The sequence below is a fragment of the Pelodiscus sinensis genome, chromosome 24 (genome assembly GCF_052426305.1).
Source record: "Pelodiscus sinensis isolate ZL-2025 chromosome 24, ASM5242630v1, whole genome shotgun sequence".
NCBI lineage: Eukaryota > Metazoa > Chordata > Testudines > Trionychidae > Pelodiscus > Pelodiscus sinensis.
In genome coordinates, this window is record NC_143075.1 from 2,418,705 (window position 1) to 2,987,291 (window position 568,587).

The 568,587-nt window shown below is 51.7% G+C and overlaps 6 protein-coding genes across 28 annotated transcripts; 4 read left to right on the forward strand and 2 right to left on the reverse strand.

Moving 5' to 3' along the window:
• The first annotated feature begins 310 nt into the window (after positions 1-310).
• ICMT (isoprenylcysteine carboxyl methyltransferase) lies at positions 311-12,823 on the forward strand. Of its 4 annotated transcripts, XR_012897340.2 has the most exons (7): positions 311-531; positions 1,929-2,017; positions 3,133-3,302; positions 4,529-4,746; positions 5,899-6,580; positions 9,152-9,264; positions 12,564-12,823. XR_012897340.2 is itself a non-coding variant. In XM_075906589.2 (5 exons), exons 1-5 carry the CDS (start codon positions 349-351, stop codon positions 6,079-6,081), a joined length of 843 nt encoding a protein of 280 aa, XP_075762704.1. In that variant the 5' UTR covers positions 311-348; the 3' UTR covers positions 6,082-12,173. The 4 variants fall into 4 exon arrangements, 1 of the variants encoding a protein (XP_075762704.1); XR_012897339.2 differs by having other exon boundaries at positions 5,899-9,264; XR_016347812.1 differs by lacking the exons at positions 9,152-9,264; positions 12,564-12,823 and adding an exon at positions 4,887-5,121 and having other exon boundaries at positions 5,899-6,039.
• Positions 12,824-13,593: 770 nt separating this feature from the next.
• On the reverse strand, positions 13,594-60,810 carry RNF207 (ring finger protein 207). 2 transcript variants are annotated; one of them, XM_075906587.2, is made up of 19 exons: positions 60,632-60,810; positions 60,187-60,285; positions 56,887-57,077; positions 40,651-40,783; positions 34,140-34,284; positions 33,403-33,484; positions 32,489-32,564; positions 32,143-32,268; positions 31,691-31,737; positions 29,353-29,425; positions 28,466-28,534; positions 27,634-27,702; positions 27,004-27,125; positions 21,698-21,890; positions 19,725-19,910; positions 18,699-18,750; positions 17,236-17,353; positions 16,838-16,930; positions 13,594-13,732 (listed from the first exon to the last, which is right to left on the reverse strand). In XM_075906587.2, exons 3-19 carry the CDS (start codon positions 57,075-57,077, stop codon positions 13,648-13,650), a joined length of 1,860 nt encoding a protein of 619 aa, XP_075762702.2. In that variant the 5' UTR covers positions 60,187-60,285; positions 60,632-60,810; the 3' UTR covers positions 13,594-13,647. The 2 variants fall into 2 exon arrangements, with proteins under 2 accessions (XP_075762702.2, XP_075762703.2); XM_075906588.2 differs by having other exon boundaries at positions 13,616-13,755.
• A 6,522-nt stretch (positions 60,811-67,332) lies between these two features.
• RPL22 (ribosomal protein L22) lies at positions 67,333-85,975 on the forward strand. Its single transcript, XM_075906102.2, has 4 exons — positions 67,333-67,481; positions 68,123-68,227; positions 75,475-75,599; positions 85,762-85,975. The coding sequence occupies exons 1-4, from the start codon at positions 67,422-67,424 to the stop codon at positions 85,904-85,906; spliced, it is 435 nt and encodes a 144-aa protein (XP_075762217.1). The 5' UTR covers positions 67,333-67,421; the 3' UTR covers positions 85,907-85,975.
• A 17,772-nt stretch (positions 85,976-103,747) lies between these two features.
• On the forward strand, positions 103,748-198,140 carry CHD5 (chromodomain helicase DNA binding protein 5). Of its 4 annotated transcripts, none has more exons than XM_075906312.2 (42): positions 103,748-103,944; positions 115,487-115,617; positions 137,602-137,763; positions 139,096-139,214; positions 141,092-141,330; positions 143,069-143,193; positions 147,247-147,370; positions 150,677-150,843; positions 152,001-152,219; positions 153,606-153,812; positions 153,934-154,145; positions 156,222-156,383; positions 157,280-157,388; positions 158,190-158,381; positions 158,472-158,672; positions 159,894-160,031; positions 161,064-161,185; positions 161,608-161,781; positions 162,693-162,834; positions 163,280-163,411; positions 164,705-164,822; positions 166,623-166,747; positions 167,445-167,676; positions 167,803-167,928; positions 168,218-168,390; positions 169,370-169,544; positions 170,376-170,468; positions 172,925-173,013; positions 173,209-173,342; positions 174,207-174,351; positions 176,140-176,290; positions 177,728-177,807; positions 179,514-179,646; positions 182,614-182,703; positions 184,121-184,258; positions 185,349-185,457; positions 185,703-185,835; positions 186,701-186,896; positions 189,562-189,725; positions 190,074-190,188; positions 190,303-190,352; positions 195,353-198,140. In XM_075906312.2, the coding sequence occupies exons 1-41, from the start codon at positions 103,887-103,889 to the stop codon at positions 190,308-190,310; spliced, it is 5,862 nt and encodes a 1,953-aa protein (XP_075762427.2). In that variant the 5' UTR covers positions 103,748-103,886; the 3' UTR covers positions 190,311-190,352; positions 195,353-198,140. The 4 variants fall into 4 exon arrangements, with proteins under 4 accessions (XP_075762427.2, XP_075762428.2, XP_075762429.2 ...); XM_075906313.2 differs by having other exon boundaries at positions 170,376-170,462; XM_075906314.2 differs by having other exon boundaries at positions 156,252-156,383.
• Positions 198,141-203,894: 5,754 nt separating this feature from the next.
• KCNAB2 (potassium voltage-gated channel subfamily A regulatory beta subunit 2) lies at positions 203,895-318,983 on the reverse strand. 12 transcript variants are annotated; one of them, XM_075906453.2, is made up of 18 exons: positions 317,872-317,942; positions 292,216-292,292; positions 287,469-287,590; positions 268,376-268,508; positions 253,424-253,662; positions 227,420-227,463; positions 225,047-225,084; positions 223,509-223,588; positions 220,610-220,654; positions 216,958-217,002; positions 216,829-216,872; positions 215,682-215,768; positions 210,127-210,212; positions 208,949-209,069; positions 207,431-207,525; positions 206,283-206,403; positions 205,829-205,917; positions 203,895-204,542 (listed from the first exon to the last, which is right to left on the reverse strand). In XM_075906453.2, the coding sequence occupies exons 5-18, from the start codon at positions 253,639-253,641 to the stop codon at positions 204,453-204,455; spliced, it is 1,203 nt and encodes a 400-aa protein (XP_075762568.1). In that variant the 5' UTR covers positions 253,642-253,662; positions 268,376-268,508; positions 287,469-287,590; positions 292,216-292,292; positions 317,872-317,942; the 3' UTR covers positions 203,895-204,452. The 12 variants fall into 12 exon arrangements, with proteins under 12 accessions (XP_075762568.1, XP_075762569.1, XP_075762567.1 ...); XM_075906454.2 differs by lacking the exons at positions 292,216-292,292; positions 317,872-317,942 and adding an exon at positions 318,905-318,983; XM_075906452.2 differs by lacking the exon at positions 292,216-292,292 and having other exon boundaries at positions 317,872-317,990.
• Positions 318,984-319,093: 110 nt separating this feature from the next.
• On the forward strand, positions 319,094-447,765 carry NPHP4 (nephrocystin 4). 5 transcript variants are annotated; one of them, XM_075906446.2, is made up of 31 exons: positions 319,094-319,222; positions 322,249-322,309; positions 324,604-324,794; positions 330,007-330,159; positions 345,537-345,709; positions 346,679-346,743; positions 350,132-350,287; positions 363,181-363,317; positions 368,000-368,181; positions 369,491-369,617; positions 382,196-382,378; positions 385,029-385,167; positions 405,074-405,132; positions 408,609-408,737; positions 409,957-410,117; positions 411,110-411,301; positions 412,899-413,086; positions 414,538-414,698; positions 419,461-419,641; positions 424,290-424,418; positions 430,009-430,220; positions 430,404-430,630; positions 431,564-431,753; positions 433,544-433,630; positions 434,777-434,933; positions 435,115-435,200; positions 436,384-436,469; positions 438,060-438,231; positions 441,618-441,797; positions 445,920-446,063; positions 447,109-447,765. In XM_075906446.2, the coding sequence occupies exons 3-31, from the start codon at positions 324,624-324,626 to the stop codon at positions 447,247-447,249; spliced, it is 4,368 nt and encodes a 1,455-aa protein (XP_075762561.2). In that variant the 5' UTR covers positions 319,094-319,222; positions 322,249-322,309; positions 324,604-324,623; the 3' UTR covers positions 447,250-447,765. The 5 variants fall into 5 exon arrangements, with proteins under 5 accessions (XP_075762561.2, XP_075762563.2, XP_075762564.2 ...); XM_075906448.2 differs by having other exon boundaries at positions 409,960-410,117; XM_075906449.2 differs by lacking the exon at positions 433,544-433,630.
• Positions 447,766-568,587: the final 120,822 nt, after the last annotated feature.

The window sequence follows — 568,587 nt, forward strand, 5'->3', positions numbered from 1 at the left end:
CTGAGCCCGGGCCGTGAGCCACCGGACAGGCCAGGAAGGAAAATATGCGAACGGGGCCACGGAGTTGCCAATTCTCCCGGCCGGGCGCCTTTGCTGCCGCCGTGTCCGGTCGGGAGAGTTGGCAACCCGCGGACGCTACGCGAGCATGGGAAGAACGGCGGGGGGCAACGGCCCTCGCTCTGCGCATGCCCCGGGAGTGCGCTGCGCGCGCCTCGACCCTTCCCAGCATGCCCGGGGCGGGGACTCGCAAGGGCGGCGGGCCGGGCCTCTCGCGAGATTGGAGCGCGCGCGGCTCTCGCGAGAGGTGCGTGGGGACGCTCGCGCGCGGCGGGGTGGCGGGCCGCCGTCATGGCCGCCGCGGGAGGGAGGCTGCCGCCCGAGGGCCGGGCCAGCCTGGCCGCCTTCCTGCTCGGCGCCTCGGTGGTGGCGCTGCCGGCCGGGCCCGGGCTCCAGGGGCGGGCGGCGCTGGCGCTGCACGGGGCGGGGGTCAACGCGCTGCTGCTGCTGCTCTACCGGCCGCCGCTCTACCAGGTGCGGGCGGGGCCCGGCGCCCCCCCCCCCCCCGCGGCCGCTCAGCCGGCGCTTGGCGAGGGCGGGGCGGGCCCGGCTGTGGAGCCGGGGGGGGAAAGCTGGGCCCGGGCGGGGGAGGAAACGGGGGAGGGGGAAAGCTGGGCCCGGGCGGGGGGGGGGGGAGGAAACGGGGGGGGGGAAAGCTGGGCCCGGGCGGGGGGGGGGAGGGGGGGGGAAAGCTGGGCACGGGGGGGGGGGAAAGCTGGGCCCGGGCGGGGGGGGGGAGGAAACGGGGGGGAAAGCTGGGCCCGGGCGGGGGGGGGGGAGGGGGGGGGGGAAAGCTGGGCCCGGGCGGGGGGGGGGGAGGAAACGGGGGGGGGGGGAAAGCTGGGCACGGGGGGAAAGCTGGGCCCGGGCGGGGGGGGGGGGAGGAAACGGGGGGGGGGGAAAGCTGGGCACGGGGGGGGGAAAGCTGGGCGGGGGGGGGAGGAAACGGGGGGGGGGGGAAAGCTGGGCCCGGGCGGGGGAAAGCTGGGCCCGGGCGGGGAGGAAACGGGGGGGGGGGGGGAAAGCTGGGCCCGGGCGGGGGGGGGGGAAACTGGGGGGGGGGGGAAAGCTGGGCCCGGGCGGGGGGGGGAGGAAACGGGGGGGGGGGGGAAAGCTGGGCCCGGGCGGGGGGGGGAGGAAACGGGGGGGGGGGGAAGCTGGGCCCGGGCGGGGGGGAGGAAACGGGGGGGGGGGAAAGCTGGGCCCGGGCGGGGGGGAGGAAACGGGGGGGGGGAAAGCTGGGCCCGGGCGGGGGGGGGAGGAAACGGGGGGGAAAGCTGGGCCCGGGCGGGGGGGGAGGGAGGAAACGGGGGGGGGGAAGCTGGGCCCGGGCGGGGGGGGGAGGGAGGGGGGGGGGGGAAGCTGGGCCCGGGGGGGGGGGGAGGGAGGAAACGGGGGGGGGAAGCTGGGCCCGGGCGGGGGGGGGAGGGAGGAAACGGGGGGGGAAAAGCTGGGCCCGGGCGGGGGGGGGAGGGAGGAAACGGGGGGGAAAGCTGGGCCCGGGCGGGGGGGGGAGGAAACGGGGGGGGGGAAGCTGGGCCCGGGGGGGGGGAAACGGGGGGGGGGGGGGAAGCTGGGCCCGGGCGGGGGGGAAACGGGGGGGGGGAAGCTGGGCCCGGGCGGGGGGGGGGGGGGGGAAGCTGGGCCCGGGCGGGGGGGGGAGGGAGGAAACGGGGGGGGGGGGAAGCTGGGCCCGGGCGGGGGGGGAGGGAGGAAACGGGGGGGGGGGGAAAGCTGGGCCCGGGCGGGGGGGGGGAGGAAACGGGGGGGGGGGGGGGGGGGGGAAAGCTGGGCCCGGGCCGGGGGGGGGGGGAAGCTGGGCCTGTGGGGCGGGAGCTGCATCTCCGTTGATTGCTCGTTGTTGTGTGCAGATCGCCATCCGAGCCTGCTTCTTGGGCTTTGCCTGCGGCTGCGGCTTACTGCTGAGTTTCGCACAGTCCTCGTGGCAGCACTTCGGCTGGTAAGGAAAGGGTTTGGGTGAGTGGGGCCCAGGGCGGCTGGTGTGTCCCAACACGGTGACTGTGGTGCGGGAGACCTGGGCCTGCCTGGCTCTGGTCCTGTTGCTCATGCTGCATCAGCAAACCTGCATCATTGTCACTGAGGAGAAAGCCAAAGATTGAACAGGTCTGATTCCCTCCTGGCCTTTGTCGCAGAGTGCTGCCCACTGGCAGTTGAGAGATTTCACATGCAGGGTGCTTACATGTCCTCACATCAGTGGCGGAGAGGTGACAGATTGGATAGTCTATTCTAGAAATCCTAGATTGAGGGAAATGTACCATTTGGTTATTTGTTCAATACTCCTGCTTTTGCAGGATGTGTGCGCCATTGTGGTATTATTACTTACAGCAGTGGTGAGCAAACTGGCCCGCATGCAGCTTATCAAGCTTCTGTGTGTAGCCCACAAGACATTTTGTTTACTGTGGTCCACACGCAAGGGTGTCAGAATGTGTTGGTTTCTGTCCAAGTAGTGTTTTTCCTCCCCATTGGTATTACTAAAGTAACATGCATGTTAAGTGAGGTGCATGCTGATTGCACACAACATTGACTGAGAGATGCATGCCCCTTCTGCATCCAATTAAAGCACTGCTATGGTTCTGTCTGCACACCCTGCAAATTTTAGGTATGCAAGTGCAGTTAACAAAACTAGCTAATTCTGGGAGGCATTCTGATTACTGCAAGCTTGCGGCCCACTGAGATGAACGAGGCCCACTTACTAGCCTACATTGCCCATCGTTTCCTTACAGTCTCTACCTGCTGCTGTGGTCTGCTTTATACGCATTAGGTAAAACTTTATTACTAATGCGTGAAGCATCCAGTTCTTCCTAAATGAAAGTCTTGACAGTTTTGTTTTTATTATACATGTATATGTAACCTTATATAAATGATATGTTTGTTCGTAACATTTGTATAGATAGTGGAGAATAAGAGTTGCAGAATTCTAGTTATGCTGCTGAGCGGTCAACAGAGTACCCTGGATTTCAAAACAGGATTCCAGAAAAAAACACAGCAAAATGTAACTGGAGTTTTTCAATAAATTAAGTTCAGCTTAAATTTGGGTGGTTTCTTCTTTTCTAGGTATATGTGTTCCTTGTCACTGTTCCATTATTCTGAGTATTTGGTGACAGCGATCAATAATCCCAGAAGTTTGTCCTTGGACTCTTTCCTCCTAAACCACAGTTTTGAGTATAATCTAGCTGCTCTCTCTTCTTGGATAGAGTTCACAGTTGAAAAAATCATTTATCCAGGTCAGTAGCTTTATTTGAGGTTTCTGGGTAAGTTTTTTAAAAAGAATAGTAATTGCCCCAGGGTGAATATAGGCTGTATGTCACAGGAGGGCATATGCAGCATATTTTAAGCAATTCATAAAGGAGATGCATTCCTAGGATTAAATTATTTTGATGTGTTTGGTGAAATCCTGGCCCTGCTGAAGTCAATAGGTGTTTTGCCACCGATTTAAACAGCACCAGGATTTCACACCTTGTGTATGGGTATGGCTCAGCATGTTGGTGTTTAAATACATTTTATGTGGGATTCTAACAAAGCATGGTAAAGGATGAAACCTGGGAGTTGTACAGCTAGGCTTGATAGTCACATCTAGTAATTCTGTCTTGGGTTGTCTAAAGAAGAAGAGATTTTTGAGTAAACTGACAATTGTTACAAACACTAAGCCTGCTGTATTGACTCTTGAAAGTGAGTATAGTTTTTAGGCAATCTTGAGTACCAGTGAATGATTAGCATTCTGTTTATATAAAAAAAAAAAAACTTGGAAGTGGAGATCTTCCTGACTGGATTTTTGTCAGTGCTCAAGCAAGATTCATGTTACCAATAAATAACAATTATTTTGTGATTCTTCATCTTTTTAGACACTTTTTTAAACTAGTTTTCTGGAATGGGAGACGTACTTATGGCTTCTCCATTTCAAACCCCCTAGGTTAGACCAGAGGGGGGTTGTTTTGGCTTCCTCGGTGCTGCTCTTGAATTGGTGGGGAGAGTCTTAGTGCATACTTTTTCCTCTGAGGACTAAGCATATTAACTGCAACCAGTTTGTAAAATAACAAGACAGTGTTCAGTTCTAGGGTTAGATTCTCTTTTAGCCGTGTATTCTAGCCACTCTTCCTTTGCATTTGGATTTATCAGGAATAGTTAAGAGACACTGCCGCCTTGTCAGTATAGGTGAAGAGTAAGTAGTGCATCAGACTGCTGTTCAAATGCTTTGTTTAGTTTTTATAGACTAAAATTTTAAAACACATGCTGCATTTATGTTATTCATTGTCTTAAAACAACAAGAGCATGCCTGTCAGTCTCTTGGGGATAGTATATAATAACTTTGGGGCTTTGATGCATCAAGTTAGGTTAATTAATTTCGAGGGTACACTCACTCTGCTCTAGACCTCTAACCCTAAATTTCCTTTTTTACCTGCAATAAGAGAACTTTTAAAACCTGTTGTGACCAGTACTTATTCACTTGCAGAAATGAAGCAGATCACCTGGCTCAGTGCAGTAGGGTTATTGATGGTGATCTTTGGGGAATGTCTGAGGAAAGCTGCCATGCTCACAGCTGGCTCCAACTTCAACCATATTGTTCAGAATGAGAAATCGGATACTCATACTTTGGTGACAAGTGGGGTGTATGGGTGGTTCCGGCACCCATCTTACGTGGGATGGTTTTACTGGAGTATTGGAACACAGGTATTGTATAAAATACACTTAGCTATCTTGATCTTCTAGTTTTTCTTAATGCTACCCAGAGTCTGTACCTAATCTGTATAGCAAAAGATCAACTTATAGGAGTCCTGGAATGGATTTTGACACATTCTGTCTTCCACCAGCACACTTTTAGCTGTCAGTCATGAAACTGCTGGCCTCTGAACTCTCCATCTTGTGAGTTGGGAAGACCCTATATCCTTAATTTTCTGTATGAAATAAGCAGAGGCAATGGAGCATGGGTTTGAACTGGAACACTTTCAGAGGTTCAAGGTGTGATCTGCTGCTAGCCATGGGACCTTAAAGCTTCCAGGGTGTTTCCAGACCTCCCTTTCATCTTTACTTCCAAAGTGTCTTCCAGTAAGCCATCAGACTTGCTTTATTCTTTTTAAATATTAGTATTGTACAGGACTGACAAGTAAACTAACCCATTTAGTGTGTATAAAATCTAGGTCCAATACTTGAAACCAACTATAGTACTCTTGTAACTTAAAATGTCAGTGCATTAGATATTGTAATTACGTTAGTTGAGAACAAATATAGAGCATCAAATATATAAAACTTAGTCGTGTGTTGCTTGTCTTTTTTTTTTTTTTTTTTTTTGAGACATTCTAAATATGCAAACCATGTATGCATTAGTCAAACACTAGAATAAATTGCCAAGGGAGGTCATGGAATCTCCCCCGTGGAGATATTTAAGAGTAGGTTAGACAAATGTCTGTCAGGGATGGTCTAGACAGTATTTGGTCCTGCCATGAGGGCAGGGGACTGGACTCGACCTCTTGGTCCCTTCCAGTCCTAGTATTCTATGATTCTATAAGCTCTACAACCTGAATTCTCTTAGAAGCAGCACACTCTTTGGGTTTGGTATTACAGTAGAAAGAAACAGCAGTGCTCTTCATCAGAACTCATTTATAGATGGACTTGGAATGCAGAGATTATTCTTATCAATAACAATTCTAAATATTTGTGTTTGGAGAACAGGGACAACTTAAGTCTTTCTGCAAATATGTACTTGTGGACAACTAATGAAACTTCACTTGTGTTTTTCAAACAACTAACCAAAATCCTTTCCCAGGGTGAACAGTTTTGCTAGCAAGGCTGAATTGGACTTTAATAGTTTGTGTCCTCTTGCAGGTCTTACTCTGTAATCCCATCTGTGTTGTTGGCTACACTTTAGCTTCCTGGAGATTCTTCAAAGAGCGAATAGAAGAGGAGGAGATGACGTTAATTCATTTTTTTGGAGAGGAATACCTGAAGTATAAAAAGAGAGTGCCATCAGGTCTGCCTTTTATCAAGGGAATCAAAGTGGAACTGTAACGTGAAAAATCAGACTAAGCTCCAGGCATCATATGGAAAGGAACTATGCATAGCACTATATTGTGACACACTCTAATAGTTGCCCGTGTCCATTTACTGGTCATCTGCTGGAGAATTGTTAGAGGCTAGGCAACTGGAATGCCTTCCAAATAAACAAGAAGCTCAGTCAAGATAGGTGTTCTTAGATGTATAGGGGCGTTTTTGGGATTATTTAATCTATAATGATCCTAAAATGTCATGTAATGCTGGCGAGAAGATGACTCACTCTGCCTACAACAGCTGAGTTGTACTGAATATGTTGACAGATTCTGTTGAAGAATGAGCTTTGCACTTCCTAATAACTACCATTGCACTTGAAGGGTGCTGGTTCATATTTCCATGGTGAAACTTTAAAAGTCAAGCTTTTTGACAATAAAAACACTCCACAGCACAGCTTTAACCTCTCTGGACCTGACTTTACAAACCTGCAGTGTGTGGAATTCCCACTGAAGTCAATGTGGTAATGTCCTGCTTGGAGGGCTTTCAGAACTTGGCCTTTTATGTCTGTCTTTTAAATGCATGAATTTGCATACTGTTTGGGAGATATGCTTTCCTGAAAGATTGGCAGTGTGGCACAAAGCACTGTCTTCTGATACAATGTTAATAGGGGGCTTTCAATATGCAAGCTCTCTTAAATCACAAATCTTTAAACACCACAAAAGCATAGGCTAGATACTTTCTAGGTTACATAACTCAGTTGTTTCCATCAGTTTAGTGCCATGAATTTACGTTTCATTATTGCTTTCTCATTTTTTCCATAGTACCCTTGGCAAATCATAAACTTGCTTCTGTAAAGCACACTCTTCAAATTCATGAAAATCGTGCTGCATTCAATCCTATTCAAATAAACTGTTAGCTCTTTCTCCACTCAAACTTATTTTCTTGAGTGAATTATAATTCAAAGAAATTACAGCTTCCTGGTTTTTGTGACACGCAGGAAAAGAACAATATATGTCAGACTTGTAAAAGGCTGTAGGTGGTAAGAGTCTTGCCAGGTTTTAGAATACATCTTGGGTGTTTCATCTGTACAGGAAATGCTTCCAGAAAATACACTAATGTAAGAAGGTATTTTTTGGAGTAACTGTGGTGATAGTCTAAATATTCTGGAAATGATTTATATTCAGATTTTGTGGTATAATTTATTTTCTGTTACTATATACCAAAGATGGTCAGTTTCCTTGATTCTAGATAGACTTCCTTGTAGGAATGAGAATTGCATATTGACAAGTAACAGCTTGGCTTGAAGTATTCCCTTAATTAGAGCACTGGTAGAAGCTTCTGTTGGATTGTAATTCAGTAGAGTGTTTTGTTTTGTTTTCATGGTGCTATTGACTATCTGGGTTATTTAGAATGCTTAAGTTTAGGACTGAAATACCACTGGGAACACACTAGTATTAAAATGAGGTATGTACCAAACAAATCCCTGTAGACCTGAATAGCAAGAGGTATAGGGACAAATTGTTAATCTCTTTCCCTAAAGTGTACCATATTTTCTGGCGTATAAGACGACTTTTTATACTAAAAAACATCCCCCAAAAATCGGGGGTCGTCTTATACGCTGGGTATAAACATACTGTAGCTTCGGCTACATACAGAACGTCCCTGTGCTGATACTGTATGTACCACGCTGAGCCAATCACGGCAAGCGGTGTCATCTATTAATGCATACAAAACCTGCTCGGATTGGCTGAGTCAGAGAGGCGGGCTATTACAACCTTTGCCAATCCGAGCAGGCTTTGTATGCATTAATAGAATACACAGGATGAACATGATGAGGATTTTGAAGGATTTTAAGTACCCGTAAGTCAAAACCATTTTAATTAAAATTATTTAAATCAAATCTGATGTTATTAAATGGTGTTGCCTCGGAAGGGGGGGGTAGTCTTATACGGCGAGTATAGGCCAAAACCTATGTTTTAACTGGAAAATTGGGGGGTCGTCTTATACGCCCAGTTGCCTTATACGCCGGAAAATACGGTAATTCTTTTCCTAGTCAAGTTAAGTTTTCAAATTTCATGGCACTTGCTCAATTGAATTCTAGTTAAAATATCCACTGAGATTCAGTATGAGATTTAATGTATTGGCTTTTTTGCTCGAAGAAGGGGTATAAAACTTCAGCAGGGCTGTATTTGACTAATGTTGTCTTTCCTCTGCATAATTATATGTAAGGATTTGATTCCTGTACAGATTGTTTTTCCTTTGCAGTAGAAGTGCCTGAAATGTACTTCTGAAAGTTATAAAAGTTGCTATGTGGCTGTAGCCTTGAGGGCGGGGGGCTGGACTCGATGACCTCTCGAGGTCCCTTCCAGTCCTATTATTCTATGATACCTCAGAAGAAATCTCAAACCAGTTAAAAATCTTAATACAAATGGGTTTTTTTGCTGAGATGAGTTTTCCATTGTATAAATATTTCATAACTACAACTACTATTGATAATATTTACCTTCTTTGTAAAGCACTTTGAGACAAAGTTGAAAAGCATCGTACTATGAGCCAGTGGGTCATTTCGGGTGATTGTGTACACATACTAGCGATAGCTCCATGAGAGGTAATGCAGGGATAAATAGCCTTGTAACCATGATAGCATGGGTAATGGCAGTGGAGGTTCAGGTGAGCCATGCAGAATACAAACCTGCCAAAAACTGATCTGTATGCGTTCCACATGGCTCGACCAGGCTTCCACTGCAATTGGGCTGTTGTGGCCGCATGGCTCATACTTGCTGCTGCAAATGTGTACATGAGCAGGGGAATCAGGCTCCTAGCTCATAGTATAGCCCTGGAAATAACGAGGTATACTCAAAATGACCCAGCAGAGTAAACTTAAATGTGCTCTGGACTTTATTTTGCCAGGTAATGGAGAAAATGCATTAGGGACATGGTTTTACATAAATAATTAGTTAGGTCAAACTGGTGGAGTGACACAGTGAGAAATGCCTTGTTTAATCATGTGCTGTGTATCACTCACTTCTGTGGGTCAAATATCTCTAACCCTAAACATTTTATGCTGCATTACTCCTTGTCTCATTGTTAGACTCGAGCTCACATCTTTCTCACATGGCTGTTTGAGGTCTAATTTGGAACAAATCCCCTGTTCACCACATGAGCCTGCATACGTCTACAACTACTGGACAGCTGTTTCGGCAAGTAAGTTAGCTAGATTTCATGGGTCTTTCCTCTTAGTTGAAAAATCATCGTTCAGTGAGACTTCTCATTCTTTTGTTAGTTTTTGTGCTTGATTTTGTTCTGGCCAGAAAGCAAACAGTCCAGTAATTGCTTCAATGTAAAACCGAGAGGCTGGGCTCTGAATGTCTGGATTTGAAATAGGCTCTTAGCTGCTAAAATTTACTGCTTTAAACTATTTAGCTAACTTAGTGGGATGGAGTATGTAAAGAAACACATTTTGTCGTCTTTTATTAGCACTTCTTTGGGGGAGTTATTGTCTTTTGACTTTCCATAAATGGCTTGCTTTCCATCACTTAAACAGGCCTGTCACTGATCTCAAATATGGTGTCATTACAATAATTGCTCATTTAACACATGCCCACTTAACACGTTTTCGCAATAGCACGACTTTTTTAGGGAACATTTTTCGAATAACACGACCGTCCCCAAAATAACACGAAAATAATCAAGTGGTGGACTGCTTCGTGTGGCAGTATAAATTGGTGAAAACAGTGGTAATACGCATGAGCAGATGAATTCACATGGTCACAGTAGTCCTCCACTCACTCACGTGTTTTATCTTTGTGTTTTAACAAACCGTGGTGACTTGTGTTAGATATCTAATGTTGATGTTGATGACCCAGCACCAACAAAAAATTGACTTTGCCACCACTACCTGAAACCAACCCCCATCTTTTCCGCTATTTTTAATGGGGAAAATTGACCCCGCATAGCACGTTTTCGCTTAGTACGAACACTTTCAGAAATGCATCTGTAGTGTTAAATGAGGAATTACTGTACTACAGTTATCCTTTAGTTTTGGGCTTTATCTACATGTTACATTTGGGTGTTGACTCAGAACATTTGTAGCTGTTGCAAGACATCAGCCACTTTTTTTTTTTTCTGTGTAGCTGAAGATTTTGCCTAGCATGTACCAAATCTCAGGTTCTCTTAAATAAGATCTCTGTTAGGATGCATGTTCACGGTGAGAATGCAATTTTTTTAAGATTGTGTCTTTGAATGAAAGAGCTTTGCATAGCACAAACATATATAATCAGAATATGAATGGGCCCAACAAATGATTTACTTGGTTGACACAGTGGTCAGTGAGAGCCCTTTTTTCTCCAGTGGCCTTGCTGATATTTATTTTAGTATTATGACAGTGCCCCAAAGTTCCTGTTAATTGTAAATTTCAGGCTAGAATTTGCACAAAAATCAGATAGGATCCCGTGTAGGATCATTCCCTGGGTGTGGTTGGTTAGAAGAATGATCTTTACACGTCTCGATTATGACACATCTTTCAAACACCTAAATCACTTTTGAAAATGAGGTGCAGAGTGTTTTTTTAATAATGTCCCAAGTCAATTTGAATTGCACTAATGTTCTACTTCTGGAGATGGCATAGGAGTATGGATCTTAGTACTTCATCTTGTGGTATAAATATCTGGAATGATTGCTGCAGCCCTCCTTCCTGAAGGAAAGGGGAGTCAGCATTTACAAGGAAAGGTCTCCCTTTGTTCACATTTATTTATTAATCAATAAATTGTCAATGTATTTATTAATAAAAATAGATCCTGTGGCACATGCTTCAGCACTGAGGCTATTTAAAAAAAAAAATATCAAGACAGGTAATCAATGAACAACTTCTAGTTCTGTACCCAGTGAATAAGAGCTTGATTCTGGTCAGTGGTAGCCAAAGTCTCGTGTTAGCAGTTATGAAGTCCTGTGGGAAAGGACTATTTATGCAGTCTGGGGAAACCTCTTAACCACTAATAAAGGGTAGCATAAAATTCTGTGCATTTTGAAGCAGTTTACCAAATTAAGTTTGTCAGATGTTTGAATTGCTGGCTCTCTGCCCCTTTCTTACTAACAGATATAAAGGGCACTGTCACGAGGTACAAGTCCTACATTTTTGGCTGAATGTGTTCAATAGATTTCAAATGTCTTCCATAGGATGTTTTTCATGTCACCTTAGTTTGTATCCCCTGCGGTGTTTGCAATTTTAAGCCAGTGCGGGGAAAATTGGAAAGTGAAACATCTGTCCATTTTTATTGTTCATAGGCTTGTGAAAGAGTGATTAGCATAAGCTACACACTGGAAAGTCGACTATTAATGGATGTTGGGAGTGAGGAGCAATGTTCCTAACTCTAAATGTTACGTGCACCAAGGAGCTTGTGCATGTGCACTACGAGTAGAAACACATTCTCCTGGCTGTGGGTGCTCTTTTGATCAGTTGTACAGCATTTGAATCTCTCCTTGGTGGTTCACCTTACAGGGAACACTGAAGGGATTAGTAAGAACACAGAGTACTTATTTATCCTAATGTCCAACAGAAAATAACATAGTCCCCCCTCAAATTCCTAAAATATAACATGTTTACAAAAAGCCACAGTTTTAGGAATTTAACTTTGCCTTGGTTCCTTGACTTACTCTGTGCTATAAGCAGAAGATGCAAGTGTTGGCTGACACTGTTGGTCAGAATACAGCTTTCAGATAATGGCACCGAGTAAGTGTTCCTCTATTGCACTTTCTTACAGTCTGGAGTAGTTTCTGATCTCACTTTTTAGTTATTCGGGAGTTTGTCGTTGGTTTGGAATATGATGAAGTTGTGTCTTGCCTTGAAAACACCTTAACGTTCCTGGTGCAATAGGAGACTGTTACCTTGTTATAGCATCATATGTTTGAAGTCTGTGCTGAAACCGTTTACTAGAATCACTCCACAATCTATTTGAGCTTGCTAAAACTAACCCCATTAAACTAATGGAGTAGTTCTACACTTTTTCTTAAATATCTGTAATGGACATTTCTTTATTTAAAAGTTCCTTTTGCAGAAGTTGAAAATTCTTTCCATTTATTAAATAAAACTATACTTGATTGAAATAACCCAAAAAGGTGTGGTGATTGTATGGGGAAACAAATTCTCTCTGAAATGTATCAAAAGGAAATTTATCTTATCTTTTGAGAAGTCTGCTAGTGCGAGGAGTGTTGTCCAGTATGCCCTTTAATTTTTCCTATGCATGTGTGGAATACATTTTGTGCCTAAAGCATGTGCAGATGTGCACCACCAGTAGAAACATGCTGCTGGCTGTGGTCAGTGTGCCAATCAGTGGCGTGGCATTTGGATCTCTCCTGCGTGGCCAGCCAAGCACTCACTTAGAAGGAACATTGGCATATGAGTCAGTAACAATCTGGCCATCCCAGAATTCCCTGGTGGTGTAGTCATACAGTATTAACAACTTGCACTAAGTATCAAGAACTGACATTTTATTTTATTTTTTCAGACTTGTAATATACACAGCTGTGTACATCTTGTATGGAAAACAAGACTTCTGAACCATCTACAGCATAAAAACTTAAAGGAAATATTGTTGTCCTACAGGTCTCATTACACGACAGTGCAGAAGTGCTAAAAAACAACTCTCCAACATAACACTACATCATCACCCCAAACCCCCCACAAACCTCCCCAAAACCCAGCCTCAAGGCTATGCAAGGTGACTCTCTTTGAGGAAATAAAGAATTACATTCCACTTTGTAAAAAGGATACATTACTTACTAAGCTACACTTTGAAATAAGCTGTATTCATCAGGGTGGGGAGAAGGTAGCGGGAATAAAACTTACATAGAGCTGGCAGTTTCCATGCATTTAAAATAAACGATACAGTGCCATAATGTCAAAATTAAGCTTATTAATACTCTGCTTTCAGCAGCTGAAATAAAGAATTACTGATATTTCACACCTAGATCTTTTCAAAGTTTCTATATGAAGGAGAAGGGAGACCAATTCCAATGGGGGCCTACCAAAGAGTTACTGAACTTCTCTGCTGCACAAGAGATTTTTTTGTTTTCTGATACACTGTATTTTTCTGTAACATTGTTGAAAATACAGACGGCCCCCAACATGCAACGCGATTGCTTCCTGGGGAAGTGTCGCAAGTCAGGAGCGTCGTAACTTGAACCCTCATTTACTTCTCAGGAGGTCGTGTGTCGGGGGTTTCTTGTATACAAATAGCCAAAGAGATTGGCCTGGGAAATCCGACCCTAACTAATTTAAAAACCATCTGGTAATATAATGAGAACAGTATTTAGATTCACTGAGTTGATGAAGCCTCAAAACTCAATTTCATCAAAGTAAGATTGGAAATGCTGGTTCTCCCCATCTTGTCAAGTCTTTATTTCAATGGATAGATCTTAACCATAAATGTACTTGAGAAACTCCTACGTAGTCTTTTGCTTGCATATATGAAATGCAAAGTGGTGCAATTTCTTGATACTCTGCTTGTCTAAGTTGCAAAATCTTTCTGGCTGGGACTCTGTCCCACTTTTCTGTTTGGTTCTGTAAGTGTCTTTGCCACCGAGGATCCCCTACTGAATGTTCAGCGTTCGGCTGTCCACTTTGGGATCCAGCGCTTTCTCCCTGTTGTCTTCCAAGCTTCTTGTCAAGTCGTTCCTAGAGCAGAAAAGGCACCTTGGCTAAATCACAAAAAGATCGAATTGTCAGCTGGCTCAAATATTTTAACACTCTTATTTAGAAGAGAGATTCTAGGCAGTCTGCTGCTGGCTTGGGCAAACTTGCTATGCAAGTTTTATTCTTACACTTTCCATGTTTCATAGAACACTAGAACTGGAAGGGACCCCGAGAGGTCGTCAGATCCAGTCCCCTGCCCTCATGGAAGACCAAGCATCATCTAGATAATCCATAGTAGATGTTTATCTAAACTGCTTTTAAATATCTCCAGTGATGGTGATTCCACAACCTCCCTAGGCAGGAAGTTTTTCCTAATGTCCAACCTAAGCCTTCTTTCCTGCAGTTTAAGCCCATTGCTCCTTGTCTTATCCCCAGAGGTTAAGAATAATAATTTTTCTCCCTCTTCCTTGTAACACCCTTTTAGGAACTTGAAGGCTGCTGTCATGTCCCCTCTCAGTCTTCTCTTTTCCAGGCTTAAACCAACCTAATTCTTTCAGTCTTCCTTCAGGTCATGTTTTCCAGACTTTTAATCATTTTGTATGCTCTTCTCTGGACCTTCTCCAATTTCTCCACATCTTTCTTGAAATATGGCACTCAGAACTGGACACACTACTCTAGTTGTGGCCTAATTTAGCACAGAATAAAGGGGAAGAATGATTCCTGTGTCTTACAACATTCCTGTTCATGCATCCCAGAATCAGGTTTTCTTTTTTTGCAACAATGTCACTGATTCATATTTAGCTTGTGATCCACTATGACCCCTAGATCCCTTCTGCAGTACTCTTGCCTGGACAGTCACTTCCCAGTATGTATGGGTGAAACTGTTCCTCCCTAAGTGGAGTACTTTGCATTTGTCCTTATTAAACGTTATCTGATTTACCTCTTGACTATTTCTCCAGTTTGTCCAGATCATTTTGAATGATTACCCTGTTTTCCAAAGCACTTGCAACCCCTCCCAGCTTAGTATCATCTGCGAACTTTGCAAGCATGCTCTCTATGCCATTATCTAAATCTGTGGTGTCCAACACACTAGCCACATGTGACTATTCGCTATAGCAGTAGCCATTATAGTGGCAGCTGCTTCAGAACTGGTTGGACACCCCGGATCTAAATTACTGATGAAGATCATGAACAGAACCGATCCCAAAACTGATCCCTGCGGAACACCTCTTGTTACGCTCTCCCAGCATGACCATGAACCACAGGTAACTATGCTCTGGGAATGGTTATCCTCCCAGGTATGCACTCACCTTATACTAGCTCCATCTACATTGTTTATTCATAATGTCATGTGAGACCCTATCAAATGCTCTAGGTACACCACATCCACCGCCTCCCCCTTAGCCACAAGGCTTGTTAGCTTTCTTTGATAGGCTAACAAGCCTTGTGGCTATCAGCTTGGTTTGCCATGATTTGTTCTTGACAAATCCATGCGGGCTGTTACTTACCATATTTGCTTTCTTGAGTCTGGGTAGCAAAATTTCAACAGCACATGCCACGTGGTTGTTTTTAAATAACATTTCTAAGTTCCAGCCATTCGAGTATGTAAAATGCTGGAAATCTGCATGGGATGACTAATCCTTAACTGGGTCACGTCAGATTAAACCAGGCTCCAGTTACAGTAGTTCTCTGGCAATGGACCCCAGCCATTAACACTTGGCACCTGTAGGGAATGCCCCAAACAATGCTGCTTGCTCCTCTGAGGTACATTAAAGATACTCCATGCAATCGCTGCTGGCATGTAAGGGTACCACTGCAAGGTGCTTTTAGTGGCTTGCTCCATCTCCCCATATTTTCTTTCAGTTGCGGCAATGCAGTAGTGGATGGCAGGATACTTGGCTATGCTACTTTCCTCATTCATGAAGGGCAACCCCCTTCCTCTTTTTCTCCTGCCTTCCTTGTTCTCTCCACCAAGTACTTTGAACAATTAGGTGGTGCATTTACACACTAGTTTCTCAGGGTTATATAACTCAGGATTTTCTTTAGCATCTATTGCTGCAGCTGCAGCTTCTCAAGGAAGTCTATACGGTTTGAGAAACAAACTCATGGTTTAAATATTACTGTAGATGAGTTCATTCTTTTTAGTTACTGTCTTGTGTTTCTGTAACTTTGACATTTAGGCCAGGTCGACACTAGACCTGGAAGTTGGCTTAAGGTATGTAACTCCAGCTACATAGAATACGGTTGCTGGAGTTGGCTTATTCTAAGCCAAGCTTGGTGGTGTCCCCACAGCGGGAGGCCAATGGGCACACATGCTCCCGTCGACTTCCCTTACTCCTTGCATCTGTGAGGAGTACAGGCGCCGGCCAGCCCTGCCCTCAGTGTTAAATTTATGGATCTGTATTAGACCTGCTCAATTGAACACCAGAAGGTTGTTCTCTGGCGTTGAGTGAAGACGCGGTCATGGTAGAAAAACAAATGTAAGGAATGTGGTGAAGAACTGTTTTTGCAGCTGGAACTCGGAGGTGGAATCGGTATGTAAATTGCTTAAGCTGGAATTGAGCCAGGACAGTCTGGTGAAAAAACCAAAACCACCACCTTTTCCTACCCTAACGCAAAATGCATGGCGATTGCTAATAACCGCATCTGTTCTGTGTGCGCCTTTTGGCAGCACCTAAGCATAAGTCTATATTTGGACTTGATTTTAACAAAATTTTTGTTAATAGTCTCTAAGGTGCCACAGGACTTGACTTAAAAATCCATGGAATCATGAGCTTTTGTAGGTAAAACCCACTTAAAACACCACCCCCCAAATAAAGTTTTGCCTCTGCAAGTGAAATCCCACCATAGAGAGTGGAAATGTGGTGCCAACACACCAAACAGCATTCGCACATGCTGACTTTTAGCCACAAGGCTGTGTCGACGCAGCCTTGTTGTTGACAGCTGCACAGTGTCGACATACCCTGCTGCTACAACCGGCAGCACTTAGTTCTCTGGAAGTCTCCCGTTTGTATTTCCTAACTTCAGTCATTTAGTTGACAGTTTTATGTGGACGCTGATGACTAATCTGTCAGTGGATGGACTCATTCTGGTGTCAAGTATTCAGAGAAGCCGTCAGCATTTCAATCGTTCCGCCTGTCCCGCTACCTGTGCGTTGTGTCGCTGGTCGCTGTGCTGTCATCGTACATTTTGAGCAGATTCTCTGGCTGGTCATCCTTCAGTTCCTTGGGATCTTGTAGTCTGAAGTGAAATGAAAAGGCGAGTGAGCTTGGGGGTTCCCTGGGACCCGCAGCAGCACAAGAACGACAAATTTTCTGTCCACAGAAGCTGTGAGGCGTCAGCAGGGCAGTACAAGGTTCCCTGTGCTTCCCTGCCACTGTGGCTCATCTCCGAAGAATGGGATGACACATCTGACAGCTTGCTCTCCGTGGGGTCCCTGCTGAGGGCTAAGTCGACTGGGCACTGGCCTGAGACAGACATCCACTTTAAAGCCCACCGCCCCCCCAGGCCTCTCCTCTTGGGGAAACAGCTCTGTGCTGTCCTACCTGGGCTCCAGCCGTTCCTTCACCTTAGCGATGGAGCGGACGTAGGGGGCAATCTGTTTGGTGATGGTGGTCAGGTAGCTGTTCTCCTGTTTCAGCTGCAACAGGTCATGTAACTGCGCTGCATGGGAAGGGAACACAGCGTAACGAGATCCAGCCACTCCAGAAACTGGAGCGTCCCTCCTGACTCTAGCTGTCTGAGCGGGTGGTGTTACAACGTGCAAGGAGTTTCTGTGACGTCAACCAGTGTGTTCTCTGACCTTGTAGGTCTCCGAGGGGCTCGTTCTGTGCTTCTACGCTTTCTGCAAAGCCTGGATGTGGTACACCCCAACCAACCGACACTCCAGAAGCTCCCATCTCTTCGGGCTGCAGTTAAGCAGCCATCTAGGGGAGAGAGCTGCAAAGCTATCGTGCTGCTTAGATACTCTCGTCTTTGAATACCCCAGCTTCCCTCCAGACTCTGCTTTTGGAACTGTGGGGTTTTCTGGCTTTTGCTCATCTCGCTGCTTTCTGGGCTCTGGCCATAGTGTGGTTGGAAACTGTGTTATCACCTCTCTGCAATACAGGGGAGTTGGGGGGGATTTGCCTGACAGTCACCCATCCTGATTTATCTTCTCTAAGGGTCTGTCTAAACTACATGGCTCTGTCGATGGAGCCATGTAGATTAGGCTGATCGGCAAAGGGAAATGAAGCCGCGATTTAAATAATCGCGGCTTCATTTAAATTTAAATAGCTGCTGCGCTGAGCCGACAAACAGCTGATCAGCTGTTTGTTGTCTCAGCGCACTAGTCTGGGCGCTCCCACACCAACCTGAAAGCCCTTTATCGACCTCCCCGTTATGCCTCGTAGGATGAGGTTTACCAGGGAGGTCGATAAAGGGCTTTCAAGTCGACAGGGGAGTGTCCAGACTGCCCCAATCTGCTGACAAACAGCTGATCGGCAGAGCGGGGCAGCCATTTAAATTTAAATGAAGCTGCGATTATTTAAATCGCGGCTTCATTTCCCTTTGCCGAACAAACAAATCTACATGGGTCCGTCGACGTAGTCTAGACGTACCCTGACAGAATATGCTCTGAATGGGTAGGGGCGGGTCTTAGTGGGGTGGACCCTTCTTGCCTCGCTCCTCAGCGTGGCAGGAGTGAGAGGGGTAATAAGTGGGTGGAGGGATTGGCGTGAGCGGGAAATGAGGCTGATCCCTCTTGCCCCCTCCCCCCCATGTGGGGAAAGACCTTGCTGTGCTTAGGGTGGCATTCCGGTGCTGGAAGCCCCTGGAGCCCAGTGTGGAGCAGCAGAGGAGCAATGGAGCAGCGTTCCCCGTTTGAAATGTCCCCTTTAAGCCAGTACGTGTGCCAGCCCACGTGCTCCATGAGCCCTCCCGCTGCTCCGCAAGCGTGTGTCAGTGAGCGGGGGAAGGGCGTGGCAGCACGCGCACTCAGCGGGTTAGTGGGCAGAGCGCTCACAAATACCTTCATAGATTTCCTGCTCATTGGCCACCCTCTGACAGGTTTCCTCCCAAATCTGAAACACAAAGTGTGAGCTGGGCAGCGCGTTGCTAGAGGGCTGGAGTGCCTGCTCTGAGGGACATTGGCCGAGCCTGTTCCTCTCCCCGCCCAGGCTGGGAGAGCTACGTGCTCAGCCGCGCCCCACGCACAAATCTCACCGCAGCAGCAGCCCCGTTCGCAACACTCGAGAGTCTGGCCCTTTTAATTGTCCTAGCAGCTCAGGCTGTGGCCACGACGGCACAAACCTACCTGTACCGCTGCAAACTCTCTCACACAGCTGTTCTCCGCCAAAGGGAGAGAGCTCGCCCATCACGTAGTCATGCCAGCCCCCATGAGTGGCGGGAGAAGCTCTTCAGCAACCTAGCTCTGTCTTCAGCGTAAGTTATGTCCCTCGGGGGTGGCTAATTGGCACCCACTGAGTGACAGAACGTGTCAGCTTAAGCTGCAGCCTAGCCCTAGCCTGTGTGGAGCTGTTGCAACACAAGAGTAGGGCTGGTGTCTTTCTGGCAAATCCTTCATAGGACGGTGATAGAGATGCAGCCGTGTTGGTCTGGTCTTGCGGAAACAAAAGACAGGACGATGCAGCACTTTAAAGACTAACAAGATGGTTTATGAGGTGATGAGCTTTTGTGGGCCAGACCCACAACTCACCTGAGGAAGTGGGTCTGGCCCACGAAAGCTCATCACCTCATAAACTATCTTGTTAGTCTTTAAAGTGCTGCATCGTCCTGTCTTTTGTTCCTTCGTAGGACTGGCTCTGCCACTCGTTTGCCCCAGACCCCACCCTTCCTCAGGATCCAGCCTTTCCTCTGGGTAAATGGGGATGAGGCTGGTGCTCCCTGATGCCCTTCCTGCTCAGAGATGCCCCTTGTTCTCTCCCGGGGTTTGGCACCATCACGAGTCCACCACGAGCGCCGCTCTGCGTTGCGCTAGGGAAGCTGCTCTGCTGGCAGAGGGGCTAGCGTGCCCGCCCCGCCGCAGGACACCTACCTCCTCAAACATGCTCCGCATCATTTCCACCGACGAGTACTGCGAGGCAATCTGCACATCCATCTGCAGGGATTTCTGCAGGATCTCGCTCATGATCTCGGTCTTGATGAGGGAGTGATGCTTGGTCAGGTCACGGTGCAGCTCCTGTACCTGGTCCTTCAGGTTCTGGATCTCCGTTTGCAGGGTCTGCATTGGGAAAGGGAAAGGGGTGAGCTCCTGCGGCATTTCCCTTCCATCCCGCACAGGCAGCCGGTTTGGTTACAGAAGGGGAAGGAATGTGGCTTGTCCAGCCTCTCTCGATTTTCGCGCTAATGCTATTTTCTCCTGTGGAAGCACCATCTTACCATCAACACGTAGGAGAGTCTTTGGGACGAGGTCACCGCTGACGGGACACAGGGCCTGGCAGTTACATACGGTACAGAAGAGCTCTTCTAAGCCAATGGACTTTGCAGGTGCCAAGGGCAGAAGTGAGCACGGTAAAACTCCTTTCTGACCTCCTGCACGGGTCCTAGACCTTCCCCAAATCACTCCTAGAGCAGCTCTCTTTCTGCTAAAGCATCCAGGCTCGATTTAGAAAGATCAGTGATGGAGAATCTGCCACAACCCTTGGTAAACTCTTCTAATGGCTAATTACTCTGTTTAAAGAACAGTACATTCAGACTGGAAATAAGGCATCAGGTGCTTACAGACTGTAATCAAATTGCCCCTTAACTTTCTCTCTGTTAAGCTAAATAGGTTGAGCTCCTTAAGTCTTCTAGGAAGAGAAACAGAACCAACTCACCTGATTTTCCCGTGTAAGTTCCCATGGCTGGTAGGGATGTAGACAAGTAATCGAGTATACGATTAACCGATAAGCCTATGTTTATCTGCAGGAGAGGCAGCATGGGGGGTGGGAAGCAGGAGCCAGAGCTGGGGGAGCTGGCTCCACAGTCCCACCTACCTCTCCCCCCCGCTGTTGTCTCTGAGAGGCAGCAGCACAAGGGAGGGCAGGGGAGTCGGCCGTGAAGCAGCCTTTGCCCACAGCAGGCCACACTTGCCACAGACAGAGGCTGCTTTATGGCAGCATGACAGCAGCCTCTGTCCGCGGGGGGTCTGGGCTTCCCACAGGTCAGCAGCGAATCTGGGCCCGCTGCAGACAGAGGCTGGTCCCCGGCAGCAGCCCCGTCCAGGGGGGCCAGTTCCCAGCTCTCTGTGGACAGAGACTAGAGCAGCCTCTGTTCGTGGGGAGCTCGGACTCCTGCAGACGGGCTGCTGCCACCCCATGCTGCTGCCGCTGTATCAGAGGCAGCAACACAGGGCGACGGGCAGGAGCCGGTCTGCCTGGTGAGCTGGCTTTTAAATCGACTTCCCTCGTGGACCGGCTCCCGCCTGCCACCCTACACTGCTGCCTGTGATAGAGGCAGCAGCGCGGGGATGGCTGGGGGCTCTCTGGGAGTGAGGCCAGAGTGCACTGGCTGCCAGCCCCACCCCAGGGACCATCGAAGAGTGGAGTAACCGATAAGAATTCATGTGGTTACTTGACTATTCTGTTACCCACCAGCTAACGTTCCTGATGGCTGGCCTGGTGGCACTTTGTCCCCATTCCACTGGCGCCAGCCAACGGCCATGTGAGTCCTAAGCACGGTGACAATGACCCGACCCAAAGTGTCCAAGGTGACTGCATCTTCACAGCAAGGGGGGATTTGGCCCAAGGGTTCTAACCTTTTCCACGTGACCAAGATGGGAGGGATCAGGCCCAGACGGAGGAGCTAGAAGAGTTAATTGGAGAACTGTTCAGCATCTCTCTCTGCTTCCCCAGCTCTCTTGGCTGCCCCTCCCTGGGTCAGGCCTGCCCTGCAGCATGCCAGGAGCCGTCCCACACTCTTCTTCCACCTATGGGCACTGATCCCGTGAGGCGGGGCAGACCCTCGAGCAGGGCCAGCAGTCCCACGGCCAGTGGTGAAGTGGGTCTCTGCCCTCCCCTGCACACTTACCCGATACATGTTCTCGTAGTTGCGGCAGTGCTCCGTGAAAGGCGTCTCCCCCCCTTCCGCCAGCAGGACCTTGGTGCTGATGTAACGGTGCATGGTGGGCTTCCGAACGATGGAGCCCGTGATGGGCATCTTATCGCAGGCAGGGGAGCAGCTTGACACGATCAGAGTCTTGGAGCACTGGCCACCTGAGAGCCTTAAGCAGAGAGGTGGGAAAGCAGAGATGAGCCGCTGGCCCTGACAATACTATTTAGCAGAAGCAAACTAGCAAGTGCCTCCATCGGCCTCAGTTGCACAGGGTGTGGAACAAGCATCCTCTGGCCGGCCGGCCGGCCTGCCTTTGTGTCCGGCCTGTCATGCTAGCTAGGCAGCCGCCCCTTGTGCGTTTGAGTCGGTCTGCCAAAGGGAATCCAGCTCCTCCTTGAGAGAGCCCTCTAGCGCAGGACAAGGCGGGCAGGTCGTCATCCTACGGGACCGGCTCCTTCCTTCCAGCGGGCCGGGAGCCTTCTAAGACCACAGCTGCCCTGTGCCGGGAGATACAACGGCACTGACAGGAGAGGCCAAAGGTGGACGAGTTCCTGCCCGCCCTTTCGTTCCAGAGCTACCTGTACTTCTAAAGGCAGATGTCACGTTTCATTTCTGACCGTCTCCCCAGGGAGGTTCCCTGCCCATAGTTACTGCCTCTTTCGGGGGAGGGAGGACATCGCATTCGGTGCCAACCGTTATGACCAGAAAGCAACAAAATCACCAACTCTAATGAGGTGACCGCGTCGGTGCCATTCCTGATACAAGGTGTTTTAGTTAAGCCCCCGGCTCAGACCCTGGGCCTACCGTGCGGTTACAGGGTGGGCATGCCACCTGGCTAACCCATCACCAAGCTCCTCCTAATCCCTGTTAATCTGATTGAGAGTTTGTACCGTGTAACGATGGTTCCTACAAGGGAACCCCATTATGGTAGGATGAGCACGATACCGTAGCGTTCGGAGTTCCTGTTCTCATGCTGTTAAGTTGTTCTGCCTGATCGCTTCTGAATCAGTCATAAAGCCAGTGACTGAAGAATAGGGAAGGTGTCAGTGAGGCTGTGCACTGCTAACACAATGTGACAAATACCCAGTAAGAACCAACCTCCACTCAGAAGGACAATCGGAAGCACCTCATTCGATGTGGATTCTCTTGTGCTGTATCAAGTGCCACCTCTGTCAGGTCGGATGAGACAGACACTACTGACAAGAACGTCCCGAGTCTCAAAATCCTGATGTTTGCCCCCCAGGAGAGTCTTGGGACTGGATCCCTACACTGATGACACCAACAATGTCTTGCTTCATGCACACACTGCGTTTATTGGCCTCTCTTGATGGCCAAAAGAAACAGTTCTTCTAGGGAGCTGCAGCTCGGCTCCGACAGCCCAGTCCAAAGAGACAGGAATGCAAGTTTCAGCAAAATATCCCGGGGAGCAGGTGAGTTCACTGAGCTGTGAAGTGACTGGAAGCTGCAAATTGCCAACAAGGATAGTAAAGCAGCAATATTTGGACAAGCACATAGAACATACTCACAGCATGATTTAGCATTTCATCCGTTGTTTAATAACAGTCAAGCTCTTCAGTGGAAGCACTTCGAAGAAAGCAAGTGACTGCTGCTCGCTGCATTCAGACGCTGCCTGCACAGGCTGCTACCACCTTTCCAGGCGTGATGCGATGAATCAAGGCTCATGCTAGAGCCAGTGCTCACTGATCAGAGGAGGCAGCCGGACACCCTCTCTGCAGTGCCTGCTGGATTCATATCGTCCAGCTCCCCGTGTCCCATCAGAATCCCAGTCTCGTGAAAGGCAGCCCGTTAAATGCAGCTGAACGGCTCCCTTGACAAGGAACGGGGGCGCTCACTTCCCCCGCACGATGATTAGTTTCCCTGAATTGTAAAATCCACTTGGAGCCCAGGCATGATCCCCATTCACAGCAAGAAACTTGATGTCCTTTCGCAGGGCGAGCAGCTGGAGCAGAGTGGAGGGGCCTAGGCTGTCTGTGACATCAATTGGCCTAAATATATCCAGTGCAAGGAAACTGTGTCCTGGAGAGTTCTTTGAAATTCTGATAAAAATAGTGGCAGACCGACAGGCTGCTCGGGGGCCTCGGCTGGAGCCAGGCACTCAGGTGCGCTGGGCGAAAAGGCAGGCGCTCCTTTGGAGTGCTGCGGGGGTTGGCGTCGGCACGGAGCAGAGAGCGGGGAGAGGACTCCGGGACAGCCCTGAGCAGCTCCTCAACCAGGGAGCGAGCGAGTCACTGTCAGCATCATGGAGAATAGCTCGGGGCTCTTCATCCCGCAGTGCAGTGCAGCACCCGTCCCACCACCCGGGAGCTGGCTTGGTCGGATCCTTTCAAGGGGGCGAGGGGCGCGTATGCAGGAGGGCTGGAGGCCGACTAGCAGACTGTTTGCATCACACTGACGAAGTGGGTCTTCGCCCACGAAAGCTCATGCTCCAATAAATCTGTTGGTCTGTAAGGTGTCACAGGACTCCGTGTTGTTCACCACACTGCGTTCCATGCCTGAGGCAGAGAAGGGAGTTGATTGTGCTCCAGCTAACTCCAGGTGGAGGGAGCCCAAAGATCCTCCAGAGGCCGGTGCGATGAGGAGTGACTCCCGGTGGAAGATTCATGGCACTTGGTCAGTAGCTGCAGGGCATTGGCAGCGACCAAGAGCCAAACCAGGATCGTTGTCGCTGGAGTCTCAAGACGTGGCTCTGGATTTGTGTGGGTGGCTCTTTGCCAGAGCCCAAAGGGCCTCCCATAGGCATATCCGTGGGGAGACGTGACCTCCAGGTGGGCAGGGTTCTTCTGTAGCTACGAGGCAGAGCGTAGCAATGGAGCCAGGAGGCCTGGCCCCTCACGCTGTCTTGGCACCATGCTCCACGTGGCCTTTGGGTCACTTTCCCGCCATGTGTTTCAGTTCTGCAGCTGTGACATGGGCCTGGTGGGGCTCTGAGAAGTGGCCAAGGAACAGGGAGAGCTCTGGCTCAGAGGGGATAGATACTGTCATGGGTGATCACGATGCGCGTCAGCCTCCGTTATCTTGTCCTCCAACAGTCACTAGTTACAGCGAAGGTCTCGTCAGATATTCCAGAGGACTTGCTGCAATCTACGACTTGGGCCCTGCTGCTGTGTGGTCAGTAGTTCCGGGCTCACGGTTTGTATGGATTAGTACAGGGAAGATTCCCACTTCGCCAGTGATTGTGATAAGGGCGGGAATTCTTGGGAACGCTTACTGCTTTCCTCCTGACTTCGGCAATTCCAGTGTCCTGTGATTTACCTGTCCGCCAAGGAAGGCATTGGTCATGGACAGACAAACGCTCTGTCCTCTGACACTTGCCGCTCTTTGCAAGGAAAAGGTGGGGTGTGGGTGGAGGAGTTTCTGGCAGATTTTCCTTAAAGCTGCTGTTAAACTAACCACTTCTCTCCTGATCTGCACCAGCCCGCACCCCTGCTGTGCTGTAAGGAGGATCCCACCTTTCAGGGTCCATCACGTTTCATCAGACTGTCTCCGGCAGAACAGACGCGCAGCTCCCCTTGTGCACCAAACCCTGGTTTCCAGGAATTGCCAATTCACCTCCCTGTGCCTATTCCTGACACTAATCAGCACAGCTGTTACGCACTGTCCCTGGGGCACTGCTCATCCTGACAAAGTCAAGGGCAGCTCGTTGGAAAGGCGGAGCGGCAAGAGAGCATCGGAGCATTTCATACCAATGCACAGGGCAGGGATAAAATTAAAATAAACAGCCGCCTGTGGCAGGAATAGCAAGGGGTGCTGCAGGTCAGGAGGGAGGTATCCTGGCCAAGCCAGCCTCCTCCTGCTTCTACCTCATGCTGTCAGGCTCTTCCTTTCAGGAGCACTAGCCTCTGCGTCCTGCTGGTCACCTTAATGTAGGACTAAAGCTGAACGGCAGTCCAGCTGTCACGAGTCTTCCGTGTGCTTGGCAGGCTGCCCCCCTCGGCGCTGTGCGTGAGATGCAGTGATGGTGTTTGAGTGGCACTTCCAGCATTGCGTGTGGATTAGCCAATAATTCTGTGTTTGTGTTTTGTGTTTATAAAATGTAACAAACCAAATATTCCAAACCAAGCCACAAAGGCTCCGTGGAGGAGGCTGCTCCCTTTAGCCTGATCCGCGAGTTCTCTCTGAATGCTGGAAGGATCGGTGGCTTAGTGGGGGAGACTCCATGTGCAACTACATCCCACTCTGCCCTTTTCCACAGGCGGCTGTTGCAAGGCACCGTCCCCCCCACGCTCCCAGAGAGTCGCGGTCGCTGTGGAAGAGCTGCACCAGATGGCACCACTAGCCGTGCTATCTGCTGGAGCAGCTGTGAAGGTGACTCGTTCCGGGAGCACCCTGACGTACTCTCCATGTGGCACAGCAGGGTCTGTGTTTCTGCTCATCCTACCCTCATCCTGAAATCAAGAAGGCAGCTGGAAGAATGACCCAAGATGTCCGAGGGTTTCAAAGTCTACCCCAGATGGACCTGCCCTTCTGTTTTCTTCTACCGACTGTGTGTAGAACAGATTCTGCCTCTAAGGAGATGCTCAGATTTGTACAGGACTGCTCGGTTCTTTGAAAATCCAACTTTACATCATTGTTTCTCAGGCAAATTGCCAAGGGAGAGTCCTGGGGGAAGGTGGATTTTCTTCAGCGTGTAGAAGCAGCAACTTCAAAGTAGGTTTACTAGGGGGCTGCATCCTCTGCTCGCTACACTCACCTACCCCCCCTGCTTTCTTCTCTGAGAGCCTGCTGATGCTGATGCTGATGATGTGATGACGTCCGTCTGTTGCCCGGCAGGAACATTCTATCGTCCGTCGGGAAAAACTTTTTATATAGAGAGAGATTGGAAAGAAACCTCCCTGAAAGGTCTTCTGGCAGCCTACTTTCTGACCTGCTCCTGTGAGACTTCTGGCCCCAGCGTACCAGTGCTTTGCCCAATACGGAGAAAGTGGGGCTGGATTCTGCTGGCCTGGTTTTGATAACATGCCCAGAGACCAGGGTGATGGGCATAGGTGACCTCAGATATGACAGAGCAGAAGCCAACTGCAGCATCCTATGGCAATTGCTCATGATCTCCTGGCCCGGATTCATCTCCAGTACCGAGCTACCCGGCCACCTGGGCACCTTTTGGCTTGTGTGCATCTTGCGGAGCCACCGGTGAGAACTGCCACTTGCTTTCTGCAGGCCAGTCCTGTGTTAGTATTTACCCCCCAAATCTCACTGTGCACGTGGAGACTGTGGCTCCCCTCTCCCTCCCCGGGCATGCAGCTGAGAACTGGGCCTCTTACATGTTTCCATTGCTGATCCCAGGTCCGATGCCCCCTCCACTCCCCACCACAGACCGGCGCGGATTCAGCAGCAACAGCGGCTCCAAGCAAAGGGCAAACTCAGCCCGGAACTCGGTGTTTATCTGCACAGGGCCAAAGAGACAGATGAGGACATCTGGGAGGCAGGGTGACCTCTGCTCCTTCCGTGACTATTCCCTTGCTTAGGTACCCTAAAATGCACTGGGCTTCAAGACCGAGCAGCCCCAAACTAGCTGCATAGGGCACCGTGCTCTGTCTGCGACCCGGCCCAGTCTAGTCTGGCCTGGGCGTTTCCTCCAGGCAAGGAGGGATGAAACACGCTTGAGGAACAGGAAATAACCACCCAGGCTAACGTGCTGCCAGCTCTCCTGGCTTATCTCGTGGGCAGCCGTGGTGCTGCCGGGCTGTTGGGGTGCGTGCTGAAAGCGCAGTGGGCTTGGGGCCGTGGGGAGCTGGGGACGTAACAGCAGCAATGACTCCGGTGACTTGGCTATTTGGAGGCAGGCGCGGGAGAGGTCAGTGCCCCTGACCCGACCTGACAAGTGTACAGCACGTTCCAGAGTGTGGCGCTCCGGCGACAGCGGGGCCCGTGGCCTGGGAGGGGGGGCTCACCTTGCTGGTCTGCGTGGGTCGCAAGCGATGCGGGAGCTTGACTATTTTCTGGAGCCTCTCCATCAGTTGCTGAAAGCGAGCGGGACATTGTGTGAGAGCGTTCCACTGCGGGCCCTGCTCCCCCTCCCTGCCCCCCTCCTTCCTGCTGCACGCCCTGCTGCCCCCCTCCCTCCCACTACTGCCCCCTCCCTCCCGCTACTGCCCCCCTCCTTCCTGCTGCACGCCCTGCTGCCCCCCTTCCTCCCAGCCCCCTCCCTCCCGCCCCCCCCTGCTGCCCCCTCCTTCCCGCTGCGGGCCCTGCGCCCCCTCCTTCCCGCTGCTGTTCCCCCTCCTTCCCGCTGCGGGCCCTGCGCCCCCTCCTTCCTGCTGCAGGCCTGGCTGTCGGACATGCCGGGAGCCGCCCTCTCGCCGTGGGCTGCCCTGCACACTAGTGACGTGACCAGGCCGACGGCGAAGAGCTTTCTGCTCAGCTCTGCGGAAGGTCTTAGGAAATGTTCCAGGGCCCTGGGGCAGTGCCGGTGCCTGCGTCTGTGCTGCTGGGGGACTCTGCCCCGGAGGCCTGGCACAGACGGGCTGGCTCCTGATATTTTGCTGGGTTTCCGCTCCCTGGCGCAGCTGACACCCAAGGGCAGGGAGTGAGACGACCAGCCCCAAAGTGCGAGCCCATGAGCCAAGCGTCTTCCCACCTCTGGGGTCCGGGCGCGTTTGGGGGAATCCTTTTCTCCGCTCCCCTCTCCCCGGGGCTCCGGGGAGGCACACGGCTCCGCCCCCCCCCCCCCCCCCCGGTGCTTGTGGAAGGCAGCCAGCGCTCCAGGCTCAGAATGTTACTTACGTAGCCCAGATCCAGGAATTCGGCCTTGTTGGCAGAGCTCAGAAAGGCCGAGCAGGTGACCAGATGGACCTGGACAGAATGACAAAGCAGGGCCATTACTCACATCCGCTGCACAACCCCAGGGCTGGGCACCTGGCGGGGGAGGGGTTCCCGCCCCGGGGGAATTCCCAGCCCAGGTATATGCAGTAAGTGCTCAGTCGGCGGATGTCACCGCGGCAGAGACCAGGAAGAGCCTGGCAGGGCCCTGGCAGATGGAAAACGCCCGCGGCCTGCGGACCCGACCAAAGCCCCGTGTGCCACGGAGCCACCCCTCCTCTGGGAACGATGCCGTGCACAATCCCCCACTCGGTGGACCAGCTTCTGCCACTCGTGGGCACGACGGGTCTGACCCTTCTCTCTGAACTCACAGGCGTGGAACGGGCCCCGGGGGAGCTACAGCAGCGCAGCACTGCTCGGGTTGTGGCTCAGTTTCCCCGCTGCAGCGTGGCTGCTGGGTTCATGGGAAAACCGCTCCAGGAGCGAAGTGTGAACACCCGGCTGGCCTTGGCAAACACCCCAGCCTGGAGGGACACGAAGGTTTCTAGCAGCTCTGGTTCAGCCTGGCTGCAGAGCGGCAGGCAAGCGTGGCGGCCGCTCCATGGCCACGCGACCAACCCTGCGCTTAGTTGGCTGTTTTCTTTTCCTGGGAAATATCCTGGAGCTGCTGGTCACTGAGGTGCTGCACTGAGGCCCGAGAGCCCCGTGTATTGACTGACTCCTATGTAAACAAGCAACCAGCCAGGAGCCTAGAGATCGCGGGATCACTGAGCATCTGCTGGGCTCCCCGGAGAGCGTGCGCCTTGCAGGAGCAGCGTAGCCCGGCGGGGCTGGGACTGGCCTGGGCTTACCTGCAGGGTGGGCAGCAGGGATGCCAGGTGAGACAGTTGCTCCTTAAACGCCTTTTCCTTCTCTTCATACTGACTGGACATTACAGGAGAAAACCAACATTTTACTTCACTGTCGAGACCAGACTGAGCGGGAAGGACCTGAGTAATTCGTACATATTATTACTGCAAAACCCAGTTTTCTGGTCCAGCTCACGCCTCGCCTACTGGCTGTGGAGGAAGGGAACTGAATAGTGTTTTACCAAGAAATATACTGGACCTGTCCGGGGCCCTGGCAAGTCACCAGGGGCATGTCTACACAGCAGGGCTAACCTCGAAAGAAGCTATGTAACCTGAGCTACACTAATTGCGAGCTTTTGATGCTGTCGACACAGCAGTTGTCGAAATTGAGCACTCTTCCCCTGGCTTCCCTTATTCATGAATGAGGTTGACAGAAGTCGGAGTAAGAAGCCCATAACTTCGAATTATTTTGAAATAACGGGCTTGCTGTGTAGACGCGCATGGTGTTATGTGAGAATAACTGCCGTTAGTCCGAAATAACACGGCCGTGTAGACACAGCCTAGGTAACGTCACTAGACCAGCTCAGGGTCACTATTGTATAACCTGGGCTGTGGATTAGACGACTGGAAAAACCCAGGAGTGAGAGGGTGCTGGCTAGAACACAGCGCTCGCCATGTTGTTTAATGGTCTGGGTGCTGACTAAGTACCTGAAACGTCGTGTGACTCATTTGTATTAACAGTAAAATATTTCACAAGGCATGAGGATGTTTGTATTGTTGGAAAATCCTTTTTTAAAATTCAAACTGGGATGCAAGTTCTTGCAGCTGGAGGCAAGAGCAACAATCCAGATCAACTCGTGTGCCCCAGCTCGCTGGTTTGTTGCTGTCCCCTCTGCTGGGCGAGCTGCCTGCGCTGAGGCTCAGCCTGCAAAACAACCGCTGAAATGTTTGCAACTTTGTAAAAACGTTGACTGAAAAGAATAAAACCTGGAACTGTCCATTGCCGAACTAGCCCCTTCATCGCGTCTTATGGAGCTGACACCAATTGGCACCCTACTTGCAGGGCTGCTAATGTCCAAAATGCAGACAGGACAGCTGGCCTAGAGGAAGGGGCAGGACTGCAGGTGGGAAGAGGGACTTCTCGGTAATATTAGCTGCACCAACTTTTCTGTTTATCAGTTACAAAAATGTTGACACTAATGGGTGGCTTGCTCGGTCAGCTATAGGTTGAACCTCTCTAGCCCGGCAGCTTCTGGTCCAGCAACCTCCATGGTCTGGCATGATGTTAGCCAGTGTCCACTTAGCGGGGGTGTGGCCATGATTCCCGCGGTCCCATAAAGTTTGTTTACATCCACCAGTCCTGGCTCTCTGTGTTCTGTGCTATCTAGCTCTAATTTACCCCAGTGTCTTCTGAGAGCCCAGCAAGCCGTGGAAGTGCTGGTGATGCTGCTAGACAATATTGACCTCCTGTGGTCCAGCAAATTCTCTGGTTTGGCACCAGTCAGGTCCCGAAGGTGCCGGACTAGACAGAGGTTCAACCTGTACCAGTGAAATGGGGTGTGTGAATGAGAGAGAGAGAGCAAGCGATCAGTAATGCAGCCACAAATGCTGACAGCTGGTTCTAGGCCAGGTTTATACTACGGGAGAAAGTCGACCTAAGATACACAGCTCCAGCTATGAGAATGGAGTTCCTGGAATTGAGGTACCTTAGGTTGAATTTCCGAAGCATCCCCACTGGGGGAGGTCGACATGAGGAACTCTTCAAGTCGACTTCCCTGACTCCTCGTGACCCGGTGGCATACGTGGGTCAACCGGGGGTGTGTGTGTGCGCATCATGAGTGGTCGATTGATCTCCCAGGGTTTGATTTAGCGGGTCTAAATCTCCAGAGCATCGATCTCGGGGCAAGTGAAGACAAGCCCAATGTCCGGGAGAACAAAATCACCCTCAACAACTTATTGGAGTTTATCACACGGTCCTTGATCTTGTTGCAATAGAAGTTCTTGCCTCTGAATGGAAAGGGGCAGGGGCAGCCGGGGACTTTACTGCAAACGCCTCCGCTCTTCTTCCTCTTTTTCTGAAAGCAGAGCAGCAACACAGAGGAATCCTCCGCTCTGCTCTAGCTGCCGTTAACCGTGGCAGGCGTGTGAAGGAGGAGTTGCCTCTCTCGCTTTCTCTTACCTGTTAACGTATCTCTTGCTCTTCCCTCTGCATGCGGATTCTGTGACCCAGGTGAGAGATTGGGATTTTTGCAGAAGCTTACTAAAGCTCCCCATTAAAACGTGGCTCCGCTATGCATCCCATCCCAGCGGTAGTCCCTGTGACGGTGCCGGCTGGCCTTACCTCTGAACAGCTTTCAGAAGCATCTTTTTCCTTTCTGCTAGTTTCTCCTGCGGCGGGAGAAAGACAATGATCAGAGCGTCCCTAGCGAGCTGCTGCCATTCACCAGGCCCAGGCTGAGCGCAAACAGTCTCCCTGCTCTCGAGTCCACTGCTGAGCTCTCACCCCTCTCCGCCCCGTGGGGAATGAGGTGCCGAGATGCCCCTCTGCCTGGGAGAACAGATGGGAGAAGCTGATTCTCTGACTTCTCCCTGCCAGGCGGGGGAGCGCCCCTGCCGCCAGTGGGGGTGAGAGGCGAAGGGGGCCCGAGGTGGATAATTCCCGCACTCTGAGAGCATCTGCTGGCTGTTGATCCCCCTCATGTGGGTGCAGTGTCCGGGCAGTGCCGCTTGGAAGCCTGTTCTCTGGGCAGCCCACCAAAGGGCCAGCCGTGGCCGCGGCCAGCTGCTCCATACCTGCATGCTACTGAAGAGCGAGTTGATGGAGGTCTTCTCTTCGTCCGCGCTGTTGCGCACCTCCTCGATCATGGCTTTGAGCAGGACGATGGCCTCTCGCGTGGACGTCTGCAGCTCTTTCACGGCCTAGGGAGCACGAGACAGTGGGGGAGTCGGGGGCAAGCAGTGACTGAGCCAGGACACGTGGCCCGGGCCTGGGCGCTGTCCACCCCCCGCAGCCATGAAGCAGCGTTCACTCCCGTACAGCGGACGGAGCCATCCCAGAGCCATTCCCGCACCCCCGCAATTCCGGTGATAAACCAGCCCCAGACTGACCCGCAGAAGGCAGCTCCCAAACGCTACCCACCACGACAGCCTGGTCGAGCTTCTCGCAGCCTTGCATGTAGGCCGTCTCGATGTCAATGCAGTGGGCTCGGCTTTCTCTGGAAGAGGCAGAGACCTGGGCATGAGGAGCAGCCAGAAGCCTGCAAAAGCTGCTCGTCGCTCTTCCTCCTCTCCTCTAGTCCGGCCAGGCTAGAGCTGCCCAGCCACTAACGAGAGTCCCCTGCAGACTGGAGCAGCAAGGTGCTTGAACCGGGGCCTCTTGCGGCAGCAGGGGAACAACGACCGGGTCTTCCCCCTGCCCATCTGTCAGCTGCCTGGGAGACAGACACACAGTCCCGGGCTCACAGTCGTGTGCCGATTGTCTGCCCCCCAAAGCAGAATCTCTCTGCTCGCACTCTCCCATCTCCTGCTACTCTGCCTGGGTCCCCTGCCTGTGGCTTTCTTAGCCTGGGGGGGGCTGTGGGTTTCAGCCTGCTAATGTAAATGCTCCTGCTGCTGCTTCCTGACCTCTGCCCACGTGTCTCCCTCCTTTCCCTTTAGAAAAAGCTCCCCCAGGTCCAGCAAACGCTGCTGTTCTGGAACAGCTCCAGTGCCGGGTGAGCGGGGCGCGGCTCCAGCTGAGAAGTGCTGCTGCTTTCTGGATCTGTTTCCATTCGCGCTGTCCCTTCCCTGGGCCGCTCCAGCGCCCAGGGGCCCTATCCGCTCTGTGCCTGGCACCAGGATGGCAGCTGCTGCCGGGCCCGACGGTCACCTCTGCAAACGACAGCCCAGGCCTGTTTCTCAGGCTTAGCGACCATGCCCTCCCTGCAGCCCCCCCCCCTCCCGCACTCCGTCTCCCCCCAGCCTCCGGGGAGCTGAGGAAGGAATTTGAAAAGGGGGTGCAGGCTACGGCTGCTCTAAGGTGAGGGGCCGGGAGCCAGCCACTCTGCTACTTACACCTGCATGTCCCGGAAACAGTTAATGCAGAGCATGGATTTTTTCTCGGTTGAAAACATGATGTAAGGTTCCTCATGAAGAGCTGGGAACAAACAAATTCAGCCCAGAGTAAAACAAGCGCCCGGAAGAGAGAACCGCAGAATCTAGGCAGGTGAATCTAGGGGCGTCTCTGTCCTCAGCGGAGCGGCAGGGGCTGTCCACCCCGCTGAGGCTGGAGATGCCCCTCCTCCCGTGTTTGAGAGGTGCCCCATCTCTGACAGCATAGCCACCGGCCCCGGTCTGTTGTCGCTGCCCCTCTGTTCAGACGGCACCGCTTGGACCTGCAGGCTCTCTGGCTGAGCATCCCATGAGGCCAACTGGAGGAGGCTGCAGGCAGGTTGCTGCCCAAGGCATAGCCCTTTTAATCAATGCTTTCCTCACCTGCGCACCTTGCAGGGAGCCTTCTGTGCTTACCCCGGAGTCCTTTGCACGGAGGCGCAGCGCATGCTGCCTGTTAGCCAGGTGCAGCCTTGCTTCCTGTAGAAGCTGGGGGGTGGCTGCCTCCGTTTGCCAGCTGCATGGTCCCCATGCAGCTTCCTGGCCTGGCACCCCACCTGGGACAGCAATGCAGGGTCCAGCTCCTGGCCGGTGCCTGCTACTCCAAGAGGAGAGATACTGGATCCCGCTGGGCCAGAGGTGCCAACAGGCCCTGCTCCCTGTGGCGCTGCCCGGGGGCGAGGGCGGGGGGAGGTACTCACAGCATTTCTTGTGGATGTCCTTGGTGCGCTTCGTCAAGGAGACGATCTCGTGACGAGAGAACATCTTGGCTTTGTGGGTCTCTTCGCGGCACTTGCTGCAGAGCGGCTGGTTGCAGGTGTTGCAGAAATACATGGTGTCCATCTCCTGGGGGCAAATGGGGAACAAGCCGCGAAGGGGGTTGAACTCTGAGCTCTCGGGGGGGCGTTTCTCAGCTGAGAGGGTGTCGGTCTGTCTCTGGGCGGAAACGGCCCTGGCCAAGAGTAGGGACCAGGACGAGCCGGGCAGGCATCAGCATTGTGGCTAACGGCATCGGGGAGCGTCACAGCCCCGGTCGAGCGCCTCCTGCTGGACCCTCCCCGGCATCTCCCCGTACTGGACGCCTGCTGCACCTCCCTTGAGCTGTGTCAGGCCCAGGGTGTGGCCTCAGACCTGTTCATCTACCCTTTGCAAAACTTCGTGGGCAGGGACGCGTGTCTGAGAAGCGCATAGCATAGGGGCTTTGCGAAGGGTTGTGACGCCGTGACACGCTGCCTTCCACAGCCCACAGCAGACTCGCAATGGAAGCTCTGTCTCTGCCTCCGCTGCCTTCCCATGCCTGAGCACCTTTGGGGGTCAGCCGGAGGCCTTTCGGAACTCCGCCCCCGGTACACGGCGTCTGAGTCACCGAGTCTCTCCTCTCCTGCAGCCAGCTTTGTCCGGCTGCCCCCCAGGGCGTGAGCGCCCCTGCCTGTTACAGCTTCTAGTCCTTTTGGTCACGTGCCCCCATCAGGCGATTTAAGTGCCCCCAAGTGAGCCCGTGGCTTAGTTACCAGCTCGCCTGGGCAGACAGGGTCTCCTGAGGGGGAGCCAACTCGCTGTCCTACGACGCTCCTGCCTCCTCACCTGCTGGGTCGCTTCCCTGCTGTCGCACGTCCCTGCGCTGGGAGAAGAGCGGAACCTCCCGCAGGTGACCGGCCTGCTGGCAGGGCCTGCAGCAGCATCTGAGACTGCAGCCCACGCCCAGGGAAGAAAACCAGGCAGCCCAAATCCAGCCTGAGACGACAGTGCAGCGGGGGAAGGGAAGGCTTTGAGCATGTGGGTAGCTGCAGGAATGCTGGGAGAGAGGCAGTGGTAGGTCTGCCCTGCCTTTTCCCTACCAGCACCCAAGGGGGTAGCTGATGGCACCATCTTCGGAAGCAGGAGTCTCCGTGAAGCTCTAAATCAGCCGCACGTTCCGCGCTTGGTCTCTCCGGGAGGGTAGCGATGACACAGCCACCCCGGGTAGAGAAATGCGTTTCCATACATTCCAGAAGGGTGACGCTCGCAGGTGCCTGTGAGTGCTGGTGCCATGTATCCCATGCTAGACCATCAGAACGGCCAGAGTGGGTCAGACCAATGGTCCATCTGCCCAGTGTCCTGTCAGCCAGCAGTGGCCAGTGCCAGGTGCCCCAGAAGGAGGCAACACAACAGCTAATTGTCACGGGATCCCTCCCCTGTCACTCACCTCCAGACAAACAGAGGCCAGGGCCACCATTCCTACCCAGCCTGGCTAATAGCCATTGATGGACCTAACCTCCAGGCATGTATCTAGCTCTTTTTTGCACTCTATTAAAGTCCTAGTCTTCACTACATCCTCTGGCAAGGAGTTCCACAGGGTGCACAGGTGTTTGAAATGCCTGTGGCTGCAGTACCTACATGTGCCTCCTGTAGCTTAACTTATATGCAGGAACGGTTCCCAAGGCGAGGGAGCAAATGCCACCTGACATGCTGGCCGCAGCCCTACTTGGAAGGCCCTCAACACAGGAAGCCTCCTGTTGGGGCGCTGAAGCTGGGAGTGAATCCAAACGCAGGGCTCCCTCCGAGTGGCACAGCTGTGCAGCTGCCTAACAAGCCCCGTGCAGGGGTTCGGGGCTGCTGCACGTGGTGCTGCTGTGGCCCGGGGAAAGCCACACTGCTCCGGCCTCAGCAGCAGGGCGGGGTCCAGAAAGGGTCGTAGGGGCTGCAGCCCAGTGCTTCAAACTGGGGGGACCTGGGCTGTAACCCACAAAGCCCGTGTTCTGGGCGAGCCCTTCCCGGCGGGCAGAGGGAGGTGGCTCCATGGGCTGACATTCCTGCCCCTTCATCCCCACGCTGCTCTCAGCTGGAGGGCAGCTCCTGTGGCCACGAATCGTGGCAGGCGAGTGCGGGCTGCATGGAACCCCCTTACCCCCCACCACACCAAATGGGAGCTGCCCCTGGTAAGTGCCCTGCATGCAGCCTGAGCCCCTTCCTAAGTCCCTAACTTCCACCCAGATCTCGCACCCCAGTCCAGAGCCGCCGCCCTACGCCCACGCCTCCAGCTTCGCTCCCTCCCAGACCCCACACCAATGTTCCCGCTAATCTTTCCCAGGTGTGGATTTTTCCATCCATGTGTGGAATACATTTTATGTGCAGCCAGGCATGTGCCAATGTGCACTAGCAGGAGACACACAAGCCTAGCTGTGAGTGCTCTGCTGATCAGCTGGGTGGCACTGGAATCTCCCCTGAGTGCAAGCCCACAGCATACAGGGACCACTGCCCAAACATGGGTGTTTTCTGAGTGCAGCCATGTTTCTCTGAGCTGGTGAAACATGCTGCCCAGCTCTCCTTTGGCTCGTGCCGTTTGGCTCCGTGCAGACACAGCAGCAAGGGAAGGATGGGGGGGATGGGACAGAGACTCTCTGTGGCTTTAGTCCTTCAGCCTAACTGAGCATGTGCTTAGACAGGTCACCCCACGGGCAGCTCTGGCTTGCGAGCAATGGCAGGACGGGCAGGTGTGTGGTTTCTCCCTGCCTAATCCTTGGGCATGGGGTTCCGCCTGGCTAGTGCAGGGGACTGGGGAGAGGAGGGAAGCCTCGTTTCCAGCTCCCTGCTGTGATCGTCCAGGCCAGGAATGCCAGCAGCTGGGGCTGAGAGCAGGCGCTACAGTTCTGAGCAGGCAGGAAGCCATATCCCATAACCCCCCACTGCCACGATGGGCGCTAAGTGGCTCCCTTGTGGACCGTTTCAGCAGAGAGGCCGAGGACTGGCTGACTGGAACCAAACAGTCCTCTTGTCCCCCTCGGGGCTCGGGAGGTTGGCAGGCTGGTCCAGAACCCTGCCCATAAGAGCTGCCAGGCTGGGTCAGACCAAGGCTCTGTCAGTGCCAGGTGCCCCAGAGGGGCTGTCACATTACTGAATTGGAGGGAAGCAGCCAGATCGCTGCTGCACCCCTAGGTGGGGGTGTTGGCCCCAGAAATTGGTATAAAAGGGAGCCATGTGGGGTATTGAATAGAAGTTTATTATCTGATAATCCTATATACGCTGTTCATGTGTTTGTATAATGTCTGTGTGTGCAATTATTAGCATGTACTTGTATGGACACTGAAGATTTCCCTGCATGTGGTTAAGCATTGGGCAGGGCCGAGCCTGTGGAGCCTGTGGACATGCTAATTACCTGTGGAACAATGGTTCTCAATGGGCCAAAGACACACCCAAAGAATGGGGGCTGTCCTGAGAGCAGCCAGCAGGGAACACAGAGAGGCTGAGGACCAGGTGACCGGCTGAGACCAGAAGAGGCCAGGAAGGAGTATAAAGAGGCCATGTGGTCGATGTCATTTTGTTCTCAGCTCAGCACTTCATCCCAGAGGCAGCACTGCAGGGATTGAAGCGCCCGGAAGACCTGTGAACCCATCCTGATCGTAGGATGTGCAATAAGGACTTTTAAACCAGCAGCTGCAACATCTCTGCTAGAGCCTGCATCGAGAACTGGGAGATTCGGTGCATGTAACGTACTGTACTTTAATAACCTTACTCTCAGGCTTTTCTTTCTTGTAATAATAAACCTTTAGATATAGATTCTAAAGGATTGGCCCAGCGTGATTTGTAGGTAAGGTCCAGAGGGTAAATTGACCAGGGATCTGTGGCTGGTTTCTTGGAACCGGACAGAACTTGTTCGGGGTAGGTGGGATTGGGTGCTAGGACCCCCCACCTGTATATGAGGCCCGGGGCCATCTGGGGCACAGATATTGCTGGGGTGTCGGAGGGGTTTTGCTCAGGAGGCTTCAGGCGGGTTGCTGAAGCGCTCTGTGGGACTGGTTTGTGGCCTGTGTGGAGAGGTCACCAGTCGGGGGCTGTAAGGAGCCCCGGATTCAAGCAATTCACCCTGAGCGGACGCCCTCAGCTGTGCCCAGACACGGCCCGGTCTGTCACAGGGGCATGGAGAAATGATCACATGGTAATACCTGTTGTCTGGTCCTGGCTTCTGGCCATTAAAGGACACTCAAAGCACAGGCTTGCTGTCCTGACACCCTGGCTAATTGCCATTGAAGGACCTGTCTTCCGCGAACTCAGCGGTGTAAGTCACTTGCCGTGTCTGCCAGATGCTTTCCTATCGCAACCTGGGTCCCTGCTGGCTCTGTCACTAGTCCCCGGATGGCTTTTGCCTCAGCTCGGCCAGCTCTTGCCGAAGCTGCACACCTGGGTGTCCCCACTTCTGTCACCTCTGCATGAACGTATCTAGTGCGGGGTGCGGGGGTTGAGCCAGTGGTAGTTTTGGCCTTTACAACATCCTCAGGCAGAAAGTTCCACAAGTTGACGGGGCCCGGTGTGAGGGACTTCTTAGCATTTGTGTTAATCCCACTGCCTCTTACTTGAATCTGGGGATCCCTGGTTCTTGTGTTGTGAAAGGGCAACACCAGTCATTATTTTATAGCTCTTTGTCATAGCCACCGTCATTTTTCTTCCATGCTGAAACGTCCCAGTCTTATTCCTCTCTCCTCGTATGGAAGCTGTTCACACCCCAAATCATTTTTGTTGCCCTTCTCAGGAGTGTTTCCAATTCTAAAACAGATGGAGCCTCTCTAATCCGGCACTCGCTGGTCCAGCAACACCGTGGTCCGGCATGAGTTTAGTTCGCCAGACGTCCACTTATCATGGGTGTGGCCAACCGCAGTCCCAGAAAGTTTGTTTGCAGCCCCCAGCCCTGGCTCGCAGTGTTCTGTGCTGCTGTTTAGCTCTAATTTACCCTGAAATGTCTTCTAAGAGCCCAGTGAGCAGTGGAGGTGATGGCGATGCTGCTAGACAATATTGACCTCCCATGGGCCAGCAAATTCTCTAGTTTAGCAACGATCAGGTCCTGAGGGTGCCAGACTAGAGAGATTCAATCCGTATTCAATGTTCTGAGATGGGACAGCCAGCCCAGCACTGCACATAGTATTCAAGATGTGGACTTACCATGGATTTATACAGCTGCATTACGATATTGTCTGTCTTATGTCTCCCTTCCCTAACAGTTCCTAACATTGCTAGCTTTTTGGACCGCCGCTTTACAGGAAGCAGATGTTGTCAGAGAACAATGCACAATGACTCCAAGATTTTTGAGTGGTAACAGCTAATTCAGATCCATCCTTTTTATAGAGAGTTGGGATTATGTTTTCTGATGTGCATTACTTTTGTATTTATCAGCTTGGAAGTTCATTTTCCATTTATATGTCCAGTCACCCTGTTCTGTGGGATCCCTTTGTAACATTTCACAGGTAGCTTTGGCCTTAGCCGTTTTGAGTCATTTTGTATCATTTGCAAATTTCCCCACTTCACTATTTACCCCTTTTTCTGGATAATTTATGAGTATGTTGAACAGCACTAGTCCCAGGACAAATCCTTGAGGGGCACCACTATTTACCCCTATCCGCTCTCAAAACTGACCATTTATGCCTGCCTTTTTGTTTCCTGTCTTTTAACCAATTCCTGATCCATACACCCTGTTGTGCTTCTCCCAGTTTGGCTTGGCTTTAGGACGTGATGCTGACACTGTTCAGGAGCCAAACACAGTCTGTTTGGGGAGATCATAAAAAAGACCCTCTAAGCAACAAGAACGTGGCAGGAAAAAAACTCAGCTCGTCTGAAAACCAGGCCACTCACATAGGTGCCTAAGTGGGACTTGCGTTTGGAATTATTGGCTGTAGTCTGGAAGCCTTTTGGACCAGTGTGACGTAGTGTGGGTACCTTGCTGTTTGCTATGCTGGGGCTGTGGGTGACCCCCAGTGGCTGCTATCTGTACCACGGCCCAGCAGGGCAGGGGATGAGTCATTATGCAAAGAGGGTCTCTCAACCTGTCTGACCAGCTACCCCCCAGGGAGAGAAACAAAGGAAAGGTGGAATGCTGCCCCTGGCTGGGGGGCAGGGCTGGAAGAGAGTTAGTTAGTTTCTGTCTGGGAAGCAGGGGAGAAGGAGCTAGGGAGGGGGCTGGGATTGTAGGGCCCAGCCACCCCCCATCTCAAGGGGCGGGGGCACTGAGGCCTCCTAGCCCCAGTTCCTGTAACCAGATGACATCTGTGCTGTGCTGTATCCTGGAGAAGCAATAAACTCCCTCTATTCTACTGGCTGGTGGAGTCTGTTCGTGCCACTACGGGGGTGCAGGAGACGGGAAAACCCCAACGCGCCGTCACAACCAGGGCTGTGGACTCCTTTGCCTTCTGCAACGGGTGAGGCACAGCTGTGAAGCTGGAGACATAACACAGGACTCTCTCTTACCTGTTTCTTGCACTCCTGGTCGCAGTTTGCACACTGAACATCCTCCTCGCACTCTGCAGAGCTGTCCACCAGGAACTTCAGGAGCCGGTCCACAGGCGGCAGCCCGTTGTTTCCTTTCACTATGGACTGGTGGCTGAGGGGACAGAACAGACAGGGCAGGCAAGTATCGCTCTGCATTCCAACCAGCAAATGTTAACGGGAAACCACCCTCTGGGGCTGGCGTGACAAGCTACCGCCCGACTCTTCCTGGCCTCTGCTATAAGGCAAAGTGCAATGCAGCCACCCAGGCTCAGAGCTGTGCTTTCTTGTTGTGCACCTGGCATTCCTGGCCAGGAATGCCCCATTCTTGGAAGCAGACTTTGGTTCATAACTTTGTGTTTTCATCAGCGCTGCATTCTGTCTTGCTGCATGTTCCCATTTGCTGCAAGCATTCTCGTTAAGCTGCAGCATTGAACCATCTTAATGCAATGCCCTGCCTGCAGCCCAGGCTGGTCCCCCAAAGAGCATGCTGAACTCTCTGAAGGTTCGTCAGCATGTCTGCGTGCTAGTGGGTGGGATCCCGCACACGGTGGTTCGGCTCCTAGGAGGTTACTGCGTGGGGTGCACAGAGAAAGGCCATTTAAATATCTCATTTGCAAATAAACAGCCTGAGCTCCAGGGACTTTCTCATCAAAACTTTGCGTGATTTGTTCCACAGGCTCCTGCCAGAGTAATTCCAGTCTCGGGAGAGCCGTGCTTGATGAATTTCAGGGGTGTAAAATCCTCGCCTGTTCCCCCCTTGCAGCGTAAACAGGAAAGTACTAATCTTTAAATCCAATTTGCCCATCTGCATGTGGCTCTGCCCACGGGCGGTGTGCAGTGTGCAGTGTGCACACATGGCGAGGGGCTGGCTGCTCGTGTCGGAAATGCTCCGACTTGCCTTTAACTTCCACAAGTCTTGTGGCACGTGCTTAGCGCTGGACATTGCTGCCCAGATTCCCTTCACCACAGAGAGCCTCTAATTGCAGAGATGAAGGAGCAGGCCATACAGTCCCACAGAGCATAGCCCAGAAGGGAAATATTAGTAACATCAAAATAAGCCAAGAGGGGACTTCTTCAGGAAGGAGCTTTAACCAACGGGCAGCAGGTGACCACGGAAGCCCCTCCCCTAACAACCCTCCAAACAGCTTCCCAAAATAGCAGTAAACAGAATTCCGAGAGGACGGAAATTGCCCAAAGCCCTGCATTAAAGCCCTCGGACAGTGCCGAAGTCCCGGCACCCAGACATACGGACGCTTTGTTGGAGCCCTAAAAAGCAAGAGTGCAACATTCAAAGTTAGTGAAATCCTTCCAGGGTGGGTGACTGCAGGATCAGGTCAGAGAAGCTGTTTTAAGAATCCAGGCGCCTTCTCGCAGCTCACCTGGCCCTGACCACACTGGCTTGCTTTAGCAACACCGCTAAAAAACCAGAGGCTCGTTGATTAAGATCCTAGCAGTGCTGCCCCTGAGAAACGTCACTCACAGTTGAGCTCAGACTGCAGCTCCCCGTCAGTGCTAGAGAAAGGAGTCACGCCCTTACTTATGTTCCTCCGTTTCCTTTAAGAGCATCGTGGAAATCGTTACTGCCGCCACTGTGACGCTTCCCATCAAACCCAGAACGCAAACAGTATGACACCAGCGCAACCGGACACCGCACTGCGGCCACACCAGCCCTTGCGGGAGAGTGTGCCTCCACGTGCAGGTTCTCAGAGATGGCAGGAACTTCGACGTCTCCTCCCCTGGACAATGAGCACGTTGAGTTGGATTGAAATGATGATTCACCCACCAGTCACCTGGGAGAGATTGGGTTTCATAGCGCCAGTCTGCATCTCCCTGTGCTGTGGCCCTGCCAGCAAACTAATCATGGAGCTAGAGGCCTGGGTGCAGCTGGCTGGGCTTCATAAAACATGGCCACTTGCTGACCAAGGGGTGCAGTGCGTACGCCGAGAATCAAAGGAGCTAGAGCTGGGGAAGACTTGTTAGCCTGGGAGTGTTTTGCACTGCGCCAGGCTGGTCTCTCTTAAGATTCTGGCATGGCAAGGTGGTATGTTATGGGGAGAGATGTGCTGGACCAATACCAGCTGGATAATTCATCTCCCTGGCACTTGGTTTGTTTTCCTTGCTGCAGGGCGGAACTGGATACGGGGGCATCTTGCACAGCCTGCTGGGCTCTGCAGCCCTCGGTGTGCTGGGCACCCCAGATGCCGGTTTAAAATGAAATGCACCCAAGCAGGCAGCCCGGAAAACAAAGGCAGCAAATGGTTGGTCTGGGTCAGAGCCACAGATACGCTGCTTCTCTGAGCAGCTGCATCGGATTCTTGGGGGGACCCAACCACCGTTCCAGAGCTGTCCGGGGGTACCTCCCAAGTGACTCTCCCAGCAGCTAGGGGCCACAGTGAGGAGGACATTGTGGACGATGAGCAGGCAAGCGGAGGATCCGATCTCACTGACAGCCAGGACCTTTGTCTAACTTTGGAGCCAGTTGCCTCCCTGGGCTTATTGCTGCTGAATCCTGCGGGTGGGGAGGGCACTTCTGGTGAGTTCCCATTGGCAGTCCAGGGAGGGTGGGTAACTGTAATTGGGTTTGATCCCAGTTGCTCTACCCTGAGGGGTGGCGGCCACTCTGCCTGCACTGTGAGATGCACCGAGGAGGAGAGGGGAGCATGCAGGGAACACGTGTGTAAGGAGCAGGATGACATGCTGAGGCTCGAGGGGGAGGGGCAAACAGAGCTGATGAGGCGCCTGGTAGAGGTGCAGGAAAAGCATCTGGAGCACAGAGTCCCACCACCTGCCCTCCTCACCCATTTCCATGGCCTCCTCTCCCCGGCACCCTCGATTGCACGGGGGACGGGGGGAATCATGGGTAGCTGCTCACTCAGCTCCCAGGGATGCCTCCTGGAGCAGAAGGCTGCTACTCCATCTGCTTTGACTGCTACACTGGGGGTCTGTAATAAGCCGCTTGCCCTTCCCCCCTTCCCCCTGCCCCATCGGAGCTCGTGCCCTGAACGCCTTTTCTGCGTCCATTCCCTGAGTTTCCCAAATAAAAATGCACCATTTCAGAACAACACGATCTTCATGGTTTGCGTCAGCTGTGCGCGAGGTGGGGGGGGGGGGGGCACTTCATTGTCACATCGCTGCCTGGTCATCCATGAAACTGGTTTTCAGAGCCTCTCTGATTCACATTGCCCCTCAAGATGCTCTTTTTGCTGATCTGATGTCTGGCAGCTCATAATTAGCCACTAGGCAATCTACCTCAACACCCCCACCCCCCACTTGCACAGATATTATAGAGCACACAGCAGGCAGCAACAACATTGGGCATGTTGCCTTGCTGAAGTCTAACTGTGACGACGCGTTGGGGTTCCCCCGCCTCCTGCACCCCCGTAGCGGCACGAACAGACTCCACCAGCCAGTAGAACAGAGGGAGTTTATTCCTTCTCCAGGATACAGCACAGATGTGATCTGGTTCCAGGACAGGCCTAGGATGCCTCAGCCCCCCCTTGATATGGGGGGGGGTCTGGGCTTCTAAACCCCCAGCCTGTTGCTTAGGCTGCTTCCTCCATGCTCCCAGACAGAAACTAACTAACTCTCCTCCAGCCCTGCCCCCCAGCCAGGGCAGCATCCACCTCCCTTTGTTTCTCTCCCTGGGGGGTAGCTGGTCAGACAAGTTGAGAGACCCTCTTTGCATAATGACTCATCCCTTGTTTTGCTGGGCCGTGGTACCACAGAGCCAGCATAGAAAGCAGCCAGGTACCCCCACTACGTCACAGTTCTCCCCCCTCCGAGAGCGAACTGAGCAGGGTCACTCCGCTCGTGACCTAGGGAAGTTCGGGTCCTCTGCGTGGGAACCCACCCTGGGGCCATGGGTGCTCCCCTTGACTCGGGCCGGCCGTGGCGAGGCCCCACATGAGCTGGCTTCCCTCTGTCCACTCGCCGCCCCGCTCCAGGGCGACTGGCACAGGCCTGTCCTCGGGAGTCACACCCACCCTTCCGCTGGCCTTGATCTCTGGCCAGGGTCTCTCGGGCCGGGGCCATGAGCCCAGTGAGCCTTCTCTGGACAGCCAGGGCAGCTTCCACCCCCGATGCTCCATCCAGGGAGGACTTCCCCTCCCATAACTCTCTCAGCGAGCCCAGAGGCTCCTCTATACGGGGTAGGGGCCCCCAAGCCACTTTCCTCCTGTCTTGGGCCTTCCCGCCCCTCTGGCAGGAGTCGCAGGACCGGCAGTACCGCTGCACGGCTGTAAATATCCCGGGCCAATAGAAGTGCTGGAGCAGCCTCAGCCGGGTGCTCCGGATCCCCCGGTGGCCCCCAACGGGGACGTCGTGGGCCAAATACAGCAGCTTGAGGCGATACTTTTGGGGGACGACCAGCTGCCGCTGGACCCCCCGTGCTCTCACCTTCCTGGGGGGAAGCCATTCCCTGAACAGGAATCCCTGCTCCCACAGGAATCTCTCCTGGCCACCTCCCCCCAGGGGCTGAGCTGCACGGAGGCCAGCCTGGTCCCTCAGCCTCTGCAAGGAGGGGTCTGCCTGCACCTCAGCCTGGAATTCAGCTGCTGAGGCAGGGATCGGGACCTGTTCCCCACCTTTACCTAAGTCCGGAGTCCCAGCCTGGCTGGACCCCGTGTCCACTGTGATGGGATCCTGAGGACTCTGCCGGGAGTCCTTCCCTGGACCCAGGTTGCCAGCCCCCCGCTGGCTCTGGCTCTGGGCAGTGACTAGAGCCCGCTGGGATTCATGGGGCCACTCCTCTAGGTCATTCCCCATCAGCACCTCGGTGGGCAAGTGCGGGTGCACCCCCACTTCCTTGAGACCTTCCTTGGCCCCCCATTTCAGATGCACCCTGGCTACAGGCACCTTAAATGGGGACCCGTCTATGCCCTTCAGGGTCAGCTGCGCGTGGGGTAGTATCCGCTCTGGGGCCACTATGTCGGATCGGGCCAGAGTCACCTCCGCCCCCGTGTCCCAGAAGCCCGTCACCTTCCTACCATCCACCTCCAGGGGTATGAGGCACTCGCTCCGCAGGGGCTGTCCTGCCCCCACCCGGTACACGGAGAAATCCGCCTCCTGAGAATCAGACCTCCCAGGGGAGGTGCACTGAGCATCCTCCCCCCCCCCCACTCTGAGCTGAGGTTTGCCTGCCAGCCCCTACCTCTGGGGCAGCCTGCCCTTCCTCCCGCCCCAGCCAGTTAACCCTGGAAAGTCCCCGGTCCTGGGACCTGGTGCACTGAGCCCTCTTGTGGCCTTTTTGCCCACAGCGATGGCAAGTTAGTCCCTGCGGGCCCCTTTGGGCTGTCTCTGTCCTGGCCCTGGCTGGTTCTCTGGGGCGCAGACAACTTGTCTCTTGGGCTCACCTCATAGTTGACTCCCTCCGTCGCTCAGCCGAGATCCGGTCTCTGCGTGATTCCCTCTCTCTCCGGGACTCCCGTTCACACCCGGACCGGCTCTCTGTGAACTCATCTGCCAGCCTCCCGGCCTCCTGGGGGTTCTCTGGTCTCCAGTCCTTGAGCCACAGCCTCAGTTTGGGTGGGCACGCTTCATAGAACTGCTCCATCAGGACCAGCTTGAGCAGCTTCTCTGCAGTCTGGGCTCCGACTCCAGACACTCACTTGCGGCAGTATTGCGCCAGGCGGGAGGCCAGATCCACATAGGTCTTCCGTGGCCCTTTCTGTACCCCCCGGAACTTCTTCCTGTACATCTCGGGGGTCAGCCCGAACTTGTGCAGCAGGGCCTCCTTGACTCGGTTGTAATCCCCTGGCTGTAGGTCCTCCAGCTGACTGAGCACTCCGGTCGCCTCCTGGTTCAGTGCGGGGATGAGCTCCTGCAGCCAGTCAGCTGGGGGGACCCGTTGCAGTCCACAGGCCCTCTCAAAGGAGCTGAGGAACCCGTCTATGTTGCCCACGTCCTTCAGTTGGGCCACCACGAGCCTCTCCAAGCGTCTGGCAGTCCCGGGACCCTGGGGCCCATCCACTCTTGGTGCAGCTGGGGCCCCTCCGGTTCTCCGCTCTGCCATGGCCAACTCATGCTGTCTCTGCCTCTCTCAATCCTCTACTTCCAATTCCTTGACCTGCAGCTGGATCTCCAGCCGCCACAGCTCCGCTGGGCTGGCCCCTGCCCTATATGGGCCACATCTTGCAGGCCTCCTGGGGGAAGCTGTCTCATCTCTCCAGTGGGTTCCAGCGCTCCTCCCCCTCTCTGAGCCTGACACACTCTCAGGAGGGGTCTGGTTGCTCCCCCTGGGGACAGGATCCTGGCCCTGTGGCTGGTCATTCTCTTCCAGCTGGGCAATCAGCTGGGCCTTGGTTGCTTTCTGCACAGGCAAGCCCCTCTCTCTGCACAGCCCCACCAGCTCTGCCTTCAAGAGTCGGGCGTAGGCCATCTGCCCACTGGTCCCCTCGATGCAGACTCACCAGTCTAGTGCTGCAGCGCCCCACGATTCCCAGGAACTGCTTCGCTCTGTCTCCAGCACGCCTGGCTCCAGGGCTCTTGCTTCTACGGCGCCTTGTCGCTCGCCTATGACGGGATCCTGACTGGTTTGGCCAAGAGGCTCTCGAGCCCAACACTTCAGCTCCCCCCCCCCCACTGCTGCACATCTCCTGCCCTTTGCCTTGGAGCTGCCCCCCTGGGAGTCTCCTGCTTGCGGTACAGGAGGGGGCGCTGATGTCAGGGTGCCCCTTCTCCCACCTACCCTGTATTCTATCTCCACAGAATGGGGGGGGGGCACAGAAAAGGGCTTGGGATGGAGGGAGTTTGCTGGCTGCTTTCGGGAGTGGTGCAGGGCCAGAGCAGGGGGGAGCCTGCCTTAGCCCCACGGCACCCCCACCCAGGAGCCACTTGAGGTAAATATTGCCCTGCTGGAGCCAGCTCTGAACCCCCCCCCCCCCACCCAAACCCTGCCCTAACCCTGAGCCCCCTGGACCCAAACTCCCTTACAGAGCCTGCACCCTGAACCCCCTCCTGCACCCCAACTCCTGCCCCAGGCTCAGCTCAGAGCCCCTCTCGCACTCCAGATCCCTTAGCCCAAGGCCAGAGCCTGCACCCACCTCTGCCCCTGCCTGGTGAAAGGGAGGCAAGATGGGGAAGGGGGGACGGGAGGACGGAGTGAGCAGGGGCAGGGCCTTGGAGAAGGGGCACGAAGGATACCTCAGTATTTGGGCTGAGGGAGGTCGTACGTTGCACTTACATTCAAAAAGCGAACCGGGGGTTGAAACGGTCGCAGCCCCCTGCTCTAGTGAGAGAAACGTGTTAAACCAGAACAGACGATGGCCACCAGAACAGACCATGGGCACCTTAGAAATGACCATCCTGCCGATGGAAGAGTCCAGGCTGGCAGCCCCGTTGCCCAAGGGCCTCTCTGTATCCCCGGCACAGCACGGGCAGTGGGGCAGGCCTAGCTCCCTTACTGCAGAGCCTCGCCGCTCGCACGCCAGGACCAGCTCCGGACGAGGCTCTGCCACCCACTCCCTCCTGAGCCTGCAAACACAGGGCCACCCCTGCCTGTTGAAAGAGCTGGTGCTACGCTGTGGCTCCCACCCTGTTGTTTGCTCCATGCTGGCCCGTGTCTCATGCCTGCGTGCTCTTGGCATCCACACATCCCCTCCCAAGACAACTGACTTTCCCTAAGCTAACGGTTCATATTGAGCCACTACCAGGGGGTGTTTGCACGGCATGCGGGAGAGTGCGGTTTGTCTGCAGAAAATGTCTACGCCAGCTGATTTATTTTAATTACATTATTTTAAAATATGCAATTCTTTTTTCAGATAACCTTGGGCTTCATTCTAATGCTATCTGAACAGCCCCTGGAATGCACTCGACATACAAAAGCCAGAGATGAATACCTAAAAATAACATTTGTCCGGTCTCGCCTGGCTCTGGGCAACACTTTCCTTGGCGTGCTTAAAGTAGCAGCGTATATATGAGAGATTCCAAAAATATGTCCACACAGTGGCTGGTACTTGGATATTTTTCTTTACTGCTTATGCTTTTGTTGTTGGTTTTGAGGGTGGGGGGGCGGAAGGGGACGCGGCGGAGGGCTGAGGTTTTTGATGTTAAATTGTGGCTAATTTGCCAGTTCCAAGTTAAACGAGGTCTGAAGCAACCTCGGCCCGCCAGCTGCACCATCTCAAACAGCACGAGCAGCTTTTAAGAATTGACACTGGAGGAGACGGAGTCTGTCTCCCTGCACGTATTCGTCTTTAGGAGTTAGAGTGGGGAAGAGAGAGAGCAAAATTCTAGGTCATGGAGGCAGAAGAGCCTCTAAGTAGGGATGTGCACGGGTAACCGGTTACCCAGTAAGCAGCACCCTTAACAGACGATGTTTACTGGATAACGGGTAACCGGCACCCAGGAGCAGCTTTGTCCATGTGGGCTGGGAGCTGGCAGCCTCACCCTTGGAGGGGGGCTGGCGCAGCCAGGCTGTGGCAGGCGGGGGGGTGGGGGAGGAGGGACGCTCCAACCCTGCCCTGTTTAGTCACTTGACTGGTTAACTTAACGTTTAACCGGTTAACTAATGAAATGGATTTTATGTCCCTGTCCTTAACCAGAACTTCTGAATCACTGGGACCCATCCCTACACCGTTCCCTGTAGGTATTTTCTATTTTTAAATTTAACTAGGGGCTTCGTCTACATTGCGGGTTTTTTGCAGAAGAGGAAATGCAAATGGAGTGCTCATTTGCATATCTCAGGCTCTTATTTGCATATCTTCCAATCCTTTTTGTGGAAGAGGTTTTTGCGATAAAGAGCCCTGTGTCCACGGGGCCATTTGTCAGAACAAAACCCTTTTGTGCAAGAGCCTGAAAACCTCATTTTTTGAGGAATAAGGGCTCTTGTGCAAAAGGGGTTTTTTCCCAACAAATGTACCGATCTACACAGGGCTCTAGCACAAAAACCTCTTCTGCAAAAAGGATCGGAAGAAGATATGCAAATAAGAGCATGAGGTATGCAAATGAGCACTCCGTTTGCATTTCCTCTTCTGCAAAAAGCCTGCAGTATAGATGTAGCCTGGCGATAGGCAGCCCCAGCTCTCCTGACCCCGGCCGCCAGAGAGGCCAAGCTGAGGTGTGGCAGCCCTGGCCTGCTCTGGCTCTCCCCCCCCAGCTGCTGGCCCCCCAGGGCCAGGCTCTCCCCTCCATGCCCAGAGGGTCCAAAGCCGCCCCAGCCCCAGCTCTTCCCTCTACGCCTGACAGGGTTGCCAGGTGTCCGGGATTGCACCGGGCAGTCCGGTATTTGCGGGCTCTGTCCGGTAAAAAAAATCAGAAAATACTGGACGTGCGATGTGCAACATCCGGCATTTTCTGATTGTTCCGGCTGCGCACCGGACGGAAGCCTGGCGGGGGCGGGGGAGCGGCTGGGAGTCCCAGCTGGGAGCGGGGCCGCGATTGCTGCTGGGAGCCCTCAGTCGGTTGAGTGTGAGGAGGAGGGGAAGCCCCGGCCAGCTCTGCTTCCTGCTTCCCCTTCCTCCCGGCCAGCACCGCTGCCCTCCCTCCCGCCCCCCAACCCCCCGCCAGCTCTGCTTCCCGCTTCCCCTTCCTCCCAGCCAGCACCGCTGCCCTCCCTCCCGCCCCCCAACCCCCCGCCAGCTCTGCTTCCCGCTTCCCCTTCCTCCCAGCCAGCACCGCTGCCCTCCCTCCCGCCCCCCAACCCCCCGCCAGCTCTGCTTCCCGCATCCCCTTCCTCCCAGCCAGCACCGCTGCCCTCCCTCCCGCCCCCCGCCAGCCCCCCGCCCCCTTCCTCCCAGCCAGCACCGCTGCCCTCCCTCCCGCCCCCCAACCCCCCGCCAGCTCTGCTTCCTGCTTCCCCTTCCTCCCAGCCAGCACCGCTGCCCTCCCTCCCGCCCCCCCCCCCGCCAGCTCTGCTTCCTGCTTCCCCTTCCTCCCAGCCAGCACCGCTGCCCTCCCTCCCGCCCCCCAACCCCCCGCCAGCTCTGCTTCCTGCTTCCCCTTCCTCCCAGCCAGCACCGCTGCCCTCCCTCCCGCCCCCCCAACCCCCTGCCAGCTCTGCTTCCTGCTTCCCCTTCCTCCCGGCTAGCGCCGCTGCCCTCCCTCCCGCCCCCCCGCCCCCCCGCCAGCTCTGCTTCCCGCTTCCCCTTCCTCCCAGCCAGCACCGCTGCCCTCCCTCCCGCCCCCCAACCCCCTGCCAGCTCTGCTTCCCGCTTCCCCTTCCTCCCAGCCAGCACCACTGCCCTCCCTCCCGCCCCCCAACCCCCCGCCAGCTCTGCTTCCCGCATCCCCTTCCTCCCAGCCAGCACCGCTGCCCTCCCTCCCGCCCCCCCGCCCCCCGCCAGCTCTGCTTCCCGCTTCCCCTTCCTCCCAGCCAGCGCCGCTGCCCTCCCTCCCGCCCCCCAACCCCCCGCCAGCTCTGCTTCCTGCTTCCCTTTCCTCCCAGCCAGCGCCGCTGCCCTCCCTCCCGCCCCCCAACCCCCCGCCAGCTCTGCTTCCTGCTTCCCTTTCCTCCCAGCCAGCACCGCTGCCCTCCTTCCCGCCCCCCAACCCCCCGCCAGCTCTGCTTCCTGCTTCCCTTTCCTCCCAGCCAGCGCCGCTGCCCTCCCTCCCGCCCCCCAACCCCCCGCCAGCTCTGCTTCCTGCTTCCCTTTCCTCCCAGCCAGCGCCGCTGCCCTCCCTCCCGCCCCCCGCCCCCCTGCCAGCTCTGCTTCCTGCTTCCCTTTCCTCCCAGCCAGCGCCGCTGCCCTCCCTCCCGCCCCCCAACCCCCCGCCAGCTCTGCTTCCTGCTTCCCTTTCCTCCCAGCCAGCGCCGCTGCCCTCCCTCCCGCCCCCCCAACCCCCCGGCCAGCTCTGCTTCCTGCTTCCCTTTCCTCCCAGCCAGCGCCGCTGCCCTCCCTCCCGCCCCCCAACCCCCCGCCAGCTCTGCTTCCTGCTTCCCTTTCCTCCCAGCCAGCACCGCTGCCCTCCCTCCCGCCCCCCCAACCCCCCCCAGCTCTGCTTCCCGCTTCCCCTTCCTCCCAGCCAGCACCGCTGCCCTCCCTCCCGCCCCCCCAACCCCCCCAGCTCTGCTTCCTGCTTCCCCTTCCTCCCAGCCAGCACCGCTGCCCTCCCTCCCTCCCGCCCCCCAACCCCCCGCCAGCTCTGCTTCCCGCTTCCCCTTCCTCCCAGCCAGCACCGCTGCCCTCCCTCCCTCCCGCCCCCCAACCCCCTGCCAGCTCTGCTTCCTGCTTCCCCTTCCTCCCAGCCAGCACCGCTGCCCTCCCTCCCGCCCCCCAACCCCCTGCCAGCTCTGCTTCCCGCTTCCCCTTCCTCCCAGCCAGCACCGCTGCCCTCCCTCCCGCCCCCCAACCCCCCGCCAGCTCTGCTTCCTGCTTCCCCTTCCTCCCAGCCAGCACCGCTGCCCTCCCTCCCGCCCCCCCGCCCCCCGCCAGCTCTGCTTCCTGCTTCCCCTTCCTCCCGGCCAGCACCGCTGCCCTCCCTCCCGCCCCCCGCCCCCCTGCCAGCTCTGCTTCCTGCTTCCCCTTCCTCCCGGCCAGCACCGCTGCCCTCCCTCCCGCCCCCCAACCCCCCGCCAGCTCTGCTTCCCGCTTCCCCTTCCTCCCAGCCAGCACCGCTGCCCTCCCTCCCGCCCCCCAACCCCCTGCCAGCTCTGCTTCCCGCTTCCCCTTCCTCCCAGCCAGCACCGCTGCCCTCCCTCCCGCCCCCCGCCCCCCTGCCAGCTCTGCTTCCTGCTTCCCCTTCCTCCCGGCCAGCACCGCTGCCCTCCCTCCCGCCCCCCAACCCCCCCCCCAGCTCTGCTTCCCGCTTCCCCTTCCTCCCAGCCAGCACCGCTGCCCTCCCTCCCGCCCCCCAACCCCCTGCCAGCTCTGCTTCCCGCTTCCCCTTCCTCCCAGCCAGCACCGCTGCCCTCCCTCCCGCCCCCCGCCCCCCTGCCAGCTCTGCTTCCTGCTTCCCCTTCCTCCCGGCCAGCACCGCTGCCCTCCCTCCCGCCCCCCAACCCCCCGCCAGCTCTGCTTCCCGCTTCCCCTTCCTCCCAGCCAGCACCGCTGCCCTCCCTCCCGCCCTGCCCTCCCCCGCCCCCTTCCTCCCAGCCAGCCCCCGCCCCCCGCCCCCCCGCCAGCTCTGCTTCCCGCTTCCCCTTCCTCCCAGCCAGCACCGCTGCCCTCCCTCCCGCCCCCCAACCCCCCGCCAGCTCTGCTTCCTGCTTCCCCTTCCTCCCAGCCAGCGCCGCTGCCCTCCCTCCCGCCCCCCAACCCCCCGCCAGCTCTGCTTCCTGCTTCCCCTTCCTCCCAGCCAGCACCGCTGCCCTCCCTCCCGCCCCCCGCCCCCCTGCCAGCTCTGCTTCCTGCTTCCCCTTCCTCCCAGCCAGCACCGCCCCCCCCCCGCCGCCAGCTCTGCTTCCTGCTTCCCCTTCCTCCCAGCCAGCACCGCTGCCCTCCCTCCCGCCCCCCAACCCTCTGCCCCCCCTGCTTCCCCTTCCTCCCAGCCAGCACCGCTGCCCTCCCTCCCGCCCCCCAACCCTCTGCCAGCTCTGCTTCCCGCATCCCCTTCCTCCCAGCCAGCTCTGCTTCCTGCTTCCCCTTCCTCGCGGCCCCCGATCCCCCCCAGCTGTGCTTCCCATCCCCCCTTACTCCTGGCCAGCCCTGCCCCCTTCCAGCTGGTCCCCCCTCCCCCGATATTCTGCAGCCAGCCCCGTTCCACACCCCCCCCCCCACAACCAGCCCTGCTTCCTGTTGGCCCCCCCATCTCTCCCAGCCAGCCCCGTTGCCGCTCCCCCCCCCCCCCCGTTAGCTGCTTCCAACCTCCCCCCCCTGGTCTTCCTGGCCAGCAGGGCTCCCTTCCTGGCTGGCCCCTCCCCCCAAAGAAGCGTGTTCGGTTTTTGGTTTTAAATGATTACCTCGTAACCGCTAGCAGTGCTCCAGGTTCTCGGAGGGGTTTTTTTTTGCTCAACAACTTTGGTGCGCCCCCCCCCTTTTTTTTCCCCTTCAACAAAATTTTTTCCCGGTGGGTTTTAATGGGGGGGGAGAGCGAGAGGAGGGTGTTGGTCTTTCAGCCATCTGGCAACCCTAACCCCTGACCCCAAGTCCCCCCCCTCCTCCCCGCCGCACCAGCCCTTCCCCCTCACCCATCGGCTCTGGCTCTTTCCTGCTCCTGGCTGCCAGGGAGGGGGCCAGGGCAAGGCTGGCCCAGCTCTCCTCCAGACCTAGGGGGTGTGTGAGGGTGCAGGGAGGGGTCTTGGCTCCTGCCCCCCCCCCCGGAGCACCAGAGAGGGAGAGACCTTGGAAAGGGGGAGGTTGCGCAGCTCCCCCCACCCCAAGCATGGGAGGCGGGGAGGGGGGAGGCCATGTGGCTCCTGGCTTCAGCCACCCTCCCGGAGCACAGGGGGGGGGGCTGCTCCGGGAGGGAGGGTTGAGGCAGGCGGGATGCAGGGTGACGTGATGGCGTCGCTCGGTCGTCCCGCAGGAGAAGTTTTGTTTAGTACAGAGAGAGAAAGCAAACCCCTGAGTGACACCGCCCGGGCAGGTGTCCCCCGGCCCTTCCCCCACCGCTCGGGCGCCAGTGCCAGGGTCACTTTCTGGTCAGGAGACTGCCCCACCCAGGGGCTCAGGCCTGCTCGGTGCGGAGCATGGACGCCAGGGAGGCTGTTCCAAAGCATGTGGGTGCTTTGCTGGCTGGAGGCCAGAGAGCTCAGCATCTTGCAAGATCAGGCCTCGGGGCTGCAGTGATTCCTCGGGGTGATGGCTTGTGGGGCCGCGTGTGGGAAGTGCCCCGGTGCCTCCCCTGCCCTGGCCGGCGTGCGGAGGGGAGGGAGCTCTCCTGAATTCTTGTGGCGCTATAAGTAGCACTCGTGTGCGAGGCAGCTGTTCCCCTGTGAGCCCATTGTGATTAGACCCTCGGATTCCAGAGGCACAAAGGCAGCACGATGCCACGGCCCTCCAATGCGGTGAGACAGGCCCTGTGCTAGGGCAGCTAGGCACAGCTTCCCCGGGGCTTTCCCACTAAGCAGCCTGACCCGCCCTGGGCACACGTCTGAGAGCCGGGGGAAACAATTCAAAAGTTCTTACGTGACTTGAAGCCTAAATCTCGGTGGAAGTCAGTGGTGCTCCGGCTTCTAAGTAAATAAGGCACATGGGACAATTGGACAGGAAGACTGGCCCAGGACTTGGAACTCAGGAGAGCTGGGAGCAGTTCCCTTCTCTGCCACAGACAGCCTGTGTGACCCTGGACAAGTCACTTAGTTTTTCTGTGCCTCAGGTCTCATTCTTACAAGGGGGAGGGGGTGAAAGCCCTGCCCTGCCTCCCACAGCAGCTGCCAGGACAATGGTGCTGCCTGCAAGATGCCCAGACAGGTTGGTGACGGGATGCTCCTTAGTACCGTGAGCTTTATTTTAATGAGTGTCCCAGAACGGTGATGGTTTTTTAACTGCTTAAAGACAAGAGCTGTGGCTAGAGAAGAGTGTGTGCTAGGCTGTGGACTAGCTGTGCAAACTTGTAGGCATTGCTTGGCGTCTTTCCCACGCGGCTTTATCAAAACCGTGGGGGGGTGGGGGTATTTTCATCTTTGTAATTTGTGTTCAGCTAAAAAGAAGAGTCATAACTGTAAAGCTCACTGGATGTCCATCAGATCTCTATTTCCCTTCTGGAAAACCTGTCCCGAGAGATCTGTCTACATCAGAGGGGAAATCCAGCATGGGACAACGCTAACCTCTTCCACTGCTTTGTGGACAGCTCTAAAGACACATTTCAGAGCCGCTAGGCTTCCGCCTTTGCCAGCCCTCCAGTAAAACTCCGTGGCACCTATAATTGGCCTGATACAGAGCACCCTACTCATGAGAATAAATGACAATCAGCTGCCCCGCTAGTCTCATTCCTTTTTTGGAACACAGCGCCCTGCGTGCTGTTGTCGGTTCCTGCCTGCGCAGCGAAAGCAGACTCCCTGCTCAGAAAGCAGAGGGGCATGGGAGCAGTCCGAGTCCAAAGGTAGATTTCCCACCGTTCTGCTATCGGAAGCGTACTCGTGAGAACGTGAGGCACTGAAGTTCCATGTAGATCGGGGGTTTTCAGACTCTGGGACCCGACTTGTAAGGGCAAGCCACCAGCTGGCTGCGAGGCGCTTTGTCTGCCTGTCTGTCTACAGGCGATGCAGCTGTAGCGCATTCACAGTGTATTCCCCCGTAAACCGTGATTCCCCCTCTCCACCTACCAGACATTTTGGTTGAGGGCAGGATTTGGTTACCCCCTCTAACCGCCTGAGTGGGTGGGGCTGGACGGAGTGAGTGAGAGCTGACTGGCCATTCAGCAGCACACTAGCTCTTCTCATTCCGGGCAGTGTGGCCAGAACCCAGTGCTTGCTTCCCAGCGGGGGTGCTGAGTTTCCTGCAACTTACAGCGAAGCCTGAAGAACTACAAGGGGCTAGTGCCAAACCCAAAGACTGCAAGTGCTGAGCAAGTCTCCCTCAGAGAGCCAGGCAAGGAGGCGATACCCTGGGCTCCTGCTTGCACCGCGGTAGCAAGGGAATACTCAGCGTCTGAGGACACTCAACGGGCCCGGAGCAGGCTAGGAGCCAGCCGAGGCACAAGGGAGCACCAAAGGAAGTTTTAATTCACACTTTTGTTATATCCCTGCAAGCCAGTGCCCGGCCACTCCTCTTGTGCAGCAGGAGAGCCGCTGTTCTGTGGGAGGCCTCAGTTTAAATGACACCCAGACAAGACACGTTCATTCCGCCCTCAGCGTCTCCAGATCAGAAGAGGTGTGCGTGGAAACCAGCTAAGCTGATTCAATGCTGGTCCACATGTAGCCCCACCCCCACCCTTACCCAGGCTCTCATAACAGGCATCCGCTGGGGGGCTGGTCCCGCTCTCAGCGAAATGAATGGGATGACCCCCACTCACCCATGGAGCGGCCGCACTGCAGCAGCCATCTTCCTGTCAGAGGTGTTCCCGGCTCCTGTGCCAGGCTTGGAGTGCATCACCCAGGTACATGAGCCAATGTCAGTAACCTTGCCCAGCAGGGCACCCCGCAGGCATTCGGCCTGAGAGCAGGAGGGAAGTGCCCCTCTTTCTCTTTGGGCCTAGCTTTCAGAGGTGGGTGTCTGTTCTGCATTTGGCTAGCTACACTCAGGGGTCCTCTTCCTCTGACAGGTGTGAAATGTATTCATGTCGGCACGCTCTGCCCGTGTTCCTGCACAGCCTGGGCACTGGTCAGGCCGGGGAGAGCTTTTACGGGCGAGTCACCGACTTTCTGTGCTGTGGGCAGCGCGGCTTGGACGTTCTTACCCGCAGAGAGGGCAGGTGAGGCGGCTGTCGATAGCCCGGCCGCGCAGGCAGCTGGCACAGAAGTTGTGGTAACAGTCGAGGAGGCAGGGGTGCTCGTACTGCTCGTGGCAGAGGAAGCACACCAGTGGGTGGCAGTGGGCATTATCCAGGTCGTAGAGGTTTTCCAAAGGAGAGAAAATCCCACCGGACATCTGGAGGGAACCGAAACAGAACGATGTTACAGAAATGCAGGGTAGGCAGAGCCATTCCAAATCTAATTCAGGGTACAGTGCGTGTGGCACAATTCAAAATATAGCTCTTCTGGCGCGTCACACTGCAGGAGCCTCCACCTCAGAGGGGGCTGGGTGCTAGACACATCGGCTGGCCATTGATAGCTGCCACGGACAGGGCAGTTGACAAATAACTAAGGAATCCCTCTGCAAACATCTGCAAGATAATAAGGTGATAGGTAATAGCCAGCATGGATTTGTCAAGAACAAACCATGTCAAGCCAATCTGATAGCTTCCTTTGCTAAGATAACAAGCCCTGTGTTAGAAAGTATGGCTACGTCTACACTGGCATGATTTTCCGGAAATGCTTTTAACGGAAACGTTTTCCATTAAAAGCATTTTCGGAAAAGCGCGTCTAGATTGGCAGGACACTTTTCCGGAAAAGCACTTTTTGCGGAAAAGCGTCCGTGGCCAATCTAGACGCGCTTTTCCGCAAAAAAGCCCCGATCGCCATTTTCGCGATTGGGGCTTTTTTGCGGAAAACAAATCTCTGCTGTCTACACTGGCCCTTTTGCGCAAAAGTTTTTCGGAAAAAGACTTTTGCCCGAATGGGAGCAGCATAGTATTTCCGCAAAAGCACTGACGATCTTACATGAGATTGTTGGGGTCACTGGGCATGATCCTAGGTAACTCGGGGGAATGGAAGATCACAAGGATCGATGAAGCGTCCCCGCTCTAGGCCCAAGCACCCTAAAAGCCCCTTCCCTCCCCGACATAACTTTTCTCTTGCTCGCTAACAGCTGGGAACAGCAAGACCTTGAAGTTGCCTAGTTACTATCGGGGTATAGAAGAAGAATTCAGATGTGTTTCTGTGGAAGGGAGGAGGAGGGGGCTGGCAGCATGTCCCAGCGTGGGAAACTTGCTACAGTTCACTATATTCCTGCAAGTAAACAACTTGGGTATATAAGGAGGGAAAACTGCTTCCGTTGGGGTGCTTGATCTGAGGTCTAGTCTCCTATTTGAGCATTCAAATAAACTTTTTTTTGCTTCTCCACACTGGTGTGTTTATTGGAGCGGGCACACCGGGCAACAAACCCATCTGTTGCCCCCCCCTCGGGCACTGTGTGCCAGCAACAAGATGGTCAGTGCTTTTGCAGAAATTCAAGCGGCCAGTGTAGACAGCTGGCAAGTTTTTCCACAAAAGCAGATGATTTTGCAGAAAATCTTGCCAGTCTAGACACAGCCTATGTGTATAAAGTCTGCAGATGATCCCAAGCTGGGAGGGGTTGCAACTGCTTTGGAGGAGAGGGTCATAATTCAAAATGATCTCAGCAAACTGGAGAAATGGTCTGAGGTAAACAGGATGAAGTTTAAAGACAAATGCAAAGTGCTCCACTTAGGGAGGAACAATCCGTTTCACACAAACAGAATGGGAAGTGACTGTCTAGGAAGGAGAACGGCAGAAAGGGATCTAGGGTCGTAATGGACCACAAGCTAAATATGAAACCACAGTGTCACTGTTGCAAAAAAAGCCAACATCATCCTGGGAAGCATGAACAAGAGTGTTGTGAGCAAGACATGAGAAGTCATTCTTCCGCTCTGCTCTGCGCTGATTACGCCTCAGTTAGAGTACTGTGTCCAGTGTCACATTTCCGGAAAGATGTGGAGAAATTGGACAAGGACCAGAGAAGAGCAACACAAATAATTAAAGGTCTGGAATCATAGAATCATAGGACTGGAAGGGACCTCGAGAGGTCATCGAGTCCAGCCCCCCGCCCTCAAGGCAGGACCAAGCTCCGTCTACACCATCCCTGACAGATGTCTATCTAACCTGTTCTTAAATATCTCCAGAGAGGGAGATTCCACCACCTCCCTTGGCAATTTATTCCAATATTTGACCATGAGCAAGAGCCAATACAGAGCAGTAACAAGTAAACTAACATTGGCTGTGTCTACATGGGCGCGATTTTGTGCCAAAGCGGCCGCTTTTGCTCAAAAACATGCTGCCTGTCTACACTGGCGGGTAGTTCTTGCGCAAGAACACTGACGTTCTAATGTATGAAATCAGGGCTTCTTGCGCAAGAACGATGATGCGCCCGCTCAGGAAGAAGCCCTTTTGCACAACTGTTCTTGCGCAAGAGGCCAGTGTAGACAGGCAACATGAATTTCTTGCGCAAGAAAGCCCTATGGTTAAAATGGCCATCAGAGCTTTCTTGCGCAAGAGAGCGTCTACACTGGCACGGATGCTTTTGCGCAAAAGCACATGTCAGTGTATACGCTCTCTTGCGCAAATACTTTAACGCAAAAACTCTTGCGTTAAAAGTATTTGCACAAAATCTTGCCAATGTAGACATAGCCCATTCTGTCTAGTCTTTGCATGCCAAAAGACAAACAGCCAGAGCGTAAAAATGACACCATCCTATGTTGTTTGGTGCTGACAAAACAAATTATTTATAAAGTGAAGGTGGATGGAAGGTTTCTAAACATGCCCATTTTCTTATACTATTTTAATCTGAATATTTTATTCCAAAACCATTGTACCAGCTACAAAGGAGCAACGTTGTACGGTTGGAAGAGGAAAAATGCAACTTCTCAAACAGAAAAGGTATAGTTAAAATTCTTTACTTCCTACAGTGTGTGACCACATTTAAGAAGAGAAATGTTTATGGCTATTCCATTATGCCAGTGAAAACACTTTGGTAAAAATGAGAGGCAAGAAGGCATTTCCTTTAACCTATTGAGCAAATCTAGCTATTTTCAATTTGTCAATTTAACGGTGATGCCATTTATATAAGTTATTTTGAAACAGATCAGCAAATTACCTGTTAAGTCCTTATACTCATACTAGCAAGCCATAGAGAGCAAAGCTGCAAGTTCTGAAATTTATTACAGAGCTCAGAATTTAAAACAGAGTTTCAGATACGGACACATGTATGGACACAAGGTGGGCTGTGTCTATGGTCTGCCAGAACCTCTTTAGTGAACTTTGTAAGCAATTGCTACCTTTGCATTGTAAGCAAATGCCAACAGTATATCCTTTATGGTCCCTTTATTGTAGTTAGACACAGCAGTAGTATCAAAGATTCTTACCTTTTTTTCCAAGGTTACCAACGTTGCCTCCACTTCGTCCTGTTAGAAGGTAAAATTTCAGTCCCCTTGCTCTGGCTCCTGCTTTTCTTGCATTTGAAGCTAGAATGACAGACATGCCGAGGCTTTCAGCACAGCCAGAATATTACGAGTGACGTGAACGCAATAGCCGGGGCAACATTGCCAAAAAGGAAGAGCTGCCTGGTTCAAAGTAAGTTGTTTCTGCAGGCATAACTGAGCGAACTTTTTTTTAAACCCCAACAGCTGACATGTCTTACTCAGCCCTGGTGGGAAGGGGACTGTTTGATATTTTCATGTTCCCCTTCAGTGGCTAAGAAGTATTAGCAAAGGGGTTGTTAGGATTTGCTAAGGCTAAGTAAAAGGGAGGAAACTCAGTGCATTTAATTCAGTCTCAGCTCTTCCAGGGAGGAAAGGAGGAACCTCTTACCACAGGTCGGCAGTTTTCTCCAGACTGAGTTATCTCTGCGTTGAGTGCAATTCCCAGGAAAAGGCACCTCTAAAAGTAGCCCAGGGTGTAAACTGAAGCCAGCACAACAGACATGGGAATGCATGATTCATGTTTCCTTTGTACTCCAGTCCTGTCCATCTCGCTGCTTTCATCGCATCAACAAGCATCAAGGTTCACCCAAGGTCAAATCAAGTGGATGATCCATGTGACGGAAAAAGATCAGTCTCCCTCCCCATTGTTCTCAGTCTGTTGGGATTATGAAGCCCAATGGTATATTTAAAGAGACAGAGAAGCAGGTCGCTTTATGGTCGCACATAGAAACACACTTCATGCTGGCAGGTTTCGTCCATACTCTGTCCCAGCGAGGCCAGGTCAGGGTCACCTTCACATATCCATGCTTTGCAGATGGATTAGTTTGATCCACAGTCCATTAGTTTGATCTGCCTGTAGGCTCCCTGAGGGTATGTCTACACTACAACGTTAATTCGAACTAACTTAGTTCGAATTAGTTAATTCGAACTAAGCTAATTTGAACTAACGGATCCAGACTAAAAAACTAGTTCAAATTAGCGTTTTGCTAATTCGAACTTGCATGTCCACATTAAGTGGACCCTGAACCGGGCTTAAGGATGGCCGGAAGCAGTGCCGGCAGGGCATCAGAGAAGAACTTAGAGCGTGGAGATGCTTTCTCAGGCTAGCCGAGGGCTGTGCTTAAAGGGTCCCGACCCCCACCCCGGACAGACAGTTCTCAGGGGTGCCCCGCTTGCAAAGCAGTCCTGGCTTGGATTGCCCGGAGTGCCCACACTGGGCACATCACACCACTCGGCCATCAGCCCGGCTGCACTTGCCGCAGGCTGCCATCTGGGGAGAGGGGGCAATTGAGGGGCTGCAGGAGAGCTTCCACCCCCAGAAGCCCGCAGAGCCAGCCCAGTCCTCCCCATCGGGGGCTCGTGCCCCATTCCTCCCTCACCTCCTTCCACTTACCCTTCCCTAGGCCCTCTTCTTGATGTACAAAATAAAGATAACGTGTCTTCCAAAATAGAATCTGTCTTTATTGAACAAAACTGGGGGAGACTTGGAAAAGGAGGTGGGAGAGGGGAAGAGAGAGGGTGGGAGAGGGGAGGGCAACTAAAATGATCAGGGGTTGGGAACAGGTCCCATATGAAGAGAGGCTAAAGAGACTGGGACTTTTCAGCTTAGAAAAGAGGAGACGGAGGGGGGACAGGATAGAGGTCTCTAAAAGCAGGAGTTGGGTGGAGAAGGTGCATACAGAAAAGTTCTTCATTAGTTTCCATAAAGAAGGACTAGAGGACACCAAAGGAAAGGAATGGGTAGCAGGCTTCAAACTAGTAACAGAAAGTTGTTCTTCACAAAGCAAAGAGTTAACCTGTGGAACTCCTTGCTGCAGGAGGCTGTGAAGGCTACAACTAGAACAGAGTTTAAAGGGAAGTGAGATCAAGTGATGGAGGCTGGGTCCATGGAGTGGTATTAGCCAGGGGGTAGGAGTGGTGTCCCTGCCCAAGGTTTGTGGAAGGCTGGAGAGGGATGGCACGAGACAAATGGCTTGGTCACTGTCTTCGGTCCATCCCCTCCAGGGTCCGTAGGGTTGGCCGCTGTCGGCAGACAGGCTACTGGGCTAGATGGACCTTTGGTCTGACCCAGGATGGCCATTGTAAGCTCAGGGCTCAGGGTCGGGGGTCTCAGTGGACCCCCTTGATTCTCTTGCACACCTGCTCCTGGGTGGCCAGGCTGGCAGCTCTCCTGCCCTAGACGGCCACTTTCCTGTGCCTAGTGCGGAGATCGTGGACAAGGTCCACGATGTCCGCACTAGCCCAGGCGGGTGCCCGCCTCTTGCGGTCCTGGGCAAGCTCCCGGGAGCCGCCAGCCTGGTCCCGGGAAGAGGGGGAGGGCTGGGGGGCATCGGGTGGCTGGCTCGAGCCGTGCCAGGTGGAGGGTCTGCTGGCTGGGTGCTGGCAGGCTTGCACCTGGCACGGGCACCGTATCCAGCCCGTGCCCCTTTAAGGGGTCCGGGGCCGGGAGGAGGGCAGAAGAGTTTCCCTGGTGTTGGCCAGAGTGGCCACCAGGGAAACCTGGGGAGGGCTAGCCTCCCACTAGTTCGAATTAAGGGGCTACACACCCCTTAATTCGAACTAGCTAGTTCGAACTAGGCTTAATCCTCATAAAATGAGGTTTTCCTAGTTCGAACTATGCGCTCCGTTAGTTCGAATTAAATTCGAACTAGTGGAGCGCTAGCGTAGCGCCTATGAGAGTTAGTTCGAACTAACATCTGTTAGTTCGAACTAACTTTGTAGTGTAGACATACCCGGAGCTATTGTGTGCTCAACAGGCTTTCAGAGGCAGCGTAAAACTTAGGCCCCTAACTCCTCTGGTGTTGTAGTGAATTACAGCAGATTTCCTCGGAAGCAACTATGTTCCCATCCAAAAGACAAACCTTAAACACAGGTGCAACCTCTGAGCTGCCTGTTCCCCGCGTTTACTCAGTGGATCTCAAATGTCTTTACAAATATTCAGTTAAATTAGTTTTCCTTCACTTTCTCTCATGAGACCTGTCTGGTTACTGGCACACAATAGCGATGAGGATTCAACCCCAAAGGCAACCACATGCCAGGGATGAGGGACCTCTCCTTATTCATACACCACCTCGGCAGAGTGTGGACCGATGCTTGTGACCTCTGGTGCTATAGAGATGTCAGGAGTCCTTGCTGCCATTAGTGAGAACAGTAACAAATAAGCAATGCTCGTTTGGAAGTGGAGAAGAGTGTGCTAATGAAAAACGTGGTCACCGTTAGCCAGTGGAGAATGGCGGGTTCTGGTCTTTAGAAATGGAAGCTTGATCATCCAAGTGATCAGTTCATATCCCGTCCAAGCTGGTAATGACCAAAGAGCCGATAGCCCGTTGGTAACTTGTGTAAAATGGGCTGGCGAGTTTGTCTCCTGGGGAAATTGTCCATGTCACCTACTGCACTGTAATTGCCTCGTCAGGAGTGATCGGAGGCCCAGGGTCTCCTTGGCTACGTCTAGACTGGCATGATTTTCCGCAAATGCTTTTAACGGAAAAGGTTTTCATTAAAAGCATTTGTGGAAAAGAGCGTCTAGATTGGCACGGACGCTTTTCCGCAAAAAAGCCCCGATCGTGAAAATGGCCATTGGGGCTTTTTTGCGCAAAACAAATCTGAGCTGTCTACACTGGCCCTTTTGCGCAAAAGGACTTTTGCCCGAACGGGAGCAGCATAGTATTTCCGCAAGAAGCACTGATTTCGGACAGTAGGAAGTCAGTGTGTTCTTGCAGAAATTCATGGGGCCAGTGTAGACAGCTGGCAAGTTTTTCCACAAAAACAGCTGCTTTTGCGGAAAAACTTGCCAGTCTAGACACAGCCCCTGTGCCCCTCCAACTCAGGACTGGGGAGTAAGCTGTGTTGGCGAGAGGCAGCTTGAAGGAAGCTTGCACCCCTGCTGTCTGTGCTCTTTAGCTAGCTTGCAACTTCAGTCTCCCGAGCTGTCAGTTTCTGCTTGGTGAGTTTAAAACTGGGCCAGCGTGAAGGGAATTTGTGCCCCTTGAAGCATGTGTGCCTCTTTCACCTGCCAACTAGTGCCTCCTATTGTGGAATACTTGTTGCCGGCAATGCTGGCTTTCATAACGGCTTGCTCTCTCCTTCTGCAGGCCACTGCGGGAGCAGCACCACCTCGTGGCCTTTGTAAAATGATGCACGGCATCATCTACGACCATGCTTTCGTCAAGTATGCTGAATGCCAGGCTGTTCACTACCTCAGTCCATGCTCCCTCCCTCCTTTTAAAGACCACCCCTTTAGACTAGGGATTGCCTGAGGGCAGAATCTGAGCAGTGGAGGTAAAACTGAAGTCCTGACTAATGCAGAGTTTTTCTTCAGTGTTGCTACATATTGTGTATTGTGGCAGTGCTGAGTGCACCCAGCAAAGGATCAGGACCTTGTTGAGCTACGTACTCCATACACCATGAATTGGAGTAGAGTTTTGGCTCCAGTGCCCAGGCTAAATTCCTGTCTTAGTGCACTGTTTCTGTGAGGTGTTCATAGCTGCTATGTACTACTCCAGAACAGGATGCATTTCAGCACAGGAAGAGGTGATTTGTATGTGTGTACTAGGACGTGATCTGAGATCACTGGGAAGAAAAGTGGCTTTTTATTAATTTATCAGTTATTATTGTTGCTTAAAAAAGCCGTTGTGACGTGAGTCCCACAGAAGAGTCTCCCTTGGGGCTACTGTGCTGAGGGGACAGAAACCTGCATGTGCCCCTACTTCTCTGGGGCGATTTCCTGCTCTACCATGTGCTCTTTACTACTGCCTGGGACCTCCCTTCCCCACACAAACCCTGCCTTCTCCCCCACTGCTGCCTCTTCCCCATGGTACAGACCCCACCCAGACACCTCTGCCCAGCCAGGCCCCTGCTCTTTGCCCAGAGACCCCCCTGCCAGGTAGGGATGTTAAATTTAGATTAATTAACTAACCAAATAGTCAATGGGATTTCCATTGACTATTCAATTAGTCGATAAGGGCGACCCGCCTTTGAACTGCACCAGGAGCCCTGCTGGACTCTTGCTACAGTTCAAAAGCGGAAGCCCCGCAGGGAGTATGGGGTCGGCGGGGGACTGGCCCCACACTCCCTGTGGTGCCTCAGCCTTTGAAACGTACAAGAGCCCCGGCCGGAGCACTGTGGGCGGGGGGAAGCGAATAGTCACATCACTTGTGCTTACGGGACATTCGACTAGTCACTTACATCCCTACGCCAGGGCCTGGACCGCTCCCGCCATGGCCCTGGGACCAGACCCCCCCCCCCAGCCATGGCCCTGGGACCAGACCCCCCCCCCCCAGCCATTGCTGTGGGACCAGAACCCCCCCCCCCCAGCCATGGCCCTGGGACCAGACCCCTCCCCCCCAGCCATGGCCCTGGGACCAGACCCCCCCCCCCAGCCATGGCCCTGGGACCAGACCCCCCCCCCCAGCCATCCCCCCCCCCCCCCCCCAGCCATGGCCCTGGGACCAGACCCCCCCCCCCCGCCATGGCCCTGGGACCAGACCCCTCCCCCCCCCCCCCAGCCCCCCCCCCCAGCCATGGCCCTGGGACCAGACCCCTCCCCCCCAGCCATGGCCCTGGGATCAGACCCCTCCCCCCCAGCCATGGCCCTGGGATCAGACCCCTCCCCCCGCCATGGCCCTGGGACCAGACCCCTCCCCCCCAGCCATGGCCCTGGGACCAGACCTCCCCCTCCCCCCGCCATGGCCCTGGGATCAGACCCCTCCCCCCGCCATGGCCCTGGGACCAGACCCCCCCCCCCCCCAGCCATGGCCCTGGGACCAGACCCCTCCCCCCCAGCCATGGCCCTGGGATCAGACCCCTCCCCCCGCCATGGCCCTGGGACCAGACCCCTCCCCCCCAGCCATGGCCCTGGGACCAGACCTCCCCCTCCCCCCGCCATGGCCCTGGGATCAGACCCCTCCCCCCGCCATGGCCCTGGGACCAGACCCCCCCCCCCAGCCATGGCCCTGGGACCAGACCCCCCCCCCCAGCCATGGCCCTGGGACCAGACCCCCCCCCCCCCAGCCATGGCCCTGGGACCAGACCCCCCCCCCCCCCAGCCATGGCCCTGGGACCAGACCCCTCCCCCCCAGCCATGGCCCTGGGACCAGACCCCCCCCCCCCCGCCATGGCCCTGGGACCAGACCCCTCCCCCCGCCATGGCCCTGGGACCAGACCCCCCCCCTCCCCGCCATGGCCCTGGGATCAGACCCCCCCCCGCCATGGCCCTGGGACCAGACCCCCCCCCCCCAGCCATGGCCCTGGGACCAGACCCCTCCCCCCCAGCCATGGCCCTGGGATCAGACCCCTCCCCCCGCCATGGCCCTGGGACCAGACCCCTCCCCCCCAGCCATGGCCCTGGGACCAGACCTCCCCCTCCCCCCGCCATGGCCCCAGACCCCTCCCCCCGCCATGGCCCTGGGACCAGACCCCCCCCCCCCCAGCCATGGCCCTGGGACCAGACCCCTCCCCCCCAGCCATGGCCCTGGGATCAGACCCCTCCCCCCGCCATGGCCCTGGGACCAGACCCCCCCCCCCCCAGCCATGGCCCTGGGACCAGACCCCCCCCCCGCCATGGCCCTGGGACCAGACCCCTCCCCCCGCCATGGCCCTGGGACCAGACCCCCCCCCCCCAGCCATGGCCCTGGGACCAGACCCCTCCCCCCCAGCCATGGCCCTGGGACCAGACCCCCCCCCCCCCCCGCCATGGCCCTGGGACCAGACCCCTCCCCCCCAGCCCCCCCAGCCCCTCCCCCCGCCATGGCCCTGGGACCAGACCCCTCCCCCCCCCAGCCATGGCCCTGGGACCAGACCCCCCCCAGCCATGGCCCCCCCCCCCCCCCAGCCATGGCCCTGGGACCAGACCCCCCCCCCCCCCCCCCCATTGCTCTGGGACCCCCCCCCCCGCCCCCGCCATGGCCCCCCCCCCCCATTGCTCTGGGACCCCCCAGCCAGGCAGGGGACAGCGCCCAGCCCCGCTCCCTGCACACAGGCAGCGCTAATCGACCCCAGAGCTGCGGCTGGCTGAGGTAAGCGGGTGTCGCGCGCACGCCAACGGCAATCTGTTGGCTCAGGGCTCGGCTAGCCTGTCCTGCGCCCGGCGTGCCTCCGCATGGAGGCGGCGGGCGCCTGCGCGCCAGCCACGCGGGGGCGCGGGGGGCGCCTGCGCACAAGGCCCACGGGCGATTTGGCGCATGCGCGGCGGGCCGCCCTCCCTTTCTGCTCCTCTCGTTGCAGCCGCCATGGCGCCTGTGGTGAGTGTCCAGCCACGCCGGGCCCGCGCCGCGCCCCCCGCCCCCCGCCGCCCCGCTCGGTGGGGGGCCCGGCAGGGCGCGCGCGCTGCGGGGCGGGGCCCGGGCAGGCCGCAGCCCCCCCGCTTCCTGAGCGCCCGGGCGCCCCCTCGGGCCTGGGGCCCCGTTTCCTGCCCCCCCCCGAACCTGCCCAGGCGCCGGCCGGGGATTGGTCAGTGCGGCCGGGAGCCCCCCTCGCCCCCCGCCCAGGCCGCCTGAGGCGCCGCCGGGGACCGGCCTTTCCCCCCCGGCCGCCCCCCCATCGCCATCCCAGCCCCCCCCCATCATCCCCTGCCCCCCATCGCCTCGCGCCCCGGGCCCCCCACCATCCCCTGCCCCCCCCGGCCCCCCCATCGCCTCGCGCCCCGGGCCCCCCCCACCATCCCCTCCCCGCCCCCCATCGCCTCGCGTCCCTCGGCCCCGCCCCCCCCCACCATCCCCTGCCCCCCACCGTCCCCGGCCCCCCCATCGCCTCGCGCTCCCGCCTCCCCTCACCATCCCAGCCCCCCCCCCATCATCCCCTGCCCCCCATCGTCTCGCACGCTCGGCCCCCCTGCCCACCTTCGCCCGGCTCACCGGCGCGCTTCTCCTTTCTAACTCGGCAGAAGAAGCCTGCGACGAAAGGCGGCAAAAAAAAGAAGCAGGTCCTCAAGTTCACTCTGGACTGCACCCACCCCGTGGAAGATGGCATCATGGATGCAGCCAACTTCGTAAGTGTTAAATGCGTCAGCCCCGCGGTGTCCAGCCACTAGCCACATGCGGCTGTTCAGCTGGTTGAGCGTGGCTAGTTGGCTAAAGCTTCAGAACTGCTTGGACACCGTGGTGCTAGTCCCCAAGTGTTTCTTCTGTAATGGAGTTTTCCAGTAGGAGCTCCAGCGCAAGAATCATTTGGCAGCGATATGAAATGACTATGAAAACTTATTTAGTATAGTAAAATCTACTAACTTCTTCCCTTCTGAGCTGTCACTCTCTTGGGTTCTCTTAGGGATGTTAGAGTTTAACCAATTAACCAAGAAGCTGATGCTCCTTGTTTAATGATATCAGTTAAACTTCGAGTTGCATTATATGGTATTCAAAGGCAGGTGACAGTCACATATCTCTACTTACCTACTGTGGTTACTCACAGCGGAGAAGCAGTGTTGGGATTTGTTCATCTAAAAATCTCTCTGCAGATGAGATCTTAAAAGGGTGTGCACTGGTTAGTGGTTGGCATTGAGAATGGGTAAATTTGAATTCATTCACATTGGGCTGGCAGTTGAGTGGAACTCTGCAAAACTAGTGCATGAATATTATGGAAGGAACAATATTTGCTTCTAACACCTTCACTATCCCAGAACAAAAGCCAGTATCTGAAAGTAAACCCTTTCTGTGCTGGATTTAAATTACATTAATTGTGTGTTCCCTGGGTAGCATAATCCAAGCTTGTATATATGACAAAACCTTTTGTTAGACTAGTGTTTTATGGCAATACTTTGAGAAGTTCCATAGGCACTTAGATTCCTAAACTTGATTGACTTTCAATGGTATTAGGCTCCCAAGCATCTAAGTCATATAGATGTTTCTGAAAATTTTACTGATAAATCTCCTAGGATTTGTCTTGACTGTAAAAAAAAAAAAAAAAAAAAAAAAAAAATGTCAAGTGTTTGCTTAGGGTAGAACAAGGCCAGCTAAACAAGACTTCAAGATGTAACCCTACATATGTGTTGGGGGGGGGGGACATTGAGCTTAATTTGCGCTCAGCTAATACATGCTGTCGTAAATAATGTAAATTTGACCATTTTATCTGGTCAAGATGAAGTCTAATACCGCGTCTATATTAGCAACGTACATTAGCCATATAGACACATTTTGTTCAACCTTGACTGAAGGTAAACTACTCCTATTGATTAGAGCAGCAGTTCCCAACCTTTTCCAGATGGGGACCCATTTTGACAATTCAGGAAGATTTGGTGGCCCAGGGCAATTCAAAAAATGTGTGAATGACTCCTTAAGAACCACCTGGGGAGATACATTTCAAAAGGGTCACCAGGTAATGGTGACCCATATTTGGGTCCCGACCCATAGGTTGGGAAACCTTGGATTAGATGGTCATGATCAAACAACAACTGAAGCATGAAGTGTGAAACTGCAGTTAAATATGGCAGGATCTTTTGTGGTTCTACATGCACGGTCCATATTTATTCCAGTTTGCGCCTGCTGTAATGCCATAAGTCAAAAAACCAAACAGAATGTTAGGAATAATTAAAAAAGGGATAGAGAAGGGATAGAGACTAAGACAGAGAATATCTTATTGCCTCTATATAAAACCATGGTACACCCACATCTTGAATACTGCTTACAGTATGTGATTGCCTCATCTGAAAAAAGATATATTGGCATTGGAGAAAGTTCAGAAAAGGGCAACAAAAATGATGAGGGATTTGGAACAGATCCAATATGAAGAGAGATTAAAAAGACTTGGTTTTTTCATTTTAGAAAAGAGTAGACTAAGGGGGGGATATGATAGAGGACTTTAAAGTCATGACTGGTGTGGAACAAGTAAATAAGGAAAAGTTATTTACTTGTTCATACAATGCAAGAACTAGGGGTCACTGAATAAAATTAATAGGCAGCAGGTTTAAAACAAAAGGAAGTTTTTCTTCGCGCCACATGCAGTCAATATGTGGTACTCCTTGCCAGAGGATGTGAAGATGAGGACTTTAACAGGGTTCAAAAAAGAGCTAGATTGATTCATGGAGGTTAGGTCTGTCAATGGCTATTAGCCAGGATGGGTAGGAATAGTGTCCCTGGCCTCTGTTTGTCTGGAAATGGGTGACAGGAGAGGGATCATGTGAGGATTATCTGTTTTATTCCCTCCCTTTGGGGCATCTGGTATTGGCCACTGTCTGCTGAGTACTGGGCTAGATGGATCTTTGGTCTGACCTGGTATGGCCATTCTTTTGTTCTTATGTTGATAGATGGAGAAATGAATGGTGTGAAGTCATTTCAGAATTTGACCCTAAGTGAGAGGACTTTTGTGGTGACATTAATTGCATAAATTTTCTGGTTCTTTTGGTTTACTGTCTCCACACAACAGGAAAGTCTGTGTAAAGCACAATGTACATGTTTGATTGTATCAGTGTTTTATGGGACATGCCACTCACTTATCCTATAATGCTGGGAACAAGGGCTTTCGGGTTGCTTCCAGATGTGAAGCAAAAATTGTGTAATTAAATTAGGACAACTGAACCTTTGTGCAGTTAAGGAGTGGCCATTTGGCTAATTGATACAAATTGTATTGACTACACAATTAGTTGATGATGAGGCGCTCTGCAGAGCTGCAGCAGGAGTAGCTCCTGGAGCCAGTGCGAGCTGGGACTGAGTAGTCATGGCTTGTACTGGCTCCAGGACTGCTGCGGCTCTGCCTTTTAAATGTAGTAAGAACTGGGTGGAGCCGCAGCGGGATTAGGTCCAGGACCTGGCGTAATCCGGGATTGAGCAGTTCCCTGACTGCTGTGCCTCTGCCTCTCCCACCCTCCCTCTTCCCTGCAGAAATGGTTTTGGGGGGGAACTGGCTTTAAGCCGGATATCCCAGCACTGGCTCCTGCTCTTCCCTCCCTGCTTCCCACTGCCTCTGATATAGAGACAGCAGGGGGGGAGGGAATGTGAGTAGTCGACTCGACTACACTTTTACATCCGTTGCTGGGAGGAGTATGCTTTGGAGGCTTCACCTGATCACTGCACCTGGTCAGGACTAAGATCGTCTCCAAGGTATTACTAAAAAACAACAAATAGTCTTTAAGGTGCTACTAGACTAACAAAACATGTAGGTGGTATCATAAGTATTATAACTAGTCCTTGCAACCTTCTGTAAAAAGCATAGCTTGTTTATGAAATCAAGGCTCTGTGCAAAGTTGCAAGTTTGGGCTTTTAGTTGCAAAGGATTTGCCTAATGCAAGTTTGTACAATATTGGGAAAGCATATTCATCCACTGCTAACAAGTATCCTTTTGGGATCTGAAAAAGTTTTCAAGTGAATATACGTAACATACATTCTCTGCTTTGTTGATCAGGTTCTCTCGGATAGCTCTTCTGCACTTCAGAAATTTAGACAACCTAAGGCTGTGTCCATGGTAGAGCTTACGTTGGCAGGACTTGTATTGCTCAGGAGCAGTGTTCCCTGTAAGCTGGGTGTTTGTGAAGCTTCTCAGGAAAAATTCAAATGCCATCCAGCTGATTAGTAGAGCGCTCACAGCTAGATTTTGTGTTTCTGTTGGTGGTGCACATTCACACATGGCTGGAAAAAATCTGCACGTGTTTGGAAAAGATGAGTGAGAACATTGTGCAGGAGTGTAAATAAACCACCCCTCAAGCAGCATAAATTACCCACTGTCCTTGTTACGAAGGCTTCTCCGATTGACACAGCTTCTGCTGCTAATTGAGATGGTTTTATTATGGCAGCATGGAGCTCTCATCTGCACACAATGTGCTCACCCGCCATGCTCTCATGGCACTGCAGTGCTATAGGTGATATATAGCACTGCAGTAATTGAATTGGTTTTACATGTTCATACTATGCTCCTTATATTAGATGTGCACATTTTCACCATGAGCACTTTCACAAATTTAACTGCCAGCATGGGGCATTGTGGGACAATTTCTGAATAGCAGCAATAGTTGATGTAAGCAACCTAGTATCTACACCAGTGTGAGGAACGTTTTTGGGTCGGGGGCTGCTGACCCACAGAAAAATCAGTTGGGGGCCGTACACAAGTGAGAACCCTCCCCACAAACATTCACTGATGTGGCCCCTGATTGAGAAAGAAAAAGAGACTCCCCATATTCCCCTTGCACACCAGAGCCTAGTGAGGCCCAGACTAGTAGGTGTTGTATCCTCCAGCCATGGTGGAGTGGCAGGAGTGCTGAAGCGTCAGCGTAGGCTCTCCACTGCTGGGGAAGGGGGGCTCTGAGCCTTGGAGGCCATGTGCGCTGGGGGCCGGATGTGACCCCAGGCCTGAGGTTCCTCACCCCGGTCTAACCGACACTATGCTGACTAGGGATGTATGCAACTAGTTGACTATCCAAGAAGCAAAAGCTTATTGGATAGTCGACTAGTCCCTCGACTAGTTGCTCCCCCCCTCCCCTGCCTCTATCAGAGGCAGCAAGGGGTACTAGTTGATTAAACTAAATTTAACATCTCTAATGTTGACCTAACAACATCAACTTAAGCACGACATCGTGGCTCTCAAACTCAGTTTACCTTAGTGCTAGTCCTTAAATCCTCCTAGTGGGCCAGTGGACACCCTTCTCTGGAAAAGCTATGGGGCAGGGCAAGGTCTCCCTGGATTCCCTGCCCCATTCATCTCCTAGCCCTCCCTAATCCCACCCGCTGCCCCTGGGCACTTTATCACTCCCTCCCTCCCCAGGCACCACTGGTAATACAGAGGGGCTAGAGCAGTTTCTGGCTGCTAGCTCTGCATCTCTGTGGCCTTGGGGGGAGGGGGTGCAGAGCCATCCCATCCATAGTACTGTTTGGTGCAGCTTTGTAGGCCCCTGCTGCAGCTGCCCCAAACATTCTATGGATGGGATGTTCCCCCATACTCTGTCTGGGGGAGGCACTGGGTGCAATGCAGGAGAGAGGGCAGAGTAGGGACAAGAAGAGGTGAGGACAGAGTAGGGACTGGGCTTGGGCGTAGGGTACAGACACCACCTCCCCTCCACCAGCGCTACCGAGATTCATGTGCCAGCAGCTGTGTGCAGTAGGGATGTCATAGTGTAGTGATTAACCGATAAGCAAAAGCTTATAGGTTAATGCTATAGACTACATGCATTTCCCTCCATTTCCAGTACATTTTTTAGCAGGTTGGCCAGCAGCCCAGCTCAATCCTGGCTTGCGACAGGTCTGGGACCTCCCTTTGCTGCGGCTCTGTGTTTAAAGTGTATTAAGAGCCGGGCAGACAGGCAGCTCGGCTCAGTTCTGGGAGCTCAGATCCCCCACCCTGTGTTACTGCCTCTTTCAGAGGTAGCAGCACTGAGCAACAGGCAACCGGTCCGCGAGGGGAACAGGTTTTTAAATTGGCTCCCCTCACGGACCAGCTCCCGCCTGGCACCCCACACTGCTTCATCTGATACAGACGCAGCAGTACAGAGTGGCAGGGGGTTCTTCAGGAGTGGGGCAGGAGCACACTGGCTGATATCCCCCCCCCCCCCCCCCCCCGGAACTATAGAATAGGCTACAAGAATTCACGCGGTTACTCAACTATTCAGTTTAACATCCCTAGTGTACAGGCTGGATTATGGAATTGCTCGGGCCATGAGTTTGAGACCCCTTGTGGAGGTACAGAAGTTGAATTATTATGTTGTGGCTTTTCAGCTGTGTGAAGGGCGTTTTCAAATGTTGTGTTGAAATATTCTTGAACTGAATGGTCTACTTGCCTTTGAATTACAGGTTGAACCCCTCTAGTCCGTCATGATTTTAGTTAGCCCGATGTCCACTTATCATAGGTGTGGCCTAGTTTCCCCACGCTTAGCCACCAGTCCTGGCTGTCCGTGTTCTGTGCTGTTATCTAGCCCTGTTAGCAGTGGAAGTGTTGGTAATACTAATGGACAATATTGACCTCCCGTGGTCCAGCAAATTCTCTGATTCAGCAGCAGTCAGGTCCTGAGTGTGCAGGACTAGAGATTCTATACCTTCGTGTAGAGAATTTTTAAAAGCCCTGTGTTCTGAGGGCTTGCTACAAATGCAGTCATTAGTCTTAAGCCAAGTAGGCCATATAATTCTGACTTTGATCAACTATATTTTCTGTTGGTTTCTAATTTAATGCCTGCTGATTGGGATCATCATGGAAAAATACTAGAATTGTTTGTAACCCTGAAATTCTGTAGAAATATTGGGGAGTTTTTTCAACAGCCCTGCTGAATGTCTAGATACTTTTTATTCATGGTATATCTTCCAGTGATTTTCCTGTAAGTTTATTTAAGCCTTCCAGTTTAAGCACACTATTTTTATACTACACGCGTTTTGTAGATCAAAAATAAAATATGAGGTGGTGGAGATGATTGGATAGAGCAGTGTATTTTGATTGCTACTCAGTGCCTATGTAATTTAAGTGCTTTATCAGAAATGTAGATGAATGTTGATCAGATCAACTAGCTGAATCATCACATTAGGATTATGAATGAATACTGAAGGCAATAACATTGACATCATAGTAAAATATTAGAATTTCAAATAATAACTCAGACACCACTTAGATCCTTCCTGATTACTATTTTTGCTTTTGGTTGCGGAGCCTCCAACTGGGTACACTTTGCAGAGAAAGTGGTCACACTGCTATATTTGCTTTGATGCACACATAGTGGCATATGGGATTTCAAAGGCAAAAGGGAGTGGGCTAGCTGAAATGTGTGGGACACTTAAGTATGATTCTTATATAACTACAGCCTCTTAGAAGCCTTTTTATAAGCTCATTATCACTAAATGTGAGGTTAGGAAAGTAAGTTTTATGAAGGGGGCTATTAAATCTCCTCTTTCTCATGGCAGGTTCTTGAATCCTTAAAACCTTATTTTTTCCAGAGTCGCCAGTCTTGGCCTTTCTGAATATGTTGAGGCATCAAAGGCCTGATGGATGTTGCTTGCTATACCGGTCATTCTGCAATGATTTGTGGATGTTCTTAACGTTAGGTACCTGAATAGTCCTGTGTAAGTCAGTAGGACTAATATGTTTTGTATGATCAGGGCCTATGTCTTGGGGAGGAATACAGCAACTATTTGCTTTCAATGTTTGATGTGTGAGGAAGATACTTTAAAATGTGTCTGGCTTTTGGCTACAGTGAACTGGGGGCAGAGAGGAATGCTCTTCATTCTAATATATTACGTTTTGAATGCTAGGAAGTGAGTGGGGACATTTTGCCCTTCGGGGCAAAGAGACTTTAAGGCAATAGGTCTGACCTATTTTTTTTTGTTCTTTGTTTTGCAGGAGCAGTTCTTGCAGGAACGCATCAAAGTGAATGGAAAAGCTGGCAATCTGGGTGGAGGTGTGGTGACCATTGAGAGAAGCAAGAGCAAAATCACTGTAACTTCAGAGGTTCCATTTTCCAAGAGGTAAGAGAGAAGGCAACTATAAACTTAATGGACTAAAATATAAAGAGACTATATAGCTAAGGGGTTAGGTGGGAGTGGGATACAGAGCCTTTTCTCTTTAGGGGGCTAGTTCCAATCTCTGGTAATGACAGCATCAGCGGTGTTTATGATGTCACCGTACAGATTCTGACAACAAATCAGTCACCATTGACAGCATTTGGCCCCCTTTTGGCTGCCTCCACTAAGGGTCTATAGAGTTTGAATTTCTCAGCCTCTAGGTCAGCCTTGAGTTGTGTTAATAAAGAGGTTAATGGAAAGGGGCTCGTCTAGACTATGCCGAAGTTCCGAAAGAGGATATGCAAATTCCCAAGGAACTTTGGGTGGCATAGCCAAAGTGTTTACATGGTAACTATCCATGCCAGGGGTTGGCAACCTTTCCGAAGTGGCATGCCAAAATTTTACCCTGGGCCATGCCACCATCCCAGGAAGAGCTCTGTCCACCGTGCACTGCGCTTGGTCTCCGGTCTTGGGATCAGCTCTGGCTTTTCCTGTGGGGAGAGAAGGGAGCAGTGTCCATGTGCGCTTCCCCAGAAGCAGGATGCAGTGCAGAGCCTCGGGGCTTCCCTCTCCCTGCAGGAAGCTGACACTGGCTCCAATCTTGCGGGGGGCACAATGCTGGATTGCCAAGTGGGCTGGAGTCAGGATGGCTCCAGGTTGAGTGTGGTTTCAGGGAAATTGGCGAGGTGGGTGTGTGACCCTGGGGTGTCCAGACCTGATGGGGGTCCAGTTCATGGTGCCCTTACCTCCCTGTCAGGCACCCAGGGGGCAACATGGCTTTGGGACAAGAGGACCCCCCCCCCCACACATGTTTTCCTTTTGCCTCAGCTGCCCCTGCTGCCACCCAGCCCTGGAGCTGCAGTCCGGGCAGTACTCACCCTCTAGCACAATGGTTCTCAAACTTTCTTAGTCCGTGGACCACCTGGCTCAATGCAAACCTTTCTGTGGACCCCTAGTTGCTAATGGAAACTCTCCATTAATTACATAATTACGCCCAAGCCATTTTGCTAGTGGTGCAGTTAGAGAGAATGGTTTAATTTAAATTATTAAACAGTAAGCATTTTAACTTTCTCGTGTTAGTTTATCAAACTTCATTTTAAATAGAGTAAAATATTCATTTATGTTCAACACAAAAGGTTTCAATGTTTTCTTTATTTATGGCAGGGGTGGTGAGCTGTCAGTTGGGGACCATGCAAGTGAGAAGCAAAAAACTACTCCAAAACCCCCCAACCCTCTGAGCCTGACACCGTCATACCCCAGTCCCCAATTCCCCCATTACCTCCTCACCCCACCCCCGTTTCCCCTGCCCTGGCCCCCACTACCTCACCCTTTCCATGAGAGGGGAGGGATGTCCCAGATTTGTGTGGGGTCCCTGCATTGCCCAGTGGAAGTGGGTGGGGAGCAGGGGCAGCTCTTGTGGGCACTGGGAGCGGACTCCCCCTCCGCATTGCTTTCCTTTTCTCCCAGCCCCTCTCCCCCCACTGCCTCATCACTCCCCAACCCTCGACACCTCAGCTCTCCCCTTCCCATCTTGTGTGGTGGCAGTTGGTTGGAGATGGTCTGGGCCAGGCCCTGGGGGCAGGGCAACCTGTTCCCGCACTCCCCTAACCTGCGGGTTCCCGCATGCCAGCAGGGCTGAGGCAGGTGGAGCAGCCGCAATGTGGGAGTGGAATCTCGTTCCCACGGCTTTGTGTGTGGTCCCTGCACCACCCCCAATGCCCCCAGGGAGCGGGAGGCAGCTCTTGGGGACCCTGGGGGCGGTTCCTCCCTCCCCCACATGCCAGCAGGGCTGGGGTGGGTGGAGCAGCAACTGCATGCATGTGGGGAGGGTGGGGAACTGGGGTGGCTCTCGGACACCGGGTGTGAATGTGAGTCGGGATTTTCTCACACCCTCCTCCCTGCCCCATGCATCCAGAAGCCAGAGCTCGTGCTCCAAACCTTGTGGCTGAGCGAGCTCCGGGGCAGGGAGGGGTTGAGCTGCTGCTGCTGATTCCACATGCCACTGAAAATCGTCTTACTTGCCACTTGCGGCACACATGCCATAGGTTGCTGACCCCTGGTCTATGCTGTACATATTCTGTGGATAAGTGCATAGCTTTCACTCGATTAGAGGATCTACTACTAGCAGGAAATCTCTCCAGTGACTGGTGATAGGACACTTGATGGAGAGGGCTGAGTTGTTACAGAGAATTCTTTCTCAAGTGTCAGGCTGCTGGGTTTTGCCCACATGCTCATGGTCTAACTGAGCAACATATTTGGAGTCAGGAAGGAATTTTCCCTCTATCAGGTTGGCAGAGATCCTGATGGTTTTCGCCGCCTTCTGCAGCAGGTCCTAATTGACTAATTGACAAGCATCACATTCACAACAGTTTTCTTCTTTGTTCATGCTTTCTTTTTTTATGCCCTACTCCAATGGTCTCCGACCTTTTTATGCCCAAGATCACTTTTTAAATCTCAGAACAAGTGAAGATCTACCGCCCCGCCCCTTCCTTGAAGCCCCACCCCTTCCTTGAAGCCCCGCCCTCTCTATTCTCCTCCTGTCCATCACTTGCTATCCCCAGCCCTTACTTACACACTCTGATAAACAGTTTATTTTTAAATTATGCGATATATAAAATTAAAATCATGTGTTTATGGTTATGAAATAAATGGTCTGCATTTTATTCATGCTATTTAAATCTAAAATGAAGCATTTATAATTATACATTTTGTGGGGACAGAGTTCTGCGGCTGGGGGCAGGGGAGAGGGAACAGGGTGCTGGGAGGGCAGAGGATAGGTTTCTGCAGCTGGGGACAGGGTGCCAGTGGGGGCAGAGTTCTGGGAGTGGAGATGGGAATAGGGACAGGGTTCTGTAGCTGGGGACAGGAGAGTGGGGACGGCGTTCTGTAGCTGGGGACGAGGGAGTGGGGACGGGAGTGGGGAGGCATTCTGTAGCTGGGAACAGGAGAGTGGGGACAGAGTTTTGTGGCTGGAGAGTGGGATCTGGGGAGCGGGGTGCCAGTGGAGGCAGCGAGTCCCCTGCATCTGCCTCCTCCCAGGATTTCCCCCCCCCCTCCCCAGAGGGAAACCAGCGCGTGCCTGCTCAGGGGACCGAACCCCCGGCGCAGAGAAGCCCCGCGCGCACCTGCCCCGGGGCCAACCGCCCCCCCCTGCGCGCCGGGAAAACCTGCATGCACCTCCCCCGGGGCTGACTCACCCCTCCTGTGCAGTGCAGGGAGCCAATGCTCCCTCCTGCAGTACACCCGGCAGAGCAGCTAGTGCACTTCCGTAATCGCTGGAAGTGGCGTTAAGCTGTGGGACTTCTGTCCATCCCCGGAAGCCGAGACTACCTCCATTTTCACTTGAGGTAGGTAGTGGGGCTTCTCGGGGGGTGGGAGGGAAATGGGGGTGAGGCGGACAGGACGCCTCGCGATCGACTGGTTGAGGCCTCGCAATCAACCAGTCGGTGACCACAGCCCTACTCTGACACTCTGGGTCCTCAGAATCCTCCGCCATTAAATACTAACACATTAGATCTTAGTCTCATTGCTACAAGATGAAAACGAGTCAAGGCAGGTCCATCTTGGAGAGGATTTGGCAAATAGCTTTCAGTTGTACTAGTGAACTGCACGCATGGCATTTTGACTTCATTTCTGCTCGTAAACAAAAAGCTTTATTAGAGTTTTGCTATGGAAGATGTTTCAGTGGAGTCCAGTTGACGCCTAACAAAAAATAGTTTTTTACAACAGTTCTACAGCTTTCTAAAATATCTCAAACATTAAGACTACGTAATGGAAATCATCTAGATTGATTTCCATTACGATACACTCTTCAGTTTCTTAGTTATCCTCCTGGATGTCAGCCTCTCTCCCACTTTTATGCTGTCTCCTAACAATATGTTTAAACAGTAAATAAAGATCAAAATGAGTTACTGGTAGACACAAATTTTAATTTAGGAAGTGTTAACAGGTTTACAGATCTCTGCCATGTGAAATCAGACAGCAATAATAATGACATGCAGCAATACATGCTATAGTTTATTTAACAGGGTGTTACTGATTTACAAAGTGAGCATCATTATGCTACTGACAACATGCTTTCGGTAATTTTTTTACATTGATTGAAATCTCCGATTGCATATATCATAGAGCTGGCAGGTACAAATACACTCATTGGAACGATTTCTAATAGTCTAATATACTCCTCTTCTGTCTCCTTAAATCCTGCATCAGTTACGATCCTTCTAGATGAGGTAGAAGCTTTTACTTTTTTTTCTGCTTTCCTGTTACATTGGAAGTTCAAGTCTTATCAGCCTCGGAAAGCTTTCTAATAACTAGAGAACTAATAAAATATGAATATAACAGAAGTCCAGACAATGAAAGCTGAACAACTGAAGGGAACTGATTTTTAGTTGTTGTTCTAAGTTTCTTTTTAATGCCTGGTTAATGTGAGTGAATAACCATTTTGGTGAAGACAGCTTTGTTCCAGGTTCACCTTATCCTTTCAGTTAGTTGAGTTGGTGCTCATTCTCTACATATTGAGTTGCCTGATAGAGCCTCCAGAACGAACTGGGAAAGACAATTCAGAAACGTGATATTTCTATGACTAAAATAAAAGCAGAAACAAAAACAAGCAAAAAGTGTGCATAGGTCCAATTTAAGTCCTAAAGTTGTTTATTTAGTATTATCTATGTGTAAGTTTTAATTCCCTCTTAAACATGCTTTTCTTAATACTGTCAGCATTGTGTAGATGCTACTACTTGAATTTTCTATGCAGTCGTCTTCAGAAGCTAGTGATAACAGATCACCAATTTATATATAGCATGCTGATATTTAATATTTAGTACTAATAATTAGATGACTCATGTACATTCTGGACTAGAAACTGACACCTGATTTGTTTGGGGCTAGTTATCTAAATAACTGAATAGGCTGTTAAGAGAATTTTTTGAATATTGAAGTGGAAAATAAATGAATTCCTTCCTTTTAAAGAGTGCCTAGTGTAATGATACAATATTTTAACATTCAAAGAAGTCTAGATTATTTAATGAAATACCTTGGGGGGGAGGGGAAGTATAGACTACCAGTAACTCAGAAATACATAAATGTCTTACTTCCTACCTGAAGTCTAGGGGACTGAACTTCATGACCTCTCAAAGTTCCTTCCAGTTCTGAGATTCCATGAGTAGTTTCTGCCTACACCATTGACCTGCCTTTCTTTTTCCTGTTGTTCCCATGCTAACCTTGATATCCTCCTGTTATGTCTTTTGACATCATTTTGCCTTCTTCCAGGCTGTCCCCTTATGCCTGGAACCCCCTTTCATCCTCATAATCCAACCTCTGCCATTGTCTCAACCAAATGTGAAAAGCCTCATGTCTGTAGATCCACTTACAAGATATAAATGTTTCTACTCTTCCAAAATTAGGAAGGACTAGGCTGAGGGAAGCTTGAAGTTTAATGTTAGGGGAGGGATTTATCCTTTCACCCTCTCTAAGTTTTACAAATTTATTTGTGCACCAAATTCAGGGAGCAGTGTGTAGAGGTGTGTGATTTGGTTATGTGTTGGTGTAATTGTGCCCCCGGTAATACGTTAATTCCCAGCAAAACACCCCATACACTATGCCCGTGACACCCAGCTGTTCACCACTTGCTGTAGGGAATTTGGGGATTTGGTGTGCTGTTTTATGACCATTGGGGGAGGGCACATCTGTATGTTTTGTTTGGATAAATAATTATTTAGCTGAATCGAGCAATTTACACCATTTATTCCCCCCCCCCTTTATTTATCTCCCAGTGAGATTTTTCCCTTTTAGATATTTCCATGGGGCTTATGGGGGTCACCCTTAGTTGTTTTGTTGTTTTATTTTAAGGTATTAGATTACCTATATGTGTGCTGGTTCCTTAGTTGAACATTTTGCTTTTTTATAACACTTTCGGGTCTCCCCCTCCCCCCAAGTTAGCCTTTTGAAGTCATTCCCCACCCTTCTCTTGAGGTTTTTTGTTTATTGAAACAACAGTGCTAGCAACAAGAACACAAAACAACAATTTTTGTTGCAATAGTAGATTTATAGTACTCTTAGTTGCTTTTTAGCTGGTGCCAGCTTTCTGACTTTTTTTTAAAGAATTATTTGTTGTCCCTTTTGGGGTTGCAGATTATTGCTTAACATACTTTAAAAAATATTTTTGCTGATTGCAGGCAGAGCGGAGGAATTTCCCCCATAGTTACCTGCGCTTTTGTTTTATAAGCATGCTAGTGAATGATTTTACCATTTATTTGAGGTGCTGTGCCTTGGTTTTCCCTCACAACAGACCACGTGGATCTTTTACTACCCATATACTCTGCCCATCCCCATCCCTTGGGTCCCCTAATGCTGCCTCCATTTCCTTTTTAATCTCATGCAAGGTTTGCCCCCCGCCCCCGTCCTGGCAATACCTAAAATGGGCCCTGATTTTTCCACGTTGCTTTATCCAATAAATCCTTCATCCTGGCTTGCCAGATCCTGTAACTACCATCATGAGTCTGCCATACTAAATCCCTCCAAACAGCTGTGCAGACTATTGGGGAGGGGGACTTACAGGCTGCCACTCACCTGTCTGACATGATGCATCTGAGTCATGGCACCAAGATGCTAGAGGATTTATCCCTTCACTATCCCACTTCCCTGCATCCTCCTGCTTACATGAAGAGAGAACAGCAATACCCAAAGTCCGGAGATACATACAATTTGCTGTTCATTGGATTAGTTTTCATAGACTTATAGAATCATAGCGGTGGAAGAGACCTCAGGAATCATCAAGTCCAGTCCCCTGCCCAAGGCAGGACCAATCCCAACTAAGTCAAGCTGAGACTTAAAAGTCTCTAGGGATGGAGATTCCACCACTTCCCTAGGTAACTACCCTCCTAGTGAAATAGTTTTTCCTGATATCCAACCTAGACCTTTCCCACTGTAACTTGAGACCATTTCTTCTTGTTCTGCCATCCGTCACTACTGTGAACAGCCTTTCTCCATCCTCTTTGGAACCTCCCTTCAGGAAGTTGAAGGCTGCTATTAAATCCCCCCTCACTCTAGTTTTCTGCAGACTAAACAAACCCAAATCCCTCAGTCTCTCCTCGTAGGTCATGTGCTCTAGCCCCCTAATTGTTTTGGTCGCCCTCCGCTGGACCCTCTCCAGTGCGTCCACATCCTTTCTATAGTGGGGGCCCCAGAACTGGACATAGTAGTCCAGATGTGGCCTCACCAAAGCCGAATAAAGGGGAATAATCACTTTTCTGCTGATTATCTGCTGGCAGTGCTCCTCCCAGTGCACCCTAATATGCCTTTATTCCTCTTGGCTACAAGGACACACTGTTGACTCCTATCCAGTTTCTCATCCACTTTAATCCGCAGGTCCTTTTCTGCAGAACTGCTACTTAGCCATTCGGTCCCCAGTCTGTAACAAGTATGCATTCAGTTTCCTTTTCTTTTTACCTTTTTTTCCTCACTCACGTCCTGTTTGTTCCTAATATATCTATTATATATTTTGAAGAGTGAGTTTGTTTATGGTTTTGTTTGTGCAAAATAAAGTCATACTTCGTGATTACCTACAGATACCAAATTTTGCATGAGCAATTGTGCTACTTAAATTAGCTGAATGCACTTACTTTTTACATTGGAATATGCTGGGTGAAAGGTCTAAATATTTTTTTTCATTGGAAAAAAATCATGACCACTATGATTATAGTTCATACAAAATATTTGCTAACAATTTTAAAATCTAAGTCTCCTATTCAACTATCTTTTTAGTTCAAAGAAAATTTTCAGTTACAAATCACAAAATAATTTTAAAAAACAACAGATGGTCTGGTAGCACTTTATAGACTAACAAAACATGTAGATGGTATCATGAGCTTTCGTGGGCACAGCCCACTTCAGATGACTGGAGTTTTTTCATCTGAAGAAGTGGGTTGTGCCCATGAAAGCTCATGATACCATCTACATGTTTTGTTAGTCTATAAAGTGCTACCAGACCATTTGTGGATTTTTAAGTTTATCCTGTACAGACTAACTCGGCTACCCCCTAAAGCAAAATAATTCAAGTTAGCTATGGAAAGAGTAATGGAAGCTTTACAAGTTTCTGATTCAAACATACTATGTATGGTAAATATTCAATAAAATTAACAATGTTTGAAGTTGAAATCCCACCAATTTAAAACTGATCTTTTACAAACACATTAATAAAAAATTTCTAGGACATATATTTACTTTCTTGAACTTTCCTACAAGTGTAATCTACGCAGAATCACTTTGCCCAGTCAACAGTGGATCTCACATACTATTTTAGTAATATTTTCAGGTATACTGTAACCAAACGTTTTACTAAAATTTAACTAACCAATCCTAACATATTGTAACATAATTGTTCAATTGGTTATATTCCATCTTAATTGGTTTACACCTAGCAAAATTATCTATACAGGAAACAAAGAAAGAGCCATACAGATAAACAATAGAGAGATGGGGAGCATAATGACAAAGCAATAAAGAGATGTGGATTTCAGAACCCCAACTGTTGATAAATGAGTCCTTGCCAGACTGAAAGCTGTCCACCGAAGTTTCTAGGCTTTTTCCTTTCTCTGTTCAATATGACTGGTTTGGAACATGTCAGGACTGATTTCCCAGCTTATGGCTGCCCTGGCTGCTTAACCAAAAGCCTTAGCTCAGACAGTTATATACGAATAGGAAGTGATTTTGATTCTTTGTTTTTAGACCCCTGTAAAATACGCCTACATTCTTAAAGTATAGGCCTTAAGAGGGAGGCTTGACTGTCTAGATCCTAACGCTTAGGTCCAGGTTTTTATATATAAACTATACACACAACACATTATTTTGCATGTATGTTACCTACCTTTGTGTGTTGTCCTTCTACGCAGGGAGTGTGTCCTGCATGTCACGCGATTTGACACGTTCTGAGAAGAGCACTTCTGCAATAATAACTAAATAAAGAATTCAAAAATGTCAGTTGGCCCATTTCTCTCTGGGTGATTTTACACCTCTGGGTGGTTAAATTTCTGTGGTATCAAAAAACTTGAATTTTGTATATTTTTTTTTCCCCTTGCTGTTTCTCATCAGTTTGAATTGCTTTAGTTTTGGGAGAGGAAGAGAACTGCTAGCCTTTCTTTATAGGCATACCTCGATTACAGAAGATTTATTCTGTGATTCATAGCAGCGTTGCCTCTGATTTTTTCCATCCATGCGTGGAATAAAGTTTATGTGCACCTGAGGCATGTGCATATGTGCACCACCAGTAGAAACACATGCTGCTGGCTGCAGTCATTCTGCCAATCAGTTGGGTGGAATTTGAATCTTTCCTCGGTGGCCGCCCAGGCACTCGGCTTCCAGGGAACACTGATTCGTAGTATCTCATTTTTAGAATCCTCTGAATTGAATGCACGTTGTTCTGCTGTCTTTACTTTGGTGATTCCAGTGGGAGTTTTTGTTCAAGTAAGGTCTATGAGAAGTTGGCTCATAGTATCTGAGCTTTGATGGAATGGATTGTTAAATGTGCTTTTCTTTTGTGTTTAGAGCGCATTCTTTTGTCTTGCTTTGCTTTCTCAATGCTGTATTGTGAGCAATATAAACTCCAGTCACTTTTGCAGTAATATAATGCTTTTGGCTTGCAGAAAAGTAATTTCTCACAAAAGTGACAATTCTTTTTCTTTTAAGTAAAATTGTTTTTAAAGCTGCTTGTCAAAACATTAATGGAAAAGATAATTTGTCCTTCTAAGGTGAGCTAGTTGGTAGCATCCCACAAGGGAGTGTCTTCAGAAAAGATAATATTAAGTGCTGTTATTAGGCAAATGTTGCAAATTTGAACATGAAAAAAATACTTTCAACCTACACATTTTGTTTGAGAAGTAAAATGGCACGTTACAATCTACATCATTACAGCCAATCATATTGTAATTTTCTTATAAAGCGTGAGAGGAAAATGTTAAGACAAACTGGGTTTTTTTTGTTATCCGAGATGAAAATGAAAGGCATGATTAAATAATGCAAGGTAGGGAAATTCAGTTAAATATCATTCAAGATTTCAAGAGCATGTAATGTAGAATAAGTAATCTTTATACAGTGTCCATTTCAGTGATTGGCTGCCTTCTTTTCACAGATATCTGAAATACCTTACTAAAAAATATCTGAAGAAGAACAACTTGCGTGACTGGCTGCGTGTAGTTGCCAATAGCAAGGAAAGCTATGAATTGCGATACTTCCAGATTAACCAGGATGAAGAGGAAGAGGAAGAGGAGGACTAAGTGCACATGGATCTGGAAATATTTTGTACATTAAATTTCCTTCAATAAAATGTGGGGAAAAAATGTTAACATTTTCTGTGTTTTCCAAACTGTAGACATCGGTAGCTCTTCCAGTTGTTCAGATTACAGTGATCACTCTAAAGCCTACTTCTTCATATCTGTCTACTTCATAGAGAAGGTTTACAGTTTGCATTATAAGGATTATATTTAACTCCCACTATCCCAGCTTTCAGAACTTTACTTTCTCACACTTTTAATTCAGAGAATGTATTCAGAAAACAAGGTTCCTCATAAAGGGGATACAAGTTTTCTCCGTTTGTTGGAGAATTGAGATTTCCTCTTCCTTATAGTGATGCTCCAAGTACAGCAATATTAAATGGTCTCTTTTCAGAGGCTTTATAGCTTGATTAAAGTATTTTACGCTGAAAATTGGTAAGTGGAAAAGATTATCAGTGGAATCAGGATTTCTCCTGTGAAATGACACTTATAAGGTAAGTAAAGCTTAGGCCTAATAGTCTCTGGTATTCACCTATTTCACTGGCCTGGCTTCTTTTTTTAGTAAAGTACTTAGGGTATAATTTTTTTTATCTCTAGGGAGTGAGATTTTTTTCAAAGCTGACAAGTAGATTTTGCCACTAGTCTCTTCATTTGAGCAGAGTTGGATGGCTAAATCCCTAGTTGGGTTTGAAAATTTTAGCCAGGAACTAGCCTTTTTATGCTGTCAGATTTAAAACCAAATTAAATATTGAGATACATGACTTAATTAGGGCTGTCAAGCAATTAAAAAATTAATTGGAATTAATCGCTCTGTTAAACAATAAGAATACATCCCCCTCTTCTCCCCCCCCCCCCGATCCAAATCAGTGCCCTCACCTCTCCCGCAGAGCCAGGTACCCTCAGCCCCCTGCTCTAACCCAGTGCCCTTGCCCTCCCCAGAATCAGCCAGCCCCCCTTCTCTAACCCAATGCACCCATCCCTCCCCCAGAGCCAGGTACTCCCAGGCTGCCTCCTCTAACCCAATGCCTCACCCCTCCCCCTGAACAGGGGACATAACCTAGTGGGGTGGAGGGTAATGCAGCGACTCCGTGGCAGAAGCCAACCCCCCCCATCGGGCCTGCCCTAGGTCTCACTGGAGCCACTGCGGCCATGCGCTTTTCCCTCCAGGCGCTGGGGCGTGTGCAGAGCCACCGTGAACGGTTCGGGTGCGCCGTTCCGAAAGTTCCATTTGACAGGCATGTGCCGCCACCCCCTTCTTGATCCCCTTTGCAGGGCAAAATCCTGGACATTTTTTGCCATTTAAAAAAGCAGTCTGGCTGGAGATTTAATAAGTGAAAATGAGGACATCTCTGGGAAAAACCGGACGTATGGTAACCCTAGATTAACACACGTTAATTTTTTTAATGCTTTAATTCTGCCCTGTGTTAATCGCAGGCATTAATGTGCATTAATTGGCGGCCCTACTTTTAATTATCTATTGACAAAAGAGCAATAAAGACTTTTTTACCCTTCCAAGGCTGTAGTAGTAAAAAAGCAGTGCTAGTGTCACAGTGGGTGATAGAGAAGGTAAATCACACCCTACTTTGTGTGGGTAATGTCCTTCAAGCGGCATACGACATTTTACAATATGCTAAAAACCTAATGTGACTCAGCCTTAAAATTTAAAATTGCCTGAAGTATTCTGCACTCAGCTGGAGTGGGGAATTCTCAGGCTGAGGTCATAGAGGATGAAGGATTGTTGGTACGAATGCAGGGGAGAGGGGTGGGGGTTCTAAAACACTGATAGGAAGCTGTTTTCCAGCTAGTCTTGGCTCAGCTAGAATATTGAAGAGAACCTGTTGCATGTACAGTTACCTCACTTCAGATGGAGACTTGATGCTTGTGGTGTGGCGTGGCTCATCTTCCTTTCTATTGCTGTAATTAAATTTAAACTGTTACCGTGGAGTATGTTGAGAGTTAGTCTTGAAAGCTTTGTGAAGCTGAAGCATTAAAGCATACAAAATGTATTTCTTGTTTTTTCTATTTCCCTTCCTTCTGTCTGGGTTGCCATTCTTATCGGTGGTACAGGGCTGGCCATGTGTCTCTTTGGAGATGGATAGTGTTGCTGGTAGATCAGTGGAAGGGCTGATGTGCAACTTGAGCTCAGCTGACCTAAGTCTGGAACCTGAGTAGGTCACTTTCTACGAGGCCAGCCCTGAGACCGTTCTTCAAGCAGCTGTGACTTAAAAAATGCTTTGAGGGACAGCTCGGGATTATTGTATGAGGTTGTTTTGCTGTGTTATTTCTGGTGCCATGGATATGGCTATATCCATACAACAGCTTTCAAAAATGAAGTAGAGTTGCGGTGGGACTGGTTAAGCTTTCTGGCATTGTTCCTTCAGGTGTGGGTTCCCAATCCACTGCAATACATTTTGCAACCTTGAAATGTCACATGCTCCTTGACAGAAGTAATGGACCTAAATATAGAACCATTATAGTCTGTAGAATATTGGCATGGTGCAATCTAGCCATGGCTGCACTCAGACAAGACTAGCTGATAAGTCGCAGCTAGAAGCAGATGTTGTAGATACCTTTATTGAGTTGGCAAGTCTGAGGATGAACACAGTGGGGTTCGCCATGTGTTTTACGACTGCCCACGAATTTCAGTCATTGCTGAAGGTTGCTAACGAGACTTGTGCTCTCCCATGTCAGCTTTGCTAAAGGTTGTTACGCTTCTGTCATTAGCGCACATGCACTGAGAGTGATCCATGCAAACCCTTGATAGCATCAAGTCAGTTCCATGTAACTATAGATTGATCATCCTGGGTGATTTCCACCAGGGTTGTTTGGAACAATGTATAGGTCATCAGAGTTTATAATGCAAGCTGTTACAGCTTGCTGCTACTCTCCAAATGCACTGAACACAAACTAGTCTTCACTAGTAAATGTTTTAGCAGGTCAACAAATAAGGCCCTTTTCAGAACCCTGGCACATGATTAAATCGTTAGTGTTGTGAAGAGATCTCATGATGTTAAGCTCATTTGCATCATTAGGTACCAACTGCTGGTCAGATCACAAGGTTTTGAGACATCAAATACCTCTTCATATTTATTTTCTTCACTGTGTTGCTTGAAAGCAATATTTTAAGCTTGGAAAGTGATGGTCTGAATTCCAACAGAAGCATTTCCCTTAGCGACAAGACTCGGTGGGTGTTGAGACACCCCAAAAATGTTTTCAGGCTGTCAGAGTGGCTAAAGTTTTTACTTTCCTTAAAGAGCTACCATGAGAATGACCCCAAATTCTTGAACTCACTCCATGTTGCCTATTGAGCCTGCCTACCAAGTAAGGATTTGGCAGCTGAGGGCTGCGTATCATTGAGCAAAACAGATGGTTCAGAACAAACTTTGGCCAGTGAAAATCAAGTGGAGAGAAAAGAATGTGGCAGTGTTACAATTGTCATACCACAAAGACCCATCCTCCCAAGACTTTTTTTGGCTGGTCTGTGTTCTGTGTGTCACCCCTGTATCCACACACAATGGCAATTGACTCATAACTGACAAAAAGAAATACTTGCTTAATGGACAGTATGTTTGCCTCTTAATTGCCCTTCCACCATCTCTAAGGAAGCAATTATTGCTCTTCTACAATCCCAGAAGAGCTTGCACTAGCGCCTACCTTATGAGGCCATATTGCAAGGCATTTTTCAGGGCTCCCCTGTGTTATCCGGGACTGATTGTCATGGGGCTACAGGGATGTCAGTGTTGTTCACCTTCAGGGCTTGACACACCCTGGCAAGAGCCACTCGCCAGCCCCGCACTGCTCACGCGCGAAGCGCCGGTGAATGGGGCGCCCGGAGCGACCGGCCATGGGCGAGTAGATTCAGCAGTTGGTCAAGCCCTGTTCACCTTTATAAACAGGGATGAGATAAACCTTGGTAATTGTGTTTCCCTGCTTTCTGTTGGGGCGGGGTGAAATCCCTGCATGATCCATATTGATTAGATTTAACACTTTTGTGGAAGCTATCCTGGCTTTCTGTTGGGGAAGGGGCACTGTAGATATGACCTATAGAAAACACCAGCATTTTGGGGGGAAAATCCACAAAAAAAACTTGGGGGGGGGGAGGGATCTATCACCTCAGTAATGCCAACTCCTTTAGAATTGAGGCTCTGCTTATCCAGCACCAGCTGAGGTAGAGCAGGCACCGTGTGCACAAGTCTGATATATTTTTACCAATACTCCTGCCTGCCCAAAGCTTTCTCAGCCTTTTTTTATAAGCTTCAGAGGGGTTAGCCGAGTTAGTCTGTAACAGGAAAAACTTAAAAAAACAACAAATAGTCTAGTAGCACTTCAAAGACCAACAGAACATGTAGATGGCTTCATGAGCAGAAGTGGGTTTTGTCCACGAAAGCTCGCGATACCATCTACATGTTCTGCTAGTCTTCAAAGTGCCACTAAATTATTGGTGGTTTAAGTTTTTCCTTTTTTATACAGTACCTTTTTTATAAAAAATTATAAGTACCCCCAATGCGTGCACACTTGAAATACGGGATAAGGGATCTTTCGGAAAAGGCTTTATTTTTCGAAAGATCAGCGTCTAGACTGGTATTTTTCTCCCACAAAGCTCCGTGCCGAAAAAAAGCGGCAGCCACTTTTTATGCTAATGAAGCGCAGGAGATTTAAATCCCCGCTTCATTAGCAATTGCGATATGTCTAATTTACATCCCTTTTCCGAAAAAGGGATGTAAATTAGACATAGCCAAGGGGTATACTTTACAGCAGTGGTCCCCAACACGGTGCCTGAGGGTGCCATGGTGCCCGCCGGGGCATTTGTGTGCGCCTGCCGACAACCTGGGCCGGCCCTGTCCGCGGCGCACAGGAGGCGCCGCCCCAGGTGCGCGACACGCACCGGTGCCGGGTGCGCGGTGCTCGGGCGGCCCCAGCCCCGGGGCACATGCGGGCGCTCGGGTGCGCGGCGTTCAAGCGGCGCCGGTGCCGGCCCCAGGCGCGCGGCTCGGGCGGCAGCGCCAGCCCCGGGCACAAGGCGCTTGGGCGGCCCCAGCCCCGGCCCTAGGGCACATGCTGGCGCTGGGTGCAAAGGCATCCCAGTCCCCTGGCGTGCTCCCAGACGCGCAGCCCTGCCCCCGGGCGCCCGGCACATGAGTGGCCCTGGCCCCGGCCCCGGGCGCCTGGCACATGAGTGGCCCCACCCCCGGGTGCCCGGGAGCCTCTAAAGGTTGGGGACCACTGCTTTACAGAATAAGAGATGGCAGTGGATGTCTGCGACCCACAATCCCTTGGCTAATTGAAAGCCTTAGGAGAGGATCAGCAGGGAGATCCCTCGAAGCGCTGGTCTGTCCTTTGGAACAGATACGCCTCCTGAATCCTCGTTTCCGCCTTGGGGTGGCTCCTCCAGATGAAGCTCCCATAAGCCCTACAGCTTCACGGACCGGTGATGTAGGCAGGGTTTAGTAGATGAGCAATAGAGTCCCAGTCCAATAGGCACCTGCCAGTAATCCGCTGTGTGGGGCGTTCCCACACGCAGAGCTGCCACAGCACCACGAGTTAGGCCTCAAAACCCTAGCCAATCATCCAATGGCATAGGATGGAGCATCACAGGGGAGACAAATGAAGACACGAACCTAACCAGGTTACAGACAGACGAACCTGAATTCCCCTCAGAACCAAACATTTAGGCTACGTCTACACTGGCATGATTTTCCGAAAATGCTTTTAATGGAAAAGTTTTCCGTTAAAAGCATTTTCAGAAAAGCACGTCTAGATTGGCAGGATGCTTTTCCGCAAAAGCGCTTTTTGCGGAAAAGCATCCGTGGCCAATCTAGATGCGGTTTTCCGCAAAAAAGGCCTGATTGCCATTTTTGCGATCGGGGCATTTTTGCGGAAAACAGTACTGTGCTGTCTACACTGGCCTTTTTGCCCAAAAGTCTTTCGGAAAAAAACTTTTGCCCACACGGGAGCAGCATAGTATTTCCGGAAAAGCACTGATAATCTTACATGAGATGGTCAGTGCTCTTCCGGAAATTCAAGCGGCCAGTGTAGACAGCTGGCAAGTTTTTCTGCAAAAGCAGATGATTTTGCGGAAAAACTTGCCAGTCTAGACACAGCCTTAAAAGTTTCTGAGGTGGGAAAACAGGAGTAGCGAGTGGGGTGCAAAATATGGTGTGTGCGCAATGAAAAGGGGGGCTGAGTGCACAGCTCGGATGTGTGCACATCAGAATGGGAAGGAGTGCAGAGAGGTAGGACTGTGTGCACTGGCTAGAGTGCGGGGTGCAAAGCATGTTAGTGTGCACACTCTGTTAGGTTTGGTGGGAAAACCGCTCTGAGGTGAAATGAAATGTAAAATGGAACCTGTCAGACTCCATTTTGAATGTTGGAATCATTATTCCCTTAGCCTAGGCAACTAAGCGGGACTTTATTGTACACCTCACTCATATGTTTTTAAAACTTTATCTTCCTTGCTTTTTGTTCAGCAAAATCTTTCGGTATATTGCCTAACTCTAAGCTCTTCATTACTTCGCATTCAGTTGATATGATTGCCAAACTGTTTAATCGGTCTTCCTGCATTGTTGATCGCAGATATGTTTTAATTAGATTTAGTTTCGAGAAGCTCCTCTCTCCTGAGGCTACAGTTAGTGGAATAGTCAGTAAGATTCAAATTGCTATAAATAAATTTGGGAATGCTGTTGATTGGTTATTAGATGCAAGAAACTGAAGCATTTTTAGGGGGTTTCTACAATCGGATGGAAGAATTGGCTGTAACGCTTCCAGTTCTTCACAAAGCATGTAGCCATTTGTCAACTGATTTTACAGTTGAAACTTGTTCATTTTCCTCCGCTAGTTTCACATCTCTGAATGCGAGTTCCAGATCTGCAGCAGATTTTCGTATGGTGTCCTTGGGAAGATTTATGAATTTGCATAAAAATCCAAATAAACTCACATGCTTTTGTAACTGTTCAAACCTTGGTTCAAGTTACTATAAAGCTTTGTCTAACACTTGATTGAAGCACTGCACTCTGTAGGCTTCTTTTGGATCTGCAGACTCATACTCAAATTGTTTTTTCGTTTGCACAAGCGTTTAGTCTGGAAAACTGGAGTCACATCTAGATCTTTGGCAAGTTCATTGGCACCAATTAACACTTTTTGAAAACCCTTCTCTCTATGGGTATGTCTACACTACAGCGCTAATTCGAACTAACTTAGTTCGAATTAGTTAATTTGAACTAAGCTAATTCGAACTAACGCATCTAGAACTAAAAACTAGTTCGAATTAGCGTTTTGCTAATTCGAACTAGCATGTCCACATTAAGTGGACCCTGAACCGGGGCTAAGGATGGCCGGAAGCAGTGCCGGCAGGGCATCAGATAAGGACTTAGAGCGTGGAGCTGCTGTCTCAGGCTAGCCAAGGACTGTGCTTAAAGGGACCCGACCCCCACCCCGGACAGACAGTCCTCAGGGGTGCCCCGCTTGAAAAACCAGTCCTGGTTTGGAGTGCCCTGAGTGCCCACACTGGGCACATCACACCACTCGGCCATCAGCCCGGCTGCACTTGCCGCAGGCTGCCATCTGGGGAGAGGGGGCAATTGGGGGGCTGCAGGAGAGCTTCCACTCCAGAAGCCCGCAGAGCCAGCCCAGTCCTCCCCATCGGGGGCGCGTACCCCATTCCTCCCTCACCTCCTTCCACTTACCCTTCCCTAGCCCCTCTTCTTGATGTACAAAATAAAGGTAACGTGTCTTCCAAAATGGAATCTGTCTTTATTGAACAAAACTGGGGGAGACTGGGAAAAGGAGGTGGGAGAGGAGAAGAGAGAGGCTGGGAGAGGGGAGGGCAACTAAAATGATCAGGGGTTGGGAACAGGTCCCATATGAAGAGACTGGGACTTCTCAGCTTAGAAAAGAGGAGACGGAGGGGGACAGGATAGAGGTCTCTAAAAGCAGGAGTTGGGTGGAGAGGGTGTGATGGACCGGGCCGTGTCTGGGCACAGCTGAGGGCGTCCGCTCAGGGCGAATTGCTCGAATCCGGGGCTACTTACAGCCCCCGACTGGTGACCTCTCCACACAGGCCACAAACCAGTCCCACAGAGCGCTTCAGCAACCTGCCTGAAGCCCCCTGAGCAAAACCCCTTCGACACCCCAGCAATATCCGTGCCCCAGCTGGCCCCGGGCCTCATACACAGGTGGGGGGTCCTAGCGCCCATTCCCACCTACCCCGAACAAGTTCTGTCCGGTTCCAAGAAACCAGCCACAGATCCCTGGTCAATTTACCCTCTGGACCTTACCCACAAATCACGCTGGGCCAATCCTTTAGAATCTATATCTAAAGGTTTATTATTACAAGAAAGAAAAGCCTGAGAGTAAGGTTATTAAAGTACAGTACGTTACATGCACAGAATCTTCCAGTTCTCGATGCAGGCTCTAGCAGAGATGTTGCAGCTGCTGGTTTAAAAGTTCTTATTGCACATCCTACGATCAGGATGGGTTCACAGGTCTTCCGGGCTCTTCAATCCCTGCAATGCTGCCTCTGGGATGAAGTGCTGAGCTGAGAACAAAATGGCATCGACCACATGGCCTCTTTTATCCCCTTCCTGGCCTCTTCTTGTATGCAGCAAGTCACCTGGTCAGAGGCCAATCTCTATGTTCCCTGCTGGCTGCCCTCAGGTGACAAACCCCATTCTTTGGGTGTGTCCATAGCCTATTGAGAGTCATTGTTCCACAGGGCTTTGCTATTCAGCCTGTCCATAGCCATGCTTAATCACATTCACAGAAATATTCAGCTTCCACACAGATTACAGATTCCTACCTACACACATAGACATTATACACTCACATAAATAGCGTACATAAGATCAACAAACAATAATCTCCCATTCAATATCCCACATGGCTCCCCCCCACACCAATTTCTGGGGCCAACACCCCCACCTAGGGGTGCAGCAGTGATCTGGCTGCTTCCCTCCAATTCAGCAACGTGACAGAGGGTGCATACAGAAAAGTTCTTCATTAGTTCCCATAAAGAAGGACTAGAGGACACCAAAGGAAAGGAATGGGTAGCAGGCTTCAAACTAGTAACAGAAAGTTGTTCTTCACAAAGCAAAGAGTCAACCTGTGGAACTCCTTGCTGCAGGAGGCTGTAAAGGCTACAACTAGAACAGAGTTTAAAGGGAAGTGAGATCAAGTCATGGAGGTTGGGTCCATGGAGTGGTATTAGCCAGGGGGTAGGAGTGGTGTCCCTGCCCAAGGTTTGTGGCAGGCTGGAGAGGGATGGCACGAGACAAATGGCTTTGTCACTGTCTTCGGTCCATCCCCTCCAGGGTCCCTAGGGTTGGCCGCTGTTGGCAGACAGGCTACTGGGCTAGATGAACCTTTGGTCTGACCCAGTACGGCCATTGTAAGCTCAGGGCTCAGGGTCGGGGGTCTCAGTGGACCCCCTTGATTCTCTTGCACACCTGCCCCTGCGTGGCCAGGCTGGCAGCTCTCCTGCCCAAGCCGGCCACTTTCCTGTGCCTAGTGCGGAGATCGTGGACAAGGTCCACAATGTCCGCACTAGCCCAGGCGGGTGCCCGCCTCTTGCGGTCCCGGGCAAGCTCCCGGGAGCTGCCAGCCTGGTCCCGGGAAGAGGGGAAGGGCTGGGGGGCATCGGGTGGGTGGCTCGATCCGTGCCAGGTGGAGGGTCTGCTGGCTGGGTGCTGGCAGGCTTGCACCTGGCACGGGCACCGTAGCCGGCACGGGCACCATAGCCAGCCCGTGCCCCTTTAAGGGGTCCGGGGCCGGGAGGGGGGCATAGAGTTTCCCTGGTGTTGGCCAGAATGGCCACCAGGGAAACCTGGGAAGCCTTAGCCTCCCACTAGTTCGAATTAAGGGTCTACACAGCCCTTAATTCGAACTAGCTAGTTCGAACTAGGCTTAATCCTCGTAAAATGAGGTTTACCTAGTTCGAACTAAGCGCTCCGCTAGTTCGAATTAAATTCGAACTAGTGGAGCGCTAGTGTAGCGCCTATTAAAGTTAGTTCGAACTAACGTCCGTTAGTTCGAACTAACTTTGTAGTGTAGACATACCCTATGTTTTTAACCAGTTACAAAGCTTTTCGAATGAAGAAATTCCTGCAGAAATATCCATTGTAACACTCTGTAGCTCTTTGCTCACAAAATTTATTTGAAAAAGTAAATCATGCCAGAAAACTAGCGAAACCAAAAAGTTATAATCCTTCATTTGAATAGCCAGCGATTCAGCGTCATTTTTTGCTTGATCATCATCAATTGTTTCTGGTACTTCTACGAGTGCATCATAAAACTCCTGTTTGGTACCCCAGAGCTTTGACGCTTTGCATTCTACATTCCGATCGTGTTTTGCAAAGAGGCTTTATAGAAAGGCCTGTAACATGTTTTCTAAAAATAGTCCATCTTTTAGTAGATGCAGAAAAAAGGTGGTAAATACGCTGCAAGGCTCCAAAGAAACTCATCGCATCTAGACATGTTTTGGCCATGTCTCCCAATATGAGATTATAGTTGTGACATGCACAAGGTGTAAAAAAAAGCTCTTGGGTTTGTTTTCAGAAGTCGTGCTTATACACCTGATATGTTTCCCTTTATATTTGCACCGCTGTCATAGCCCTGCCCACGGATATTTGCAATGTCCAGTCCCAGGTCTTTGAGTTCCCTTAAAAGGATATTGTACAAATATTCAACTGTGCTGCTTTCTACTACAATCCCAGAAGAGCTTGCACTAGCGCCTCCCTTATGAGGCCATATTGCAAGGCATTTTTCAGGGTTCTCCTGTGTTATCTGGGACTGATTGTCATGGGGCTACAGAGATGTCAGTGTTGTTCACCTTAAACCTTGATAATAGTGTGTTTCCCTGCTTTCTGTTGGGGGAAGGGAGGAATCCCTGCATGATTCATATTGATTAGCTTTAACACTTGTTTTCTGGAAGCTATCCTGGCTTTCTGTTGTGGGTGGAGCACTGTAGATATGATCTTTGCAGCTCCCCAGCTTCAGGAAAATTGCCAGGAGCAAACCCCACAGCCCTTCACTTGATGGTGGTTTGCCTACTGAAGGCTTTTGATTAGGTAAATTGCAAGGGAGTGGGGGAACCATTTGTGTTTTTCATCTTTGGATGCCCTGCGTAGTTTGTTCAGTCATTTTCCAGGACGGGATGATGGCAAGAGTGCTTGAAAATGGTGAGAGATCAAAACATCTGCTGGTCACTAATGGCAGCAAACAGGGCTTCCCTGCTCTATTACATCCTTTTTTCCAGTTATGATCATGTTCCTAACACTGACTGTATTCATTTAGTTCCAAACCAATGTTGTTTAATCTGTAATGTTTGTGTCCTTGCACAAAAGTGGCAGGTTTTCTTGTTTAAGGAGCTTTTATTTGCTGACTACGCACTGGTTGCTGTCTCTGAGGATGTTCTGTATGTAACTGATCACTTGGCTTGTACAGTTAATTGCTTTGGTTTCACAATTAGCCAAAAAAAAAAAAACCAACAAAATTGAAGTACAACCTGCCCCAGGGGCTGAGCACTCCCAGTTATTGAAATCAGCAATGCTCCTTGCAAGTCCGCGGAGAAGTTTGCTCCCCAGTGCGTGCTCACAGTTAGAGATGACCTGTTCCATAGCCGAGATGTGCTCTGCATTAGGAATGTCCCACTTCCAGTGGAGTGATAGGGAGGAGCATCCAAACCAGCAAGAAGTGAAATGTCTGAACACTTGTGCTAACAGCACTTCTACGTGGTTGTGAGAGGTGGACGACAGATTGGCACCCTATCGGGAAATGTCAGTTCCATATGTGCTGTTTGCAAGGGCGGATGGTGGGACTATGCCTGCTATTGAAATCCTTCATCATTGTCAGCTGTCCAGCATTCAAAGCCTGCTCAGAATAGCTCAGCTGTGTTGGTCTGGCTACCGCCTTAGGACAGACTAGAGACTACCCAAGGCCATGTTTGGTTGTCACTTGAAACAAGGCATCTCATGATCAGTACAAATGGGCTAAAGATACACTGACATCCACGTTGACAGCCTGGCAGGTCAATTTCAGTAATTGGGAAGCCCACAACAGGGTGTCGACAGCTTTGTCATGTAGCCATTAGCCACTTAGAAGCAAGATGCATCAATTCCTGCTGTGAAGAATGAACAAATAAGCAAAGCAGCCAGCAGTGGTCGTGAACAATCGTGAAGTCATGTTCGCAGTCCTTGCATCATCATGATCTCCGTCCCACATCCACCTGCCTTTCCAGTGTTTGAGGAATCCTCAGACGTTGACCTGCCAGGTGTCTCCGTCCACTCTAAATGTTTAACTTACCTTTGGCTATGTCTACACATGCTACATTAATGTGCTGCCAGGGTAGCAGCACTTCAAAGTGGAAGTGTGACCGTGGCACCAGCGCTGGGAGAGAGCTCTCCAAATACTCTGTAAATCACCCAAATGAGAGGTGTAGCTCCCGGCACTGGGAGTCCGTCTACACTAGCACTTTGCAGCTCTATAACGTGCTGCATAGTAAAATGCCAGTGGAGACAAACCCTTAGTCTGCAGCGTGAGTACAAGACAATTTGTAACAGCAGTGAAGATGCAGACTGGTAAAATGGAAGCTACGACCAACAGACGTAAGGTTTTGTGACGTAGTGGGGGTACTTGCTGGGCTGTGGTGACCTCTGCTGTCTGGAGCAAGACCCAGCAGGGAAAACCTTATTATGCAAAGGTGACTCCATACCGGTTGAACCAGCCTACCCCCCATGGGGAGAAACAAAGGGAGGTGGAATGCTGTCCTGGCTGGGGGCAGGGCTTGGAGAAGGGGAGTTAGTTCCTGGCTGGAAAGCAGGGGAGAAGGAACTGGGAGGGGGCTGGGATTCCCCTATCTCAAGGGGGGCACTGAGGCCTCTTAGCCCCAGTTCCTGTAACCAGATTACATCTGTGCTATGCTGTGTCCTGGAGGAGCAATAAACCACCCTCAATTCTACTGGCTGGTGGAGTCTGTTTGTGCCATTTCGAGGTGCAGGAGACGGGGGACCCCCAACGCGCCGTCACACGTTTAGCATACATCTGTCCTGGGATATGAAGCCTATCTAAGGCCTGACTGCTACACTTCAATAAAGGGATCTGATTCCATTTTATTCAGGTGACTGTCTATGATGCAGTCTAGGATCATTTAATAACGAGGCGGGGACTGTATAGCAATAGAAATCGAGTAGCGAAAGGTATGGGATGTGCGGGATGAGTGTTTTCAGGTTTACTGGTCTTGAAGCCTTGAAATAGACAGCACTTGAGTTTCATTCCCACCCAGTGAGTGTGGCAGCAGAACAGCTGTACTTCTGCCAGCAAGCTGTGACCAGCTTCTCTCTGAGTAAAGCAGTTTGGCAGGATCTTGTACTTGGAGTCTGAGACTGTTGAGTTCTTATGTATTTATTCTTCTAGGCGTTAGTTCTTTAAATATATTTCAGATAACGGACAGTGCTGATGCACTGAGAGAACCTTACCCTGTAATTGAACTTTTTCTTTATTATCCAACAGAAAACCTCACTCCTAGAAACAGAATCCTAAGTAAGTTCATTTGAAGCCCAATTACTTGACAGGGAGTGCGTTTTAAAGTGTCGATCCTGTCCATGTGTCATGCTCAGCTTCTGTAGTAACACCTTTGGTTTAAAAAAGTATCATTACAGAACTAATTACCATAAACAAACACTATTTGCATAAGTGTGCTTTAGTCAAGATGGCTTGTAATTAATGGATATTCCTTTCTCTCCGTTTCTCTGGCACACTGAGGCTACATCTATACTGCACTCTTCTTGCGCAAAAGCCTATGCAAATGAAGCACGGATTAGCATAGTGCAGCGCTTCAGTTACATAATTAGGGGCTGTTTTTCCTGAAAAAATGAGGAATGGCTCTTGTGCAAGAGGGGGGTTTTGCGCAAAAAGGAGCCATCTACACAGCTTTTTGCACAAAAGCCGCTTGCGCAAAAATTGCCCCAATTAATTATGCAAATGAAGTGTGGCAATATGCTAATTTATGCCTCATTTGCATAGGCTTTTGCGCAAGAAGAGTGCAGTATAGACGTAGCCTCAGAGAGAAAAATGTGGGGGGTATTTATGGGGCAATGTTATCAACTTCTCACCCGTAAGACATTTGGTATTTGTGTCACATTCAGATGAGTTTTGTTCTTTAGTAGACGCCTGGGAAGACAACTTGAGCTGTCCAGTGTGCAGGGCGGGGACGTAATTGCTAAAACTCTAGAGGTTACATGGCTGCGTGTGCTGCAGGCTCTGCACTATAAAGCTAAGTAAGGACTGCCGGCTCCGCTCCTACGGAGGCTTTGCTGTGGGCTCTGCAGCTGGTGCTTCAGGATAAGGGCCCATGGCCCCTGCTGGCCCCACTCCCAGGGAGCCAGTGTGTAACCTGCAGTGGGGGAGCTTCTGGCCATCCAGAGTAGCCCCTGCCTGCCCTAGGACTCGCAGGGCTGGACACCGGCCCTTTCCCAGGAGCGGGTGGGGAGCTGCTCCAGCCCCTGCCGGTTAACCGCAACGGTTAAGCCTCACCTGTTTAGTTTACGTCCCTAGTGCAGAGTAGGAGCTGGATATGGGACTCTTCAGCTTTATTTCCATCTCTGACCCAGAATGGCTGTGACCTTGGGTAAATCGCTTTGGGTCCGTCTTTACACACTCAACTTCCATTGGTTTAATGAAAACTAGTAAATTACTGAATTTGCCTAAATTGATGTATGCCAGTTGTGCCTTTCCTGTTAGTAGGTGCACACTGGTTTAACTGAATGGATTTAAAAATACTTCATAGTTAAGCTGGTACAAAGCTTGCTTGCCTGGTGGCTGTGTTGTGAAGCTTAATGAATATTTTTGTGAAGCATTTTGAGATCCTTGGAGGAAGAGTAGCACATTCTCCTGTCCCCATCAGGCCCCATTGGGGTGATGGGATTCAATGCTCGGCGTTCTAGCATACACACTGAATTCCACTGAGACCTGCTGGAGTTCATCAGGCTTTTGTTGCAGTCTTTTATCATGGCTTGTTAATTTGGATCTCAGTTTTGAAGTATTTTTCCTTTACAAAACAACGCCTCCCCCTTCAAAAAAGAGGATTTTAACCTTATTTTATGTATTACTAACGAAGAGCCATCTGGTCAGGTTCATGACAAAGTCTTCAGAAACGCACGTTTTGTAATGTGTCCTGAAACTTGCAAACGGTGGCCTTTGTTGGGATGCCAGTGAAGTGTTTCGCAGCTGTGATCGGCCTGCTAGTTTGCCAGGACAATGAAGGTCAGAGATGATCAGCACTGGATCCAGCAGTCCTAATCGTCTTAGGGTTAGGACTTGTCTATAAAGTGGCATGAGCCAAACCAAGTGGATTTTAAATGTATCTCGTTAGACTGGTGCAGCTTTTCTAATGTAGACAAAACCTTTCACTTTTGGGCCTAACACCGTCACCGACAGCCAGGAACGCAATGGGAATGGAGCGCGTGCCGAGAAGCACAGATGCAATGTTTGACCTTCTGCTTTGGAGGGAAATGGCTGAGCTCTGCACCAGCTGCCTCTTCAGTGGCAGCCCATTGCAGTCGCCATCTTGGAAGGTCATGCAGGTGACTCACTATATTCAGTCATGGCGCTTTTAGTGCTCATCCAGGACAACATAGCAAGTCATTTTCATGCCCTGAACATATGGGGCTTGAATAGGGCTAACTGAGGCTTTCTCCCCCATTTGATTTGTCCAGAGCAGTTTCCACATTTTTTCCTGAATTGTTGGTTTTGCTGGAAGCTTGAACTCAGTCAAAATAAATGTAAGAACTTTTTAATGAGTTTGTTGTTAGACTTCCTCTGTGTTGACCGTTAAAAATGGGTCCACTATGCACTAGGGTAGAAGTACATGTGGGGGAAACTTCCTAGCAGGGCTACGGTGATTGGTTTGGTTTAGCATTAGTCTTCCATCTGGGCAGACCTTTTCCTTAGTTCTTTGGTGTGTGTGAAAATGGCCCAGGTTACAGCCAGCCGTATTAGTTGGCAATCTGCAAACTTTGCCCAAATTTGACGGTCAGTTCTGGTCTGCATCATCTCAGCGTCTCTAGTTTTAGGCTTCGCTTGAGCAGCAGTGAAAAGGAGGAGGGAGGCATGTTCTGATTTGTGTGAACAGGGAATCTGGATCCAGGGCTTCTGATAATGCAAAAACTAGTGTCTCTAGCTATACAGGCACCTTCCCTCCTCCGTGATGCTCCGGTGCCAGCAACCAGATGGGTTCTAGAGCTTAAGAGATACGCAGGCACAGACAGCCTAGCCTCAGTCCTTTCGCTGAATAGTAATGCAGAGGGATGCAGGGGCTTGTATTTAGAAACCTGGAGTATTCCCGTGTTCGGGGTTTTTTTAAGCTGTGGCTAATCCTTTCAAAGAAAAGGAAGAATAAAAATATCATGTAAAGGCAGCGATCGGATGTGCCCAGTCTCTTTTAATAAATAGGATGTGGGAGTCATTTCAACAGAATGCTCACTTCTTAACTAGGCTTTTTCAACTTTCTCTTGCTGAATTTGATGCAAAAGTTTGAGTTGCTGTGTCCTTTTCCTGCAAAGCTTTGTGACTTTATTCATTTGAACCAGGAGTAATATGTTATGACACTGAAAAGAAGCTAGGCTGCAGGTCCTACACAGTAACAAAATGTACAATTTGTTTTAAAACAGCCACCACATAGGAACAAAAGATGAGCGCAACAAAAGATGAAGAACAAAAGATGCGCCATATTAAATCATGCTTTTGGCTGGTGGGATGAGGGAGGTCATGCCCCACGGCCAGCAGGTCAGTGGATTAGGACTAGTGTAACCTAAGTGCTTTGAGTGAATTATTCAGAAATGCAGATGTTGTTTATAAAGCTAAGAAATGAGCCAGTGGGCCAATGTCAGAGGCTGGGCTCCGGCTAGGGCTTTCCTGGCTATTGCCTTCAGTTTCCCATGGGGGCTCATGGCTTAAGCACCCCCTGCCCAGCCCTCCAGGATAATATCTTAGGGGTGCTCTGTGAGGTCAGTAGCCAAGCTGTCTCCTTTCCTTTGGGCCTGGTAGGCATGTATGGGTCCACAAGGCAGGGTCTCTGGCCAGGAGGAATCCAGCTGTGGGGGCTTCCCTTCCAGGCTGCGTCCTGATAATGAAAGGGAACAGCACGCAGGCTGCCCTAGGGGATGGAAGGAGCCCCGAAGAGCTTACTGGCTGCTGCTGGTTCTTGGAAGCCAGGAACTCTGCAGGTGCTTAGCTGGGCCCTGTCCCTGACTTTTCCCTGCATCCACCCTGGGCTGCTAGCCAGGTGCTAGGGGAGGCTAAGCATTCAGGATCTGGAGGGTCAGATCTGGCTGGGATGCAGCTGTGTTGCCTGTCCCCTTCCCAGCCAGCCTCGCCCCTGGGCACAGGAGCCCTGCCAGCGGTGCAGTGGCGGGGCGTGATGTCCAGTGTCAGGAGTGTACTGTGCCAGGGGTGTGATGTGGAAACGGGGGATGGGCGTGGGGGGGGGGGGTGCCTCTCGCAGACAAAGCCCTGGATAAGCAGACTACCCCCCCAGCAGGGCCGCTGGGGTCCCCCCAGCTGCAGCCTTGGGTGAGGGTGCTTGCCACGCCTGCCCCCCCCCCCCCGCCCCTGGCGTGCAGCGAGCGCCCAGCCTGCCCCCCGCACCCCGCGAAGGACGGGTGCCCAAACGATGGGATGCGGTTGCCGGGGCAACCAGACTGGACGTCACAATGTGGGCATGTGTAATCCCGGGGAGGGGGGGCTGGGTGCGTGTCTCCCTCCTGCGCGCTGCGGGCTGGCGGGGCCGGCGCGGGGGCGGGGGCGGGAGGAGCGCGGGGGCGGGGGCGGGCAGAGGGAGAGGGAGAGGGAGAGGGAGAGCCCTCCTTAAAAAAAAAAAAAAAAAAAGAAAAAAGGAAAAAAAAAAAAAGACCCGGGGCCGCCGCAGCCATCTTCGCGCGGAGCAGCCTCACCCTGCGCCGCGCAGCCCGCGCCCGGCAGGTGGGAGCCCGCGGGCATGCGGGGGCCGGCGGGGGAGCCGCGGGACGAGACGGAGAACGAGGAGGACATGTCCGGTAGGCGGCGGGCAGGAGGCTGCGGTGATGGGCGCCGCGCGGGCAGGGCCGGGGTGGGGCCGCATCCCGCGGGAGCCCCGGACCGGGGTGGGGATGGGAGGCGGGCGCCGAGCCCCGGGGCGGGGGGCTGCGGGAGTTCGGGGCTGCCGAGGACTCTGCCTTGCCGCGGAGCGCGGGTCCAGGCACCTGCCCCTCTGCCCGGGAGGGACGGAGCCCAGGCGATGTGGCTCCGTGGGCAGCTGCTTTCTGAGGCTCGCCTGCAGGCGGGGGGCTGGGCCGGGGCCCCCCTGATGGGCCCCCCTTGGGAGCATGCAGCGGGGCGGGGAGCCTCCCCCCCAGCGCCCTGCCCCTCTGCCCAGGCAGCCCGGAGCGGGCGAGGGGGGTGCCAAGCGCTAGAGGTGGGTTTTCGGAGGTGCTGATCCCCCTCCCCAGCAACATCACTCTACGGGAGCTGCGGGAGCTCAGCGCCTTTGAAGATCTGTGACTTCTGCTCTGCTCCCCCGCTGCCTAACAGCCCTGCCTGGGGTGAGTAGCCCAAGGCCTAAGGAACTGGCTGAAACCGCCTGGCTGCCTTGGACTGCTCCTTCCTTCCTTCCTCTCTTGGTCCTTTTTCTACTGGAGAGAAACTGACCCCACTTGTTAGAGCTAAGCCAGGTGGTAGCTGGCTACCTACCAGGGATGGGAAGGGCTAACCGGGACCTGAATGGATGATGTGTATTGGTGCTGGTTAACTGGTAACCCTGCCTCCGCTTCATCAGTGAACCAGTTAAAGATTAGGTGGGCCCAACATGTCACCGGTTAACTGATGAACCGGGATGCTACCTCCCTACTTTGTGCCCTGTCCACATGGGGTGTGGCAAGGGGCTGTCTGGCCTGGTTCCTGTTCCGGGCTGACTCCGTTTCTACATCTTCCCTACTGCAGACTTTTTGGCCCCGTTCTTTGACAGGGGTGGTGACTCTGCCTACAGCTCACCGCCCCCGGCTCTCTCTGCCTAGACTCTCTGAATGTTTCTTGGGTGCCTAGTCTAAACTTTTCTTTCTTCCTCTTTTCCTTACATTTGCAGTGACCTGGAAGGGGTTAACGGGCGGTTCTGGTGTCTCCTCTGTCCTCTTTCCCAGCCTTTGTAGGTTTACCTCCCTCATTCTCTCCACTGGTGGTTTATCTGTGATTCTTGTATCACTTTTACCTCCCTTTGTTTTTCTTGAGGTTGGTCTGTATCCTGGGGTCTACAGCTGTGCTGGGGCATTCAGGCCAACAGACTCATTTCAGTTGAGCCCAAACCTGGTTTGTTGAACAGCAGCTGAAAGACTTTTGTTTACCTGGTTTGTTTTTCCTACTTAACCCACTTTACCTGGCTGTGCCTGCCACCTCTGACACCCACCTGCTCTGCTGACAGGCGGGCTGCATATCTTCTGGGTAAAAAGCAGCTGCTGCACTAGCAGGCGTTTCAGGAGCTTGCTAAGACAGAGTCTTTCTTGGGCTGGGCCAGCAAGGTCCAGGGTAGGATTCAGGGGGGCTGGGTAAGATGTCAGGGCTGTCAATGGAACAGAGCTGACACAGCATTTGTCAGGAGGCGAGGGCAGGGAATCGGTTAGCTAAAGGCCTGGCTTACACAGGGAGGCTTATTCATTGTAAGACCGATAGCTGAGCACAGAGAGATGGATTCTGTAGTTGGGACACAGACATAGGAGGAATCTGCCTAGCTCTTGGCTAGACAGAGGGGGGCCAGCAGGGAGCCAGGCCCTCCCAGGTCAGCAGGGTCCAGAATTCCTCTGGGGCTGGGCTAGGGCGAGGGAGCGCCCAAGGCTGGGGCAGGAAGCGAAAGCTCCGCCGGCCCTGGGTTGTGGAGGGAGGGAGAGCCAGCTTCCCGGATGGGACAGTGGGGGGCAGCTCCTCTCGGTGTGGGGTGTGTGCACAGAAAGTACCCCTCTGAAAGTGGCCAGATATGTATTCCTGTACACATGCCTGCTTGGGGCTAATGTCTTCAGTTTAACTCTGCATGAATATGGGCTAACGTGCCTAGAGCAGGGGTGGGAACCTTTTTTGGGTTAGGGGCCCCACAGAGAAATCAGTTGGGGCCACACACGAGTGAGAAGCAAAAAAAAAAAAAAAAAAAAAAAGCAGAAAGACTTTCCCCACATTCCCAACGCACACCAGAGCTGAGGGGGCCCAGGCTGGCAGCTTTGTGTGCTCCAACCCCACAGTGGGGAGACAGAGAGGCTGGAGCGCCAGCGCGGGTTCCCCAATGCTGGGGGAGGAAGCCCTGAGCCTCAGGGGCAAGATCCAGGCAGGTCAGGAGATATGTATGGTCTTCATTGGGAATTCCTTATGTGTGACATCTTCCTGCAGAACTGCACAGAATTACCTTGCTCACTCTGGGTGTGTAGTTCTTGGTTTTTTCAGTGTTGGGGTTTTTAAGGAAAAAGTGTCTACATGTACATGTATTGTAAGTGGCTGATGTATTATGCACCAAAGCTACATCCACAAACTAAAACACTCCTATTGCATCTGTTAACGTAGCCACATTGGCCAAATTCATGCAAGCACAAAATGGCTAAAAATCCACCCAAGCCAGTGGAGTTGTGCTTGTTTATGCCAACAGGGCCAGATTTACCACTCTGCAGGGAATCCTCACCAGGGTCACACAAATCTCACCGTGCTGCCTTCTGCACAAGGGTGGATTCTACCCATGGCGAGCGGGGTCCATGCAGTGCCGCTCGTTTTCTTACATTGCTAAAGTGGACATTCTCCTGAGCGGAAAGCCCGAGCACACCCATTTAACGGCGAGCAATGCTATCGGAGAGAATCGGATTTCCTGGAAAATAGGGGCTGATCATGCTAATTCTGACAGGCCTGATAATCCAGCAATTGCAGCGGGAAGGCAGTAGTCAGGTACCTGGTGCCAGTAACCCAAGGACTGTCATCGCTACAGGACTGAGCTTCCACAAGCCCAGCTCAAATGTGTTTCATTTAAAACATAAGGGCTGGAGGGAAAGACTCATCTGTATGAGGTGTGCTGCTATTCATCTCCAGCCTGTCCTTAGTTCTCCAAAGCACGGAGAATTCTTCATGCCTGGCAGATGGATGCCTCCCCATCAGTGTGAGACCGGTTCTGTTCTTCTTCCATCCTTCCCAGAAATGACTCTGGAGGAGATTATTAAAATCTTCCCAGTTTTGACCCTTTTACTGCACCTGACGGGAGTGCAATCAGGGGGATGATGAGGGCCCGCGCTACAGCTCTGGAAAGAAGGGAGTGTGACCTTGCATGTGCTGGAGAGAGACAGGAGTGTGGTAGAGGAACATCAACTACATAAAACGCCTCGGGTCCAGCTGTTTCCTGTTACCGCTATTAGTGCATCTCAAGTTCACCTGCAGGATCTATTACCACTGCCGCCGCTCTCTGCCTGTCACTGATCATCTCCGCATGCAGAATGACATTTACTGATTGTTCTTTACATGGACGCGTTTCACATTTTGCAAATTAGCCAGTTTCCCATACGCAGATTCCAAAGCGCGCACTTTTGGTGGCGATCGCTCTGCTTTGAAGTTATGGAAAACGCGAAGAGAGAACAAATACAAAGTTCCCAGGAGAGAAAATGCCAAGTTGTTTCTCATTCTGTGAGATACCCACTGCTTTTCAAGCTGGAGAATCACACCTAAATTAATGCTGGTTGAGTTTGTCTTAACTTAACCTCAGTGCTTGCATCTCCCTCAGTCCAGGGCATTTTGTGCCAGCTTAGGGCAGCTGGATTCTAACAGCCGGTTGCCTGGAAGGGGGTGTTCTGGTGAGGTGAGTCGGGCGAGGAGGAGCAGGTCCCGAGGGTAGTTTTTCTTAGGGCCCTCATGGAACGCCTGAGCAGTTTCACGTTTCTGTCCGTTCAGTGAAAACAGCCGTGTGTCTAACTTGTGGAAATTCCTGGCTTCCCATCCATAGATCTCCCAGACCCACAGATTGCAAGGCCAGAAGGGACCACTGTGATCAGTTAGTGTCCCCTCCGGCATAACACGGGCCAGAGAACTTCCCGCGAGAATCCCTTGAGCAGAGCTTGAAAGATCCCATGAAAAATGGCCAGGGATGAAGAATCCCCCTCGACCCTTGGTCAGCTGCTCCCATGGTCAATTACCCTTCCTGTGAAACCCGTGTGGCTTCTTCCCAGCCAGAATTTGTCTCACTTCAGCTGTGGGATCATGTGATTCTTTCCCCCGCTTGTCTGAAGAGCCCATTTTCCAAGAGGTGTTCCCTAGCTAGGCTCCTTCCCAGCCCTCTCTCTGCACCTGCCTGGCTTCTCCCTGCCCAGACCTTTGGCTGGAGCTGCCGTTTCCTGAGAGCTCTGATGCTGCAGCTGCCTGTGACTGGAGCAGATGCCTCTGGACTAAGGAGTGACCCGCTCAACGTTTGATCTTTCCATTCTGGTCAGTTATACCTAGTCCGGCACAGGGGCATCCTCGAGCAGGTGGGAGAACTCACAGGAACGAGGAGGCTGCTCCTGTAATATGAAGATGCCCTGCCCACAAAGGAGGGGCTGGTTTTCGGCAAGAAGCAAGACAAATAAAGGCACGTTTGTCGGGTGAAGTCTCTGCAGGGCGCTTGTGCGGCGGCGCCAGGCACTTGCTGACCTTGCACATGTTTGGGGGCAGATTGTGCGTGAGCAGGGGAGAGACCTGGATGCTGAAATGCCTGAACTCTGGGCTCTGCTCATGCTCCAGGGAGTTTAGAGCCACTGAAGAGCAGGGAGACCGGGCAGGCAGGGGGTTCCCTTTGAACTGCCCCAGCTGCTCTGAGCTTCGTGACTCCAGCGCGAGGGTGGCGGGCCACTGTGCTGAGCGTTAGAACCCCATGCAGCAGCGTGTGACGTGCGCGTTCTCCATGCGCTCAGCAGGGTCCCCGGGGGGCTTGTTTTCCTTCGGGCTGAGTCACCGGGAGCTGCTGGGTGGGTGCCCGGGAGTGTGGAGTGAACGGGTCGACTTTGAACACAAACGTGGTGCACGCTGGTCTCCTTGCTGAGCACAACACGACTCTGTCCACGGGCCTTAGTCTCTGGGTTGGATTCGGTGAAAGTCGCACCCCTCGTTAGCACGGTCACTCTGCTTCTCGTCAGTAGCGCTACCGTCTCTCCAGGCCCGTGAGCCCCGCTGGGCAGCTGGGAGTTAGCACCAATGCCTTCCAAAGCAGCTGGTGGCTCCGGTTCCCATGTGCCTGGAGCAAGAGGGGCAGCTCCCAGGAGAGCCAGGGAAAGGCTCAGTGTTTGCAGATCTCGCAAATCAGGGATTTCTCACCTTCTGGCTTCACAGGCAGCCCATGGTCCTGCTGACAGCCTGTCCAGGCGGCTCAGGTGTGACACAAGGTATCTCTCTGTCTGGCAAAGCCATCGCCCCTGGTGGCATTTGCTGAGCCTCTGCACCGGAGCAAGTGTAACCCACATGCCTCCTGGCGCCACTTGCAGCGAGAGTAATGAGTCTGCTCTACAGCCGTCGCTTGTGGCTTGTGTGGTAGAAGCTCATGCATGAAGCTCTGGAGGTCCCAGGTTTGATTCCGCCTGTTGGCCGTACGCAAGGTCTCCAGAAATGCGAGAGTTGTTCAGCTTTGAGCATATCTCTTGAAGCGGCGCATGGCTGGGTGTGGTCAGTCCTGGGACGGCGGATGGAAAACCAGCTATTGCAGGAAGTGGTGCTGGTGATTCGGTAGCTGGCTTCACTTCCCTCTGAACCAGGGCCCTGGAACACAGGGCTGGGCTGCTAATGGCTGAGGGGAGATGGGAAGCCCCATCGCATCGTATGTCTGCAGAAGGCTGTTAAATGCAGCGGCCTGCCCAGCAAGCGGCGTGGAACGACTGCCGCCCCCTCCCAGCAGTGGATCGCTGCTGGAGAATCAATTCGCCCTGCGGAGCCGCGTATTCTGGACGTGGGGGGAAGGGCTCCTTGCGGGCACAGCCTGCCGAGCATTTGGGGATCCGGCAGAGCGGAGGGGGAGGAGGCAGCATGGGGCCCAGCCTGCTGGACGTGCACTGACGAGCGGGGGCGCCGGGCCTGGATTTGTTCCCCAGCCTGCTCCCTAGGAGCCAACGTGCTGTGTTAAACCCTGGGACAGAGCACAGAGGGCTGTGGGAAAAGCCCAGCCTAGGTTGGGATGCTTCCCGCGGAGCCTCTTGACCCTTCAAAGCGGGGCGCGCCAGTCGTGGGGGCACACGGTCACTGCTCGAATGTAAATCAATCCAGGATTTACCAGGGTTTACCTCAGACCCAAATACCCTTGCCCTGCCCCTTCTCTGGGGCCCCGCCTCCTTTCTCGCCCCTTCCCCGGGGCCCCACCCTGCTCACAGCGATGGTGGGAGGGGTCACCCTGACAGTGTTCCCCTCCTTTACCGCCCCCCCACTGTGTAGCAATCAGGAGGCTTCCAAGGGGCAGCTCCAAGGCAGGGGCAGGAACAGCAAAGCAGCGGGGGGAGGGGGCAGCTGAAGTGCCAGCCCTTATTAGCCTCCCGGCCAGATCAGTCGGTATCCCGGCAGAGGTTCCAGGACTCACTACTTGGTCCCTTGGCACCCTTGGGACCTGGCTGGTCCTGGAGGAGGGATTTTGCTGGACCTGGGGAGCTCATATCTGGCCCCCCTGGTACTAGCTTCCCCCCCTCTCCGGTACTAGTCCTCTGGACTGGCCACCGGCCTCTCGGGCTTTTCCCCCTGCTGCCACTAGCCACGCTGCCCCTGGTTCCTCCACCCCCTTCACTGCTAAACCAGGCAGCCCGGCTGGGTCATGCCCAGCCGCCAGCCCTGCCCTGGGACTCTCTGGTCATGGAACATCTGGGGGCCTTCCGGAGCGTGGCTCTTGCTGCACAAGAGAGTCCCAGTGTACAGAGAAGCAACCTGTTCCGGCTGGTGACCTCTGCCCTGTTCTCCCTTGTGAGGCGCGGGTCCGGGGGGCTGAATCCCACCCCCACACAGAGCCCCTCCCCTGCCTCAGCACACTGTGAACAACCCCAGGCAGTGCCGAACGAGCCTCGTGCACCGGCCGGAGAGGCCACGCGCTCTGAGCTGGTGCTACTCAGCGGTGGTCTGGCCCTGCCCGAGGGAAGGGACGTGGGTTGCTTGCAGCGCCTGGCTGTGGCCATGGTCTGCCACGTTGCCCGGGGCTGGCGCTAAGCCGCTTGCTTTGGCGCAGTCTAAACGGCTGCGTTTGGAAGTGGAACACACAATCTGTCCGGCCTAATGAGCGCGGGGTGTTAGCGCCATGTGGGTTCAGAAAGCCAAGAAGAAAGCAGGAGAGAGCAGCGCAGAGCGGGATCGGGAGGAGATGCGCCCGCTTGACAAAATGCCAAGGCTCATTAGTACGAATGTCAAGTTTGGGAAGATAATGATGACAGGGAAATAAAAGGGTGCGTTGCAATTAGTGCCCAGCCTCTGTGCCGGGCTGGGGCTGGAGCAGATGGATGAAAGCAGCCGCGCCAGCGTGCTCTGGGCTGACGCGTCGCTTGGCTCCGTGCAGCCAGCTCTCTGCCCTTCCAGGAGTCCGGGGGGCTGCCAGGGGTGGGCCGACTCACTGCAGCCCCCGCCGCTGCCCTGTGGGGAGGAGCAACCAGCCTGCAGCAGGGCTACTGGGATGCAGTTTCAACCTACAGCCAGCGGGGGATGGGGAGGAAGGTGCTCAGAAGAGAGACTAGTTTTTACATAAGAACGGCCGGACTGGGTCAGACCCAAGGTCCATCCAGCCCCGTGTCCTGTCTGCCCACAGTGGCCAGCACCAGGTGCCCCAGAGGGGGTGGACCGAAGACAATGATCAAGCAATTTGTCTCCTGCCAGCTCTCTCCAGCCTCTGACAAACAGAGGCCAAGGACACCATTCTATCCCCTGGCTAATAGCCTTTTATGGACCTAACCTCCATGAAATTATCTAGCTTCTCTTTAAACTCTATTATAGTCCCAGCCTTCACAGCCTCCTCTGGCAAGGAGTTCCACAGGTTGACGACACGCTGTGTGAAGAACTTTCTTTTATTAGTTTTAAACCTGCTCCCCATTAATTTCGTTTGGTGTCCTCTAGTTCTTCTATTTAGGGAACTAATAAATAACTTTTCTTTATCGGCCCTCTCCACCCCACTCATGATTTTATACACCTCTATCCTATCCCCCCTCAGTCTCCTCTTTTCTAAACTGAAAAGTCCCAGTCGCTTTAACCTCTCCTCATATGGGACCCGTTCCAAACCCCTAATCATTTTAGTCGCCCTTTTCTGAACACTTTCCAAGGCCAAAATATCTTTTTGAGGTGAGGAGACCACATCTGTACACAGTATTCAAGATGTGGGCGTACCATAGTTTTATACAGGGGCAGGAAGATATTCTGGGTCTTATTTTCTATCCCTTTCTTAATAATTCCTAGCATCCTATTTTTGCGCTTGCATTTATTGACTCCATGTCAACGGGCTCCCTTTCGAAAGGGAAAGGTGAACAACGAAAAGCCTAAATGCTTCCTCCTTACCTCCAAGCCCCAGTCAGCGACGATGGGCAGCGAACTGGGGCACTCAGACCGCCTGCCCTCTCTGTGCTTCGGCGCAGGGGGGCTCCGTGGGCTTCTGCAGAACATGGCCCAGCCCGTCTGTGTGGTAACAGCCATACACAGCTCCCCTGCATCTTCTAACATAACCTAAGAGCGGCCACATGGGGTCGGACCACAGGTCCATCCAGCCCAGTGGTCAGTCTGCCAACAGTGGCCAGCGCCAGGTGACCCAGGAGTGAACAGAACAGGGAATCATCACGTGATCCCTCCTGTCACCCATTCCCAGCCTCTGACAAACAGAGGCTAAGGACACCATTCCTACCAGCCTGGCTAATTGATGGACCTACCCTCCAGGAATCTATCTAGCTCTTTTTTGAACCCTGTTAAAATCCTATCCTTCACCACATCCTCTGGCAAGGAGTTCCACAGGTTGACGGTGCGCTGAGTGAAGAAAAACTTCCTTTTGTTTGTTTTAAACCTGCTGCCTATTCATGTCATTTGGTGACTCCTAGTTCTTATGTTCTGGGAGCCTTTCCAAATGCCAGCCCTGAGCTCCCCTGGGGGAGGAAGTTCCCACGGCCACACGAGGCTGAGGACAAGTGCAGGTCCATGACTTGCCCCAAGCCCATGTAGGGAGCCTGGAGGAGAACCCACAAGTCCCTCTCCCAGCGGTGCTGCGGATGATTCTTCATCCCCTTTCCTCCCCTGCAGCCCCCACCCTGCCTTGCTCTCCTGCCAGTAACGCCTCCGATCCACGAGGCAACAGACCCTTTGGAAGCCAAATCCTGTGTGTTTGGTGGCTGGATCTCCCCCAGCGTGGATCATGGCGCGAGGCCAGCCAGTGCTACGTCGTGTGTAGCCTGTGCCACTTCCTGGATCCCTGCGTAAATCCTGCAAGAACTGTCTTGAGCAGATGCTTCTCTCTAGCCCGAGCTGGCGCCTGCTCTTTGTGCTGCCCCAAGGCAATTCTGGGCTCCCCTTGACCCTCCGTCAATACCGCATCACTGTGCTCCTCTTCCCCGGGAGCCAACAGGGCCTGGCCCTGCCCACTGCCTCCTGCCAACTGCTGGAGCAATCTCGCACGTATCCAACCCCGCTGATGCAAAGGGAGATTAGTGTCGGGACTAGGGACCCCTCTGCCTCTCACGCTGCGCCCACCATCCAAGGAGCCTTCCCGGGTCATGCCCCTCCAGGCCAGCTGTGCGGCAGGTTGGAGACCCGGCTCCAGACGCTGTGGCGGGCTGTCCCGGCTGGCTGTGTCCAAGGGAGAGCTCCTTGCGCCGATGTGGAGAAGAAATAACGGAGACGCCGCTGTTCCTTCGAGGCTTTGCGAGGACAGCCCCAATGCTGACTTACTGGCCAAACCCAGGCGTTGCCCCTCACCTCCCTGGCATTCCTGCCCTTGAGCACGGGGGGGGGGCAGGGTGTGGTGAGAACAAATCCTTTCCTGGGGGGAGGGATTGCTCAGTGGTCTGAGCATTGGCCTGCTCAACCCAGGGGTGTGAGTTCAACCCTCGAGGGGGCCATGTAGGGATCTGGGACAGCTCTGTCTGGGATGGTCCTTGGTCCTACCATGAGGGCAGGGGCCTGGACTTGATGACCTCTCGAGGCCCCTTCCAGCTCTATGAGATAGTATATATCTCCATGTATGACCGTGCGGAGCCATCCACCGGGGGCTCAAGTCCTGCCGGTGCTTCCCAGCAGCATAGAGCTGTCTGCCGGTCCAGGCATGCGCCCACCGGACTGCCCTGGTGGCCAGCGCTAGGTCTGCTCGCACAGCGTTGCAAGACGGGCTCCTTCCTATGTGCTAGAATCCATCTGGCCCTGCCCTGTGACAATGGAAGCCAAGGCATCGGGCACCGCCAGACGCTTGGGACCTGAGACTTGTCCCTGGCTGAGCAACCCCTGGTCAGTGACTGGCCGCAGAGCCCCAGCCCTGCTGTGTCTCCGCTCGGGCATCGCAGCGAAAGCAGATCAGCGTCCTAAGGGCCACGTGCCCTGCGGCAGGGCGGGGGGGGGGCGACTGGGCATGGCCTGCGAGAGTCCAGCTCTGGTCTCCCCAGCTGCACCGCGCCCTGGCAAACCCATTCACCTCAGAACATACAGACGCATTGAAAGTTAGTTCCCTGATTTGGGTTTGCTCTTAACCTGGCCCAGTCAAAACTCCACGGATCCCTGATTTCCAGCTGCCCCCCAGGGCTGCGGGGGAGACTCCCCTGGCTTCCTCTGAAACGGGCGTGGTTCTCTCTGGCAGGCTGACTTCCCAGGCTCAGCTACCGAATCCCCACTGAAATATCAGCATCCAGTGCTGCTGCTGGCCTGCTACCGGCCGTGGCCCCGGCCGGGATCTAGCTCCAAAAGGCCGCTTGGGAGCCAACCAGCAACTTCTTGTCTCCAGCAGTTTGCAGACCCTGGCGAGTAGCTTTTTGCCTCCCTTGTGGTGGTTGGTGCTTACGCCCCATTAGACGGCAGCACGGTCATCCCCAAAGTGTCACGAACTGATCTTGGGGCGGGCGGAGCAGCAGAAGCCAAGTGGCTGCTTTTGTACAAATAGGGACGGTGATACGAAGGGCTGTTGTGATAGGTGCTAATAACCCAGGCGAGCTGCACTGGCGAAGAAGCCTGGGGACCTGTTTTTTACCCCACCCTCCGGTTTGGCGTCTGCAGCGCGTGCCCCTTGCGTTCGCGTGCCAGGGACGTGAGCACGTGGATTGGCAGGGAGACGTACGCAGCTGGGTCCCCGAAGGTGGAGACGAGCGCTGACCCTTTGGGTGATTGAGACTCGTCTTTCGAGGATCTCTGCGAGGCAGCAGCAGTTAGTTAAGTGCTGGCCGGATAGGTAACTCATGCTAGTGTGCCGGGGAGGGGGGGGGGGTGCATTAACAGCTGGGCACGAGTCAGACAATAAGCAGAAACTTGCTGAAGCCCCGTGTCCAGGTAGGGATTTCTGAGGCCGCTGCTCTTCCACATGCCCACACACAACACCGTGCTTTGTGTGTCCAGGAACCTCCCCAGTGGTGTAACGTCCCCCTTTCTCCTCCTTTGTGTTGTCTCCAGACGAGGAGGATGGGGTGCTGGAAGGGCTGGAGGACTTTTATCCGGAGGAGCAGGTGCCTGCGCAGAAGAAAAAGAAACCCAAAAAGCTGAAGGAAAACAAGACGGCTAAAGTCAAGAGGAGGAAGAAAGAGGTAAGGCCCCGTTCTCAAGTGCAGCTGGCAGGCAGTTGCTGCGCGTGGGGTAACGCTGCTGCTCTTCCTCGGGGAGCAGTTGGAGTCTAGGGATAAGAGCTGCGCATGTCACTCAGGGAAACCCGTCTGATGGGCAACGTTTCTCAGATGTGGGAGAGGCCGCAGCAGAGGCTGCAGATTGGGGGTCACTCCCCTAAGTGCCAGGAGAGGCTGAGCGATGCAGAGAACTGGCACGTAGGGCTGGGAGCAAGGAGTCCATGCCTGGGCTCTGACAGCGACTCACTCTGGCCTTAGGCAAGTCACTTGATTTCTCTCTCTCAGCGCCTCCAGTGGTGAAGCGGGAATGGGATGTGCCCGCTTGCGAGAGCCTGTGCCGGTGAGTTCTCTGGTGTTTGGAGCAGGCTGTGAGGCGTGAGGGGTGGGTATTAATGAGGAAGGGGTCCTGAGCGGGTGATGCTCCGAGGCGGGCGTGAAGCAGGCCAGCAGCGGTTGGACTGTCTGGTGCCAGAGCCTCGGGTAGATTAAACCACACGCCCAAGGCTGGGAACTAAGATCACAAACATTCTTCCTCCGCTAGTGCTGCTTGTCTCCCAGTGCGGGATGTAAGGGGCAGCGGTGAGAGGGGGGGCACCTGGTTACAGAATTGCCCCCAGTGCTCCTTGCTGGCCGAGTAGGAATTGGGCCTTGGAGAGGCAGGGAGGCGGACAGGTGGAGTCTGCGAGGCCTTTGCCGAATAGCGCCCCTGCGTGAAGCTGCTGGGTTCCGTGTGTGTCTGGGTTCCCAAACTGTTTAGGAAAGTCAAGACAGAAGCAGACTGTGAGGGACTCCAAGAAGATCTCACCAAACTGAGTGATTGGGCAACAAAATGGCAAATGAAATGTAATGTGGATAAATGTAAAGTAATGCACATCGGGAAAAATAACCCCAACTATACGTACAGTATGATGGGGGCTAATTTGGCTACGACAGATCAGGAGAGAGATCTTGGAGTTATCGTGGACAGTTCTCTGAAAACTTCCCCGCAGTGTGCAGCGGCGGTCAAAAAGGCAAATAGGATGCTAGGAATTATTAGGAAAGGGATAGAAAATAAGACCCAGAATATCTTACTGCCCCTGTATAAAACTATGGTACGCCCACATCTTGAATACTGTGTACAGATGTGGTCTCCTCACCTCAAAAAAGATATTTTGGCCTTGGAAAGTGTTCAGAAAAGGGCAACTAAAATGATTAGGGGTTTGGAACGGGTCCCATATGAAGAGAGGTTAAAGCGACTGGGACTTTTCAGTTTAGAAAAGAGGAGACTGAGGGGGGATATGATAGAGGTCTATAAAATCATGAGTGGTGTGGAGAGGGCGAATAAAGAAAAGTTATTTATCAGTTCCCATAATAGAAGAACTAGAGGACACCAAATGAAATTAATGGGTAGCAGGTTTAAAACTAATAAAAGAAAGTTCTTTTTCACGCAACGTGTAGTCAACCTGTGGAACTCCTTGCCAGAGGAGGCTGTGAAGGCTAGGACTATAATAGAGTTTAAAGAGAAGCTAGATAATTTCATGGAGGTTAGGTCCATAAAAGGCTATTAGCCAGGGGATAAAATGGTGTCCTTGGCCTCTGTTTGTCAGAGGCTGGAGAGGGATGGCAGGAGACAAATCGCTTGATCATTGTCTTCGGTCCACCCTCTCTGGGGCACCTGGCGCTGGCCACTGTCGGTAGACAGGACACTGGGCTAGATGGACCTTTGGTCTGACCCAGTACGGCCGTTCCTATGTTCTGGATGGGACAATTTCCCTGGCCAGCCCGCTGACCCAAGGGAGCACGGGGGGCGCCGAGTTACGCAGGGGAAGTCCAGGCAGACTGAGTTAGGCAAACGGCCCTAAGGAGAGCTGGATCCAAGCAGGCTGGGAGGAAGGGGGCCCTCTCTGTGCGTTCAGTCCCTGGGAAAGGGGCTGGCGCTGGAATGGCACCAAGGTGATCCCTTTCCAAAGGCCAGCTCTGCCCCAGAGCCATTGCTGGGCCTGGAGCCATCGCTGGGCCCCCCTTTCCCTGGAGCGGTTCGCAGTGGGATGAAGGCGGGAGCCGGGGCTTTGCATTTGCAAACCTGCCAGGCCTGGGCCAGCCCCGAGAGGGGGCCCGTGGTGAGCAGGGGGCGTGGTGGGTGCAGGAAGCCGTGTGGTTCCCCAGGCCTGGCGAAGGGCTTCTTTTGCAGGTGGGGAGGGGAGGAGCCAAGGTTGCAAAAAGCTCATTTCCAGCCGCGCTGTGGCTGCGCTCCGTCCTCGGGCCACGGGGCGGCACGACTCCCCGGGGCACGCTGGCCTCTTTCCTCCTCTGGCCATGCCAAGCGGCTGCTCAGCCTGGGCTACGGGGGTACTGGCTGCTTGGTGCTGCTGGGGTGGTGCCGGCCCTGGCAGTGGACCTGGGAGCCTTTGGCCCGAGCTGCCTTCTAGCCTCCCCCAACCCTCAAAGCTCACCGCTTGCTCCTCCGCGTGCTCGTGGAAAGGTCTCCCTCCCCTGCCAGGCCCCAGGGACCTTTGCTGTTCGAAACCCCGAGCCCTGCATTGCGAATTCGAGGGGCAGCGGAGCCACCTGCTCCAATGAGCCGCACCGGGGTGGGGGGTGGGGTTTGTTAATTTCTCATCTGGAAGCTTGTGACGGTGCGTTGGGGGTCCCCCGTCTCCTGCACCCCGAAATGGCACAAACAGACTGCACCAGCCGGTGGAATAGAGGAAGTTTATTGCCTCTCCAGGATACAGCACAGCACAGATGTAATCTGGTCACAGAGCTGGGCTAGGATGCCTCAGGCCCCCTTGAGATGGGGGAGACTGGGCCCCTAAACTCCAGCCCCTTTCCCTAGGCTCTCCTCCATGCTCCCAGCCAGCAACTAACCAACTAACCAACTTCCAGCCCTGCCCCCAGCCAGGGCAGCATCCCCCTTCCTTTGTTCCTCTCCATGGGGGGTGTCTGGCCATACCAGTTGAGAGGTCCCTTTGCATAGTGACTCGTCCTGTTTTGCTGGGTCGTGGTACCCACGGCAGCCAGTGGGTTTACCCCAGAGCCAGCAGCATAGAAACCAGCCAGGTACCCCCACTATGTCACAGCGCTGCCTTTTGCTGCAGAGGCAGGTGCAGTGGGGGAGGGGCCTCGTTTGGGTAGGCGCTGATCGTGGTCGCCAGGAGTTGAGTTTCGCTCGTGTCCTAAAGGCTTTCACTGTGCAGGAGGATTGCGAAGAAGAGAATGGCACAAACAGAGAATACAGAGTGCGGGGAGGCGGGGGGAGAGAGGCTTTTCCCCCCTCTCTGACCGTTGGCAGGAGGGCTACATTTTAAAGCTTCCCTGGCACTTTCGTACCCCGGGTGTCGGGCCAGGATGGCGAATTCTCTCAGCAAAGATGATGCTTTGTTATGTGACTATGATCGAACGAAAGACCAGGCATGAACTCACTGTTCTAAAACTTTCTAGTTCCCGTCCCCAGAGTTCTGAAAATCTGTGCATTCCAACGCGTTTTTTCATGCCGGAAAGATGGGTGATAAATGTTACTGCCAGCCCTTCATCCAGGAGTTGTGTGTGACTCTCCCTTCACTGTCTGAACCCCGAGCCCTGTACCGCATGTCCCTGAGACCGAGCTGGCAAGCAGGAGAGAGCTGTCAGCGTGCACAGGGCGTCTCCTGGCAGCTCGCAGAGAGAGGCATTACAAGGCGGCAGAACCAATAGGAAATGGAGGTTTTGTCAAAGTGGCTTTTTCAATCACGAGTTTGGGCCTGATGGTAGCCAGGTAAAGAATTACAAACAGGGATTTGTCAGACCCCCTGCAGCAGGGGCAGGGCAGTGCACATTGTGTTACAATGTGACGCGTGTGTTATGATAATCTCCTGAGCGGGCTATTAAATCCCTCTTGCCGGGCACAACACACCCACTGCAGGGCAGCACCTCGTTCAGGATGTGTCCCTGGTGGCAGACAGGAAAGCTCCTGGCATGCAGTGTACCAACCCCTGGGTCCGTAGCAACTGCAGCCGCTTGAAACATCTGGCTGCTAATTGTTCTGCAAGCTGGGCAGGGAGGAGAAAACGTTTTGTGCTGTCCCCACCTCTAGCAAAATCTCAGAGCTTCCATTGGCCAATTTCTGGCCAATAGTGGCTGAGAAATTTTGCTGCTGCAGGGGCAGTGAATGAAGCCTCCTCCCTCCCTCCCTGTCTCAGGTTCCTGCAGGGCTGCTGGCTGGGAGCTGCCTAGGTAAGCGCCTCCCAGCCAGAGCCTGCCTCTTGTACCCCAGCCCCTTTGCCCCTCCAACTACCTGCCCCAGGCCACCGCCCAAACCCTCTGTATCCTCTCTCCTCACCTCCCCCAGGTCACATCTCCTTCTCAGACCCTGCACCCCTCTCCCAGGACAGAGCCCTCTCCCACACCCATACCTCTCCTGGACCCTGCACCCAGGTCACAACCCCGTCCTTCACCCAAACTCCCTCTCAGACCCCATGCTCCCGCCTGCACCCCAGTCTTCTGCACCCAACCTCCGCCCCAGACCCCACACCCCCGCCACAGAAGTGTGGCCCTTGACCACTTACCAAAATCTTGGAGTGCCCCCCCCCATTACAAATAATATCCCACCGCGGTTCCAGAGGGACAGTGTCTCTCGGGGGGAGAGAGGGGGAAGGCAAAGTGACGTCCTGGGAATGGAACCTGCATATTGCTGTTGGGAGAAAACAGCCTGGTTCTGAGGGTTCGGTGGCGACAGGCTGTTGAGTGACAGCCGCCCGTTTCCAGCGCAACTCACAGGCGATACTGTTTTTATCGACTACACGGTTAGTTGCTAAGGGCTCCCGCTGCGGCTCTGCAGTTCAAATGTAGTAGGAGCCGGGCGCGGGAAGTCTGACTCCTACAACATTTAAACTACAGAGCTGCAGCAGGGGTGGCTCCCAGACCCTGCATGAGCCAGGACTGAGCAGTCCCGGCTCCTGCCAGGTCCCACCTCTGCCTCCCCCCACACTGTGGAGATAGTACTTTTAAGCCGGCTCCCCCCAGCACAGGATCCTGCTTCCCACCCCTGCTGCCTCTGATACAGAGGCAGCAAGGAGGAGGGGGGAGTGAGTAGTTGAGTAGTGACTCGAGTACCTGATAAGCCCAGGCTTATCGGATAGTCAATTACTAGTTGCTTACATCTCTAGTACAGATATAGTCACCTCAGCTCAAAAAAGATACATTGGCACTGGGAAAGTTTCAGAAAAGGGCAACAAAAATGAGTAGGGATTTGGAACAGGTGCTGTATGAAGCAAGATTAAAAAGGCTGGGACTTTTCAGCTTCGAGAAGAGGAGACTAAGGGGGGGGGATATGACAGAGGTCTATAAAATCATGACCAGTGTGGGGAAAGTTAATAAAGAAGTTATTTACTTGTTCCCATAACATAAGAACTAGAGGTCACCAAATAAAATCAATAGGCAGCAGATTTAAAACAAACACAAGGCAGTATTTCTTCACACCGCACACAGTCAATCTGTGGAACTCCTTGCTAGAGGATGTTGTGAAGGACAGGACTTCATCAGAGTTCACAAAAGAGCTAGATACATGCATGGAGGCTAGGTCCATCAATGGCTATTGGCCAGGATGGGTAGGAATGATGTCCCACCTCTGGGCAGTGGTGCAGCAGGGGGGCTAAAGCAGCTTCTTGCCCCTTCTAGCATTACAGACCATGCTGCCCCCAGCAGCAGGTTCCCAGCCAATGGGAGTGTGGAGCTAGTGCTTGGAGCAGGGGCAGTGTGGGGAGCCCTGTGCGCTATCCCCCCCCACCTAGGAGCCGGGCCTGCTGTCGGCCGCTTCTGGGGTGCAGAGCAGTCTGCAGGGCTGCCTTAGCACCCCCCCCCCACTGCTCCCCTGCAGTAACGAGACCCAGGCCTAGGGTTGCCAGGTGTCCCATATTGAACCGGGCAGCCTGGTATTTGGACCTTCCGTCCAGTAAAAAAAATTCAGAAAATACCGGCCATGTGAAATGTCTGGGATTTTCTGTTTTTCCTGGCTCGGGTGTCTGCCAGAACATGCGTAGCTCGGGGCGGGGGAGGATGGAGGGTCCCGGGCAGACTTAAAAACAGACACCTTAAAAGGGCAATGCCTACTCTGCTCTTAAAAGGGCAAACTGGGGTGGTTTTTGTTTGTTTGTTTGTTTGTTTTTTGCAACAACTTTTCCCCTGGGGTACCGGCACCTTTTTTTTTTAACACTGGTACCGGGAATTAAAGGGACTGCAACTGTTTTGGCCCCCGTCAGTTCCTTTTTTTTTTTTTTTTGCTCAACAGAATTTTTTCCTGGTGTGTTTTTTTTTGGAGTGGGGGGTGTTCAGTATTTTTTGTTAAACCATCTGGCAGCTCTGCCCAGGCCCGACATTCCACCCCAGCGCTGGGTCCTGGCCCGTCGCTTGAAAACCCCTGGCGTACGAGACAAGGCTCAGAGGGAACCCTCGCATCTCACCTCAAGGGACTAGTGTCGTTTTACATAGCGAGCCGTGTGCCAGGCAGCTGTTGCACAGAGGGATGTGGAGCTGCACTCCCCATGGGCCTTGACAGCGTCGTCCGACTCCCCCCCTTCACAGGTTGTCTGTTTTGTGGGTGTCCTGTTAATACATTTGTGTCTATGCCTGTGAGCGTGCTCCCACTGGATAAGTTGTGCTGGAGTTTGCACACGCGCTCATTCGAGATTTGCAACGAGCTATGTTTGGAAGCATTGGGACCCCACTAGGATTTGACTAGCAGGCCAGTTGAGGGCCCCGTCCTGCACTCGGAGTCAGACGGGCAGCACCTCCTGTTCGTACACAACCCTCTGATTGTGTTTGGACTCTGCACTGGGGCAGGTATCTGCTTGTGCTGATCTGACACCAGGATTGGATCCAGGGGAGCAAGTTTTCCGGAGTCTGATGGTGGTGTAGGGAAATGCTTCCTTGCTCATCTCGAACCCGCTGTTCTAATGGCTGGGAAAGGTGCTGGACTGAGTCCACTGAGCCCAGCAAGGAGACGGCTTTCTCCGCTCTGCCACGGAGTGGCCACTTTCCGGGAATTCGTGACTCGTCCGATCGAGGCCTTTCTGCTGAGGTTGGCGACGAGGCGGGGTATTCATACCAAGGGCTGTCACGTTTCTCATGATGTGTTTCCTGCCCAACTGGAGATTGGGTAGGTTTCTGCAACTCATTACCCATAGGGCTCTACCAACTTCATGTCCATGAAAAACGCATCACGGACCATGCAGTGTGCTCTGCCTCTCTGAAATGGTTGTTTTTGGGGGGTGCTTTTACCCTGTTCTATACAGATTGCCCAGAGGAGACCAGCATTTCTCAAACTGGGGTCCCTGACCCAAAAGAAAGTTGCGGGCGGGCTCACAAGGTTGTTTCAGGGAGTGTTACCAGCCTTCCTTCCACTCTGCCTTCAGAGCTGGGCGGCCGGAGAGCAGCGGCTGTTGGCTGGGTGCCCAGATCTGCAGGAAGTATCACAGAATTAAAGGGGGGCAACAGCAGGCCAGGCCATCCTTCCTGCTGAGCTGCTGCTGGCGATGTTGCTGGATTCCTGGCCAGCGGCCTCTGCTCTCCAGCTCCGAAGGCAATGCCGCCACGGGCAGCAGCGCAAAGTAAAGGCCACGGTACCGCAGCCTACCCTAAATTACATTGTGACCCCCTCCCCAGCTCCAGTCTGGGTCCGGACCCAGGGCAGTCACAGCACTGGGACGGTTTCAGATTTAAATAGCTGAAATAATGAATTTCGATTTCGAAAAATCCTGTGACCCTGATAGTGAATAAAATGGGTCCTGAGATTGGTAGGGCCCTGCCCGAAGGCTACGTGGAAGTGCCGTGCGACTGCTCCTGGCCTGAGCTGGATTTGAACCAGGATTTGGATCCAAGGAAAAGGCTCCATGTTGAGGTGATTTTAGTCAGACTTGTGCTTCCTGAGCACCCCATTCGATAGCGGGAGGGTGGGAATGACAAAACCCCAGGTAGGTGGTGGGATCGGCGAGGGAGGGTTCTCTGGGCGGAGGAAACCCGACCAGCCCGTTTGTCCTGGGGACACGTGGCCGTTCCAGGGTGTTTCTTGTTGTCTGATGTGCCGCTGATCTGAAATGCAGATGAGTTCCAAGAAGCGAAGGAAGATTAAACTAGTGAAATACGTGCAGCTGAATGTCAGGGTCCTATTGTAAGGGGAGGGAGACGTATCAAATATTCATGCTGCGTCTAACCAGTCAGCCCCCCTCCTCCCCATTCATTGCCAGACCTACTGTAAATGATGCTGTTTTCTTCCCACCCCACATCTACGAGGAGATTGTCTAGACTAAGTAGCACATTAAAATGCTTTTGCCGGTAACTGGAGCCTAGCAGTCTGCTTATTTAAAGAACCAGGGTTCAGTCCTGCCTTTTATTATCCAGCAGGCTTTGGGTAGAGGTCACAGTCCCGTAAATACGTGTTTTTGGTGGTCCTAGTGCTTTCTTTGCGTTTTATAGACACAGCTTAAAGCCCAGCTCAAGTCATCACCCTATCCCATCTTTCCCCCCGTGAGCAGGGCAGAAACCTTTGTCGTGTAGTTTCCCTGCAAAATAAAATCATCTGCAACATTTCCTCCCAAACTGCTTATTTGATTTGAATAGAGCCCTGCCGGAGATTATGCGGAAGAGGCCCCTGCCATTAACTACGGAGGACTGCATGTGTGAGATCTTGAGGCTAGGTCTACTCTACAGAGCTCTTGCGCAAAAAGTTGTGGAGCGTCCACCCTTCAAATGCGTTTTTGCACAAGTAAAATGAAAGAGCAGAGGGCTTCCCGGTGTCGGCGTTCCTCCTTCAACAAGGAATAACCCCTTTTTGTGAAAGAGCTATTGCATAAAAAGATGTGTGTGGATGGGGAGCGGGGTTTTTTGTGCAAAAAGGGGCAATCGAGAAAAGCACAGGTGCCCTGGTGGCCATTTTGTGCATAGCAATCAGAGTTTCCTTTCGACAGAGCGTCCATGCGGTCTGGACGCGCTCTTGCGCAAAAGCATATCGCGGTTTCGATGCACTTTGGCAGTGTGGACGCACTCTTGCGCTAAAGCATATCGCTGTTTCGATGCACTTTGGCAGTGTGGACGGGCTCTTGCGCTAAAGCATATCGCTGTTTCGATGCACTTTGGCAGTGTGGACGGGCTATTGCGCTAAAGCATATCGCTGTTTCGATGCACTTTGGCAGTGTGGACGCACTCTTGCGCAAAAGCATATCGCTGTTTCGATGCACTTTGGCAGTGTGGACGTGCTCTTGCGCAAAAGCATATCGCGGTTTCGATGCACTTTGGCAGTGTGGACGCGCTCTTGCGCAAAAGCATATCGCGGTTTCGATGCACTTTGGCAGTGTGGACGCACTCTTGCGCTAAAGCATATCGCTGTTTCGATGCACTTTGGCAGTGTGGACGCGCTCTTGCGCTAAAGCATATCGCTGTTTCGATGCACTTTGGCAGTGTGGACGGGCTATTGCGCTAAAGCATATCGCTGTTTCGATGCGCTTTGGCAGTGTGGACGTGCTCTTGCGCAAGAAGTTTTTGCAGACGATCTCTTCCAGAAAAAGCTTCTTGCGCAAGAAGCTGGTAGTGTAGACATAGTCTGAGTGACTGGCTGGTGCCAGAAAGGAAGAGGAAAGAAAGCTTGAGAAATGTCTGTTGCATTCAATTTGTGTTAACTCTGTGTGTGGACAACATGAGTCCGATTGGATTCCGGCTGTCCTGATGCTTGATGGAAAGTCAGTAAAACCGATGGAAATACCAGCATTGACGTCGTGTCCTTGAGTCACATTCCTAATGGGCATCAGAAACACACGTGTGCCAACACATGAGAAGGACGTCTAGAGGGGAACCTTCCCCACGTATCTTTATTGCTCCCTGCTGTGTAAACGTGTGCCTTCCGCTCTCAGGAAAGGAGGCGATTCCTGGTGAGGCTGAATGGGGCGCATACTTCTGCCTTTGGTTGGAGGTTTGAAAATATTGAATCTTAAAGCTTTCATGTAAGGAAAACACAAAACTTTTGTTGGCCCCCATCCCAATTTTCAAGAGGAGCATTGTTACAACGTGTAGCACGCCTCAGTGTGGATCGGCTGCCTCGTGACTCCTTAGCGTGCGCTCACCAGCGATTCTCCATCATGAGCCGAGGGCAGAATTGATGCCGCAAGTCCTGAGATCTATTTACATAAAATAACCAGTCTGCGGTTTGAACCTGAGCACATGCAGATGAAGGTCCTTGTCAGACAGGGAGACAGAGAGGGAGAGAAGGGATTTCAACCTGTACTGCAGCAGTTACTATGGCAACCAATTATTCAGTGCTAAATTATAACTGTTTATAACACTGGGAGAGAGAGCGGCGCAATTTTGGTTTAAAAGCCTGAAAGACCAGAAATCAGTGATGGCTTCTGGGCAGGGCTGCTTCCCTGCCGTTCGAGCGTTTGATCGTGTGCGTGGCAATATGAAGATCCATCTGCCTGCGGCGCTAGGCTGGCCGGGAGCCCCCGTACGAGGAACAGAGCGACGCAGAAGTGGGGACGGCGAGCGGTTGCAGCCGCCTGGCTGGCGCCCTGTTCAGACAGGCCAGGCTTTGCCCTTCACACACAAACGCAGTTACAAAATGGAAATGTGAGCGAGAGCAAAATAACCCCCAGCGGGAAAACCTGTTTGCAGCGGGTGCGCGGGGCTTGTTGGGTCGGACACACCCAGACCCTGTCGCTGGCTAGAAGATTGAAAAGTCTAATAGCAAATTGGTCAAATCGACTTTATTTGCAATCTAGAGTAAGATCTCACGCCAGCAGGGAATTAATTGGAACCTCTGTCTCCAGTTCTCATCTGGCCACCCTTCCTTGTTTCCCTCCACTTTTCACTCGCTGATTTATTTCAAAGCCCAGGTGCCTGCTGCTGTGTCGGCTGAAACATCCTCAGCCGGGTCATGCCCCCAGGACTGGTCCTGCAGCGGCACAGCCCGGAAATTGAGCACATGCTCTCTGTGCGCTGGCCACAAGGGGCTGCATGAACAAACGCCTGTGAGCAGCCTGCAGAGTTTGTTCTAACGGATAATGACTGGGTCTGAGGAGATGAGATGTCTTGGCTTGTCCTACCCCCAAAGGCCTTTCCTTCGAGGCGGGGCGCTCAGCCTCTTTCTTTCCAAGCCTCCCCTCCCCCCGAGCCATACAAATTCCACTGCCCCTGTGGATCACAACAGCTGATTTTCTGCACGCGATAACCAGGACCAGCATTAGTGGGTAGCAAGCAGGGCAGCTGCCTGGCACCCCAGCCACCGGGGCCCTGGGAATCCAACTCGCTCAAGACTCAGCCCTGGGTGGACGGGGCTTCAGTTTTCTGCCCTGGGCACAGAGCGTCTAATGCTGGCCCTGCTTGCACCCCTGACGGAGCCCCGGGCCCCTGGCTCAGAGCCGTGGCTTTACTAGACGAGCTGCGGAGGGACGGGTCTCCTGTGAGTGCCGTGAGCGGAGTCCGGGTTCGGCTGGACAGGAATCTTTTCCTGGCCCGGGCTGGTCTGAACCACCCGAGTGACTCAGAAGCCAGAATTTTCCCACCTGCTGGGGGTCTCAGGCCCCTTCCTAGCAGGCAGGTGGCGATGTGGGGAAAAGCCGTTGCCAGCCCTGCCCTGTCTCCGCTGGGGAGCCATGGAGGGTGGGGCACACTTCTCTGGGGGGCAGGCCAGGCCAGGCTCGAGTGACCGCAGGGCTAGCTGCTGAGGGTGGCTTGTGACCGTCCGCCTGGGCCGGGCTGTGCGGGACACAGCGCAGTGTGTTCTAGGAAGAATCCGCATTGCTAAATGTAATGGTGGGGAACAGCTGCCCCCTGCCCTCCTCCCAGGAGCGGGGGACGGTCCATGGGAGCTCCCCAACAGAACTCCCAGTCCCTGGCGCCCTGGGCCCGGGGTGTTTTAATCCCAGCGCGGTGTGTCTGTTTTCAAACAACCTTCCTGCCAGCAAACCTTAGAGGAAATCCAACCCCTGCCTGTGTCTTCAGATCCTTCCGTCCTTCTGCCCCGCTGGCTGGCTGGCTGGCTCCCTGCAGCTGGTGGTTGCCAATTAATGTGACTGCCCCCCCCCCCCCCAAGCAGTCAGAGCAAATTCCTCTTGTAAGTTCTTGGTAAGGGAGAAACCTGCCACTGCCCTGAGAGCGAGCGCCGAAGGTGACCCCTGGACCTCCAGACCTTTGGCCAGCCAAGGGTCAGCCCACAGCTCTTAGCTCTTTCCGGGGTCTTGTGACGTGGTCAGCTGGCTGCAAGAGCGCATCCTCCAGCCGGGCCCAGCGCCGGGGGCCACCCCTGCCAATCGTCACTCAGTCTTGTGAGGTGTCTCTTCTGCAATTCCCAGTGATCTCTCTTTGCAAGTCAGCCACCTGCTCCAGGGAGGGGCGGGAGGGGGAAGCTGTTCCCCACCGTTACATTTAGCAATGTGGATTCCGCCTACAAAACACTGCGCTGTGTCCCATCCAGCCAGGCCCAGGCTGACGGCACAGTCCTCCTTCCGGGGTATCAAAGTCTCGCCTGCCCAGTTGTCAAGGTGGTGACTCCAGTGTCCTGAGCCACTTCCCCAGGGCTGGTTGGAGATCTCAGGCCCTCCCTCCACACTGGATCCTGCAGCCAGCAGCAAAGATCCTACAGTCAGCAATGAAGATCTGCCCAATCCCCCGTTTTTGCTGTGGCTTCTTCCTGTCCTGCTGTCTCAGACTTTCCTTCCTCCACACTCTGTTCCCTCGAACTTTTTCCATCCATGAGTGGAACACATTTTGTTCTGTGCACCCAGGCATGTACGGATGTGCACCACCAGGAGAAATACAAGCTGCCAGCTGTGGGTGCTCTGCTAATAGGCTGGTGGCATTTGAATCTCTCCTGGGTGGCAACCCATGTGCCCCGCTTACAGGGAACACTGCTCCACAGCTCCTGTGAGCGTGACTCATCCTCCAAGACTAGGATCCCGGGGTGCCTGCTCCCCTTTGGCTACAGGACTTCAGCCGGGCTGCTGTCCTTTCCTCCTTCCCTTCTCTCCCTTTGCTTATTGCTGTTTTCTTTGATATCCCGCCCCTTTCCCATGCCTGCTCTCTTTGGCCTCCTCTTAACACCTCTGAAAGCCGAGCTGTCCCATTTACACACCAGCGCGAGGCAGGTCCTGATGGCTGCATGCAGGTAGAGCTGTCATGGGATTCAGTGAGCGTGCAGGCCAGGCCCATTGACTCCATGAGTGACAGGCTTGCCAGATGCTTCACCAAAAATCCCGAACATGGCAAAAAAGCAAACAACAACAAAAACCTGGGAGACCAAACTTGGTTGAGCAAAAAAAAAAAAAAAAAAAAAAAAGGCACTGTGCCTTTAAGAATCCCCATGGTCTTCCATACACGGCAGGGGAAGATTGTCTCTTCCAGCCAGAGAAATAGAAAATACTGGACATTTTACATGTCTGATATTTTCTATTTTTTTTTTACTGGACAGGGTCCAGAAAAAACAGAGTGTCCGGGCGAAAACCGGACACCTGGCAACCCTAATGACTGAAATGGGATCAGGTGAAGACCCAGACATGTTACCAATGCAGGGCTGTAGAAAACCGCCTTGAACAATGGCTGGAAGGAATTAACGTTTTCTTGCTCCCACCCTGCAGAATTTTGGATCATATACACTGGGAAAGGGCTGGCGAGAAGGCGGGGGGGCAGGGTTCAAGTGCCAAACGTGTTTGGGCAGGGAAATAGAACTGATTTACCACCAGCGGGCCGGGGGTGAGCGAGCATGGCCGTGCGAGGGGTCACGGCAGCAAATAACAGGGAGAAACAGAATCTGTGTTTGAGTATCGAACTCGTGTCCCACGGCTTGAGAGCTTTGGAGCGCCCGACGCAGCCAATAGGAAAGCGCCATTTTATTTATGTGAAGGCATTAAACAAATATGAGACAGAAACGCGCAAATTGCCTTGTTTGGTGTCAGTCAGAGAGATTGCAGAGCGTGGAGCAGCAGGGTCTGTTAGAAAAGCAGTTAGCGCTGTCTGTCTCTGGCGTGGCGTATGTCAGTGGTTAGAGCTGCTGTTTATTTACCACGGCCTTCAGGTTTGCAATGGAGCCTTCGTTGCGACCTAATTCTTTGTCTGTTTCATGCTATCATCCACCAGTCTGGTACTTGGGCGACACCTGCGGTCGCCCCAGGTGGTTGCGAGGAAATCCATAGACACTCATCACAAGCCACGGGCTGAATAAATATCCCTTTCCCTGCCTGGGCCCAAACATCCCCGCTCCCCAAAGGGTGCAGCACTGACCTGCAGGACACACCATTTATGGATACACTGCACAAGCCCAGCTGTTTCCAAAGTGCATGTCACCTGTGTTGTGTTCTTTTCCATTTCATTTCTGGATGCGCTTTTGTTGCTCCTGCAGGAATTCTTGCGCCTCTGTGCAATGCGGAATTTTGCAGAAATTAACATGGTGTGTGCAGAATTGGCTCCCCCCCAAAGGACTGCAGTATTGTTAGCCACCACTAGGGGTCACTGGACTGGGCAGAACCCTGGTGCTGGGGGGGGGGGGGAGAGGAGAGGGAGCTATTGGGTTCCTGGAGGAGAGGATGGTGCACAGGAAACTGCATGCAAGACTGTGCTGGGCCCAGGGGAGTGGAGGGGTATGTGTGTCTGGGGCAGAGGAGCTCTGGGGGAGGGGATATTGGCGGGGGTGGGGAGGAGGGCAGGCGCACTCTCTGGGGGAGGAAAGGTTGTATCTATCTAGCCCCCGTCTAGGCTCTATAGTTTCAACTGGTCCCTGGTTCTGAAGTTAGATTTACCCTCCGGAAAATGTCAGGATCAGCTCTGGAGCCCTTTGTAAACACTCAGTTTTACACTAGCTTAGTCTGCAGAAGAGGAGAGGGAGGGGGGATTTGAGAGCAACCTTCAACTCCCTGAAGGGGGGTTCCAAAGAGGATGGGGAGGCCCGTCTCAGTGGTAGCAGGTGGCAGAACAAGGAGCAACAGTCTCAAGTTGCAGTGGGGGAGGTCTAGGTTGGATATTAGGAAAAACTATTTCCCTGGGAGGGTGGGGAAGCGCTGGGCTGGGTTCCCTAGGGAGGGGGTGGAATCTCCATCCCTAGAGGTGTTTAAGTCCCGGCTTGACCAAGCCCTGGCTGGGTTGATTGAGTTGGGGTTGGTCCTGCCTTGGGCAGGGGCTGGACTCGACTCCTGAGGTCTTTGCCAGCCCTGGGATTCTCTGACTAGCTCTCTGCTAGCCAGCTGGTCTGGAGATGGATGTAAGTGATCAGTTACCTGCCAACACTGTGTGATCATGCAGTTTCCTAGCTGAGTTGCTCTAGTACTCTGGGGAAATTGGCATCCGGTCCTGGGGACTCTACACTTGCTTGCACATGCAGTGCCGCTCCCCTGCCAGCCACGACCGGTTCCATCTTTCCGAGATGTCTGGCCCTGTCTCGTTGCTTGTCGTCATTCCACCAAGCGTCCGGGATCCCTCTTGCGCCAGTATCTTCATGCAACACCAGGCCCTCCAGTTCACCCATCTCAGTATTGACACTTCTAGCATTTGCCCGCAGGCACATTCAAAATGTGTCTGTACTCAGTGCCTCCTTTGAGAGGTAAACAAATGGGGACTCATGTTCATTTGGCGGTTTGTCTTCAGTTCCTACCTCTGTTTCATCAACTTCTGTCCTCTCCGCCCGACTGAGCTATTGAATAAACCCTGCCCTATGGGAAGTGTCTGTCTGACCCCGTGCGCTGCTTCAGATTGTCCACTGCCCCTTAGCCCTGCATTTAAAACATCCTGCTCATGCCTGCAGACTGGTTCCCCTTTGGCTTAGCTAGAGTCCATCCTTCCTGTATAGTCTCCTCTCCCCAGAGCACCCAAGAAACCTAAATCCCTCCTTCCAACCGGGCCGGACTGAGGCATGGGCGAGCCGGACAGCTGCCCAGGGCGCCAACCAATGGGAGGCGCCTGATGGTAGCTGTAAGGGGCACGCAGCGTCCCTTAAAGCTGCCATCTGACGCCGTGCGCCCAGCTCCCGCAGCGCCGGCCCGCCTGCATCCCCGCAGCGCCGGCCCGCCTGCATCCCCGCAGCGCCGGCCCGCCTGCATCCCCGCGGCGCCGGCCCGCCTGCATCCCCGCGGCGCCGGCCGGCATCGCCCTTCCCCCCACGGCCGTGGGGCCCTACACAGCCCGGCGTGCGCGGCACGCCCCGGGCTCTGTGCCAGTGGCCGGAGCCAGGCTGCGCATGCGCCGTGCTCCCTGGAGGTGGGCCCTGGGCTGCACGCCAGCGGCTGTAGCTGGGCTGTGCATGCGCCGTGCACCCCGGGAGCAGGCCTGCGCACCCTAGGGGGGTGGGCCCGCTCCCCATGGGTGGGCCTGCGCCTGCGCCGTGCGCCCGTACCCGGGGTGCCAGAATACCTCGGGCTGGCCCTGCTTCCAACACCGTCATCTCATTCGCACGCGGAGAGCCTGCCGCCCTGCCTGCCTGCCTGGATCCCTGGGGGGAACGGGACGTGTTTCAGAGAGCGCTGTCACAGTGGCTCTGCACTGGAACTTCTTGTCCGGCAGCCTCAAGGTGGCCTCCGGGGACTCCCTGCCACCTTTCCCGGCGCCGCAGGGACCTAGCTGTCCCATGGCCACTGGTGCCTGCCCAGAGCTCATGGAACTCGGTCCAGATGTCCCGAGAGGGCCGCAGCTTTCCCAGACCACAGGCAGTTTGTCCTCCGGTCTCCTGGTCATCTCAGACGTAACTGCTTATTTCTAATAAATGGATCCCCTGCTCCACTCCGTCCCTTCCTGCCAATGGGTTTCTGCTTCTCCGCAGAGGATCCTTAGTGTGAGAGTATCCCACTTCCCTTCGCCTGCCACAAGCCTTTCATCTTCCTCCACAGCCCAGAGCCTGTTGGGCTGGGGCGAGGCCGCTCCACCGAGGTGACCTATGAGCAGAGGCTGAGGGATTTGGGCTTGTTTAGTCTGCAAAGGAGAAGAGTGAGGGGGGATTTGATAGCAGCCTTCAACTCCCTGAAGGGAGGTTCCACAGAGGATGGGGAGGCCCGTGTCAGTGGTAGCAGGTGGCAGAACAAGGAGCAATGGTCTCAAGTTGCGGTGGGGGAGGTCTAGGTTGGAGATTAGGAAAAACTATTTCCCTAGGCGGGTGGGAAGCGCTGGGCTGGGTTCCCTAGGGAGGGGGTGGAATCTCCATCCCTAGAGGTGTTCAAGTCCTGGCTTGACCAAGCCCTGGCTGGGATGATGGAGTTGGGTTGGTCCTGCCTTGGGCAGGGGGCTGGACCCGGTGCCTCCGGAGGTCTCTGCCCGCCCTGGGGTTCCAGGGTTCTATGAACTGTCCTGGACAGTCTGTGGCCTTTAGCTCCTCCAGTCCAGCCCCTCCGGTCTCAAGAGCCCGTGCGCCGTTCCTGAGGGTCACAAGCTGCTTGCATCGAAAGCACGCACACGTCACCCCCATAGGGGCTGTGACCGCACCGTGCAATAAGCCCTACAGCCCCTCGCTGCTACAGGCCGCCTGTCTGCATCATCATACAGCCCGTCTGCCACGCCCCGGGCTAGGGCCTTAACCGCAGCCCTGGCCTTTCCCTGCAAGAATGGAAAACAAAGGTGTTCCTGCTTGTCTCCTACAGTCAGACCCTTCTGTGGCATGGTGGGGGGGGAGCGGGGGCTGTCTACTCTGTGACCCGGGTCCCCCTGCGCTGCGATGGGAGATTCTCACTGACTCTCCCAAATGTGGATTAACCCAGACACCCAGGCTCAGCCTCCCAGGGAGAGACAAAGGGAGGGGGCGGAGACCAGCACCTGGCTGGGGGCAGGGCCTGGGGGGGAGGCAGTTGCCATCAGGGATGCAGGAGGAGAACAGACTAGGGAGGGGGCTAGATTTGGAGGGGCCCAGTCTCCCCCCATCTCAAGGGGGGGGGGTTGAGGCTTCCTAGCCCTGGTTACTGTGACCAGATTCCATCTGTGCTGTGCTGTACCCTGGGGAAGCAATAGACTCCCTCTATTCTACTGGCTGGCGGAGTCTGTTCGTGCCACTGTGGTGGTGCAGAAGTCGAGGAGACCTCAACGTGCCGTCACCGTGGTGCCAGGAGTGGGATGCACTGCACCCCGTGGAGGGAGCTTCCAGGGAATCGTGGGGCGCTGCAGCACTAGACCAGTGAGTCTGCACCGTGGGGACCAGCAGGGAAATGGCCTACGCCCGACTCCTGAAGGCAGACCTTGTGAGGCTGTGCAGAGAGAGGGGCCCGCCTGTGGGAAAAGCGACCAAGGCCCAGCTGATTGCCCGGCTGGAAGAGAATGACCAGTCCAGGGGCCTGGATCCTGTCCCAGTGAGGAGCAGCCAGACCCCCCTCCCCGGGAGTGTATCAGCCTCCCAGAGGGGGCGGAGGACTGGAGCCCGCCAGAGAGACGGGATACCCTCCTAGGGAAGCCCTGCCAGCTGCAGTTTGTCCAGGGCAGGGGCCAGCCCAGCCGATCTCCAGCAGCTGGAGATCCAGCTGTGGATGAAGGAATTAGAAGTACAGGTCGAGAGAAGGAGCGCCAGGACCATAGAGAGGCAGCGACAGCATGAGCTGGCTGTGGCAGAGCGGGGACCCGGCTGCGCTGAGTGGAGAGGGGCCCCAGGGTCCCGGAGCGGCCACACGCGTGGAAAAGCTCGTGGTGGCCCAACTGAAGGACGTGGGCGACATAGACGGGTTCCTCAGCTCCTTTGAGAGGGCCTGTGGACTGCAACGGGTCCCCACAGCTGACTGGCTGCAGGAGCTCATCCCCGCACTGAGCCAGGAGGCGACCGGAGTGCTCAGTCAGCTGGAGGACCTACAGCCAGGCTGGTCCTGATGGAGCAGTTCTATGAAGTGTGCCCACCCAAACTGAGGCTGTGGCTCAAGGACCGGAGACCAGAGAACCCCCAGGAGGCCGGGAGACTGGCGGATGAGTTCACGGAGAGCCGGTCCGGGTGTGAACGGGAGTCCCAGAGAGAAAGGGAATCGCGCAGAGACCGGATCTTGGCTGAACGACGGAAAGAGTCACCTATGGGCGAGCCCAGGAGACAAGGACCAGCCGTCTGTGCCCCAGAGAACCAGCCAGGGCCCGGGCAGAGCCGGCCCAAAAAGGCTCGCAGGTCCTAACTTGCAATCGCTGCGGGCAAAACGGCCACAAGAGGGCTCAGGGCACCAGAACCAGGACAGGAACCAGGACCTGGGATGTTCCAGGGTTAACTGGCTGGGGATGGGGGAAGGGCAGGCCGCCCTAGAGGCAGGGGCCAGCAGGCAAACCCCAGCTCAGAGTGGGGGGAAAGATGCTCAGTGCACCTCCCCTGGGAGGTCCGACCCTCGGGAGGCGGATTTCTCTGTGTACCGGGTGGGGGCAGGGTGGCCCCTGCGGAGCGAGTGCCTCGTGCCCCTGCAGGTGGGTGGCAGGGAGGTGATGGGTTACTGGGACACGGGGGCGGAGGTGACGCTGACCCGGCCTGAGGTAATAGCCCCAGACCACATGGTACCTAACACTCCGCTGACCCTTAGGGGCATAGACAAGACCCCGTTTAAGGTGCCTGTAGCCCGGGTGCATCTGAAATGGGGGGCCAAGAAAGTGGGGGTGCACCAGCACTTGCCCACGGAGGTGCTGATGGGGGGGAGGACCTAGAGGAGTGGCCAGACGGACCCCACAGGGCCCTGGTCACCACCCGTAGCCAGAACCAATGAGGGGCTGGCAACTTTGATCCAGGGAAGGATTCCCTGCAGGGGGCTCAGGGTCCCATCCCAGCAGACACAGGGTCCAGCCAGGCTGGGACTCCGGACCTAGGCAAGGGCGGGGAACAGGGCCCAATCCCCACCCCAGTGGCTGAATTCCAGGCTGTGGTGCAGGCAGACCCCTTCTTGCAGATGCTGAGAGACCGGGCTGGCCTTGGCATGGCTCAGTCCATGTGGGAGGTGCCCAGGAGAAATTCCTGAGGGAGTGGGGATTCCTGTACCGGGAATGGTGTCCCACCGGGAAGGTGGGGATATGGGGGCTCCAGCAGCAGCTGGTGGTTCCCCAAACGTATCACCCCAGGCTGCTGTGTCTGGCCCATGACGTCCCATTTATGGGGCACTGGGGTATCCGGAGCACCCAGCTGAGGCTGCTCCAACACTTCTACTGGCCGGGGATATCTGCGGCCCTGCAGCAGTCCTGCCGGTCCTGCGACTCCTGCCAGAGGGTAGGGAAGGCCCAAGATGGGAGGAAAGCTGCGTTAAGGTCCCTGCCCCATATAGAGGAGCAGCTCTGGAAGGCAGCGATAGAGGTAGTGGGGCCTGTTGGCCAGGCGACCCGGACGGGGAACAACTACATCCTGGTAGCCTTGGATATGGCTACCAACGGCTCCGAGGCCGTAGCTCTGCCCTCTATCAAGGCAGACATGGTGGCAGACGCGCTGCTGGCCATCTTCAGCAGGGTGGGGTTCCCCAAGGAGGTCCTCACAGACCAGGGATCCCACTTCATGTCGGCCCTGCTCTGGTGCTTGTGGGATACGCATGGGGCCTGGCTCACCTGGACCTCAGCGTATGGCGCCCGGTTCAGCGGGCTAGTGAGGAGGTGCCAGGGGACCCTGAAGCAGATGCTGGAGGCCTTTATGCTCCGGCACCCACAGGACTGGGACAAGTACCTGCCCCACCTGCTGCCTGCACCTGGGGAGGCACCCCAAGGGTCTGCCAGGCTCTCCCGAACCGAGCCAGGGTGCAGAGGGGGAAAGGAGCCCCGGGGCTTGCCGAGAGAGTTATGGGAGGGGAAGACCTGCCCGGATGGAGCGTTGGGGGTGAAGACCTCCTGGATTTCCAGGAAAGGCTCGCTGAGCTCATGGCCCTGGCTAGAGAGACCCCGGCCAGAGCTCAAGGGCAGTGGACGGGCTGGTATGGCCACCAAAGACAGGCCCGTGCTGGTCCCCCCGGAGCTGTGCAGCAACCGGACGGGGGAGCTGGCTCCTGCAGGGCATCGCCGCAGCTGGCCCGAGCCAAGGGGAGCGCCAATGTCCCCGCGGTGGATTTCCCGGGAAGGGGACCCAAACATCCCTAGGTCACAGTTCACTCTCGGAGGGGGGACGGCTGTGCCGTAGTGGGGGGCTGTCTGCTCTGTGACCCGGGTCCCCCTGCGCTGGGATGGGAGATTCTCACTGACTCACCCAAACGTGGATTAACCCAGACACCCAGGTGTGACGTAGTGGGGGTACCTGGCTGGTTTCTATGATGCTGGCTCTGGCGTAACCCCCACTGGCTGCCGTGGGTACCACGACCCAGCAAAACAGGATGAGTCACTATGCAAACCAGTAGGGCCAGACACCCCCCATGGAGAGGAACAAAGGAAGGGGGAATGCTGCCCTGGCTGGGGGGCAGGGCTGGAAGAGAGTTAGTTAGTTGCTGTCTGAGAGCATGGAAGAGACAGCCTAGGGAAGGGGCTGGAGTTTAGGGGCCCAGTCTCCCCCCATCTCAAGGGGGCCTGAGGCATCCTAGCCCAGCTCTGTGACCAGATTCCATCTGTGCTGTGCTGTATCCTGGAGAGGCAATAAATAACCTCCATTACACCAGCTGGTGCAGTCTGTTTGTGCCATTTCGGGGTGCAGGAGACGGGGGACCCCAACGCGCCGTCACACCAGGCTCAGCCCCCCAGGGAGAGACAGAGGGAGGAAGGTGGAGACCAGCACCTGGCTGGGGGCAGGGCCTGGGGGGGAGGCAGTTGCGGTCAGGAAGCAGGAGGAGAACAGACTAAGGAGGGGGCTAGATTTGAACGGGCCCGATCTCTCCCCATCTCAAGGGGGGGAGGGTTGAGGCCTCCTAGCCCTTCTCACAGCCCCCAGGTCAGGCGGGGGGGGGGGGGGGGGTTGGCATTGCTTGGTGTCTCCTAGCGCCGTGCTGCCATCCACCTGCCCTGTGGCCGGAGCCTTCGCCAATGTCACGTTCACGAATGGGAATGCTGGAATCTGGAGACCGAGCAGAGTCTGTGCAGCGAAGCTGAGGCTGAGCGCCCCGGCCCTGCCTTCACTCTCCCTTCCTCTTTCAGGGGAGTAATGAGGAGTCTGAAAACGAGAAATCGGAGAGCGAAGGGAGCGACTATTCGCCCGACAAAAAGAAGAGGAAGAAGCTCAGAGGAAAGAAGGAGAAAAAAGCCAAGCAGAAGAAGAAAGAGGAAGAGGAGGAGGATAACGAGGAAGGGGGTTTAAAGGTATCTGATTAGCCTGTCCAGGAAGGACCTTGGGCCCCTGTCACTCTCCCCGTATGCGAGGTGGGCTGGGGCAGCAGAGCTCGTGTGGGAAAAGGCCAAGGGGGCTGTTTTGCACCAGGCCTCTGTCCTGAACTTCCTCAGCGGGGCTTTCAGTTTGGTCTCTGCCCTTCTCCTTACCCGGGTCACTGATCCTGCAGGGAGCGGAGCGCGCTCATGCCCGCCGGCTCACCCTGGGCCTGGCGCTCCGCAGAGCTGTGAGGAGGAGGAGGAATTTCTGTTTACTGAAGGATTTGGGGACTTGGAAATGTGGCTTCGTTCCGCGCTGGAGCAACAACTGACACGTTGGCGTTCTCCAGAGGGCAATTTGGGTTTTTTTTTGTTGGTTTGGGTTGATTGAAACATTTTGTTTCAGTTGTGACTTTTCAAAGTGCTGCATTACGCTGTGTTCCAGTCCCGACGGGGACAACGCGCGCCGGACAGTGGCTTGACAACCCACCCCGGACGTGTCTTGTTCAGACAGTGCGGCAGTGGGCACTCCAATATTGCCAGAACTTCCCCTGTGTTTTCCCAAAACAAAATGCCAGCGAAATGGACCCGATTTTGTGAAGCATTTCGGTGACACGGTGTATCTGCTGGGAAATGATTCCAGCCACGGCTCTTCCGCCAGCTCCAGCCCTCTTGATTATTTTGGCGTTGAGCTGCTCTTTGGAGGTCTGTGTTGCACCCTTGCCAGTAGGGCTGTGAATGGGTAACCAGTTCCCCAGTTCCCCAGGAAGCACCATCCTTCCTGGTCCCGGGAGCAGCGCCATTGACAGTTGTGCTCCACGGATGTATTTGGTTCTGCGACAAAGCAGACCCGCGTCCAAGGAGCCAGAGAGTCGCCGCTTGTGTCAAAACGACCTTTGCTTTCCACAAAATCCGTTTCCACTGGGTTCACCCCTCCCCCCGGGGGTGGAAAAGCAGCAGCCCCCAATGAGTCAGGAGTCGCCTGTGTGGACCGGGGCCTGGGGCTGTCCGTCCCTACTACTAGCCAATGGGTTTTGTTGCACCGTTTACACAGTGTGGTGACACTCCCGCCGTGGAGACGTCCCGGTGTGACGGGGAGAGGCAGGGGAAGCAGCCGGGAAGGGGCCCTGTTGTTTTCCAGCTAGGCAGCGTGTTTGGTCACAGAGCTCTTTGGCCCGCTCTGCCTCTAACCTCTGGAAAGAGATCCCCGGGTTGCTGCCGTCTCGGGAGCAGATGCCGGCGGCGTTGGAGCAGATGTGGCCGTGCACTCCCCATCCCGAGCCCCTCGCTCGTTTGCACTAACGACTCCCCTCTGCAACCCCACAGGAGCCCAAGAGCTCAGCACAGCTGATGGAGGAATGGGGCCTGGATGAAGTGGATTATATTTTCTCCAAAGAAGATTACCACACGCTGACCAATTACAAGGCTTTCAGTCAGTTCCTCAGGTAAGAGGCCGAGAGGGGGAGCGTCGTGCCTGTGGGTGGGGATCCTGGTGGTGCTTTGTATTTGGTTACGCCCAGTGTTCCCCTAATCTGCCCCATTCCCTGGCGGGGCTTTTTCCAGCCACCGAGGCATGTGAGAGCGTGCGCCCCCAGCAGGAACACGCGCCTCTCCGGGGGCGCTCTGCTAACGGGGACGGCGTTTGAGTTTCTCCTGAGCAGCCGCACAAGCCCCCGGCTTCCAGGGAACGCTGGTGGCTGCACGCTGGAGCTGATCAAGCCAGCGCGTTTGAATGCTAGCTCCTCATCCAATGACAGCAGCTGCATCCGCTCTGCTGACGTCCCGGCTGACGACAAAAGCAGCTCGTCAGGGTGTGCGGGAGCTGGGCTGCAGCCTCGGCCGTGACTCCAGATGTATCGCAAGAGGGTTCTGCTTTCGCCTGGGCTCGTTACTGTTTGCTTGGAGGGGGAGGCCAGACGCAGCAGGGAAATGATGCAGTGCCATGCCCGGGTGAGGTCCGGGTAATAGCTAATTCCCCTGGCCTCTTTGCCAGTTTAAGTTTGATGCTCTGCTGCCTCATCTGTGCCTTAGCGCATCACCACTTGTGTCCTTTAGGGCCCCGCTTTCCAGGGGGTTTCGTTACCGGACTGGTTGCAAAGGGCACGAACGTCTTCACCCAACATACATTTGCCCAAGAGCTTTGGGCGGAAATGTATTGTGAAAATGGTGACTTTTTCTTTTTTCCCCCTGGCTGTTCTCTCAGTTGGTTGAAAACCAGTGTGACGGGTTCTCTGGGTGCGAGCACCCCCTCTCAGCCGAGCAGGGGGATTCAGCGGACCCACCGTCAGATTTTAGTCTAGAGTTGTGGGGTCCTATGCCCCTACGGCGGGGTTTATGGGTGCGACCACCCCCTGCTGGGTGAACAGGGGGGTTCAGCGGACCCACCGTCAGGTCTCTGTCAGGGTTACGGGGTCCTGTCCCCTTGGGGATAGCCCCTCTCAGGGGCGGTGTTTACTCGCATGGAGCTCCGGGGCCGGCCGACTCTGGCGTTCACGGGTGTATAATTGAGGGTGAGGTAGCGGAGGGGAAAGGAGGAGGGGGACCCGGGCCGGCCCTCTCCACCGGGTCTCAGCCCGGGGCCCTGAGTGCAGGGTTTAACACTCCCCCTGCATGGCAGATGGGGTTTGATCCCACAACGCTTCTACCCCGGGCTGCGTCCTCTCCTCCTCCCTGGTTGTTGGGCCGGTTGGTAAGACCTGGGGGCTTGCCCTCTAGCAGTCCTCTGCCGGAGGGGTCCAGCCCCCCTGGGGACCGACTGGCCCCTCCCACTTCTCCAGCGCGGGGGACTCGCCGCCCTCTTGGAAGCCGGCTGGTGGCTCCTGCTCCCTGGGCTGCCCCGACGCGTCTCTCCTGGCCGCCTTTCAAGCGGCTCGGGAATGGCCCCGACGTCAGGAGGCCCCGCATCCCCGGCGTGCCTCTGCCCAACGTCATGCCGGGAGCCCTGCCCAGAGGACTTCCCGGGGTCCGCTGGCTGTGTCGGCATGGCTCAGCCCCTCCTCTGCCGCACTCAGCTCTGGCCCCAGTGAGCCGGGTGTTGGGGCCGCCAGGACCCGCTATGGCACTGTCCCACCCCCCCTTGCCTCACCGGGTCCGTCACAACTAGCAACAGGTTTTTTTGGGGAATAAAAAAGTCACGAATATTTGAAATCCCGCCCCCTCTCTTCCCGTGCGAGGGCTGGTTTGATTTGTCAGCGCGATCCGTTGGTGTCAGGCATTGGCCGTTAACGCATGGTATGCTTTTCCCTGCTGCGTGATGAGTTAAAACAGTCGGACAGCAGTGGAGCCCTAGTGAGTAACGGGTGTTTCCTCCTCTGCCCTGTAGGCCACTCATCGCCAAGAAGAATCCCAAAATCCCCATGTCCAAGATGATGACAGTGCTGGGCGCCAAATGGCGGGAATTCAGCGCCAACAACCCGTTCAAGGGCAGTTCGGCTGCTGCAGCAGCGGCTGCAGTGGCGGCAGCTGTGGAAACAGTCACCATCACACCCCAGCTTTCCGTCAGCCCTCAGCCATCTGCGCCGCCCATGACCGTCAGGAAAGCGAAAACGAAGGAGGGCAAAGGTAATGGGACAGGCAGGGATGAATGGATAACCAGACAGCTTGGGTAGAGCATGCAATGATAAATTATGCTGTTACTTGTAATATAGTATTTAGCCACTCAATGTGTCTGTGTGCGACATAGCTAGTTCCAGACAAGGGTGGGGCCTGGTAAGCAAGAGAAACAAAGTTGGAAATTGAGCTGTGGAGAAGTCGGTCTGTCTGCAATTTGTATTTGTTTTCTACAATAAATGCCACAAATGAGCTGTGTTTCCGTATATAACGATGGCTCATGCTAGCAGGACGATGGAAGGTTATTTATCAAGCCAGTTGTATTCTGTTTTAAATTAAGCAGTAATCATACTATTTCTTAATGTGTTACCTGTGTCACGAAGGATCTCAAGGAGCTTTATGAATATTTTTGCGAGTAAAACCTCACAGCCTCCTGGAAAATGGAGTAAATGTACAGGTCAGTGAGGTCAGGACTGAGGGATGTTGGGAGCCTCAAATGGAAGAAACATCTGCTGGGAGAAACTCAGCTGGAACAGCAGGACAGTAGCAGGGTAGAGGGGTTCTGTGCATTCGCTCTGCACCGTTCTGCAGACCAGCTGGTGCGTTCTGTCTGGCCGTACCGGGGTGTTCAAGCACAGGTGAGGTTACAATAGGGAAGATTACAAAAACTGCGTCCAAGGTGTTTGATTTCCCAGCTGCCCGGGGCCTTCCAGGCCCATGCGCGAGCACAGGGCTAACCTTGTTAACGTGCAGCAGCAGCTCCTAGGGAATTAGTCGCATTTTTAGGGAACTGAGTTCACCGCTGTCCCCATTTTCCAGGCCTCCCTCAGCATTTGGCCAGGACTTTCCGAGTCGCTGGAAGGAACGATGGGGAAGGGGGGTGTCTTGCTTTCCGTGAAGTTTCTGTTCCCTTCCAATGATGCAGCCTGATGCCTCGAGAGCATTGATGGGAGCAACCCGCCCCATTTGGCTGATCTTGTGTCTCCTGGGGCACTTCCAGGAAGTTAGTTACTGGCACCTTATCTCTGCAGGTGGGGGCTGCAGTCCCTTTCCTGGCCTCTGGGGGGCAGGCTGCACACTTCCCCCAGTGCAAAGCGGTCACACGGGAACCCTGGGCTTAGCAGTGAAGCGGTTGCTTAGGGCTCTGGCCGCTGAGTCCGCAAGAGGGACCAGCGTGCGGGGAGACGCTCCCTCGGGGAAGGAGCCGTGCTGCGCCCATTGCATTTAGGGCAGGCCAGTGAGAAAGCTGTGTGCGGCCTCGCATTCAGACAGGAAGGAAAGTGGAAACATGCGGCGCCTGGTGCTTTCCCATCACTGACCGTGGGATGTCAGCAGCGGGGAAGGTCCCTTGCGGTGTCCGGCAGGTGCTGCCCTGTTGCAAGACAGGTCCCTGCCGGCTCTTTCACTAGCCCCCAGCCGGCTTGTGCTGCAGCTCAGCCAGCTCTTGCCGGAGCTACGCACGGGGGTGCCCCTGCACCGTCACCTCCGGTCAGCACCAAAGCAGGGGCCTTTGCCCCTTAACCACCGGAGTCACTCTGTTGATGGCTGGCAGTGCAAGGCACGTGTCTGTGTGTGGACGCAGTGCGGGGGCGTGGGAACTGCAGTGTGCTACGCTAGGATGCTAGGCAGGCAGTGCAGGCATGCCGACGGGGAGGGAACAGGCAAATTCTGAGCAGCAGGGCTTGGGGAGAGCATGGAAATGAAGGTTTCTGTCATTCGAACGTTAAGAAAATCTGTTTCCTTTGCTTAGGTCCAGGAGTGCGGAAGAAAATCAAGGGCTCCAAAGACGGGAAGAAAAAAGGGAAGGGGAAAAAGCAGGTGGGGCTGAAATTCCGCTTTGGAGGCATTGCCAGCAAGAGGAAAAAAGGCTCCTCAGTAAGCACGCTCTGTCTCTAGGGGCTGAATGTTGGCGCCGGCGGGCGGGCAGCCCTGGGGATGGGATTCCCGTTGTCCCCTTGATATTTGGGTATTGGCCGGGCAGGCTCCCCCCCTCCCCGCCCCATGTTCCTTGTCCTGCCCGAAGCCCATGCGCGAATTGGAGAAGGGCGTTCGGTTCTCTGGCTTGTTCCCTTGGGCCTCCCGTGGCCCGGAAGGGAGACAACGAGCGGCAGCTGCGCCGAGGGATGTTGGAGGCTGATACTTGTTTGTCAGAGCTGGGCTGTGGCCAGCAAGCCAGCCACTCCGGTGCAGAGAGGCCAGTGCCCAGTCTGCGCAGCCCCGAGGGCTCAAGCGGAATTGACTTGGCGCATTGGCCCCTTGGGAACGCCAGGCTTCCTGGGGGAGCTGGGGAGAAGCTCTCAGCCCCTCTGCACTTGGACCTGGGGGAGGAAATCTTCAAATCTCCTCTGCGCGTCTTTGTTAGAAACCAGGCCTTGCTCGGTGGGCGTCTCCATTGGACGAGACCTGCACTCAGGCGCACGTGCCTGGAGATGGCCTGGTTGGGAACTGCTTCCATTAAATTCCTAGAAGCAGTTGTAACACTTGGCAGTGGAGAGGTCAGGGGTCACATCGTCTCAGATTTTATTTGCAAACCCACGTAGGGCCTGCCCTCCCACGGAGCGTCTGTCGGAGAGAATTACCAAATGGCTTAATGAGCTCACCAGAGCTAGCCCGGGAGTTTTCCCACAGTGTCCGGAGCAGAAGACTATAGAAATAAAATCAGGGCCAAAAACTTGAGCAAAGCTTTTGATATGGCCAGCAAGTTAAGGGAGCATGGGTTGGATAAATGGACTGTAAGGTGGATAGAAAGCTGGCGAGACTGCCGGGCCCAGTGGGTAGTGATCAATGGCTCGATGTCAGGTTGGCGGTCGGTTTCTAGCGGAGTGCCCCAAGGTTCGGTTCTAGGACCGGTTTTGTTCAATATCTTTATTAATGACCTGGATGAGGGGATGGATTGCACCCTCAGCAAGTTTGCGGATGACACTAAGGTGAGGGGAGAGATAGATATGCTTAAGGGCAGGGATAGGGTCCAGAGTAACCTAGACCTATTAGAGAACTGGGCCAAAAGCAATCTAATGTGGTTCAGCAAGACAAGTGTAGAGTCCTGCACTTGGGACAAAAGAATCCCAAGTTTTGTTACAGGCTGGGGACCGACTGGCTAAGTAGCAGTTTGGCAGAAAAGGACCTGGGGTTACAGTGGATGAGAAGCTGGAGATGAATCAGCAGTGTGCACTGGTAGCCAAGAGGGCAAATGGACTATTAGGGTGCATTAGGAGGAGCATTGCCAGCAGATCTAGAGAAGTGATTCTTCCCCTTTATTTGGATCTGGTGAGGCCACATCTTCAGTATTCCATCCAATGCTGGGGCCCCCACTATAGAAAGGATGTGGACGCATTGGAGAGGGTCCAGCGGAGGGCAACGAAAATGATTCAGGGGTTGGAGCACATGACCTATGAGGAGAGGCTGAGGGATTTGGGCTTGTTTAGTCTGCAAGAGAAGAGTGAGGGGGGATTTGAGAGCAGCCTTCAACTTCCTGAAGGGGGTTCCAAAGAGGATGGAGAGAGGCTGTTCTCAGTAGTGACGGGTGGCAGAAGAAGGAGCAATGGTCTCAAGTTGCAGTGGGGGAGGCCTAGGTTGGAGATTAGGACAAACTATTTCCCTAGGAGGGTGGGGAAGCACTGGGCTTGGTTCCCTAGGGAGGGGGTGGAGTCTCCATCCCTGGAGGTTTTGAAGTCCCGGCTTGACAAAGCCCTGGTTGGGCTGATTTAGTTGGGGTTGGTCCTGCTTTGGGCAGGGGGCTGGATTCGATGACTCCTGAGGTCTCTTCCAGCCCTGGGATTCTATGAGTCTATGAAAAACCCTGCAGTGCGACTTGCATGCTGTGCCCTTGGCCGTGTATGAATACCAAATGCACGCAGAGTGTTTTAAAGAATACATCTTGGAGATAACTGTTGAATGAGGACAGGGCTTCCATAGGTCTTTATAATATTGATCAGCATCCCATCAATTCAGCCTTATTGGAATTCAGTAACCCTCTGGATCTCTGGCATATAAAACCAGCAGCTTGTAAATTACTTTTGTGCAGCCCAGATCAAAATGAAAAGTGCAATTTGAACTAGCCTGCTGCTGTGGCTCTCAGTCATAAGCGTGTGATTATGGGGCAGAGTTTTAGAAGTGGACCCTGGATTTCTGCCTTCCCATTTCCAAGTGATGCTAAAAGCTCCGAGCTGCTCCCATGGTTCGTTAAAAGACTAAGGAGTGAGGGTGAGCGTGGCGAGTGTGTGAGTGAGTGTGTGAGGCTATGTCTATACTGAAGGCTTCTTGTGGAAGAAGCTTTCTGGAAGAGATCTTCCGAAAAAACTTCTTCCGAAAGAGAGGGTCTACACAGCAAAAGCGCATCGAAAAAGTGATCTACTCTTTCCACAGATAGCGTCCACACTGAAGGGACACTATCTCGCATGTAAACTGTGATTGCTATGGGCGGAGTGTCCACAAGGGCACCGGGGCTCTTTCGAAAGAAGAGGAAAGAGGAAAAAACTCCCTCTTCCCCGTCGACACACAACTTGTTCCGAAAGAGCTCTTTTGCAAAAAGGCTTCTTCCTCGTAGAAAGAAGCTTACCAATGTTGGAAAACCCCTCTGTTCTTTCAATTTTCTTTCGAAAGAATGCGATTGCAGTGTGGACAAAATTGAAGTTTTTTTTCCAAAAAATGGCCATTTTTCTGAAAAAAAACTCGGTAGTGTAGACATATGAGTGTGTGTGAGTGAGTGTGTGTGTGAGTGTGTGTGTGCAGTGCACACACGTGTGTGCAGATCAAAGCTTTGGGGCGATGGGTTACGGGTCCAGAATGAGGATTTGGACATGTCAATTTCAGGCATGATTGTCGGTGTGAGTTTTAGCTCGTTTACTGTTGGAAAACCCCAGGGAGGTAGCGAGGGGTGAAGTTTGCTGTGCGCATGCCAGGGTTAGGGCAGAGGCCACCTCAGGAACTAGTCCTGGAGCCGGAGAGCAGCCCCCGAGGGAAGGAGAGGACCAGACCAGACCGGGTAGGGCAGGACCGGTGCTCTCGGAGCAGAGGACGTGGTAGCTTTGTCCCCCAGCCCTGCTCCCCTTTTACCGCACACACCTGCCTGGCTAGTGCTTTTCCTGGCAGGGGCTATTCTGGAATTCGGTGCCCTTGCTGTTTCCGAGATGCACCGGTCCTGCTGGTCCTCTGATACGGCAGCCTGTGGAGCTGGTGGCTCTTTCCCTGTCTGGCCCGGGGTTGTGGGCCCTGCACGTCTCCGGCCAGACGACACTAGTCTAGTTGCCTGATGCCGTGCCGCTGGCTCCAGTGAGACTGCTGGCGTTAGGAAGGGGGGCGGGGAGTAGCTCTGGGGGCTGAGGTTGAGATCAGACCATTGGGCCTGCTGGCTTAGTGCCCAGCCCCTGCTCAGGGGACACTGGGCCGTCCCAGAATGGCCATGCCTGGCTAGGTGTGGGTGTGGGACGGTGTCAGACGCAGCCAGGGGAGTGTAGCCTCCGGCTCTCATCAGGTCAGCGGAGGAGTCAGATTGGCACCGGGCTGACGTGGCTTTAAATCTGCACTGGGTGTCTCCCAGTGACTAGGGATCTTGCCCTGCCTGCTGGAAGTGTCGGCGATCCGGCCTGGCAGCCACTCTGCAGAGCTGAAGGGGAGAGAATATTTTCTGCGGACTCCAGATACAATCCGGCCCCGTTTGGCTTGGTTGGGAGTCTGGGAAATGGGGGTAAAACCTCACGTTCCTTTCACACACCCCCATGACTCTGCCCAATGGCACTGGGAGCCAAATATGCCTGCTGTGGCTAGACCAAACAGCAGTGACCCTGCAAGCTTTCCCGCTTGCCCTGGATGGGCCTCAGCCCCGGGGCACTCGCTGGGCGGGCTGGGTTCTCTCCCGCGGCACCCGGGCCTCTGTCACAAGGGGCGAGAAGCGGCTGCGTTGCCTGTCTGGTTTGGTTTCCCTTGCAGAGTGAAGAGGAGGAGCGGGAGGAGTCGGACTTCGACAGCGCCAGCATCAACAGCTCCTCGGTGCGCTCCGAATGCTCGGCGGGCCTGGGGAAGAGAGGGACGCGGCGGAGAAAGAAAAAGAGGAGTAGGCCATTTCTTTGTACTCTGCTCCCGTAGTGTGTGGATTCCCTGCTTTGCCGCGTGCTTGTCTGGGCCCCTGGCAGCACCCCGCATGCGTGTGGGGGTGAGGGCACCTTCCTTCACCCCCAGCGTGAAAGGCCACGGCTGGCTTCTTCCCGCAAGGGGGGTGCGCCGCTCCTGGCTGTTCAGCGCTGCCCCGCACAGCTTGCTTTGGAGCACGAGCCTTGCAGGCCAGCCTGGAATTGTTCCCCTTCCATGGGATGGGCCACTAGGAAACGTAGCCCAACAGTGGCCAGACACATAGGCCGGGGCGGGGGAGCTGACATGGATGTCACAGGGAAGCATGAAGAGAAGAAAGAGTTTAGGGCAGGGGTGGCCAACCAGTTAGGGTATGTCTACACTAGCTCGTTAATTTGAGCTAGGTAGGCAAATCAGGCAACCGCAGTTGCAAATGAAGCCCAGGATTTAAATATCCTGGGCTTTATTTGCATGTTCCTGTCCAAGCGCCATTTTTAAATCCCCCTTATTCCGAACTAGCTGCCTGCAGCTGCACGCAGCAGTTTAAAGTTAATCCGAACTAAATCCTTAGTTCGGATTAACTGTTATACCTCATTGCAGGAGGAGTAATACTTAATCTGAACTAAGGACTTAGTTCGGATTAACTTTAAACTGCCACGTGTAGCCGTGGGCAGTTAGTTTGGACTAAGGGGGATTTAAACATGGCGGCCAGACGGGAACATGCAAATAAAGCCCGGGATATTTAAATCCTGGGCTCCATTTGCAACTCTGGTTGCCTGATTTGCCTACCTAGCTCGAATTAATGAGCTAGTGTAGACATACCCTTAGAGAGTAAGAGCCAAAATAGCTGTGGATAGAGTGCAAAGAGCCACATATTTATTTTTATATATCTATATATCTACCTATATAGATAGAGATAGTACTGTACACAAAATGTAGTGATTAAAAATGGCATTACGGGACGTTTCGGACAAAAACCAATAGAAAAGTCTCTAGTCACTTAAAAAATTCACAGCCAGTCCATAGATCTTCAGAGAACTTGACAAGGAACAAACATCAAATTAAAAAAACCCTTTGAAAATGCAGTAATATTCTCACGCTAAACAGAAGTATCCCCACCAGGTATTTGAAATGTGGCACGACTGCCCTATGATGTCCTGCGAGGTTTTTTAAATTGAACTGAACTGAGAAGTAAATTAGCACAATGTGAAGTGCCTGTTTCCCTCCAGCGTGTTGATCTCTGGAACGGTTTCCTCATTTTTACTTCTGAAGATGATGGCTTTCCTATAGTTCTAAAAATTCAGGTCTGTCCCAGACTGCAAGTACGAGCGGTGCAAAGACAATAAGGGAGAGACTCCGATCTCAGAATAATGGCTTCAGTGTGGCAAACAATAGCCTTTGAATTTTCTTTCAAGAAACACAGTGTAAACCAGGGACACGCTGATTCTTCCCCCCCTGGAATTTAAATATGACGTCTGTGTTGGCTGCCTGGTTCTGCACCCATGAAGACTTTGAGTTTAAGGAGCTTCAGCCTCGCCCTGTTCTAACTGAATGCCCCGCCCCTCCCCCAGAGCCAGGCACTCTGAGCCCCCCCGCTGTAATCCAATGCACCTGCCCCTCCCCCAGAGCCAGCCCCCCCCCAGCTCTCCCCGCTCTAACCCAATGCTCTCCCCCTCCTGCAGAGCCAGGCACCCCTCCCCCCAACCCAATGCCCGAGTCTCGCTGGAGCCGCCACCGCAGCCGCGCGCTTCTCCCTCCAGCCGCTGGGGCGCGTGCGCAGAGCGGCCGTGAGCAGCCCAGGCGCACGGCTCCGAACTAGCAAGAGCGGCAGTGCTTTGAGCAAAGAGCCGCGGGTTGGCCACCCCTGGCTCAGGGGTTTGTGCCTGTGTCCTATGCTGGAATCCTTCGCAAGGCACATGCTTCATTCAGCCTCCTGGCAGTGCTGGGGATCAGCAATGCAGTCGCGCCGCAGGACACAGCGCACCACAGGCTGTGGGATCGGGCAGGTGGATCATCTTGGGGATTCCGTTGGGTTCTTGAGCTGCACTTTCTCTGCTCCACGGCTACTGAGAGGATCCAGAAAGGTCCCTTTGGACTGCCCGGCTGGGGAAGTGTTCTCTTGGCTCTCCACATCTCTCTCCACCTCTGAAGGACTCCGGGACCCAAGTGTACTGCTTGTAAGTCCCAGCCCTGTGGACTTACAGGAACTGTGGCAGCTTCGCTGTGCCCCAGCCGCTGTTTGCTCAGCATGGCCCCCTGCAGCGGTGGCCCCGGCGTGTTCTCAGTCCCTTCCCTTGTAGAAGATCCTCTTCTTCTCCTCTTCCATCCTTGTTCCACACAAGAGAGCTCAGTTCCAGACATTCCAACTAGCCCGTCGCTTCTTAGCTGCGCTCTCAGGTTGCATGTGTGACAAATCACAGGGCAGCGACCGGCGGTGGGGCTGGAAGCTCCTGCTGGGCTAGGAAAAGGGACCGTCTCTCCCCGGCAATGCAGAGTCGGAATTCTCCGGGTTTGACGTCTTAGCCCTGGGAGACTGGCTGTCGGGCTGCGAATCAGCCCCCTGCGCGAAGAGACAGTCTGTGTGGTGTGTGTGTGTGTGTGACTCACGCGGCAGCAGTTCCTGGAGCTCCCGCTGCGCCGGGTGCTGTACGTAGCAAGCGGCGGCCTGGCCCCATGAAGCTCAGCAGACCAGGCTCGCTGTCTGTCCCGAGGAGCAGCTGTGCACGGAGCGCTGCAGTGACTGTTGTTCAGGGAGGCTGTGGCAGGCCTGGGCCGCGAAGCTGGCTCTGCAGAGTGCTAACCATAGATCCGTTCTGCCCTTCGGTCTCCTGGCCGTACCGGGTTGGAGGAGCGCCGGCCTCTGCGTGTCGCGTACCCAGGGAGAGCAGAGTAGTCCCGAGAGGAAGAGGCGCTCTCGGCTGTGGTGTTGTTGCATGGTGCATTTGCAGTTGATGGTGCTGGTATCTGCGGAGGTTTCTCTGACTGGCCTCCCTTGCAACCTCTCCAGGTTCTGGCATTCTCCATTGAGAGCCTGAGGGAACCAAAGGATGAGACAGTGTGGAGAGAAAGAGAGACAGAGGTGAGAGGATGCTGAGTGCAAAGACCCAGCTAAGCTGATGCTGAGGGACAGAGAGGTAGGGGATGGAAGAGATGGGGACTACAGTGGAATGTTCTCTTTGTTTCCTTAAATAGAAGTAACCCTCTTACGAGAGAACGCGTCTCCTTTCCTCCCGGGAAAGCACGTGGCAGCTGCTGCTTCTCTGACTCTCCCGTGTCTCCCGTGTGTTCTTAGTTGACGAAGGGGATGGGTATGAGACCGACCACCAGGATTACTGCGAAGTCTGCCAGCAGGGAGGGGAGATTATTCTGTGTGACACATGCCCCCGCGCCTACCACCTCGTCTGCCTGGACCCCGAGCTGGAGAAAGCCCCGGAGGGCAAGTGGAGCTGCCCGCACTGTGTGAGTAACGGGAGGGCGGTCTGGAGCGCTCATGCGATGAGAGTTGCTGTGCAGGGAGTAGCGCCCAGTGACTGATGGGTCCCGCTCCTCGCCGCAGGTGGAATTATCCAGCTCACAGCGGCACCTACCCGTACGTCTGTAGCCAAACTCAGGCCTTGTCTACACTGGCAGGTTTTGTCACCACAAACTGATTTTTGTTGACAAAACAGGGAGAGCGTTTACACAGCAATGCAGCTTTTGTTGGGAGAAACATCTAGTTTGGGTGACAAAAAACTCCCAGTCCTGCGAGAGACTTTTGGTTTTTCTCTCCCTTTATTGTCGGCAAAGAGCCAGGGTGGACTCTGCTGTTTGTTTTGTCCAGAGAACAGAGGCCAGTATCCCACAATGCCTGCCCTGATGCCGCTGCTCAGTGTTCTGTGATCTCTGCTGCCCTGCAGGCCTGCGCTCCTCCCCTTTCTAAGCCCTGGGAAGTGTCTGACAGCTGAATGAGCTGCTCTGTTTAGAGAACAAACAAAGAGCAAATCATGGGAGTGCTCCTGTTCTGCCTGGCTAGGAACACAGCGGCAGGCAGATTGATGCTGTCGGGGGCGAGAGAGGGTGGGGAGGGCTGGAGAGAGGCTGAGCTGCTTTGACATTCCTCAGCACAGAGAGCTCCCAGAGCTAACCATGGTGCTGCTCCCGGCAGCTGAAAATGCTCGGGGAGAACTTAGAGAGAATCCCAAGAAGTGCAGGGATCAACTCTGCCTTCTCCCCACACTGCCCTGCGGGATGCTCACCCACAATGCTTTGCTCTGTCTGTCGACAGGGGAGCTAGCCACGGGGCTGTGACATGTGGACAATGGGAAGCAGAAAAACTGGTTTGACCGGTTTTCACTTTTGGCGGCTTTTGCATCTCGACAGCGCTTTGGTCGCCAAACTTACCCAGTGTAGACACAGCCTGAGTTGCAGTATTCACAAGAGGGGCAGCTCAGTGGAGCTGAGAGAGAGGCTGGAAAAGGCTTTGACTCCCTGGATGGATCCAAATGCCTGCTGGGCTGCCTCAGCTTCCCTGCCTCCTCCGGCAGCTCTGGCCCCAACAGGAGCTGTGTCCAGGAGCCGAGGGTTGGGAAAGAGCCTGTGTCTGGATGGGCCGCGCTGTGATGGCCCCTCTCCCGCAGGAGAAGGAAGGGATCCAGTGGGAGCCGAAGGAGGAGGAGGAGGAGGACGAGGAGGGAGGCGAAGAGGAGGAGGATGACCACATGGAGTTCTGCCGTGTGTGTAAGGATGGAGGGGAGCTGCTGTGCTGTGACACCTGCCCGTCTTCGTATCACCTGCATTGTCTGAACCCGCCTCTGCCGGAAATCCCAAACGGTGAATGGCTCTGCCCGCGCTGTACAGTGAGTGTTACCAGCCTTCGTCCTCCCGGGCAAGGAGGGGGCCTAGCATGGCCGGCGGGTTTCAGAGCTGGCACTAGTGTCAGGGCTGTCCAGTGCCCGCTCTCATGGGCTCGGCTCCCCCCCTCCGCTGGGCCTGCCACCCCATGCCCTCTCCCCTCCGGCCCTGCCGTTCTGCCCTCCCCTCCAGCTCTGAGGAGTTTCTCACCCCCTCCCCGGCTGTGTCTCCCGGCCCTGGGTGGGTGAGCCATTATGTCCGTGCCCTTTTGTAGATTGGGTCAGGTCCCAATTGATGCATCTCTGGTGCAGAGGAGCCTCCCCGGAGGCAGCCGAGCTGCAGGGCGGGTGGGCGTGATCTGTGGAGGCCATGCCAGCACCGGCGAATTAACTCGGGGCTAGTCAAACGGTTCTTACGGCCTGGCTCATTCCATCCCCAGCTAGGAGCTGTGCAGCATCGCGGCCCCTCAGACAGAGCCCTGCTTCTCTAGAGGGGATGGCTCTGCTGTCGTTCAGGGTGCCGTGGGGGGCACTCTGTCACCCTGCCCCGTGTTCCTTTCAGGATGGTCCAGGCTGAGTCAGAGGTGGCCAGCAAGGCCTGGAACTGGTCTGGCTCTGGCGTTGTTAAAAATGGCACCGTGTGGCATGACCCTGGGTTCCCTGGGGTCTGGGCCCCATTTACTGCCAGGTGCTGCTGCTGTTCTGCCTGCGGATTTCCCATCATGGGAGCAGTTTCCAGTTCTGGTCCAGACTCCAGAGGAGACTGCTCAGGGGTTTAGTGCCTCTCTCTCTGCCTGGACAGCTTACTCCTGGGGATTCTGTGCCACTGCAGAATTTGTGCAGAATTCATGTTCCCCGCGGAAGTCTGTTTTCTCCCACAGAATCTGTGATTTCCACCAAAACGCTCTCCACCCATTTCAGCCCCTGCCCAGCGACGTTTCCCAAATCTCTTTTGCTGTCCGTATTGTGACAGACGTGCTTGCGGACAGGTAACGGGGAACACGTTACCAAATAGTTGAAACTGGCGTCACTGTCGTGAGGTATTTTGATAAACCAACCAACGAACAAAGGAAGCGGCCAAGTTTTGCAGAACTTTAGACTATTGTGCACAGAATCTGGGGGCAATATTCCCTCAGGAGTAACAGCGCCCTCAGGGTTTGGCCTGGGCAGGATCTGTGCTGTGTTCCCCCACTACAGACCTTTGCCCTCCAGCAGACACCATTGCCAGTGCAGGCCCAGTGCTCAGTCCAGGCCAGCTCTGGTGCCCGGTGGATTGGGCCTTCCCTAATGTTTCAGGGCTCTGTGCCAGAGAGAAGTGAGGTGTGGGGCTGACAGGGCCCATTTCACACCAGGCGCGTGTGTGTGTTATTTTTACCCTCTTTTTATTCTCAGTGCCCTCCCTTGAAAGGCAAAGTCCAACGCATCCTGCACTGGGTCTGGAGAGAGCCCCCGGCCCCCTTCCTGTCTATGCTCCCTCCGCCGGAGCTGGGTCTGGCTGTCCCTCCGCCGAAGCCCCTGGAAGGGATTCCGGAGCGTGAGTTCTTTGTGAAGTGGGCAGGACTCTCCTATTGGCACTGCTCCTGGGTGAAGGAGCTGCAGGTGAGATGCAGCGAGGGGGGCTGCATGTGATGGGGCGGGCCGGGCACCTTCCAGCAAGCGTGTGTGAGGGGGGCATTGAAGCCTAACCAGGCCCCTGCCCTGTTGCTCTCTCTGGGCACAGCTGGAGCTCTACCACACCGTGATGTACCGCAACTACCAAAGAAAGAACGACATGGATGAGCCCCCGGCCTTCGACTACGGCTCTGGGGACGAGGAGAGCAAGAGCGAGAAGCGGAAGAACAAAGACCCGCAGTACGCCAAGATGGAGGAGAAGTTCTACCGCTACGGCATCAAACCCGAGTGGATGATGATTCACCGCATCTTGAACCACAGGTGATGGGGGGATGGCTGTACTGAGTCCCACCACTCCCGTAACGTTGGGGGCCTATATTGCCAGTAAGGCATCATGAAGATCCAACAAAAGAAATCCAGGGTGCAAGCTGATGCTGTCATTTTGCCTCCTTTTGCAAATGGAGGTCTAGGGGAGCGGTGTGACGGACCGGGCCGAGTCTGGGCACAGCTGAGGGTGTCCGCTCAGGGTGAATTGCTCAAATCCGGGGCTCCTTACAACCCCCAGACTGGTGACCTCTCCAAACAGGCCACAAACCAGTCCCACAGAGCGCTTCAGCTGCCTGCCTGAAGCCTCACGAGCAAAACCCCTCCGGCATCCCAGCAATATCCGTGCCCCAGACGGCCCCGGGCCTCATACACAGGTGGGGGGTCCTAGCACCCAATCCCACCTACCCCGAACAAGTTCTGTCCGGTTCCAAGAAACCAGCCACAGATCTCTGGCCAATTTACCCTCTGGATCTTACCCACAAATCACGCCGGGCCAATCCTTTAGAATCTATATCTAAAGGTTTATTATTACAATAAAGAAAAGCACGAGAGTAAGGTTGTTAAAGAATATTACGTTACATGCACCGAATCTCCCAGTCCTCGATGCAGGCTCTAGCAGAGATGTTACAGCTGCTGGTTTAAAAGTTCTTGTTGCACATCCTAGCATCAGGATGGGTTCACAGGTCTTCCAGGCTCTTTGATCCCTGCAATGCTGCCTCTGGGATGAAGTGCTGAGCTGAGAACAAAATGGCATCGACCACATGGCCTCTTTATACCTCCTTCCTGGCCTCTTCTTGTATGCAGCAGGTCACCTGGTCAGAGGCCAATCTCTGTGTTTCCTGCTGGCTGCTCTCAGGTGACAGCCCCCATTCTTTGGGTGTGTCCTTGGCCCATCAAGTGCCATTGTCCCACAGTGCCTGGCTAATCAGTTTAAGCCCATTGCTTCTTGTCCTGTCCTCAGAGGCCAAGAAGAACAATTTTTGTCCCTCCTTGTGACACCCTTTTAGACACTTGAAAACCTTTATCTTGTCTCCTCTCAGTCTTCTCTTTTCTAAACTAAACAAGCCCAATTGTTTCAATCTTCCTCCATAGCTCGTGTTCTCTAGACCTCATTGTTCAGGTCATAAGCCAACTTCCAGTTAATGGGTTTTAGGAAAGGACTTTCCTTGGGGACAGACTATTCCACGAGTGCCTGCTAAAGGTGCCTGCAGTTTTCCTTTGAACTGTCCTGCACGGATGGAGCTGGGTCCTGGATAAGCGTCTGCGTTCCTGTACAGAGGCTGAAACACAGGATCCTACCCCGCTCTTTCCGACTTCCACTCTTTTAAGTTGAAAGCCATTGAATGAGTTCTCCTGCTCTTTCACAAGTAGCTGATCTCTGAGCAGCTGTGGCCACACTTTTCACGCTGCACAGCCTTCAGCTCAGAGGTGTTCTATAAATTACTGCCCGGCCCTGACTTACAGGCAGCACAGAGCCCATGAAAGCGCGTGGCTGTTAGCTGCTGTGATTAAGCACACGGCCGATTCATGGGCCATTTCGCCTGAAAGGTTGAGTCCTTCCTGGTGTTATGTTAGCGCGGCAAGGCCGTTCTGATTGGCAGGGGCCAGCGAAGGGCAGCGTGTTCAGTTTCATGAAACCAGGGTCAGAGGAAGCTGTTTGCGTAGAATGGAAACGTGGCTACACAGGTCTAGGGGCTACTCCTGGGAGCATCCCTGAACCCGTTGCCTTGGAAGGGCAGGGCCCCCCCGCTGGGTGTTCAGAGCTGGCTGTTTGGTGGTTTTGTGCATGTGTGTGGGAGATTTATCACACAGACAGCCCATCTCTGGCACTTTCCTCCCCTGGCTCCGTGCGGCTCTCCCGGCCACTAGGTGACAGGAGCTTAGAGCATGTTCTGGCCCCTGTTCGGTTGGGGCAGGCGTCTCCGTTTCAAGGGACTTGAATTCAATTCTTTGGAGACTTCCAGGCCCAGAAGGGGTGTGTGTGGGTGAGCAGAAGTGGAGAGGTTTCCGTGGCTCAGGCGTGGCCATGTGAGGGATGCGCCCGCTCAGTGTTGCGTTCTGTCATTTCAGTGACGTGCTGTTCCACATTATGCCTTCCAGCTTCGATAAAAAGGGAGACGTCCATTACCTGATCAAATGGAAAGATCTGCCCTACGACCAGTGCACTTGGGAGATTGATGACATAGACATCCCGTACTATGAAAACCTGAAACAGGTCTACTGGAACCACAGGTAGGAGCCAGGGAGCCGTGCGCTTTGCAGGCTGCCCAGGCAGCATCGAGACATGCGCCGCTTACAGCTGCGAAAGTGACGAGTGAGTTTTGGGGCCTCAGCTGGTGAGGGAAGCACTGGAGGCACTTTCAGGGGACACATTTGCGCTACCCGGTGATTTGAGAACCTGGCCCTGTTAGTGGCTTGCAAGTGTCTCTAGTGCACGTCTTGGTTTGCAGCCTGCCTGTAGTATCTCGAGTAGCCACCTGGGGTCGCCGTTCATCAGTATCGGGACAGGTTGGACCTCCCTAGTCCAGTCCCCTCCAGACCTGAGTGGTCCCAGAGGAGGGATTTTGCCAGACCCAGGGGAGGTCACTTCTGGCTCCCTGCTCCCCCCCCTTGGCTTCCTGGCTCCCCACACAGCCCAGCTGAGCCCTGCGCCAGCTCCTGCCCCCTCGTCCCCTGCAGCCCAGCTGAGACATATGTTGGGCTCCCTGGCTTTTGCCCCCAGCTCTCTCTAGTTGGTCTGCATGTCGCGCCACCCTCCCCGGATCGTGCTGGGCTCCTGGCCCCCTACTTCCCACACCACTCTGGAACCCTCTGATCCTGGAACATCTCTGCTCCTTCCTTCCGGACCACGGATGTTGTCAGACCAGAGAGTTCTGGTTTAGAGAGGTGCCACCTGGAGCAGTAATGTGACTGACTGCATTTCTAAGGCAATCCATGGTGCTGGACTCTGTCTAGTTTGTAGGAAAAAATAGAGGCTTGTTGTTATTTTGCGTAGGTATTTTGGTGATGCTGCAGGGCTTGTTATAACTGACATCCCTGGGGATCAGGGAGGCCATGAGGGAAATACCCTTCTACCTGTCTAGCTCCCCTTTTCTTATCTGTACCCTGTGTTTGACAATCTCTCCCAGGGAGCTGATGCTGGGGGAAGATCTCCAAGCACCAAAGAGGCTGAACAAGAAAGGGAGAAAACTGAAGGAAGAAAAACTAGAAAAACCTCCAGAAACTCCTATTGTTGATGTAAGTGAGGGGCCTTGGGGGTGCAAAGGCAGCCATGCAGGAGTATGTGAGCCAGCTGAGACTCTCATTGGCCCCCCCATTCTTGCATGAGCTTCTAAGAAATGTTGTATGCATTGAACTTCTCTAATCCGGCACTCTCTGGTCTGGCAACATCCGTGGTCCGGCAGGATGTGAGTTCGCCAGGTGTCCACTTAGCGTGGACGTGGCCAAGTTTCCCGCAGTCCCATAACATTTGTTTACAGCCCCCAGTCCTGGCTCTCAGGGTTCTGTGCTGTTGCTTAGCTCTAGTCTACCCCGAAATGTCCTGTAACAGCCCAGTGAGCAGTGGCAGGGTTGGCAATGTCGCTAGACAATACTGACCTCCCGTGGTCCGGCAGATTCTCTGGTTCGGCAGCGGTCAGGTTCGGAGGGTGCTGGACTAGAGAGGTTCAACCTGTAGTTTGTTTCAGTATTTCAACCCTTGTGCAGCCCGGGTTAATCCCTGGCAAGCCCCCAGCGCTGTGTGACCTGCGCCTCCACAGGTATCGGACGATCACAGCTCTCGTTGGGCACGAATCGCCGTTTGCGGCCAGTGTGAGCGGTCCACGCCGCTGCCCGCTGCTCTCATTGGAAGTGAACGGTGATTCGTGGCCAATGAGAGCTGCAGTTACCTGAATCCTGCAGAGGCGCAGGTAACATGGCGGTGGGGGCCTGCCAGGGACTAGTTGACGCCATTTTATTGCCCACCCCTGCTCTAGAGGGGAGGCAGGCGAGGGGGGAACAGGCTCTGTAGACTCTGCATTCTGCCTCTTTCCCCTGCAGCCCACAGTGAAATTCGACAAGCAGCCGTGGTACATTGATGCCACAGGAGGCACCTTGCACCCCTACCAGCTGGAAGGACTGAACTGGCTGAGGTTTTCCTGGGCCCAGGGAACCGATACTATTCTTGCTGATGAGATGGGCCTCGGGAAGACGGTGCAGACCATTGTGTTCCTGTACTCGCTGTACAAGGAGGTGAGTGGTTGGCACCCACGGAGACGTCCTTAGCATCCCAGGGGAGCCCGAGGAGCGTCGGTCTCACCTGGAATTTTCCATTCTGAGCAGGGCCACTCGAAAGGGCCGTATCTGGTCAGTGCCCCTCTCTCCACCATCATCAACTGGGAGCGAGAATTTGAGATGTGGGCCCCAGACTTCTACGTGGTGACCTACACGGGGGACAAGGAAAGCCGGGCCGTGATCCGAGAAAACGAGTTCTCCTTTGAGGACAATGCCATCCGGAGCGGGAAGAAGGTTTTCCGGATGAGAGTAAGTCCTGATTTGCGTCACCCCGCCCCCACCTGTGACCAGGCAGATTTTATTCCTGGCAAAGGAGGGGGTGAAAGATGAACTGTCATGCTCATTCAGTATGGAGAGAGAGTCACCCTGCTGATCCTGCTAACAAATGGAAAAAGAAACTCTCTCCTAATGACCCTCTCCAGGCATCCTCCCTCTCTCTGGAGCTGTCTAGGGAATTGCAAACCGAGAGCATATTTACTCTGCTTTCTCGGACTTCTCGCACTCGACTGGGCTCCATTATTTCAGCTCTCGCGCTGTCTGCAGGGTGTCCCCGCTATCCATCGCCCAGGATCCATCGGTTCTACGCTCGCGTCATTGACACTTGTAGGAACAGTTGCATTAAAAGTCCTCCCATTCCCCGCTCTTACATTGCCCCCCCCCCCCCCGAAAAGGGCCAATTTGTGCAAACAGAAGACAGCCTGTGGGGAAAAAATTCCCCGCTTGACATCGTTTTGCTAGACGGCCACGGTTTTTGGAACGTATCTTGGACGTCTAGCGGGGACGCCCTGTGCGGCTGGGAGACAGGCTCTTTGTCCCTGGGTGTGTTCCACCCATTAACGTTATCACTGCAGCAGGGCAGTCTGCCGTGGGACTGTGGGGGGAATCGTGTGATGCAGGCCCCTTCCCCGGAGGAATTCTCTCAATTTAGCACTTTCTGGAAGAGAGAGAGAGCGGGAGTTCCTGGGGCCCGTGGACTGGTCTGTGAATCGGAACAGCGGAGAGCAGGATTCAGCGGGGCGGGCGGGAGGGAGGGGAACATTCGTGCACGCGTTGATGTTAGTGTGACTCCAGAGTAACTCTCCCGAGGCCGGTGCAAGCGGGAGCTCAGTCTGACCCAGCGAGGGAAGGGTTCCCAAGAAGCTGAATCCACTGTTCTCCAAAGAGACAAGCTGGCAGTTTAGAAATGCAGCAGACCTACGGCGGGGGCTTTCCACGTTTCCGCCGGAGCCTGCTCTCCTTGGTTTCTGTAGCTCCCCAATTCATCTGCATGCTCGGCTGGCGATAGGTTTTCCGCTGGCTTGATTCATGCCTGGACTGGGCTTGCTGGCATTTTGCGGGACGGTGCAAACGAGCCCACATGTTTATCCACGTGTTGGGATGCGTGTCCTCCACAGAAGCACTGAGGGCCAGTTGCAGCCGTGTCCCCTGGTCTCTTCAGGCTGTGATGGTCTCTCTCTCTATTTCATCTAGAAAGAAGCCCAGATTAAATTCCATGTCCTGCTCACGTCCTATGAGCTGATCACTATTGATCAGGCTGTTCTGGGCTCCATAGAGTGGGCGTGTCTGGTGGTGGATGAAGCTCACAGGCTCAAGAACAACCAGTCCAAAGTAGGTACCATTCATGGGTGGTGGGTCCAGGCCCAGCTAGGGAAGGCAAGCGCCAGCCCCACCCCTTCCACCTGAGACCCCGCCCCAGCCCTCTTGGGCAGCCAGGAAGTGTCGGCAGGTTTTGGAAGGCAATGCCTTCCCTTGCCTCGGTTACCCATCACCCGTTGTGCCGTTCATGGCAGCCGGGAAGAACTGAAGTCAGCAGTTGTGACTGGCATGTTTGGGGCCTGGCTGGGGCCAAGGGGAGCCTTTGGGCTGTCTCTGATGGGAGAGGGGGAGGAAGGGGCCCTTTGCCGGGGGCGGGGGTCTGAGGTTGGGAGCAGAGGAGTCTGTTTGGGGACCGGTGGAAATTCCAAGCGGAGGTAAAAACAAGAAGGGGCTGGCCCTGCAGAATTCACTCCCGCTTGAGCCGTTAACCATCACCAAGAGCCTTGAGGCGACCCCCCCCCAGCCTGTCAGCTCTCCAGCAGGGCTCCCCGGAGAGCGAAATGAGATCCCCCTCTGCTCTCCGTCCGTCCCCCGGGTAAACAAGCCGTGTCCTCCGGGCTCCCCAGCTCTCCTGGCTTGGAAGTGGCCAGCCTGAGGTAAAATGGCGAGAAGCCCCAAGAAGCCGGGGCACATTCAGTTCCAAACCACGTGAGGCTGACTCCAGTCCCGCCGGCAGGGGACTCGTTTCAGCCTGGCCGCCAGCGCCACCTTGAGTAGAGGGGGTTCCCTGGGCTCCCTGCGGAGAGGGGGTTCCCTGGGCTCCCTGCGGAGAGGGGGTTCCCTGGGCTCCCTGCAGAGAGGGGGTTCCCTGGGCTCCCTGCGGAGAGGGGGTTCCCTGGGCTCCCTGCGCAGAGGGGGTTCCCTGGGCTCCCTGCGGAGAGGGGGTTCCCTGGGCTCCCTGCGGAGAGGGGGTTCCCTGGGCTCCCTGCGCAGAGGGGGTTCCCTGGGCTCCCCGGAGTGGCTGGCAGGAGGGAGTGGAGATTAGCAGGACCCAAAGGGCTAAAATGACTCCCCTTCACCCCCTGACTCGACTCCCCGTCCCAGTTCTTTAGGGTGCTGAATAGCTATAAGATTGACTACAAGCTGCTGCTGACGGGAACACCGCTCCAGAACAACCTGGAGGAGCTTTTTCACCTGCTCAATTTCCTCACCCCGGAGAGGTTTAAGTAAGTGGCCCCATTTCCCTTCCTTCGCGGTGCAAGGGTCACAGATAAGCTAGGCAGATGGCCAGACGGCAGGAGGACAGAGCTGCAGCGCTGTGCTGGAATAAGTACCTATACACGGCGTGTCTGTCACAGGGGATCTTGGCTTATTTCCTACACGTCCGTCACGGGACGCGTGGGCGCGAGATTCTTAGACCCAGCCTCTTCCTCCCGAGACGGGGCCTTGGTGGCTTTGGAACGTGGCTGAGGCCGGTGTCCGAGCTGGAGCAGCGAACCCGCTCTCTGCCGTGCGCGCCCTTCTCTGTGGGGCGGGGGCGACTTGCGAACCAGGGCTCTCTGCTTGAAACCCCGAGGGTCCCAATCGCTCAGGTTACGGCTCCCCCATGACCTGCCACCTGCTGCCTCATGATGGGTTAATTTTACAGCAACCTGGAAGGGTTCCTGGAAGAGTTTGCTGACATCTCCAAGGAGGACCAGATCAAAAAACTCCACGACCTCCTGGGTCCCCACATGCTGCGGCGGCTGAAGGCCGACGTGTTCAAGAACATGCCCGCGAAGACGGAGCTGATTGTGCGGGTGGAGCTCAGCCAGATGCAGAAGTAAGTGCCGGTCACGGCGCGGCAGGTGGCTCTTCTGGAAGCTCCAGGGTGCAGCGCCGCTGGTGTCGTTTGTGCTTGGTGCAGCCAGACGGCAGCCTGGGCCCCGGTCCTGGCCAGGGGAGAGGACACCCCACACCCCAAGCTTTCGGCCTTGGTAAGAGGTGGCAGGCCTGGGTTCCTTTGGGCAGGCCAGGGTGGGTCAGGCACCTCTGTCAGGGGGACCTGGTGATTGGAAGCCTGGCTCCATGCGCTGAGCAGGCCTGGCGCCGGGGGCAAACGAGGGAGCTGCAAAGTCGTTAACGTTCTCATGGCCAGTGGGGCCGGGGAGGTATCTGTGTGGAGCAGGCTGAGGGCTGCAGCTCTGTCTTGCTCCAGGGCACCTGCTGCTCTCCCGAGCATGCAGCGTTCCTCTGGGCAAAATGCACCGGCTCTCCTGCGGCATGCCCTACGTCCTGGGGCCAGAGCCTGCTTTCACATACCCAGTGCCGGTGTGGAGTGACCCCTCCGAGTCCAGTGGGAATCTGCCAGGTCAGGCCGCGAGCAGCCTTGCTTGCCTGGGTGGAATCCATCGGTTTTTTGCCGATTGTCCCAGTTTTCCCCACTGGCTTTCTGGAGAAGCAGCAGGGAAAGGAGAATTTCTCTCCCAGGACACACCCACTCCGGGGCACAAGCTCTTTTCACACAGCAGCAGGCTACGTCTTAACACTTCCCCACCCCCCTCGCCACAGGGCTCGCACCGGGGCTGTGTTATCCACGTGAGTAAGTGGCCTCAGTGGGCTCCACAGAGCTGGAGTTGCGTTTTCCAGTGGCTGGGCCAGTCCTTTTCCTAGGGTCACTCCGTCGGAAGGAACGCGACCCCTCAGACCACTCCCCCGGCGGTGGTAACGGCTTTCCCGTCTCTGTCCCCGCAGGAAGTACTACAAGTTCATCTTGACGCGGAATTTCGAAGCCCTGAATTCCAAAGGCGGTGGGAACCAGGTGTCGCTGCTCAATATCATGATGGATCTGAAGAAGTGTTGTAATCACCCGTACCTCTTTCCCGTGGCGGCCGTGGTAAGAGCCAGATCCGCACTGCCAGGCGCACTGCTGAGGGCCCGTGTTTCTGCTCCTTTTCTTTTCAGTCCACGTATTCAAGGATCCTCCAGGTTACTACAGTAACGTAACCTTCAGGGCAGGCAGGTTTTTCTGGCCTGCACAGTGTGAAGTGGGCATCCTCTTTCCGAATTGCCCAGTGATCTTTCTCCATCGTGCTTGTGGATTTCGGTGTGCGTCGGGCTTCCCAGTTTGCAATGCAAGGCCACAGCACGGGGAGCAAGTGGGCAGCCAGCCTGCTCTGTCTCTGACACCCCCCCCCCACCGCCCATGAGGGCTGAATCCTACTCCCACTGAGGCTGGTGGCCGTCTTCCCGTTGACTTCCGCATGGCCAGGCTTTGCCCCTAGAACAGCGACAGTGACGTCGCCTTCCCCCAACCATGCATCCGCTTGCAATGTTCTCAGGAGGCGCCCGTGTTGCCAAATGGATCCTACGACGGGAATTCTTTGGTTAAATCTTCTGGGAAGCTGATGCTGCTGCAGAAGATGCTGAAGAAACTGCGAGATGGGGGTCACAGGGTCCTGATCTTCTCCCAGGTGAGCGAAGAGAATTTCATGTCTCTTGCCTTCAAGACTCAAAGCCCAAAGCCCGGGGAATTCTGAGGGGAAGGACTCTTCTCCAACAGGCCATGTTATTTAAGAAGTGAGCGTTCCGGCTTCACTGCCCTGCAGGGTCATTTTGATCACAAACTCTTATGAGCTGTGTCAACGCTGAAGGCCCAGAATGTTTTCTTCTGTATCTAATTCTGCACCAGGAGTCGGATAATAGAAACACTGTCACCGGCTCTCACGCCGTATCTCACCAGACGGCGGGAGGAGTCCGGGGGCACCTTAAAGCCTGACAGATCTATTGGGGCACAAGCTTTTTGAGAGTAAAGCCTCACTCGTGTTTGAGAAACTGCTCGTGTTCATGGAGTTAACAAGCCAGGATGGAAGTGGCTCATTCACAGCATTTGGCGTGGAGATGTGAATCTCATTTGCAAATTCATCATTACCCACTTAGGACTGACTAAGGATCTCAGCTGCCTAACGCACTACAAGGGCAATTTCCCCTCTCTGGATATTCACATCTTCCCACCAAATGCTGTGAATGAGCCTCTTCCGCCCTGACACAGGCAGCTTCTCCCTGATGTACACCTGCCTCTATCACTCCACGCCCACCCGTCTGGTGAAGTGGGTTCTATCCATAAAAGCTGATGCCCTAATAAACCGGTCAGTCTCTGAGGTGCCCAGGACTCCTCGTGGTTTTTGCAGATACAGACTAACACAGCTACCCGCTCAGACGGGTTGGGTATATTCTCAGCTCTGCTAGTGACCTGGGCTGTGGCCTTTGGCATGTCATTTAATCGTTCTTAGCCTCATTTTACCCCTGTGTAAAATGGAGACGACACTAGCCCTTGTGTCTGGGGATTCTTGAGGGATACTGTGTCAGTGCTGGCAGAGCATGTGAAGAAGTCCTGTCAAAGGGGCAGCTACTCTCACAGTGGCTTGTCTTGAATGTTACTGCTGCCTCTGTTCCGTCGGACCCTGGGGCTAGGATTTGGAATGAGGGGTGGTGACCTTGGAATTACGCACGTAGGCTCAGACCAGACCTCTAAGTCCTGCAAACCGCACCCTCGGCCTTCCAACCACGTACCACGCGAGAAGGTGTGGGGCCCCCTCACTGCCGCCCTCGTGGCCACGAGCTTCCCGGAGGTGACATGTTATTTCCCACGGGCCAAAAGCACTCCTTGGTCCCAGGGAAAATCCCCCCCAAGCGCTGCGTTGATGCAGCCCCAGCCCTGCCCTCCGGGGCCGCGCACAGCTGCTTACGGCGCGTTCTCTCTCTAGATGACGAAAATGCTGGATTTGCTGGAGGATTTCCTGGAGTACGAGGGTTATAAGTACGAGCGGATAGACGGCGGCATCACTGGAGGCCTGCGCCAAGAAGCCATTGACAGGTTTAATGGTACGTAGCAGGAGTATTGTTACGAATACACAAATCAGAGCTTCCCTTCCGGGCATGGTGCAGGAAGCATGGGCCATGAGCAATCTAGGACACTACTTTAATGTCATGGGGCCTAATGATCCTGAGGGTGAGCCACAGGCAAGGATGACTCGAGACATTCCTGCACCCCGGGAAGCGGGTGCGATGCATGCGTGGGTCTGCCCCCCGGGTGCACGGCGCAGGCGTGGCCCTACCCCCCGGTGCGCTGCGCACGTTACAGCTGCAATTGGGCGCGCGGTGCCTGATTGCTGCTCTAAGGGATGCCACGCAGCTGGGCGTGCGGCATCCCTTACAGCTGCCATAAGGCGCCCCCCATAGGTTGGCGCCCCCCATAGGTTGGCGCCCCGGGCAGCTGCCCAGCTAGGCCCCCCCCCCCTTAATCCGGCCCTGGCCAGAGGGTTCTAGTTCTGTATCAGGCACGTGATTGACACTGCGTGAAGTCAGTCTGTGTAACCGCTCCTGTGGTTCCCGTGTATGACGTGCTGCCTGATTAGCTGAGAACAGGTTGAACCTCTCTAGTCCGGCGCCCTCGGGACCTGACCGGTGCCGAACCAGAGAATTTGCCAGATCACTGGAGGTCAGTATTGTCTAGCAGCATCACCAGCACTGCCACGGCTTGCTGGGCTCTGAGAAGGGGTAAATCACAGCACAAAACACCAAGAGCCAGGACTGGGGCTGTAAACAAACTTTACGGGACTGCGGGAAACTTGGCCACACCCATGGTAAGTGGGCATCCAGCTAACAACAATCCTGCCGGACCACGGATGTTGCCGGACCAGAGAGTGCCGGATTAGAGAGGTTCAGCCTGTACTGAGGTCTCATGAACGTGGTGGCCGTGCACGGCGTGTTAAGGAGCCTGCTCTCCCGAGAGTAGTTGGCACCTGCAATCGGCAGTGCTCATAAGGCGAAGAATCTGAATAATCCACAACATGAATCCGTGTGTTTGTTTCCACGACCCTGGCACGACTGTGAGCGCTGCGGGGCCCGCTGCAGCCAGGCCTGTCTGAGAGCGAAGTGGCGTTTCGCTGTTGGGAGTCGCGAGGGTTTGTCCGCGCCGTGAGCGCGTGATTCCCAGCTCGCCTGCGCGCTCTGCACCACACAGCCTGAGAGCTGAGAACGCGGCCGGCGGCTGGGCCAGGCTTTCCAAAAGGGCGGCAGGCGAGCCAGCCAGCAGGCTGCATGCGGCCCAGTGGGTTCAGGGTGCCGGGGGGCGGCGAATCCGACTCCAAGCCCACTAGGCGGGTACGGGGGGGTGCCGGCTGCGCCCCAGTGGGTTTTGCAGGCAAGCCTGTTGCGCCCCTGCCGGGAGGCGTAACATGGGGACGCTTTCAGCACGCCGACTTTTGTTCATGGCGCGTGGGTGCCTCTCAGGGAGCCAGCGCAGGTGCTGCCCAGTCTGCAGGGCCCAAATGCTCTTTGAAATGGCTCCGTGAATGGCCACCCTGCCCCCGGGAGCTGGAGTTCTTCTTTTCCCCAATAACAAATTTCTGCCGACGGGCGCGCTTGTTAACCCATCCCCCTCCTGGGTAGGCACCAAGTTTTCTGCGGGGGGTGCGTGTGGGGTGACCCCTCCCTGCGCTTCGTACCCTGCTAGGTCGATGTGGGCGGCGAGGCCTGGGGGGAAATGGCCTCAGTGAGAAACCCCAGGGCATGTCCGGGGTATTTTTACCCGCCTGCCTTGCCTCCCCACTTCCCTACGTCCTGCATTTCCAACGGACCCCCATCTCACCTCGTGCCACCCTGCGGGTTTGTCTTCCTCAGCGCCCGGGGCCCAGCAGTTTTGTTTCCTTCTCTCCACCCGCGCTGGGGGCCTGGGCATAAACCTGGCGACGGCCGACACCGTCATTATTTACGACTCGGATTGGAATCCCCACAACGACATCCAGGTGTGTTCCCCTGACGCTGTGGCGAGCCCGTGCCAGCCGCCTCCGCCCTGCGCGTTCCCGGTGCGCTTGCTGGCGCCACGTGGCTCTTTCATTAGCTTTGTCCTCTAGCGACCTGCGGGTGCTCTCGGCAAGTGTAGAAAGGGGGGACTCCGCTCGGAAACCCTTCCGCGTTCTGTGTCCTCTCGTATGGCCGTGGCCGCCTTTCCGGTGGCCCGTGGTTTTCAGGAGACAAGGGGCGTTGTTCCGGAGGCTTCTCCCTGCATCGTGCTGCTTATTCCTCCTCCCCCTCCCTGCGGTTGTATCACCTCAGCCGTTCCTGAGAGGGCCTTTGGGTGGGTAACAAGCAAGGGGAGTCAGGGGGACCCCTTAGGCACAAAGCAAGTGCCTATGGTAACCACGGGCACGCCCAGAGAACGCGGCGCAGGTCCCCTTCCCAGGCAAACAGGCGAACGAGCTGTCACCCTTGTTACCCGCCTGCCTTGAACCCCTCCAACGAGACGGGCTCCCCTGTGAGGAGAGGGGAGCAGAGGCAAGAGCCGCGCCTGTTCTCAGCTCCCCACGCCGGCCCCGCCTGTCTCCAGTCCCGCTGTCAGCATGAGCCCTTCCCAGGCCATGGCCGCAGGGCGGGAGGGCCCGGTTGGGGGGGTGGCCCGGGCTTAGTCCTGTCAGTCACTCCCCAGGGCGCTGCTCCCTGCAGGCCTTCAGCAGGGCTCACCGCATCGGCCAGAACAAGAAGGTGATGATCTACCGCTTTGTGACGAGGGCCTCCGTGGAGGAGCGCATCACCCAGGTGGCCAAGCGCAAGATGATGCTGACCCACCTGGTGGTGCGCCCGGGGCTGGGCTCCAAGTCGGGCTCCATGACGAAGCAGGAGCTGGACGACATTCTCAAGTTTGGGACGGAGGAGCTCTTCAAAGACGACGTGGAAGGTGAGGCCGGGAGAGGACACGGGCGGGCAGAGAGAGCCCCGGGCACAGGCCTTTGATGCTTCGCCCGCCTGTCTTGTCTCGCCACGTCCTGGCCAACCCGCGTGCCCGCTGCCCTTTGTGTTTCAGGCATGATGTCGCAGGGCCAGCGGATCGCTCTGCCGGAGCCGGTACCCCCGTTCCCCGAAGCACCATCCTCCAAAGGGGGCGCAGTGACCCCCAACATGAAAAAGAAACACGGCAGCACGCCGCCAGGTACGCGCGAGGCAGGACAGCCACCACCCCTCGGCACTGGCTCTTGGGATTAGGCGGAGAGCTGTGTCGGGGGCAGGAGGGGGTGGAAGGCCCACGAGGGATCAGCACATGTACTGCTCCTTGGCATAGGCTTTTGCAACTGGCTGCTTGGTGGTCGCTCTGCCCCTGTGCCGCTCCTGCGGGCTTCCTGCCCCTCCCGAGCCAGCTGGCAGGGGCGGGGAGCATCGGGGGGGAGCACGCCGTGCCTGGCGCTGACCCATGTGCTCTTGCCTCCCGGGTGGTGCCGCAGGGGACAACAAGGACGTGGAGGACAGCAGCGTGATCCACTACGATGACGCTGCCATCTCCAAGCTGCTGGACCGCAACCAGGACGCCACGGACGACACCGAGCTGCAGAATATGAACGAGTATCTCAGCTCCTTCAAAGTGGCCCAGTATGTTGTGCGAGAAGAGGACGGTGTGGTAATGTGCTTCCTCTCATGGCTTGCCTTTACTTCGGGGGGCTGGCCCCTGCGCGCTCCCCCCACCTCTCTCCGGCCGGTGAATGGGTGGGCAGAAGCCGGGAACCGCCCCTCCGGCCTGTGTGCGTGAAAGTTTCCCAAGACGGGGACTGCGGGGGCAGGGCTGCCTGAGGGCCTCGCTCACGGTTGGCAGGGGCTCTGTGGGACCCCCCGGCTCAAGGGTCCCAGTGTCGCAGAGGAGACCTGTGGCCCTGGCGACTCTACCAGTGAAAACTGGTGTGTCTGGGGGCTGGGCTCAAGAGCTCGGCCTTCCGCGGGGAGGTCAGAGCCCCGGCCAGGGGAATGGGTGTGTCCGAATTCGCCTCCCCTTGCGTTACCGCCCCATCCGGGCAGCTCGACTCCAGAGCACCCGCAGAGAAGGAGGTGCAGGGCTGGGCTAGCCTGGCCTCCCTGGCCCATGCTCACAAGTTCCCATCGTGGGGTAACAGCCCTGCCCTGCCTCCCTGGAGGAGACTCTGCAGTGCACAGTTAGGGGGGCTCTGACAGGGCATCCTCTCCCCATCGCCCTCCTCTCCTGGAGCGAGCCCCGGACCACGGACAGACAAACCCCGGGAGCAGACATGCTGCTGCTAACGTGGCGTCCCACCGAAGTGCGTGTGCCTGGTGGCCGCCGGACTCACTTTCCTGTCTCTCGGGCTCACCCTGGGCAGATTCCCCCTGGGGGTGCTGCAGGGCCTGGAGGAGGTGCTGGGGGGGGGGTACTCGCTGGCTGGAATTAGCACCCGGGATGCCCCAGGGTCGCCGCTTCTGGGTGGGGACGTTGCAGGAGCCGCAAGGGGCCTGTTGGGTGGGGACACAGGCAGGCCTGGGGCTGCACCCCGGCAGGTGACTCCGGAAGGGCCTGGCTGGCTCTCGGGGGGGTGGAGCGGGCTGGGGAGGCTGCTCCCGCCCGCCGCCGTCTCACCCGCCTTTGCTTCCAGGAGGAGGTGGAGCGCGAGATCATCAAGCAGGAGGAGAACGTGGACCCCGACTACTGGGAGAAGCTGCTCAGGCACCATTACGAGCAGCAGCAGGAAGACCTGGCCCGGAACCTCGGCAAAGGGAAGAGGATCCGCAAACAGGTCAATTACAACGACGCCTCCCAGGAGGACCAAGGTACGTGCGGCTGCTGCCCACAGGGCCGCCAGGGCCGGCTGCCTGCTAGCGAGGGGGCGGGCTGCCGGCTCGGCCGGAGCAGGAGGCGCGTGGCCAGGCTTGCGGCGCGCTTGGTGCTCTGCCCTGTTCCGAGATGCTCCCCGGGGGCGGGGCGGGGACGTGGACGGGCAGCATGTGGGTCTGAGTGCTAGCGATGCTGGGCTGGATCTCATGGCGGGAGAGTTGGCGGAGAGCAGCCCTGAGCAGCCCTGGTTTCGGCTAGCCAGAGCAGCCAAGGGGCTGTCCAGGGCTTGGCGGAGAGCAGCCCGAGCAGCCCTGGTTTCGGCAAGCCAGAGCAGCCGAGGGGCTGTCCAGGGCTTGGCGGAGAGCAGCCCGAGCAGCCCTGGTTTCGGCTAGCCAGAGCAGCCGAGGGGCTGTCCAGGTCCGCAGAGGGTGTGACATCGACCGAGGTGTAGCTGTCATCCCGGAGTGAGGGACTCCTGGGGTGGGTAGGATGCCACGCGCCAGGGCCACATGCCATGTGCCGGATGCCACGTGCCCCAAAGGGACCCTGGACATCAGCTGGGAACTGTCAGAGCAGAGCTGGCTCCCAGCTGGTCCCCACCACCCCTCTGTTTGATGGGACAGCTGGTGTAGAGCTGCCTCGGGGTGGGGGGAGGAGAGGAGGACATGCCCCCCCCACCCTCCCACACACACACTGGGGCAGCAGTGGCCCTTCTGCACAGCTCAGGTGGAGAAGGCCTTGGCAGGCCTCTCCAGGGAAAAGCTCTTCCCTGCTCAGAGGCGGGTGGAGAGGCAGGCGGCCACGTTTCCTCTCCCTGTGCCCGGCAGAGTGGCAGGACGAGATGTCCGACAACCAGTCCGAATACTCCATCGGCTCCGAGGACGAAGATGAAGACTTCGAAGAACGGCCTGAAGGTCAGAGTGAGTCCTGGCGTTCGTTACTCTTCCCATCCCGACCAGGACCTCCCTGCGCTGCCCTAACCGCTGCCCGACCCCCAGAGTGACAGACAAAACTGTGTGGGCGGGGGGAGACTGGCTGGTGGGCGGGCTCAGACTTGGGGTGGGGGGTCCCCCTGACGGCTCCCTGCTCTGCTTCCAGCTCTGGTCAGGCTGGTGCCAAGTGAGGACTTTGGGTCTTTCTGAAATGCCTTGAGCACCCCAGCCTGGTCCTTAGCAGCGAGTCTGTCCCAAGAGGCCCTGGTGCCAATTGCTCCTCTTGCCGATGGTCTCAGGGGAGCAGCCGTGGATGCCGGACGTCCCTGGGACGAGAGGCGCAGAGCGGCACGGAGAGGCTCGCAGGAGTTGGTCCTCTCCACTCTCCCTTTGCCACTCTGCTTCCCCCTCCTTCCCACTGCTGGGTCCCGGCAGAATGGTACTGGGTGCTCCCGCCTTGCTCCCCAGCGGGCCACTGCTCCCGCTCTGGGCCCCACGGGGCAGCCTGTTGCCGTAGCGGCTCCAGCCGAAATGGTGGTTCAGGTGGGTCTGCTTTGGAGGTGCCAGGTGGCCTCCCTTCGTGCCTGGCTCATTCCCTCCCACACTGAGGCCTCAGCATCTCGGGTCCCTGCTGGTCCGGTCCGTTCTTGCCCTGGGGTGCGAGGCTCTTTGGGTGGGTCTGCTGCGGAGGACGTGGCCTGTCCACTGGCTGTACCCAGAGAGCTCCCTTTGCTGCATGGCTGGGACACCCCAGCATGCTGAGCCAGCGGGGGCCGGGAACCAGCCCTGTTCTGCAGCTCTGTGACGTTCCCCACGGAGCCTGTTACAAAGGACCTGCGAACCTGTCGTGCCTGGCTCCCCTCGGCGGGTCCTGGCCCGCTGTGGCCACAACAGGTCCCTGGAAGCCAGCCAGCTAACTGCCCGTGCATCTCCCAGCTCCCTGAGCAGGAAGAATGAGGCTGGTTTCTGCCGCACCGCAGCGTGGCGCCCGGAGAGCTGGGCCCTGCGACGCTCCCCGGCTTGGCCTGCATTCCTAGCCCAGCACTGGGGGTCCGGCTCTGGCCAGCGTGGGCTGAGCTTGCTTCTCTCGCATTTTGGAGGCTGCTGTGAGCCACTTTCAGCTTCCAGGCCTCTCCTGCCCCTGGCTGCAACCCACGTGCCACAGCCCTGCGGCTCTCTTTGGGCCCTGCACCTGGGCCACGGGAACTGTCTGTCTCAGCCGGGGGTGACCGGGGGGAGCCCTCAGCCACATCCACATCAGAGCCGTGCAGGGCCTGGTGCCACCCTCCGCTGGTTCTACTCTGCCTGCAGAGCCGGCCTAGGGCCGACACGCCGGTTGTGACCAGTTCGGTCGCTAGGTCCCTCCCTTGGCACTGTCACTTGATGCACTAAAATACCATGGAGCCTGCCCACCTGTTCCCTGGGGTGCCCCTCAACTCCATCCTGCCCAGCCAGGCCCTCGGGCCTCCTCCAGCCGTGAGACAGAGCGAGGGCGACAGCCCGCTGCCGTGTGGTACAGACCCTGAGAGCAGCTCAGCTCTGGGACGCACAGCCCCCGTGGGACCAGAACCCCAGCTAGACCCGTCTCGCCGCAGAATGTTTTATGCAGGCTCAGCCCTTGATGTTCGCCCACTTGCTCAGGGTAAAGAGAGGCACCGACTCCTCCCCCGGTAACAATGATTTACGCTGGGTTTATCATTGGGCGAAGGAGAGTGATTTCTGAAGAATGACAGATAGGATTTAAGGGGTCATAAGAGAGAACAGACAGAACAGGGTAGGTTACTAAGCAGAATAAAACAGAACACACAAGCTCAGATGAATACGCCAAAGACACTGGTTACATGTAGTGGCTCACCCTCAGTTGTTCTGATGAGCTTCTTTCACAGAGGGGAAAGCCTCCAAGCCTGGGCCCAAGACTTTCCCCAGCTCAGTCTTAGATGTTTCCAGCAGTCCTGAGTAGCCAGGGAGAACCGGCGACCTAGATTACTCCACTCCCCCTTACATTGGTTTTGCATAAGGCGGGAATCCTTTGTGTTTAGGATAAACCTTCCCTCTGCCCTTGTGGAAAAAGACAGCATCCAAGATGGATCCCAGCATCAGGGGCCATGGCCACATGTCTTGGAAGGCACCACCAGAGCCCCTCCTTCTAGGCTTCCGGGAAAAATGAGTCTATTCACCGATCATTGTCCTGAGCGCTGGGCTGTTAAGTTCCTTGGGGTTCCGAATGGCCCTCACTTAGCAGGGCTGCATTAATGACACAGGTTTATACTTCCTATTTCTAACTTTGGACACAGGAATGATCCCGCAGACCCGTGAGATCCCAGTGAAGTATTGTGCACACGCCTGTGTCATTTCCTCTTCCTCTGCCTGTTTCTGTGCTGCGCGTGGAAAGCCCCGTCACACCGGGCTCGTGGCCTCTGACAGGGTGTGTCACTTGCCTCTAGGTGGCAGGAGACAGTCGCGGCGGCAGCTGAAGAGCGACCGAGACAAGCCCCTCCCCCCTCTGCTGGCAAGAGTTGGGGGGAACATCGAGGTGAGCTGTGCCCAGCGGGCCGGGGGGGTAGAGTCCCAGCCAGTGCCAGCCATACCCCGGGAGGGCACTTGGCCCGTGTGTTGGACTGACTCAGGTTTCAGCCTCCTTTCCGGTGGGTGCAGACTGGCTCTGCGCTGCGCAGCGGTGCCTGGCCCGCCATGCCGGGGGCGGCGCTGAGGCCCATGTTCTCTGCAGGTGCTGGGCTTCAACGCGCGGCAGCGCAAGGCCTTCCTGAACGCCATCATGCGGTGGGGCATGCCGCCCCAGGACGCCTTCAACTCGCACTGGCTGGTCCGAGACCTCCGCGGGAAAAGCGAGAAGGAGTTCAGGTAACGGCCCGCCGGGCGGGCGCGGCCGGCTCCTGGCTCGGGGCTCCGGTGGGCCGGTGCACTTGCTGGGGCGTGAGACAAGCGAGCACTCCAACACGGATCCCAGCTGCGCTGCAGGTCACGTGCCGGGCCTGGGCTGTGGAGGCTGGAAGTGCCTAGGTCACAGCTTTATAACTGAGCCTCCGGATACCCTCAGGCTGCCCCCGGTGGGCGGGAGACGCCGAGGGGCTCACGCAGGACCTGCTACAGGCAGGTAAAAGCAGCCGTGGGCTCTCGAAAGGAAGAATCGGCTTCCCGAAGGGCTCAGCCCATAGAACTGCAATCCACGGATTTTCCACCGACTAGTCGATTAGCCAGTAAGTGGGGGAGCCACAGCAGGGTTAGCTCTGAGCCCGGGAGCCAGTCCCGCGGCCGGCTCGTAATACATTTAAAAGTGGTTGTAAAGCGCAGTGGGGGGTGGGGACCCAGCCCGAGCCCGGAACCAGCTGTCCCGGCTCACGCAGGGCCCCCCTGTTGGGCTTCTGGCTTTTAAATGTATGAGCTCCTGACAAACTTAAAAGCAGAGGCGCAGCGTCTGGGACCGGGCGCAAGCCGGGGATCAGCTGACTCCTGGCTCGTGCCCAGTCCACACTACCCCACTGCCCCCCCGGCTCCGCACTGAGACGATGCTGGGGGGAACCGGCTTTTAAGCTGCCCCCCCCCCCAGCACCGGCTCCTGCTTCCCCCTTGCAGCCTCTGATAGAGGCAGCAAGGAGAGGGAGGGAGCGACTAGTCGAGGGACTAGTGGGCTAGTCGCTGACATCCCTATCCCTGCCGGCTGCAAGGGCCCCTCCGTCACACGGAGCAATGCCTTTCCCTCCCCAGGGCCTACGTCTCTCTGTTCATGAGACACTTGTGTGAGCCTGGCGCAGACGGTGCCGAAACCTTTGCGGACGGCGTCCCCCGGGAAGGGCTGTCGCGCCAGCACGTCCTGACCCGCATCGGGGTGATGTCACTAGTAAGGAAGAAGGTGGGTGAGTAAAAGTGGAGCCGTGGCGTTTCAGGGGGCTGCGGGGCTCCTGAAAGCCGCTGACTCTGCTGAACGGCTTCTTGCCGCTGCTCCGCGGATTAGGCCTCTCCGGTCCTGGCGGGCATCCTGACACTGGCTCTGAGCCCAGCCCCTCTCGTCGCAGGGACAGTGCAGGCTTTTCCGTTAAAACGTTTCCGTTAAAAGCATTTTCGGAAAAGCGCGTCTAGATTGGCAGGATGCTTTTCCGCAAAAGCACTTTTTGTGCAAAAGCGTCCGTGGCCAATCTAGACGCGCTTTTCCGCAAAAAAGCCCCGATCGCCATTTTCGCCATCGGGGCTTTTTGCGGAAAACAGTACTGTGCTGTCTACACTGGCCCTTTTGCGCTAAAGTCTTTTGGAAAAAAACTTCTGCCCGAACGGGAGCAGCGTAGTATTTCTGCAAGAACACTGACAATCTTACATGAGATGGTCAGTGCGTTTGCGGAAATTCAAGTGGCCAGTGTAGACAGCTGGCAAGTTTTTCCGCAAAAGCAGATGATTTTGCGGAAAAACTTGCCAGTCTAGACAGCCTTATAGAATCCCAGGGCGGGCAGAGACCTCAGGAGGCATCGAGTCCAGCCCCTTCCCAAGGCAGGACCAACCCAACTCAATCAGCCCAGCCAGGGCTTGGTCAAGCCGAGACTTAAACACCCCTAGGGAGGAAGATTCCACCCCTCCCTAGGGAACCCAGCCCAGCGCTTCCCCCCTCCTAGGGAAATAGTTTTCCCTAATATCCAACCTGGACCTCCCCCACTGCGACTTGAGCCCATTGCTCCTCCTGTCCCCACTGAGAACAGCTCCAGTATGTAACTGAAATGAGTCTTTGGAGGTGCCGAGTGACCGAGAACTTTCCACATCCCATGGCTATAAAACCACTGGTCTGGCTTCAGGGAGAGTGGTGATTTTATCTGTACTAATCGCCCCCCCCCCCCCCACGCTGCTTCAGCGACCCCAGGGCAGGGCAGCACGTTCCCAGAGGGCTCAGGCTGAGAATGGAGCTGGGCCTGACCTCGAACGGGGCGAGGGGGAATCCGGTGAACTCAGTACATGGTGTCTGTAGCGACACCTGCTCTCAGCTTGGGGCGTGCGGCCGAGGAAAACCAGCCCCGAGCAGCATGAGGTGCGTGGGAGAGTGGGGGCCGGGGAAGAGGCCTGCAAGGTCAGATGTGTCCGGGAAAAAGGGAAGGGTAAAGCAGGAAGCTTTCAGGTGGGGTCTGGCCCACTCCGGAGCCAGGGCTGCCCAGTAAGATGGATCAGTCTGCGTGTGCACAGGGCGCTGGGGCAGCTGTCTTACCCCGGCCATGGGCGTGGGCTTGTCCTTCGGCATTCGCATGCTCACTCGTTCGCACTGCCACGGCCACACGGGCCAGGAACCAGATACCTTCTCCTTGCAGACATGGCTCCTGCAGAGTAAGTGCAGGGAACGCAGGTGAGAGGCAAAGCCTGCGGGAGGTCGGGGACTTCTCAGATCAGCCCAGCTGCTGCACAGGAAGGCCCCCGTTAGCTCACCGAATAGGGCTGGTGCCTGCCATTCCAGCGCCTCGAATGCAGCAAAACGCAGAATGTCCGCGCTAGTCGGGGCTCTGGACAGGCAGCTCTGCTCAAGTATCTGGCTGCTGGGTGCTAACCGTCCGGGCCCCGCGGTCTGTGTGGCTCTACGGTGCTGGGGGCTCTCCCGTGACTGGCAGCTCTGCTGGCCAGCTGCACGTTACTAACTCCCCACCTGCGTGACTCACGTCTCTGTGCCCAGGTCCAGGAGTTTGAGCACGTCAACGGGAAGTACAGCACCCCTGATCTGATCCCCGAGGGCAAGAAGGCCAGCGAGGTTGTCTCTTCCGACCCCAACACCCCTGTGCCAGCCAGCCCGGCGCATGTGCAAACCGGGCCCGTGCCACAGCCAGGTAAATGTGACCACCGGCGGCTTCCCGGAGAGCCTAATCCAAGCGAAGCGGAAACAGCGTGTCTACAAATATCGCGTTGTCAGGCCTCAGCGTTAGTAACAGAGCAAGCGTTAGGCCAACAACTCTAAAAATGGCTGCACACAAATCCTTGGCTTCTAGGGTTGCCAGATGGTTTCAACAAAAATACCGGACACACTTGACGTGACATCACAATCTACAGTACATCTTACTGAGAAAATAATAGACAGTTCTGTTTTCTCAGTTATTTTTTTCTCAATTTGTTTTCCGAACAGAAAGCTCAAATAGTGAACTGTCCGGTTCAAAACCGAACACCTGGCAACCCTACTTGCTTCCACACTGCTGTCAAGCCCCACAGGCCAGATCTTGGGACTTTGTTCGAAGCCGGCCAGAGTTCCTAACCGTCCGACCCCTCTCAGGCACAATGGGAAGTTAACAGTTAGATGCAAACCTGGCGTAGGCTCGAGAGTAACAGCATCTCTTTCCAAGTCGCCTGTAACCAACAACGTTTGACTTGAAAGCAAGCGTCCCTCTCGTAATCCTGGGAAAGTTTCTATAAAGCAACCAAACTTTCCAACGGTCGGCGTCACCAGCGTAGCAGGCAGGATTCACCGGTGTCCTGACAGGTCCCGTAGGGCTGCGCGTGTGCGCCTCTCTATGCTGTGCTGGCTTGCGCAAATAGCCACCACAGCAGACTCCTCCAGAGCCCCCAAAGACCACAAAATCAGATAAGGGATCAAAGGTTTATTGTTAAATAAAATACAGTAAGAGTTGCCTGTAGACTCCACCCAGCCACTATGCACATGTACCCCTGCAATGGACCGGCTCAGCCGGCGAGATGGGGTGACATGGGAAGCCATCACTGCTCCGAGGCCAGACAAAGACAGCTCTTTGGGGTGCACTTTTATACACAGCTCTCAGGTTACCACCGCCTGTTGCTTAGTTACCACCGCTTACCGCATGCAAGGGGGGTTTAATGACTGTCCATCATGCTGCCAGTGTAGACCCTGTCCGGAACCTGGGTCGGTTTGTTCCTGTTGCCTGTGGGGGGTGCGCTGGTACTGAGATGTCTCCTCAGGAGGGGCTGTGTTCCCACCCCTCTGGAATGTGTTCACGGCTGTGCCTAGTCCTGCGTAGGTCTGAGCGTTTCTGCAATATCAGCCCTGCTCCTGCCAGGCTCCGTGAGCAGGGCCGGCCTCTCGCTCACAGCCTCACTCGGCTTTATATTCGCCAAGTCTTGACCAATGTGCCTAGGCCTCGGGCCGCCCACCCGGCCTGTGCTACCTGGGCTTACGCTTTAGGCCTTCCTCCTACACCAGCGAGACTCAACTTCCACGGGGTTCATCTTACCCGACAGCACCGCGCCAGTGGCCCTGCCGAGGGCCTTTCACACCGTGTGCTTCGTTGTTGCTGTTTCAGACAAAACAGAAACGCCTCTGGTGTTCCAAGAGGAAAAGGAACTAACAGAGCTGAAGCCCAAGAAGCCAGCTGAGAGCCAGGTAGGGGGGCTCCTTTCACCCTCCTTTCCTTGAGAGCCAAAGCCCCGTTAACAGCACATGCAGTGCCCCAGGCTGCACCCAAGTCTGTCTGCTTCACCGGACCCTGTGTGGGCTCCCTGCCCGCCAGCCAAACCCGACTGGGGGTCGGACACAGAGCATTAAGAGAACCCTTCCCTCCCAGCCCAGGTCTGGGCTGCCTCTCCCGAACGGCGGCATATTCTACTGTCTCTGGAACAAGGGGCACTCTGCCAGCATCGCTGCCTTGTGGGCTAGCACCCTCCCCACGAAAGGCTTTCGGCTGCCACCCCTTCCTTGAGCGTGCCAGCAGCGTTCCCACAGCTTGGCCTGCCTGACATGCTGCCCGGGGTGACTTGTAGCACGCCTCTTCCCGCTGCTGGTCCGCATGCTGCCCGGGGTGTCTCGTAGCACGCCACCTCCCGCTGCTGGTCCGTACACTGCTCGGGGTGTCTCATAGCACGCCACCTCCCGCTGCTGGTCCGTACGCTGCTCGGGGTGTCTCGTAGCACGCCACCTCCCGCTGCTGGTCCGCACGCTGCTCGGGGTGTCTCGTAGCACGCCACCTCCCGCTGCTGGTCCGCACGCTGCTCGGGGTGTCTCGTAGCAAGCCACTTCCCGCTGCTGGTCCGTACGCTGCTCGGGGTGTCTCGTAGCACGCCACTTCCCGCTGCTGGTCCGTACGCTGCTCGGGGTGTCTCGTAGCACGCCACTTCCCGCTGCTGGTCCGCACGCTGCTCAGGGTGTCTCGTAGCACGCCACTTCCCGCTGCTGGTCCACACGCTGCTCGGGGTATCTCATAGCACGCCACTTCCCGCTGCTGGTCCGCACGCTGCTCGGGGTATCTCGTAGCACACCACTTCCCACTGCTGGTCCACACGCTGCTCGGGGTGTCTCGTAGCACGCCACTTCCCGCTGCTGGTCCGTACGCTGCTCGGGGTATCTCATAGCACGCCACTTCCCGCTGCTGGTCCGCATGCTGCTCGGGGTGTCTCGTAGCACGCCACTTCCCGCTGCTGGTCCGTACGCTGCTCGGGGTGTCTCATAGCACGCCACTTCCCGCTGCTGGTCCGTACGCTGCTCGGGGTGTCTCGTAGCACGCCACCTCCCGCTGCTGGTCCGTACGCTGCTCGGGGTGTCTCGTAGCACGCCACCTCCCGCTGCTGGTCCGCACGCTGCTCGGGGTATCTCGTAGCACGCCACCTCCCGCTGCTGGTCCGCACGCTGCTCGGGGTGTCTCGTAGCACGCCACTTCCCACTGCTGGTCCGCATGCTGCTCGGGGTATCTCATAGCACGCCACTTCCCACTGCTGGTCCGCACGCTGCTCGGGGTGTCTCGTAGCACGCCACTTCCCACTGCTGGTCCGCATGCTGCTCGGGGTGTCTCGTAGCACGCCACTTCCCACTGCTGGTCCGCATGCTGCTCGGGGTGTCTCGTAGCACGCCACTTCCCGCTGCTGGTCCGTGTTTTGCAAAGGCCGGGACACACTTCTGCCTCCTTAGCTGGTCCCTGCCGCCCCCGCGTGGCATTATCCCCACCCTGTCGTGAGAGACCAAGGGGGGGGGGCGGCGGCTCATTGCTCTGGGGCCGGCTCTACGTCAGCCAGGGTGGACGCCCGGACCGTGCGTCTCTCGCAGTTGCCTGTCCTGTGGCTCGAGGGGCTAATGTGATGTTCCCTCTCAACGTGCAGGGCCCAGCCAGTGCAGAGAAAGCCGAGAGTGACGACGCCCAGGAGAGCCCTGGCAGCGACGAGAAGCCGAGGGAAGAGAAGAGAGAGGAGAGCGAAGAGCCTGAGCCGTCGCCCGAGCAGATGCCGGTGAAAGGTGGGGCAGCCTGAGACTCCGGTGTGACCGCTGCGTGTGCAGCTCAACTGCCCAGTCCCCCACAGTCTGGGACAGCCCCACCCATCCCAACAGCACTTGGGAGACCCTTTGTGTGCAGTGGGGAGGGGAGGGGGACAGTCGCCCCAGAGCCCAGTGATTCGAAAGGGCCCAGGGCTCCTGCTCCTGTGGCAGTGGCCGGAGCCCTGGGCCCCTTAAAGCGCCGCCTGGAGCACTGGATGGCACGCTCCGAGTGGGTCTGAGGGCTGGCTGCCCCAGCCCCGTCCCTTTTGAGTGCGGAGCTGGGCGCATACCACCTTGCCCAGGGGCCCGTGAAGGCTGTTGGCTCCCCTGCCTGTGCGCATTAGATGTGGGCGTCTCATGGTTTGATACAGAGGCAATAAGATATGCTCTGTCTTGCTCTCTATCCCTTGTTTAATGATTCCTACCATTCTCTCGGCTTTTTTGACTGCCACCGACTTAAGGTATTACAGCAGGTGCAAACTGGAATAAATATGGACCCTTCATGTAGAACCACAAAAGATCCTGCCATATTTAACTGGAGTCTCACAGTTCAAGCCTCAGTTGTTGTTTGATCATGACCATCTAATCAATATGGCTGTGTCTACACTGGCATGAATTTCCGGAACTGCTTAAAACGGAATACTATTCTGTTTTCAGTTTTTCCGGAAAAGGAAACATTGGCAGGCTGCTTTTCCGGAAAAGCCCTTTTTCCAGAAAAGCGTCTGTGGCCAATGTAGTAGCACTTTTCCAGAAAAGAGCCCCGATCGCCATTTTCGCGATCGGGGCTTTTTTCCGGAAAAGACTACTAGGCTGTCTACACTGGCCCTTTTCCGGAACAGTGTTCCGGAATAAGGACTTATGCCCGAGCGGGGGCAGAATAGTTTTTCCGGAATAGTGGCTGATTTTGTACAGTAGAGCGTCGTTGCTTTTCCGGAAATTCAAGGGCCAGTGTAGACAGCTCACAGCTTATTCTGGAAAAGCGGCTGATTTTCTGGAATAAGTGGCCCAGTGTAGACACAGCCTATGAGTAGTTTACCTTCAGTCAAGGTTGAACAAAATGTGTCTATATGGCTAATGTACGTTGCTAATATAGACGCGGTATTAGACTTCATCTTGACCAGATAAAATGGTCAAATTTACATTATTTACGACAGCATGTATTAGCTGAGCGCAAATTAAGCTCAATGTTTCCCCCCCAACACATATGTAGGGTTATATCTTGAAGTCTTGTTTAGCTGGCCTTGTTCTACCCTAAGCAAACACTTGACAATTATTTTTACAGTCAAGACAAATCCTAGGAGATTATCAGTAAAATTTTCAGAAACATCTATATGACTTAGATGCTTGGGAGCCTAATACCATTGAAAGTCAATGAAGTTTAGGAATCTCAGTGCCAATGGAGCTTCTCAAAGTATTGCCATAAAACACTAGTCTAACAAAAGGTTTTGTCATATATACAAGCTTGGATTATGTTACCCAGGGAACACACAATTAATGTAATTTAAATCCAGCACAGAAAGGGTTTACTTTCAGACACTGGCTTTTGTTCTGGGATAGTGAAGGTGTTAGAAGCAAATATTGTTCCTTCCATAAGATTCATGCACTAATTCTGCAGAGTTCCACTCAACCGCCAGCTCAACGTGAACGAATTCAAATTTACCAATTCTCAATGCCAACCACTAACCAGTGCACACCCTTTTAAGATCTCATCTGCAGAGAGATTTTTAGATGAACAAATCCCAACACTGCTTCTTCCCAGCAGATAAGTAGAGATATGTGATAGTCACCTACCTTTGAACGCCATACAATGCAACCCTGCTCAAAACAGGTGTGTAATTGTAAAATCACTAGCTGCTGCCTTCACTACAGTTTCCCACCACTATCTAGCATAGGTAAGGCCTTAAAAGCAATGACACCATCGCTACTAACTGCAGAGCTTAATGGGACGGAGATAATTGGAAAGAGACAAAATGGCTGTGTCTAGACTGACAAGTTTTTCCGCAAAATCATGTGATTTTGCAGAAAAACTTGCCAGCTGTCTACACTGGCCGCTTGAATTTCTGGAAAAGCACTGACCATCTCATGTAAGATTGTCAGTGATTTTCTGGAAATACTATGCTGCTCCTGTTTGGGCAAAAGTCTTTTTCCGAAAGACTTTTGCGCAAAAGGGCCAGTGTAGACAGCACAGGACTGTTTTCCACAAAAAAGCCCCGATGGCGAAAATGGCGATCAGGGCTTTTTTGCGGAAAAGCGCGTCTAGATTGGTCACGGACGCTTTTCCGCAAAAAGTGCTTTTGCGGAAAAGCATCCTGCCAATCTAGACGTGCTTTTCCAAAAATGCTTTTAACGGAAAACTTTTCCGTTAAAAGCATTTTCGGAAAATCATGCCAGTGAGGACGTAGCCAGAAAGTTCTCATCAGGATGGGAAACTGGCTCAGGAGGCAGACGTTCATAGTTAACAGTGGCAAAGGCCAATCAGGCCAGTAACACTGACATACACCTTTGGGCCTAAGCGACCGGCTTTTTATCAGACTTGAGGCTTTCTCCATCTCACCCCAGAGACGCCAGGCTTCCTCCTGGCCTCCCGCCAAGCAGGACCGGCACCCGCCAGCCGCGGTGCCCGGGGCGTTAGCAAGAGGGGAAAGGCGAAGCAGGAGTCGCAGCTCTAGGCTAGGAGCTGGAGCTATTCTGAGCCACGGGCGCAGCTGCAAGGGCTGGGAGACGGGGGCTAACGTGGCAGTGGGGCGCTAACGGGGTGGGCTGAAGCTGCGTTATCTGGCAGACAAGTGCCCCGTTGGCCGCGCGTCTGCCAGCTGTAGTGTGCGGGCAAGCAGCTACTTTGCAATTTGAAAGAGGAATGGCAGATCCCTCCGGTGCTCCTGGTGGTCACTGCTAAGCAGCGCTCTGCGCAGGAGCCTCCTGTCACGGCCTCTTTCATTCCCACAGACGAAGCAATTCAAGGAAAGGAAAAGCCCCTGGAAACGCCAGAATTCAAGGCCTTCCAAGGCAAAGGGGAAGACAAAGAATTCAAGCCAGGTACGGTGCCATGTCCTGCGTTGCAACCGACAGGTGATCAAACCGCGGCGTCGCACGTGGTGTGTGCGGGAGGAGCAGGTGTGCGGGTGGGTGTGTCTCTGATGTGCATTTGGCCTAATCGTGCAAAGGGGACTATTGAAGTAGCAACGGCCGTGCTTTCACATGTGCGTGGTGGTGGCGCCGACAGGCTGTGAACTCGCCTATGTAGATCCAGCCCTGTAGGGGGTAGGTTTCATTCGGACGTGCAAGGGCATTCATAGCCGGGTTGGGCCCTGGACACCGCAGCACCGTGTGGGGTGGCAGCGCACCTGGGAGCCGTGTACCCAGTCACTCCCATCTGTGGCTTGGGTTCGGGGCGGAGGCGAGGGCCCAGCTCATGCAGTCTGTGAGCGAGCCGGACCGGCCGCGGGGGGCATTCAGGGGCTGTCTGCGCCAGCGGCTTTCGAGCTTTTTGTCTCATGACCCAGTTGAAGAAAACTGTTGATGCCGCAACCCCACAGAATGTGACCGAGTGCGGGCTCCGGGGTGGGGCTGAGAATGGAGCGTCGGAGTGTAAGGGGGCTCCAGCTTCGGGGGCAGGAGGGGCTTGCCTCGAGCAGGGCCGCAGGGGGCTAAGGCAGCTTCCTGCCTCTCCTGGCCCCGCAGACCATGCTGTGCCCCCAAAGCAGGTTCCCAGCCAGTGGGCGTGTGTGTGGAGCTAGTGCTGGGGTGGGGGCAGTGCGCTGAGCCCTGTGCGCTCACCCCTCCCCATGTAGGATCCGGACCTGCGGCGGCTGCTTCTGGGGCGCAGCGCAGTTTATGGTGCCAGGACAAGCAGGGAGCTGCCTTAGCACCCCCCCGCACTGGTCCCCTGCTCCCCCTGCAGCAACAAGCCCCAGTGCCCAACATCCCCCCCACTCCTTGTCTACACTGCAGTTAGACACCTGTGGCTGGCCCGGGCCGTCTGACGCCGGCTCCCTGGGCTCAGGCGAAGCGGCTCCTTAATTGAGGTGTACGGCTTTTGGGGTCAGGCTGCAACCTGAGCCCTGGGGCCCTCCCAGGCCCAAACATCCACACTGCAAAGAAACGGCCCCTTAGTGCAGCCCAGCCACGAGTGTCTCATTGCAGAGCGGACCCCCGTTAGCGCCCCGCTGCCACGTTAGCCCCCGTCTCAGCCCTTGCAGCTGCGCCCGTGGCTCAGAATAGCTCCAGCTCCTAGCCTAGAGCTGCGACTCTCCTGCTTCGCCTTCCCCCCTCTTGCTAACGCCCCAGGCACCGCGGCTGGCGGGTGCCGGTCGTGCTTGGCGGGAGGCCAGGAGGCAGCCTGGCGTCTGCTGTGTGGGAGCCAGGTTTAGGCGAGGGCTCCTGAGAGTCACAGGGCAAGGCTGAGACACGAGCAGTCGGCGGCGTGCCTGATGTTGCTGTCTCGGGTGCGCAGAGGACGCCAAGGCGGAGGAGAAGGAGCCAGGCGAGACTCAGCAAAACGGTGAAAAGGAGGAAGAGGAGGATGGGAAGAAGGAGGATAAAAACATCAACTTCAGATTCATGTTCAATATCGCGGATGGGGGCTTCACAGGTAACAGGGCTGGGGGCTGGGACAGGATCCCAGTCACTCGTACAGGGTTGGCAAGCAAACGCTGCACAGTCTGACCACAACGGGCAGTCCCAGGGCACCTTACAGACTAACAAAAATACAGAGCGAGGATCATGAGCGTTCGTGGGCAAAGCCACTTCCTCAGGCGAGCTGGAGTGGGACAAACAGGAACCCAGAATTGATGACAAAAAAGACGGGGGAGGATGCCTCCTTCTCGCCATTGCCTGTTTCTAACGCTTAGGATGCGTCTAAGGATGCACAGGACCCACGAGGAGAGGCTGTGGCATTTGGGCTAAATGTTTAGTCTGCAGAGGAGAAGAGTGAGGGGGGATTTGAGAGCAGCCTTCAACTTCCCGCAGGGGGGTTCCAAAGAGGCTGGAGAGAGGCTGTTCACAGTAGTGAGGGAGGGCAGAACGAGGAGCAATGGGCTCAAGTCGCAGTGGGGGAGGTCTAGGTTGGAGATTAGGAAAAACTCTTTCCCTAGGCGGGTGGGAAGCGCTGGGCTGGGTTCCCTAGGGAGGGGGTGGAATCTCCATCCCTAGAGGTGTTTAAGTTTTGGCTTAAAACCCTGGCTGGGCTGATTGAGTCGGGGTCCTGCCTAGAGCAGGGGGCTGGACTCGATGACTCCTGAGGTCTCTTCCCACCATAAAATTCTACGATTCTAACTCCCCATGAGCGGTTGTAATTAAATCTATTGGCTGCCAGCTGCATGTGGGTGCTCAGGACGCTTGTAGCTAGGCCCCAGTAACCCAGCTTTTGGCTGTAGGCGTCCTTCCAGCAGCATGCATTCCCTGGGCCGAGGGTGTCCTTTTGATGAGTGAAGGATAGATCCTTCCTTGCTCGCCAGCCAGAGCGAGGCTGAAAGCCGCTCAGGAGGAGAAGGCGGAAGGTGGGGTGTTTGTGAGACCCGCTGTTGGGCTGGAAGGGGGGAATTCATGTCGGGGCGGGAGGACGTGACGGCCTCCCTGCAATGGGCCAGCGGCCTGGCACAGGTGGCTGCGGGCAGGAGTCCATGCGCGCAGGCGGGCGCGTTGCCATGCGGCCGGCTGACGGGGCCGCGTTGCTTTCTCAGAGTTGCACACGCTGTGGCAGAACGAGGAGCGAGCCGCCGTCTCCTCGGGCAAGATCTACGACATCTGGCACCGGAGGCACGACTACTGGCTGCTGGCGGGGATCGTCACGTATCCTTGAGCGTGGGGCCGGGGAGGCAGTGGTGAGGCCGGGCCGGGGCGCTTAGCGGGAGTGAGATCTTTGACAGCACGTTGCGCTGGAGCAGATTCCCTGGTCGGTCTGACCCAGGCTCCTCCGCTGGCACGTGCTGCCCGGAGGCCTTGTCACCCAGGGCCGCGAAGCGAACACCCAGGGCTTCCCCGTGAGATTGCTGGTGGGACTCTGGCCTTTTCCCTTAACGGCCCGCCCTGCCCAGCCACGGCTACGCCCGCTGGCAGGACATCCAGAACGACCCGCGCTACGTGATCCTCAACGAGCCCTTCAAGTCGGAGATCCACAAGGGGAACTACCTGGAGATGAAGAACAAGTTCCTCGCCCGCCGGTTCAAGGTGAGCCGGGGGGCGGGGGCCCTGCTGGAGCTTGCCCGAGGGCGGGGGTGGGTTCTGGCGCCAGGCCGGGGCGTGGCAGGGAGCCCACGGCACCCACTGCCCAAGGCATGGGCTGCAGGCAGGCGGCGTCCCCACGTGCTGCTTAGCTTGGCCCTCCGCGAGGGGGCAGCCGAGACCGGTGGGAGGGTGATGAGTAGCCTCCTCGGTGTCAGTGGCCCTCGACCCTCTGGGCTTCCTCCTGCGGCCTGCACGCCCTGCCCCCCGCCCCACGTGGCTCTCGCACACCGGGGCACCGCGCTTCCTGCGCCCACCCCTCCTTCCCAGAGCCGGTGTGCCGCCCGCCAGCCGTTCCCAAAGTGCTGGGGCGGGGGTCCGGTGCCCTCGTGCGAGAGTGTGTGGGTGATGGTGGGGGTCGCTCACCATCTCTCTAGCCCCTTGCCTAGGCCATGGGCCTCTGGCCAGGTGTCGGGCCCGTGGCGCGTGTGGGTGAGCATCGGCCCCGGGCCCTCAGGTCTGACCAGGCTCAGCCCAAGGAGCTGCCGTGGCCTGGAGTGAACTTCCCTGGGTAGAGATCAAGTGTCTTGTGGTGCCCCACATCCGAACGGGCTTGCCTGCCAGATCCTGCCCCCCCACTTGCCACGGGCTGGCCCCAGAGGGGCTCCTCCTGCTCCTTCATGGCCTGGCGCCATCACAGTTGCTGGCACTAGCCGCCTCTCCCCCTCAGCCAAACCGCGGCCCCGGACCGCCCCTCCCTTTCCCCCGTGAGAAGCCCAAAGGGGAGGGGAAAGTCCGCCCCCCCTCCTGGGCCCCGGGGCAGTCAGAGGGCTGGCGGGCGGGTGGAAGCCCTGACTCGGCTGTCTCTCAGTTGCTGGAGCAGGCCCTGGTGATCGAGGAGCAGCTGCGAAGGGCTGCGTACCTCAACATGAGCCAGGACCCCAATCACCCGGCCATGGCCCTGAACGCCCGTCTGGCGGAGGTGGAGTGCCTGGCCGAGAGCCACCAGCACCTCTCCAAAGAGTCCCTGGCCGGGAACAAGCCTGCCAACGCCGTCCTGCACAAAGGTACGTCCGCCCGCCTGCTCCCCCCCGGCCTCGCTAGCCGGCCCACGGGCTCTGGGGCCACGGCGGAGCCCCTCTGGCACAAACCCAACTGGGGCTGGCAGGTGCCTGTCTGTGTTCCCCTGGCCTGGGCTGCCCACAGGGTGGGCGCGGAGGGAAATGCGAGTGTGCCGTGGCGTGCCAGAGCCGACCTTGCCCAGGCCAGAGCAGAGATGACATGGAGCCCGGTTTGTCGCGCTCAGCAACGCCCCAGCGAGGGGCCGCTCGCCGGGCGGGGGTGTCCGGGGAGTGCCGACGACCCCGGGGCCCACAAAGCGTGGAGGAGGGAGTGCTTGGCCGGCGCCCACACACGTGTGTTGGGACTGTCGGAGCAGCCCACGGGCCGTTTGGATCTGGGGCCTTGTTCTAGGGCCGACCTGCCCAGCACAGGGGCCGTGAGAGGCTTTTGGCAGTTCCCACCCAGCCAGGGTAGCCTGGAAAGGGCTTTCCACCCGCTCACAAACGCGCAGGAGACAAAATGCCCCAGGCCCGGCTGAGCCACTGTCGGCGCGTGGAGCCAGCCAGGCCGAACTGGTCCAACAATCAGAGGCGGCTCCAGTCGTCCCCTTCCCCCGCAGCCAGTCTTGGGTGTCACACGCCGGCCTGTTCAGGTTTTGGGTGCGAGGCCTGAGCCTCCCGCTGCCCCCGGGAGAGTAGATCCACAGGCGCAGGATGCCAGGGTTGTGGTCTAACAGAGGAGCCAGTGGGGCAACGCCACCAGTCGCATTGGGGGCTGGTGTCTCCCGGGGCACTTCTGGAGGTGTAAGTGTAGCTACCCAATGGCAGCACTGAACCTGGGACCTCCGCAGCTTGGTGCAGGAGCCTCTGTACTTAGCTTGAGCTAGAAGCCAGCTGGCTTTCGGCTAAGGCTGTAGCGAAAACACCTCCTCTCCCGCTGTGCATGGTCTAAGTGCCACTCCATGGGACTGGGAACCCCACCCGATACGGATACACAAGCACCGAAAAGGGTGTTACAAGGAGGAGGGAGAAAAATTGTTCTCCTTGGCCTCTGAGGAGAGGACAAGGAGCAAGGGGCTTAAACTGCAGCCAGGGAGGTTGAGGTTGGACACTAGGGAAAACTTCCCACCTGTCAGGGTGGTGAAACTGGAATAAGTTGCCTGGGGGGGGGGTGGAATCCCCCTCTGTGGAGACAGTGGAGAGCAGGCTGGACAGACGCCCCTCAGGGATGGTCTAGATGGTGCTTGATGCCGTCGCGAGGTCCCTGCCAGTTGTAGCATTCTGTGCTAAGCCTGGCTCTATAGCAACGGCAGAACACTCGGCCAGGCCCCCTGCCCCAAACCCTCCCTGCGTTTCCCTGGCGCCAAGGCCAGGACCTGACCTCCCCAGCACGCCAGACTCTTCTGACCCATGACAGGATGGGGCTGAGGCGTGCAGGCCCCTGGCCCAGGCAGTCCGGGAGAGACGTACAAGCAGGGGATGTTCCCTTCCTGTTCCCAACCAGCCCCCGGGAACGGAACCCCGTCTGCTCCCCATGTCTGGCTCTCCCTGGCCCGGCTCGTGTTCCCTCTGGCTGGGGGGGTTCACCCAGCCCTCGGGGGGGGGCCTTATAACGAGGCCAGTTTACCCAGCCAGTCTGAGCAGGACTTTCACCGTCGGGGGGGGGGGTGAAAGAGCCCAGGGCCTGGTGAGAGCTGCTCAGCCGGTTCACCAGCTGTCAATAGTGCCTGGCTGAACAGGTCCGTTCTGCTGGAGCCGGGGCCACTGGAGTCTGGGGACGGAACAGCTGCCCGGGGGCCAGGCAGGTGCCACGCCGGGCGCCGGGCCAGGCCTGGCTTTGGTGAGCCCAGCCCAGGGCCGTCGCCGGGACCTCCCCTGGGAGCCAGTCAGCACTTGGGGGTGCACGGCTCTGAGCCGTGGCGAGCTCTGTCCTTTGCAAAGACCCAGCAAAGCGACACGTTGCCGAGCCCGGGCCTGCTGGCTGCCCTGTGCCTGGAGGGACTTGCCGGCGGGCCGCTGGCTGGGCAGGTAGCACCGGGAGGGCGCAGCGGGATTCTGGCCCCGCCTTGTGGCATTCCCTGCCTGTCAGCACAGCAGCCTGCCCTCAAGCAGGGGAGCGTGTGTGGAGAGCCGCCCCCCACTGCCCACCACAGCGGTGTCCTGCCCTGTGAAGGGATCTCTGCCCCCGCCGGCGCCTGTGTCCCCTCCCCCATTAGGGGGGTGTCGGGAGAGCAGGGCCCCGGTGCATCGGCGCCTGTGTCCCCTCCCCCACGAGGGGGGTGCGGGAGAGCAGGGCCCCGGTGCATCGGTGCCTGTGTCCCCTCCCCCGCGAGGGGGGTGCGGGAGAGCAGGGCCCCGGTGCATCGGTGCCTGTGTCCCCTCCCCCGCGAGGGGGGTGCGGGAGAGCAGGGCCCCGGTGCATCGGTGCCTGTGTCCCCTCCCCCGCGAGGGGGGTGCGGGAGAGCAGGGTCCCGGTGCATCGGTGCCTGTGTCCCCTCCCCCGCGAGGGGGGTGCGGGAGAGCAGGGCCCCGGTGCATCGGTGCCTGTGTCCCCTCCCCCGCGAGGGGGGTGCGGGAGAGCAGGGCCCCGGTGCATCGGCGCCTGTGTCCCCTCCCCCGCGAGGGGGGTGCGGGAGAGCAGGGTCCCGGTGCATCGGTGCCTGTGTTGCAGTTCTGAACCAGCTGGAGGAGCTGCTGAGCGACATGAAGGCGGACGTGACCCGCTTGCCCTCCATGCTGTCCAGGATTCCTCCGGTGGCCGCTCGCCTGCAGATGTCGGAACGGAGCATCCTGAGCCGCCTCACGAACCGCGGCGGGGACCCCACCGTCCAGCAGGTCAGAGGGGCCCCCAGCAGCGTGGGCAGGCTGGCTGGGGCCAGCGGCGTGGTTCCACGTGGGGCCTGCGTGGAGTGTCCCTTGCAAGGCATCTCCGAGGGCAGTGGGAGTGAACTGGCATTGCTGATGCGTTGACATCTCTTGGCTACGCCTTTCCTGTCCCTACCTGCGGCGGGCCTTGCCCTGCGTTCCCTTGGCAGGCCAGACTGCCCCGGCCCTTCCCCCACGCCAGCACGGGATCAGCACAGCCCTCTCTGGAGACCGGGGGGGTCGGGGAATTGCCCCCGTGACTCCGCTGCACGTCCACAGGGATCTCAGAACAACCCTTGTTTTCTCCTGTTTCTCCAGGGCTCCTTCGGCTCCTCCCAGCTCTACAGCAACAACTTTGGGCCAAACTTCCGAGGCCCCGGACCCGGTGGGATTGTCAACTACAGTCAGATGCCGCTGGGACCTTACGTGACCGGTAGGTTAAGATTCCCAGCAGCCCCTTTCTCTAATGCAGAAATTAAAGGGGCAAATTTCGCAAGCAAAGCCAAGGAGCACTGGGCAAGCAAGCTGTTTTCTCTCTTATCAATAGATATTTAGCCGGTTCCAAGATTTTCCTCTGCAGTTCTTATCCCACCTGAGGTAAGGCCACGCTTCTTACTCTCTGCTCAGCGTACCGCACTGTCCCGTCTCGGGCGCTGCCGCGGGCCGCGGTTACCTGTCAGCAAGCTGCGAGGTGGCGGGAGTGAATCCCCAATGCACCAGGGTGTAGCCTCCTTGCCCCGCTGCCCCTCACCGTGGCCCCTTGTCATGCAGCAGCAGCGCGGGTGGCGTGGGCCATGGCCGCAGTGAAAGCATCCGGCTTGCAGGGGGGCTGGGGATTCCTCCAGGGATCCTGTTCCGAGGGGGATCGTGTTCCGAGAGCCGCTGTATCTGGGGCAGCTGCTTAGGAGATGCTGGAGTGGAAGGGTGGGGCCCCTCTTGGGTTCTGACCAGCCATTCCCCAGCCTGGCACCCACTGATGCCAGCGCGTCGCGGTGCCCCTGCGCCGGGGTCAGCAGGCAGGAGCCGCTCTCTCCACACCCCTCGCAGAGCGGTGCTAGGCTCCCAGGTGAGGAAATGCACTGACGCATTGCATGCCGCTCTGTGTTGGCAGAGCCTGGGGCAAGCACCGCTGTGTGCAGAGGGTGGAAACTCAGACCCACCATTTTGGTTGCTTGGTTGTTGTTCGGGTCTCGTACCCGGGGAAATGTCCTGTTCTTGGCCGCGGCGCCACAGCCTTGCTCGTGATGCTGTCGCGCCTGGCAGCGCACGCCCAGGGTCACGGAGTCACCGACCCCTTTGCGTTGGGAATCCGCATTGTGTTCTCTGCATTGTGTTCTCAGTGCCCACGCGGCTAGTTAGTGTGGGGCCACGCCGCGCCTCTCTCGGCCGGGAGGGGCTCTCAGAGCCCGGGGGGGCCATTCTCCGAGGCATGTGCTGCATGGCCTGCCCAGCACTGTGCCCCGTGGCGCCTGCCCGTGAGCCCGATCCTGGCCTGTGTTCCCAGGTGTCTGCACAAAGCGCCTGCCCGGCACCCTGGGACGTGCCTCCCAGGCCGCTGAGGCTCTTTCAGGGTTGGTAGCTGGCTGTTTCCTCCGAGACCCAGGAAACCGGCTCTGTAAACATCCCGGGGCAGGGAGGGGCCCCCTGGCCACCCGACCAGCCCCCCCCAGCATTTTCCGCTGGAGGAAGTGCCCCCCCCCAATGATTCTGTAAGGTGCCACTGCTTAATAGTGGTGCAGCCGGCAGCTGAGCCCGGCACCTCAGAGCTGCCTGCGGGAAAGTCTTCCTGTCTGGCACCCCTCGCCCGGCCTGTCTGTTGTGTCATCTGCACGGCCTGGGGGCTCGGCCCCCCCGAGAGGCTGGGGTTGGGGTGGGCAGCCTGGCCTGCCATCAGCATGGGAGAGACAGAATCAGTGAGTTGAGGAGCGGAAGGGATCTGGACAGGCCATGGAGCCCAGCCCCCTGCCCTCCCGGCAGGCCCTAGCACCGTCTAGACCCATAGGTGTGTGCAGCACATTTCATTGGGTGTGCACCCAAAGAATTTGTTTAAAATGCACTTTGACCCCCCCATTAGCCACACCCCCCGACCCCTGTTAACCACGCCCCTTGCCCCCATTAGCCACGCCCCTGGAGGTAACCCTCTCCGGGCAAGATGGGCACATGACCAAAAGTAAAAAGTGTCATGTGACCCCTGACCCAAGGACTTTTCCCACCATCCTCCTACCAACAGGGATTAGTTTGGCCCCCCCCCCCCCCCATGCAACTATCCTGCAATTGCATTAATCCCATGTGTGTGACATTAATGCGGGGGTGGAGAGGCTGGGGGGAGTGTTCCCTCTAAGAGTTTCCTCCCATGGGCAGAATGAATTTTGTGTTGTGCACCAGTACTGAGTTCATGGGGCTTGGTTGGGATGTGCCACTGTGGAACCCACGTTATTAATAAATATCTGCCTTTCCCCTCTGCTGCCATGTCTCCTCCCCTTGCTCCAGCAACTCCCCTGGTGCCCACTGCCCCCAACCCCTCACCCTCCTCTGCTGTCCTGACTCCTGCCCTTCTCACTGCCCTCAGCCTTCCTGAGACCTGCGCCCCTCCACCAGCCCTTCTCTGCCCCCTGTGCCCACTCCTCCAGTAGCCCCACTCTGATCATGTGAGCTACCCCTCCTCATCCCCTCTCCTAACACCTCCCTCGCCTCTCTCCTCTGGTGCTGGTCCCTCCCCTGCAGGTATCTCCCCTTCTGCTTCACCCGCAGAATCCCCTGGCACCTGCACCTTCCCTTACTCCTGCACCCTCCTGGTGCCTCCCCCTTCCCTCACTGCCCCTGCCCCCTTTGCCCTTTATTCCCTGATGCCCACCCCCTCACCATCCTCTGCCCCCGTTCCCCTCACACATGACTTGCTCCAACCCCACCTTCCTCATGCCCACCCCTTCTGTCAAGCCTTGTCCCAGCACCTCCCCCTCCAATCCCCAGTGCCCTTCCCCTCTCCTCTTCCAGAATCACCCTGTCCCCCCTCCCACTGACACCTCCCCTCCTGCCCTTCTCCTCATTGTCTCCACTTCCCCCCTAGCATTTGTGTCTCCTCTACCCTGTCCCTTTGGTGCCTTCCCCTTTCTTCCCCCTCTCCCCTCCCCCTCCGTACAAGCGCCTTCCACCCCTTCCCCTTTCTTCCTCCTCCACCCTCTCCCTCCCCTTCCTCTTATTCCCCCCCTTAGCTTCAGCTTCTGCCTTGCAGCTGCAGGGCTGGAGTCAGAGCCAGCCCAAGCTGCAGGGCCGAGGAGAGGCACCCCCGGGGCACCTTGCGGTACTGCAGAGCGGGGCGCTGCGCGGTGCTGCTGGGACAGGCAGGGGCGCCCCAGGGGCACCGCACAGTGCTGTAGGGTGGGGCAGGGACACCCCCAGGGCGCTGTGCGGTGCTGCTGGGCCGGGCGGGGGCACTCCCAGGTGCCTTGGGTGCCGCGCTGGGTGGGGCCCAGGGCGCAAAAATGGCTCGGGCTAGCTGGCCTGAGACATTAGGGTGTGCCTGGGCACACCTGGCACACCCCGTGCGCACGCCTATGGCTAGAGCCGTGATCATCAACCCGTCGATCGCGAGGCCTCGACCAGTCGATCACGAGGCATTTGGGCCCCCCCCAACCCACATTTTCCCCCCACCCCCGAGAAGCCCCACTACCTACCTCTAGTGTAGTGCCGGCTTCCTGCGGGGTGGACGGAAGGCCTCTCTGAAGCCCGCGTCACTTCTGGGGGTTCCGGGTGTGCTGGGGGAGTGGGCGTCGGCCCTGGAGGAGGAGTGCCGCGGCTTGCCTGCGCCGCCGGCACCGGAAGGGTGAGTCCAGTGCAGGGGTTTCCCTGTGCCACGGGAGCAGGGGTCGGCCCCGGGGTTTGGCCACGCTGCGGGAGGGGAGGGGGTTGGCTGGGTCGTGCAGTGGGAGGAGGGTTTGGCCCCCCAGGGCAGGTGCCCGCAGGAGTTGGCTGTGCTGTGGGAGGGGGTTGACCACCCCGCGCCGCACCACGGGAGAGGCGGTTTGGCCCTACCGCGGGGGGGAGGGGCCCGGAGGAGGCATGTGTTGGCTTCCCTCGGGGGGGGGGGGGGAGAATCCTGGGAGGAGGCAGATGCAGGGGACTCGTTGCTGCCACTGGCACCCCACTCCCCTGTCCCCAGCTACAGAACTCTGCCCCCACTGGCACCCTGTCCCCTGCTGTGGCACCCTGTCCTCTGCCCTCCCAGCACCCTGTTCCCTCTCCCCTGCCCCCAGCCACAGAACTCTGTCCCCACAAAATGTATAATTAGAAATGCTTCATTTTAGATTTAAATAGCATGAATAAAACAGACCATTTATTTCATAACCATAAACACCTGATTTTAATTGTATGTATGGCATAATGTAAAAATAAACTGTTTATCAGAGTGTGTAAGTAAGGGCTGGGGATAGCACGTGATGGACAGGAGGAGACTAGAGAGGGCGGGGCTTCAAGGAAGGGGCGGGGCAGTAGATCTTCGCCTGTTCGGAGATTTAAAACGTGATCTTGGGTGTGTAAAGGCTGGAGACCACTGCTCTAGACCGTCCCGACTGGGTCTGTCTGACCTGCTCTTAACAATCTCCAGTCACGGGGCTTCCCAACCCCTGGGCAGTTAGACAAGCTGCCGGCCAGGGCGGTTAAACACTGGCCCAAGCCCCCGACCCTGCCGTGCTGCAGGTTAAGCCTCATGCAGGGAGCAGAGCTGCTCCGGTGATGGAAAGGGCGCTCGGGAGCTGCCGCCTTCCTTCCTGTTAGCACTCGCCTGCCCTGGAGAGCTGCTGTTGGACTAGCCAGCTGCTGCCTGAGACGCCCGCGAGTTCCCCACGTTCCCCTCGGCCCGGCCAGCTGCCTGCCCAGGGCTACTGGCCGCAGGCTTGACAAGCCAGCCTGCTTCAAGCATTGCTGGCTAGGAGCTGGAGCGGGCAGCCAGAGCCGTGGGTACTGGGCCAGTGGCCGCAAGCCCCTTCCTGTGCAAATGTCACCTTGGCCGTGAGTCGAAAAGCACGTGCCGGGTGTGGGGCGTGACCGCGGCTGCATCTAAAGACGCCCTGCCTACCCTGCTTGGCCGCCACCTCGCACTGCGGTGTTTTTTTTTTGAAGCACGGGAGAGTGGGTGGGCAAAGCCCGCCCACTTTCTAAAAGTCCCACCCCCCAGCCTTGTGGGAGGGACGACTGGACCCGTGTCCAATTAATTACTGGGGACAACTAATGACAAACGGGGCAAGGAGTGCGGGCTAAAGGTTCATAACTAGGGAGCCGGATGGGGACACCGAGCAGCGAACCCTGGACAGCGCCCACTGCTCCTCAAAGCTGTCGATGGAGCCAGTGGACGCCGCCCAGAGGAACTCTGCCCGGATTCGTGACACGAGGGAGGAGCGGAAATAGGCCCCCCCCAGTCGCAGAGAACCCCCTCGTCCAGCATCTCACTCCTGGTGTTATAGATGGCGACCTTTGCTAGGCCAGGAGTAGGCTGATGAGGAGGTCTGGCGACTTTGTGGGGCCACGCCCGGGGTAGCAGGCGCGCCTGGGAGGGGCCTGGCGACCGGCTGCCTGTAACATGGTCGCTTTTGTCCTTGCAGCAACACCCAACGGGCCGCCCGCCAGCCACCCTGATAAAAATGTTGCAGAGTCACTGCCCGATGGGGCAGCCTTGGCACGCCAGGGGCAGCGCGGGGACATCATCTGCATTGAAGACTAGCGCTCGGCCCGGGGGGGCTGGGGCCTCGGGGCGCCTCGCTCCCATTGGAAGGGTTCCTCAGAACACACCGCCCCCGGCCCGTTTCAAGAACTTCTCCGGAGGGGCGTTCATTTCCTTGTACATTTTTTTGCACTTTCTTATCGAAGACTTGAAGAGTTCGTCTTGAGCGCGTGGGCTGCCTCGCGAGGGATGCTCTAGTACCAGTATTTGTCTGTTTTTATTGCTGCGTAGCCGAGGGCCAGGGAGAGGGGCTGGCAGCTCTGTCTCTAGTCCAGTTACTGTACCGTGTCAGGAGCCAGGCTCCATTCTTGCCTGGAGCCCCCTCGGGTTGGTCTGTTTCCATGTCCGTTCTGTGTTTGAGCCACTGCATGCACACGCCGAGCCCTGCTGCCAGCTGCCCCCCGCGAGCACCCAGGAGCACGCTGCGGGCTGCCCGGTAGGTCCTTCGCGCCACTGCCCTAGACCTGGGCGCCTGGTGGGCGGGAGGGGCGTTTGCTGAGTGACTGCACAGTTCGGGTCGAGCAAGCAGCGCGGAGTGAGGGCGGGATGCTGGGGGTGGGGGAGAGCTGCAAGGCCGGCGCTGCCCTTCCCGCCATAGACCTCGGGGGCCAGGCGTGGGAACATGCCAGAACAGGCTGCAGGGCGGAGTGGCAGCTGCTTCCCAGGGAGCACGCAGCCTGCGGAGCTGGGTGGGCTCGGAAGCAGGTGACAAGGTCCCTGGTGGGCCCCGTCCTGCCCAAGAACATCCCTCCTGCTCCGGCCTGCACGCTGGGAACACACTGCTGGGGGCTTCCAGGGCCAAAGGGCCGCTTGCCTGGCGCCCTGGCTCCGGGCTAGTGCCCCCAGCAAGGCGGTTAGAGGGCAGCCGCCTTTCACAGCCCGCTCCTGCCGCGAGGGTGACACCGCCCCGCACAGCGCTGGGAGCCCCATGGCCGGGCCAGCGCTGGCGCATCAGCCCGCAGGGACGTGGGGTTTCCCCGCCTGCCGCCAGACAGCAGCTGCGCTCAGACGGGTGAATTCCAGGCTGAGCCTTGGCCTCTGCGCCTGGCCGGCCCGGCACGTCCCGGCACCGAGGAGCAGGGAGGAGCAGGCCTGACCCTGGTTCAAATGCTGAGCCCCCTCCCCCGCCCAGCTCCCTTGCCCTTGAATCCCGACCGCCTGGCGTAGCTCGCTCTGCGCCTGCCGGAGCCCAGGCCCCTGGCTTGGCTGCTCCCGGGCTGCCGACAGCACCCGGAGCTCGCCCAGCCGCACCGCCCTACGCTCAGCCTGGCTGGAGAGCGGGCAGGATGGGAGGGCAGCCGGCCCCCGGGGGGGTGATGGGAAAGCGGCCCAACAGCCTCCCCTGGTGCGCCCATGCCAGAGGCAACGCGTGGGGGGAGGGGTCAGGTGCCCCTAGATTTTAATTGCTGAAGCCAAGTGCCCCCCCTCGCCCCCCAGGGCACAGGCCCCCTTGGTTTCCCGCCAGCGAGGGCCTCTGCGTGCACCACAGGCTGGGACCGGTTACTGGCCCGTGGCGCTGTGAGAGTTGCCCCCCGCTCAGGCCGCCTCCACCAGCGGGGTTGCCGTGGCGCTCAGCACGTGTCGGGCCCCTTTCAGTGCTGGAGCAGTGGCTTCCCCCCTCCGTCCCTCCCCCCAGGCAGGCGGGCTGCCCCACAGCACGGGGTGCTGGCTGCCACCCGGGGACCAACGGCTCGGAGCTCCCCGCCACACGCCCAGGGCCCTGGCGTGGGGCTTCTTCGGGGCAGGCCGGCCGGGGCTGCCGCATGCGTGCCCCGTGGGGCCAGCTGACACTGGAGGTGCTCCAGAGGCAGCTGCCTTGTGATGGGGAACCAGCCGGGCCTTGCCCCCACCCCCGGAAGCAGGCACTGGAGCGTTGCAAGCGCGGCCTGGGGGTGCCACCGTCAGCCTCAGCCTTGCCGGCGGGCCTCTGTCTGGAGCCAAGGCAGCCGCGCCCTGGGCCTGCCTCCTTATTTTGGGGCTGGATTTGCAAGGCGAGCAAAGGCTTTGACTCGGCATGGTGCGGGCGTTCCCAGCGCTGCCCGTGTGCTCTGCCCAGCGTTGTGTGCGTGGCGGTGCCCTGCCGAAGGGCGAGCGTGCCGGTAGCAGTGTTTTGTTTTGGGTACGGTACCTTGAAACTAGGCTGTGTTTGAACCATTTCATCCACCCCCTCCTGGGTCCAGATGGGCTGACACGAGTTGAGTTTACAAAGCCTCCCACTGCTGGGTCTGCTAAACCAGCTAGTTTAATCGCCCCCCCCAGATGCTTTTCCACACGCTTTGCTCTACTACAAGGCAGACTCCGTGCAGTAGCGGAAGAGGGAAAGGCACAGGGCAGGACGAGCGGCCGGCCTGCGGCCAAGCCACTGTGCTGTCGGCCGCAGACGCAATGATGCGACGTTTGAAGCGGTAAAAGCGCCCACGAAGTACAGGCAGAGGCAGTACCGACGCGGGGACTAGCTCGGGGGAAAAGAGAAGCATTAAAAGCGACTTTGCCTTCATGATTCTTGGTTGTTTTGGGATACGAAATGACCCCCTGCTGCCCTTTTGTAGGAGCGTTTGCAGCGCCTGTAGCCAACACCAATCACATTTACTTTGTACTCTGTGTGTATCTGGTTTTGTTTCCTGTGTTTTAATAAACCCTTTAAAAAAAAGGAGTTCACCAAACGGGTTCCCCCGTTCTGTTTGTCCTGGGACCAGGCTGATGCCGCTGGAACAATGCGGCGGGGGGGGGGGGGGGGGCGTAGGCTGCTCGGGGGCGTCTTTAGCCCCCCCAGAGCCTCTGGCAAAGGCGGGAGCAAGCTGGGCACGGCGGGCCTGTGAGCTGAGGTAGGCCTGGCACAAGCCGTTCACCAGAGCAGGGCTGCTGTGCACAGAGCAACCAGAAATCAAAGTGCTCTTCTACCCAGCTGGTCCCCTCCTCACCAGCATGCCCCCCCCCCCCGCCCCCAGGAGGCGGCAAGTGCTCTGGGGCTGGGACCGTGCAGACAGGACCTCGCCTCCCCTGCCCCCCTCTTGCCACAGCATTAGGCCAGGCGGGAGCAGCTGCTGTTCCCTTCCTCCCAGGGCTCAGCCCCAGGGGTCTGGGCACGCACAGCAAGCCGGGGCCCAGCCCGGAGCTGGTGTCTTGCTCCCAGCCCGGCTCGCGAGCGGCTGTAGGGGCACTGGGCAGCGAGTAGGGTGACAGGTGTCCGGTATTGACCCAGATAGGCCGGTATTTTCGCCTCCTGGCCAGAAAATACCCGGCCCCTAAAATGTCTGGGACTTTCTGATTTTTTTTCCCAGCCAGATGGCAAAAATACTGGACACCTGGCAACCCTAGCGCCTGGGCCCAGCCCCTGGCCTCCCCCCCCCCCAGGATGCGACACCCCCAGCCCCCTGCCCCCCTGCTTAGCTTCCCTGTGGAACCAGGTAAGTTCTGGCTTGAAGAACACAAAATAGCCACAGACAAAAAGCCTTTCGCGGGTCTGACTGCTCAGCCGGTCCCCTGCTCCTATCCCTGGCCCGACTCCGGACGCATCTGAAATGGGCCCTGCTGCTTCAATTCTGTTTTATTTTTGTTGCTTAATAAGTCTGAGGCCTTTTTTTCCCTCAACAACTTTGGTCCGTCCCCCCCCCCTTTTTTTTCCCTCAATGGAATTTTTTCCCTGGTGGTTTTTTTGGGTGTGTGGGGGTGTTTGGTTCAACCACCGGGCACCCCAGCTGCGAGGGGGCTGGGAGGGGAGCCAGAGCAGGGCTTTGCAGGAAGCAGCCTTAGAGTGTGTGTGTGTGTGGGGGGGGGCTGCCTCCTTGCCCGCTGGGGCCATCCTGCCCTGCTAGGCCATGCAGCAGAGAGAGCCGGTGGCACCAGCATCACTAGGCCTGCTGGGAGTCCAGGGCAAGCCCAGCACTGCCAGGGCAGGGGAGGCACTGTTAGGACGGTGCAGCCCCTCCGATGGGGATCAGTGCTCCCCGCAGCTCACAGCAGCCAAGGAAACCCGCTGCAGACAGACGAGGCTGGACGTTTATTGTCATTCCATAAATACAGCAGCTGAACATCAGTCCCCACCCCTCCCCGCAGAACACGCGTTCAGCCGGCCTGGCCTGGCTGCGGGGACATGGACTGTGCTTACAAAGCGAGCGCCCGCGCCCCTGCGCACAAAGGCAGCGCTTTAGTGACACCCAAGACAGGACAAGAACGGGCACTGGGCGGGCACAGCACCGCGGGCGGCAGGGTCTGCCCCGGCAAAGGGCAGGGCTCTGCAGGGCGGCACACGCCAGCCCCAACTCACTTTGCACCCGCCCCACCCAAAGAACACGGGAACCCGCGTGCCGCCCGGGGGGGGCCAGGGGCAGCTGTGGGTAAGGCCTTGCCAGTGAGGGGGCCCAGAGGTCTGTGCTGGTGTCTGGCGGGGTCCCCCTCCCGCTTCCATGGGGGTTCGGGCCCTGCAACCGGCCAGGGCAGGGCGTGGGGGCTGCAGGCTGGCTGTGGGGGACACGCGAGGGGCCAGACTAATCACGGACATGGATGGGCAATTGTAGGCCAAGGCCGAGTCACCAACGTCAACGCTCCCTGCCCCTCGCCCTCCCGTGGGGAGCAGGAGCAGCCCCTGGCGCGGTCCTGGGCACTGCGGGCTGGCTCGGGGAGCAGGCTACGGGGGGAGGCATTGCCGTTGGGAGTTATCCGCCCCCCCACAGGATGGGCCCCAAGCAGAGAGGCCTGGCGGAGTGGCCCCAAATCCCACGTTTGCTGTGGTCCCGGCCCAGCGTTCTCCAGTCCCAGGCATGGAGCAGAAAGCCCCCGCGGGGGTGGGGGAGGGTGCAGTCGTCACTCCTGCCAGCCAGAGTCGGTTCCCAAAGCGCACGTGCAAAGCCCCGGCCCAGGCCTCTCGCCCCCTCCTGCAGGACCATGGGGCCGTGCCGGCTGAGCGGAGCCGGGCTGGCACCCCCGGAATACAACAGGCCCACACGCTTGCTCCCAGCTGTGGAGGACTAGCGACCGGGGCATGGGCCGGTCTTTGTGGGGGAGGGGAGAGGGGGTGCAGACTGAACCCCCCACTAGCTCTTGAACCCCTCTGCGCCTGCGGCCCATTAGCTGCTTGCTCCCTGATCCACCGTCCCACGGGGCCTGAAGCGATGGCCTGAGGCTGCGTGAAGAGGAATGAAGCAAACCACAGGCTCACGGGGACAGCTGCTGCATGTCCAGCGGGGCAGCATGGCCGCCTCGCGGAACGGATGCTCAGCCCCGGGGGCTGGAGTCACTGGGCAGCCGGGCCCCAGGCCCAATGGGCGCGTGCAGGGAAGAGCCAGGGGGTAGGAAAAGGCCCTGCTGGGGGTGCGTGTGGTGCAGTTTCTACCGTTACACTGGGGCGACCAGTGACCACTGCCCTAGGCTGCCGGCAGCCTGCATGGCAAGTCGCGCCATGGGGCTGCCCTCGCCCCCGCTGCTCTGGGGCAGGAACTCAAGCGCGCCACCCACGTCAGTGCCTCCGTGCGGGCAAGGCATGGCCGTCGCTCCCCCACCGGGGTGCCCGGTGCCACACTGCTGCAGCACAGGCTGGATGAAGAGCGGCAGGGACTCTACCCCTCAGGGAACGAGCATTCGGTGGCAACAGGCCTCGGGCCTGCCACGGACACAGCGCGCAGAGCAGCATGTGTGAGCGCCCCACAGGAAGCTGGCCCCACAGGGCCGGGGCTGCATGGGGAGGGGGCCTGACGGCAGCAGGCATGTGGGGCGGAGGGTCATTTCTAGTCCCATTTGCAGAGGCCCTGGGGCATGATCGGCAGTGGGGCTTGTCGGGGGATGCTGAGGGAGTGAGCCAAGGCCGGGAACTGAGCTGAGCCCGTCTGAGCCCACGGCCCCCTGTGCAGACAAGCCCTGGGGCTCTGAGCATTTCGGGCTGGTCTTTCCCTCAGGGAGCCGAATGGTGTTGGGAGGCCGCAGCCCTGCCCGGACGCAGAGCAGGCCCTGTCCTTGGCTCGGGCCAGTGACCCTGCTGCGTGAGCGCGGCGCATGCGACCCATCCCCGCCCAAATGCCAACCAGGCATTGGCTGGGCAGTGCCAATTAATTCCAGAAATGCAATTGCATTTGCAGGGCAAGTTCCCTGCTCCCAGCGTGCTGCAGGGGGTGCTCGCTACTTGCACAGCTGCCTCTGGAAAGAGAAGAACCAGAATAGGAGCACGAAGATTTGTCAAACCCAAATAAATGCAGTCAGAGCCCTGGAAACATAATGCCTTCCAGGAAAAATGATTCCCCATCCAACTGCGTTCTCATGGTTCATTAGTATTACTGTCGTCTCAGTTAGCAAAAAACCTACCAAATATGAAATGTCCACCAAGTGCTGGCATAATTCTGCCCCAGTGTTCCCTCTAATATTTTCCATCGCAGGCAGAATAAATTTTGTTAGGCGCACCGAGGCTTGTGCAGATGTGCACTCCAATTAGAAATATGCTGTCGGCTGTGGGTGCTTTGCTAATCCGTGGGGTGACTGCCTAAGCGTGCTGGTTCCAGGGAACATTGCCATCTGGTTAGGGCACAAAACAGACTCCCAGATAAGATACTGTTCGAAGATCCCACGAGCAATCCACTTGTTATTTATGCAATGGGCACAAGAAAAATACCACCAAAATTATAACTAATTAAAGTATCCAGTTCCTGCAGTAATGTAAGAGCCTCAGATCACCTAGGCTGTGTCTAGACTGGCAAGTTTTTTCGCAAAATCAAATGATTTTGCGGAAAAACTTGCCAGCTGTCTACACTGGCCGCTTGAATTTCCGGAAAAGCACTGACGAGCTCATGTAAGATTGTCAGTGCTTTTCCGGAAATACTATGCTGCTCCCGTTCGGGCAAAAATCTTTTTCCGAAGACTTTTGCGCAAAAGGGCCAGTGTAGACAGCACAGTACTGTTTTCCGTAAAAAAGCCCCGATCGCGAAAATGGTGATCGGGGCTTTTTTGCGGAAAAGTGCGTCTGGATTGGTCACGGACGCTTTTCCGCAAAAAGTGCTTTTGCGGAAAAGCATCCTGCCAATCTAGACGCGCTTTTCTGAAAATGCTTTTAACGGAAAACTTTTCCGTTAAAAGCATTTTCGGAAAATCATGCCAGTGTAGACGTTGCCCTAGTGTGACTACAGTATCTGATTTGCAAAAGCATCTAAAAGGGCTCCCTATATCTACCACTGAAATGCAGCCACCTCTGGGGTGGAAAGTGACAGCTGTTAACAGCACCAGCAATGCTATGATTTTGGGACATGAGATGAATACGTATTTGACGACTGTTATATCAAGATGACTCGGTGGTTCCACGACATTGTGTCAATTAGTCTAAATCCCTGAAAAACTCCCCTCTCTTTTACGATGAGCTTAATCTGTAATGGAAACGGGGGCCAGCACTTGTTTCACCGGTAACACCTCTGCATAGCTAGCACAGAGGGAAATACTTGCCAGAGTAGTGACTTTGGTAGATTGCTCTTAGCTGCTCAGATAAGTGAGACCAAGTCCCTACAAAAGCAGCCTGCAAATGGAGGGGAGCGTCGTTACCGTAGGGGGTGGCAGCCCACCCAAACCGGGCACCCGAAACAAGAACGATTATTTTGTAACATACAAAAACTATTTTTTTTGTTTGCAAAGGCAAAAAGATTCTCAGAATGTGTGAGACAACATCTGCGTTACTGCCTGGCCACGGGCCCGGTCATCGCTCAGACACAACCCACGTCCGCCGTCCTCTCGGAACTAGAATTCACTTGCTCGTTATCATCATTTCTTGTGTGCAGCCGGTAACAGCCCCATGACTGTCCTCTGACCACACGTAACTAACCCCCACCTGCCCTCCTCCTTTTACAGCACGGGTGGGCTCGGGGAATGCAAGAGGTTGCTTACGACAGCTCACCGATGCTGGGTGGGCCGGAAATCAAGCATCTAAACTTAACGCTGAATGTTCCCTGGATTCACTGATGGTCTCTGCTCTCTTTCATACAAGCAGCTCAACTCGAAGTGAACACAATGCTCGTACTAAACACTGACCGCTGATCTGGAGCTTAACACGACAGCCTGGAACTGAACGCCTTGCAGAGGAAGAAAGGAAGCCAGCAAGACGCTTGGGTTGGAAGCGCACCCCGGGCTAGCGCTTTTCTCTCTAACAGGCAGAAAGGTCCATGCGCCGTTTCTGCTCCACATCACTAACTGCATCCTACACTCAGTCCACAGCAAAACTCCTGGGAGGCCAACAGGCGCTTGGGTTGGGGACATAGGGGGCTGGCTCTCTCTCTCTCTCTCTCTGAACAGGTCGACTGGCCCCGAGTGGACTTAGGCCTTGTGTGAATAGCAACACCCTCTTGGAAGGTTCACACGAGGCACCAGCACCCTGACAAACACCACCTGCCCCAGAGCAGGCCGCGGGAAAGCGACAGAATCGTGGCGCGTGAATTCTCACAGCTGCCTGCCAACAACCCAGCCGATTCACTTTACATGGAGAAGATCGTCTCTTTCTGAAGTATGCAAACACATACAGAGCGAACCAACGAACAGACCCCGTTGGGAGATGTACCCGGTTGTCCCGAAACAGCTGTTTCTAGCATGCCTAGATGGCTACCACCGACAGTCCCGCACAGTAGCCAGGTCACTGGAAGGCCAGCGTTGCTTTGGGAACAGAGACGAGAATTCTTCCAGTTAAATGGCGCAGGAGCCGGAAGGAAGGAGAAGCAGCGATATTCTGTGAGTGAGAGAGAAAAACCTAGTTTCTTCTTTTAAAAACAAAAGCACAGAGGCAAATCGTCTAGGGGAGAATCACAGCTCTTCCAATCTGTGACTTGTTTGCATTCAAAATAATCGTTACATAATAAGCATATGTTGTCTTGCAGCAACGTTTTAAACAATTTCTCTAGGACATCTTGACATGTTGTATTCTTTTGATGCAAATCACAATCTTCACTTTGCTTCGGTAAAGCTTAAGCAAGCAAATAGAAGACTAGGAGTTAAGTGTGAGTCCGGAGGGACAGTACGCACAGTTAGGATCTGTAGTCCTTTTTGCTGTATGGCTTATTGCCCAAAATACTATCGATCTCGTGGATAATGGAAGAGGACAGTTTTGGAAGAACCTGGATGCAAGAAACAAAATCAGAAAGCAAGTCAGCAAGGAACTGAGTTCAAGCCACCTGCCAGCTTGCAAGGTCTGAGCTGTGGGCATACACCCCAAAGCCGGCAGGCAAAAGGGGTCCCTGGGGGAGTTTAAGAAGATACAGGGCGGACCTCCCTGGCCTAGTACTCTTGGGAGCTGACTGGGTCTGGACGAGGGATTTTGCTGAACAAGGGAAGGTCATTTCTGGCTGCCTTGCTGCCACACGGGGCTTCCAGGCTCCCTCATGCAGCTCGGCTGAGCCGTACGCCAGGTCCCGCCCCCCGTAGCACACCGGACTCCGTTCCCCATCCGCCCCTGCGGCACCCGCACTCTCTGATCCCGGAACATCAGTGTCCTGCCAGACCACGGATGTTGCTGGACCAGAGTCCCGGCTGAGAGGTGCAGCCTGTATTATTGCAACAGGTACAGCAGGGGCCTGCTGGCCTGGGGAGGGTCACTAGCACCCTGCCCTCGTGATTGTTTGCCAAAGCAATGTGGAAAGCAAAGGGCAAACGGCTGAAATACAGAATTAAAGGAACCAAATCCTGCAGGAAGCAGGAACACCTTGAATTCACAGCCGCGTAGTGACAGGAACACCTTGAATTCACAGCCGCGTAGTGACCAGCCAGCAGGGCGGAGGGGCTTAAACAACAGAGCGGTCAGGAGAACTTTGGTAACAAATCGTCTTTTCCCATAACAGATTCTTTCAGTGACCCAGCCAGGTGCAAAGCTCAGTGGTCGGAGTCCCTGGATCTGCCTTCATGGGCGCTAAGACTACTCAGTCACCCGAGGCATATGAGCCACGATGCCACATTAGCCTAATGTGGTAGCCCTCATGGGCAGTAGGTGAAGGGAGGGCTGGGGGAGGGGAGGGGAGGGGAGGAGAAGTGAGAGGAGGGGAGGAGGGCGGGAGGGTGCATGTGCCCCAGCCTCCCTGTCCTGGAGCACGGGGAGGGTGGCCCTGGGGGCGGCAGCACTCTGCCTCAGTGCGCCTACAGCAGGCGTCCAGGGGCAGGGTGTGGGTGGGGCCAGGTGGGGGGCCTGGGAAGAGCCTGCCCCCGCCTAGCACACCCGCCGCGCAAGGTAGCCCTCGTCAATCCTTGCAACCCTCATGCCGCTGCAGAGCTCCCGCCCTGTGCAGAGCTGCGGTCAGGCCAATCCCTGGTTAACAGCGGCCGTGCGCTAGGGAGCGACTTGCTCTCCGTCCTGAGCAAGCCAGCGTCAGGCCCACAGCCCCCCCCCAACCTCCCGGCTGTGGGAACTGACCTGTATCGCGCCGATATTCTCCATCAACTGGTCCGCATTGGATGCGCCTAGCAACACCGAGCTGACTCCTTCGTTCCTCAGGCACCAGCCTGGAGGGAGAGAAAGGGTTGGGGTGTCCGTGCGTGGGGGGGGGGGGTTAACGTCTGACGTTCACTCCAAACGGCCCCGACGGGCCAGCGAGGGGAGGAACACGCTTCCCGGGGAGGGAGACGTGCCCCTTGGCTGGGCCTTCTCTGGCCCCGTTGCTCTGAGCTGCGGGGCCCCCGGCCTCCCCGAGTCAATGACCATCGCCCGAGACAGGAAACGGAATTCCGGTCTCCTCGGAGCAGCCTGTCAGGCGAGCAGGCTAACGGGAAGCACGGAGCTGGGACCGAGGCTGGACCTGGGCATTAATGCAGGGGACCATTCGTCTGCGGCACAGCTGGGCCGCGCGCTACCCTCGGCGTGCGCTTACCGATGGCGAGCTGCGGCAGGGTGCAGCCCAGGCGCTCCGCGATGGCTTGCAGCTCCTTCAGCTTGGCCTGCTGCCTCCTTCCCTCTTCACTCAGGATCTTGTCCTTGAGCCACTGGTAGCCCTTGGAAGAGGCACATTGCGGGAGAGGGGAAGAGTCTTTAATGGCCATCTCCTCCCCGCCCGCAGCGCTCCCTGGGCCGGCCAGCGCCCGGGGGAAAGGGGCTGCAGGAGACAAAGGGAGCTTCCCTGGGCCCCTCAGCGACATGTCTCCCCCACCTGCCTCTCGTGGCTAGTCTCTCAGTGCCCCGAGGCAGTGCGGGGGGTTCTCCTTGCACTTGGCACATCCACACGCCCTCCTTGCCCCTTCTGCCATGCCAACTCCCCACCTGGCCGCCAGACCAGCACTACTTCCCATAGGGAGCTGGGCTCTAACCAATGCTCCCTCCAAGCTTTTCCATCCATGTGCGGAATAAAACGTGTTCTGTGCACCAAGGCATGCACAGATGCGCCCCACCAGGAAGCACGTGCTGCCGGCTCTGGGCACTGCGGGCGCTCTGCTAATCAGCTGGGCAGCATTTGAATCTCTCCTGGGTGGCCGCCCAAGCACACAGGGAACATTGGCGGCAGCACCCAGACATCGGGCGCTCCAGAGCGCTTCCTTTCATGCTTCTTGGTCTGGGGGCTGAGTTCCCGCACACCGTCCCTGGGTGGCCCTCAGACAGACTGGAATGCCTTGGCCAAGAGCCAGGTGTGGGCTTTCCTGGTTGTGACCCTTTAGGCAAATTAAAGCTTTGCAGCAGGAGACTAAGGGCAGGCAGACGCCCCCGACAATGCACTGAACCTTGCGGGTGCAGAAGTCGGGGAAATAGGATATTAGACGTATACGGAGAGAGAGGTGGGTGGATTTAGGGTTTTGCCTACAGTGCCTGGTCTTGAATGTGGCGTAAGGCAGCTCAGCAGAGAACTCCTCCGGCCGCCTGCTCACGTGACCTGAAAGCAAACTAGTCCCACGCCGGAGACTGCGTCCTAGGATGTGGCAGGATAAACCCCACACTGGCTGCCAGCCACATGGCCGACCCGGTGGGATTCAGAGCCAGGCTCCCCCCGGCATCCCTCCCCGTTAGCACCCCCCGCCGCGTCCCCCTCACCTTCAGCGAGGCTCTCGAGTAAGGGGGGATCCCCCCGTCGTATTTTCCAGACACGATTCCACATGCCAGAGGAGACCAGGTCATGGCGCCGACCCCTGGGAAGAGAGACCATTTGCCACGGGCTCTGCAGGTTCGTGCTGATCCCCGGGGAGGGGGCCCATCAATTGCACACGCCGCTTCTGACCGGTTTGGCCAGTTCGCCCCCACCAGGAAAGGCTGAAAACAGGAGCCATTTTCCTCTGGGTCCCGTCGGCCAGGGGGCAGATGCCTGGTGCCCGAGCCCTGCTCTGCAGTCCTGCCCCCACAGCGAACCAGCTCAGAGCACAGGAATGAGACAAACGGGTTGGTGGGGGGATGCGAGCTGGGAGCAGGTGCAGCATGGGCTGGGGGGGGGGAGGGGAAGGAGGAGGGATGAGATACTTGGCCATTACCCCGGCCTCTGGCTTTGGAAAGTTTTATTCTTCCTGTGAAGAGTCTAATCCCAGGCAGGACTTCTGGGCCACTGATGCGCAAGGCTATTTTAAGCAGCGGTTCTCAGGGCAGGTTTCAGGGGTTACCAAGCATGGCCTGCGTTTGGCTTTCTGCCCTGGGCCCTAGCGAGTCGAAGCCCTCCCCCTCCTGCAGAACTGCAGCCACAGGCCCCAAACCGCTGTGAAGCTGGACAATGTGGCTTCGCAGGGGGCCTGGTGGCGGGACCTCAGATAACGACCTCGCTTGCTGCACCCTCGCGCCGACCCCGGGCTTTTACACACAGAACGGTTTCTGCGCGCTGCTGGGCTCTGGCGGCGTTATGGCGAGTTGGGGGAAGGTCGGGAACCCGGAGTTGATGGCCCACGCGAGAGCGGGGAGGCATTGGCGCACGATTGTTCACGGGGGAATGCCACAGCATGCGAGTGAGGCCTCGACCCTGCCGGGTGCTGGGCACATGGCCCCAGCCCCCAGCCCACCCCAGCGTTTCAACGCTTCCCACACAAACTGTTTCAGCCTTTCATTTAGAAAAAAGGGTTTGAATAAGATTTCCCTGGGGTCAAATGGGTCCTTCATTTCCACAAGGAACACCAAGCCAATCGGGCTGGGGTTCATTTTTTTCTGGATGGTTTTGGTTTCGCAACCACATGAAAAACCAACTCTTTTCTCCTTGTCTAATACTGCCCTTGGCAGAGCCCAGGAGGAAGCGAACGTGCCCCCGGGGAGAACCCACTCCTCTTCGCGCACACACAGGCATGGTGCAGAACATGGAGACTGCATGAGAGAAGAGCCTTTACACAGCCAATCGCCCCGATACACATGCCAGGCCTTTGGAGAGAGGCCCAAGCCTGGCTCTCAACTTGACAGAGGGCAATTTTGATACCAGACATGTGAGCAATGGGAGCTCCCTGGCCAACCCCAACCCTCCCCATTGGACACCAGGGGCCTTTTGGGAAAGGCAATGCAAAGCTAGGGGCTGGACATTCCCGGCAGCTGAGCTAACGAGTGCCCAGCAGCTAGGAAGGCGAAAAGCTCCGGGGGCGTTTGTACCTATCTTGTGAAAGAGCTCCGGGAGCTGCACCTCCACCTTTTCCCTCTGGAACATGTGGTACTCGGCTTGCTCGCAAATCGGCGGGATGAGGTTAAACTGCCGCGCCACCGAATAGGCCTCCTGCAAGCGGAGAGAGGGGAGCAAATCAGCATCAGGCCCCACTGCCCCCCAGAGCCGGGGAGACCCCACTGCAGAGGGGCAGGGGCTTTGGGGGCCCCCGCCTGGCTGGGCAGAAGGAGGGACCTTGGAACTTGGAGCGAGCGACCGGTGCAGAAACGGAATTCATTCGGTCCTGCGGCCACACTGGGACTGGAGGGCCCAGCCCATGGGAGAGTCGCCCACTGGCTGGCCCGGGGGGACTTTGCCTTTAAAGGGCACGAGCCCAGCTCTGGGGTCTCTGACTCCGAACGGGATTGCCCACATCCAGACTGGAAGGTTGTAGGAGGGAGGCGCTCCAGTGACCTGCCCCGTGCCCGTCCCTGTCCCGTGCCAGCATGGCCACTACGGCCCTGCCCCGACTCAGCTGGAAGGGACTCGAAAAGGCCCAGATTTGCCCCCAGGGCTGCCGAGCTGCTGCCCTGGAGACAGACCGTCGGGGCTGCCACCACGTTTGCAGCGGCACGTGGCCAGGGGGACACGGAGAGGAAAAGGCGACGGGCTGGAGAGTCTCAAGTCAAAGGACTGAGCTCGCAATCACGTGAACTCGCCCAGAAGTCGAAGCAGATGGAGCCAGCAAACCTCGCTGAGCAGGGAGGCGCCGGGGGGAATCTCTCAGCAGGCGGCTCATGCTCGTGCGGGGAGAGCAGGGTGGGCTCACGTCACACAGCGAGGACAGGGCTAAGCCGCTCAGGTGTCCTCACCAGCCCCAAAGCCGCAGCCCGGCTGCCTCTGAGTGCACCTCCCTCCCTGGCCAGGGAACCCTTTCCCCCTGCGGCATGAGCCTGGCGCACGCTGAGGAGTCGGCCTAGCAGAGCTAAAAATAATCCCAGCTAAAATACGCCTGCAAGCAGTTGGCTCCTGTCTAAGTACATCTCCGTCAACAAGCACTTCCCCCCCACACCGCAGAGAGCAACTGCAGTCCGTGCTGCGTCAGCGGCCCGCCGGCCGTTTCTTCATGGCGGGTCTTCCGGCGCCTGCACTTCAGCAAGGGGCCCGCGCCCGCGCCCCACACGCGTACCATGATCTCCATGGAGCTCCAGCGCGACGTCCCCCAGTACATAGCCATTCCCTGGTTGATAACGTGGGTCATTGCTCGCACCGTCTCTGTTCGAAGGGAAGGGAAGGGAAGGGGGGTTAGCCGGGCGTGCATTGCTAGGGCGACTCACTACATCAAGCCTTTGACACCAAAAGGAACGGGGGCTTGGACGGCACAGACATCTTGCAAGCAGTGTACTTCCAGACTTCCAACTTGGAGACGGGCGTTTTACAAGGACATCAAAAGACAAAACAAACAAACAAACTAACCCCCAAAAGCCCACCCGGAAGAGAGACTGAAACCAACTCCCCGCACGTAGAACTTGCCCAATCGGCCAAGAATAATCACATGCTAAAATAAACCAACCAACAACTGCCAGAGAGAGGGATGGAAAGGGACCGTTTCATGGCTGAAACGAGGGTCAGGAGAAAGGGAGGAATGTGAGTTATGATGCCGTGAGAGCTGATTTTTACTGAGTTGGTTGTTTTCCTCCAAGCTAAATCCTCCTCCTCCTCCAAAAAGCAACTATTTGCAACGGACCAACAAAATGTAACAAGGTCACAAGCAAACGAGTGAAGCGCAATACAGAATAGTGGAAACCAATGTCCAGTTTCACGGATGCGCACACTCTCTTTTGAGAAGGGAGGTGGGGACGGACAGGAGTCACAGTATATATATGGCACCCACGTTCGGAGGGAGGGGGGAACATCTTCAAGATGCTACAAACAACAGACCTAAAGCCTGGGTTTTCCAGCGGAACAGGGGAAAACCAGGTCCAAGTCACCAGTCTGGAAGAGCTGTCCCAGCAGGGGAGACATTAAAAAAACACAACCACCAATGACAACAAAAGCAACAGCCACAATGTTTCTGGGAGCAGGGCTGGACTTTTTCTGCACGTGTGAGAGCGGGGAGGGACCCAGAAACAGCACAATGCTTGTGCAATTCCCAGCACTTTCCAATCTGGGCGTACTGTCACCACCGCTCTGCTGCACGGAGATCAATGAACCCAACTCCCCGGTCCCGTCAGCTCTCCCTGGGCAACTAGAGACCAGCTCAAACTCCACCCAGCGACTGGAATCAGAAGATTTCAGAGACTGGGGAATACGGGAGGAGCTAGGACAGATGTGTGTTAAGGATGGTTTAAAACCCTTTATGCTTACAGCTCTGGGTTCACAGCGTTGGGGTTACAGGTTAGCTGCTGTGAACTTTGGAAATGGAATAAGAACAAATTCCTCATTAGAAAACCTCTATTGGCTATGTAAACCAAAGGACAAGTTGTCTTTGTAAACTTTGCAGCTGGTTGCTGGAACCCATTAAGTTAGTTCCAGCACCTCTACCAGCTAAGGGTCAGATGTTTCTGTTTTGAGAGTTATCTCAGGGGTATTTGGTGGGTTTGCCCTGTGTTTGCCAAAGGCGCTGAACGTAGCGTTGGGTTCAGCAGGGGAGATCTAGAAAAGGCAGCTCCAATACATTGCTTGCAAGGTTGGTTGCGAATGTTGGTTGCGCAAGGAAAGACTGCGAACAAGTGTTTCTAAAGACAATCCATCGACGCCCTGAAAACACCAGCCTGATCTGAGCTGCAATTCAGTGGGATTGTACAAGCGCAGGCTCACACACACTCAGACAAGACAGGCGCATGCGAAGTGTATCCCTCTCTTCGGTCTGTTTCACGGTGGGAAGCGGCCAGTGCGAGGTGTTGGTCTAAGAGCAACGTTAACCATGCTGGAGGATAAAGGCAGACAGGGAATGCAAGCCCTGAGGCTCCCGGCAACACGGGCCCAAGTGTTCTGAATGGCTATTGACTCGCCCTGTCCTCGCTGCGTCAATTAGATTTGGAGACGCACTCTTCAGCGCGGGCTCAACAGCCCCGTTGCTGACACTGGCCCTCAGCAGCTGGGATTTTTCTTAGTGTTAAAAGGGCTTCAGAAAGTAGCTGAGAGTGAGAACATGAAGTTCTCTGACCTGTCTCCACGACCGCCATGGGGCTGCTGCCCGCACATGGCAAACTTCGCCTTGGGACACAGGACGCCATCCTGCCAAAGATGCTAATTACATTTGTGACATCACTAAGGGGGCAGAGCTTCATTGGGCAGTGGCTTCATGACACAAGGCTAGCAGCTGCCACCCACGTGTGCCCCGTAGCGAGTTCTCTGTCCGTGGTAATGTCACCCAGCTAGCCCTTACCGCCGAGTCAGCCCCGTGCGTCTCTCGGCTGCTTGGGGAATTGCCGCTCCGCAGAAAGCGGAGAATATTTTGCACTCTCCAAAAATTCTCATATCTGGGCTGAGACCCATTCTCATATCTGAGCCTGGACGTTTTTGGCTCTGAGGAAAGGATGGTTAGGAAATTCTCAGCATACAGGAGCAGGTAGATGGGGAGAGGCCAGATGTCCGGAGCTTGGACTTTCATGAAAAGAGACTTAGATTGGTAACAATTTCTGGAAAGGCGAGGAGTGGGCGAGGCAGCAGGCCAGCCTTCTAGCTGTCCGGGGCAAAACCTGCTTGTGGCACCCGGTCCAAGTAGCTGGAGGCTCCATCAGGGCAGGGCGTGGGAGGCCGCCTCTGCCCAAGACACGGGATGAAATCGTGACCTTACTGATGTGGAGTTTCACCATTAACTTCAGTGAGGCCAGGTCCTCATCCCGTCTCTGCAACTGTCACAGGCCAGGAGTATTTAAAGAAAACACTCCAGCCAAACACCCTCGGCCCCCGGAGAGGCAGAGAAACAAGGGTAAACACACCCAATCTTCTCTTCTATCCTTCGCCACAACCTGCCTCTTGGTCTCTTGTTTGAAGTCTCTGCCCCAGAGAGCTTGCAGTTTGCTTATATTCAGCTTCCATCTAACCTGCTACGGATACCACATTAGCAAAACCCACCATCCTCCTCATTTTGTTTCTCTTAGCTTACGTGAGGCCAGTGAAAGAGGTGCCAGAGAGCCGGAGTCTCAATCTGCCAGTTACCACAGGAATTTCTCGCTTCACTTCTATACCTCAAACACACTGCTGCTGCCCCGTTGTGTTGCTTTCTTTTATTGTTTAGAAACACTGTTGGGCGTTCCTGTCCAGGCTCTCAGCCAAGGGGGAACCATGCAGCCTGCGTCGGAAGCCAAGGCATACACTCATGCCGAGGAGAGGAGCAAAAAGAAAAAGTCCCACCAGGCTCCACATGTCCATCCCATGCACAGACACAATGCGACAATTTAGCGAAGTGCTGGGCTTGTGCCAACTAAAGGGTTCCATAGAAATAAAATCCGGCAAGTCTGTAATGTCTCTCGCAAAAGATCTCAAACCATCCCCAGGAGGAAGAGGAGCCCTTCGTAAGCAGGAGGAGCAAGGACTGTCAGAGCTGGGCAAAATGGGCATTTCTTACGTTTCAGGAACAGACTCAAGAGGCTGCTTACAGCTGGTGTCACATTTGGTCATTAGCTGCATTCCACTTGCCCCTTTAATTTATCAAGTCCCCTTGGCATGGAACATGGAGACTTACTTTCCCAGTTCCAGTCACTAAGGCCTGAAGAACCATATGGAAAGTAAATGGCAGTCGGGGTTCACTTCAGTAATGAAAAGGAGCAGAAGCCAGAATGCGCCTTTGGTACATATTCATAGCTGTCAAAAATGATTTAGCCGGTTATAGAGCTACCCCAGTCTATTAGCCTTTCGGTCCCAAACTAGTGCTGGTAAAGGGTTGCACCCACATCCCTGGAAATGTGACTCCAAACAGGTCTGAAAATTCTGCCCCTTGATTTTAATGTAGTATTTGGTCAAAATTTGCCAGCACATGGAGCATAGTTGCAGAGTTTTGCCCAACCCTAGTACATACTCATTAACAAAAATTAATCCAGCCGCATTCCTTACGCCAGTCCAAGCACACTGAAAGGGGTGAAGAAATCAGCATAACACGGACTAGTCAGTTACTGAAACAACAACTTTGGTAGCCAATTCATTCAACTTACCAATCCATTTTTTTTCTGATGCGAATATAAACTTTGCAGCATTCCACCCACACTGGGGGCTTTACAGGGAATAGCCTCATGGACTCTAAAACCTCTGGGGGAGGAATACAACAACCTACTCGTTCGCCTGGACTCCTGATTTGTTCACCTTGATCCCTGAACTGCTCTGCTCCAACATCACAAGTATGTTAGGAACAGGCACCATGTTATTTTAATGAACCAACAAATGAGGCTTTAATGCAGAATTTCAAACTTAGGGGCCTTCCTGTTGGACAGACAAGCATAGCAGAAAATGGCACATCATGCACTGAACAAAGGAAAGGAACAAAAGAATGAAGTGACATGAATCGAGGGAAGAGAGAACTAAACTGTTTTGCTTTTTTACTTGCAAGATGTTCTCAAAGGCAAGGGGTTTTTTTTGTTTGTTTGTTTTCCTTTGTGCATTTTATGGAGAAGTTTGCCATTGGGAAAAGGAAATAGTGTAAATAAAAATACAGAGTCCGTCCCATAAAATGCTGTTTGGACACAGAAGTCAATATTCGGATGGTGGGTACGATGTACCTTCTATGATGAATGTTCTTGACTTGGAAGAACTAAATGGGTCCCCTGGTGATAAAAGAAAGATTTAAAGAGACCAGAGTTTACAACTGCTGGCATATTACAAAGAACGGCATGACAAAAGGCTACGGGGCTGGAGGAAAAATCATCCCCTACCAAAGCATCATTAAAATGGGGGAAGCGGGGGATTATTGTTGCGGGAGGTTTGTGGTTGGCTTGTTTACATATGCTGAACACATTAACACATGAAACAATTGCTACAGAATGGAAAACACACTGCAACTAAAAGCCTGTCAGCGAAACCATGATTAAAACACTCAAAAGATCAATAAATAAAATTCAATGAAAAAATTCAGACCGGTTTGACTCGTAAGATGTTACACAAACAAGGAATGAGCTTTGTAATCCAGAAAAGGGACAGGACGTGAAACGAGAGACGTTAGAGCGGCTGCCCGTGCCGCAAAGGGACGCACTGCTAGCACAGCACCCTGGGAAATTATGATAATGAGAGGAAGCCTAGTTATTCATTGTACTACCCTAGTACCTAGGAGCCTGGTCACGGGGACCCTTTGTGCTGGGTTCTCAGCAAACACCAAAGGAAAAGGGCGCTCATGCAGGGAGAAGCTTGTATTTCCTCGAGTCCCCGTTCAGTCTGCAGCACAAATCCCAATGGGACAAGGATAGCTTCTCGTTAGCCCTCGGGGGTCCTCTGGGGGCCCAGCCCAGCCCCCAACACTCATTCAGGCCCGGGAAGCCTCAGTGTAAGAGTTTCCCCATGACGTCGAGCAAGGGGACCCTTCCCCGAGAAGCCCTTTGCCTGCGCCCCTCTATTACACTCGGCGGGAGAGGAAGAGGCTGTTCTGCTAGTGAAGCCAGGGTGGTCTGGTGGCCCGTGGCCAGCGCTACACTCCTGAGAGGTCGCTCCCGACTCACGGACACAAAGAGCGAGACCGCTGTGAATCCGGCAGCCTCAGCGGCCTGGTCCCCTGGAACAGGCTGGGGGGGAGAAGGGGGCGACAGAACCTACCTTCCATGGGCGTGTTGGGATCGGGTCTGTTAGCGAACACGACATCCACGTACTCCAGCTGCAGCCGTTCCAAAGAAGCCTTCAGCCCTGGGGAGGAGCGAATAGGGACAAGCGACCGTCAGGCACGTCCCCCCAGGGAGCACCCTGCTTCTGCCGCAGTAGCCAGACCTCCGAGCTCCTTCAAACCCAGGCTCGGGAGAGCTGCTCCAGACATGCCCACAGTCCAGAGATCACGGATTTGCTCAGAGGCTAACCCAGGGCATTTCAAGAAAGCACATGTGTGAAGTGAAGCGCGCTGAGTTCAGCGGGGATACTCCGACGCGTAACGTTAAGTGGGGATACTCCGACGCGTAACGTTAAACGGGGATACTCAGACGCGTAACGTTAAGCACGTTAAGTGGGGATACTCAGACGCGTAACATTAAGCATGTTAAGTGGGGATACTCAGACGCGTAACGTTAAGCACGTTAAGTGAGGATACTCAGACGCGTCACGTTAAGCACGTTAAGTGGGGATACTCAGACGCGTCACGTTAAGCACGTTAAGTGGGGATACTCAGACGCGTAACATTAAGTGGGGATACTCAGATGCGTAACATTAAATGGGGATACTCAGACGCGTAACATTAAATGGGGATACTCAGACACGTAACATTAAGCATGTTAAGTGGGGATACTCAGACGTGTAACGTTAAACACGTCAAGTAGGGATACTCAGACGTGTAACGTTAAGCATGTTAAGTGGGGATACTCAGACGTGTAACATTAAATGGGGATACTCAGATGCGTAACATTAAGCATGTTAAGTGGGGATACTCAGATGCGTAACGTTAAACACGTCAAGTAGGGATACTCAGACGTGTAACGTTAAACACGTCAAGTAGGGATACTCAGACGCGTAACGTTAAATGGGGATACTCAGACGTGTAACGTTAAGCACGTGAAGTGGGGATACTCAGACGCGTAACGTTAAATGGGGATACTCAGACGTGTAACGTTAAGCACGTGAAGTGGGGATACTCAGACACGTAACGTTAAATGGGGATACTCAGACGCGTAACGTTAAGCACGTCAAGTGGGATACTCAGAGGGTTATGTTTAAGGGACAGAGTCATATGCAGGGTCAAAGCAGACATGCCCTCTCTCACCTTCTATGATGTGTTTTCTGGACAATCCCCTCTCAGTCTCTGCTCTGAAAAACAACAGGTCCACGTTAGCAGTGTACAGCGCAACTGGGCCGTTTCCGGCTGTTGGTGAGACTGGCCCGTGGTACTTACTTTCCTCCCCAGAAGATTTTGGTGGTGATGACCAGGCTGGAGCGCCTGCCAAGAGACACAGAAAGACACTGCATAAAATGTGCCAAGCCAAGGTTCACACGCTCTCTTTTGCTTTGGGGCGCTTCTGGGTGCCCACCCCAATACTCACCCCCCAGAGGAGACTCGCCTACAGCGTCCAGGGACGTCCCATCTCACTGCTCTGTGGTCTGCGGGGAGCTAGAGCCAAGCACTGCTCCCTGTCATGCTGGGGCAAAACCAGACTAATTCTAATGGCCTCGCGGTGGAGTCACTGCTGACTGAGCCCAGTGGAAGTGAGGAGAGTCTCAGGCCTTAGTGATACACTCAGCAGGTTGACCGGAGCCCTCCCCCAGCCCAGATCCGGGAGCTAACCCAGGGCACGAGAGAGCCGTCTGGAGGGCGAGGTTGCAACGCGTGAGAGCAGCGTCTAGGAGCACAAAGCCCAGTGGAAATCACAGAGGCACTTTGGAAAGTCCCAGCCTTGGGTCTGGCCCGGTAGCCCCAAGTCGCTCTGCTTGCAGGCCATCCACCAGGCCATAGCATGGTGACTGTTAGGAGAAACTGCTGCCTGTGCTGCCTCTCGGGAGCTTACGGAAATAGCCGCCCGGGTGCCAGTGCCTGCTCCCGGCTCAGGGGCTGTTTGAAGAAAAGGCTTTATCCGCAGGTCGGAATAAAACCATTTGGGCTCTTCCCCCCGTGTCGCTGGCAGCTAAAGTCAGACCATGCCCCACAGCGGTGCCCACAATCCTTTCCGGTGGTGGAACACGGGCACTGGCAACGCTCCTGGAGCAAAAGCTGCCACCATGTGACACGAGGCGTCTGCGCCACAGCCCAGGCACGCCGAGCCTGAGAAGACGGAAAGCACCGCGTGTGACCGCAGGCATCAAGTGTCTCCAGCCACAGCGGTCTGGCCATGCGGCTACTCTGACGGCCTAAAACCAGTGTGCGTGGCGAGACGGGCCGGGGCGCTCGGGGGTCTATAAAACTACGCAGCGAAGAGGCACAAATGGCAAAGAGCAAACTGCTCAAAATGTTGGAAAAAACAGAGGAGAAATAGGCACGGGACGGATGGGAGGGGCATTCCCCGTTTTTGACAGCCCAGCATTCAGCAACGAAGGGGTTAAACCCAGAGGAGTGGGAAGCCAGGAAGTGCTGGCAGGGAGCCTGCAGAGCCAGTGGGAGGAAAGTGAGAGGTTGGAATTGAAAGCTGAAGTTCTGTGCGTGGTCTGGAAGGCTATGTCTACACTGCAGGCTTCTGGCGCAAGAACTGTATTGCACAAGAACACACCCACACTGCCATGTGCTTTTGTGCAAGAGCCTCTATGGCAGTGTGGATGGTCTCCTGCGCAAGAAAGCTCTGATGGCCATTTTAACCATAGGGGCTTCTTGTGCAAGAAACCCCTGTGCCCCTCCACACTGAGCTCTTGGGCAAGAGGGCTTATTCCCTGTGGGGAGAGGAATAACTCTTGCGCAAGAAGCCATCTGTTCTGACGCTTTACTGTAAATTTACTTGTGCAAGAACGTGCGTGCAATGGAGAGGCTCTGCACGTTTTTGCGCAAGAATGTCCATTCTTACGCAAAAAGCCTGAAGAGTAGATGTAGCTGGAGAGAAAAAGCTGGGAGAGACGGACCCAACCTTGGGAGCCAGACATGGACTTTCTAGCACTAGTCACGTCTAAAATGGACGGAACCTTGGAATAACACGTGAGTAGACAGGGAATGTGCAGTTAGACACAATCAGGGTTGGTGTTTTTGTCGTTTCTGGTTTGTTAACGCTGTGCTGAGCCCAAGTTCTCCTCCCCCTCACTGTAACTGAAGCTGAATCCCAGGGAAGCAATTCTCTGTGTTTTAATCTGTTTTTCTCAGTTGCTCTAACACCTGGCAACCAAGTCTGCTTTACCAAGTGTGTCTTTTTTGTTTGGTTAATAAAATCACCTTTTTAAAGACTCTGCTGATTCCTGTGTCCTCTAAGGCAGGAGGGTTGGTGGCACGTGGCTGGGACTGAGAGGTCAGCTCTGAGAAATTACAGTTTGCTTTCAAGCTCTCTCCTGAGGGAGGTGAAAAAGCTGGGGGTGCGCCGCTGGGAGAAATTCCCAGGTGAGTCTTCTGGGCTCAGAAAAGAGGCTTTGCACTTGGGCGGTGATAGCCTCCCGCCCAAGGCCAGGGAACCCGTGACGGGGGAGTTTGTAAGCAGGAGCCTCTAGCGGCAGGGGATTTATAAAGTCTCTTGCGGGCCCCCCGCCGTCTGCACTCAACACGCCCGAGTCGGGGGAACAGCCGTGACAAGGCGCATGGAGTGCTGAGGTTTGCCATTGAGCGCTGACAAGAGTGCTCCTCACGGGATTTGCTAATAAGTCAATTGCCTCTAATTACCGGGAGCTGCAGTCACATGGTAATTAACGCAACGAGACAATCTTGGTGGGACAAGTTGACAAGTATAAATAATTGAGTGGGAAAAACGTCCCCGGCAACCAGAGAGAGGGTTGAGAATTGTGGCATTCTGACAGGAAGGAAATACAGACCTTCTGACAGCGCCACGCTGATGAATGATTCATGCACAACTGCAGCGCGCTGGCATTTGAAGTCACTCTCCTAGTGGCTTTTACAAATGGAAATTGTTTCAAACCTCCCCCGAAGAAATGCCACTGGGCTCTGATCCAGCCGGCACAGGGGAGGGGTGCCAGGGTGGGCTGCCCTGACAAGCCCTAAGCGTCTCCATCAGGAAAGGGAATGGAGATGTACTGGGGGAGGGGGGAGGGGGGGACTGGGATTAAGAGACCTTGTCTTGCTTGAATCTGGCATGCACACTGGGCCCCAGAGCTACCCGAAGACTGGCACAGGGTTATCACCAAATGCGGCCACAACAGCTCTCTTTTCACCCACAGGATCAAGTCCAGGACAGGCAGCAGCAAAAAAAAATGACTTTACCCTGCCTCCCTCCTGCCCCACAGGGAGCACCGCTAGGGACCAGAGAGAGGATTTCAGGCTCCGTGTTCCAAATGTAGTGCTCCCGGATGCACCACTCCCAGCAAATCACAGCAGTTATGTGACTCATCACCTTGCTATCCACCTGTAATTTCCTTCCTTCCACACCACACAGAGGCTACGTCTAGATGCAGGCTTCTTGCGCAAGAAGCTTTTATCGGAAGAGATCTTCAACAAAAACTTCTTGCACAAGAGCGTGTCCACACTGGAAAAGCGTATCAAAAAAGCGATGCGCTTTTGCGCACGAGAATGTCCTGACTGCCTGGACGCTCTCTCAAAAGTAAGCTCTGATTGCGACGCACGGAATGGCCACCAGGGCACCTGTGCGGTTTCCTCTTTCCGCGCAAAACCCCCCTCTTCCCCGTCCACACACACCTTTTTCCGAAAGAGCTCTTTTGCAAAAAGGCTTCTTCCTCGTAGAATGAGGGATGCCTACGCCGGAAAAACCCCTCTGTTCTTTTGATTTTTTTGCGCAAAAACACGCTTAAGGTGTGGACGCTCCACAAGTTTTCGGAAAAATGGCCGTTTTTCCAAACAATCTCTGTTGTGTAGACATAGCCAGAGTAGTTATCAAGGAAACTGCCCAGGGCATAAAAGGAAAGCACTTTGGGTCTAAAAGGGCACGTGACCTAGGGAAGAATAAAATTACCTCCAACCTTTCTTCTTAATAATATTTCCCAACACCACTTCAGCCCTGCAACAAGAGCGAGAGAAACAAATGACGGTTTCATCGGAGCGGTATAGAAATGAGGTCTAACCCATTTTGGACATGGACCCTAGAGGTATCCCATGTAGTTCAAACCCCTGGCGTTAGGATACCAAGGACAGCGAGACAATTGGAGGCAAAAGATGCTTCCCCATCCGCTGCCCACTCGTATGCGTCTCCTTGGGCGCTCAGGCAGGGCTGTGCCTTGGTCAGTCATTGGCACTGCAACGCAGGATCAAGTGACAGCTGGAATTTTCTTGGCATTTGCCAGGGGCGCAGATAAAAATATCCTGGCCACAGGGAACGCGATTTCCCCTTCCTTTGCACGGCACGGCGATGTACAAACCCTCTCTCTGCAGCTGCTTGGTACACGGCTCCACAACAGCGAGGGGACCAGAATGCAACAGTTATTCATACCCTCCATCGACCAGAGCCACATCCTCCTGGGAGGTTCACTTAGCCCTCCCCTCCCTTCCTCCCAAGCCTACTTCTCATGGGGCTCGTGGCAGCCACAGGCCTTCAAGCTCAGTACTACGCCACCCAGCGCCTCAGCTTCTTTTGTCCTGACCAGCGGAGCCCACCGGTGCAAGGAGAGGGCTGGCTGGGCAGAACGGGATGTGTTCCCATTCCCGGAGCTGAGCCCACGAGCCATACAGTGGCTCGAGGCAGATAACTGCAGGACTTGGCTATTCAGATGTGTCCTGAAATGGCCCCTTTTCTTTAGGGGGAGGAAAGAGGCAAGAGAGATTCAGGGTGTTTGCTAGTGGGATGTCCCCCCCATTTTCTCAGACAAGAGAGACAGTAGTTATGGGAGACGACAGCCAGAGGGGAGAGAGAGATTCTCCCTTCATACATAACCCCTCTCTCACCCACTCCTAGCCCAGAGACGGCTCTCCATTGCCTTCCTTCAGGAGTAACTCATAGCCTTTGCTCAGACCTGCTCCCTTTGACTTTGGCAGGCTGCTGCAGGACTGATTCCTCCAACATTTCTATTCTGAAATAAACGTGGGGCCTTGACATAAGAACTAGGGGTCACCAAATGAAATGAACAGGCAGCAGGTTTAAAACAAACAAAAGGAAGTTTTTCTTCACGCAGCACACAGTCAACCTGTGGAACTCCTTGCCAGAGGATGTTGTGAAGGCCAAGACTTTAGCAGGGTTCCAAAAAGAGCTAGATCGTTTCATGGAGGTGAGGTCCATCAGTGGCTATTAGCCAGGATGGGTAGGGATGGTGTCTCTAGCCTCTGTTTGTCACAAGCTGGGAATGGGTGACAGGGGAGGGATTCCCTGGTCTGTTCATTCCTTCTGGGGCACCCGGCATTGGCTGCTGTCGGCAGACAGGACCCTGGGCTAGATGGACCTTTGGTCTGACCCAGTGTGGCCGTTCTTATGTTGATCATCATGCTGGGTTTAATTTGTGAGGCTTGTTCCTATTGGGCACGGCTGTGCCCACCACCGGTAGGAGCCCAAGTTCCCGTGTGGCCCAGAGGCGAGGCAGCTACCTCCTGAGGTCTGGCAGGAACAGTCAGCGCGACTGAACGGACCTTCGCTTTTGGCCACAACAGGCATATTTTGTTCCTGGACAATTTAATTCTGAATGGGCTATTTTTCATGAAAGCGATTAGACGCTACACTCTGGAGCCCCCAGACACAAAGTCACCGGGTGTCTTCAGACACAGATGGGAAACCTGACCCTTAATCATGGACATACCCAAAGAGACTCGCCTGACGCGTCATTTGATTTGTCTGCGTGGTGCAAGCGCCTAGGAATTGAAGCTGAGACGCCGAACGCTCAGACTGCGAGGGCCTTCCTTTCGCACAGCCACTGGAATGTTCCACAACACCACCATTCCCTCGCATTTTTCCACCCGTGTGCGGAATACATTTTGTTATGTGCACCAAAGCATGTGCGGATGTGCACCAGCAGTAGAAACAAGCTGCCAGCCGTGGGCACTTTGCTGATCAGCTGGGCAGCATTTGAATCTCTCCTGGGTGGTCGCCCAAGTGCTCAGTTTAATCGTTCTGGGTGCAGCTCACCCAGACGGCCAGCTTGCTCTGAGCTAGGAAGGACGAGGACGTTCCCACTTCACAGGCTTTGCCGCAGATCAAATGCGCCCTGCACTGCTCCTGCTGCACTGCTGTCGCCATGTGTGCCCTGCATCGCTCTCCTCTTCGACACTGCACAGCAAACACCCCCCTCCTCCCGCATCCCACGGCTCCAGCATTCTCCCCTCTACTAAAAACGAGCCATGGAAAATTCTGAGAGATGTGGAAAGGATGGGGCTGCCCAACCCCCGGGCCCCTGCTGGCCCAGGCTGTCGCACACAAAGGCAAGAGACCGGCCAGCCCGGCCCGGTGGCACACAGCCGGATTCGGAGCCCCTGCTAGCAATGCGCCCGCAAATGCCACAGGAGCCTGGTGGGAGCCGGCACGAGGCCTCTGCCTCGTCTATTGTGTTTCCATCCGCAGCAGGCAGTGACATTTTGTTAACAACGGAGACCGGCTCAGTGGCTTGTCATTGATGGAATCTATGGCACCCCTCTCGGGCTGGCCGCAGACCCTCATTTTGCTTGGTCCCGGTGACACCTGTAAAGTGCTGGGCAAAGTCGGCGCCTGTTACACTAGTGATAGCAACCCAAACACCATTGCCCATCCATTTGCACAAGCCAGATCCCCTGAAAACCTCGGCCTTCTGAATCTCCAGTTCTTCCGAGCGGGGTCCCATTTATCGGTTCAATCACCCCCCCTCGGTTCCTTAGCAATTCGCTTTGTCCAGGCAAGGGACATGGGGGCAGCTCATCTCTACTTGCATCCCCTGGTTAGAAGCGTAGAAGGTACCTACTTCCCGGCAGCGTAGACCTCTGCTGTGTCAAACAGGTTAATGCCATTGTCGTACGCTAAAGTCATCAGCTGCTCTGCCATCTGCAAAGAGACATTTGTAACGTTTACGGCGAGCCCATCCTAGACAGCAGGAGCCCAAAACCCCTTGGCACGAGCAGCCGATCAACAAAACGTACGTGTCACACAGCCCACGGTAACCGCTTATTAGCTGCCTACAGCTGACCCTGTAAGTCGTTGATCTGATTATTTCAATGCCTAACTTTAGGCAGCCAGCTTTGAAAAGGTTGGCCTCACCGTGCGGAAATACTACGCAAATTGCACGTGATGCATTTTTCTGTACCGTGTGTTTTGTCCCATATCAGCAGGCACTCGGTAGTTTATGAATATAGAAGAGGGATCCTAAATACACACTGCAATGTGATTTTCCTCCTCCCAGTTTTATAATCCAGTGTTCAGAAACCTGATTCCAGGATATTAGTTCAGACTACAGTGGACATCTGCTGGCTCGGGAGAACTGTGATGGAAATATTGCATTGCACATACTTACTGAACAGAATGGAAAACGTGTCCTGAACCCACGGCTATAAAGTTGCCTTCTAATCTGTATTACCAGGAAGGAATACAGCTGCAGCATGTGTTTCAGAAATATTACCATGAACTGACTACATCTTCTGAAAGAGTCTGGCTTCACAGAAACAACCCAACTGAAAAACGTCACATCCCCATGAGATGCACGTCCCAACGCCCTTGTACAATGTGACAGAGCTGTACCTGGTTTCTGGGAATGTTTGCTGGAATAAAAATCAGGTGATAAATTCAGCAGTGTTTGTGTTTACCACAGCAAATCTGTTTACAGACTCGGGTGTTTGTAGAAAGTAATTTGAGACTATGTGCTCAAGATGAATTTCGAGCCCTCACACACAACTTTTAGTAAAGAAAGGCTGGTGCTAACACTTACACTCACCGAGTCAGGTATCAGAAAAACTACCACGTGACCCGTGTGTCCAGTCAAACTAACCAATGCACTTCAAGTTTTGAACGTCAGGTAGTTGGAACAAGCAACTCATGAGCAAACTACTCCCGGAACAATTGTGAAAAATATTTGGTGAATAATTTCCAAAAACAAACGAAATGCAAACCAATGATGACCTACAAATTCTTTGCTCGGCAGTAAGTACTAGTCCTGGTGGATAATAATTAGCCAAGGAAAGGCTACATTTTGTTTCTTTTGGCCTTTATCATAACCATGAATCTAGCTAATCTGAAAAGCAACTTGAAAGATGTCAGACGAACCGGAATAGTTAGGCATCTCTGTAGTGAAAATAGGCAAATCATATGGAATCGTTATGCATTATGAAGATTTCCCATGACATTGGTAGATGGTTTTGAAGTGACTTAAGACAACAGGCAGAACTAGAGTCCTGACTCTCCTGTCACTGATTTACAACACAATAGTGTTCAGAAGCAAACGGAGACTGAAACAGGAATGGTGTCTTTGACTTATGGAGTAGGCAGGGTAAAACACGGGACAAATCTCACCTCGTCTGTAATCTGCCCTCCGAATGTCACCCATGTTCCTATAAAGGGAAAGAAGGAAAATACTCATTCTGCAAACGCAAAACACATGCAACTTTCATTTTGCTCTGAACGGCACTGAAGACACGGAAAAGGGAGCTCCAGAGCCAATTAGTCTGTAGGTCACTAACGGAGAAACACGGGACCAACCCAAACACAGGCAGCTAGCTAGGCAGCACCAATGTGGCCCTACTGATCTGCCTTCTGAGATGTGAAACATCCCTGCCCAGAGCCTTGGGATGGGGGACTGAACCCGCATCTCAGGGCCCTCCTTTCTCTCGTGGGTCACTTAAGCTACGTCTACACTGCACAGTGATTTCGGAAGAAGCTATTCTGGAACAGTTATTCCAAAATAGCTTATTTCAGAATAGCCTCAAAATGGGTCTGAGGCCGGCTTCCCTAATGTAGACGTGCTCTCTCGATTTAGAGCCCCAGGAGGAATCACTTAAAAGGGCCTTGGTGAGGGACTATTTCGAAATAGCAGCAGTGGAGCGTCTACACGGGCCTTATTTCGAAATAGCTATTTCGGAAGAGGCGTTATTCTTCGTAGAATGAGGTTTAGAGATGTCGGAATGAGCCGTGCGTTATTTCAAAATTATTTCGCAATAATGGAATTGCCGAGTAGACGCTCACATAGTTATTTTGGAATAACGGCCGTTACTCCGAAATATCTTTGCTGTGTAGACACACCCTTAGACGGTCTGCCTCTTTCTCTCATTGTGTTTGCCCAACTCGGGCAGAAGACTTGTCACCTGGATGGATGCTCCAGGGTACCAGCTGCTAGGGCTCTCCAGCACCTTCTTGCCAGGTCAAGTCCTCTCTCCAAACCGGGATGGAGCATTGTACTTCCACCCTTGCCAGCCATTTGCAACTCCCCAGCCAACCACCTGGAGGGAAGAGCCGACCAAACCACTTCCCAACTGCTAATGGAGACGAGTCTGCATGTGAAGACCCCTCTGCCTGACGTTACAGCACGAACCACCAGATCTGGAACCTGCAAGAGTTCATCTGTTTGCCATCTCCTCGGTGCAGATTTGCCGTATCTGTGCTACTCTGGAGAGTGGTTACCCAGAAGCACCGAAGAAGCAGAACTCCATTCCCCCACCTGGCCAATTTGTTTCATACATCACAAAGAAGCCCGAGGTTGCCCAATTGTCCTTTGCAGGTCATGGCCGAGCTTTAAATGGAGGGTGGCCTTTGTCCTCACTGAGGGCTGGTGTCTTTGCAAGCCAAATTCTACTGTGATGCGCGCCGTGCCAAAGCGCTCGACAATCCTGTGCAGCAAATGCACAAAAGGTTCTTTCCACGTACTTCAAAACAGCATGAGCACCTGGCACTCTTGAGATACAAAGAGATGCCTGTTGGTGAACCCAGCCCAAGTAAACCTGCCACCGCCATGCATCTGAATTCAGAAAAGCAATCCGGGACAGAGCCCTACGTGCACAGGAGGACTTCAGAGCCTGGTGATCATGCTAGTCTGGGAGGCCACGATCCAGACCGACAGGGGGAGACGCCGAGGGTTAGGACAGAACAGAAATCTGGTTGCTCAGGAACCAGCAGTTAGCAGGGAAATGCTGGATCCAGGTTCGGGATAGAGATGTCAGTGGTTATCTGGTAGGCCTCACCCGTAATGTGCGAGGCTTACCGGGTCCGGTTATCCAGTAGGGGCTGATGCACCCACCACAGGCAGGGACAACCCATGTCCATGGCAGGAGGCTGCTCCAGCTGGGCTGCTGTAGCCCCACCAGGCTGGAGCAGTCCCCCTGGGCTCCTTTAATCGGTTAACTGGTTAAACATAATGTTTCACCGATTAACCAATTAAATGGGATTTTACGCCCCTAGTTCAGGGCCCCCGTTTTTAACGCTACATGGGATCAGTGGAACATTGCCCTGACAGATGCCCACAGGCGCAGTAGGGATGTAAGTGACTAATCAACTAGTCGCTTCCCCTCGCTTGCTGCCTCTATCACAAAAAGGCAGCAAAAGGGGGGAGGCGAGGGGGTGCTGGGGGGAGCCGGCTTAAAAGCTGGTTCCCTCCAGCTCCAGCTCCATGGGAAATGTACAAGGGCCCCTGCTGGGCCCCTTGTACATTTCAAAGGCGGAACGTGTGCTAGTCCTTATCTGATTGAACAGGCAGCGGAAATCCCCCAGACTGTTCGATTAGTTAATCGATCGCTCGTTAACATCCCGGGGGTGCAGCATCCTACCCCTGCGATCTCCACTTGGGAGCCTGTCGCTTGCTTCAGTAACGGCGGGAAAGAAATCCCCACAAAGACGGCTGCTTGCCAGAGGACACCGGGGAGGGATGGGAGCGCACCCGAAGATGGAGTCACTTACCTAGGCCAAGGCAGGACACTCGCAACCCCGATTTCCCAAGATTTCTGAAAAAGAGAAACACCATTTAGCCACTGCCGGAAACAGCCGACACGGAGCATGCCAGAGCTACACGGGACAGGCGCTGTGCGGGGCCTCACCAGTCCCTGTCGACCGGCAACCACCACTGGGACATTCGCTTCCACGGCGACACGCAGAATGACAGGGGTTTTGGTGCCCTTCAGATGCACTCCACATGCAGCGCCGCGTACGGGAAGCCTGTGGTTAAGCCTGTGTCTTTGGATGAATCGCGAGTACGCTGTAGTCCCCAGGCACCACGGCGGCGCTGCCGCTTGTAACACTTCCCCTGAACTGCTGATCAGGAAATGACGGTCTTCACTACCAGGAAATTCTGCAGCTACGTACGCGCATGTATAGCGAGAGGAAGCGAGACCTCCCGACTGTCGAAAAAAGGCAATGCCATTTTAAATCAAATAAATAAAAGATAACTTTTACCCTCTTGGAAGGTCATTTCAGTAAAAATTTAATGACAGTTTTATGATCCCATTCTTCCCAACCCCTGATCCCCACCCCGACATGCTTTCTGGCAGTGGTGGTGGTCTGGGTTTGCGAGCTGCGCCTATGGGACTATTTAGTCTTCGTACTGAGTTGAGAAAGTGGAACTCTGGAAATTAGGGGCATTGTTAAGGTTTTTATGAAGGACGCACTCTAAAGACCATGCAAACACAACCAGTCAGTAGTGGTTATTGGCATGACACTGAACAACCGTCTTGCAACCAACTAACCAAACTCATGTTGGCCATCAAACATATAAAACCACAAGCTACAGACTGAACCTCTCTAGTCCGGCACGTTTGGGACCTGGCCATTGCCAAACCACGGGCGGTCAATATTGTCTAGCAGCTTTACCAACGCTGCCACTGCTTACTGGGCTCTTAGAAAATATTGAGGGCTAAATAACAGCCCAGAACACTGAGAGCCAGGAGTGGTGGCTGCAAACAAACTTTATGGGACCACGAGGAACTTGGCCACCCCCATGCTAAGTGGAGATCCAGTTAACTAACATCCTGCCGGACCACGGATGCTGCTGGACCAGAGAGGCTTAACCTGTACTATGATTACACTAGTCCCCTTCATACAAGGACATATGTAACCCCCTGAATAATTTGGATCGAAGAGCCTGCGGCACATCTGTGAGTTACAAGAATTGAGTTAGCACCGACAGAAGATGCACAGACAGACAGATTGTGAATGAGGACAGCTGAATTTACCTGAATCAGACAGCTAGTGTAACTGTTCTGAGATGACCTGGTGGCTGGGAACCCCCACCCACAAACCTATCAACCTGGGTCGCAGGACTCTAAAGAGCTTTGGGTGGCCAAATTCAAACCTAGGAAAAAGACAGAGCAAAACAAAAGCAAAGCAAGAAGGTAATGAGAACATGGTAGGGATTGAAATAACAATGAGGAAGAGAGCTATAAACACAAGGTAAAAATCAGGAATACACTGGATTTGAAGACAAATGGATAAAAATGAAAGAATGAAAATCAGCAGCACAAAGAATCACTGAAATGTAGAACTAGAAGGGACTTTGTTAGGTTATCTAGCCCAGTTCCCTGCTCAGGGCTAAGTGTTATAGAGACCATCCTGGATACTAAAACAACGAAAGCAAAAGATAGGTGTTACCCATTCTAACCCCCCAAATTAATGGACACGGATTGAGAAGCTATTTAGTTAAAGGAGGAAGAGAAGATGACTTCTCCCCTACTCAGATGATGGATTAGAGAATAATTGATAAGGTCAAGTAACATTAGTCTTTTCCTAATTTTACAACCCAAATGGGAGAGAAATATCAAAAGAGACAATACAGAGAGAAAGTGGGACTGGAAAGGTTTCTGTTTCTTAGACACTGGGGCTATATCTACACTAGCGGGTTCTTGCGCAAGAACATCTTGTGCAAGGGTTCTTGTGCAAGAACACATCCACACTGCTGTGTGCGAGATGTGCTTTTGTGCAAGAGCATCCATGGCAGTGTAGACGCTCTCTTGCGCAAGAGAGCTCTGATGGCCATTTTAGCCATAGGGCTTTCTTGCGCAAGAAACCCCTGCTGTGCGTCCACACTGCCCTCTTGTGCAAGAGCTCCTGCGCAAGAGAGCTTACACCTGTTAGAAGAGAGCGTAGCTCTTGCGCAAGAAGCACTCTCTTACTACGCCGTATTGTAAATCTTCTTGCGCGAGAGCGGGCGGGCAGTGTGGACGCTCTGTGGAATCTTGCACAAGAATCCGCCTGTGTAGACATAGCCAGTATGTTTAGTTATCACCAACTGAAAAACAAAAGCTCTCTGAAATTTGTGAGTCTCAACAGAAAATGTACTGTTTTGCATACAGCACACCTGCAGGGATAAAACAAAAGCAACAACCCATGAAATCTCTGAACAGGTATTTTTAATATTAATCAGATTTTCCAACTTGCAAATTAACTATGCAGGACAGAGTGAAACAAGGAAAAGGGCATTTCAAGACATGTACCTGTGATACCCAATACTCGTTTCCTGGGCAAACACTCAAAGCTCAACAAAGAGCATAAAAATGAAACTCTTTAGGCTCATTAAACATGGAAAATCACATTTTAGTGGAAAATAAATCCCTAAGTGCAAGGTTTGTAGACACATGATTCACTTAGACAACAGGCAGCTGCTGACATTCTGAATGCTACATTGGCACGATAATTTAAAGTGGCAGTAGCAGTGACCTCATTCAATCTAATTTATACGCTCAGGTCAGAAACATTATGGCACCCAACTATCTTCTGACAGCAGTTTTACAACAACGTGTTTTTTGTTTTTGTTTTTAAACAGAGAGAGAGAGAGCGAGAGAGAGCGAGAGAACACACAAACTGTAGTAGGGTAAACATACTATAAGGTGCATAACTGCCTGGATAACTGTACTCAGAGAGTAGTTATTAACGGTTCACAATCCTGCTGGAAAGGTATAACTAGTGGGGTTCCGCAAGGGTCTGTTTTGGGACTGGCTCTGTTCAATATCTTCATCAATGATTTAGATATTGGCATAGAAAGGACGCTTATTAAGTTTGCAGATGATACCAAGCTGGGAGGGGTTGTGACTGCTTTGGAGGATAGGGTCATAATTCAAAATGATCTGGAGAAATTGGAGAAATGGTCAGAGGTAAACAGGATGAAGTTTAATAAAGAGAAATGCAAAGTGCTCCACTTGGGAAGGAACAATCAGTTTCACACAAACAGAATGGGAAGCGACTGTCTAGGAAGGAGTACGGCAGAAAGGGATCTAGGGGTCAGAGTGGACCACAAGCTGAATAGGAGTCAACAGTGTGATGCTGTTGCAAAAAAAGCAAACATGATTCTGGGATGCATGAACAGGAGTGTTGTGAGCAAGACACGAGAAGTCATTCTTCTACTCTACTCTGCGCTGGTTAGGCCTCAATTGGAGGATTGTGTCCAGTTCTGGGCACCACATTTCAAGAAAGATGTGGAGAAATTGGAGAAAGCCCAGCGAAGACCAATAAGAATGATTAAAGGTCTAGCGAACATGACCTCTGAAGGAAGGCTGAAAGAATTGGGTTTGTTTAGTTTAGAAAAGAGAAGATTGAGAGGGGACATGATAGCAGTTTTCAGGTATCTAAAAGGGTGTCATACGGAGGAGGGAGAAAACTTGTTCATCTTGGCCTCTGAGGATAGAACAAGAAGCAATGGGCTTAAACTGCAGCAAGGGAGGTTTAGGTTGGACATTAGGAAAAAGTTCCTAACTGTCAGGGTGGTTAAACACTGGAATAAATTGCCCAGGGAGGTTGTGGAATCCCCATCTCTGGAGATATTTAAGAGTAGGTTAGATAAATGTCTATCAGGGATGGTGTAGGCAGTATTTGGTCCTGCCGTGAGGGCAGGGGACTGGACTCGATGACTCTCGAGGTCCCTTCCGTTCCTAGTATTCTATGGAAACAAATGACACCTATAACATGAGTATATACTTTGGTGAACAGATAGGATCTTTACAACCTTACAATTTAACTCCCCATCTTAAAAGGGCTTTAAAATATTAATTAATAGGACTCAGGTAACTTAACCCCACTTCTAAGAAGGGAACATGCATGAGGAGAGACGAAGAGATTCGCCCAAAGCTACAGGAGAAGCCAATATCACAGCTGGCATTCCCGCCCCAGGAGCGCCTGACTCCTGCTTGTGTGTCCAGAACTCCCGCTGGTCCCTCTCTCAATAAACCAGTTCACCTTGGAGTTAAAACCTTAGAAACAAATAGATTTCCACAGCTATTTGCATAACAGCATGACACTGCAAATAGGGGGTGTCTGGAAAAACGCACGCCGACTGCCGGGCCTTCGTTCGCTCTCCCCCAGGTCTGCTCAACCGCGTGGCCTGGCTACACCGGATGGACCTGGGAGGCATCAGGTTCAGAACCTCGCTTACGTCTACACTTGCCCCCTACTTCGAAATAGGGAGGCAAATGAAGCATACCGAAGTTGCAAATCAAGCCTGGGATTTAAATATCCCGCGCTTGATTTGCATGTTCCCGGACGGTCGTCATTTTAGAAATTCACTAGCCCGGAGTAACTGCCCGCGTCTACACGTGGCAGTGAAATAGGAGTCTGATTTAAAGCCCCTAATTCGAATTAGCTGGTAAACCTCACTGCAGGAGGAACCTCGCTGTAGATGCGGGCAGTTACTCTGGGCTAGTGAATTTCTAAAATGGCGACCGGTCGGGAACATGCAAATCAAAAGCGTGGGATATTTAAATCCCAGGCTTGATTTGCAACTTCGGTATGCTTCATTTGCCTCCCTACTTCGAAGTAGGGGGCAAGTGTAGACTTACCCTCAGAGAATAAAACCGAAAAGATAAGAAACTGCTCAGGAAAGCCAGCTGGCTTGAGACACCCGTTGACGTACCCAGACGTCTCTGCTGTGCAGAGCAGGGCTGGTCTCTGAGGGCAGGTACAAGGGATGATGGAGTTTAACCAGTTGTCTGGTAAGCTGATGCTTATCGGTTAATGTCACCCGTTACATTCTGCCCACCTGGGAGTCGGCTTCCCCCACCCACTGCAGCTCTGCACTTGATTTTGGAGCCAGCCAGCAGGCTCAGTTCCAGCACACGCTGGCTCCAAGTTCAAATACAGACCCTCAATGGGGCAGCCCGAGAGCGGGCCCGGCAGCCGGGACCGGGTGTGTGCCGAGCCTGGGCCTGCCAGCCGGCTCCATGTTGGAGTGCAGAGTGCGGCAGGCGGTAGTACATCCCCAGGCTACACAAGCGGTTAACGAGTCACCGATAGGACACGACGCGGTGAGCCGGTGACCGGTTTAAATGATTTTTAACACCCCTAGTGGGTAGACACTGCAGCGTGAGTCGCTGGCTACCGGGGCTCAGGGGTGTGAAAAAGTCCCCTCTCAACACTGCGGCTGCGTGGACGGGGCCATGCTCAGGCCCGCCGGGGAATGGGGCGGGAGAGCGCTCTCCGGTGGCGGGTGGCTGCTCAGCAGACGTGCTAAGCAGTGCAGCTGCAGCGCCGTAGCGCCGTAGCGCCGTCGTGCAGATGGGCCCCTCGCTCTGGGGAGCCCGTTCGCCCTGCGTCTCAGTTTCCAGGCGCTCCCTCACAGCAGCTAGGCCGGGAGCCAGGAGGCTGTGTCTGACGTACAGGAAGCCTGGGGTCCAGATTGGCCAGTTCTGCCTCCCTGCGTGCGATAGCAGAGAGTCACATTTAACCACGTGGCTTAGAATCCCAGAATCCTGGAGCTGGAAGGACCTCAGGAGCCACCGAGTCCAGCCCCCTACCCCAGGCAGGACCAACCCCGACTCAGTTATCCCAGGAGCTAACCCTGCTGCAGCTCTGCCTCTTAAACGTATTTAAAAGACTGAAGTGCCGTGTGGGGGACCTGGCGCAAGCGGGGACAGCCGATTCCCACCTCCTGCCGGGTCCCCCCCCAACCTTTAAAATGTATTAAGAGCCGGGTGACCCCGCGCGAGCCTGGACAGCTGATTCCTCGCTTGTGCCGTGTCCCCCCCGCCGTGCTTCTGCTTTTGAAATGTATTAAAAGCCGGCAGAGGCGCAGCGTCTCAGACTGGGCCCGAGCCGGGAATCATCTGATTCCCAGTTTGTACCCAGTCCCTGCTACCTGCCTGCCTCCCCTGTTCCCTGTGGAAACGGTGCTGAGGGGACCCTGCTTTTAAGCTGCCTCCCCCCAGCACTGGCTCCCTCCCTTGCTCCCTCTGATAGAGGCTGGGGGGGGGAAGAAGCGACTAGTCATGGGACTAGTCGACTATCCGATAAGCTTATGCTTGTCGACGAATCGCTTCCATCCCGACCTCACACCACCCGAGCAATGTGTCTCTGCCCGACGTATCTGGCACTGCTATTCACACCCTGAGGGAAGCGTCGCACACGGCAGCATTAGCTGAAGCGCAGAACGAATGTTAATCTTGGACACACAAAACTTCCTCCCTCTTGGAGTGTCATGCCAGTTTCACACACTAGCCTCTTGGTGCACGTCTGTTTGGAGCACGCACTTATCTCCGTCTTGTTTACATTTCAGAGCACTACCGCACAGCTCACCCGCAGCCCAGCGGAGGACTCACACGCTCCCCTCTTATTCTACAGCCCGTTTATTGGGGTTTAAGGAATAAAAGAGGAAACACCCGCAAGTGTTTGGCGACACCACTGAATACAGAGAGCGTCTCTCAAGTGACCCCCCACTCCAGGAACATCTGAGAATCAGCAACCACAAAGCTAACAGCAACACTGAACCCCAACCCCAATCTTAGGGTCCCATTCTGCTCCCCTTTGGGCCAGTGTAACATGGGAATAACCCCAGGGAATGCAGGGGCCATGCTCTGGTTTGACACCAGTGTGAGAGCAGACAACGACCCTTGGCAAGGTTGTACTAAAGCAGAACGTCCGCAGACTCGTAGGCAGAGAGACCGGCGGGACAGCGCACATGGAGTCCAGCATTTGTACCACTGAGAAAGGATAGACAGAGTCAGGCCAGACAATACACGCTCCCCTTCCAACCTCCCTGCTAGCCAGCGACACCCGAACGCGTCTACACGAGAGGCCGAGGAACGCTCTTCCCGCAGAACGGACAGTGCCACCTTCTCCATACCTATACTTCATCCCCGGCTGCTTCACGCTGGAGTCACTGGAGGACGGGGCGTTTTGCACCGACAGCTGCCCCAGGCTCCGGGCAACCATGGCCACTGCTCGGAATTTGCTGCGCGTGCCAAGGCTGGGGCTGCTGGCATTTTGTCTGTTCAGCCGATCGTCGGCACTCCGGCTCTTTATGCTGTGCTCCGAGCACACAAAAGAAACCTGCATAGTGTCCTTGCTTGGTTGTGGTTGCAGAACTCCCCTCCCCCGTTAGGTTCTGCGAAGCGCTCTGCTCCACAGCGTGCTGCCTCCTCTCTGCGCGAGTGCTGAAGGCGGAAACCGGCTGGAAGCGTTTTCCCCAGGAATTTGGAGTTTGCAGAAAAGCCCCCCCCCCCCCCCCCAAAAAAAAAAAGCACTACAGAACAAGCAAGCAGAAGATGCAGCTCTTGCAATTTCAACCTCCTGCTACAGGACAAAGTCTGCAGGGGAAAAAACACAACTCAATCAACTGAGAGGGTTTAGAAATAAGACAGTCAAATCCATTTACTTCCCAGCTTGCATCCTTCTGCCATTCACTGCTTTCCATGCTCCCCCGCGGGATGGGGCAGCTCTGTGTGTCTCTGAAGAGGCTTTTCAAAGTTCAATAGACGCCGTTTGCCACGAATTAAACACAGCGGCTTGCGAATAAATATTCACGTGGTATTTCTGTTGCGTTGTAAACCTCAGACTTTCACCTCCCCTAGGTACAAATCTTCCACGGGTTTCCACATGCACAGGAGCCCGGACACACAGACCCTGCTGGCTAGAGACACAAACATCCATTGGCCCTTTGTTTAAGATCAGAGCATCGCCAAGACCCCAAATTCTTCTTCATGAGCCCTGCGGAGGAATTTCTCTCTCCCCCCACTCTGACCCCTGCGCCAGCTGCTTCCTTGCCAACCCAGGGCTGGATTTCCAAAGCAAAAAGCCAGCGTGACCGGGCTGCTCGCTGGATTCCCTGGCACGGCTAAGTCAATTAGGTAACCAGTGAGCTGAGCAGGAACCGTTCAGCCATTCATCAGTAACAAAAGGGGTTACGTTGCTGCTGCTGCCATGGGAGAGTAACTAGAGAGACAGCTGTTGGCGTGAGTGCATGTGCCGCAGGCAGCTGCTCCGCGGATCGCTAACAGTCTCTCTAGGGGTGGGCTCCCTTTCCCCTCGTCGTCTGCTCCCTCTCGTCTCTAGCCCTCCACCTCTGTGACGAGGAGCGACTATTCAGTTTGGAAAAGAGGAGACTGAGGGGGGATAGGATAGAGGTCTATAAAATCATGAGTGGGGTGGAGAGGGCTGATAAAGAAAAGTTATTTATTAGTTCCCATAATAGAAGAACTAGAGGACACCAAATGAAATTAATGGGTAGCAGGTTTAAAACTAATAAAAGAAAGTTCTTATTCACACAGCGCATAGTCAGCCTGTGGAACTCCTTGCCAGAGGAGGCTGTGAAGGCTAGAACTAGAACAGAGTTTAAAGAGAAGCTAGATAATTTCATGGAGGTTAGGTCCATAAAAGGCTATTAGCCAGGGGATAGAAATGGTGTCCTTGGCCTCTGTTTGTCAGAGGCTGGAGAGGGATGGCAGGAGACAAATTGCTTGATCGTTGTCTTCGGTCCACCCTCTCTGGGGCACCTGGTGCTGGCCACTGTCGGCAGACAGGATACTGGGCTAGATGGACCTTTGGTCTGACCCAGTACGGCCGTTCTTATGTTCTAACCGCTAAACCTAGACAGTCCACTGGGAGAAGCAGAGACCACCCTTCTGTCAGCCTTCCAGCTCTGTAGTAGGAACATTTGGATGCTGCCCTACAGGCAGAGACCCAGCCTGCATTCACTGTGCGGTTTATAGAAAACCCAAAGTGTCGTTTGCAGCTTTCCAGGAGACCTGTAACTGCTTCCAAGACCGAAGACCAGGGCTGTATGGACTGGAACCTACACCCCTTGCTCGGCTTGCACAAGAAGGCGTTGGCCTGGTGGTTGGTCTAAAATCTATTTTGATTCTTTGCCTTCAAGGGGTTGGGGTGAATTTGACCTCCAAAGAGGGGGGCTGGTGGGCTGGCAGCGCCAGGCTCGGACCGAGGGGGGAAAACTCATAAGGTCTCTTCCCCCAACAGATGTGACATAAGAGGGAGGCCACAGGGGCCATGAGGCGGCGTGTTCCAGCCACAAGAGATGTGCCAGCACCTCTCAATCCCAACAGCCACAACAAAGGTTTCTGGGCAGGCCCCAAGGGCCTCGGCCACGGAAATGGGTCCACTCTCCTGAAACTAACTCAAAGGGGGGACAAGACCATGGACAAGGCAAGAGGAGATTAAATGGGCGTCGCCTTTGCCTCGAGCCGCCGGGCTATTCCACGCTGCCATGCCCAGAGCCATTCCACACTGCCACACTGCCACGCCCAGAGCCATTCCACGCTGCCACACTGCCATGCCCAGAGCCATTCCACACTGCCACGCCCAGAGCAATTCCATGCTGCCACACTGCCACACCCAGAGCCATTCCACACTGCCACGCTGCCACGGCCAGAGCCATTCCACGCCTCCACACTGCCATGACCAGGGCCATTCAATACTGCCACACTGCCACGCCCAGAGCCATTCCACGCTGCCACGCCCAGAGCCATTCCACGCCTCCACACTGCCACGCCCAGAGCCATTCCACGCTGCCACGCCCAGAGCCATTCCACACTGCCATGCCCAGAGCCATTCCACACTGCCATGCCCAGAGCCATTCCATGCCTCCACACTGCCACGGCCAGAGCCATTCCATACTGCCACGCCCAGAGCCATTCCATACTGCCATGCCCAGAGCCATTCCATACTGCCACGCCCAGAGCCATTCCACACTGCCACGCCCAGGGCCATTCCACACTGCCACGCCCAGAGCCATTCCACACTGCCACACTGCCACGCCCAGAGCCATTCCACACTGCCACACTGCCACGCCCAGAGCCATTCCACACTGCCATGCCCAGAGCCATTCCATACTGCCACGCTGCCACGCCCAGAGCCATTCCACACTGCCACGCCCAGGGCCATTCCACGCTGCCACGCCCAGAGCCATTCCATACTGCCACAGCCAGAGCCATTCCACGCTGCCATGCCCAGAGCCATTCCATACTGCCACAGCCAGAGCCATTCCACGCTGCCATGACCAGAGCCATTCCATACTGCCACGCCCAGAGCCATTCCACGCTGCCATGCCCAGAGCCATTCCATACTGCCACAGCCAGAGCCATTCCATACTGCCACGGCCAGAGCCATTCCACACTGCCACGGCCAGAGCCATTCCATACTGCCACGGCCAGAGCCATTCCATGCCTCCACACTGCCACGGCCAGAGCCATTCCACACTGCCACAGCCAGAGCCATTCCACACTGCCATGCCCAGAGCCATTCCACGCCTCCACACTGCCACGCCCAGAGCCATTCCACGCCTCCACACTGCCACGCCCAGGGCCATTCCACGCTGCCACGCCCAGAGCCATTCCACACTGCCATGCTGCCACGGCCAGAGCCATTCCACACTTCTACGCCGCCACGCCCAGGGCCATTCCACGCTGCCACGCCCAGAGCCATTCCACGCCTCCACACTGCCACGCCCAGGGCCATTCCACGCTGCCACGGCCAGAGCCATTCCACACTTCTACGCTGCCACGCCCAGGGCCATTCCACACTGCCATGCCCAGAGCAGATCCGGTGGCCCTCGGAGGAGCAGCAGGGCCCAGCTGATAGCCGGACAGGACAGAGGGGCCGTGCTAGGGAACCGTTCTGGGAACACTCAAGTAAACATTTGAGTGAGGACTGCAGATTAGCTGGAGGGACAGACCCGATCTAACGCAGAGCTTGGTTTTGTACAGCCTCCATTTTACCCTTGTGTCCCATACCCGCGGCAGCGAGCGCCACCCCACAGCCCTGGCACGAAAGGGCTGCTGCTCCGACTCGCTCTGCTACTGGATCCACTCTGCCCAGGAGACACGGGTGCGGGGATGCGCCCTGCTAAGGAAAGCGGGCGGGGGCAGTGTTTGCGGGTCCAGGCTGCTGGAATCCCCTCTCTCTGGTTCGCTTGGGCTACTTCCATGGAATGAATCCCGGCATGCAGTCAGGCATTCCCGTAGTTCAGCTCCAGATTCAAACCCCTTTCACCCCGACCCCCAGCCCCTCTCTGGGCAGCCCTGCGGAACGTCCCCGCCGCTGCGTCCGGGGTCGGCACGCTAGCGACCAGGCAAGATGCTTTCTCCCCACAGGGGTTGAATGTGCTGCCTGCACAGCCCTCCCACGCATCTGTTGGCCGGCAGAGCTCAGCGCCCGAACGCCGACCTTGCATGGTGCTGTCGGAGTACGGAGCCAGCAGCCTGCACACGCTCAGATTGTGCTGCGCCTTCCTATGGGACTTAACAAGGGAGGTTAAAAATCGTGCAATAGTGTAACCGTGAAACCGCTGAAAATCTCAGTACTTACACGGTTACCAGTGCTGCAGGCTCTGCAAAGCCACTTGCCTGGGAGCCAGCTGAGTGTAACCGAAACTATTAATCGATAAGTATCAGCACATCCGTTAAACGGTTACTCGGCTATTCACTAACAACCATCCTTTTAACCCTGAATGAAAAATTCTCTGTCTTTATGTTCTCAGTCTAGAAAGGGTGCAGGGGCCAGATTTGGATCCTGGGCGCCATGAAGGCCCTAGCTAGGGCTGGAAACGCGGTTTATGTATGCTCTCTCTGACAGCTGGGGCGTAACTGCAAGATGGCTCTTATGGAAAATTCTTAAAATCGGATCAAAGTCTAAAATAAAACCTCTCCGAAAGAACGTCTCCTTGCTCACCATATCCAAACACGCCTGTAGCTGGAGCAAGCCCCCGGAGAAATGCTAAGAGCATTCCAATGTGGGGAGATGTCTCTTTCCTTGTAATGTACTCTTGGTTTTTAATTTAATTCAATACACCACTCAGCGGTATTGCTTGTGCGACTCCTGCCCAAAGGCTCACCAAACGGGGTAAATTGACCAACAGGAGGCAAAATTTCAACCACTCCGAGCGACACAATCTCATCTTGTTTTTAAAGGACTGTATTTCGGGATTTCAAATATGAAACACGAGCCCTCTTTTAGAGTCCACTCAAAGCCTCCCAATGCAACACGATACCTCCCAATGCAGAACCGCGGCATGCAGCCGCATCCCCTCCTGTGCAGTCCTTTTAACGGATGCATTTTGAAGCTCCTCTTTCAGCGGGAAGGGGAGAACGCTTTAGTGATCAGGAAATAATTGATGGATCAGTCTCATGGTCCAGGACAGTTGCATGACGCTGACAAACCGGATTATCAATCGAATGACGTGAATTGGTTTCTAAAGCACAAAGCAAAGCGTGTGGGTGCGTGGGTGTCTCACAGGAATACCAGTTAAATAAATCAGAACTCAGATTAAGCCCCACTCCCAAAACCTTGTCATCCAGTGGTATTTTCTTCTGCCTCGAAGATCCTTAATCCATACAATTGAGCCAGTGTAATCCCACTCAGATCCTCCGCCAGGCCTTGATTGCAGTTTCCAATTCTATTGCAACCAGATCAGAAATCCCCAACGATAAAGGGGGGAATTCTCGCCCCTGCTGAAGTGAATGACGTTTTGCCGGTGACTTCACCCAAAGTCTTCAGAAAACAAACAATCTCCCCACCCCCACCGCGATGCAGGATAATAAAACCCAACAAAAGCACATTTACCAAAAAAGCCCTAAAGAAAACCAACCGGCCAGTCCTGCCCCTTCCTCTCCCCCCACTAGGAATCACAACCTGCAGCAAAAAGCTTCCCCTGGGATCAGCTCCTGCTGGGACTGAAAACTTGGTGTTAAAAGTTCTGTGTGAATATTCCAAATGACTGATTTTCATTTCTGCTCGGGCTGTTTTAAGCTCCGTACAGCCGGGTGCTCCCACACCCTCCTCCCACTTAAACAGCAGGTCCCACTATTACAGCGACTGCATCCGGACTTGGCCTCACTTCTCAGCACTAGAGAGAACCCGTCTCCCTCACCCTGTCCCTCTGGGACCCACACGGCTCCTCTGGCACGGCAAGTCCCGGGGGCTATTCCAGCCCTGCTCACAGGGCCAGCAGCTGGAAAGGCTAGTGCAGCCCTACCGGGTCTCACTGCAGTGATCCCTGGCACCAAGAGAGAACGGATCTGGACGTGCAGGGTCTGATATTGCCTCACCGAACATCCTCACTGTGAAATCACTGACAGCAGGGATGCAAAATCCCATTTCATCGGTTAACCAATTAAAGGGGAAGCAGGAGAGGTGGGAGGGTCGCTCCAGTCTGGCTGGGCTGGAGCAGCCCCTCCGCCATGGGCAGGGGCTGCTCCAGCTTCGTGGGGCCCACGACAGGCAGGGGCTGCTTCAGCCCGGCCCGGCATGCCCCACCTGCAGATGGGTTGCTCCGGAAGGGCTGGAGCGCCCCTGTCCACGGTGGGCCCTGCGGGGCTGGAGCAGCGCCCTGCCCCCAGCAGCTAACCTTTCACACCTCTCATTTACACCAGTGCACAGAGGATAAAACACAGCCATCCTGACCTGGCAGCATTTTACACCCGGTTTGCACTGGGGCGAATGGCTGTGCAAGGTGCGTGGTGATGGAGAATTGCTTTCATTGGGTAGCTATTTAAATGACCTTGAGGTGCAAAGTATTTACTGAAAAAAAGGGTTAACATTCCCGCCAAGACTGCTAGTTATTTTATTAATTACTATTTCTCTGACGGCCCTGTTAGAGGAGGCCTTACAACCAGCGGTGGGGAAGCTAAGATCCGGGGGCCGAATGTGGCCCCCAGCTTGCCTGGATCTGGCCTGAGGCTTGGGGCTCCCCCCCGCACTGGGAAGCCCACGCTGGCATTCCAGCCTCCCCACCAAGTCTCCATGGGGAGGAAGCCCACAAAATCTACTAGGCTGCCCCCCCCAGACTCTGGTGTGGGACGGGAGTGTGGGGAGGGGAATGTCAGGGGCCATGTCAGTGAGGCGTTGGGGTTTTTTGGCTTCTCACTTGTGTACAGCCCCCGGCTGATTTTTCTCTGGGTCAGTGGCCCCTGACCCAAAACAGGCTTCCCACCCCGGTTACGCGAACACACAAGTAGACACCGTGCCGGCACCAAAGGGTTCACAGTCTAAGATGATGAACGACACATTGGGGGACAGAAGAGGGAAAGAGCCAAATATAAACTTCCAGAGTATCTTCTCTTCCCTTCTTTCTGGCCCCAGGCCCTCCAGCTCATCATCTGTGGGGAGATCTGTGGTAGGCATCATGGCAGGAAGCCGCCTTGGGGAGGGACGGGAAAAGACGCATGCCCTTGCAAATCAGGGCTACCACCCCCAGTCCCCGACACACGGCATCCCTGCCCCCAAGCAGACACAGAACCGCAACTCATCCGCACACGAGCGTTCGGTGCCGACAGAGCGAAGCTCCCCCGATCCCAGATTAACCGTTCCTCCCAGGAGCCCCCAACTCAACAAAGGCAGCACAAGGCAGTTTCCCAGCAGTGCGTCCAGTGGGTCCCGTTCTTTTCTGGGCCCACAGCAACCAAAATCCCGAGAAACGCCCTGCAGTCGCGGGAGAGACGCTGGCGGGGATCCCCCGGAAACCAGAGAAGGACCCAGGCCAGTGTGCGGGATGCACCCGGAAGTGACACGTTCCGCTCGGAACCCTTCTTCCCCGTTGCTCATTAACACGTTCTCTGGCCTCTGGTCACGACCGCGACGTCACGGCAGCCAGCTTGCCGTGCCCGGGACTCTGGGACGCTGGCATTCGAAGGGCAGTTGATGCTGCCTCCCCTGACTCCTGGCATCTTCCACAGATTGCTCCGAGAGCCCCGCCCGCAGAACGCACCCACGGCAACCCGATCGCTGGTACTATCACTGCCCCTTCGCCGGGGCGGCAAATGTGCTGCAAGGACTAACAGCACCTCCCACACGACTTCCTCTGAACATTCGCTGCATGCTAGGGAAAGGATAAGGCACATAACCCCGCGTTTTCCACTGCAGAGACAAGGCTGGAACACACATTTATAGGGAACCATAAGCACACAAAGCACTTTAGAAATCTGGACTACGCCCATGTCCCACAGGGTAGTGGACACATACCTGGGGGTGCCCAGAGGTCATGCAGCAGGTACGTCAGCTCAGAGATCTGCCCCGTTTTACAACAGGCTACAGCACGAATGCAGTCAGTACAAACTAACATTTCACACAGTGCCAGATGCTGCTCTATACACTGTACACTAGGGATGTAAAATCCTGGGTTAACCGGTTACTGTAGGTGTAACCAGTGAACCCATTAAGCGGGATCCTGCTCCCGCCCCACTGCCTTTGTGCTAGGGGGCTGCCAGCTCCTACTCCCCCCCCCACTCCTGTGCATTGGGAGTGCAGCTCCTAGTACCAGTTATCCAATTACCGTTTCACACCCCTACTGTACATGTAAGTACAAGTACAATTACCGTTTCACACCCCTACTGACATGTAAGTACAAGACTTATACAGGCAGTCCCCGGGTTACATACAAGATAGGGACTGTAGGTTTGTTCTTAAGTTGAATCTGTATGTAAGTCGGAACTGGCGCCCAGATTCAGCCGCTGCTGAAACTGATCAGTTTCAACAGCGGCTGAATCTGGACACCAGTTCCAACTTACATACAGATTCAACTTAAGAACCCCAGGCATCCCCAAGTCAGCTGCTGCTGAAACTGATCAGCATTTGATTCCAGGAAGCCCAGGGCAGGGGCTTCCTGTAGTCAGCCACTGGTCAGTTTCAGCAGTGGCTGACTTGGGGACGCCTGGGGCAGAGCAGCTGGGGTGCTGCTGGGTTGGTCTGGCAAAGCCTCAGAGGCGCAGGACCCCTCCGCCTCCCCGGCTTTGCTCCCGGTGTCCCTGGTCTGCTGGAGACGGTCCCCAGCAGACCAGAGGCACCGGGAGCAAAGCGGCAGCGGCGGATCCGTGTAACTCGGGGACTGCCTGTATTCAAAATCAGCCATTTTTGAGAAAAATCAGCCATTTTTCAGTGGCCGTGTGCTGGGCCACTTGCATATTTTTATGTCGGGTTTTGCAAACTGTTTTTAAGCAAAGTGAAACTTGGGGCATGCAAGGCAAATCAGATTCCTGAAAGGGGTACAGCCTCCTGGGAAGGCCGAGAGCTGCGGGCGCAGGACCTTTGCATCTCTAATTTCTGGTAGCAACCTCAGTGTGACACACACAAAGGGTGGTTTTTGGTTCCCTAGTTGTACGGTTTCTTTTTTTAAAAGCAATTTCTGGGTGATGATGAAAAGTAATTTGTTGATTTGCTGTAAATCGCTTAAAAGGTTTTTTTCTGATTGACCTAGGGAATTACTTACTGTCATTAGAAATAAATCCTCAATTTATACAATATTTCAGAAGGTGATTTTTTCAGTCAATAAATTATTTCTCGGAGGAAATGTGCTGAACACAGAACCATTTCTCGTTAAGCAATTCTGATCCCCAAACAACCTCCAAAGCGTCTCAGCGTCTCTTAGCCTTCTCTGCGTCTAAGCCAGAAGGTTTAACTTCACCAACCAAAAAGCTACCTGAGTGGAGCGGCTTAGCATTTGCTAGGATACTGGAGATACATTTCCATTCTAAACTTGAAGGGAAACTGTACAGAAGTAGGGTAGGTTATTGTCAAACAACTTCCAGAGGTTCTTGAAATAGTCAAACCTATTAAATCAGAAGCACACCTTAAAACAGCAGAAGCACTGGGCAGCATATAGAGAATGCTATACTCTCCCTGCATATTCCCAATAGTTATGACATCTTTTCTTTTGGGGCTGGATTTCAGAAGTATCTTCCAGCCAGCGTTAGCCACTCTTCATTGCAAAACAGGCTGACACTGAAAGCAGGTCACCATAGCCCCTGCCCCTCCAAACTTGACTTCTGAAGTGCTTCACTGAACTATTTTACCCTAAATAATGTCTTGGATAGAGTGTGCGCAAGCGTCACTTCCTCAATAAATCCATTACCCAGGCTCCTTTTGCTGTGCCAGGGTAACCTCCCTTCATTCTTATCGAAGGAAGTGCCAGGAAGCTGTGACACTGGCAGCCCTACGACTCGTTGCAGTCTTGTGGGCAGCTCTTGGCAGGCGGAACCCGAAGAAAGGGACTGGTGTGGGCACTGGGCAGCGCACGTGGAGCAATTTGCAGCCTCGGGGCTCAGAAGGTGGATGAAATGCAGAAGGGTTTTTTCCCCTGTGTGCTTGGTTTTGGCGTGGGCCTGCCTCCGAGAACGGCAATATTGGACGGCTCACATGCTGACAAGCAGGTGTGCAGAACAGCAGCTGCCTCAGCACGGACAGGCGCGCAGCTTGGTTTGGGACACAAAAATGCAACAACGCAACTTTTCACCGGGGATGCGTCAGCCGTTCCCTTCCCACCTGCTCAGGACCATCTGTTCCTCATTCCCTGCCTTTGATGTGCTGGAGGAGAAGATCTCAATTTGATCTTGTCTGCACTGGGGATTTGGCTCCTCCTGTAGTTGTGTGGCATGAACAGCATTTACCCCAGTGCACCAATCTCTGAGCTTAGCTGTAAGTCAGTTCTACAGAAGGGCTTTACCCCAGTGGTTACAGTCCCAGTGCAAACCAGGTGTGACATCAGGTAAGTCACCAGACAAAAAAGCCGCCAATCTGGGGTAACAGGAATGGTGACAATAACAGAGGAACCATAAAAACAACCAAATTCCCAACCCCCTTAAATGGAGGGTCTAGCGATTCCCCTTTCTGTGCTGGAGTGCTGCAGTCACTGACCTGCATGCTGGAACAGCTACAACATCTCCTGTTTCTGCTTTCAGTATCAGGATGATTTCAGATGCATGGAGTGAAATAATTGTTCCGTCTCTAATCAGAGACCGTTTTAATAGCATCACGTCAGACTAGCGGGACCTAATCCAAGCCTATTCTGTACCAGCTTTCAGTCAATCCAAAATATAATACAGTAGTTAAAAAAAAAACAAAAATGGCTTGAAATATTGATGCTCTCATTACACCAGGTTCTGGAGGAACATGCAAAATTAATGGCATGCCAGCTGCCTTTGTACTTGGAGTTGGTTTTCTGGCTCCACAGGATTCTTTCTCGGTGTTATTTCTCTAACATGGGGCGGTGTTTCTTATTTCGAGTTGAATCCAAAGCAGTCAAGACAAGTCAAGAAGCCCGAACACCCAAAGCACCGGGCACAAAACTGTCTGCAAACTCCTCTTGGGCACCACATCGGTGTGATGTGACATCTGAGAACTGAGATTCCCAGGGCATGCTGGAGTTCTGCTGTCAGGCTGAAGACAGTGAAACTTGGGGGATGCTGGATGTTGGGGGAGGGAGCTGGATGTCTGGGGCCTGCGGTCGATGTGACAGACTTTGTGAAGTGAGAGAAGGTCCAGCACCTACACAGGGGATACCCCGAAAGTACCCGTCTGAATGGCTCTCCATTTTATCACCATGGCAGTGGCTCAAGACCCCCCGATTGTGTTTGCTGCTTTGCAACCCCCCTTCTATCATCACTACTCTCGTCTGATGGTTCCCAATATGCCTCTTGGGGAGAGATTGTTTTTAAACCCTCACATTTCTCCAAGAGATTTAAGTACCAGGGTACCAGGCACGGCCTATGGAAGGTGTGGAGAAGTCCCCAGGTCAGAACTCTGCAGATTTCTTTAGGGTGTTTCATTCTCATTCACCAGGTGGGAGGGTAACTGCCTCAGCCCCAGGGACACGCTGAGATGCCATGTGTAGAGAGTCAGAGAATCCCAGGGCGGGCGGAGACCTCAGGAGTCATCGAGTCCAACTCCTGTCCAAAGCAGGACCAACCCAACTCAATCATCCCAGCCAGATCTTTGTCCAGCCGGGACTTAAACACCCCTAGGGATGGAGATTTTACCTCCTCCCTAGGGAACCCAGCCCAGCGCTTCCCCACCCTCCCAGGGAAATAGTTTTTCCTAATCTCCAACCTAGACCTCCCCCATGGCAACTTGAGACCATTGCTCCTTGTTCTGCCATCTGTCACTACTGCAAACAGCTTCTCTCCAGCCTCTCTGGAACTAGGGATGTAAGAGACTAGTTGACGCTCTGATAAGCAGAAGCTTATCGGATAGTCAACTACTGATGCAACTAGTTGCTCCCCCTCTTGCTGCCTCTATCAGAGAGAGGCACTTTAAGCCCATTACTCCTTGTCCTGTCCTTGTCCTGTCCTCAGAAACCAAGAGGAACAAATTTTCTCCTTCCTCCTTGTGACACCCTTTTAGATATTTGAAAACCGCTATCATGTCCCCCCTTAATCTTCTTTTTTCTAAACTAAACAAGCCCAGTTCATGAAGCCTGGCTTCATAGGTCATGTTCTCTAGACCTTTAATCATTCTTGTTGCTCTTCTCTGTACCCTTTCCAATTTCTCCACATCTTTCTTGAAATGTGGTGCCCAGAACTGGACACAGTACTCCAGCTGAGGCCTAACTAGTGCAGAGTAGAGCGGCAGAATGACTTCACGAGTTTTGCTTACAACACACCTGTTGATACAACCTAGAATCATATTTGCTTTTTTTGCAACAGCATCACACTGTTGACTCATATTCAACTTGTGGTCCACTATGACCCCTAGATCCCTTTCCGCCATGCTCCTTCCTAGACAGTCGCTTCCCATCTTGTATGTATGGAACTGATTGTTCCTTCCTAAGTGGAGCACTTTGCATTTCTCTTTATTAAACCTCATCCTGTTTACCTCTGACCATTTCTCTAACTTGCTAAGGTCATTTTGAATTATGTCCCTATCCTCCAAAGAAGTTGCAACCCCACCCAGTTTGGTATCATCTGCAAACTTAATAAGCGTACTCTCTATCCCAATATCTACATCATTGATGAAGATATTGAACAGTACGGGTCCCAAAACAGACCCTTGCGGAACTCCACTTGTTATCCCTTTCCAGCAGGATTTAGCACCGTTAACAACAACTCTCTGACTACGGTTATCCAGCCAATTATGCACCCACATTATTGTTAATTCATCTAAATACAACATCCCTCTTTGGAAGGTGAAGGCTGCTCTCAGATCCCCCCTCACTCTTCTCTTCTGCAGACTAAACAAGCCCAAATTCCTCAGCCTCCCCTCGTAGGTCATGTGCTCCAGCCCCTGAATCATTTGTGTTGCCCTCCGCCGGGAGGCAATCAGGCAGGTTCAATGGGGTTACTTTATAAACACTCCCGTTTCGCAGATCAGGAACTCGCCCTCAGGTTCCCTGAACACTCTGCCAGCAGGAAGGCCATGGGCTGTGTCCAAGGGGTCGTGGCCTGGCCAGCCAGCAGCGAGAGGCTGGCGTCGCCCTGGCGCTCAGCGGCAAAGTGGCAGCCGCCAGCCCAGCAGCGTGAGCCCTTCTGCACCTGGTGCTCGAGAGCCAGCGACCTGCAGAGCACTTGCTCTCCCCTTCCAGGAGAGGACCCATCGCCTCCTGCTTGGGGAGCACTTGGCCACATCCACGGACCTTCCTACTGGGAAGACAGGAGCTTTCAGGTCAGCCCAGAGCAACTTTTCTCACCCTCCGGGGCAGCCTGGTCCACGAAGGCTTTACCAGGGGCCAGCAGCAGCTGTGTGCAGCTGGGGAGGGAGCGACCAGTTCCTGGCTGGGCCCTGGAAGCTCTCGGCTCAGTTCCTGGCTCTGGCGTGGGGTGACCACACTTCAAGTCTGGGCCCGAGCTCTCCACCAAGCATGATCCTGCCCCGCCCCGCAGGACAGCTGGAGGATTCAGTTACTATGGAGATGAGATGCCCTGTAGGGATGTGAACGGGCAACTGGTTACCTGGTAAGCATCTGCCTTAGTGGGGGATGGTACTGGATACTGGTTAAGAGATGCCCAGGAACAGCCTGCTAAGCTCTGCAGGGGTGGGAAGAAAAGCTGTTTTCAGCCTGTTTGCAGCCCAACCCTGCAGGAGCCCCCCAGGCAAGGACAATATCCGTCAGCGGGCAACAACCGGTCTACGGGCCAGAGGCAGTTCACCACCACTAACCCCTGGCAGGCTGCAACTGCTGTATTTACGCGCATCTCCCTCCCTGACTGGGAAGGCAAATGGAACGTCATGTTGATAAATTTAAAGTAATGCACATTAGAAAAAATAATCCCAACTACACATACACAATGGGGATTAATTTAGTTACAGCTACTCGAGAGAGAGCTCTTGGAGTCATTGTGGGGAGTTCTCCGAAAACACCCACTCAGTGTGCAGAGGCAGTCAAAAAAGCAAACAATGTTAGGAGTCATTAAGAAAGGGCTAGAGAATGAGACAGAGAATATCTTATTGCCGCTATATCAGGTGGTTGCCTCATCTGAAAAAAGATCTCTTGGCATTGGAAAAGGTTCAGAAAAGGGCAACAAAAATGATGAGGGGTTTGGAACAGGTCCCATGTGAAGAGACATTAAAAAGACTGGGACTTTTCAGCTTAGAAAAGAGGAGACTGAGGGGGGATATGAGAGAGGTCTATACAATCATGAGTGGTGTGGAAAAAGGAAATAAGGAAGTTACTTATTTACTTATTCTCAAAATATAAGAACTAGGGATCACCAGATGAAATTAATAGGCAGCAGGTTTAAAACAAATCAAAAGAAGTTGTTTCTTTCCACTCAGTGCACAGTCAACCTGTGGAACTCCTTGCCAGAGGATGCTATGAAGACCAGGACTTTAACAGGGTTCAAAAAAGAGCTAGATAAGTTCATGGAGGTTAGGTCTGTCAATGGCTACTAGCCAGGATGGGTAGAAATGGGGTCCTTAGTCTCTGTTTGTCTGGAAATGGATGACAGGGGAGGGGGTCACGTGATGATTATCTGCTCTGTTCCCTCCCTCTGGGGAACCTGGCGTTGGCCACTGTGGGCAGACAGGATCCTGGGCTGAATGGACAGTTGGTCTGACCCAGGCTGGCCACTCTTATGTTCTTACCTCTGCAGGGCCAGGCAACTGCAGCTCCCACTGGCTGAGGTCCCAGTCCGTGCCACTTCCTGCAGCTCCCATTCATAGAATCCTAGAATCCTAGGACTGGAAGGGACCTCAAGAGTCATCGAGTCCAGCCCCCTGCCCTCATGGCAGGACCAAATACTGTCTAGACCATCCCTGATAGACATTTATCTAACCTGCTCTTAAATATCTCCACAGATGGGGATTCCACAACCAAAAAGAAAGATGTGGAGACATTGCAGAAGGTTCAGAGAAGAGCAACAAAAATGATGAAAGATCTAGAAACTATCACCTGTGAGGGAAGACTGAAAGAATTGGGCTTGTTTAGTTTAGAAAAGGGAAGACTGAGGGGGGACATGAGAGCAGCTTCCAAGTATCTAAAAGGGTGTTATAAGGAGGAGGGAGAAAAATTATTCTTGGCTTCTGAGGATAGGATAAGTAATGGGCTTAAATTGTAGCAAGGGAGGTTTCGGTTGGACATTAGGAAAAATTTCCTGTCAGGGTGGCTGAGCACTGGAATCAATTGCCTAGGGAGGTTGTGGAATCTCCATCTCTGGAGATATTGAAGAGCAGGTTGGACAGACACCTGTCTGGGATGATCTAGATGGTGCTTGGTCCTGCCATGGGGGCAGGGGACTGGACTCGATGACCTCTCGAGGTCCCTCCCAGTTCTAGGATTCTATGATTCCCTATTATTGCCACTGAACTCACTTGAGGATGAGTTATTTTACCGGGTGTCCCATATTCAGCGTAGGGAAATATGATCACCCTACAAATAGTCAAAATGTCCTGTCACTTGCATCACTATCTAGCTGAGAGATTTGGGTCAAAACGACAAGTTGCTGAACTCTTCTGTACCTCACGCTGTCATTCCAACATGGTTCCATCTTCATTCTTGTAACGCTAGTTCCTAAGGATTTATAAGAACGTACGATCCAACATAGAAAGTTTCTCTCTCCTAACAGAGAGCAGGCAGATAAGATGTCATTCTTTCTTGGAGGGCTGGCTTCTCTTTCCTCCCCAGGCAGAGTTTGCCTGGAGAGAGACGGGCAAATTCAACCTGGAACTAAAGCTGGGGTAACTCTTCTTCCGCCAATACGTTCCACACCAGCTCTCAGTTTCTCTCATTAATATTTAGACCCAAACTTACTGTGGGTTCTAATCTGGATTCTGGGAAACAGTTTTGATAAAGAGGAATTGTGTCCATCTTGGATCTTTAATAACCTCAGCAGTGTCGTGACTTGTTTCCATTTCAAGATTCTATTAAACAACCTGTGAGATGCTAAATGAAATTTACTTGATAAAAAGCCAGTCTGGAAGATGCAAACGATTAATGTGTCTTTTGCTTTTTGAGCAGTAAATGCAGATCAAGGTCCCTGCCTCAGCAAATCTTTCTCAACTCTCCAACCTCATAAATCCAGCTGAGCTGTCCAGTTTTATGGGAGTTTCAGGGACACACGAGAGCAGAAAATCCTTTAGTGCATCGGCTATAAAATGACAATATGTATATGCACAACTGACACATTCAACGGTTTACATGACACTCAACTGCTCTGACTTCCCTGGTTACTGGCTGGACACAATCTTTTTATGGCTTTTAATTTGTGAGATTTTGTTCAATAATTCTTTGGTCCTAAAAGAAGAAGTAAAAATTGTAGGTTCTTTGCACTAAAACAGCACACCAAGAATACCATGGAAAAAACAACAGCCAATGAGGAGCAGACGCAATCGACGATTTATCTACAGAAGGCAGGACAGAAGGCAGGACAGAAGGACGTGGATATGCTAATCTCCTCTAGCCCTTTAAATATGCGTCAGGAGAGACCTTCTCCACTAGATGAGTGGGGATAAAACCCTTCACAAACCACCCTCGAGAGAATGGATTTCTGGATACGGACACTTCCTATACACAGGGTCGAAAACCAGCTAGACAGAACTACAGCTAGGGATGTGAAAGGTTAACTAGGGGTGGGGGACTGGAGATGCTCCCTGCCTGCCAGGCCTACAGTTGGACTCCCCAAAGCAAAACAAACTCTGACATGACACGCTGGCCATAGCCGCTATAAAAACACCCAGTCGTGGCCAGCTCATGGACACCACAATATGTCGCGTCTTTCCCCTAGAATTCACCCTGCGAATCCCTCCCCGACCATGGCATGCGTCACCGGCAGCACCAGGCCTCGTGTCTCAGGGCTGCATGAGGGCAGCTCCAAGGGGAAGCTGGCCAGGGCGGGGCGTGCGTGGGGCTGGGCGTACGCCGTGAGTGCGGCCTGCGAGTAGGAAGGCTCTAGCGGAATTGACTAAGGGTAGGTCGTCGACGGACCAGGCTGCAGATCCTGAGCTCAGGCTAACCTGCAGCTTCCCAGCATTGTGCCCAGAGCACCAGTGAGTGCGAGTGCAAGACCCAGCACCCCGCACCTCCCAGTGCAGGCTGGGAGCTTGTTGGGTGCCCTCAGGCACCTGCCTAGGACACTTTGCACTCAGTATTGGATCCATTCCCCTTCGGACAAGCCCAGTTCCAGGTGAAAGTCTGCCACCTGCTGGAACGGCCGGGGAAATTACGTTATTTGTCAATTGCAGCAAGCGCACGGCACACGTTAAATGCAAGTGGAATGGCAGAGAACGAGCAGAAGGGAGAATTATGGGTAGGAGAGTCTCCTTGCGGTTCCTAATCCAAGGAACCAAAGAGCAAAGACATAACCGGCTCCACCGGAGAGGGTCATCCTGCCCATGGTCTATAGTGGAAGAGGCAGAGGGGCAAAGTTTGGAGTGGCTGTTCACGGCAGGCTGCATGCAGGCTCCTGGGACTGTGTGCGGTGTCATGGGAGACAGCATGGCCTCTCATGGGTTTAGGGTGGAGAGTTCTCCCACTCAGAAAAGGGAGGTGGCTGTGCTTGCTGAACACCAGCCGGCACCTGCCCTGGCACGGGAAATCTGGCTCCGTACATCCATGAATTCCACACTCCGCGTCTGACAATGGACTAATGGGCTCTTCTTGCATGACAAAGAGTACGGTGCATCTCAGAGGGCAGGCCCAGATACAAAAGCAAGAATCCCCGCCCCTAGAATCCATCACACATCTTGGTCTCAAAAGGTGGCTTAAATTCAAGTTGTACAAGGTGGGTCGTGTGGGGCATTTGGCCTCTAGCCCAGGTATAAACCCCAGACACACTAATTCATTAGCTGAATGGCTGTTATTCTGGACAGACTTGTGGACAGAGTTTTCAGGTATCTAGCTTAAAAAAAAAAGATTTTCTAGCACCAGTGAAGCAGGGATGTGAACAGGTAACTGGTCACCTTAAGTGATGCTTATCGGGTAATGGTTAACTGTTACCTGGGAGCAGCCCTCCTTCCCCTCCCCCCCAGGCCACTGCAGGTTGCTCCAATATCTCCCCCTCTCCCAGCTGCAGCTTTTGGCCCTGCGCAGTCTGGGAGCTGTCAACCCAGCCTGGGGTCGGAAACAGCTTTGGTTAAACTTAACATTTAACTGGTTAACTCATTAAATGGGATTTTACATCCCTACAGTGAAGTACATACGCACGCACATGCGTGCACACGCACGGAAGTTTTAATGGCTTATTTGCACGCGTGGATTTGCTGTTACCTGCTTCGCCCAAACAAGATTTCCCAAAAATGCCATAACAAGGCTCTGACGCTTATTTAAGTTTAGTTATACAAGTAGTATTCACTTTAGCCCCCTAGGGCAAAGAAATTCCAGTGAGGAGTTCACTGAAGCAGCTGCTGATGTTTTAAGAGGATGCAATATTGCAGCAGCTCCATCCGCAGCCCGTGGGCACCGCTGATCTGCTGCCGTAGGGACTCGCTTACACCCCATCCGAAGCGGGAAAGCGGGGCTGGTAGCCTTGCCCAGAGACAGGAAGCACGTGCGGGTCTTACCTATACCTCATGCCCGTTCGGCGCGCTGTGCACTCGTCCAGTGAGAGCCCGTGCATTCTGAGAAACTCTTCCATGGTTTTGGCCTGTGCTGCCACTCGGACATCTCGCAGGCGCTGCAGCTCCACCACGTCCGTGGGGCGAACCTGGTGGAGACCCCAGTCCGAGTGGTACCGGCTGGCCACGCTTCTCAGGCTCTCGCTGTAGGTCATGGACAGCATTCTGCTGCCTGATTTGGAAATCTGAAAATTTTTCCAGATATTAAACGCTTAACTCAGCCTACGGACATGCTCTGTGCCCTACTGGAGGCAGGGGAGGAGGTATCGCTCCTTCCCCTCGATCAGCTAGCCACGACGGACCCTGTAGAGCACAAACTCACAAAACCAAACCTCCTCCTCTCCAGCTCAGACATGTCAGCCGCACTAGCGCAATGGCGCCTAGGCTCTCACACACGCTGGCCTCTTCTCCGGCCAGCAGAGCCCGACTGCTGGGAAGGGAGCCCTCAGAGACCTAGTTCACACGCCCAAGCAAACTGAAGTTGCCAGCAAGTCAAAAAGAAGCCTGAACTACTTTTAAAACAGCCAAATCAGTGAATTAAGCAAAACAAAAGGTTTCCACATAAAACCCAAGCTGCGCGGAGAATGCAGCAGGGAATAAAGCAGAGCGAGGTGGGCTTGCCAAGGGCAAGGTTTGAATCTACTTTTGGTGGTACAATAATACGCTGCTGAACGTAGACGAAGCATTAATTTAGGTGTGTTCGGAGGTGATGCCTCCTGAGGAAACTCTCATTCCAGTGGATTTGGAACAGCGACAAAGCGGCATTTCCAAATGTTGGGGAAGAGGGTGTCTATGCAACCACCGGGATGTTTCTAAAAAGAAGAACGGGATGAATTGCTCCCCTAGTGCACGACCCGCTCCCACTGAACTCAACGAGTCTTTCCTTTGACCTCAACAGAAGCTGGCTTGTGCGGAATCCTTTACGCTTGGACACAAAGCCCTGGTCTACACCAGGGAGTTCTTTCAAAATAACCCCCCTTGGGTCGAATTTATAGGCGGAGCATCCACACTGCCACGCCCACTATTTCAAAATAAATATTTTGGGCCGCTTCTTTTGAAATCTGAACTCCCGCTTTTCTTGGGGAATAATGCTAATTCTGAAACCGTTATTTCGAAACAGTGGACGTGTAGATGCTCCGGTGCTATTTTGAAATAACGACTCCCCAGAGTAATTCAAACTAATGACTCCCCAGCACATCCTGGGGCTCTATGTCGAGGTAGCACATCCACATTAACAGAGCCTCCCTCGGACTAATTTCAAGGCTTCCCTGTAGCGAGGACACGCTATTTTGATTTTGTTATTTCGAGCGTTCTTATTTCAAATGTACTTATTTTGAAATAATTTCCTCACGTAGACATGCCCTAAGAGGCCTTCACTCTGTAAGGAGTTAGGAAAAGTTACAACAATGCCTTAGTTCAATACAGTACTAACCCACAAGCCAGAAACACTATGGCTGTGTCTACACTGGCATGAATTTCCGGAATACTATTCAGTTTTCAGTTTTTCCGGAAAAGGAGCGTCTACATTGGCAGGCTGCTTTTCCGGAAAAGCCCTTTTTCTGGAAAAGCGTCTGTGGCCAATGTAGACGCGCTTTTCCGGAAAAGAACCCCGATCGTCATTTTCGTGATCGGGGCTTTTTTCCGGAAAAGACTACTGGGCTGTCTATACTGGCCCTTTGCCGGAACAGTGTTCCGGAATAAGGACTTATGCCCGAGCGGGAGCAGAATAGTTTTTCCGGAATAGCGGCTGATTTTGTACAGTAGAGCGTCGTTGCTTTTCCGGAAATTCAAGGGCCAGTGTAGACAGCTCGCAGCTTATTCTGGAAAAGCAGCTGATTTTCCAGAATAAGTGGCCCAGTGTAGACACAGCCACAGTGAATGCAATGACAAACTAACATGTTGCATTTGAAGCCAAAAAAGACCTGCAATCAAAGATATCATGCATTGTGATCACCTAAGATGTCTCCTGGTTAAAAATGAAGATTTAGGATTTCTACTTTGATGCCTACAGAATACATGCTGGCCATTATTTGCAAAATCTCTCAGAAAAGCCACCCCAACACCACTTTGTAATGGCACAGCTAAGCATCTCGTAGAGCGTTACATTCATTTCTCTCAGCAAAAAACCAAAAACAAATGTGATTTCTTCAGCTGCTCAAACTTCGGCGTATGCTAAGAATCGGTACTGTGTCACTTTCACAAAACTCTTGCGGGACAGACTCGTCAGATTCATAAACAGGGAGTGGTCCCGTGGCACCTGTCAGATTGAGGTTACAGATATTTTCATACTGCATGTCTCTTTTCTGGTTGCAGGACAGTAACATCCACATTATAAAAAGTTATTCCAATATATTCTGGCAGGCAGTCTGGAAATGTATCAAACAACAACGTGCTCCCTGCGTCAAGAAATTGTGCCAGTTTGGAGATCAAAACCTGGCTGTTTGTGGTTCTTTAGATTCCTAGAGGCCTCTGATATCACTGATCCTGGGTTTTTTAGTTGCTTGCGTGGTTTGCCACTCAATATCGGGTTAAATACATGCTCCTGAGAAAATGCCACTGAAAGAAAGTTCTTTGTGCATTGCACGGATTTGAGTGAACAACGTAAAAGCCAAAGTTTAATTTGGTGTCAATCAGAATTCCATGAGTGGAGCAGGCAGACAGAAAGCCAGATCCTCATCCGGTGTCAGTTAGACCAAAATGCAGGTCTGCCGTGCTAAACAAGTCAGCAATCTCATTTGTGCATAAAAGTCCCACTCACCAAACCCTCTCTCAATTAGAGCCGTGCTCCAAGAGAGCCCCTGAGTGACAGCTGGTTGCATACCCACCCCTTGCAGCAGCCAGCTCTTCAGAGGCAGATGCAATGTCTATGCAGCAGACTGCTGCAATCCATGCACTGAGCCAATACTTTTATCTGCAATAGCAGACACGGCACAGCATCATGTCATCGGATTTCCATCCAATGCAGGCTGCTGAAAAGAACCTGCTGACGGTGCAGTACAGAGAGGCTCTGTGAGCGACAGCACCCAAACCCCGCTGCCACAGCAGCATGCAGGGAGCTCTTAGGCAGCAGACAGGGAGAGCTTATGCTATTTCCCCAGGCCTTTTTGAAACCCTCGAAGTATATGGTGTTTCAGGGACCTATAGTTAAGCTCTGTGGCCCTAAGCAGGCACGTAAAGGACCCTGCTTGTCAGAGAAGCTGGGAGCCTGCAGCGCCCGTTGAAGCCAATGTGCCAGTGCTACGGGAAATCCAACCATGTCTTTAGATCCTAAGTAAGCTCTCCCTTTCGAAATGTTGGCCCTAGTATTTGTGGGTCACAGTGCACTGGACAGTATGGTGCACTCACAACAATGCTTAGGGGACTGGAGCACATGACCTACAAGGGGAGGTTGAGGGATTTGGGCTTATTTAATCTGCAGAAGAGTGACGGGGGATTTGATAGCAGCCTGCAACTCCCTGAAGGGGGGTTCCAAAGAGGATGGAGAGAGGCTGGTCTCAGTGGTGGCAGATGACAGAACAAGGAGCAACGGTCTCAAGTTGCAGTGGGGGAGGTCTAGGTTGGATATTAGGAAAAACCATTTCCCTAAGAGGGCGGTGAGGCACTGGGGTGGGTCACGTAAGGAGGGGGTGGAATCTCCATCCCTAAAGGTGTTTAAGTCCCGGCTTGACAAAGCCCTGGCTGGGATGATTGAGTTGGGGTTGGTCCTGCTTTGGGCAGGGGGTTGGACTCAGTGCCTCCTGAGGTCTCCTCCAGCCCTGGGATTCTAGGATTCATCTCTTACCCAAGGAAGCGGAGTGGTGTAGACACGTTTGGAAGCCCAGCACACAGGGTAATGGCTAATTGCAACTGCACACCGACACGGACGCAAGCTGCTTTCAGGGCCTTTCCAGTTTTCATCCAGGTAGGATCGAATACAGCTTCTCGCTGTTTTTAGGAATGAAAAATGAGGTGATCGGAACCTGGATCAAGTTATTATTTTGGGTGCAGAGGTTCCAATGAACAGCTCCAGAATTCGGCACTGAAGGTATTGGGAGAAACTCTGAGTCTGTTTCAGGTCTGCTCTCCCTCTTCTCAATCTTGTGCAAACTCAGAGTCTGTGGTTTGAACTAGAGAGTACACAGCTAGGATAACACGTTCCGAAATCTCACTGTGCTCGTCTCCAAAGAGGTGATAGATGGGGAGCAGGAACAGTGGTAGAAGCATCAACAATTCCTCTAGTGAACAAACTAGTTGGGTTAAGGCAGCATCAACACGTCAACACCACGGATGTCCATTATTAGATGCATTGATATAGCGTCAGTCTCAGTTTCTCAGCAAAACACAAGCCGTGAGGATGGTAACGCTGACTGCCTTTTATAATTGCTTGCTCTGAGACAAAACTCATAAGTGTCAGACGCAAGCTGGACTTGGCGGTATTTCGTCTCAAAGAGCACAGAAGATGCATCTCTTTTCCAACAAAATGCAACCTCAAAAGAATCAATAACCATTAGCGCGCAAGAAGTGAATGTGGAAAAACCCAAGAATTCCTGCAATAAAATTAGTTCAAGAAATCTTGTTAAAATCCTTGTTAAAAAATGTAATGTAGTGATCAAAACCCACCCTTTCACACAATGACTGGAAGAGTTAATAGCGGGACACACTGTGCAGAAGGAAGCAAGAGCTTCATAAAAATCACTGAAATTAGAAATGGAAAAAAGTACTTCAGCCTCTTGCCAAGCCAGACCACTTTTTCTGACTATATTTTGCAGTGCTCTGGACATCTGCAACACTCGTGTCTCATACGGCAACTGTGGTTAGGAGCTTCAGCATTTGATGGCCACGTTTTCCACTCTTCTTTCACTTTAGGTAGGAGGATTATTCTGTTTCCTGCTTCACTGTAGCGCTCCAGGAGTCCTACCGATTTTGGTGTGTAAGGGCCTGATCCAATGAATGAGAATTTCACCTTTGGGGTGGACTACATGAAAAAGGAAGGACTGTATTTAAAGAGTAAAAGCAGAAATTAGTAAACTCACTAGCATATATGCGCGTGTAGCTAGCTGCACAAGAATTCTTTGGATTGACATGCTACTAACCTACAACAAAAGACAAAGGTCTCAAAACCCTGATCATTTTTTGCTGCCTCTAGAATTAATATGCTGTTTTTCAAGCCCATTTCCTCCATGGACAAAGAATGAAAGACTAACAGAGTTAAACCACAAACAAAGCTGAATATCGACAAAGGGTGGACAAGTTTTTATCTTGACAAACGCCAGTAGCTTGAAACAGGCAAAAAGGTGCCCTTGTTCAGTTGTTTGGCCCCTCTTTGAGAACTTCGACATTCTATTTTCAGTCAATAACTCTTTTGCTAGAAGTCAAACTAGTCAGAACGCTTTGTAGGTGCCAGAACTAAAGTTTAGAATGGTGACAAGAAAGGAGCACGCTATACCTTATGTGCAGGCAGCTCTCACACTTCTTGTACTATTTGCCGATTGATGACTAAACAAAAATTGGAGGCAAACCTACATTAGCACACATTGGTTTTGTAGGGTCCTACCAGCTGCAATTAAAAGTCATCAGACAGACTGAAATCAAAGGGAGATGGACCCGACTCAGGTTGAGGAGCATAGCGTTAAGCTGAACAAATGCACATCTTGAATATGACTTTTGTTTTTACACTTTCAGCTAAGCAATGTTAACCAAAAGTGTCAAAAGCTGAGTAAAGCCATTTTAATCATGAATACATGGCTCTCGTCATTGATACGGAAATATTTAATATAATATGGACAAGAAGAACAAAGTCTCAATTTAAAAAACTTGCAAAAGTCTAAGCAAAAAAATATAACCATGCACAAGAGACCGTTGAATTATCTCAAATTTGCAGTCTGTTTTTAAGCATCACAAAAAATAAACACACAAAACGTTAACATTCCAGACAAAAAATAATTGCATTTTCCAGAACATGTACAGCAATTAAAAAACATAAAGTTCCAAAAAGCATCGCAATTGAAAGGCGGAAGAAGAGGAGGCTATCTTGAGAAAGCAATGGTCTAAAGTAAGCAAATCTGTAGCTGGCTTCTAGTCTTCACAGTTTTATTCTTTAAAATATAAGCAAAGAACTTGCTTGAGTCAACAGTTTGCAGGTAACTGAACTGCCTTCTCTAAAATATAAAACCACACAAACACTGAATTGACTTGTACAGCTGAACGGAGAATATTTCAAAAGTACTTCCATCTCCAAAGAGATGCTAAAATCTAGTTGAACATCACTGAAAATGGAAAAAAATCCTAACATTTAAGAGCCAGCATCACCAGTTACAAGGTACAAACAGCCAGCTTCCAAAAGGACTAGTTTCAATCTGACACACAGTAGCTTTGGCATCTATTTCTCTTGTAAAAGATTTATGTCTTATTTACCTATAGACAGAAAACAACTGAACTAAAAGGAGTTCCTGGCTTCCACCAACAGAGCAGGCAGCTTGCTTTAAAACAAAACAAAAACAAAAATAAAATCCTGAAAATTATTTCCTAGACTACTTCCTACGTTCAGAAATCACAGACAGAACTATGTTTCAGATACCAAGAGAACTCGGTCCTTCTGTTCCGATCGCTTCAGGAAAAACACGAACTCACCCGGGTTCTTGGAATCCTGCTCATTAAAAGAAAAAGTTCTAGCTTATTTGGGTTTCCTGAGATGGCTATAAAAGAAAGTACCGCTGGGTGTTTTTTCCATCATGGGAGTGTCGAACCTAAATGTCAAAAGCAATTGGTGAATAAGACAAGTCACTCCAGAGTCAAGATTTTAGCAGGAGCTCCATTAGTTCTATTAGGGTATTTTCCTCTTAGCAAAGAGAAGCTAAATTATTCATGGCCTTCTCCCTCTCTAAAAGCCTGTGGATGTGCAGCTGCTTTATGAATACTGGCATCGTTTACTTTTTTCTAAAGCAAATACTTGTCAGAGGCCGTGGCCAGGCACCCCCCATGACAGGTTCCAGCTCGGCTAAGGCATCGTTATGACGAGGAGGCGTTGCAGGGATAAGCGCTATAGAACCCGCTATAACCAAACTAAGGAAATGCAGCTTCCTGTCATGCTGGAATAAGGCTTGTCAGTGGAGTTTCACTGGTATCAAACCAAGGCAACTCGCAAGCCAAGGGCCCGGGACTCACGGCTCACATAGCTGGAAACCAGTCTTGCTTATCTGTGCATGAGCACGATCCAAACGGGCACCAAGTGGTAAGTTGACAGAAATAGGCTTTGACTTGATGAAATGCGGCAGGACGCTACGTGTATTGATCTCATTTATAATCTCTGCAGTCCCAGGCATAACGCTATGCTGGGTGTGGGCAACACAGCTCGTGTACTGGAGGAGCACTCTACCTTAATCAATGCTTCTTTTCCTGTTTGGCACGCTACACAATTTACAGAGGTTTACGACGCCATCAAAAGACAGAGTCTGTTGACTGGATGGCTAACTCTGCCCGGGAAGGAGATACTGTACATGAACTCACCCCATCAGCCTGGATACTGGGCTCGGCGGAGGGTGCGGAGGGGAATAAAAATGACCGACCAGGAGAAACTGGATCTCTTTGCTGCTTGGCTTCTCACAAGGCATTGTCTTTGATGTGAGAGCTCAGGTACAAACTGCCCAGGGTAAGTGACTGATCTCCTGGGACTGGGAGCAGCCTGAATCTCTGGTGAATTCTGGTGTAAGTGACCATTTATCAGGAAGTCCAGCTGTGCTTCAGGAGTTCCGATTTGGTGTGGGGATGGTGAGGTCTCATTCTAGACTACACCACTAGCGTGGGGGTCTGCCCTGAGGTTGGCACTCTGTTGTAAACTACTCCAGACTAGTTCAAAGTCAAACTTGTCTCCACTACGAGGTTGGAAAACACATACTAACAGTTACATTATACAGAGATCAATATCAGCACAATTAGCAAAAGCAAAGATTCCATGGAGACTTTCATTACAATCCTTTAATATTCTCAGACGGTACGTCTACACTTGCCCCCTAGTTTGAACTAGGGAGGAAAATGAAGGCGACCAAAGTTGCTAATGAAGCGCAGGATTTAAATATCCCGTGCTTGATTAGCATAGTCGCAGCCGGTCGCCATTTGGGAAATTGACTAGCCCGATTTAACTTGCCGTGTATAGATGCGGTACTCCAAGAAAAAACCCTTAACTCGAATTAACTGGTACTCCTCATACAATGGTTATGGGGCTGCAATGAGGAGTACCAGTTAATTCGAGTTAAAGGGTTTTTCTCGGAGTACTGCGTCTATACACGGCAAGTTAAATCGGGCTAGTCAATTTCCAAAATGGCGACCAGCCGGGACTATGCTAATCAAGCACGGGATATTTAAATCCTGCGCTTCATTAGCAACTTCGGTCACCTTCATTTGCCCCTCCTAGTTCAAACTAGGGGGCAAGTGTAAACGTACCCAGAGTGTCCAGAAAAGTTCTCTTAATTGGCAAAAGTTTTCCATACTTGGTCTAAGCCCAGCTGTGAGTTTGCCTGAAAAACCACAGCCAAATGTATGAGTCACATTTAATCACATCCCAGTAGAAGAAAAAACAAAACACAAAACCCACTCTTCTTACAGAAGAAAGAACAAGACTGTTCAGACGTAAACCAAAAAACGACTAAATTCTACCTCCAGAGACTCGTTAGATTAGTAGTCCCCAGAGATTACTAGAACAGAGAGAGACTGGACGGGAGACTCAGTTCTGCACAGGGCAGTGTCACCTTTCCGCTAACTTCAGAATTCCAACATGGTTTAACGGGGCGGTAGAATTGCAAATGCAGAGCCGTCATGAGCCATGCAGGGGAGGCGTCTGCACTGTCACTTTCACAGGGGAGGGGAATACCTTTGGCTGTGGAAGCTGAACAGTGAAATGAGGACAAAGATTAAAGGGGTGAACATAAGAACATAACATAAGAACATAAGAACGGCCGTACTGGGTCAGACCAAAGGTCCATCTAGCCCAGTATCCTGTCTACCCACAGTGGCCAGCACCAGGTGCCCCAGAGAGGGTGGACCGAAGACAATGATCAAGCGATTTGTCTCCTGCCATCCCTCTCCAGCCTCTGACAAACTGAGGCCAAGGACACCATTTTATCCCCTGGCTAATAGCCTTTTATGGACCTAACCTCCATGAATTTATCCAGCTTCTCTTTAAACTCTATTATAGTCCTAGCCTTCACAGCCTCCTCTGGCAAGGAGTTCCACAGGTTGACTACACGCTGTGTGAAGAAGAACTTTCTTTTATTAGTTTTAAACCTGCTACTCATTAATTTCATTTGGTGTCCTCTAGTTCTTCTATTATGGGAACTAATAAATAACTTTTCTTTATCGGTCCTCTCCACACCACTCATGATTTTATAGACCTCTATCATATCCCCCCTCAGTCTCCTCTTTTCTAAACTGAAAAGTCCCAGTCGCTTTAACCTCTCCTCATATGGGACCCGTTCCAAACCCCTAATCATTTTAGTTGCCCTTTTCTGAACCCTTTCCAAGGCCAAAACATCTTTTTGGAGGTGAGGAGACCACATCTGTACACAGTATTCAAGATGTGGGCGTACCATAGTTTTATACAGGGGCAGTAAGATATTCTGGATCTTATTTTCTATCCCTTTCCTAATAATTCCTGGCATCCTATTTGCCTTTTTGACCGCCGCTGCACTCTGTGTGGAAGTTTTCAGAGAACTGTCCACGATAACTCCAAGATCTCTTTCCTGATTTGTCGTAGCCAAATTAGCCCCCATCATACTGTACGTATAGTTGGGGTTATTTTCCCCGATGTGCATTACTTTACACTTATCCACATTAAATTTCATTTGCCATTTTGTTGCCCAATCACTCAGTTTGGTGAGATCTTCTTGGAGTCCCTCACAGTCTGCTTCTGTCTTGACTATCCTAAACAGTTTGGTATCATCTGCAAACTTTACTACCTCACTGCTTACCCCTTTCTCCAGATCATCTATGAATAAGTTGAAAAGGATTGGTCCCAGGACTAACCCTTGGGGGACACCACTAGTTACCCCTCTCCAATCTGAAAATTTACCATTTATTCCTACCCTTTGTTTCCTGTCTTTTAACCAGTTCTCAATCCAAGAAAGGACCTTCCCTGGTGGGGAAATCAAACCCAAATCCCTCGCTTAGGGATGGGATAGTGTAGTCAATTAACCAATAAGCAAAAGCTTGTAGATTAATGCTATAGACTACATGCATTCCCCCCCCCCCCCACCAGCTCCTCCCCACCCTCATCAACACATTTTTTAGCAGGCTGGCCAGCAGCCTGGATCAGTCCTCGTTCATGCTGGGTCCAGGACCTACCCCCACTGCAGCTCTGCACTTACAGTGTATCAGCAGCCAGGCAGGCAGGCAGCCCGGCTCTGTTCCGGCAGCTCAGCCCCCACCCCAGTTAGGGGCTGCTGCCACCCCGTGCTGCTGCCTCTGTGTCAGAGGCAGCAGTGTGGGGTGGCAGGCAGCTGGTCCGCAAGGGGAGCTGGTTTTTAAACTGGCTCCCCTCACAGACCACCTCCCGCCTGGCACCCCGCGCTGATGCCTGGGATATGGGGGCAGTAGTGCGGAGTGGCAGGGGCTCCTCGGGAGTGGGCCTGGGGTGCACAGGCTGCTGGCCCCGCCTTCGGGGACTATAGAATAGTCGACTAACTGATAAGAATTCTTGAGGTTAATCGACTATTCAATTAACCGATACTTAACATCCCTACTGTCGCTTAGGGTCACCTTTTAGCCACTCAGCAGTCAGGTGGCAATGCGGCACTTAGGGGGCCCAGTACTGAAGTTGAACGAAATTGTGCCCAGCCCAGTGCGAGGGGATAGGGACTGAGGGGGCAGCATCACTATTTTGACCCTGGGGCCTGGCCAGCCACAGGGTCAAAGTCAGAGTGAGCCACTCCCACCTGCGAGTCATCCCCAAGCAGCCAGGAAAGTAGCCGCAGATTGGCAGAGGATGCCACCGCCCCCACTGAAGTTGCTGCCCCGTGGCTGTGGTGGCATGGCACAGGGCGGTCTAAGCCAGGCTGTGCCACCCAACGATTCTGCCAGGGCCAGTGCGCTCTCCAGCCTTTTGGGACTGCTGGAGTGGCACAAAGGGACTTAAACTGGGCCACCAATCAGGCCTGTGACGCGTTCTGTTATGCTGCCAAAGGGAACTCCACCTGGCCCAACTCTGCCCAGTGCTTAGAAGCCATGGGAAAGTGAGAAGAACAGATTTCTACCAAGGTACCAAAAAGTGTTTGTGACTTTTCCATTTCCTGCTTGGAGTGTTTAAGCATTGCCGTACTTTATGGTACGTTCAGGTACCGGGTCACTGCTAAACAGTAAAACAAAGCCGCCAAAGGCAGCTCCAAGCCCAGGAACAGACCCGCTGATCAACGTTCGCTCTAATCTTTTTCTTCCATGTACAGAATAAATTTTGTTATGTGCACCGAGGCATGTGAGGATGTGCACCACCCGTAGAAACAAAAAACCCAGCTGTGGGCGCTCTGCTCATCAGCTGGGCGGCATTTGCATCTCTCATTTGGCCACAAAAGAGCTCAGCTTACAGGGAACGCTGCCGCTGATCTTAGGGGACTGCTCTTATACCTGACCAGGCTAGCAAGCATTGGCAGGGTCAGGGGGCAATGGAGCTGATCTTGCTCCTCCCTGGCCCCTGACATTTAAGGTAAATCACCCTTTCAAATCAGCCCTGCAGATTCACACCCAAAGGGAGCACATGTCAAGCAAAGGAAGTGCAAGTCCACGAGCTCCTGTTAAGGAGAAAAGCGTGTGTGTGGTCTTAGCTTTTTAACCCACCCTCTCCTGTCAGCGTTACTTGTAAGTGGCTGTTACGAATACGGACCCTGTGCCAAACAACTCATCTGAATTGTTCCTTAGATTTCTTCCATGCCTAGATTGCCCCAGATTTCCATAAACCATCTGTTGATGGCTTAAGGCAATACGAATTCATCTGCATTATTTGTGCAACATTAACGATTAACGGTTTTGCTTTGATGATCTATTTAATCATTGCTTTGCATATTCTTGTACAATCAGCCTAGCGGAGGGACTGCTACCGCATATACAGGCATGCATGAGGATAAAACGTTATGACCGTGTTAGTCCAAACACAGAAACATCGTGACAACTATTACGTCACCTGGTGGATTAAAACTTTTCCCCCTCTTTTATAATCTTGCCTTACCCCCTCGCATGCTCCATCCCGCTTCTGTTTCAACACTTGTTCGGGTTCATGCGTGTGGCTTTATGCATGTATCAACTGAGAACGTCCGTTATCAATTAACAAAGAACTGGGCAGATTTGGACTAGAGGGCTAAAGAGCAGCCTCATCCTTCCTTAGCGCCCACGCTGGTATCCGGCACTGAAATTGGTTCAGCAATTTGCTGTATTATTGCATCAGTACCTTCAGCCTCCATCAATGGTCAAATGCTTTCTAGCACTCCATTAACACAGCGTTTCTAGGGGGAAAGTGGTGCCTTTGATTTTAGACAGTAAAAGGATGAAGAAAAATTATTTCATCTTGTATGCAAGGTAATGGGGTTTCTCTTAATGCACATACCCAGATTAACAGGGCCTGGACACCAGCCCGGTGGGACTCTGGGGAAAAGCAAATAGGTCTGGGGTTTGCCGTCCGAAGCTCACAGCTACACAGCAGCGCAGCCTGAGAGATGCGCATGGGTTGTGGGCGAGTCTGGCGACAGCAGCATCAACACCACCACGCTCTGGGGTCCTGCCCGACGACGGCGAGCCCCACACCTCCCTGTTTCGGATTTCAAACGCGCAGCCCCCCTCGCACGCAGCAGATGAGTGCGGGGAGCCCGAACGGAGAGCGTCCCATTACGCTGGCTGCAAAGCCGCCTTCTGCACCTCCCCATTCCAGGGCCCCCTGGCTGCAGCGCCACAGGAAACACACACTTCTGTAGCTGCTCCACCCAGGCCTCCATCATCCCCCGCCCCAGGCCGGAGAAGTGACCAGTTCAGTACATGCCACAGACTTGCAGCCCTGTGTGTGGCCTCCGGCTGAGCACACCAAGCGATGCCCCGTCGGGGCCACCCCATTACTACAGATCCAACCAGTGAGTCTGAAAACCAAGCTCCTTCCAAGTGAGAGCCGAGCTCCCGCACCAGGCAATCGGCCCCATGAAGAGGCCTCAGACTGGGCACCCGAATACGAAAGCAGCCAGAATCACGAACCCCTAACTGGGAGGCGGGGCTGGCCCCTGGCCACGTGCAAAGGTCACTTGCCCTGCCCTCTTGACAAGGATGGGGCGGAATTGTAACCAGGCTGATGCACTAGACCGGGGGTGGGATGGGATGGGGGGGGAGAGGCAATAATTTTTGACCGGGGGCCACTTCAAAAATGTCTGAAGTGGCACCAGGCTGCACCAGAAGGGGCGGGGCCAGGTCACTTCTCTGCTTTCCCACCCACAGACCACGATTGGTCGGGGGGGGGGGGGTGCATGAAATCTTTGCCCCCCCCAAGGCGCCCATGCCTCTGCCGGTGGGAGGAGACTTCGGGCACGCCCACTTCTGCCCCCAGGCCAATCAGGACTTGGGGGCGGGGGAGTGTGCAAAGTCTCCTTCTGCCTTGCCAGGAGCACGTGGTGCTTCTAAGCACCGCACACACCTTGCGGGGGGGTGGGCAGGGCACAGGAAACTTTGTGCACTTCTCCCCCTCCCCCCCAGCCCATGGAGGCGCTTTTGCCCACCCCAGCACTAGACGGCCCTGGGTTTGGTTTGGGTTTTAATTTCCTATCGTTGTCATTCCCAATCGTGCAATTACCCGGATTTCTAACCCACTGCCACCCAAAAACACTTCACGCCGGGCTAAATTATCCCATGCAAATTGCACACATGCCCACTCCCGTTACCTCTGATTAAATGAATTGCAGCCGCGTCAATCATTTCAATGCTGGCTCAGCTCATTCACCCCGGGACAGATCAATGTTCACAAGTCGAAAGCTAACGAGACTTGTGCAGCACAAGCATGAGAACTAGGACAATGTCTCTCTGGTCCGCTCCTCCATTTCCTTCAGCCTGTCGAGCCAACGCCTGCAGAGTTTGATGCTAGAGAACACTCTGCGGGTGCAGGACAGCTTGAGACCTTCCAGACCCTGCGTGTCAATCATTATGCCCAGGGCTACTTTTCACTTGCATTTTTATTAAAAATAAAGGGAGTGTTACCTGTAGAACTGGAGCTGTCGTTTGGGACTCCCATACCGAGCACTTCCGACAGCAAGGGAAAGAAAGAAGAAATATTCCACAAGTCACTTTAACAACTGCCAGGTGCCAGACACAGAAGGCTCAGCCTTAATTTATCTTGTAAGGCGCTTGGCGCGCTAGCGAACCGCCACGGTTCAGCTCCTCTGGAACGTTTTTAATGTCTTCACGGTCTCTCTTCACTGAGACGAGCCAAAAGACTCTGGGAAACTTTGACAATGATGCCACCAAGTGGAAGAGAGAACTCTGGGCACAAAATTGGTTCAAGCTTTGTGCAAGTGGATTGCGGCTCACCCGACACAACAGAATGTCATGCAGGATTTAAAAAAAAAATGACACACACAAAACCTACGTTTAAACCCTTAAATACAATAGATTATTTGAAAAGAAATCAAAGAGCGACTCGTTCCTTAACAAACAGGCACCAAAGCCCGGAGGGAAGCGTACATTTTGTTAGTGCTGTCAAGTGTTTGCACAGTTCTGGAAAATGACTTTTTAATAAGCAACTTCAAAACAATCCAGTGATGTATTTTGTGATAATACCGTGGCTGCCTCAGTGTCACCACTACTGGTTTACCAGAATTTTCAAGAACTGCAAGACACGTGCTCGCCGTAACGGAGAATTTCTGTGTGGAGGGTAGTCAGAAAAGCAATAAACTCGGCTGAACAGCTCACCTGTAAACCATCCCTGGAGAGCCAGTCTGCCTTAGCGAAAGTCTAGCAGGGGAGTCCGTGGTAGATTCTGGATACATCGAGCCAGACTCCGTTTTCAGGCTCCGTTTTCAGGCTCCGTTTTCTTTCTGACCCTCTTAAAAACAAACAGACCACACAGAATAAAACGTTACCAGCAGAATAAATGGCACTTTGAAAGTGCATGAACTTTTGCGTTTCCTCTAATGGAAGATAATTAAGCAATAGCCTCCCAGTGGGGGACACCGGTTCCTGACCCCCCAACTCAGCAGAGGGTGGGGATTATGCCCTGCACCAGGAGAGGTTACATACTTTCCACGTAATTGCACAATTTAAAAAATCCTGCCGCGTTTATCCATGTTCACGTCAAACCTCCCCTGAAAGCTGCCGAGCAAAGACGTCAGTGATGTACTGTGGAGTGAGATCCGGAGGTTAGTTGTGGCTGGTGAAGAGGAAGATTTCCTTTTATGGGCTGTACATTTTCTGCTGCTCGATTTCATCGAATGTCCCCTGGTTCTCCTAGTACTAGGAAGGCTTAGTGGGGTATCCGCAGTTCTGGTTCTGCAGCCCCATCTTACCCGCTCTTGCTTGTCTCCTCTCCCAACTCATCAGTCTCATCTGTACTTCTCTCTCCGGACAACAACCTTCCCGCCCTCTCCCCAGCCATCTGCCAGCCCCTCCTCGTTCTGCTCCACCCTCTCTGAGACAGGGCCACAGGCACATCTGGTGGCGGAGGCCTGACTGAAACGGCCGGTTCTGAGCAAGGTTAGACGGCCTGCCGGCACCAGCTGTGGCCATGTCTACACTCGGCCTGCCCAGTTGCTGGCACTGGTCGAGAGAACAGACAGCAGCCGCAGAGGAAAAGTTTTGTAGTTTTCCTTGTGCAGACAGGTCTCAGAAAAGTCCCTTCTCACGGTGTCCCCCACTGGGAATGGGCAGAGGCGGCCCGAGGCGGCTCCGGCAGCCGGCACCCCCGGCGGAACACGCGATTGGCGCCTCCGCCTGCACGGCCATCAATGGCGGTGGCGTATAAATCTGGGCGTCCCGGGCGCCCCGTTGAAGACGGCGCCCTAGGTGACGGCCGAATCAGCCTACGCTCACGGTCCACCCTGGGAATGGGCGACAGGGGAGGGATCACGCAATGATTCCCGTCTGTGTTCACTCCCTCTGGGGCACTGCTGGCAGACAGCACACTGGGCTAGATGGACCTTTGGTCGGACCCAGGACGGCCGTTCTCAGGTGTTTATCAGAACCAGGCCAGACGTGCGGAACCTTGTACAAACACGGATGCTTTAGACACTTCAAGGTCAAACTACGTAAATGTCCAAGTGCCCACAGACGAATGCGGATCAGGAAGGATAGGGCTGTAGGTATCGTGGAATGCCAGGGTTTGCAAAAGATGCTTAACTTCTCCAGCCCAGCTCCCACCGAAAGTCGGGGAGGCAGGCACGCATCCTTCTAGGCAGCTTTCAACAACGGCAGCCTAAATCCATCCAGACACTGCGTTACTGATTCTGGAGCTGACACTTTGTTTGAAACACGCCCCTCGCCATGCGCATTTCGTCCATCTTTAGCACGACTGTGGACCATTACATGCACCCAAGTTAATCCCACCCCAGCGACCAAGGGAAGCAGCTGCTCTTGGTGCCTTTGCCACTCAGCCACATGCAGCTGTGGAACAAGCCAAATGTAGGTGTTTTAGCTGCTCACACGCTTTGGGACGCTAGATAACAGCTGGATTCGTGCAAACAGCACAAACTGCCTCACACTGGCCCTTTAAGGGTAAAACCCAGCCCTGGGAGAGGGCTGAGAGCAAAGTCCCACAGCGAGGCAGTTACTGGCTAATTAGGGCCCAGCTGAGGGGAGTATAAATAAGGGCTTTGGGAGGGGGCACAGGCAGACACACTGGCTGCGTCTAGACTGACATGATTTTCCGGAAATGCTTTTAACGGAAAAGTTTTCCATTAAAAGCATTTTCGGAACAGCACTTTTTGCGGAAAAGCGTCTGTGCCAATCTAGACGCGCTTTTGCGCAAAAAAGTCCCAATCGCCATTTTCGCGATCGGGGCTTTTTTGCGGAAAAAAAATCTGAGCTGTCTACACTGGCCCTTTTGCGCAAAAGGGACTTTTGCCCGAACGGGAGCAGCATAGTATTTCCGCAAAAAGCACTGATTTCTTACAGTAGGAAGTCAGTGCTTTTGCGGAAATTCAAGTGGCCAGTGTAGACAGCTGGCAAGTTTTTCCGGAAAAGCGGCTGATTTTCCGGAAAAACTGGCCAGTCTAGACACAGCCACTCTGGCTGGGGAGCAGGCGGGACCTGGCTGCCAGGGAAGCTGGCGGTTTCCTGTTTTAGAGCAGGGCTGGGGAAAGTCAGGCAGGGCTGGGGAGCTCTGGCCAGGCAAACTCCCAGGCTGCAGGGCCTGGAGCAAGGCCTGAGGGTGCTAGGGCTGCAGAGAGACAGCCAGGCGGGGGCAGCAGGTCCACACCCCTGGTCAATGCTGAGTGGCCATTTCAGACGGCAGTGTGCCCCGAGTTAAGGGACTAGATGACGACTGGCCGCGGGTCAGGGAGGCAAGAAGGGCATAGGAGGCTGGGGGCTCCTAGAGGGGGAGGACCCCAGAGTGCAGAGACACCAGCCAAAAGGGGGCGCTTCAGCACCCAGAAGCTAATTCCCAGAGTGACCAGCAGGAGGAGCCCCAGCGGCGAATCAAAGGGTGTGACAGAGCCCCATGCTCAGAGCACGGTATAAAAATATACCTAGAATGGGACAGGACCCAGAAAGTGAGCAACACTCGCACGTCTCCCTCCCTCCTGTACCATGCAGGGCTGGACAGAGGCATGGGCAAGCCGGGCAGCAGCCCAGGCCGCCAACCGAGGGGGGCGCCTGATGGCAGCTGTAAGGGGTGCACGGTGTCCCTAACAGCTGCCATCAGGCGCCGCGCACCCAGCTCCCGCAGCGCCAGCCTGCCTGCATCCCCGCGGCGCCGGCCAGCAACGCTCTTCCCCCCACAGCCGCGGGGCCCTACACAGCCCGGCGCGCATGCCAGCAGCAACAGCTGGGCCCCGGGCTGCGCGCCAGCAGCTGTAGCCGGGCCATGCATGCGCCGTGCACCCGTGCCCGAGGCGCCAGAATACCTCGGGCCGGCCCTGGTACCACGCACCAGTTGATTCTTGAAGTCTCTGGTCTGAGCTCAGAACTCAGATCATTCGGAAGCAGTTACTCATCCTCCGCAGCCTGACACTCAACCCTGGAGCCGACACTTCAAGCCATTGGCCAGCCCAGACATCATCGTCACACATCTCCACCAATCAGGACAAGTGCCAACCGGTGGATGAAAACTAACAGCCCGCTTCCAAAAGATGGTTGGTGCTACGCTGCTGGAGTCTGACACACCAGCCTCGTTTCCCTGCTTTTGAACCAGCCAGGATGCCACACAAGAGTCAAGACCATGAACAACCAAACTGCAGAAGGGTACAACCCAAAGGCCAAGTCCTCGAGTGCATCGTTAGTAGGAGACAGTCCTACCCCGTTAAGCACACCAGACTGGTGACCTTGTGTGGGGTCGGTACCGCAGCTCAGTGCAAAGTCAGTAAATCAACACATGCCGGACTCCCTCAAACATAGAAGCAACTCATCCGAAGTCAACAATACGAACAAGTGACAAGAGGGCAGCTCTAAAGGTCACACGGGGAAGTTAAGACTAGGGATGTGAATGTTTAATGGGTTAGCCTCATCCTTAACGGGTGAGACTTTCCGGTTAAGGTTGACCATGGGGGCTGAAGTAGCCCCCGCCTGAGATGGGGGAGGGGGGCTGCTCCAGTCCCGGAGTTGCCCCTCTGCCCCGTCCCTTTCATCGGTTAACCGGCTCAACAATATCTTTAACTGGTTCCGTTAAATGGGCTTTGACATCCCTAGTTACAGGGTGGGGAGGGCCACGAAGGGGAACACCGGCGGGGCACATAGAATAGCTCCGACAAAATAACTTGCCGGGCGGGCGCTCACTAATGGAGGCAAAGTGACTGTGCTATTGCAAAGCCATTTCAAAAACCCGCTGGAGAGAGCAGCTGTGGAACTCGCCTTCATTTGCAAACCGGACACCTTTAATCAAGCTTTGAACAAAGACATGACCTGGATGGGCTGCTGCAGTCACTGCCCTAATGACATCCAAAGCCAAGCACGGGGCACTCCCAGCCCTCTCTTTAGTGTCTGTGCGACCGGAGGCTAATTGACAAGATTTTTCCCCATTCTCTTTCCCTCCCCATCTTCCCTCTTTCTCTGCTACTGATTTGTACCCCGGACCCCTTGTCCCATCCATCAGAAGCAGCGGGCTGTGCCCCCGCAAGCTCATGAGCCCATTGACATTTTTGTTGGTCTCTAAGGTGCTGCAGGACCATTCCTTGTTTTTTAAGTCCCTACCAAATAGCGAGAGCTGGTAATCTTGGTGCTTGAGAGCGGTACTGAAACAGGGTGAGTGCTAGAGGGCAGCAGAGGCAAGAGAAACAGCCATTCCCGCAGCTGTTAGGCTGGTGTTTTGAAAAATTCCTCTCCCTCTCCCACTTCAAATATGGAGGGATCCAGGGGTACCCTTCTTGCTCCCCCCCTGCACACATCTGGAGGTGAGAGAGAGCCGACAACTGAGGTTCTGCCTGGCGTGATGGTGGATTTAGCCAAGCTCTTGCCTGCGTTGGAGGTTTCTTCTTGCGCAGGTTCCCTTTATAAATGTCTATGAAGTTTGACGCCTGAAACATTAAATGTTTTTCCAGGCAGAGGCGCGAGTGCCTGGGTTTCCATGCTAGACGGAAGAGAAAATGCTTCAGATTTTCCTGCAAACTTGGTGTGACTGGAGATATGGGTGGCGCCCTGTGTGGATAATTTGTATCCGCAAAAATGAGCTGCGGATTTCTCTCCTGACATCCGTGGATGCGGATCCGGGTGGATACAAAGCGGATAGCTGCAAATTTGCAGGCTCTACAAATGGGATTATAAAAGCATCCGCAGGAATATGCAAACTAGGGACGTGATGCTTTCCACCAGCAGATGCAATTTTAAGCTGGTTTAAGTAAACCAGTGCCAAAGGCTGCGTGGACACAGATCACTGGTTTAAGTGACCTTCACTTGACTAGGAAGAAGTTTAAGATAAACCCAAAATAAACCACTCACGCTGAATCTGGAGATCCCCCCAGGGGTTTGCACTAGTTTAAATAAACCAGTTTATTTACACCGAGACAAATGTGTGTGTAGACAAGGCGTGAGGCCAATATGTCAATCTGCCAGGCCAGAGGCAGATTTAACCCTTTTTACCAGGTGTCGTTACTCATGTGCCTCCCCACTCCCCGATGTCTCCATCAGGAGGATTTCGGGGACAGAGTCGTCGAAAAACGTGATATTTGGTTCCTTTTGCCTGCGTCTTTCCAAACTCCGATTTCCTGTGGCTACAACTCGAGCAGGCAGAGGGCAGGTCTACGCCACAGCCCTACGTCGGTATAACTACGGGTGTGTCTAGACTACACCTTTCTGTCGACAGAGAGATGTAGATTAGGCACATCAAAATTGCTAATGAAGCCGGGATTTAAATATCCTGCACTTCATTAGCATAAACATGGCCGCCACTTTTTTCGAAATGGAGCTTTTTAAAAAAACAGCAGTCTAGATGTGATCTTTGGAAAATACAACCCTTTTTCAAAAGATCCTGTAAACCTCATTTTATGAGGGATAAGGGATCTTTCGAAAAAGGGTTTATTTTTCGACAGATGCGCATCTAGACTGCTGGTTTTTCTCGAAAAAGCTCCGTTTTGAAAAAAGCGGCAGCCATGTTTATGCAAATGAAGCACGGGATATTTAAATCCAGGCTTCATTTGCACTTTCCACGTGCTTGATTTGCATCCCTCTGTCGACAGAGAGGTGCAGTCTAGACGTAGTTGATGCGACGCAGCTAGACCGGTGCAATGGTGGCAAGAGCGCACGTGTGTAGGTAGGTACAGCCTTGCTGCTCCGTGATTCCAGCCCATTGCTCTGGCAAGGAACCCTTCGCACCCTCACGGCTCTCTCCAGGGTAGGCAGAGTTAGCAAAAGTGCCCCGGGGGCTGCCAGCAAGGAGGAGAACACGTCCTCTACCCACAGGAGCGCGTGGTGGAATAGGTCACTGAACACGAACTACGGTTTGCTGGCCAGATAACACAACACGTCAGACGAGATCCTGCCTGATCCACTGGGGCCTCCTCCCTCCCCATCCCTGTCCCTGCTCAGGTGGGACAAGCAGGGCAGCACGAAAGAGCATCTCAGGGACAAGAGACTGCAGCTCCAACAAGTCACGGGCAAAGGGAGACATCCGTCTTCCTTCCCGCTCCCAGCCAGTGAAACCAAGGAGCTCAGAACAAACCCTCCGCCCCATGCAAAGAGACCAGCAATGCCTCACCAACCACCGCTAGGCCTAGAGCAAGGTGGGGAACCTACGGGCCGGGAGTAGGGTTGCCAGATGGTCTCCCAAAAAATACTGGACGCCCGGTATTTTTTGGTCGAGCAAAATAAAACAAAACAAAACCCACGGGATAAGCGGCGATCGCAGCCCCACACGTGTCCGGTATTCTCTGATTTTGTTTACCCGACAGAGCGCGCAAATACCGGTAGACCGGACACCTGGCAACCCTACCCAGGGGCTGGATGCAGCCCCCAGCTTGCCTGGATCTGCCTCCCCGAGGTGCGGGGGCTGCAGCACACAAAACCTACTAGCCTGGGCCCCCTAGGCTCTGTACGTGAGGGGAATGTGGGGAGGGGCTTTCTCCTTCCTAGTCAGGGCCACATCAGAGAGGGTTTTTTTTTTTTTTGCTTCTCAACAGTGGGCGGCGCCAACTGATTTTTCTCTGGGTCAGCAGCCCCCGACGCCAAAAAGGTTCCCCGGCCCTGTAATAGAGAGAAGCCACACGACCAAGCTAGGAGATGGAGGGTCCCTGCGGCCAGGCAAGCCAGCCCAGGCATCAGCACAGCAGGGGTAGAAAAGGGGGAGAAGAAGCCAAATGCATAATGACAAAACACCTGACAGCGCTGCAGGGCAGCCGGCATGAACCAAATACCTTCGCTTTGGTTCTGGGCAGCCAGCACGTATAAGCCGCCCTTCAACCTGCCCTTCAAATCACTGGAAAGAAAATGTAATAAAGTGCACTAAGGAAACCTAATTTGCTCGTATGTTGATCCTGCCTGATCTCGCTTGCTTCAGAGCCCCCTGTACGGCACATCAGAGGGGAGCAATTCTGCTTCACGTAATACTTGTTGAGGGGAAGAACGGCATGTGACCTTTTAATTCGGTCTCCAGCCAGTGCCATCTGCTGTTAAGTCTCTTCTCCAGCTTGGCCAGGATTACAGCAAAATTCATTGCTCTTTTGTAGACGTTCTTTTTTTAAAGTTTTAAAGTTGTCCCTTCGCTCCCCTCCCCCAAATTCCTTTCCACTGGAATCCACTCGCCAGTTTTATCCCACACCCAGGATGAAAGGAGCCAGACTCCTTCTCTAGCTTTTTTCAGGGACTCTGCATTCCAGACACCCCCCCTCCCTCCAACCTGACTGGAATGCTGAACTCACTTCCCGCTGCTCTGCAGCTGGTGCTACCCAATAGAAATCAACTGCATCAGTCGACTAACCAATCCCTCCAGAGTGCCGGGCGTCTTAGTGACGCCGAAATTAACGCCGTGCACGTTACAGCCCCTGCACCAAAGCTGCCGGGCTCAGAACAGGAGCAAGTCAGGGAAACAGGAGCCGGCACGACCGCACAGCTCACCCAAATTAACCGTTGCCTAGGAACACATGGAGAGAGCAAATCTCCGAGGGTGGGCTGAGGTGTACGGGGGATTGCTACGGACACTAAGCCTGCAGGAATGATTCCCCTCCCTGCAGGCATCACAGGCCCGTCCGAGCTGCAAAAAGCATCCCAGAAACCAACAGCCATGCTGCTTAAGAAGTGGATGCCGAGCTCAGAGCATGGAGTCCAGCCTTCTGGAAAAGAACCCGCTTCACTAAGTAGAGGGGCTTCCACCCGTTAAGGAGAACCAGAGCTCGGGCCCTGTCTAATGGGGACTGCAGGCTGGAGAGCCCGTGGAGTCTAAGGATGCCAGGCACTCTGGAGAGAGGGAGGGATGGGAGACGGGCGGGGGGCTGTTTCCCCATCCCCACACCTTGCGGCATTTGCACACAGGACCTGGAGGAGACAGAACAAAGGCTGCGGTCGAGCTGCACCCACCGGGGGGAAGCCGGGAAGGGGCAAAGAGGCTGGCGAAATGAAACGCGGCCTAGCACGCACACAGGAGGAGCAGAACTTGACGTCCACGGCATGACTCCAGGACACGCTAGAAGCAGTGGTCAGCATGAGCCGACTCAGGCCATGCGGATGCTGAGGGGATAACTTAGACTCCGGTTTAACCAGTTAACGTTGCAAGTTGCACGTGTTTTATTCGACATGTGTCTAGAGCACATGGAAAGCTGCGGTCTAAAACCATACGGCCTTCGCTCATTAAAAAAACAAAACAAAGGAAGTGATTCAAACCCAGCGCCCTCCTTCCGCCTTCCCTCCCCCCTCACGCAGCAGCAGATTGAACCAAAGTATGGCTCCAAAAACACCCATCCATGCTGCGGGAGAGACAGCCCGGCAACTCCCTTTGCACCGAGGCAAACAGGAGACCTCGAGAGACACTTTGCACCATTAAGCCACCCCTGAGCAGCAAGGACTTTTGGTTACCACTGGTTGGACCTCTCTGGTCCGGCACTCTCTGGTCCGGCATGTTGGCATTTAGCTGGATGTCCACTCATCGGGGGTGTGGCCAAGTTTCCCGCGTTCCCATAAAGTTTATTTACTGCCCCCAGTCCTGGCTCTCAGTGTTCTGGGCTGTTATTTGGCTCTAATTTACCCCTCAATGTCTTCTCAGAGCCCAGTGAGCAGTGGCCTTGCTGGTGATGCTGCTAGACAATACTGACCTCCCATGGTCTGGTAAATTCTCTGGTTCAGCACTGGTCAGGCCCTGAGGGTGCTGGCCCAGAGAGGCTCAGCCTGTATTAGGAAAGGGATGTGGCCTGTCCAGGCTAACGCTCTGCAAATCTCCAACTCTGTTCGCGAGTTTGCTACAAATCCTCGGAATTCACAAGCCCTTCCCCCCGCCACGTGAACCGAGGGGCCCCTGCAAAGCACAAGCGTTTTCCCAGCTCCCACGAAAGCTCAGGTGCTCTACAGACAGTCCAGGGCTGCATTTCTTTCCAAGAGAAAACGGCTCCTCTGTCCTGTTTTCCCCTCCTCTGACTCGTGAGCAAAATGGGAATCCACGGACCGGCTTGCACAGCGCTCAAAGACCCGTTGCATGTTTCGGGTGGGAGGGGTCCGGTGCAGGACAGTTTGCTGTCAGCCCAAAGGCGGGGGCTTTCAAAACAGCCGACGGGAGCGGAAGCGCCTAGCTCTCCCTGAAACATTGCCGGGACCGCGGTGACTCAGTTCCGTCAGCCGTTGTGAAACTCGCCTTAGTAATAACCATATGCAGCTAGGCTACAGATGAGTGGGAGGAAAAGCCAAACCTCCTCTCAAGGCAAGCCGGCCCGCTTCGAAGTGCAGTGAAAGCGGCACGTGCGGGGCTCTCCCGTACAGGCCGGTTAGTCGGACACGGATCCGCGAGAGCACTGGAATCCGCATGAGCCACACACCAGAAGGGCCGTCTGCACAGTCTCAGAGGAGACGCTGCCAGGCCACATGCAACCAACCTACCTAGGATGATCCAGGATCCTGGACGATGGCCCTGCCCGGCACAGGGCTGGGACTCAAGTGGGGGCGACAGCCAGTCCCATCGTCCGGGGCAGTTTCACAGAAAACCAGCCGCGCGGGGCAGCCTGCACCCGGCACAGAGGCAACAGACGTTTCTTTCTTCCGTTCTGACAATTTCACAACCGCCACCTCAACCAGCCTTCGTGCCGCAGGCACCCCGGAGCCAGTCCGACTCCTCCTCCCGCCCGTGCCAAGAGGCAAGCACTGGTTTCCGCTGGCCACTCTGGGAGGCCCTGAGTATTGTAGTCCTAACTCTCCAAAAACCCACGTGCAAGCCCATCCACTGGGTCAGACCCAGGGGTGGGCTCGGCCCAGCCGCGCTCCAGGGGCTGGTGGAAAGAACTTTCCAAATCAGCTGTTCCTCAGTGAGACCTGGGGGAGCCGCGGCCTCTGGAAAGGAGCTGCAGGAAGCTGACAAAAGACAAGAGAAACGGAAGAGCAGTGCCCAGTGGCAGCCTGAGACACTCCCTGGCCCTGCTGAGCAATCATGACAACCTGGACCGGATCACCCCTTTCAGAATGGTCTCATTCCCCGAAACTCACGAAAATGGGCCAGGAACCCAGGTTTCTCAGCTTGACAATCACCTTTATATACCTTGACTTTAGCAAGGCTTTTGATACGGTCTCCCACAATATTCTTGCCAGCAAGTTAAGGGATTGTGGATTGGATAAATGGACGGTAAGATGGATAGAAAGCTGGCTAGAAGGCCGGGCCCAGTGGGTAGTGATCAACGGCTCGATGTCAGGGTGGCGGTCGGTTTCTAGCGGAGTGCCCCAAGGTTCGGTTCTAGGACCGGTTTTGTTCAATATCTTTATTAATGATCTGGATGAGGGGATGGATTGCACCCTCAGCAAGTATGCGGATGACACTAAGCTGGGGGGAGAGGTAGATACGCTTAAGGGCAGAGATAAGGTCCAGAATGACTTAGACAAATGGGAGGACTGGGCCACAAGAAATCTGATGAGGTTCAACAAGGACAAGTGCAGAGTCCTGCACTTGGGACGGAAGAATCCCAAGCATTGTTACAAGCTGGGGACCAACCGGTTAAGTAGTAGTTCTGCAGAAAAGGACCTGGGGGTTACAGTGGATGAGAAGCTGGATATGAGTCAACAGGGTGCCCTTGTAGCCAGGAAGGCTAATGGCGTATTAGGCTGCATTAAGAGGAGCATTGCCAGCAGATCCAGAGATGTCATCATTCCCCTTTATTCGGCTTTGGTGAAGCCACATCTGGAGTATTGTGTCCAGTTCTGGGCCCCCCACTACAAAAAGGATGTGGACGCACTGGAGAGTGTCCAGCGGAGGGCAACCAAAATGATTAGGGGTCTGGAGCATATGACTTATGAGGAGAGGCTGAGGGACTTGGGTCTGTTTAGTCTGCAGAAGCGAAGAGTGAGGGGGGATTTGAGAGCAGCCTTCAACTGCCTGAAGGGAGGTTCCAAAGAGGATGGAGAGAGGCTGTTCTCAGTAGTGACAGATGGCAGAACAAGGAGCAATGGGCTCAAGTTGTGGTGGGAGAGGTCCAGGTTGGATATTAGGAAAAACTATTTCCCTAGGAGGATGGTGAAGCACTGGAATGGGTTACCCAGGGAAGTAGTGGAGTCTCCATCCCTAGAGGTGTTTAAGTCTCGGCTTGACAAAGCCCTGGCCGGGTTGATTTAGCTGGAATTGCTCCTGCCTAGAGCAGGGGGCTGGACTTGATGCCATTCTGAGGTCTCTTCCAGTTCTATGATTCTATGATCACAAGCAAAGAGCGAACAATTGACACAAGCACTACAAGAGGGCAGGCATTTGGAGGAATAAATGACAAATGGAAAAGCTTCATGCATATTTTGTTACCAGATAGGAAGGCATCATCCTACAGCTCAAGTGGCCTGGGTTCAAGTCCCTGCTCTGACACAGACTTGCTGTGTGTCCTTGGGCAAGTCACTCGATCTCTCTGTGCCTGATTCCCCGCCTATAGCATGACAATACTGGCACTGCCCTGCATAGCCAGTGATGTCATGAAGATAAATGCACCACAGATTGCAAGATGTCCAAATACTGTGGTGCGCGGGAGCTGGACAGATACCTTAGAAAGACAAAATTCCTAGCGCAAAACGCAATGTGAGCGAAGGGGTGACGCCAAGTGTCTGTCTTTGGGGAGACACAGCAGAGAAAGCTTAACTCAGGCCCTGCCACTCTCTCCCAAGCCTGCCTGGAGGACCCACCACCATGTACCAAACCACATACAGCCAGCCACACGGCAACTGTGAGCATCAGAGTCGCACACTTACCGCCCACGACTGACCTCTCTGGGACGGTGAAATGGGGCAGCGTGCCAGGACTCTGCCTTAGGGATAACCACCCAGAGGAGCCAGCACAGGCAAGTAGAAACACGTGTCAAGTGGAGTCCTGTGCACCACCGGGATTCCCTGTACCGTGTGAGGAGCTCAGCAGGCAGGTGCAGGCTGCGGTCTCAATGCAGGGACCTGGGGGAATGTGGTACCCAGCTGGCAGGGCCTGCCGTCTGCCGCGAGAGAGGCACGAGGCGTTCAGCTCCTCTGGGAACACAAGGGCTGCTGGACAACGGAGCGACGGAAGGGATGCTGCCGAGGAGAGCGTCCCGAGGGGAACGCTGCCCGTCTGTCCCCGAGCCAAGCAGCTGTCACCCAGCCCACTTCCCTGTCCCCAAAGGGCAAGGCAGCACCCGGCTGGCTCTGAGCATTACAGTAGCTCTGGGGTGGGGGACCCCAGATTGACACCCCCCCCCCAGAGAGGTTTAACCAGGGGTTTTCAAACTGCGGGGCCTGGCTTGTAAGGGTAAGCCGCTAGCTGGCCGCGAGGCACCTTTTGTATCTGAATGTCCGCAGACATGGCCGCTCATGGCTCCCATTGGCTGCATGCACCATTCCCGGCCAATGGGAGCTGCGGGAAGTGGTGAGGGCAGGGCCCAAACCACAGCCACTGGGAGCTGCGAGCAGCCAGACCTGCAGACTGTCAGATACACAAAGCATCTCACAGCCAGCTAGCATCTCACCGCAAGTTTGGACCCCCCTTGCTTCAGGCCAAGCCTACACGCAGGTTGGTTGGCAGGGACAAGACTTTGGACGGCCTCGTGGCTATGAAGCGCTGGGGGAAGGCGGACGCCTGCCTGGAACTTCTGGGCCTCGAACGCTGCTTTTCTCTTTGCATGAAAATAGTCGTTCTGTTTCCTCAATGTGCAAAACTCTCCTGTGTGCGAGGGGTATAAACCGCAGAGGGCTAAGCGGCTGCCTGCCGAGAGGGTGGGATCCGACTGGGGCTGGCCCAAGGTAGGCCAACCCAACCGCGCGTTCTCAGTCAAGGAGCCCCAGACAACGGGGAGCACCCATACGGCAAGGGGCCGCGGGCTGGAATGAAGCGCGAGGAATGTCTGGGCAGTCTCCAGGCAGGGCTCTTCCATTCCTTTACCATTCAGTTGAGGCAGCGATGTTCTTGTGATTTCCATGCCAGCAAACGAGAGGGTGACAATAACGACATAGCTGGTGGCTGGCTCTTTTCAGAGCTGCTTGAGCTACTGGGGGATTGAACAGGCGATGCTGTCTTTGGTTCACAACAGGATTTTAGTTTCATTGTATGACCACTTTTGGGAATGGTTTGCCATAAAAACCAAACCACAGGTTGAACCTCTCCAGTCCGGCACCCTCGGGACCTGGCTGGTGCCGAACCAGGGAATTTGCAGGACCACGGGAGGTCAGTATTGTCTAGCAGCATCACCAGCACTTCCACTGCTTGCTGGGCTCTCAGAAGACACTGGGATAAATTAGAGCTAAATAACAGCCCAGAGCACTGAGAGCCAGGAGTGGCCGCAGGAAACTTTATGGAGCCGCGGGAAACTTGACCACACCCATGCTAAGTGGACATCTGGCTAGCTACCATCATGCCCAACCACGGATGTCGTCACGCCAGCGAGTGCCGGAGTAGAAAGGTTCCACCTGTACAATTAGACGAGAGCGCCCTACTGAACTGTCCAGCTGCCGCATTCAAGGTGGAAAGCTAGCAAGCGACAGGATGCACCGTTATTTAAAATTTTCCATAAACATCAGCCTAAACATTTCAACCCCCACCCCTCCCCCCCAAAAAACGAACTAGCACTTCACTGAAACATCTCCTAGGTTTGACTCCGTATTACTGTAAGTCAGGAAATGCACCGTCACGTCATATTACCAGCCCCGCGGCACGGAAACGTCTCTTATTTTCAGCACTGCACTTCAAAAGCAGCGAGCGAGCTGCAATGTTGTTGCTATGCTGGGGACAAGAATAGGTAGGAGGGGAGGAGTCTGCTCTTCCCACTGAAGAGAAATTCCAAGCCGGCCTGCTGTTACACAAGCCGACGCAACGTCTCTCCATCCCATCCAGATTACACAAAGTGATTTGCTGCACCAAAAGATTAACAAAGGCTCAGCCAAGGAGCAATTTCAAGGACATTTCTGGGGAGAGCTACAGCGGTGTACGGCGCCAAGCAAAGCCACTGGGAGAGCCTCGGCAAGAGACGCTGCTTGTAATTAAAACATGAGGGAGATGGACGGCCTACTTCCTGCACTGATTTTTAGCTCAAAGCCTTGACAACTCTCGCTCGGTGTCAGGGAGAGGGACTTTCAGGCTGGGGAGGAGGGAATCCTCCAGCTTTGCCAGCCTCAGTGTAATCCCGACTATGCTGGGACGTTTCTTGTTCCCCGTTGCTTCCATCGCAGGCAGATTCCAATCCCCTAACATCCTTTAAATGAGGCCTCTCCGCCCCCACATCCCCAGTTCAGCACACTGCCCGGTATGGCAGAAAGAGCATTAGAGTTAAGGTTGGTAAGTAGCCGTTAATTAGCTAATCGAGTAGTCAATGGAATTTCCATCCACTACTCGATTAGTCGATAAGGGGGGGGCACTTGCTACTCCCACTGTGGCTTTGCAGCTTAAATGTAGTAGGAGCGGAGTGTGCAGGCAGCCCGGCTCCTGCTACATTTAAACTTCAGAGCTGCAGCGGGGTAGCTCCTCGAGCTGCCATGAGCTGGAACTAAGCAGTCCCAGCTCGCGCCAGCTCCAGGACGGCTGTGCCTCTCCCTCCCCTGCCCTCTCCCCTCGCCCCGCAGATAGTGTTGTGCGGAACTGGCTTTTAAGGCGGCTCCCTGCAGCACTGGCTCCTGCTTCCCCGCTCTCCTTGCTGCCTCTGATACAGAGGCAGCGGAGCAAGGCACGAGTAGTCACTACGATTATCAGGTAGTCAACTACTTGGCTAGTTGCTTACATCCCTAATCAGAGCACTGTCACCCGAATGGGGGTAGGAGGGTTAGACTTGCTGCAGAAACTGCACGGCTTGCTCCAGTGCAACTCACCCTCCAGTTAAACACTGTCGTGAGTGCAGCTGACTGCACCACCCGCTTCCTTCCTGTGCCTTCCCGTCTCCCCCACCTCGGAGTTATGTAAGCGATTCCCATCCCAGGCTATTTTGGTTATTTTCACAAGTAATGCAGCAAAGGGTCTCGCACCACCGGGTGCAGGCTGGCAAATGAACGTTCCAAAGGAGCGCTGTCGATGGGAAACTGAGCCAGCTCAGTGCAAAGGCGTTTCAGATGCTGCCCACGTCTTTCTGTCCCCCGGCCACGTGCTGTGGGTTTATGGTGTGTTCCTCTCTCTAACTGTTTCCTTCCTCCCTGTTTTGCTGAGTGAAAGACCCACAAGACAGGCCCAATGCTCTTGCAGGAGCACTCCTGTAAATCCATATTCCTCTCAATGAAGCCAGTGAAACAAGAAGAGACAGACTCGTATACATGAGACGAATTTGGCCCACATGCCAGGAAACACTGCAGGACAGAGGGGAAATGGGGAAACTGGCTGTACAACGTGATGTCAAATGCACAAAGCAAACAGACTGAAGAATTTTTCTCTCTAGTCTCTTTCAGTTACCGGAATTTAACGTTCAGACATCTGGAAAAGCAGGTGAAGTACCCATCACCCCATCTCAAACTGCACAGGGAGCTCAGAGAAGGGCACGGATAACGATTAAGACCATGAAAAAAAGCTTACATGAGGAAAATGAATGGACAAGATTGGGACTGTTTACCTTGGAAAGGAAATGCATGAGGGAGGTCAATATATAAATAATTGAAGTTCTGTTTCCCCTGTTTCGCAGCACAGGAACACAGGGATACTCCATGAAATTAAAACAGAGCCAATTTGAAAATGGTACAATGATATGATAATTTCACGCAATGCGAAATTAACCCGGGGAACTCACTGACCCTTCATGTCACTGAAGCCAAAACTTGGGAAGATTCAAGAAGGGATAACAAGAATGCCCAGGTATTCATAGTTATTTGCGAACAGAAATTTTAGAAGGGACGTTGATCGTTAAAATAGCTCTGATGCGTGAGGTTTAGAGACTTGGGTGAGACAATGTGTGTGGGCGGCATAGATTATCCCATAAATGACAAAGGTCGGGGTTCTTAAACTTTCCTCTGAAACATCTGGTACAGGCCATTGTCCGTTTGTAAGTTAATGGTGTCTTTTTACGCATGCAGGAGTCAGCCTGGTTGGTTACCTTGTAATCTCAGTTTGCTGCCTGCTGCTTTAAAGGAGATAGGAGACAACAAGTCACAATGCACCAATTTTATATTCCTTTTAAACTCGGCATTTGGTGACAGCATGCACATTCGTTTCTTATTACTTACCTGTAATTATTTCCACTTTTTTGATATAGAAACTACAGCATGTGATAAACAGACTGTATAGCCAACTGGCTTTCTAGTAACTAACGTCCACCTACTCTGTTGCTCAATGAATCTCCAGACCAACGTTCTCTCTCTCTTCTTTCCCATCCATGTGCAGAATAAATTTTCTGTGCTCCAACACATCTGTGGGTGTGCACCACCATTACACACAACTGGCGTGCTCTGCAAAATCAGCTGGGCAGCATTTGAATCTCTCCTGAGCAGCTGCACAAGTGCACAGCTCCAGACAGGTCCCTGTACAACCCTCAGACAGCAGGCCACACTTCCATCCACCAGTCGTGGAAAAAAGCCCTCTATTTTCATGACACCATTTTAAAACCTCAGCTCTTTGTACCTGGCCTTGAACTTGGGGCCAGATGCAAAGCCCAGTCGAGTCACCTAAAAGAGTCCCCCAACATCAGAAGACGAGCAGACCCAAAGTGTAACTTTGATTTGGAGGGAATTTATTTTCCAGCCAGGGTTCAGACACCTCCAGCCAGTCTCAAAGACCTCAAACGAGCTTTAGCGGCAATTTAAATCAGCATTCCTGCCCATGTCCGGCAGCAGACGGCACATTTGTTTAGCCCCATGTTCTTTCATGCCCATCTTTCCTTCTAAAAATAACATCATGCGTTATTTCAATTATTTTCCCTAAAAGTCGTTCTCTCTGAACAATGCCCCCAGCTGCTCCCATCGGTCTAGCATGCTGGGGTCTCTGCTCTCTCAAAGACAGATTGTAGTTTTCCTTTATTTTTATACGTGACTCAAGGTTCCCTGTAGATCAAAATGACTGCCAGAAATTGCTCATCTCTTCTGCCCCAGTCATTTTATATTTCTCTGCAGCCTGCTTAAAACCATTAGAACCAGTTTCAGTTTCATCAGTCTAAAGGGCTTAGCAGAAAATCCATCAGAGTTCGAGTTACCATATTAACTTCTCTGGGCTAATGCATGGAAATACAGGGAAAGCTGTTTATATGCACAGGGATGTGTCCAAAAACCCTGGCGGAGAAGAGGTGAGGGAATCTTTACAGAAAGCGGACACAGGTTTGTCGCATTTTTTTGGAGAAAAAAAAAATACAGGAGAGCCTCAGAATTCCAAACTGACCGGTCAACCACACAGCAACTTTGGAACCAGAAGCATGCAGAGACAAGAAAGAAAAAGAAAAAGAAAAAGCAGAAAAAAAAGGCAGAAAAAAAAGAAAAAAGAAAAAGAAAGGAAGAAGCAGAGAAAAAAGAAAAATACAGTACAATGCTGTGTTCAACCTAAACTACTAAAAACAAAGGGAAAGCACCATTTTGCTTCTGCACAGTAAAGCTTCAAAGCTATATTATGTCAAAGTACAGTTGGGAACTTTTGAAAGAACAACCATAATGTTTGTTCTGATTTGTGAATGAAATGGTGTTTCAGAAATCAAACCTTTTTACTTCGAGAGAAACAATCCATTTTTCTAGTTCAATTAAAAGTATCTGAACTAGGGATGTAAAATCCTGTTTAATTAGTTAATCAGATAAATGTGATGTTTATATAGGAACCAGCCCAGTCCAAAAGGGCCTGTATGCTAGATACATAGACACCAAGTGGGTGGATTAAAAAGTTAGGGTACGTCTACACAGCAACGTTATTTCGAAATAACAGTCTGCATCTACACAGCCGGCAGTTATTTTGACATAATGTCGAAATACTGTCAAGCTGGAGGATGTCTTACTCCGACTCCTGGAACCCTCACTGTACAAGGAGGAAGGGAAGTTGGAGGACGAGTGCTTGATTCCGAAATAAGTGCTGTGCCGACAGCGCTAAAACTCGAAATAAGCTATTTCGAAATAAGCTACACAATTGACGTAGCTCAATTTGCGGAGCTTATTTCGAGTTAAGCCCTGCTGTGTAGACGCGCCTTCAGAACACAGCAGGACAGAGCTGCTTCGTTCAAATACTCTACCATACAGGTCTCTAAGAGAGCGAGGAACAGAGACAGGCACCGTTTAGATCTTCACACAAAGGCTACGTCTACACTGGCATCCCTTCCGGAAAAGGGATGCTAATGTAGCACGTTGGAATAGGCAAATCCGCAGGGGATTTAAATATCCCCCGCGGCATTTGCATTAACATGGCTGCTGCTTTTTTCCGGCTTGGGGAAAAGCCGGAGAAAAGCGCCAGTCTAGACGTTATTCTCCGGAAAATAAAGCCTGGAGGAAAGGGGAACGGGCTTAGCAGGGACAGTTCTGGGCAGTAACGGATGGGGGAGCGAGGAGAGAGCAGAGAACACTCTCCTGAAGAAAGCTTTCAAGCTCAGTTCTCGTGTGAAAACTTTAACCAGGGCCCGACAGACATTCACAAACACCACACGAGACTGACACTGCCCACAGAATTCACCCTCAATTCCTGACGCAAGCCTGCATGGTGCATTCTCTTCCCCCCAGACACGGGCTCTCGCAGCATCGCACCCCAAAGAGGAGAGAGCCTGGTTTGTTTCTCGGGGGCTGACGGGGCTCCGTGCCTCCCCGTGTACTGGGGTCCCTCACATCTCCTGTGCTACCCCATGCTGTCACCCCGCACAATGCGACTGACCTGTCTTGCTGAGAAACGGGGGAGCGGATCCGATGCAGCTAGTCAGTGAGCCGAGCTATGCTGAGCCACCCCTGCTGTGCACGTCGCGCCTGAACGGCACCGAGAGGCTAAGACGAGCATCTCTGGGGACAGAAACAGAAAACGGAAGCTCCGTCAGCTACTCCCGGCAGCAGGATAGCCCCCCCACCCATGGGCCTTGGGGGTCGCCCTACACCGATTCCTCTTGCCTTTGCCAATTGAGCTTTAGAGGCAGGGATGTAAAATCCCATGTAATGGGTTAACCAGTTAAACAAGATGGCTGCGTCTAGACTGGCATGATTTTGTGGAAATACTTTTAATGGAAAAGTTTTTCCGTTAAAAGTATTTCCGCAAAAGAGCGTCTAGATTGGCACGGATGCCCCACACAGCCTGGAGTCTCCAACTATGATGGATCGTGGCAGTCTACAGCTAGCCTGGAGCTATAAAAGGGGAAACTGAGGCATGGGGAAAGGAAGGTAAGTTCCCATGAAATACAGTCAGATCCTGCGCCCATAGGAAGGACTTTGCACTGGTTAATCCAATCACCCCGAGGCCGTGCAAACCCCTCCGCCCACACACCTGCCACGTCCAGATGAACATGCAGAAATGATTGGCCTAGAAAATGGTTTATGAACCTGCTGGACAAGAGCACTGTGCAAGGACACCACGCACAAAAGCCTCCATACAGGAGCCAAAGTAGCAGCGTTTCATTTCCCTCTGAGATCTGGGGAGTATGAGAACTCCTTGCATTGAACCCTTCGTGCTCTTGCCCGCGGTTTAGGATTTTTCCAATTGAAAAGCAACTTTGCTGCAATTCCAGCCCTAAGTAATCCAGGGGTCAATTGGTCAACGTTAGCCCTTGGGCCAAAAAGACGGTTCCAAAACCGGGAAATCTTGAAACTTGCCCCAGAAGACGGGGGGATGAGGGGGACCCTGCAACGTATCTGCCATAAATGAATCTCAGCACAAGAACTTCTGCCACAGAGCTCTGCAGCTAGGGGGTCCCGCCAGGTCACCCAAACCAGAGCCCATAGGTCATGTCAGCTGGTCCAGCATCAGCAGCTATTCTGAAAGACTTCCAGCCCCCGTATGCACCTAGGACCACAGGCCCAACCAAGCAGCACAAGAGGTTTGGAGATTCCACAGGTTGAACCTCTCTAGTCCAGCACTCTCGGGATCTGACTGGTGCTGAACCAGAGAATTTTCCGAAGGAGGGGAGGTCAATATTGTCTAGCAGCGTTACCAACACTGCCACTGCTTCCTGGGCTCTTAGGAGACATTTCAGGGTGAATTAGAGCTAGCTAACAGGACAGAACACCGAGAGCCAGGATTGGTGGCTGTAAACAAGCTTTACGGGAAACTTGGCTACAACCAATGAGAAGTTGACGTCCTGCTAACTGCAATCATGCCGGACTATGGAGGTTGGCAGACCAGAGAGTGCCGGATTAGAGAGGTTCACCTTCTTGATTGCACGGCCATTTTGTTGCAGTCGTCTATGTTAGCCAGGGGTAGGCAAATCCCAGCCCGGAGATGGTCCACCGGGGTTAGCTCCTGGCAGGCCCCCATTGCTATAATTTCCCTGCATGGCCGCAGGTACCAGCGATCGCCGCTCCCATTGGCCGCAGATTGCTGCTTGCAGCCAACGGGAGTTGCGATCGCCAGCTCCTGCGGCCATGCAGGAAAATACAGAGGTGCTGGCCTGGCAGGGGCTACCCTTCGTGAGCCACTGCCATGTTATTGCCCGCCCCAATGTTGCCCGTACCTGCGTCACCCACCTCGCGCCTGCCACACGCTGCGTGATGAGGGGCCCCTGACATCGATTCCGGTGCAGACTCCAGTGGGCTGCTTGTTACACGGGGACCCTCTGGGTGTCCGTGCGACACTGGAACCCTGAGCATGTTCACAGGGCTGACCTGTGACACTCTCCATGGCTTGGAAGCTGGAACATGAGCCGTTCGCAAGCCACAGGCCGGGGAGCTGCCAGCCGGGTGTCTGCCATAGAGACCCCATCCTGGGAATTCACACTGGGGCTTGCTCCAGCGGCCGGCACAGCATCCTCGCGGGCCCGCCTCTTGGGCACGGTGCATCAGGAGGAGTTAGTGCCCCCAGTGCGCTATCCAGGAGCACAGGGTGGCATCAGCACCCCACCTGCCAGCCCTGCTGCTGACAGGCGTCATGCAATCGCCCCGAGCTGCAGGAGACCCATTGCTGGAGGCATTAGGTGTGCAGATCACTGTATTCCCCTCCCGTAAGACACGGCGAGGGGCTTCCAATAAGCACAATGCCAAATATAAATGCAGGGCGCTGAGACTCCCCAGATCTCTCCTCCCCCGTCTGGGGGCAGCGGGGGGGAGGAGGGGAGTGAAGGGGGGAGAGGAGAAAAGGCTCAAAATTGGGGGCAGATCTGATCTGTGAAACTCCCAGTGGCTTGGAAGCTGGACCATGTCCCTCCCTGAGCTGCACACAAGCCACAGGTGGAGGCAGCTGCCAGCCAGGCATCGGCCATCGGACCCCCTGCTCTGGGAACTCCCTCCAACTGGCACGGGGCAGGGCATTTGGTAGCTGGAGCCAGAACAGTGGCAGAGGGAGTGGGCAGGACGTAGGGTCCGCTTGCCCCATGGCTTGCTGTCCTTTTGGGGCAGCCAGCTCATTAAATGGAGCCCAGAGAGAGAGAGAGAGAGAGAGAGAGAGAGAGACGCCTCCGGGGGAGGCAGGAGAGAGACAGTGGGGATGTGCCCCTGGCCCCTGGCTGCACGGCACAATGCCCTGCCAGTTCTTCCACCGGAGCTAGTAGGCTCCTGCCATCGGGAAGGTGCAGCAGCCTAGCCGATACCTTCAGGAACACTGTCCCTACTGCCCCAGCCAAAACCGGAGAGAGAATAAACCACACAGCCCCCGGCTGGCTTAGCAGTGATCACCCCAGACACAGGCGTGCCCCCCGGCCCAGGATGCCCAGTCCAAGAAGGGCAGGACCTCCTCTTCGGGGGGGAGGGAAGGGAGGAGAGAGGGTACTGTAAGGCTGCCGTGGGGAATGATTTGGGGAGAGAGGAGTTAGGAATCAGAGCCAGGAGCAACACACAGAGACTTCGCTGCAGCAAAAGAGGAGCCAGACACAGGTGTGTAATGCGGACACGCAGGACATGCCCACGCTCAGTCTGGGGGCAGGGGGAAAGAAGGAGACGACAAGGGAAAGGAACCCCTTGCCTGGGAGCTCCAATCACCCCCCCCCCGCACGTCAATACGTCCAGGCCAGGCTTTCCTCGGCAGCGCCGCGTGTTGAGCCCAGCTGGGGCGGGACCTGTTCTTGCGCCACATTTTCAGCCCGGGGCGTAGGTTCTTTTCCATGAGCCCTCTCTCAAAGCCGGGCCCAAAAGCAGCCACGCCACGGAAACACACAGCCCTCCAAGGAGGGATGCAAAACCCATTTCATTAGTTAACCGGGTAAACCTAACGCTTAAGCAGCGATCGGATTAAATGGGGGCAGGCAGGCAGGCAGGCTGCTCCAGACCAGCTGGGTTGGAGCGCCCCCCTCCTCCCGCCCGCACAGGCAGTTGCTGCCCCAGTCCAGCTGCTTCTGGCCCCGCATGGGGGCCCGGTGGTGCTGGAGCAGCCCTCTGCCTGTGGGGGGTCACTCCCCGGGTCTCAGGTAACCGGTGACCCATTAACATCCCTACTCCACGGCAGAGCCAGGCTGCAGCGTGAAGGGTTAATTCCCTGGGTGAGCTCCATCAGTCCTACTGTGGACACACGGCCAAGCCCGCAGCCCTCCTCCAGGCCCTGTAGCGCATTGCCTTGTGCCAGGAGCCGGTCCCATGGGTTCACTGAACTGGCGCCTCCCATTCAGCAAGGTAATCTAACCCGCGTTCCGATCCAGCCGCGTGTGTCACAACCAGCCGCCCCGCGAGGACCGAGGCGTCGCAAACGCGCCTGTCGGCGAGAAAAGACACCGTCCAGGAACAGCGCTTGGATCGGACAGTGTGATGCAGGACAGAACAGCCACGGTTCCTGCACTTTCCCACCCCAAGCAACGTGGGTTAGCCACAGAGAGCCTGACTGGAGACTCGCCTCCATCGCAGCCTCCTCACCTCAGCCAGTCCAACTTCTCCCACCGGCTAGCCGACTCCTCCAAGCCACAGAGCCATCTGTCTACCATTCCCCCCGCTACACCGGAGCAGTTCTTGGTTACAGGAGGAGGTAAAATGTCTTGCCCTGCATTACCCAGTTTAAAATCTTCTTCTACACTGGACTCTTGGCTTCTGTCCATTCACGAGCTGCTGTGGAAATGTCCATGGCTCACAATCCACCCCCCAAAATAAAGTCGTGCCCAGCTCCACCTTCTATATTTAGGTATTTCATTTACAACACAACCGTGGCAACTTGCCACTTGATGTTTTTATGCGCTCTAAAAGCGTAAGCAACCGTCACTGTGAACCTCCCGAACCATTATCAAACGCCACACTCGGCTAGCACATTTCAAAGAAGGGGTTTTTATAGCGACGTTTAAAAGTGACAAGAATCGGAGCGCGGACGCAGCACTGCCCATTACGCAACAGAGCACAGACATTCCTTGATGTGCAGCTGGGGAAATACGTGTCACTTTTATTTTTTTTAAATCTCCCAGTTAGGCTCCCTGCTGGAACGCATCTGCTAGAGAAGTACAAATGAAAAGGTACAATGATGTTCATAGGAGACCTTTCCAAAGGGGATCACCTCAAAGCTATGCACCTACCTGGTCTTTCGATCAGAGGACACAAAAAGTCCCACTCAGGCTCTGAATGGATTCTTTCCAGGAACGAAGATGTGCAACTGGAAAAAAAAAAATCAACTAAACCCCACCTGAGAAGGAGGTTCTAAAGAACCCAGAAGACAGTGTGAAAGTAACAATCCACTGGGACCATGAGCAACCAAGTCAGCTGGATACAAATACAGGAGGTTTTTTTTTTTTTTTTTTACCCCATTCCCTTTCACTTCCCCCTCGCAAAAAATAAGCCGATTAGTCTAGTCTCATGGCCAGGCAGAAATCCATTTAACAGAGCGCAGGCAGAAGGAAATAAAGCCCACTGCTATTACTGCAGCAAAAAATCTCGTATGCTGGTCTCAAACCCTGACTCGGCAAGTTTCTGCCAGCCAATATGCGCCTACAAGTGCCTCAGCCTCTGGATCGGAACACAGCATTGCTTCGTGAGTCCGCGGTTAATGCGCCACCACAGCGGGGCTGTTGGCATGGGAAGGGATTGGTGTTAACCGTGTCAGTGCTGCAGCCGAGCAGGGCCAGCAATTCACTAGAACACTGTTCCATTTCTGGCTCTCACGCAGGCTGCTTTTTGCACCGTCTCCTCTGTGTTGTTACTTCCAGTGCAATGCAGGTCTCACGCCGGGCTCTGCAGAGCTGGCAAAGCGGGCAATATGCACAGTGAACTGAGGCTCACCTAACTGAATGCTAGATCACACCAAGTCCAGCAGCCGGGAGAGAACAGCACCTTGGGGTGGGTCCCAGCACCTGGACCTACTGACAAGCGCCCGGGGGGGTCCCAGCACCCAGACCTACTGACAAGCGCCCAGGGGGGGTCCCAGCCACCGGATCTACTGACAAGCGCCCAACACCAGAGGGAGAGAAAGACTAACACAAACACAACTCACCCGGTTTTAATTTTACTCCCAATTCAGAAGCAGTTGAGGTGTGTCAGTGTCACGCTGCCGGGGTGAAGTGACTTTACTTGCAGGAATGGTGAGGGAGGACAGAACCATTTTTCAGACTCTGCCGAGCCTTTCAGCCCAGCCTCTCCAAGCCGTTCCGAGACCCTACGCCCAATTTTCAGGTGGAGACACCGAGAGGGCACACGACTTGCCCACGGCAATGAATACACCAGCAGGGCCAGGAAGAAAACCCAGGCATCCCAGCTCCCCCTCCCTTTCTTTACCCGCTAGCCCACCCTGCATGCATTAACCTCCTTGGGCTAGGGACATAAAATCCCATTGAAGTGGCTAACAGGGTAAACATATAGTTTAAATGGTTAGCCGAGTAAAGGGGAGGGTGGATGGAGGGGGAAGACGAATCGCTCCACCCTGCCGGCAGGGTGCCTGGGCCTCCGCAGGTTAACTAACCTGAACCAGTAAGCTTACTGGTTAACCCTTCACATCCCTACCCTGGGCTCTCTCAAACAAACCAAAACTTCTGTTAAACGAACACGAGAAAGTTAAAACGTTTAATCTGTTTATTTAAATTAAACCGTTCTCCCCAGCTGCAACTGGTTCAGAAAAGATGGTCACTGTCCCCCGCCGGCCCCTGTTCTAGCCAGGTTAAAATCAGATCAATCAACGAACTGAATAGCTGATAGCATTTCCATCAACTATTCCATTAGTTGATAAGGGCACTTCCGCTTTGAAATGTAGCAAGCGCCTGCCCTATGCCAGAGCCTAAGGGGGTCCCTAAAATCCACTAACTCCGGCACCCCAGAAAAGTAAATCTGGCCTATGGGAAACCATGAACCTCTGTCCTCCCTGTCCCTTCCCCCCTCCCCGTGGGGCTAGAGCACCCGCGGAGTGAGGTATCTTAGTTGGGGGCCATATCCGCGAGGGTGGGGTTTTTTGGGAGGAGTTTATTTAAAATGAAGTTTGATAAATGAAGTGAAATATTATGTCCAACACAAAAGGTTCCAATGTTTTCTTTATTTACAGCACGGTTGGGGAACCTGTTCTGGGTCGGGTTCACCGGGCCACAGAAAAATCAGTTGTTCTAGTTTCTGTTCCTTTTGTGGGTTTAGGGCCGTGACCTTAACAGAAACTACAACACCCAGGTCCCCGCTAAATGCCGAGCACAGGAAGGACCAGAGAAGGTCACATGGATCAAGATTCCAATACTCTTTTTTAATAAGGCATGAACCCAAAGGGTCTCTGTGGGAAAATATCTGCAGCGATCCCTCTGGCCAGCTCAGCCAGGAAAGCGACAAGAGACCTAGTCTCCTCAGCCAGAAAGGAAGGTGGTGAGCCGGAGCCTGCTGACTGACAGGCAGGGCAGAAATCACCTGTTGAGCGAGCCAGTCATCCCGCCCCTGAGAAAAGTTTCCATTCTGTGAAACTGCCTGATTTTTACTGTCTAAGTAAGACAAGTACCAGGCTTAAAAGTAGAGGGAGTATCTCGCCCCCCACCCAAGCTGCCTACCCCTCCCCAGCCCAAGCCTCTGACGAGCTGATCATATTCGCCCAAAGGCTGAACTAAAATGCACGCCTGCTCGCCACGGGACCAGACTGGGCGCGCTGTTCTGCCTCACTGGGTCTCGTGTTCCTACGCCCCTGGAGCGCGAGCGAACGAGCTAAGCTTGTGTGGGTTCCGTGCTTTAGCACTGCCGGGGAGTCTCCATCACGGGACGTCTTTCAAACCAAGATGGGATGTCTGTCTAAGACAGGGCTACTCAACTTTGGAAGCCCCGGGGGGAGCCACAATGGTACCTCCCAGCACACACCGAGGGCCGCAACTTAAGTGTAGTTGCATGTACATGCAAATATAGATGCAAATATATGCAAACAGCTTCTTTCACACTGGCGGGCATGAAGACAAAGATTAAGGCAAGACTGCACAACACGCAGGCCCTGTTTAAGTCAGTTCTGCTGATATTAATACAATGCAATATTGACCCGATTTCCACCCGTATGACAGACCTTTCAATGAGCAACGACAGTCCAGGAATTTAACTACCAAAATGCATCTCAACAGAAGACCGTTCTATTGGCTGCTTTTTGGTTTTGGCTCCCACCCGTGGGCCGTACGTTCAGCCCCGCGTAAACCCAAACCGCAGTGCAGGCCACAAACAAATGGATGCGGCTCACAGGCCATGTGTTGAATAGCCCTGGTCTAAGAGATCGGCTCTAGCACAAACCAGCAATGGCGGGACCCGCAGGGGGAAGCTGTCTGGCCTGAGGCTACTTCCTTAAAGTCTCTAAGAAAAGCACCTCCCATTCCGGCCAAGGCAGCTGTAGATACTGTACACAGTGAGGCTTGGGTTCTCCTTTGCCCCAGGCTTCCAGACTACATTTGCCAATCTCTCCAGGAGCTCCCTACTGCAGAAGACACCCCTCCAGCTGGGAGAGGCTACAGGGAACCCAGGAACATTTGCCTTGGGAGCAATGTTCCCTGTAAGCTGGATGCTTGTGCAGCTGCTCAGGAGAGGTTCTAAAGCCACCTAGAAGTAGCAGAGTGCCCACAGGAAGGGTTGTTTCTCCTGATGGTGCACATTTGCACATGCCTTGGTGCACATAACATTTATTCCACACATGGAACACTGCTTGGGAGCAATGGCACATGCACCTTGCAGCACGCCCGGCACTGCAGAGAGAACAAGAGAAAAGATGCCCCTACCCTCTCTATATAATTACAGATGCAAACACTGCACAGCATGTCCTTCTATGGTCCTTCTGGAGAGGTGGAGGGTCACTGGCTAACCTCGTAGGGCTTTGCCCTGGAATTCAAAGCCTCTGAATTCAATTCCCGACTCTGCTATCCGTAAAATGGGGATAATATTCGTTTCCGCCTACGGTTTGTCTGTCTTGCCTGTTCGGTTTGCAAGCCCCGGAGAGGAGTCGGCCTCTTGCCATGCGTACCTACAGCATCTAGAACAATGGGGCCCCCCGTCACAGCTGGGGTTCTCTACACAGTAGTGCACTGTGATAACACGGATTCGTTTCTCCGTTTCACCAGAAGCCAGATTGTGGCACTGCAGTGGACAGGCCCTGCCCTTTTCTGGCAAGAATAAACCCCCTCCCTCCAGGTTGTTCAGTCTCTCCGAGCAGGTGACAAGATCACCCTGGGGCATTTCTTTTTCTAGGGAGGCCTGTAACGAAGATCCTGGCTCGCAGCGCCTGCTACCTCTTAACTGGCTTGGAACGTTCTTCTCGGAGCTTGTGGTTTGGAAGAGAATGGAAAGACGTCCCCATAATTAAACCATGCTTGTCCTCAGACAAACAGCTGTGCTCTATTACTGTAACAGCACAGCGATAATAAAACTGATACGGCTGGAAATTTAATTTAACATTAAAGCCAGTGGCCAGCACAGACACAAAATTTCTGAAGCACTCCAATCCAGCAGCTCCTGCTCTTCTCAAGGGAGTTCTGGACACTTCTCAAAAATCTGTCTGCAGGGGATGAATAAAATTTCTTAGCATCGGCAGTACTGCAGGGATGCCAGCAGCAGCAGAGAGGTGGTGGGAGCTGGTAGTCACGAGACCTGGTTCTGTCCCCAGCCCTGCCACAGATCTACTTGGTGACCTTGGGCAAGTCACTTCCTCTCTACCTGCCATTGTTTCCCCACCTTCTGTGTGTCAATCTTTGGGGAAGGGACTCTCTCTCACTACATGTCTGTATAGTTCCCAGCAGTCGGGCCACAGGGGTATGACAGTTATAGATACAACAACTTGGAAAACACTTTCCTTTCCAAATGCACTTTGCTCCCTCGTGTTAAAACCCCCACCTAGAGATGGCATGTAACTGCTGCAGGGTGTGTGTGTGTGTGGGGGGGGGGGTACTTTTAACCCACTCTCCCACAAATACTACAGATGTTGCCGGATCAGAGAGTCCTGGACTACAGAGGTTCAAGCTACACAGCTATGCTGGAAAACTCTCTTAGTGGAGATGCAGCTTGTGCCACGGATGTGAATGGCTAACCTTTTAAATGTTGCTAACTGGTGGGGGCTGGAGCTGCACCACCCCCTGCCACTCCAGCCTACCCACCCCCCATTTAATTGGCTAACTGGTTAAACATAACGTTTAACCAGTTAACTAATTACACTGGATTTTACGTCCCTAGCTTGTGCTGACAAAAGAGAATTAATGTTGCCACTGTGGCTTTATTACACCAGTTCCTTGAACCAAGTAAGCTGTACTGGCCTAAACACTTTTTTTGCTGGTAAAACGGCATCAACATTAAAGCTTCCGTCAGCATACCTGTTAGTTAGGGGTGTGCCCTCCCCCTGGCTTAACCAACAGAGCTATACTGGCGAAACTTGATGTATAGACTATAGCTCTTACTTTCTTGAGCCCTGCAAACCTCTTGGCTTCCACAATATATTGCGACAGTGGGTTCCACCAATTAATTACAGCCCTTTGATTAATGCACAACACTTAAAAAAGGATATTTTATTGGGTGTTCCTTGTTCCACCATTATAAAAAAGAGTAAATAGAAACTATTGATTCACCTCCTCTACCCATTTTTATTTTTGCCCACCTCTGACATACCCCTTCTTATTTACCTCCTCTCCAATCTCTGTAGTTCTAATCTTTTAATTTCTTCTTAGAAGGATATCTTTCCAGGCTTCCACTGTCCTCATCTGAAACTTTTTTTAATTTCCTCTCACTTTTGGCGTGGGGAGAACAAAATGAGCAGAGCACTCAAGCTCCAGGCGTACTATTAACTTACGTAAAGGCACTGTAATACTTTCCGAATTATACTCCTCCTCCTCTAATATAACCTGCCATCATGCGTGCAGCGGCATATTGGCCTAGGTTTTCGGTGAGTGGTCCATCGCAGGAGATTCAGGTTAGATGTCAGGAAAATCTTTCTAACGGTAAAGATGGTTAAGAGCTGATACAAGTCACTTAAGGGGCTCACGGAATCCCCATTCATGGAGGTTGGACAAACAGCTGTCCGGAGTGGTCTAGGTTCACCTGATCCTCCCTCAGAGCAAGGGAACGGACTAGATGACCTCTGCAGGTCCCTTCCAGCCCTACATTTCTATGAGGATTCCTGGATATATGAGCACTTCTCCTTTAAGCTCAAACCCCCTGGAGGTTAGAAGAAGATAACATACCACCGCATTAAGTGCCAAATATTAAATACCAAGCAACAAAGGCCAACACCCACAGAAGACAGCTACATTTCAGAAATCGGATCCTGAAGATGAGTCACTGCAGACAAGAAGAACTTCAGTGTCTGACACTCGGAACAGCAAAATGCCTCCTGTCACTCTACCAGCTGGTGAACCTGGCTCAGATCTCATTTGTGACGCTGGAGGTTTGCTCCCAGATACCACCTGTACCTTACAACAGCATGTTGGCCCACAGCAGATTTGAATAAACTATCCCAGTGGCTCTCAACCGTTCCAAATTACTGTGCTCCTTTCAGGAGACCGATTAGCCTGGCGCACCCTCAAATTTCATCTCACTTAAAAACTATTTGCTTACAAAATCAGACATAAAAGCACAGAAGGGTCACAGCGCACTTACTGAAAAATTGCCGACTTTCTCATTTTTAACCATACAATTACAAAATAAATCAACTGGGACACAAATATTGCACTTACATATCAGTGTATAGTCCATAGAGTAGCATAAACAAGTCAATTACGTGACATTTTTGTTTGTACTGACTTTTCTAGTGCTTTTTGCCTGTTGTAAAATGAGGCAAATCTCCAGAAGAGTTGGTGTACCCCCGGAAGATCTCAGGGTACCCCAAAGGTATGCATACCCCTGCCTGAGAACCAGGAAACTATCCCTTTGTCTCATCTGGCACTTCTTGCAATGGGAGAGCGCAGGACAGTGTGTTCAGCTAACTGGTACAGTCAGTGAGGGATTAAACTTCCAACAGCAAGAGTATGTGAGCTGCAGGGTCACGTTACCCTGCAGAGACCGGTTATTCGTACGTCAGTTCAGCCTTCAAATGTGCATTTCCTATTGTGGGTTTGTCTAGCTCAGGGACAACCAAAGTTGGTTCCACTGAGGGTTACGCTGGCCAGGGGCATAACTACTTTACATTAAAGCCAGGTCTACACTATAGCCGAAGGTGGGCTTAAAGTACGCAGTTCCAGCTATGTAAAAAACGTACTTGGAGTCAACATACCTTAAGCCAGGGATGGGCAAGAATTTTTAATGGGAGGGGGCACTCCAAGATTTTGGCAAGTGGTCAAAGGCCGCATTCCTACCGAGGGAGTTTAGGGTCTGGGACAGAGGTTGGGTGCAGAAGGGAGCTTGGGGTAGGAGACTGGGGTGCAGGAGGGGGGTGGAGTCTGCGAGGGAGTTTGGGTGAAGGAGGGGGTTGTGATCTGGGGCAGAGGGTTGGACTGCAGAGTCCAGTAGGGGGCCTGGGTGCCGGAGAGGATACTGGTCTGACAGAGGGGCTCTCTAAGAGAGGGTGCAGGATCTGGGAGGGTATGTCTACACTACAAAGTTAGTTCGAACTAACTTTCATAGGCGCTACACTAGCGCTCCGTTAGTTCGAATTTAATTCGAACTAACGGAGCGCTTAGTTCGAACTAGGTAATCCTCATTCCACGAGGATTAAGCCTAGTTCGAACTAGCTAGTTAGAATTAAGGGCTGTGTAGCTCCTTAATTTGAACTAGTGGGAGGCTAGCCCTCCCCAGCTTTCCCTGGTGGCCACTCTGGCCAACACAAGGGAAACTCGTCTGCCCCCCTCCCGGCCCCGGAGCCCTTAAAGGGGCACGGGCTGGCTACGGTGCCCGTGCCAGGTGCAAGCCTGCCAGCACCCAGCCAGCAGACCCTGCACCTGGCACGGATCGAGCCACCCACTTGATGCCCCCCAGCCCTCCCCCTCTTCCCGGGACCAGGCTGGCGGCTCCCAGGAGCTTGCCCGGGACCGCAAGAGGCGGGCACCCGCCTGGGCTAGTGCGGACATCGTGGACCTCGTCCACGATCTCCGCACTAGGCACAGGAAAGTGGCCGGCTAGGGCAGGAGAGCTGCCAGCCTGGCCACCCAGGAGCAGGTGTACATGAAAATCAAGGGGGTCCACTGAGACCCCTGACCCTGAGCTTACAATGGCTGTCCTGGGTCAGACCAAAGGTTCATCTAGCCCAGTAGCCTGTCTGCTGACATCAGCCAACCCTAGGGACCCTGGAGGGGATGGACCGAAGACAGTGACCAAGCCATTTGTCTCGTGCCATCCCTCTCCAGCCTTCCACAAACCTTGGGCAGGGACACCACTCCTACCCCCTGGCTAATACCACTCCATGGACCCAACCTCCATCACTTGATCTCACTTCCCTGTAAACTCTGTTTTAGTTCTAGCCTTCACGGCTTCCTGCAGCAAGGAGTTCCACAGGTTGACTCTTTGCTTTGTGAAGAACAACTTTCTGTTACTACTTTGAAGCCTGCTACCCATTCCTTTCCTTTGGTGTCCTCTAGTCCTTCTTTATGGGAACTAATGAAGAACTTTTCTGTATGCACCTTCTCTACCCAACTCCTGCTTTTAGAGACCTCTATCCTGTTCCCCCTCCGTCTCCTCTTTTCTAAGCTGAGAAGTCCCAGTCTCTTTAGCCTCTCTTCATATGGGACCTGTTCCCAAGCCCTGATCATTGTAGTTGCCCTCCCCTCTCCCAGCCTCTCTCTTCCTCTCTCCCACCTCCTTTTCCCAGTCTCCCCCAGTTTTGTTCAATAAAGACAGATTCCATTTTTGAACACAATTGTCCTTTATTTTGTACATCAAGAAAAGGGGCTAGGGAAGGGTAAGTGGAAGGAGGTGAGGGAGGAATGGGGTATGCGCCCCCGATGGGGAGGACTGGGCTGGCTCTGCGGGCTTCTGGGGGTGGAAGCTCTCCTGCAGCCCCCCGATTGCCCCCTCTCCCCAGATGGCAGCCTGTGGCAAGTGCAGCCGGGCTGATGGCCGAGTGCTGTGATGTGCCCAGTGTGGGTAGTCCGGGCACTCCAAGCCAGGACTGCTTTGCAAGCGGGGCACCCCTGAGAACTGTCTGTCTGTGGTGGGGGTCGGGTCCCTTTAAGCGCAGCCCTCGGCTAGCCTGAGACAGCAACTCCACGCTCTAAGTCCTCCTCTGATGCCCTGCCGGCACTGCTTCCGGCCATCCTTAAGCCTGGTTCAGGGTCCACTTAATGTGGACATGCTAGTTCGAATTAGCAAAATGCTAATTCGAACTAGTTTTTTAGGGTGTGTCTAGACTACATGCCTCCTTCGACGGAGGCATGTAGATTAGCCAGATCGGAAGAGGGAAATGAAGCCGCGATTAAAATAATCGCGGCTTCATTTAAATTTAAATGGCTGCCCCGATCTGCCGATCAGCTGTTTGTCGGCAGATCGGGGGAGTCTGGACGCGATGCCCCGACAAAGAAGCCTTTCTTCATCGACACAGGTAAACCTGGTTTCACGAGGCTTACCTGTGTCGATGAAGAAAGGCTTCTTTGTCGGGGCATCGCGTCCAGACTCCCCCGATCTGCCGACAAACAGCTGATCGGCAGATCGGGGCAGCCATTTAAATTTAAATGAAGCCGCGATTATTTTAATCGCGGCTTCATTTCCCTCTTCCGATCTGGCTAATCTACATGCCTCCGTCGAAGGAGGCATGTAGTCTAGACACACCCCTAGTCTAGATCCGTTAGTTTGAATTAGTGCTGTAGTGTAGACGTACCCGGAGGGAGTTGTGACCTGGATGAAGGGAGTGCAGAGGGTTTGGGTGATGGCTTGGGGCAGGGAAATGGGGGCAAGGTCAGGGAGAAGGTCGGGGTTCCGGAGAGGATTCTGGTCTGGAGAAGGGTGTAGGAAGGGGTGCAGGCTCTGGGAGGGAGTTGTGACCTGGGGGAAAGGGGTACAGAGGGTTTGGATGGGGCAGGTAGTTGGGGGGAAGAGATGGAGTTGGGTGCCAGAGGCAGGCTCTGGCTGGGAGGCGCTTACCTAGGCAGCTCCCAGTCAGCAGCCCTGCAGGAACCTGCAGGCTGCAGTCCCAAGCTGCTGCACATGGCTCTGCTCCAGGCAGGGTAAGAGGGAGGGAGGAAGCTTCATTGGTTGCCCCTGCCGCCAGAAAAATCTCTCAACTGCTATTGGTCGGAAACTGGCCAATGGGAGATGAGAAATTTTGCTGGGGGTGGGACAGAGCACAAAGCCACCATCCTCGCTCCCAGACTAGAGCTGCCACATTTAAAGAAGCTGTCGCTGCGCTGTGCTTAAGGGTCCTAGCGAGGCAGCTGCTGGCCAGATCCCGTGGTTTGGCGGACTGGATCCGGCCCGCTGGCAGCCTTTTGCCCACCCTGCCTTAAGCCGAGCTCTGGCGTCTTTCTCACAGCGGGAAGTTGATGGGAGAAATGCTCCCGTAGACTTCCCTTACTACTCGTAAGGCTCAGGAGTTCCGGCGTCGATGGGGACAGCCTCAGCACTCGATTTAGTGGGTCTTTACTAGACTCACTATATCAAATGCCAGAAGATTGATCGCCTCAGCATTTATTTTCTCCGTCATCCAGACGTGGCCTAAGTGGGACAGGGAGAATTGAACCGATATCGAGGTAACAGTACCCCTCTGAATTCTGATGTCAGCTATCTCCTCCCGGTTCCCGATGGAATCCTGGAACCTGCAGTCTCTCTGCAAGCGCCAAATTTGTAACCAACAGGAGAGCAGCTGGAGAGTGCATTGCACAGCTTCCGGGGCCAGGCTGTGACCTCCCCTTGGATCTAGCTTACCAAGGCGAGATTCATTTTAGTTTGCACCCCTGGAAAGTCAGCTAAGTACGTCTTCCTCCAGCCAGCTCCTAGCAGCACTGGAGCTCTGTAATTGCTCTGACTGCAGCAGCATGCACATAGGACTTTCCTCTGGGTTTTGCTGGCATTTACCTCAGAAAAAAATGCACTAGACAAAAGAGAAAGGCCCTGGAACACCTGCGTTTCCTTACCATTGTCAAATGGATCTTCCCAGACAGCATCCCTGCCTTGGCATGGCTTCCAAGAACGCCACGCCTTGCCCCAACATCCGGCCCTCACTAGGACCCTCCCGTTGCTACAGCGCAACAACGGCAGCTCGCCTGCATCTTTCTGCTGAATTCAAATGCCTGACATCAGGGTGAGTCAGAGACCAGAACGGGAAACTCTGGCTTCACACATCACAACGTGCCAAGGCCCCAAAGCAGAACGCAACCTGTGACACAAACCCAAAACGAGGGACACAAAGGACACCTAAAAATGCTGCATGAGTCACCCCCTTGGCAAAAACAATCTGAGACTGCAGTCTCAAGAGCCTCTCTCTGATGTAACAAAACCCCTCAGTAGAAGTGTGTGCAGAACAGAGGTCACTTTCGGATTAAAGTGACTAACGGTCCTTGAAATGAGGGACGTGTGAGAGCTGTCTCCTGGCTTCCTGCTGCCCCTGCGTTACAGACTGGCTACTGATTCCCGAACACCCAGCCGTGAAACGGGACTGACTGCAGGTGGAGAAAGGATGCGCACGTTATAAGAAGCTCCACCCATCCCACACAAATCAGCTGATAGTTGAGGATCGTTTTCTGGGTTTTTTTTTAAACATTCCCTTTTTTAAAAAAAGCAAGGGTGTGTCTACACTGCAACGTTACTTTGAGATAACTAGCATTATTTCAAAATAACAATGCAAGTGTCTATACAGCCATTCCGTAACAGACGGCATATTCCGAAATCTGTAAACCTCATTCTGTGAAGAATAACGCCTGTTCCGAAATAGCTATTTTGAAATGAGGTGTGTGTAGATGCTCCACTACTGCTATTTTGAAATAGCCCCTCACCAGGGCCATTCTAAGTTATTCCTCCCCAGTGCCTCCTGGGGCTCTAAATCGAGATAGCACGTCTACATTAGGGAAGCCAGCCTCGGACTCATTTTCAGGCTTCCCTGCAGTGTAGATATGCTGTTTTGGAATAAGGGTATGTCTAGACTACAGGGTTTTGTCAACAAAACTATACCTGCATCTACACTGCCGCTAAGTTCTGTCGACATAATGTCGACAGAACTCAGCAGTTTTGTTGATGGCTGTAAACCTCATTCTACGAGGAATAACGCCTTTTGTCGACAGTTCTGTCAACAGAAGGCATTATAGCACCTACACCGTCCTTTGCATCTACACTGTCATGCCGACAAAGCGGCTTGCTTTGTCAACAGAACTGGATGTCGTCTAGATGCTCTTTGTCAACAGAAGCTTTGTCGACAGTATCTGTCGACAAAACTTCTGTCAACAAAAGCCTGTAGTCTAGACGTACCCTAAGTGTGCAGTGTAGACGTACCCCTAGTTTCTGCAGTGTTAAGGAAGCTAAGGGGGGGGGAATACCAAAGAAAGAAGGCCGGCCTTTTGAGGGTGATAAAACTGTGGGCCAGACAGACACTGGTGTGGAAAGAATAAAGCCAAGGAGGGAATATTAAGGGCAAATCTGTGCATTTTCCTCAGGCCCCTTCGAAGCTCCTCATTCCACTCTACGACCCTCGGACTTCCTCGCTGTTTAAAGGCACGCAGCTTTAGACACGTCCTTACGCTAAACTAGCCTCCCTTCCCACTTCGACATAACATTTTGCTAAATTCATTTAAACTTAAGATCAGCAAACTACTGAAAAACAAGCAGCCCTGTGGCACCTTCGAGACTAACAAAACTAGAGAAGTATCATGAGCCTCTGTGGGCAAAACCCACTTCCTCAGATAAGCTGGAGAGGAATAACCAAAACCAAGTATTTTATAACAGGAAAAGAAGGTGCCTGTCAATTGTGCCAATGAGGCTAATTGAGTGGGCTGGTAGAGTCCCATTCTTAGCTTTTTATGTAAAAATAAGGTGTTAAGGGCAGGGGAGACTGGCTTTATAATGAGACATCCAGTAAACGTCTTTGTTCAAGCCCAGGGAAACTGTCCAATTTGCATATGACGGTCAATTTCTCATCCTCCCTTTTTAATTGGCTGGTGAAATTCCTTTGTAGAAGAATGGCTACTTTTAAATGCATTGATTGCCCAGGCAGGTTACAATTTTCCCTTACAGGTTTGTGTGTTTCATAAACTATTTCTATTTCTAAAGTATTTCATAAACTACAGAGTAATTATAAGATTTCTCCCTCAACAGCAAAAGTTTTAGACAACTAGGAATATGACAGGAGGGATAAACAAGGTAACAAAAAACCCAATAACTGTAAGGACCATTTTGCTAGCATCAGCAATGCAGCTTTGTTTCTTCAGTAAACTTGCACAAGCAGCATATTGATCTAGCAGATCTGATGTGTTTCAGTATTGTTCTGCCAATCTTCCTACCCACGCACCTGTAAACAAGGAACTACATAAAAAGTGACGCCACACGTCTTTCAAAATCAGCACCCTGAGCATTTCAGATCCCAAAGGTGTCCAGAGCTGCCCCAAGATATGCAGAGTAAGCTTGTTTTTAGGTTAATCTGGTCAATCACACTACAGCTTTCCTGCTAAACATGGTTTTTGTTTTGTTTTTTTAAATCAGATTCGACTTTTAGAGAAGTAGAAAAGACGAGGTCTTTTCCTCTTGTAATTATTGACCACATGGTACTTCCCATTAGAGATGTGAAATTTAGATTAATTAACTAATCAATAGTCAATAGGATTTCCATCTGATTAGTCTATAAGGGTACATCTAAACTACATGGCTCTGTCGATGGAGCCATGTAGATGAGTTTACTCGGCAAAGGGAAATGAAGCCGCGATTTAAATAATCGCGGCTTCATTTAAATCAAAATGGCCGCCGCGCTGTGCCAATCAATCAGCTGATTGTCGGCTCAGCGCTGCAGTCTAGACGGGGATCTGCCGACCCCGGAACCCTTCGACAGCAAATCCTGTAAGCCTCGTTTCACAAGCCATAAAGGATCTACCAACGAAGAGTTCTGGGGTCGGCAGATCCCCGTCTAGACTGCGCGCTGAGCCGACAATCAGCTGATCGGCACAGCGCGGCCATTTTGATTTAAACGAAGCCACGATTATTTAAATCGCGGCTTCATTTCCCTTTGCTGTCCTGACTAATCTACATAGCTCCGTCGACGGAGCCATGTCGTCTAGACACACCCTAAGGGTGCCTCCACCTTTGAACTGTAGCAAGAGCCCTACCAGAAGCCCCGCAGGGAGAGTGGGGACAGTGGGGGACTCCCATGGGGGGACTCCCGCTGGCCCCACGGTCCCTGAGCCTTTGAAATGGGGCTCTTGTACATTTCAAAAGCGGAATCGCAGCAGAAGCGGTGCAAGAGAGACCGCGTCAGTCCTCTCACGTGCCGTTTCCCGCTGCGCCTCTACCCCCCTGCCTCCCATGGAGACAGTGCTGGGGGGAACCAGCTTTTAAGGTGGCTCCCCCCAGCATTGGCTCCTGCTCCCCCTCCCTTGCTGCCTCTCTCTGATAGAGGCAAGGGTGGGGGAAGTGACTAGCTTAGACTTATCGGACAGTCCCATTACCAGGTGCATGGTCCAGGACACATTCCAACCCAAGTAATTACATTCTGCTGGCTTAGCTTCCTCTCCATTGCATTTGCACAGAGGCCTCCTTCACTTCCTGTCCCAAATTCTTGCGCGTTGCTGCTGCACCCGACTCCCCCACTCCCTCACAGGCACCGTTCACGGAATGCAGCTCTTTTCTCTCCGCCCCGCCTGAAGCTTTGTGCGCAGGTTCTGCTCCTGCTGCAGGCCAGAGGCATTGCTTGTTAACCAGCGAGGAGCCCGGCTTGCCAAGATGTTAAAACCTTTTTGGATGAAACCACTTAAAAGACGGCAAGCCTCAGTGTCAGCTTTCCAACCGCCTCCTGACACCTGCTCCCCTCCAAGCTGCACGCCGGAGGTTGCTGATTCATTCCGTGTCTCGGGCAAAAGAATAACCAATGCAGCCCCTTACACAGCAAGCTCAGGGTCAGCCCCGGGAGCAGCCTTCATGGCAGATGCAGCAGGGGTGGGCAGTTTCTTCTCTCCCGAGGCAGTATTTTTCCAAGCACGGATCTGAGCGTGCCACGGAATAACCTGCATTAAAAAACCTCAGCCCCGGTTTGCTTTGGAGCAGATAACGAGCCACTTGTTGGCATTAGGAAAAAACTTCCTACCTGTCAGGGTGGTGAAGCACTGGAATAAATTGCCTAGGGAGGTTGTGGAGTCTACATCGCTGGAGATATTTAAGAGCAGGTTGGACAGACACCTCTCAGGGATGGTCTAGATCAGGGGTGGGCAATCATTTTTGACCGGGGGACACATCAGAAATTTTTGAAGTGGCCCTGGGCTGCCCTGGAAGGGGCGGGGCCTCAGGCAGAAGGGGCGGGGCCAGGACACTTCCGTGCTTCCCCACCCACATACCCTGATTGGTCTGGGGGTGGGGAGCGCACAAAGTCTTTGCCCCTCCCCGCAAGAGAACCACAAGCTTTTCCGAATAGCTGGCAGTTCCCTCTAGGTACCCACACTCCTGGCAGTGGGAGGAGACTTTGCATGGTCCCCCTGCTAGCCCCAGGTCAAGCAAGGCCTGGGGAGGGGGAGCACGTGAAGTCTCTTCTCCCTGCCCCTGCCCTGCAAGGGAGTGCAGCACTTAGAGTCAACCACCAGTAGAGCAGCAGCTGGCCGTTGACTTTAAGTGCTGAGCCCCTTGCAGGGCGGGAGGAGACGTCACACGCTCCCCTCCCCGTCTCCAAGCCGATTGGCCCGGGGGTGGGGGGAGTGGCAAGGCCAGTCCTAACCAATTGGCAGCCCCTGCCGACTGCCCAGCTCACTTGTAGGGTTGCCAGATTGTTTAAAAAAAAATACCGGACAGCAGGCTCTACAAAAGCCATTCAAACATGAGGGGCGCATCTACACAGCGGGCTTAACTCGAAATGAGCTATGCAAATTGCAGGCTTAACTCGAAATGAGCTATGCAAATTGCAGGCTTAACTCGAAATGAGCTATGCAAATTGAACGATGTCAATTACGTAGCATATTTAGAAATAGCTCATTTCGAGCTTTGGCACTCTCTACACAGCACTTATTTTGAAACCGACTCTTCCTCCGACTTCCCTTCCTCCTTGTACAATGAGGGTTCCAGGAGTCGGAGTAAGAAGTCCTCCAGCTTGACTGTGTAGACTGTGTAGTCTAACCGCTGGCTGTGTAGACGCGGACTAAGCTATTTCAAAATCACGTTGCTGTGTAGACATAGCTCAGGTGGAAGAAGGTGGCCAGACACCTTTTATACTTTCTCTGTGCACAGAGAGCGGTGGTGGGTGGCCAGTGGCTTGTGGGCTGTATGTGGCTCATTGCTGCTCAGTGTATGGCCCACGAGACATTTTGTACACCGTTAGCACGGTTGCCAGTTTCCACAGGTTTCCACCCATGTCGGTTTTTCCTATCCGGGTTACTCAAGTGACCCACAGGTAAAGCAAGGGTACATGGATGCGGGTTACACACCACTGGATGCAGAGGGAGCGCACGGGTCTCACAGCCAATCAGCGCTGCCACGGTTCAATCAGCACACCCCATAAATTCTAGGTACGCAAGCGCAGTTAACGAACTGACCCTCTCCCGGGAGACTGACTTACTCACGACAATTGTGTGGCCCACTGAGACGACGGAGGGCCATTCATGCCGCCCACTCACTAGCCTCGGTTGCCCATTACCGATGTAGAGTGTCAATCAACCATCAGAGCCAAGCTTGCCTATCTGTTATGTTTGCTGAGGAACCTCTGGGCTAGACACACTCCACACTCAGTTAGCGCCAGTGGCTAACATGACTTGGCAAAAATATCCCCCTCACACACACCCCCTATGTAGGGTCTGACAACAGACGAACCCTGCCACCTGCTCTGGTCAGATAGCAGCTGCCCTTCCACGTGGGCGACCCTGCCAGTGGCAAAGAACCCGCCACATCTCCCCGGAAACATCTCGATGAGAATAACTGCACGTTAAACCCCTCATTTCAGGGATGCAGGCCCCAGGATGGGGATTCTGCCTTTACACATCAGGAGGTGTTCGTACTGGGATGCTGGGATTGCGTGGGCAACATAAGTGGAAGAGGAATGTCAAGAAGCAGAAAGGACTCCGTTTTCACCCCCAACTCGCCACACTTATTTGCATGGGCTGCCTTGTCTTTCTCAATACAGTACACCCGCCTGTTGGTTTGACTAGACGGGCAATATCCTATGCTAAAGTTTGGCAGGGCACAGTATAGAAATGCTTAATACTGTCATCCTTACACTACCTTACAGCAGGATACTAGTGTTAGCTGATGCAAGTTGGACAGGGCATACATTAACAGTTTTTAATTGCATGGTGTTAATGTAATATACTTTATACACATGGGTGGTGGGAAGTCATGTTAACTGAATATATCATGGTCATCCCACAATTCTGTTCACTTACATCAAGTATCCCATAACAGACAGACTTGTTGAGAGTCTCTGGGTTAGGATAAAAGGAGTAAAAACCAAGGGTGATGTCATGCTAGGGGCCTACTACAGCCCATCTACCTAGGCAGAAGGGATGGATGAAACTTTTTTAAACAAGTAAATGAATGAAGATGCCTATCTCCTAGAACTGGAAGGGACCTTGAAAGGTCATCAAGTCCAGTCCCCTGCCTTCACAGCAGGACCAAGTACTATCCCTGACAGTACCAACAAAGTACCAATACAATCATCCAAAGTGCAGGACTTGTTGGTGATGGGGGACTTCAACTGTCCGGACATCTGTTGGGAAACTAACACAGCAGGGCCCAGATTATCCAACAAGTTCTTGGACTGCATTGGAGACAACATTTTATTTCAGAAGGTTGAGAAAGCTACTAAGAGGGAAGCTGTTCTTGATTTGATTTTAACAAATAGGGAGGAACTGGGTGAAAATTTTAAAGTGGAAGGCAGCATGGGAGAAAGTGATCATGAAATCACAGAGTTCATGATTCTAAGGAATGGTAGAAGGGAGAACAGCAAAATAGAGACAGTGGATTTCAGGAAAACAGATTTTAGTAAACTCAGAGAGCTGGTAGGTAAGGTCCCTTGGGAAACAAGACTAAAAGGAAAAACAGCTGCAAACGGTTGGCAGTTTTTCAAAGGGACATTATTAAAGGCCCAAAAGCAAACTATTCCACCACACAGGAAAAATTGGAAGTCTGGCAAGAGACTGCCTTGGCTTAACCAGGAGATCTTAAATGATCTAAAGATGAAAAAGGAGTCTTATAAAAAGTGGAAACTAAGTCAAATTACAAAGGATAAATATAAGCAAAATTAGAGAGGCAAAGGCACAAAATGAGCTCAATCTAGTTAGAAACATAAAAGGTAACAAGAAAACATTTTACAAATATATTAGAAGCAAGAGGAAGACCAAGGACACGGTAGGCCTATTACTCAATGAAGAGGGAGAAACAATAACAGAAAACTTGAGAAATGGCAGAAGTGCTTAATGGCTTCTTTGCTTCAGTTCTCGTCTAGAAGGTTGGTGATGACTGGATGCCTAACATAACAAATGCCAGGGGAAATGAGGTAGCTTTAGAAGTTAAAATAGGAAAAGAACAAGTTAAAAATGACTTAGAAAAGTGAGATGTCTCCAAGTCACGAGGGCCTGATGAAATGCATCCTAGAATACTCAAGGAGCTGACAGAGGAGGTGTCTGAGCTTTTAGCTTTGAAAAGTCATGGAAATCGGGAGAGATTCCAGAAGACTGGAAAAGGGCAAATATTGTGCCCATTTATAAAAAGGGAAATAAGAACAACCCAGGAAACTACAGACCAGTCAGTTTAACTTCTGTGCAGGGAAGATAATGGAGCAAGTAATTAAGGAATCCATCTGCAAACATCTGGAAGATAATAAGGTGATAGGGAACACACAGCATGGATTTGTAAAGAACAAATCACGTCAAACCAATTGGATAGCTTTCTTTGATAGGATATCAAGCCTTGTGGATAAGGAAGAAGTGGTGGATGTGGTATACCTAGACTTTATTAAAGCATTAGATATGGTCTCTCATGACTTTCTTATCGATAAACTAGGGAAACACAACCTAGATGAGGCTACTATAAGGTGGTCGCATAACCGGCTGGATAACCATTCTCAGGGAGTAGTTATTAATGGTTCACAGTCATGCTGGAAGGGCATAACAAGTAAGGTTCCACAGGGTCTGTTTTGGGACCGGTTCTATTCAATATCTTCATCAATGATTTAGACAATGGCATAGAGCGTGTACAGGCAGTCCCCGGGTTACGTACAAGATAGGGACTTGTTCTTAAGTTGAATCTGTATGTAAGTCGGAACTGGCGTCCAGATTCAGCCGCTGCTGAAACTGATCAGTTTCAACAGCGGCTGAATCTTGATGCCAGTTCTGACTTACATACAGATTCAACTTAAGAACCCCAGGCATCCCCAAGTCAGCTGCTGCTGAAACTGATCAGCGGCTGATTCCAGGAAGCCGGGGGCAGAGCAACTCTGCCTCGGGCTTACTGTAGTCAGCAGCTGGTCAGTTTCAGCAGCGGCTGACTTGGGGACACCTGGGGCAGAGCAGCTGGGGTGCTGCTGGGTTGCTCCAGTAGCGCCGCTCCTCGGCGCTACTGGAGCAACCCAGCAGCACCCCAGCTGCTCTGCCCCAGGCGTCCTGATTCAGCTGCTGCTGAAACTGACCAGCAGCGGCTGAATCAGGACGCCTGGGGCAGAGCAGCTGGGGTGCTGCCGGGTTGGTCCAGTTGCGCCGAGGAGCAGCGCTGCGGGACCAACCCAGCAGCGCCCCAGCTGCTCTACCCCAGGCGTCGTGGGCAGAAAAGCCTGGTCTGCTGGAGGGGAGGGGGCACTAGCTGCGTCCCCCCGCCCAGCAGACCAGGGAGATGCGAAACAAAGCTGCAGAGGACGCCTGCAGCGGGACAGTCCAGGCACGCCGCGGCTGTCCCACTGCGGGTGGCCTCTGAGGCTTTGCTCCCAGTCTCCCTAGTCTGCTGGTCAGACCAGGGAGATGCGGAGCAAAGCCGCGGAGGACGCCCGCAGCGGGACAGCCCAGGCGCACCGCGGCTGTCCCGCTGCGGGCATCCTCCGAGGCTTTGCTCCCCGTCTCCCTGGTCTGACCACCAGACCAAGGAGACAGGGAGCAGCTTTTCTCTCCCCGGAGAACGCGGGCGGCGGGACCGTGGCTCATCTGGGCGTCCCGCCGCTCCTGTCCTCCGGGGTGAGAAAAGCCCCATTCGTAACTGCGGATCCGACATAAGTCGGATCCGCGTAACTCGGGGACTGCCTGTACTTATTAAGTTTGCAGAGGATACCAAGCTGGGAGGGGTTGCACTGCTTTGGAGGGTAGGGTGAAAATTCAAAATGATCTGGACAAACAGGAGAAATGGTCTAAAGTAACAAGAATGAAGTTTAACAAGGACAAATGCAAAGTGCTCCACTTAGGAAGGAACAATCCGTTTCACACATACAGAATGGGAAGTGACTGTCTAGGAAAGAGTGTTGCAGAAAGGCATCTAGGGGTCATTGTTGACCAGGAGCTAAATATGAGTCAATAGTGTGACACTATTGAAAAAAGAGGCAAACATCATTCTAGGATGCATTAACAGGAGTGTTGTGAGCAAGACACTAGAAGTAATTCTTCCGCTCTACTTTGCGCTGATCAGGCCTCAACTGGAGTCTTGTGCCCAGTTCTGGGTACCACATTTCAGGAAAGATGTGGACAAATTAGAGAAGGTCCAGACAAGAGCAACAGGAATGACTGAAGGTCTAGGGAACATGAGCTATGAGGGAAGACTGAAAAAATTGGGTTTGTTTAGTTTGGAAAACAGAAGACTAAGAGAGGGGACATGATAACAGCTTTCAAGTAGAAGGGTGTCACAAGGAGGAGGGAGAAAAATTGTTTTCCTTCACCTCTGAGGACAGGACAAGAAGCAATGGGCTTAAATTGCAGCAAGGGAGGTTTAGGTTCAACATTAGAAAAAACTTCCTGTCAGGGTGGTTAAACACTGGAATAAACTGCTTCGGGAGGTTGTGGAATCTCCATCGCCGAAATGTAAGAGTGCGTTAGACACCTGTCCGGGATAATCTAGATGGTACTTGGTCCTGCCATGAGGGCAGGGAACGGGACTTGATGACCTCTCGCGTTCTAGTTCCTTCCAGTTCTAGTGTTCTATGATTCTATGATACTTACAACCAGGGCTCGACAATTAGAGTAATTCACTCACTCGTGGCGAGTAGATTACAAGGCGGCCCAGCGCAGTCAGCGCATGCGCAGCGCGGTCTGCACATGCGCACCGTGCCAAACCACACAGCTGGTGAGCGGGGCTCACTGCCACTTGTCGAGCCCTGCTTACAACAATAAACAGATTCCTTCCACCACGTGGAGTAATTCCCAAACACCGGTTTATTTCTGTATTATTTTTAGAAAACCAACATATTCTCCTCCTTACGCCAGACACTGTTAACAATGGGAGCTAGAGGAATGATTCCTAGCCCTGAACAAGATCTGACTATAGAAGTGCAACAGCACAGTTTGCCTGCATCAGTGTTAGCCGGGAGTCACTGTTCCTCACATTTTTAGTACGATGCAAAGATAAAATTTGCATGATACAGTCTACCTCTGCATTTACACTGCGTTGCTAATTAATATGTTTTCACCACCACAGATAATTAATCTAGGGTGGGCTAATTCCAGGGACTGATGGAATAGGATATACAGACTTGAACCAGTAGTTTACAGGGTCAAATCCAGCCCTGATTGTAGACTGTATCATGAAAAATCAGGATTCTATTTCACAATTCAGAGCCCTTCACGCGGGACCTTACTTAACCTGGCTCTGGGTTGTCTCAGCTTTACTACATGTGGCGGCAAGAGTTTAGCAGCTGAACAAAATTAGAAGGACCGCAGGGACTGCCCAGCTCCATACCAGCTGGGATCTCAAACGTTCCCGGGCATTCTCTGTGAAATCAGCGAGCTCTTTCCAGCTCACATCCTTCCTGTCCTGCCGCAGCCCCGAAGGAACAGCTGCTTTATTCAGAGCCACCTCGCACTCTTCCTGTTGAGCTAGCATTTCTTCTACTGAGTGAGGAATCCCTCCTGGGCATGCTCAATCTGGATAGAGACAGATTCTCAGAGCTACATGGGGAAACCTGCACAGCCACTGCTTAGGGTGCGCTTCTGTGGCTGAAAGACTTCCCCTGGATGGGGTGGTGGGTATCAAAGGCTGTGCCTCTCCAAACAGTCTGGCATGGCCCCATCCATGCTCTGCCTTGCCCCATGCTGGCTGGAGCTGGCCAGCCTGCCATGGGGACTTAGGCGGCAGATGCCGGGGCTGTGCTGGCTGCCCGGACTGTGCCAACCGGCCGCTCAGCACCATGGTGGCAGTGTTCCAGCATCCTGCAGAGGCGGCGGGGCCTCAGGCAGACTGGGAGGGGCTGGGGGCTAGCTTCCCCCAATGGCTGGGACACCAGCTATCCATGCACATATGCTAATTTCAACGTGGCAGAACAATGATCCTGCAAGGTACCACTGCAGGCCAGAATGGGGCTGGGGAGCTGCCCGGTGAAACAGGGCAAAAGAGGAGCCGCCGTAGGTCAATGAATGGAAGCACAGTGAGATTGCTCACAGTGGGACTATGTCCACACGGCATACTGTGGGCGAGGGCACACAGGGTAGGCCCAGGTACAAGCTGGTGTGTAGCTACATCCGTCAGTGCAAAGTTCCAGCAGTGGCAGCTGCCAGAGCTTTTCCCTGTGACAATAGCAGAGATGCTGGCAGAGGCAAAACTTGGGCCTGTAGAAAGACAGATGGGCCCGTCTCTATTCCCAAAGCAGCTCTCCGCCATCCACACGGCTATTTTTAGTTCAGCGTTGGAGCCTTTCATCACCACAGGGGAAATTTATACTGGGGCTGGGGAAGGTACAATTTACGTGCTCTCCACACCCCTGCAAGGAGGGTGCAGTGTCGATGTGCCATAGGCATGATCCCAGCAAAAGCTTTGTTGCCTTTCCTCTTAGTGGCTGGTTATTTCCCTTCTCTAAAAACCAAAAACCAAATAAAACTCAGCTTTCCCGGAAGGACTGGAGCCTTGCAGCTTAGCTCTCAAGTGAAAGCCAAACCAGAGCAGCCTCAGTCACCAGAGTATTTCTGGCGAGAGAAGGGAGCTTGGGGAAGCCACAGGTCAGGCTGGATGATCAGATGGGTCTCTTCTGGCTTTGGAATCTAGGAACGTAGGAGACAAAGTAGCATTTTTTCCCCATTTAAGCCATATCCAAGCAGCCTTGTTGCACTCGGAGCTCCCTTTCTGGCTCCTAGTAACTTCTCTATGTTGAACCAGGGATGTAAAATCCTGTTTAATTAGATAACCATAAAGTTTAACCAGTTAGCTGGTTAACCAAGTAAACAGAGGCATGCGGACCAGCTGCTACAGCCAAGCGGGGCTGGAGCAGCCCCCTGCCTGATGCACGCCTGGGCCAAGTTGGGCCCAGCACGGGCGGGGGCTACCTCACCCAAGGTCAAGCGCCTCTACCCACAGCAGACTGGGCTGGGACCACCATGGGCAGTGGCTGCTTCACCCAGGGGGCAGCAGCCCCCTTCCTGCAGTGGGCAGCAGGCTGCTCCAGCCCCCACCAGTTAACCTTTCACATCCCTATGCTGAACACACACGTCCAATGAGCTACCTGGGGCAGCTCGGCAGAGACTCCGGCTCCATTTCAACCACAGGGAAGGAGCCCCAAGCCAGCTGAGCCAGTCCTGCTACCCCGTCCTGAACGTGACAGGTCCACACCGGCCTGTTCTGCGAGGGGCAGAGGAGCAAAGGACTCTGGTTTGACAGAGCAGGAGCAGCATCTTCCACTGAAATGTACAACACAGACAGACACAAAGTATCTAATGGTAACGTACGGCATTATTTCCACCCCCCTTTCCAAAGTTTTTATTTACATATTTTTATGTACGCACTTGTTCACGGCATCTATTCTTTGCTGTAGCTACTCCCTGACACTTTAGAGGCTAAATTACAGTTTACTCCTGCTAACTCTTCTTCAGCCTATCCATAAGAACAGCCAGACTGCGTCAGACCAAAGGTCCATCCAGCCCAGTGTCTTGTCCTCCGACAGTGGCCAATGCCAGGTGCCCCAGAACAGAACAGGGAATCATATGTGAACCCTCCCCTGTCGCCCATTCCCAGCCCCTGGCAAACAGAGGCCAGGGACACCGTTCCTACCCATCCTGGCTAATAGCCATTGATGGGCCTAACCTCCATGAATGTATCCAGTTCTTTTTTGGACCCTGTTAAAGTATCCGTGATACTGTAAGCTATTTAGGGCAGGAACTCTTGTTTTTACACGTTTGTACAAAGCCCAGCACCCTGGGGCTTTGATCCTATATCGGCCACAATAATCCAAATACTTAACAACTAGGGCTCTGAAAGAGTAACCGGTTAACATCGATCGCCCTTAACTGGTGATGCTTATTGGTTCCAGGTAACCAGTGGGGGCTGGAGCAACTGCCCCCCTGCCATGAACAGGGGGCTGCTCCAGGTGTCCGGAACAGCCCCCGTCTACCAAGGGGTAAGTAAATTACTTTATGTCAAGGTCCAAATTTCTTGGACAAGGTCCAGACCCTACAGACACAATTTTGACATCACCACAATAATAAGTAAATAAAAAGATTTCCTGGTCCATTCAAAAGCATCTGGCAATGCATATTTGACTCATGATCCACCTATTGACTCACCCCAGCCCTAATGACTAAAGGTCCCCATGCTTTAATTTTCTATCCCCCCCAACCCCTAATTTCCGTGTTCAGAGCTTTCCGTTGCTTGGTAAGAGAAACAACTGCCCCGCAAATTACAAATAGCTTTAAAAAATAGTGACTTTTTCGGCCTATACATCAACAACTACTAAGATTTTGGATGAACTTAAATAATGCAGATTTCAAATAGGAAGACATTTGTTAATTAACACACACAGGCCTCATTGAACCCAACATTAAAGGTGTGAGTTTACAGGTGTGAGTTTACAGGTGTGAGTTTAATTCCAACTGCCAGAAAATTCAGTGATCATTTTTACTGCAATCTTAACTCCGTCCCCTTGTGCACTTGAATTACCACACTGTTCATCACACAAATTCCACCTAGCATGGAGCGAAGGGCCAGTGAAATGACTGTCAGGGAAGCCTGCGGCGACACTGCTGTGCCAGCTCATGCGTGACACACATCTGAGCGCGAGTCGGTCTGGCATCCGAAACATGGCAGAACTCAGCAGGTGCAAAGCCAGTTATTTCCTGACAACTGTAGCTGGTCTGAGACACCGAGAGAGGCGTGGGAAGCTGCGGGAGGGGTGGTTGGATGGGAATGGGGCGGAGGTCCAGGGCTGCAAGGGGCCTGGGGAACCCATCAAGTCCAGTCTCTGCGCCGGGCTCAGAGGAGAAGCAGCAACCAGGCCGGGCACCCCTTTGGCAGGCTGAGCTGCCCGCTTGCAGAGCATCGCAGGCCGGATGCACCGGGCCCGGGGAAGGCTGCGCTGGGACAGTCTCTATGGAGGCGGGGTGGGCGCACGAAAGGGGACCCACTGCCGTGCCCGGGTGCAGCCCCACTCACACCCGCCCCACAGCCCCTGCTGGCGCTGGGGAAAATCACAAGCGGACCCAGCTCCCCGTGCAATTGAGCCCGAGCCCCACGGACACCCGCGTCCTGGCCCCGCACCTCCCCCGTGTTCTGCTCCCGGCTCCGCGCCCCCCTCCCGGGCACCGGCACCCTCCCTGCTCCCGGCTCCCGGCTCCCCGCACCTGGCAGCGGCTCCCGAACGCTCAGCTCAGTCCCTCTCGGCCCATCTTAGCCCTCGTGGGGGAGACGCTCCGCCCGCCCGCCCCTCATTTGCCGCTCAGCCCTGCCGCTCACACACATGCAAATTACGAACGACCCAGGAGGGCTCTGATTGGGTGCCGGGAAAGCCGCCTCTTGAGTACGACGAAGCGGAACTGGGAGCCCCCTTGGCCGCCCAGCGCCCCCTACTGCCTCGCTCGCACCCCGCACACGCTCCAGTTTTGCCCCCCTCCCCTTCCCGCCTCCCGGCTGGTACCCAGCACTGCCCCTCCCAGACTCCTCCCTGTCTGGATACCCAACGCCCCCACCCCGCCCGGCCTGCTCCCGGCTGGTACCCAGCACTGACCCCCATCAGCATCCTCTCTGTCTGGATACCCAGAGACCCCCCCCCCCCGCCTGCTACCCAGCACTGCTCCCCCACATCCTCCCTGTCTGGATACCCAGAGACCCCTCCCCCGCCCGCCTGCTACCCAGCACTGCCCCCCCCCCCCACATCCTCCCTGTCTGGATACCCCCAGCCTGCTCCCAGCTGGGAGGATGCTGGGGGGCAATGCTGGGTACTGGCCCCGCCAGCTCCTGGCTGGTACCCAGTACCGCCCCCCTCCCGCAGCATCTTCCCTGTCTGAATACCCAGAGACTCCCCGTTCCCGGCTGGTACCCAGCACCGCCCGGCCGCCCCCCAGCATCCTCCCTGTCTGGATACTCAGCCCCCCCCCTACACATACACGCCTGCTCCCGGCTGGTACCCAGCACCGTCCCCCGCCCCCTCCCTCCAGCATCTTCCCGGCTTGGACACCCAGCCAGAGACCCTTCCAGCATCGCCTGGTTACCAACAGACCCCCCCAGCCTGCTCCAGTCTGGTGCCCAGCCCGCGCCAGCATCTTCCCAGCTCGGGACCCAGCCAGAGCCCCGCTGCTCCCCCATCGTCTGGGGCCCTGAGCCCAGATCCCTCTCCCAGCCCTGCCCGCCCCTCTAGCGGCCCGGCGCCCGGCTCACCCAGCGCAGCCCGGCTCCCGCCCGCTGCAGCAGGAGCACAGATTGACACCCTCCTCCTCCCCCGGCATCCCATCGCCCTAGTAACCTGATGCCAAGCTCCGGGCTGAACCATTTGGGAGGGGGCGCCGGGCCCGGCCTCCCACGCGGGGCTGAGGCCGGGGAGGGAGACGCGGCCCCGCCCAGGGGGATCCGGTCCCTGGGGGGTGTTTGGCAGCGCTGGAGAGGGGAAAGCACTGGGATGGGAGCCGGTGGAGTGAGCGTCCCCCCCGCCGGACGGTGCAGTTGGTGCAGTCCGGGAAGATGGCTACATTGTATCAGGTAAATGTGTCAGTTTCTCCGGGTTTCCCCTCCCTGAATGCCCCCGCTCCTCGCAGAGCCCGCCGGGGCAGCCTTAGCCGGCAGCCTCCCCCCGGGGTGTGCCCTGGGGGCTGATTCGCCCCCCTCCCACTCCGGATTTATGCCGGTGTAACCCAGGAGCGTCAGCGTTGGGGGTTACTCCATGAATCCCCAGACTAGACTCCTCGGTCAGCAGCAACCTGGCCAGACGGGGCTGGTGCTGGGGGAAACATTCCTACACAAACACCAAACTCAACTGGTTTCAGATTCCCTAAGAAACCAGAGCCCACCTGGACTGGATAGTCCTGGGGAACTTAGGCTGCATCTACACTGCACCGGTAACTCCAACAAGCTTCTCAAACTGAGCTGCACAAATGGCCTAGCTTATTTCAAGTTAATCTCAAAATTTGGCGCTGTCCACACAGCACTTATTTCAAAGTGAATCACTATTCCGAAATGTCCCTCTCTCCTTGCGGGAGGAGGTTTACAGGTAGGTCAGAATAGCAAGCCCATTCCATTTTGTAATAACGTCCGTGCTCAAAAGACGCAGAATAGGAGGGATCCTGAAATAGCACTGCAGTGTAGATGTAGCTTTAAAGCGCTAGTTAGAAGGATGGATCCAAAATGTGTGGCAGGGTGGCAGAAAGCAGCCGCCAGCAAGCCACGCAGTGTGACCGAGGCCGTGGGACTCCAGGAGCGCGGCTCAGCTGCAGGAGGAGGCAAGGCGGTGGGAGAGTGAGGGGCTGGCCAGGGCACGGTTACCGGGTGACCAAACACTTCCCAGCTGGGAGAGGGTGAGGTCCCTCAGGCAGCAAGCTGGGTCATTGGGTCAGGGCAGAGGACCTGGAGGTAAATAAGGGCACGTGGGGGGCAGAGAAGAGGAGAGGAGAAAGAAGGGGGAAAAAAGGGGGGGGGAAGCAGAGCGGGGAAAAAGGCACAGAGGAAAAAGAGATGGGGGGAAGGAGCCTGCAGGGGGGAAGGGCGTTGAGGACTGCAAACGCCTTGAAGGAACCCTAGGAGGGCAAGGAGTCTGGTGAGAAGGGGGGAGGAAGTGACCCAGGGCAGTAAGGGTGGGGGTTGGGGTCACACAAATTCATTTAGCATTTTAGGGGGTCGTGGTATCACAAAGTTTGAGAACCCCTGCCCTAGGGTAAGATTAGGCCTAAATTAGGTGTGAGGTGAGAGCCAATGTGGAATTCCAGAGTTGGGGTTGAGTTTTGTCTTTGTTTAAATTTGATTTTTCTTTCCTAGGTGAAATACCTTGCCCTTCTTTTGTTATTTTCTTCTTATCAATTTCAGGACAATTCTCCCCTGAAAGTCAAACACAAAATGGAGAATACGTGTCTAGGCAGGAGTACTGCAGAAAAGGATCTGGGGGCTATTGTAGGTCACAAATTTAATAGGAGCCAACAATGTGATGGTTGCGAAAGAGGTTAATGTAATTCTGTGGTGCATTGCTAGGTGTGTTGTACGTAAAACATAGAGGTGATCACCTTGTTCTGCTCACCACTGGACTCCTGACTCCTCAGCTGGAGTAGGTGTCCAGTTCTGGGCACCACCCTTTCAGAAAGATGTAGACAAATTCGAGAGAGCCCAAAGGAGAAAAACAAACATTATCAAAGTTTAGAAAATCTGACCTAGCAGCAAAGGTAAAAAAATGGGTGTGGTTCCTCTTGAGAAAAAAGACTGTGTTCTGGAACCAAATAATAGCCTTTGATACCTTAAGGACTGTTAATAAGGAGTCTGAATGATTTTTCCTCCATGCCCACTGAAGGGAGGACAGGAAGGTACATCTACACTATGGGACAAAGTCAAGTCAAGATATGCAACTTCAGCTACGTGAATTGCGTAGCTGAAGTTGAAGTAGCGTAACTCGACTTTTGGCGCTATCTGCACAGCGGGAAGTCGAAGGAAGAACACTCTTCCCGTGGAAGTGGGACTCTTTCTTTCCTAGTTCGATCATGGTGGATTTTTAATACTAAAATGAGAGTGTAGGTGTTGCACCGCACCAAAACGAGCAAGTCATTCAAAAATAAGCAAAGCTAGGCCCACAAAAATGCTGCCTAGGTGCTGGAGCTAACGGGTGCGGGAGATGCTACAGCAGCCTCTAGCCTGAAGCGAGTTCCATTATATGGAGGGTTTACGGCTTGGTCCAATGGTTCTCAGTATTCTCACTATACAAATTGTTCCCGCACCTCAGTATGCAATGCTTAATTTTAAACAAGAGAGTGATGCAATGGATGTCAACAATGAGCCCTCCTCTGGGACAGGAAACAAGTTCAGTTGCTAATGTAGACAGGCACTTTTCTTGCATTTTCCAATTGTTGGTTTAGCTCTGGTGCAGCTCCAGTAGTGGTAGGCGGATGGTGTCCTGTTACCAATTGGGCCATCCAATCATATTTAATAAAAGATGACACAGCCAGTCCTGCTAACTCTCAAGAATTTTTCACAAGCCTCGCAATATTGGATGTATTTCTGAAAGCCCAGCTCCCAGCATCATGTAGTTACATGAAAATCTTACCTTTAATTGTTATTTCTAGTCTTGGGGGGTAGTGGAGAAAAGCTTGAGAATGTGAACCCTGAAAACTGAATAGTCCCTTTCCTCATTCTCACCCCACATTTATTATTTTTAAAACCTCCTGAGTGTCGAAGTCTTGAGGTTGGCAGTTTTGCAGCACGGTCACTAAAATGTCAGTGGTCACTAACAACGTGTCTATCGTAGTGCTTTCACCATGGTTACCCAAGTGATGTGGATGGGATTTAGGAAATTTGAATAAAGTTGCTCATGGAAGCAAGGCTTATGTGGCGTGAAGGACCTAGATCGCAGCTTCAGATTGCTCATGGATTGCTCATGTCTACCATAGCAGTCAAAATCTTAGCAATCCAGTTTCTGTGGGTTCAGTCAGGATTTGCCACCTAAAGTTGACAGACAGGTAGAAATCTCGGTCTGCAGGAAGTCATCAAACAAGTCTCTTAATTACTTATTTAAAATTATGTTTAATCCGCAGGAAGCTGTCACTTTGGACCTTTTGCTTTATGATGTACAGGGCTGCGCATCCCTCGGTGGGGGTAAGCAATTTAAAAGTAAAATGTGTTTATTATTATTTTTGACTGCCTGATCTTCTAGACTAGCATCCCAGTAATACCATTCCTCCCTGAACACATGGGGTACGTCTACACTAGCCCCCTAGTTCGAACTAGGGAGGCTAATGAGGGCGACCGAAATTGCACATGAAGCACGGGATTTAAATATCCCAGGCTTCATTAGCATGTTCCCAGGCGGGCGTCATTTTGGAAACTGACTAGCCTGGAATAACTGCCCGTGTCTACACGCGGCAGTGAAACGGGAGTTCGAAGTAAACCCCTTAGCTCGAATTTGCTGTTAAACCTCATTCCACGAGGAGTAACAGCTAATTTGAGTTAGTGGTTTACTTCGAACTCCAATGGGAGAAGACATACTAGCCAGCTGGCATCAGGCTGGTGTGCCAATACCTAGACTGTAGCGGCCGCAGTGCGAACCACAGAAAGGCTATCCAGCGCAAGGCCATGCCCAACAGAGCCCCAAGGTACATTCCTGGGCTCGTGCGGCCAAAGCCACCTCAGCTTTCAGCACACTAGCTTGCTGAGAGCTAGCACGAGTGTGTCTCCACCAGCTGGGAATCACATCCCTCGCACCAAGTGCAGACATAGCCTAACTTATCGCTCCGGTACGCTGCTACAAAAGGAGCCAGGTCTCGCACGAGGGGATTGCACAAGTGATTTCTTACATTCCTAATGATATTCACTAGGGGTGTGAATGGTTAACCCTTGAGTCGGTGATACGTACTGGTTACGGTTAATTGGTGGGGGCTGCAGCAGTGGGCTGCTGTGGGTGAGGGGATGTTCCAGCCCTGCCGGAGCAAACCTCATTTGTGGTGGCCCATCCCAGGCGTGCCACGGGCAGGAGCGCCCCAGGCCAGCTGGAGCAGCCCCTGCATGCAGCAGGGAAACCCCTCCAGCTCAGCCACCGAGGGCAGGGAGCCCACTCCAGCCCAGCAGCTCCCATGCCTGCCTCCTGTTTAATCAGTCAACTGGTTAGACTTAACATTTAACCTGTTAACTAATTAAACGGGATTTTATACCTCTACATCCCACCCTTAGCTGTAATCTCTCAGCCCTTCTGGCATTCATTCATTTATGCTCACAACCCCCTGTGGAGTAGGGAAATATTATTATTCTTGTTCCCAGAGAGGAAACTGAGGCCCAGAGAAATTGAGTGACTTCCCCAATGCCATCAGGGGGGCTGAGTTTGAGCTGGGAACTGAACGCTGCCTGCTGGCCGTCTAGTTCTTTGTCGAAACGAGAGGATCGTCTCTGGTGGTATCGCTTGTCTTCCCTCTTCAGAAACTCTTCCTTAGAAATGGAGGCAGCTAGTGGCTGTTGGAACGATTCAGACTGCAGTCTGGAGTGCAGCTTTGAGCTAAACAGCAGGAGCATCTCCAGCCATCTTTGGTTAATTGTTTATACCATGATAACGTCCAGCCAAGTGGACCCGTTGTGCTGGGTGGTGTACAGACACGGAGACAAGCACCTGTCCTAAAGGGTTTAACAAAAATTTGTCTTCCTCCAGCACGGAACGTTGTAGGGTTCCCACAAGTCACCCCACTCTGCCCCCCCTACCCCCCAGCACAGAGAGCATGCTGGGAAGTCTCTGTAGCACATGTTGCTGTGGAGATTCTGTGCTGTGCATCCCTGTGGCTTCTCGTTGACGCCGTTGACTGTTTTGATCCCGGGCAGAACCCAGAATCTCAGGGGTATTGTAGTTTTTTCCACTAGGCCCATGTGGCGCCCGTGGGGACGTGCCTCCGGGAGATGCGGCACAGAATTTCAGCTCTTGGTGCTGGTGCTGTTGGAGTGGGCAACCTTTCCTACAACTCTGGTCTGTCCCTCCCTTGTGGGGGTTCACGGGCTCCTCCCTCAACTCCTCAGCCATCAGTGCCCACCCCACAGGAAGGGAGTGTTGCCCAGTGTGCATGAATGACATTTGGCAGATGCTCACAGCTGTGCGGACTGGCCCCAGAGGGAGTCAAGTCATAGAATCCTAGAGCACTAGAACTGGAAGGGACCTCGAGAGGCCATTGAGTCCTGTCCCCTGCCCTCACAGCAGGACCAAGCACCATCAGATCATCTGGAAGGGAAAGGGGGTTGCAATGGCACCCAGCCTTTAAGGGGGGAAAGAGATGCCAACAACCCCTTGTTTAAAACCAGCTTGTTAATTTGGATAGTAAAACTGTGCTTGGCTTTGGCTTTGGGGTGTTCTCGTGCCGGTTTTAAGATGACAGGTTCCGAGCATGCGTTTTTCTGAAATGAGTTTTATTTTCTAGCTGAACATTTGCCGTAGCAGATGCCTAAAGGAAGAGGTGACCTTCTAAGCAGCAAGATGAGTGAATGGCAAAGGATTTTTGTGCAAAACCTGGCTGTTCCTCCGCACTGCCAAAGGAGGCGACACCCCCCGAGGGAATCAATAGCATTTCAGTGTGTCCTGAAGTATGTTGAGGGAAATGTAATGAAGCAGGTAAAGGAATATGCTGTTGCTTTCTGGAAGTGTTGCTCCCATAACGTTCTCTTGCTGACATTCTCTGCTTGGATTAGAGTCCTCTAATTTTTACATTTTCATAATAACTATTGAGGTGGAGGCTGGACCCAAGAAGTTTGTGGAAGGACCTTCCCTCTTATCTTGTACAGAATGGCACAATTCTCCTGGTGCATTCTGGGGGCATTTTCACCTTTTCCTGGTCATTAGCTATTGGCCATTCTTGGAGGCATCTGATCAAGTAAATCCTCCATTGTCAGCAATGCAAAGTCTTGTGGAAATTAATGTAATTTTTTGGGGTGGGGGAAGGGCAGACTTTTAATGGGAAAGAATAGCTCCTCTCTGGCCAACAGTTTAGGATCCGTGGAGCAATACTACTGATTGCAAACACTTACACTCATACCATGATTAGGTACATGGATCTCCCTGTGCGTTCCCCTTTGTTGCCGCTAGGCTTTGAAGACATAATCTAATCTATACTAATTGAAAAACGCAGCTTCAAGAGAAACAGAGGCTAGGTCTGCACTGCAAAGATAAATCGGAAAAAGAAACACAATTTGCAGTTTGCAAATTGCATATCTTTTTCCGCTTTAATGTCGAAAGAGGCTTTTCCAAAATTTGGTGCTTCTACACGGCGCCAAATTTCAGAAAAAAGTCCTCTTTTGACACATCCCTTCTTCCTTGTGAAAGGAGCTTTACAGGGATGGTGAAAGAGCGCATCTGCTTTTTCGAAAAATTTTCCGAAAAAATGGACACGCTCCTTGGATGCGGCATTGCTTTTCTGGGATACCAAAGATATCCAGGCAAAGTGCTGTAGTCTAGACATAGCCCGAGTGTTAACATGAACTATAGGGTGGCTATGGCTGACTTAACTCAGAAGGGCAGATCTTACCTGGGTGAGCTCAGGAACTTTGAAGTCTGTGGAACTTTCACCTGAGCAGGGGATGGAATCGTAGAATCACAGAACACTAGAACTGGAAGGGACCTCGAGAGTCATTGAGTCCAGTCCCCTGCCCTCACGGCAGGATGAAGCACCATCTAGAATCACTTACAGGTGTCTGCCCAACCTGCTCTCAAATATCTCCAGTGATGGAGATTCCACAATCTCCCTGGGCAATTTATTCCAGTGTTTAACCACCCTGACAGTTAGGAAGTTTTTCCTAATGCTCAACCTAAACCTCCCTTGCTGCAATTTAAGCCCAATGTAGGACTACACATCAAAGTGAATGACCTCACAGGTTCCTTTTCTTTATTTACCTTGTGAGAAAAGATGCTCAGACATGCATTTGATCAGTGGGTGATAGTTCAGAAAAGGGTGGGCAATAATTTTTGCAGGGGGGGCCATCTAGGCACTGTGCGCCCTTGGCAGAGGGAGGAGATTTTGCTCATCCCCCACCCCCAGGCCAATTGGAGCCTGGAGGCAGAGGAGTGCACAAAGTCATTCGCTGTTCAAAATGACCTGTGGTCCCTCTAGGCCCTTGGCGGGGAGAGGGAGCCACCAGCTGCTTTGACTTCGTGCACTCCTTGGTCCCCGGGTCTCGATTGGCTAGGGGGCGGGGGAGCAGCAGGGTAGGCCATGGGCTGGATCAAGCGGCTTGATGGGCTGGATGCAGCCCGTGGGCCGTATCTTGCCAATCCCTGGTTTAGGAAGTCAAACGGTTAAAAGATTCAAGAGTCGGCATTTATAAGTATTAAGCATCACAACAGACGATGTTTTCCCTCCTGTTCATGAACGGCTTGGATTTGGTTCAGACTCGGCTTTCCCCAAGCCAAGAGAAAACACAGGCAGAGGTCAGGTTCTGAAGGGCAGAAAAACTAGTCAAAAAGATTTTCTTTGTTATTCTTCTCTGCTAATTTGAAGAGAATTTTGTTCTGCTAACAGGAAAGTGCAGCGAGGTGGATCTGTAGTGATAGTGGAAATTTGAAGCAGGTTTCCTGCTGTCCTTCCTTTTTGAGGGTTTGCAGTAGGGTTTTAGAGCTAGGCTGGTCCTTTTTTTGGGGTGGGGGTAGGTTTATATTTTAATCAACAAATGGAGTTGGAGATGTTGTACTGAGATTCTAACCATTCTATTAACACATTCATTGGGCTCAGGGATTGGGCCACTAAGTAATGTCATGCTTGCTAATATTTTTCCACTTTCCTGAAGCTGACAGCAATATTGGATGTCAAAGGAGACTGACAGCTAAACATGCTTCATTTTAGCTAGGCTAAGAAGATGACCTACTTTGTATTTTATTGTTCAGATTTTTTGATGCATTCTTGGCTTCAGATGTGTACAGCTTATTAGAGCTGTCCTTATTTCAGACCCCACCCGCTGGGTGAGACTTGCAAAACCAGCTAAGGGAAGCAGGCACACTTCCCGTCACATTCATGGGCTCTGTGTCCCTTGGCTTAGGGCTGAAATCCTCAGCCGAGTGAGCACTTCCTTATCTTTACGAGACGCGTCTCTAGACCAGCAGTTTCCAAACTCAGTTCTATTGGTTTCATTCCCCCCTCTTGAAAAACTGTTGTGAAGTGACTGGATGGGACATCAAACTGACGTACTGGACCACCAGTGGTATAGGTACCACAGTGTGGGAACGTCTGCTGTAGGTGTTAAATGTTTTCACATTTACCTAACTCGGTCACTGTTTTTATATAGTTACACAATTACTCATTTCCAAATATACTTTTACATCCCTTTGATTTGAAAGAGGTTCTCCAGTGAAGGCCTTTTCAGCACTAGGGATCTAAAATCCTGTTTAATTGGTTAAACATATTTTTTAACCAGTTAATTGATTAAAGGGGGCAAGTTGGGGGGGATGCTCCCACCTGGCTAGATCAGCCCCCCTGCCTGCCAGTGAGCTGGAATGCCCCCCCCCCCCCCCCCGGCAGGAAGAGGCTGTTCCATCTTGGCCAGAGCAGCCCCTATCAGCGGTGGGACCCCTGTGGGGCTGGAGTAGCCCCCTGCACACAGCAGGCAGGGAGCTGCTGCAGCCCCAGCAGTTAACCTTAACAGGTAAGCCTCATCCATTAAGGGTGAAGCTTCCCTGTTAACCATGAACCAGTTAAACCTTCACGCCCCTCTTCAGCCCCACAGCCACTGTGTCTTGGTAATGGGAAAATAATGCGTCCCTGTAGGAAGAATCTCTCCTTAGTTGAGAGGCATGTTACTGTTATTTCTTCATGATCAAAGACGGCAACATAATGAAGCGTTGAGCTCAGGACGCTCAGAAAAAGCCCCTTTAAGTAAAATTCATGGCCGCTGCAGCTGCAGTATGCACAGCTAGGGTGGGGTGCATGTCCCCCTGCTGGGGCAAGTCCAGGTTCATCTGCCCTTCAGCCCCCCCGCTCCACCTTCCGTAAAGGATGTCTGGGTGGTGGGAGGCTCAGGGCTTGTGCAGTCCTGGACGGGGGTGGGCGTGCCCCCAGCCATCCCCTTTCACCTGCCTGGTGGGTCTGTCTCTTTTCTGTATGGGTTAGCAATCCCATTCCAGGCACATCCCATTGTCCTGGCACAACCAAACCCTGCCCTTGCTTCAAATAGGATCAGAGGAAGCTGCACACTGAATTTGGTGGCCATAGCTCTGACTGTTTAGGAGGAGTTCTTGAACATACTGACAGACAGACCGACAAAGGCTCTGAAATATACAGTAGATGACAATAACATGACAGTCTTTGCAGAAAGGAAATGCAGAAGAGACAGAAACGTGGCTGAATGTCTTTAAACGCGTTTGCTTCAGTGAAGTGTCTTTGGTAAATGTTTTACAGAATTTGCCCACTAGTCACATATATTAAACCAAGTTGCTGTTTAAAAGTCATATGAATAAAGGTTTGCTTGCCAGTCCTGGGATTTCTCACTGCTGGGGAAAGTCACTTTCTGTGGCAGGATGACCTCAGCATCTGAATTCGCAGCTAGCTTTTCCTTTCAGCACACACATATTGCAGGGTGAGAATTCCTGGCCTAGAAAATCTCTGCTTGTCTGAACATAGGGAAAGTCGCTGACTTTATGGGTTATATGGTCTGAGCTGCAGCTGTCAGAAGAAAATGTCTCTGTGTCTTTTCTCCTTTTCGATTACACTCAGTGGGTGTGTCTATACTGCACCATAACTCAAAATAAAATACCCAAGTTGAGCTATGCAAACTGCGTATCTTATTTCGATGCTATTTTGAAATAGCTTATTTTGTCATTTGGCTCTCTCTACGCGGCGCCAAATTTCGAAATAAAGCGCTATTCCAAAACATCCCTTACTCCTCGTAGAATGAGGTTTACAGGGATGTCAGAATAGCTAGCCTGAAATAACGGGCTTGCTGTGAAGACGCAGGATAGCTGTTTCGGGGTACTCCTGTATCCCAAAATAACATTGCAGTGTAGACGTAGCCAGAGTGAGCTACTAACTATTGCTAAGGGAACGTCTACACTAGCCCCCTAAGTCGATCTGAAGTAACTGCCCGCGTCTACATGCAGCAGTGAAATGGGATTCCGATTTAAAGCCCCTAAATCGAATTGGCTGGTAAATCTCATTGCAGGAGGAATACCAGCTAATTCCAGTTAGGGCTTTAAATTGGAATCCCGTTTCACTGCCGCATGTAGACGTGGGCAGTTACTTCAGGCTAGTCAATTTCTAAAATGGCGACCGGCTGGGAACATGCAAATCAAGCGCGGGATATTTAAATCCTAGGCTTGATTTGCAATTTCAGTCGCCCTCATTAGCCTCCCTAGATCAATCTAGGGGGCTAGTGTGGATGTACCCTTAGAATAGGGATGGTGAATTGCAAGCCTGGGGCCCAGGTGCGGCCCTTGGCTTGCCTGGATCTGGCTCCCGAGGCTCAGGGGCCCCACCCCATCATTGGGGAGCCTGTGCTGGTACTCCAGTCCCCCCACTTCCTCCTCCCGTGGGGCTGGAGCACCCAAAATCTACTAGGCTGGGCCCCACTAGGCTCTGGTGTGTGAGGGGGATGTGGGGAGGGTCTTTCTCTCTCGGTTGGGGCCACAGTGGGGTTTTTTCCCGCTTCTCACTTACGTGTGGCCCAACTGATTTTCCTGTGGGTCAGCGGCCCCCAACCCAGAAAAGGTTCCGCACCCCTGGCTTAGAAGCATTTCTATAAGCCCAGAGTTCTTACCCTCCCTGAGGTTTGCCGACACAGCTCAGTGCTGCTGCGATCCGGGCCTCTTAAAGCTCCCCCTGAGCGTGTTTATTCTTGTATTCCAGCGTGTGCTTGAAGGCTTGTCGGAGGTTGAGTTCCAGCTCCGCCTGACCCTCTTTGACATCACGTACCGTCTTTTCTTTGGGAGAACATGGAAGAGCAGCACAAGGCCGCTCAAAGCTGGGCCAGGACAGCCACCCAAAGTGGTGTTCAATGAGGTAGGAGAAGAGCAGAGCCCCCGGCTCACCTGAGAATGCCCCCCCCCCAGATGGACGGTGCTATTTCCCTGGAGAAACAGAGGGTGTTTGGCTGTAGAGATGCAGAGTGCTCTAGTCACAATGCAAGCAAAGAGCAGCCATTCCCCATGGCTCCAGCAGTTGCTGTAAGTGGGGCCTGACTCTCAAGTGAGCCAAAGGGGGAGTAATGCTGACTACAGGAGTGGGATTTCCAAAGTGTGCTCGTGTGCTGGGCTGGGAATTGGCCAGTACGGCTCCTGTTGGCAGGTGCTCAATGTTCCGGAGTGTGCTTTAATGGAGGGCGGTAGCAGCACGATGCTAAACAGAAATCGCCCCTCCAGTGCACATCCCTCCACTGAAGAGGCAAACCCAACCTCGGCACAGTGCCCTCCACTTGCACAGAGAAGGTGCCTTTTGGGTTCGCCTGGTGGAACCTATTGGAGATGTGCCTGCAGCGCCGCCAAGAGATCTGGCCTAGTTCCACTTATTGTAGGACCGCTTTTTGATTTTCAGACAATTCAGGATCTCCTGGTCAAGCCAGGGAGGTCTCTTGCTAGACGGCCTGTCTTCCTATGCAGTGGGATAGTTTGCTTTTGCACACTTAATAAAGTCTCTTTGAGAAACTCCCAACTACCTTCAACTGTTTCTCTTCTTAGTCTTGCTTCCTATGGCTATGTCTACACTGCACAGTTATTTCAGAATAAGCTATTCCAGAATAGTTATTCCAAACTAGCTTATTTCAAAATAGCACGTCTACGCTACAGGGAAGCCTCAAAATGAGTCCGAGGCCGGCTTCCCTAATGTAGACGTGCTCTCTCGATTTAGAGCCCCAGGAGGAATCACTTAGAATAGCCCTGGGGGCTATTTCAAAATAGCAGCAGTGGAGCGTCTACATGGGCATTATTTCGAAATAGCTATTTCGGAGTAGGTGTTATTCTTCGTAGAATGAGCTTTCCGGAAGTCGGAATAAGCCATCCATTATTTTGAATTTATTTCAAAATTACAGAATTGCTGTGTACACGCTCACGTAGTTATTTTGGAATACCAGCCATTATTCCGAAATAACTTTGCTGTGTAGACACCCCTATGAGACTTTACAAGTTCCCTGGGTTTGCTAAAATCTCCCTTCTTGAAATCCATTGTCTTTAGTTTGCTGTTCTCTTTCCTACCATTCCTTAGAATTGTAAACTCTTGTCATTTCACTTTCAACCAAGCTGCCTGTCACTTGCACCTTCTTTACTAATTTCTTCCTATTTATTAACATCAAATCTAGAACAGCCTCCCCCCAGTAGCTTTCTCCACCTTCTGAAATAAAACATTGTCTGCAATGCAGTCCAAGAACTTGTTGGATAATCTGTGCCCTGCTGTGTTAGTTTCCCAACAGATGTCTAGAGAGTTGAAATCCCCCATCACCACCAAGTCCTGCGCTTTGGATGATTTTGTTAGTTATTCAAAAAAGCTTCATCCACCTCTTCTGCCTGTAATAGACTTCTACCATGACATCAGCCTTCTGTTTTTACCTCTTTAAGTTTACCCAGAGACTCTCAACAACTCTGTCTCCTAAGTCCATCTCCACCTCAGTCCAGGGTACGCCTAGACTACATCTCTCTTTTGAAAGAGTGATGTAAATTAGACATATTGAAATTGCAAACAAAGCCGGGATTTGAATTTCCTGTGCTTCATTTGTATAATCGCGTCATGGCGGTTTTTTTGAAAAACGCTATTTTGAAAGTGAAACCGTGGTCTAGACATGGTTCTTTTAAAAAGAAAAGCCTTTTTTGAAAGATCCTGTACTCCTCAAAAAATGAGGTTTACAGGATCCTTCGAAAAAGGCTTTTCTTTTAGAAAGAACCACGTTTAGACCACGGTTTCACTTTCAAAATAGCGTTTTTTTTTTAAATGCCATGATGCGATTATGCAAATGAAGCGCAGGAGATTCAAATCCCGGCTTCATTTGCAATTTTGCTATGTCTAATTTACATCCCTCTTTCAAAAGAGGGATGTAGTTTAGACATAGCCCAAGTGGAGACATTTTTAATATATAAAGCAACACCTCCTCCTTTTTTTCCCTGCCTATCCTTCCTGAGCAAGCTGTACCCTTCACTACCAATATTCCAGTCATGCGTATTATCCCATCAAGTCTGTGCGATGCGAACTATGTCACAGTTGTGTTTAGTTATTAGCATTTCAGGTTCTTCCTGCTTATTCCCCATACTTCTCACATTCATATAACAGGCAACATACTGATTTGGTTTTGCCTCCCCTCCCCCCCATTCTGTCTCATTAATTCTTTATGCCTGCTATTACATCCCAAGACTCCTCCTACTCCCCCCCCCCCTCCCCAATTTCTGACTATCCAGAATTGCCATAGCTGGATGCTTTTTAGTATTAGCAATGGTCAAGTGAACAGTGACACAGTACGTTTAATAAATCATGGAGATAAAAACCTGACATAGAAGTGATGGAAAGAATTCAGAGATGGACACCAGGCCCATCCCACATGATAGATAAAATGCCATGTGTACTAATGGGCCTGCATAAATAATGAGTAATAATGATGAGTTTTTATGTCCCTGAATGTTAGACAGTAAAAGAGGTTTTTTTCCATCATAAATCATGTAGCCATCTCCTGTGAGCGTAACCTCAAACTGCTCTGCCTTGTACCATCAATCGGACGGATGTTCTTTAGACTGTAAGGGAAGAGTTCAGCTCCTGGTCACTTCAGAACATCCACCCTGTATGTTTTCACAGATACTGTAATAAACTGTGAATCGCCGGCTTCATTTCTGTGCACCCTCAGCTTTCTCAGCCTATGCTGTAGCCACTGCCAGCCTCACGCAGCTCCGCCCTCCCTGGCTTTACTTAAAACTGGATGTAAAAGCCTCTGACCTGGGTGGCTTCCAGGTGGAAGTGGAGTGTTTGCAAATCTTTAGCCAATGAACCTTCCATTGTCCTTTCTTTAAGAGTCTGTAGCTTTGCCAGGCATGATTGTACACGCCTCCTGTTCCTAAGAACACAAGAATGGCCATAATGGGTCAGACCAGTGGGCCATCTAGCCCTATGTCCCAACAGTGGCCAGTGCCCGATGCTTCAGAGGGAGTGAGCAGAACAGGGCAAGCTAGTGAGAGATCCATTCCCTGTCGTCCACTCCCAGCCTTTGGCACCCAGAGCATAGGGCTGCACCCCTGAGCGTCCTGGGTAATAGCCATTGATGGATCTATCCTCCAGGAATGCATCTATTTTTTTAATCCAGTCATTCTTTTGGCCTTCACAACATCCCCTGGCAAGGAGTTCCTCAGGTTGACTGTGCATTGGGTGAAGAAATACTTGCTTTTGTTTGTTTTGAGCTTGCTGCCCATTCATTGAATTGGGTGACCCCTAGTTCTTGTTTTGAGTGAAGAGGTAAATAACATTTCCTTATTCACTTTCTCCACATCCTTTAGGATTTTACAGACCTTTAGGCTACGTCTAGACGACATGCCTCTGATGACAGAGGCATGTAGATGAGGCTACCAGGCATAGGAAAATGAAGCGGCGATTTAAATAATCGCCGCTTCATTTAAATTTACATGGCTGCCGCGCTGAGCCGACAAACAGCTGATCAGCTGTTTGTCGGCTCAGCGCTGTAGTCTGGACGCGCAGGTGTCGACATCAAAGGCATTTGTTGACCACCCAGGTAAACCTCATCCCAGGAGGCATACCTGGGTGGTAGACAAATACCTTTGACGTCGACACCTGCGCGTCCAGACTACAGCGCTGAGCCGACAAACAGCTGATCAGCTGTTTGTCGGCTCAGCGCGGCAGCCATGTAAATTTAAATGAAACGGCGATTATTTAAATCACCACTTCATTTTCCTATGCCTGGTAGCCTCATCTACATGCCTCTGTCGCCAGAGGCATGTAGTCTAGACGTAGCCTTATTGTATCCCCCCAGTCATCTCTTGTCTAAGATAAAAAGTCCCAGTCTTTTCAATCTCCCCTCTCTTGAAAGCTGTTCCAAACATCTAATAATTTCTGTTGCCCTTCACTGCACCTTTTCACAGAACATAAGAACGTAAGAATGGCCAGACTGGGTCAGACCAAAGGTCCAGCTAGGCCAGTGTCCTATCTTCTGACAGTGGCCAGTGCCTGGTGCCCCAGGGCACGTCTACAATGCAGGGCAAAACTCCAATTAAGCTATGCAACTTGAGCTAAGTCTATTGTGTAGCTGAAGTCAAAATAGCTTAATGTGGCTTTTGGCCCTGTGAACACAGGAGCAAGTCGAAGGAAGAGTGTTCTTCTTTCCACTTCCCTTACTCCTCATGAAATGAGGCTTACGGGAGTTGGAGTAAGAAGTCCTCCAGCTCAACATTATTTCAAAACAACGGCTTGCTGTGTAGATGCGCTCTTTGAAATAACGTCAATTATTCCGAAGTAACGCTGCTGTGGACATGTACCCCCAAAGGGAATGAACAGAACAGGGAATCATCAAGTGATCTCCTCCCCATTCCCAGCTTCTGACAAACAGAAGTTAGGGACACTATTCCTGCATACATATTGTAATATGGGGGAATCTTTTTTTTAGATGGGGTAACTCGCACTGTGTGAGTATTCAAGAGGTGGGCAGACCATGGATTTATTAGTGACATTATGATATTTTCTTCCTTGTTATCTGTCCTTTTTCTGATGGTGCCTAACGTTCTGCTAGTTTTCTTGACTGCTGCTACAAATGGAAGTTTTCAGAAAATTATCCATAATGACGCCAACGTCTCTTTCTTGAGCAGTAGCAGCCAATTTAGAAACCATCATTTTGTGTGTACAGTTGGGATTATTTTTCCATTGTGGATTATTCTGCACATATCTACACTGAATTTCATCTGACATTTTGTTGCCCAGTCAGCTGGTTTTGTGCGATCCCTTTGTAACTCTTCACAGTCAACTTTGGACTTAACTATCCTGATTAATTTTGTGTTGTCTGCCAATTTTGTCATCTCGCTGTTTACCACTTTCCCTGGATCATTTATGACTATGTTGAGGAGTACAAGTCATTGGGAGACCTTGGTATTTACTTCTCCCTAATGTGAAAATTGACCATTTATTTCTATTCTTTGTCTCCTGTCTTTTAACCAGTTACTGAACCACAAGAGGCCCTTGTCTCTTACCTGTGACAGCTTACTTTGCTTATGAGCTTTTGGTGTGGGACCTTGTCGGAGTACAGTGTGTCCCCTAGATCCCCTTGTCCACATGCTTGTTGATGTCTACAATGCATTCTAATGGATTGGTGAGGCAGGATTTCCTTTTACAAAACCGTGTTGGCTCTTGCCCAATAAATTTGGTTTTTCTACATGTCAGATAATCCTGTTCTTTACTATTGTTTCAATCTATTTGACTGGCACTAAAGTTCGGCATAGCAGCCTGTCCTTGCCAAGATCACCTCTGGAGCCTTTTTTTTTTTATAAAGGGCATTTCATTAGCTGTCTTCTAGTCATGTAGCACAGAGGTTATTGAAGCTCTAGGTTCCATACCGCCGTTACTGGTTCTGCAAGTTCATATCTGAGTTCCTTCAGAACGCTTGGGTGATACCGTCTGGTCCTGGTGCCATGTGGCTGTTTAGTTCCTTAATTTGTTCTAGGACCTTCCCTACTGATGCCTCAATCTAGGACTGTTCCTGAGATCTGTCACCTAAAAAGAAAAGGGTTGGGTGTGGAGAACGCCCCCACATCTTCTGCAGTGAAGACTGATTCAAAGAATTCATTTAGCTTTCCTGCAAATGTCTGGTCCTCCTTGAGTGCTCCTTTAGCATCTTAGTTATCCAGTGGCCCCACTGACTGTGTGGCAGACTTCCTCTATCTCAGGGGCGGGCAATGAAATAGCAGCGGTTCACTAGGGTTTGCCCTGGATAGGCCACCGTTGCCATATTTACCTTCACCTCCGCAGGAACGGGTGATCGCAGCTCCCATTGGCTGGGAACAGTGATCTGAGGCCAATGGGAGCTGCAGTCTCCCAAAATATGGTGATGTGGAGGGCCCAACAGGGGCAAACCATGGCAGACCAGATCCGGCTCACAGGCCGGTATTTGCCCAGCCCGTTCTATCTGATATACAGAGAGTGCTGTTGTTATTAGCTAGTTGTCCGTCGGGTTCTGCGCTGGCCTGCCTGAGGATACTTCTACCCTTGACTTGCCAGAGTTTATGCTCCTTTCTGGGGCTCTCACTAGGATCTGACTCCCAGTTTTTAAAGGATGCTTTTTTGCCTGCAACTGCCTGTTTTACTCTGACGTTTTAGCCATGGTACCATTATTTTGCTTTTTTTTAAAATTTGGGATATGCATTTAGTTCAAGCTGCTATTATTGTGTTTTTAAATAGTCTCCTTGCAGTTTGCAGGCGTTTCATCCTTGTGACTATTCCTTTTAATTTTTGTTCACCTGGGTTCTCATTTTTGTGCAGTTCCCCTTTCTGAAGTTAAATGCTACTGTGATGGGTTTTTTGGCGCTTTCCTCCCTACAAGGATGATGCATTTAATTACATTATGGTTACATTTACTGAATGGTTAAGCTATATTCACCTCTTGGACCAGATCCTATGCTCTACTTAGCACTACATGAAGAATTGCCTTCTTGTGATTTCTAGCACAAGTTGCTCCAAGGAGCAGTCATTTAATGTAGCTAGCAGTTCTATCTCTGCGTCCACTCCTGAAGTGATATGTATCCTGTCAATATGACTGGTCTCTATGTCCAATGGCAGGGCTTCTTTGTTCTTCAGTCCCACCTACTTCTAATAATTTTTCTTTCCCTAGTCTGGATTTTTTTTTAGATGAGACAATCAGGTTGAACTTTATCCATTTGCACAGCTAATCCTAGAAGCTGCACATGACGCTTTTTGCATAGATCAGAGAACTTCTCTATATGACGACAAGGTTCTTAATCAAAACCCCCCTTTACATAAACAAGGCATTTTTTAACAAGCGTAAGCTATTTTCTGCCCTAGAGAGATGATATCCAGCCTCAGTCGAGGCAAAAGCGCTTCCATCCTCCGTGAGGTTATGGACCTAACGAATGCTTTCCTGGAACAGTACAGTTCAGAGCAGCAGATGGGCTGTTTTTGTGGAGACATTAACCAAAGTAGCTTCAAAGTAAGAGTGTTAATTAGATATATAACACCGTGACTTTTTGATTTACATATTTTAATCATGTGACTATATTGTATTTTCTGTTATTCCCAGAGCAAGAAACAATCACCTTTCATAATATCCTAGAAGGGTAGGGCACAGAGATACAGAATGGATGCAGAGGACTTGGGTCAAGTTCTTTGTAAATCACAGTGGGGAGAACATTAGACAATATACAGGGAACTCCTTCCCTTGATTTTAGATGGGATGTAATCAGTCTTCTAGATTTCTAATTTTGAGGGCTCAGCTGTGCCTATTTAGTATCCAATCCAATTCTGCTGCCACCAAGTGTTTATTGGGCTGGGCATTTGCTTTTCAGAGGTCTGATTCCACACAGCTCTAGCTGCAAAAGCAGGGACACTCGGTACTTCAGAACACCAGGCCCTAATTGTCTGCAGGATCCGGTGTTTTCTATTGCGCCTATTTTCCCTGTTCCGTGCAGCTGTTCATTTTTCACCTGTTGGCTGCCTTTTGTTCTCCTCCTAAGTGCACGCCATCACTCTTATCTTTTTATACATGGAGAACAATAACAATGCTTACAAATGAAGTACTGGATATGGCTCTGATTTGACTCAGATGCCTCATTAGGATACAGTTGTGTCTCTATTATGTCAAATCAATTTGAATGTCAATGCAAAAACCAGGCTTTTTGTTAATCCGGATATTGGGTAATGGGCATAATTAATGATTAGCGGGACAAGGTGGGCGAGGTAAGCTCTTTTAGTGGAACAACGTCAGAAGTTGGTCCAATAAAAGAGATTTCCTCACCCACTTTTTCTCTCTATATTCTGGGACCAACAGGACTACAACAGCCTGGCATTGCGAATGTTTTTTGTCTTGTGCTATGTTAGAGTTCAGACAGCAGAGGGCAGCGGTACTCTAAGAATGAAAAATGAATTAGCAAGTAAATTAACAACATCCTTCAAGCATAGCACTTTCCTCTCATTACCTTGACATTTGTAATTTATAAAACCAAGGTTTTTTTTTTTTACAAATTTAATCAACTCAAGAGAATTTTCCCCACTTATATATTAGATAAAAACTTGGAAAATTCCTTAAGGCAGACATTTAGAGACACGACTGGCATAACAACTTGAGTGACTCGGTGTAGTTGTTGTGTTTGTACAAACAGGAAAGGCTGCCTGTTCTGGACACTCGTCTGAGATGAAATGCGGAGTCTTTTCTCCTGATGAGGCTAATTATGTTTGTTTTCCAGTTTTAATGGTAAATATTGTCCAGAGTACAATTTCACATAAATTAAAGACTCTAATTTCCTTTATTTAAAAGATTATCTCAGCAGCATTAGATTTAGTTGTGTTATTGGCACATGCATTACTTCCCTGTCTGCTTGAATAATTCATCAACTTAATGTCTTTACTTTACTGGTACAGTTTTACTTTTTTTTAAAAAATCAAGTAAACATAATGCAACACAGTAGAGATAAACACCAGCATTTCACTAGCCTTAGCAGATACTAAAAATGTATAACTCTTTGTAAACTTAGTTTATAGCCTTTAGATACAAAGTTGCATTTATAAATTCTAGATTTATGTGTGTGTGTGTGTGTGTGCACTTTATACAATTCATTTACTAAGTGCAAAATAATAATTTTGATGCCACTTATCCTTGTGAAATCCAGCACACAAATTTTAGGACCTTTCTTATATTAAACATCTTCCCAAAACGTTAAGTAAATGATATTGCACATCCAATATGCTTTACAGTGGGTATTTACAATGCACAGATAATACATGAGCTCTTAACCTTTTTAGGAGTAACCTACACTAACGCACAGTCGAAAATACTACGATCAGTGCCATGTGGCCTAATTTACATTGAGGCCCACACCTTATATTTCCAAATTACCTGACCTGCCAGTGTTTGATTCCACAATTCTTGTTTTGCATCTGCACCTCATCCATTTAGTTAATGTAGCATTTAATTTCCCAGGCTTTTCAGCAGGGAAAAAGGACAAGTCTGGCCTAGGGCTGTTCTGTGTCCTGTCCGTGGTTTACCTGCTTTCATGTGCATCTGGATTTGGGGAAGAAGGCGAGGAAGTCACTGAGGGTGACTCTGAAGCTGCGGGCCTGGGGGGTAGCGGGGCTGTCAAGGGCGATAAGAAAGGCAGGAAAGGAGCGGGCTTTGGAGGAAAGCTGGAGCAGATCCTCACTGAGTAAACTGCAGTGACACCGGTAGGGCTCTGGCAGTTTGCACCATGCGAGGATCTGCCCCCGGGCGTTCCGATTGACGGAACAGGGTGATTTCATCCCGGGGGTAATTCTAGTGGCTGCAGTGGGTGAAATTTCCGGGTGAAATTGTTATGGACAGGGGCGGATATACAGCAGGGCGAATGGGGCGGCCGCCCCGGGCCCCGCGCTTCAGAAAGCCCCGCGCATGCGCCGTGGCGCTGCTGCACATGCGCATGGCATCACTGCGCATGTGCCGTGGCAAAGGGGGGCCCCGCGGAATTATGCTGCCCGGGGCCCCGCAAAACGGTCATCTGCCCCTGGTTATGGATAAAGCCCTACAGTCCCGTGGGCTCTGCCCCGCAGCCACAGGGAGTCCCCGAGACCTCCACAGACAGGTGCAGGGCTCACCTCCTGCTGTTCTCTCCCCAGCACCAGGGCTTTGGACAGCAGTGGGGCCCACCCCAGCGGACAGTCCTGCGTGGGTGGGAGGGGGAAGGTGGGGGCATGTCAGTGGCTCTGTCTGTCACCACCTAACAGTGGTAGCTGGTGCCGTGGGAGTGGATGAGGTCACCTAAGGTGCAAGTTCTGGGGGACAGGAGGAGATCCAGGGAGCCAGGAGAGGAGGAGACGCTGCGACATAGTGGTGGGGGGCTGTCTGCTCTGTAACCCGGGGTCCCCCTGCGCTGTGCTGTGTGATTCCCACGGACTCACCCACATGTGCATTGGTCCAGACACCTAGTCCCGGCCTGAGCAGAGAACAAGGCTCTTCTCCAGGGAGAGACAAAGGGAGGGAGGAGGAGACGGACACCAGGTGTCGGGGGAAGGATCAGTTGCTGGCTGGGAACCATGAAGGGAACAACCTAAGCTGAGGACTGAGGGTCAGGGGGAGAGGGAAGGGGGCGCTGGACCCCCTAACCTCAGGGGTCTGAGGCATCCTGGCCTTGACTCCTGTAGCCACGTCACGTCTGGGCTGTATCCTGGGGAAGCAATAACCCCTCTATTCTACTGGCTGGGGGTGTCTGTCCTTGCTGCTACGAGGCTGCAGGATCGAGGGGATCCCCGACTGTGCCGTAAAGCGGTGACCACGGAGGCAGGAGGAGACGCCAGGGGTCTGAGGGTCACTGTCATTCTGGGAAATGCAGACTTAGTCCGGCTGCGGAAGCGAGAGGCCCCCAGTCCATGCGACAGCTCTCTCAGGCAGACACCTTCAGTCTTGGGCTCCCCTCTCCTCCCGGCCTGTAACACCGGTGACACTGCCGGCTGAGGAGAGCCCTCGGTCAACGCCTGCTGAAGGAGGGGAACAAAATGGAGGTTGTTTGGGAGCTGACCAAGTTGCCCATTACCGTTAGCAGCTGCAGGACTTTGCTCTAGTGCACAGGTGCCTGGTGCCTGTGGGGGAGCGGCTGCAGGGGGGCCACCCAGAGGAACGGGGAGGGGACACACAGGAGCACCCCATTTAGCAACTCAAATTTTGGTGGCTGCAAGGGAGGTGGGGTGGGCCGTGCACCTCCCGAATGTGACCTTAAGTCACCTGTGCTCTTGTGTAGCACTTTGGATGCTGGGATGGTACCCCGCTGAGGAGAAATCTCCATGGCGTATTTCACTGCTGCCAGTGGCCGCCTCTGTGTGTGCCGGGGTGTGAAGTGGCCGCCTGACCAAAAGAGCAGGGCTGACATGCAGGAGTGAAGGAGTGTTGCAAAACAAACAATATGAAAGGGGAAGGCTGCTGTGCTGTTGACACAGGGTCCGATGGGTCACTGGGTTATTCTGTTTGCTTAAGGAAAAAAATGGCTTCCTTCTTAAATTGTATCTTTAGTCACAAGCAGGAGCCGGGCTAATGATGCCTACCAGGCGAGGCGAGGCGAGCAAACACCTGCCATTCAAGAGGTCAGACATCTGCAAGGAAGTTAACTGCCGATTGCGGACCGCCTCAGAGAATGCATGTCCTCTGGGGCACACCTTAGATTATCAAATGATTTATAAATCTATTTATCCTGCCATGGAGTGCAACTGTCAGACATAGATAAGCAATGATGGCAAGGTGAATTAAAATATCACCTATTCGGTCACCAGAATGAATCCTTCACAGAGAATTTGCAGAGCCTGATTTGAATTTTCCAATCATGGGATCCTAGCTGATGAATACAAATTCCATATTTTGGCATTGATTTAATTATTTCCCCCTCGGAGAACCGATCAGCTCTTGGGTATAATGGTTGCTAAGTGGTCTCGGTAAACAGTTACAATTCTGTTCCCTTTCTGGAAGCATCACTGTTTCTAGCTAAAATAAAGGGCTGACAAAGAGCGGTGCACACATGGACCCCCGCCCCTAGATGGGGGATGCGTTTCTGAATTGAGTGAACAACGTGCACGTTACAAATGCAACGAGGTACAAAAGACTCACAGAAATAAACACATACAAGTGATGTCTGATTTGTAATGAGGGGACTTGATTCACAGCTGAGGGACATTTAATTGGCTTCCATTGTATCAGATCTACGGCTGTGTCTACACTGGCATCCCTTCCGGAAAAGGGATGCTAATGTAGCACTTTGGAATAGGCAAATCTGCGGAGGATATAAATATCCCCCGCGGTATTTGCATTAACATGGCTGCCGCTTTTTTCCGGCTTGGAGATAAGCCGGAGAAAAGCGCCAGTCTAGACGTGATTCTCCGGAAAATAAACCCTTTTCCGGAGAATTTCTTATTCCTACTTGAAAGTCTAGACTGGTGCTTTTCTTCGGCTTATCATCAAGCCGGAAAAAAGTGGCAGCCATCTTAATGCAAATACCGTGGGGGATATTTAAATCCCCCGTGGATTTGCCTATTCCAAAGTCTACATTAGCATCCCTTTTCCGGAAAGGGGTGCCAATGTAGACACAGCCTAAGTGTGTACACAATGCCAATAAGCAGAGCTGAACCCGGGACCTCTGGAGCTTAGTGCATGGCTACGTCTAGACTGGCATGATTTTCTGGAAATGCTTTTAACGGAAAAGTTTTTCGTTAAAAGCATTTTCGGAAAAGAGCGTCTAGATTGGCACGGACACTTTTCCGCAAAATCACTTTTTGCGGAAAAGTGTCCATGGCCAATCTAGACGCGCTTTTCCGCAAAAAAGCCCCGATTGCCATTTTTGCGATCAGGGCTTTTTTGCGCAAAACAAATCTGAGCTGTCTACACTGGCCCTTTTGCACAAAAGGGACTTTTGCCCGAACGGGAGCAGCATAGTATTTCCGCAAGAAGCACTGATTTCTTACAGTAGGAAGTCAGTGCTTTTGTGGAAATTCAAGCAGCTAGTGTAGACAGCTGGCAAGTTTTTCCGGAAAAGCGTCTGATTTTCCAGAAAAACTGGCCAGTCTAGACACAGCCCGTGAGTCTCTGCAGCTGAAGCTAGAAGCCAGCAGGCTCTCAGCTAAGGCCACAGAGGAAACTCCTCCTCTCTTTCTGTGGCCATGTCCACACTAGGAAACTATTTCAAAATTACTAAATTCGACTTAACTCCTGATTTAACAAATTTGAAATAGCATGTCCTCGCCACAGGGAAGCCTTGAAATGAGTTCGAGGCTGGCTCTGTTAAAGTGGACGTGCTACCTTGACTTAGAGCACCAGGAAGCTCTGGGGAGTCATTAGTCTGAAGGACTCTGGGAAGTTGTTATTTCAAAATAGCGGCACCGGAGTGTCCGCCTGACTGTTATTTTGAAATAACTATTTTGGAATTAGCGTTATTCCCCGAGGAAAGCGGGAGCACAGATTTCAAGTTAAGTGGCCTATTATTGTGAAATAATAATGATTGTGAAACGGGCTTGGTAGTGTGGACACGCCACGTATAAACTGGACTAAAGGGGAGTTATTTTGAAATACAGCCCTGGCCCTAGGACTTGACGTGGTCTAAGTACCACTCCTGGGGACAGTGCCCCACCTCCAGAAAGGATGTGGGTTACACGCATATTTGTGAACCGTGCTCATTTTGTCTCCCCTTTGGGGATTCAGGGCCCGTTTCCACAAGGTAATTCTTTTAATCACTCCAGAGCAGATCAGGAGTCACTCCACTGTAAACAAGGGGAGAAGGAAGCCCTCAGTTCCTACAGATAAATTCTGAAGTTGTGTCTCCCAGGCTCTTCTCTGACACCGATTGCCCTTTGTCGATGTACTAGCCTAAGAACTGGGCAACCTAACTCCCTTGGAGAACGCCAAAGGAGGGAAAAAGCTCCACGTGTGGTAGCGCATGGATCACAAGGTGACCCTGACTTGGGAAGGCAGTTGCTACTTTATAGGAGAGGGGCATGTTAGTAACACTTTTATTAGCATTTAGGGACAATGGTAAACTTGATTAACTACTTGCCCATTCTTTGCAGGCCAAAGCACAGTTCTTTCTGGGCCCCGCCACTTGTCAGCAGTTAGTGGTCATTATGTCATCATTTTGCTGTAACAGTTAATAGAATAACGATTTATTTCTCGGGGCTGATGTTTTAATGCCTTTCTCTGTTATCCCTCCCTGACAGCCAGTGATTGCTGCAGCTGTTTTCTCTGGGGCACCAGGAGAATGACTGGTTAATAGAAGGATTAACTGGGCTTTCAGCCACCCCCTTTCCCTCTTGACTCTCAGGTCCAGACTATACTGTTGAGCCTCACGGACAATTCGTTTCCACATCAGCGCAGGTGAAGGTCATGACAGGCCTTCGATTTTTTCCAGTCCCTTTGCTTTTTCAGCCTCAAGCTCACAATAGGCTCATCAGGTCAATTGAAACCTTTGAACCGTACTTCTATGGAATTTGCAGCTTAAGAATAACGGATCCTTATTGGCTGGGAAACTGGGCCACTGTCACGACGCTCTTCGTTCTCGGGGTTTGTGACATTTACTCGCGTTAGCCCTAAATGTCTCCATTTGTGTTGGTGAATTTGTGTTGGTACGTGGCCGAGGCAGGTCTGTTCCTAGCTGCCCTTCCCATGGGACAGTTCTGGAGCAGAGACGCACACAGATCACTTCTCCCCCGGAACGTACTGGGCTGGATTGGGAGGCCTCAGTGGTACCGTTCTTGGACCCACAAGCTGGGCCGTCCCGGCAGTTCAGGGGAATGCCCACCTAAGGAGGGAAATTTGCTCCCCACTGGGTCTTTGACGGCTGCTATTTCTACACCTGATGGTGCTTTCATCTGGAATGGTCTCCCCTCTCCCCTCTGTGCATGAGGCCTGGCTCCATAGCAGCCCGATGGTCCCCGAAGGAGTGGGATGAGAAGCGAAGTACATGGCTGTCTAGGGCTTTTAAAAGCAGAGGTGGGATGACTTAGCTGGGGTTGGTCCTGCTTTCAGCAGGGGGTTGGACTCGATGACTCCTGAGGTCCCTGCCAGCCTTGGGATTCTGTGGTTGTAGCAGGAGTGGTCTTATCATCCAAGTCAGAGTATGGGTGGAGAATGGCATGTTGTGATCTCCAAAGGCCCTTGTCCGATGGACCATCTGTAGCTCGTGGACCACCTGCAGGGTCTTTCTCCAGTGAGGCATATTTGCAGTAGCCCAGACACACGCTGGCTCGATGCTGGATCCCGTGGAGAGGTGTGGGAGGGACTTTCCAGTAAGGCGATAATAGGCACAGAGCGCAGATTTCTCTCCCCGGCTCAGCTCCAAGGGGAGTTCTCCGTCAGAGGGAATCAATCCGACCCGAAGGTTCCACTTTTTGATGATCACAGAGGCAGGCAAACGGTGCCAGGCCTTGCACAGGCGTAAGAAGGCTCAGCCCCGTTGGCAAACAGGCCCCAAGAACTCTCCGCTTTCTAGTAGGATCTCTCTTAAAAATGTTCCCCGGTGGCCTAGTGTGTGAGTGTGGAAGGGTTACGGTTAGTGATCCTCCCAGGCCTTGGGAGCCACCGGCCATTATGTCCCAGATTGCTGTGTTTCGCTCTCGGGATGTTTCTCTGCATGTTCACTTCGGCTGTACCTGGACGTGCTCTCCAGCTGTAACATGCATTAAGCTGCTAACAGCTGTTCCCCTCAGGCTTAAAATCTGCCCTGTGCTTTCCTCCTCCCCAGACTCTTTACTTCCACACATCTTTAAACCACCCCAGCATCGTTGCCGTGGTGGAAGTGGTGGCGGCAGCCAAGACGCGAGAGGGGACGCACCAGGATCTGACGTGCGGGTTTGGAATTCTGCACCTGTTCAACAGCAAGTCAGAGCCAACAGACATGGCCACGACAGACAGAGGGTAGGTGCTGCCGGCTGCCACAGGAACAAGGAGACGCTCCCCTGCTCCCAGACCTGCTTTCGCTTCCTTACATATCCCCCCACTAAGTGGTAGGCAGGACTACCTTTCCAGGTGGCTGCTTCCCTTTGCATGCCTCAGAAAAGGGCAACAGAAATAATGAGGGGTTTGGAACAGCTGCCATATGAGGAGAGATTCATACAACTGGGACTTTTCAGCTTGGAAAAGAGAAGACTAAGGTCGATTGAAAGGTCGATAAAACCATGGCTGGTGTGGAGAAAGTAAATAAGGAAGAGTGATTTACTTGCTCCCATAACACAAGAACTAGGGGTCACCAAATGAAATGAATAGGTAGCAGGTTTAAAACAAACAAAAAGAAGTATTTCTTCAGTCAACCTGTGGAACTCCTTGCCAGAGGATGTTGTGAAGACCAAGACTATAACAGGGTTCAAAAAAGAGCTAGATAAATTCACGGGGGACAGGTCCATCCATGGCTGTTAGTCAAGATGGGCAGGGAAGGTGTCTGTAGCTTCTGTTTGTCAGAGGCTGGGAATGGGCGACAGGGGAAGGATCACTTGATGATTCCCCGTTCTGTTCACTCCTGGGGCACCTGGCACTGGCCACTGTCGGAGGACAGGACACTGGGCAGGATGGACCTTTGGTTGGACTTATTCTCAGTGTTCTTATGTTCTTATGGTGACATTGTCAGGCTCCCTGTGACACCTGTTAGTCCCTGGAAACCCTCCCTGTTTTGAGAATCGTCCCCATCAGCAATGGCGGGGGCGGGTGGGGGGGTGGGTAAGAGCCAGGGTCTATCTATATCCTGGCATCTCAGTAAGCTGCTGTCCTCTCTTGCTGGCCAAGAGTCGATGTGATGGGGACAGGGGCTGGCTATGTCCTGAGCCACAGACCCACTGTGGGAAATTCGTTCTGGACTGTAATTATCTAAAATGCGCTTCCCTTTAACTCTAGGCTCAAGCTGTATCATGGGACGCCGCGAGCGCTCCTGCACCCGCTCCTGCAGGACCCGATCGAACGTAAGAACCTACAGAACTCCTTGCTACCGGAGCGGCGGGTATAAGCGGCGGGGGCAGGCGTTGCCTTCCCAAAACGCCAGGCATAGGTCCGCCCACTCTCCACCCCCAGAACGCCTGCTGTAGGCGCATGGGGTAGAGTGTTGCTGCCTCCAGCACCCGCCCTCCCCCTGCTCCGGGGCCGCAGAGGCTGGTGCCACGTGCCCTCCTCTGTCCCCGTGGTGCTAACGGCGGGGCCTGAGCAGAAGGGGTGGGGCTAGGAGTGGGTCTGGGGATCCCACGCCTGCTCCTTTGTCTGCGGGCGGGGCAGGGGCGGGGCTAGGGGCTCCCACGCCTGCACCTTTGTCTGGGGGCGGGGCTAGGGGCGGGGCTAGGGACGGGTCTGGAGCTCCCACGCCCGCTCCTTTGTCTGGGGGTGGGGGTGGGGCTAGGGGCAGGGCTGGGAGCTCCCATGGCCGCTCCTTCGTCCGCTGGAGGCGGCGTGGGCTGGTTTCTGTGTTAGCGTGCCACACGTCCGGCTGCCCAGCCGCCCCAAACGGAGCCGAAGCGAAGCCAGCCGAGAAGGGGGCTGGTGGTTGCTGGGAGATGCCCCGGTGCAGTGTGCCAGGCTGTTCAAGCCCAGGGTCCATAGTTGCTCATGGGCAGTTGGGTTGGCAGCCACCAGGGCTCTTTGTCATTGCCATGGCTACCGGCAGCCTCATCTACAACATGGCTGCCAATGGCTGTTGCTTGTGCAGGGGCCTGGTGCTGGGGTGTCAGGGGGAGAGGGCTCGATTCCTGCTGCAGCCGTCACCTCCCAGGAGCACATGCCCGCGGTCTGGCCCTGATCCGGCAAAGACTCCCACTCGGGCTCAGCTGAGCGCCTGGGGGTTGTCCTGGTGGCTCTGCTCAACGGGAATAAAGCTAACCATGGCTGTGAGTCTCTGCAGGGTCAGGCCCTGGGACTGTACGCTCTTCAGGGCCTGGAGTCTGCAGGCAGCGTCTTGTGCAGCACCAGGAACGTGGGCAGTTCCCAGAGGATTCCCCAACCAGGTCTCCCTCTGACCTGTAACCCTGCACCATAGCGGCTCCCCAGGAGCGCATAGGGAGTTCTCTTCCTGCACCACATCCACAGCACAGGCGGAAGAGTGGGCACCGAGCCATGGTCTGAGTCTCTCTCTCCTGCCTGGCAGTGGGCAGCCTTCGCGACAGAGACACTGAGGTGAGCCACCCCATTAATTACGTTGGAAAGGACCAGACTGAAAACAAGGAATCCTGGAACTGACAGGACCTCGTGAGGTTATCGAGTCCAGTGCCCTGTCCTCATGGCAGGGCCAAGCACCGGCCAGACCCTCCCTGCCAGCTGTTTGTCTCGCGAAGGAAGAAGGAAGGGTTCTTTTTCCTTTGCCTGGGAAATGGGCTCGCGATCTGTGCTTTCTAGGCTACGTGACGGTGATTCCCACTTCTGTGCGCGACAGGGCTAGGTGACCGTAGCAGAGCTTAGCTCTCAAGCCCAGTCTGGCTGGCTGTACAGGCCGGGGGCACAGAGAGCCGGGCAATGAATGGAAGAAGGTGCCTCTGTGGATCCTGGCAAGGAACGCTGACGCAGCAGTTCCACACAAACAGGCTTCAATTATTCATAGAGCTGTATTGATTGAACACTGCCCACAGGCGTGCACCGCGCATTATAAAATATTAAACACAAGAGCCAGATGCCTTGCAAAGCCTGGAGCAAGGACCTTGTTCCTGTAGGTGCTGCTTTCCTGCAGGTCGGGACTGAACGTGCTAGATGAACTGGAGCAAAGCTGAGCCGCAGCAGATTGTCCCGAGAACCGGTCGGATCATCCCAGACGAGGAAGCGGGATGGAGAAGCAGCTGCACTGTCGCCAGTTTTGCTTTCAGAAGCTACTTTTTTCACCAGATGTTTGCAGAGATGAGGAGTCCAATCCAGTGCCCACTGGAGTCCGTGGAAGGAGCTTCATTGTATTTCTGCCTCCTGGCATGCTAGTCAGACCCATGCTTTCTCTTCCCAATGTCAGGGCTCCAGGGGGGTTTACAGCACTGGGATATTGGCGATGACAGCGTGGCTCCAATGTCTGCTGCTGGAACCCGGGGAAAACATATTCACATAATCAAAACAGGTTAAGCCAGGGGCAATTTTTTAAATTTTGCAAAACCTTGCTTGGTAGGCTTTTATTTTGCAGATTTAAACGGGTATTTGGTTCTTGGTCCCATTTTGCTGAACCTACACTGGCGGGCAAAATGTGGGAACCAATGTGGATTTGAATACGTGGCTATGGTTTTGGCCCAACTCTAAACTGACCATACGGAAAAATATTCTGAGCAGTTTTAGCAAATTTCAGCTAACTTATTCTACAGTTTGCTCAAAGGAAATGAGCAAGGGAGTGGATTTAAAGTTGCTTTCAACAACAAAATGCAACTGAAAGAAAACTTAGTGGAACAGCAATCAAGCCTAAGCTACTAAGACTTGTTAGATTTGTTTCCCTCACTTTTGCCTAGGACACAGTCTCTCAAAATGATCTTCCACAATGACCTATTTTCTTTCCTAGCAAGGAAAACCAGACTCCCTAAACTAGCAAACAAAGCCAATACCTGCCCATTAATGCAGGGACTAAGGACATGTCTTCACTAAATGGAAGATTACTGCTGCCACGATCAATCTTCCAGAGTTTGATTTAGCAGGTCTAGTTAAGATCCGCTAAATCGAACTTGGAGGGTGCTCTCATTGGCGGACAGTTGTGATGTCACGGAATAACGCGCCCCAAATCAGCTCTGTGCAGCCCCAGTTCTTTTCTGAAGGGGACTCAGATGCTGGTCGTTTGAAGATACGTCTCACTGCAGACTTGCATAAAGCACACAAGATTACGGAGCCACCTAAACAAGAGCATTGAGTGGCAGGGCTGTTGAAGAAGAGACGGGTTTTTCTTCTAACGTCTCCACAGCTGAGTGAGAGTAGAACCAAGTCATTCTGAGTTGCTTAATCATAATCCTCCAGAGTCCGTGCATTGTTTTCGCTCACCATGAAGTTGCAGGGGGATGAGCTGTAAACCCAGACCTCTTAAAGCTAAGCGTGAAAAGGCTCCATATTAATTAATGAAGAAAAGCGACTTTTTAAAGGCAGGGTGGCGGGTTCGAGTCCTGGGTCCCCTCCCCCCCAACCGCCCCATGGGCAGGTGGGATAAAGGGTGTCTTGAGAGCAAGGCGGTGGGGCGGGTTCCAGCGTGGCCTAGGGGATGGGGTGTTCGCCTGGGGAGGGCAGGATGGCGGGTTTCATTGCTGCTAAAGCGGGCCTGTTTGATACCGCCATTTGATCTGTGTCTCCAGCGGGTGGCATCACAGTGAGTTGGTCTCTGTGTGTTTTCAATATTGCACCATGTTTTCTCCTCTTTAGAGAATAAATACATGACGGTGGTAGAGAACACTCACCTCCAGTACACCCTGCGGCGGCACCCGCCCCTCGAGGCCACGTACCACCTCTTCCCTGAGAACACGCTGGTGTCTGGGCTGGAGAAGATCCCTGGCTTGCTACCAACACATGGGGAAACAAGTAAGGGTTCCTTTCATCCTGATTCCTGCACGTGCAAGTCACACCACAGGGCAGGACGGTGGCCCCAAGCAAGGTGCTCGCGAGTTGCTCTGGACTCTGCCCGCTTGTCTGTCTGTGGGCACTTGGATTGGTATGGCCCGGGCTGCGGCTGCAGCTGGGTCCTCTCTTACCGACAGAGCCAAGCCTGTGAGCTCTCTAAGGCCCCAGGCCACCCCCACCAGTCAGTAATTGCGGGAGGGAGGAGAGAGCCCTGAACCACACACCTGCCAGCGTGACCATTGCAGGACGGGAAGCGAGGAGCCAACCACGGGTCGGGCGAGGGACGGTGGGGATGGCGAGGAGGGAGGGGGTGCTGAAGAGCACTGGGGAGGGGTCATTGCAGAACAGCTGGTGTGCAGAATGCACAGTCCGGCACAAAGGTATTTCTAGAGGGAGCCTGATTCTCCCGGCCACTGCCCCGTCACAAAGCGGGACCAGCTCCATGGTGGCCAATGGGCTCATGCTGTTGTGAGCCAAAGGAGAGACAGAGCCCCCCTCCCCCAGTTTAAGTTTACCCCCATCGTCTAGGGCCGGTTTGTGGGCCGAGCCAAACGCACCGGCTGCTTCTCAGGACAATGCCATTGGTGTGGTCTGGCACCAGCTATGGGGCACAAGAAAGGCCTGGCCCCAGGGGCGTCCGGTGGCTTAGGCGAGGGACACTGCCAGCCTGGCCCCACCGCACACCGCCCCCTGCGTGCCTACTGTAGGTGTTCTGGGGGCGGAGTGTGGCTGCCCCAAAGGCTCACCTGCCCTGTGCTCCTGGCTGGGGAGGCTGGAACCATCTCCTCCCCTCCCCAGTGCTCCGGGAGCCGTGCTGCGTGTACCCTCCCCTTCCTCTCTACTCCTTCCCAGAGGTCCAGGGAGTCTGGGGAGCACTGGGCACACTGCCCTGCCCCCTCCTCTTCCCATGGGGGCGGGGCCTCGGCAGAGGGGGCGGGGCTGTAGGTGGGGCTAGGGCACCTGGAGGAATGGGAGCCACGCAGAAGGCAAAAGGGAGAGCAGCAGGGAAACTGGATCGTTTTCCCCACCCCAGGACTGATACTTTCAGGGGAAGCGGAAGCGTAGTGAGCTGGACAGGTCAGGCCGGTGCTGTTACACACAGAGGAGTGTTTTCCAGGGGCTCGTTCCAAGACTGCGCTCGTCAGGGTGTTTCCAATGGGAAGACAAAAACAACGAGGAGTCCCGGGGCACCTTGGAGGCCAACAGATTCATTAGGGCACAAGCTTTTGTGGGTAAAAGCCACTCCATCAGATGCCTGGATTTCCAGGCCACTGTGGCCTTATTAGACAGACATTTGCTTTCCTCCCCTCCCCCAGTGCCGACTAGATGCAGGTGGGCCTACCGTGAGGCGCAGCGTGCGCTGTCGCTGGGACAGTGCCAGTCGTTGGGGCTGCCAGCGAGAGAGCTGGCCACTAAAACACTGTGCTCGCCCGTGAAGGAACCACCGCGACACCTCATCTGAGAAATAAACAGGAGGAGCAGGATTCCCATCCGCACGCTCTCAGTGGCCAGCTGAGGCTACGTCGACCCTGCAGTGTTATTTCAGAAGAAGCTATTCTGGAATAGTGATTCCGAAATAGCTTATTTTGAAATAGCACGTCTACACTGCAGGGAAGCCTCAAAAGGAGTCCGAGGCCGGCTTCCCTAATGGAGACGTGCTCTCTCGATTTAGAGCCCCAGGAAGAATACTCAGAATGGCCCTAGTGGGGGCTATTTCGGAATAGAGGCTGTGTAGACTCTCTATTGCTGTTATTTTGGAATAGGCATTATTCTTTGTAGAATGAGGTTTACAGAAGCCAGAACAAGCCATCTGTTATTTCGAAATAGCGGAATTGCTGTGTGGATGCTCACATAGTTATTCCGATATAACTCTGCTGTGTATCATAGAATCCTAGGACTGGAAGGGACCTCGAGAGGTCATCAAGTCCAGTCCCCTGCCCTCACGGCAGGACCAAATACTGCCTAGACCATCCCTGATAGACATTTATCTAACCTACTCCTAAATATCTCCAGAGATGGAGATTTCACAACCTCCCTGGGCAATTTATTCCAATGTCTTGCCTACCCTGACAGTTAGGAAGTTTTTCCTAATGTCCAACCTAAACCTCCCTTGCTGCAGTTTAAGCCCATTGCTTCTTGTTCTATCCTCAGAGGCCAAGATGAACAAGTTTTCTCCCTCCTCCGTATGACACCCTTTTAGATACCTGAAAACGGCTCTCATGTCCCCCCTCAATCTTCTCTTTTCTAAACTAAACAAGCCCAATTCTTTCAGCCTTCCTTCATGGGTCATGTTCTCTAGACCTTTCATCATTCTTGTTGCTCTTCTCTGGACCTTCTCCAATTTCTCCACATCTTTCTTGAAATGGGGTGCCCAGAACTGGATACAATACTCCAACTGAGGCCTAACCAGCGCAGAGTAGAGTGGAAGAATGACTTCTCGTGTCTTGCTCACCACACACCTGTTAGACACCCCCAAGTGAGAATCCCAGAGGCTCGTCTCTTGGCTGAGGTGTAGCCGGCCCTGTCATGTGCTAAAAAACCCACTTGTGGACTGGTCGGTGGTACCTGTGCCTCAGTAGCCATTGTCCTGTGCCCGGTGGATGTTTCCTCCGGTTTCTTATGGGCGCTAAATGCAGGGCGCAATGCTGGGTCGCGGTGTGTTTTGCTGCTCTGAAAGCAGTCGCTCTGAGGACAGAGTGTTCTTCGATGCCCTTGCCCAGAGAGGAGGCGGTTCGGGAGCTCTCCCGTGTAACGTGGCAAGCTACAGAGCAGCCGGGAAGTGTTTGTTATCCCTGCCACGGATCACGGAAGCTTGGACCGTCCCTGGATATATCTGTGGGGGGGAGCCCACTGTTCCCCCCAGTGTGCTGCTTCTTTTGGGAGGACAGTGGGGTTTGCTACCTCTCCCATGGATAGGCCAAGAAAGGCAGCCAAAAGAACGGCCAGACCGGGTCAGACCTTTTTTGACACACTTCATGAGTCCCACCAGCTACTGTCTGAGACCCGAGCCCTCTGCTCAGCGCCTCCCGTCTCTGCCCCCGGTGTGGGTCAGTGTCCCGGCAGCCTGGCTCTGTTAGACTCTCCTGCCCACTACAGCCGTGGGCCACACGGGCTGGGACAGGGAATGTAACCCTGGTCTCTCATTCGTCACTGACCCCATACGGGGCGGGGAAGTGGGACTTTGTACGGCCCTATCTCTGCCCTGTCTGCTCTCCGCCTCCCCACCTCCCCCCGGGCAGACCAACCCTTACGTGGCCCAGGCAGGGGATGGTGCCATGTAGGCAGCTGAGTCCTCCTGCCCTGTAGGAAGGGTTGTGGGTGGAGAACCACATTAGCGAGCTTGGGGTGGGTAATTCAGGCCAGTTTCAGAGCCCTTGCTCTTCCCGCTGCCAGGCGAGAGGCTAACGCCGCCCACGCGGGTTCAAATGTGGGTGCCGATTTCCTTTCTCCTTTTCATGCCCCTGGAATCTCAGCAGAGACGGGAGCGACTGACAGCTGGTGCCCTCCCCCGATGCAGACAGGCAGCCCTGCTTCCTGCCGGAGCTGGTTTCCTGCTCCGGCTCCCCGGCTGCAGGGCACATTAGCTCTGCTTGGGCGGTGGCAGAAGAGCCTGCCAGCACACAGCACAATCAATTATTCACATCTCACTGCTGCAGCGCAGCCGCGGCAAGCCAGTCGAGACGCTGCGCTCGTATTTTAGAGTGGGCCGAATGTCGGAACGGCTCAGGCGGAGCGTACGAACCAACGGCTGCGTGAGCTGCAGGTGCCTGTGCTAGTTTGAATGGGCCACGTGATGTTATTGGATGGTGAATGACACAGGGAAATCATTGGCCAAAAAAGACCTCGTGGCTTACAGCGTGCCTGAGTGCCTCATGATGTTACAGCAAGATCCTGTTTATTGCTAGACACTAAAGCCATGTCCTTTATTGCCTGGCCTCCTTTCAGACGGGCGCTTTACCTGGCGTGTTGATCCAAGTGTTGTTAGTGACAATAGCACTGGGTGTGACTATCTACGCAGGAGAGGTTGTTTTGCATCTGTCCCTTCCTTATGGAAATAGCTCTGATAACTACTGGGACAATTCAGGCAAATGAAATTGCAGAATGAGGCCCGTGGGGAAAAGGCACCTTAGAGATTAATGTCCAGAGGTGTTTAGTTTTAATTTAGGGCTGTGTATCTGGCTTTTGTAGACCTGTCCTGACTGACACAATTACAGAACAGAGAAGGGAAGAACAACCAGGAGGGGTCAGACCAAGGGTCCATCTAGCTCAGTGTCCTGTCTGCTGACAGTGGCCAATGGCAGGTGCCTCAGGGGTAGGATCACTTGATGATTCCCTATTCTGTTCACTCCCTCTGTTGCCCATTCCCAGCCTCTGACACACAGAAGTCAGGGACAGCATTCCTGCCCAGCCTGGCTAATGGACTTAACCTCCATGAATTTATCTAGCTCTTTTTTGAACGCAGTTATAGTCCTGGCCTTCTGGCGAGGAGTTCCACGAGTTGACTGTGTGCTGTGTGAGGAAAAACTTCCTTTTGTTTGTTTGTTCATTTGGTGACCCTAGTGCTGGTGTTAGGACAAGGAGGCAGCATAGAGACAGACCGGTTGCTAGGCTGGGACCTGGAGTGGAAATGTACACCCAAAGAGGTCTCACCGGGGAGGGGGCTCAAAGTAGGACTGGAGCAGCCAGTCACTGTGCGGAAGATTGATGGCTGGAGCTGAGGACGGAAGCCAGGTGGCTGTCAGGGAAAGACTGAGGACACGCCTCTTTGGTGTTAGCTTCCTGAAAAGCCAGCAAAGAAAATAAAGCAAACCGCTCTGCCTCTTCTTTAAATGTGGGGTGTGGGAGGGAAGAGAGAACAACAATAGGAGCAGATCAGTCTTGGGAAGTTTTTGAGAGAGCAACAGGAGAGGCAAAAGCTCAGCTGTCCATGTGAGTCAATCCTGTGACTTGCTATCATCACGTATTACAGCCCATTAATACTGCAGAGTCAAGAGGCATAAATCTATTTCACAGAACATGCTGTTCAGAAGCCAAAAAAAGCCCGTCCACGGCCTAAACATAGAGCAGCCCCAGACGTAGCATCCATATGACAGCTTGTGAGCCCGCTGTGCCAAGGCCTCAGGTGCCCGTCTGGGAATGACTCGCCGGCTGGCATCTGTCTGCCCCCCGGAGAGAATGGCAGCACGGGGGAGTGCTGGATAAATGGCCTCACACTGGGCTAATCTCAGCTCTGGTGAGTCATCTCTGGAGTCATGAGGATGTGTCTGTCTCCATGTGTTTTAAATGATAGCGCAGAGACCTCTAGGTGAAGCTCCGGGAAAAGGAAAAGCAAGTGCCCTTGTGGATTTGACATGAAGTGACAATTCTTTGAATGTATGTCGCACTGTTCATCAGAGAATACAAAGCTCTTGACAGATATTCACCAACTGAGACTCAGTGTCTCCGTGAAATAAGGCTCATTTTGAGCCGGGTAAACTGAGGCATTAGCACATTAGATAAGTGATGTGATTGTTGACGGTGTCTTGGTGCGTCAGTAGCAGAGGAGGAGGGAGGGCCCAGCATTCACAGTCCCCTGCTTTCACTTCTTGACATGTTCCCTCCTCCATCAACCTATCACATCACATAATGAATTGTCACCCCCATGTCGCATGGAGTCTTTAAGTCAACATGTGGCCTTTACAGAGACAGCTCATGGGGCGGTGCTTGAGGGCCTTTGGCGCTGCGGCAAGGCACATAAATAATAGTAACGAAGAGAGTAAATGAGGAATTTGGTCGAAAGGGGATTGACTGTAGAATAAATTGCCCTGAGACCAGACGGAAGCAAAGAGTGTAAATTGCTGGAAACGCATCTCAGTTTGTTCTGGAGAAGGGATGAAGAAAGTGGCAACAGGAATTAAGGTGACAGAGAATAAAGGGCTCTCAGGGACTGCCAGCCATTCCTCCCCTTTCCGTAAGTTATCTCACTTAGAACCTTAACCATCCGCCCGGAGCTGAATGAGCTCGACCATTTGACAACGAGCCCTGGAAGCTGGATTCGGTTACTCTCAAATAGTGACAGTAGCCGTGAAATATGTAGCTTAAAAGCCTTCGTAATTTCAGAGAACCCCCATCGCGAAGCTGTGACGAGAATGAATTGTTCTTTTGGGGGGAAAAAAAGAAAAAAGAACCCCTATCTGGTAGTGGAAAGCTCACCCTAAGCTCCCAAAAGCGCACGCATATTAATCAGCGCTAATCTGAAACCTGGGGAACGTCCAGCGACCAGCAAAACCGCATCAGTGGAAACGGCGACTTCGCTTATTTTAAAATGCTTTCCAGATAGCACCCTCGTTTCCTGGTTGCATGCCCCATTGGGCGTTTACACTGGCCTGGCTAACAGGACCATGGGGTCGCTGTCCACACCTGGGATTTCAAAGGATAATTTCTTCCAAGTGTCTGATCTGCCCAGTTGGTGCAATTAACCATTGGAGCAGCTTGGATTGCTGTGGAATTTTCCATCACTGGCTGTCTTTAAGCCAAGACTTGTCTTCTTAAAAGATCTGCCTTAGCTCTATCAGAAATGATAGGTTTGATGCAGAAATTAGTGGGTGAGGTTCTTTGGCCTATGTTGTGAAGGCAGCATGATCATAAATGTTGCTTTGGGTGTCATCATCTACAAATTGTGCTTGTGAAAACTACTCTACTGGCTACTTCCTCTTATGGTTAAAAAAAAAAAAAAAGTTTCCTAATGTCTAATTTAAACTGTGCCTCTATAGTTTCTGACTCCTGTTGCCTCTCTTCAGTTATCCGGTTTCCTTGAGGTAAAATACCTTCGAGCTATAAATGTAATGCCAGCAGCTGCATCTTTTATCCTTAAAGGAGACACAGAATCTTTTCAATCTAGTGCCCTGTTTCGCTGATTGCTTCTCTTCTGGGGCACTGCGGTAGATGAGTGATGGACACTTCAATTAGTCCTTCAGTTAGAGGAGTCTTAGGACAGGTCTACAACTTGTATCCAAGTTCTCCTCTTGCCCAAAGCAATGCCATAAAGAAGGATATTTGGCCAGGGAAGTGGGATATGATTCGGATCCACGGAAGCCTAACTAATCCCTATCCATGCGTTTTCAGTGCTCTGCATTCAGCAGTGGCTTGGTGGCTAAGCCCATGTGATTCGGAAAAACTACGGGATAAGGACAAGATCATCAGGTCTTCAGGGGTGTCTTTGCTTAGAAGGCCCTTCTAATAACAACGCCCCTAGAGGCCTCTCTTTGATAAGATGCTCTGTCCTCAGACGCTGTGAGCTCTCCAGAGCAAAGGAGCCCCTGCAAGAGCCACACGTGGGGCTGGACAACGAGGTAGTTACAATAACACAGGGCAGGAGATGCCAGGTTGCCTGGCGAGTGCATTAGCCATGGCTAATAAAGAGCCAGTAATCTGAAAAGCGGGGGTAGGGCCACTCTCCGGCCCGCCTGGCTCTACAGGCTATGCTTTCCCACTCTCTCCCCTTGCTCCTGGCTCTTACTAGCAGGAGCCACACGTTTTCCCGCCTCTTCAGACTGTTCCCTGGATTCATAACCCCCGTGGAGCTCCGCCTCCCACTGCAGCACGTCGGCCCCCTCTGGTGGCAGACACGGGGAACTGTGGTTTGGGCGTGACAGGCACACAGCGTCAGGGATATTTATAAACATCTGGCTTCAGAATAAAGGCACAGGTTGGACCTCCCTGGTCCTATATCCTTAGGATCTGGCTGGTCCCAGATGAGGGATTTTCTGGCCCCCTGCTGCCACTGCTCCCCGCTCTGCCACCCCACCAGGCTTCCTGGCTCCATCCCCCTGCAGAAGCATGCCGGGTTCGCCCCCGCGTCCCTCAGTGTGCCAGGGCGCTCTGATCCTGCTGGACCACGGCTGTTGCCAGACCAGAGAGTCTGGGTTTAGAGAGCTGCAACCTGCAGCAGTGTTATTGCCAAATAGCCCCCCAATACACAAGCATGAAGCTGTTTGTCCTGCCTATTCCCTGTCAGTTCTTCACTTCCAGTTACTTAATCCCTTCTAAAAACCCGAACGGCATTACGAAAGCAGGCCAGCGATTCCTTGCTGTGTGGTCGTCAAGAAAAGCTTTGTCCTGAAAAGTTAAGTTCTTTCTGCCACTCTCCCCTCCCTGCCTTAAGCAAAAGAACAGAGCAATAAATCCCGCCTGGAAGCTGGACAGAAAAGAACAGGGTGGCTGAAATTGGTTCAAAATGGGCAGTTTAGACAAAGCGCACCCTGTAATTTGATAGACTGAATCTTCAGATAACAGCGTAGATGAATCCGGTAAGGTGTATTTGGTTTCTCAAATTGAATTAAGGCTGATTCTAACTTCACTAGCACTGATTTGCTATGAACTCCCTCGTTCCTTACCGCTCCCGCAGCTCTGCCTAACCACTGCTCTATCCCTGACACGCTGTGTTATTGAGTGCTATTGTCAGGCACTTTATAGATTCCAGGGTTTGCTTTTAAGTTCCTCAGGTAGGTTTGTTAATGCTCAGCCGCGAGTCGTGCGGAGGAGGATGAAATCTTATTCAGGGGCTTTTCTGTGGAAAAACGCTCCTAAGGATGAGGTTCCTTCCTCTTTAGTTTTCCCCAAACTTGCAGCCCACCCCAATTCCTGCCAGGTGGAAGATCGACAGCCTCAGCCGCAATCAGCAAGGTAGCTTGCTTAGCCTTGTATTTTTAGGACAGGAGGAAATAGCTCAGCTCTGATGAAAATAAAACGGATGGGGTTCAGAATACTTCTTGGATGGGCAACACATGGGTAACACTCACCTTGGGCTAAACTGTACAGATTCTCCCCTAGAACTTGTGGGCACTGGAGGTTGGAAGGAGCAAGGACTGTGCAGTCCAGCTCTCTTGGGGCAACAAAGGGATGTTTCTATGAGGCTGAAAACAGAATCGGCGATAGTGGGGAAATGGTTCCCCGCGAGGGACTCTGTAGAGCTGAGATCCGTGGAACCATGCCAGCATAAATGGCTCCCTGTTTATCCGTTAGCATGTTTAATCGATCAGTGATCTCTGAATATCTCAACGTGCATGAAACCCGGGTATGTTTGCTTCGAGCAGGGGAGAGGAGCCTTTTTTGGGTTGGGAGCCACTGACCCACAGGAAAATCAGTCAGGGCCCCATAGAAGTGAGAAGCAAAAACAAACAAAGAACCCCCCAAAAACCCTCACTGACATCGTCCCCTACTGAGGAGAAAGACACGTCCCACATTTCCCTCACACACCAGAGCCTAGTAATATAAGAACATAAGAGCAGCCATACTGGGTCAGACCAAAGGTCCATGTAGCCCAGTGTCCTGTCTGCTGACAGTGGCCAGCACCAGATGCCCCAGAGGGAGGGATCACAACAGGTAATCCTCACATGATTCCTCCCCTGTCTCCCACCTCCAGACAAACAGAGGCTAGGGACACCATTCTTGCTTATCTTGGCTAATAGCCATTGATGGACCTAACCTCCTAGTTTTCACAACATCTTCTGGCAAGGAGTTCCACAGGTTGACTGTGTGCTGAGTGAAGAAAAACTTCCTTTGGATTGTTTTAAACCTGCTGCCTATCAATTTCATTTGGTGACGCCTAATTCTTATATTATGGGAACAAGTAAACAACTTTTCCATATTCACTTTTTCCACGCCAGTCATAATTTTATAAACCTCTATCATATCCCCCCTTCGTCTCCTTTTTTTTTAGCTGAAAAGTCCAAGTCTTTTTAATCACTCTTCATATGGGACCCATTCCAAACCCCTCATCATTTTTGTTGCCCTTCTCTGAACCTTTGGCTAGATTTTGCATGCTCCAGCCCCACGATGGGTTGGCAGGAGGGCGGCTGTGAAGCACCTGTGTGGACTCCCCAATGCTGGGATGGGGGACCCTGAGTTTCATGAGCCAGAGCCAGGGGCTGCATCCATCCCCCAGGACTCGGAAAGGGCATGGTTGTAATTGTCTGTGCTAGGGTCTGTTGGTGCCATTTTTAAGCATTTCTTCTCTATAGCTTCATCTTTTTATGCCCTTTCTGTGGCCCTCAGTCCAACCGGTGCCTTTCACCGTCAGCGAGCCTCGCCTGGCTCTGCCCATCCTCAGAGTGCAGCCGAAACAGGAGAGTATGGGGCGGGGATGAGAGGTGGGTGGCCCAGTGGGGTTCCACCTGCGACCCTGTGGCCTCCCGACTGCCCCTCCTCCCCCACGTGCCTCTTGCACACTGGGGCACCGGAGCCCTGCACTTCCTTCCCCTTCCCCTTCCCTCTCCTTCCCAGCATTTTCCGAGCACCGCCAGTCACTTGATTTGTGCTCCGCCCTGCTGCTCCGCCTCCCTCGTTCCCTCCCAGAGCCAGAATGCTGCGGCCAGCTGATTGGCGGTGTTCCAGCTCTGGGAGGGAGGGGGAGGAGCGGGGATGGAGTGCCAGTCTGGCAATTTGTGCCTCCTTCGAAAGTGCTGAGAGGGAGGGGAAAGAGCAGGAAGCGCAGAGCTCCGGTGCATGTGGTGGAGGGGGCAGCCAGGGGGCCTGCAGGCCACAGGTAGAGTCCCAATGGGCCGCAGGTTACCCACCACCAGTATGGGGTCACTCCATTTCAATTTTCTTTCCAAGCCTTGCCTTGCCAAACTCGGTGCCTCTGCGGCTGTCCCTTGGAGCGGTGCAGAGCAGTGGAGCTGGGTTCATCCTTTCTGGCATTTCCCGTCCGGCAGGCCTGCTACATGGAATGTCATTCTGTACAGCAGAGTAGCCGCTGGTCTGGGTTATTGAAGCACGTGCGCGCTTCCTGTCCAAAGGACTCCGGTGCGATCCCTTCCGCTGCTGCCACTGGTGAAGTTGAGGGGATCGGTCGCTGTAATTCTCACAGGGTGTCTTACACGTCCACCGCTTCAGTGCTCCTGCCTCAGAACGCTCGGAGGAGACTTTTTATTAAACGTGGAGCGGCGAGCAGTGCCGGTCTGGATTCATCGAGCGGGCCTTAGCCTCGTGAGTCCAGCCTCTCTACTAATGTAGTTGAACAGTTATCTTGGGCTGAAGACATCTCTCCAGTGCCATTAGGTATGTCTGCACTAGCTCGTTAATTAGAGCTAGGTAGGCAAATCAGGCAACCGGAGTTGCAAATGAAGCCCAGGATTTAAATATCCTGGGCTTTATTTGCACATTCCCATCCGGCCGCCATTTTTAAAAACCCCTTCGTTCGAATGAACTGCCCACGGCTACACGCGGCAGTTTAAAGTTAAGCCGAACTAAGTCCTTAGTTTGGATTAACTGTTACATCTCATTCCACGAGGAGTAACAGTTAATCTGAACTAAGGACTTAGTTCAGATTAACTTTAAACTGCTGCGTGTAACCGCGGGCAGTTAGTTCGTACTAAGGGGGATTTAAAAATGGCAGCCAGATGGGAACATGCAAATAAAGCCCGGGATATTTAAATCCCGGGCTTCATTTGCAACTCCGGTTGCCTGATTTGCCTACCTAGCTCGAATTAACGAGCTAGTGTACACATACCCATAGTGACTTGCTAGAACAATATACATCAGGAGAGCGCTGGGCCTTGGAGGGCTGTGTCCAGTTCACCTCCTTACCTTGCTCATGCTGGTGGGCTGATCCGGATCAGATCATGGATTTCACGTTAGGAAGCAGTGACCTCGTGCATGAGATCTGAATGGGCCCCACTCATACGAAATGTGGTGCTGTAGGTGGATGGGGAGGGAAATAACCCAGGAAGAGCCGAGTCCAGAGAACAAGAAGGGCTTATTGTTCCACCCTTGCCCCATAGTTTTGGCTGGGCCATCCTTACCCATATGCATAAAATGGTAGGGCCCCGCAAAATTTGGGGCACCCTGGGTCTCAAAGTCCACCCACCTCTTCCTACCCCGGTCCTGTGGCTCTGCCTCCTCCGGAAAGGATGTAACTTTAAAGGGAAGAAGCCGGCCCGAGCGATGAGCAGAACATTGGACCGGTGCAAGGGCCGTTCCTATGGTAACGGAGCCATTTCACAGGCACTTGTCAGCCCCAGGTACGCACTGTCAGCGTCTGGACTTGCTGTGGGAGGCGCCAGGACCTGAGTGTGAAATATGTCATGAGTGTGGCACTGAAGAGTATAAAATCTCAGCTGTACAAATTGTCATCTCCTCCCCCGGTTGCCGTCCGGCAGAGGAGCCCCAGTTTAATAGCACTGCCTAGGGCCCCATCAGTCCCCTCAGCCGTGTTTGGGTGTCACATTGTCCTTTCCTTGACTATGCAACTGGAAGTGCATGCGGCCCATTGCAGCTTCGGAGGGCCCTTGAGTCAGCTGTAGCCATCAGACAAGCTGGCCTGCACCTCCTCCAGTTGTTGTACAGTTGCCCAGCTCTCTCCCAAGTCGGCACGCTGGGATAACTACGTGTGTTGTGGACTTGGGGCTCCCGACCTTGGGACCTGCTAAATAACCAGGCTGACTTGTTGGCCTTTCCTAGCGCGATAGCCTTGCGATGGTTCACCGCAGGTGTACGAGGTGAAGGGAGGGGTGCACCTGGTTTTCTTTCTGGCTGGAGAAGCGTATAAGACATGAAAGGAAACCAAGCTGAAGGGCTAACAGATGTTCCTTTGCTTTGATAATCTACTTTCTTTTAATGACTAGTTTGTAGAATTTGTTTCTGGAGGCATTTGGAAGGAGAAATTCGACTTCTCCCAAAGTTAGCATTTGCTTATTAATTTGAGCTGCGGAAAGAGAAGAGCTCACTATTGAGAGCTCTGTGCGAGGACCACCAAGCTCAGCTGCATTCTCCGTTGTGGTCTGGGAATGGGATGGGGCAGCGAGGCTGTGTTCCGGATGTTGCTGCATTCGGTGGGTGACAGCAGAGTAACATATGGCTGGATGTCTTTGCAGATGATTTCTTTCGAAAACCCCACCTCATGAAGTCGGTCACATGGCACGTGGATAAGCTGTCCATCCATTTGTACCCTTCATTAGAAAAGTTTGAGGAAGAGCTGCTGGATTCACTCAATTGTGATCGTTTACTGAAGGTACCGTAAATCCCATGGCCACGCCCGGGACCCCTTTATTAGCTTGGTATTTTTATCGTGGCAGTAAACTGACATTAGAAGAAGACTTTCATCTCAAAGCATATTCATAGCTTTGCTAGCAACTGGGTCAACTGTATCTATGAGTCACTTTGTCTGCCGTTGATGCTCCGGGGTGAAACATGGGATCTGTTTCACAGTGCGCAGTGCCATCACACAACCGTTCAGAGTGGTGGGGTGCAGGGTACCTTATCTAACTGACGTGCTGTGGAGGGAGGTGCTATATGATGAATCAAGGGAGAACCTAGCCAGGACTCAGGGAGTAATTTCCCTCTCCTTAGGAGAAGCACCTTAGGAGATTTAATGACCACAGACAGCAAGACCTAGGTCTTAGCCTAGTGGTGAGCAATCTACAATCCACAGGCTGCAGGTGGCCCATCAGGGTAATCTGATTGCAGATCATGAGATAGTTTGCTGATGTTGGCCAACTGCAGGCTCCACCCCATGCAGCTCCTATTGGCTGTGAGTCTCTATTCTCCGCCAGTGGGAGCTGTGGGGAGATACCAGCCAGCGAAAGGGCTCCAGGGTGGAACAGAGAACCGTGGCCTCTGGGAGCTGCAGGGGGTGGAGCTTGCAGATGCTGAACATTAACAAAATGTCTTGCGGCCTGCAGTCAGATTCCCCCGATGGTTGCAGGTTGCTCACCCCTGCCTTAGCTCAATGGCGAGGTCCTGGCTCAGTAAGGACTGAGGGCAAGTACAACTGCCTGCTCTCCACCATTTCCTAGAGCATCTGGGTTCTCTCGTGCTCCCATCCCTGCTATCATCTGCCCCTTGCTTTGGACACAGAATGTGGTCCAGGAATCTTCAGCTACAAGATGGAAATTCTCCATCAGATGCATTGGCGATAAACAGTAGTTAGTGGGTGCTGGTGCTGGCCTGTCCTTTTCTGGCATGCTCCTCCCATTTGTCATGGGGAGAAGGAGCAAAAGTTGCCATGTTCTCTGCCTGCACCGACTAGTCTTAGGACACCTGGTCTCAGGCCCTGCAGCCGGGCAGCGGATGGGACTTGTACTGAAGAAGCCTTTGTACTGAAGGGGACTTGTACTGAAGATTCAACTGAAGAACAGTGGAATCAGCGTGCGGTTTGAGCAAATTCCCAGCCCCTGGAGGATTTGGAGGTAACACAGGCAGCAGATATGCACATGTAGTTGTCAAGAGATCAATGTCAGCAGTCCACTGAGGGTGGTATTGGCATGGCCCACAGCTGATAGAATCACACCCCAGTTGTGATGGGACCCCCTGGAGACTCTGCTCTAGCATTTAAACCCAGGTAGCTAAAAAGGAGGGGACAGGGAGAAGTCCCCGCACTCCTGAGGAACGGTGATAGGACCTGCCCCTGTATCCTAGGAGCCCAGGGAGACGGCAGATGTCTGGGAGAAGGCTCTGATGCCCTCTGCCCACAGGCTGCAGCTGTTCAGGGCACGTCTACACGACAGCGTTATTTCCAAATAGCCAGGGGGGCAAGGCTGTCAATTTGAAATTCAAAACAACAGCCTTCGTATTCTGGAATAACAAACCCTCATTTCACGAGGAATGACGCTTATTTCGAAATCGCTGTTTCAGAATAGCGGCCGTGTGGACGCTCCACTGCTGCTATTTGGAAATAGCTCCTCCCCAGGGTCATTCAGAGGAATTACTCCCCAGGGCTTCCTGGGGCTCTGAATCGAGGTAGCACGTCCACATTAGGGGAGCCAGTCTCGGACTAATTTCGAGGCCTTCCTGTAGTGTGGACCTGCTATTTCAAAATAGATATTTTGGGAGTTATTCTTCTGAAATTGCTTATTCCAAATTAAATGTGTAATGTAGACCTACCCTACAAAATAAGATACGCAATTTGAGCTATGCAAATGGCGTACCTTATATCGATCTTATTTTGAAATAGCTTATTTCATAATTTGGCTCTGTCTACACAGCGCCAAATTTCGAAATAACTCGCTATTCCAAAATGTCCCTTACTCCTCGTGGAATGAGTTCTACAGGGATATCAAAATAGCGAGCCCGTTATATATCAAAATAACGGGCTTGCTGTGAAGACACGGGATCGCTATTTTGGAATACTCCGCTATCCTGAAATAGCACTGCAGTGTAGAAGTAGCTTTAGAGACCAGGCAGATTCGAGCTCTGGATTGTTTGCTAGCTCTCGGAGCAGAGCCTGGGATTATCTGAGCCCGGCCAACTTGTGCACAGAGATCCTTTGCCTGAGCATAAATATTCATGGTGGCTCCCTTCCATAGTGGGATCCCCTCTTCCTACAGCTCTGATGATAGCACCGTTTGCTTTTTATCACCTTGTACCTTGAAACCAAACCTTTCTTTTCTAGAGCAGCTGGCTTGCAGAGGTGGGTTCTGCACTGCCCACGCTTGCTAATCTTGTGACAAGTTTTTGGAATAACATAACACCTCCTGTTCTTCACAGGCCTAATCCTGGAGCCCATTGCAGGCAGTTAGAGTTGAGGCGGCCCAGTATTTCCCAGGATAGAGTTAAGCCAGGTCTACACTAAAGAGGAAGGTGAAATCAAGATACACAACTCCAACTGTATTAATTACATAGCTGGAGTCAACGTACCTTGTTTCATGTTTTCCCACCATCCCCACAGCGGGAGCAGACGATTCCTCACACAAGCAGGAGCACTGGCCACCGATAGGGGAACCCTCTGAGTTCAATTTAGTGAGTCTTAACTAGACCTGCTAAATCGAACTCTGGAAGATGGATTGTGGCAGCGTCGATCTTCCATTTAGTGAAGACGTGGCCTCAATGAAATCTAATTCCTGGGCTCCAAACCCTTGCTTCTATGGTTCTGATTTCAACATTCCTACCCCTAGGAACCTGCCAATCTTCCTTCCTGTTAGCACAGCCAATCCAAAGCCACATTTCCAGAAAGACGTTCTCTGTATTATTATCCCTCCATGAGTTAAAATAAAAAAATCCCTAAAATCAGGGAAGCTAAAATATTGGATGCTTGCATGGTGAACTGCATTGTCCTCTATTTGTGCCCATCTCGCATGACAGTGATTTATCATGTACCCTGTCCTATCTGTGGAGGAATGGGAAAGGTTGCAAATTTGCCAGAGGCCTGGGGGGTTTTTGGTTGGGTATTTTGCAACAGCTACAACACTTGTGTTTTCTACCATAAAATGATTTTGGAAACTTTCTAAAACAAGAAAGTCAATAAGCAGGTGATCATTTTAGTTTTAAAGCTCAAACAAGAAGAAAGTACGTTAATGCGATTGCTTTGTTTTTATATAGAATAGATACATTTGTACAAATGGCACTAGCACAAGATTGCTTTAGGGGTATTGTGCTAGTTTTCCATCATGAAAGTCATTTTATTATGTTTTAGCATTTTACTTCTTCATTTCCTTTTTTTGTCACCGTCAGACAGCTGTCCTCTGTGGTTATTTTTTGAATATTCAAACACTAATAAGTTGCAGTTGGCCATCTTGTTTTGATTAATGGGAAGTTAAAGGAACTTTAAAGCTTAATGTTCATTTTCAAATATTATATAATTTAATAAGCAATAATGACCATGAGGAAAATGCTTGTTTGTTTGTCATATTTGCTGTGGATTTTCTGTTAAGATAAAACACTCTAACATCTAGCAATCACTCTGGGGCAGGTTCCATTTTTATGACTTTATGATTAATTGCCTAAATTTTTCTTCCTGATTCTCCAAATGCCACTTCTTTGGCTAGCGGCATGAAGACCAGGCAAAGAGCAAACATAACTCACAGGAAAAAATGGATTTGCAGGACTCTGCTCCATATTATATGGGGCATCTTCTGTCAGAGGGCTTTAACTCACTAGATGCTAAGTGCTTCACCCCCGATCCATTGAAGTACTTAAACGCATGCTTAAAATTATAGTCCCGGGGTGCTAATAGCACTATAGGCTGAACCTCTCTAGTCTGGCACTCTCTGGCCCTGCAGCGTCTGTGGACCGGCATGATTGCAGTTAACTGGATGTCCACTTATCGTGGGTGTGGCCAAGTTTCTCATGGTCCCATAAAGTTTGTTGACAGCCACCAGCCCTGGCTCTCCATGTTCTGTGCTGTTATCTAGCTCTCACTTGCCCCTACATGTCTTCTAAAAGCCCAGCAAGCCATGGCAGTGTTGGTGAAGATGCCAGACAATATTAACCTCTCATGGTCCGGCAAGTTCTCTGGTGTGGCACCGGGTGCCGGGCTACAGAGGTTCAACCTGTACTTGCATGTGACCATTTTAAAAAGGAAAGGTGCCCTTCTCCACGGCCATTGTAGGGCGTCCCTGCTGCCCAGAATCAGGGGGAGGATCTTAGCACTCCCTCTGAAGTGTGTGGCCCAGCCTTATGGGTGTCTCAATGTTGATGCGATGGTCTTCTCGGCTTTTCCCTACAGGGCTGGGGCCATGGAGGCTGAGGGCTGGTACAACCCTACCATGGAGCTGTTTCTGCAGTATTGTTCCACTGCTATTTTTTGGCTGGGTGAGGGAAGGAGGAGGAGTCCTCTCTCCCTCCCGCCTGTCTCAGCCAGAGAGAAATGCAGCTCCCAGCCCGTCGCCGGGGGGCGGGAGGGGGGGAGGAATTTGTTTGCTGGAGGATTGGCTATTTCAGCCTGTGGTGTAACCTTGCTGAAATGCTGTTTCCTAGGACAGCTCGGTGGTGGATGGGAGCGGAGTCGTTATCCAGGAACGCCGGTTGCACGTCGGGGTCCACAACGGCTTCTGCTTTGTCCAGGCGCCACAGGTGGTGGTGGTGGTGCCGCAGGCCGAGGTGGCCCGGGGGCGCTCAGCCAGCGTCCACAGGAAACGAGGGCCCAGCGCCAAACCAAGGTATGAGGTGAAAGGGCCAGTAACTGCTGATGGGGGCTGGTTTCTTCGGCCTTTGACTGCACTGTGGTGCACTATGCCTCTCCTCTCGGCCATGGCAGAAGGGCCGCGGTCTGTGAAGCCTTCCTGCCTGCCCTCCCTAGGGTTGCCAGATGGTTTAACCAAAAATACTGAACACCATCCTCCCCTCCCCCCAAAAAAACACTGTTGAGAAAAAAAGGGGGAGACGACAAAGTTATTGGGCTCGGTAGCTGAGTGGGGTAGGGTTGCCAGGTGTCTGGTATTTTTGCCTCCTGACCGGGGGGGGGGGGGGAGGTATCAGAAAATACCAGACATTTTAGGTGTCCGGTATTTTTGGATTCTTTTTACCAGACAGGCGGCGAAAATACTGGACTGTCCTGGTCTATTCCGTACACCTGGCAACCCTCCCTCCCTGGATTTAAATCCTGAGAAATCAGAACTGGAAAATGGGCAGGGCTGAGGGACCAAGCTCATTAAGCAGCTCTGGGCCCCATCCTGCCAGGCACTGAGCTCCTTCCCATCTGCGGCGGGAGCTGAGGCGTTTGCAGATTCGTGCCCAATCCAGCCGCTGTGTGTCAGCAGTCCCAGCGCTCAGAATGACTCGACCTTACCTGAACAAGACCGATGGTGTTCTCCAGGTGTTTCACCCAGAGATAGGGTTGCCAGGTGTCCGGTTTTGAACTTGGAAAGCTCAAATACTAGACTGTCTGTTTGGGAAACAAATTGAGAAAATATAAATGAGAACATAGAACTGTCCAGTATTTTCCAAATAAGATGGAATGTAGATGGTGATGTCATGTCAAGTGTGTCTGGTATGTTTGTTGAAACCATCTGGCAACCCTATCCAGAGAGAAGACTGTTTCTCAGAGGCTCGTAGGGGCTGGTCTCACATAGTTCAACCATGTTCTTTGTCCTGTGCTAAGCTTTTGCTGTGGAGCTAAAATGTCAGTGAATTAATTGAACTTGTCGGAGTGATGACAGAAGCACTTTCCCAAGATCTGTATTAGGTTTGTTCTTATATTGTAAGACCTTAGAGGGAGGGACAATCATTTTGTTGTGTGTTTGTACTACCCCTAGCACAACCGAGTCCTGGTCCATACCCGGGGCTTCTAGATTCTTTCACAATACAAATAACGCCACCTAATCATTTCTAAAGCTGTGCTCAGTGCCACACACTGCTCATTACCCGCGAGAAATGCCGTGCCGCTGGGATCGGCTGCAAACTGATTTTCAGCAGGACTGTCCTAAACAGCCCCCACTTCATCTGTAGTTTTGTTACCTTCCAATGCAGTGTGGTTGGTCAAGCTTTGGTTCTGAGAAGCCGCATTCGTCTGACTGAGATGGTCCGTCACCCAGCATTCGCAATCGTCTTCCAGCTGGAGTACGTGTTCTGGGCGCCAAGCGGAGTCGAGAGGAAGGTAGGGAGGAACGCAGCACTTCATGAATAACTGTTTCTACTCTCCACTTCATTCTGAAGGATCCAAAGTGCTTACAAACTGCATATGTCCCACGTCATTGACATTGTGTTTCCCCAAAAGACCACAATAGCTTCTTTATGCTGTTCTGGTTTCTCAGTGACATTTTGAACCTTGCTGTGATTAATCCAATTGTGATTAATTCAATTATTAATGACCATGCACCTATACCCGATAGACCAAAATGCTATTGTGTATCTCTATCATCTGACCAACTTTTACAATCCTCTGTTACCAAGACAATAGACAAATGGCACCTTCTGGGCTGTTCTTAGCTGCTGTATAATTAGTGCAGGTGTTTTGGACACATGCCATCTATGGGAAAACTCCTTACGAAAAGGTTAAGACGTTGAAAGAAAAATTGAGTAGTTTCTCACTAATGTCTGGCTTTCTAATTGTTGAAATGCTGAATTATACTGCATGTCGTCTAGCTGGGTAATAATTGTAGCTCCTTCAGCCCATGAAACTTGTATTCTCAGGTTAGGTGAGAAAAAAATCGAAGGGACAGATACTTGCCACTCAAACTTGAAGGTTGCACTTATTGTAATGAAGCCATTCTTCTCATTAACAACTTAAAATTAAGCTCAGAAACAAGTTTATGGAAAGTTTCTTAGTGCAAAAAAGGCCTGGAAATGAGAAGACTGGGCTGAAAGCATTACCTTCTGGCCAAGTGAACAGAATGATTCAGATAAAAAATACATGTTGTGCAACATCTATAATAAAGACGACTTTACTACTGCACTACAGCGCAGCCTGTTCTACACGGGAAGTGCATGGATCATTTAAACCATGGGAAACCAAGGTTTTTAAAAGAAACCTTTTGGAGCCTTATGATTCAGTGCTGTGTCACAAATTTACGGTTTTCCAGCCCCCAGGGCAAACTTATCAACACTAAGCTAAGATCTCCGAGAATATTTGTGATGATTTACAGCTGTTTTGTGTGTTACATTTAGCCCTGGTCTACAATAGGGCTTTATTTTGAAAGAACACCGCTTAGGTCGAATTAATAAGCAGCGCGTAAAATTCAAAGTACAGAATTTGAAATCTGTACTCCAGCTTTCCTTGGGGGAATAACACTAATTTTGAAATAGTTATTTCAAAATAGCGGTCGTGTGGACGCTCCAGTGCCGCTATTTCAAAATAATGACTCCCCAGAGTCATTAGAAGTAATCACTCCCCAGTGCTTCCTGGGGCTCCAAGTCAAAGTTGTGTGTCCACATTAATGAAGCCTTCCTCTGACTCATTTTTAAGCTTCCCATAGTGCGGACACACGATTTCGATGTTGTTATTTCAGGAGTTATTAAATCCATTTTAGTTATTTCAAAATCGTTTCCTAGTGTAGACATGCCCTGAGAGAGCAATAGGTTGAATTTAGTGGCGTGTAAGTCTTCTCTGAACTAAGCCATGGTCGCCTGTGTTAAGGATGCTCTGATGGAATGGTTTTATCTGAACAAAGTGCTGGATTCCAGCTGACACCCAGACAAGGTCCTTTCTTTAGTACAGCATGGAAGTCAGGCATTCCAAAAGGAAGATGTGGCTTTTTCCAGAAATTGCTCAGATTGTAGACCAAAAAAATGCAAAACCCCATGGGCCCGAAACTCCCATTGACCTCAGTGTGTGCAGAGCCAGGCACTTTGTTCTTAAAACTTTTGTTATTTCATAGGGGGCTGTTGGTTTGGGCCCCGAGGGTCTGCAAGCACTCTGCAAGTTCTGCATGGGTCAGTGTTTACTGCTTTCTTTGGTTTATCAGCTGAACTAGAGGTTTTACTTCCCATAACCCCTCACTCCCTACTGATCGCTATTTCTAACACATTTCATCCTTTTCACGAATACAAATGACCACTGGGTCTTGGCTCCTCAAGAGTGCTGACTTGTGGGGAAAAGCAATAAGGAGGAAAAACAGAACGTTGCCAAGTGCTTTTCCAAGAGCTATCTCCTTATCCCGATGAACGAAAACCAGTAATTTGCTCTTTTAAAATGACTATCGATTCAAAATCTCCAGTTTGCCACCTCGCAGATACTGAACACAGACCTGAGGAAAAGCACCCTCAATAAAGCGATCCCTCCAAGAGCATACGGCGGACTTGGATCTTTTAGGGAAAATCCCTCACAAAATTGTGAATAATAAAAGCAGAGGAATCTGTAATTAGCTGTTAAATTACGTACGTTAATCCCGGTGTGTCTCTGGTCTGGCAAACTGGAAATTGGGATTGTATTTCTCATGGTAGCTACAGTGCTCTGCAGTTCACAGCTCTGACTTGGAGAATGGCTCTAGCTGTGAAGCGACTTGAAACGTCTTTGTTAGCCGAAAGGTCACTTTGCTTTGTGACAGCAGCAAAGCCTTCCTGCTTAGCATTGCCCGTCCTTCTCCGTCAGACCCAGCCCCCCTCTGGCAGTGGCTTCTCCTTCACTTGCTAAACAAAAGCCCAGAGGATGAGAGCTTTGGTTCCCTGCTCTTCAGTTCATTCTCTTCTGTTAACTTTACAGGCTCTCAGTTAAGTAGGGAAGTGGGTTGCGATTCCATTTGATTTGAGGTGCTCTTAGGACCAAGTGTGGTCGAGGAGCTGACTGGTTTGGGGGGGATGGTACTTTATTCACCACCTGGAGAATGCTACTGTCTTGTCCTGTTTTGCACGTCAGCAGTGGCTCGAATGCAGTTCTCAGCGTTCCCCAGCGAACCACTCAGCCTCAGGCATGCCTGAGCCGCGGGGTGTGCAATGGAGTCTGTTGGACACTAAACACTCCTGCGATTGGTCAGAGTCACTAACAGCCACTTCCACTCTCTCGCCTCATCGTCCCTCACAAGATGTCACCATTGCAAAGGGAAGCGCAGTTCCCCCTTCTCCATAGGCCACGCCAATAGAACACAAATGCTCAGGCAAGGCATCCTGTGAACAGTGTTGTCTGTAAGCTGAGCTGTGAGTGGCCTCCTAGGGGAGATTCAAATGCCTCCCCACTGATGAGCAGAGCGTCCATAGCAGGCAGCAGCCAATAGCATGTGTTTCTACTGGTGGTGCACATCCACACATGCCTCAGCGCATATAACAAAATGTATTCTGCACACAGATGGGAAAAGGTAGAGGGAACATCGCCTGTGAATACTTTATATCTCAGAGGATTTAGTAGTGGTCTGAGGTGTCATACAGACATGTGGCTCCAGTGGAGGCTGGCGAAAAAAACACACTAACTCCGCGGAGGAGGCAGAGAGAAACTGTCACTGTTGTTCTTACTCTTGGGAGGTATTCTGATGTGACACGGCACCAGGAACGAATCTAGCCAGCCAGAGAGTGAGCAAAGGAGCAGGGTCAGTGGCTCAGCCACGTGTGGGGATCGAGGAGGCATGTCTGCACTGTCCCATCCCACAGAGAGGAGCTACTCACACATTACCCTTTGGAGGCCACCCGTCACTGCCCCTGCCCTACCAATGGGCTCTCAGGCCAGTCTGAGCCTTTCTTTGCTACTGCTGAAGTAAGCACAGAGTGAGGCTAGCTAATGTCGTTTGGGGCTTATTTGCCCGTTAATCTCATTGAGCACAATAGAATCATGGAATCCCAGGGCTGGAAGAGACCTCAGGAGTCATCGAGTCCAGCCCCCTGCTCTAGGAAGGACCAACCCCAACTAAATCATCCCAGCCAGGGCTTTGTCAAGCCAGGACTAGAACACCTGTAGGGATGGAGATTCTACCCCCTCCCTAGGAAACCCAGCCCAGCGCTTCCCCACCCTCCTAGTGGCATAGTGTGTCCTAATATCCAACCTAGACCTCCCACACGGCAACTTGAGACCATTGCTCCTGGTGTCATTTGCCACCACTGAGAACAGCCTCTCTCCATCCTCTTTGGAACCTCCCTTGAGGGAGTTGAAGGCTGCTCTCTACTGTTCGGAATCCCCTTTGATTTACACACTAGAAAGCAGAGCTGGTCAAATTAAGAGAGGTGAATTATCTTAGGTGGGAATTGAATTGCTTGTTCTACCCTTGAATCATTCATGCTCTTAACATCTGTGCTTGAATCTATTCTTAAGTGTTCTCCAGGTAGTTTGGACAAGCAGTTTTCAGTTTGTTTGGCTTAGTTAATCTATTCACTATTCATTATATTGATCACCCGAATAATTTGTTCTCCATGTCTGGGCCACTGAACCGCCTTAAAAAGGAGACTATCAAATATCCTCCCCTGCACCCAGCCACCCCCCAAGCCCTCATGTGAACAAACCCCACTCCTGTCAGTCTTGTAAAGGAGCATCTTGCAAAGTTGCAGGAACAGGGCTGTCCCGAAGAGCACTGCAGAATTTGAACACACACGCATGAACTCAACTTTGCAGGATTCACCCCCTCTGCTAGAAAGTGGTGGGTGTTTCTGAGGGCTTGATCCAACCCCTCTGGAAATCAACCGGCGGCTTCAGTAGGAGTTAAATCTGGCTTTTCATATGGATCCCTTTGTGCTAAAATCATAGCTAATTAAGAATCTGACTCCCAGCTCCTGTTGATCTAAATATTTAATGTTATGTTGGAACATTATCAAACCTTGAGCAAAAATTACACTTGACTATAAAGTGTCTTTCAGAGTTAAACAATAGCTCCTTCTGCAGCTCCCATATTGCTTCTGAAGAGCTGTTTCACTCTGTAGGATATAAAGGCAAATATCGCCCATCAAAATGACAAAGTGCTTTCCAACAGTCCCACATGTAATGTGGCACAAACGAGCTTATGAAATCTTTCTAATTATATGTTAATTTTTTCCACTATAGATGGAGAAAGCTACCCTGCAGCTGCCTGGGAGTGCTCTGGCAAGCTCATCTGGAGAATTTCAGCTTTTAAAAAGCAAATTCTTCTTTAGGTTTTAGCACAAAATTTTGCACGATGAAAAGTAATTCATCCTTTCTTGGTCCTTTTTTGAGTCCTTAACTCTGTTTGCAAGTTTAAATCTTACTGCTCTGAGGATTTTAAAATCACAAGGATTCTCCTAGTTTGGAGGAACCTTTTGTACTAATATCTCATGTGCTAGCATACAGTTAGCAAGATAAGTGCACGCATTTGAATGTTTTCATCCAGTTTTTGCAGTCCAAATTCTGGAGCAATACAAAATTGTGGCAAGCAGACCGATAGCTAGTGTCAGGGCTGTTTCCCCCTCCGGCACTCCGAATACAGAAGGGAAGGGCCTGAAAGAAAGCTTCCAAACCTTGCCTCTACCAGCACTGGTTACAAAAACCTCCCCCCCACCGAAGTCTAATACACAGATTTTGGGGAACTCCTGCCACCATCAAGTGCTTTTCCCCTAAAACCAGGGCTGAACACTTGAAATCACCCCAGGGGTGCCCCAAAAGAGCTTGCACAAAAGAAAAGAGAAAAACAAGCTGCAGTCTCTGGTAGCTGGCCCCTCAGTCTGAGGCCTGCTCATACCCACAGATAGACCTTCCAGGACACCTTAAATCAGTGTTTCCCAATTGATGCTCCGTGGAACCCCAGAGTTCCATAAAGCGAAAGTAAGGGTTCCGCGAGAACGCGGCATTGCCCCGCCCCCTCTTAAAGAGACAGTATTTTGCAGGTTTTTTTGCTCAACCAATTCTGGTGGGGCTTTTTTTTTTTTTGGCTTGCCAAATTTTACTCTGGGAAACCTCGGGGTTCCTTGAAATTATTTTAAGCTGAAAAGGGTTCCGTGGCCAAATAAAATCAGGAAGCTCTGCCTTAAATCATCACTTTAAAAGAAGGGATTTTTATTACAAAACAAAAGATAAACTTGGTAAAGCAGACTTGGTTGCTAGATGTTACAGAGCAACCGAGGGGCCAGCTACCAGAGACTGCACCCTCAGGACCTGACCGGTGCTGAATCAGAGAATTTGCCGGACCATGGGAGATCCCCATATTGTCGAGTAGCTTTACCAACACTGCCACTGCTTGCTGGGCTCTTAGAAGACATTGAGGGGAAAGTGGAGCTAAATAACAGCCCAGAACCCTGAGAGCCAGGACTGGGGGCTGTCAACAAATGTTATGGGGCTATGGGAAACGTGGCCACCCCCATGCTAAGTGGACATCCAGTGAACGAACATCATGTCAGACCACGGATGTTGCCAGACCAGAGAGTGCCGGACAAGAGCGGCTCAGCCTGTACTTAGGCCCCAGGAGCAGTTCATATTCAAGCTACGTACATATATACAGGTTGGACCTCTCTGGTCCGGCATCCTCGGGACCTAACTGGTCCCAAATCAGGGAATCTGCCGGACAAGAGAAGGTTCCCTGCCACAGCCCCTCAGCGCTGCCAGCTCCGGGAGCCCTCTCGCTGCTCCCAGCCTCGGCTGGCCCTGTCGCCTCTGCCCTGGCTGGAGGCTGCCTGTGGGGTCCTGCAGCCGCCTACACTGTCACGGGCTGCTACGAGCTCTGGCTCTGGCCCCAAGCTGGGGGTCCTACTCCAGCCCCACTGCCGTGGGCTGCTGCCATCTCTGGCCCTGGTCCTGCTGCCATGGGCTGGTGGGGCTGGCTCTGCTCCCAGTCTTGCTGCCACAGGCTCCTGGGGGCTGTCGTGGGCTTGGGCTTTGGCTCCGGCTCCGTGGCAGCCCGCGGGCCCCGGCCCCACACTTCCACGGGTTGCCTGTGGCCCTGGCCTCATGCTGCCACAGACTCTGGGGCTGCTGCCCACCCTGGCCCTGGTCCTGCTGCCGCAGGCTGCTGAGGGCTCAAACTCCTGCCCTGTGGCTGTCCTCAGGCTCTGGCGCTGCTCCCGTGGGCTGCCCGGGTCTCTGGCCCTGCACTATCCTGGACCCATCTCAGTGCCACAGGCTGCCACCGCTGCTGCTGGCTCCAGCCCCATGGCTGTGGGCTGCTCAACCCCTGCCCCATCCTGCCCACTTTGGAACAGCCCTCCTGCCACTGAGCTGCCAGGCTCTCTGATCCAGGAACATCCGGGGTCATGCTGGAGCAGAGCCTGCCGGTTCTAGCTGCACAACGCGAACTGAGTCAGGCTTAAGTAGAAAAGACCCATCCAAAAGGGGTCGGTCCAGCCTCCGGTAGGTGTATAGTGTTTAAATCCAGCCCAAGAACATTTCCCCTTCCTTGGTGGAGGATGTAGCTTTTGTATTTTTTCTGATTAATTCAAGATCCCCTGTTACAAGTGCAACCTCCAGTAAGAGCAGCATCTAGTGCTTAGCCAGGTATTGCTCAAATGGCCCCAATTATCCCGTGCTTTGCATTTCTAACTCGCTGCTAGTGGGAGGGCACATGGGTTTGCATTAAACCATTCAGCCCTGTGAGCCAGCACTGTCGAGATGAACCCTCTTTGCCTTATTTAAGTAAACGGAGGCCCTAATGACTTGGATGTAGAGGATCGAATGCAGGGAGCCCAGGGATTTTAAAAGGCTCTGTTTTGCATGCACTGCCTCAGGCCGACATCAGGGGAGTTTCATCCAGGTGGACAGATAAATTGCTCCTCTCCCTGGTCAGTGTATATGGCCTGGCCATCTCTCTCCCAGTTTTCTAGCACCGGCCTCACCATTTTGTGCAGACTGTCCCCAACAGGGATCCTTTACTCTGACAGCCATCAGTCTGTAGTAAGAACGCGCTGCTTAATCAATAGCAATTGATTTGTTATGAGTCCCTAATTGTCCTGCTCAGGTGGTGGAGAGAGTCATTGATGATGCAGGAAATGTCTTCTCTCATTAGAGCTGTCCGAAGCGCACGGGGGCGGGGGAACGGGGATTTATACAAGTGACACATGCCCTGCTGGCAGATGGGATGTCTATCGATTGGCAGAAGACAAACTGACGAAAACCACACAATTGGAAAATTAGATATTGGATTCAACTCATTTAAAAAGTGAAAGCCCAAGGACCGGCAGAGGGCTGAGCGTCTGAATGCAGATTTGTATTATTTAGTTCTTTGTACAAGCCTACGTTTCTTTGCGCTTACGTCCAGCTCTCAGGGCAGCGTAAACAAAAGAAGACTCAAAGCAGATTTAATTCTGGAAGAAGGTGCCGGGCTAAGAGCTCAGTAGGCAGAAGGCATCTGCATAGCCAGGGAACAGGCGTGGCACAAGCTCCAGGAGCCACGTGTTTTCCCCACGTGTTGTCGCCTTACCAGGGTGCTTTAAAGCTGTCCTGAAGGAGCACCTCTTGGGGACATCACATAAGAATGTCTCATCACATACTGGGCTAGAAGGACCTTGGTCTGACCCAGTACGGCCATTCTTATGTTCTTAAGAACATGAGAATGGCCATACAGAGTCGGACCAAAGGTCCCTCTAGCCCAGTGTCCTGTCTGCCCACAATCGCCAGTGCCAGCTGCCCCAGAGGGAATGAATTGAATGGGGAATTATCAAATGATCCCTCTCCTGTCACCCATGCCCAGCCTTTTTTGAACCCTGTTAAAAGTCCTGGTCTTTACAACCTCCTCTGGCGAGGAGTTCCACAGGTTGACTGTGTGTTGGGTGAAGAAAAACTTCCTTTTGTTCGTTTTAAACCTGCTCTCTATTCATTTCAATTGGTGACCCCTTGTTCTTATGTTCTGGGAACAAGTAAATAACTTTTCCTTATTCACTTTCTCCACACCTCCATGGCTCAGTCAGGCCATACCTGCAGCTCAGCCTGCTAATAGTTGTAGTAGTGCTTTTCGTGCTGTGATCTCTTGTACAATAGGGCCTGGACCGCAGTCACATCGCTCTGTGCATCCAGAGACATTGCCCAGGTTCTTCTCAGTAACTCAGCAACTCGGTATGTTCCAAACTGACGCTTGCCGAGAGCTGGGAATCTCTGTATTTGCTTCCCAACTCTCCAAGGGAGATTCTTTAATGTAGCTTTGCAGTACTTTGGCCAGACTGGGTGGCTCTAGGAAGCTGGTCTCAGATCTAGTCCTGAGGGCCTGGAGATATTGCGGTTACAAGATCTTCTGGCTGCTGAGAAAGCTTTGTCTCCTGGCCCACCCCATGTTGGCTGACAGCTGATGTGGGCCGACCTGGAGGTGAAATGCTCCATTCCATGCCCTGTTGCCTTGGGTGACCAACAGAGATGTCGGAACACACCTGCAGAGGCTGCTCAGTATTGTGCCTGAAGCGTGTGGCTGTTGAGGATGCTGGTAAACAGCAGGTCTTCAGCCACAGTTGCCGCTCTCCGGTGACTGTCTGAGAAGGCTAAAACAAAAGGAAAAACCATGTAAAGTGCTACATAGCTTTCCCTTTTGTTTTAGCAAGATCATACTAACTCGGCTACCTCTCTATTGCTGTCTGGGAAGGGTCATTCGTCACCACTTTCTGCTCGCTTCATTGATTTTGTTGCTGGCAGAATAAACCCAGGCGAAAAATGGAGTCTCTGCAAGCTTCTTCCATGGCTCTCTGGCCTTGCCGCCATCATGGGAAGGCTGACTCCGTCCTGGGCTCTGAACAATCCCTTCCCCAAAGAGTTCTCTGCCAGCCCTGGGTAAAGCACCAAAAGGACAGGAGGAAGCTGCACCCCTCCAATGGGTGTTGCATTGAGAGCAGAGCTACGGGAAGCAGGCGTTGCTGCCTGCTCGTCAAACCACAAGAGCAAACAAGAAGGCTGGGACTGTAGCGCTAGCCTAGTGGGTAAAGCGCCCATGGGCTCCAGTAGGTGAAACGCTGGGCCTCTTTTGGCGGGTGCTTTCTTGATCCCTTTGGCATGTCCTTGGCAAGGTCCCCTCCCTTCAGCTGCTAGTGCAGCAAATTTGGTACCGAAGAGGCTGATTCCCTGCCTACCCTGCCCTTCCTCCTGCTCTCCTTTGTGCTGCAGCAGGATGCTGGCCATGCTGCTGTCCTAGTCTATGAACCGGGCACCCAGACCGGAGTGTCAGCTCGCCCTGTATCTGCCGCTGCCCACAGAGTGTCTGTCTGGGACTTTCACACTGAGCTGGAGACAGAGGATTCGTCTCCGTCTGACGTGCCGGTGGGCCGTCAAGGGGAACCGTCAAGCCGGGCCATCGATGGCTCCAGAGTGAACCCAATTGACCTCCGCACTCCCTTTCTGATGCACGGTTAATCCCCAAGCCAATTGCTACACCAATCCCAGAGTCCTCAGTACCAGGATTTCAGACACTGGCAGACCTGTCAGCTCGTTTTTATACATCCCCTTCGAGAGGGCCTGGTGTTAGGGGGAGGCTTTGCAAGTGGCTGCCTGTGTGGAGCCCTGCAGAAGACATTTCCCATCTTGGAGGGCCTGTGTCAGACGCTTGCTAGTTGTCCTGCCTCGTCAGTGCGGGAATTGGAATGGGGTTCAATGGGCTCACTCCTCACAGCAGAGAACAAATCGCCGTCTGTCTGCAGGACGGCGAGTCCTTGTCAGGAGGCAGCCCCGGCGGGTACGGCAATGAGGGGAACGCCTCGGCACTAGCCCTCGCGTCGCTAACCCGGCTACGCAAAGGTTAGGCTGGCTCTGGGTTGAAGTTGGCCAGAGAGTTGCCGTGCAGGGGAGATGGGGCTGCCATTAGTGAGTCCTGGGTATGGAAAGTGTTGCCTGTGGTTACGCCACAAACTGGGGAGGCCAGGCTGGTGGGTGATGTCACCGAGGTACGAAGTGCAGGTATCCCCTAGCTGGGTTGCCGGGCGAGTGTGACAAACCTCCTTTGCCGGGGCAGGTCCCATGCTGGACGGCTCAGCTCAAGGGCTCACGCCGGCCCTCAGGGTAGACATTTTCTCAAGGGCACGTGTTAGTGGTGTGTTTAGCCACCCTCATTGTTGGCCGGCAAGGGGAAAAGAGAGGAGACCAAACCCATAGTCCCCACTGCCCTTCCAAGTGATTCGGGGCCAGGAGAGACCCTTTACCAAATTAGCCCTTCTCCAGTGAGTGGGGCGTCCATCTGTCAGGATCCTCTCCCTGTGGTGAATAGGGATTTGGGGATGGGGGAAGCTGGGCCCGCCCTCTACTCTGGGTTCTAGCCCAGGGACATGGTGATAGTGTCTGCCTGACACCACCACGGGACAGCTGTGATTCCTGGGGCCACTCCCCATGGCTCTGCCAGCATCTTCCTCACCACGAATTCCTCCAGGTACCTGCTTGTGCTTGTTCCTCCAAGACCTTCCGCAGCACCTTCTCTCCCCAGCTGTTTGCACACAGTGAGCTAGCAGAAGGGGAGTCTTTTCAACCAGTATTAGCTGGTTTGTAATTGGCTCCTGATATCCTGATCAACCTGTTTTAATTGATTCCAGAAAGTTCCTGATTGATTTCAACTATCTCAATTGGCCTGTCTGCCTTAATTGATTCTGGACTGTTCTGGATTTACCCAGGGAAAGGAGACCTATTTAGTCTGGAGCAAATATACCTGCCTTCTGTTACTCCCCTGTAGCCATCTAGTCTGCTCTTGTCACACAACATGTTGCATCACTAGCACACATGGCAGAACTTTGTTGCACTGACATTACTTACTGACCGTGTACTTGTAAACATTCTAGAGGGAAGTGTGGTCCATTGGCTAAAGCAGGGAAGGAAGAGCAAGGACTGTAAACAGCCAGGCCTCTGAGTTGATACGTGATCTCAGACGGTTGATCTTGTTCATTCTGATGTCCCTAGTATGACAAAGTATGAAGTCAAGACAACCAAAAAATTGTGGTGCGTTTGTCTCTGAGCAGCAGGTAGCAAGCTCTTCCAAGTTTTCCAGCTCCTCTTAACACACAAAGTTAATATTGGTACTTTGTACAGAACTTGGACGTTCAGAGATTTGAAGGGAATTCTTTCAGTTATGAACAAAAACAAGGGCCTGGAAAGACAGAAAATGTGCTTCAAAACAGTATCCCTCAACAGTGGGCTGAAACAATGGACGTTCTGGCCGCTATATTGAAATCTATAACTGAAGGGAAGGATCCGGGGGAGTGGCTGGTATTCATTTTCTGAATGTTGCCCTACTATTGGAGCAGTGCCATGCACTGTTATTGTGTCCCTCTTATTTATTGTTGTTCATTCTGTGTGGTAGAAGGGAGAACACGGTATCTCGCCTCTCAGTACATATAGCTTCCGGCCTGGTTCCTAGGAGCCCCCAGCCTCACCTGCAGAGATTTAGGAATTTTTCAGCTACACAATAGCCGTCTCTGCAGTAACAATAACTGTGTGCGTGTGTCTAAACTAGTAACCAGCATAGGCCGAAACAGGGGGCGAATTTGCAAATATTTGTAACTGAAGGGAGATGAGAGGGCAGTTTCTTTTCTAATATCCATGGGCAGTGCAGAAATGTATATGCCTCTGTGTTCATTGTAGGTCATAGCTTAAGATCGGATGCACCATTCATTCTGAATATTGATTGTGGTTGAAACCCAGTCAAAGGAAATCTGATATTTGTTTTATAAGAAAAAGGCCATAGAGAGCTAGTCTGTCACTCTGTCTACATGGAATGAGGTTCCAACAGAAGAGGGCTAAAGAGACAATTCTTACTGTTCAGTAGGTAAACATGGCCACTGGCCAATTCCTATTGAATTTTGCGTTGGAAGTTTTTGACCTTCTTAGACGACATCAGTGGAGTGACACCGAGATAGTCGAGACACACTACCAAATGCTCTTCACCTTTGGTTATTTACTGTCTCATATATTTTTAATCCTAGGTGTTGTCCATGTCCTCTTTGGCTAAAGCAGCCTATATGCATTCCATCCGATGGGCTGTTTGGAATCCTTCGCTGGACTCGAGTTCTACAGAAGTGATCTTGCCACTGCAAGGAGGTGCCCAGCATAACCCCAGCCATGTGCTGGTTTACAAGATGCCTCCTACCAGCATGAGCTCTGAAGAGGTAAAAACAAGATTCTCTGAGGCCAGGTCTATGCGAATCAAGATACACAACTCCAGCTATGTTAATTATGTAGCTGGAGCTGACGTACCTTAATCTGAGTTTCCCCGCCATCCCCACAGCGGGAGGCAGATGGGAGCAAACACTCTCATCAACTTCCGTTACTCTTTGCATTAGCAGGAGTTCGGCCACCAATGTGGGTGCCCTCTGAGTTCGATTTAGCGGGTCTTTGCTAGACCCGCTAAATCGAACTCTGGAAGATTGATTGTGCCAGCGTCAATCTTTCCCCAAGTGAAGACATGGCCTGAGCTGTCCTTTAGCAAAAGTGCAACAAAACCATCCTGAAGGCCTTCGGTGCACGCATGACTCAGAGCTTTCTTGTTCTTTTAAAAGCGTCCTAGAAGTATCTTGCTAAACCCAGTATCACCCGGCCCTTGAATGAACACACATGAGAAAAGGAATAAGAACAATGCATCAGAAAAGACACATTGTGCGTTTATTTTATCAGCTGTTTAGTGTTCATTATTTATGATGTGCACACCCTGTGCACTGTCATAGACTGTGTGAAGTGATTTATTTTGGCAGCATCTGGAGGCCGCAATCAGGCGTGGGCCGTATTTGTGCTAGGTGATGTACATAAAAATAGCAGGTGACAGTCCTTGCTCTGAAGAGCTTGCACTTTGCTCTGGATGAATCTGCCCATCCCCAGAAGCTGTCTTTTGATATTCAAGAGGCCAAGAGGAAACTGCCAATGCTTAATAAAGTCCTGTGGTTAGAGATGCATAACAAGCACACAGCTCCGAGAAAGATGCTGTCTGTACAGAATCCCATTATACCAACGAACTGGGTCATTGACAGTCACACACAGTCCTAGGGAAAAGCCGTGACCCTCGAGTCCCTGTTCCATTTTAACTTGGAGGAAGTAGAGCGTGAAGATGTCTGCACGTTGCTTAGACTTTCTTAAACTTCACACACACTGTGGGGGCAAGCAGAGTTTGCAGACTGAGTGGTTTTGCTAGTCCATTACGTTGCATGTGAAGTCTTTCTCCCAAAATTTTTCTGGCTCTAACTGGGAAGCCCCAATGAAAATTTGTTCACCCTGTTTTCCAGAAGATTTGGGAGAAGGTGCCTGCTTTTAACAAATATACTGTTCCTGGATGAGGTTTTTTTATAGTTTTAACTGTAATCTGGTGGAGATATTGTCTGCGAGACCTCAGAACAGTGTAAGGGTTGGTTTAGTGTTGCCCAATACCTGGAGCAAGAGAAAAGAAAACACTTTTTATCTAACATATAACTGGCCTGTGGAACTCACTGCTACAAGGTATCATTGATGCCAAGTGCTTAGGAGACGGCACGGAGAAGGCAGAAGGTGCTAAAGAAATGAGTTAGTCCTATGGATCAGCTTTTTTACACCTTCCCCCTTTCAAGTCTTCCATTTTAAGTCTTTCTCCTGCATTCTTGGCAGTTCAATCCATAGTAGAGGCAGCTCCTGTTTAAAATGAATGAAGAATGAACATTGCATGCTGCACCACATCTCCAGAACTGTTCATTAGAAATAGAAATGGGGAAATAATGGAACAGAATTGAGATCAGCCAGCCCAGTGCAGACCTTGGAAGGAAGTGCTTGGTTTGGGATGGTGAGCCTCCAGGATTAGATGCCTGGCTTCTGATAAGAATGAATCTGTTACAACTGGGGGTTGAGCGTATTTCCTTGTTGGCCGATGGAAGGATTCACGGAAGAGAACAAAATAGCTACAACCTCCTCTTCCTTTTGTCTCCTGAGCTAGAAGAGACTCATGCTACTTGCTGAAAGGGATCGTTGAAGGCTGATTTACATTTAGAAAGGGCTCCTATTAAAGGGAAGATTAGATGGAGAAGATTTTGATCTACTTTTAATACAAGAACACAACAGTATTGCAGTCTAATTAGCAGGAATACACTGGGAATGGGGTTTTCCATCGAACACAGTAATGAGGGAATTGCTACCCACTCTGTGACTCCGCTGATGTCAAAGGAAGTTTGGGGAACCATGCTATGGATTCATGAATTTGTTCCCCCAAACACTTGCCAAGATGTTGCTTCCTTCTGTTTTTAACTCTACTTGCTAAAGCTCTTTCCTAGTGCTGGTCTGCTTGTGGAAAGCCAAAGTTCACTCTTGATCTGGTGGACAGATTTAGGAACAGACCGACATGTGCGAAAAAGCACACAAGCCCCATTGTGATGCTGTCCTGTGACCAGAAATGGAACTGACCGACCGTAACATAAAACTCTGGAGTTGCTGGAAGAAAGAAAAGTATCTTCTATGCACAGTTTGTAGAAGCAGATCTACAGTTTGGGTAATTAATCCAGCCTACCTGAGACTGGGAGGAAAATTTGATAATTTTGGAGTTTAGTGTCCTCCCACAACCTCTTTCCTCAAGTAAAATAACGTTCAGACAGAACCAAAACTTTCTGGAAACCTGGTTTTTGGGGGAAAAAACCCCAAAACAACCACCGAACCAATCTCTTGCTAGTCTGTCTCCTCATGCCTTGCATTACAATTTCTTATTCTAACTTTGTGGGATGCTTGGCAGTAGACCGCTCTTTATTCCAGAAAGTGGGTGTAAAGGATAGGCACAGATCACATGTCTGTCAAAATCTGTTTAAATTGCAGGTGAAGCAGGTTGAGTCTGGCACAGTCCAGTTCCAGTTTTCCACTGATTCAGAGGAACATCTTGGAACTTCTACAAATGCGTTCAGTCACATCGGACAAGAATCGCTTCACTCAGTCAAGCCACGCATACCCTCTCGCAGTGAGTGTTTTTGGCGACTTTTAAAGCACATTGTGTGGCTTCAGTCTCTGTGGAAAGAATTTTTAAAAACCACTGAGCACACAGTACATTAGGGAAGGAAGTTTATTTTAATTTGAATTCGTGGGATGTTCACTTCCTGTGCTGCTTTTAAACATGCAAAATTCAGCGGCAACAGCATAGAACTTGGCAGCACATTGTCTGTGACAGTGTTTCTCAACCTTATTTTTACAAGTACCCCTTTAAAAAAATTATAAGTACCCCCAGTACCTACAGTTTTCAGACACACACATTTTTTTTCTACCATTGCAACACATTTGTTTAAACAGCTTAATCGTAGCCAGGCAAGTGATGACATGTTTGGGTGTAAAAAATACAAAAATAATAAAGTGCTGTAAAACTTAAAACAAAAATTCAGTTTTCTCCAAATTTCAGTTGTCTTGACGTACCCCCCCCAGACTTCTCTCGAGTACCCCAAGGGTACTCGTCCCTCTGGTTGAGAAACACTGGTCTGTGAGATTTCAATACAGTGGAGGAATTCGTTCATTGGTACCCATGACCTGCAGCAAGAGCTATGCCAGGCCCTGGGATGGAGACAAAAGGAAACACTTTTTACTTAACACATATCTGGCCGGTGGAACTCACTGCTACAAGGTATCATTGAGACCAAGAGCTTAGGAGGATTTTAAAAAAGGGTTGGACTTTTTCATGGACAATATGAACATCCACAATAGGATAAAAATACGTCGACAGGATATAAGCCTGCATGCTTCAAGGCCTAAGACTACTACAGCCTGCTGGGCATTAGGGAACAATAGTTTATTCCAGGATGTGTCACCACCGGTCTCTTGCATCTTCCTCTGAGGTGTCTGATCTGGCTACTGTTAAGGCAGGAAACTGGGCCAGGTGAACCATTGGGATAACCTGGTATGGCACATTCCTACATTAGGGAGCTGGAGCACATAACCTACGAGGAGAGGCTGAGGGATTTGGGCTTATTTAGTCTGCAGAAGAGAAGCGTGAGGGGGGATTTGAGAGCAGCCTTCAACTTCCAGCAGGGGGGTTTCAAAGAGGATGGAGAGAGGCTGTTCTCAGTGGGGGCAGATGGCAGAACAAGGAGCAATGGGCTCAAGTTACAGTGGGGGAGGTCTAGGTTGGATATTAGGAAAAACTATTTCCCTAGGAGGGGGGTGAAGCACTGGGCTGGGTTCCCTAGGCAGGTGGTGGAATCTCCATCCCTAGAGGTGTTTAAGGTGTTTCGCCTTCTTCTGTAGCATGAGGCACGGATCACTTGCTGGAGGATTCTCTGCATCTTGGGGTCTTCAAACCATCATTTGAGGACTTCAATATCTGAGATCTAGGTGAGAGGATTATTCCAGGAGGGGATGGGTGAGATTCTGTGGCCTGCACTGTGCAGGGGGTCAGACTAGATGATCATAATGGTCCCTTCTGACCTTAAAGTCTATGGCTGTGTCTAGACTGGCAAGTTTTTCTGCAAAATCATCTGATTTTGCGGAAAAACTTGCCAGCTGTCTACACTGGCCGCTTGAAGAGCACTGACCATCTCATGTAAGATTGTCAGTGTTTTTCCGGAAATACTATGCTGGTCCCGTTTGGGCAAAAGTCTTTTTCCCAAAGACTTTTGTGCAAAAAGGCCAGTGTAAACAGCACAGTAGTGTTTTCCGCAAAAAAGCCCCGATCGCAAAAATGGCGATCAGGGCTTTTTTGCGGAAAACCGCGTCTAGATTGTCCACGGACGCTTTTCCGCAAAAAGTGCTTTTGTGGAAAAGCATCCTGCCAATCTAGACGTGCTTTTCCGAAAATGCTTTTAACGGAAAACTTTTCCGTTAAAAGCATTTTCGGAAAATCATGCCTGTGTAGACGTAGCCTTTGAGTCTATGAGTAAGTCCCAGCTTGACAAAGCCCTGGCTGGGATGATTGGGTTGGGGTTGGTCGTGCTTTGGGTAGGGGGGTGGGACTTGATGACTCCTGAGGTCTCTTCCAGCCTTAGGATTCTATGATTCTACATTTCATCAAAGGGGGTGAGCCCTTTTTGGGGCCTGACAGGTCCAAAAACAAAGGCCTGAATCTTTCCTGCCTGCATGGCCATAAGAAGTCTGGGCAAAGTCTCTGTACCAGATCAACAAACATGAAGCCTGACCACAACTGTGCCAGAAATCTGAGCTTGCGTTGACCATTCCCACGCCCTGGTCCCAGACGTGACACTACTTTTGGGTAAATCACTTCCTCGCTGTCCCTCAATTCTCCACCTGAAATTATGAATAACGATTCCAACCTTCCTTCCAGGAGAATTCTGTGGCTAATTCATTGCGTTTGTAAAGCCATTAGAGAGCCTTCACGGAAGGGAGTTTTTCTGTGTGAAGTGCTGAACTAACCTCCCACAAAATACCTACCCCTGACCTTATGCATTGTGAGCTGCCCGTCATAGAGGAATAACCAGCCATTGGTAACATGAGATTTTGGTGACTGTGGGTGACTAGGGACTATTTCTGATGAACCTGGGTGAAGGTATTTGCAAGGCAGGAAGTCTCTGCAAAAAGTTTTCATCCCCAGTATTTTCAGACTAGCATGGGCTTTGGAAAGGTGAACCTCTGCAGCCTTCCAGCAGCCACCTGAAATGTCCCATTCCTGCATAACAGCCTGATTAATTTCTTTAAACCCTACATCCTCCAGATGGTTTGAGTCATTGATATAGGCTGGTAAACAACCTCATTAAATTGTGCTTTTCTAAGATGTGAAAACACCACTTACTTGCATCACAGGTACCTGCTGATTAAGTGTGTTTGGTTCTAGGGTCTAGCTGAGAAAAAAAAAAAAAAAAAAAGGAATTTAGCAGGGTAAGAGGAAACTTGTGGAATTCAAAACTTTGCCAAACCGTGCTGGCTCTTTTTCATCATGTTTGCAAAACTAGGTCAGGTCTGTGAACCCTCTTTTCCTGTCATACAAACACAGGAGTTTTCCCTCCAGCACGATTTAAATTATCAGGAAAAGTTTGGATTTCTCTCCTTCTTCTCTAAATAGAATGCCTCGCTGTTCCTTGGGAACAAAAATTATTCTAGCGGAAGTGCCCTATGTATGGTGTGTGCCTATGTATACAGCTACAATATCATTGCAGCTAATGTTTCAGATAAAGTTTACAAGCTACAAGTTTGAAAGGGAAGGTGCTGTATCTATGGGGTCAGGCTTAGGCTCTGAGGAATTACAAGTATCAGTTTATACAGTTACACAGATATAGAGATGGCATTGTCCCAGATTAAGGTGGGTGAGGTTTTGAAGCATCACTAAATAAGCTCTGTGCTACACTAGGGAGTTATTTCAAAATAACCCCCCTTATTTCAAAATAATAAGCGGAGCGTCCACACTACGAAGCCTGTTATTTTGAAATAACGGGCTGGTTATTTTGAAATCTACACTCCGGCTTTCCTTGGGGAATAATGCTAACTTCGAAATAGTTATTTTGGGAGTTATGATTTCATTATTTTGAAATAATTTCCTCGTGTAGACATGCCCCGCGTGTCCTCGGGGACACCACCCAGAAAGGGCAGAGAGTCACAGTCTGTGGCGGGAAAGCACATAGGCACATGGGTGAAGTGTATCACTCGGCCCATCAGCGGCTTGGGAGTCTTCTCTGGGAAGACATATAGTCTGTCAAGGAACGAAATAGGCTAACCACAGGGTGATATTGAAGACAAGGATAAAATTCCCTTTGTCTTCACTGAGTGTGAGGTCCCAGCTGAGGGCTTCTGAACCCTGCTCCCCCCAAAATATTGTTTTCTCCCACTGCTGCTGTTTGCCTGAGATTGCCTCAGCAGAAAACAAACCCCACGTGCTAGAGTTTGTGTTGAACTTTCAAACCCCCAGTGTTGGCCCAGGTTCAACATGAGCACGGCCGTTTGGGCAGCCTCTCGTTACGGGAAGGGATGTCACCGATCGTTTCACCGTGGGAGGTCCTGTAAACATTTCCTTCCTTCATTGACAGTCACTATCCTCCGCTGGTTTTCATCTTTTTCAATGTATCTGTGGGCACACTAACCAGATTGCTCCCCGTTTAACTGCCCGTTTAACCAGCAATGTGTGAGTTTATTACCTTATTAATGTGCTGCTGCTACTGAAGGCTAAAGGGCTGTTTGGTTTTGAGGAACTGCCAGGAAAAGTCACGTGTTAGTAAACGTTTGCAGCATAAAGTGTCAGCTTTAACCCGTTAGTGCCTGTCAGGTGGCCAGCTCTTGTCGGAGGGCGATGCGTATGTGTGGGGGGCAGCCTCCCCTGCAAACAAAGGCATGTGTAGCACCTGTAGGGAGCATATTTCAAGTCTCCAGGCAGGTGCAGAGGAGGAGAGTGTGTGATTTATTACCCCAGCTACTGAGTAAAGCAAGAGCATGTCTGTATTGGAGCATTTCTCCTCGCCCAAAAGGCTCTTGAGAGGAGACCTCCTGGAGAGTTGTTTCTTTCCTCTCTCTTCCGGAGGCTCGATTCAAAACCCAATGGCATTTTCATGCTTTGGAACCTCTTGCTGTGAGCAGGGCTTCAGCGCAAACGTTGTTTGGGGACCCAAGAGGGTTTGGAGCAGGTGCACTTCGAAAGACTGTCTCCCACTGAACTAAAGCTAGAGGTTGATCGCTCTTTGGGACCAGCACAGCCTCACCAGAAGCATTTCCCCCAGCCCCCAAGGTGAGGGAGACGGGGCTTCAAATCATTGCTCTTTCACACATGAGAATACAAAAGTCTGTTTGTTACAATGCGGGCTGAAAAAGCCTGATAATATAATCTAGCTCATTCATCTGTTTATATCTTCTATAAATATGTAAATGATTTACATGCTCCCATATCACCTGAACTCGGGCTCACCACATGAAATGAATAGGTAGCAGGTTTAAAACAGACCAAAGGCAGCATTTCTTCACACAGCGCATAATCAGCCTGTGGAACTCCTTGCCAGAGGATGTTGCAAAAACCAGGACTTTAACAGGGTGCAAAAAAGAGCTAGATAAATTCATGGAGGTTAGGTCCATCAATGGCTGTTAGCTGGGATGGGTAGGAATGGGGTCCCTGGCCTCTGTTTGTCAGAGGCTGGAAATAGATGACAGGAGAGGGATCACGTGATGATTTCCTGTTTTGTTCACTCCCTCTGGGGCAGCTGGCACTGGCCACTGTGGGCAGACAGATGGACCTTTGGTCTGACCCAGTCTGGCCGTTCTTATGTATATAATGTGTGTAGAGCCTGACTCTGCTGAATGCATTGAATCAGAACTTATTTTGTCTGCTCCCTCTAGAGCTTTCGGTCAAAATCTTTCTCCACGTTTTCTCTGTAGACTCAAAAGCTGTTATGTGTTTAAAGTCTGTTACAAAGCTATGACTGAAACCTTTGCGGTTTGAATACTTTCCAAACGGCTGTGGGTCCTTTGATAACCCTAATGATGTTGTAGCTGTCAGCTTAAGTGACGCACTTTGACTTAACAGGTATGAATAATGCTCCATGTTTTGCAGCAGTTTTAGAGCAGGCCAAATATAGGCCATAGCAGGCATCATGAGATCCACTAGAGGGCAGTCGGGTCTTGGGTTTTGCCGCAGAAAGAGGCACTGACTCATATTCTGCGTTAGAACTTTCTGGCTTGTCACAGTTGGGTTGGCTCGCTTGTTTAATAGGGTTGAAAACAGAAATCTTCAAAGGGCCGGGTGCAGCTTTTTAACAGCGGTGTTTCCTTGGCTATATCAAGTCAGGGTCTCCTGGATATAATTGCTGGGTTTTGCTTGCACTGTCTTTTCATAAAGGCAATTGAGTTGGCATCAGTCGATATAATTAAACGGATTGCCACGTGGCCAAAGGAGAGGTAAAGCCATCTGAAATGAGTATTCCCCGTGCCGTTTCTCTAGGGAGCAAGGAACCTGAGCTCTCGTGCAGAACGTGAAACCACCGTTCTGAGCAGGGACATGCTGGAGCTAATAGCCTGTAAAAAACAAAACAAAACACCCCGCACATTTGGATGACCTCAGTGCCACAAGAATAGCACAATGTGTAACCAAGTGAGAAACCAAAGCACAGCTCTCGGGACACCTGCCTCTCTCCCTCATCGAGAGCACGGCAGGAGCGGGGAGCTTGGGAAGCCTTCACCCTGGCTGCTGTCTGTAATATTTTGCTAACCACCCTGACAGTTAGGAATTTTTCCTTAATGTCCAACCTAAACCTCCCTTCCTGCAATTTAATCCCATTGCTTTTGTCCTATCATCAGAGGTCAAGGAGAAGAATTTTTCTCCCCTCCGCTTTGTGGCACCCTTTTAGGCACTGCTAACATTTCCTCTTGCCTAAAAGAATGTTACAACGACTGCCAATTGATTAACTCCCGTCTAGTCGGCACCGTCGGTGTTATTTGTATTGCGGGAGCACCCAGGAGTCCCTGTCATGTCCCCCCGGAGCTAGACACTGTATAAATAACACACAGAACAGAAAGACAGTACTTGTCTGTAGAAACCCTTTGAGAATGCCTCAGCTGTCCTTAACGGGCCACCTTTCCCTGGCTGGCTTCACGCATGTTTTACTCAGACGGGAAGATCTCTGGGACATCTGCCTGGGGTTCACACAGTAGATGCTGCCACCCTTTGGTGAAGGTTATTTCACAATACTTTTTACCCTTTGTGACCGACAGACAAAGGCCTCCCCTGTGAGACCCTCACAATTAGCTGGAGGCGCAGGAAAAGTTGGTGAGAATTCATCCCAAGCAAGCCATGCTGTGAGATCTCCGCCCTGGTCAGTAACTCCCCTTTCCCCTTCCTGTCAATCATCGAGGACAAGTATTTGGGAATCCTGCTGGCAGATTTTTAGCCAAGACAGACAACGTTCCTTGGCTGTCGTAGATTCCACTGACTTCCCCATGGGCCTGGGAAAGACCAAGTAGCATTTGCCTCTGCTGGGTGTATCAGCCTGCCTGACACGCTGCACATGTATACGAAAGACGTGTGGACACTGTGACTGGCAAGGAAGTTAAGCAGGAGGACTCATGTGCTTCCTGATGCACCCAAAGTTCGACTCGTTTCCATTACAAATGTCTGGCAGATTTTCAGGCCTGTTTCTTTCAAAATCACTTGAGTACTGACGCTGTTAGAGTTTACCAAACTCAGGCGTATCACCTAAGGATGCACCTGTCCCCTGCTCTTGCTTCCCAAGAGTGTATGGCTCGCCCACTGAACAAACCTAGTGCCTCCTAGAGTAATCAATCTTGTTCCATGTTCACAAGGAACTAGCGTTGGGCCATCCCGCGGTAACTTCCCTGGAGAGGCTCGGCAGCTCCATCCTCCAGCATAGAATGTAAACAGGGATTGTACGACCAGGAGCAAAATGCGCATTTATCCCTTCTTCGGATGCCTGCCTGAATTCCGCAGTTTGGTCATTCCCCCAGAACGTCCCGCCATTCCCTGTCCTTCCAGCCCACGTACCTGGAGAGATTGCAGGACTTTTAAAGGAGACTAGTGCATACCTTTGGGAAGCATCGGCCGGCCAGGCTACTTTTGACAACGCCGTTTGCACTAAAGAACACTGTCAGCATTCTTATTGCCTTGTGTCTTTCACAGCTCAGTTTGGACCATGTCGGGTGAGGCTCTAGTTTCTGCTCACCCAGCAAAAGCGATAGCCCTAAAAGAAGCAGTAAAAATAATGTAGCCCAAGGTCCAGTGTGTTGCAGCAGCAGCCCTGGGAACTACAAGTTGTGGACGACAAACTGCGGCATCTTGGGAGAACTTCCTGGTTCCTGGCAGGATGGGCCCTCTGCCCCCAGCAGGGTCTCAGCAAGGACTGTGCTAGAAGCAGCACGCAGGCTGTATGCTGAGCGGAGGGGCTGCTGAACTATTTTCCGGTTCTATGTTTTTTACAGAATAAAGCCTGTTCCTGGTGGTTTGTAACACACACACACACACACACACACACACACACACACACACACACACACACACACACACACACACACACACACACACACACCTCAAACAGTGGTGTAAGAAGTCATGAGGCTTCCCCTACGCTGAATAACCTCACACTGAGCTAGCCAACAGGAGGGGTTACAATAAGAAACCTTATGGCCTAATTCTGGAGTCCTTCAGCTCCCATCAGGAGTTTTCCTTGACTATGAACTGCCAGGTTTGGCCCCTACATTCTATATTCTTCCTTTCACCTCCGAACAACCCTCATGTCACTTCCTGAATTAAGATTTATGTAGGCAGTCTTCCTCCTGTCCCTGAAATGCAGCCACTTCTGGGGTTGAGTGTGGCATCTATGAGCCCACAGCGTCCCCGCGTGACAGCGTGGGGTGGCAAACAGAGACGCAGCCGCGGTCTGGTAGAAAGGGGGCAGCTTGGAGCGCGTGTCAGTCTGCCCCAGGTGTGGGGCTGCAACTGGGCGATGAAGACAGGCTTGTCATGCAGTTTGCTGCCTCCAGGATATTTCATGCAGCGACACCAGATCCAGTCTGAATCCCTGCCAGAGTGCCCCCCCCCGGGAACTCGGACAGCCTTTCTCCTCCGGCTCAGGGCTCATCAGGATGCGTGTCAGGAAGGGTGTCTGTGAAACTTCTCTGCTTCAGGGAGCAGCACAAGGCTCATCAGCCCATCCCCTCCCCCTGCCCTGGCTGCGTGCTCAGGAACCTCGTCCCACCCTGCTTTTCTGCACTGCTCGCTGGGAGCCTTCTTCTTCCGCCTCCTGCGCCCTGCTCAGTCGCTTGCGGAATAGGCCTGTTCGGGGACAGCAGTCAGCTCTTGATTCCATCTACTCAGGGAGAACTACCCCCAGACCTTCAACCCAGGAAGCTGCCTTAGGGTTAGGGTTAGGGTTAGGGTATTCTGGGTGGTTTACAGGTCACGGTTATTGGTAAGTTATTTCAAGGCTGGCTTCTGGCTGTGTATAGTGCTGTGACCATCACCAGTGCCCAGTGCCTTTCTTTGGAGCCACGCACAAGCCTCAGAGTGTTGCAAAAGGGCCTGCATGAAAAATGGAGCTTGTCCCACCTGATTTACACTCTGGTTCTCAGGCCGTACCCTGTCTGGGGGACGCTGATGGGCAGAGCTGTGTGTGGATACACAATTTTGTATGTGCAGAAAGGAGCCCTGGAAATCCACAGCCTCATCCATGGATGTGGGCACCTGTGGATATCTGCGGGTGTGCAGGGCTCTACCGACTGGTACTCCCATCCAAACAGAGCGGAAATGTTTGCTCTATGGTGTTTCCATTAGTGGCACCCCTCCCCCATTCCGACATGCCTCCCCTGTGCGTGACTAGTGAGACTGCTCCCTCTCAGGCCTGCTTTGATGCACTCGAAGCGCTCGCTTTCTCCAGCTCTAAAGCAATGTTTGCTCACCCTCGTGGGGCTGGGGAAAGTAATTTAGTCCCAGTCACGTAACACAGGTGTCCTGACCAACCAGCTGTTCAAACCCTAATATGGAACCACATTCAGGTGAGGTGAGGAGACGTCGTTGCTGGTTAGGTGCATTTACATACATAAGAACATATGAACAGCCATACTGGGTCAGACCAGAGGTCCATCTTCCCCAGTGGCCAATGCCAGATGCCCCAGAGGGAGTGAAGAGAACAGGGAATCTTCAAGCAATCCTTTTCCAATCACCCATTCCCAGCCTCTGACAGAGGCTAAGGATACCATTTCAGCTCATCCTGCCTGAACCCTTTCTTGAAACCTATTAAAGTCCTGGTCTTCACAGACTCCTCTGGCAAGGAGTTCCACAGGTTGACTGTGCTCTGAGTGAAGAAAAGCTTCCTTTTGTTTGTTTTAAACCTGCTACCTATTAGTTTCATAACTTTTCCTTATTCACTTTTTCCACACTAGTCACAATCTTATTGACCTCTATCATATCCCCTTTAGTCTCCTCTTTTCTAAGTTGAAACGTCTAAGTCTTTTAAATCTTTTTTTATATGGGACCCATTCCAAACCCTTAATCATGTTTGTTGCCATTTTCTGTACCTTTTCCAATGCCAATATGTCTTTTGTAAGATGAGGCAACCACATCTGTATGCAGTATTCAAGATGTGGGCATACCAAGGTTTTATATAGAGGCGATAAGATGTTCTCTGTCTTATTCTCTATCCCATTTTTAATGATTCCTAATATTCTGTTTGCTTTTTTGACTGCCACTGCACATGGAGTAGATGTTTTCAGAGAACTAGCCACAATGACTCCAACATCTCTCTGTTGAGTAGTTATAGATAAATTAGTGCCCATCATATTGTATGTATAGTTGGGATTATTTTTTCCAATGTGCATCATATATATAGTAGCCCAATGTCTGTGAGTCTGTAACGCTGAAATGCTGGCTGTTCCCTCTGGGCGGTGCTGTTGCCTGAAATGCTGGCTGTTCCCTCTGGGCGGTGCTGTTGCCTGAAATGCTGGCTGTTCCTTCTGGGCGGCCCGTGCTGGATGGGGAGTGCGGGCCCCAAACGGCCGCTTGCTCCCCCGCGGCAGCCCGGCTGAGCGGTGCAGAAGTCAGCCGAGCGCCATGGCGGGAGGCGAAGGGGGGCGGGGTGGTGACGTGCGGCGTGACAGCGGATCCAGGCCCCGCCCCCTGGCCATGAACGTCACTGCCCCACCCCCCTGTCGCCTCCTGCCGTGGTGCTTGGCTGACTTCTGCGCTGCTCAGCCAGGCCACTGCGTGGGAGCAAGTGGTGCAAGCGACCGTTTGGGCTCCGCGCTCCCCATGCAGCACGATCCACCGAGTGAGATACTTTATATTTATCCACATTAAATTTGATTTGCCATTTTGTTGCCCAATCACTTGGTTTTGTGAGATCTTTTTGAAGCTCTTCACAATCTGTTTTGGACGTAATTATCTTGAGCAGTTTGGCATCATCTGCAAATTTTGCTGCCTCCCTGTTTACCGCTTTCTCCAGATCATTTATAAATAGGTTCAGTAGGATTGTTTCCAGGTTGGACCATTCGGAAAGCTGACCATTTATTCCTACCCTTTGTTTCCTGTCTTTTAACCAGTTATCAGTCCATGAGAGGACCGTCTCTTGGGGCAAATTCTTCCTCTGTTTCACATGTATGTGTGCAACCAGATTCTAATCCTGGCTATTTACCACTCCTTCCTGCAGATCTGTTATTAGACTCTGCCTGAGGACGTGGGCTTGCCGGCATTCGCCTTGAGTCTCTAGGGTCTGCAGCCACAGGAAAGAACCAGCCTTGAAAAGCTGCAGCAATTTCTGTTCTGCCTGCTGCTTTTCTCTGGATCTTCTCCAGTTTCTCCAGGTCTTTCTTGAAATGTGGTGACCAGAACTGGACACAATACTCTAATTGAGGCCTAACCAGCACAGAGTAGAGCAGAAGAATGACTTCTTGTGTCTTGCTGACAACACTCCTGTTCATGCATCCCAGAATCATGTTTGCTTTTTTTGCAACAGCGTCACACTGTTGACTCATATTTAGCTTGTGGTCCACTCTGACCCCTAGATCCCTTTCTGCAGTATCCTTCGTAGGCAGTCACTTCCCATTCTGCATGCGTGAAACCGATTGCTCCTCCCTAAGTGGAGCACTTTGCATTTGTCCTTCCTGAGCTTCAGCCTGTGATGACTCTACCTTTATCCCATCCTTTCCCCGCATGTTCAGCTGCTCGGGCCCCATTTCGTTACTCTCATTGTGCGATCCAAACCCAATCTCAACACATTTCTCTGCCTGAACAGCAGCCAGTTGCTAAGCAACAGCCTCATCATGTTGTCCCTTCATCCTTCTTTGCTCACTCCTTCTGGGGTTTAATAACGGATTCTTTTAGTTAAATATAGGCAGGTATGTGTCTGCGTCCCCTCAGTTTGGCAAACTCTCTGTGCATCGCTCGTGTCAGCGGCTCTCATTAAGTCCATTATGCACACTGGCTTTTCATCCTTGAGCAAATGCCTCCTGTTTGCACCGTTCACATGAAATCCGCTCAGCACTCATTGAAACTGAGGCAACACACGATGGATCCATTGGATGTGAGCCTCCTCAGCACGAACATCCCACCCAGCCATTGCTCATCCTGTGTCCCGGGCTAGAGCATGTTTCATGTTAAGGGGGAACCGGCTCCAGCAATGGCCAGTTCCCATTGCATGGGACTGCACTGCGCCTCCCCGCTCATTCCTTCCCAGCTGCCCTCCTGCTCCATGCCCAGGCAGATACAGGTTTTGTTCTGAAGGCAGAGCCGATCTCGCTGTCTTCTCCTCGGCTGAGGGATGCAACACTAGCCTTGTACTTGTGCGTGTCTGGCCCAGAATCACATGCGGGGGGGGGGCCCACCCTACAGCTCCCTTAATAGGCTTAGAACGAAGGCCAGAGCGACGCAGTCAATTAACTTCTCCGGGAAGGTTTCCTAGAAAGTGGGGAGAGCCGTTCCAGGCAGGAAGTGAGACGGATTTCCACGGACAGGATGCAGAACCTGGCGGGCTTTCGCTAGCCCCCTCAGCAGCGCAGGCAAGGATGGAGTGAGACACCATCACGAGGATGTTCCTGCGGGCTGCAGCTGAGGCTCGTGCCGCGGGCAGGCGAAGGGCGTACGTGCCCAGCCACACACTGCACCAAGAGCTGCTCCTCTGTTACTGTGCAGATGCAACGTTCCCGTCGGTTTCTTTTTAAACTGTCGTCCAGTTTCGGGGGATGAAGGGGAGGGGAGGTGGAACTCTGACGCATGAGGCTGATTAACCATCTTGGGCAGGTAAAGGAGCCGTTTTCCAGCTGAGACTTAGCTGGGTTCTCCTGTCTGACACATCACCCCTCTCCACCCAACCCTGATGCCGAACGCAGTGTGCTGCGGCAGGTCCAGAAAGAGGGACACAGAAATCAAGCTGTGAGAGTCCTGCCTTCCCTGCTAATAACCCTAGAGGTACCTTCGGGCTCAGGAGAGCTGCTTGCTGAGGCAATACTATCATGAAGGGGACTCCCTTGTCGCATGGCCCGGAGATAGCTTTGGGACTGAACTGATGCGAGAGACCTCAGCGACATGTGGACCACACACCCCATGCACGCCCGGGTGCTCCCTTGCACACAGGAAATGGGACGAATTATTAAAATACCAAGTTTCCCAGAGTGATTTTGGGAGGCAGCCACATTTTAAAAATCCAGTTACTCTTGAGTGGAAAGTTCTCTGACGCTGCCAGTGTCCCGTAACCAGTACAAAGCCTGATCATTTCGACAGCGACTCTGCACCCTCTGTCCGCTGCTGGGAGAGTTCACTCAGCCAAGCTGCTTTCAGCGGAGTTGATTTCTTGACCAAGGGTGCAATAGAAGCAGACAGAACCTTTCTCCGGGTGGGGCAGGGATCGGCACATGGCAGGATTTGAAGAGGGAGGCAGTGGACGGGGGGAAAGAGCAGGATGCCCAGAATGGGGGTAGGCAATAAGAACGTGTTGGAACATGGCACGTTGCGGGGGAGAAATGGCGTTTTCCAGTGGCAGATGGATTGGAAATCAAGAGATCTAAATGTGTATCCAGGCTCGGCTGCTGACTCCCCATATCTCTTAACCCTGAGCCACCTCGGCATCCCTGAGAAGTGGGTAAATTTGCAGGTGAGGAAGCTGACAGCCACAATTACTCAGCCTTAATGACAGGACTGGATGCAGGTTTCTCTGGGTGTCAGGCGCTAGACTCCGCTGAGAAGTCCGGCTGCGTTGTGTCGGGATGGTGGAGCCGGTGGTGCAGAAGAGAGCTCGTCCCCCCCTTCACCTATCGCTTCAGTGTCCTGATTGTCACAAGGAGGCATTTTCCAGCGGCCGAGTAGTGCTGCATGCTCTGTAACGCTGCCCTGAGCAGCCATCTGCCGGGAGCCCACAGCAGCTCTGGCCGGGCGTACCTGGGGAGCGCCTCTGCCCCAGCAAGGAAAGCTAACTGCATGTGAGGCGAGGCCCCGGCCCCAGAGAGAAGACAGACCCCGTTGGTTTTTTAGAGAAGGGCTTTTTAGAGGTGTCTTGAAAGGCCGGCCCCTTTCCCGTGAAGCCGCCTAAAGCCCCTCCGATTCTGGGTGGGATGGAAGCTGCCATGCCGGTGATTATCTGAGGCAGGGCCTGTGGCCGTGTTTCTGAGGCAAGCCACATTGCTCTGGATCGCCCAGGAAAGCAGCAGCCACACGGGAGACGACGCTGCACAAAGAGGCATGAGAACAGAATCTACCAGTCAGCTCCCTGCAGTCGCCAGCCCCTGCCAGGAGCCCAAAGGCCTGCAAAGCTCTGAGTGGAGGGTTTTTTTCTTAATCCCTCATTGTTCCTTAAAAAAACCCAACCTCTTCCGATAGCAGCAATCCCCGTGCTCCCGAAACTCGTTGGTAGCATGACCCACAGAGACGTCCTTACGGTGCCTCGCTTGGGCTTCACAGACACAACTCTCGCTGCTGCTCGGCACATTGGCTCAAATCGTGTCTGTTTTCCTCACACAGTAATCCCCACTGCGGGGGGTTCTGCCGCCAATGTGCTCCCTAGCGGGCTACCCAGTCATGCAAACGCTCCAGATGAACATGCTCTTAAAAGCTGATTCCTGGCGCTGGAGTTACCGGCCTTTCCTTTTTGAGCCAACTTACTGGGCGGGGAACCTTTTTGGGGCTTGGGGGCACTGAGTTGCAGAAAAAATTAGTCGGGGGCTGCACAAAAGTGAGAAGCAATCGATAAAAAAAATAAAATAAAATAAAATAAACCCCCAAGCTCCACATTCCCCTCACACACCAGAGCCCAGGGGAGCTCCCGGGATAGTAGATTTTGTGGGCCCTCCTGCACTCAAGGGTGGGGCTAAAAATGAGTTCAGTGGGTGGGGGTGCTGCCGGGAAGCAGGCTTGGGCTATGGGGGCTGGGCTGGAGGGAGGGTGCCGGAGTGGGTTGGAGGTTGGTGGGTGTGGGAGTGTGGTAGGGTGCAGGAGTGGGCTGGGGATGGGAGGGCTGGCTGGGAGGTAGGGGGCAGGAGCAGAGTGGGGGTCCAGACCTGGGCAGGAGAGGGGCTGCAAAGGTGGAGTGCTAGCTCCCTGGTGCTGGGGGGGGAGCCCCCCGAGCCTCAGGGGCTGGATTCAGGCAACTCAGATCGGGTCCCCAGGTTGTAGGTTTCCTACCCCGGGATTAAGAGGACAGCTTCCTCTGTAAGAGCTAGTGTGGTACACCGCTAGAGCCCCGGTGTTGCCCACTTTGGCCAGCAGGTCTGCTGCTGTTTCCATCTCATTTATTAAGGGAGACAGAAGGGTTAACTGTCTGCTGGCAAGCATCCAAGGGATTAATTTGTCAACAGACCCTGCTTATTTACGGTAATCAGAACTGAGGCTTGTTTTACCTGTTTAGAAGTTGATCGTAATTATAAGTGCGCAGCAGCACTTGCTACAATCTGCGAGGTCAGATCTGTGTCCGAGATAATCACTCAGGCAGCAGGGACAGCTCTGCCGTGGGAATTTCCTTTTTTCCTAGCTACTCCGGGAGAAGGACTGAGCAGACGTTGCACTAAACTTTGCTGCACTCAGAAAGACAACGCGTTTACACTCAAACGACGAAAAGGGGCAGTGAAGAGAGGCTGTAGGTAACAGATGTTTCTGCATCCCATGTGGGTACAAAGGCCATTTTAGTGTCATCTTCTTTTACCTCACTGGAGGGTTTCTCTCCCTCTGAGACTCACACCAGGACTTCAGGTATCAGAGGGGTTGCCGTGTTAGTCTGAATCTGCAAAAGCGGCGAGGAGTCCTGTGGCACCTTATAGACTAACCGAAGTGTTAGAACATAAGCTTTCGTGGGCAAAGACCCACTTCGTCAGATGCATCCAACACTTTGGTTAGTCTATAAGGTGCCACAAGACTCCTCGTCGCTACACCAGGACTTCATGGCCCAAAGAGGCTGGCTCTATCTCCCATCCATGCCGTGGCCCACTGTGCCACAAACCGATGACTTTTGCTCCTATACAATAGACACAGTATGAAGAAACATGTGGAATGAGTCCAAACACCACTGCTACCCATACACACCATAGCAAGACCTAGCTAAACACCAGGGCTGTGTCTACACTGCACCCCTTTTCCAGAAAAGGGATGCAGATTAGACACATCGGAATAGCAAAATCCGCGGGGGATATTTAAATATCCCCCACGGCATTTGCATTTACATGGCTGCCGCTTTTTTCCAGCTTGGGGATAAGCTGGAGAAAAGCGCCAGTCTAGACTTGATTGTCCGGAAAATAAACTCTTTTCCGGAGGATCTCTTATTCCTACTTTCAAGTAGGAATAAGAGATCCTCCGGAAAAGGGCTTATTTTCCGGAGAATCACGTCTAGACTGGTGCTTTTCTCCGGCTTATCCCCAAGCCGGAAAAAAGCGGCAGTCATATTCATGCAAATGCCGCGGGGGATATTTAAATCCCCCGCGGATTTTGCTATTCCGATGTGTCTAATCTGCATCCCTTTTCCGGAAAAGGGGTGCAGTGTAGACACAGCCCAGCTGTTCTGGTTGGAGCCTGGTGGCTTCTAAAACACAGAACACAGGGAGACCCACTAGAGGTCATGGGCAGTTGAAAGGGATGATAGCTAGTTCCTATAGAACATAAGCACGGCCATCCTGGGTCAGACAAAAGGTCCATTTAGTCCAATATCATGTCTGCCAACATTGGCCAATATCAGGTGCCCCAGAGGGAAGGAACGCAGCAGGTAATCATCACCCAATCCCATCCCTCTCCTGTCACCCTTTTCCAGACAAACAGAGGCCAGGGACACCATTCCTACCTATCCTGGCTAATAAGTACTGATGGACCTAATCTCTACTAATTTATCAAGTTCTTTTTTGAACCCTGTTAAATTCCTGGCCTTCACAACATCCTCTGGCAAGGAGTTCCACAGGTTGACTGTGCGCTGAGTGAAGAAAAACTTCCTTTTGTTTGTTTAAAACCTGCTACCTATTAATTTAGTATGGTGATCCCTAGATGTTATGTTATGGGAACCAGTAAATAACTTTTCCTTATTCGCTTTCTCCATACTTGTCATGATTTTATAGACCTCTATCATAGCCCCCCTTAGTCTCTTTTCTAAGATGAAAAGTACCGGTCTTTTCAAACTCTCTTCATATGGGACCCATTCTAAACCCCTCATCATGTTTGTTACTCTTCTCTGAACCTTTTCCAATGCCACAAGATCTTTTTTGAGATGAGGTGACCCATCTATGCGCAGTATTCAAGATGTGGGCATCCCATGGGTTTATGCAGAGGCGATAAAATAGTCTCTGTCTTATTCTCCATCCCTTTTTTCATGATTCGTAACATCCTGTTGGCTTTTTGGACTGCAGCTGCACGTGGAATGGATGTTTTCAGAGAACTAGCCACACTGAGTCCAAGGTCTCTCCCTGGAGTGGTCAGACCATCCCAGCCCTGTTCTTCTGGGCAGCTAGAGTCAGAGTTCTGACACCAAAACTGAAATCTCACCTTTGCTATTGCGAGAGGCAGGCAAAGGAGCCGGGATGAATAGAAAGCCGAAGCTCTCTGTCTCTCTCTCTCGCTCGCACAGAGCAGTTGACATTCTTGCCATTTTTGTGTGTCTCTGTCCGTCTTGATCCCAGCCCATGGTAGAAGTCGCAAAACGCTACAAGTGGGGCCCTTCCCGTGGCATCTACAAGCCCTCTGTGAGCAGAAAGAGTTGAAATCTGCCCCCCCCCCCCCCGGAGGCCTGTTCTCCTGAGGCTGACAAGGCAGCTGGACAGGTCTATGGGGCTGGGATGCCTCAGCTGAGCTCTGGAACAAGAGCGGAAGGTCTGGGTGCTTCACTAAAGCCACTCCCCATGACCACAGCGCTCCTGGCAGACGTGGCCTTTCCTTACTCTTAGCCACACGTGTCTCCTCCCATCTTTATGGGTAATGCGGGGAAGCAGAGCGGGCTGGGCTTTGGGGGTAGGGTTGCCAGGTGTCCGGTTTCGAACCAGACAATCCATAGTTGAGCTTTGTGTTTGGGAAACAAATTGAGAAAATAGAACTGTCCGGTATTTTCTAACTAAGATACAGTGTCGATTGTGATGTCATGTCAAGTGTGTCTGCTATTTTTGTTGAAACCACCTGGCAACGTTAGGCCTGGTGCTCCACTTTTCCCCACCTCTGTCAAGTGGAGGGACCCAGCTGGGAGATGGTGTGTGTGGGGGGGAGGGAGGCGAGTGTGACCCAGGGTGGGAGATGGCACGGAGGGTGGGGGCAACTCAGCTGGCACATAGTGCAGGGGGAGAGGGAGCAACCCAGCTGGGAGGTGGCGTGGGTGGGGGGAACAACCCAGCTGGGAGATGGCGCAGTGAGGTGGAGAAGGCTGCTGGCTTGCTCCACTTCCCGTGGTTCCTGCTGCTGCTGGTGAGTGCAGGGGTGGGCCCAGGCTCTGATGCTGGTGTCACCCCCCCCCCCACAGGGCCCAGAGGCTCAGAGCAGCCCCCCGAACCATCCAATGGTTGGGATGGCTCTGGGTCTCTGGCACTGATCTAGGGGCTTATGAACCGATCAGCAAGAAACCTCTTCTATGCTTTTCATTCGCTGACAGCGACTGAGCCTTGTGCATTTCTAATAATGACCCTCTTTAATGACCAAATCTATTGTAATCGAAAGAACACCGTAATTTAGGCCTAAGGGAAATTCAGAAGTTTCCTTGGCAAATGTTCCCAATTAAATAGCTGGAATGTGTGAATTAGAGAAAGCAAAGTTAAGTCTCAGCATCGCCAGGAAACATCTGTGCTTGGAGACTGTACGAAAGCATTTCTTGCTTAACAGAACAGCAAGTTCATCGACTGCCTGGGAACAAGTAGACCAGCCAAAGATAAACACCACAAAACTCAGGCAGTTTCAGGGCATGAATGTACAAACCGATGAAAATAGTGACAAGAAATAATAGAAGAGCCATGAGAACCTTAAGCATCCCAAAATGTTCACGTCTCATTAAGCAATCCACTTAGCCAGTATTACATGTCTTGAAGGGAAAATGTGGTACTGTCTAGTGATAGAAAATCTATGTTTTACAACAGGAAAGCACTAAGTGGCAGATTTAGCTCAATTCCCTTTAAAAATTCCAGAGAACTGCTACATATTTTTTTTCCAGGTGGCAATCCTGTCGCAAAAGTAAGTAGCCAAATGGCTGAAATATGGAGTCTCATGTCCCAAGATTTAAGTGGCTTCTACCGAAAGGAAGAAGAATTTAATCCCCAAAATCTAAAGGATAATTGGGAATCATTTAAAAAATGCCACCCATAAGTGGTCCTGGCTGAAGGTGAACTCCCAGTGTGATGCTGTGGCCAGAAAAGCTAGTGTGGTCTGGGATGCAGAAACAAGGAAATCTTGAGTAGATGTAGGGAGGCTAGTTTAGCTCCCTGTTTGGCATTGGTGTGACCCTCACTGGAATCCTTCACCCTGTTCTGATGCTCACAATTCAAGGCACACGTGGATAATTTGGTGAGGGTTAAGAGAGGAGCCTCTTGAATGGTTAGAGGATTAGAAAGCTCTAATGCTCTGTGTATTTAGAGGCACAAAGAGAAGTCGAGGGATGACTTGGTTACAGTCTGTAACTATCGTCACCGGGAACAAATATTGAACGATGGGTTCTGCAGTCTAGCAGAGAAAGCTGTAACAAAATCTAGTGGCTGAAAGTGAAGCTAAGCAAATTCAGACTATCAATAAGGTTTACATTTTAAAAGGGAGGGTAATTAGTCATTGAAACAATGTATCGAGGGGCTTGGCGGATTCTCTGTCATAGAATGTTTTTAAATCTGCTCTGGGAATTTTCTCTGACCTGTGTGATATCGACGCTTAGCCTAGTTGACTGCAAAGGTCTCTTGCGGCCTTGGAATCTATGAAAACTTTAATTGGCTTCAATGGAAACAAAATTTGGCATTTGATGAGCCCAAGAGCGAGATCTCCGGCAGTTCTGGAGGCTCATGACACCTCTTTTGTCACTTCTTCCCTATAGGTGCACCGTCTTCACCCCAGATGTTGGTTTCTACTCAAGACTATCCTCAAGGGCCTGGGGTAAGTGCCTGATGCCCTTTGCAGTTGCCCTGCTGGGAGATTGGATTTAAGCATCGATTATTGGAGTTCGATGAGTCCGAAGAGAGAACGTTGCCACTGATTGATTTTCTGGAGTATATGTTTTCAGATCAGTTAATGGGTTACATGTGAACATTCTAAAAGTCCAGTTTCCCTCTAGCGTGGTCCTAGTTAGGTAATGGCCCGATCACTTCTGATACAGAAAGGAGTTTGAATTTGATAGAGAAGAGACAAGAAGCAAAGAAAGGGTCTCAGGAGAGGTCAGACTGAGGACATCAGCAGGGGTCACCTGTGCAGCCCAGGAGAAAGCAGAGAGGAGAAATTGATAGTCATCTGCAGAGAGAGATGGCCAAGAGTTAGGCTACTGGAAATCTGCCTTTGGAGAGCACTAGATGGAAAGTCAGTATTTCATAAATCATACTGTATGAAAGCTAGGCTTTCTCCAATCCCATATTTCCCTTATAACATAATGGCAATTGAGGATCAGACTAATACAAATAATTTTTATGGGTGTTTATATGTTCCAGGTGGATTGTATTCCCCATCAATAAGGCCCTGAAAAATCCTATTGTCGAGAACCTGCCTAATTCAGTAGTAAAATGTGAAATGTCCACCCACAGACATGATTAGTGAGTAAGCTAGAAGGAGAAGTTTAACAGGCAGCAGCATTTCCTTGAAAATATTCATTTTCCTGTCGTGAGACCCAGCTCACTGAGATGTGCCTACATCCCACTGGGTATCACGTTCTAAGGGCTTTGTGGCCAAATGATAACAATTTCCTGCTGTAATCTATATCCCCAGAAGCAGCAAACCAGAGTCTAGCTATAATTTGCTGGACAGAAATCTCGGAACTGTTCTCAGATCCCAGACTTTTTATTTTTTCAAGGGAGTCGTTTGCTGCAGACCAGATTTGCAGGGGTTTGTTTTATGGCATCGAGGAAGTGTGTTGACAATGACACAGAATCTTTGCAAGGATAGCTTTCAGGATTTAAGGCCACGTCCAAACATTGAAAGCCTGTTGTTTCTCCCTCTTGTTGCAGAGATCTCTACACCGTGATATTTTGTTGAAATTTAGTGCTTCATGACCATGCTTTTTTAGACTGTTTGACCTTGCCAAATCATAGAATCATAGAATACTAGGACTGGAAGGGACCTCGAGAGGTCATCGAGTCCAGTCTCCTGCCCTCATAGCAGGACCAAGTACTGTCTAGACCATCCCTGATAGACATTTATCTAACCTACTCTTAAATATCTCCACAGATGGAGATTCCACAACCTCCCTGAGCAATTTATTCCAGAGTTTGACCACCCTGACAGTTAGGAACTTTTTCCTAATGTCCAACCTAAACCTCCCTTGCTGCAGTTTAAGCCCATTGCTTCTTGTTCTATCCTCAGAGGCCAAGATGAACAAGTTTTCTTCCTCCTCCTTATGATACCCTTTTAGATACTTGAAAACTGCTATCATGTCCCCCCTCAATCTTCTCTTTTCTGAACTAAATAAACACAATTCTTTCAGCCTTCCTTCATAGGTCATGTTCGCTAAACCTTTAATCATTCTTGTTGCTCTTCTCTGGACCCTCTCCAATTTCTCCACATCTTTCTTGAAATGTGGTGCCCAGAACTGGACACAGTACTCTAATTGAGGCCTAACCAGCGCAGAGTAGAGCGGAATAATGACTTCTCGTGTCTTGCTTACAACACTCCTCTTAATGCATCCCAGAATCATGTTTGCTTTTTTTGCAACAGCATCACACTGTTGACTCATATTTAGCTTGTGGTTCACTATAACCCCTAGATCCCTTTCTGCTGTACTCCTTCCTAGACAGTCGCTTCCCATTCTGTATGTGTGAAACTGATTGTTCCTTCCTAAGTGGAGCACTTTGCATTTGTCTTTATTAAACTTCATCCTGTTTACCTCAGACCGTTTCTCCAATTTGTCCAGATCATTTTGAATTATGACCCTATCCTCCAGATTAGTTGCAACCCCTCCCAGCTTGGTATCATCTGCAAACTTAATAAGCTTTCTATGCCAATATCTAAATCGTTGATGAAGATATTGAATGGAGCCTGTCCCAAAACAGACCCCTGTGGAACCCCACTTGTTGTACCTTTCCAGCAGGATTGTGAATCATTAATATCTACTCTCTGAGTACAGTTATCCAGCCAGTTATGCACCCACATTATAGTAGCCCCATCTAAGTTGTATTTGCCTAGTATATTGATGATAAGATCATGCGAGACCATATCAAATGCCTTACTAAAGTCTAGGTATACCACATCCACCGCGTCTCCCTTATCCACAAGACTTGTTATCCTATCAAAGAAAGCTATCAGATTGGTTTGACATGATTTGTTCTTTACAAATCCATGCTGGCTGTTACCTATCATCTTACCACCTTCCAAGTGTTTACAGATGATTTCCTTAATTATTTGCTCCATTATCTTCCCTGGCACAGAAGTAAAACTAACTGGTCTGTAGTTTCCTGGGTTGTTCTTATTTCCCTTTTTATAGATGGGCACTATATTTGCCCTTTTCCAGTCTTCTGGAATCTCTCCCACTTCCATGATTTTCCAAAGATGATAGCTAGAGGCTCAGATACCTCCTCTATCAGCTCCTTGAGTATTCTAGGATGCATTTCATCAGGCCCTGGTGACTTGCAGGCATCTAACTTTTCTAGGTGATTTTTAACTTGTTCTTTTTTTATTTTATCTTCTAAACCTACCCCCTTCCCACTAGCATTCACTATTTTAGTCATTCCTTCAGACTTCTCGGTGAAGACTGAAACAAAGACGTCGTTAAGCATCTCTGCCATTTCCAAGTTTCCTGTTACTGTTGGAATATATGTGGGTTTTTCTGCAAAACGATATAGGAGCACACTGCTGCATCTGCAGCTGAATTAGGAAGTGTAGTCCAGGCATGTCTAGAACCTATAAATGTCCAAACTGCACTGCTTACCTGAACAGAACTGACTTGATACCATTACCTTGGACTTGAACAACGATGTTAACTGGTTGGCGCATTACAAAGCCAATTTCTCCTGTCTTTAACATCCACATGTCCACATCAAAAGCTACAAATGGGACACATCCAGCCCACTTAATTAGTCTCATTAATATGTACTTCTTCTGCTGTTCTAGATATCTCTTGGTTTCTCTTATTTCCACTCCAATTCATCTGAGGAACTGGGCTTTGCCCGTTAAAGCTCAGGATTCGATGTATTTTGGTTAGTCTCCGGGGTGCCACAGGACCACTCCTTGTTTTTCAAGAACAGGGGCAGTTCAGTTCAGTCTAAATGCACATCCTCCCTGACCCTACACATTTTACAGACCCTTCACATAAGCTGCCACGTATCTTGGAGTTTCTGACGCTCCTAATCCAGCAAGATTTTGCACAGGCTTCTCCAGCAGCATCACTAGTAGAGTTAATATCCTCTTTATTGTTCTGGCTTTTTTTCCAGCTGTCGCTATCCCAGTTGTCTGCATCACCACGTTCTCCTCCTGTCAGCCCCTCATCCAACCCCCCGTTTCAACGGCAAACTGGCTCTCCGGTGCCCCGGTCCCCTGGGATGAGCCAGCGCAGACGTGCAGTAAGGCTCCTCTTTGGGTCGGTGGGGGGGGGCCCTGCTCTGGCTAGCCCTGGCAGAGAGCAATAGTCTCACATGCACGTGTGGGGTGTGGGCGCCTTCCCACAGATATCTGGACAGTAACGACGAGGCCAGTGTCAACTCCTGTGGTCACTGCAGCCACAATGGGTGCGTGTGTGTGTGTGTGCGCGCGCACGCGCGTGTGTGTGCGTATGCGTGTGTGTGCGCGTGTCTGTGTGTGTGTGTGTGTGCATGCGCGCCAGGTTTGGGAGAAGGCAGGAGCTCTGTGCGCTCAGGGCACGTTCCTTTACAGAGAGGCTGTGTTGGGTCTTGTGGTGGGGAAAGGAGGGGGAGGGAGGCACTCTGGGGTTCTGCTCTTCCCCCATTGCTTGTGCCCTGCCTGGTGACCTGTGCATTAGAGGTCTATGAGCTGTGAAAGGTGCAGTTCCTCTTCTGCTCAGCTGAGCAGACAGCACTTCTGCTGAGAACAGATGGGGACCTGGCTGCCTGCCCTGCCTCTCTCTAACCCCCCCGCCCCGCCCCCTGCCCTGCGAGGGGGACAATTGGCAGTGTGGGTGAGCCTGGCAGCCTGGCCAGGGCAGCTCCTTCACTGTCCTCCAATGCGTTCTTGGCCAGCACTTTACAAACTTTTTGCCTCGTGACCCAGTTGAAGAAAATCATTGATGCCACGGCCCAACGGAATGTGACCGGAGCGCGGGCTCCGAGCTGGGGCTGAGGAATGAGATTTGGATGGTTGGAGGGGGCTCCGGCTTTGTGGGGAGAGGTCAGGGCTGGGGCACGAGGGGCTTGCCTCGAGCAGCTCCTGCTCTGCGGTGCAGGGGGGCTAAGGCAGCTTCCTGCCTCTCCTGGCATCACAGACCATGCTGCCCCCAGAAGCAGCCGGCAGCAGGTTCCCAGCCAATGGGAATGTGGAGCTGGTGCTCAGGGCAGGAGCAGTGCACAGAGCCTTGTGCGCTCCCCCAACACACACATGTAGGAGACACGCCTGCTGCTAGCTGCTTCTGGGGTGCAGCACAGTCTGCAGGGCCAGGACTGGCAGGGAGCTGACTTCGGCTGCTCACCTGACCCCCCTGCAGCAACGAGCCCCAGCGCCCGACGTCCCACCCCCCAGTGCTGGGTCCCGGCCCGTTATTTGGAAACTGCTGCCCTAGCGCCTCCCATCCGGGGACTGTCAGTTTCACGGGGTGTCCTTGTTTGTCAGCAGGAGCCATACGGAGGCAGTGGCGGCGGCATAGCTCACCTGGAGGCTGAGCTCGGCCACGGCGCCTTGGTCCTGGATTCCTCAGCAAGTGACCAGCTGCAGGAGCTGCCTTTTGCTCCTGTGCACGCTCCTATCGTTGCCATGGGAACCCAGAGTAGGAGGTGAGGTGCCAAGGGGGCTGGAGGTGGGGGGCGCAACCTGCTGCCTGAGTCATGCGAACATACGGGGGCGGAGTTCAGGGATGGTCAACGGGCCTGTGCACTCTGACTGCAAAGCTCCCTGACTGCTTCTGGCTCACACAGGTCTCCGCCAGGATAACAAGAGGGACCTGGCAGAAAGGGTCATGTTTGGTCCCAAGCTGTGTCTACGCTGGGGTGGGTTTGGTGACAAAAGTGCTGTCGACGTGCAAAAGTCGCCAAAAGTGAAAACCGGTCAAACCAGTTTTTCTGCCTCCTATTGTCCACATTGCATGGCCACGTGGCTAGCTCCCCTGCCAACAGGGCAATGCATTGTGGGTAAGCATCCCATAGTGCAGTGTGGGGGGAAGGCAGAGCTGATTCCTGCACTTCTTGGGATTCTCTCTAAGTTCTCCCCCAGCATTCTCAGCTGCTGGGAGCAGCATGATGGTTACCTCTGGGAGCCTTCTGTGCTGAGGGATGGCAAAGCCGTCTCTCCAGCCCTCCCCCTGCAACAGCAGCCTGCCTGTCGCTGTGTTCCTAGCAGGGCAGAACAGGAACACTCCCATGATTTGCTCTTTGTTTGTTCCCCAAACAGAGCAGCTCACTCAGCTGTCAGACATTTACTGGAGGTTTAAAAGGGGAGGGGTGCAGGCCTGCGGGGCAGCAGAGATCCCAAAACACTGATCAGAGGCATCAGGGCAAGCATTGTGGGATACTGGTGGAAGCCAGTTCTCTGGATAAAACAAACAGCAGAGTCCACACTGGCTCTTTGCTGATAATAAAGGGAGGGGAAAAGTCAAAATTCCCTCACAGGCCTGCAAGATTTTTGTTGCCAAAACTGGGTGTTTTTCCTGACAAAAGTTGCATCGTAGTGTGTGCGCTCCCACTGTTTTGTCAACTAAAGGCAGTTTTGGGGGACAAAACGTGGCCATGTAGACAAGGCCCCAGGAAACTCAAAGACCTTTTTGTTTCAGTTCTAGCTCGGTCCTCACTCGGGCCTCTCTCTCTCGCTTGCATGCCGCTGGCTTTCCGGAAATCCTGGATTGTAACAAGGAGCCAGCAGAAGTTGTGGACCCCACAGACTCCGTGAACTTCAACCCTCAAAGGGAAGAAGCTGACTTCTTGCAAAGCAATGAAATCATTTTGCAGTTCCTTGCCTTCAGCAGGTAGTGCCTGGAAGTCCCACTGTCCCATGTGCAGGCTGGATTCACGTCTCCTCTCGCAATAGCATCCGTTTCCATAACTGATCTGAAGCAGCTCCTTGGCCTGATGAGTCTGACGGGACCTGGCACCTGTCTCCCATGCCTCTTCCTTAAGAATGTCACCTTGCGTGGCCGAGGCACGTGTGAGCAACTGCCGTGGTAACAAAAGCACCAGAAGTGCCTGTGAGAAAATGAACGGTCCGTTGTAGGGTATGTCTACACTTGCACCCTCTTTCAAGAGAGAGAAGCAAATGAAGACATTTGAAATCGCAAATGAAGCCAGGATTAAATATCCTGTGCTTCATTTGCATATTCACGTTATGGCACTATTTTGAAATAACAGACTCTGTTAAGATGCGGTTATTTTGAGAGAAAACCCTTCCCTTGAAATAACCCTTATTCATCATACAATGAGGTTTACCAGTTATTTCAAGAGAAGGGTTTTCTCTAGAAATAACGGCATCTTAACAGCGTCTGTTATTTCGAAATAGCGCCATAATGCTAATATGCAAATGAAGCATGGGATATTTAAATCCTGTCTTCAATCAATTTCAAGTGTCTTCATTTGCATCCCTCTCTTGAAAGAGGGTGCAAGTGTAGACATACCCGTAGTTGTTGTTTTATGCCTCGAGACTGCTCCAAATTAATTTTTTTGGTCACATTAGCCAGACTGTAATGTAAAAATAATTACTGCATAACTCCGTATTTACAGGAAAAACTTAAAAACCCCACAAATAGTGGGTTTCGCTCACAAAAGCTCATGACATCATCTACGTGTTTTGTTAGTCTTCAAGGCGCTACTAGACTTTTTCAGATGACCGGAGTATAACTCCAGATCCAAGAATAAATAAGGGAAAGGGGGCAGGGGGAAGGCCGGGGAGGAGGAGAAGGAAAAAAAAAGAGACAGTGAGTAGATAGCCTCTTGTAACTATTTGAACTATCTACTCACTGTCTCTTTTTTTCTTCCTCTTCTCCCCTTTTTCCTCCCCCCCCCCTTCTCTTATTTATTCTTGGATCTGGACTTATTATACTCCGGTCATCTGAAGAAGTGGGTTTTGCCCACGAAAGCTCATGACACCATCTACGTGTTTTGTTAGTCTGCAACAGGAAAACCTTAAAAAACAACGGCTAGTCTAGTAGCACCTTAAAGACTAACTCGGCTACCCCTCTGATCCTTATTTACAGACAGGCAAGTTTCACTTGGAAAGGTTTTTCCGTGGCAGTGGTTTTATCTTGATTATACACCATTCATGTATTTACCATTGGTTACAGAGCGCTTGTAATTCGGAAGCAAAATACCATTCCCAACTGGTCATGAAGCTGGGAATTCTGTACCAAAGAGCAGAAGTCACGTGTACTACCAGTTTATTGAAAGCAAAACCAAATCTCTTCTTCCCCATCAAGACGACTTCAAAGGAAGCCTCCCAAACCAGTCTGAACACACTTAATATCATGGATCTTCCTCAGTTCTTCTTCGCAAGTGGTTCACAAGCACTTGTGAAGCACATACAAATGGTGACAAGAGGAGTTAATCCAGACACCTTTTTTTTTTTTGGTCAAGGATCCCACAGGATGGCATGGGGACAGCATGGCCAAGGACCATGTATTTCACCTTCCAGTTTTACCGTTTCCCACCCGTCACAACACCACGATTGCAGCTGGTCAAGATGGACCACTCTGGGACAGCCAGTTCGGCTGCCTCTTCCTATGTCTTAGTCCAGATCGAGAAAGATGGAACCCTTAAGAGCGGTAAGCGCTAGTGGTGCACGGGTGTTTGAAAAAGGAGGGATCTTACAGCACTTGCTAGATGGCATGTCCTCTGCGGAGGTCCTGGACACTGTAGCTAATTGTTTAGGAGTTCTGTGAGATGTCCAAATGCAGCAGGGTGAGGGGAGACCTAGCAGAGCTATAGTAAATAATGAACAGGGTAGCGAGGGTACATAAGGCACTCTAATTCCCTTGATCCAGGATGCTAACAAAAGGTAAATCAAAGGCAGCAAATTTAAAACAGGTGCAAGGAAACCTTTTTAGATATGCAACGCGTAACTAACTTGTGAAACTCATTGCTACAATACAGCATTTAATCCAAGAGTCCGAACTGCACTCAACAAGAATTGCATCAGAGAGGATACAGATTTATATGGGGTATGGATATCCAAGCCAACTCATTGGGGCTAGGAAGAAAACCTCCTTATGGCTTGACCATTCTTCAGTTACTTTCTAGGGGCTTTCTTGCCCTTTCCTTTGAAGTGTCTGCCGGTTGGAGATGGGATACAGCTCTATTCCTATGGGGCTGAATTCTTCCAATCATCTGAGCCTTTCTCTAAGGTTTAATAATGAATATTGAAACACGTATCAACGCCTTAAGCCGGTCTTGCTGTTTATCAGCAAAATGGTTTCTTTCTTGCTCGGCTAGTGGGTTATGGTAGGAGGAAACTCCACTAGGAGACTTAAATAATGTTTTTAATTGTTCAAATGGGATTTTTGTCAATCGGATTTAGGCTTAGATCCAAGTCAAGGTAATGGACTCGTATCTGCTATAATATCCAGTGTCCATTAGTTTATACACCATATAATTAAAAGTATTCAAAATGTCAAGGCAGAAGGCAAAACATCAATAAGTGTCAGTGATACATTCAGAAATCTGGACTGCTGACTCCAGCCATAGCCAAGCAGATGTAAAGAGAGAGAGAGAGAGAAGGCATCTAAGCAACCAGCCTGTAGTAATGCAATCAGATTCTCTTAGCAAAATGAATTTTTTAAAATTATTGTCTCAAGAGATGGAAAACGAATAGCCTGCCTCCTACCGAGCAGTTTTAGTTTTACTATTCCACATGGGGAAGGAACTGTACAATGAAATTAATAAGGAAAATCCATGTTAACTTAATTTTTTGGGGGGATGGATGTAACTCCCAACACAAACTTAAAAGTGATGAATTCTGGTAGTTCATAAATGGTTTGATCCATAGGTTTGTGGCCTGTGGCACCTTAGAGACACATTTATTTGGGCATCTGCTTTCATGGGCTGGAACCCACTTCATCAGATGCAGAAAGTGGAAATGTCAGTTTGGCAGGGATACATGCAAAGATGGGCATGTTACATTTACATTCCTACGCAGAGGATCAGCACTAACGAGGCCGATTCAAGGAGTCTCCTGAGACGCCATGAAGGGTTAATTTACTTGGTCCTTTTCCTGCAGGATCTGCAGGGTTTCAGCTAAAGTATATGGTGGACCCTGCCTTTCTGAAACCAGGAGAACAACGCTGGTTTGTACGTTATATAGCTGACCACAACCTCCAGATCGATGTTTGGGACGGAGATTCATTGCTCCTCGTTGGATCTGCTGCCATGAAGCTGAAGGTATGAAACTTCTCGCATGCTAAGTCCAAAGCTGTTACTAATGGAGAAAAAGGCCAAAGCCTCCAATTTACACAGTAAAAAAACCCAGGGAAGGAACCTTCTGTAGTTGCAATTGTAAAGCCTCACCTTCTTGGCACCGGAACTCGGTAAGCCCTTTTTGCGAGACAGAGCAGCCCTCGATTAGCCCCTTTCTGATCGCCACGTAGCTATACACTATGGCTGTGTCTAGACTGCATCCCTTTTCCGGAAAAGGGATGCAAATTAGACACATCGCAATTGCAAATGAAGCGAGGATATTTAAATCCCCCCCCGCTTCATTTGCATAAAAATGGCTGCCGCTTTTTTCTGGCTCAGAGCTTTGCCGGAAAAAAGCGCCAGTCTAGACGCGGATATTTCGGAAAATAAAGCCTTTTCCGAAAGATCCCTTATTCCTTATTTTAAGAGGCATAAGGGATCTTTTGGAAAAGGCTTTATTTTCCGAAAGATCCCCGTCTAGACTGGCGTTTTTTTCCGGCAAAGCTCTGAGCCGGAAAAAAACGGCAGCCATTTTTATGCAAATGAAGCGGGGGGGATTTAAATCCCCGCTTCATTTTCAATTGTGATGTGTCTAATTTGCATCCCTTTTATGGAAAAGGGATGCAGTCTAGACAGCCTATGGCTATGTCTACACTGCATGCTTCTTGTGCAAGAAGCTTTTTTCGGAAGAGATCTTCAGCGTCCACATTGCAAAAGCGCATTGAAAAAGCAATGCGCTTTTGTGCAAGAGAGTGTCCAGACTGCCTGGATGCTCCCTTGCAAGTAAGCAGTGATATCTATGGACAAAATGGCCACCAGGGCACCTGTGCTTTTTCCTCTTCCCTCTTCTTGCACAAAAAACCCTCTTCCCCATCCACACACGCCTTTTCGTGCAAGAGCTCTTGTGGAAAAAGGCATTCTTCCTTGTCGAATGAGGATTACCACTTGCACAACAACCCCTCTGATCTTTTGATTTACTTGTGCAAAAACACACTTGAGGTGTGGACACTCCACGAGTTTTTGTGGAAAAACAGCCATTTTCCCGCAAAAACTCTGTATTGTAGACATAGTCTGTGATGAGCTAAACTCTTTGAGTCTTCCACTCTACAGCATGGTTTCTAGTCCTTTAGTCATTTTCATGACTGCTTTCTGAACCCTCTCCAATTTTTCATCACCTTCCTTGACTTATGCACATTCAGAACTGGACACCAAGGACAAATATAGAGGTAATACAGGCTGCACCTCTCTAATCTGGCACCCTTGGGACCTGACCAGTTCTGAACAAGAGAATTTTCTGAAGGAGGGGAGGTCAATATTGTCTAGCAGCATTACCAACACTGCCACTGCTTGCTGGGCTGTTAGAGGACATGTAGGGGTAAATTAGAGCAAAATAACAGCACAGAACACAGAGAGCCAGGCTGGTGGCTGTAAACCAACTTTATGGGACTGCAGGAAACTTGGCCACACCCATGCTAAGTGGACACCTGGCAAACTACAATCATTCCGGACGATGGATGTTTCCGGACCAGAGAGTTCTGCACTAGAGAGGTTCAACCTGTAAAACTTCGCTACTCCAACTCGATACTATCCTGTTTATATATTCAAACTCTGCATTATCCAAAGCGTCCTATTGTTAGCTTACCTTCAGCTGATTATCCATTGTGACCACCAGTCTTTTTCAGTATTACTGCTTCCCAAATAGAGTCCTTCCATTCTATAAGCCTGGCCTACATCCCTCCTTCCTAAGCCATCCACCTGACCCCTTTATTATTTACCCTTGCCCCAATCTTTGTGTCATTGACAAACTTCCTTATTTTGTTTAGTTTTGGCTTTGTTTAGTTCCAAGTCATTGATAAAAATGTCAAAACCCCAAAGGCTGATCTCTGAGGGAATCAACTAGGAACACTCTCTTGCTGATGGCTGCCCAGCTACGGTTACATTTTGAGGTCTATCAGGGAGCCAGTTTTTAATGTGTGTCATGTTGATTTTGTATCATTTGGGTTTCTTAATCAAAATGTTGTGCAGTACCCAGGTTAGCGTCCAGGTTAGCGTCAGTCAAACTAATAATCCTGTAGAATCCTAGAACTTGAGAGGTCTTCGAGTCCAGTCCCTTGCCTGCACAGCAGGACCAAGCACCATGTAGATCAGTGGTCCCCAACCTTTTGGGGCTGCCGGGTGCCCAGGGGCGGGGCCGCTCACGTGCCACACGCGTGGGGGGAGGGGCTGCGCATGCACCACGCGCCTGGGGGCAAGGCCACGCATGCACTGCGCACAAGGCCAGATTAAGGGGGGGGCTAGCTGGGCAGCTGCCCGGGGTGCCAACCTATGGGGGGCGCCTGGGACCGGGAGCTGCGCGGCACCCCTTAAAGCTGCCATCAGGTGCCGCACGCCTGATGGCAGCTGTATGGTGCTCAGCGCGCCGGGGGGCAGGGCTGCGCATGTGCCATGCACCCGGGGGTGGAGTCGTGCATGCGTTCCACGCCTGCTGCCCGGGGCGCAGAATGGCTTGGGCCGGCCCTGGTCACTCGGCGGGTGCACATAAATGCCCCAGCGGGCGTCACTGCGTTGGGGACCACTGATGTAGATCATATAAATAATGCCAACAATGAAAATAGTTGTATCACCCTTCTTTTATTTTTACTGAGTCCTGTATCAGCCATCATTTTACCTAGGTGACAGGCATATAATTATCCAGGTCACCTTATTTTAAAAGTGAACACGGGCACTATGTTAACTTTCTTCCATCAGTGTTCCAAGACTAAGTGAAAAATCAACATTACTGGGCAAGTGAGCTCTTCAGCCATTTCTTTTAAAGCTCTTGGATATCAGTTATCTGGATCTGTTGTTTTAAAAATCTTTACCTTTAGTTGTTGTTTTTTTACATCCTCCTGTGGTACTATTGGAATGGAAAGTATTTCATGACCTTCTGATCTGAATACTTCATCTGTGGTTTTTTCCCAAATACAGAGCAGAAATGTTGACTAAACTCTTCTGTCTTTTGTGCACTATTATTGACAGTTCTACTATTCGTATCTATTTATGGACCAACATCACTGTTACGATTTCTTTTTGTTTCTCATACACTTTAAAAACTCCTTAATGTCTTTAACTTTGTTGTCCATTAATTTTCTTTTTGACCTTTTTGTTTTCCTTATCAATTTCTATATTCTCTAGAATATAGAAATATTCTATATCCTAATTCATGTTTGTTTATAACAACTTTCCTCTTTTCCATTTGTTTTCTATCTATCTATCTATCTATCTATCTATCTATCTATCTATCTATCTATCTATCTATCTATCTATCTATCTATCTATCTATCTATCTATCCTTTTACTTTTTCTCCAAGTCAGGATTTTTTTTAAACCCCAGTGTAGCTTTGTTTCTTGATTGTGATTTTTGGGCCTCTACTAAAGTATTCTCGAATAATTCTCAATTACCATTTAAATTTTTTCTCTTAAGTTCTTTCTCCCAGCTGATTTGGCTCATCTCAAAACAATACCTCCCCATTAATGCTCTTATGAGCCTTGGGAAACCCCAGAGATGTCACAAATGAGTGTAAACAACCACCAAAAGGTGCTTTTAAGTGGTGCGGTGTAATTAGCCTGCCAGTCCCTGCATGATGGGAGCTCATTACACTTCACAGCGAGGACGTGCTAGTCAAGGGAGGGCAACGGTGAAACTAGAGTTTCCTGGAGCAAAACCTAAATAAAAACAGTCAAAGCACAAAGTTCCAAAGTGTGGTCAGCATTTGTGACCTTGGAGCCCAGTGCTAGCTTCAGGAAAGCCAGCTTCATGCTGTAGGGGCTCTGGCATAAGCCGGGAGAAGCTGAGATCTGAGTTGAGGAAGGGGAGGCTGTAATGAACCCCCCTTTATCTCAGTGTTGGATGGAACTGTCCCCTTGCCCATGTCGCCTGTGTCACACAGGGTTGCCAGGTGTCCGTTATTGTACCGGACAGTCTGGTATTTGCACTCTTTGTCCGGTAAAAAAAAAATCAGACAATCCCTGACATGTGCAATGTCTGGTATTTTCTGATTTTTCCGGCTGCACACCGGATGGAAGCCTGGTGTGGGTGGGGGAGCGGCTGGGAGTCCGCCCCCTCTTCCTCTCAGTGCCCCCCTTCCTCCTGGCCAGCCTTGCGGCCCCCGACCCCCCCCAGCTGTGCTTCCCGCACCCTCTTCCTCCTGGCCCCCCTTCCTCCCGGCCAGCCTTGTGGCCCCCGTCCTCCCCTAACTCTGCTTCCCACCCCCCCTTCCTCCCAGCCAGCTCTGCCTCCCTTCCGGATGCCCCCCCCAATCAAGTGTGTCTGTTTTTTTGAGGGGGGTCTATCTGGTAACCCTAGTGTCACATGCACACACAGGCTCATGAAGACTGTTTGCTCTGAATACAGGCTCCTCCCATGGGGGGGGGGGGCGGAGTGGCCACAGAGTGCACAAAGAAGCAGAGAAGGGGGGGAGGAAATGGGGGAAAGGGGTGGAATGGGGGCGGTGCCTGGGGCTGAGCGGGAGTTGAGCATTGCAGGGGGAAATTAGAAGCCAACTTGGAGGTCTGTGAAAAATTGTAAATCAAAATGGGGTCCCTGGGTTGCTAACGTTTGAGAACCATCGGCAGAGACGCAACAAACCACTTGCCCGCCAAAAACCAATGGTCTCTCCTGGGCCCCCACCGTTCTGGGCAACGCCTCCTGATGGAAACAACCACCCGCCTTGCTTTGGCTTCAGGATACATTCCTCTTGCCCCACAGCCTTTGCTGCGCCAGGGCCGGACAGCGGTTCAGGCCCTGCATGAGCTGGAAGTGATGACAACTGAGTACGAGCAGGACGCAACCGTGACGAGCGGCAACGTTCTCAGACATGGCTCCGTGAAGCCCATTGGTGTCTACGCAGTCGTGAAAGGCCGACTCCACCTGAACTTGGCCAATGTTGGTAAGAATCCCAGTTACTGAGTCTGCGTCACCGTGTTTCCTGGTGAAAATTTGTTTCGTACCGAAAGTGAGTAACTCACGATTACTCATGTTTTCTTTAGCACTGGACACTTGGACACTTAACTCTGGGGCTGTGTCTACATTGGCATCCCTTTCCGGAAAAGGGATGCTAATGAGACACTTCGGAATTGCAAATCCGCGGGGGATTTAAATATCCCCCGCGGCATTTGCATTTACATGGCTGCCGCTTTTTTCCGGCTCGGGGTTTTTGCCGGAGAAAAGCGCCAGTCTAGACGCGATTCTCCGGAAAATAAGCCCTACTTTCAAGTAGGAATAAGGGATCTTCCGGAAAAGGGCTTATTTTCCGGAGAATCGCGTCTAGACTGGCGCTTTTCTCCGGCAAAAACCCCGAGCCGGAAAAAAGCGGCAGCCATGTAAATGCAAATGCCGCGGGAGATATTTAAATCCCCCGCGGATTTGCAATTCCGAAGTGTCTCATTAGCATCCCTTTTCCGGAAAGGTATGCCAATGTAGACACAGCCTGGATGTTTAGCTGCATCCCTGCAGTTCTAGCATCATTCTAGGCATAGCCAGGAATCTCTTTGGCGGCTGCTTATCTCACCTCCCAAGAGAGAGCTACTTTTACCTGCACCAGGATGCAATAATACAGTTAGTACTGGTGTAGTGCTTTCCAGCTGTAGCAAATCACCATGCAAAGGGAGGAAAACTATGCAGTTCCCACCAACAGTTTGGGCTACTAAGGTGCTGGGTTTTCAGAGGTGTCAAGTGATGATCTAGAGGACTTCCAGGTAACGAATGCGACCCACACACCTACTGGATATGGCTGAAACAAAAGACAGGACTAGGCAGCACTTTAAAGACTAACAAGATGGTTTATTAGGTGATGAGCTTTTGTGGGCCAGACCCACTTCCTCAGATCGAGTAGTGGAAGAAAATAGTCACAACCATATATACCAAAGGAAACAATTTCTGTTTCAGCTACACCAGACTAACACGGCTACATTTCTATCACTATTGTACTGGGTGTGGGTCGCTGTCCCATGCAGTGGCACAGAGACCACTGACAGAGAGAGAAAGTGAGTTTGCTCTACAGCCTTAGATGAAAGCCAGCTGGCCTTTAACCCAGAGTTTCAATTAGCCGACAGTCAGCATGTTGGGGTGGGTTGTGTCTGCTTTCCAGCCAGGGAAAGGGAGCTGGGAATGGTCTGGTGGTGGTACTCGCAGCTTGTCTAATTTCAGTGGTTCTGCAAGTGCCTTCTGTTGAACCCTTCTTTAATAACAGCCACCCCTCTGCCCCTGCGCCCTATCCCAGCACTAACTGTTGTCGTCTTTCTTTGGAGGCCCATGCCGCTGTGAGCAAAAGTCGAATGAAGCTTCGCAGCTTCAGCTATGCTAATGGCGTCGCTGAAGTCGAAATAACGTAACGCGGCTTTTGGCGCTGTCTCCGCAGCAGGAAGTGGAAGGAAGAGCGCTCTTCCTCCAACTTCCCTTACTCCTCATGGAAGGAGGTTACAGGAGTCAGAGAAAGAGGCCCTTTACTTTGAAAGTATTTTGAAATAATGGGCTTGCTGTATAGACAGGCACTTGCGTATTTGAGATAACGCTGCAGTGGAGATGTGCACCGAGTGTCACAGAAGCGCTAGGCTGGGTCGGAAGTGTCTCTGTCCACGGCCATCAGTGGGTCCTGCACTAAAAATGGCTGTAACTCTTTGCAATATTTCCCAAATTGTTTTATTCTGGCAAAACGAAACACACCTCTGTGGTGCCAGGGGAGCAATGGATCCGGCCCCACAGGTTCCTATGCCTCTACGGAAAGAAAACTCTCTTTTGACACCCAGCAGCGCTCTGGGCTGGGGCTGCTGAGAGAATTTTCAGTTGCTTGAAAAAAATCCACAGGTTGTAAATGCTAGCCTTCTGTTAGCCCGAACCCACCCTCCGCCTACAGTAAGCAATGATGCCAGGCGACAGGAAGAGGAGGAAATACACAGCTCATTACTTCTGTTTGGAGTTTTCTGCCTGCTTGTTTACAAATGTACAAGCTAAGGCAGCTTTGAGGCAGACAATATGGAAACAGTGACAGTCAATTAGGTGCTAGCAAAATAACTCCGAAACATGAGAGAAACAGGCAAGCTGCACAAAGCTGTACATATAAGAAAATCAAACTTGTAGGAACATTATGCTTCCTGGAATTGATTAGATACTTTTTATATTTTTAATTCACCATCTTATAAATGTGCAGTGACTCCAGGTTTTAAAATCTTATCTTCAGAAGAAAGATTGGCTCCATTCTATGATATCTTCTATTGTCTTTTTCATACTTTGCCTGCAAGCGTGTGATAAGCTCCTGAGAAGGGGAATCTGAGATTCATAACCCAGAGAACAGCTGAATACAAACCCAGTAAAGGAAACTGATTAGCAAAGGACAAACACTCACAAAAACCCACCACTGTCACCAACCAACCCTCCCCCACCATGCTTTATCAATAAAGTTGCCACTCTGATTTCTCTGGAAAATTTTGTTTGATTTCACAATAGCATTAGTATCACTTTAAAAATTCCTCATGAAATTGGGCCTTGAAGTGTTGAACAGTGGGCCTGGTCTGTAAGCTGGATGTCATTGAGGGAGACCAATATGGAGCTAACTAAGTCTCAGAGGGGTAACCGTGTTAGTCTGTAGCAAACAGCCGCCCAGCCTGAAGCAAATACTCATCAGCAGCCACACAATGCACCTCAGATACACCCACCTAGGAACCCTGGTGCCAACCTTGTCCTCACATCTACATAAGCGACACCAGCGCACACCTCATAAGCTTCAACACCAGAGGCTCATCCACCTGCTCTTCCACCAATGTGATCTATGCCATCCAGTGCCAGCAATGCCCCTCTGCCATGTACACTGGCCAAACCGGACAATCTCTGCACCAAAAGATCAATGGACACAAATCAGAGCTCAGGAATGGTAACACACATAAACACGTAGGGGAACATTTTAACCACCCTGAACATTCAATAATGCATTTTAAAGTAGCTGTTCTTCTACAAAGGAATTTTATCACCCAATTACAGAGGGGAGACAGCTGAACTAGAGTTCATTTACAAGTTCAATACTATCAACTTAGACTTGAATAAAGATCTTAACAAGTTAACTCACTACAGAGGCAATTTCCCCTGCCTTTGATATTCATATTTCCGCATCAAGAGCTATGAATGGGACACATCCACCCTGACTTAATTAGCTTCATTAACACTGGTCCCGCAATAGACAGGTAACTGCTTTTGCTGTTATATATACCCTGTATTCTGTAATTTCCACTCCAACTCATCTGAAGAAGTGGATTTTGCCCATGAAAGCTCATGCTATAATATATATTTGTTAGTCTGTAAGGGTATGTCTACACTACCACCCTAGTTCGAACTAGGGTGGTTAATGTAGTCATTCGAAGTTGCAAATGAAGCCCAGGATTTAAATATCCCGGGTTTCATTTGCATCTTGCCAGGCGCCGCCATTTTTAAATCCCCGTTAATGCGGACTCCGTGCCCGCGGCTACATGTGGCACGGAGTAGGTAGTTCTAATTTGAACTACCGTTACACCTCGTTCCACAGGACTGCTCATTATAGCTAAACAAGGGCATTTGTAACCCAGTCTTCTCTTGCTGCACCACGCCTGTCTCAGTTTGACATCTGGTCAGTTTCAGAAAGTGAACTCAAAGAGGTTTCAGATTTCTTATCCTTACCCTGTTGCAACCCCGTGTTCCTGTTTTAAAACTGCTCTTCCACCTGGTTGCCGTGTGAAAGACCCACACGAACAATGAAGGGAAACTGCACGGGGAGCAGCAGCAACACCGACTGAACACAAAGCACGGCCACATGCGCAGTAGACAAACCAGCAACGACGTCTTAAGCCTCCGTCAGCTCTAGTAATCCCGGCTGTTACTCAGAACATCTCCCATCAAAGGGTTGTTTTTCAAATTGACCGTAACCTCCTCTAAACAGAGCTGCAAGAAGAGGTGCTAGTGGCTAATCCTTCCATTGCTGTCCACGCGGAGGGGATTAGCTGTCAATGGTGTTCAATGGCGTCTTTAGTGCAGGGTATTTTTTTCTGATTTGTGGCAGACTAGAAATGCTCAGCAAGGTGATCTGAAGTCACGTTCATCTCTGTCTGAGACGGGCTCTGTTGGGCTGCGGGTTTGCACTGGGAGAACGTGTGACCGGCTGTCAGCCCCGGAGCCGTGTTCTCAGCAGAGCTGGCGGAAGCAGACTCCAGATCAGAGTGGCAGAGACGCTGGCCTTGTGAGCGCTTCAGGGCACACGCCTGGGTGGATAATGTTCATGTGTTCACAGCCGGTGTTAATATTTTCAGATGCCTAAGCAGCTCAGGTATTTCTGCTACCAGGGCCTTTGCAGGAGTTGGACACATGAAAACATACATGTGTAGCACTGTGAGAGTGTCCTTACATTCAGAAGCTGTATCTCAGGCCACGTCACTACTTCTGCGGAAGGTTGATTAAGACACACAACTCCAGCTATGTAGCTGGTGTCCATGTACCTTAATTTGAGCTGCCATCTCCATGACAGGAGGTTTGATGGGAGCCTGCTCTTCATCGCCAGCTCTGTGCTTCCCTTGCAGGTCACCTGTGTGAGCAGAGGCTGAAGAAGTCAAACTCCTTGCCCCCCTCCCACTCTCGCATTGTCTCCTCGCATGACGGGACCAGCGGCTTCCATGGAGGCAGCTTGTTCTCCTTCCACACCCCTGGGGGTAAGTCCTGCCGGCTCCTCTCTTGCTATTGCTGGACAATAGTTTTTCTCCTATTAAAAATAACCAAGTGTTTGCTCAAAGACACAAATACCATGTGTGCTGGATGCAGCCTTTTCCCTCTCTCCCATGCCCGAAACATATGGTCTGTTAGTGCGGAGCAGTGCCTCTGCTGGCGGCTGACTGGGGATTTTCAGCTTCCAGAATGGAGAGAGGTAACTAGTGGTGTCTCACAGGGGTCTGTCCTGGGACCAGTCCCATTCAACCTAATTCATAAATGATCTGGAGAAGGGCTTAAACAGTGAGGTGGCAACATTTGCAGATGAGACCCAACGCCTCAAGACAGTTAAAACCAAAGCGGACTGTGAAGAGCTTCAAAAGGATCTCACAAAACTAAGTGATTGGGCAACAAAATGACAGGTGAATTGTAATGTTGATAAATGCAAAGTAATGCCCATTGGAAAACATAATCCCAACTATATGTACAAAATGATGGGGACTCAATTAGCTATTACCACAAGAGAGAGAGATCTTGGAGTCATTGTGGATAGTTTTCTGAAAACATCTACTCAATGCGCAGCAGCAGTCAAAAAAGCAAATAGAATGTTAGGAATTATTAAAAAGGGGCCAGAGAAGAAGAAAGAGAATATCTTAGTGTCTCTATATAAATCCATGTTAGACTCACATCTTGAATGCTGTGTAGTTGCCTCATCTCAAAAAAGACATCTTGGCAAAAGTTCATAAAAGGGCTACAAAAATGATTTGGGGTTGGGAACGGCTGCCATATGAGGAGAGACGAATGAAAATGGGAATCTTTATCTTAGAAAAGAGGAGACTAAGGGGGGATATGACAGAGATCTATAAAGTATTGATTGGTGTGGAGAAAATGTATAAGGAAAATTATTTACTTGCTCTCATAACACAAAAACCAATTAAATGAACAGGCAGCAGGTTTAAAACAAACAAAAGGCAGTATTTCTTCACATGCTGTACAGTCAACCTGTGGAACTCCTTGCCAGAGGATGTTGTGAAGACCAGGACTTTAACAGGGTTGAAAAAAGAGCTTGATGGATTCATGGAGGTTAGGCCCATCCATGGCTGTTAGCCAGGACGGGCAGGAATGGTGTCGCTGGCCTCTGTTTGTCAGGGGCTGGGAATGGATGACAGGGGAGGTCCCTGCTCTGGTCACTCCCTCTTTGGCGCCAGAGGCCACTGTGGGCAGACAGGCCACTGGGCTGGACAGACTGTTGGTCTGACCCAGTCTGGCTGCTCTTATGTTCTGATGTCTGCTGGAGCTGAAACTGTTGTCAGAAAAAACACTTGTCTGAGCCTCTGTCAGCTGAGGGCTGATTCACAGGCTGTCTTCTCTCACCTCCTAATCAGGCAAAGTGTTTGCTGAGGTCGGCTCTGTGAAAATCAAGCTGGACTCTGCAGCTCGGAGCCTGCCTCGCTGGGGTCCTGAAGGTGGAATTGACCTTCCTGTGATTGCTGGGGTGGGGAGATGGTTGTTGACTTTCAGCCGAGAGGTGATTCAAGCAGAGAGCAGCAATAGCCCATGTGTTCAGAGATGGGAGAGCTCGAGTTGAAAATGATATTCTTTTAAGTCATCATGAGGCCTGCTAGCCTTTGCATAGGCCTGGACAGAGATTCGCAGGCTCCAATGTAACTCCTTCCTGGGAAGGGGTGTGTGTGGCATTCATCCTTTATGTATGCCCAGGTTCAGATGAGCTAACGTACAGTTCACCCAGCCTGGCCTTTAACAGTGGCAAGTGCCTGGCACACAAAGTCCTTCAAACACTTCCGCCCTGCTTATCATTTGCATTTGACAAGCCCCTGGAGGCCGCTATGGCAGCATCATTAATCTGAGTCTGAGTGTAAATGAGACTCAGGCTCTAGAGAGAGAGATGAATCTCTCCACATGCTGCTCTTCTCTTCACTAAGTGCATGTTTGTGCCGAGAGGCAGGTGCACAAGCACCCAGACGCACCCAGAGATATACGTCCCTCACCCTGGGCTATCCGCGGTGCACGTGTGCAGCTGGAAGCGGGTGTATTTCTTGAGTCAGAGTAGTTGAAATATTTTACCAAATTAAGCACCTGTTCCTGAAGGAGCTCCAGATGGTGTGTGAAATGAGAGAGTCGCCCATCAACAGAATTCCCAGCAGAGATGGTGGTGAAGAAATACTATTATGCATCTATGTGTGCTTTTAATGGACTTCCTGATGAGTGTTCTCAGGACAGGTTGTCCCATTGTGGCCCATATCTAAGTTAATGCCGGAGCTTTTGGTTCAACAGCTATATTTCCAAGATCTGGACAGTCTTCAGGGCACCACACTTTGGGAAAGATGTGGGGAAATTGGAGAAAGTTTATTAGAGAGCAACAAAAATAACGAAAGGTCTAGAAAGCCTGACTGACGAGGAAAGATTTAAAAAGCTGAGTTTATTTCATCTGGAAAGTAGAAGGAGAAGGGCAGACATGATAACAACTTCAAGTATGTTAAACATACGGGGCTCGTCTACACTGGCCCCTTTTCCGGAAGGGGCATGTTAATTTCACCTATCGTAGTAGGGAAATCCGCGGGGGATTTAAATATTTGAATAAGGAATAAGAGCCTCCGGAAAAGGGTGCTTTTTCCGGAGGATCGGGGCCAGTGTAGACGCTCTTTTCCGGCTTTTTTAAAAGCCGGAAAAAAGCGGCGGACATTTTTATTTAAATGCCGCGGGGGATATTTAAATCCCCCGCGGATTTCCCTACTACGATAGGTGAAATTAACATGCCCCTTCCGGAAAAGGGGCCAGTGTAGACGTAGCCACTTATAAAGAGGAAAGCGATACATTTCTTAACTTCTGAGGACAGGACAAGAAATAATGGACTGTCAACCCATGGAACTCCTTGCCAGAGGATGTTGTGAAGACCAGGACTGTAATAGGGTTCAAAAAAGAAGCAGATAAATTAATGGGGGTTAGGTCCATCTATGGCTATTAGCCAGGATGGGTAGGAATGGTGTCGCTAGCTTCTGTTTGTTACAGGCTGGGAATGGGTCACAAGGGATGGATCACTTGATGATTCCCTGTTCTGTTCATTCCCTCTGGAGCACTTGGCATTGGCCATGTCAGAAGCCAGGACACTGGGCTAGATGGACCTTTGGTCTGACCCAGTACGGCCGTTCCTATGTTCTTATGGGCTTAAATTGCAGCAATGGAGACTTAGGGTACGTCTAGACTACGTGCCTCTGGCGACAGAGGCATGTAGATTAGGGTACCGGACATAGTAAAATGAAGCGGTGATTTAAATAATCGCCGCTTCATTTAAATTTACATGGCTGCCGCGCTGAGCCGACAAACAGCTGATCAGCTGTTTGTCGGCTCAGCACGATAGTCTGGACGCGCGGGTGTCGACATCAAAGGCATTTGTCGACCACCCAGGTAAACCTCATCCCAGGAGGCATACCTGGGTGGTCGACAAATACCTTTGATGTCGACACCCACGCGTCCAGACTATCGCGCTAAGCCGACAAACAGCTAATCAGCTGTTTGTCGGCTCAGCGCGGCAGCCATGTAAATTTAAATGAAGCGGCGATTATTTAAATCACCGCTTCATTTTACTATGTCCGGTACCCTAATCTACATGCCTCTGTCGCCAGAGGCATGTAGTCTAGACGTACCCTTAGGGAAAATATGTTCAACCATAAGGGTAGTTAAGCACCGCGACAAATTACCAGGAAGTTATGGCATCTCAGTGAGTGGAGGTTTTTCAAGACAGGTGAGACAAACACCTAGCAGGGATGATCTAGAATGGGTGACCCTCAGTCCTGCATCAGTGTAGGGGACTGGACGAGATGACCGATCAAAGCCCTTTCCAGTCCTACACGTCTATGATTCTGTGGTAAGCCATGTGAAGTATTGAAATCATTAGACATTTTACTCAATGTGTGACAAACCCAATGCAGAAAGAAAAAGAATCCGAGATTTTAAGGCAGGACGGGACCATGATGATCTCCTAGTCTGACCTCCGGCATAGCACAGAAATCCTTGTATCAAGCCCATATCGTTTGTGGTCGAGCTAGAAGACATGTTGGGGGTGTGACTCAGAGACAGTTGAACAGCTCAGAGAGTGCGCCAGGGTGTCCGGGTGCATGCACGTGCGTGTGTCCATTCACTAGTGAACCTCAGAAGGTCCAGGTCAGAAAAAACTCAAAGGGTTAGATTTGGATCCGAATTCCAGGACCCAAAACTCCCTCCGAAGCACACGCTTCTCCCAAGATTTGCACACCTGGTGCGTGAGAAAGCCAGTCGGAAACCTCTCTCCCAGCCACCTTCTCCGAATGCCGGAGTCAGGAAGCACAGAGAGCTGGGAAATGTGAACTGACCTGAGCACACTGGGCTCTGGAGGCAGGCTGACATGGACAAAGGCAAGGAGTGGCTTAGATAACAGAACATTCGGCTCAGACGCTCCCCTCCCGAGACAGGTCCTTCCAGCCCGGCATCCTCCTTGCCCATTAACTTTTTAACACGGCCCATGCAGCCGAACGTTGTGGACACGCGCTGAAATACAACCTTTGCTAAAGCGCTTGGGAGTGGATTGGATTTCACGGCTTAGCTCTTTGGCTGGCACTTCCGTCGGGAGCTGCGCCAGTGGCAACGTTGTCGAGAAGTGAGAGGCAAAGGAGTGGGAAGGGGGAGCAAAAGAACATTTGTAAGGGGGAGGTGTGTCTGGCGCCCAGCAGGGACCAGCCATGCTTTGCATGATGGGAGGGGAACAAAGTTCCCTTTGGCAACGTTTGGTGGCTGGAGATCGTTTGATTTATACACTCACCAGAACAGCCCAATGAACCCAGGGCCCCACAGATCCCAAAGGCTTGGTAGCTATTCCATGGTTAAGCCAGGCCTTGTAGCTGGGTTGCTGTGGGAGGGATGGGGGGAAAGAGGCAGCTGCCCTGGGACCCACAGATTTAAAGGGGCCCAGAGCTCCCAGCTACTACTACTGCAGCAGCCGGGGCCCCGGGCCCTTTAAATTGCTGCCAGAGGCCTTGGAGTCAGTCCCCCACCTTGCCCAGGGACCCAGCGAGTCTGTCAGCAGCTCTGCCATGTTAGGGTGTCACCATTTTGTGTTGGCCACGTCTGGGCTCATTGCCAGGGACCCCATCCACGGGCCCGAGGGAATTAACAGGGCAAGGTGTCCTGTGGCTTCATGACGGTCACATCTCAGCAGAGCAGCGCCTGGTCTCCTGCCTGTGGAAAGCTTCACAAACTGCGCAACACAACACCCTGCCCTGGGGGCGTGGCTGCCAATTTCAGTGCCACGCCTGCGGAATTGTTCTGCGGGGACAATTCGGCCTTCACTGGCCCTATAGGCCGGACAGAGGCTTGGTCGGAATGTCCCTCGGCGCAGCTGTCCCCAAGCTCCCCTTCCTCTTGGTTACCACCTCCCTGAGCTTGCCAGCGTGGAAGGTTGAAGCCGACCTCTCCGCCTGTTTGCCCACGTCACCCGTCCATCTCCCTGTCTGAGCCGGCTGGGAGCTGCTCCCTGGGGGGGGGGGTCGCACCCCGACTCTCTCTTAGCCAGACTCTAACGCTTGTTTCCTTTTCCCCCAGCTAAGAACGTGTGCCAAGCCCAGAAGCTGGCGGACGTGGACGGCGAGCTGGCGGCCATGTTGGCCAGCCGCCTGCAGGAGGTGAGCACGGCCTTCCAGCACACCAGCCGCGAGGCCAGTGCCCTCCGCAGGCGGAAGGTGGCGAGGATGATGATGGTGCGGCAGCTGGAAGCCCGGGAAGAGGATGCCGGCGGGAGGAAAGCAAGCCTCATGGTGAGGAGGCCAGAGGTGTGCCAGAACATCCCGGGACCCAGAGAGCAAACTGGAGCCAGGCCTGACAACACCCAGTAGCCTCTCCGGTGTCAGGGCTGGGGTTGGGGTCCTTCAGCTGACCCCTCAGACATGCAGGGGAGGGGCCCCATCAGTGGGCTGTCACTGGGGTCTCTTTCCCGACAGGGCCAGCGTGAGGAGCGCATGCAGCACTCCAGGGACCTGCAGATCATCGATGCTTACCGGGAGCGCCTTAAGGCCGAAGGCATCTCCAGCATGCTGAGTCAGGCCATCACCACCAACTACACGCTCTACGCCACGCTGGGCACCGCCGAGTTCTTTGAGTTTGCCCTGAAAAACCCCTACAATGTCCAGCACACGGTGACCATCGAGATTGACCATCCTGAGCTGAGGTAGGAGCCAAAGGCATTCTGCTCTCCAAAACACTACCCCCCTTGCTCGTGGGAAGCCATCCTGGGGCAAAGAGGCGCTTACGGGAGCGGTGGCTTGTTGCTTTTCCATCTAACGATGGAGGCTTTAGCAGGGAAGGGAGGTCAGTATAGTCTGCTGCCCCCCATGCAGGAGATTTCACTTTTCTTTGTTTTCCCATAACGCTATCCAAAGGGGTGTAGCTACCAACAGAGAAGCTAAGGATAGAGGAGTTGCACACTAGGGCACATCTATCCTCGTTATCATACCGCTCGCACTGAGCCATGCCCGTCAGTTCAGAGAAATGCAGCCACACTTCCCTCTTCTCTTCTCTTCCCTGTGCAGTGTGTGTGTGTGTGCTGAGGGAGTGGAGAGGTCTTCGTTTCTCAAACCAAAGCTGTGGTTGATTTTAGAGTTTTCTTTCTATTTCATGGGGGCATGAACTTTCCAGCCACTCTCTTTGTACCAGCAGCCCTCCCTCTTGCACACTGAGGTCTAGGTACATGCTGAACCTCTCTAGTCCAGAACTCTTTGGGCCAGAAACATCCCTGGTCCGGCATGATTTTAATTCGCTGGATGGCCACTTATCACCGGTGTGGTCAAGTTTCCCATGGTCCCATAAAGTTTATTGACAGCCCCCAGGCCTGGCGCTCAGAGTTCTGTGCTGTTATTTAGCTCTAATTTGCCCCTAAATATCCTCTAAGAGCCCAGCAAGCAGTGGACGTGTTGGTAATGCTGCTAGACAGTATTGACCTCCCGTGGTCCAGAAAATTCTCTGGTTTGGAACCGGTCAAGTCCCGAGGGTGCTGGACTAGAGAGGTTCAACATGTACCACGCTCAGACTTATTTTGGGATGGGGGAACCCCAGCTCCTGGAATATTCTGTTCCAAAGTAACTCGGCCTATGATTTCTTACAGTGTGATTGTGGACAGCAGGGAGTGGAGACACTTCAGAGAGCTGACCCAAACCATTAGCACGCCAGTCGAAGAGGACATGTTTCACCTTCAGGACAACCAGATGCCTCAGATCTACCTGCGCCCCAAAGAGACCATTCACATTCCATTTAAATACCAGACCTTCTCTGGAGACCACGCTGTCATGATGCAGGTACATAACACCCTCTCTCTTCTGCTATAGTATGACATCGGGCAAATAAAACAAGGAGGAAAGGGTCCAGTTGCCTACCATCATCACCTAGCATTTAGCACGATGCTGGCTGGGCCTGTTTTATAACCAATGTTCTTTCTAGCTGGCGATGGCTAGTACGCCTCATTGCTTCACATCACCCGTTCCTTGTGCTGCTTTCGAAACCATCTCCGTTTCTCTGTTCCTGCACCAAGAACTGTACAGAACTATCACTTAGCTCCCAAGGGGAGGCCTAAAACTATCTGTTCTTTGCTGCACAGGAGCAATGGCCGAATGGCTTTGGGGGACGTCAGAAATACCTCCAAGAGGCTGTCCTGTAATCTTTTCTCTTCTGGCCCCAGCCAGAACCAAGAAACAAAGAACACGCAAAATTGGCTTTGAAGGTTGAATCCCTTCAAAGTTTTCCAAAGTGGTTTGGGGGTTAAAACAGAGAGGACTTGAATTTTAAGGACAGGGTGTCGGCTTCCGGGGGAACAATCCCCTCTCCCTTTGCAACTGGCTCACCTCCACCTGTGCTTCTCTGCTCTCAATGCGTTAAGATTCAGGGCTGAATGCACTGCTGGTGCAGCTCCATCAATGGGAGGAACGCGACCCTTACTCTACTCTTAGGAGCACAAAACTGGCTGTTAAAATGAGATTGTATCCAAACTGTTCCCTTTCATTCCCTTCTTAGCTCAATGCCATCAAATGAATGAGCAGGCCAGGCCGACCTGTGTGTGATGATGGAATCCAGAGGTACAGGCCAGCTATGTGATCTGAGAGTGTTCCTTGAATTCTCATCATCTGATCTCTCCCTTCTGCCCTGTTTCTACCAAGCCTCTGCCCTCTCTCTTGATGCTGTCTGCCATGCAGGGCGCCACTACACTGATTGATATGTGCCGATTGTAGGGAGGCCACCAGGGAGGAGAACATGCAGAAAGAGAACAGCAGCACTCGCGCCCCCCACAAATACTCTGAAGAGTCCAATAACAGCAACAAATCTGCCATTCACAGGCTGTGTCTAGACTGGCCAGTTTTTCCAGAAAATCAGCCGCTTTTCCGGAAAAACTTGCCAGCTGTCTACACTGGCCGCTTGAATTTCCGCAAAAGCACTGACTTCCTACTGTAAGAAATCAGAGCTTTTTGCGGAAATACTATGCTGCTCCCGTTCGGGCAAAAGTCCCTTTTGTGCAAAACTTTTGCCAGTGTAGACAGCTGAGATGTATTTTCCCCAAAACGCCCCAATGGCAAAAATGGCGATCGAGGCTTTTTTGCGGAAAAGTGCATCTAGATTGGCATGGACACTTTTCCGCAAAAAGTGCTTTTGCGGAAAAGCATTCGTGCCAATCTAGACGCTCTGTTCCGAAAATGCTTTTAACGGAAAACTTTTCCATTAAAAGCATTTCCGGAAAATCATGCCAGTCTAGACGTAGCCACAGTGTTTTACATTTAGTTCCTGAAAACACAAGTGCCAGGCAGAGCTCTTGTAGAGCAGATTCCCAGCACACCATTGTCTCAGATGCGTACAGTGGATCCCCACTCCAAAACTCTGTTCCCCTAACCTGCAGGGTTGATTTGGGTATGTCAGGAGCAGCTGATCAAGCACAGAGGGACAGCTGGAGGCTCTGGGAGGAGAATTCTACCCTCACAAGTTTCCATTGTGATACAGTTTCTTAAACATTATTGATCAAGATCAAAGCAGGGCTGAAAACACCAAAGAATGACGCGATGTACACTGCTTCTCTGAATGATTACTGCTGCTTTATTTATAGCCCGGCCCTGCTGAGCTGAGATTCAATAAAGGCAAGGAAACTGCACCACCCTGGAAATCCAGTGCCGTGCTGACAAAACGCATCAAGGTAACAGAGGCAAAAAGAAGTGCCATCAGTTCAGTAGAATGCAATGGGTTTGACAGCCTGTTAGAATGATAAAAAACCTGAGACAAAGATTGAGCTAAACATATGTAAGCCCTTTTAATTGCTCATTTATGGCAGGCCAGACCATAAGTTTATCAGTAACTAAATATTTATGAATTTCATTGGGTGTCTATTGTAGTGTATAAAATGGGGTAGTATCCCTTTAAGTATTTTATAAGCCCTCTGGTGTAAATGCCACAAAAAACCAGCATGGCAGGGTGTGGATAACAAGGCTTTATATTTAGTGAATGTGGCTATTCAGCACCCAAACACATAGTCACAAAATATAGAGAATCATGAGCTTTTGTGGGTAAAAGCCACTTCATCAGATGAAATTTACCCAGGAAAACTCATGATTATCTCTTTCCTATATACAGAATTCTCTATAGATCTATCTATATATAATTCTATCTATCCATCCATCCATCCAGTCATCCCTACACAGCCTGCCTATCTATCTATCTATCTATCTATCTATCTATCTATCTATCTATCTATCTATCTATCTATCTATCTATCTATCTATCTATCTATCTATCTATCTATGGTGCAACCGGACTACTTGTTTTTTTAAGGTTACAGACTAACATGGCTACCCCTCTGTGACTTTACATATATACAGTCATGTCTGTAAGGTTTCTCATCCAGTTTTTGTTATGAAAAGAGCAAAAGACAATGACTTTACAGCATGGGCAAGCCCTGTTTTAAAAAGGATTTTGTTCACAAACATATCTATTGACCTCCATGTCCCCATCCCATGCTTGGTTTCTCATTCCTCTGTCAATTATTGCTGCAAAGCTGCTCCCCTGAAACGACATGGTTTCAGTGACCCAGAGTTTCCTTTCACAGTTTTAGATTTTGCCATCCCGTGTTTTTTTAAATTGAATTCTCTTACTAGCACCCTAGGTCTCAGGCTGGACAGTGGTAACTCCCCCAGTTCTGTAAGCAGACGGGGAATGGATATTCATTCGTTCCCGTTATCGACCAGAGTGAAAGCCGGAGGTGACGTTTGCTCTTGCTGCAGCATTTGTTGTCAGTCCCTTTCCGTTCTCTCTCCGTGAATTGAGCATTATGTTTTGTTTGGCACAGGTCTCCTTTAAGGCAAATGGCCACAAACCCATTGCGATTCTCAGTGTCAGTGTGGAGTCTCAGCCCCCCGTGGTGGATCAGACGTTCCGATTCTATCACCCGGAGCTCACCTTCCTGAAGAAATCCATACGGTTACCTCCGTGGTACACTCTGCCAGGTAGCTGTCAGCATCCGGCTGAGAACTGTCCTGCAGATATGTGTTGCTTTGCAGGGTGGGGGGTGGGAAAGGGAGTCATGCTTAGAGGTTTGCAGCTCACAGGCCTTTCTGCCAACCAGGGCAGGACAGAGGGGTTATGCCTGATGGTCAGGAGAGAATCATCTTATGCTCTTTTTCCCAGGTGCCCCTGCGGGAATGCCAGGTGGGGAACCCGAGATGTACGTCCGCTGCAGTGACCCCAACATCATTTGCGAAACCAAAAAAATGGTACAGCTTACACAAAGCAAACGGCAATCCAGTGGCGTGTAGCCTTTTCTTTTCTATTGATCGTGTTGTCTAGAGCAGAGATACCGTGCGCCAATGGCGCATTGACTTGTAATGACACTATATTGGGTGGGACCAGGTTGCAACTGCCTCACTGCCTTGTTCAAAAGAGGGCAAATCGTCTCTTGCCTGCTCTCGCTCTTTTTATAGTGTGGATTTGAGGCTGCAATTTATACCATACTTTGGCACACTGCGCGGCATTCTTATCTGCAGGGAGGCCAGATTTGAAATACTGGTGAAACTGCCTCTTTCGACAATGCCATCTCTCCAGATAGGCGCCACAAATAAATTCTTCTGAAATCAGAGGTTCTAAAATGGCCTATAGGGAAGGAAATAACAATGTGTCCTTATTGAATAGAACATAAAACTTAAACAGGATTGCTGTGCTGTTCTATGTTTCCTATTCCACGACAACATCCAAGAACTCAAATGCTACAAGGATGAGGGCCGTGCCATCGATATAACTTATGATCCCTTTCCTTTCAGGTGATGCTATTTCTCCACTATACAAGTGTTGCTTATCTCCTGCTGCCTTCATATTTCTTTCTCTGACACCCTGATCCAAAGCCCATTGACAGTCAGAGCCTGCTAGTAACCTCAGTTCACTTTGGATCAGGGCCCCGACATGTCTCCGTTATGAAATAGTTAATATTTCCCCTGAAGTGCGGCTCATGTTGTGTCCTGTGCTGTAATTTTTAGCTTTGACTCCAAGGTTCCAGGGTTTTATTTTCCGCCATTTGGGATTTACATGAAAAACAAACTCACACACATAAGTGCGGATGGTAATGAAGGTGTTTGTTAATTGCTATTGCAGAAATCTGCTGGCGTGGTAATTGGATTATGGCTTGTTAGAAAACTTGGGGAAAATTCTGCAAAATCTAATTACTGAAACAAACCCAGAATGGGAGAGCCATTTGTATCCTCTTTTGTAATTAAACAAGTTGGAAGAAGCCAAGCTGAATGATAATGTAACAGGGTCGTTTGGCTGGGTTTTGGAGCGTTCTCCTTGTGGAACTGGAGTGGTGGGGGTTAAAATAAAGGGGAAAAGACCCACTGGCATGTTCATTGTGCTGGTTCGAGCTCTTCGTCAACTATTCTAAAGATGCTTTCTGATTTCCGTATTCAGGGGCCTGGGGAGCCACAGGACGTGTTTTTAAAAGTAGCTGGAGGACCAAGCCCACAGATCAAAAAATTCTTTGTTGCTATTTACACGTAAGTAGAAGAATCCAAAGTAAAAGGGAGAGTTCTCCAGAACCCTTGTCAGAGCAGATAAGGAAATGCTCATGGAACACTAAGTAGCCTGATTCCGGCACAACTTATCCCTTGGACAAGCGGAAATCTGGAAGAAGAGCAATACGATTCTTTTGAAATATGTCTGGTCGCAAGCCCGGACAAGGGTGGAAGGGTATGTCTACACTACCCCGCTAATTCGAACTAGCGGGGGTAATGTAGTCATCCGCAGTTGCAAATGAAGCCCGGGATTTGAATTTCCCGGGCTTCATTTGCATGAAGCCGGCCGGCGCCATTTTTAAATGCCGGCTAGTTCGAACGGCACGGACTACCTAGACGCTAGACGCGGCACGGACTACCTAGTTCGGATTAGGCTTCTAATCCGAACTAGCTGTACGCCTCGTTCCACTTAGGCTTCTAATCCGAACTAGCTGTACGCCTCATTCCACTTAGGCTTCTAATCCGAACTAGCTGTACGCCTCGTTCCACTTAGGCTTCTAATCTGAACTATCTAGCCCGTGCCGCGTGTAGCCTCGCGGCACGGGGTTCGAACTAGCCGGCATTTAAAAATGGCACCGGCCGGCTTCATGCAAATGAAGCCCGGGAAATTCAAATCCCGGGCTTCATTTGCAACTGCGGATGACTACATTACCCCCACTAGTTCGAACTAGCGGGGTAGTGTAGACATACCTGAAGATATTAAAAGGGGGTTGAAGCTTTCTATGCGGGAGACCACGGGAAGCACCCATGCAGTGAGCCTGAATGCACGCCCGCCGTGAGAAAGCCCCCTTTCTGAGACACCGTTCTTTACAGCACCCCGGGTCTTTGGCAGTGATGTCTGCCTGTGCTCTGAATGAGGGCTCGGGTGAGACAGAATAACAGCGGCTCCCTCTGGCCAGCTGCTTTTTATTTAGGTGCTTTAGAAAAATCCATCCTGTCTCACTTAACTGAGAATTGGGTGGGCTCTGCAGGGTGGCCTTGACCAGCTGGGAGGAATGAGCTTCAGATGGGGAAAAGATGATTTTCTCCCCTTCAGATACTTTCCCAGACTTGCACCATCCCCTCTGATCACTGCTGGGTGTGCTGCTGCATATTCCCTGGGGAGGAGGGAATATTCCCTCTAATCCTTCCCATCAACGTGCAGAATGAATTTTGTTCTGTGCACCAGGGCAGGTGTGAATGTGCACCACCAGGAGAAACACAAACCTAGCTGTGGGCAATCTGCTAATCAGCAGGGCAGCATTTGAATCTCTCCTTACCCCAAGCGCACAGCTTAAAAGGACCACTGCCTGGGTCTTGGGGAAGCAGCCCAGCTTGACTTTCAACAAGACTTAAGCTCCTGAAACAGCCAGATGCTCTTGAAAACTTCCTCCTCCATAATGTTGTGTGGGAGGGAAGTCAATTCCCATGCTCAGCCACTCACCTCTCCTCTAGAGTTGCACGGGATGTGCAAAACACTTTGGAACCAGACTCACAATTTCCTCCTTTCCGCCTGCAGTTGTGCGCTTTTGTCCATTGTGGCAACGCTTCCTGCACCCGTGTCATGACAGGCGTCTCTTCTCTCCGCTCCAGGGACGCCTGGCTTGCTGCTCCCATCCAGATCTGGCAGGTTTACCTTCACTCGCTGCAACGTGTGGACGTGAGCTGCATAACTGGCCAGCTGACTCGCCTTTCCCTGGTTCTCAGGGGCACCCACACCATCAGAAAAGTGAGAGCTTATACCTCACATCCGCAGGAGCTGAAGGTGAGCTCTGCCGCCGGCCTCTGCTGGCTTGCGGCCCTCTCTCCTCCCCGCCGCAGAGTGACACGTTGCACTGGGAAGAGGGCGTAGTGCGGGGTGAGCTGAAAATTAGCAAAATCCTTCCCAGTTATAATTATGAATGGGCTTACATTGACAATCCCAGTGAAAATAACTCTCCAGTAGGAAACCAACCCCAGTAGGGATTATGAACAATTTACTGCCATAAAGTCTTCATTATAATTATCTTTTGATTAAAGTCGTCATGTGTAGGATCATTGGTACAAACCCCCCGAGGGCAAATTATCTGAATTAATGGAGACTATCTGAAGACTAATAATTTCTTTAGAATTCATTTAGTCATAATTATAAATGTGACTAAGAAAAGCAACACAAACTCCATTGCCCTTCCATACATCAAGAAAAAAGAAAGAAAGAAATCGGCGTTGGACTGCTGTCCTCACGGAGGCAGAAAGTGGAGCTGACTCCCCCGGCCGGCGGCCGGAGCAAATTCAGTCTCCACAGCGGGCCTGGGAGCTGCACAGCTTAAAGTCTGTTCGTTTCCGATGATGTAGAGGCTGGTCTGTAGTGGCTAAACGGGTCATTAAAATTGTAATACCTTGCAGGGAAGCAGATGTGAGAAGGCAGCCCCTTCCAGGCCTGCCTCAGTTTCCCCTTTCAGAGTCCTCCAAAACAATCCCATTTTTCTTACTGTAAGTAAAGGTCTGGTTGGGCTCATGTATTACAAAAGTGCCATGTCCCTAACTCATAACAAAAGCTCCCCAGCCAGAGTCCAGATTTCCCTCGACATAGTCCACCCAATACAGTCTGGGGATCTCTCTCCGTGTCCTGGCTCTGTAGTGCAGCTCTGGTGTCCTTCAGCACATCCTAGCTTTCCAGCGCAGCCCCCTCCTGTCCCAAGATCAGGACAGCCACCCGTCCAACTGGAGTGCAAGCCCTCCGGTGCTGGCAGAGGGGAGATAGCTCTCCTGCAAGGGGCCCGCCCCCAGGTCACCGGACATATCAAACTCCTCGTTGCCTTCAGACTGGCCTCTTCCAAGCTCTCTTGACACTCCTTGAGCGTTGCTCCCTCAGTGTTACCAGGTCAGGATCATGGGCAGTGCGTAAAGTTGGCAGGGGCAGACATCCTTCCCCAAACCGCCTATACGCTCATTATCGGGGAAGGATGGGGCCACAGGGCTGCACCTAGCTCCCCAGGCACCAAGGAGGAATGGGGCAGTGGCGGGGCAGCCCTGCTCCCTGGCCGCGGGGAAGGCTGGGGCCTCAGCATGGCAGCTCCGGCCTGCCATGTGGCCAGGAAGGATTGGGCTAGAGGTGGGCACAGGTTGGCTCCAAGGGCGGGGACTCGTGTGTAAGGGGTGGGGCTGGCCCCTGCCTTCCCCAGCTGGGACTTCACCTGCTGCCCATGTTCAGGACCAAGTTGTCCAAGTGTCCTAATTGGGGCTGTTCCCACTTTTAGCCGGCCAACTTGAACCCCCGGAGCCCGAGTGTGTGTGGCATTAAGCATCCATGAATCCTCCTGCTGTCAGCTGGAAATTGGGGTGCCTGCCAGCTCGGAAAACGAGGCCCCGTGAGTCGGAGAAACTGGCTGACAAACCGAGGGGCGCAGTTGTCTGGGAACTTTGGGCCTGGATCTCACAGCCTGTGCCTGTGTTAAGTGAAGCAGCGTTCTTTCTGATGGATTATATGGCCTTAGAAAACGGTTTTTATAGACCTGGGCAGACTAGGTCCAGAATCTCCTTCCTAGAGCAGGCTGATCCATGTCTCCCTTTGGGAGGGGGAAGAAACTGAGCTTGTCAGCAGTTGAGGAAAGCATTAGACCCTGCTAGATTTACCCGCCCACCCCTCCTTGTTTGCTGTGTAATATCACAGGGGTCTCTTAGCCAATTCATAAATCTGTTCAGCACCTCAAGGGAGTGTTTGTTACTGTGCTTTGTTGAGGTATCTCTTCCCCGTCAGGAAGGGAGTTCTAGCTGTACAGACAACCAGCCCTCTCGTCTAGCTAGCCAGACTGTATTTTGGTAGGAGAGATCGTGTTGGTAGGGCTCTCAGAGAAGAATGTATAAGTCAAACAACAAATGCAGGAGCTGCTTTGCCAGCTGTGTCTCTCTGTGTGTAATAAACATGATGCTGAATCATTAGAGTACATTCCGTCACTCAACGAAATACAGTCAGCGTTTGAGACCTTCTGTTTTGCACAGGGCACCTAGGGTATGTCTACACTGCCATCCTAGTTCGAACTAGGGTGGCTAATGTAGTCATTTGAACTTGCAAATGAAGTCCGGGATTTAAATATCCCGGGCTTTATTTGCATGTTCCCGGGCGCCGCCATTTTTAAATGCCCGGTAGTTCGGACTCCCTGCCCGCAGCTACATGCAGCACGGGCTAGGTAGTTGGAACTAAAGCCCCTAATTCGGACTGCCATTATTCCTCCTGCAATGAGGAGTAACAGTAGTCTGAATTAGGGGCTTTAGTTTGAACTACCTAGCCCGTGCCACTTGTAGCCGTGGGCAGGGAGTCTGAACTACCGGGCATTTAAAAATGGCGGTGCCCGGGAACATGCAAATAAAGCCTGGGATATTTAAATCCCGGGCTTCATTTGCAAGTTCAAATGACTACATTAGCCACCCTGGTTCGAACTAGGGTGGCTAGTGTAGACATACCCTAGTGACTCGAGTGTAACTGAAATGCCTCGCCCTCTGTTGGCAGTGCTTTATTGATCTGGCATTAGGCACAAGGCAGAAACAGCGTTAACATTGCTAGTTGAGATTTGCACTCCAGATGTTGCTAACTGCTCAGCAGAATGCATTTGTGTTATTGAAATTCAAAGTTCCTCTGCAGCCCCGCTCCGATTATGTAACTCGGCCAGAGATTTTATGGTGCCATTAGAGCCTGGTTTATGAATGCAGCCAGCTTTAATTTCCTTCTCAGAAACACACATTTCTCGATATTTGATCAGGTCCAACACATTCCACACTGGAGTCTAGAAGGTCAGTCGATTAGCTTCCTTTCTGACTTGATCAAAGGACCCCAGCTTGGTGCCTCTAAAAGGATCTTTCATGGCACATTTACAGGCTGGGGTTAATTTCTCTTCCACTGGCTCGCACGCTGAAGCTGCCCCGATAAAGTGTTACATTACAGTGCTGACAGCTTTGGCCCTCGCTCACACCCTCTCTCCTTGTCATCGAGCCAATCCTGCTTTTCTTACATTTTTAATAGAAAACATTTTGCAGTGGAATGTGCCGGGTGGAGCCCCAGCTTCCGGAACCAGAGAGACGCATAATTTAGGGAGTCTAATGAAACCTTTTGATTGTCTGCAGCTCTGAATTGTGGGCATTCCTGCATGTTTCCATTTGGCGTGTTCCCTGCAGGTGGATCCCGAAGAGGTGTTTATTCTCCCTCCGAATGGCATGCAGGACCTGCATGTTGGCGTGAGGCCACAGAAAGCTGGCAGCAGGTTTATCTACCTCAATCTGGTGGATGTGGAATACCACCAGCTTGTTTCGTCCTGGCTGGTGTGTGTCTCCTGCCGACAGCCCATCATTTCTAAGGTACCTGGTGCGCCCATGTAAAAACATTCCAGGCTGATCGCTCTCTGGGGGTCAGTCGGAAGCCTAGCATGGCTGGTGAGTCAGTGTGAAGTGATGAAAGCGTTAGGAGCATAGCTGAGAGCGCCTTTTGTTTCGAATATCACCAGGTTCAGACATCGCTGGGGCTCATGGTCTGGAACTATCTAATTTTTAAGCTCCCAGCCATCATGAGTCTACAAATTACACCTGTGCCATTTATTTGGGCATTCCTTTAGCTGCTAGTTAAGTTTGGTTTTCCTGAGTGTAAAGTGAGCTGACTAGTTTTATTGGAATGGTCGCTACCATCCATAGCTATCTATTTACTGTAGCTATCTATCTCTAGCCACCACTTCTTGTCTGCAATCAGTCCCTTGCATTGACTCCTAGGCCTTGTCTACACTACCAAGTTTTGTCCTCAAAACCTGCCTTTTGACAGCAAAACAGTGAGCGCGTGCACACTTCAATGCCCTGTTTCAGTGACCAAAACCTTTCACCCCTAGCAGAGACTTTTGCTTTTTCCCCCTCCCTTGTCAATGAAGAGCCAGCGTGGACTCGGCTGTTTGTTTTGTTGAGAGAACTGGCTTCTCTGCTCAGTGTTCTGTGATCTCTGCTGCCCTGCAGGCCTGCGTCCCTCCCCTTTCAAAGCTTTGGGATATGTCTGGCAGCTGAATGAGCTGCTCTGCTTGGGGAACAAACAAAGAACAAATCATTGGCGTGCTCCTGTTCTGCCTTACTAGGAACACAGCAGCAGGCAGGCTGTTGCTGCAGGGGGAAGGCTGCATTCCTCAGCATGGAGAGCTCACAGAGCTAACCATGATGCTGCTCCCACCATCCAAGGATGCTGTGGGAGAACTGAGGGGGGATCCCAAGATGCGCAGGGTTCAGCTCTGCCGTCCCACAACACGGCACTGTGGGACACATACTCACAGGGCATTGCTCACGCTGCCAGTGTGGACATGCTCTGTCAACAGAGGGAGCAAGGGTGAACACCCTCTGGCAATTTTTGTTTTGTTGACTTTTGGGTATCAACAAAAGTTGTGTTGTCGTGTGGACATACCCTTAGGAACTTATAACTTTAGTTTTGCCCTCTCCTTAAAATTGTTGTTGTTAAAATTGGGTGTTGTTAGAACATCAGAATGGGTATGGAACATTATTATTATTATTATTTGGACGGTCTTTTGATTTCTTTGCAGTATCTTCCACCTTAAAACACGCTTCCCTTCACCGGGAATATACTATAGGTTCACAAAACTGATTTCTAAACATTTGGGACAGATAGTGATAATACCAATCTTTCATTTTATTCTTTGAGCTAATCTCCTTAAAGTAGCAGTGTTTTGTGACACAGGAGCTAACCCCAAAGGAATTGCCTTCCCAGGCCATATACAGGTTGAACCTCTTTAGTCCGGCACCCTCGGGACCTGACCGGTGCTGAACCAGAGAATTTGCCGGACCACGGGAGGTCAGTATTGTCTAGCAGCATCACCAGCAAGGCCACTGCTCACTAGGCTCTTAGGAGACAACTAGGGGTAAATTAGAGCCAGATGACAGCACAGAACACTGAGCCAGGGCTGTTATCAAACTTTATGGGACTGCAGGAAACTTGGCCACACCCATGCTAAGTGGACATCCGGCAAACTAAAATCATGCTGGACCAGGGATGTTTCTGGACCAGAGAGGTTCAACCTGTACAACCAAATTTCTATTTGAATTACAAAAACAGCTTTCAGTGGGGTAGCTGGGTTACTCCATTTCAGCAAAACCAACAAGGAGTCCTGTGGCACCTTGAAGACTCACACATTTATTTGGTCCCAAGCTTTTGTGGGCTGGAATCCACTTTGACAGATATTAATACAATAAATATATATTGCTAGCTCTGGACGGCCGCTTTAGAGATGCCGGAGGTTTAACCAGAGGACGTGCCGGTGGGTTTTCCCTTTTTGCACATAGTACTGCTCCTTCTCCCTGTTTTATTGATATAGATCTCAGGCCAGGAAAGCCCGGGAGCACAAACCCAGGCCCATTCAGGAACGCACATGCCTTGCTGCCACTGAAATCGATGGGAATTTATGCACACGTTTAAGAACTTCCCTAAGTCCAGGCTCCTGTGACATGCGTGCCTTTGGGAGCAGTTGTGGGTAGCTCTTGCATTTGCAATAGCTCCCACAGGTCTGGGGGGAACTTGGTGCACGTTAGGGGCTATCTAGGGCAGGGCACCGTGAGTTGGATCCAGGATGCACTTAGCGTGTGAACAATCCCGCTGAAAACCCCAATCACGAATCATGTTTGGCCTCTGTCTGGCGGGTGGCCCCCCCGTAGCGCCCCGAGGGAACATCACTTCTGGAAGTCAGTCACAGCAGAGGTATTTCCCATTAGCGCTGACTCCAGGCTGCTCTGGGATTCCAGGCCCAGGTAATAAATTGGATTTCCCATGTAATGGTTGTTCATTTTTTAAACATTTCCCTGTAATGCTCCATACTGGGGGAAGTTAAGCACAATGTTACAGCACAGCTACACTCGCCCTCCTCACACAGCCACTCCAGTGTGCCGAGCGCTGGGAATTAGCACCGGGGCTGTGCTAATGGAAACAAATTAGCTAGCCGGCGAAGCAGCCGGGCGATCCTCCCAGGGGAGTCCCTCTGTGATTTGGGCTAATAACCCTGTCTCTGAAAACAGCTGGCTGCCGAATTCGGCTGGCGGGAACGCCTTCTCTCTGCTTTGCCCGGGCGGTAGGGGTGAAAGCACAGGCCACGCTGCCTCGCGGTGGAGAGGGAAGCCGGGGGACGTGAGGGAACTAACGGTGATCGAAAGTCGCCCCTGCGCACGGCCTATGCAGCGTTTTAGCCGTCAGTAAAGGGCGACCAACCGCTGGATGTGATTTTTATGGCCTGTATAGGAACGTGGTCTTGAGAAACGGCTCAAAGGGAGGAACATGAGCAATGTTCCGCAGGCGTGCAGACACAGCTCTATACCTGCCACACCCCCGCCCTCCGGTCCAAACCATCTCCCCTCCGGTCCCTCCTCCCACCCGGAGAGGGGAGTCCCAGGAGCTCCTTGCTGACTGGAACGGGGGCTGCTGCCAGTTACTGCCCTACTGTGACTTACTGGCTGCAGGAGGCTGCTACGCCCGGCCCAGTGTACCCCGTTCCCTGCCCCCCCCAGCTGAGGGGAGCCCGAGGGCTGCGTGCCGCACAAACGCCCACCCGACGCTGCGGCTGGGCTGACTCTAGTGATGCCGAGGAAGAATTTAAAGCGGCGGGGGGAGAAGAGCAGCTGCCACCAGCCAGCAGGGAGGGAGGGAGCCCCCGGCAGAATTCCCCTCTGTCCCTAGCGCATGGGGCGGCGTTCATCCCAGCCCAAGGGGGAAGGGCTCCTCAGCTCCATGGCAAAGCGCAGGGCGTTTTACTGCTGTCTAGAGGTTGGAACGGATTTGACGGACAGGTCCAATTTTAGCTCTTTTTTACCGACTGTCTGTGAATTTATTGACAGTTGGCAACCAGGGTTCCCTGTACGCTGGGCGCCTGTGTGGCTGCTCGGGAGAGATTCCAATGAGACCCAGCGGATTAGCAGAGCACCCACAGCTGGGATTTTTGATTCTACTGGTGGTGCACATCCACATGTGCCTGGTGTACATAACATTTATTCCGCACACACATTGAAAAGATTAGAGGGAATATTGCTAGCAACCCCAGGGACACTGACAGCCTCCACAGACCCCTGGGCAAGGTGGGGGGAAGGGGCCAGAAGGCCTCCCCCCTGCTCAGAGTCCTTAGAGCCACCAGGAGTGCAGCGTGTCTATGAACCTCAAAAGAAAGAAGTTACTTGTCAAGTGTCGGAGCAGTGTTAACGAGGCTAATCAAGTCAGGGTGGGTGTGGCTCATTCGCAGCAGTTGGTGGGGAGATGCGTATTTCAAGAGAGGGCAAAGTGCCTTTGTAGTGCGTTATCCAGTTTAGATCCCCATTTGGTCGTACACTGATTGGACTGAATTTGCAAATGAAATGCAGTTGAGCTGTCTCCCTCTGTAATCGGGGGTTGCAGTTCTCCAGCCTGGCCGGTGTCGGTACTGAAATGACAACGCTGTGATTTCTTCTCTCCGGCCACAGGCGTTTGAAATAACACTCCCTGCCGGCGGAGGGAAAGGCTCCAACAAGCGGATCACGTACACGAACCCGTATCCCTCCCGGAGGGTGTACTTCCTGCATACCAACCGAGCGGACCTGCTGCAGTTCAAAGAGGATTCCTTTGAGGTAGCAAAGTGTGGGGGAAGCTCAGATACCCACATCGGCCTGCAAGTCTTTCTGGTTTTCAATCCTCAAAGGTTTTCTAAGGTTCATGGTTTCCCCCGCAGCTCAGTGGCTGACTCCCAGAGATGCTGCTGCCATTGACTTCAGGAAGGGGTCTGGGAGGGGAGCACAATTGAAAATCATTCCCCACGTGTTTTTCTGCACGTTGTGGTCTGATCTGGTCCGTCATTTGGGGTGTGTCTAAACTACATGGCTCCAGCGATGGAGCCATGTAGATTAGGCTGATCGTCAAAGGGAAATGAAGCCGCGATTTAAATAATCGCAGTTTCATTTAAATTTACATGGCTGCTGCACTGAGCCGACAAACAGCTGATCAGCTGTTTGTCGGCTCAGCACGCTAGTGTGGACGCTCCCGCGCCAACCTGAAAGCCCTTTATCGACCTCCCCGTTATGCCTCGTAGGATGAGGTTTACCGGGGAGGTCGATAAAGGGCTTTCATGTCGACAGGGGGAACGTCCAGACTAGCGCGCTGAGCCGACAAACAACTGATCAGCTGTTTGTCGGCTCAGCGCGGCAGCCATGTAAATTTAAATGAAGCCGCGATTATTTAAATCACGGCTTCATTTCCCTTTGCCGAACAAACAAATCTACATGGCTCTGTCGACGGAGCCACGTAGTCTAGACGTACCCCTGGTGTTTATCCTGAATTCCACTCCCAGTGACACTGCAGCGTTTGCTCAGGAGGGCTGGAACTAGATGAGTCTGCTTCAGGCGGTCTGAAAACGTCAGGCTTCATTTGTGTGCGGTAGGAGTTTGCTGGGGAAAGGTGGTGCCGGGTGAACCCAGTGGGTTGGAATGTCTGACCCCGGCACCAGGTGGAAATCACAGGCCACGTTCTGTGGGCTCCTCTCCCATCTCCCTCATCTGTTTTGTCAGCCGACGGACGCCTCTTGCGGCTTGGTGCTGTGCACACGTGTGTGATTGGGTGAGCCGGGCTGGTGTTGGGGAAAGGGGGTTGCTTAGCGCTGTCATTTCACTCTTCTTGCAGCTTGGAGGAGGGGAGACGTACACCATTGGCTTGCGGTTCGCACCCAGCCAGAGCACCGGCGAGGAGGAAATTCTGATTTATATCAACGACCAGGAAGATAAGAATGAAGAAACCTTCTGTGTGAAGGTTGCCTATCAATAAAGGGGAGGCTTTTGTGTCTGACGCTCGGCAGAATGACCCGTTCCTGGAGCATCTGGCAACGCTTTCATATTCCTGCATCTGCCAAGGAGTCCTGTTGTTATCAGTTTGAGAGACTTTTCCCTCCACAGATTTCCTAGGTCTCCTGAATTCTCCTTAACCGTGGTTGTCTGCAGACAGAAAAGCAATCGAACTGCTCTGTGACCCTCGCCCACATGCTGGCAGGATGTGTTTCCTTCCTGTTTGCAGTGTGCCTCTGTCTAATCCAGACATGGCCGAGCCACTGTGATTTGTTGTCTGACTGAAATCTTGGCACATTAACATGACCTCCAATGATGTAACAGAGCCATATTTGTTCTACTTAAGATGGTAAATGAATTCCTGTGTATTTATGCCATATGCCACAGTCCAGATGATCGTCGCTATTTCTGTTTTCCTTTCCTGGGCTGAGGGCTTGTTTGGATTTTTATTTGTTTAATTCTTTTTTAACAGATTTTTATAAAGCCACATTTCCTGTAAGAGTTTGTTTAATGGTTTTTAACTGAATTTTGTACATAATCTTATGAAACTTTTTGCTAGTTCTTTATCTAAGTGGTGGCACAGAACCCATGCTGCACAGCACAGTTTTCTGTTACACAGCTTCCCGCTGTTTGCCAGTAGCTCCCCATTACATGCTGGAGCAAGCATCTTGGCTGTCCTTGCTCTCGGTAATCCCTTTAAATGACAAGCCGATCAGAGGCACTTCACGATCCAGCCCCTCACCTGCATGGCGAGGAACGGTCCCGGGGGCTAGAAAGGCTCAGCAGGATCTGGGCGGTTTCAAATCACTCGGCTCAGCGCTGGCGCATTGTTTGGACTGACAGAAGATAATCCCTTTTCAATGGGAGGACTAGAGGGGTCAAATTCGCCTGAAGCTGGAATTTCATTTAATCTAGGAGCAGACAACCCCCAAATCTGGCATCGTGTTCGGGATAGGGGAGCCTTGTAAATCGCTGGGAAAGGCAGGAACTGGGAAGCATGAATCAGGCCAGACAGTACATGTCGGAATAAAGAGTTTGAGTATGGCCACAGGTCCAGGGAAAGAACTATTACAAATCAAGACAAAAGGGGCTAGGGGAGAGGGTTGGGCATGGACAAGACGGCCTCTGGGGTACAGCTGGCCTGCTGGCAAGGGGGTGGTGGAAGAGTGGATGAATTTGCAGTGGCCCGTGTGAAACGAATGGGTGTTGGGCAGAGCCCTTGCTGGCACTGTGAGCACAGAGGCCACGAGAGGGAGCCGCATTTCCCCCCATGAAGCCTGGCCCCTCAGAACACACAGGCGCTGGGGCGATTGTGAAGAGCGCGCGCAGCTCGGTGTTACAGGCTGCTGCTCTGCCTCTGGAGACTGTGCCGACCGCTCCTGCTCCCTCACCCCCGCCGGTCAACGTGACGTCAGGCCAGACGCCTCCCCTAGCCTCAGGCCTCATCTCCCTGCCCTGCACCACCCCCCGCCTCGGCCTGATTAGCAGAGTACCCAAAGCTAGGGGTTTTTTTTCTGGTGCACATAAAATTACATGCCTCGGTGCACATAAAATTATTCCACACACGGATGGAAAAATGGGCGGAAAAGATTAGAGGGAACATTGCCCTGGTCTGGTGTCCACATTTTAAAAAAAAGATGTTGAGAAATTGGAGAGGATGCAGAGAAGAGCTACAAAAATGATGTGAGGCTGGAGAAAATCCTGACAGAGAGTCAAAGAGCTCCCTTTGTTTAGCAGCTACATATAAAATCATGAGTGGTGTGGAGAGGGCCGATAAAGAAAAGTTATTTATTAGTTCCCTAAATAGAAGAACTAGAGGTCACCAAATGAAATTAATGGGGAGCAGGTTTAAAACTAATAAAAGAAAGTTCTTCTTCACGCAGTGTGTAGTCAACCTGTGGAACTCCTTGCCAGAGGAGGCTGTGAAGGCTAGGACTGTAATAGATTTTAAAGAGAAGCTAGATAATTTCATGGAGGTTAGGTCCATAAAAGGCTATTAGCCAGGGGATAAAATGGTGTCCTTGGCCTCTGTTTGTCAGAGGCTGGAGAGGGATGGCAGGAGACAAATCGCTTGATCATTGTCTTCAGTCCACCGTCTCTGGGGCACCTGGTGCTGGCCACTGTCGGCAGACAGGATACTGGGCTAGATGGACCTTTGGTCTGACCCAGTACGGCCGTATTTATGTTCTTATGTACATAGAAGATTGAGAGGTGATGTGCTAATCGTGGATTAGTGCCTTCAGATGGAGAATAGAGAGGGTGATTAGCCATTGCAAGGAGAGCCAGGGGAGTAGAAAAAACCAGGCACATCTCTTGATGTCTCCAAATCAAGATGGGATGCCTTCCTGGAAGGCCAGCTTGAGCCAAACAAATGCCAGGGCTCAGTACAGGGAACAGAGTGAAATGTAATGCTCTGATATACAAGCAGCCAAACTAGATGATTTAACGGCCCCTTCCGGCATTAAACTGTGAATCTATGGAAAAAAACCTGCTGTTGTAGGTCTCTTCACTGTTCTTCACATTAACAGCCACCTTTTGCAGGAAACCTGAGGAAATACTCTCTTAACTGTTTGCAGTCGGGCAGCTCTGGCTGGTATTGTGATAAACGTGGCCCAGATACGACCATCTATTCGTATTCTCAATGGAAATTAATAGGAATGACTCGTTGCCAGGAGATACCGCACGGGGACAATGCCATGTGACTGCTGCACACGGCCGGCACAGTGGGGGAAGAGCGAAGGACACACCGAATACAGAGCTGTGAAGGACAGGCGACGTGCAGAACAACGCCGGCAGAGGTTTTCAACAACCCGTTGTGAACTGATGGTCTGAATGCTCTTTGCATTCGGTCTGGGTAAGGGGGCAGCGCTCCCCTCCCTCGAGCTCCCTCCTTTGGTCGAGTGCGGGTTCCGGCACGGTCTCAGCTTTCAGCCCTTTCCCTCTGGTCTCGTGTGAAATCACAACCCCTTCCTGGGTGCACCTCTAACAGAGGCCTGTCCCCCGTGTCCTCTGCAGCGTGTCTCTGAGTCCAGTTAGTTCTCTCAGTTCATTCGCCCCACTCCAATCTTAGCTCACGGCTTTATCTTCTTCTCTAAGAAACTCGCCCACAGAGCTGCTCCCTCAGACCATTTAGTTACCCTGGGCCTTCTCTCCCTCAGGTCTGGGCTGCAACTGCACTGACGCTGGTGCTGCAGCTTCTTATGTAGTCTTTCCTGGCCCCTGATTGGCTGGTTTCTTCCCAGCCCCTCTAGCTGGACTGGAGGACTTCTTTATGGCCCTTTCTAGCCGTAGGACCTGGTCTGTCTCCTTACACTCTGATTCTGGGTCCAGTCCCCAGTTCAAGCAAGCTTGCGAAAAAGTTTCCACATTACTTTTAGCTGGATTTAAAGCAAACCTTCTATCTTATAGGTCACTGCGGATGAAAAACTGGTTGCTGTTTCCATGGGGGGTGGGGGGGGGTTGAAAAATTATGAAAAGGTTTTGTAAAATGTTTCTGTATTTTCCCAGTCAGCTCTAGATGTGGGGCAAGGTGTGATAATGGGCATTGAGTGGACTTCAAACAGGCATCCTTGTTTCTAGAAGATTTTACAGCCTGATTTCTGGGAATGTTTTAGATACATTTTAAAGCACATGGTAAGAGCTTTTTGCCAAATTTACTGTGCTTTCTATTTTTGTAAACATTCATCCTTGCAGATTTCCTGTCCAGGACAATAGTACTTTGCACTTCCATCTGCCTTGTATTTGACGACCTAAAAGTGCTTAACGTTCACCCCTATAACCTCTGTTAGAGGTCAGTATAACAGGGAAACTGAGGCACAATGGTTCAGCAATGATGCTTCCGCACTTTCTGCAATACGATGTGATAAGCAAGTTGAGACTTGGCACAGGTCTGAACACCTGCAACCTCTGTAGAAGGCACTAAAATCCAAGTACCTGTCAGAACTGGTCCAGAAACTCATCAGAAAAGCAGCATTTGGGAAGATTCTGTATGCAGCAGCAACATTTCTCCCCCTAATCCTCCCCCATGGATAAACGGATAAGCAAAGCACTTTGCCTCTTATTATCTTAATTGCTTTCAAATCTGGGAGCCTGCAATTTTCAAACTTCTATATTCTCACCCCCACAGAAACCCCCTTGGCAGTTCTACCTGGTATGCACAATCCACAGCGGAGTTGATTAAGCTTGCTCATTGATATGGTTGCACTGCACTGAACATTGTTAATTTGCTGCCCCGATTAGCCTCAGGAAAAGCAAATCCCTTATCTTTTTGGCTTTCTGGGCTCCTCTGGCTAGAAATCTGGATTGCCCAGCACATCTTAACTCTGCACATCTCGCTTTGCTGAGGCTGCCGTGTTAGAGACAGAGATTTCAGATTTTGTTTTGGACCTTGAGGGTTCAGAGCAGCAAATTCCTCGGGTCTGTTCCTTTGGCCCAGAAAAACAAGCTGCCTCTTCCATAATCCTAACCCAATTAGGAATGTTAGAGCAAGACAGGGCCTTAGCTGTAATGGGTAACTCCTCTGTCACATCGCTCCATGCGAGCACAGAATGTAGAGTGTATATTATAGTTCAAGCCAATGACTGGACAACCCCCCCGCCCTTGCATTCTTATACTAAACCTCAGGCAGGACCATGTATGGACATGCTGGAGAACTGCAACCAGGGAACTGCAGTTGAAAGTCAACAACTTTACTGCTCGGTTCTGCATGGGGTTTGTCAGATGAAGGGTCCCTGTAATCCCACCTGCAAGTTTCCCAAGCAGCAGTGTGTGAAGTTGGAGAGAAATCTGACACTCACCACAGTCTTCAGTAAAGCATGAGAAAATAGTTCACATGCCCCTGGTTAGTTCCTGAAGGATTAATCAATGAATGTGTCTTAGGAGAAATCCTTGGGAACTTTCCATGAACACTCAGGCCATGTCTGCATTACAGAGAAGATGGAAGCTGCTGCAGCTGATCGTCCAGGGTTTTGAATTAACGGGTCTAGTTAATTCGAACGGAGAGGGTGCTCCCATCGACACAGGTACTCCTGCTCCTATGAGGAAGAAGGAAAGGCAAAGGGAGACTGTGCTTCCATCCACCTCCCGCTGTGTGGACGGTGCCAAAATCTGATTTAAGATACTTCCAATCAAGCTACGCAATTAACGTAACTGGGGTTGCTTACCTTAATTCAAATATAGCCCCTAGTAAAGACGTGGCCTTTATCGCCCTTTATTCATAAATGATCTGGGGAAAGGGGTAAGCAGTGAGGTAGTAAAGTTTACAGATGATACCAAACTGTTTAGGATAGTCAAGACAGAAGCAGACTGTGAGGGACTCCAAGAAGATCTCACCAAACTGAGTGATTGGGCAACAAAATGGCAAATGAAATGTAATGTGGATAAGTGTAAAGTAATGCACATCGGGAAAAATAACCCCAACTATACGTACAGTATGATGGGGGCTAATTTGGCTACGACAAATCAGGAAAGAGATCTTGGAGTTATCGTGGACAGTTCTCTGAAAACTTCCACACAGTGTGCAGCGGCGGTCAAAAAGGCAAATAGGATGCTAGGAATTATTAGGAAAGGGATAGAAAATAAGACACAATATATCTTACTGCCCCTGTATAAAACTATGGTACGCCCACATCTTGAATACTATGTACAGATGTGGTCTCCTCACAACAAAAAAGATGTTTTGGCCTTGGAAAGGGTTCAGAAAAGGGCAACTAAAATGATTAGGGGTTTGGAACGGGTCCCATATGAAGAGAGGCTAAAGCGACTGGGACTTTTCAGTTTAGAAAAGAGGAGACTGAGGGGGGATATGATAGAGGTCTATAAAATCATGAGTGGTGTGGAGAGGGCCGATAAAGAAAAGTTATTTATTAGTTCCCTAAATAGAAGAACTAGAGGACACCAAATGAAATTAATGGGGAGCAGGTTTAAAACTAATAAAAGAAAGTTCTTCACACAGCGTGTCGTCAACCTGTGGAACTCCTTGCCAGAGGAGGCTGTGAAGGCTAGGACTATAACAGAGTTTAAAGAGAAGCTAGATAGCCTTTTATGGACCTAACCTCCATGAAATTATTAGCCAGGGGATAAAATGGTGTCCTTAGCCTCTGTTTGTCAGATGCTGGAGAGGGATGGCAGGAGACAAATCGCTTGATCATTGTCTTTGGTCCACCCTCTCTGGGGCACCTGGTGCTGGCCACTGTCAATAGACAGGATACTGGGCTAGATGGACCTTTGGTCTGACCCAGTACGGCCGTTCTTATGTTATGTTCTTAAGTGAATGACACATTTCGGAGAGGGAACTGAGTTAGTCTGTTTGAGCAAAACCAACAAGTAGTTCAGTGGCACTTTAAAGGCTAACAAACGTAGTAGAGTCTTGGCTTGACAAAGCCCTGGCAGGGTTGATTGAGTTGGGATTGGTCCTGCCTTGGGCAGGGGGCTGGACTTGATGACCTTCTGAGGTCTCTTCCAGCTCTATGGTTCTATGATTCCATGAGTCTATGAGTGTTAGAGCGTATGGGTGCATGAGCTATGGCTCACTTCCTCCGACGCGGAGAAAAGAAAGGGGAAAAGGGATGCAGAGATGGGCATGTGACATCATCACTGCCTCCCTTCCCTCCTTTTCCTTTCTCGTCAGCAGCTGAAGAGGTGAGTCATGGCCCTAATGGATTTGTTAGCCTTGGAAGTGCCACCAGACTCCTTGTGGTTAAAGTCAGTCACGGTGCAATTGCGTGACTGAAATAGAGGGGTGGGAACTTGAGGGCAAACATTCGGGTGCTATGGCAGAGGGAGGCCTGGGAAAGGCTCCCCCTTTGGTTTGGAAGAAGAGGAACGTGGACCCTCACACACCTTTCCAGAACCGACACCTGGCCAGTCCAAGGACAGCCAGTCCCACGGGTGGGAGATGCTTCCTCCCTCTTTTCCAGGAAACAAGCACAGTTAGTTCCTCGCTTTGTGGCGCCCGCTAACAACGCACAAATGCCGAGAGGAAGGAGGCCCGCCGGGTCTGCTCTACGCCTGTTGCTTTTCTAAAAAATATTATTTCAAATGTTTCTCCTCTCTTTTGTGAGGCACCTCGTTTCCCACCGATTCTCGCAAGTGAGTCTGCAATTTGCATTTGAAAGCTCCTGCTGCAGTCATGCCGGCTGAATGCAGACGCAGCACTCGAATCTTCCCCGATAAGATGCTTTAAGCGGCGGCATTCTTAGGGCAGACAAAGGCAGCCCGTCTTTCAAAGGCAACGTTATCGTTTTCGTCGGCCTCCCCCCTCCCTTTTCATAAAATGCCTTTTTTAACTCCAGGACGGAGCGCATCTGACACCCTGATGTCTTTGGGAGAAGGGCTCAATCCCCTATTTAGCTATGGTTGAGGGGTTTTAAAATATTTTAATTGTGTGCGGTGTCTGCCTCTCATGGGGTATGTCTACACTACCCTCCTAGTTCGAACTAGGAGGGTAGTGTAGACATGCCCATGTAGAACAGCCCCTTCCCCCTTTACACTGAAATCCCCTCCTGGCTGGGGACAGCCTTGTGGCTAAGGCAGGCGTCACGGGCTCAGGAGTTCAGGACGCTACTTCTGCATGCGTGCTGCGGCCTGGCTGCTCTGCCAATTTGTAAAATGGGGGGAATGAAATTGACTCTTCCCCCACCTTCTTCCTCTGCCTACTCTCTGTGTAGATCGGGGTGGGCAAGAACCCGGGGCGTTTGCCAGGTTTACCCCGGCTGGCCTCCACCAACACTCTGTTCACCTGCACGGCCACAGGTACGGGCGACCGCAGCTCCCAATGGATGCAGATCGCCATTCCTGGCCAATGGGAGCAGCGGGAAGCAGCACGGACCGGGACATGGCTTCCTGCAGTTCCCATTGGCTTGGGAACAGTGATGTGCAGCCAATGGGAGCTAGGATCGCCGGGACCTGCTTCCTTGCAGGTAATTATAAGGGTGGGGGCCTGCCAGGAGCTAACCCGGGCAGACTGGATCTGGCCCTCGGGCTGGTATTTCCCCATCCTGGGTTTAGACCCTTTCACTGCAAAGCACGGTACAGCATGACTGGCCCTCAGCGACTCTGCGATGGCCTTTCTTGGGACGGAATCCAAGGGCCGTTCCCCAGGATGGATTCCATGTGGTTCCGGGTGGATTTGCTTGATGCTCACAAGCGCTCTAGCTACCCTCGTCCGGGGTTTTCAGGCGATGGGGCGTGGCCCGGAACTGGGCCATGGAAATTTCGGGTGCTGGGGCTGGTTGCTGCAGAAGGATCAAGTGAGCGGGGGGCGAGGGGCATGGCGTGCACTGGGGCTAAGGCTTCTCCCTGCCTGTTCTGCACTGCAGACTGTGCTGCACCCCAGAAGTGGCCGGCAGCAGGCCCAGCTCCCAGGTGGGGAGGGGCTAGCGCACAGGGCTCCCTGCAGTGCCCCTACCCCGAGCACACCCATTGGCTGGGAACCTTCTGCTGGCTGCTTCTGTGGGCAGCCTGATCTGTGGGGCCAGTAGAGGCAGGAAGCTGTGTTAGCCCCCCCATTATAATGCTGAGCAGGAGCCACTCAAGGTCAGCCCCTCCTGCCCCTGCCCTGCCCCCCCCAAAGCTGGAGCCCCCTCCTACTGCCAAAGCTCCATCCTCAGCCCCACCCCGGGTAGCCCACACTCCAGTCACATTCTGCTAGGTCATGGCAGCAACAATTTTGTTTAACTGAGTCATGAGACAAAAATAGTTTGAAAACCGCTGGCCTGACCCAGGGGGGTTGTGCGCATGTGGTGGAGTTTGCGTATTAGTCCATCCTGCAGTGGGGGCACTTGCTTTATTGGAAAGGAAAGGGTGGAACCCCCCTCCCAACAGCTGAGAGAGAAACCTTTGCGCTAGCTTGTACGAATGCAGAGAACTAAAAGCCCTGGGGGATTTACATTCCGCCTGTAGGACCGTGATGCCCGCAGGACAAAGGCCTGTGCCATTGGGTCATAGTAGAGCAAACCCCGAGAGTGGAGCCAGGGGGGCCGCAAGGTTTGCCAGTAACGTCTTGCACCCGTTCTCTTGTCTCTGGGCGGCGAAGGGGCCTGGCTGTGTTCTGGCTCCTTGGCCCGGCCCTGGGCCTGTGCGCCGCGTCAGGCAGCTCTGTCGTGCCCGGTGAACGTGAAGGGCATTCGGCAGAGGGCTGTGGATAAAAACAAGCAAACGGCTGCTTGTCAGTCATCCCCTCGCTGATGTGTGACTTGGGGTTCAGCGGAGACGCTGCGTTGTGAGTAATCAGCCTTGAAACAACGTGGCTCGGGGAGTAATGGGTTTCTCTGCAGGGGGCGAGGGACGGAGTCAAGGGCAGAGGCAGCTTTTTGAGGGAAAAGCAGCATTTCTTCCTGCTGCCTCAGAGCTCCGGGGGGGAGGGGGATTAGAAATGAGCTCCACCGCCTGTGAGCAGAGTTCACGTTGTACAGAGGCCAGTGAAAAATGGTCAATATGAGCTTGAGGGGGGAGGGGAAGGTCGCTGAGACAAAACAAACCCACCCGAGCCTTTAGAGAAGTGTGAACGGAACGGGCTCCCCCCACCCGCTGGCTTCCAGCTCTTAGACCTTCCCCTCCCACACACACTGCAAGACATACGGGGACCTAGCAGGTGCTGGGGCAATTCCCTGGGCACCCCAGTTATCTGCCTGCCTCCTGTGAGGGGTGCCACCCCCTTAGCTACTCCCCTCTGGGCTAGGCCAGCCCTGTTCTCACCTTGCTGGGTATCAAGAGATGCACCCCAGTCCCCGTGTCCCTTTGCATGGTTCTGTGGTAGCCAGTCCCTGCCACTGGCTACTCACAGAAATCCCAAATCCTCTGCCATCCAGGAAGCAGCGAGCCCTGGTTTACTAGTTGTTCCTTATGTCCCCGCTCCCGTAAATCCCCTCCAAACCTGCGAGCATGGCTCTTAAAACCAAAGTGGGGGGAGTTAGGAAAGAAGGGGGAGTTCACTAGGAACAAGAAAACAGTGGAAGGAAATGGTTACAATGCAAACCCAAATTATAAAATAAATCGGGATCTACTTGTGTTTATATTTCCCTTTCTTATCACCTCAAGGAGGTTCCTCCTCATCCCCCTCCACCCTTCCCCTCAAGCAAAGTTCAGTCTTTTGCAGAGCTGGGTGCCAGGGTCCTGGATTACCTGGTAGCATTGCTGCTCCCCAAGACGTTTCCTCGGTGACAGGACATGGAGAGCGCTGCTCCATTCCATGTTATAGTAAAACAATCTCTTGTGTCTGTGCAGAGCCATGGCCTTTCTCGGCCTCTCTTACTGTTCCTTTTGTGGCTTCAAGTGGTTTCGATTGTTTGTCGTTGTCTCCGATAGTTTTAAGACAGAGATTCCAAAAGACTGGCAAAGGGCAAGTATAGTGTCCAGCTATTAAAAGGAAAACAAGGACAACCCAGGAAACTACAGACCAGTCAACTTAACTTCTATGCTGGGAAAGATAATGGTGCAAGTAATTAAGGAATTACATCTGCAAACAACTGGAAGAGAATAAGGTGATAGGTAACAGCCAACATAGATTTGTAAAGAACAAATCATGCCAAACCAATCTGATAGCTTTCTTTGATAGGATAACAAGCCTTGTGGATAAGGGGGAAGTGGGAGATGTGGTGTACCTAGACTTTAGTAAAGGATTTGATACAGTCTCATATGACATTCTTATCAATAAACTAGTGAAATACTACATAGAAGGGGCTACTATAAAACGGATGCATAACTGGCTAGATAACCGTTCTCAGAGAATAGTTATTAATGTTTCACAGTCATTCTGCAGGGATCAATTTTAAGACCAGTTCTGTTCAATATCTTCATCAACTATTTGGATGAAGAGTGGGAAACCTAAGGCCCGGGTCTAGAGCACACAAAATCTACTAGCCTGAGTCCTCCCAGGCTCTGGGGTGCAAGGGAAATTTCTTTCTTCTTCTTCTCAGTCAGGGGCCACATCAGAGAGCTGTTTGGTTTTTTGCTTTTCACTTCTGTGCAGCCCTCGACTTATTTCCCTGTGGGTTAGTGGCCCCCAACCCAAAAAAGTCCCCATCCCTGATTTCGGTAAGGGCTTACAGAGTACACTTACAGCCTATGTCTACACTGCACATTGTTGTGCAATAAGATATGCAAATGAGGCACAGGGATGAATATCGCCACACCTCAATTGCATACCTAATGAGCCACCATTTTTGCAGCATGGACTTTTGCACAAGAAGGAGCTGTCTACACTGCTCTCTACACTTCTTGCGCAAAAAAACCCCTCTTGTGCAGAGCCATTCTTCCTGAAAATAAGCGGCTGAAAGGCTCTGCACAAGAGGGGTTTTTTTTGTGCAAGAAGGAGCAGTGTAGACAGCTCCTTCTTGTGAAAAAGCCCGTGCCACAAAAATAGCAGTGCATTAGGTATGCAAATGAGGCAGGGCAATATTCATCCCCGTGCCTCATTTGCATATCTTATTGTGCAACAATGCGCAGTGTAGACGTAGCAACAAAGTTTGTGGATGATTCCAAGCTGAGAAGGGTTGCAAGTGCTTTGGAGCATAGGGTCATAATTCAAAATGGTCTGGATAATCTAGAGAAATGGTCTGAGGCAAATAGGATGACAATCAATAAAGATAAATGCAAAGCTTTACATGATGCAATGATCATTTTTCGCTTGTGATCCACTTGGGGAGGAACAATCCGTTTCACACATACAGAATGGGAAGCGGCTGTCTAGGAAGGAGTATGGCAGAAAGGAATCGAGGGGTCATAATGAATCACAAGCGAAATATGAGTCAACAGTGTGACATTGTTGCAAAAAAAGGAAACAAGATTCTGGGATGCATTAACAGGAGTGTTGTGAGCAAGACACGAGAAGTCATTCTTCCGCTCTACTCTGTGCTGATTAGGCCTCAATTGGAGTACTGTGTCCAGTTCTGGGCACCACATTTCAGGAAAGATGTGGAGAAATTGGAGAGGGTCTAGAGAAGAGCAACAAGAATGATGAAAGGTCTGGCAAACAGGAAGTCTGAAAGGACTGGGCTTATTTAGTTTAGAAAAGAGAAGACTGAGAGGGGACATAGAATCATAGAACACTAGAACTGGAAGAGACCTTGAGAGATCATCAGGTTCAGGCCCTGCCCTCATGGTAGGACCAAAAACCATCTAGACCATCCCTGAGAGATGTCTGTCCAACCTGCTCTTCAATATCTCCAGTGATGGAGATTCCACAGCACCCCCAGGCAATTTATTCCAGTGTTTCACCACCCTGACAGTTAGGAAGTTTTTCCTAATGTCCAACCTAAATCTCCCTTGCTGCAATGTAAGCCCATTGCTTCTTGTTCTATCCTCAGAGGCCAAGGAGAGCAATTTTTCTCCCTCCTCCTTGTAACACTTTTAGACACTTGAAAACTGCTATCGTGTCCCCTCTCAGTCTTCCCTTTTCCAAACTAAACAAGCCCAATTTTGTCAGTCTGTCCTAGGTCGTGTTTTCTAGCATTATATCAGCTTTCAAATACCTAAAAGGGTGTTACAAGGAGGAGGGAGAAAAATCATTCTCCTTGGCCTCTGAGGATAGGCCAAGAAGCAAAGGGCTACATTTGCAGCAAGGGAGGTTTAGGAAGTTTTTCCCAATGACCAACCTAACTGTCAGGGTGGTTAAACACTGGAATGAATTGCCTTGGGAGGTTGTGGAATCTCCATCACGGGAGATATTTAAGAGCAGGTTAGACAGACATCTATCAGGGATCATCTGGATGATGCTTGGTCCTGCCATGGAGGCAGGGGACTGGACTTGATGACCTCTCGGGGTTCCTTCCAATTCTAGGGTTCTGTGATTCTATGGAGCAAAGCTGGATGGGGTGGGGACAGGAAAAGTGGTTGTCAGTGGGAGAAGGATCCAGACTAACTGACAGACTTCAGGACCCATTTATCAAAGTCCTCTGTCTCTTTCTCTGTATTGTCCCTCATTGTCTGCACCTGTCCTTCTCAGATTTTCTGAGCTTTTTCCACATTTGAAGTTGACTTTCAGAGACTTTCAGATTAGGTCGCTCTTTCTCCCAGGGTTCTGGTATCCCTGTGGAGTCCTGTCTGAATCTTTACATTAGATTTGTTTGTTCTTTTTGCCATTCTCTACTGAGCCTTTTCTTTTACCTGTAGCTGAAAGTTTAGGCTTTTTAGCTATTCTTTGTGACTTTGCAAGTTTTCAGCTATAGCCTCCAGCTTTTGAATAGCATTGCTTAGTTAACTGCTCTCTTGGGTTAAGATGGTTATGTGGGTTTCCAGTGTCTTGATACATCACGCAAGCAGTTCTATTCTCTAGACAAGGAGTTCTTCTCCAGTATTTCCTTTCTTAGCTTCTGTTGTAGGGTCGACATACCGCCCTGCAAACAAATTCTTTAACATTAGCTTTTCCTTGATTGATTTCTTTCTTTACATTGTGTTAGGTTTGGGTCATTGCCCTTTCAGTTTAGTGGGCAGAGTTGGAACATTCTTTGCCTATAACTTTCATTTCCCTTTCAGAGATTACTACAGAACAAAGGAAATTATCTTGAAAGGTGACAGACTGTCCACGCTTAGGCTACTTCCACACTGTGAAGTATTTTGGAATATCAAAGGTATCCCAAAATAGCTATTCCACTTCTATTGAAGCAGCCCATTATTTTGAAATATATTTTGAAATAACGGGCAGTTTATTACAACATCCCAGTAACCCTCATTCCACAAGGGTTAAGGGAAATTTTGGAATAGCGAGTTATTTCAAAATAGCATTGAAATAAGCTATGCAATTTGTGTAGCACAAATTGCATCGCTTATTTTGAGATAAGGATACTGTGTAGATGCACCTTTAGAGGAACATAGGAATTGTACATGTCTCTGTCTTATAAGCAGCTAATTTGGGGTGAGAGCTAGTTAGTCTGGATTTCTTGGGATAATAGGAAGTTTGATCCAGAGAAAATCTCTCTTTCTGTGGGTCACAGGGCACTTCCTGTGATTTTCAAACATATCTTTGGACCCCAATTGCTATAGGAGACAATGAACCACTCTACGTAGGAAAACATGGTTATTCGAGCAACACAGAGCTATTCTTCTGGTCTGGCCGAGTTATTTACACACTTGGGCTACGTCTACACTGGCATGATTTTCCGGAAATGCTTTTAACGGAAAAGTTTTCCGCTTTTTGCTGAAAAGCGTCCATAGCCAATCTAGATGCGTTTTCCGCAAAAAAGCCCCTATTGCCATTTTCGCGATCGGGGCTTTTTTGTGGAAAAGAAATCTCTGCTGTCTACACTGGCTCTTTTGCGCAAAAGTCTTTCGGAAAAAGACTTTTGCCCGAACGGGAGCAGCATAGTATTTCCGCTAAAGCACTGACAATCTTACATGAGATCGTCAGTGCTTTTGCAGAAATTCAAGCGGCCAGTGTAGACAGCTGGCAAGTTTTTCTGCAAAAGCAGATGATTTTGTGGAAAAACTTGCCAGTCTAGACACAGCCTTGCATGTCCTGGATCTGTAGGCATTGCTAATATCAGCAGGGTAACAATGATTTAATAAACTGCTAACACTTGCAGTTCTACAAGAGACTGTCTCAGGCCACGGTTTTCCTACCACAGTTGGGAAGAAATTCTAATGGTCAGTTTTCTGTCCTCCTTGTCCTTAATAGTCAATTGTAAGATCTTTCAGGACTTGGGTTGTCTTTTATTTGTTCCTTGGTGATCCAGCTACGGCTAACGCCCCATTGTATTAGGGTGATGCACAGAGCGCAATTATAGTGCTACAAATTCGCGTAACTGGCCCCAGTTCATTATTGGGAATTTTTGGAGCAACTAGCAGAGGTCTCCTCCAGAGACAAGATACAACAACTGCCTTACAGGGGCCACCACGCTTTCCTGGTAGAGCAACTCCCGTGTATATTCAGCCTTAGTCTTGTAACTTGTCAAACGGTCCCGCTGCTTTCCAGTTAGGATTTCGCCATTTCTGCAGCTTCCTGTTTCATTCTGAGCCAGTCAGTCAGGATGAGTTCTGGGTAATTAGAGGAACCTCACACTCGTGCTCACAGTGTCATATTTGGGACAGAGAAATTACGATCCTTGCTCAATATGTTTGCATCTTGTTAGCGGAATAACAAGAGACATCAATTACTAGTTTATACCATGGTTATTTCTGTTAATTCCGGGTCATTAGTACTCAAAACCATCAAGCACTACCTAATTTTATGAGCACACCATTTGCACTAATGGTTAAGAGAGAAATCGCTGCAACCCCATTTCTGCTGATTGTGAGAATGTGGCTGGATGTTCATTTATCATTCTCGCTTTCCAGCTCCAAGGTGCACTTGGCTTTGATACGTAAACACTTGCTGGAAATTCACAGCAAGTTTGACTGGGGGAAAGTTGCCCTCAGGATGTGGCAGGGAGAGGAGCATTTTCCCCTCAGTGAAAAGCCACCAGGGAAAGAGTCATGCATGGTCGGTGAAAGCAGGCCTGAGGGAGGCAAGCTCTAGCCCCGCCCCTTCTGGCTAGGCCACGCCCTCATCATGGGATGAGCCTACCTGGCCCCAGAGCACAGGGAGGGAGGTGGGGGGCAGCCCCAGTCTCCCTGGCCCTGGAGCATCGGGAGGATGGGCACTCTGGGGGCAACACTTCACCCCCAGAACGCCTAGAGCAGGTGTTCTGGGGGTGGATTATGGGTGGGGCCAGGCTGGCAGTTTGCCTTCCTCCACCTAGCCTACTGGCCGCCCATTGAAAGAGTTACTTTAGTGATCAGAGCAGGTGGGTGGGAGACAGGCTTCTTGGGCCCTGTCCCTGGCTCTGCCGCCTGAAGCAGGTCACACCAACTCCGTGCCTCAGTTTACCACCTGTAAAATGGATATAAGAATGCTGAACGGTCTTGCAAGGATGCTGTGCCGTTTCGATATTTCATGCATTCAACGCACTTTCAGATCCTTCAGTGAAAGGTTCTTACAGAAGGACAAACATGTCACTCTTTGAACCGCCCCTTGGTGCCTGACTAGCACAGACTCCATTTTCTCTCTTTCATAGGGAAGCTGGACTGTGCTCAAGAAGCCAGGCCCAGATCTGGAGTTATTTTAAGAGGAATAAGGGATCTTTCGGAAAAGGCTTTATTTTCCAAAAGATCCACATCTAGACTGGCACTTTTTTCCGGCAAAACTCAGAGCCAGAAAAGCACGGCAGCCATGTTTATGCAAATGAAGCGGGGGGGGGGGGGATTTAAATGCCTGCTTCATTTGCAATTGCGATGTGTCTAATTTGCATCCCTTTTACAGAAAAGGGATGCAGTCTAGACACAGCCCCTTTGTTTATTCTGCCAACTCTCTTATTAGTCTCACTGCCTAACTAGCAGATTGACCAGGGCAAAGGAAAAGCACCCTGTAAAAATGCCAGGTGCCTCAGAGGGAGTGAACAGAACAGGGAATCATCAAGTGATCCCTCTCCTGTCTCCCATTCCCAGCCCCTGACAAACAGAGGCCAGGGACACCATTCCTGCCCGTCCTAGCTAACAGCCATTGCTAGACCTAACCCTCATGAATTTATCTAGTTCTTTTTTGAACCCTTTTAATGTCCTGGTCTTCACAACATCCTCTGGCAAGGAGTTCCACAGGTTGACTGTGTGTTATGTGAAGAAAAATTGCCTTCTGTTTGTTTTAAACCTGCTGCCTATTTATTTCATTTGATGATCCCCTCTCCCTAGTTCTCATGTTATGGGAACAAGGAAATGACTTTTCCTTATTCACTTTCTCCACACCTGTCCTGATCTGATAGACCCCTGTCATGGGGAGAGCACTCACCCCCAAGGTGCCTCCAGCTGGTCACTGGGAATTGCTCTTCAGCCCTAAAGTGCCCTTTCCCACCCATGGTGCCTGTTCCTTCTAGCACCCTGAGGTCCTCCCCTTCCAGGGACCCACAATTCTCCTGCACCCACCTTGCCTAGTGACCCACAGCCAGTCGTCGTCTAGCCCTGCCTCAGGGACAAACTGCAGCTGAACTGGCCACTCAGCATTGGCAGAGGTGTGGACCTGCTGCCTTTGCCTGCCCTGGCTGTGACCCTACAGCCCCAGTACCCTGAGGCCTTGCCTCAGTCCTGCAGCCTGGGAGTGAGATCAAGCCAGAGACCCCCCAGCTCTGCCTGCCTTTCCCCAGCCCTGCTCCATCTCTGGAAGCTTCCCTGGCAGCCAGGTCCCTCCTCCTCCCCAGCTAAAGCAAGTCAGTCTACCTTGCCCTCCCTCCAGGAGCTCTTATATACAGCCCAGCTGGGCCCTCATTGACTGTCTCTGCCTCAGCTGTGGGCTTCACCCTCTGAGCCTTCTCCCAGGGCTGAGTGTTAACCCTTAAAGGGCCAGTGTGGGGCAGATGCCCCATCAGAACCACTAGCATATCCCCCCTTAGTCTCCTCTTTCCCAAGCTGAAAAGTCCCAGTCTTTTTAATCTCTCTGCATAGGGCAGCTGTTCAAACCCCTCGTCGTTTTTGTTGGCATTGGAAAAAGTTCAGAAAAGGGCAAGATATCTCTTTTGCGATGAGGCGACCACGTCTGTGGGTGTCCCGTGGATTTATACAGAGGCAGAAAGATGTTCTCTCTCTTATTCTCTCTCCCTTTCAAAAATGATGCCCAACGTTTGCTTTTCTGAATCGCTGCCGCGCACTGAATGGATGTTTTCAGAGAACTGTCCACACTGACTCCTGGATCACTTCTGGAGGGAGCGTTGCCAGGCTAACAGTGACAGGGCCAACGTCTGTTTCAGATAACAATGCTCTCTGCATTTTTCCTGCCCAGGAGGCGGAAGCACTGGCCTGGGTAGGATGCATCTGGTGCTCCATTTAGAAACTCCTTCCCTGTGGCTGAACGCGGACTTCCCAGGGCCAGGCTGTTGTGCTAGAAAACCCAGCGTAGCCGTACTCCCCGAGTGGACACGGCTGCTCTGCCCTCATGAAAACAGCCACCATTGAAATGCAGTTGCAAAGCTGACCCACTTCAATTCCCCGGGACTGTAGTAATCGGACTTTAGGGCCCCTTCTATTGTGATAACTTTGCACCCAGCAGCTGTTCAGGGGCTGTAAGAAACACCCAATCAATAAGCTTAGGGCGTTTTCAGGTGTTTTGTTGAGGTACCTTGTAATGACATTGCCCCATTGCATGCATTAGCCCTGAGTCTGATTTGTGTTGCCACTAACAAGGTTAGGGACATAAGTACATTGGCTTAAGTGTTGGTGTCGACCAGACCAAAATGAGACACACATTCATAGCCTCTCACTCTCTCCCACACCCAGGCTGTGTCTAGACTGCATCCCTTTTCCGTAAAAGGGATGTAAATTAGACACACCACAATTGCAAATGAAGCGGGGATTTAAATCCCTCCCACTTCATTTGCATAAACATGGCTGCTGCTTTTTTCCGTCTTGGAGCTTTGCCAGAAAAAAGCGCCAGTCTAGACGGGGATTTTTCGGAAAATAAAGCCTTTTCTGAAAGATCCCTTATTCCTCTTAAAATGAGGAATAAAAGGCTTTATTTTCCAAAAGATCCCTGTCTAGACTGGCGCTTTTTTCCGGCAAAGCTCCGAGCCGGAAAAAAGCAGCAGCCATGTTTATGCAAATGAAGCGGGGGGATTTAAATCCCCGCTTCATTTGCAATTGCGATGTGTCTAATTTGCATCCCTTTTCCGTAAAAGGGATGCAGTCTAGACACAGCCCCACAGTTTTTGGTAACCACATGTTTGCTTATTGGCCATCAACATGGCCAGAGGCAGATTGATAGTTAACTTGCTCCTTTTCACAGAGCTTATTCCCCGCTGCCAAATCTGACCCAGTCATTAAGAAACTCCAATTAGCTAATGTTCTCAGCGGATACAATAGTTTTCTACAAAACACAGTCGTCTGGAGCTGGTTGCAAAGGGAGCTTTCTGAGACTGCCATCAACTACGGTTTTAATGGAACTCGTCTAATGTTCTGTCAGTGCAGAAACCATCTCCAAATGTGTCAGATGATTGCAGTCATTATACTTTCTACCAGCCCTTCTCAAAATGATTTCCAGAATTTACTCCCGCCGCCGATTCTCCCTCTCTCTCTCTCTCTCTCTCTCTCTCACACACACACACACACACAACCTCCCAGTAATTATGCAGAGGCGTTTTCGGCAGATGCCTCCCCATTAGACACAGGATTATGATTTTCTTTTTCCCAAGCAGAATGGTTTTCTTTGGCAGGAATCTGCTTTTTATGGAGGGAAAGATGCCATCATTTTAGGGCGTCCCTTTGGAATGCCAGTTACTGGGAGGCCAACCTCGACAGAATCAGTTGCACAGAACCAGCTGTGCAAACGCAACATGCAGGGTCATATGTGTCTGCACCAGAGAGAGACCAAGAGCTGAGCCGGGCATCACAGCGTCTGTTTCATCCTCTCGGGGGCTCTGCATTCCTGACTGTGTACATTACAAGTGGTCCTATGTGTCCGGATCCTGATGGCTCTTGCACTGTGCAGCTCCATTCACATCCCTGTCCTGGGCGGCAGGTATGATGAGCGGGGGAAACCTCCAGCCTGCCCCACCCAGACTCAGTCCCCAAAATGCCGCCTGGCCTCCCTCTGCTCCAGTGTTTGGGAGGCTTTTCTGTGGGCCACCCACCTCCCCCTGATGGGGGTGGGGCCTGGGCAGAAGGGGTGGGGCTGGGGGCGGGGTTGGGGGCTTGCCTCCCTCAGCCCTACCTTCACGCACTGCCCATGATCCCTGTTCCAGGCGGTGCCAACTTCACAGTGCAGAGAGAGAACCAGGCCTGGGTATTTACGTCACCCGACACACTGGGGGCCCATAGTAGCTGCCCACCTTCCACAGCCACACCCCAAACTGCCAGAGGAACAGTATTAAGGTGGCAAAGCCAAGAGTGAGGAAATGCCAGAATGAATGCAGCTTGCCCCGGTGTGTGCCCAGTATGACCTAGTCCTTAAATGACCTGCTGACCTCTCCCCCGGTCTCTCGTTTGGAAAACGTGGCGGGGGGGGGGGGGCGGAGGGAGGCACCGTTAGCGAAACCACTAGGGATCCTAAGTGAAGTACAAACCCTGCCAATAGTTGATGCCTGTGGCAACAGCAGAGGCGCACGCCTGCCTGTCAGTTCAGACACATTCCCAAACCGAGTCTTTCCTCTGACTTACGTTACACTTGTGAAAGTAGCTGGAGTTGGGTTCCCACGCAACTGCCAGCCCAGGCGGGCAGGTCAAATGAGGCTCTGATTTAAGTAATAGGAATATTCCCAGCCACTTAGAAGCTTTTGATTTCAGTCAGTTTAGGTTGAACAGTAAAAGCCCCAAATGTAAGTTATTGGTGGGAGGCTGGCAAGACTGATGCTTTGGTTCTTGCTGCCCCCTGCCTGGCATGAAAAACACCAGTTAGCCCAGGCCACCGATAGTTAAGATCACCCACTTCAGCGCGTCAACCCGTGTGTGCACTAGGGCTGGGTTAACGTAGGGGTGACTCGGGAGCAGCATTCCCTGTGAGCTGTGTGCTTGGGCGACTGCTCAGGAGGAATTCAAATGCTGCCCATCTGTTTAGCAGAGCGGCATCAGCAGGGTTTTGAGTTTCCATTGGTGGTGCACATGTCTGAGCGCACATTAAAAATTATTCTGCACATAGAGGAAAAAGATTAGCAGGAACACTGCACTGGAGAATATCTAATTTTCCTTAACTCAAGCTTAGAATAGGTAATGGGATGGAGATAATCATCATTCTGCTTCCAGATGATACACGAAACTCAGGTCTCTTCTGTGCAGCGCCAGCACACGGCCAGCTAGAAGCGCAAAACCCCCTAAAGCACCATTTCAAAGGAGGAAGAAGCTAGACCAGAGGACTAGGGGCCAGTCAGCAGCCAGCCACCCCTCCATCAGCACAGCTGGAACATCTGTCTCTGCAGCCACTGAGCAGCGGCGTCGCAAACCTTCTGTACATGCATGTGGCATCTTCAGTCGGAGGTGCTCGACCAAGCTTTGTAAACACCGATGAAGCGTGGCCTGCCCCTTTGATAGTCACTGGACGTGCTGCTCCCCCCCCTTGTCATGGCTGTGATAATGATTCATAATGCTGAGGATCATGCTGCGAAGTGCATCAGGCACACCAGAAAAGTGCACAGTGCTTACAAAACACAGCCTGCCCCCCAAAGTGCTCCCTGAGGCTTTCCTCAGGCCAGGGCACTTGAGAGAAAAGCACTTTACCTGTCGCCTGTGAAATAAAAGATTAGAAAATGCTACATAAGTGCAGAGTAGTTTTGTAATAGCACTGAACAATGGCACTGCTATTACACTCCTTCCAACAGAGGCTGAAGTGCCTCTGAGACGAGGGATGGATGAGGAGTGAAGACCCAGCCCTAAGCCCTAGCCCCACCCCTTTTGCCTGAGGCCCCACCCCTTCCATCCAAGACTCCGCCCCTTCAGCATCCTCTTCCCGCACAGCCCCAGCCCTGAAGCCTGATCCCTTCTGGCCAGCCAGAGGGCTGGGCTGCTCTGCTGTAGCCCTCCTGGGTGGCCAGGGAGCTGAGCTGCTGTGCCACGGCCCAAGCCATCCCAAGTAGCCAGGGAGCTGAGTTGCTACAGCCCCCCTCCCACGTGGCTGGGGAGCCAGGCTGCCACGCTGGCAGTTGGGTAGCATAGGCAGTTTTGGGAAGGCAATTCTCTCCCTTGCCTGTGGTACCCATCACCTATGATGAGGGAGGTATTATTGCCAACCTCCAACTTTTTAGGCAAGTGAGTTCGGGCCACTCATCTGAGAGATAGGCTCGGCCTGAGTCATTACTTTGGGGGATGCTCTGTCACTTGTTTTGGGTGGAACTCTCCTTTCCCTTAGTTTAGTGTGGAATGGTCCATGGACAGTTTTCCCCAGCTGTTCTAGCATGCCTGGTCCTTTGGAATGAATTATCTAAAGCACTGGACTATGCAAACGGTCAAGAGATATTCAATACAACTTTTTTTCCCAGCAAAAGTGGTCCTTTTAAAAAAGGAATATTTTTGGGAAGACAATCAGCAGCATGGTAGATTTTTGTCATGTCTCTCCCTCTCAAAAGGGTAATCTTTTCATCTTTTTATAGACAATGCTATTCAATAGGATCTGAAGATGTTTGTAGCACAGGTTGAACCTCTCTTGTCCGACACTCTCTGGTCTGGCAACATCCCTGGTCCAGCCTGATTTTAGTGAGCCAGATGGCCACTTTCCATGGGTGTGGGGAAAATTTCCTGTGGTCTCGTAAAGTTTGTTTACAGCCCCTTGTCCTGGCTCTCAATGTTCTGTGCTGTTATCTAGCTCCAATTTACCCCTAAATGTCTCCTAAGAGCCCAGTAAGCAGTGGAAGTGTTGGTGATGCTGCTAGACTGTATGGACCTTCTGTGGTCCAGCAAATTATCTGGATCAGCACCGGTCAGGTCCGGAGGGTGCCAGACTAGAGAGGTTCCACCTGTATTTCCATTTTGTTTACCTAAAATCCATTTTAAGACCATTTCCAAGTTTTTATTGTTTTCTTAAAAGTGCAGTTTCAAACATTTGCAAACAGAAGATTGAACGCATAAGGTGCCCTATTGACATGACATGGCTCCTTCCCCACTCTGGCATGATAAATGCAGAAGTGGGGGCCAGCAAGTGTACCCCAAAGCCTTATCTACCAGGCTTTGGTATAAAACTTCCCCCAAAATCTTAAAAACCTAGATCTTGGGAACAAAACTTCCGCTGCCACCACCCAAATGTTGATAAAGAAATCAGGGGGAAGATCATTTGGGAAATCTCACCCCTAAAATAAAAATCAAGGCACACAATTAACCACTGCCAGGTTAATAAAAAGAAAAGAAAGAACTTTTATTATTACAACAATATTCCTGTTGTAAGCATAATGACTAGATAGGAAGGTAACAAAATCTACTCATGGAGAAACTCCATGGGCCTAGAACTTAGTTACAAAGAAAAGCCAAAACATCTTTTAAACAGTGCCAGATCTCAGATCCCAGACCCAACCCTTAAAAAAATAAAGCCTAACGAAACTACCTAAACTTTACCCTACTTACAGAAAATGAAGAATGGTGTCTTGGAGAGAGAGAGAGAGAGAGAGAGAGACATGCTTGTCCCTCTCTGTAGCTGCAGAGAACTCCTGAGAGAGACAAAAGGAGAAAGGAAAAAACCCAAATTCCTTTGTCCCAGGTTGAAAGTCTCCCCTACATTCCTACTGGTCACTCCACCTGGCTAGGTGTAGTTAACCCCTTAATCCCCAGGCTGCTGGCTAACCCTCATAATCATGACACACCCCTCCTCTTCCAGCAAGTTCCTTCATAGGAGATGCTTTTACTGACCTACCACGGGAAACAAGTCTGCTCAAATCCAACAACAGCCTGATTTAAACATTTATTTCAGCGCACAGTTTGGTTTAGATAAAAATGCACCATAATGGATCTGGGGGACAATGCCTGGCTATTACAGCCTTCCTAACAGCCCATTTGGGATTTTTAGTGTCACAATCACCTGGGCAAGGTAAATTTAGGTTAAGTGTGAACCTAAACTGATTAGCTTATGTTTGTCTGAGCATCAATACTCTTGATTAAAAAGGCTGCCTGGCACATTTACGGCAGCTGATTACAGTGACAGATAAACCATGAATGATTGTCTTCAGCTTTGTGCATACGGATGTCCCGTAAATACCCAGCGATAAGTAATTATTTATCGTAAGCAGCCTTGTATCCCAGGGGAGAAGCCATAGGTGGAGGGGCGGAATCACCGCGTTCACAGCTGAGCTATTGATCCCAAACCTCTCCTCCAAGTGGGCCCCTGCGCTTTATCTAGCGGGAGCAACAAGCTGTTGTTTCATTTCACAAATGTCACCCAATAAACAAGGGCTGGGAACTTGCCTGCTCAGCAGATTCTCAGTTTTCCTTTTGTCTAAGCTTTTGAACCTGACTAGACCTGAGTTAATTTAATTAAAGTCAGTGTATAAATTAAATGGTCAGATGGGTACGAGCTGACGCACCCGCCCCTCTTGGGACCCTCCAAAGCTATCCAAAGTGATGCAGGCTGTTTGATGGACAGAGATGTGCAGCTGAGAGGCTGGTCACCCTAGTGCCTTGGCCTGCACAAAACCTGAGAGGGGGAGGGTGTTTGCCAGCGTGCCAGCTCATACTTGCAGCTTGTATGCAGTTTCGCAGCAGAAATCAAGCCCTGAGGCTGGACAAGCCAAAAGGTTAAAGCCGGCTCCTCTGTTGCTGCCAGCTGTGGGGCTCGGCTCCAGCAGCAGCAGAGGGGTTGGCCTTGACCGAGCAGGGATGGGGGCAATCACAGGGAGAGCACCCACCCCCATGGTGCCCTTTCCTCCTAGTACTGTCCTAGGTCAGTGCCCCGGCACCCTGGGGTCCCTCTCCTTCCAGGCACCCACAATCCCCCTACACCCCCCTTGCCTAGTGACCCATGGCCAGTCGCCATCTAGCGCTGCCTCAGGGGCACCCTGCAGCCTAACATGGCCACTCAGCATTGGCAGGGGGTGTGGACCTGCTGCCTTCTGCCCTGGCCACCTCCCCACAGCCCTAGTCCCCTCAGCCTTGCCTCAGGCCCTGCAGCCTGGGAGTTTGCCTGGCCAGCGCTCCCCAGCCCTGCCTGACTTTCCCCAGCCCTGCTCAGTCTCAGAAAGCCTCCAGCTCCCCTGGCAGCCAGGTCCCTCCTGCTCCCCTAGCCAGAACAAGAATGTGTCTGTCTCTGCCTCTCCAGGAGCCCTTATTTATACAGCCCCAGCTGGGCCCTCATCGGCTGCATCTGCCACAGCTGTGGGCTCCGCCCTCTCAGCCTTCTCCCAGGGCTGCATTTAACCCTGAAAGGGCCAGTGTGGGGCAGACGCCCCATCACAGGGGTGCTTGGAGGAAGAGGCTGGATGGCTGTGGAGCTTGGTGTCCAGGGTCCAGGAGTGGAGCTCCACATCTGACAGCTCCCGACCCCTGGCTGTGGGGCTCTGTGGCTGCCCTGCCTCTCTCCCTGAGCCCCCTGCCAGTCCCCACTCTTCCCCCACCCTCTCTGAGCTGGAAAGCCACATTTGTGGTGCTCTGGAAACTCTGGGAGGGTGGAGGAGGAGTTGCTGAGCATGGGGCCCGGCTTTTCCTCTGGAGCACCCGCGGGGCTTCCAGTCCACAGATGCTGCCAGACGAGGGAAGTCCAGTTTATAGAGGTGCCACCTGTACTGTGTGATGGCAGTTGGCTGACTGGTCCTCAGCCCTTTGGTGTCCCTTGTCCCCGATGCTGAATTTCTATTCTTCAGCCCAGAGCACTGGAGTAACGGGAAATCCCCATTCATGGGGGCAGGTTTTGGTCTCAGTGTCGAGCTGCCCAAAGCCCAGGATCTTACCAAAACCCCACTCCAGGCCTGATGAAACATCCCCAGCTCTAGGTACGGGCCTGCTGGAAAGCCAGTGCCTGCCCAGAGGGGTCAGCATTTATTCCCGCTGCTAGAGCACTAAGACAGGCCCCTGCGAGGTGGGAGGGTCCCAGAGTCCAGTCTACTCCACAAAGGGCCCCATAGCCCCGTGGGGCTGAGTCAGCAGACAGGGGCCAGCCGCGGGGATTGACTCGCAATGTTAGGACACTGCCAGGACAGATCTCCTGACACTCAGCACCCTGCATAGGAGTTTTGGGCTTAGTTTCATCCCCTTTGATGTGAAGTCTTAGGTCGATGGCCCACATCCGTGTAGACAAGGCCCAAGTCACGTAGGCCTGCTCACCGCAGCGTCCTCACCGTGGGAAGCCAACAGCTGACACTCCCCTGTTGACTCTTCTCATTTTGGTGGAGTACCGGCATCGCCGGGAGAGCGCTCAGCAGTTGATTTATCATGTCTAGACTAGACACGCTACCTCAAACCCTGCTGGACCAATTGCAGCCCCGCGCGCCCGCCTATAAAGAAGTCATGTCCTGGAGGAGCCTCGACCATGACAAATGACTGGGTGTTTTTTATGAATTTCATTGTTTGGGTTAAGGGAGCGTGTTTGATGGGCATCTGTGCTCCAGCTCAGCGGCCATTTCCCATCCCAAACGTTTTGTGTCAAAAGTGAACAGTCCTCTGCTGGCTGCTGCTAGTCTGCTTCACTGCTGTGCTTTGCAAATGCCAGAAACCTGCCCGGCAGTGACAAATAGCTGTAGCCCCACCTGTCAGTTTTGGTAGCATGCGCAGGCCATGTCGGTCAGAGAGATGGGAGCCAAGCGGATGTGTCAGTTACACACCTTGCTTCCCAGTCATCTTGCATGAGGCTGGGAGCTGGGACAAGATGACGGGGATGGAGGACTCAGTAATTATTCTGCTCCATTCCCTCTGAAGCATCTGGTACCCGCCACTGACAGGAGACAGGACACTGGAGCTACATCTAGACTGCATCCCTCTGTCGACAGAGACATGTAGATTAGGCACATCGAAATTGCTAATGAAGCTGGGATTTAAATATCCGGTGCCTCATTAGCATAAACATGGCCGCCTCTTTTTTCAAAATGGAGTTTTTTCGAAAAAAACCAGCAGTCTAGACGGAGATCTGCCGAAAATAAACCCTTTTCCAACAAATCCTGTAAACTTCATTTTTTGAGGAATACAGGCTCTGTTGAAAAAGGGTTTATTTTCGACAGATCCGCGTCTAGACTGCTGCTTTTTTCGAAAAACGCCATTTCGAAAAAAAAGCGATGGCCATGTTTATGCTGACGAGGTGTAGGATATTTAAATCCCAGCTTCATTAGCAATTTCGATGTGCTTGATTTGCATCCCTCCATCGACAGAGGGATGTAGTCTGGGCTGGAAGGCCCTTGGAGCGACCTCGTCTGGCTGTTCTCAATGTGCCTCTGATGCCGTATCAGTTAGTCCAACTCATTCCAGCACAAGACGGGTTATTAAGGAGATTAAAACAATGAAAGGGGAGCGCAGAGACATGCAAAAAACCCACCTCTCCCTACCTAGAATGGCATTTTTGCGAAAATTCGAAACCAGGCCGTATTTTTGGTAGCCCTGAAATCAGTCGGATCAGAAAGCAGGCTCGTTGGTTCCCCTTCACAGTGCTGTTCTCAGGCCCGACCGTTATCGCCGCCCGGCACGCTGTTGTCTTCATTAGAACCACAGGACGTTTTGTCACCGCCTCCGCTATCACCCGGGAGCAGAGCTGTCGTTTGGGGCAAAGCCAGAGAAAAGGCTGGCCCTGCCAGAGCTCCTGTCCAAACCCCTCAAGCAAACCAGTGGCCGGGCCCCGCTGCCTCTTTCAATTTACCTCAGGAATATGGCACTGAGGGCCTTGTGACAGCGCAGCAGCGGGGCCGAGGGGTGTCGCCTGCTAGAAACGTTGTAGATGAGGGTCTTCGGCACTGTTGAGAGGGTGGAATTTAAGTTCTCCAGACTTGTAAAATATTGCAGGTTTTAATTCAGGGGTTTCCAGACGACGGGTCGGGACCCAGCACTAGGGGGTAGAATGTCAGGCGCTGGGTCTCGTTGCTGCAGCGGGGTCAGATGAGCAGTGTGGGGGAGACAGCTCCCTGCCTGTCCTGGCGCCACAGACTGCGCTGCGCCCCAGAAGAGGCCGGCAGCAGACCTGGCTCCTCGGTGGGGGGAGGGAGAGCACACAGGACATCCCACACTTAACGTTGCCGGATGGTTTCAACAAAAATACCAGACACACTTGCCATGACATCACAGTCGACATTCCATCTTCGTTAGAAAATACCCGACAGTTCTGTTTTCTCAATTTGTTTCCCGAGCTGAAAGCTCAAATACCGGACTGTCCAGTTCAAAACCGGACACCTGGCAATACTACCCACACTGCCCCTGTCCCCAGCACTAGCTCCGCACGCCCATTGGCTGGGAACCTGCGGCTGGCTGCTTCTGGGGCAGCATGGTCTGTGGTGCCAGGAGAGGCAGGAAGCTGCCTTAGCCTCCCCCTCTCCGCTGCACCGCTGTCCAGGAGCTGCTTAAGGCCAGCCCTTCTTGCCCCAGCCCTACTCCCCCCAAAAACCAGAGCCCCCTCCTACCCTCCGAAGCTCCATCCTCAGCCTCATCCTGGCGCCCACACTCAGCGGGTTTCAACGTTTTGTCTCATGACCCAGTTGAAGAAAATCGTTGATGCCACAACCCAACAGAATGTGACTGTTTTAATTGAATCCAGTGATGTCTGTCAGTCTCGACGTGTGAGTCAGTCTCTCTCGCACAGATTTCTATGTACATATTGATATTCTTAATCAGGATTATGTGCTCACCCTGACCCTCAAATTCCCTCCCCCTCCGAGCCCGCATCTGTCTCCTCTTCAGAAGGAGCTCAAGGTTTGACTTCCCAGCGAAGTCAGTTGTCACTGAAAAGCCGACGGCGTCGTTAAGCTGAGGGATAATGTTGGGTTCTGCTGCTCACTCCTGCACAGTCATTTGTATTTCTCATCTCCTGTGCTAGCAGAGTCACACAGGACTTTGTTTCTTGGAAAATAGTCTCAGCGTGTGCCAACAGCCACAGCAAAGCTAAGAACAAACAGGCACAGCAAGGCTGAGAACAATGCTGTCCGTGGGACTGCCGTAGATAGCCAGCGACGTGGTAGGCAATGTTCTCTCGAATCTTTTCCATCCATGAATGCAGAATCTTTTTTTTAATGTGCACCGTGGCATGTGTGGATGTGCACCACCAGTAGAAACACAAAAAACCTAGCCGTGGGTGCTCTGTTAATCACCTGGGAGACATTTGAATCGCTCCTGAGCGGTGGCACAAGCACCCAGCTTACAGGGAACGAGGGTGGTGGGGTCACAGCCTTGCTTTGGGTAACCGCTCTCGTGAGGGGATGTCTAAGGACGGTCGCGCAGTGTCATAGCTGAACATTCTGTTTCGCTTGCCTCATGCACCGCTTCTCCGTACCCGGGCAGCATTGTGCTTACGTTGGACAGAGCCCCTGTACAAAGAAAGTTCAAGAGCCATTGAAAAAGGGGTGTGAGCACCAGGGTTCCCGCTAAGATTTTCCAACCAGGAGCGGAGCAAGTTTTGGCTTGTGCAGCAATGTTGAGGTCATGTCCGCTGGTTTGGACATGTGCCACCCAATTTATTCACACACACGTTCCTGGTCACCGGAGCAGACACCCCCCCATGTGGCAGGTTCTGTTCCCGTCCTGAGCTGCCAGAACAGGCCCTGCTCCCCCTGCCCCCCGAGCAGGCCTGCCACATGGCCATGGTAGGTCCCACCCCCCGACCCCCCAGTGGCTCCCTCAGCACGGCGTCTCAGCCGGCTCCATCCATCGGAGCAGCCACCTGCCACGCGAGTGCTGCTCTGTGGCTCTCCAGAAGAGGCGGGAGGGGGAAAAATGTTGTGTTCACCTTAGCGGGAACACCAGTGAGCACCCCTCCGGACTGGCACATGGGTCACAGCAGCACCCACCACAGGCAGGCCGCCTCCCTCCCAGCCAGCAGGAGCAGACTTTGTGGGTGGCTCGATGGGGGAGCCCTTGGGTGCATTCAGCCTCTGGGGGAGCAAGGAGGCACCTCCGCACTGTCCCAGAGGTGGTGCCTGTGGATTGGCTGCTTTGAAGGACTGAGCTGGGCACTCAGGGCTGCCTGGCACCTCCCAGAAGAGGGGGGAGTTAGAAGGAGTTGCTGCTCCGAGGATTTGGGGAGTTTTCTGGTTGGGGCATCATGCCCCTCTCCGGGCCAGGCACAAAGCCCTTCCCAAGCATGGGTCTGCTGCCAATGGAGAGCACAGCCGGGCCTGGACAGGCGGCAGGCAGGAGAGAGAAGGAGGGGAGAAGGCTCCGAGTGGCAGTGAGGCAGAAGCAGCGGGCACGCCGTCTGCAGAGATCCTTTGGGGCAGCCAGACAGGCTTTGCAAAACCCCTCCCGCATCCCCGGGACTGCAGGACGCACGGACACCTGGCTGCTGATCCGACCAAGGGGCAGCCCTGGCGGCGTATCTGTCTGCAGGTGGCTCAGTTCCCGAAGTGCGGCCCTCTCCCGGCACCCAGCTGCTCTCTCCCCCAGGCAGAGCCTGGCTCAGTCTGCGCGGAGGTTTGATCCTCTAGCTGCAGGCTTTGGAACCCCAGGGAAGGCCCAAGTCAGGCTGGCTCTCAGGATCTTGGGTGCAGCAGCTGGTGTGCATGGCTGGAGCTAAGGCAAGAGGAGCAAGAACCAAAGACCAGGTGCTCCCCAGCATCCAGACTGGGGCATGAACCGGGGACTCTGGTATCTCAGACGGCGTGTGCAAGGCACGAGATAGCTAGAGACGGGGAGCTCTCTCCATCCAAGGAGTGGCAGCACCTAAATGTCCCTTTATTACTAATTAAATCGGACATGTAAATGCAGAGGTAGCCATATTAGTCCGAGCTTGCTAAAACAAAAGGAAAAACTACGTAGCACTTTAAAGACTAACAAGATGGTTTAAAGTGATACATAGTTTTTCCTGATATTCTTGCTTCCTCCAGGGCACCACAGAGAGAAAGGACAGCGCCTTCCCTGGCCAGTTTGCTGGCCGTCGGCAGACTGTCGTTAGTTTGCAACTTGTCCTCATATGAGGAGACTTGCAGGCAGAAGTGACCAATATGGCTGCAGAGATGAAGGGATCATGTACCCACCCTTTGGAAGCATATTGTATCTGGGATAGCTGGAGAGCCACCTGTTAACACCCTTGATAGACACAATCTGCACCAAGCACTGATTCTGTCTATATGAGGGGCACCAGACAGAGCAAAATAGCTGAATAAAAGGAACAGGCGAAGGAGCTGAGGACGCTACACTTCTGTGAATGCTCCTGGGGGCCTCGGAATTGGCTGTGGATTGAAAAGGCTTCAGTATTTCAGCATTTCAGGGTGTCTGATGGGAAGATATTCACAGGCACAAAGGGCCTAGGAAAAATGCCCCAAGCAGCCAAGCTCTCGGGGTACGTCTACACTGTATGCTTATTTCAAAATAAGCTCTTTCGAAAAAAAAAGTCAAAATAGCTTATTTCGAAATAGCACGTCTACACTACAGGGAAGCCTCAAAATTCATCCGAAGCCGGCTTCCCTAATGTGGACGTGCTACCTCAATTTAGAGCCCCAGGAGGCACGGGGGAGAAATTACTCTGAATGGCCCTGGGGAGGAGCTATTTTGAAATAGCAGCAGTGGAGTATCCCCACGGCGTTGGTCCTCATGGAACAAGGTTTAGAGATTTCGAAAGAAGCCATCTGTTATTTCACAAGTATTTCGAAATAACGGAATTGCTGTGTAGATGCTCACACTGGTATTTTGAAATAGCACTGCTGTGCAGACGCACCCTCGGTGTTATGCAAAGCGAGGTGTTTTAGAAAGCGATGATTACAAGTCACAAATCTCCTACAAAAAAAAATACAGAAGACTTGTCTACCTAGCGAGCTCTAGTGTGAGGAGAGAAAGCACTTGACCAGTAGTAGCCAGAGGGCCTGAGGCTGAAAACGTAGCCGAAGAGAGGCGGACGCCATTGGTCTGTGTGCAATAGAATTCATTCTCTGGGCCATGCACCGGCACTGCCCACGAGATTAGTTCGATGTGCCTTTTCAAAACAATCATGGCCACTATGGCTCCTGTGGAGAAATGACAAGGACTATATAACCTTCAGTCCCTCGCTCCTGAACAAAAACACTTCTGATCCAAAACCATCTACGGTTGCTAAGTGACAAGAATGCACCTTTGCTCTTACATCACCTCCAAAACGTAGGCACTTAACAGCAAGGAGAGGACGTGTTAAGTCATAAATCTTACAGTGTCCAAGCGATGATGATGTTTGCCACCGCCACCTGAAACGCAACCCCCACCTTTTCCATTATTTTTAATGGGAAAACTGACCCTGCTTAGCACGACAATTATCAGAAATGCATCTATGGTGTTAAATGAGGAATTACTGTACATAAACACTGAGCTTCTGTGGGTCAGAGTTAAGGTGACCGTGCTTGGAGGCAGTACATGTTCCCAGACATGTGGGAAAGTCAATTTTTTGTTGGTGTTGAGTCATCAACGTCAACATTAGATATCTAGCAACACAAGTCACCGCCGTTTGTTAAAACACAAAGATAAACACGTGAGTGAGTGGAGGAGCACTGTGCCCATGTGTATTCATCCGCTCATGCATATTACCGCTGTTTTCACCAACTTATACCAACGTGCAAAGTAGTCCGCCACTTGATTATTTTCATGTTATTTCAGGGACAGTCGTGTTAGTCAAAAAATGTTCCCTAAAAAAAAATCGTGCTATTGTGAAAACGTGTTAAGCGGGCACATGTTAAACGAGTAATTACTGTATTGGCTCTTGGCTTGGCTACACAACCGTCTCTTTATCATCCTGTCTTCCTTGGAATCATGGCCCCAGCATGAGTAAATCTGCCCAAAACTCTACTCAGAATCATTAGGAGCTGTAAAGACTTTCTTTTTATACTCCCTTTGACTTTGACGGCACGGCGTTCTTCCCATGTGAATGGCACACTGTGGATTTGAACATGGACTAGTCTGATTTTCAGTGGCTGAGGCTTTCTTTCAAGGGGGCTCTGTGAAGACAGCTCATTTGACATTCCCTTCACAGCGACTTGGCAGAAGCACCAAGGGCCAACGTATGCTGTGGTGGTTTCTGTCCTTCTGCACGAGTCTCTCGCTGCCTGCTGTCTGCCGTTTCCCCGCTCATTTCTGTGAGCAGGAGACAGATGTGGGGCGCTCGCTCTCCAACCTTACCTGGAACAAAACCTCTCAGGGCAGATGGAAACAAAGCCAGCCCAGGAGGACACTGATAGATGCTCTGGGAAACAGAAACCTACATGCTGGGAAGAACACTCTGCCTTCTGGCATTTTCTGGTTGATTCATTCACCCCCCTCTAAGGGCACGTGAAAACCTGACTTGACCACAGACTCCTCAGTAGGGTTTTATTCTTATGATGATCCAAGAGTCTCACCTCTTTTCGACAGGCAAATGGAGCCCACCGGAAATGTCTAACCACGCTCCCTAGATGATTTTACAGCGGGTTGCCAGGTCCTTCGGCTTAGCTTTATGACCCTTGGCTTCTGGCAGGAGCCAGCCGTGTACCGTATACTATACTGGCCAGGCCTGCTGGAGGGAAGGCTCAGTGGGATCTTGGGCAATTTGTCTCAGATGTTCCCAAGGTCAGCATACACGGGCTGTCTGTGGGGCCATGGAAAAAGCAAATGCCATCCCAGAATGCATCAGGAGAGGTGTTGCCAGAGGAGAGAGGGAAGTGTCAGTAGCAGTGCACAAGGCACCTTACCTACGTGCCATTCTGGCTGCCCATGGCGCAAGGAACGGAGCGCTTGCCTGCTGAGAGAGCTTGGCTTGTTTCGGCTACCCCAGCGAAGACTGAGGGGAGAGATGGTTGCTCTCTATAGACACATCAGGGGGATAAATGCTCGGCAGAGAGAGGGGCTACTGAAGTTCAACACCAGTGTGGACACAAGGACAAACAGCTCTGAACTGGTCATCAGCTGGCTTGAAATGAGTCAAAAGTTTCTAACCACCAGAGGAGAGACGTTTTGGAGCAGCCTTTGCTGATTGCGCATGGTAAGTGCCTGGAGGGGATGGTAAGATGGCTTTGCCTGCGATGGCACCAAGCCCATCGGTGACTGCCAGCAGCAGATGTTCCCAGAGGCTGGAGACGGGATACGAGATGGGGAGGGCTCGGAGTTACTGCGGAGGCTGCCTGGTGGGTTTTGCCCATGTGCGCAAGGTCACATTGCACCCTCGGGGTTGGAAATGAATTTCCCCTCAGGTCAGACTGGCTGTGATTGGTGGGTGTTTTTGCCTTTCGCTGCGGCATGGAGCATGGGTCACATGCAGGTTTGATCTAGTGTCAGTGGTGGATTCCCTGTCACGTGACATCTCTACACCTTGATTTGAGGACGTCTGTAGCTCAGCCAGAGGTGTGTGGGGGGGGGGGGGGTCTATTCCAGGAGTGGGTGAGGTTCTGTGACCTGCCATGTGCAGGTGCTTAGAGTTTATGGTCAGAATAGATCCTTGTGATCATCTAATCTATGAGTCTACATGGGGCACTTGAATTATAGGCCACAGCAAAGCACCACTGCAGTCTGCAGTATTGCATGAGAAATGCACCTGCTACTTATTTGAGAGCGTTTGGCGGTGCTTGCTCTTCCCATGTGAAAGGAGTTCTTGAATAGACAGATGCACGCATGGACCGACAAATTCAGCAGGCAGCTTCCTCTTACCCTAACTTATGGCAAGGGCAGGGTTTGGTTATGCCAGGACAATGGGATGTGCCTGGAATGGGATTGTGGCTAATAACACAGACAGGGAGGGTTCTGCTCTACAATTAGCACATGGGGGCAGCAGGGGATATGGGCTGGAGAGCAGGGGCAATTAGACTGGGTAGTGACCAGGGGCTGGCAGGGGAAGGAGAGAGGCAGTAAGGGGCCAGAGATGGGGACGGGAACAGCTATAACACCATTGGGCCAGCAGGGGTGGAGAAAGGGACAATTGTCTACTATATATTTCAGAGGGTTTATCTATTTATCTGTCTGTCTGTCCCCCAGCCAGGGCACAGGCGCTCCTCCTCTGGCTTTGTCTGCTACAGCTGCAGCGGCCATGACGAGGCGCTTCTCCCCTGGTCCCAAGCTGCTGCAGTGAGAGTGGGCTGGGGGTGCCTCTCTCCCCAGGGCAGCCTGCACCCCGAACCCCTCCTCCCCAGTCCCACCCCAGAGCAATGATTTAAATGAAAAAAAAAACAAAATTGAGTTAAGGACCTGAGCAACACCAGGTAACTCTTCTAGGAGATCTGTGTGTAAATAAAAACACCCTGCATGTGTCCAAGCCTCCATTTGCTCCGAGCGTTCTTTGGACAGGGCTCAGAGCTGTCTCGTGTCTTGTGAGGTCCCTTGGCTGCCGTGAGGGGCAGCTGCTCAGGGAGAGACTCAAAAAAACCCCTAGATGCTCTGCCACTCAGCTAGGCAGCATTTGTTTCCACTGGCAGTGCACATTCACACAGGCCTCAGTGCACTGAACATTTATTCCGCACATGGATGGAAAAAATCCACCTGTGGATGGAAGAGATTAGCGGGAACTTTGGTCTTCCTCCATTCATCTTTTTATCACCTCCTGCCTTGATCACCTGTGTGTCTGTGTCCTGCAGGAGGGATTTATACTCCCTAAGCCCCAGCCCCCTACAGACAAGCAGGGGGAAGTGGCTTCTCCCAGCCCTAGCCAGCCTCCTTGTGTTCTTATTAACATCAACATCTGCATGCTGGCTAGTCACTACTGTCCCCACGCCAGGGAGGCCGTGCTACCCCCTTGCTAGCTGTGGGGGATACCCAGAGGTAGGCGCATTTCATGATACAGATATTGCATGGTAACTTCACAGGGTCAGCCAGAATTCAGAACCTATCCCCAGAGCATCTCCCCCCTTCCAGGTGGCCCATCATGCAGTGCGGGTTCTCTTTTAATCGCCCTTTCCATAGGGGCCCGGGGATGGCAAATCACGTTTGCAGAGACACACTGGTTATCGAAGGCGAAAGATTTTCACCGTCGTTGGCAGCAGGCAGCCAGTGCCCGTGAAGGTGGGGAACAGAGGGCTGCTCTGGGAAGAGGAGCTGGTGCTAGCTGAGAGGCAGAGAAGGTGGAGGTGACGGGGCACAGGAAAATAAATGGTGCCACCAGGCCCCCACGCCCGGGAAGATCTGGGGTAAGATGAGGTTGCTGTCTGAGGTCGAGCTTGGGAAAGGAGCTGTCTGCGAGCAGCAGGCAGAATTCCCTGCCCACAGCCTAAAACCAGCTCCTGACCTCAAAAGATTTACGTCTGAATCAAAACGAAGTCACTGCTCTTTACGGCATATTAGCCTGATGAATTAGTAGCCCTCAGTAAGTCATGTGCTGAGGTACTTTGGCTCCCTCAGACTGATTGGAAGTGACAGCTGGTATTTTTAACATCATTCTTTTGTCTGCAGGACAGCGAGGCTCCTCAGCTGGGCCATTAAAGTAGATTTGCTGAATAATTTTCATTACATTTTCATGTAATATTGCTTGGGACTATGCATGAGCTGGTGCCGTATTCACGGCCATTCGAGGCCAGGAATCGCCAAAGGTATGTTTGGTATCACATGTTCTTAGCTGAGAGTCAATTAATTGCTGGTAGGAAAATGGGGGAGGTTGAGGTTGGATATTAGGAAAAACGATTTCCCTAGGCGGGTGGGGAAGCTCTGGGCTGGGTTCCCTAGGGAGGGGGTGGAATCTCCATCCCTAGAGGTGTTTAAGTTTTGGCTTAAAGCCCTGGCTGGGATGATTGAGTTGGGGTCCTGCCTAGAGCAGGGGGCTGGACTCGATGCCCTTCTGGGGTCTCTTCCAGCTGTAGGGTTCTGTGACTCCAATGTTAATGCCAATGAGGGGCTTTCAGGTAAGCGGACAGCCCAGCAGTCTCAGGGTTCAAAAAAGAGCTAGATAGATGCATGGAGGTTGGGTCCATCAATGGCTATTGGCCAGGATGGGTAGGGTGGTGCCCGTGGCCTCTGCTTGTCTGGAAATGGAAGACAGGAGAGGGATCAGGTGAGGATTCCCTGCTCTGTTCCCTCCCTCTGGGGCATCTGGCTCTGGCCACTGCCGGCAGACAGGACACTGGGCTGGGTGGACCATTGGTCTGGCCCGGTCTGGCTGCTCTTTTGTTCTTGGGGGCTACGTCTACACTGGCGCATTCTCATGCAAAAACTCTTCCAGAAGAGAGCGTCTACCCTGGCATGTGCCTTTGCGCAAGAGCATCCATGCCAGTGTAGACGCTCTCTTGCGCAAGAAAGCTCTGATGGCCATTTTCACCATGGGGCTTTCTTGTGCAAGAAATTCATGTTGCCTGTCTACACTGGCCTCTTCTGGAAGAGCTCTTGTGCAAAAGGGCTTCTTCCTGAGCAGGAGCGTCAGAGTTTTGGTGTAAGAAGCCCTGATTTTATACGTTAGAAGGTCAGTTTACTTGCGCAAGAACACACGGCCAGTGTAGACAGGCAGCAAGTTTTTGCGCAAGAGTGGCTGCTTTTGTGCGAGATCGCGCCAGTGTAGACACAGCCATGGTGATTAAGTGCAATCTGTTGCTATAATTTCCAAGCTCCACGTGCAGATGGAATGACGAGATCAGGTCGTGAGGGTTAACAAAGCATCACGCTCTCATGCGTGCTGACTGGGCACAAATGGGGAAGGAGGTGCAACGTGACGGATCCGCTCAGGGCGCAACAGAAAACCTCTTTGGGGGCGATCCCTGCACACTAGCAAACTACGTAGGGCCCAAGGTGAGAGCCGAAGCCCACTGAAATCAAAGGCACGAGAAGGCTCCCCATGAATTTAAGGGCCTGGATTTAAGGGCCAAAGGCTCCGGCCTGGCAAGTGCAGCCAAAAGTGAGACCACACCGGTGTGACTATTGCCAGTCAGCCCGGGCAATGCACCAGCCTCTGTCCCTTGGTCGAAGGAGTGAGAACTGAGGGCTGCCTCCCCTGCCCTGACGTCTGAGGAACGGTCATAGCGAGGGGCGGCAGCTGCTCTGGAATGTGTCCTCCGTGCCGAAGAGATGGAGTCCAGGGGCCAGCCCCTAGCGCGCCATCCTGCCTGCTCCCTTCTGCTTTGCTTCGCCAGTCTTGGCATCGGGCAGAAGCACCGTCTTCCCCCCGCGTCCTGCTGGCTGCTACACGTGCACAGCTCCTTGCTGGGCACGTTGGCAAGTGGTACCTAGGCAGGGACCATTGATGTGCCTGAACCAGGGAGCTGCCCACTGGGAGAGGGCAACTAAACTTTCTCTCTGGTGCCGATATAACCCACGCACCTCCTGGGGCGGGGCATTGGCCCACGGAGAGGCAGCGAGACCACTGACAGACAGAGCGAGAAGGAGTTTGCTCCACCCCCCGAGCTGAGTGCCAGCTGGCTTTTAGCTCCAGAAGTCCCCGGTTTGATTCTCAGCATTACACAGAATCAGCAGCATTCTCAGAGAGACAGGAACACTCAACCTGAACGTGGAGACGCATGGCTCAGGTAGCACATTGATCTGCCTTGGCTCTTGGCAGTCCCCTGACTTACTTGCTACATGAATTGTTTTTCTCTTTAGTGGATGGGAGGGGAACAGTGTTTGTCACAAACCAGCTGAGGTGAGAAACTGGTGACCTGCAGAAACTAGGCCCTACCCCCCAGTTAAACAGGCATTAGTGAGTCACCTCTCTCAGGTCTCTCCCCCAGTAAAGATGCTGCTGGTGTCTGCCAGAGACCTCTTTTGCTATGGAGATACTGTTAAGGATTCTGCCAAGGACAGGGGTGGGGGAATCGCTGATCCTGAAATAGGAGAGTGGCAGGTTAATGGATGAAGTGATCCTACAGCAGAGAGGTGATGAATTCTCATCAATTCACAAGTCTGAAACACTCAGGTCTTTTCCGCCAGGGGCTCTCCCTGAATGAAAAGGGATGTAGGCACCAACTGGCCCGTGTGGACCGTGAGGACACAAGACGATGCATTCCAGCACCAACCCTGCACCCAGGCCTGGACCCATTGCAGGCACTGGCAGGAAGACGGGTGCTGCCATTTTGGCAAACCTGCCAGCTGCAAGCAGAGTTGTGAAATTGAGATGTCCTTCATTCATGTCCACCCTGGCTGTCCAGACAGACTGGAAGACCCTGGGGCATTGTTAGAGAAGGGGATGGTGGAAAAAGAGATGCAGCATCCTTACTATGACATCATGTTGTCGTCACGGTAAGGAGCCCGAGATGATGTCACCCTTACCATGACATCACTCCCTCTCGCAATGAAACGTTCTGTAGCGCCCAGGTTCTGTGGCTGAGGCATAGACCTATATGGCTTGCTGCATGCCCAGTACCTAACAGGAGGCCATGATGTGCTCTTGGGGGTGTTATCAGGGAGAAGAATACCCCGAGCAACCTGCCATTCTTTCCAAAGGGGACGTTCCTTCAGGTGAACGTGGCACAAACCAGATTGCAAGCCAGGCCTGGGCTCGGCGGAGGAGCCTGCCCGAGTGGAGCACATGAACACGTCCTTGAAGCTTTTTGCATTTTCTGTTCCACATCAGAGCCTGAGTGCCCAGACAATAGCCATTTGCTCGATTGTGTGCGCGGCACATCGGTGGCGTGCCATGCAAGATCCGTTAAGTGATACTGTGACACAGGCATTTAGCTACCCCAGGTAGATGTTGTCAGTGTCCTGGGTGAGTTGACAGGACTTTCGTGAAATACTTGAAAGCAAATTTTTAACTAATGTGTGGCTGAGGATTATAAAATCACATCTCTAAAAAAACATCCTTCTCCCCACCCCCGGCTGCGGTCGGGTATAGGGGCCCCAGTTTAACAGCCCTGCCTAGGGCCCCAACAATTCTAATGATGGTCCTGCCATTAGCCAGTGGCTAGCATATGATACTAATCCAGCTAACCGCGGGTTCCATTCGTGGGCACGCCGTGCTAGTCCCGTGGGAGAGACCAGCGTCTGATCCTCATTCAGTTTTTCCTTTTCTCGCCTGCAGCGGGGCTAGTATTTGGGTAACACTGAACGGGAGGCAGCCATGTGCTCTGGGATCTTCCTTGAAGACCTTTTCTGCAGACAACTCAAAATTCTTCTCTCTTAAATCGCTCAGCAAACAGCATGGATTTCCCTCCAGAGCGCCCAGTGGGACTAGAAAGAACAAGTCATTTTCCTGCAGACACGCTAAGGCCCTGGTCTACACTAGGGAGTTATTATGAAATAACACCCCAGGTCAAAAAAACAAGCAGCACATCTACATTACCAAGCTCATAATTTCGAAATAACGGGCTGCTTGTTTTGAAATCTGTACTCCTGCTTTCCTTGGGAAGTAATGCTTATTTCAAAATGATTATTTTGAAAAAGTGGTCGTGTGGACACTCCGGTGCCGCTATTTCAAAATAATGACTCCCCAGAGTAATTACTCCCCAGTGCTTCCTGGGGCGCTACGTTGAGGTAATGTGTCCACATTAATGCAACCTGCCTTAGACTCATTTTGAGGCTTCCCTGTAGTGTGGATGTGCTCTTTCAATTTTGTTATTTCAGGAGTTATTAAATCAATTTTAGTTATTTTGAAATCGTTTTCTAGTGTAGACATGCCCTCAGAAAGTAAGTTCAGGAGAATGCCTCCGATTATATAATAAATATAATTCACAATTTGAATTAAAAAACATGTATGTTTAGAGCCAGCATAATTCTTCACTAACCAATGGCACAGAGTTTTGTCTCGAAGTGTTCTGCTGGGCGAGGCATTCCTGCACGGATGCAATTGTACTGATCTGTCTCCACTGTGACTTAGAGTACTGCTAATGGGTTTGTTGGTAGACGGAGGTGTGTAACAGGTCCACCCGCTGGTGAGCGCCTTGCTGTGGCCAAGTGGCCCCGTGCAGGATCCATGTTTGCTTGTCCGGTTGCCCTCAAAATCCTGGAACCGGGGCCTGACTAGCCCTGTCCATGATGCTAGTAAGTCTCTGCTTGTGGCTGGTCTTTGGCCACTGGGTCTGGGTTTTACCCAGATCTAGGCTCAGCTCACACTGGGAGCTATCCATAGTGCTGATCCCCCAGTTAGGGTATAGATCTGGCCACCTTGAGCACATGAAAGAAACTGACAGGCCCCAGCCCTGCAGCATCTTTTATACCCCTCTGCTGGGTCCTGATTGGCTGCCACAGAGACAGCCACTCTATAGTGTCTGGAGGACCTCTTCTCCGCTCCTTCTGCTGGGATAGGGAGCGGCAAGGCTGCTAGCCTCCTGTAGGGGGCGTTGGGGTCCAGTCCAGCCCATCACAAGGTGTAACGAGATAACTAGAATAGCACGTGTAAATAATTCAGTAAACTCTGTGCACAAAATCAAACCAAACCAAGAAACAAAAATGCTACCACACTCCCCCCTACCCCAACGGAGAGCTCCAAGCAGATGGGGGGTACTGACTGTGGAGCAAAGAAGGATCGGACAATGAGGGCACTTAAAAGGGCCCAGAGATTGCCTGCTTTGGAGAGTCACCAACTGGAGGGTGTTTTCCCTCGCTCTGCTACTTGCATCTCGAGGGCGGCACTGTCATTCTTGGAAGCATTAATCCCCCTGAAAAGAACAGGTCTGGGAGCCACAGAGCACCCTAAAAACAAGGCCTAGCTGATTTTTGTCCTTCATCAAAAGGCCTGAAATGCAGCGCTAGCATGGACGGAGACATTGTCTGAAGGGTGTATGTGTGTAGCCCTTGCATGCCCTGGAGATCTGGGGCTGGGGAACGGCTCCTCCATCTCATCTCTGCTACCGCACTGGGAAAGGATGAGAGAGGCAGGCCTTTTGTCTCATGGGAAGGGGCTGACATTGCCACACGGGCTCCCAGACCAAGAGGTAAGTGGGAGGAGCTGTCTGTAACTGGAGCCTGCTGGCCAAGGGACTGGAGAGAGCAGGGTGACCTTGATGCCAGTCCCCTCCATCGCAGGAAAGCTGGCATTATTATTATGTACACGTGCCATTCTAGTTAACTCTGTGCACAAAATCAAACCAAACCAAGAAACAAAAATGCTACCAAACTCCCCCCCTCCAATGGAGCACTCGAAACAGATGGGGAGGGGGTGGGGGACTGATTGTAGAGCATCCACGGCCCAGTTAGCAGGGATGAGGACATCTGGTTCTATTGGTGAAGGCTCTGAAAACATCCACTCCGTGTGCAGCGGCAGTCAGCAAAGCAGAGCGAATGTTAGGAATCATTAAAAAGGGATAGAGAATAAGACAGAGACTATCTTATTGTCTCTATATAAATCCATGGGACGCCCACATCTTGAATACTCGATACAGATGTGGTCACCTCAGCAACAAAATTATAAGGGGTTTGGAACGGGTCTCATACGAAGATAGATTTAAAAGTCTGGGACTTGTCAGCTTGGAAAAGAGGAGACTAAGAGGGGATAAGATAGAGGTCTATAAAATCATGACTGGTGTGGAAAAAGTTAATAAGGAAGAGTTATTTACTTGTTCCTTAACATAAGAAATAGGGATCGCCAAATGAAATGAATAGGTAGCAAGTTTAAAACAAACAAAAGGAAGATTTCTTTCATGCAGTGCCAGTCAACCTGTGGAACTCCTTGCTGGAAGATGTTGTGAAGTTCAAGACTTTAACAGGATTCAAAAAAGATCTACATAAATTCATGGAGGTTAGGTCCATCAATGGCTATTATCCAGGATGGGTAAGAATGGTGTCCCTAGCCTCCGTTTGTCTGGAAATGGATGACAGGAGAGGGATCACGTGAGGATTCCCTGTTCTGTTTCCTCCCTCCTGGAGCATCTGGAATGGGTCATGGTTGGCAGACAGGATACTGGGCTAAACAGACCTTTGGTCTGACCCAGTGTGGCTGTTCTTATGTTTATGTTCTTATGCAAATGCTGATAACCAGGTCCGGCTTCAGAGCTGCCCCAAGGTGATGGACAAGGATCATCAGGCCCATGGGACAGAGAACGTGGAATAGCCAATTTCATTGACTTGAGAGAAAGCAGGTGAGCTGAGGGCAAACTCACCCTCCTCCCCAGGGGTAAAGCACAGGGTGGCAGACAACACCGCAGTCCCACTTGGACCCTTTGGGCTAGGTGATCCCTAGGCTGACCTCTGCACAGCGAGAGGCTGGGTGGGCAGAGATCTCAACAGGTTCCACACAAGCGAGAGCACATGCAGCATCCCCAGGCATTTCGCCTTCATGTCCAGCCAGGAAGGGATTCGCTCAGAGACTGCTTGGAGCCCACAGACATACCAGAGTTGCACAGTCTGTCTGAGAGGAATGGCGCCGCTTGCCAAGCTGCGAGGCAGTCGGCCATTACGTCTCAGCAGTGAATGCTAAAAGTCTTCCCCGAAAATAGTGCTGTGCATGGAGACGGTCGGGTGTGCGTTCCCTGCCCACCCCCTGCTTGCTGCCTCTCACTGCCTGATCCAGCACGTCAGCATGGAGAGGGCCCGAGGAAGTCGTGTTCGTAAATCAAGGCACTCTTCATGCATGGCCCTGTGCTCTGCGGCCAGCTGGCAGAAGTTATATGAACGGGTGAGAACAGGGAAAGCTCTCAAGGGAAAACACCGCAGATAATATTTTGCTCAGCTCCCGGGGTTTGCAATAGAGACACCGAGACAGTCCTGGCGAAGGAAGTTCAGGCCCCGCTGCTCTAACAAAGAAGGCCTTCTGCAGACCCTGTTTAATTCCCTTTTTTCTCCCCAACCTTCGTTGTAGAGGTCTCTCTGCAGCTACGAGCCTCGGTGGGAACGCCCGGGCCCCTACCAATACCAGTTCCAAGCTGCCACTGGTTCCTCTGCCTGTGTGGAATTTGAATCTGGCCCCATGTGATAAACGGTAGGAAAGATCCTTCAGTCTGATTAGCGATTGTTACCTCAGGCCTGGCAAAGATGAATGCAGACTGTCCGCCTTCTCCTTTACCATTTAACCCCCGGATGCTGGGGGAGATGGCTCCAAACAGCGGGTTTTCCAGAGTGATTAACAGTTGCAATTATTGCCAGTTAATGTGTTGGTCTATTCATTCCTTTGTCTGTTAGTCAGTGGCTTGGAGCCCTTTCCTAATTAACCCTCAGGTATGTTGATGCTAACGAGGCCCAACATGAACACTGCTCCTTCTGCCTCTGTTGGAGTAGGAAACGAGAAGGAAGGGTTTGCCGTACAGGAGCAAGACCAGAGGATCGGAATGACCAAATTTTGGAGACCAGATTTTTTTCTTGTTAAAAATCACTGTCAACCCAATGGATTGCTTGAGCAAGCCAGGTGCATCTCCTTTGGCTTGTCCCTGCAAGGCTATTCTGATCATCAAGGGAATTAGCACAGCCATGCCCAGGGATGTGGGTCCAAAGTTCAATGTGATGCTACTGACTGCGGTGGTACCAGAGAGCTAGCAACAAAAAGATCGAAGGTCTAGAAACCATGAGCTATGAGGGCAGACTGAAAGAACTGGGTTTGCTTAGTTTAGAAAAGGGAAGAAGGAGAGGGGACATGATTGTGGTTTTCAAGTATCTAAAAGGGTGTTATAAGGAGGAGAAAAATTGTTCTCCACGGCCTTTGATGATAGGAAATTTTTCTTAATGTCCAACCTAAACCTCCCTTGCTGCAGTTTAAGCCCATTGCTTCTTGTCCTAACTGTCAGGGTGGTCAAACACTGGAATAAATTGCCAGGGGAGGTTGTGAAATCTGCATCTCTGAAGATATTTAAGAGCAGGTTAGACAGACACCGGTCAGGGATGGTCTAGACGGTGCTTGGTCCTGCCAGGAAGGCAGGGACTGGACTCGATGGCCTCTCAAGGTCCCATCCAGTTCTAGTGTTCTATGACTCTAGGAGTCAGTGCTCTTGCAGTGACAGACACAGACTGCAATGGTCTTTCCACATTGCTTGGTGTTGGCCAATAACTCCACCCAGGATTCCAGGTTCTCAAGCCATCATTCGGTCACTGAGTCATTCTGCTTGGGACCTGTCACTAATAGACACATCATTTTCCATCCTCCCTGTGACACCTAACCACACTGCCAGGCAGGCAGGAGAAAAAGATTCCTCACGGTTCTTAATTGAGTTCTTGCAGGGCTTTCGGCACCAGATCAAGGAAGCCAACTGATTCTGGAGGAAAAAAAACAGACTCCTAGATACCTTCCCAGTTGTACCAACCCTAAACAAAGCAACACCCTGCGAGGGAAATCCCTTCCAGCCTCTACATGTGAAGTACGGAGTTCAGCATGCCCAGATGATCAATAAAATAGCAACTTGCCTCGTTGACAATAGCACCAGCTGTTCCCAACCATCTAACACTACAAGGGGAAGAGAAAAGGAAACAGAGCTTTTATCATTCACCTTGTTCTCAGCAGCCTTAGCAGCTCTGCAAATCCGTAGGGATGTGTGCATCAGCTCCCAAGCAGCACCAAAGGCAGAGAGAGAGGGGTGGGCAGACATGTGTCTGGGCGCATGGGTGAGGGTGGGATGAGGAAATGGAATAAAGTGGAAAATCATCAGTAAGGATGTGGCTTCCTGTCTCTTTCCAGACATGTAGAGGAGAGTTTGATGGACTCAGCTCAGCTCCTAAGCCCATGGACATTTCACGTTCCATGTGTGTGTTACAGAAGCTTTAGAAAGGGCTTTGTACAGGCATGTAGTAATGCAGAGAAATGTTAAATATAATGAAATGATCTTCAATGAGCACCCAAGGCATAGTCAAAAGCCAAAAGGGATTAAAAGAGAGAAGAGCAGAATTACACTCAGCATATATTTGGGGGTACTTCACTTTGGTCTCTTTTGGCAGGAAATTGCCTTATTCACATCTGTGTCTATGTAATGGGGTGCACCCTTCATGTGAGCACCCCTTGGTGGCTGAGGGGAATATTGGGCTGTGTCTACATTGGTGCGATCTTGCACCAAAGCGGCCGCTCTTGCACAAAAACTTGCTGCCTGTCTACACTGGCCGTGAGTTCTTGCGCAAGAACACTGACATTCTAATGTGTGAAATCAGTGCTCCTTGAACAAGAACTATGATGCTCCTGCTCAGGAATAAGCCCTTTTGCGCAACTGTTCTTGCGCAAGAAGCCAGTGTAGACAGGCAACATGAATTTCTTGCGCAAGAAAGCCCAATGGTTAAAATGGCCATCAGAGCTTTCTTGCGCAAGAGAGCGTCTACACTGGCATGGATGCTCTTGCGCAAAAGCACATCTCTTGTGTAAAGGCACATGCCAGTGTAGACGCTCTCTTCTGGAAGAGTTCTTGCACAAAATCATGCCAGTGTAACCGTAGCCGTACAGTCTCTATTCGCCTGTCTGTGGGTGAAGCAGCATCCAGTAAGTGGCCAGAGATCAGGCCTCTCCTTTTACCACCCCTCCAGTGTGATTTGAAGGGGGGTTGGGGAGAACCAGGCCTGCCCACTCCGCTGGGTCCTGGCCCAGGGACCCTACAAGTAGCAGGTACCTGCTGAGTTTCAAGTAATTTGTTGCTGTCATGTCCCTGGGCCACTTCCCCAGGATGCTGTTCCATCCAGCCCTTCTCTAGGGCCTTATGGTTGAGTTCCCCTTGTTCAGGGTTCTGCAGGGTTGTCTTTGGCTTCTTGGCTAGCCTTCAGCAGCAGGACCTGGCGCCTACGATGCCCAGCTCCCCCTCAGAGCTGTCCAGAGTGCTGGTGTTCCCCAGTCAGCCCTGAGGTCTGCCTGGGTCAAGCTCCAGGAAGGAAGTGACTGGCTTTGGCTTAGCAGCTCCTTTTATAACAGCCTGCTGCACTCTGATTGGAGGCTGCCACTCTATTCTTCTTGGAGGACCTCTTTACTGCCCCTGTTGCTGGCTAAGGTGCTGAAAGGCTTCCAGCAGGGATGTCGGGCTTTGTCCACCCCATCACACTCTATGATAGGTCTCATTGTATGTGGTATGACCAACTGAAAATGTTTACATATTAAAGTGAACATTAACTACTGAAAAACAGTGAGTATCCTTCTAGCTTCCATCCAGGACACACCACATGATCCATTGTCTACAGTCAAGCCCTAAGACACAACCAGATCTTCTCCAATCCTACAGACCAAGACAAACACCTACAAGATCTATTTCAAGCCAGACAAGTAGCCAGAAGTCACCTACTTCAAGATGGGCCCAGCAAGGAAAATAACAGAACACCACTGGTTATCACCGACAGCCACCAGCTGGTAACAACATAAACCTGTGGGCGAACATTTTAACCTCCCTGGACATTAAACAATAGATTGAAAAATAGCCATTCTTCTACAAAGGAATTTTATCACCCAAAAACAGAAAGAGAAAGCTGAACTGGAGTTCATTTACAAGTTCAACACTATCAACTTGGGCTTGAATAAATATATTAATTGATTAATGCACTACAAAGGCAACTCCTCCCATCTTTGATATTCACATTTCCACATCAAATGCTATGCACAGGACACATCCAGCCTGACTTAATTAGCTTCATTAACACTGGTCCTACAATTGACAGATTTTTGCTGTTATATGACAGCTTTTGCTGTTATATGTACCCTGGATTCTGTCATTTCCACTCCAATTCATCTGATGAAGTGGGTTTTAGCTCATGATGCAATGTAATTGTTAGTCTCTAAGGTGCAACAGAACCGCTCATTTTTAAAGTTGCAGAGTAATGTGGCTCCTCATATGAGACTTACTACTGAGTATGTAATTACTTAGTTTGCTTCATCATCCCTTTTCAGTCTCTTTCTCCCTGATTTTCCCTTGCATTTTTTCAATATCTGTGGGGTGGATCTTTCTGTATCCCAAAATGGACATACAAACAGTGGCTATGCAACTTAGCTGCAGGCAAATGCTCCCCTGCTTTGAATGGTCACGTGCCAAGTTCACAGATATTCTTAGTCAATCCAACGTCACATTTTTCAGGAAATAAACTATCTGCAATTTTTACTTATCTCTGCTTCTAGATCCATGATATTCAGAACATCAAATGAGAGACATGACGTGCTCAGAGGTCAGGACTGTGTTGCAGCATCTTCTAATTCTTTTGAGAATTGGTTGGCTTGTTAAATGAACTTCATATGTCGAAATGAAATCAGACACCTACAATGCAACCAAATCCAAATACATGCCCAAACCATGTACAAGTCACGCTGCTGGGGAGCATTACTGGAACAGCCTGCTTCTTGATACTGGAAAGGCTGCAACAAACTGACATCAACTTGAAGAAGAGCCACAGAAACAGCTAACGGGATGAAGGAATGGAAGGCAAAACGCATCCATCAACAGATGACAAATCTCAGAGGGGTAGATGTGTTAGTCTGTATCCGCAAAAACAATGAGGAGTCCTGTGGAACCTTAAAGACTAAGGGCACGTCTACTAGGAAACTATTTCAAAATAACTCAATTTGAAATAATAACTCCCAAAACAACAAAATCGAAATAGCATGTCCACACTACGGGGGAGCCTCAAAATTACTTTGAAGCAGGCTCTGTTATTGTGGATACACTACCTCAACTTACAGCCCCAGGCAGCACCGGGGAATAATTAATTTGAATGACTCTGGGGCACTGTTATTTCAAAATAGCGGCACCGGAGCATCCACACTACCGCTATTTCAAAATAGCTATATTGAAACAAGCATTATTCCCCAAGGAAAGCAGGAGGACAGATTTCAAAATAACGAGTCTAGTAGTGTGGACTCTCCGCTTATGAATTCGAAATAAGGGAGGTTATTTTGAAATAACTCACTATTGTAGACCAGGGCTAACAGATTTATCTGGGCATAAGCTTTCATGGGCAAATACTAAGTTGCATGCATCTGACAAAGTGGTCTTTGTCCATGAAAGCTTATGCCCAAATAAATCTGTTCGAACTAGGGTGGTAATGTAGGCAACCGGAGTTGCAAATGAAGCCTGGGATTTGAATTTCCCGGGCTTCATTTGCATATAGCCGGGCACTGCCATTTTTAAATGTCCGCTAGTGCGGACTCCGTGCCGCGTGACTACACGCGGCACGGACTAGATAGTTCGGACTAGGCTTCCTATTCCGAACTACCGTTACTCCTACTCCGCGTGTAGCCGCGCGGCACGGAGTCCGCACTAGCGGACATTTAAAAATGGCAGCGCCCAGCAATATGCAAATGAAGCCCGGGAAATTCAAATCCCAGGCTTCATTTGCAACTCCGGTTGCCTACATTACCACCCTAGTTCGAACTAGGGTGGTAGTGTAGACATACCCTTAGATCTTTCAGGGTGGAGTACTTCCTTCTGCAGAGGGTCCTGTGAATCACATTTGAACAGGCACATCCTGTGGCACCTGGAAGACTATCTACCTATCTATCTATCCATCCATTCATCCATCTCTGGCCAAACCATGACAATGAAGAACATGAAAACCATGTAGATATCAACTCTTCTCACCAAGCAAGAGAATACTTGATGCACCTGGGAACACTTCTGTGACATTCCTACTGTCTTTGCCTTTGTGGATTTCTTGATTTGAATTAGCTGAAGATCTGGAGATTTTAGATCATTGACTTGGATTGGAACCTGTCATTGTGTGTTTCCCCAGCACCTCACATAACAGGGTCCTGGTTAGGCTTTACCGCAAGGCAAATCATCATCATCATCATCATCACCATCATAATCTGATGCATTTTTCACATTGGCCGCCTGGATACTTTCCACCTTTCAGAAAACTGCTGAAGAGTTACTGAGCCAATGAAATTCCAGGGTTAAAAATATGGACACTTTTCTTGCTAAAGGGACAATCCCTAGGATGCCTGCACTTAGGCCATGTCTATACTTATGCACCACAGACTGATCTTCTGGTGTTCGATTTAGAGGGTCTAGCAAAGACCCACTAAATCAAATGCTGAGGGCATCCCTGGTTGACGCTGGTCCTCCTTACTGTCACAAGGAGTAAGGGAAGCCCATGGGAGTGTTTGCTCCCATCGATCTCCCACTGCGAAGCCAGCACCAAGCTCGGCTTAAGGTATCTTGACTCCAGCTACATTATTTTCATGCGGCTGGAGTCGTGCACCTTAAGCCACCTTCTGGGTCTAGTGTAGGCAGGGCTGTTGTCTCCTGGAAGTTTGTTGTATGTTCCGCTGCAGTAACTCTGACCTCATTTTACACTACAGCCAAATCCACATTCTCCCCAGAAGGTCTAACTGCCCGTTTGCGCTGGCCTGTGCGCTACAGCCATTCAGCAGTGTGGAAATGTCTGGGAAGCCCATGCTACCCTTTCCAGCTGAAAACACAGCCTAAGAGCCCCACTTTCTATGTGACGAGCTTTTCCTGTGGCTTTAATTTACCCTGTTGGTGCCTATGATGTTGTTTTCACTACATTCCCATTAACGAGCCAATTAACTTCTTTGGAACTTAAACAAAAATGCAGCTAGATTAGAATCATGTTTAAAAGCAACATTTGACAGACCCCCACGAGCAGCATTTTTGAGAGGCAAGTGTGTGGGGGAGGGGGAGCCTAAGGAGGGGAAGGGAGGCTTTGCGGCTCAACAGGGCACAGATGTAAATAGGAAACCGGGTCAGTATACGGACTGGAGCAGCATCCGTCGCTCAAGAAGCGGTCTGCGCTTCAGATCCCTGGATGGAAGGAACGATCAAGATGGCGAGGGGTTATTAAAACCACAAAGGTTCTTGATGATGAATCACAGAAAGGGTTGCCTGTTGCATGAGAGATTTAGGACTTGAGCCAGCACCGTCTCTTAAATGTATGGCCGGAGTGGGTCAGAGCGCTCAGCGCCTTCCAGATTTGACCCCCGGTGGCACTAAAATGTTGTGGCATGTTGCAGTGCACCCCATTTCAGCAGCAGCCTCATTTAATCCCCACCTACAATTCAATGTGCATTGAGAACCACCTCCAGTGGGCGAGGCGTGGTGCCAGTGATCCGTTTTGAGGAAGCCAGCAGCCCTCAGGTGTGCTCCAGCCTTCAGTGGTGCTAGCTCTGTGAATGCGACTGGCGTTCGCTGTTTCTAGGGGTGCGGCAGAAGAGTTTTGGTGGTGCCTCATTTGTACGTTGTTAGTTAAATTCATGGAGATTGCCTGTCTCCTGGAACTGAAAGGTCATTGAGTCAAGTTGAGTCCAGTCCCGTCTTCACAGCAGGGCCAAGTACCATCCCTGACAAATTTTTGCCCCAAATGGCCTCCACAAGGACTGAACTCACAAGGCTGGTCAAACCACTGAGCTAGCTCTTCTCCCCCGCCCCTTATAAAGGGCTCTGAGATCCATGATGAAATCAATCATTGGCTTGACGCTCACTGCCACGCTATCTGAGCGCCTACGTTCACCAGCCCCATATCAACGTCGGATCATTATTGGATCGTTTGCAAATGCTTTTCATTAACTGAGACGCGAGTTCTAAGCCTTTCGTTCGTGGCCCAAATCCTCACTCTCCTCCTCTTTGAAAATCTTGGGCATCTGAACAGCGGCACGACCCTAAACTCAGGAAACGCCGCATCTCTTTGATCGCGGTGATCCCCGGAGCATTTGGTAGGAAATGAGCAGTACGTGGCATGTACTTTGAGGCAACGGCTGGGGAGGAACAATCGGACGCTTTATTTGGTTCAGGCTTGCTAATGAAGTTGTCCCTGTTGAAGACACGAAAGTCATACCGCTCTGTGCTTAACATGCGACTTATTATTCTCTTTCTATTCCATTCCCGTCAGGAGGAAAATTGGATTCTAGTAATGAAAGGATTAATTCACCCTGAAATCTCAGCTCTCATCTTACAGCTGAAATGTACTGGAGAAGGAAAGAGTTGGAATTTTTTCCCCCCGGGGCTTTAATACTTTTGCTGACCATTGTGCCTTTTATTAACACTCATCAAAATGGAGAGACATTTCTGGGGAACTGCGCAGTAGTTCCTTCACTATTAAAAAGCTCCGAGAGCATCTTAAACTTCCTTTAACTCACTTAATCAGTTTCCTGCTGGTGCCTTCTATACCCTCAATCCCAGGAGCCCAATGCATGGGCCATGTATTCCAGCACAGTAGCAGTTCAGACATGATAAAAGGTGGGTGCATATTTGGCTTGCCTTTGCCTCTAAAGAGAATTCATCTCATTTGACTTTTTTTCTTTTTTTTGCTAATAGAAATGATACACTGCAGCTTCCGCACCCTTCTCAGCCGTACGTCGCTCTATTTTTACTCCCGACTGCTGAAAGTTTGGCAAGTCCCATCTAGAAAACCTTTGGGGAAAGGCTCAGTTCAGAGGAAATGGTTGTTGGAGGCAATCAGACTCAGGCAATCAGCGGCACAGCTTTCTGGAAGAGTCTGAAATCAGAGAATCCGAGCATCCTAGAATGGAAGGGACCTCGAGAGTCATCGAGTCCAGCCCCCTGCCCTCACGCAGGACCAAGCACCATCTAGACTAGACCATCTTACGATGAGGCTGGCTAGATAGGGGGCTTCTCACAGGGCAAGAATGTGAAAGCCTCTTTTCCGTAGCAGGGGCGTCTCTACTGGGATACCACGTACAGACCTGTTTGTGGGCTCATATGCTACTTCCCAGCTGCTCACTCAACCAAGCAGCCAGCGCCCAGTTCCAGATTCAGCACATGGAATGCAGCAGCTGCCCGGACTCTGTAATAGATGGTCTGACAGACGAGTAATGATGATGCTGAACCGAACTGCTAATGGGTTGAGATTTGTTGGGACCTCTCCACACGGCACGTACCGAACATATGCTCAGAAAAAAAACTTTGCAAATGGCTCCTTTTCCCTGCTGCTATTTCAGGGCTTTGTGACAACTCGTCCCTTTCTTCCAGGGGGTTCTCCCTGCCTCTTCGCCTGGGCATTTCTTAAGGGTGGTGGCTTGCACACCTGGAGTGGCTCTTCGGTGATGCTGCTGTTCCATGGTCATGCTACAGCCTGGCAGATTGCCTGGGGGCAGGGAAATAGACCCTTTGAATCTTTGCCCAGGGCTCAGGCTCACCTTCACCGAAGGGCCACACTTCAGCGAGCGTTGCGGGTTTTCTTTTCACGCTTCTTTGCATTTCTGGGGGCCTAAGCTGAGAGTTTGCTTTGGGCGTATGGGCTATGGGATTGGCACGACACACTGCAGGTGGAAGAAAAGATAGGCCCATGCAGCACTTTAAAGACTAACAAGATGGTTTATTAGGTGATGAGCTTTCGTGGGCCAGACCCACTTCCTCAGATCTGCTGCATAGTTCTGTCCTTTGTTTCAGCTACAGCAGACTAACACGGCTGCATCTCTATCACTATTCTGCAGGTGGGAGAGGTTGGCACACAATCCAGCTGAGCATCCTTCATTGCCATCTGGCTGGGTACCTCCAGCACGAGGCCCAGCTCCCAAATGCTTACCCCCATTCGGTGGTTAGTCTTTACAGAGCCACCGGCCTCCTTCATGTTTCCTTGGTGCAGTGCAGGGACTCATAAGGTGGTTCATTGCTCATGGTGTGGAGCTGGAAGGAGCTTGCTGTGGGTGCTTTCTCGGGGCGGGGGCAGCGAGGGCTTTCTTCCCACAGGCTTTGCCAGTCTGGTGGCCTAAGCCCTGAGCGGCAACGCTAAGAAGAGGGGCTGACGTGGCGCAGGAAGGTTCTCGCGTTGTTCATGGCCACGTTCTGGTTCCTCGGCGCCATCTTCCTTGCCCCTCGGGGTGAAGCCTGGACGTGCCCTGGAGCTGCCTGGCTATTAACGCCGGGGCCTGTCTCCTTACGCACATCTCCTCTGCGTGCCTGATGCCTGCTAGGGAAACGTCTCTGAGCTGGGCACCTCATCCCCCTCCCTCACTGCATATTGTGAAGCCCTTGATCTCGCACTAGGTCGGGGGGCTCCTTCTGGAAGCAGCGTCAGGGGCTGGGCTACCGACGGCAGCGTCGGGGGAACACGCTGCCATTCTCCGGCACAGCCATCCAGTCTGCTGAGCAGAGACGCTGCCAGGGTCCCTGGGGGCGGAGGGAGGGCTCCATGGGGGCACCGTAACACATGCAGGAACAGCGGGCACCAGGAAACAGAGCATCTGTTCCAGCCCAGGCTCAGGCCCCCTTGCTGGAAGGTGCAGTAGCCCAGCCAGCGAGGGGAGCGGATCCACATTTCCGCAGTGTGCATCTGCCAGCGTGGCCAACGCTAGGGACCCCTCAGGGACCTCCAGGGCAAAACTCATCATCTCCTCTGTGGCTCTGAGAGTCCCAGCTGCTGGGATCGGGCACAGACGGGGCGAGTAGCGCACGGGAATCGGTGGGCTATCAATACACGGGCCTGGCAGCCAGCTGATCGCTCGATGTTCAGGGGCAGTATGTCTCCAGGCAGCGCCCACGTTCCACACCCGGAGATTACAGGAGAGGGCAGGTGCAGTCTGCGGGGATGCTGCCTCCAATGTGCCAGGCCATCCCAGCCGCAGGGGGGTCCTAGCATGGAAGCAGGACCAAGCACCATCGAAACCATCCCTGACCGGTGTCTGTCTAACCTGCTCTTAAATATCTCCAGAGATGGAGATTCCAAAACCTCCCTGGGCAATTTATTCCAGTGTTTAACCACCCTGACACGCAGGAAGTCCTTCCTAATGTCCAACCTAAACCTCCCTTGCTTCAATTTAAGCCCATTGCTTCTTGTCCTATCCTCAGAGGTCAAGGAGAATTTTTTTTCTCCCTCTTCTTTGTAACACCCTTTAGGTACTTGTAAACTGCTCTCATGTCCCCTCTCAGTCTTCTCTTTTCTAAACTAAACAAACCCAGTTCTTTCAGTCTTCCCTCATAGCTCATATTTTCCAGACATTTAATCCTTTTTGTTGCTCTTCTCTGGACCCTCTCCAATTTCTCCACATCTTTCCTGAAATGCGGCGCCCAGAACTGCACACAATACTGCATGGCTGTGTCTAGACTGCATCCCTTTTCTGTAAAAGGGATGCAAATTAGACACATCTCAATTGCAAATGAAGCGGGGATTTAAATCCCCCCCACTTCATTTGCATAAACATGGCTGCCGCTTTTTTCCGGCCAGGAGCTTTGCCGGAAAAAAGCGCCAGTCTAGACAGGGATCTTTCGGAAAATAAAGCCTTTTCCAAAAGATCCCTTATTCCTTATTTTAAGAGGAATAAGGGATCTTTCGGAAAAGGCTTTATTTTCCGAAAGATCCCCGTCTAGACTGGCCTTTTTTCCGGCAAAGCTCCAAGCCGGAAAAAAGCGGCAGCCATGTTTATGCAAATGAAGCAGGGGGGATTTAAATCCCCGCTTCATTTGCAATTGCGATGTGTCTAATTCGCATCCCTTTTACGGAAAAGGGATGCAGTCTAGACACAGCCCATTTGAGGCCTAATCAATGCCTTCCAGAATGATGTTTGCTTTTTGCAACAGTGTCACACACAGCTTTAACTTGTGGTGCACGATGCCTCCTAGATCCCTTTCTGCAGTGCTCCTCCCTAAGCAGCCACTTCCCATATCATCCGCGTCTTGCAGAAGGGGGCTGCATTTAGCTAGCCGTCAGGTGCTGGAGGCAGCAGGGAAAGTCATTTCCCCACGATATCTGAGGGTGGCGCTGTTGGATTGCTCCATTAAATCACAGCAGAGTGTAATTACTCCCTGTAGAAAGAAAAAGAGCAGCCGGCGAGAGATTCCTCTCTGCGAGGAGGAGAATTTCATCTAATTTAATACCTGTCTGAGTGGAGATATTTGAGCCTCTGTCCGTGCTGCTCTTGCACTGATGAGCAGACCTCCTCAGTGACGCCTGGATGGGAGGGGAAGAATAAACAGCCGTGTCTGCGGGAGAACTTGCTCGCTGGCAGCCCGAGCTCCTGGAGCGGCGATGCTTTGCGAACGCGAGCGCTCCCCGCCTTCGAGGCTTTCATCGGCCAGTCGCCGCCTCGGCTCTGCTAAGAATTCATTCGTCATGGGTGCGCGTGGTCGGCGGGATTGTGCTGCAGCGCCTCCTTCAGGGCCACGTCAGTACTGCAGGTGCCCCCCCCCAAGTTAGTTGGCATAGCTCGAATACCAGGCCGGGGTGGAGTAGGTTGCCGTGAGTCTCTAAGCAGTCAGGTCCCAAAACTGCAACGGGGGCTGCAGCTGTCTGTGCCTTTAAACTAAGAGACAACCCCCCCCACCCCACCGCACCTTCAAATGCAAGAGCTCAGTCCCCAAGCCCAGGCCTGCACCGGAGGTCTGCGTTAGCCCTAAGGAGCGCCTCCCCCTGCCTGTCTCATGCAGCCCTGCCCCGAGCACAGGCAGGCAAGCCTTCCTGCCGGGCCTTCTAGGCCCCTGCAGCGCTGTCCTGGGCACCCGGATGGAGCCGGTTCTCCTTGGGCAGGGAGCGCCAGGGTGCGGCTGCCTCCAAGCCGAGGCCAGAGGGTCTGATGGGCTCCCTCGCAGAGCACTTCTTGTGAGGACCGGGCTCAACAAGCCACGACATGCCACGGGCAGGGAAATGCCACCAGGAGATTCGTGTCCCGAGGATTTGGGCCCTTTTGCCTCTGGGCCACGTAGAGCTACACAGAAAGGAACGAGTGGGGGGAAACGTTCTTCAAGGTCGTCTGAACCCACCCGGTGATTTGCGTAGAGCGGCTGCTCACGAAGAGCCCCCCCATTGTTGTTCTGGGTCGAACGGTTAGCACGGGGCCTGCTGCCCTCGTGGGATGGTGAAAGGTCCTTTCAGAAATGCCCCTGCATCTTCTGCCGCTGGGATGAGCCTGGGTGTTTCCCAGGGACGTGGGACCTCCTTTTCCAACCCCCTTGTTGGACTTGCTCCCCCTCTGCTGGAATGGGGGAGGCCCGTGCGCCGGGCTGGGTGACTGGCAGGGAAGGACCCCACGGGGGACCCGGCAAAGAAGACCACATGACCTCCCCACCCCCACGTGACACCTCTAGCTTGGAGCTCACACGCTGTCCCCCACCCCGTCTCCCCCATCCCCCGTTCCGTGGGGCAGGGATTGTCTGTCCTGCTGCTGCTGTCTGTCTGGGACCCTGTGCCCTCCCCATCCCATGGCCTAGCGGGAGAGAGGGGCTCTGTCCGCATTGGAAGAAGAGGGGCTTGCTGGCCTTTTGCCCTCCCCCCATGGTGTTTGGGGGGCATGTGACCCTTCCTGTCCCCTCACCCCCAAACGTTGCTTCCGGCTTCATGCTGGGCAGCTCTCAGAACGTGGAGACGCTTGTCGGGTCTGCCTGTCTCACCAGACTGGGCTCTGCCCCTCCTGGTTTAGGATGAATTGAAGGGACGGTCTCTCGTGGCCTGTCAGCATTTCTACACCGGGAGCAGGCTAGACCCTTCAGACAGCAGGCTCAGGAATCCCATCTGTTCCTCAGGCCAGGTGGAGCCGGACCCACGAGGCTCCCCCGCCAACCGCACCTTCCCTATTTTACTGGGCTAATTCTGCCCTTCCCCCCCACGAGCTCTGCACTGATGGTGCTTTCCTGTCCATGGTGGGGTTGCCCAACCAAGCCAGGATGACAAAACAGGGGAAGGGAGGGAGGCTGGAATTAAAAAAAAGATCCCATGGAAAGCATCCCTCTGAACTCATGGGCTGGTCAGAATCCCGGCGGTCCCCGCAGGAGATGCTGCGCAGATTGCAGCTAAACTCAGAGCTGAGAACACTCAGAATTGGGTTTAGCTCTCAGCTCCTTTACTGCCCCCGCGGGAAGGCTGGGAGATGAGCTGTTTGTCAGTTCCAATTGTGCTGCCTGCAAGAATTGTCTCTGCTGATTGTCTTGGTTTTTGTTACCGGGATAGCTGCTGGGAGAAAGTCTGGAGGATCACATTGAATTATTTGTGCCTTGAAATGGGAGCTTCTCAACCGTCATCTCCCTGGCATGTTTCCTACGCAGGGAAGCTGCTCACACCCTGACTCGGTTGCTGCTGAGATAAAGGGCTCTTTCAGACCGGTCTGCTGATGCTCCTCAAGACTGTTCCTGACACATGCAGGGTTATTTTATTAGTTTCCTCAGCAAGCTTCCTCTCCCTACCTTCGTGAGGGTCACAAGGGTGGTTTAGAATAACGAGGGGTCCTGTGGCAGCATAGAGACTGACCAAAACATATTGAATCGTGAGCTTTCATGGGCAAAGCCCACTTCCTCAGATGGATTGGAGTGGAAATAACAGAAACCAAGAGGTAGTCACAGAACACTAGCACTGGAAGGAATCTCAAGATGTCCTCAAGTCCAGTCCCCAGCCCTCACGGCAGGACCAAGCACCATCTAGACCATTCCTGTCAGGGTGGTTAAACACTGGAATCAATTGCCTAGGGAGGTTGTGGAATCTCCATCACTGGAGATATTGAAGAGCAGGTTGGACAGACACCTGACAGGTGAGAAGTTTTCCCTAATGTCCAACCTAAACCTCCCTTGCTGCAATTTAAGCCCATTGCTTCTTGTCCTCTCCTCAGAGGCTAAGGAGAACAATCTTTCTGCCTCTTCCTTTTAACACCTCTTTAGGTACTTGCAAACCACTATCATGTCCCCTCTCAGTCTTCTCTTTTCCAAACTAACTTCTGTCAGTCGTCCTTTGTAGGTCATGTTTTCTGGACCTTTAATCATTGTTATCATTACATAACAGCAGAAGTACCTGTCAATTGCAGGACCCATGTTAATGAGGCTAATTAAGTGGGCTAGATGTGTTCCATGGTACTTTTCTAATCCCAGCTGTAGATAAGTACCATGCGCAGCCTTCTCCCCAACAGCACTTTTTTTTGAGAGGGGCTAACGTGGCTGATTCTCATTTACACTAAGGCCTGACAGCTTAAAAAGACCTTAGAGGAGGGTACAAATGTAATTTACACCCATGCTACGTACTAAATGCAATTTACGCTGCCTGAGATGTGTGAAGTGAAGTGTAACAAGAATCAGTCACCCAAAGGTCAGACCCCCCCCCAATCCAAAATCTCCTGTATTTTAGCATAATCAAAACTGGATATTTATTAGCAGCCCATCTCTATGATGCTGATAATAAAAAAGCATGTTGGATACATTTCGTAACACAGGACCTTGAGCTAGTGGGTAAGAACCATGTCCCCATGCAAGCAGAAGAGCCCAGTGCTCTTTGCACCATTGCTTTTTGGTAATTCTCATCTCTGCTGCTGAACTATTGCAGGGAACTGGGCAAGTCACCTAACCGTCCGTGCAAATCCAAGTGTTTAAAAATGTCAAAATGCTGATGAATTTTTTAAAAAGAGATTTCAAGTTTTATCCCAAACCAAGAAAACCTAACATGGAAAAGTTTGATTAAATTGCTAAGCTTTCCCCTCTCCCCTCTGAATTTTATCTGGATCTAACAGCAACAAAGATAAAGCTCCTTGTTGCAGCTGTGGTGTCTTCTGGTCTACAGACAATGATGCGACTAGGAAAAAACTGTACACATACAGCTGAGTCCCCAGTAATTGTGTTTCCTAACTGTACAGAACATTGCGCATGCTGTTCTGGCTGGTTTGTGATGCCTTCTTAGGGTTAGTATTCCCTGTAAACTGAGCATGTGGGCGGCCACCCAAGAGAAATTTAAATGCCGCCCAGCTGATTAGCAGAGAGCCCACGGACAGCAGCATGTGTTTCTCCTGGTGGTGCACATCCACACCTGCCACAGTGCACCTAATAACATTTATTCCACACATTGATGGGGAAAAAAAGGAGAGGGAACATTGCTTAAGGTGTGACTATAGTGTCACACCCACAGCCGGCCAGCTCAGTTGGTTTGGGATTGCAGGGCTCAGGCTTGAGCCTACGGTCTGGGACCCTCACACTGGCAGAGTCCTAGGCTATGTCTAGATTGGCAAGATTTTGCGCAAATACTTTTAACACAAGAATTTTTGCGTTGAAGTATTTGCGCAAGAGAGCGTCTACACTGGCATGTGCTTTTGCGCAAAAGCATCCGTGCCAGTGTAGATGTTCTCTTGTGCAAGAAAGCTCCGATGGCCATTTTAGCCATCAGGCTTTCTTGTGCAAGAAATTCATGTTGCCTGTCTACACTGGCCTCTTGCGCAAGAGGGCTTATTCCTGAGTGGGAGCATCATAGTTCTTGCACAAGAAGCCCTGATTTCTCACATTAGAACGTCAGTGTTCTTGTGCAAGAACTCCCCGCCAGTGTAGATAGGTGGCAAGTTTTTGCGCAAAAGCGTCTGCTTTTGTGCAAAATCTTGCCAATGTAGACACAGCCCTAATGTCTACGCCACAGCTGTCCGTCCCACAGCCTCAATCCCATGAGCCTGAGTGAGCTGGCCCGGAGCTGCTACCGTTGTTCAATTGCTGTGGAGACGTGTCCTTACTGCTTCTGACACAAAAGGCCTGGGCAGGGGGTGGAATTGCCTGGCCCTGGGCAAGCTGGGGGATGGGCTGGCTCCACGCTCCTGGAAAAGGCGGGGCCTCATGCAGAAGGGGCGGGGCTGGGGACTAGCTTCCCCCTGCCAGCTCCTCAGTGGTGCTTGGAGCATGCTGCAGGGGGCTCCGGCAGGACTGGCCACCACCACCACAGTAGAGGCGGCAGCGGTCATGAAGCCTGGGCCCTTCTGAATTGCGGGGCCCCAGGGCAGTTGTCAATGGGCCAGCAGAGGGCATGGTGTGCACCGTTAGAAGGCTCACAACTATCTAAAATCAGAGGGGTAGCCGTGTTAGTCTATAAGGTGCCACAGGACTCCTCGTCGCTTTTGCAGATTCAGACTAACTGAAGTGTAGGAGCATAAGCTTTCGTGGGCAAAGACCCACTTCCACTACATGCATCTGACGAAGTGGATCTTTGCCCACGAAAGCTTATGCTCCTACACTTCAGTTAGTCTATAAGGTGCCACAGGACTCCTCGTCGCTTTAACTATCTAAAACTAAACTTGCCCATCTATTGCAGCAGGAAACGGAGCTTTTCCCAGGTCTAGTTCAAGGCCGAGGAACGTACTCACTCCGGCAAAAATCTCAGAGCCACGTCCTGCCCTGTTTTTTGTTCCAAGTACAAAGCCCGTGATTTTTTTTTTCTTGCAAAGGAAACATTTAATTTTCCCCTTGGAAATAAAATGGCAAAGATTCACACATGTCAAATGCTAGTCAGGTTGGTTAATGCACTTCTGGCAGGTGTTCAAACGCTGCCGTGATCAAAGTGGGATAAGAACCCTGATTAAACAGAACAGGAGAAGGCCAATGCCGCTTGTGACCGCTGGACTTGTGCCATGCGGTTCCCCCTCTCCTTTGAAAGCAAGTTTGTCTTTCAGACTGTAAGCGCCTCAGGGCAGGGACTGTTCGCCATTGTCTGAGGGAAGGCCGCGAGACATCGCTTCGCAGCTGTTTGCCTGTAACCACAGGCGCCGTTAGAATGTTCAACCCTGGAACGTTTTTGTCTGAAACCCACCACATAAAGGAAGTTTATTGTTGCAGTCGTTCCTGTTGTTACAGCACTTTCAGCAAAGACAGCTAGCTCTAAATTTCCCTCCACACATTAAATGCAATGAAAGGTGCTGAATGATAGGGTTGGGATACAAAGGCAAGGCTCTGCCGAGACATGGACTTGATAGGCACCCTACGGAAATGCCACTAATAGCTCTTTATAAAGGCTTCAAAAGATGCAGTGATTTTTTTTAGAGACATCGCTTCCGTGGGATAGGAAATGACAGTGTCGAATCCCCTTTTTTTCTGCAATGCAAACAATAAGCACATCAGCGCGATCATGCAGGAGACTTGATCTCCAAACTGCACGGTTGGCGCTTTCATTGTGGTGCCATATGTCGGGTTTGATTTGCTTTTATTTTTTCCCACTTGCTTTATTGGCTTCCTTTCATGGTGCCTTGCGAACCAGGGATGGTTTTCCAATGAAAATGAAATATGTTATTTCAAGAGGGTAGTGATTGTAATCAAGCAGAAAGGATACACATGACAGAGAACAATTCTATTGTATGTTGGGAATTAATGGGGGAAGAGGCTCCTTCTGAAAAGAAGACAGTCCCTTAGGCATTAGTTGGGAAGTAAGATGACATTTTCCATTGAGTAACCGATTTCACCAGCAAGGATGAGACCTCATTGTCTAATATGAGACGCTTACATGGACCACAGAAGAGGTTGATTTGAGCAAAGTCGGATGCTAAACTCAGACAGATGCTGAAGAAGATCTGTACTTAATGTTGGAAAAGTTTTCCCCTAGTTTTTGTTTCTTTGTACTAACTCTGGAGCTGCGTCTAGACTGGCACATTTTTCCGCAAAAGCAGTTGCTTTTGCGGAAAAACGTGCCAGCTGTCTACACTGGCCACTTGAATTTTCACAAGAACACTGACGATCTCATGTAAGATTGTCAGCGTTCCTGCACAAATATTATGCTGTTCCTGTTCGGGAAAAAGCCCTCTTGTGCAAATGTATTTGCGCAAGAGGGCCAGTGTAGACAGCTAAAAAGTGTTTTGCGCAAAAAAGCCCCGATGGCGAAAATGGCGATCGGGACTTTCTTGCCCCTCCCAATGCACGTGGTCCCAGCAGCCGGCTGCTTTGAGTGGCGTGTGGGGCTGCGGCCAGCAGGGAACCTGCCTGAAGGTTCCACTGGGCCGTGGCACAACAGCAGACTGAATACAGCCCACGGGCCATATTTTCCCCACCCATGCATTAAAGCAATTTCCCTCTTAGGGCCCATGTTGGAGCCTGAAAATTTTAGAAGAAGTCGAAACTGATCTGATATTCTATAACTAAACAAAAAACATCTCCAAACTCCTGAAGAGCCTAAACACTCACCTCACTCTGTCTCTCCCCCTCCCCTTTTCATTTGTTCTACCAGGCAACGTCTTGGTCCTCATTGAGCAACATGACAATGGCCGGGCAGTGATTCATTAGCCATTGTGTGGGGTGCTGTGTTGTGGGACGTGATGCTGGAATGGATTTCTCAGTTTTGGTTTGATTGTTTTTCTGTGCCCACACAGCATCAGCTACACGTGATTGTTCCTAATGCTAACTGCAACTATCCCTCACTGAGTTATTAGGTTATTAAGGACAAGGAATGGGGGAGTGTCCTTGAAATCTACTTGGATTTCATGGAGGGATTTCTTCCCCTCATCTAAATAAGAGTGGGGCTGCCCATTTCTGAATTTGGGGTTCTTTACTATGCCATAGGCACGGTCATCTTACCTAAGCCGCATTTCCTTATGCAAACAGGCAATGATGAAACTAAGGAAAGGCAACTTTTGAATGCAGCACCACGGAGCGTCAGAGCCCAGCAAAACCAGGGAGAAACGAATGAAGATGTGTGCCGCAATGTTCCTAAATGCCCGGCAGGGAAGAGTTTAATCACACCGGACAGGAGGCTGTCTGTATGTGCATGTGCTGCTTGCATTGCTGCTTTTCCCCTGCTTTTCGTCTCTAAAAATGCAGAAAACTTCAGTGTTCAGAGGCTGTCAGCCAGCTGCTTCTCGTGAGCATGGAATGCACTTCCAAAGGCATTTTTCACTTTGGAACAAACAATTGCGCTGAAATGCCACCACGCTCTCCTCAGCCCCTGCCTTGCTTCAAGCCGCGCACTCTTTAAATAACCAGCGTACGAGGGAGACGCTTGTGTGGGAGAGGAGGCTATTGTTACGGGTGTGCTATTCAAACGGAGCACAACAACAACAGACGTGTCATTTCAGCTTCCCACACGAAAAGTGACAGCGAGCGTGGCTTCTAAAAGAATCCTTCCCTGCGCCTTCTGGAATGGAATCATTTCTGCAAGCAGCCGATTAGCACTAATGGGAGAATAATCGACAAGGATCCCTGATGTCGGGACACATGACAGGACCCATCGCTACCGATAGGCGCTCTGCACAGATTGGGTGTAGCATACGGCACGGAGATTTCATCCGCTACTTCCTCTCGTGCGGGTGGGAAGGGTGTAAATAACTCAGCCCGGCTCCTGGCTCTGGTTACAGACCAGTGCATGGGCAGTCCCAAGGAGCCAATGATTAATATAAAGGTACGGGAAGAGCTGTCCTTTTAAAGATAAGCAGACGACACAGGCGCAGTAACCTCCTCTCGATGCAAAACATGGAGAGCCACATTGGCTCAAGGCATCTGGCCTCTTCTGTCAGTCTGGTGGGAGTAGGGGGAATGGTTTCTATTCTTCACCTTCCTACTTTCTGGGGGATTCTCGTGGAGGTTGCTTTTGAATAGGGCCCTGTAGCTGGGTCTCCCTGGCAGTGGGGTGGCCTAGTGGTTAGGCCCTGGAATTAGCTGGTGGGAAAGGGGTGCAGACCCCTGCTGCTGGTGCCCTAGGCCTAGGAACCCTGGCCCACTATGTTAGTACAGTTCTTAAGTTTGAGGCATTTCCCCTTTTAGTGAGGGTTTCTAGCAGGTCCCCCTCCCCCTTTGTCCTGGGGGATGGGGTTGGAGTCTCCTGTGGCTGGCCAAGAGGATGGGCTTTGGCTCAGGTCCTGCAGACGGTGGGACTGTGCTCCTGTCTCCTTGCTGGTCAGCCCCTCGTTGAGCCTGGCTCCTCCCTTTTATCCTCTCTCCAGGCCTGGCATTGGCTACAGGCCAAGCAGGGCGGGGCTAGCTGGGACAAAAGGCTTTGTTTAGCCCCTGTAGGGTCTTCACTCCCTCACAGGCCCTTTGAGGAGGCAGGTTCCTCGCTTCCAATCCCCTTCAGACCAGGTTGAGTAGCTGCCCGCTGAGAATCAGCGTCGCGGTCTCTGCTCTCACGTTTCCCTCTCGCCTTTGCTGCCCCACTGACGTCGGCGCCGTGGCTCCCGATTTACGCCAAGGGGAGGGGAGAATCAGGCATCAAGGTCCATGAGTCCACATGAGGATCCCATCACCTCCCCCTCGGGGAGAGGGGGGCTGCCTCTGACCGTGTGTCTGCACAAGCCCCAGACGATGGCCCCCCCTCAGTGACAGGTCGCAGTAACAGCGCCGGGGTGAGCTGGGTGGAGGGGGGATTAGGCACCTGTGAAATACGAACCTAGGAGATAAGCAGGAAAGGAGGGAAGTGATGGAGAGCCTCCTTTGAGGGTCAGGCTCACTGGGAGATGGGGGGTGGGGGCTTTTAAAGAGCCTTCATTTTCCATTTCTCATGAGAACACCTGTCTGCTCCTAGCCCCTCTCATGCCACCTCTTGGCTGATTTGCGGTTTCCTCTGAGGATAGCTGTGGCACTCAGGCTACGGCGAGACTGCAAGCCTCTTTCGAAAGAGGCTTTTTCCTCTTTCGAACGATACTTTCGAAAAAGAGCGTCTAGACTACAACCAGTGCTTTTGAAAGAGCAAGCCGCTTTTTTTAAAAGAGAGCACCCAAGCAGTCTGGATGCTCTCTTTCGAAAAAGCACAGTTTGCATTACAAAGTGCCTATTTTCGAAAGAGCACTTTCGAAAAAAGGCGTTATTCCTCGTAAAACAAGGTTTTCTGCAGTTGAAAAATCTGCTGCGTTCTTTTGATGTACTTTTGAAAGAACGTAGCAGCAGTCTAGACACAGGAAGTTTTTTCAATAAAGGCCACTTTTTTCGAAAAAAACCCCTGTAGTCTAGACACCCTCCCCCCAAATGCTATGGTGAGGGGACTCTATGGGTACCTCCATAGATAGAGGGATAGTGCAGACACATGCAGTCTCAAATGCCACTCATTGGCACCTTGGTTAACAACTCTTGCACCAAGAAGACTTTCACCTAGGCCACGTCTCGATCCTTCGGCATTCGATTTAGCGGGCCTAGTTAAGACCCGCTAAATCGAACCCAGAGGGCAGCTCCAGTTGTCGCTGGTACTGCCCACAGACATGAGGAGCAAAGCAAGCCAACGAGAGATGACAGCACCAAGCTCAGCTTAAGATAAGCCAACTCCAGCTACGTACTTTACACACACATGAGTACCTTAAGCCGACCTTCAATGTCTAGCGTAGACCTGGCTCTAGGCTCAGATCTTGCAGTCTGATCCATGTGGTCAGACCTTTATACCTGTGCCATGTCCTGTTGAAACCTATGACTCCACACCCATAGAAGGGGCTGCCTATGTGAATCCAATGGCAGGGTTTGTAGCGTAACGGAGGGAGTTACATATGCTTAAATCGGTTTCAACTCATCAGGTGGAAGCTACAAAAAAGCAAGGAACTGCTGTAAAAAATTAAGAGCAGTTTAAACTCGTCTACCGAGATGACAGAGAAATCCATATGTCAAGTGAAGGAGCGCTTCCCCGGGGGATTATGCAGCGCTTTGATTAGGTTGTTCCTGCTGTACGGAGAAGTAACTGGGCAGAAAGAATCATTGATGTTTGCATTACACCGGCTCTGCTCCTTGGGCCTTGGAGAGATGCTATCAAGGGCACCGTGCCGCAGGCTTCATTTGGAGCTGGGGCCTGGCTATTCAGTTGGAAGTCAGGTTCCCTGCTCCTCTATATTTTGACCTTTAGTATCTTTTCTAAGGGGCTACACTTACACTTTAGCTTTTTAATTAGAGATGAGAAAGCAGCTAGAGATTCCATGCTCATGAGTTCATAAGCAGTTCAGGCAGCTACATCTCATTGCCTTCCAGCAGGACTTGGAATTTTTCAAGTCTTAGGGGGAAAACACCTTTAGTTTTTGGTCCTATGGTCAACTTTTCCAAACTGTGTAAATAACTTCGGCACCTGTCTTCCCCTGAAATCTACAGGGAGGTTAGTCTCACCGGATTACAGACCATCAGTATCATGTAAAGCAGCCATTTGGCCCAAGACTGCGTCAAGCAACTCTATACGGCTTCTGGACATGTTGAGTCAGCCTTCGATATCAGACTTGGTAGAGCTGGGATAAAACCTGTCCAAAGCACTTCAGCAGATGCCTTTTGAAAGCTGCTCTCCTTATTGAAATGCAGCCCAATGGACATCAGCTGCTACTTACTCGAAACTGCTTTGGAGACTTGGTCCATTTTGCAAATGGTACATCCAGATTACAGTTCTGTTGTCATTTGTTGCAGGGGTGAGATCCTTCAGCTAGCCCAGCGGCATGTAGGATTTAGCTCATGTGTATCCTATTTCTCTGCTTCCACATTCCAGCCCATAAACTCTTTTGGCTTTGCCTCTTCAATAGCCCCTGTTTTAGAGAGCACCTTCAGATAGCCATCTTCTCTCATGTTCTTAGTACATACAGCAGACTTACAAATGTGTTTAAATGCTTTGTACATTGTGGCTTACTTGTATTTTAAGTTATCAACCCTGGGACATGTTCTGTAGTTAAAAAGATAAGCCTGGAAAAGCTCAGTAAAACTTTCCATTTGGAGACAATTATGTCTCCGTTTCATTTCTGTATTTCTCTCTCTAAAAAAAAATATATATATTGCTGAGGACATTTGCATGAAAAAGGGCCATTCAGGAAACAAAGATGCTGTCGTTATGCAAATGTCCCTAACAATAGAGAAAAAAGAAAAAGGAAAATACAGACGCTATCTGCCGCAGAGGCAGAAGCGTCTCTAAATAGAATGTTTGTCAAGAATTTTGCCGTGTGGTGCGGGCAAGATAAGTTGTATGGAATCTTGGGTTCGTTCCTGGTCAGCTCAACATTTGTCATCTGAGGAATCGAGAGCTGCCGCCGGCACAGCCGTTTCAAGGGTCAGGCCTCCTTGTGAAAATTCAGCACTTAGAATAGCAGTATGAATTGAAGGAGCTACACAACTTAATCTGTCTGGTGTGGACCAGAATTTTTCTAGTGTGGTTCCTGATTCACACCTACTGAGTTTTGAACACTCCGAAGGTTTTTTTTTCCCCCAATCAAACTGACCTTTTTATTGCTGTCTGTGGTATATGTATCCCTATTCCTACCAATGCACTGAAATGGGAGGAAGAGAGGCTGGCCTGCTAAGTTAAGAACATAAGAACGGCCATACTGGGTCAGACCAAAGGTCCATCTAGCCCACTATCCTGTCTGCCAACAGTTGCCAATGCCAGATGCCCCAGAGGGAGGGAACACAACAGGTAATCCTCACATGATCCCTCTCCTGTCACTCATTTCCAGAGAAACAGAGGTGAGAGACACCATTCCTACCCATTCTGGCTAATAGCCATTGATAGACCTAACCTCCAGGAATTTATCTAGCTCTTTTTTGAATTCTGTTTAAGTCCCAGTCTTTACAACATCCTCTGGCAAGGAGTTCCTATTCACCAAGCCACCCTTCTCCCTTCATTTAAATCTCTTCTGGTTACCCACTGCTACTGCAGGATGACACCTTAGAGACCCAGTTGGCTCATAATCTTATTTATGCTCCATAGTGCAACTATATTCCTATCTAACCTTTCCCTGTGTGACTCACCCACCTTTACAGGTTGGTATCTAAGGCCAGGTCTACATTAGAGGACAAAGCTGAACTATAAATACACAACTCCAGCAACATGAATAGTGTAGCTGGAGCCGATATACCTTAGTTCACATTATTGTGGCATCACCGTTGCAGGAGGTTGATGGGAGAAACGTTTCCATAGACTCCCCTTATTCCTTGTGACCCGGTGGAGTACCATAGTTGATGGAGGCACCATCAGCGGTTGATTTAGTGGGTCCTTACTAGACCCTATAAATCGATCTCCAAGAGATTGATCTCTACAGCATTGATCTCCCAGTAAGTGGAGACAAGGTCTAAGTTCTAAAGCAGCAGTTCCTTGGGGCAGGGACATGTCTAGTTATCTCCACAGCCAGTCTCCCCAGTATTGCCTCCTCTTTCCAAATTCTTAATCCTTCTCACTCAGGCTCTACTCTCCACAGACAGGTCTCTCTCCCAGCCATCTCCCCAAGTACACTGAAAACCCACTGCCCTCTACAGCAAACTACCACTGAGAAACTCAGGCTGCTCTTATATTTCCCAGCAAGCCATGTTTCTAGTCACGTGCTCCTATCACATGGCTTTAAGATTAATTCTCTCCACCAATCCCAGCTCACCTGTGACACCAACTCATACATGACTGAACGAGGTGCTATTAAGGAGAGGTGATGTTAATCATTAAGCAAGGAAGTGAAGTTGTGAGCATGATGCTAACCTACTCCTCCCTAGGTCCTAGGAAATAAAAGATCGCCTTTAACAACTCCTTCAACAGTTGTTAACATTTGTCATAATAGTTTTTGTGGGACTCTCACTCATTTTTAAAACCGGTTTTCAACAGAATAGATTCAGGATTTGGTTGCTAAAAATAAAATAAAACACCCCCCTCTCCTTCTCCGTATCAGTTTTAAAAAAATAAAAAGTTGGTTTCCAGTTTTTCAATGAATAACAAGTAAAAATAGCAGGGGGGTTTTTTTTGCACAAATATCTTGTCTTATAAAAAATATTACCAAAAATATATAGTGAGAAATTTTTCTTGCTACTCTTGGCCAGAGGCACCGTTTCTACAGGAATCTCCCTTCGCCTTGCAGGTAGGAAAAGTTGCTTGTTTTCAGGCCTTGTAGAGTCAGATAAGTAGGGCTTTAAAGGGTGTGTGTGTGGTTAAAATTCTCTGAGCTTTCATGAAGGCTGTGCCAGCACTTTGATGGGTAAAAGCTGTGAGCATGGATCTCTTTGTCCCTTGACTTTAAGATAAAGCTCACACTTTTGAAAATGTGTTATCTTCCCCATTACCAGGATGAAATTGAGACTGCATAAGAAACCCCTAATTAAACAAAAGATCATCATAATATTTGTTGGGAGTTTGCCAGCTGTCTAATAAGACATTACCGAGTCTCTTTATTAGTTAAAATGAATATTTAGACTCGGTGCCAAACTGAAAGACGAGACTTATTTAGAAATGGCAGGGTAACATTAGGCAAATGTTTTCCAATCTGTTAATGAGGTTCCTAACTTAGAATGGATTTCTAAGTGCACCTTTAGCAAACCGAAACCATAGTCATTATACTTAAGTCATAGCACCTCTGCCTGTGCAAAATTACCATATTCAAATAAAAATGATGAAACCCGAGGGCCAAATTTGCATCCTCGGGGGCCCGATGGCTCTGTAATATCATGTATCAGGGAAATAGGGAAACAGCGCATGTTCCAAACCAGAGGGGGAGAGGGGTGGGGGACGGGGACTCGAACCCACCACCCTACCTTTAGAGAGAATATTTCCCTGCTCTCAAGAGTGCGGGCGGTGACTAAGAGGTATCAGTAGAGAGGGAAGAAATATAGTACAGCATCTCTTTGCATGCTCACATCTTCCCATTCTATCACAATCCCTTTCAAACTATCCATCAGTATATTTACCTTTTCTAGAAAGAAACTCATCTGGCCCAATTTTTAAACATTCATAAATAATTAGGGGAATTAATGATACCGAATGCTCTTTTATTAGGGATAAATGTCTCCTTTGATTGGTAAGTTTTACCTTTTGATTGCTCCCAAAGGCAGTTATAAATAGTGTCCGTCTTTAGTGAGCATTTATTTCTCTTTATAAATTGTGAATAGGTTGCAATTTGAAGTAGCAGGAACTGAATCTAGCTCTCACTATATTATTGGAGTCAATTAGCTTTTGCAGTGTCTAATTATGGACTGAAGTGCCGACACACAGAACAATCAACTAAACCTTGAAAGTGCCTCTTATCGGAGTATTTAAGCTTCACTGGATGCTCCTTTTTCAAAATAACATTTCCCTGTAAAACAGGGGATGTGACAAATGTCAATATGCCTACTGTGTCAGACCCAGGCCAGCTGGCTACAATGGAGTGGCAGAGGGCAGACATACCGGGAGCTGGGTGAATGGTTTCCTGGTTTCCGAGTAAACTGACAGGGTCTGTGGCCAAGGCAGGCAGGCACCTGAGGTTAGTTACAACCTTGCCTGAAGCAGCTGGCTAATCAGGCACCTGCAGCAATTAAGTCCTGGGTTGCGCTCCTTTAAAAGGTTTCCTCCCCAGGTAAGGGAGAGGGAAGGGCAAGAGGGAAGGACTGAGAGGAAGAGGTGCATTGCTGGAGAGCTGGGGACTGCAAAAAGGAAAGAGTGTTTGTGCGGAAGCAGGAAAGATTCACTCAGGTACTTGGGAGAAGATGTCTGGGGAAGTGGCCCATGGAAAAGGCTGCTGTATTGGGGCTAGAGAAAAACTCCAACAGTTGTCACTACGTAGGGTCCCTGGGCCAGAACCTAGAGTAGTGGGTGGGCCTGGGTTCCCCCCAACCCTCCCGCACCACAAAAAAGTCTGCTCCTGGAGAGGGAGGCCAGGAATACAGAGCGGTTTCCTCCTCCCCCAACCCTTTGACTTTGCCAGTGATGAGGATGGTTCAGTGAGCTGTGACCCTGGCCTCTAGAAAAGATCAGAGGCAGCAGGGAAGGTCTCAGCGAGCCTCTGAGGCCTACAATCCCCGCCTAGAAGAACAGTCGGGGCACGGCCGCAGCTTTGCTGCACTGCATTTTAAAAACATGCTGCTTGAAAGCAGAGACCCCAGGCCAGTCCTATCTGCATACCATCCTGGACCAATGCACAGTCCCAGGCGGTATCAACTGGGTTACCATTCAGAGACCGGTGCAGACTTTGGGCGGTAATCCTAGTTTATGGGAACCAGCCTGGCTTCCGGTCAGCCGAGTGCAGCCATACTTTTGTGAACTCTGATTTGGGATTTCAAGGCCTGATTTTGAAAAGCGCTAGCCATCCCTGTCAAGAGTGAAGTGAATGGGAACAGTGCTTTTCTCTTTTAAAAGCAGACCATCTGCGTGCTGTTGCAATGAGAACTGAGATCCATGCCCCCGACACGAGCCGTACCTGGAGCTACCATGGTAGGGAACAGTTAGTCTGTTTAGGGGGCGCTCTTGAACAAACGGACAGACGCCCAGACAGATTAGCTCACTCACAGACAAACTCTCTCGGCTGTACAGCAGATGAGGGGTGTTCAACCTCCCAGAGTCTGAACATCAGTTACATTCCAGGGATGCTGGTAAGGTGGAAGACAGTGCAAAGGTAACTGCCCTTAGTAAGCAGAGCTTTACTGTGGGCAACAACACTGGGATCTAGCTGTGCGGGGAAGCAAGGAACTTGATGCTTCGGTGACAGAACGACAGCGGCAGGGAGTAACATCTCGGTATTAACTTTTTATGGAAAATTTAATTGCCATATGCCAAAGGAAGTGAGAGTCACTAGCTGATATGCCGGGAAAACAAAATAACGAACGTGCTACATTGCAAACTGTACAGCTGCTGTGTCTGCCAGGGAGTAAAATCATCTTGTTTTAGCTTCAGCTTTGAGGGATTGTGTGTGAGTTACATGTAGTCTAGTCTTTGTACTGGCCAGAAACACTGGGGTGAATCCTGCCCTCACTAAATATCCTGGTGGAGCAATCGTCACTCGCAAGTGTATTCACAGAAATAAATGACAAAAGGTCTGCAAATCTCATCACTATACAGCGATGTTTCCATTGGAATGAATGTTTAGGAAGATGGGGCTGTTTTGCTCTGCTCTGATCTCTAAATTCCAGCCTCCTTTTATGCCTCCAGTGTGACAGCTTGACAATTGTCAAAGTCAGGAGCAACTAGCTGAATGAATAAAGGGAGGCGCATTGGCAGCGAGCATGGCTTTGAACTAGTTCTCTAATGATTTACCATGTGCAGCATTGTTCCTCTGTATTTTGGGATTTAACAGGACTGCTTGCACCTTCCTTAATCCGTGTGAATGGAATGAAGTGAAAACCAGATTCAATCCAAATAGTGACATATGGAAGATGAGACCACAGAGATTGAATTCGAAGGAGCAGCTACATATTATGATCACAAGCTCTCTCTCTTGTACATACAGTTTGCATGGCTGGAAATTTGGAAGTGTGGGTAGCTGGCTACCTTTGCACACACTGGCCACCCTAATTTGCGGGCATGCTTAACGGTCTTAGACAATACAACTTCAGATGCATCGAAACTGCACAGACTTTGCCCAACTCCCTCTATACAAAGTAAATGAACTGTGGGGTTTTTTCCCCCCAAAAATGTACTCCTGTTGCAATGCATTCTCAGCAAAACTGAGCGCACATGCTTAGCTCTGCCTCATTGTGTATGTGCCGTGGTAGGCAGGCTTTAATTAAAGGTTTGCAATATTCTTTCATGCTACAACTTTTGGGAAACATGTATAGCTTCTTGGAGTATTGTCAAAATTCAAATCTCCAGGGAATGTTTAGTTTCTTGTCTATTTTTCTCTCTGAAAATAAACACAGTAAGAACCAGTCTGATCTTAGGAAGATTGGACACCAGTGTTCATTGTGGGGAGGGAGGGTTGCTAGAATTCAGATGGAAACCTTGGGGTAAAAAGGAGGAAAATGTGTGTTTCACACCGTCTGCCAAACCTGCTTGCTATTGAGATGACTTTTTTGTTTGGAAGTTTCTACATATGACTTTTTGCCAGCCAGGGGAAACTGATGAGAGTCCTCCTGGGCTATGTTTACACAGCACAGTTATTTCAGAATAAGCTATTCCAGAATAGTTATTTCGAAATAGTACGTCTACACTGCAGGGAAGCCTCAAAATTAGTCCGAGGCAGGCTTTCCTTACGTAGACGTGCTATGTTGATTTAGAGTCCCAGGAGGAATAACTCAGAATGGCCACAGTGAGGGGCTATTTTGAAATAGCTATTTCGAAATATGGCGTGCGTAGAGGCTCTGCTTCTGCTATTTCAGAATAGGTGTTATTCTTTGTAGAATGAGGTTTACAGAAGTCGGAATAAGCCGTCCGTTATTTCAAAATTATTTTGAAATAGTGGAATTGCTGTGTAGATGCTTGCACAGTTATTTCTGAATAATGGCTATTATTCTAAAATAACTTTGCTGTGTAGAAACACTGGGTGTATAACTGGCAAACCACAAAATTCTGTTTCCATCGCTCCAAAATGGAATTTTACCAGGTAGCTCTTCCCATGAAAAAATATCCCTTTTTAACTTTTCTTACAAGTCTGGGAAAGCAGTTCCTTTTTCTCGCCAGCTTTTGCATTGATCCAGATGGGTCGTGCATCTGGCCACATGCTGGGAGCATACATCTCTGAACTAGCTCTCTTCACATCTTGTGACTAGCGGGAGTGACAGGGTTGAGTTACTATGGTGATGACTGTGATAGAAAGAACTCAAAAAGGTAGCTAGACAAGAAGTCTGTGGTGAGGTGCCCTCCCTCCCAACCGGCAATCAGCAAGACACTGAGCAGGCGAGCTAGAACCAAGACAGCTGCAGGTATTTATTACACCTTGAACTGGCTAGTGCAAGAATAGCAGGCTCAGGGCTGGATTTATACACACGAGGGCTACGTCTAGACTGGCATGATTTTCCACAAATGCTTTTAACGGAAAAGTTTAGCATTAAAAGCGTTTGCGGAAAAGAGCGTCTAGATTGGCACGGTCGCTTTTCCGCAAAAGCACTTTTTGCGGAAAAGCATCCATGGCCAATCTAGACGCGCTTTTGCGCAAAAAAGCCCTGATCGCCATTTTCACAATCGGGGCTTTTTTGCGCAAAACAAATTTGAGCTGTCTACACTGGCCCTTTTGCGCAAAAGGACTTTTGCCCGAACAGGAGCAGCATAGTATTTCCACAAGAAGCACTGATTTCTTACATGAGATCGTCCGTGTTCTTGCGGAAATTCAAGCGGCCAGTGTAGGCAGCTGCTTTTGCCGAAAAACTTGCCAGTCTAGACACAACCGTTAAGTAAGCAACATTTTGGGGCCTCAGATGCTGAGGGGCCTCTGACTACACAAAATGACTCATTTTTAGTTGCCTCCTCACAGATGTCCTGGGATATATGCAAATAGAAACCTTTATTGTTTCTATCCTCATTGTCCTGCCTGTTAGAATCGGACGCATGTTTTTGGTAATGCTGTGGGCCCCTTTGACGCGACATAGCTCAGGGCCTCAACGTGACTTAATCCGGCCCTGTTCCGGCTGAATCTTTTCTGGCATTAGGTCATAGGCTCTACTTCTCCCCGACGCTGCAGCATCTGCGCCTAGCGAGAGGTGCAGTTTGGCATCTCTGTGGTTTCTAGAAGTAGATGTCCGGCCCTTTCCTGAAGTCAGACTCTCTTAGCTCCCTGTTGGTTCTTCCGGTGTTTGTGTGCAGAGCAAAGGCCATTTGTGACGGCGCGTTGGGGGTCCCCCATCTCCTGCACCCCGAAATGGCATGAACAGACTTCACCAGCCAGTAGAATGGAGGTTGTTTATTGTTCCTCCAGCACAGTGCAGCACAGATGTAATCTGGTTACAGGAACTGGGGCTAAGAGGCCTCAGTGCCCCCCTTGAGATAGGGGAGTCCCAGCCTCCCTCCCCAGCTCCTTCTTCCCTGCCTTCCAGCCAGGAACTAACTAACTCTCCTCCAGCCCTGCCCCCCAGCCAGGGCAGCATCCACTTTCCTTTGTTCCTCTCCATGGGGGGTGTCTGGTTCAACAGGTTTGGCATTACCTTTGCATAGTGAGGTTTTCCCTGCTGGGTCTTGCTCCAGACAGCAGGGGTCACCACAGCCCAGCAAGTACCCCCACTACGTCACACCATTTCTGAGTCTTTTCCCTGGGAGCGCATGGCACAAAGGCCGTCCGCTCTCCAGTGCCGTCTCCGGGGACAACCCGGAGTCTAGATGACTGGACTAGATCTTATCTTCTCCCCTCTCAGTGAGGGAAGCATCTCTTAGTGGGCAATTTCCTTGTGCTGAGTCACTGTACAGGCACCTTCTTTAATGCCTACAATGAAATCCCAGACCTTAGCTATGGGAATACCCTATAGAATTCAATGGGAAATTCCATAGGAGAGTATACGAACAAATACAGAATGGATGACATTCACTATTAAATTCTACATGTTTTTAGAGTAATTCCTGGATAACACTGGTGGGTTTATCCCTGTTCAATTCTCCCAGACTTTTCCAGAAGGACTATTTACATGGCAGTGTATAGCTGAGACCTCCTGGCACATGCACTCCTATTCTAAAAGCTCCTTTCCTGATAAATGAAACACAACCAATGCCTGACCGTTGTCGTAAGAGGAGGCACACACATCGTCTTAATATTTGTGCTCCCTCCTCTTACTGTTGGCTCCAGATTCCAGACAGGATCAGTCCAAATTTAACACTGTAAAAAAGCTGGGAACATTTTCCCCAACAAACAATAATGCATGAACAATGAATTTAGCCCCATTTTCTGCTTGCAGAATATAGGCAGGTTGCTAAGCATGGAAACATTTCTCTGGCTAATAGCTGCCCATACAAATTCACACTTTAGTTGGTGCAAATTGCTGGGCACGCAGTGTGGGCATTCCTGCATGGAGAGCGTTTTTCTGTGTAAAACTGATTTCCACGAGAGGCAAGCAGTGTGAAAATGAAAATTCACACAGAGGCACGTTTGCAGAAGTGGCTAAGTGGCTTTGGAAAGTTGGTGGGACTCCGACGCCTGGGTTAATTTTCAAACAGGTGCTTGTGCTCGCTATGAAAGTCCCAAGAGCAGAGAGAAGTGAACTATCTGCCTTGCTTAGAGCTACGTGTGTCCAGCTGTCAGTGTGCTGCTCCCAGGAAGCTTCCTGCTGATCCAGAAACCGCTTAAGCATAGAACAAGCAGGCTCCGGGGAGTTCCATCCTCCCGCTTTTGCTAATGTGCTTGCAAAATGTCTCTCTCCCACCACTGTGTGTGGGATGCTCATTTTGGGGGGTTGGCTTTGAGATTGTGGCCACATGCTTCCTGCACTCTCTGTCGTATTCTAATGCCACGGCGATATTATTAGCTACATGTGGCAATTTGGCCAGCTGAGCATGGCTAATGGGCTTGAACAATGTGGCGATTTGGCCGGTTGCATGTGGCTCGTTTGCTATAGCAGTAGCTATAGCAGCTGTCCTTCAGAACTGGCTGGACACCCTGGATCTAGATGGTGCGTGGTCCTGTCGTGAGGGCAGGGGACTGGACTAGATGACCTCTGGAAGTCCCTTTCAGTTCCAGGATTCTATGATCAAGCAGGACTTTGGTAAGCAAGCATGTGCAACTCACACACCTGCTGGGTTTGGGGCACTGTACCATTGAGACCACTTACAGAGAGAGGAACAAGTCTGCTCTAAAACGTTAGCTGAGCGCCTGTGGTGGAGGCTCATGCACCAAGCTGCAGGTTTGATTCCCCATGTCCATATTATGCATGCTGCTAGATTGCTGACCCAGAAACCCAGCACCATAGTTTGGCATTCCCAGAGGAGCCCACCAAGGTTTCCTTTGGGCTTCATTGTGTAGAACTCAGCTCAGAAAGCGGGAAACTTGCTTCTCTACCTATTGGGCAGCTTTTCCATCTGGCACATTGATTCCCTCCTCACCCTCTGGGTTCAGAAGGCCGGTGGCTTCTCCTTCATGGTGTGCACCCGCAGTGAACCACGTCCCAAGAGCCCTGGGAGCAGGGCAGGAGTTACCTCATTCGACCATCAGCTCAGCAAATCCCTTTTACCTGTGTCTGCCGAGTGGGAAAGGGGACCAGGGTTGCTTTTTCTGAGTCCTCTGGGCAGTGTTCCGACAGCGGTGGGGATCCGCATTGGAGGCTTCTCGTACAAACCAGCAATCGGTCCTGCCTCCTCACATCCTGGTCGATTGGCCTCCCTTCGTAGGGAGCAGTCTCTCTTTTCCTCTCCTTACTGCTCAGAGGAAAACATTTAATATTCGAGGCGATTAAGTTGCCAGTTCCTCAGCTCTCTAGTGTGGCTCAGGTGCCTTGCATCTTGCTTGGCTTATATCTTTGGAACAGCTGTAAACTTCCCCCGGATCATTTTATTGCCAATTGAAGCAGCATCTCCCATACTTTCAACCAATTCCGAGCTATGACTGATTGCCTGTCCCTGGCTGGCTCAGGAACATCAGAACAAAGATGAAAGCTCCAATTCTAGCAATCTCACTGTTCCCTGACATGCTGTGTATAGAAACGTTATGCTCCGAGGCGCCCAGAGAATCGCAATGGTTTGAGATGAAAGGGAAGGGAAACATGCATGAGCAAGTGTCAGCTCTTGCTGGGACCGGCCGATTTTCTTTTGAGATACCGCATGTTTGAAAGGTGTCCTGCTGCTAACTTCCAACCCAAAGTGCTGTTAAACATGTGTAATCTGACTCTGGTGTGCGGCGTGGTTGGGTGTGGGGGTGAGTTATAGTTTTGGTTGAAAGAAGATGATTTCGGTGGCTTCTTATTCTGGGTGGAGTCACGCTCCTCTCCCCCTGCTTCTGAGCTTTGAGCAGTCAGATGGGTTTGCTGTTGACATTTACTCTTGCCTGAGCTGGCGGAGAGTCAGACCATGTTAAAAATTATTTGGTTCAAAAGAAGCTGCTTATGAGAGTCCTAAAGTTTTGACACTCGTAGCTGATTTGGAGGGGAGATTACTCCGGGGAGGTTCCTACCACCCTGGGCAAAAGCTGCACTCAAGAAGCTATTGGCAGTACAAGAAGTGCTACTGGGTCTCCAAAACCTCAGGGGCTACACCGCACATTCCTCAGCCAAGAGATAGGAGGCCCATCGATGGCACTATGTACACCTCTACCTAACAGAGAACTCCTGAAACAGCTGGATATTGCTTCCAAGTTCCACTCCCCCCGCAACAGGGGACCAGGTAAGAAGCAAAACATAACAAAGGAAGGAGAAAATTTGTTCCTCTTGGTTTCTGAGGACAGGACAAGGAGTAATGGGCTTAAAGTGCAGCAGGGGAGGTTTAGGTTGGACATTAGGAAAAAATTCCTACCTGTCAGGGTGGTCAAATATTGGAATAAATTGCCAAGGGAGGTGGTGGAATCTCCATCTCTGGAGATATTTAAGAACAGGTTAGATAGACATCTGTCAGGGATGGTGTAGACGGAGCTTGGTCCTGCCTTGAGGGCGGGGGGCTGGACTCGATGACCTCTCGAGGTCCCTTCCAGTCCTATGATTCTATGATTCTATGAAAACAAGCACGGGAATTCTGAGTCTTACTCCTGACTTCTCTGGGTCTGTTCCCCAACTGTGAATTGAGGGTATGTCCGCACTGCACACGGTGGGAACAAATGTGATTCTGGGATGCATTAACAGGAGTGTTGTGAGCAAGAGAAAAGAAGTCATTCTTCCACTCTGCTCTGCACTGATTGGGCCTCAATTGGAGTATTGTGTCCAGCTCTGGGGGCCACATTTCAAGAAAAATGAGGACTAATTGGAGAGGGTCAAGAGACAAGCAACAGAAATGATTAAAGGTCTAGAAACCATGACCTATGAGGGCAGACTGCAAGAACTGGGTTTGTTTAGTTTAGAAAGGAGAAGACTGAGGGGGGACATGAGAGCGGCTTTCAAGTATCTAAAAGGGAGTTACAAGGAGAAGGGGGAAAAATTGTTCTCCTTGACTTCTGAGGACAGGACAAAAAACAATGGGCTTAAATTGCAGCAAGGGAGGTTTAGACTGGACATTAGGAAAATCTTCCTACCTGTCAGGGTGGTTAAACACTGGAATCAACTGCCTAGGGAGGTTGTCACTGGAGATATTTAAGAGCAGGCTGGACAGACAACTGTCAGGGATGATCTAGACGGTGCTTGGCCCTGCTGCGCAGGCAGAGGACTGGACTCGATGACCTCCCAAGGTCCCTTCCAGTTCTAGTGTTTTATGATTCTACAATGGGCTTGGACCCAAGTTTCAGCAGGGTCTTCAGTCCTATTCTCCTAGCAGGGTCCTAGGACATGGACCCTTGTTGACCCCAAAGGGGCTGCGGGCTTAGCCTAGACACACATCCTGTGATTGATGAGGATGTGGCTCTGGAAATGTGAGTTCATTTCCCACTTCTATTACAGACTCCCTGTGTGACCTGGCATCAAAGTCGCCAGGTTACTTTTCCTCTGATGGATACACTCCCGTGGCGGCAGACAGAGGGGCGCTGTAGTTTTGGATCTCTGCCACCATAAACGTCTGAAGAGCGCGCACCACAGTAACACTGGAGCAAACCTAGGGCTCATGGGACATGGCAATGTATCGGAATGGCTCCGGATCCAGTCCAGTTTGTCCTCTCACTCACTGAACTGGAACTCGATCCCAGTCTGATAACAGGCAGCTTGACGAGGCTCACGGTTTGCACAGTTGCATCTCAGCACCTGGGACTGCGCCGTCATGTTCTCAGGGTCTCTACATAGAGAAGACAGCTGCTCCCCAGAGAAGCCGGGTGTGACTTGGAAAGCCGGCAGGCTTGGCAAGGCAGCATGGTGGGGCCTCAAAGAAACATCAACCTCCAGCTTTGTACTCTACCACTCAGCCCGATCTGGTTTTCACAGCGACCCGTTTGCTCCGCTTTCTGCGATGGTGCCTACAATTAGTATTTTCTCTACGAATTCTAGCCAAATTGTCTACTTCTGAGTAGCACAGGTTGGAATTATTTTTGACAAAAAGTTTGTTTTTTGCATTGGAAATGATGCTGATTTGTCAAAACCAAACTTCCCCAGAAGACTATGCCAGTCTCACTGAATGGTCCATTTTGAAAAATTGGAACCCCCCCATCCCCCAGAAACATTCAAGTTATGAATATGGGACAGTTCGATTTTTTTTTCCAGGGAAACTTTTTGATTTTTCAGCCCAGAAAGGCTTTATCTATAAATAAATGAAAAAAAAGGTCAAACCTGAAATTTTTGGGGGAGATTTTTGCTTTGTGAAAATTTTGGAGATTTTTGGCTTTTCCTGTCCTGATTTGGGATGAAACATCCCCCTCCCAGAGTGCACATTATTTATCCCAAGTCAGAAATCTGTATCCCACCTGGTCCTGATGAGTAAAGGCAGCGATTGATTTCAGATGGCCAGTCAGTCCTGCTAGTGATTGATTCTAGATGGCATCACCAAGAGCTTTTAAAGATTGTGGTCATTCATTATTAGCAGAGAGGGTGTTAAGCTAGAAATGAGCGCCGGCCTTGGAACTGTGCCTTTCAATACTGTCTCTGATTGATAGCCACAGGAGGGCTCAATTTTCTGGTTTAATACCATAATCAATCAACAGAGCAAAGGTATTTTACACTGCATTTGAATAGTTGTAGCAGATGTGCTCTGCTCGGGGATATTCTGAGCATGCAGAAGGTGTGAAATGCCAGGCGACCTGCTTGATGAAAGTGATACCCCCAGCTTTATAGCTAGATATTGGTCATGTCTGCCCTGCACTGTCCCCACTAGCCATTTATGGACACAAGGAATGGACTTGTGGACTGGAGACCAGAAGGGACCACTATGATCAGCCAGGGTGGCCTCCCGAATGTTGTAGGCTACAGAAGCTCTGCTGTCGACCCCAATAACAGACCCTCATCCTCTGAGTCACGGAAGTCCTCGAATCAGAATTGAAAGATTTCAAGCTCCTGAGAATCCACCGTGTTTCCTGCTTTAATCCCACAAGTGACCTGTGCCCATGCTTTAGAGGAAGGCAAGCTCCCTTCCTAGGCTCTCTGCCAATCTGACTCAAAGGAAAGACCCACCAGAAAGACCCCTGGGAGAAAATTCTCTGTGGTCGCCCACAGCCCTCCCAATCCAGTGCCCATCTCCAGTGCGAGGAAGGTGATCGGGATATGCGTTCCAGACTTTTAGCCATGCTTGTTATTGCACCCGACAGAGGAGCGCTGCTCAAACTGCATCAAAGCACAAAATGCAATTTCCAAATGGAGCAAAAAAAAAAAAATCTGACGTTTGAATATTAATACCTTGCATGAGTTCTGCCCTCGTTACACAAATTCAACAAGCCATTGAGCTTAGGGTGTTTTAATTGTTCCCAGTACTTTCGTACGTGAGGAAGATTGCTGGCAGCGATCTTTTTCAAGGGACGTTAATTTCTTTGGTCTGTGTTTTAATTCCTCTCCAGCAGCCTGCTCTGCAGTGATGCTGGTGACTATTTAGACACAACGTGCTGCTGTGTATTACGGGGAGCGTTGGAAATAGCATTTCAGGGATGCGGTTTGAGGGAGGGTAAAATGAACTTTTTGCCGTTTGTTCACCCGCTACCCGGCGGGGAGGAGGGGGGAGGTGGAGGTCCAGGTTTTTCTATCTCCTTTCTCTAGTCCTTTCTAAGGTCGGCAACCCTTCAGAAGTGGCATGCCAAGACTGAACTCTCTCCACCCCCCTCAGGGCAAGCCCTGCCCCCTCCCATCCTGCCCCTGCATCCTCCTTCACCCCTCTCCTGCCCCCTCCATCCCTATGCCCCTAGCACACACACGGGCAGGGCAGCAGCGCTGGGACTCATGCCCTCCCGGCAGCAGTGCTGGGTGAGGAGGAGCCATTTCCCTGCCTGGCTCAGCCCTTTGCCCAGAACTTGCCCCTCACAGGCTGCGGCTCCAGGGCTGGGGCAGGCAGAACCAGAACTACCCAGGGCTGTCTCCAGCCCCCGGCTGGGGGCAGTGGGGTGCTGGGGAACAGTCTCCCCAATTTGGGGAGGAGCCATGGCTTAACCCAGGCCCCAGCGCCCCACGGAGGCGACAGCAGCATGTGACCGGCCGCGCCACCCTGATCTGCAACACAGCCCCAGCCCCGCTCCCTCGTGTGTGTGTGTGTGTGTGTGTTAACCCCTTAGCTCCTGGAAGCTGCACACCCCAAGCCCACAGAGCCCAGCTCAGGGTCATACTGCCCGCTCTGCTTGCCGGCCGCCTGGCCCCTACGCCATGCTGCGCAGGCCACAAAACATCCCCTTGCGTGCCACTTATGGCACGTGTGCAGGATGCTGGTGACCCCTGCCCTAGTCCATCCTGCACACGGCTCCCTTCTCAACGTTGGCACTGGCCTGGCCAAGCATTTGCCCCCTTTTGGGCCAGTGTCGCGTCCTCCTTGTAACAGGGTCACACTCATCTTCCCTCGGCTCTTCATCCTGGGAATTATTTCTCTCCACAGCTGGCGTTCACCTGCAGTTACTGCTCCGTCTGTCCTCACCATGCTGGGACCTGCATCCCTCCCACACCATGGCACCAGGCCCTGGGCAGACTCTGGCAATGCCCACTCTGGCGTTCCCATTCTTCGGGGAACCAGCTCCTCTCCAATCCCACCCTCGGTGGACCCGCCGCCTACTTCTCTCCCCTGGCTGGCCCTCTGCGGCCTTTGTGCCCCCGAGGGTCCCTGAGTCAGGGCCTGGGCCTGGGAGTTCATCAGGCTGGAGTTTTGCTGGCTCCCTGGACTTTCCCAGCACTGCTCTGTCCAGGGTACCAGTGTGTTAGTCCGGCTCCCTCCAGAGCTGGAGAGAGACTCCCTCTTCCTAACAGCCTTTCTTATAGGGCCTAGCCAGGTCCTGATTGGCTGCCTTCAGCCTCCCTCCAATTGGCTGCTGGGACAGCCCTCTCCCAGAACTGGTTTTAACCCCTTTTATGCCAGGGCGGAGCAGCTGCTATTTTTAAATAGATTGGTGACCATGCAGAGTGGACCTTGCATGTTCCCTGGTCCTTGGGGGACCTTACAGCGTGGGTGGGGGAGGGGTACCTGCAGTGGCGTGACTAGCTGTTGGTCTGGATCTATTCTGGCTGTGTAGTGTGTGCTCTTCCATACCAACTACAGGCGGAGGAGTGACGAGGACAAGCAAGGGTTCCCTCTGTCTGGACTCTGGCTTCTTTGGCTTGAAATGCTTTCCCAGGGCAGGAAAGACTGAAGGGGATGGCTCAGGTTAGTCCTGGAGACTCTCCAAGCCTGATGTTCCCTTGGGTGCAGCCAGCCCCACACACCTGAAATCTTCCCAAAATTTCTTTTTCTTTTGCTTTGCGGCATCCTTCCAAGAGTGACCGGGGATTCAATCTTGAGATTCATCACAGCCTGAGATGGCTGAGAGATTGGTCCTATTGAAGCTCAGCCCCTTTGAAAACCAGGCCTTTGCCCTCTCGAGGGGGGCATCCCAAACAAATGCCCCTCTCTGGAAATCGCAGCTTAGCTGCGTGGTATTCTACTGGAAGCCACTAGCCATGCCAATGAGAATTTTGTCTCCAGGAAATGGAAAGATTAGTGACACAGATCAGAACATGGGAGAGAGTCACGTGAGCTCCGCAGCCAAGATTGCGGAAGCTTATTTGAAATTTGTTCCATTCTCTAGACCGGGGTAGGGAACCTCAGGCCCAGGAGCCGGATGCGGCATTTCTGGATCCAGCCCCCAAGGCTCAGGGCTCCCCCCAAATTGGGGAGCCCACACTGGTGCTCCAGCCTCCTGCCATGCACCCACAGGGCTGGAGCACACAAAATCTGCTACCCTGAACCCCCTAGGCCAGGGCTACTCAACATGAGGCCTGCGACCCATTTGTTTGTAGCCCGTGGTGTGGTTTGGGTTGACATGAGGCTCGACACGCGGCCTGCAGGTGAGAGCCAAAACAAAAAAGTAGTCAATAGAATGCTCTTCTGTTGACATGCGTTTTGGTAGTTAAATTCCTGGACTGTCATTGCTCATTGAAAGTGCTGTCATATTGGTGGAAATCGGGTAAATGTTGCATTTTATTAATATCAGCAGAACTGACTTAAACGGGGCCTGCGTGTGGAATAGTTTTGCCTTAATCTTTGTATTCAGTGTGAAAGAATCTATTTGCATATATTTGCATGTCTATGAAACCAAACTTAAGATGCGGCCCTCAGCATGTGCTATGAGTATCACTATGCCCCCCGGGGCTTCCAAAGTTGAGTGGCCCTGCCCTAGGCTCTGGTGTGTGAGGGGAATGTGAGGCATGGCTTTTTCCTCCTCAGACGGGGCTTCTTACTTGTGTTCAGCCCCCGACTGATTTTTCTGTGGGTCAACAGCCCCCAGTCCAAAAAAGGTTCCCCAGCCTTGCTCTAGACAATGGATTCTGTTTGTCTCGGAGTGGGTTAAGCACCGTGAGAGCACACTAGCATTGAATGGGTACACGTTTTGCCTCACGTGCTCTAGTGGCATCATGAGCTGCTTCGATGGCAATGGATTCTGGGTACCTATTCCTATTTCCTAGCTTAGCTTTCAGAAGCGGAGCATCCTAGGAGGTTTCTCAAAGCCACCTGTGCTCTGAGGGACAGTAGTAAGAGGGCTAATCAAAACTTATCTGCTTCCACACTGGCTCTAAACTAGTTTAATGGTTACTAACCCTGCTGAAAGACTGCCTCTTCTCAACAGCTGTGGCCCATCTGAGTTCTACAAAGGCCCATGCACTGGAAACGTTGCTTTAATGCACACCAGGGCCCAGGGCTGGCGGTCGCTTGAGTCTGAGTTTCTCTGATGCAGCTCCTGGGACATAGCCTGGTTCTGTCTGGGCTGGAAATACAGGTCCCTAACGGTGCCATTTTGGTGTTTATTCTCTCATGAGTCAGCAACTCCTCATTTGGGTAAAGACTCGGATTTTGGTGGGCTGTCAAGCAATTCCTGCCGCCCCACTTAACATTCCGCCTAACTAGCCCCACTTCGGCCTTGTTGTGCTCCTGGAGCATGAGGACAGATGAGCAGGCGCAATGAATTTTTGCGGAGCTAGGCTGTGTAGATGAACAATTCACTCCCAAATGGTGATTGATCAGTGGGAGCTGCACAGCGGAGACAGAACAAGCTGCCATCACCTCTGTTTTCCCTGAGTCCCATTGCTCGGCACGGACCCCGCACAACCAGCGCGGCACAAATAACACATCACGCCTCCCTTCTCTCACCCTTGCCTGTGATGTGAGTGTCCCCCCAAGAGCTGACACCATTGTGTACAAAGCGGGGCGACGGGGTGGTGCAGTAGAAGGCAAATGGCACATGGGCTCGGGGTTATAAGGCTGGTGATGTGTTTTCTAGGTCTTTCTAGGATGCATTGTCACTGTTGTGGAGAGGGCTCTTCGCCTGAGGGTTCTAGTTTTCCTTGTTGCTTCCCCGGTTCCTAGCGACTGTCCCTTCAGCAAAGAAGGAAAGAGTAGTTTGAACTACGGGGCATTTAAAAATGGCGGCGCCTGGGAACATGCAAATAAAGCCCGAGATATTTAAATCCCGGGCTTCATTTGCAAGTTCGAATGCCTACATTAGCCACCCTAGTTTGAACTAGGGTGGCAGTGTAGACATACCCTAACAGATTTATTTGGGCATCAGCTGACAAAGTGGGGTTTTGATGATGAAAACTTACACCCAAATAAATCTGTGGTTTTCCAAGTGCCACAAAACTCCTCATTGTTTTTGCAGATACAGTCTAGCACAGCTACCCCTCTGATACTTTGCAGATACAGTCTAGCACAGCTACCCCTCTTATACTTTGCAGATACAGTCTAGCACAGCTACCCCTCTGATACTTGTCACCAAGTGGCTTATCCCGTGGGCCACTCCAGAGCAAACCCCATCTCCAGAGGGTTCCTTATCCTGCCGTCTTACACTGGAGCCAGCAGCATCCATGGGGCAGACACGTGTGCACACACCCAGGTAACGTGGACAGGTGGACCCAATCCTGGAACCTCTGGAGCTTAATGCATGATCCTCTGCAGCTTGAGCTAAAAGCCAGCTGGCTCTCAGGTAAGGCTGTAGAGAAAACTCATGCTCACGCGCTATAAGTGGTCTCTGTGCCATTCCCTGGGACAGTGAACCACACGCAGTGGGTGTGTAGGTAACACACACACACCACACACATACATACACACAGAGCTCCAATGACTTTTTCCTCCATCTTAGCTTTAATTAGATTCTATAAAATATTTCCAGCTGAGAGTTCTGGTTCAGTAATTATTGTATCTTTCAGGTTCAAAGACACCTGCATTTCTCCTCTTAGTAATTTAATAGCACATTTCACACTTGAAGGGCTAAATGCCCTCCAGATTTCCCAATGCCTTCTAACATAACTGTAAGAGATATTGTTTTTACTGCTAGCAAAAGCAGCCTTTCTCTTTGATCTCTTCACTGTAAACTTGGCTAACGGTTGTACTTTTCCCCGGTGCTGTGCACGAGGTGTGGAATCAGGTGACAAACGTCCATCTTTCCATCCTCAGTCACTCACTTGACAGTTTTGAATGTGAACCTCCCACAACCATGGACTGCAGTCTCACCCGGGCATGGCATTTTCATATCATTGTACCCGAAAGGCCCTTTCTTTTAACCATGGCTCTACATTTTGCTTTCCCTAAAAGGAGGAGCCTTCAGAAAGTCGGGCAATGTGGATGCATCACAACTGAGAAGAGTTTTGTGGAAATAGATCAGTTCCAACAAAACTTTTCTCAGGAGGGTTTCTCAAGGCAAACACTGGATTTCTACTCAGATCAGAGGGTGTGTCTAGACTACAGGGTTTTGTCGACAGAAGTGGACTTTTGTCGACAAAACTATACCTGCGTCTACACTACCGCCGAGTTCTGTCGATGTAACGTCGACAGAACTCGGCAGTTTTGTCGACGGTGGTAAACCTCATTCTATGAGGAATAACGCCTTTTGTCGACAGAGTTCTGTTAACAGAAGGTGTTATTGCATCTACACTGTCCTTTGCGACTACACTCTCCTGTTGACAAAGCGGCTTGCTTTGTCGACAGAACTGGATGTAGTCTAGACGCTCTTTGTCGACAGAAGCTTTGTCGACACAGCTTCTGTCAACAAAAGCCTGTAGTCTAGACGTACCCAGAAAGACGAGCAAGGGTCTTCTACATCTTTGGTCTTCTACAGCTCAGAGAAGGGCTCTAAAACTGAGGTGTAGTGGGGCGGAGTGGCTACCCACTGACCCAGAGGGGGAGGAGCCCTGATAGGGTCAACCTTGCTTCCTCCTGAGTGTTTGTTTATTTATGTGAAGTGACAAATCTTCACCAGGTGAGAGTAAGAGGGGCTAGATACATAGAGTAGAACCTGACCCTTATCTTGGGCGATACCTGAACCACTGGGGGTTTTGGGTAGTTTGGTCTCTTTTGATCTCGCTCTTGCTTTTCCTGAAAATTTCCAAAAGATCTTAGTTTTGTGCCAATGCAGAATGAAACCAAATGCCATAGCCAACACTTCCCAAATGAAAGGGAATTCTTGTGTTTCTGCCATCCTTCCTCGCAGCCCACCTGGTTCTCAGGTGTATCAAAACTTTATCCCATTGAGGACTGCTTAGCATTTGCAGTGCAACTGAAGAATCACATTTGCAGCTGTGGCTGGTGATTTTGCAGCTGTGGAAATACACAGAGTCTGTAGAACTGTGCTTGCTCATCCCTTTGGCCCGTGCAAACGTTCCTTTGCCTCTGAAACTTGGCTAGTGAGGTGCAACTAATGGCAGATGCACAATCTTGTGAGAGCAAACACTTGAAAGCACGACTTGGTGATTGAATGTTCCAGTTGAAAAGCCAAGTCTTCAAAATAAGGAAATGCCAAACATAGCTTTAAAAAAAATATAACAGCCTAAGATCATGACAGCAAGCAGATGGTCTGATAGCACTTTATAGACTAACAAAACATGTAGATGGTATCATGAGCTTCGTGGGCACAGACCACTTCGTCAGATGACCGGAGTTATGATTAGGGGATAAGGAAACTCTAAATAAATAGAAGGGAAGGGGGCAGGGGGAAGAAAGAGGTTCTGTCACCCACCCCCCTACCTCTATGCATAAAGTATCAGGAGAAAGGGTGCTAAACCTGAGTAGATAAAGATCAAAGTCAGTGGATGGATAAGGCAGGAAGGATACCATTCAGAAAGTAGTTAGCACCTTCATTGATAAAGGCGATAAAGATCATGACGGGATGCTAACAGGTGTTCTGTGACTGGTGATGAATAGTCAGGATGAGGGGAGATGGACCACTGTCCAGCTGGAACCGTTTAATGAGTGAGAAGCGTATAGTTCTATGGACTGTGTATTTCTTAGGTGTGTATTTGAGAAAGAAGGGTAAGCCCTTTTGTATCCGTTATGGGGCAGAGCATGCTCAGAATAAAGAAGTCTTCTCGGACTTCAGCGAGACTCAACTGAAAGAAGTCAAACTTTCCTTTGCCTGTGAAAATTGGCAAGTATTGGCAGATGCACGAGCTTGTGACAGCAAACAATGGTGTGCATAGCGAGGTGAATGAAACACAAATCTGGCTTAAGCCTTGCTTGAATTTCCCCCAGAAATATCACGTGAAGGATGATGGTGTCTTCAGCACCTCCAAGGTCAAGACGAGAAAGTGTCCAGGCTGCAAGGAACGAAGGTGTCTCAGGAATAGGTAAATCTTCTGGGAGCAGCTAGCACATTCCTGTTTCTACACCTGGCTTTTGTCTCTGCCCTGGGCAATGCGGGCGGTAACGTCACAGTCCCCATGGTCACGGCTTCCCTCAGCTTCACCAAGCAAGATTCAGCGAGTCTCTGATGCCTGGTGAACCCCCTAGGAGAGTGACCTCCGTCTGCCCAGAACTGACTGGAAGCGGCTGTGGGCTCTCCACCTTGTGCTGCTGGGGATGTCGGGAAGAGGCCTGCACTAGTGATCTGAAGACCGTCACTCCATGTAATGTAGACCTGCTGCGCTAAAGCCGCCCCCCCACAATTAGGCAGCGAAGAGCGCGTTTGCCCTTTGCCGCGGCCGGGGCTCTTGCTGGGTGTAAATGGCCAAACACAGCCAGTCATAGTCCCCCTTTCAATGAATTTTCCCTGGGAAAAGCCCTGTCAGGGCTAAGAAAACGAGCGGCAAAGGAACACACAGCCCCGTGGCAAACGTGGGATGTCTTTTTAACGGTTCGTGGGCAAGGGGCGAAGGAGCTAGAGTTGAGCAGGTGGGAGCTGAGGATGGGTGGGCCCAGGGGGAGGGAAATCAGGTTGGAATCGTCTCTCCTCTCCTGTTCCCTTGCAAATTTTCATTAGAATTCCCCCAACGTCTCTTTTTCGGATTCGTTTGCTTCATGCCAGAGAGGCAGTTGTGGAGATGAGGCCGTAGCGACCTCAGGGGACAACAGTGGGAGAGATCTAGGTTGGATATTAGGGAAAGCTATTTCCCTAGGAGGGGGGAAGCGCTGGGCTGGGTTCCCTAGGGAGGGGGTGGAATCTCCATCCCTAGAGGTGTTTAAGTCCCAGCTGTACAGAGCCTGGCTGGGCTGATTGAGTTGGGTTGGTCCTGCTTTGGGCAAGGGGGCTGGACTCGATGACTCCTGAGGTCTCTGCCAGCCCTGGGATTCTATGATCCGGGCAAAGGCTGATGCCATGTCCTGCCCTCGTGCTTTCCTTCCACCCTGAGCTGGATGGCGGGTAGCAGGGGGTAGAGCCAGCCCCCATGGCCCTTTCCACCCCTCTGCAGCCTGACAGCAAGGGGCCATGCGAGGCAGCAGACCGTTGCAGACTCTGCCTTGGCGGCAGCGCCCTAGGCCTCCGTGGACAGGGAGCCCCCATCTCAGCCAGTGAGCAGATGATCTTCCTGCATTTTTCAGCTGGCTCCCCGCAGCCTCGTCTTGCAGGGAAATGGAGTGCGGCGGAGCACTTGGAATGTGGGTGATGGTGGGAGAACATTGTCTCCGGTGACCCGAGTGCCGTGCCTCGGTGCTCGCTAACGACCCTCCCGGAGCAGGTCTGCGAGCCCATCTGAAACCCACATGGGAACTCGGCAGCCAGTGCTGGCTTCAGGCTGCTCAGCTGCTCAGGCTGCCCTCGCGGTGCTTGGCCACGCGGCCACGAGCTCGTCTGACTGTCTCACTGTGGCGCCGAGGCTTGCCCACCCCGGATAACGGGTTTGCAAGCAAAGCCACTTGCATCGCAAGGCCCATAGCTGGATTTCACCTCTGTGCTTAGTGGGCACAGGGGCTAAGCTCTCTGCTGGTGCATCCGGGCTCAGCTACACGGACAGCAGGGAAGTTCCATCCTTTAGTACCAGCCGAGAATTTCTCCGTGGGAAGGGAGAAACAGCAGAATGTAGGCAGGATTCTGGGACAGTGCTGAGAAATGCAGAGTTCTCCTTCCAGGGATCTCAAATCCCTGTGTAAATGACAGCAGTGAGAAACCCACCCTCATCTGGTCCCCGCGCCGGCAGGCACTGGAGCGTTGCGCTGGCATTTAAAAGCGGAAATTAGGATTTTATGAAAACAGTCTGCAACAAGATTTATACTTCAATACGTCAACGGGACAACACGCCTGGGTGAGCTGTTAGTCCCACACTGTGAGGGTCGCACAGCGTGTGTCTACACAGCAAAGTTATTTTGGAGTAATGGCCATTATTCTGAAATAACTATGGGTATGTCTACACTAGCCCACTAGTTCGAACTAGGGAGGCTAATGTAGGCATTCGAAGTTGCAAATGAAGCCCGGGATTTAAATATCCTCTTCACCCGCACTTTGGCACCCGCACCTGTTACTGGAGAATCAGACCTTGCCTCTTTGTGGCGTATTAGAAGGTTCCACGCCAACGTTTGAAGCTATGTCTACACTGTGGTTTTTTTGCGGAAGAGGATATGCAAATGGAACACTCATTTGCATATCTCCTCCCACTTCTTTTTGCAGAAGAGGTTTTGCCTCTAAAAAGCCCCGTGAAGACAGGGCCATTTATTGGAAAAAAAAATCCCTTTTGTAAACCTCGATTTTTGAGGAATAAGAGATCTTGCGAAAAAGGTTTTTTTTTTCCTGACAGATTGGCCCCGTCTACACGGGACTTTTTAATGGCAAAGCCTCTTCCACAAAAAGAAGCGGGAGAAGATATGCAAATGAGCACACCATTTGCATATCTTCTTCCCCCAAAAAACCGCAGTGTAGACATAACCTGAGTCTCCTAATTTACATCAACTTTACATCAGTGCAACTGCATCCGCTTCACTGAAGTTCCTCCTGATCTACACCAATGTGCACGAGCTCCCCTCCTGCCTGCATTTAGAAGATTGCTTTGGGAAAGGGCTGGATTGCCAGTGATCATGGACGTGATCGACTTGGACAGAGTTCCCTAATTTAGCAGCCGAATTACCAGAAAACCCCCCCTCTGTTTTATGAACTGGCTTAAGTTATCATGTCCCCAGTAACATCCCCCAGGGAGGAACGTTCAGCTCCTATAACTGGGAGGGCCAGGGAAGATTTAGAAATGCCAAAAAGTAGCAAGCGCGTGGACGCCTCCGGCCATTGTTCTCTCAACCGTTAGGGGCAGTTTTTGGGACAACTGACCTTTTCCTTGTGTCGGTTTTCGTGTTCCCACCCAAAGGTGTCACTTGCAGCCACACAACTCGTACGGCAAACTGCCAAGCCAGCGGTGGCGATTAACCTTTGTGGGGGAGTCGTGACACCATCGTCCCTTGTTAGAGAAATGACATTTGTAAAACGGTAGAAACGAACTCTGGAGGGAAATGTAGCTTCATGGCAAAGAACTACAGGTTGAATCTCTCTAGTCCGGCACTCTCTGGCCCGGTGATATCCGTGGTCCAGCATTATTTTAGCTAGCTGGATGGCCACTTATCATGGGGGTGGCCAAGTTTCCTGCGGTCCCATGAAGTTTATTTACAGCCGCAAGTCCTGTCTCTCCGTGTTCTGTGCTGTGATTTAGCTCTAATTTACCCCTAGATGTCTTCAAAGAGCCCAGCAAGCAGTGGTAGTGCTGGTAATGCTCCTAGCCAATATTAACCTCCCATGGCCTGGCAAATTCTCTGCTTTGTTACCTGTCAGGCCCCGAGGGTGCCGGCCTAGAGAGGTTCATACAGTAGTTGTAAGGAGCACAGACTTTCACTTGCTGACCATCTCCAGATCCACAGGAATCTTCAACCGAGAGTGTTACAAATCTGGGAGGGGAACATTCACTTTTTAAAATAACAAGAGTGGAAGTCCCGCTTTGTAGTGGGGGAGGAGGTCTGGAGGAGGCATGAACACTCCTGAGAAGCTGGCCCGTGGGAGGCTCACAAGTGGAAGAGCCGTTTGGTGTCTGAGAAGCTGAAATCATTGCCCCAGAATGAGCCTGCGTGGTGCCCTTTTCTCTCCTCGTTATCGTCTCCGTCGGGGGCAATGAGAGTTTCCGTCTCTTACAGAGTTCCCTGGGAAGCAGCTGCAGACGGGGCTCTTCTGACCTTTTAGTTTTCCATAATTTGATTGGTCAATGAGCCGGCCCTAGTCTCTCCCTTTGACAGTCTCATCAGTTACTGCAAGGTTAATTAATCGATTTCCGTGAGTGGGAAACTGACATGGGAAATGAGGTAACACTAGCCCTTCTCAGACAGTGTGCTGAGAGCAACTGTTATAATGCCACTTGCATTGGCATGGCAGGGAGACGGAGTGCTGGAAAAAGTGGGAACAAGAAAGATTTGGATCCAAGTAATGACAGGTCCTTGCTTGGGGTCCTCGCTAAACCCTCCGTAATGCTCAGAGGAGCTGCACTGTGCACACCCAGAGGAACAGGTGGCAAGATGTGTTAAATGCAACCTGTACTATTTTCATCAGCTAGATACATATTCCATCACTTCATGTCACCTGATGTGCAGATAGTCTGCCTCAAGGGCCCAAGCAAATTTGTGGGGCGGGGGGATGTGAGGACAACTCACTACAAAATTAACATGGACCTTCTCATGTCCATGCAGAACATCCAGGACATCCATTTCAGAAGGGTTCACCAAAAAGACCCCTCAAGCCAAACATCAGAGACATTATAAACACCCCATAGGACAAGAAGCAAGGGGCTTAAACTGCAGCAAGGGAGGTTTCGGTTGGACATTAGGAAAAACTTCCTCACTGTCAGGGTGGTTAAACACTGGAATCAATTGCCCAGGGAGGTTGTGGAATCTCCATCTGTGGATATTTAAGAGCAAGTTAGACAGACACCTGTCAGGGATGGTCTAGATGGTGCTTGGTCCTGCCGTGAGGGCAGGGGACTGGACTCAATGACCTCTTGAGGTCCCTTCCAGTTCTAGTGTTCTATGATTCTATCTAATTAGGAAGGAATTAAAACCGAGCTCCCTCCGCCCCATATCCCCAGTATTTGAACCTGCTGTCCCAAGAGCTCGGGTATCAACTGCTCTTCAGTGAACTTTGGAAAAATAAGTCATAAAAAGTGGCTGATTATTAACCTTCCTGAAATAATACATTCAAGGACTAGATTGATTTCATCCTTCTTAGCTGGAAACAATCCCCACATTTTTTTCCTTCTGTTTCTTTAGGGAGGTATCAATATGCTTTGTTGGAGACAGTCCCTTTGCAGTTACTAATTTTTATTTCTATTATGGCAAAAATATTTCAGTATCTGAATTTGGAGGATTTTATGATTTCTCTCCTCACACCCCTGCATATCTTCCGGAAAATGTACTAGCAACTTGATAAGAAGCTGTTTTAATGGGAACAATACCTGAAGGTATAACTGCCCTCCATTAATGGATTCTTTAAAGAGCAAACCTGTCAAATATCAGATTAAAAAACCTTTATACAACAAGAGCCACTATATTAAGTGCACTCAATCAAAACCAGATGGAAGGTTTTATACATGAAACAGTTGCTGCTAGGAGATGTATTCTACGAGTTACCCCAAAGCGAAAGAAGATTTGGTGAAAAGAAGGAGGGAAAATTCAGAACCAGCCATTGTGGTGTTCCGAGAAGCCCCAAGGGTTTACACGGCTGAGGAGCATTTGTAAAACACGGCCACCCCATCGGTTCTGAACGAGGGGATGGGTTCCATTCAGTTATTCTTTGTGGCTTTTCAAAGCGAATGTAAAAACTTGACATGTTGCATCTGCGGAAGGTTTTTTTTTACCCAGGGAAGCTGATGCCCCAATAAATCTGTTCGGCTGTATCTTGCAAATCCAGTGAGGAGTCCTGTGGCTCCTCACAGGCTAAGACATGAAGAACTGAAACGGTGCCCTCAGCCCTGAAAGCAGGGAGCAGCAGGTTGGCAGCTGCTGGAAAGGGGCTGCCACAAACTTGGACTGAGGCTGTGAAACAAGCTCTGGGTGCGTGAGGGTGGGCAGGCCCCAGAGATGTGGAGCCCTCGTGGCGCGTTGCAAAGTTTGGCCAAACTTGTTCTGTGGCGGACGTGTTCTTTTGTGCTGGCTGGCTGCAGAGACTCCTAGCCCTTCCTTCGACCCGCTGCCCGGAGACGGGGTCCACGGGCAGATCAAATAGGGCAAAAGCCAGCACTGCATGGACAGGAGTGTAAAGCGAATGGACCTAGTGGTCGGCAGGGGGCCCTGAACCTGAGGTAAAAGCCAACAGCCTCTTTGCTAACGCTGCAGGGCAGCGCTCACTCTCCCTTCTCAGAGCCTCTGGGTTACAAGCGTAAGGAGACACCGTGTCCCTCCTCTTCTCACTGGCAAAGGAGGACGGCCCCAGGGAAGCGGCCTGCTCTCTCCTTTGTCTTACTCTCTGGGCTGGACTCAAGTTACAGTGGGGGAGGTCTAGGTTGGATATTAGGAAAAACTATTTCCCTGGGAGGGTGGGGAAGCACTGGGCTGGGTTCCCTAGGGAGGGGGTGGAATCTCCATCCCTAGAGGTGTTTAAGTCCCGGCTTGACAAAGCCCTGGGTGGGATGATTAATTTGGGGTTGGTCCTGCTTTGGGCAGGGGGCTGGACTTGATGACTCCTGAGGTCTCTTCTAACCCTGGGATTCTCGGATTCTATGAACTCAACATGCAATGCAAATGCCCCGCAGCTGAGCTCATGGTGTCTGGGTTGGTGAGTGACTCCAGAGGCTTGTCCAGCCCTGTGACTCAGTGACACTGAGGTTTGGGAGACATCACGGAATCAGCCTCACTTGGTTACCACTGCGGGAGGCATGAAATGGAGCCTTCAGGTGCCTGCCGGCCTCCTTTGGCATCAGGGCCCTGGCAGTGGCCCGGGGGCTATTGTTGAATGGCCCCTAAGTCAATGCTTAGGATTGTTGGCACTTCAGATGGAAAGATGTGAAGGCTTGCCTGGGAACAAGACTCCCATGATGCTTTGCAGTTAAGATGAAGCTCAGAGAATGAAATGACCCCATGGAGTACTTCAAAAATATTGTTGGACATTTCTTAGCAATCTACTAACTGCAATGGAATAGGGAACCTTGGACTTAGCCCGACACGGGGAAATTCATGAGGACCACACAAAGTTCCTTCTATTGTTTTCCCTCTCCGTCCGAGTGTGGAATACATTTTGTTATGTGCACCAAGACATGTGTGGATGTGCACCACCAGGAGACATACATGCTGCCAGCTGTGGGTGCTCTGCTAATCAGCTGGGCAGCATTTGAATCACTCCTGGGTGGCTGCCTAGACACTTGGCTTACAGGGAACCCTGACCAGAACGATACACAAGGTGACCAAGGTATAATTGTTCCTAAATCATAGGGGAAGCAAGACTGCGGGCGGATGCCGGCTGCCAGGTATGTACGTGGAAATTCTTCCACTGCTGGAGCCTCTCTGTGGACAGGGCTCTCTCTGCTGACTCTTAATCAAACCTCCGGTAAATCAGCTTTGATTGAATGTATTGTTATTATGGAACTAATCTGGACTCAAGAGAACCTCTCCCATGAAAGAGCCACTTGCCATCATGTTGTTTTGATCAGTTATTGCTTATCAATTAATTAATTGATTATTGGCAATTAATTAGCAACACCACACTGGCAGTGCTGTCAGAGGGGTATCCCTGGTACAGCTTCGTTTACAGCCGAGGGCTCCAGTTCACAGTGTTCACTCTGACCCCGTCTCATAGCCCTCGCTCGCTGATTGCTGTTCCTGCCTGAGAGGAAGCTGAGCGAATCCCCGCCTCCCTTGCATGCCGCACAGAGTCTCACAGAAGAGGGGGACGATGCTATTAGACATACGAGCCGGGTCTTCTGCTTCTGGTAGGGATTTAGGCCTGCGATGGGCTGTGGTGGCTTTGCTTATGAAAACAAACCAAGGCGCTAGGCCAGGCATGGGTAAGACACAACCTGTGGGCTGGACCTAGTCCGCCAAGCGCTGGATCCAGCCCACGGGCTGCCTGATCCGGCCTCCCCCCAGGACCTTAAGGCACAGAGCAGCCAGCCACATCAGAGCAGTCCCATGCCGCTTTGAGCAGCTGGCTGCTCCCTGGGGCTCTGTGCACCGGGGGTGGGGAGGGAGAGTCTTCACTGAAACTGGCCAATGGGAGTGGAGAGATTTGGCTAGGGACGGGGACAGTGCATGAAGCCTCCCCTTCCCTCCAGCTCCCAGAACAGAGAGCCACAGGGAGCAGCCAGCTATTTTGAGCAGTCTGGGGCTGCGTCTAGCAGGGAACTGCTCTCCTCTCCTTCCCCAGGTCACAACCCCCTCTCCCACATCCTGCCCCCAGGCCAGGATTAGCTGAGGAAGTGAGTAGAAGCCTCCATCTCCTCCAACCCAGCCCATCCGTGACATCTGAAAAGTGCCCAGCCCCTCCTACCCTGGGAAAAGGGCAGCATGGCTTTCCAGCCTAGCGATCAAGTACATCTCCTGCAGGGTTACCAAGAGCCAGTGGTGCCTGGTGCCTGCAGGCAGGGCCACCCAGGAAGGAGACATGTGGGGCATCCCATTTGTAAGACTTGGGGAGGGCAGCGCACCCCCCACCAAGTGCTATCACGAATCACCTATGCCAAGCACCCTGCCTTTCTGCCGTCACTTTAAGCCCTGGGTATCGCTCTTCAGTGTTGCTTCTCGGTAGGATTCCCCAGCTGGGAACGATCAGACAGAGAACCAGCTTTGTCAGACAAGGGTTAACCTTTCCCTGGCTGACATTTCCAGGGAGGTTGCACTGTATTGGGGAGGGGGTACCGGGGATTAGGGGTCCAATATTTTAGTTCCCCACCCGTGCCCCGCCACTCAGTTCACATTCTGACAGAATTGGACAGGGATGAAACCAGTAGGGGGCTGTAGACATATCATGGGCATCCATTGAAATTAGCCTAAAATCCTGCAGAGATGAACAGGGACCGGTCCTTTATTGCCGGATTCCACAGGGCTTCACAGCACACTGCCTTTCAGGTGTCCCAGTCCTGGATATTATAACACTATCCCATGTGCAGTACAGGTGGAACCTCTCTAGTCCAGCACCCTTGGGACCTGACTGGTGCCAAACCAGAGAATTTGCCGGACCATGGGAGGTCCATATTATCTAGCTGCATTACCAACACATCCACTGCTTGCTGGGCTCTTAGAAGACCTTTAGGGATAAAGACCTTTAGGGATAAATTAGAGCTAAATAACAGCACAGAACACTGAGAGCCAGGCCTGGGGGCTTTAAACAAACTTTATGGGACCGCGGGAGACTTGGCCCCACCCATGATAAGTGGATAAAGAAAAGCTATTTACTTGTTCCTATAATATAAGAACTAGGGGTGATCAAATGAAATGAATAGGTAACAGGTTTAAAACATACAAAAGGAAGTTTTTCTTCACCCAGTGCACAGTCAACCTATGGAACTCCTTGCCAGAGGATGTTGTGAAAACCAGGACTTTATCTAGCTCTTTTTTTAACCCTGTTAAATTCATGGAGGTTAGGTCCATCAATGGCTGTTAGCCAGGCTGGATAAGAGTGGTGTCCCTGGCCTCTGTTTGGACCTTTGGTCTGATCTAGTATGGCCGTTCTTATGTTTTTAAGACATCCGGCTAACTACAATCATTCCGGATCACGGATGTTGTTGGACCGGAAACTGCTGGATTAGAGAAGTTCAACCTGAACAAGACAGAAAATCCTTTCTTAAATCAGCACGTAGGACATGGTACTCACTCTTCCAGTGTGCACAGCCGCTCCATTTCCTTGTGATAGGAAAAGCCTGTGGAGACTTGACCATGCCTGGTTTCTTATAAAATATTCACTGCTATAGGAGCAGAGGTGCTGTCTTAATAAAAACGCCCAGCTGCATAACAAAACTCATCCATCTAAGTGGCTGCAAGTGGAAAATATTTCACTGAGCTGCCCCCTTTGAGAAAGCAGAGGGTGGGGGGAGGGATGTTATTGACGTGTGTGCACAGAGGAGAGGATGGACTGGAATCGCCGTGTAGCGGCGAGAGGAGGGTTTGTTGTGAGCCAGGCAGGTGTACTGAAGAGCGGTGATTGACATGGTTATTTTGAGGTGTTGTAATGCCATTGTCAGGTTTTTTTCTGAGTCAAAACAACCTTCCCCTTTCACTGCAGATGCCAGCAGAGCCAGTCAAGGCCGAAATTTCCCAGCTCATCCAGAAAAGAACTTCTGAAGATCTGGTCAGAGCTCAGCCCACCATCAGCTGGCAAGAGGGAAGCATCAAGGCCTTCTTGAATAAGGCCTGGTCCAACAGGTTTGGGTTGTCAGAGAAGACAGTGTCTTGGTTCCTGAAACAGTGCGTCTGCAGCAGCCACACGGGAACCCTATTCTGCATCCAGATGGCAAAGCCAGGGTGGTCTCCTGGTTTTGCCTGTCAAGTGGTCAGATTGAAATCGCTTCTGATGCCTCATTGCTAAGGAGCCTACAGATGTCACAGGTCCCCCTCCCCCCATAATCAAATGTATTGCTTGCAGCCTAAGAGCTGCACATGTGAAGACAGGCTCAAGTCCTGCTTGACTATCTGAGCAAAAAACCAACCAATCAACAAACAACCCCCCCTCCCTATTTTGCAGTTAGCCTGATGGAGTTCAAGAGACATTTGTGAATCTGTGAAAAATGGGTCTGTGCTACTTTAATGTGTTATCCCCTGAGGTGGAATAGCTCACTTGCTCCTCTGGAACATACTTTACAAGAGCATGGATGCAGGGATGTCTGGAGAATGTTAGCACATTAGCTACCTTAAGTCAGTTCTAGAAAGGGGCAGTTAGGGGAGATGGAACAGGCAAGGAATTTTTGGTTATCCCGTGGATTAAGACTCCATTTATTGTTACATTCCTTCAGTCCCAACATGTCACATCAGAGCCATCTGGCCACAGCTGAGTCTCAGTATACTGTGGTTTCATTGTTAGCTTTGTGTTGCACACGTGTTACTTCAACGTGGATATTTTAAGCTGGGTCTCTAAGGAAGTGGGTAGGCGTAATGGTTTTTAATCATTTGTTGCAAGAATGTTTGGAGAGATGATGGAAAGATTCTTGGTTTTGTTTCTATAGTAGAGGTTGGTACTAAGTCATTTGATCCTAGTGCCTTTCTTTTCAAATGTGATGTTTAGATTGCAACACATTAGATGCTTCTCTTTGGGAACTGAACAACGTGTGACTGTAAACTCATTGATATAAATAGTATTAGAGGATAATGACTTCATTTTGTATAGCTCTGAATATCTAAGATGTCCATTAAATAATCTCAGGGGGGTAGATGTGTTAGTCTGCAACTTCAAAACCAATGAGCAGTCCTGTAGCACATTAGAGACTAACCAAAATAAACATATAGAATCGTGAGATTTTGTGAGCAAAACCTACTTCATCAGATGCATTGGAGTGGAAGTAACAGAAACCACGCCAGAGTATCTGATTAAATGGATTTTGCCCACAAAAGCTCGTGATTCTATGGCCGCGTCTCGACTGGCATGATTTTGCGGAAATACTTTTAACGGAAAAGTTTTTCCGTTAAAAGTATTTCTGCAAAAGAGTGTCTAGATTGGCACGGATGCTTTTGCACAAAAAGTGATTTTGTACAAAAGTATCCATGCCCAGTATAGATGCGCTTTTTAGCCATCGGGCTTTCTTGCGCAAAAAATTAAGGTGCCTGTCTACACTGGCCCTCTTGTGCAAGTATTCTTGCGTAAGAGGGCTTATCCCTGAGCGGGAGCGTCAAAGTATTTGCACAAGAGCACTGATGTTCTAATGTAAGATTTCAGTGTTTCTTGCGCAAATTCAAGTGGCCAGTGTAGACAGTTGGTAAATTTTTACGCAAAAGCAATTGCTTTTGTGCAAACTCTTGTCAGTCTAGACGCACCCTACATGTTTATTTTGGTTAGTCTCTAAGATGCCACAAAACCCCTCATTGTTATTAAATACTGCGTATAAAATAGATACATTAACCAACATATATAAATAACAATACATTAAATAATGTACATAAATTACTTGACACTTATTGAATGAGAGATGCCTTGCGTAAATAATTCACCAATCAGTTCATTGTTACAATGCAGCTGTCGAAGTGCTAGCACAGTTTGGGCACATGAACATTAAGTGATGTGTTCACATGTTATTTGAAATGATCATTAAGCTTTTGAAATAAAATGAACCATGGGAACATGAGCAATTAAATCCACCTTTGGCAAATTTGTGTGCATTCTTGAAATAGCTCTTGCTGAATGGTGACAAAATATTTAATGATGAACCAAAATAAGTAATTTTGCCTGTCAGTGGAGACTTGCAGAGGAAAGGCTGAACATTTATCATTCATATCTGATTTTCCTTGTCGAGGGCCAGCCTGCCAGGAAGAGGGCAGAGGAGACCCTGAAAGCCAGATTAATACTGTTGAACAAGGCCAAACACACATCCTTTTCTGAAATCTAAGAGAACATGCTGTAGGTCAAATGCAAAATACAAGGTAGTTTGCAGCTGAACATTGTTAGGGTAAAGTGACTAGCACAGTGAAGACACGGGATTGAAATCTATTTTTCATGTGGCTTCAAAGGCCTGTTAGGTCACATGTGTCAGCTATACTTTCACTTAGTTATTCTCAGTGTTGCTGCAGAAGAAGACACCAGAGATGATGTGGATAAAAAAAGTCCATTTTTACTAGCAAATTATAGGTTGCACCTCTCTAGTCCTGCACCCTGAGAACCAGACCGGTGTTAAACCAGAGAATTTACCAGACTGCAGGAGGTCAATATTGTCTAGCAGCATTACCGACCCTTCCACTGCTTGCTGGGCGGTTAGAGGACATTTAAGAGTAAATTAGAGCACAGAACCCTAAGAGCCAGGACTGGTGGCTACAAACAAACTTTATGGAATTGCAGGAAACTTGCCCACACCAATGCTAAGTGGACATTTGGTGAACTAAAATCATGCCGGGTCACGGATGCTGCTGGACCAGAGAGTGCTGGGCTAGAGAGATTCAACCTATAGCCACATTTCTTGTCAATGAACTTCTCACTGGGGTGTTATCAGACTCTGCCTTGTCATGGGCTAAAATGGACATATACACATAGGCTACGTCTACACTAGCATGATTTTCCGAAAATGCTTTTAACGGAAAACTTTTCCGTTAAAAGCATTTTCGGAAAAGTGCGTCTAGATTGGCAGGATGCTTTTCCGCAAAAGCACTTTTTGCAGAAAAGCGTCCATGGCCAATCTAGACGCGCTTTTCCACAAAAAAGCCCCGATCGCCATTTTCGCGATCGGGGCTTTTTTTGCAGAAAACAGTCCTGTGCTGTCTACACTGGCCCTTTTGTGCAAAAGTCTTTCGGAAAAAGACTTTTGCCCGAATGGGAGCAGCATAGTATTTCTGGAAAAGCACTGACAATCTTACATGAGATCGTCAGTGCTTTTCCGGAAATTCAAGTGGCCAGTGTAGACAGCTGGCAAGTTTTTCTGCAAAATCATCTGCTTTTGCAGAAAAACTTGCCAGTCTAGACACAGCCATATTATATAAAGATACAGCAATGTGTTAACACATACTGTAAAAAAACTCCAAAAGAAAGCGCACCACTGCATACACCTCTTCCCCCAGGAAGAGGATGAAAGAAAAAAAACAAAACGACATTTGAAAGTAGTTACACTAGTGACAGGTGCTCCAATATTGTGGTGACAAATGCGATAGCAGAAATTACACAGACTAGAATATGCATTGTTGTTCCACATAGCTTTGTAGACTGTGATAAGTCCACCTTAAAGGTTACCTTAAATATCATGGCACGGTAGCAATGATCTTAAATCTGTGAAATAACAACTGAGCTGGAGTTTATTGCTGACCTGACTCTGGTGTGTTTATTTATCAGAACATCTGATGGGTCAGTGAATTTAGCCAGCAATATTTCAGAGCCAGAGGTTTTCAGTCTGATGCCACATTACTTTGCTCAGCTCACATAAAGAAAATAGATGCGTAGCTTGCTTCAAAATGGCTGCAGGACATGCGGAAGAGATGCCTAAGAAAGGTGATCAGCAAGCCCAGTGAGTGGATCACCGCAGCATTTAATAAGCTCTCCCTTTCTCTCTCACACACTAACGTGAGAATCACTGTGGTGGAAGGGAAACAGGAACAGTGACCGGAAACAAAAGGAGTAATGGATGGGAACTGTACACATGCACACGGGGAAAAGCTGGACTCCCTTCGCACAGATATGTTATAGTGCCAAGAGGAGACAGAGGCTTGATGCAGAATTTATTGAATGAGGTTGAGGCCTGTGGGAGGCAGGTGAGGATCAGAAAAGCAAAATGATTCCTTCGGGCCTTAGAGTCTCTGACTAGCGGAGATGCACACGTCATGTTGTCTCGTCAGCCTTAGGGTTGCGGTGAATAGCCACTTACAGGACACCTTCGCCTTTCACAGTGGATGTGTTCCTGGCCATGCCATTGAAAGGTGAAATTCGCGAAGGCTGGGGCCACAGCTCCTGATCTCTGGGGTGGGCTCCCCACAGCTCCCAAATTCACGGCGGGGGCCGGGCACTACAGGAAACACACCACGGCCAGGCTGCCTCCCTCAGGCTGGGACGGGAGACACCTGCTAATAGCAATTCCACCAACCATGAGGGTCTCCTGCATTTTTTTCTGCCAAGTGGTGTTAATGGAGGAAGCCCAGCTACCAAAGGATGTGGCCCTGCCACTGGCCATCTTTAATCTACATATTTACATCGTTAGAGTCCAGTCACATAGATTAGTTGTGTGGTCTCCATTTCCCAGCTGGAGAACCGAGGCACAGAGAGATTGAGGCTGGGTCTACACATGGAGTCTCAGGTTACGTCTAGACTGCAGACAGCTTTTCCAGAAGAGATCTACCAGAAAAACTTTTTTCGAAAGAGAGCGTCCACACAGCAAAAGCACATCAAAAAAGCAATGTGCTTTTTCGAAAGAGAGCATCCACATTCATTGGACGCTAGTTCGCATTTCAGTTGTGATTGCTGTGGATGGATTCAGGCCACCTGTGATTTTTCCTCTTTCCTTTTCTTTCGAAAGAACTGCCTCTTCCCCATCCACACAGACCTTTTTGCAAAAAAAGCTTTTTTGGAAAAAGACTTCTTCCTCGTAGAATGAGGTTTACCACCATCGGAAAAACTTCTCTGTTCTTTCAACTTTCTCTTGAAAGAACTCAATAGCAGTGTGGATGCAAGTATTATTTTTCCGGAAAGATGGACTTTTTTCTGGAAAAACTCTGCAAGGTAGGTATACCCTCTGAAGGCTTGTACTCAGGGTGACTAGTTTCTGTTACCACCAGCATTTCCCAGAGACTTTCCTCAAGAGAGAGTGCTCAGTTTGTGGGCCTGTCTAGAGGCAGATAAAGCCAAATGGCTGAAAATGACAACATGCACCTGGAAGTCCTTTTTTGTGCTGCTGCTAGAAGGCACAGGTTTCATAAGTCTTGTGTGGATCTTTTTTGGAAAGTTCTAAAGGAAACCATCCCCTGTACTTTCTTCATTGTGGTTTATCCTGAGGGACCAGCCCCTGGCTGCTTGGCCAATGTTTGTGCAGAGGATAATTGAGCTAATGGGCAGGCTGCAAACCTTTGAATACAAATGGAAGGCCAGTTGGAGGGTTATTTTGACTGACTCTCACAAATTCTCCACTAGCCCTCTCCATGAGAGCGGCATCCCAAATGGCCAGAAAACACTCTCCAGTTCTCTGATGCCCAACAGAGGAAGAGACAAAGAGCTCAACCCCGTTTCAGGTTAACGTCACCGCTTGACATTTATATATAACAATTATAGCTTCCAAAGGTCTCCGAGGGGTCGCCGTGTGAGTCTGTAACTTTAAAAACAATGAGGAGTCCTGTGGCACCTTAGGGTATGTCTAGACTGCATCCCTCTATTGGCAAGGGGTTGCAGATTAGGCAGGTCGACATTGCAAATGAGGCAGGGATTTAAATATCCCGCGTCTCATTTGCATAAAAATGGCTGCCGCATTTTGCCGACTCAGCACTTTGTCGGCAAAAAAGTGGCAGTCTAGAGGGAGATCTGTCGAGAAAGGAAGCCTTTTTCGACATTTCCTGTAAACCTCCTTGCAGTGCTGAGTCAGCAAAACGTGGTGGCCATTTTTATGCAAATTAGGCACGGGATATTTAAATCCCTGCCTCATTTGCAATGTCGACCTGCCTAATCTGCATCCCTCTGCCAACAGAGGGATGCAGTCTAGACATACCCTGTGGCTGCATCTACATTGGCATGATCTTGCGCAAATACTCTTTAACGCATGTGCCTTTGCGCAAGAGATGTGCTTTTCCGCAAGAGTATCCGTGCCAGTGTAGACGCTCTCTTGCGCAAGAAAGCTCCGATGACCATTTTAGCCATTGGGCTTTCTTGCGCAAGAAATTCATGTTGCCTGTCTACACTGGCCTCTTGTGCAAGAACAATTGCGCAAGAGGGCTTATTCCTGTGCGGGAGCATCATAGTTCTTGCGCAAGAAACCCTGATTTCATACATTAGAACGTCAGTGTTCTTGTGCAAGAACTCCCCCCCAGTGTAGACAGGCAGCATGTTTTGCGCAAAAGCGACCGCTTTGGTGCAACATCGCGCCAATGTAGTCACAGCCTTAGAGACTAACCAATATAACTAGAGGACCATAAGCTTTCGTGGGCAAACCCCACTTTTTCAGATGAGCTGGGATAAGAAAATCAAATCTTCAAAAGGGTTGCATCTAAAAGCAGACGTCAGAAGGAGCCCCACAAAACCAATGCACAGCAGCCTTCTGCTGACCCTGAGAGGTGGCTGTGTGGAACAAAGCTCCCTAACCCTTCACTAGTGTGCTGGTGCCAATCTGAGAGGCGTTTTTTTCGACAGCCACAAAGGCCCAGTACTTATCAAAGGCTCTGCAGAGCCAGGATCGCAGCGGAGGTGACGGCTTGGTTTAGTTCTGAACACACACAATGGGAACGCAGAGTGTGCAGCTCTGATCTTGCATGAAGCCAGCCCGATGAAAACCAGTTGCTTTTTAAACAGCAGAGTATAAGGTTACATATAAGCTAAATAGGAATGAACTAAGTGCCAGCTCTTCCACTTGAACGCGTGATCGGAGATTTATTATTTATTGGTTGTATTGTGGTAGCACCAACGGGCCGTATGTGCTCGGTGTTGTACAAACAAAGCCTCGATCCTGTCCCAAAGAGGACAGTAAATGAAGAATGACTCAGTGTGAAGGACATAATTTAAGACAGTTCATATAATTTTTTAGGCTCCTGTTCCCTTCATAAGTACCTATAGACTCCAGCTGGCAGCTGCGTAACCATTTGTTTTAGATCCTCTGATGGCATAAACCAGCGCTGGCTTTGAAGGAGCTGTGAGGATTTCACACCAGTGAAAATCTGGGTCCGTGCCAGGCTGTAACAGGCCTCTGTCTCTAAATGCTATTACAAACACTCTCTTTAAACAGCCCCTGCACTTCCTGCTGTGGATTGCTGGGGAGGGAGGGGGGCAGAAAACAAAAAGAAACAAGCCCTCAATGATGACAATAGTGATGAGAGATGCATTGGAAAAGAATCCTAAGTGGTAAAAAAGGCAGGTGGGCCATGAGTAAGAGCAGACAACCCCACGGGGAAATAGAATCCTAGAGTCACAGAACACTAGAATTGGAAGGGACCTCGAGAGGTCATCGAGTCCAGTCCCCTGCCTTCACAGCAGGACCAAGCACTGTCTAGACCATCCCTGATAGATGTCTGTCCCACCTGCTCTTAAATATCTCCAGGGATGGAGATTCCACAACCCCCCTAGGCAATTTATTCCAATGTTTAAGCATCTATAAGGGCAAAACATGAAAAGGTTCCCGCAGCTGAAGTCTCACTTATGGACTTAAATTCCTTCCAAGAAGTTTCTGTGGCTTCACTGGGGAAATGTTATAGTCCTCAAATATCACCCCAAGCAGTGATGAAGCAAGTTTGTTAGTGAGACAATACCCCTTGGAACGTTGTGTAAAAGGATATGTGGATGAGAAGAAGAAAATGAATTAGTCCCCATGAAAAAGTAGGCACTTCCAAGACAAAATAATGGATTCTTTTCTAACTCATGCTTCTTCTTCAGGAGAAATACTATCTGGGTTTCAGATTTCCTTTGCTGATTATTGATAAATGCTTCTTCCTTGGTCAGAATCTTGAGGGGGATTAATATTTGATTTTCACTCCGCTTTCCTGGCTCTGTTTCTGATCTCTCTCCATCATTCATTTTTTAATAGAGGCTGTGAATTTATCTATTAATATTTACTCTGGATGATATTTCTGCAGTGTGACCCACTTATTTGCTTTTTGAGAAAGTACTCGACTGAAATGTGATGCGTGAATGGGGCGGTGGAGGCGGGCTTTACTAAATGTCACTAACATCTAACTTTTAAAAACATCCCTTAACAATTCAATTAAGGCCCTGGACTGACAGGCTTGGTGGCTAAAGTTTATCTCTAAAACAGAGACAGAATGCGAAATGGCCAAACAGCTTTTCTGAACAACACACTGCCAAAATGCACCACCTCTTTCCCAAATGAATGATAGTTCATTATTGCTACTTCTGGTTACACAACAGTAGGAGCTATAGAAAGGGACCTAGGGGTCATAGCAGACCACCAGCTAAATATGAGTCAACAGTGTGACACTGTAAAAAAAAAAAGCAAACACTATGCTGGGATGCATTAACAGGAATGTGGTGAGCATGACATAAACAATAATGCCTCCACTCTGCTCTGTGCTGATTAAGCCTCAATTGGATAATTTTGTACAATTCTGGGCATCACATTTCAACAACGATGTGGAGAAATTGGAAAGGGTTCAGAGAAGAGCAACAAAAATTATTAAAGGTCACATGACTTATGAGGGAAGACTGAAAGAACTGGGCTTGTTTAGTTCAGAAATGAGAAGACTCAGACAGTCATGAAAGCGGTTTTCAAGTATCTAAAAGGGTGTTACAAGGAGGAGAGAGAAAAAATTTATTCCTTGGCCTCTGAGGAGAGGACAAGAAGCAATGGGCTTAAATTGCAGCCAGGGAAGTTTAGGCTGGACACTAGGAAAAAATTCCTGCCTGTCAGGATGGTTAAACACTGGAATAAATTGCCTAGGGAGATTGTGGAATCTCCATCGCTGGAGATATTTAAGAGCAGGTTAGATAGACACCTGTCAGGGATGGTCTAGATAGTGCTTGGTCCTGCCGTGAGGGCAGGGGACTGGACTTGATGCCCTCTCGAGGTCCCTTCCAGTTCTAGTGTTCGGTGATTCTATGGTTCTATATACGCCTTCTGAGATCAGGCCCCACTGTGGCAGGTGCAGCAAGCACATGTGGGTGAAGGGGAAAGAAACAGACCCCGCGCCAACGTGCTCACAATCTAAATAGCCCAGAAAGATGAAGGGTGGGAGGGGGTGGAGGTATTAAAATACCAAAGTGTATGGAAATCAGCAGCATGCCTCCATGTGCTCCTTCCACTCAGAACCAGGGCCTGCATTGTTGGCTTTCCCTTTTTTTGTTTTGTTTTAAAACTAAGAACACACACTCCATCTTCGCTGTCATTGTTAGTTTCTCCACCCTGTCATTGCTGACTCAGGGAGAAGATATCCAGGCTCACAACACAATGCCTCATTTAATTTTCTTGTCAGTCTATTTTTTTCTCCCTCAGTTATCTCCCGGTTGCAGCAGGCCATTTATCTTTTCAAAACCAAGAGAGCAGGCTCGCTGCTTGCACTTCGGAGCCCCATTGACAAGAGCAGCCTCGCGTGCTAATGGCGGAAGAGCGGGGAGCCGAGTGCAGGCACTGGACTGCGGACCAGAGACATGGGCCGTGCCCTGGAGCAGCGTTAGCCCCTGGGGGACACCTGACTTCTGGCGCTGTGGTGGTTCACACAGCGTGACATGGAAAACGCTGATCTGAGCTAGTTCACAACAGGAGGTAAAGACCAGCCTGAGGAGAGACATCAGTGTCCATGTGCCACATCATAGAATCATAGACTCCCAGGCCTGGAAGAGACCTCAGGAGTCATCGAGTCCAGCCCCCTGCTCAAAGCAAGACCAACCCAACGCAATCAACCCAGCCGGCAGGGCTAGATTATCCGTGAGGCACAATGGGGGGGGGGGGGGGGAGGAGTCCTGTGGCACCTTATAGACTAACTGAAGTGTTGGAGCATAAGCTTTCGTGGGCAAAGACCCACTTCGTCAGATGCATGCAGTGGAAATTTCCAGAGGCAGGAATAAATATGCAGGCCAGGATCAGGCTGGAAATGATGAGGTGGATCCAATCAGGGAGGATGAGGCCCACTTCTCCAGCCTGATCCTGGCCTGCATATTTATACCTGCCTCTGGAAATTTCCACTACATGCATCTGACGAAGTGGGTCTTTGCCCACGAAAGCTTCTGCTCCAACACTTCGGTTAGTCTATAAGGTGCCACAGGACTCCTCGCCGCTTTTGCAGATTCAGACTAACACGACGGCCCCTCCGATAATTAATAGGGAGCAGGGATAGCTCAGTGACTTGAGCATTGGCCTGCTAAACCCAGCGTTGTGAATTCAGTCCTTGAGGGGGCTATCTAGGGCAAATCTGTAAGGGATGGTACTTGGGCCTGCCATGACAGCAGGGAACTGGACTTGATGACCTCTCAAGGTCCCTTCCAGCTCTATGAGATATATCTCCATATATTATTAATAGGCACAGTGGCTAGGGCCCACAAAAAATTTAGGGCCAAAAAAAAATTCATAAAGGACTTGAAAATAAGAAAACTGCTAAATCAAATCTTTAGTCAACAAACAACGTACCGGTATAGCATACAATGAACTATCAGGCATATAGGTGATTAAATTAGATTATATATAAATATATATATTTAAGGCCTATGATTATGAGGAGAATGTCTAGGGCCTACGAAGGTCTTATTCCGGCCCTGTCACCCAGGACTTTGTCAAGCCGGGACTTAAAAACCTCTAGGGGTGGAGATTCCACCCACTCCCTAGGGAACCCCTCCCAGTGCTTCCCCACCCGCATCGGGGAAATAGTTTTTGCCAGCCCAGAGCTCCCCCACTGCAACCTGAAATATAAATACACATTGCAGATATAAAGCTGACCCTGTGCTCAGGCCATCTTCAGGGTCACAACCCGGGATCTCAAACCATAACCCGTGACATCTCGTGTGCAAGGGCTAGCCCCATAAGCCCACAGATAGCCCCGGACTGATAAATCTCTTTACACCATCCAGCTACGACAGAGAGTTCTGCCGCTTGCTCCGAGCGCTGGCAAATGAGCGCTTTGACTTCTAAGACGTCAGGAGGATTTGTTGATAAAACCCCGTCCAGCTGCTGGCTGTCTGGATGACACTGCTGCTAATCTTACACCATTTGCTCCGAGCAACGCTTACATTATGGATTTTAGTCTTCGAGATGCGGCAAACTGCTGGGAAGAAAAGTTGTTGTATAAGGGCCTTTTTTTGGCTCCTTCTGCCTTGTGTTTGGGCTGCACCGTTCCAGGGAGAACATCTGAGAGGAGATAAACAGGGAGCAAGCGAAGGGTTCACAGGATGTAAAAATCACAGATCGTTACTCTGGAGTCCAGGCTTAATAAGTCATTGTGAAGAACGAACTCCCACGTTTCCCTCATAGAAGATGCATCTAAATATTTAATGAAATGCTAACTAAGCCTTAATTCTAGGGTTATTTATCTTTTTCTCTAAATATTTGGTGTAGGCACCACATGCGGAGCATGGGTAATAAATTAAACAAGGGTGTGAAAGGGACACTGGTACATATGACCAGGCAGAAAAACAAAATATGCTTTTTTTTTTTAAAACCACAGCCCCGAATTTGGACATCACTAGAACTGGAAGAAAATTAAGCCCTGCATGTGCTCTGACCCATTTTTATTTATATTTCATTGCTCTTTTTTTAAAAAACAAAAATAAGGGAGAGGAAAGGGAGGATGGTGGCAGGGAGAGAAAAGGAGAAGGATGCTTTGGTTTCTGACTGCTAGGAATGAATCCAAGGCATTGAGAAAGTTAAAGCAAATCTTTTCAGATGTCTTTGAGATCCTTCTTTCAAGGTTACCCAGTCCATGGCTCCAGTTACTCCACCAAGTTGCAGAGAGACAGACGGTGCTTAGCACGTTGAGTTGTTCCTCTGGGAACCCTCAGCAGGTCAGCGGCCAAGTTGGGAACAAAAAGCCAGACCTCTCCATCTGCAGCACAGCGCTCTATCCACTAGGTCACACAGCCCTGCGGGTGTGCTGTGCTGTAGCATCTGCACCTGGAAGGGAAGGTGCTTCCTTCTCAGATAATAAACAAAGCCTAAAAATGTTATGCTGGTTGCAATTATTCTGGATGGTTGTTATTGGGATTCATCTGCCAAGCCATCACGACTACAGGGTGATGGAGAACCAGCCCCCTGTATAAGGCTGTCTGGCCTAGGTCCCTTCCCCTACCCACCCTGCACCCTTCTCCTCCCCTCACTCTGCCATGGCTGCTTCTCCTGTCTCCCTGTCATGTTTCAGGCGATCGCTTGTCCTCTCTCTCCTTCCCAAGCCAGACTGCATTTTGCCTAGCCCTGAAAGCAGGTGCCAGTGGAGCGTTGCACCAAAGACCTGTAGGGATGGGTTTGTTTATGTGGTGAATGAATTCCAGCGCTGTTTATCTTCCCTCCCCTGCTTCCTCCCTCTGGGGCTGTATTATTTAGTGTGGATGGAGCTGAGTTCAGGACAGTTTTCCCTCAGAAAAGCACGTGGCATTCTCTGACAGCCCCAGCCAAGCACGATTTGTCTTTCACTACTGGATTTAATGTTTACACAAGGGTAGGGAAACTTTGTTTCTCGCTTGTGTGCGGCCCCCGACTGAATTTTCGGTGGGCCAGCAGCCCCCAGTCCAAAAAAGTGAGAAGCCTCTGACTGAGAAGCAGAAAGACCCTCCCCACATTCCCCTCATACACCAGAGCGTAGGGGGGGCCCAGGCTAGCAGATTTGTGGGCTCCATCCCTGCAGGTGGGTGGCTGGAGTGTTGAGCCTTGAGGGCTGGCTCCAGGCAAGCTGGTTCCCGGGCCTGAGGTTCCTCACCCCTGGTTTATACCTTCCGTAGGCCGATTCTTCTTCCTCAGCTCAGCTCTCCTGGAATTTGCGGGGAGCTCCGGAACCTTCCATGCTTCTGAAGGGCAGCCTGGTGCTTGATAGGAAAGGCCTGGCTTGCCGTGCCATTCTTCGACATTTCCATTAGCCCACCCTGTGTGCACCTACGCTGCACCATAAGTTGACAAAAGGTATGCAATTAGAGCTATGCAAATTGTGTATCTTGTTTCGAAACAGCTCATTTCGTAATTGGGCGCTGTCCACATAGCACCAAATTTCGAAGTAAACGTCCCTTACTCTTGGTGGAATAGCGAGCCCATTATATTTCGAAATAACAGGCTTGCTGTTAAGACGTGGGGTAGCTATTTCAGGATACCTCCAGTATCCCAAAATAGCGCTGCAGTGTCGACATAGCCCCTAGGAACAGGGCTGAAAAGTCAGTTTGGCTCTGGAATTTGTCTCGGGTCCAAACTTGCTGCCATTCTTTTCCTTGCTTGGTGAGCGGTTTGTGGCACTGCTCATGATAGGCACATCCTTTAGCTTGGAAAAAGAGCTGTGGAAATACAAAGTTTCCTTGTAGTTCATCAAGGATATAACTGTCAGGATGGTTAAACACTAGAATACGTTGCCTAGGAGGTTGTGGAATCTCCATCACTGGAGATATTTAAGAGCCGGTTGGACAGACATCTCTCAGGGATGGCCTAGATAGTGCTTGGTCCCGCCCTGAGGGCAGGCAATTAGACTCGACAACTTCTCGAGGTCCCTGCCTGTTCTAGGATTCTATGAAAGGGAGGGTGATGGGGTTTTTTTTGGGGGGGGGAGGAAGAGAGGTGTTTCTCTATAATAACAAGAAATGCATGTTTCTTCCTCCCCTAAAAATAATAAGGGAAGGGCCAAAGTCTACGAGTGTGAAATGAGCAGTATCACAGCAGCAAAATATTTGTCCCGAGTCATCTTTGATTCCAAAGGATTCCAACAGGCTTTACACAAGTCCCGCCCCTGTGGAGTCATTGAGAGTGCCAGCGTTCATATACAAAGCCCTCTCCAATCCATGGCAACTTTGCCTTGAGACCTCACGCACTGGTAGTGTGGGGTCACTGCCGTGGGAGGCTCAGAAAGGGGGGCCCGACAGAACTGCTGGCCCCCTGTGCAAGATGGGAGCCCTGGCTTTGTGCTCCCAGAAGGGGCTGGGCCTCAGGCAGGGAGGGTGGAGTTGGGGTCAGCCAGGGCAGATTCTGTAGTGGTGTGGGAACCATTGGGGGGAACCCGAGCCCATTGACTACTCTGGATTCCGGCCCTGGGACCCTAAGGCAGTGGCCACAGTCAGGGTTTCTTCTACTCCCACTCTTGCAACTACTTCCCTTGGCCACTTCCCCAAATGCCCTTTCCTCTCGTACCTGAGCAAGTCAGTCCTGCTCCTCCATGGCACTCTGCCTTTTCTCGCAGTCCTTAGTTCTCACTCAGACACCTTGTCACTCTGAGATCTTGGGCTGCTGCCCTCCTTGCAGAGAGGCCTTAAAAACAAGCCCCAGCAGGCCTTCATGGGCTGCAGGTGACCAGATTAGCCTGCTGCTTCTGGCAAGCTCCTAATTGGCCCCAGGTGCCTACCTGATTATGCTGCACTAGACTCTGCCCTGTTTCCTCAAGGAAGAGGAGACTGTTCACCCAGAGCCCAGCAAACCTTCCTTCCATTAGAGTTCTGCAGCCAGCTGGTCTGGGCCTGTCACGGAACATTTCAGAAACATGTCAAAGGTCAGGGAACTTGGCTGCTTTGATCGACAGCTGTGGAGGCTCCAGCTTTAAATCTCTAGTGTGTGAACTACAGCAAAAGCCAACACTGGGGCGTTCACACTCCTTCAGTTACAAGGACCTATTGTCAATAACTGACCATTACTCCAGTTACTGTGGACAAGTGCTTAGTGATGCAGATCTCAGCAAGCGAATCTCAGACCAAGGTGCTTTATTTGCAGAGAAGCACTTTTATAACACCACTACAGCAGTGTCTGAGGCTGGGGGTTTATGGGCTTTTCTTTTATGGTTTGAAATGTCTTACAATTTTGGGTGAATCACCTGGCTCAGATTTTGAACAATGTCATCCCAGGGTTTCTGTAATGATCATGTCCTGCTGCTAGACTTTCTTGCCCGAAGGAAGACAGTAGAATAAAAATTGAACATAAAAGTGGTCCTCTCTCTTTATTACTGTGCTAGACTCACTTTGGGATGGAGACTAACATTTATATCTGTTGCTGTGGGATAAACAGCTTCTAGGTGCTAGAAGAGGGCTCTCTCCAGATTGCCTGTCTGGATTTAAGGCCCCTTCACAAAACTCAATTCCATGCACATATTTTTGAAGCCTCCCACTCGTGTTGTCAGAGTTACTCATCCACTCTTTACACTGAGCCCAAAGCTTAGTGAAATCTAATGAAAGAATCCCATTGACTTGAATGGGGGGTGGATCTTATGTTACAGAGGCTATGCAACACAGATGACTGCTCTCTGTTCTGTTACTCGCCTTGCCTCTATTTCCTATTTGTTTCACCGTGTAGAAGAATGGGTACTTTCTGGATATCCAACTCTTGCTCTCTGCTTTCAGATTTTATTGTAAGGTCACGCCAGTGTTTAATGTTCCTAGCTGCATAACAAATTCTGTTCTTTTTCATACATTGTGAGAAATGCTGAAAATACAGGATCTTTCCTTCTATGGAAGGACTTTTGGTACGCAGGCCTCGCTTTACCAGTTGTCTAGAACAGGATGTGGGTGGGATTCAATGGGCCCTATTTTTTCCTATCCATGTGCAGAATAAATTTTGTTATGCTCACTGAAGCATGTGCGGATGTGCACCAGCAGTTATAACACCTGCTGCCAGGCTCTGGGTGCTCTGCTAATCAGCTGGGTAGCATTTGAATCTCTCCTCAGTGGCTGCCCAAGTGCACAGCTTACTGGGAAGACTGGGATTCCTCCAGCTTTAATCTTGTCTGTTTTGTGCCTCACTGTAGACACTAGGGATGGTGGAAACCTTTGGACAACTGGGCATGCAGATCAGTTTGGTCTGATTCCCTTTCAGATGTCTGGATGCTCATCCAAACTCTCTCAAACTCTGAATCAACAACGTTTGACTGGAAATAACACAAAACCAGGTATTCTTGGAAAGGAGTTCCAGTGCACCAGAAATATTCCACTATTGCTTCTGGATGGCCCAAGAGATTCAGGTGGAAGGGTATGAAAATGAAAGCAGGATTTTTTTAAACTCATCTTTTATATTCTCAAGACTTGGTTCATGTTCAGTTTGATGTATGGTCAATATTTATTTTATTTGAACCAGAAACTCCCCATTTGGATCCATAGGGTATGTCTACACTACAAAGTTAATTTGAACTAATAGACATTAGTTCGAATTAACTTTCATAGGCGCTACACAGGCAAATCGCTAGTTCGAACTTAATTCAAACTAGCGGAGCGCTTAATTCGAACTAGGTAAACCTCATTGCATGAGGACTAACGCCTAGTTCGAATTAAGTAGTTCGAATTAAGGGCTGTGTAGCCACTTAATTCGAACTAGTGGGAGGCTAGCCCTCCCCAGCTTTCCCTGGTGGCCACTCTGGGCACCACCAGGAAAACTCGTCTGCCCCCCTCCCGGCCCTGGAGCCCTTGAAGGGGCACGGGCTGGCTACGATGCCCGTGCCAGGTGCAAGCCTGCCAGCACCCAGCCAGCAGACCCTGCACCTGGCACGGCATGAATCAGCCACCCGCTGCCACCCAGTCCTCCCCCTCTTCCCAGGACAAGGCTGGCGGCTCCCAGGAGCCTGCCCAGGTCCGCAAGAGGCGGGCGCGCACCTGGTCTAGTGAAGAGATTGTGGACCTCATCCACGACCTCCGCACTAGGCACAGGAAAGTGGCCATCTAGGGCAGGATAGCTGCCAGCCTGGCCACCCAGGAGCAGGTTTGCATGAAAATCAGGGTGGTCCAGTGAGACCCCTGACCCTGAGCCCTGAGTTTAGAATGGCCGTCCTGGGTCAGACCAAAGGTCCATCTAGCCCAGTAGCCTGTCTGCCGACAGCGGCCAACACTAGGGACCCTGGAGGGGATGGACCGAAGACAATGACCAAGCCATTTGTCTCGTGCCATCCATCTCCAGCCTTCTACAAACAGAGGCCAGGGACACCATTTCTACCCCCTGGCTAATACCACTCCATGGACCCAACCCCCATAACTTTATCTAATTTCTCTTTAAACTCTGTTCTAGTTCTAGCCTTCACAGCCTCCTGCAGCAAGGAGTTCCACAGGTTGACTATTTGCTTTGTGAAGAAGAACTTTCTGTTATTAGTTTGAAGTCTGCTACCCATTCATTTCATTTGGGGTACGTCTAGACTACAGGGTTTTGTCGACAGAAGTTTTGTCGACAGATTCTGTCAACAAAGCTTCTGTCGACAAAGAGCGTCTACACTACATTTAGTTCTGTTGACAAAGCAAGCTGCTTTGTTGACATGGCAGTGTAGACGCAAGGACAGTTTACATGCAATAACACCTTCTGTTGACAGAACTCTGTCGACAGAAGGCGTTATGCCTCGTAAAATGAGGTTTACCAGCGTCGACAAAACTGCTGAGTTCTGTCGACGTTATGTCAACAGAACTCAGCGGTAGTGTAGACGCTGGTATAGTTTTGTCAACAAAAGTCCACTTTTGTCGACAAAACTCTGTAGTCTAGACACACCCTTGGTGTCCTTTAGTCCTTCTATTATGGGAACTAATGAAGAACTTTTCTTTATGCACCCTCTACACACCACTCGTGCTTTTATAGACCTCTATCATATCCCCCCTCAGTCTCCTCTTTTCTAAGCTGAAAAGTCCCAGTCTCTTTAGCTTCTCTTCATATGGGACCTGTTCCAAACCCCTGATCATTTTAGTTGCCCTCCCCTCTCCCACCCTCTCTCTTCCCCTTTTCCCAGTCTCCCCAAGTTTTGTTCAATAAAGAGAGTTTCTATTTTTGAACACACGTGTCCTTTATTTTGAACATCAGGAAGGGGGGCTAGGGAGGGGTAAGTGGAAGGAGGTGAGGGAGGAATGGGGTACGAGCCCCCGATGGGGAGGACTGGGCTGGCTCTGTGGGCTCCTCAGGGTGGAAACTCTCCTGAAGCCCCTTGATTGACCCCCCCTCCGGATGGCAGCCTGTGGCAAGTGCAGCCGGGCTGATGGCCGAGTGGTGTGATGTGCCCAGTGTGGGCACTCAGGGCACTCCAAGCCAGGACTGCTTTGCAAGCGGGGAACCCCTGAGAACTGTCTGTCTGGGGTGGGGGTCGGGTCCCTTTAAGCACAGCCCTTGGCTAGCCTGAGGCAGCAGCTCCACACTCTAAGTCCTAACCTGATGCCCTGCCGACACTGCTTCCGGCCATCCTTAAGCTCAGTTCAGGGTCCACTCAGTGTGGACATGCTAGTTCGAATTAGCAAAACGCTAATTCGAACTAGTTTTTAAGTCTAGATGCACTAATTCGAATTAGCTTAGTTTGAATTAACTTATTCGAACCAAGTTAGTTTGAATTAGTGCTGTAGTGTAGACATACCCATACAGTGGAGGCTTGGTTACCTTTAGAATTAACCAGTAATTGAGCAATGAGTATATTTTGTATGTTCATACCAAAGCATGTTACAATCTCTGCTCAATTTCAGAACCAAGTACAAACCACTATCTAGCATCATACATTTGGACAGGACACTAATAATTTGTGTTATTAAATAAAACAACCAGGAGTTCTGGGGCACCTTATGGCATGTATACACTGCTGGGTAAAATTCGAGTTAAGCTACGCAACTTCAGCTATGTCAATTGTGTAGCCAAAATAGCTTAACTCGGGTTTTGGCGCTGTCTACACAGCAGGAAGTGGGAGGAAGAACACTGTTCCTACGACTTCCCTTAATCCTCGTGAAATGAGGGTTACAGGAGTCAGAGTAAGAAGTCCTTCAGCTCACCATTATTTCAAAATAATGGCTTGCTGTGTAGACACGCTGTTTGCTATTTCGAAATAACACTTCAGGGGAGGTGTGCCCTTACAGACTGAAATTTATTAGGACATCAGCTTTTGTGGATAAAACCCACTTCAGCAGATGAGTTGGAGTGGAAATCACAGAGGCAGGGGTCTATATATTAGAACAAGAAAAGAAATATATGAGCAGTATTAATGAGGCTAATCAAGTCAGGATGTCACATTTGCAGCAGTTGATGGGGAGATGTAATATCAAGGAGGGAAAATTGCCCTTGTAGTGCATTAGGATCCCGCTTCAATCCTAAATCGATTGTTTTGAATTTGCAGATGCAGACTGACACGTCTACCCCTCTAAGACTTTACTAAATAGTCACCTTTCTAAATATGCATGCTCTGGCTGGGATTCCAGGATTTCTGTTAGGTTTCAATGACACAGCTGCCTCCACAGATTTACTTGGTGCTCGTAACTAATAGGGGAAAGTGACAATATGCCCCACTAATTAAAATGATACTGCATGCTTCATTTGACGTGCTGCTAATTTTTGCACTCGTCTTTTACTGAGCTAAAGGAGAAAGGGGTCACAGTTCCGTGTTTCCTCCAGGCTTGTGAAAGGGAACAGTAGGAATTTAGTATTTTAAATCTTTATTTTATGACGATTTGGGTCCCTGAGCAACAAGTGTTATCATAACCCTGCCGAAGCAGGACGTAACGGGAAGAGCCTAAAACACCTCTGCCATGCTCCAGGCAGCTCCCTGCTGGGGTTTATGGTTATCGTGCTGTGTGTTTGGCCGAGGAGCAATTTCCTAGCATAGCACACCCTACGCTTAGCACCCACTCAATGAACATTAAGCAACTGTATCATTAAAGCATCTGAGTTAATAATCCTGATTTGGGAAACTCAGCCTCATTAGCATCATCTCCACAGCAACCGATGGTTGGAGGAGCATGGCTGTGAAAGGGAATAAATTAACGGAGTGGCTACAATTCTAGCAAACTAAGATACAACACTAGCTCCCCAGCTGCTGCATAAGAACATAAGGACATATGAACGGCCACACTGGGTCAGACCAAAGGTCCATCTAGCCCAATGTCCTGTCTGCCGACAGTGGCCAATATCAGATGCCCCAGAGGGAGTGAATACAACAGGTAATCCTCACATGATCCATCTCCTATCTTCCATTTCCAGACAAACAGAGGCTAGGGACACCGTTCCTACCTATCCTGGCTCATAGCCATTGATGGACCTAACCTCGATGAATCTATCTAGCTCTTTTTTGGACTCTAATAAAGTCCTAGTCTTCACAACACCCTCTGGCAAGGAGTTCCATAGGTTGACTGTACGGTGAGTGAAGAAAAACTTCCTTTTGTTTTTAACCTGCTGCCTATTAATTTAATTTGGTGATCCCTACTTCTGATATTGTGGGAATAAGTAAATAACTTTTCCTTATTCACTTTTTCCATGACCGTCATGATTTTACAGATTTCTATCATATCTCCCCTTAGTCTCCTCTTTTCTAGGCTGAACAGTCCCATTCTTTTCAATCTCTCTTCAGATGGGGCCTGTTCCAAAGCCCTCATCAGTTTTGTTGCCCTTTTCTGAACCTTTTCCAGTGCCAACAGATTTGTTCTTGCTGTGACGTGATCACATCTGTACGCAGTATTCAAGATGTGGGAGTACCATGGTTTTATACAGAAGCAAGAAGACATTATCTGTGTTATTCTCTATCCCTTTTATGATTCCTAACATTCTATTTCCTTTTTTGACTGCCGCTGCACCCTGAGTGGATCTTTTCGCAGAACTATCCACAATGACTCCAAGATCTCTCTCTTGAGTAGTTGTAACTAAATTAGTCCCCATCCTATTTGTGCATTTCACTGGGACTATGTTTTCCAATGTGCATTACTTTACATTTGTCAGCATTAAATTTCATTTGCCATTTTGTTGTCCAATCACTTAGTTTGGTGAATCGTAATAGAAATGTAGCCGTGTTAGTCTTTAAAGTGCTACATAGTCCTGTATTTTGCTTCAGCTACACCAGACTAACAAGATGGTTTATTAGATGATGAGCTTTCGTGGGCCAGACCCACTTCCTCAGAGGAAGTGGGTCTGGCCCACGAAAGCTCATCATCTAATAAACCATCGTGTTAGTCTTTAAAGTGCTACATAGTCCTGTATTTTGCTTTAGTTTGGTGAGATCTTTTTGAAGCTTTTCACAGTCTGTTTTGATCTTAACTAGCACCTTCAATTTCCTTGGTCCGTGATTTCAAAGGCATCCTCAGCCATTGGCACCAGAGGATGTATTGGGTACTGGCAGTGCTTTTTTTGTTAAAAAAAAAAAAAAAAAAAAAGGTGGCTGTGCTCCAGGGGAAAAGTTGTTGAGCTCTGGCTGGAGTTGCTGGTACTGCATCTGGAGGTGCCGGTACTATGTACCGGGCAGTACTGTCACAAAAAAAGCACTGGGCACTGGTGTATGGATGCAAATGTCCCTGAACACAATGAGGTGCTGAACAAGGAAGAGGAGAGAAAACATGGAAAGTATGGTGTGACATTAGTGAGAGTCACCCACAGGAAGGGCAAGGATGATTCAATCCGAGAGGAATTATTTGGGCCAGTTCCTCTGCAACCCACAATGGGAGGCTGCCAAAACATGCTGATGACCTGGTCCCAGTTCAGCTCCGGCTGAACTAGCAGCAGAAAAACTGCTGCTCAGTAGAATAGTTCTCAGCGTTTTCCCATGAGATGCTACCTCACTGGGACCATGTCTGAGTTACTTTCCTGCTAGCGTGGATGCTTCAAGGCCTGGAGGATTATTTCCAGGATGTCAATAATTGTCTTTTCCAGAGTTAATGAATTAGAGGCCTTTTCTCTTTCTAAATGAAATCTTAGCTGGCAAGTGCTGAAGGAGCTCTTTCTTTTCCCCTTCCTTTAGTGTCAACAAAGGGCCAATGTGGACTCTGCTGTTTGTTCTGTGGAGGGTACTGACTTCCACTGGTGTCCCACAATGCCTGCCCTGATGGTTCTGCTCAGTGTTCTGTGATCTCTGCTGCCCTGCCAGCCTGCGCCCTTCCCCTTCAAAGCTCTGGGAAGTGTCTGACAGCTGAGTGAGCTGCTCTGTTTTAGGGAACAAACAAAGAGCAAATCATTGGAATGCTCCTGGTCTGCCCTGCTAGGAACACAACAGCAGGCAGGCTGCTGCTGCTGGGGGAGAGTTGGAGAGACAGCTGTGCTGCTTTGGCATTCTTAGCATGGAGAGTTCTCAGAGCTACTCATGGTGCCGCTCTCAGCCGCTGAGGGGACTGTGGGAGCACTTGGAGAGAATCTCAAGATGCACAGGGATCAGCTCTGCCTTCCCACAGTGCTTTGCTGTGGGAGACATACCAACAGGGCATTGCTCACACTGCCAAGGATGGTGCCCCCAGGGTGGACAGAGGGAGCAAGTGGGAACACCCTGTTGGGCGTTTTATTTTGTCGACTTTTGGGTGCTGGCATAAATTCTGTTGACAAACCGTGGCAGTGTAGACGTAGCCTGAATGTGCGCGTGTCTCTGCTTTGCTTTCCCGACCTGTTCCACAAGCCTTCATTCTCCCTCCCAGCTCCAGAGAGCATTGGCTTAGCTTAGCCTGAGTCTGTGTCCCCCCTTCCCATCATTACATTGATTCCCCTGCCTGAGGCTCCATTCCCTTTGAAATCTCAGCCCTCAGCACCACAGCCCTTTCATCCTCGGCTGCTCTCCGAGCCTTACGGGGCGCAGTTAATGTTTTTCTGAAATCTGGTCTTGTTCGTCCAGAGGCTTTTCCCTTCTCCCCCGTCTCTGAGCTGGGGGGCCTGTTTGGTACACTCAGAGCAGCCCAGCGTTACTCAGGGAACATCTGGCTTGGCTGGGATTTAGGAAGGTGTTTTAAGAGTTGCAAAATGGTTCCCGCTGACCCAGAAAAGCAGCCTGTGACAAAACACCATGGCTCGGGAGATTGTTCAAGGGGTGGGTGGGTGCAGCATGCCAGGCCTGCTGACTGAAGGAAACAGAGGGTCCATTACGTCGAAGGCTGGCTGTGTCCGGCCTGTGTGCTGAGGTGGGAAGGAGGGACAAGGTGTCCATCTTGGGAGCCCTACTCCCCATGGACGCCCGGCGAGGGGCACACTAGCCCTGAGAGGATGAGGTGCTAAGACAAGGTGCAGAGGAGGGGTGCCGAGAGCAGCTGGGACCTTGTGTGGCATGGAACCACTTCAAACTCGGGGTGGGGCAGCACCCCTAGATCCAGCTCCACTGAGAAGGAGTGGATGGGATGGGGACACCAAACAGTCTGGCTCGTGGTGGGTTTGCAGCACAGTCCCACTCCTGGTGTGGCACCGTCTGGCCCTTCACAAGGGCAGCACAAAGGAGAGGAGAGTGAGCGGGGAGACAGTCAATGCTC

Bases quoted from the DNA above. Each gene is read 5' to 3' on its own strand.
- NPHP4 (XM_075906446.2), top strand. From the start codon at position 324,624: ATGCCTAAAGGAAGAGGTGACCTTCTAAGCAGCAAGATGAGTGAATGG. The intron at 433,631-434,776 runs GTAACAGAGGCA...TGTTTGGCACAG, and splicing joins TGCTGACAAAACGCATCAAG to GTCTCCTTTAAGGCAAATGG. The intron at 436,470-438,059 runs GTAAGTAGAAGA...TCTCCGCTCCAG, and splicing joins TTCTTTGTTGCTATTTACAC to GGACGCCTGGCTTGCTGCTC.
- CHD5 (XM_075906312.2), top strand. From the start codon at position 103,887: ATGCGGGGGCCGGCGGGGGAGCCGCGGGACGAGACGGAGAACGAGGAG. The intron at 158,673-159,893 runs GTAAGTCCTGAT...TATTTCATCTAG, and splicing joins AGAAGGTTTTCCGGATGAGA to AAAGAAGCCCAGATTAAATT. The intron at 161,782-162,692 runs GTAAGTGCCGGT...CTGTCCCCGCAG, and splicing joins GAGCTCAGCCAGATGCAGAA to GAAGTACTACAAGTTCATCT.
- ICMT (XM_075906589.2), top strand. From the start codon at position 349: ATGGCCGCCGCGGGAGGGAGGCTGCCGCCCGAGGGCCGGGCCAGCCTG. The intron at 2,018-3,132 runs GTAAGGAAAGGG...CTTCTTTTCTAG, and splicing joins TCGTGGCAGCACTTCGGCTG to GTATATGTGTTCCTTGTCAC. The intron at 3,303-4,528 runs GTCAGTAGCTTT...ATTCACTTGCAG, and splicing joins TGAAAAAATCATTTATCCAG to AAATGAAGCAGATCACCTGG.
- KCNAB2 (XM_075906454.2), bottom strand. From the start codon at position 253,641: ATGCTGTCCATGACCTACAGCGAGAGCCTGAGAAGCGTGGCCAGCCGG. The intron at 209,070-210,126 runs GTACGCGTGTGG...CTCCGCTTGCAG, and splicing joins GGAGCTCCATGGAGATCATG to GAGGCCTATTCGGTGGCGCG. The intron at 205,918-206,282 runs GTAAGCGCACGC...CTCTCCCTCCAG, and splicing joins CCTGCCGCAGCTCGCCATCG to GCTGGTGCCTGAGGAACGAA.
- RPL22 (XM_075906102.2), top strand. From the start codon at position 67,422: ATGCGCGGCGGGCCGCCCTCCCTTTCTGCTCCTCTCGTTGCAGCCGCC. The intron at 67,482-68,122 runs GTGAGTGTCCAG...CTAACTCGGCAG, and splicing joins CAGCCGCCATGGCGCCTGTG to AAGAAGCCTGCGACGAAAGG. The intron at 68,228-75,474 runs GTAAGTGTTAAA...TTTGTTTTGCAG, and splicing joins TCATGGATGCAGCCAACTTC to GAGCAGTTCTTGCAGGAACG.
- RNF207 (XM_075906587.2), bottom strand. From the start codon at position 57,077: ATGTCCGGTGGGATTTTCTCTCCTTTGGAAAACCTCTACGACCTGGAT. The intron at 31,738-32,142 runs GTATGGAGCAGC...CTCCCGCCGCAG, and splicing joins CGCTCTTCAGTAGCATGCAG to GAGAAACTAGCAGAAAGGAA. The intron at 13,733-16,837 runs GTAGCGGGACAG...TTTCTGCTCTAG, and splicing joins ACCAGCGACACAACGCACAG to GAACGACTTGACAAGAAGCT.